At 44.1% G+C, this 576,716-nt stretch overlaps 10 protein-coding genes across 21 annotated transcripts; 4 read left to right on the top strand and 6 right to left on the bottom strand.

Moving 5' to 3' along the window:
* Window positions 1-6,113: 6,113 nt before the first annotated feature.
* Window positions 6,114-40,457, bottom strand: LOC144723237 (T-box brain protein 1-like). The gene is made up of 12 exons (XM_078601809.1): window positions 40,406-40,457; window positions 39,155-39,240; window positions 36,951-37,088; window positions 34,181-34,242; window positions 33,882-34,022; window positions 33,402-33,839; window positions 27,478-27,632; window positions 17,375-17,496; window positions 14,949-15,110; window positions 9,215-9,276; window positions 6,562-6,999; window positions 6,114-6,480 (listed from the first exon to the last, which is right to left on the bottom strand). The coding sequence occupies exons 1-12, from the start codon at window positions 40,455-40,457 to the stop codon at window positions 6,114-6,116; spliced, it is 2,223 nt and encodes a 740-aa protein (XP_078457935.1).
* Window positions 40,458-97,480: 57,023 nt separating this feature from the next.
* On the bottom strand, window positions 97,481-342,446 carry LOC144742273 (RNA-binding motif, single-stranded-interacting protein 1-like). 9 transcript variants are annotated; one of them, XM_078592477.1, is made up of 15 exons: window positions 342,161-342,435; window positions 192,183-192,370; window positions 164,855-164,913; window positions 146,208-146,299; window positions 121,413-121,570; window positions 120,943-121,022; window positions 114,813-114,919; window positions 114,290-114,333; window positions 113,672-113,765; window positions 113,432-113,482; window positions 110,106-110,150; window positions 104,263-104,310; window positions 101,943-102,023; window positions 101,042-101,134; window positions 97,481-100,035 (listed from the first exon to the last, which is right to left on the bottom strand). In XM_078592477.1, exons 1-14 carry the CDS (start codon window positions 342,362-342,364, stop codon window positions 101,045-101,047), a joined length of 1,341 nt encoding a protein of 446 aa, XP_078448603.1. In that variant the 5' UTR covers window positions 342,365-342,435; the 3' UTR covers window positions 97,481-100,035; window positions 101,042-101,044. The 9 variants fall into 9 exon arrangements, with proteins under 9 accessions (XP_078448603.1, XP_078448611.1, XP_078480906.1 ...); XM_078592485.1 differs by having other exon boundaries at window positions 101,042-101,142; window positions 342,161-342,400; XM_078624780.1 differs by having other exon boundaries at window positions 104,200-104,310; window positions 342,161-342,381.
* Window positions 342,447-432,810: 90,364 nt separating this feature from the next.
* LOC144717184 (glucagon-2-like) lies at window positions 432,811-442,207 on the top strand. 2 transcript variants are annotated; one of them, XM_078592535.1, is made up of 4 exons: window positions 432,811-432,879; window positions 434,979-435,100; window positions 435,372-435,494; window positions 441,785-442,207. In XM_078592535.1, the coding sequence occupies exons 2-4, from the start codon at window positions 435,000-435,002 to the stop codon at window positions 441,918-441,920; spliced, it is 360 nt and encodes a 119-aa protein (XP_078448661.1). In that variant the 5' UTR covers window positions 432,811-432,879; window positions 434,979-434,999; the 3' UTR covers window positions 441,921-442,207. The 2 variants fall into 2 exon arrangements, with proteins under 2 accessions (XP_078448661.1, XP_078448669.1); XM_078592543.1 differs by lacking the exon at window positions 432,811-432,879 and having other exon boundaries at window positions 434,855-435,100.
* An 82-nt stretch (window positions 442,208-442,289) lies between these two features.
* Window positions 442,290-445,942, bottom strand: MALSU1 (mitochondrial assembly of ribosomal large subunit 1). Its single transcript, XM_078592524.1, has 4 exons — window positions 445,491-445,942; window positions 443,716-443,987; window positions 442,770-442,851; window positions 442,290-442,612 (listed from the first exon to the last, which is right to left on the bottom strand). Exons 1-4 carry the CDS (start codon window positions 445,888-445,890, stop codon window positions 442,410-442,412), a joined length of 957 nt encoding a protein of 318 aa, XP_078448650.1. The 5' UTR covers window positions 445,891-445,942; the 3' UTR covers window positions 442,290-442,409.
* Window positions 445,943-446,963: 1,021 nt separating this feature from the next.
* SNF8 (SNF8 subunit of ESCRT-II) lies at window positions 446,964-456,552 on the top strand. The gene is made up of 9 exons (XM_078592570.1): window positions 446,964-447,210; window positions 449,995-450,064; window positions 450,705-450,755; window positions 451,125-451,263; window positions 452,269-452,373; window positions 454,929-455,001; window positions 455,350-455,491; window positions 455,580-455,654; window positions 455,881-456,552. The coding sequence occupies exons 2-9, from the start codon at window positions 450,011-450,013 to the stop codon at window positions 456,007-456,009; spliced, it is 768 nt and encodes a 255-aa protein (XP_078448696.1). The 5' UTR covers window positions 446,964-447,210; window positions 449,995-450,010; the 3' UTR covers window positions 456,010-456,552.
* A 511-nt stretch (window positions 456,553-457,063) lies between these two features.
* UBE2Z (ubiquitin conjugating enzyme E2 Z) lies at window positions 457,064-470,312 on the bottom strand. Its single transcript, XM_078592558.1, has 8 exons — window positions 470,178-470,312; window positions 465,597-465,970; window positions 461,616-461,688; window positions 460,811-460,998; window positions 460,164-460,275; window positions 459,607-459,719; window positions 459,107-459,197; window positions 457,064-458,433 (listed from the first exon to the last, which is right to left on the bottom strand). Exons 2-8 carry the CDS (start codon window positions 465,776-465,778, stop codon window positions 458,263-458,265), a joined length of 930 nt encoding a protein of 309 aa, XP_078448684.1. The 5' UTR covers window positions 465,779-465,970; window positions 470,178-470,312; the 3' UTR covers window positions 457,064-458,262.
* A 5,291-nt stretch (window positions 470,313-475,603) lies between these two features.
* LOC144717212 (hyccin 2-like) lies at window positions 475,604-493,124 on the top strand. 2 transcript variants are annotated; one of them, XM_078592593.1, is made up of 11 exons: window positions 475,604-475,679; window positions 487,036-487,112; window positions 487,967-488,068; window positions 488,575-488,760; window positions 489,138-489,218; window positions 489,521-489,636; window positions 489,777-489,872; window positions 490,009-490,122; window positions 490,260-490,347; window positions 490,435-490,594; window positions 490,893-493,124. In XM_078592593.1, the coding sequence occupies exons 2-11, from the start codon at window positions 487,071-487,073 to the stop codon at window positions 491,663-491,665; spliced, it is 1,758 nt and encodes a 585-aa protein (XP_078448719.1). In that variant the 5' UTR covers window positions 475,604-475,679; window positions 487,036-487,070; the 3' UTR covers window positions 491,666-493,124. The 2 variants fall into 2 exon arrangements, with proteins under 2 accessions (XP_078448719.1, XP_078448709.1); XM_078592583.1 differs by lacking the exon at window positions 475,604-475,679 and adding an exon at window positions 478,377-478,466.
* Window positions 493,125-493,273: 149 nt separating this feature from the next.
* On the bottom strand, window positions 493,274-496,756 carry NDUFB3 (NADH:ubiquinone oxidoreductase subunit B3). The gene is made up of 2 exons (XM_078592606.1): window positions 496,380-496,756; window positions 493,274-493,537 (listed from the first exon to the last, which is right to left on the bottom strand). The coding sequence occupies exons 1-2, from the start codon at window positions 496,538-496,540 to the stop codon at window positions 493,384-493,386; spliced, it is 315 nt and encodes a 104-aa protein (XP_078448732.1). The 5' UTR covers window positions 496,541-496,756; the 3' UTR covers window positions 493,274-493,383.
* A 6,313-nt stretch (window positions 496,757-503,069) lies between these two features.
* LOC144717229 (caspase-8-like) lies at window positions 503,070-510,313 on the top strand. Of its 2 annotated transcripts, none has more exons than XM_078592619.1 (11): window positions 503,070-503,188; window positions 503,373-504,078; window positions 505,426-505,531; window positions 505,726-505,870; window positions 506,205-506,359; window positions 506,744-506,846; window positions 507,053-507,120; window positions 507,914-508,016; window positions 508,291-508,484; window positions 508,669-508,970; window positions 509,253-510,313. In XM_078592619.1, exons 2-11 carry the CDS (start codon window positions 503,768-503,770, stop codon window positions 509,404-509,406), a joined length of 1,641 nt encoding a protein of 546 aa, XP_078448745.1. In that variant the 5' UTR covers window positions 503,070-503,188; window positions 503,373-503,767; the 3' UTR covers window positions 509,407-510,313. The 2 variants fall into 2 exon arrangements, with proteins under 2 accessions (XP_078448745.1, XP_078448753.1); XM_078592627.1 differs by having other exon boundaries at window positions 506,211-506,359.
* A 7,860-nt stretch (window positions 510,314-518,173) lies between these two features.
* LOC144717251 (retinoic acid receptor beta-like) lies at window positions 518,174-564,552 on the bottom strand. The gene is made up of 8 exons (XM_078592661.1): window positions 563,081-564,552; window positions 548,830-548,984; window positions 537,512-537,653; window positions 533,814-533,983; window positions 527,638-527,814; window positions 524,666-524,870; window positions 521,485-521,643; window positions 518,174-520,387 (listed from the first exon to the last, which is right to left on the bottom strand). The coding sequence occupies exons 1-8, from the start codon at window positions 563,301-563,303 to the stop codon at window positions 520,044-520,046; spliced, it is 1,575 nt and encodes a 524-aa protein (XP_078448787.1). The 5' UTR covers window positions 563,304-564,552; the 3' UTR covers window positions 518,174-520,043.
* Between the last annotated feature and the right edge of the window lie 12,164 nt (window positions 564,553-576,716).

Consider the following 576,716-nt stretch of genomic DNA (forward strand, 5'->3'; position numbering starts at 1 on the left):
ATCAGGCAGAGTGTGTTTTCTCAGACGTATCATTAACACACGCACACGTGTACATACGCACACACGTGTATATATTAAACACACACCACGGAATATATTTATAAGGCGCACCTACAAAATATGAAAGTAGCGTGTACAACTTCGACACACACTCATCTTGCGTCGTTATGGAGCATTCTGGATAAAAGTAAATCATCCGTAAGCAGAACTTGGATCTGTCTCCACATATAAGTGTAATCGTTTTGGAATATACATATATAGTCCATGTGCCTATTGGCTTTCCAAACCAAATATTATCTTATTCAGTCGAATTTGAATAAGCAAGCAAACTCTCGTCCGGTTTCGACACGCTGGTATTCATGGGCATGTTAGTCCTGTTGAACAAATGATGATGGGTTACCAGACGTTATTGGAAAGATCGCTTCATCTAAACTACGGGGCACTGTTGAACCCAGAGCAGTATTGTCTAGAGAACGTATACACCGTCGTAAAAGTTAATTTATCCCGTTCAACGTTGACATGACTGGCTCTCATGTGTGCGCTGAGAGGTTTTCCCGATGAAGTCTATCCGAATTAAATGTGTGCTATATTAATTAGTACGAATATAGGCTGCTGGCTCGTATATATATATTTATTTTTGACGGATCTATTACCAATTAACAGATGTGTGATCCTGCGGCGCACTGTGTGTGTGTGTCATTCACATGAAGATTTTTAAAACCATGCACAGTGGCACACATGTACAGTATTATCAAATACTCGATGCATATTATGTTCTTGTGTGTGTATATATAAATAAAGGGGTGGAGCGGTGGAGTGGTGGAGCGGTGGTTAGCGCACGGCGTCAAGAGTGAAATTCCCGACCACAGCGAACATCAGTGGCGAGTGATATTTGAATCAGTCCAGGATCCCACCTGCCTTTAACAACCCACTCTGACCTGACCAACTTGAAGTATTGCCAAATAGCCGCCGTTTACAGCCCTTTGTCAATATAAATTCGGATTTGACAAAAGGCTTTAAATGTATTATAATCATTATCAGCCATGCTCTGTTCACTGCTGGGGCGAAGGCTTTCCCAAGCCGTCGCCACATCCTACGACGCTCCGACGACGCAGTAAATAACAATAATTGTTTACATAAATATACAGCGACGAGACGACAGTCACAGACAAACCAGATGTCTCTTCAAATTAGCAAGTTCCTTTATTTATATCAATAAACGACTCAGGTTGGAGCGTAAAACAGCGCTGAAGCGCTTTTGCACCACGCGCTGAACAAGACGTGGCCGCGTGTGCCCGTCACACACACACAGTGTGGGGAGTGGTAGTGCAGCGGTTAGCGCTACGCTGCGCTACGAACCCGGCTACTCGAGTTCAATTCCCGCTCACGGCCAACACCGGTGACGATTATTGGAACCGGTCCTGGGCCTCCTCTAGGTCGACTCAGCCTCAAACGAGTAACTGGTGCGGTGTGTGAAGTTCACCACTTGGGAGACAAAGGCGGCCGGGCGTGGTGCTGGCCACCCACCCCCTCGCGTGCCGTGCCAGCCTTCATAGGTGGCCGCTACCAGCACTTGCACCAAAAGTCTGCCAAGGCTATACGCGGGATCTTTGTCTTTTTCAACGGTTTCTTTTTATTTAAGTTGATTCCTCTGTCTGTTGTGGTGAAATCTTGTAATCAAAATTTCGTCCACTTCCCGTTGTCCAATCGATCCCAAATTGTGCACACAGATCCGGAGACAATGTATGCCTGTATCAAAATCGTCATCAATTAATCAATTAATTGGCTCGTTTAAATCAATTCATATTTTGTATGGAAGCCTTATTTGACGAGTGGTTTGCGAACAGGTTTTGTGAGAGAAAAAAAATGTCATACCAACGTAGGAGTCGAGAGTTCGAAACTATCCCAGAACATATTTTTTTTACTATATATTTTTGTAGTAACATTGTCATGCGCTCTCCATCACGGGGCTGATTTACAGTCGGACAGCTGGACGAGGGCGGTGTGGCGTTTCGTAAAGCGGTGGAGGATTTCTGCGAAGCGGAAAGACGGGTTTCCTCTTCCTTGGGTTCATTCACAAGCGATTTCCAGCCGTGCAGCCGATACGTCCCCTTGGCACGGAATCGCTGAGAGCAGAGCAGCGCTTGTGCGTGTGTGGCCCCTCTAGGCGCGGTCCATGTGCACACAGACACAGGCTGGCGTGATTCATGGATGGTAGGAAAGCGGTACGGATACTCTAGCAGCGAGCTCTCTGTCTGTCATAGCCTAAGCCCGATGAGCAGATGCTTGCATACATGAGATGGCGGGGATGACGGGGGTGGACGGGGTCGATTCTCTTTATCACCTGTGTCGCGGTGTGGGAGCAGGTGTGTTTGGGTGTCCGTTTGTGTATCTCCGTGTTATTTTGCGTGTGTGTGCATCTGTTTGTTTTGTGTGTGTGAGGAATCTGTGCGTGGTTGTATTATGTGCTTCTCATGTGTGTGTGCCCTACATCTGTGGGGAGCGGTGGGGCAGTGGTTAGTGCGCTGCGCTACGAACCCGGTCACCCGAGTTGGATTCTTCTCATGGCCAATACCGGTGACAATTATCTGAACAGTTCCTGGGTCTCTCCTAGGTCGACTCAGCCCCAAATTAGTACCTGGTGCGGTGTGTCAAACATTTCCACTTGGGAGATAAAGGCGGCCGGGCGTGGTGCTGGCCACACACCCCCTCGTGTGCCCTGCCAGCCTTCATAGGTGCTCGCTAGCAGCACTTTCCCCAACAGTCTGTTCAGGTTATACAGGGGGTCTTTGTATATCTGTCTGAGCACGTGTGTGTGTATCCCCGTTTCGTCCGTTTGCATGTACGTATCCGCGCGTCCATGTGTATGCTTCCGTGCGAGTGTCTGTATACGTGTGCGCGTGTGTCCGTATGTTTGTGTGTATGTGTGTGTGTGTCTATCCCGTGTCTGGCCTTACGCGGGTGGGGGGGGGGCTGCATGCAGATTGAGCTGAGCGCAGCGCGGCGCACACGCGCGGAGTCGTCGCCTCGTATTGATGTCGCGCGCGAGAGAGAGAGAGAGCGAGGAAATGCGAGCGCGCGACAGCCACCCACGCGACTCCCTCGCTCGGTTACTTTAAACCGGGACGCGAATTCCTGAGCCGAGCCCTCGCTCCAGCTCCTCGTATACCGCGAGACGGGGCCCACGGGGGCAACCTTCACAACCTTCCCCGGGTTGTCCCGGCTCTCCCTATGCGGCACCGCGGGGGTCTGACAACCAGGCCGTGTGACCGCGCTCAACGGAACAGAGGCGACCGCGGGGCCGGCGCGTCGCGTAATTACGCAGCGCCAACAGATACACGGCGACGTGTTCTAAAGACGTCTTCAGGTTTTGTGAGAACGCGGTAACTCGGTTGCGTTGTCCATGGTTCACACAAACACACACGCGCGTGCATCATAAGGAAGGAATGGTAGGGGAAATCATTAAATTCGTACGCACAATCACGCGACCGGTTATACGCGTAAACCATTTTTTGGTTTTCTTATTCGGCAGAATGTATTTCCGCTAAATTTATCGCTGATATTAAACGACATTTGTCATTCCGGAAAATAAGCTCGCCTTTCAGACGCCCCGCCGGCGTTTTCGTATATCGGTGCCATTACAGATGCCTCGAGTTTAAAAATAACCTGCCCCCCACCCCCCCTGATTTATGAACAATGTACAGACCTCGGCGATTGTAGACGGCACGGACCTCTCCTCGAGTTGCTCGCGTCTCACCCGCGAATCGCGGCTTTCCGTTACTGACATATTATACAAGTCTTAATTTAGACATTTTATTTGCAATATATAATCCAAGGTGCAAATAAAGTGCAAACACGTGTAGAGGTGTTTAAATATATTGAAATAAATACGGGCATAACTTCGACTGTCGCTCACGCTTGGTTGGCGCTTTTTGGGAAATATTCTGACGATTAAAACCGTGACATTTTAAATGCAGTCTAATAAATTGGGGTACAGCATACGTTTTTTTTTGTTTACACATGAACAATTTTCAACACTTACCAACATTTATTCGATGCAATAAATTGAAGAGCTATGAACGATATTTTTAGCCACGTGAAATATCTGGAAAGCCTGCATGGCGTGAAATGTGAGTGAGCGGTGGTGAGACGAATGGACACGTGCAGGAGTGGTTACACGGGAAGTCGTTGAGCATAAGGCAGGAGACAGATCGTTGCAACAGCCAGACCCGCGCATTGGGTCCCTTGGAACGGGTGTGCAGTGACGGGTACATCTCCCATGTCCAATACCACTGTGTGTGTATGTATGTATGCGTGTGGAATGTACACATATACACATTTGAAGGCAAACGCCCTATAATAGCCTTGCAGACTCCAGTGGAGGTAAACACTGTTAGCGGAGCATCTGTTGAGAACATCAAAGGGCCGTGAGAGGTGATGATGGCTTGGGGAGGCCTTCATCCGTGGATTGGATCATGGCTGATGATGGTCGACCATAATGGTGATGCGGATGACTGAGGCCAGTACGATTAACGAGGTGGGGTGATATGGCCAGAATCACACACATGCCCGGCCGCGTTTGTCTTCCCAATGCTGGTTTTAATGAAACGCACCCGTTACTAACTTTAGATTGAGTCGACCTACGGGAGCCCGTGGTTAGGTTGGGATAACAAATTCTACTCGTTCGTAACCGCGCACACACACAAGAGACGCACGCACAGAGGTGCATGTGTGTCCTCTCTCCGTGCCAAAGAAGATCGAGTATGCTGGGAATTATATACTGTACGTACTTAAAAAGTGACCACCACCCAAATGCTGTAGGCCTTTTGCGAAGCCTCGCTTCAGTTGAATACTCGCGTTTGAAGAGGTGACGACCACTAAGGAGTTGCGGTGATAGCCTCGGTTCGTGCGAGGTGGTGACGGCTTCGGGATGATTTTCCCTTGCACTGGGTTTACCATGGCCGAGGATGATGGTGATACTGAATAAATAATGTAATACGTGTGAGTATGCGCAGACGTTAAACATATGTACGACAATAATGTCAGACGTGTGAGTATGCGCATACTTTAAATATACGTACATCTCGTTACTATTTGATCATCCTACATACACGCGCAGTGCATATGCTATTACACTGACATAAACCTATACATATTACAAAGTAGCTACACGTTATATACAAAACTAGTGCTCGCTCGGAACTCGAGAAAACCAACGATTAACTTGTGTCTGCCTACCGGCCATTCCTGTGTGACTGGAATGGCGAATACTGCGCTTTTTTACATTCGGCATTCCTAGCGTGCGCATCTCGTCAACACGATGATGACTGTGAGAGGAGTTTTCAACTCAGGCGAACATTTCAAGCTCTATTCGTGACATTGTTGTTGGCGTATGTTCATTTTGTGTCCGATTTCATTTTGCGAAAACGCACGAATGTTTCCGCTACCACCGTCTGTCAATGTAACAAATCGCCCCGGACATTTATAAACGCGCAACTCCCGTGACGAGAGAAGTGTTTCGGCCGTTTCGTTAAAATGTGAATCTGTGGTGAGTTGCAGAAATACCTTCAACGATATTTTCCCTTAGTTTTGAAAATAAATACATTTAAGATGAGGGAACATGTCAAAGAACCAAGAAGATTCATGAATATTATGGAACTCGTAACTGGCCCTTACACGTGTTAATTGACGTCAATACGAATAAACAATACAGAAGGATTCCCTTTTACGCATTTACAAACGACGCGTGCGTCTCTCTTTCATTCGGTTGTAAAAGTAACGTTACAATTTATCAATAAGAGCACGCGTGACGGCGGTGCTAATATTGGCCACGTGTGAGTGTTCACAAAGCAAGCACAATTATTGCACACGCCATCACGTGCCAAAATAAGAAAAAAAGAGTGCATTTCGTTGATGTTGATTGACTTGGGGGCAACACTGCTCTGGCACGTTGCTCGCACACAACCGAAGAGAACGGGTATCTTTTTCTCCAAAACAATAATTATATCTTACAAAAATGTAACAAACCAACAACAGCAACAACACCACCATCGTCAGTTCATCGTCGTGAGACCAGAGGGCCTCACCGTAATCAGAGGCGACTGTCTCCGCCACTACTCCGGCTCGTAGTATTCGCCAAAGCAGGGGGCTGGATTTTCCTTGAGGCAGCTTTTGGCGAATTCTCTACCGCCACCCGACAATGTAGCAGCGGAGGGAGGAGCAAGGACAGGGGAGTCGGTGTCCCGCTTGTGCTGCCCGGAGATGCCCTCTTCGACCTCGGTCGAGAGACGTCGCTTCTTGGCGGACACGTCCTCCACCGCCGCTGCGCCGGCACCGCCGCTCTCGAACACCCCGGAGTCGCCGGACTCGGCGGATTTGCTGGAGGGGGGGCTCTCCAGGAGCTTGTCTGGCCGCACCTCCTCGGGCACTCCCACCACCCCACCGATCTGCTGCAGCTCCTGGAACATGGATGTGCTGTTACTGCATGCGTCCGCGGAAAATCCAGCAGTCGAAGGCTGCTGCTGCTGCTGATGATGATGTGGATGATGAGGTTGATGATACTGTTGCTGGAGGTGGTGCGGCATTCGCCCCCAGGACTTGCTCCAGTCGCTGGCCGTGCCCAAGGCGCCGTGCTCCGCGGCCGCGTAATAGCTCAGCGAGCACGAGGGGCTGGGCGGCAGCGCCATCGGTTTGAAGCCATAGGATAGGAGGGAGCCGGCTCCCGCGCCGCCTCCCGCGCCGCTGCCTCCGCCGCCCACGGCGCCGCCGATGGCCCCCATGTCGGGCTCAAAAGGAGACTGCGGCAGTGGTCCCATGAGCCAGCGCTCGGCGCGTTCACTGTCGTTGAAGGCTGCGGCCAACTTTGAGCCGTAGGACGGGGAGCCAAATCGCTCGGAGATGAGGGAGCCGCTGTCGTAACGCGGCCCGAACAGCGAGTGCGGGCGCAAGGAGTCGTGTGGTGACGGGGTGAGGCGGTCCAGGTCCACGCCCGGGTAGATGCTGCACGCAGCCAAGGGTCGGAGTTAGAGTTAGTAGGGTCAGGGCTATTATGATGGCAACAGCTGGGCATTATTAGAGGATGATCAAATCACACGGAATCCACCAGATCTTGGAAGTAAAATGGATAGTATTTGGATGGGCTACTACTCTGCATAACATGTGTTAATAGGCTGCGGGGATACGTTGACAGCAGAGGGCACAGTTTGGTTTCAGAAAGGTTGCATGGGGTTCAGACTGGGTAAATGATATGCAGACATAACACCCAGGTATCTAAATTGAATTATTACAAAAAAACACATAAATAACGAGATTCTGGTTAGGAAATTGGTTAAAGGTAGAGCAAGGTTGAACACGATAAGAACTTCATACCGCCGTATATAAATTGGTTTAAACGTGTACGAACTTGAGATGATGTACATGCAGACTTTACACCTTCGAACGTAAATTGAAACATATACTGTGCTAATCAGAGGTGCGGGTTAGGTATACAGTTTTCACACGCCCATAACTATACTAATTAGTAACTTATATCATGATTTCAGATTAGAACTGCACAAATGTCACCACAAGGTAACTAAACTACTGTGTCAAACAACACGGACTTGGAGTTGGTGTTGCGGCTCAAACTCAACAAAATTCACTTTAGACCATGAGCCCAGTCCAGATATCTCACTTGTTAGTAGCCCAGAGGTTGCATAAACGTAGCGGTTCCAATTTCTCTCAATTTTTTGCAGCCGTCTGGAACGCTCTTCTTTCCCATATTCGGAAGCCATTGGAGCTATGCACTTTTAAATCTCGATTGAAGACTCATTTCTTCAGAACTGCTTTAAGTGTTCAGTTTGGTGTCCTTCCCCGGCGCCTCCGATTAGCACGGTTGGCTATGTATTGTACGAAAGAAGTTCAACATATTCTTAGGTTTTTTCGGTAAAGTCACGTAGGTAAAACATTAAAATTAATGAAAGTAAAATAAAATAAAAATCACGACGTTTCGGAGGCAACACAAGTCTCCGTCATCAGGTGGGACCGTCACAGCCAGATTTGCTGCATCAAGTGAGGCAATGATTCAAGATGTAATCCCTTAAAAGCAAGTTGGGATTACATCTTGAATCATTGCCTCACTTGATGCAGCAAATCTGGCTGTGACGGTCCCACCTGATGACGGAGACTTGTGTTGCCTCCGAAACGTCGTGATTTTTATTTTATTTTACTTTCATTAATTTTAATGTTTTACCTACGTGACTTTACCGAAAAAAACCTAAGAATATGAATCCTTGCAGTCACGAAAGCTTCAAATTTAGAAGTTCAACATACCACGGTGAATTATGTGATAAAACAATGGAATGAGTGGGGTTATGAAATACATACAAAATTACGACTTGAGTTTTGCTACGTTAGCTGCTATATGAAGAAAGTTAACATCTTATAAAATAGACTAATACATGATAGAGAGATGACTTAAAAAAAAAAATTCTAAAAATACTCACCGCTGAAATATGAGTCAAGATTTCTAAATTTAAAATGAATACATGTTGGTGCAGGCTATTTCAGAAAAAAATGCGATTATAAATATGGGAAGCTTATTTAATATAGGAATATCTTAGAATGCTGTGTATTATATTTAAAAACTATACATTCATGTACTTACGCTATGCTGATTTTATTACACATGTTTACATGAGCGGTAGTTTTCAAACTTATATTTGGATTGTTTTGTCATTGCAAAATTCTATCATATACATGATGCTAATTCTACTTATAAAATGATGGATGATACACGCTAATAAACGTGTTCATAGATTATAATGATTTAGACTTTTATTTATGTATGTTGAACTTCTTTCTCACTGTACGTAGCACAACCATGCTAATCGGTTGGTGCGAAAACGTGCTGCACGATATTCGCTAACGAGAAGAGGAACAATGACTCGGAGGCACGAAGAACCACAGGCAAGCGAGAAGCCAGCAACCAGGCCGTCAGCCAGGGCCACCACTCTTCCAAGCTCTGCCGTCCTATATGTATTAAGATATGCTCAACCAATTAAGAGTGTTCATACATACGAAGGGAGCGCCGGGCAAATAACCCACACATTGGACAATAAGGGGCTTAATTAGTATGCGCATATCTTGATTTAGCTCCCGTGGAAGTGACGACCTTCACGAATGCAGTCATAAGGAAAACAGCAGTGATGCCAGGTGCTGCACGTTCATCACTTACGAATCATAATTGTCCCGGAAGCCTTTGGCAAAGGGGTTATGATCTATCTTCAGCTGTGTGATCTAGAAACACACATACACACACGCGTTTGCGCGCGCACACACACACGCGCGTTGGTAACATTATGACTTATACACTAAATTAATTATATGTGCATGTAAATACGAGAGCATGGGGCGTGTTCATTTCCTTCCCAGTGTATGTTTATATTGCCTATATCCCACGTTTCAGTGCAAGTCATGTACAATGTAATGCTGCTTGCCGTATGAATGCAGCGTGTGTGTATGCACTAATGCATGCACATGTACAGCGGCGTCAATCCACTGCTGGATGATAGGTCTCTCCACGCAGTTGTGGGTTGGGTCGTGGGATTTATTTCACTTTACTTCGGTTCTCTTTTCTGCCCTGCAAAGTGACCACAGACCCTAAAGTAACTTGTTAGGCATGGTGGTCGCACATTCAAGCATTACCCAGGTTCAATTTGCTTAGCTTCTGAATTCTGTCGACCGTGCCTTCGTTTGGGCGCAAATCGGGTCCAACCAGAAGTGTGCATATAATCATCAACCGTGATCAATCCACTGCTGAATAATAATTTACATTTATTTGTAAGGCGCCTTCCAATAATGTCTCAAGGCGCCTTGTAAGAATAATGAAAGGCCAATAGAGACAGAGAAGCTAAATAGAATAAACTGACTTAATAACACATTCCTGCGGAGGGAGCTGGTAGGAACGTTGGGTTGCTGGGTCAATGGTCAGGGTCAACGGCGGCGTGGTGTATTCCGGAAATATGGCCGACTGTGAGGGCAGACACAAGCCGGTGTGAGTAGGTTAAACGTTGAGTTTTATAAGGGCACCACGGGGTGACCAGCCCCTCCCCACCCAGCCCCACCCCTCCCACCCCCCACCCAGCCCCACCCTCCCCACCCAGCCCCTCCCCACCTAGCCCCTCCCCACCCTCCCCACCCAGCCCCTCCCCACTCTCCCCTCTCCACCCAGCCCCACCCCTCCCATTTTTGGATTCACGACGGCCGGACACAATAATCCCAATGTGGGCTGGTGGAACCAGGTGGTTCCTACCAGTACGAGTTATAAGACGATACTTAAAAGTATTCACATTATCGGAAAAACGATTTTCCACCGGTAGAGATTTCCACAACCGTGGTGCGGACACAGCAAATCCCAGGAATGCAGCTGGGATCGAGGTACGCACAGAAGGGCGGAGTCTGCGGGGGTGCACGGATAAATGAACTTATGAATATATGGTGGTAGTGCCAGCCCATGCGAGGCTTTAAAAACAAGTAGAAGGCAGTTAAACTCTACTCGTTTCAACGACAGTAGCCAGTGCAATGATAAGAGAACTGGGGAAATGTGGTCACGTAATGGGGTTCGAGTGAGCACCCTAACTGCCGTATTCTGAACAATTTGTAGTCTACCAAGAACCTTATTTGAAACACCAACCAGCAATGCATTGCCGTCATCGATTCGCGAGAGAACAAGTGCATGTGTAGTGACATCGGGGATGTCACTGTATAGTGCCGGCCCGGAAGGGTCGTGCCGTTCAAGTGCATGTGTAGTGACATCGGGGATGTCACTGTATAGTGCCGGCCCGGAAGGGTCGTGCCGTTCGATGTTCCTACATCGTGGAAGCGCCGTGTGGGTGGCTGTGTGTGACACCAGCCCTAGCGGGGCTTGGCAAGTACTTGGACAGTGTGGGCACCACGCACAGCGTGTGGTGGGGGGTTCCACCGAGGGGGAGGGGTGAGTGTCAGCCCAGGGGCAGGGTTTCCCCGGGCCATGGCACTCTGGTTGACCCCGTAGACACGTGGTCCAGAGTGTCCACATAAGGGGCCCCAGGTGGGGGGGGCTAGTGGGTGATCACGTGTCCGGGGAGAGCTCTTCAGAAGGATCTAGAGGGAACGAGAATGTTCGGGAAGGTGGGCGGGTCCGAGGGCGGAGCGGCCCCGACCGGAGGGGGATATAAGGCGGGTCCCTGAGAGGGACCGGGGTTGCTGCATTCTACAAGCTGGAAGCTCAACATTTACAAGCTGGAAGCTCAACATCTACAAGCGGGAAGCTCAACATCTACAAGCTGGAAGCTCAACATCTACAAGCTGGAAGCTCAACATCTCAAGCGGGAAGCTCAACATCTACAAGCTGGAAGCTCAACATCTACAAGCTGGAAGCTCAACATCTACAAGCGGGAAGTTCAACATCTACAAGCTGGAAGCTCAACATCTACAAGCTGGAAGCTCAACATCTACAAGCTGGAAGCTCAACATCTACAAGCTGGAAGCTCAACATCTACAAGCTGGAAGCTCTACGTCTCAAGCTGAAGCTTGAGGCAACCACGTGATCAGAGACCCGAGTGAGGGATCGACCCTTCGTAGCAGTAACTCGCTGTAGTCTGGCAAAGGGGCAGTTACCCCTTTGTGTTACGGTGTTACGGTGTTACAAATAAAAATGTTGCCTCTAAAAGGAACAACATCTGCGACTCAGTTGGACTCACTACAAATGGACTGGCCTCTGATAATCAGCTGGTATAAGGATATTGTGCAGTCGAACAATGTTTCTGAGGTTTTCACAACCTAATTAACATGAGCTTCGAAGAAAAGGGACGGATCGAATATTACCCAAAGATTACTAATCTCATGCTTCATGTAGACGTTATGGTCATCAATAATTAGGCTGAAAAGTCCCAGTTTTTTAAATTGTTGGTAAGAGCCGACTAGGAGAAGTTCGGTCTAATTTTCATTTAGCTGGAGAAATGTGTCTGCATCCATAATTTGACTTATTAATGACGAGGATGAAGTCCTCTCCCATAGAAGTTGCCATCACTCGCTATTCTGCGATGTAATAATCCACGGAGCATCTGATCACGTGGTGATTTAACCACTCAACCTCCTCTGTGGGAGTGATCTCGGACGCGTTCGTTGCAAGAGGACGTTATATAGCCTGCTGTAAGGCGACGGGTGCTCAATAGTGACAATACCATTCGTATCTGCCGAAGGCGTGACCTTAAAGCCGGGTGTAGGAATCACACACACCGAACCGATGGGAGTCTCAGAGATGAGGGGGTTACCCCAAACCTCTTCCACTCATCAAGGAATAACGGGGACCCCCTCCCACCCGTCGCCCACACTTCAGATGGGGAAGACTGCGCATCTCTGTATACACTCTTTAAACATCCCACCCACCCAGACCCCTCCAACATTGTCTCATTAGGAGTAAAACCATCACGCCTACTCCTCGCCTGTCACTTTTGGGGCAACCCTAATATATTGAAGAAACGGCCGCTACCAATCACGCCGCTCGGGTGATTTGTCCATTACGTGATGGTGATGGAGAGATTAGCAGGTGTTTGCCAAAATATCTGCCCAATTTTATTGCAGCTGCAAAAGTGCTATTTAATGCTGGCAGCTGGACGTTTTGGATATTTATTAGGCATGTGCTGAACAACCGTTGTAAAATTATGAATTCTGGATTACAATCTGGCTTTGGAACTCTTAAACATGATCATCCGCGCGTGTATTCGAGAATGCACTGACCAATATGCTGGCCTTGCTGATGCTTTCATCGCCGTGACTGTTAAGTCTGTTTTAGACGCTGGTCCACGACTGAAGGCGCGATGAATGTAATATACAACCCCTTGTCGACTCCCTGATGGATGAAGGACTCCCCATGACGTGCCATTCATGCTGGTTTTAATACCCATACTTCACCATGTTTTTTAAAAATAGAACATTCATTTCTATAGAAATTCGTTTTTGTGTTTAGTTTGTTGTCCTTTCTCCGCACCTCTGATTAGTGCGGTTGGCTAACGGTACAAAAGAGGTTCAATATACATACGTACAATGCGGGGTTGGTGAAGGGAGCGGCCTGGAATCTATGCAGGTATTGTTTTCCACTGATGTTCACTGTAGTCAGTAATCGAACTCGGGGCGCCGGATTTAGAGCGCAATGTGCTAACCACTGCGCCACCGCTCCACTAACCACGGCGTCACAGTCTGCAGTTATCTTATGCACTGGCCCCCCTACGACGACTGAATTAATCTTCATAATTGATTTCGCGAATTTCCAATGATTCTGTGTTTTGGCTGCGAAGGATGGACCCCGTGTTAATTTACGCGCAATTCACTGGGCTCTGCACTTTATGAAGTGGGGTTTTAATGATTACATTTGTCAGAGTACGACTGTGCTGGCAGCCGCGGCGATTGACTCGGACGCTCTTTATCAGAGGTGCTTGGGATTGCGAGGATATGTGCCGCAAGCCAGCGCAGGTTCAGTGTTTTTCTGTGACGTGTACCTCGTGGAGGTGTTTTCTGTACAGGTGACAGCAGAGTGAACACGAAGCACATATTGTATTTTTATTTCAGATCATTGTCAATCCGCTTCAGGATGAAGGCCTCTCCCTCCCCACGTCGTGTGGGTAATGTGGGTTGTTTGACCGTACTTCTGTCCGCTGCTTAGTGCGGGCTGATCAAGTGGGGAGTGGTACTCAGGAGTGGTTCAGACATCAATCGCCACTGATGTTAGAAGTGGCCTGGAACCGAACATAGGCTGGCCGGTTTAGTAGGCTAACCACTGCGCCACCGCTCCTCCTCACGCATTCATTGCCGTTCCTCAAATTCCCATTGGCACGTAAAAGTTACGGCGTCGCGTGTGCGTATAGACTGAGTCGTGGTCGACTCAGTCTATAGTCATGAAATTAGTTACCCGTTTCGTGTGTCCAAATATTTTCTATAAAGGAGACAAAGACGGGACGGGCGTGGTTACGACCACACCCGTCAGTCTGTATTTCCACCGAAGGGGATATTTGTGGGGTTTCTTTGTGTTAACACAGTTCCAGAGCCCTGCTCCAAAAGCCCCGACAACGTCCAGTGGGCCAGCAACAAACAGCTGCGTGTCAAACAAAATATTTGTACGGCTTAAGGGCTGCAGGAAAGTGTTAAGGTGTGTGCAGACCGTTTGATAAATGCTGCATGCTGATAAACCGGGCGAATGGCCATGTTAATGGAGTAAACGATGTCCGTGTAGACGGTAGCACAGCAAGTAGGCCGCTTATTTATCCCTAGAACTGAGAGTCTTTATGTTCCGGGCGATCAGAGGCGAAATGCTCATAAAGGAATCGGACAATGTACTACGCTACTTGAGTTAAGAAGATTTAGGAGCGCGACATTAGCATACTAAAACACGGACACTGTTTCATGGTCTTCCCAATATGTAATGTGTAATTTACGGAAATGGAGGGGTGGGGTAATCTGTCTGGGCTCAAGTGAATATTTCGACTCGGTCTGTTACGTGTGTATGTGTGGAGCGGTGGCGCAGCGGTTAGCGCGTGTTAGTATGGGTCAGGCGACTGGTGATGTGCCGGTTAACGCGCTGCGCTCGGAACCCGGTGAGCCGAGCTCGATTATCTGAACCGGTCTTGACGATTATCTGAACCGGTCTTGGGCCTCCTCGCGTTCGATTTAGCCTCAAATGAGTGCCTGGTGCGATGTGTAACCATCGCCACCGGGGAGACAAAGGCGTCCGGGTGTTGGTGTTGAACACCCACCCTGTCGTGCGCTGTGCCGGCCATCGTAGGCGCTCGCTAACAGAGATTGCAGCCTGTGAAAAACGCTGTTTTGACCTCTGTACCGGGCTCTTGATTAATTAAAAAATTGTCTGCTTTGCAATACGGTGTGGGGGGGGGGGGGGCTGCGGTGTCGTCGTGTCAGGCGATGCGGGTCCTCACGTCCGTGTTCTGGTAGGCGGTGACAGCGATGAACTGTGTCTCGGGGAAGGTGAAGGTCTGGGCTCGCGCCGCTTGTGCCACGGCCTCCTCCACGCCCTCCTCGCTCACCTCCACGACGTGCAGCCGCGGCTGGTACTTGTGCAGCGACTGCAGCACGATCATCTGCGGACCACGGGCCCGATGAAATCGTGAACCAGAGTATACAACCGATTGCTCGATTTCAGTGCGCTGTATACAATGTCATTCACAAAGGAACAGTGGTGCAGAGTTTAGTCCACTGCGCTGTGAACGGGGCCACCTGAGTTTGATTCAGGGCCACGGCTAACACCAGTGGAGCGTGAACTGGTTCACGCCACATTATAATTCCGGACGGACCAGCGTGGTGAAGTATGCTTAATCAACCTCCATGACTGTCATCGCCCAGGCTTTCATCAAGCCGTGGGCTTTCTTGAAAGTGGAGTTTTGTCAAAATGTATTTCGTATAGTTTGTTTTATCTTAACTGACTCAGAATGAAAGGTCATCATCGAGTATCGTTCATTCACAGTGTCTATAAACGAATGATAAATATATACACACACACGTGCACAGGGGTGTGCACAAGAAAAATCGAAGTCAAATGTAGTCCTTAATATAACTAACTAGACGAGGGCCCATTGAAGCTAAACGTTCATATTTATTTTAAGGGAGATCTGAGTTAGAAATAAGTCCATTCTCAAATAAAAACACAGTGTACATTCTAGATTTGAAGCTTTCGTGACTGCAAGGAATCATATTCTTAGGTTTTTTCCGGTAAAGTCACGTAGGTAAAACATCAAAATTAATGAAAATAAAATAAAATAAAACATTTTATTTTCAATAATTTTTGATGTTTTACCTACGTGACTTTACCGAAAAAACCTAAGAACACAGTGTACACACAGCAGTCCTTCCGGATTACGACGGCGAGGACGTGTTTGTGAGCGTGCGCTCTGTTGGAACGCGATTTCCGACACAGATATTTTTTTAATATTATTCATGGCCCAGTAGTTAGCGACCTGCGCTACGAACACCAGAGACCTTTGTTCAATTTCCGACCACGGCTAATATCAGTGGCGAGTGTTATCTGGAAAGCTCATGGGCTCCTCTTCACAAATTCGCGCTGACCACCGTTGTGAAGTCAATAAAAAAAACTCCTATGCCAAACACGACATAAAGGGAGGCCTTCATCCAGCAGTGGATTGACAAAGGGGTGAAAAATGTATCATAATTTGTATTATTATTTTGTATATAGGGAACCATTATTCACCTTAATTTATGTCCATTAAAAAGTGCTCGTGTTATATATTCTATTTAAGTAGTCGCCATTGCCGTGGCTTGGACGAGGAGGTGACGAATGCGTCCGTTCAACACAGATAACTAAACTATTTAAACGTTAAACTTTATTTTAACAGGTAAGGCCTACTGAGCTGTATAGCTCTTTGTCTGTAGCGACCTGGCCACAAATGATAGCTCAACAAAGTGGCTTATCCCAAGGACATTTCTAGCAGCCAAATACTCTAAAGGTACGTGTCTAAATGTGGAGGGGAAAACCAGAGGACCCGGTGAAAAATCCACGCGACCACGGAGAGAACATGCAAACTCCAAATATACACGCATCAGGGTTGGCGATCGAACCCACGATCTCCTGTATACCAGGCGAAGGTATTTAACGTCTCGCCACCTTGACGCCCTAAATAATGTAAACGAGGGATGATCAATGAGCTGCAAAGCAATGGCATGAACGCTGTAAAGATTGTCCAGTTAGACAGCAGTTAAATTGAATGGCCGGTCGACTATGATCGTCACGTGTGGAAGTGAGCGATAACAGATTCGCAACATCATGTGCGATGGTGGTGCTTAATTTCACTGAACAGCGTGGAATCTCAATTGGAAGAGGAGGGAGCGCACACGACTGGGATTGTCTCAGCATGGCCTGTGGATATCAACGAGTGGATACAGTTCAAGCCGGAGTGGGTCCTAGTGGAGACCAGCGTGGGGGAGGTGCTCATCTCCGCGGGTGCTCCTGAGCCAATTTAAGGACATTACGCATTCCCACGGGCGCGGGTAAGACTATCCGTAGAACAGTCATTGTCTACTCAAAATTGATGATAGACTGGATACGATCCATGGCTAAGCCCGAAATAGAGAATTGCCTAAATGCACAGCCTTAAATCCAGCAATTAGTCCACTGCTGGATAGAGGCCTTCCTCCCGCGACATTGGAGCCGTTTTTGCACATATACGTCATGACGCTCATCGATGCGGGTTGATTAGCAGTGACCTAGACATCGAACGCAGAGTATCGGGGTTCATAGCGCAGTGGGAGAGACCCACCGCGCCCACTGCGCTCTGCAACCGGTTTTGTTTGGAGAGGTGCGCGTGGTACGCATGCTATCCGGGGGCGGCACCTGCGCCGTGTTGTTGGTACCGCCTTTGTTGTTGGTGAGCTTCAGCTTGCCGAAGGAGATCTCCTGGCGCATCCAGTGAGCGCCCGAGTTGGGCGAGTCCGCGTGCACGTAGGCGCGGTTACCTGCACCCACGAGACGCGCCGAGAGTTAAGAGGCGAGGGACTGTGCGCAGACGACACCTGCCGACCAGGTAGACAACTCTACTGTATGCCGTAAAAGATCCCCCGTATAGCCTTAACAGACTTTTGAGGTAAGTGCTGTTAGCGAGTAGCACCTATGAAGGCCAGAACGGCGCACGAGGGGGTTGGTGGCTAACACCACGTCCGGCCGTATTTGTCTCCCTAGCGGCGATGTTCACACGTCGCAAAAGGTACTCATTTGAGTCTGAGTCAGTTTAGCGGAGGCCCAGGACCAGTTCAGATAATCATCACTGGTGTTGACCGTGAGTGGGAATCGAATTCGGGTCGACGGGTTCATAGCACAATGCACTAAACGCTACACTACCGCTTCCTCTCATATTCATACCCCACACATAAAATTAGTCGTTATACTTCTGGGAATGCAAACTGTCACCAGCGTTGGTTAAATTGCAAGCAAATTCTTGAACGATTTTCCACAGTCAGTGTTGCATCCGTAGAGTCAGGCTTGCTTGAACCATCTCCGTTAGATGTGTGTCTTCGACGTAAAAACTATAATTGATTTCATCAATTAAATATGTCACACATATCTCGCGATAAAAACGAGCCACTCGTCAATAGCACTGTCTTAAAATAAAACATTTAATAAGCGAGCTTTCAAGCAATGGCCCTTTTGAATAGAACGTGTGCTTTGAAGAGCATGTCCTATGAGCGTGCTATGATGAAGGGCCGTTGCTTGAAACCGTCGTTTGTAATATTTTTCTTGTTTTAAAGCAGTGTCATTTCAAATGGTTTGAGGAATTGTGTTATCTGTGCTGGGGCACCACTGCAACGAAGTAGCACCAATTGATTCGCTTCATTTTGCATTCTGCATTAATGTTTGTGCACGTCACAAAAACTGCACACCTACAAATGTAGCTTTAATTGTAACACGTGTATGGCGGCTGTTCTACCTCACGGCAGGAGTTTTGCCTCACGGCAGATGGGGGGGGGGGGGGGGGCGTATGTACACAGGAATTTCCTGTTTTTGATGCTGGTTTTGGTCACGTGACCAGGAAGTTGCGAATTAAGATTCCCGCTTAACCACGCGGGCGTCGGCCATTACGCACATAATTCAAGATGGCGGCACACATCGCGCCCCACTGAAGCCAGCCGCAGTTGTCCATCGTGGGACTTTGAGAAGCATTGTCTGTAAGTTTGTTTATGTTCTTATAATATTGGCAATGCTGTTGTAATGTTGGAATGACCGTTATAGTGATGTAGATGCCTTTATGGTGCTGTTAAGTTGTTGTGGTAAATATGAGGCCTAGTTAGCAACGAAGCCTGCAACTTTCCTTATTGTGGATGTTACTTGTGATTTAGTAGGTCGAGTCTATGTTGCGATCCTGAGAGTAAAGATGACGAAGTATCTCATCCACAGTTTAGTGTTATGTGTAATGCTGTACATTTGGGGTGCAGTGTGATGAATACACGATGTGCCTTTATGCAACGCAGTGGCTTGTGCTCTTGTGTAGTTTTTCAGTGGTAGTGTGGGGGCCTGGTCCATCCAGGGTCTATTGCTGGGAAACATGTTATCTGGGAAAATGTTCTGGTGCTGTGGTGTTCATTGTGTTGGTGTTTCCGGGTTATAACAGATGCTGTATCTGTGTTTTCTCACCAGTTTTACCTCGTTAAACTCAATAAATGACGTTTGGAGTCGGACGTTCATCCTGGCTCCGAGGGTTTATTGAACGCGAGGTTAACTACTCAGCTAGCGGTGCAACGCAGCGCACAGCGAGGCCGAGACAGTAAAAGACATTCTTCTTGAAGCTCCCAACCAGTGCTGCAGCCAGCTCTGCAGCAAGTAAAAAGACATTCTTCTTGAAGCTCCCAACCAGCTCAAGTAAAGGAGCTCTCAAGCAGTCAGCTTGCAGCAAGCAAAGGAGCTCTCAAGCAGTCAGCCTGCAGCATGCAACCAGCTCTGCAATGAGTCTACATAAAATCGTGTTGCAAGCATCGCAGCATGGAAAGCCACAGTTCAGCAGGGAGAGATGCTGAAGAAGATGATTTAAGCAATCCAGGACCTCCCATCATGCCTCGAGAGGACCAAGGGAGTTCAAGGCCCCAAAGAGAGGTCAGGCTGACACAACGGGCCTTGGAAAGCTATGATGCTGAGAAGCAGAACCTTGATGCCAGGATACAAAGGGCATGGGACCGGGTTGAAGCAGATATATCTGAAGCTTCAAAGGCCTCAGACACAGTGGCCTCAATTCAGCGGGCCATCCAGCGAGTGAAGGTGAGCAGCTCAAGCTACGAGCTGCTGGCAAATAAATATATCTCCCTCCTGATGAAGGTGAAAACAGATGAGGGCATTGAGGGAGTGCGCATGCAAGAGCACTTCCTTGAACTGCTCGATGATAATGTGCAGGCAGTGATACAAGATGCAATGGACCGTGTGGAGGGCTTAAGAGAGACACGATCTCAGCACTCTGTCTCATCCAGGTCCACCACAAGAACTGAAGCCTCAGCACACTCAAAGACATAATCTACTAGTATGGCAGCAGCTCAGGCACGCGCAGCAGCAGAAGCAGCAAACGCCCGTATTGCCTACATGGCTGAAGAGGAAGCCATGCTAATTGAAAAGGCTCGCATACAAGAAGAAGCAAGTACGTTAGCGGCTACTGCCACACGGAAGAAAATTGAGCTGGATGCTAAGTTAAGCACCCTACAACTCAAAATATAAGCAGCTGCTGCAAGAGCCCAGGCAGAGGTGCTCGAAGCAGCAGCCAACCTGGATAAGGAAGAGAATTGGAGTGGGTTTGGCACTCAGATACCTGTCAAGGACCGTGATCAACTCACCAAAAAAAATATTTTGGACTGGTCTGAACAATGCATCAATGCTCCTCCACTGAAAAAAGGGTGGACGTTCAGGCATCGCCATCTCCACACCGAATGAACATGAATGCTGTCTATGGGAATGGTGGAAATGCATATCCTGCCCTGAGAGTTAGTCGCCGACTCAGCGTCGCGCACGTGGGGTCAGACGTGGATGCACCAAGTCAGACCCACATTCCAGACAGTCACATAAGGGGATCCAACCAACGTGATCGAAACCCTTTGGGCCCACAGTCCAACGCCATCGCGAATGACGGCATGCAAGGCAATATAGCCAATAATGCCACCTCACAAGTGCCAGTATGGACACACCCTGGATCAGCAGGACTAGGGGACTTTGCTAGGTACCTGGCTCACCGCGAACTAATCAACACAGGACTCGTTAAGTTTGATGACCACTCTAAGAACTATCGAGCCTGGAGATCTACCTTCAGGAATGCAATCCGAAATGCAGACATCTCTGCAAGTGAAGAACTCGACCTGTTGGTAAAATGGTTAGGAAATGAGTCTGCAGAGTACGCAAAGAGGATCCGGTCAGCAAACATTGACGACCCCACCTCAAGCCTGCATGCGGTGTGGGAGAGGCTCGAGGAGTGCTATGGTAGCCCAGAAACCATTGAGAAGGCTCTATTCAAGAAGTTGCAGAACTTTCCAAAAATCTCTGGTCGAGACAATAAAAGGTTACGGGAGCTTGGAGATCTTTTTATGGAGCTTGAATCAGCCCAGGCTGATCCCTACTTACCAGGTCTCATTTTCTTGAATACCTACCATGGCGTGAACCCCACCGTAGAGAAATTGCCATTTGACGTGCAGGAAAAATGGAGAACAGCGGGTTCAAGATACAAGTCAGAGCATCAGGTTGCATTCCCCCCATTCTCTTTTTTCTCAAAGTTTATCCGCAACCTGGCTAAGACTAGAAATGACCCGAGTTTCATGTTTGGCACCACGGGGATTTCCAGTCCAGATCTCCCAAAAATGGAAAGAGCAATGGCAAAACGAGAAACAGCAAGAGTGCCAATTTCCGTACACAAGACTGAGGTCTCTCCTACGACATTCGCAAACTCCATCCAGGCAACCACCACAAAGACAAAGCTAGAAGATCCAGAGAAGCAATGCTCATTGCATGATAAACCTCACTCCCTCCAGAAATGCCGTGAGTTCAGGAGGAAGCCATTGGAAGAGCTGAAGAACATGCTGAAAGAATTTGGAGTGTGCTTCAAATGCTGTGCTTCTACAAACCACCTTGCAAGGAATTGAAAGGCAGATACCAAGTGTGAGGAATGTGGCAGCGACAAACACGCAACTGCTCTGCACACATTTTACTCCAAACCCGAAGCAGAGCACGGCGGGGAGCAATGCGAGACTGCCGCACTCACTTCGTCAATCACAACCAAATGCACAGAAGTCTGTGGAGAAGGCTTTAAAGGAAGATCTTGCTCAAAGATATGCCTCGTCCAAGTGTATCCCAAAGGACATCCTGAAAGGGCAGTAAGGATGTATGCCATAATGGACGACCAGAGCAACAGGTCTTTGGCAAGGTCAGAGTTCTTTGATCAGCTAAGCGTAGGTGGGAACTTCTTTCCATACACGCTCAGAACATGCTCAGGACCGATGGAGACAGCGGGAAGAAGAGCGAGTGGCCTCATGGTGGAAACCATGGATAGCACCATGAAGCTAGCCCTTCCTACTGTGACAGAGTGCAATGAGATACCGGACAACAAGAGTGAGATACCCATGCCCGAAATCGCACGTCACCACCCACACCTGAAAACCATAGCAGAGTTCATCCCGCCATTGGATCATGCGGCACAGATTTTACTTCTTCTCGGCAGGGACCTGCTGAGAGTCCACAAGGTTCGCGATCAATGCAATGGACCTCACGACGCTCCCTACGCTCAGAGACTCGACCTAGGATGGGTCATCATAGGTGGTGTTTGTCTCGATGGAACACACAAACCAGACCACATTAGCACATTCAGAACGAGTCTGCTCATGAATGGACGCATGTCGCTCTTCAAACCGTGCCCCAACCACTTCACGCTGAAAGAAAAACTCGGCGAGAGAAGTCAAGGCTGTACCGTGCAGACTTACAAAGAAACCACCACAACTTCGCTTGTACATCCTCCATCTTCGCTGGAGTTTGTTCCTCCACGTTTCTCCAAGCCAGTCCTGACTGACGGGAAGAAGACTAAGACGAAGTCGCTGCTCGTCGCTCTGCTGGTGGTCGTGGTGGTGGTCGCTGTGACCGTGGCCTCTCCGTTCCTCGACTCGGAGCTGTCGGCCGAGTGGGAATCTTGTAAGGAGTTTCACGGCAAGGCCCCACAATCAGAACATACCATACCAAGGCTCGAGCTGTGTGGAGCCGTTCTTGCTACAGAGGTGGCGGAACTGATCTTAGACGCATTGGACGTCAAACTGGACGCGGTCAAGTTCTACACGGACAGTAAGGTCGTACTAGGCTACATAAACAACCAAACCAGAAGGTTCTACACCTCCATCAGCAACCGGCTGGAACGCATCAGGAGATCGACGCAGCCAGAGCAATGGAATTACGTTCCAACTGACCAGAATCCAGCAGATCTCGCAACTAGGTCCGTCCCTGCATCTCTGCTGAAGCGAAAACAATCTGGCTGACAGGTCCAGCGTTCCTCTTACGACGAGACGGTGGCCCATGTACTACCAAAGAGACCTTTGGACTCGTAGAGCCCGAGTCAGACAAGGAGATTCGTCCTCAAGTGACAACTTTCGTAACAAATGTGCGACCAAGAAGTCCACTGAGTCCACACCATTTTGAACATTTCTCGAAATGGACGATGCTCGTGCGAGCGATAGCACATCTAACGCATATCGCAGACTGCTTCCACCGCCCGATGAGAGGCACCACTGGTAGCTGCAATGGATGGCATCACTGCACAGTGCCACGCACTGAAGACGAGCTTTCCAGAGCAAGTAAATCAATCTTCCGCTGTGTGCAACAGGCAGCTTATGCAAGTGAGATCAAGGCCATCAACAAGGGAGAAGACCTTCCTAGGGTCAGCACCCTCAGGAAGCTAAACCCCAAAATGGACAAAGACGACTTGCTCAGGATCGGTGGTCGGTTAGGGAATGCAAAATTAGATGAGAATGAACGAAACCCCCTCATAATCCCAAGCCAGAGCTACATCGCAATCTTACTTGTGCGCCACTACCACGAGAAGGTCAAGCACCAAGGTCGGCACTTCACAGAAGGAGCAATCCGATCTGCAGGGATGTGGATCGTTGGACCAAAGAGGTGCACTGCCAGCACAATCCACAAGTGTATCAGGTGTCGCAAGTTACGTGGAAAACAGGAAGAACAGATAATGGCTGACCTCCCAGCCGATCGACTCAGTGTGGAACCTCCCTTCACCTCTGTAGGGATCGACGTTTTCGGACCATGGACAGTCATCTCCCGCCACACCAGAGGAGGGCTCGCGAAAAGCAAACGTTGGGCAGTGCTGTTCACCTGTATGATGTCACGAGCAGTGCACATCGAAGTCATCGAGTCCATGGACTCTTCGAGCTTTATAAATGCACTCCGGAGATTCTTCGCCATCAGAGGGCCAGCCAAGCAACTCCGTTCTGAATTTGGAACCAATTTCACTGGAGCATGTAAAGAACTTAAGATCAATACGGAGAATGTCGAAGATGATTCTGTCAGGAAATATCTTTGTGACCAAGGCTGCACAGGGATCTTCAATCCTCTTCACTCTTCGCATATGGGTGGAGCCTGGGAACGCATGATCGGGATTGCTCGACGCATTCTCGACTCCATGCTATGTGATGTTGGGCCCACACGGCTCTCTCACGAGGTCTTAACCACTCTCATGGCCGAGGTCTCGGCCATAATTAATTCATGACCCCTGATCCCCGTCTCAACCGACCCGGAGTCACCATTCATCTTGACTCCTGCTACACTTCTTACCCAGAAGACAGACGTGCTCACAGCACCTACCGAGGAGGCCAGCACTGCAGACCTCTACAGACGTCAATGGAGACAAGTGCAGAGCTTCACGAACACATTCTGGCGTCGCTGGAAAAACGAGTACCATACGACACTCCAAGTGCGCAACAAGTGGCAGTCTAACAGACCAGACATCCAAGAAGGTGATCTCGTCCTACTGAAGGACAACCAAGCCAAACCGAATGAGTGGCCAATGGGCCGCATTCTCAAGACGATTCCAAGTGCCGATGGAAAAGTTCGAAAAGTCGAGGTTCAAGGTGTCGCAAGAACTTTCGTCAGGCCCATAGTCGAGACAGTACTACTTCTCTCTCGCAAAGATATGGACAAATAAGTTGACCCGTTGAAGTTGTTATACATTTGTTTAGATAGGAAATAAATGGTGGTATCTCTTAGATACCAGACGGGGAGTGTTCTGCCTCACGGCTGGAGTTTTGCCTCACGGCAGATGGGGGGGGGGTATGTACACAGGAATTTCCTGTTTTTTATGCTGGTTTTGGTCACGTGACCAGGAAGTTGCGAATTAAGATTCCCGCTTAACCACGCGGGCGTCGGCCATTACGCACATAATTCAAGATGGCGGCACACATCGCGTCCCAGTGAAGCCAGCAGCAGTTGTCCATCGTGGGACTTTGAGAAGCATTGTCTGTAAGTTTGTTTATGTTCTTATAATATTGGCAATGCTGTTGTAATGTTGGAATGACCGTTATAGTGATGTAAATGCCTTTATCGTGCTGTTAAGTTGTTGTGGTAAATACGAGGCCTAGCTAGCAACGCAGCCTGCAACTTTCCTTATTGTGGATGTTACTTGTGATTTATTAGGTCGAGTCAGACTTGTGCCCAGGTGGCTATGTTGCGATCCTGAGAGCAAAGATGACGAAGTATCTCATCCACAATTTAGTGTTATGTGTAATGCTGTACATTTGGGGTGCAGTGTGATGAATACATGATGTGCCTTTATGCAACGCAGCGGCTTGTCCTCTTGTGTAGTTGTTCAGTGGTAGTGTGGGGGCCTGGTCCATCCAGGGTCTATTGCTGGGAAACATGTTATCTGGGACAATGTTCTGGTGCTGTGGTGTTCATTGTGTTGGTGTTTCCGGGTTATAACAGATGCTGTATCTGTGTTTTCTCACCAGTTTTACCTCGTTAAACTCAATAAATGACGTTTGGAGTCGGACGTTCATCCTGGCTCCGAGGGTTTATTGAATGCGAGGTTAACTACTCAGCTAGCGGTGCAACGCAGCGCATAGCGAGGCCGAGACAGTGGCCACGCTAATAGTCCTCAGTTCGAGTTCATTCGCAACGCATTTAGGTGTTTGCGAACATTTCCACTGACTCACACCTCTCGTCTCCCGTCCAGCGTGGACTAAGAAGAACATCGTGGCACTTAACCTTCACCGTGTTCTACAGCCGCAGCACGACCATGCCATGACTTTCAGCATGACAACCCCAGCTCGCAAATGGACGAATGCATGTGCCTGGTAAAATGTTATTCGTGTACCGCGCTTGCGACGTTAAACTAAGCTAAACTTTTTAAAAAGTTACCAGGTAAGGCCCACTTTTTCAGCAGTGTCACAAATGAAAGCTAAACGAAGTGGCTTCATCATGGGGACATTTATAGGAGCAACATATTCTAAACGCACGTTTCTAAATGTGGGGGGGGGGGGGAACCGGAGGATCCAGAGGCAAATCCACGCGAACGCCAAGAAAATATGCAAATTCCAAATATACAGTAGAGGCGTCAGGGTCGGGAACGAACCCATGCACCCTGCGCTTGATTATCACACACTTGCCGAAGCCACATATGCATAACTTAAGGCGGATCCTGCTACATTGGAATGTTGTCCAATTGCATGAAGTGCTAATTATTCGTATTATTGATTAGTGGTTGGTTTCATTTGAGCGGGAACCGAAGTATCCGGAGAAAACCCACCACCCATTGAAGGTGGGGATGATTCTCAACACTGCCACCTCCTGTGAGACATGTGCAGGCCAAAGCCCAACTCCTACATCGTCCTGATGAGCCCTGCTTGGTTAACCCATCCACGTGCTAATTAGGCTCAACACTGATTAGCTTCCGAGACATATATGAAGCATTGGCGCATTCAGGGTGATTTGGTCTCAGGTGAATCCCGAGCAAAGCGCAAGAACACGCGGAAAACTCATTTACACGCAGTTACCAAAAACACATTTGTATCCTTCTGTTCCGAAGGGTTATTTCTCGAAACGTATTTTCTGTTATCAATTACGAGTTTGCTGTGTGTTTATTTGTATACTTGGTGCACAGACATGTATACATATTAAGATTCATTCTCCACTTATAGAATCACATGTGAGAGATATTCAGGTATGTAGGGCGCCACGGTGGCGAGATGTTAACTACGTCACCTGGTCTACAGGTGGTCGTGGGTTCGATCGCAACCCTGACCCTGTGGTCGCGTGGATTTTTCTTCAGGTTTAGAGTATTTGGCTGCTCTGAAAATTCCACGTGATAAGCCACTTCGTTGAGCTATCATTTGTAGTCAGGTTGCTTCTGCAAAAGAGCTGCATCGCTTAGTGGGCCTTACATGGTAAATGTACCCTACATTAAAACGGAAGATAACATAGGAAAACGCTATTTGCGCTATTACATCCGTTCCAATGCACGCAGAAGTGCAATTGCTTCTCATCCCGTAGTGAACATACGGGACCACATGGCACATATGCTTAGCCATTTAAACACGCATGTATATGTCTTTACTCGCTGAAGATTTTCCGGGTGGCTGGTAGATTGGAGTGGCAAATAGATTGGTAGCCACAGTCCTTGCTCGAGGTATACTGAATGCGATATGTGCCGGGCGAGGGAGGATTTTCCGGCTCCCAGACCCGGAAAGACCCGGCTGAAATCACGTAATACTTCAGTGGTTGTGCCGAGTAAAACAGGTCCCGACTCAGACCACCCCCCCCCCGTGCCTATTCAGGGTGTTAATTGCCCATCCAAGTGGAGCAGCGGCACCCCCAGCGCAATCGAACGCAACGCACCCGGGGCTTATTAAGCTGCTGCTGGTGTTACTGCTGCTGGTGGTGATGGCGTGAGTGTCATCTGGCGTGGGGTAGGGGGGGGGGTGGCTTACCCTGCACGTTGGTGTCAGCCTTGCCGCAGGGCACCCACTTGCCGCCCTGGAAGCGCCAGTGATTGGGGTCGGAGAGGACCACGTCCACGAACACGTTGTAATGTGCCGTGGGGTCGAGTCCCGACACCGTGAAGCTCAGGAAGGGGAACATGCGCCTGCGTCAGGGTAAGAGGCAACCCCGGACGGGAATGAATAACACGGCGACACAAACACGTGGATTAGTGTTATCGAATATATACAGAAGACAGAAATGGTTAGTAGATGGATCTCCGATGTGTTGTCGGGTAGTAAAACGTGTTGTCCGGCTTCATGTCTGACGTTTCGCCCCACGTTGCTGTGGGAGAATAATTGAGCAATTTAAGTCAGGTCAGAGAGCTACGCAACGAACGCACAGTAATGAGTAGAACTATAGATGGCTCTTTAACATCGCAGTAATCGTGAGAGGTGTCAGCGGCTTTGAGGCGGCCTTCATCCATAAAAGGATGCCCAATCTAAGAGAGATGGAGGTGGCTGACGCCACAGGGCTGGTAAAGAATTGACAAAGACGAAGGGAGTTTGTTTTTATTCGGCTCTATCGTCGGCCTTGAGCTGTCGGGAGGGAACATGAGAAGAACCGGCACGCATAGAGCGAGACCATCGAAAAGGACCGATTACTTGTCGTCAATTATAATGATGGTCTGAAAGGGCTTTAAAAAAAAACTTTGATTTGGCACAGTCCCCTCCCGCCCCCACCAAAGAAAAAAAAATGGGGAACGAACATACAGTATTTTAAACTTTTTTTTCAAAACCCGACTTCCCAAACACGCGTACACCTGAATAATCTGAAGGCGCTGATTTCAGATTTATGTCCCTTCAATGTTGTGGTTCGGTGCTTTTGTAAAAAAAAATATTGCGGTGCTCAATCCGATTAAAGAGGCTGGGGAAATACCCATACTCGATGACTGATTAATGCGATACGATCAGTTGCCTCTTATCGATAGGCACCTTGGCTGTGCGTCGCGGGATAATCCCACGCGAGTTCGTCGCTTTGTTACTCGGAAAACACCACTTTCAGTTGACTTTCAAACGCGGTTCGATAACGCTCTCGTGACGTCACTCGAGCGTGCTAACATTTATCAGTATTGTATGATAGGCTGTATACTTAGATTTTCGCAAAACAATGCTCCATGTTTTGCAGGCTTAACATCTCGTTCAAAAATAAAATGTTGCGACAGCCACTCGCATATACGTACAGTACACACCGAGAGAAAATATAAATAACCCCGTCATAGAAATGTAGAATGCGACCACGCTTTAAGTTAATTTATTGCGCTCGTATATTAATAAACGAATGGGTGAAGACGCAGTTGAGTTAGGAGTCTTCGGATGAACGGGATATCTATATGTGCGTGCGCACGTGCGTCTGCAGACGCCGAGTGCTGGAGCAGATCTTTTGCGAATGCAAATTGCTGCCACTTTAAAGGATGGTGGGGGAAAAGAGCAGCCATTTAACGTAGAGTATTATTTGACGTATTATACAGACAATTTTTTAAATCGCATGCTGAAGTGGAGAACGCGCCTAAGAGGACGATCCTCGCGGAGATTGAGCAATGAGATCCGCCTACGTGCACGAGGTGAGATCCGATGGTAGCAACGCTGGACCACAAGAGCGTGTTGATGGCCTTCATCCAGCAGTGGATAAATAATGGCCAGTGATGATGTTGAATATATAATTCGTAGGAACACGTTGAATTGCAGGCCTTTGAAGCATAAAGCAATCGCATCTGTAAATGTAAAGCTACGGGTAAATCATTGAACAGCGAGCGCCCTTGGTGGCGAGATGTTAACTGCCTCGCCTGGTATACAGGAGGTTGTGGGTTCGATCCCGATCCTGAAGATACCTGCTGTATATTTGGAGCGTGCACGATCTCCTCGGAGGTCGCGTGGATTTTTCTCCGGGGTTTCCCTTCCACATTTCGAAACACGCATTTCGAGTATCTGGCTGCTATACATTTCCACACGATAATTCGTTGAGCTATCATTTATTACCAGGTCGCTATTGAAAAATAGCGATATATAGCTTGGTGACCTTTACCTGGTAAAATAGAAAACAAGTGTTTAATTTAGAATTGTAACACCTCGAAGTATGAAGCAATCGCCATTTATAAACGAAAGCCACGGGCAAATCACTGGACAGCGAAACGCGTGTTAATGCACCTCCTGGGCGTATAGGTGTCAAGCATATCGACGTTACTCTTTGGTTCTTTCGGTAAAGTCACGTAGGTGAAAATGAAGAATAAGAATACAAATTAAGAATAAAATCGAAATAACTAAATTAAATCACAACGTTTCGGAAGCAACACAAGCTTCCGTCACTACAGTAATTTAGTTTTTTTGCCGTGGTTGTCGCACCCGATGATGGAAGCTTGTGTTGCTTCCGAAACGTCGTGATTCAATCTTTTTTTTTTCATCTACGTAACTTTACCGAAAGAACCAAAGAGTATGGATCCCTGCAGTGACGAAAACTTCAAATCTAGAACATATCGACGTTGGGTCCCAGCTGCTGCGTGAGCCATGTTTCGTCCCATCCCCTGTATTCACCCACGTTCGGTCACGAATCGGTCACGAATCGTTCACAAGACGCGGCTGACACCTTCAAACGTTTCGAGCACAGGGCCTGATCGAGGATCGCACTGCGGAGTTCGGGTGCAGCGTCTCACACGTGCACTCCACTCTGCAGTCACGTGGCGTATTTATTAAACCCATTACCTTGATGCTTTCTTGCGTTGTGTCTGAATTCATTTCGAGTAAAAGTTTTAATCGGTTGTGCCTCGTGCTCAAACGAACGAGGGGTGCGGTGCTCATTCATCTTCCATTGTTGGTGGTGGCCCTGAAATCGTCGTTGAGAATTCCACATTCCTATGGCGGGGATGGGGGGATTCGGGGCGGCGGCTAATATCCATAGGACAGCCACTGTTGACTCATCGCGCACGTAGTAATATTCATTTACAGAGCACATGCCGCGATAATAATTATAATATTAAAAAAGGCTGTTCCTGAAAGAAAAAAATCCAATATGCGAGAGCAAAAAAAACCCGTTAATACCCCCCGCCCAAACCCCCCTTCCTCTCCCTCATTTGTTGGGGATGTGTGAATATCCATAGACAGTGCATTTTGTGTACACACACACACGCGCGCGCCCATCACCTGCGCGATATTTTAAAACCACAATTGTGACATAATTGGCGAAATGTAATGGAGACGACTGTGAGTGAGTGAGGGCGGTGTTGGTGGCGGCGGCGGTGTTGGTGGCGGCGGTGGTGGTGGCGGTGGTGGCGGTGGTGGTGGCGGTGGTGATGATGACGGTGGTGGTGGTGGCAGTGGTGGTGGTGGTGGCGCGGGTGGTGGTGGCGGTGGTGGTGGCGGTGGTGGCGGTGGTGGTGGTGGCGGTGGTGATGGTGGCGGTGGTGGTGGTGGTGGTGGCGGTGGTGGTGGTGGCGGTGGTGGTGGCGGTGGCGGTGGTGGCGGTGGTGGTGGTGATGACTCGCGCGCCGTTGGCGTGGCCCCGCAGCTGTCGGATCGCGGTCGCCCCACGGAGTAGCGGCAGCGGCAGCAGCAAGCGGGACAGACAGCTGACGCAAAAGCGACGGCAGTGTTTGTGTCCCTGTTAATCTGACAGTTAAAAATAAACATATCGGGTACTCGCCTCCTCCTCCTCTCAGTGTCCCGTATGAAACAAATAACGCGACAACAGTTGCGCTTCTAATTGCGAAGGTGGGGGGCATATAAAGCCGTGTCTGGGAATAACGGGCGCTTGGGTGTCTTTTTAAATTCAAAGGCATTGACGGAACACAGCAGCGGTCTCTCTCGCGCCCAGAGAGAGAGATGCGTGTTTCTTCCCTGGTTGTTATTACCATTACCGCTACAACAGGTACATTCATTATTTAGATTGAGTTAAATGTAAGTTGATTGAAATCTTTCCACAGATTGTTTTTTGTGTGTGTGTTTTTTCACTTCGTCAAATTAACAATAAGGATTAAAACAGCCTTTTGATATGTAATGTGGGATAATAATTCGGATCGGAATTAAATAGCATTATTTAATGAAAATATTTACAGGAATTTGTAACCTGGCGCTGTCGCGATCAAAGTCGCACGATGATACCACCTCCAGCAACACGTGTCTACAACAATTTGGCGAGATTAAACAACCACATTATTGTTTCATATTTTAATTCAACATCGCGTTCCTTGCGCGCTTGTATTGAAATATCACGTCCGCCCTAGACACCCTAAAGAAATATATTCAAGTAACGAAATAAAGACGTGGAAATTGTAAATAAAAAAGTGCTGCCAGATACCAATGGCTTTCACAGCGGACACTAAGCCCGATAACCCGCTTGTTTTAAGACCACGTACGTCCAAATCGTTATTTTATATGGACGTGCATAGTTCATTTAAATATATATTAAATATCACTTGTAGTCGTTTAATTCCCTAAAAGATAACACCAGATGTCGATACTTGTCGTGGTGTTCATCATTATCGTCGCTGCGCGACCAGCCCTTAGTTCAGCACGCCAGCATCCCCTGGACACGACGGGGGGTACGATTGCACGTGAAGTATCAAAATGACAACCAAAAATATGTAAGCAATAAATACAACACGGCGGGGTGGGATAAAACGAATGACGATTAAAACAACACGAACGTAAACGATGGCAAGAAGATCAATTAAAAAAATATATAGAGATTCTGAGTGAACTGTACGGACTCGTAGCTGGTTGTAGATATAGCTTTGATCAACCGATATTGTTGTCAATGATGTATTGCACATACAATGGGCACTTCGTTGTATTGTAGTTAGAACGATTGACAGTGTATTGAAGGTCTCATTCGACACATATATAAACGTTATACACATATATACAAACACGAGCCCACGGAGTGAGCGTGTCGCATTGATTATGTATATATATTCACTATATTCAAGCGAGATATTTCGCTGCAAACCCTGAGCAAGGTGAAGTTCCACATTACAACGGCGACGTCAAAAATGAACGTCTCATGCAGGACCCTACCGTCGAACCTCACGGTTTTAACTTTCCACGCGGCCAATGGTCGACCTTAAACTGAATCAGGAGCGGGCATGGCTGATGCGGCCACCTGATGCACAATGGCGCATCGAAGATTCGGCGGCCTGCGAGCACGGCCACTAATCCCAAACCGTCGACCACTAAATTGTGAACACTCCGCCGCCGCTGTCTTCACTGCTTTAAAGGAGTGACGGACGAGATGCAGTCTGCATCTAAACAGTCAATTGAGTGGATAACACATCTAAAATTGCATGTTTAATCTGCTGCTATTATTCCATACGAAAGAATAATAATTCCATGTTGAATTTTCAACGAATGTTTACTTTCCAAAGAAGACGTCCTTATTGTTTTGGTGATCACGGAGGCTCAGTTTATATATATACATCGATAAGCATACAGAATGAGCGCCACGCCAGAATGATTGACGGTTAATGGTGCAATTACACAGACATATCGTAGGTACACGTACAAAAAATTGTTCTCAATCGTAAATTGTTGTAATGATTGGTAGTGTTATTTCAGAAACGTCAGGTTTACACGCGTGCACGGAGTGAGCACTCTGCCGTGCATACAACAATCGGCGGCGTTAATACAGGACGTATATATATGTACACACACACACACACCGAGCACCCTGCCCGATTAAATAAACGCGTCTACACATGGGCACAGAATGAGCATACCTTGCCGTACATACACATCTACTGATCCAGAGTGTAACAACAAAAGCACGTCGACGCGGACACGCAGAATAAGAGTGCGTTTCCGTACATAGTCTAACTGGTCCACGGTGTCATTACGCGGACGCGTATGCAGCGCACATGTGCGCGCAGGATAAACCGCGCGCTCACCTGCCCTGCTTCGTGATAATCATCTCCGTCTGAAAGCGGTGAAACTTGAGCCAGAGCGCGCGGTTGCACAGGTACACGTGCGCCTTGCCCGGCGCCAGACCGGGCTGCGGCGGCCCCAGCGGGTAGAAGGATCCGCCCTGGTGGTACCCGTGCGTGTACTGCTGCGGATACGAGTAGCCGGAGAAGGGTTGCGCGCTGCCCGAGGGTGTCAGGAAGGTCCCGTAAGGGCCGCCAGACAGCATGGACTGCGCCGACACGTAGCGGCCAGGGCTGCCCATGGGGAATGCCGGGTGGCTGCCCGCCACTTGCTGCCCCACGTACGGGAACATGACGCTTCCGCCACTGGCGGCTGCGGCTGCCTGGGTGGCGAAGCGATCGGCGCTCTCCTCGAATGCGTGGCGCGCCTCGCAGCTCAGCTCTCCGAAGTAGAGCGGAATCCTGCCCTGGTGATGCTGCTGCTGCTGGTGGTGCTGGTGGTGCTGCTGGTGCTGCTGCTCCTCGGGGTGATTGCCCTTGGAGGGCGTCAAGGAGAAGCGCCCCGGCTGCGCGCTCATGCCGAGGCTGAGTTTGTGAAGAGCGCTCGCCCGCTCCGCGTCGTCTGGGGACGTGCGCGGATCATCCCTCAAACACAATTCCACATCAAACGCTGGTTGCTGCTGCTGCTGGTGGTTGTTGTTGTGCTGCTGGTGTTGGTTTTGGTGGTGGTGGTGATGATGTAACCGATTTGCGAAAGTGGGAAAGCCCGGCGTCAGTTTGATGGAGGCGGGAGCAAAGCAGACCTGTGCCAGCTGCATTCTTCCCGGCGGGCGCCGCGCAACGTGGCCGCGTTTACGCTGCGACTCTGCCAAGAGTCGGGAGGCGAGAGGCAGGAGTGTGCGAAAGTGTGTGTGTGTGAGAGTATGTGAGTGTGTGTGTGTGGAGGCGGAGGGGAGGGAGAGACCGCGCCTCCCAGAGCCGTGATCCCCTGGTCACTCTGGCACCTCGCCTCCGTCACCCTCTTGACTCGACTTTCGGGAACGCGAGCGGACGTTGCAATGCACCGCCGATTGGCTCAAATAGCCGCACCGAGCTGGTGGGGCACGACCTATCAGGACGGGCTTTCTATGTCTCTCTCTCTGCACTCAGGCAAGGAGTTCTACTCTGCAAAGGACATTGATTGCCAGTGTAGGCGCGTGCCCCGTGTTGTGATGAAGGCGACACGATGCTGAGGACAGAGCGCGCACGCAGCACAACCGCCGTCACCAACAGCGTCTCACGTGTTCCGACGGATACAGGATTTAGACAATGTTTTGCCTGATTAAGGTGCTTTATTATTTGGCATTGTGTACGACGACTGCGGTGTGATGTTTCGTGTTTGCACTTTTTTTTGAAACTGTTATCGCGAAAACAAATCCGCAAAGTTTTTGTTTCTTGCGTATCAAGATTCGTCGACAAAGCGTTCCTTGTCGTTAAGTTGACTTTCCAGTGAAGGCAACAGAGTCTGTGTGTACAAAGCCGCGGCGTGTACATGTCGGCACGCGGCGGTATGTGAATACTGCACACGCCGCAAAAGCCGAAGCGCAGCGCACAGAGTTCAGCTTTTGGTTGGGCACCGTGCCAAGCCTCACTCGATACCCGTGTACGAATTACAAAATATCCGGAACCCAAAATACAACGAGGGCAAAGAATCCTGCATGCTCTAACCCCCTTCCCATCGCCAACCCGTACCACAGCCTCGTGCCAGAGCCACAAACAACCACCCGCTCTCGCACTGTGTCAAGTGTCAATTTAGACAAGGCGAAATGAATACGGTGGCGTGGAATTGTGTAGTAATTAGTATGTGGACAATCACACACGAACACACGGAGGTTCCCCGTGTAGCCTGTAACAGACTTTTGTGGCAAGTGCTGTTCGCGAGCACCTATGCAGGCCGGAACGGTACACGAGGGGGTGGGTGGCCAGCTCCACGCCCGACCGCCTTTGTCTCCCCAGTGGCGATGTTTACACACCGCACCAGGTACTAATTTGAGGCTGAGTCGACCTAGGGGAGGCCCGGGACCGGTTCAGACAATCGTCACTGGGTGTTGGCCGTGAGCGGGGATCGAACTCGGGTCGCCAGGATCGTAGCGCAGCGTAGCGCTAACCGCCACACTACCGCCCCCCACGATCACCCACTAAAACATACACACACTAACACACACTAACACACATACACACGCGGTACCCACAGGCATGATGTGCACGAGGTTAATTCACATTGCTCCGATGTGTTTTCGGGCTGGTCCTACGCGTTGTTCGACATTATGTCCGACGTTTGACTCCTCCTTGTTGGCAGCTTCTTCAGTTCCTGAACAACACGAAAGCATACGCAGTAGAGCTGCGTAGGTATGTGTGTGTGGATTTCGCGGCGTGTGTAAGCCGTTACGTTTGCGTGTGTACCGCGCGTGTTTGTGTGTAAGTGGTCGTGGAGCGTTTCGCGTGATGCGCTACGAACCTGGCCAACACCGGTGACGATTATTTGAACCGGTCCTGGGACTCCCCTAGGTCGACTCAAGCTAAAACGAGTACCTGGTGCGATGTGTAAACATTGCCACTAGGGAGACGAGGGCGCCGGGTGGGGTGTTAGCCACCCAACCCTCTGTGTGTCGTGCCGGCCTTCATAGGTGCTTGCTAACAGCACTTGCCCCAACAGTCTGTTCAGGCTATAGGGAGGATCTTTGTCTTTGTGGAAGCCACATCTCAGTCAGTCGACCCATGGCACCTGGGTCTGTCCCGTGACCTCCTGCCAACGGGCGTTCGACACTTCGCGTGGCCTTAACGTGCACGTAGCCTGGCACGAGCGCCGTGGTGACGTCACCGCCACTTAGTGGCGAATGGCGATTGTTGTTGTTGTGGAAGCAGTGGGAGCCCACACGTAGCACAGCCCTCAAACTTACTGGGTTTCCCATTCTATACGTTTAATGTTTGCATCGGGAAGCTGATCAGCGCTTAATTTCATAGGCAATTAAAAGTTTTTCTGGATGCACACTTGCTAATTAATGGCATTTAATGCCAGGTTACAAGTCATCATTTTAGGAACATTCATGTTTATTTGAACTTTTGTTCCCTAAATTAATAACCCGATAGGCATAATTAATACAATTTCTTTTTTTGCTTCTTCTAAAAAGGCATTAGTGTAAATGAAAGCCTAATTAACGGAATACAAATCATCCGTGTATCTAACCATTTTTCAAATGTTGCTGTAAACACGTGGAACAGTTGCTGCGTTTGGGAGGAGCAGGCAACACGCGTTATTACCTCCCAACAATCGCCTGTCTCTGAAAACAAAATAAATCTGATGAACTCTGTCTTAAACTCACATCTCCTCCTCTCTACACAGGCGAAGATCTCCCGTACGAGACTAGCGAGACTGCTGGGGCAATGCGTTACTAGCGATCACCCCTAGCAGGTACTAATTTGAAGCTGAGTTGGCCGTGAGCGAGACTCAAACTTGGGTCGCCGGGTTCGCAGCGCGGCGCGCTAACCGCTGCACCACCGCTCCCCCCCCCCACACACACAGACAACAGACACCATCACGGCCTCCACGTGCTGCAGTTGCTCTCCTCCGTTACGGATCGCCCCATGACGCGTTATGCGAGCCGACGTGGATTTTATAAAAGCCAGCGTGGCGCTGCGGCGTGGCAGATGCCACCCTGGCCGCTCCATCATCTGCGCACAAGCGGGTGTCCCGGCAGCCTGCGTCAAGCGCGGCCGCGATAGCCACGCTCATTGTCTCTCTCTCGCGCGCTATTGCGATGTCGCTCCGCAATTAAAGCGCGGGCCACTTCGTGGTTGTGCTAGAGGCAGGGTCAAAACCACAGTCGGTGTCGGAGATGGACATCCCAGGATACCAACCTTTCACCCCCCACACCACCAACGTATTTTTTGATATTGCTATAAGACGACATCATCTTTTAAATACACAGTAGCGCATTGGCAGTATGGTCGGTACCGAGTCCGTAGCAAGTAATAGCTGAGATGTCATATGATTCTATAGCAAAGTAGACCTCCAAATATTCGTGACGATGTGGATGATGAACTTCACGAATCCCATCTGTACCTGAAAGGAAAAGCCGCCTTTCCTGGCGAGGGGGGATGTTTTCGGCCAAAAGTTGTCCCAAACGATGGCCCAAATTGATGGCACCGGACAAACGAGTGGCCAATTTTTGAGGTCGTTTTGAGCACACACTGGTGGAGGTTTTTGGTTGTTGCTGGATATATATTGCGTTGCACACTCTCCGGCCACATTTCATGTAATAATGCAGCAGGAACACTCGCAAAAAACACAAGCCAGTTCCATGAGGAAGCCTTCATACTGTTCAGGGCAATCGCGACCTACCCCACGTGTCCTAACTGAGCTGCTATGCAGCGTAAACGTACATTATTAAAGTATTTCATTGTCAATTTTGCCTCAAGATATAAATAGCTTGGAAACTATTCGTAGCCTGTGCAGTAATAAATGTGACTAGTTTTTAAGGGATTGTATCGTATACCTGAGAACATGAAGTGTTCTTGGGCAGATTGATGAACACATTTGAAAAAAAACCTATCCAATATTCGTATAAAACAAACTGTCCTTTCGGCACGTACCTACAAAGCTGTGTGTCTCTTCGGAAACTGACATGTGTTTGAAGCTTCATTCGCGAGAATTGTTTTTTAATCACCTCGTTCCACTAATATCACTGCCGCGTCATCCGTGTACTTTTCAACATCCCTGTAGGGAGGAACATCGGTCGAACGTTCCTGTGATTTTAAGTTTAATTTATGATTAACAAACCTTTTAAACTTGTGATAAAGAGGGCCCAAAATACACACCTTGGGTAGATATCTAGGGGGGTATTTATTTGTTGTTTTGTGTAAACAGCCTGTGATGTACATTCACCCACAACTTGTTTGACTGTAAACACGCTGTACGCTCTTAACACCAGTAGTTCTATACCTTGATATGCTTATCATCGTTAGGATTTGAATTCGGGATAGTGTTAAAAAAGTGTTTTAATTGCAGTGTCTTCAAAGTGATATTATTGCGTCCATGGGAACAGGACCTCACACTGCGACACGTTTAAGGTTTAGATTGAACAGATTCGTGATGAAACGCATTTATTCTGAGAAGAGACTGACGTTCTGAAATTGTAAACATATTTCTGTAGAGCATATAACAGGTAGCGTGTATGAAGAGACTTAGTGAAGTGACTTTGGCCATCTTCTGAAGTTGGCCACGAACACAAAATGCACTGGTCACAGTGAGAGATCTAAATGGGCATCACATAACAAGATACCAAGAGTGAACTTGGATTATAATTGTGAGTAAAAGCAAACTAAATGCGAGCCGCCCCTGGTGCAGTTCCACCACCTGCGCACTCAATATCTAAAAAACAAACATTCAGGAGCAGATCTTGCACGGCAACATCTTCGCCTCCATGTATGCACGTGGTGCACCTTGACAGCTCTCGGCCGAAAATAAGTTTGTAATAAAAGTCATCGGTGGGCACAGGGCACCCGCACCGTTTGCATTCGAATGCTGGCGGGAGGCAATTCCCAAGGGAGCCTCCGATGCAGGGCAGAAGGAGAGTGGGGGGGGGGCAATTATCTTCCTGTCTTGAGAGCGCCGGTGATGCAGCGGGGTCTGACAGATCACCCCGCATCGGAATCATCATTAGGCGTGACTAATAATCCGAGCGAGTAATAGCTTTCACAGTGCGTAACATCAAGCGCCGTGTGGGCACGCGGGTTACCTGCGACGCGCCGCGGGCTCGCGGCGAGATCCACGATTGGGGGGGGAGGTTGATCAGCTCATTACGGGGCATTGAGCGCATCACCGCTAGGGGTCAACGTCAGGAGACGCGTGCGCCAATTCAAAGCCAATCTTCCGAGGGATGCGCCCGGCGTGAATTGGCACACAGACACCCGCGCCTCGTACGTACACACATACAAGGTACTGCAGTTTCAAAGCCATAGCTCACTTAAAAGAGAAGCGATCATGTAAAGCCCTGTGTTAATCCACTGCCGGATGAAGACCTCCCATTGGCATGTCGGTCATGGGCAGTGTTTCACCGTACTGCACCGGACTGATCAGTAATCATTGGTGAAGGGTGGTGTTGGGAACCAGGAGCGTTTCAGAGATCACTTTACGACTGATATTATCCGTGCCCGGCAAAGTCTAACTTTCCAGGTTCAAAGCACAGGTGTGCTAATCCAATAGACCACTGTTCCATTCACATTTTATTGGAGAACACTTGAATCAAGCAATACGTTAGACACCATGCACCTAAATATCGGATGGATAACGTATTGAGCGCATGGGACTCTCGGGGTGATTTGTTGTTGTTCCAAAATGCACCAAATGCATGGTGGCATATGCACTGATTTACATGAAATAGTAAAAAAGTGTCAGTGATGGCTATGAATCAATTACAGCACCGTGAATGATTTATATATTTCGATTTAAAGCTTTCGTGACTGCAGGGATTCATCTTCTTGGTTCTTTCGGTAAAGTCACGTAGAAGGGAAGTAATAAAATAATACAAATAATTTGTTTTATTATGTTTCATTTTTTTATTTTATTACTTCCATTCTACGTGACTTTACCGAAAGGACCAAAAAGATTTATATATTGTATATGAAAATTCACCATGAAAGAATAACTTTGCAACGTCTCAAATCATGTTGTTAAACGTGCAACCTGTTGTAAATTCCCTTTATAATTGCAGTACTACGTGTTTAAAGCTTACCTAGCTTATTGACGATAGTAACTATAAAACTGTAGAGCCATGCTATACATTTACAGCTGGTCGAAGGCCTCTCCACGACACTGAGGCTGTTTGACAAAACTTCACCACGTGAATAGTGGGCCACGATTATTTCTCCTCCACTGATGTTACCCGTGGCTGGGAATCAAACTCAGGTTGTCTGGTTCATAGTGCACTGTGCTAACCCACTGTTCCAACCCTCTTACGTAGTTAAAGCGATATAAGTCAAAAGCTCACATCTAACTTCATCTCCTGCATCTGCCATGATCTTCTCGTCAATGTGCGTCATCATATCCTGACTCGACTGCTGCAACTCTCTCCTCGACGGACTTCCTAAATTCCTAATTTCAAAACAACAAATGATTCAAAATACCGCGGCCAGAAAATCTCAAGAGTTCCCATAAATAAGACCACATCGCCCCAATAGTCGAAGCCCTCCACTGACTCAAAATCCTGTTCAATCTCAGGAATGCACTCTTTCTGACCTCGCTCTACTCTCCTCCATTCAATCTGCACTCCAGCTAGAAAGGTTTTCCTTGGAAGCCCTCAGTGAATCTTTGCTTAGTGGGATATCACCTCTTTGCTCCCGTATCGAGGTTGACTACATCTCTCTCTAAATGTGTTTATTTGTATTATTTTATTTAGCTTGTTTACCCAGAAAAACCTCATGACTATTTCAGGAGCGTCCCAAGTTACAATTAGAGTAACTTCAATTCCACTTTGTGTAACTTCAATTGAGTAATTCGCGGGCATTTTTGGGGTCAAATTTAGGGAATTTGGATGCCGATCCTAAACACCTGCAGCAATAACCAGGGCTGCTGCTTCTGCTGGATTCGAATCATGAACCTCTACAACGAGCGGCCATCGCGCTAACTGCTCGGCCGTATCACAACCCCCTTTACCATATATAACATAAATAAACCTCCCTTTACCAGGACTCCCCGTGTCCCACAGTCCTGCAGAGCATCTTGCATTTATGTATGTATGTATGTTGAACGTCTTTCGCACCGTACGTAGGCAACCGTGTTAATCGGAGGTGCAGGGGAAGGACAACAAACGAAACACAAAAGCAGTTCTACATAAATGACTTTTCAATCCAAATTTAAAAGTGCATAGCTCTAGTGGCTTTCTAATATCGAAAGAAGCACTTTTAAAACGGCCGCAGAAGCGCATCTGAAAGCGCGAAATGCAGTGACCGTCTTTGTCCGATAGCTCGACAAAAGCCGCTGCGAGGAAGACCGCTCTAAAAATCTAAATTTCTCTGTTATTTTTCCTTCTGAAACACGTGCTATATAATATGTGGGGTGGGAGGTGTGGGGGGCAGATGGGATGTAAATTGGTAGTAAACTGCACCTGAGACACCCACCGAGCACATGTTCACCATTCACGCCAAGTTGTCAATGCCTGGTGGGCGGCGTCACTTCCACCGCGCAGTGCCGCAGCGTGGCCCATGTGCACAGCAGCGCTGTGTCGAAGGAGTACGCTTTGGGCAGCAGAGGGCAGTTCAGCAAAAATCCATTGTTGTAATGGAGAGGGTGGGCCATAAGTAACTGCCTGATTTGAAATAGCGGTATTTTGTGTTCAATTATTTTGTTGATTTTTGTTGTTGCGTAAATAAAGTAGAAGCCTGGGAGTTTACGATGAACCGGCATACATCTCAGCAGCGTGCAAGAATAGTTGCACATTTATTTCAGAAACAATTGTTCAATTACTTCAACACAGAGAGACTATCGCAGATATTTTAAGACCTACTCTGTATTCGAGCGTTGATTTCCCGATTTCGGGGAATCAGGAACAAGGGTGGATGCAAAGCGTCGTGTTGGCAGACCTCGAACCTGTCGATCTCTGACTTCTATTGATCAGGTTAAGGGAGAGTGTTAACGAGAACCCCGAAACTTCGACGAGGAGACCCTCCACTCAATTGGGGATCGCATGACGGTCGCTGCGGCGAATCTTGGTACAGGACTTGCATCTTTTTTACCGGATAAGATTCAGCTAGTGCAATAATTGCAGCCCAGGGACCATCAAAGCTGCCTAGATTACTCACGGGCTTTCATTGAACTTGCAGACCAAGACGATGTTTTAATTACAAATGTAATCGCGTCAGATCAATCTCATTTCACCGAAGCAGCTTAATCAGCAAATAGAATTGCAGGTTCTCGGGTTCATAAATAATTATATCGAATTTCCATGAATTGAAGATGTTTATATCAATTGGAGTGTGGGTTTTTATTTCATTTTTCAATAGTTTTAGGCATAACAAATCAGGCATTTCCTTCTGGCCCACCCTGTACTATGTCCCCCCCCGCCACCCCCGTCTATACCCCACGCCTTCACCAACCCGAACTGTTCAGCGTGAAGTATGGTCAAATATTACCCCTATGGCCACCACGGCGACGGGAAGCCCTTCTCCGGCAGTACACAGCTCTTTTGTCAATCTGCTATTGGCATTCAGCCAGCAGTGGATTAACAAAAGGGCTGTAAGTGTACATGTGTCGAAGGATAGGGACGTCAGCGTGTTTCTGAATGCGACATGTGGGGCTTGGCAGAAGACGGAGATTCTCAGCTGACTTAAATTGTAAGCTTTAACAAGACACCCACTTAGAATAAGCACTACGCAGAAAGTCTCATTTTTCGATTCAGCTATTTTTATACATAACACGCGTTATATATACTGTATAAATATCTCACACAAATAATTATAACCGCATTTTTTCTCGAAATTCACTATGAATAAAGGGAGTAATGGACTACATAGAGTAACAGCGGTTATGTCAAATGATACTTTCCAAAATCTAGTTCCATGTCCTCTAATCATAAATGTTTGCCAAAATTCTTCATGGGCAGCTGCTCTTGCGCCCCTCGTCTTCCTTCCTTCCTTCCTCCTCCTCTGGCTGTCAGGAGGGAGACGGAAGATACAATGCCATTCCTTCTAAATGCTTCCACCAACAGGGCTGGCCGTGTGGCACAGAGGCAGAGTGCCTACCCGGCATTCAGTTCGCCGTTGGAGAGCCACTGCACCAAAAATCTCTCCCGGAATAACTCAATTGTGTACCACTTTGTGGCGAGTCAATGCAAGTGTTGTTGTTTTTTTTACACGACAAATTCTCATAGAGGAATGTGAAATTGACACCGGTGTCACGAGGCCGACAACACAAATGAGTGATGTACATTTCAGCTGCTTTGTGAACGGTTGATGTCTGAGAGCGATACATATAAATAATGTACGGAATTTGTCGATCCACTGCTGGATGAAGGCCTCCCCCATGGCGTGACGGTCAAGGGGGTTTGTTGACATTACTTCAGCACATTGGTCAGTGCGAGCTCGTTAGTTTATGCTTGCCCTGGAATTGAACCCATTTCGTGTGGGTTCAAAGCGTGGCGTTTGATCCGCTGTGTCAATGCTCCACCGTAATAGTATGAATACCCGCTTGAAAAACGCTGCCAAGGTGTGTACAATGAAGGCATGGACTTTTAAGAGGCCTACTGCACTGTGGCCCTGAGTAAATTGGAGACACTCCTTTCGGAACCCGCTGAACTTCTATGCGGCGCTATCATTTGGGCAACTTTTACAAACATAGTGTTGAAAAGCATCTCAATAATAACTGCCAAATTGTGCACGCGCGTGGAGAAGCATCAATACCAAAACACACATCAAAGTCCACAGTGATTCAGCACGAATGCTAAATGGCCAATTAGGCCGACAAGGAGGACTTAACGTTCTCATTAAGAGAGCGTGGGTACGAGTGTTGCAAACGGTTACTTCGATCCTGAGCACTTGCACATTCGAAGCTGCAATTAGCGACTTTAAGACAAATGACACGAACCAATTTATACTAATTTAATTAACTAAACCATGAAACATGCCACCATGTAACCTATACAAAGATCAAGTGTATAGCCCACGCGGTGTATGTAAGTATATATACACCATATATTAATATCACCAAATACAAGTCAAGTAAAAGTTTCTCAATTGTCATGCATGCACTGAAGACTTCTCACAAAGTAGTAGGTATTTTATCAACCCAGGAGAGATGATAGGCCGAGTTGACCCCAAACTAGGAATTAATCCAGTAACCTTCCAATGTCAGACACAGTGCCTACTTATTTTCCAGGAGCTCAATGAATTTAAGCAAGGTCTATCAACACTTATTTGCTGGAATAAAAAAACCAGAACCCTATATGATACAAATATCATTAGCATGAGGGCAAACAAAACACGCATAATATTGGTGGCAAGGTGCTAAAGTGGTTAACAACATGCCACAAAGCAACAAGCACCTGCGTTCGTTTCCTGACTCGGGTGCCTTTCCACGTAGCTTTTGTATGTTCTCTCCTCGTTCTGCATGGGTTTCCTCTGGGTTCTCTCTTTTCTTCCGATGTAATTGATATTGGCCAAGCATTGCAATGCAGGATTCTCTTGAAAAAAAGTATTCGCTTTATTGTGGCTTTCCTGCGTTAATTCATATGCAGACAATTTATATTTTGGTTTAACCCGCAGGCTTTCGCGACCGATATGATACATAATAGAGGTTACATCGCGTAAATATATAAATGTGCCGTGAAACCCGCCACCACCCGACACAGCCAACTCGTGAAGGTTGTCACGTAAACAGAATATGCCAATTCGTCACTAGTACAGCACACCAGTGTGTTGGAGAGCCAAGCCACAGTATTTACATAATACGCATGCAAAATGTATGTTTGACTCAAGAGCGCATAAGCGTGGTCACCACATCTACGCCTTTATATAAGGAACGAAACAGGTGGACTTCTCCACAAATCTGGCTGTCGCCTGATGAAGCTAGTTGTAATTACTGGCGAAACGTCGTACTCAGCTTGTAACTGTTGTGACATGGCTCTCCAACACACCGGTGTGCCGTACTAGTGACGAATTGGCCACGTTCTGTTTACGTGACAACCCTTACTAGTTGGCTGTGTTGGTGGTGGCGGATTTAACGACGCATTTATATATTTACGCGATCTAACCCACAAAACCTCTATTATGAATTTATATTTTGCATTCAACGGTTTATTTTTGGTGACACATTTTATGAAATTTACTGACAATCACAAAGCCGACACCAATTAGTGCAGCCGGGAAAAGGGTGTACCTTTATCTAGCGATGCATAAAACTAAGTCTCCCCTATATCTTCCTGATCTCGTAGGGTTTCAGAAGCTAAGCAACTGAAGCTATGCACTATTATTTCTAGATTGAAACCTAATTTCTTTAGAACTGCTTTTGTTGTCCTTCGCCCGCCACCTCCGATGAGCATGATTGCCTACGTACGGTGCCAAAGAAGGTCAACATACATACATAAGTAGGTTGGCCAACAGGGCTTTCCAGGTGTTGTAAGTGTGGGAGTATGACGTGGCCAGTGAATGGCAGTGCTGCGTGTTACTTCCTCGCATACACGTGTGGGTTTTCTCGTGGGTACTCTGACATTCTCCCAGATGTCAAGCACGCGTTAATAAAAGCAGTCAAAAATCCGAATGCAGTATCCTCCTGAAAACGCCTCGAGACTCAGTGAGATTGCCGTAGTTTCCTCGCCGTGAATTTGACTCATCGCTAATCATCAGGCCTGTGGCAGTAAGCTGCAATGAGGTTCTTTAACCCCAGAGTGGGAATGAAAACTGTCTGTGAATGCGGTGGTGCCTAGATGGTGGTTGCGTTAATGTGGCATAGGTTGGAGGTGGACTCGTGTAGCCCATGGTCCAGTACCTTCGTGTTGGTGTTTATGAGTCAGATATTTTTGGTAACAACCTGTCACGATATGACAAAACAAAAGTGACACCTTGAAGTGTAATCCTACGTTAGGCGTTATACTGCGAGCAACGCAAATTACAGTATGTTTGTGTTCAGCGTGATAGCCACACGCGGAGACACGTTTTTAGATATTTGGAAAACAATTTAATTTCGCGATGTCAAAAGAATGGCACTATCAGGAGTAGTGTGATAACTATTATCACGTCACATCCAAATCTAATACTTCTCCTGTATTCTACTGAAGTCTGGAGTTTAGCTTAAAGTTTGAAGACAGTCAATGTAAGTGGAAATATTTCTATCGCTATTTAATAAGAAGTCAATAATGGACACAGGAAAGGTGCGATTATTTTCATTTTTCAGTGAAGCATTGTGACTTGTACGTGATGTTGTGACTTCTTGCTGAGCCGTAAGTAAGACCACTTAGAAGATACTCATATATATGTAAAAAAAAATCCACAACACCGAGCAATATATTTTCCAAAAGGCTATAACGTTTAATTCCCACCGATAAAAGTAAATAATTATATTATTTGGGTATTTTGGTAAAGTCACGTAGATAGGTTAAAAGAAACGAACAAAAACAACAAAAACTACTACGACGTTTCGATCACAACACAAGCGTTCGTCTTCCTGATGACGAACGCTTGTGTTGCGATTGAAACGTCGGAGTTTTTTGTTATTTTTTGTTAATTTCTTTGTACCTATCTACGTGACTTTGCCGAAAGACCCAAAGAATAATAATTCATGCAGTCACGAAAGCTTTAAGTCAAGATTTAAATAATAATAATAATATTACGTTTAATGTATGAAGGCTCTGGTGTTGAGTATGTCGCGAGCATACAAAAAGTTTTAAAAGTCTTGTGATCACAAAATAATGTGCTCGCATTTTGTTGACTAGATTAAGTGGAAAAACAGTGGCAGAATAGACTGATAATATAATTACTGCACACAATCAGACGAAAATTATCAGTCAATCGACATCTCCACACATGGGCCTTTTACACAATATTACCTCCATCAGATTCCCCACGTGATTCTGGATCTAAACAATTAATGCACGACTAGCAATGCAACGAAGACAGTAGTCAATACTTACATCTTGAAATACATCGAAATATTCCTTGGGTCTTTCTGATGACGATTGCTTGTGTTGTGATCGAAACGTCGTGATATTTTTATTATAATTTTTTCTATGTGGCTTTACCGAAAGACCCAAAGAATATGAATTCCTGCCGTCATGAAAGCTTTAAGTCAAGATACATCTAAATGTTTACACAAATAATAAACAAAACCAACGTCTCACCCACGAATCCACCAAAAAAGCGAAATGTTCTTCAATACTTTCTTACATACATATCGCCTTTGTTTTTACAAATAAGGTTTTATCTTATTTCCCCGCCAGTGACTGTTGACAATAGTATCCCCCCCTCCCAACTTCGAGATATTTATTATATTTATTACATATTGGTTTCAGGAATTAATAAAGTAATCAAACAGTTCAGTTAGTCATTAACCTCTGACAGCCAAGGGTACAATATTCTTACTAACAGGAGGCGCATTTTCCCCGGTGCACTAATGAGCTGGGCTGTGTGCGACGGGAAAGCGGAGGTGTTAATTAAACCGTCATTATCGCGCATGCTGCAAGGACTGTGAGCTCAGCCCCACTGATGTGAATGGCAGCCAGCTTGTCCCCCCCCCGCCAGCCCCCCTCTGGGCGATTCTCTGCCACTGCCAGGGGAGCCCCAGGTGCTCCTCACTGCATTAAAGGTACCCTGGCATGGGGCAGGGCGGAGGGGGCTGGCTACAAGGAAGGGGCCCTTTCCAAGTCGAGGCTGCGTGTCACCAGCAACCAAACCTCATCGCTAGGACCGGTCGAGATAACGCGGTAGGGCAAGGAGGGGGAACGCGAAATGAAGTTTGGGTACCGATTCGCCCCTGTGGCTCTCTTTGGCTTGTTTTTGCGCTCATATTCGAAAGCAATTGAATGGGGTGGAACTTTTATTATTTGTGTTGTTTTATATAGAAATAAAAACAAATCACTGCTTGCGATTTTTCATTCCAATATAAAGTGCTAATGAAAGCAGCGTTAAAGGTAGAACGACATAACAGGTTTTTTTTGTAAAATATTTATATCTTCTTTATTATGCAACTGTTGGCGCTTGCTAAAAGCATTGTATAGTTGCGGAAAGCGCTTAAAAGCATATTCAGTTATGTTTAGCAACGGGTATATTTACTGCCAGAGTCAGTGCATTACATCATGTGATACGTACATACAGACACACTCTTAATGTTCAAGCACGTGTGTACGCTTTTATACCGTATATATAGAATGTTAGTGGCTTCAGAATGTTAATAGATTTCATGCTATGACTGGCATTAGAGGGTCGTACAACGCTATTTCTGCTACAAAAAGTGAGCCCAAATCGGATATAGAGCTTACAGGTCATAAAGCATTACACGCTTTTGATAAATCCTCGACATTTTTTCCGACAGAAGTGTTTACACCACACAAAAGCTAACTCTCTGAACATGTTTGTTGTGTTTTCTTCCTCCCAAGAAACGAATAGTTGTCTTATACACTGCCTAACCATGGCCTCGATTCACGTGCTAATAATGACATGACATTAGAGCAATGGCGAATGTTCAGCAATAGTCTGACAACCTTGCATAAGTTACAATATATATAAATTACAATTGCAATGATGCTAAAACTGCTTTGTTTACCAAAGTAAAGATTGAATGGCTCTTCAGACTATTTCAGTGGCTCTTACACTTGGAAACGATGCCAATTCTTAAACGAGTATTCTGCATTCCGCAAACATATGCTCACTAATTTATACAGCATATGGTTTGGATAAAGGATTATAGGTCAGCTGGTAAAACATATATATAGCTCTATAACATCAAAGAAGAGTATATGGACCAAGGACTCTCACTCCGAGGGCAGTGGTTCCCAACCTCCAGCCTATCTCCCATAGCCTTGCGGATCATCAGTGGTCTACATAACCATTGCAGATAACTCTTTGGTTCTTTCGGTAGAGTCACGTCGAAAGAAAATAAATGTAATCATAGAATACGACGTTTCGATTGCAACACAAGCAACTGTCATCAGGTAGAACTAAATTTGAGAGAGAGACAAAACACAGACACGGAGACACACAGACAGACACACAAGTAGAGAGAGACAACACAGAGACACAGAGAGAGAGAGAGAGACACACCCAGAGAAACACACACAACATAGACACACCTGATGACGATTGCTTGTGTTGCAATCGAAACGTCGTTTTATATTATTGAATTTATTTTCTTTCTATACGTGACTTTACCGAAAGAACCAAAGAGTAATCCCTGCAGTCACGAAAGCTTCAAATCATCATTGCAGATAAATATGATTTAGAGTAGTATCTGTGGGTAGGCACGAGGATCATGTGGAACAGAAACAGTTACACGAGACAGATGAGGTTAGAAATTGGCCATGAGTGGACTGCCAGTGTGCGTCATTATGTCAACGTCCTAGATTTGAAGTTTTCGTGACTGCAAGGATTCATAGTCTATGGTTTTTTCGGTAAAGTCACGTAGGTAAAAATAAATAAATGAAAAAACAACTAAATTAAATCACGACGTTTCGGAGGCAACACAAGCTTCCGTCTTCAGGTGGAACCGTCACAGCCAAATTCACTGCAATAAGTGAAGAGAGCTAATAGAGATATTAGCTAATAGAGATATTTCATTTATTTATTTCTACCTACGTGACTTTACCGAAAAAACCAAAGAGTATGTCACCGTCATTATTAAGTCAGGGTAGTAAGTCATGTCATCCCTCTGGGGTCAATAACATTAATACCGCTTTGTAAAGTAAACAGAGGTTGTCATTTTGATCAATTGGGCCAATTATAGGGGTGTGGAATGTCCACTTGTGAGGTAGGATGTCCACTGGATTGAGCATTTCTCAATACTCGTCTGAGCAAGAAGACTATGTGAAAATTATTATGCGTGCCAATTACAGCAAGGCTTTATGAACAGGAAAAATCTAGCCAATTAAAAGAGCCTCTATGCTTTGGCAAGCAAGTGGGGGAACAGATGGTTATTTACAAAACAATGAAGAGCTCTTGAAAGCTCAGAATAAATCCAATGTGAAGTATTCCCCATATGTTTCAAGATACTGTCTTATCCAGCAGTATCAAGGTCGCCCTGATCAATCATATATCAACACAGATGTCAGTTAATGCTACGAACACACGTAGAGAGCTGTTAAAGTAGAGACAAGAAAGTCAGTTTATCTTCCCCTCAAAAATGTGAACAATTATATCCATGCTCCATGCAGTTTATAAGAAGTGAGTGGTCTTGCCTTTGCAGAGTATGTTGCATAGAAGTAAAGATGACCTTTATTTCAAATGGATGCTCAAATAATAATTCAATAAAGCTACATGACCTACCAGGCTCAAAAACAATGAGATACATTGAACATTAACAGTTTTAAACCAAGTAATTTTAAACGTGCAGACCACCTTCCAATTAACCCACATGTACAGTTAATATAAATTCCAGTTCACTCCATCCAAAGAATTATCAAACGTAACTAACGGATGGATATTCATTCATGAACATGTCAATTTGCCCTGTGTCAATTATCAACATTATCATCATCATTATATTTTTTTACCGGAAAAATGTTAATAAAAGCTGTTGAATTAAAATATTTATATGTGGCAGCTTATTGTAATGTTGAAAGATCTTGCAGTGTTTATTAATTCCTAACAATAATTTACATATATTGTACTGCATTCCCTTGAAACAAATAACGTATCCTCATTTAGAATATCGTTATACATCGTTTTGAAGTGAACAAAGACTTCTGAAGCATGGGGGACCAAACAGTCGTCTGAGCCCAGAAAAAAAGAAATTCACCACCCACTTTTGTAATTCTGAACAAATCCCCATGGAATACCAATTATGCACTTACATTTACAGCAGACGGTACAACAAGCCCATGTAGTTATTTTACGAATCAATCCAACACATACTCTTTCATCTGAATCCCAAACTGCATAGAATACGATTATCGTACAGAACAGGGTCTCGGAGGCTTGTGGGAGTGCTTGGCTCGCCCACTTACCGCTGCACCTACGCCAAAACGTGTCGCGTGGCATGGCCGAGTGCTGCCATTTAGTACTTCAAGTGGCTGCATTTTTACACCATCAACGAATCGACCGTTTCAGGGCGTAGCGGCTCTCCCTGTGTGTGTCACTGGTGGGGGGTCATGTGGGATAGGCAAGACTATTTAGCACTTGTGTGGAGAAGATGTTCTTAAGAAATTCATCCATCAAGATGGTGTTGGTACACATTTACATCACGCGAACTCTGGTCATCTTCTCAGCGGCTTTTGGCTGGCTATCAAACAAAGACGATCACTGCATCGTGCACTTTTAAATGCGCTTCTGCAGCCATCTGGAGCACTCTTCCTTCCGATATTAGGAAACCACTGGAACTATGCACTTTTAAATATAGATTGAAAACTCATTTCTTGAGAAGTGCGTTTTGTGTTTAGTTTGGTGTCCTTCTCCTGCACCTCCAATTAGCATGGTTAGCTACGTACGGTGCGAAAGGAGTTCAAAATACGTACATGCATTGTCCTCCACGCCGACAATAAATACTATTTAAAAAATAACAATGCAAGTCAGTGTACACATCATCTTAACTTTTTAGCTAAAATGTATAATAGACTTGGTGACTTGGAATTGTAAAGGTAGTAAGTTCACATCCTGGCAGGGGTCAACTCAGTCTATCATCCCTCTGTGGTCAGGGAGATCCAACATAGGAAGACTGACTCTTCCATGTGAATGTGGAATTTATAAGACTGGCTCAGGAACACCCATATATGTGAGTATTCTCTCATTATCTGAGGAGTAAGATACTGACTTTTTCAGTGTGAATATCTCAAGAGGAGTCACGAGCTACTTAAAGAAGTGGCTCGGAGTTCCACGATGCCTTACCACCATAGGCCTCTATGGAGATGGTGTCCTCAAGCTGCCCCTCACCAGTCTAACAGAGGAATTCAAGTGTGCAAACACCAGGCTCCAGATGACACTGAATGAATCTCGAGACCCAGTGGTGAGCAACAACGCGCCGACCTTGGCAACTGGGCGCAAATGGAGGCCAGGAAAAGCAGTCCAGGAGGCAACAGCAGCCCTCAGACATGCTGACATTGTGGGTCATGTTCAGCAAGGGAGAGGAGGCCTTGGGCTAACTAGCCGTGCTGCTTGGAGTAAGGCCACTGCACCAGAGCGGCGGAAGATGGTAGTGCAGGAAGTACGCCATCAGGAGGAGGCTGCAAGGTGGGCCAAGGCAGTCTCTCTTGCCAAACAGGGACAGTGGACTCGATGGGACAGTGTGGAGAAGAGGAAGATCAGCTGGAAGGATCTGTGGGCCATGGAAGCGAGGCGGTTGAGCTTTTCCATCAGAGCAACATATGACGTCCTTCCAACACCAGTTAATCTTCACCAATGGTATGGTGAAGATCCGAACTGTGCCCTTTGTTCCATGCCAGCCAACCTCAGGCACATTCTCACAGGGTGTAAAACAAGCCTCACCCAAGGACGCTACACTTGGCGTCACAACCAAGTCCTTAAAAACCTTGCGTCCGCCCTGGAGGACAAGCGAGCTGCCACCAACTCCCTACCACCCCCAGCAGCATCACACCCCTTACGGACGACCTTTGTCCGCGAAGGGGCTAAACCACCGAAGAGCGGCTCTACACCATTAGAGCGAGACCAGCTGCGCTTGACCCGCGACTGGAAAATGCTAGCTGACATTGGCCGGCAACTTGTGTTTCCTCCGGAGATCGCAACCACCACCCTAAGACCTGATATGGTGCTCTGGTCCCGTTCGCTCAAGAAGGTCTTCATCATTGAGCTCACAGTACCCTGGGAGGACTCAGTAGATGAGGCTTATGAGCGAAAAACATCTGCGCTATGCCGATCTAGCTGCTGAAGCACGGCATCATGGCTGGAACACAGAAGTCCGACCAGTGGAGGTGGGCTGCAGAGGTTTTGTGGCAACATCTACAACCAGACTGCTTAGAGACCTGGGAATTAAGGGCCAGAGCCAGCGTTCGGCAATCAGAGCTGTATCGGAGGCGGCAGAAGGTAGCAGTCAGTGGCTCTGGATGAAGAGGAAAGACCCCAGCTGGGCCCCAAAGTGAGAGGGCCAGGAGGTATGCAGTTAACAATGCTTGACTCAGGGAGGAGGACGCCCCTGCCATGCATAGTCCCATGGGATGTTGGCTATCAACAACAAGGCAACTCCTATGACTAATTGGGAATGGGACGCAAGCGTAGGATTGATCACCCTGTCGCTGGCCGCCTTTGGGGAGGGTGTATAGTATGAAAGGCCGAAACACCCTAGGAACCAAAGGTTCACTACTGACGATGTGCTCCCCAAATTTCACCAGGCTCACTGTTCATGAACTCTTGGAAGTGCTTGCACAAAGGATAGTAACATCTCATCCTGTGTTCTTGGAATCTATATGAGTTTGTATTGCAAGTGTTGTAGTGAATGTCTTCGTAAGTCAAAACCCACATAAAATGAAGTGTCTCCTAACCGAAACCTTACCTATAGCTATGAATAAGATGATCTTCTCTTGAATAAAGTAAGCAATGGCGAATACATTCAAACATTTGTGAAAGTATATACGTATTTTGTACCTGTGATAATGAACCACGTTTTTCTCAAATATGAACACTCTAAATGTGATTCAAAAGTGACGCAAATCCTCTTTCAATGTCTATGCTCCATGTCAGATCAACAACAGTACATATTCACCCTTACCACACACATAGCACAAAGCTACTGTATAGGTAATGTTATCAGAAAATTATATTACCAACAAATGGCCTATGCAGCACTTTTATATAACAACTTTAACATTTTTTTTACCAGGAATTATGGGAAATTAGGGGTGGAGTGATGCAATGCTGTTCGCGCATTGCACTATGAATCATGCATTTAGTGTTTGATTTCTAAACCTTTTTATTTAACCAGGTAAGGCTCACTGAGCTATATTACTATTTTTCAGTCGCGACCTGGCCACAAATGATAGCTCAACAAATTGGCTTATCACGTGGAAATTTATAGCAGCCAAATACTCTAAACGCACGTTGATTCTAAATGTGGAGGGAAAAGCTGGAGGATCCGGAGAAAAATCCGCGCGACCACGGGGAGAACATGCAAACTCCAAATATACAGGCGTCAGGGTCGGGATAAAACCACATAACCTCCTGTATAGCAGGTGAGGTAGTTAACATCTCTGACTTCGTCACTCCATCTCCTGGTGCACGTGTTTGGCTGCCACTGCCATCAATATTGAGCATCGACCATCATCCCTTTTTGAAAGTTTGGCAGAACTAATTCATATAAAAACACCAGCAATGTTAATGTAGTTTCCAGCCCACACCGTGGACATTCCTGTTGGCATACGATTCCCAAACATTCCAGGGAGTGAACTATTAAAGCTAACTCACTCGGCCCTGTGAATTCAGCATTTATCGCTCATTTATTTTTTCAAACAAAGGTGAGGCCATTTTAAATTCAATTATTCGCTCGGTGGTTTCGTTTAACGACGCCTGCCCGAGTGTTCACAGTAACGCAGAATGGGCCTCGTAACGGATAGCGATCCACTTGGGGTGGGGAACGGCGGAGGAGGGGGGTAGTTTCGGGAACTGCGGAGCGAGGCGAGCATACAGACGGTGGCTCCAGCACGCCCGACAAATCGACGAGGGTGCATGAAGGGGCTGGCGAAGACGTCCCTTTATTTTGCAGAAAGGAGGGTGGTGGAACGGGATGGTTGGTGCACTGAGAGGACATGAACGATGCGATGAGAGTGCTTAGAGTGTAGCTTATCATGCACGGGGTTCTCATCGTTCAAATGCCATCTTTGTAGTTTTCTTCAACAAAAAGTTGTAATCTTGTAGTCTGCTTCAGTGTGTCAAACACCTTGGCCTAAAATACAGTATCCACAGTGTCTGATATCACCCCCTTTGAAAGCATGTAGACGATATAAATAAACTCATAATCAACGTTTTTGGGTTTAGATCGCGTTATTTATAAATGTGTCATAACCCTCCACCACCCGACACGGCCAATCAGTAAAAAAGTGTCACGTTGACAAAAGACAAATAGTTCACTGCTTTAGCCCACCGGTGTGTTGAAGCGTGAAACCACAACATTTACAATTTGAGTACGACGTTTCGCTGGTAATTGCATCCAGCATCATCGGGCAATCCAGCATCTCACCATTCTGGCGAATTGCCCGATGATGCTGGATGCAATTACCAGCGAAACGTCGTACTCAGATTGTAAATGCTGTGGTTTCACGCTTCAACAAACCGGTGGGCTAAAGCAGTGAACCATTTGTCTTTTAGATTTGAAGCTTTCGTGACTGCAAGGATTCATATTCTTAGGTTTTTTCGGTAAAGTCACGTAGGTAAAACATTAAAATTAATAAAAGTAAAATAAAATAAAAATCACGACGTTTCGGAGGCAACACAAGCTTCCGTCTTCAGGTGGAACCGTCACAGCCACGACAGCTGTATCAAGTAAATGAGAGATTACAAGAGCTACCACTCCGTATATATAATGGTTGGAGAGGGGGGAAGGGCCAAGTACGGCACACTTTTTATTAATATGGTAAGGTGAGGCTTAAGAGGCTGAGCCTTTGTTATGGAGAGGTACGGTTTGTGACTAAGCCTGGCCTACATAACAATAGTGTGAAAAAAGAAAACAACTACACATGGTAAAACAAGCCTGGCTGTCTATCAATAACCTGTAATAGTTGTCTGTCAAATAAGATGGTCCAAATAAGTGTAGTTAAATCTTTTTTGCATGGTTAATCACATCTTTCCAATGATTACTCAGTTTGTAACCATCATCACGGTTGAAATTATGTCTGTGTTTTTATATTTGTATGGCTTCGTGTACAGACCTTTGATGGTAGCCAGGAGGTTTGCAGAGCACCTTGGTCTCGGAAAAGACAATTTAATGAGAGCCCACCGAGTTGTAGCAATGTTCGGCAACGGCCGAAGAATCAGTTCTGCCGTGTTTCAGATCTGACTTGTGCTCGCGGACACGATCAGAAACATGACGTTTCGTTTCTCCAATGTAGCAATCACCACAACTGCAACTCAATTTGTAGACTCCAGGATACTGTAAGTCAGAAACGACATCCTTCACAGATGGAATCAGATCACGGATTTTATGCACTGTACTGAATCAGACTTGGATCTTATGTTTGTTTAGAATTTTGGAGATCTTTTTGGTCACGCCTGCTATGTATGGTAACGTGATAGTTTTGGTCGGAGTTTCATGTGGCTGTTTCTGTGTGGTGGGAGAAACAGCTTGGCGGATAGTGCGGTCAGAGTATCCGTTCATCCTGAGGGCCCGATGTACATGTCTTAATTCACCGGCCAGGTGGTGTTGGTCAGAAATGCCATGGGCTCTGTGGTATAGCGTTTTGATGAGATAATTCTTTTGAGATGGGTGGTGGTGGGAATCCGGTTCCAAGTAGGAATCTGTGTGGGTGGCTTTCCTGTAGACAGAATGTCCCAAGGATCCGTCAGGCCTCCTCTCAAACAGAATATCCAAGAATGGTAGTTTACCATCTTTCTCCACTTCCATGGTGAATCTGATGGATGGGTGTCTAGAATTGATGTGGTCCAAGAAGTGGTTCAATGCTGGGAGGCCATGTGGCCAGATGACGAAAGTGTCATCCACATACCTCTTCCACAGGGAAGGACGCAGGGTGGATGTCTGGATGGCGTCTGATTCAAACTTTTCCATGAACATGTTGGCTATAACTGGTGACAAGAGGGAGCCCATAGGGGTACCCTCATTCTGTTTGTAGAAGGTGCCATTCCAGGTAAAATAGGTGTTGGTTTTGATGTAGTATCTTTGTTTACCAAAGTCCCAGTACCAGACACCCTAACAATAATTGAGGACTTAGTCCAACATGGATTGAATTCTGATGTACCTTCGCTGGTTAGGCATTGCCTCACCAACACCTATTTTACCTGGAATGGCACCTTCTACAAACAGAATGAGGGTACCCCTATGGGCTCCCCCTTGTCACCAGTTATAGCCAACATGTTCATGGAAAAGTTTGAATCAGACGCCATCCAGACATCCACCCTGCGTTCTTCCCTGTGGAAGAGGTATGTGGATGACACTTTCGTCATCTGGCCACATGGCCTCCCAGCATTGAACCACTTCTTGGACCACATCAATTCTAGACACCCATCCATCAGATTCACCATGGAAGTGGAGAAAGATGGTAAACTACCATTCTTGCATATTCTGTTTGAGAGGAGGCCTGACGGATCCTTGGGACATTCTGTCTACAGGAAAGCCACCCACACAGATTCCTACTTGAAACCGGATTCCCACCACCACCCATCTCAAACAAATTCTCTCATCAAAACGCTATACCACAGAGCCCATGGTATTTCTGACCAACACCACCTGGCCGGTGAATTAAGACATGTACTCTGACCGCACTATCCGCCAAGCTGTTTCTCCCACCACACAGAAACAGCCACATGAAACTCCGACCAAAACTATCACGTTACCATACATAGCAGGCGTGACCAAAAAGATCTCCAAAATTCTAAACAAACATAAGATCCAAGTCCGATTCAGTACAGTGCATAAAATCCGTGATCTGATTCCATCTGTGAAGGATTTCGTTCCTGACTTACAGTATCCTGGAGTCTACAAATTGAGTTGCAGTTGTGGTGATTGCTACATTGGAGAAACGAAACGTCATGTTTCTGATCGTGTCCGCGAGCACAAGTCAGATCTGAAACACGGCAGAACTGATTCTTCGGCCGTTGCCGATCATTGCTACAACTCGGTGGGCTCTCATGAAATTGTCTTTTCCGAGACCAAGGTTCTCTGCAAACCTCCTGGCTACCATCAAAGGTTTGTACACGAAGCCATACAAATATACAAACACAGACATAATTTCAACCGTGATGATGGTTACAAACTGAGTAATCATTGGAAAGATGTGATTAACCATGCAAAAAAGATTTAACTACACTTATTTGGACCATCTTATTTGACAGACAACTATTACAGGTTATTGATAGACAGCCAGGCTTGTTTTACCATGTGTAGTTGTTTTTTTTTTCACACTATTGTTATGTAGGCCAGGCTTAGTCACAAATCGTACTTCTCCATAACAAAGGCTCAGCCTCTTAAGCCTCACCTTACCATATTAATAAAATGTGTGCCGTACTTGGCCCTTCCCCCCTCTCCAACCATTATATATACGGAGTGGTAGCTCTTGTAATCTCTCATTTACTTGATACAGCTGTCGTGGCTGTGACGGTTCCACCTGAAGACGGAAGCTTGTGTTGCCTCCGAAACGTCGTGATTTTTATTTTTTATTTTATTTTACTTTTATTAATTTTAATGTTTTACCTACGTGACTTTACCGGAAAAAACCTAAGAATATGAATATTTGTCTTTTGTCAACGTGACACTTTTTTACTGATTGGCCGTGTCGGGTGGTGGAGGGTTACGACACATTTATAAATAACGCGATCTAAACCCAAAAACGTTGATTATGAATAATATTGGTCGCGAAAGCCTACGTGTTAAACTGATATAAATAAAGCTACGTTGCTATAACACAAAGCATAATCATCACCAGTCATGGTCTATCCACGGATGGAGGAAGGTCTCCCCAAGTCGTCACGTCTGCTGTCGGCTTGCGATGCAACAATACATCAGTCTCAAAACATACTTAATACTAAAACAAGTGGGAAAATTCTAAAACATTATTCAAAGAAAGTAAAAGTCAACTCATAAATGTATTAATTATATGAGTATAAATAGCTTAGAAATTCTACCACTTTCTACAGTGTGAGAGGTAAATAATTAAACCATTTGTAATGTTAATTTGTTAATGCACTATGTAGTTTGACCATACTTTAGGCTGATCAGTTGGGGTTTGGTGAAGAGAAGGATTAAGACCCAGTTCCGTTAACATTTGCCATGTTAGTAGCCATGGCCAGAAATCCAACTCAAGTGGGCCGAATTCAAAGGACAGGGCACTCACCATGGTGCTCACTGCTCCACCCCTAGACATTGTGATGTAGAGAGTGAACATTTAAATTTCTCCAGTAAACAAAATTAGTTTTTTAGTAATAAAAAAAGAGAAAAAAAAACGTGATACACACGCACCACAGAGATGCGACAATTTCCGTCACGGAGTCTTCACACAGCCTTACCAGTTGACATACAGTTATGGATGGCCAAGCCGTGAGCCCCAGCTGTCCTCTCACTTACATGAGGTGTTCACAATAAGCCAAGTTCATGATTGGTGATACACAAATACAGACATTCACAGGGTTACGCTTCGGTAAACCAAATGTGTGAAATTATTAATATAGTTCAAACAGTTTACAGCGCACACACTTGGAAACACCTTTAACGAATGCATATAACATAATTTTGGACAAGTTTATTTTTTCTAATTACCGACCAAGAGTGCAAAAGAAATTTACATTTCCAGTGTACGTTCCTACATGTCTAATGCGTCTTATTCTCGCTGCAATTGGAAAGCAAAAAGTGCATCCAATGATGTTAAGCTTATTTATCTAGGCTTGGTATGTGGCAAGGCTAATATGACACAATGAACACGTTGATGATGATTCAGACTGTGTAGTTGATGATGATTCAGACTGTGTAGTCGACCACAAACTCGCACGCGCTCTCATTAGCTACGTGAATTTCACAACAACAACCGCCATTCGCCACAAAGTGGTGGTGACGTCACCACGGCGCTTGCGCCAGGTTATGTGCACGTTGAGGTCAGGTGAAATGTCGAACGTCCGCTGGCAGGAGGTCACGGGGCAGACCCAGGTGCCACGGGTGGAATGACAGAGATGACTGGCCGATGCACCACCTGTGCCCCCTACTGTGCCAACTTGCTGTGCTTTAGGCACTTGGCGCTCCGCTCGTTGTTGTGAGCATCGCTCCTCTGTTCTCCGTTGTTGTTGGAGGGCGACTGCCTCCAACTGCCCATTACCGTCCTTCACGAGCCTCCTCCACAGAGGCCGATCTTGACACCGCTGGTACCAGTCATCGGCAAGTCCACTCAGCTCCACATCCTCCTGTAACACATCACTCCATCTCTTCTCTAGCCCGTACCGTGCCCGTTAAGCCCCCTCAATCCGGCCGAACAAAAGCTGTTTAGGCATGCAGTGACTGGGCATGCGGGCTACATGGCCCAGCCAACGCAGCCTTGCCTGCTGGAGGAGCTCACCGATGGGACTTTATCCAGATCTTTCAAGGATTTGTGAGCTCCTCACACAATCCAGCCTGGTTAAACCCAGGATGGATCGTAGGCAGGCCAGTCTAATATTTCTAACTGGCGAAGATGTTCCATTAGGGGGGTCCACGTTTCGCAAGCGTAGAGAAGGGAGGGAAAGACTGTGGCCGAGAAGACCTGAAGCTTCGTGTGGAGCGAGAGACCAGGTAGCTTCCACACAGCATTACGCAACTGATGAAAAGATAATGCCCGCTTGACTGATTCGGAGTGAGATCTCTGCTGTTAAACCGGAGCCGGTCATGAGCACACTGCCAAGGTATGGGAAACTCTCCACTCTCTCCTCAACTGCCCTATCACCAATTGGAAGTTGTGGGGGTGGAGTGTCCGATGGTACAAAATACCCAGGCAGGTGCTTAGTTTTTGGTGGGGCTGATGGTAAGGCCCCACCTCTTAGTGGCAAGCTCCAGGTTCAGCAGCAGCGCCTCCAACTCCTCCTCTGAGTGAGCAGAAATTACCAGATCATCGGCATACACAATGTGGTTGAGCAATAGGGAGCCTTCTCCTTGACCGCACCCGGGCATCGATCAGCCTCCCATTGTATCTGTACCAGATGGAAATTCCTCCGGTACAGCTATTGAAAGCTTTACAAACTATGTGGTCAAAATAGATGTTAAATAACACTGGTCAACAAAAAAAATAATTCTGGCCTGGACTTTAGCAGCTGTTTTAGACTAATTTCAGGGTGCTGATTCCAAATCTGATCTCAAATTTGCTCTATCACATCTCATTTTTATGCTATCGGCACACCCCATTTTCATTGATTTTACCTGAAATTAACTCTGTCACTTGTGATTGCAAGTTGTTGCGAGTCAGTGACTGCTTTAGTGTTAAAATAGGGTGCTGTATTTTTAGGATAGTGTGTTTATAATATCATTTTATGTAGATATCCACATTTATTTAATATTTTTCTTCTGCAGGGCGTGATCTAACAATGGCTACAACATCCGAAAGAAGGAAATGCAGTAATGACCCAGCTATCTTCTGCTACATCTATGGCAGCTTCACTTTGCAGGATCAAAGGCAAGAAGGTGTCAAGAAGGTTTATCTTGCCTTCTTTAAAGTACAAAAAATTGGGCTCCTCACAAAGTGTGTAAAACCTGTGTTGAAACTTTGCGATCATGGTCTAAAGGAAAGAATGCTAAGCTGAAGTTTGGTGTGCCAATGGTTAGGAGAGAACCTACAAACCATTTTGATAACTGCTACTTCTGCCTTGTCAATGTAAAATGTTTCAATAAGAAAAACAATCAACACTTACAATATCCAGATATCCCATCTGCCAGACGACCAGTTGAGCACTGTGAGGAAATACCTGTGCCTGTATTTACTGAGCTACCAGAGATTGATGTTGAATCCCTCAGTTTACCTGCTTCTACAGATAATGATGATGATGCTCAGATCGAATATACGCCATCTGATGCAGATTGTGATAAAATTTCTGTTTAGTCAGCCTGAATTGAATGATCTTGTAAGAGATTTGTATTTGCCAAAGCAGTCTGCTGAATTGATGGCTTCCAGGCTGCAAGAGAAAGGACTACTCAGACCTGGCACTAGTGTCTCATTTTATCGTAACAGAGAAGCAGCACTGCGAAAGTACTTCCATTCAGATGGTCAACTTGTTTATTGTAATGATGTTGAAGGGCTTCTTCTCAATATGGGACTGCCCGCATATGATTCAAGTGAATGGAGACTTTTTATTGACAGTAGTAAAGGGAGTTTTAAATGTGTGTTACTTCACAACAGAAATATATATGGTTCAATCCCAATAGGACACTGCAAAAATGAATGAAGAGTATGCCAACATCAAGATTGTTCTGGATAGATTGGAATACCATGTTCATGGATGGCTAATTTGTGTTGATTTGAAAATGGTTAATTTTCTGCTGGGTCAGCAAGGAGGTCACATCAAATACCCTTGTTTCCTGTGCTACTGGGACAGTAGGGCTACATTAGAACACTGGGTTAAAAATAACTGGCCACCAAGAATCAGTTTGACACCTGGTTACAAGAACATCAAGAATGAGCCTCTGGTTGATAGGAATAACATTATATTTCCCCCACTGCACATACAACTTGGGTTAATGAGGCAAATCGTCAAAGCTCTTGATCACACTGGAGACTGCTTCAGCTATATATGTTCAACCTTTTCAAGTCTTAGTGCCGAGAAGAAAAAGGCAGGAATATTTGATGGCCCTCAAATAAGAACACTCATCAGGGATACACACTTTGTTACAACAATGACTGAGGCAGAGGCTAGAGCTTGGAATGCATTCTTTGATGTGGTGCGGAATTTCCTTGGGAACAGGAAAGCGGACAACTATCGAGAGATTGTGGAGGAGCTGCTCTTGAGTTTCCAAGCATTTGGATGCAGAATGAGCATCAAGGTTCACTACTTAAGTAGTCACTTGGCCCAGTTTCCAGAGAACATGGGTCACGTGAGCGAAGAGCAAGGTGAACGCTTTCATCAAGACATTAAAGTTATGGAAGAACGTTACCAAGGCCGATGGGACTCAAACATGATGGCAGATTACTGCTGGTCCTTGATGAGAGACATTCCACAAGCTGTACATCGGAGATCGTTAAAGAAGAGGTTGTTTATGCAGATGTAACATCATTATTGTGAATTAACTTTTTGTACATATTTTTCTTATCTTCACAATTCAATTCTTACATGGTAATATGCATTCACTCACATTGATATGCAGTCACTCTCACAACTTTGTGCTATGGCTCATTAAATGTTTGTTTCATTATTATTGTATATTGTGTATTATCTTATTCTTGTATGGATGTCTGTTTAGCTATTCGTATATGAGCATAAATTTGCTGTTTTTATTAAAAATGCAATATTTGATATCTCAAAAACCTGATGCGATAGACAAAAACTGATGCCAGATTTGGAATCAGCACCCAAAAAATACCTTAAAACCGTTGGAATACCTTATGCCAGAAAAGTATGTTGACCAGTGTAATGTGGGAGCCAAAGAACATCCCTGTCGCACCCTAAGGTCCTTAATGATTGTGAACAGAGGGGCAGGGACTCCGAAAGCACGAAGAACAACACAGAGCTCAGGCCTACTGATGGTATCATAGGCCTTGACCAGGTCAATAAAGCAGAGATGTAGGTCTTGCTGGAATTCCCTACACCTCTGCTGTAGCAGACGGACAGAAAATTTGGCATCTGTGCAGGACCACCCTTTCCTGAAACCACATTGGGGCTCCACAAGCCTCTCCTAAACGTGCGTAGCAAGGCGATGTTGAATAATCCTTGCAAGAAACCTTTCCCGGCACACTGAGGAGTGAGATGCTCTTATAGTTGTTACAGTCTGTGCGGTCCCCCTACTTAAAGAGGGGACCACCAGGGCATCCTTCCAATCCTGCAGAACCCGTCTAGTGGTCCAAACTGTAGTTATGAAGTCATTTAGGGCAGTCTGTCCACAAACGACACCCTCCCTCAACATTTCACTTGGGAGATCATCTCTGCCCGGTGCCTTTCCTGGTCTCAGACTCTGGATCACCCTCAGTACTTCCTCCACAGATGGCACCACAGCCAGCCACTCACAGGGGGTGACTTCTTCCAATATATGAGGCACCGCAGCATCGGCAGGGTCATCCCCACTTTGTCCCACGTTGTTTTCCTGGGTGAGGGATTTCCCCTCCCCCAGGACCTCACAGATATGCTCAGCAAATCTGCAAACCTGTTCCTGGGGTTCGGAGATTGGATCACCATTCTTTCCCGTAAAGATGGTAATAGGTGTGTATACAAAGCAGCCATTGCAGCTGCATGAGCCACAGTCCTAAACCTCGCCGATTTCCCCATGATCAGGAGGAGTGGAGGACGATGCCAACCCCAGTTGCAAGCGATGATGAAATTCTCGCTTGCAACTTTCATCAGCTAGCTGACACCATGCCACTAAGGGTTTGAATGGGGTTCTGGGTGTATACCCACCACCGGAGTGGAAGAATGGCAGGCGCATCTTACAGATGACAAGTCATCTGTCAGTGGGCAGATCAGCTCCACGGTCGGTCCGGGTGTCAGGGACATGGGCCCGCATCCGCTGTTCCGTCACTACATAGTCCAGCAGATGTTCTTGCTTGGACCCGGCATGCATTCACGATGTGGTGTGGATGCTATCTCGGCCTCGCTGTGTGCTGCATTGCACCGCTAGTCGAGTAGATAACTTGCGTTCAATAAACCCTCGGAGCCAGGATGAACGTCCAACTCCAATCGTCATTTATTGATTGTAACAAGGTAAAACTGGTGAGAAAACACAGATACAGCATCTGTTATAATCCGGAAACACCAACACAATGAACACCACAGCATCAGAACATTGTCTTAGATAACAATAGACCCTGGACGGACCAGGCTCCTACATTACCACTGAACAGCTAGACAAGAGCACAAGCCGGTGCGTTGCATACAGGCACATCGTGTATTCATCCCACTGCCCCCCAAATGTACAGCATTACACATAACACTAAACTGTGGATGAGATACTTCGTCATCTTTACTCTCAGGATCGCAACATAGGCACAAGTCTGACTCGACCTACTAAATCACAAGTAACATCCACAAAAAGGAAAGTCACAGGCTTCGTTACTAGCTAGGCCTCGTATTTACTACAACAACTTAACGGCACCATAAAGGCATTTACATCACTATAATGGTCCTTCCAACATTACAACAGCATTGCCAATATTATAGGAATATAAACAAACTTACAGACAATGCTTCTTAAGCTCCCACAATGGACAAGTGCGGCTGTGGTCTCACTAAGATGCGATGCGTGCCGCCATCTTGAATTATCAGTAAGATGGCAGATGCCCGCATGGTTCACTGAAAATCTAACATCGTCACTTCCTGGTCACGTGACCAAAATTAGCAACATAAACAGGAGCTTCCTGTATACATTCGCTCCACATCTGCCGTGAGGCAAGACACTCCCCGTCTGGTATCTAGAAGATACCACCATTTATTTCCTATCTCATAAACAAGTGTATAACAACTTCAACGGGTCAACTTATTTGTCCATATCTTTGCGAAAGAGAAGTAGTACTATCTCGACTATGGGCCTGATGAAAATTCTTGTGACACCTTGCTTCGCAATCATAACCTAGACCTTTCGAACTTTTCCATCGGCATTTGGAATCGACTTGAGGATGCGGCCCATTGGCCACTCATTTAGTTTGGCTTGGTTGTCCTTCAGTAGGACGAGATCACCTTCTTGGATGTCTGGTCTGTTAGACTGCCAATTGTTGCGCACTTGGAGTGTCGCAAGGTACTCGTTTTTCCAGCGATGTCAGAACGTGTTTGCAAAGCTCTGCACTTGTCTCCATTGACGTCTGTAGAGGTCTGCAGTGCTGGCCTCCTCGGTAGGTGCTGTGAGCACGTCTGTCTTCTGGGTAAGAAGTGTAGCAGGAGTCAAGATGAATGGTGACTCCGGGTCCGTTGAGACGGGGATCAGGGGTCTAGAATTAATTATGGCTGAGACCTCGGCCATGAGAGTGGTTAAGACCTCGTGAGAGAGCCGTGTGGACCCGACATAACATAGCATAGAGTCGAGAATGCGTCGAGCAATCCCGATCATGCGTTCCCAAGCTCCACCCATATGCGAAGAGTGGGGAGGATTGAAGATCCATGTGCAGCCTTGGTCACTAAGGTATATCCTGACAGAATCATCTTCGAAATTCTCCGTATTGATCTTAAGCTCTTTACATGCTCCAGTGAAATTGGTTCCACAATCTGAACGGAGTTGCTTGGCTGGCCCTCTGATGGCGAAGAATCTCCGGAGTGCATTTATAAAGCTCGAAGAGTCCATGGACTCGATGACTTCGATGTGCACTGATCGTGTACTCATACAGGTGAACAGCACTGCCCAACGTTTGCTTTTCGCGAGACCTCCTCTGGTGCGGCGGGAGATGACTGTCCATGGTCCGGACACGTCGATCCCTACAGAGGTGAAGGGAGGTTCCACACTGAGTCGATCGGCTGGGAGGTCTGCCATTTTCTGTTCTTCCTGTTTTCCACGTAGCTTACGACTCCGGATACACTTGTGGATTGTGCTGGCGATGCACCTCTTTGCTCCAACGATCCACAGCCCTGCAGATCGGATTGCTCCTTCTGTGAAATGCCGACTTTGGTGCTTGACCTTCTCGTGGTAGTGGCGCACAAGTAAGATTGCGATGTGGCTCTGGCTTGGGATTATGAGGGGGTTTCGTTCATTCTCATCTAATTTGGCATTCCCTAGCCGACCACCGATCCTGAGCAAGTCGTCTTTTTCCATCCTGGGGTTTAGCTTCCTGAGGGTGCTGACCCTAGGAAGGTCTTCTCCCTTGTTGATGGCATTGATCTCACTTGCATAAGCTGCCTGTTGCACACAGCGGAAGATTGATTTCCTTGCACTGGAAAGCTCGTCTTCAGTGCGTGGCACTGTGCAGTGATGCAATCCATTGCAGCTATCAGTGGTGCCTCTCATCGGGTGGTGGAAGCAGTCTGCGATATGCGTTAAATGTGCTATCGCTCGCACCAGCGTCGTCCATTTCGAAAAATGTTCAAAATTGTGTGGACTCAATGGACTTCTTGGTCGCACATTTGTTACGAAAGTTGTCACTTGAGGACGAATCTCCTTGTCTGACTCGGGCTCTATGAGTCCAAAGGTCTCTTTGGTAGTACATGGGCCACCGTCACGTCGTAAAAGGAACGCTGGACCCGTCAGCCAGATGGTTTGCTTCAGCAGAGATGCAGGGACGGACCTAGTTGCGAAATCTGCTGGATTCTGGTCAGTTGGAACGTAATTCCATTGCTCCGGCTGCTTCGATCTCCTGATGCGTTCCACCCGGTTGCTGATGTAGGTGTAGAACCTTCTGGTTTGGTTGTTTATGTAGCCTAGTACGACCTTACTGTCCGTGTAGAACTTGACCGCATCCAGTTTGATGTCCAATTCGTCTAAGATCAGTTCCGCCACCTCTGTAGCAAGAACGGCTCCACACAACTCAAGCCTTGGGATGGTATGTTCCGGTTGTGGTGCCAGTTTGGCTTTGCCCAATATGAACCCAACATGCTGGATCCCTTCTGCGCTTGTGGTTTTTAGGTAAGCTACGGCTGCTACGGCCATCAAAGAAGCATCTGCAAACACATGTAACTCCTTCCGTTGGGTTACGGAAAGGGATGTGGGCGTGTAGGAACGTGGAATCTGCAGCTGCTCAAGTGCCTGTAAGAAATTTCTCCAAGTTTCCCATTCTTGTCGCCGTTCCTCCGGCAACGGGCTATCCCAGTCTTGTGTATCAGCACAAAGGTCTCTGAGTATCCAACGGCCTTGAATGGTAACCGGCGCTACAAATCCCAGTGGATTATACAGGCTGTTTACCATCGACAAGATGCCTCGTCGCGTGTAAGGTTTCTCTCAAATTGATACTCGGAACGTGAACGTATCCGCTTTCAGGTCCCAACTCAGTCCAAGGCTGCGTTGGATTGGTGGTGTGTCGAAGTCTTTCAAGTCTTTTGAGCGATCGTCTGAAGGAAACGCTTTAATCACTTCTACGCTGTTGGACGCTATCTTGTGAAGTCTCAGGTTAGCAGTTGCTAACATTCCTTGCGTCCTTTGGAGCAGATCGTTGGCTTCCGAGGGCGTGGGCATTGATTTAAGTGCATCGTCAACGTAGAAATCTCGCACTACAAATCGCTTGACGTCTTTCCCAAATTCCTCTTCTCCTGCCTGTGCGGTCCTCCTCAGTCCATAGGTGGCTACCGCTGGGGATGGGCTGTTGCCGAATACATGTACCTTCATTCTGTATTCAACAATTCGATCATCGACGTTGTTATTGCGGTACCACAGAAACCTGAGGTAATTTCTGTCGTCTTCTCGGACAATGAAACAGTGGAACATTTGTTGAATGTCGGCGGTTACAGCGATTGACTCCTTTCTGAAACGGATGAGTAACCCTAGGAGACTGTTGTTCAAGTCAGGTCCAGTGAGCATTACGTTGTTCAAGGAAATGCCGTTAAATTGAGCACTGGAATCGAACACCACTCTGATCTGATCCGGCTTCTTTGGATGATACACGCCAAAGATTGGTAAGTACCAGCATTCCTGTCCTTCTTCTAGAGGAGGGGCTGCTTCAGCGTGACCACTGTCAAATATGTTTTTCATGAAGGACACAAAATTATTCTTCATCTCTGGTTTCTTGTCCAAGGTGCGGCGCAATGAGTTGAGCCGTGAGAGGGCTTGCTCTCTATTGTTGGGTAGCCGGCATCTGGGATTACAAAATGGCAGAGGGGCAACCCAACTGTTTGACTCATCTTGGAAGAACTCTCTGTCCATTATTTTCAAGAATTCTTTATCCTCTAGCGATGGAGCAGGTTTGTCGTCGTCCTTCGTTGTCACGAACACCGTATGTCCAACATCCTCTTTCAGCATAGAGATTTCTTCGTCGGCCTGCATGGTACAGCCTTGACTTCTATCGTCGAATTTCTCTTTCAGCGTGAAGTGGTTGGGGCACGGTTTGAAGAGCGACGTGCATCCATTCGTGAGCACACTTGTTCTGAATGTGCTAATGCGGTCTGGTTTGTGTGTTCCATCGAGACAAACGTCACCTACGATGACCCATCCTAGGTCGAGTCTCTGGGCGTAGGGAGCGTCGTGAGGTCCATTGCGTTGGTCGCGAAACTTGTGGACTCTCAGCATGTCCCTGCCAAGCAGAAGTAAAATCTGTGCCGCGTGATCCAATGGCGGGATGAACTCTGCTATGGGTTTCAGGTGTGGGTGGTGACGTGCAACTTCGGGCGTGGGAATCTCACTCCTGTTGTCTGGTATCTCGTTGCACTCTGTCACCGTAGGAACGGCTAGCTTCATGGTGCTATCTATGGCTTCCACCATGAGACCGCTCGCTCTTCTTCCCGCTGTCTCCATCAGTCCTGAGCATGTTCTGAGCGTGTATGGAAAGGAATTCCCACCTACACTTAGCTGATCAAAGAACTCTGACCTTGCCAAAGACCTGTTGCTCTCGTCATCCATCATGGCGTACATCCTTACTGCCCTTTCAGGATGTCCTTTGGGATAGACTCGGACGAGGCATATCTTTGAGCAAGATCTTCCTTTGAAGCCTTCTCCACAGACTTCTGTGCATTTGGTTGTGATTGACGAAGTGAGTGCGGCGGTCTCGCCTTGCTCCCCGCCGTGCTCTGCTTCGGGATCGGAAGCCTTAGTGCCACTGGGTTTCGAGTAAAATGTGTGCAGAGCAGTTGCGTGTATGTCGCTGCCACATTCCTCGCACTTGATATCTGCCTTGCAATTCCTTGCAAGGTGGTTTGTAGAAGCACAGCATTTGAAGCACACTCCAAATTCTTTCAGCATGTTTTTCCGCTCTTCCAATGGCTTCCTCCTGAACTCACGGCATTTCTGGAGGTAGTGAGGTTTATCATGCAATGGGCATTGCTTCTCTGGATCCTCTATCTTTTTCTTTGTGGTGGTTGCCTGGACGGAGTTTGCGAATGTCGTAGGAGAGACCTTAGTCTTGTGTACGAAAATTGGCACTCTCGCTGTTCCTCGTTTCGCCATCGTTCTTTCCATTTTTAGGAGATCTGGACTGGAAATCCCCGTGGTGCCAAACATGAAACTCGGGTCATTTCTAGTCTTAGCCAGGTTGCGGATAAACATTGAGAAAAAAGAGAATGGGGGGAATGCAACCTGATGCTCTGACTTGTATCTTGAACCCGCTGTTCTCCATTTTTCCTGCACGTCAAATGGCAATTTCTCTACGATGGGGTTCACGCCATGGTAGGTATTCAAGAAAATGAGACCTGGTAAGTAGGGGTCAGCCTGGGCTGATACAAGCTCCATCAAAAGATCTCCAAGCTCTCGTAACCTTTAATTGTCCTTACCAGAGATTTTTGGAAAGTTCTGCAACTTCTTGAAGAGAGCCTTCTCAATGGTTTCTGGGCTACCATAGCACTCCTCGAGCCTCTCCCACACCGCATGCAGGCTTGAGGTGGGGTCGTCAATGTTTGCTGACCGGATCCTCTTTGCGTACTCTGCAGACTCATTTCCTAACCATTTTACCAACAGGTCGAGTTCTTCACTTGCAGAGATGTCTGCATTTCGGATTGCATTCCTGAAGGTAGATCTCCAGGCTCGAGAGTTCTTAGAGTGGTCATCAAACTTAACGAGTCCTGTGTTGATTAGTTCGCGGTGAGCCAGGTACCTAGCAAAGTCCCCTAGTCCTGCTAATCCAGGCTGTGTCCATACTGGCGCTTGTGAGGTGGCATTATTGGCTGTATTGCCTTGCATGCTGTCATTCGCGATGGCGTTGGACTGTGGGCCCAAAGGGTTTCGATCACGTTGGTTGGATCCCCTTATGTGACTGTCTGGAATGTGGGTCTGACTTGGTGCATCCACGTCTGACCCCACGTGCGCGACGCTGAGTCAGCGACTAACTCTCAGGGCAGGATATACATTTCCACCATTCCCGTAGTCAGCATTCATGTTCATTCGGTGTGGAGATGTCAAAGCCTGAACGTCCACCCTTTGTTCAGTATGGTTTGGTGGAGGAACATTGATGCATTGTTCAGACCAGTCCAAAATATTTTTTCTGGTGAGTTAATCACGGTCCTTGACAGGTATCTGAGTGCCAAACTCACTCCAATTATCTTCCTTATCCAGGTTGGCTGCTGCTTCGAGCACCTCTGCCTGGGCCCTTGCATCAGCTGCTTCCCTCTTGAGTTGTAGTGTGCTTAACTTAGCATCCAGCTCAATTTTCTTCCGTGTGGCAGTAGCCTCTAATATACTCTCTTGCTCTCGTGCAACAGCAGTTGCTATGCTTGCTTCTTCTTGTATGCGAGCCTTTTCAATTAGCATGGCTTCCTCTTCAGCCATGTAGGCAATACGGGCGTTTGCTGCTTCTGCTGCTGCGCGTGCCTGAGCTGCTGCCATACTACTAGATTATGTCTTTGAGTGCGCTGAGCCTTTAGATCTTGTGGTGTACCTGGATGAGACAGAGTGCTGAGATCATGTCTCTCTTAAGCCCTCCACACGGTCCATTGCCTCTTGTATCACTGCCTGCACATTTTCATCGAGCAGTTCAAGGAAGTGCTCTTGCATACGCACTCCCTCAATGCCCTCATCTGTGTTCACCTTCATCAGGAGGGAGATGTATTTATTTGCCAGGAGCTTGTAGCTTGAGCTGCTCACCTTCACTCGCTGGATGGCCCGCTGAATTGAGGCCACTGTGTCTGAGGCGTTTGAAGCTTCAGATAAATCTGCTTCAACCCGGTCCCATGCCCGTTGTATCCTGGCATCAAGGTCCTGTTTCTCAGCATCATAGCTTTCCAAGGCCCTTTGTGTCAACCTGACCTCCCTCTGGGGCCTTGAACTCCCTTGGTCCTCTTGAGGCAGGATGGGAGGTCCTGGATTGCTTGGTTCACCTTCTTCAGCATCTCTCCCTGCTGAACTGTGGCTTTCCATGCTGCGATGCTTGCAGCACAATTTTAATGTAGACTCGTTGCAAAGCTCCTTGCTTGCTGCAGGCTGACTGCAGGGCTGGCTGCAGAGTTGATTGCAGAGCTGGCTGCAGGGCTTTTTGCAGAGCTGGCTGCAGGGCTTGTTGCAGAGCTGGCTGCAGGGCTGGCTGCAGGGCTGGTTGGAAGCTTCAAGAAGACTGTCTTTTTACTATCTCGGCCTCGCTGTGCGCTACGTTGCACCGCTAGTCGAGTAGATAACCTTGCGTTCAATAAACCCTCGGAGCCAGGATGAACGTCCAACTCCAATCGTCATTTATTGATTGTAACAAGGTAAAACTGGTGAGAAAACACAGATACAGCATCTGTTATAATCCGGAAACACCAACACAATGAACACCACAGCATCAGAACATTGTCTTAGATAACAATAGATCCTGGACGGACCAGGCCCCTACATTACCACTGAACAGCTAGACAAGAGCACAAGCCGGTGCGTTGCATACAGGCACATCGTGTATTCATCCCACTGCACCCCAAATGTACAGCATTACACATAACACTAAACTGTGGATGAGATACTTCGTCATCTTTACTCTCAGGATCGCAACATAGGCACAAGTCTGACTCCACCTACTAAATCACAAGTAACATCCACAATAAGGAAAGTCGCAGGCTTCGTTACTAACCAGGCCTCGTATTTACTACAACAACTTAACGGCACCATAAAGGCATTTACATCACTATAACGGTCATTCCAACATTACAACAGCATTGCCAATATTATAGGAATATAAACAAACTTACAGACAATGCTTCTTAAGCTCCCACAATGGACAAGTGCGGCTGTGGTCTCACTAAGATGCAATGCGTGCCACCATCTTGAATTATCAGTAAGATGGCAGATGCCCGCGTGGTTCACTGAAAATCTAACATCGTCACTTCCTGGTCACGTGACCAAAATTAGCAACAAAAACAGGAACTTCCTGTATACATACGCTCCACATCTGCCATGAGGCAAGACAGATGCGCCGATGCCGGAACAGCGTGTTAGTAATTACAAGCCCATGGGCTGGACAAAAATCTAGCAGCCTCCTGCCGTTGTTATTGAGCTGATCTGGCCCATGTCTTCCAATTACTCCAGACCAGGTGCTAGCATCATGACCAACTCGAGCATTTAAGTCACCCAACAAGATGACTCTATCCCGAGGGGCCACTTTAGCTAGCACCTGTGACAGGAGGTCATAGAAGGCATCTGACTCATCAGCCTTGCCTGCATCCCTCCATGGATGTTCGTGTTCGGTGGGGGCATACGTAACCACGACCACCACTCCTCGCCTCTGGTTGATGGGAAGGCGAGCCCAAAGTAGCCTAGGGCTTACAGCTTCCCACATGTCATCGCCACGCTCCCATGCCCCCTTCATTCTTTTATTCAAAAGAAGAGCAACACCCTGTTGTTTGGCAGTTTCCTGCCCGGAGTAGAGGACTGTCCACCCCTCATCGTGGATGGAACCAGAGCCAGTCCACTGGCATCCTGAATACGACAGAGATCCAGGCGATATCGGTCCAGCTCCCGACAAAGGAGTGGCAACCTCTCCTCCGCAGTGAGCATTCGAACAATCCACGTGGCCATACGCAGTGGTTTTTTGTTGTTTCTGGAGGAGCCCCGAGGGTAAGAATTCCGTTTCCTGGCTCCACCAAATGGGGTTTGGCCTGGAGACGTCATAGACGCCTGTCTCCCCAGGGCCTCCGGCACAAGCTTAATAAATGTTTTACCTCGTAGTTTAGTGGTAGTTACTTGAAGATGGAGGGGTTACCAGCTCCTCGCACCCATCCAGAGCCCCCATTTGGCTGCTTTGGTGGCTACAAACGCCATGAGAGGAAAGGCCAAACTGAATTGGCCCTCGCCCCACGGCACTGCCCACGAAAGCGTTGCCCGTCTGGCACCACGAGGAGGTAGGGGGTTGTCAGACACCCAGTGGAGACACGATCCCCACCCCTTCCCCACCTCCGCAAAGTCCACGGTCGGGCCATCGCTGGTTGGACCTTGAAACAAGAAAACATCAGGGCATCAATACGGTGTACAGCCTAACAGTTATTCAAAGATAGACCAAAGGAGGCAGGCTTTTGAAGTGATTGTAGGAAAGGTTTGAATGGGAATAAGCGGGAAACAGTGTGGAACCCAGAGGCGACGGTTGTAATCCGTCAGAGGGCAAGGACAGGTGTTGGCTAAGGGTAAAAAAAAACGAGGGAACATTCAAGAAAGGGGACTGGAAAAATATAAAAGGGCAGAGCACAGGGGAGGTGACGTTCGAGGGAAAGTACTGCTTCAAGATCAAGCACGAAGCCCAGAGTTAGATTGTTCTGTATTAATAAAAAGTGGCTCCAAGTAGTTCATCGTTCGAGTCTTTACAGATGTTTTTTTACAGAGCCAATCTCTCAGTGACCACTCTCATTTTACTGCAAAGGGAAGTGATCGGTTTGTGGACCAGGGTTTAAATCCTGTTCTGGGGTGAACCTACCCATAATCCTTATGGAGTCAATGCATTGTAAGCTGTCAATTTTTCATGGAGAAACTGGTTCCCATATTCTATGGGTCTTTCGGTAAAGGCTTTACCGAAAGACCCACAGAATATGTATTCCTGCAGTCACGAAAGCTTTAAGTCTAAACTGGTTCCCGTAATATTAATGTGAAATTTCCACCACTGTCTTGAGGCTGCCAATAAGAGATGACCATTGCTCATGGTTTATGTGAGCTTCGAGAGACTTTTCAATGAGAACTTTGAGGAAGAATTGTACTCAATGTTCTAAGTTCACGTTTTCATAGAGTAAGGTGGGTTGGTTGAAAGTGTTGAAACCATGTAGGAAGCTATATACATTACGTGTTTGCTTTAAAGGACTCACAGCTCACAAAAGGTGAAAACTAAATGGAAAAATAATCCAATTGTTGGATTATTGCTTTCAACAATATATTCAGTGTAGAATAACTAGTTATAAATGCAGAACGTATCCACGTATCAAGCGTCTTGAAATAGAATGTCATTAAATGACATGTTTCTCATTTTAGCTTTGACTCAGATTTTAATAATTATTAAATTTATTCTGCGGTACTGCTACCTATGGGATTTACAGGGTTTTCACAGACATAACAAATATAATTAAGATGTGTGTTTTACACGTTCCAAAACTTAACATATATATGTGTTCCAATGCAAAATGATGAATCCCAAATTATTCTGTCAACTCTATAACTCATATCACAATTTCTGCACCGACATAAAAGACAGCTCGTCGATGCATCTAGACCAGAGGGAATATGAAATCTTGGCCCTCACTCCTGAAGCCCATTAAGAATAACCCAGCATCTCCCGTAAGATGCTGACATTTTTCAGATGTGACAGCGTCAAGAGCGAAAGTGTTTATTGACTGTCTGGCATACCACAGGTATAAGGTTGTTCACCCCGAATTCAAGCTGTCACAAAACCACCGCTGCGACGATTCGCAAATCTAAAATAGAAAGGAAAAGAACATGACTGTACCTTTTCTATTTTAAAGAACACCAAGGTTATTAAAAAATAATGCAGACGTTAATATTGAAATTTCGGTGGTCATCAATGTGTATTTATGCCTAAGAATATAAGTATAATGTTCTAGAAAATGCAATGCCACCTCCTATAAAATGCTATGTGATTTTATTCTCAAGCGATATGATGTTATAGTATTCACAATAAAATCAGTTTGATTCAAGGTTAATATTTAAATGTGTATTATAAGAGCCGTTTATGATCTTGTTAGGAAGTACACGTGAATGGATTTGCGTTTATATTGCACTCTATCACGTAGCGAAACATCTTAGAGCACAGATCGTCCTATCAGCAGCTGTCCCTGTGCAGCACACGGACACTCAACACCTGGCACGGCATGGGCGCTGGCCTGCCAGCAGGGGGTGCTTATTGCTATGTGAGTAATTTGTGAGTTAAATTTCTAGTTTGTGTAAATGTAACGGAGACTAACACTGTATGTGAGTTTCAATTTAAAACTTTCGTGACTGCAGGGATTAATCTTCTTGGTTCTTTCGGTAAATTCGCGTAGAAGAAAAATAATAAAATAATAAAAATAAAACATAATAAAATACAATTCTCACGACGTTTCGGCCACAACGCTAGCAGCCGTCCTCAGGTGAAGAACAGGTCTATCGGAAAGACAGCGTCTGAATGGATTCAGAAGCATCATCATGAATGAATTCAAACGCTGTCTCCCCGACAGACCTGTTCTTCACCTGAGGACGGCTGCTTGCGTTGTGGCCGAAACGTCGTGAGAATTGTATTTTATTATGTTTTATTTTTATTATTTTATTATTTCCCTTCTACGTGACTTTACCGAAAGAACAAAGAAGACTGTATGTGAGCTTTGTTTAGTTGAACTATGAGGGGATACCGGGAGAACCCAGAGGGAAACCGTCGAGAACGGGAGCAGAGCAAACAAACTCCACACGGGATGACACCCGAGTTGAAGATCGAACCCAGGTCCTCCTTGCTTCTTCACACTGCTACATGGAAGAGCAATTAACAGTGACGTGAGAATGGCTAATAAAGGTAACGGATACCGATATTATGTTAAGCCCTGTACCATAAAGGGGTATCAATGCATTTCTGCTTGAAGGTAAGTGCCACGATTAGGTTAGTTATAAAAAATAAGCCATTTTTTCTGTTGTTGAGAGAAAAATGTTGTTTAGGCAAATGATAGCCACTGAGATAAGACGTTGAAAAGGTTTCCTTAGAAAATGCCAATAAGTTATGTTAATTTCTTTAATGTAAACAATGATTGCTTTGAAGCATCATCAGTCGTAATCTATATACTAGAGGATGAAGGTATCCTCAACCCATCACCATGTTTCATGGTCTTGCAATGCAAGTCCATTTGGCTGCTGCACATAAGCTAATGCGCGGTGTACATCCTCGTGGAATGTGTTCTCAACCTTTGGGCATCATCTCTTCAAATTGACATATTCTGCCCAAGTCCCACTTCACATTTTATGCCAATATAATGTCTTCAACTTGCACATGTTCCGATCTATGTACTCCTGTTTCTGTCTCTCCATGTGCAATTCTCGGCATACTACTCTCCATGCTGCTTTGTGCACTTTCATAATTTGTTCGGTTTCCTTGGTCAATATCCAAATTACATATCCATGGTCATAGCAAATAATAAATACTGATTAAAAACACAATTTTTTTTCGGCACGTTAATGTGTTGCTTTATCGTCATAGTGTTCCGTTTTCCAAAAGAACTTGATGCCAGTCCTACACCCAGTCTGTATAAAATTGGCAAAAACAGTGTACACACAAGACTCAATCCTGGATAAACAACCTGCCTATTGTGAAGCGTATATAAAAACCAATTTCCCAGGTCATATAAAGCTCCACAGACGCGCAACACCTTTATCACACTACCTCCTCCCGTCCCCGAGGTTTGATAAGCTGATGAACAGCTTATCAGCAGAGGAAAAGGCAAAAAAAAAAGATGCAACTAAAACTGATGACAGACCATGTTTTCTGGGCTCCCTGCTGTGCTGCAGACAAATTTCAAATTAGCTTCCGAGTAGCCAATTATCAGCTTTTGGTTTCTGGACAGCTTCATTCCAATAATATAAAAGTACTGTTTTTATCCTTTCCATAACATGCTGTTGTTACAAGTGTATAAACACCTCCATAATTGAATTGCATGCTACCTTTATGTTGGATAAATAACTATCCTTGTGTATTTAAAAATTGGTTTTATAAGATGTTTGAGATTGCAAATGAGTTCCGGTAAAAAAAAATATATATCTACCGTATATATTAAAACAATCTTTTAAATATGAAAATATTAATTCAAGTTACCGAAAAGGTCTGGGCATTGCGATGACGCTCTTTTCAACGTGGACTATATTATGTGAAGTAAAAACAAAAAATCTAACTTCAAATATCTTGAAACGATCAAGTTGCTTTGTGTGGTCTGTAGGCATCAGCGAAGGTGCAGTGATTAGTGTGCACAGCGTGCCGTCAGCGGATTAGCAGGCGCGGCAAGCTAACAAGGCCTATTGCCTCCTGCCCAAGACTCCCTGCTGCTTCAATATCACACCCTACAAATGAGCTCTTCGATTCCATGCAAGGGGCGGGTGCTACGCGACAAGCTGTGCAAACCAGTGAGATGCGATGAGTCAGTCAGCAGCCAGCTGAGGGTTGCTGGTAATTAACCACAAACAGGTTTCTAACAAGGCACCTTTAGTAACTATAATTGCTTCTTTTCATTTTTAGTTTTTTTATGTTAATTTAACATTTGCATTTTTTTACGCTGCCAACTACAGTCAGATTGGTTTTCTTTTAAAAGGGAGGGTGGCATGGATAGAGGCCCGTACTGATTCCCACTGCGAGTACGGTACATTCTGCACGCGTACATTGTACACAGTTCGTAATAAACAAACAGAAGACAACAATGTTGGAAGAGGAAGCGAGAAATCACCTTGCCCCAAGGCGAGGGAACTGCTCAAAGTCCATGAAGGACGCGGTGTAAATGTCCCAATCACACTTTCCATAAATTACTTTTAAAAAAATGAAAATCTACAAATGTGTCTTCGTGACTTGAGTTATTTCTTAAAATAATACAATGCCCCCTTGAACCAAGATGTCTCACAAATTATAGTATACAACAAAGCAACACTTGTAGAATGTCATACGAATACCATGAACAATTCTAGGCAAATGTGCTCTTTCTGTCTAAATCTAAGATTTAAAATTTTATTGGCAAAGTAAAACGCTCCAAATTGCATTTAAGTTGACTGCAATAACCATCACACTGTGCGATATCAGGTACCAGCTCCGGACTATGTCGATATTGGAAATAAATTGGTTACCAAAGACAAAACATGATAACATAATCAGCTGTAATGTCTGCATTTTATTCCGTGCATAACTTCTGGATAACATTGCAAATTCATTAGCTGTAATTACAAAAGAGGCTTGTATGTCCTGGGCTTTTACCGTTTCCCATAATCCCTGAATATGTTTGTTCATTGCATTAGAGTGCCTGTACAGCAGGGTTAATATCCCTTACAATCGGATGCACACATACCACATTAAATGTTAACATAACGTGACATGTGATCAAACGTAAAGCTTCTAACTTAACTGCCACATCAACTGAGCAGAAACGGACACATCAGAATTGGGCCTGTCTAAACACCAAGCAAATTTACAGTATTGTGTCCCTTGAGTTGGCATTATGCACCGAATCCAACACGATGTTGTGATATTTACACCTTTCGTGCATTTTTCCAAAATGGTCAACTTGAAAAAATACTTTCAACTATTTTATACGACAAACTGGCTTACAGGAAAAACAAAACAACGGGGAATAGAGTATTTTAAAGCAACAGGGAATTTAACTTTTCATCAGTGAACAACATTTCCCGAGCAACGATGCACTCAGGTAATAAACAGCATCCACAATTGTCCGATGTACTCCCCCAATGCACTTATTTTGAAAGGCACGTGCACAAAACAACCATTCCAATATGATATACTTTACATTCTATTACTTTATCCATTCCATATTGCAGGTGAGCATGTGTATGCCTAAACAGCTTCTGTTTGGCCGGATAGAGGGGGCTAAAAGGGCGCGGCATGGGCTAGAGAAGAGATGGAGTGATGTGGTACAAAGAGGATGTGGAGCTGAGTGGACTTGCCGATGACTGGTACCAGCGGTTTTAAGATCGGCCTCTGTGGAGGAGGCTCGTGAAGGACGCTACTGGGCAGTTGGAGGCATTCGCCCTCCAACAACAACGGAGGGCGGAGGAGCGACACTCACAACAACGAGTGGAGCGCCAGGTGGCTAAAGCACAGCAAGTTGGCACAGTAGGGGACACAGGTGGTGCATCAGACAGTCATCTCAGTCAGTCGACCCATGGCATCTGGGTCTGCCCCGTGATCTCCTGCCAGCGGGCGTTCGACACTTCACGTGGCCTCAACGTGCACATAGCCTGGCACAAGCATTGTGGTGACGTCACCGCCACTTGACTGGCGGTTGTTGTTGTTAACCATACTTCACCCTACTGGTCAGTGTGGATTCGTGAAGTGGAGGCCCCGGACCGGTTGAAATAACGCTCACAATTGACGTTAGTTGTGGCCAGGAATTGAACACCAGTCGATAGGTTTACACGAGCTGCGGTCATCCTCGCAGCAGCTTTTGGCTGGCCATCGAACAAAGACGGTCACTGAATTTCGCGCTTTTAGATGCACTTCTGCGGCCGTCTGGAACGCTCTTCCTTCTGATATTCGGAAGCCACTTGGAGCTATACACTTTTAAATCTATATTGAAATCGTATTCTTTTAGAACTGATATTTGTGTTTAGTTTGTTGTCCTTCTCCCATACCTCCGATTAGCATGGTTGGCTACGCAGTGTGAAATAAGTTCAACATACGTCATGCGAGAACCACTGCTCCCAAGACCCATGGCCTTGTACTGGTATAAAAATTTTAATCACGTTAAACTGCCATAAGGTGGCCTTATTCAAGCGTCTAAGCGTAGCAGCAATAACAATGCATAGTACTCAATAGTTCATGCTGTAATCATATTTCAACACTACAAACATGAAAATGCAGCCTACAATTTCCAATCTTGTTTGTGGTCAATAAAGTAGTTAACTTCGAAACTTGACGGAATATTGCGGCAAATTTCGTTTCAAATGTTTTATATTAAACTTCCTCTGCACATGCTGCACAAACACAATTTGTAATGGATCATTACAATTGTACGACGATGAATGGCCTACCTGCATTACAAATTACAGTACTAGGATGCATTGCTTGGTGTCAGTGTGACGTGACCCAATATGCAGTGTGCAGACAGATTAAATGTCTAAAAGTACTTTTTTTAAAATGTAAACACATACACGACCAAAATTTAAAGGCATGCAACCAGTGTTCCTGCTGCAACTGTTGTGGGTTATCCGCGTATAACTTCATTGTCATCGGATTGTCACGCCTCAAATTACGGTGTCCTCTGGACCCATGTCACACATGACATGAAAACATAAAAAGCACAAGCACACGAAGCAGAAATGGTTACATTTACATTGGTGAGAGGACCTTGATGCTTTTAAATGAAAAGACGGAGGTTATAGCTGTATTCTTTAAACCAAAGTTTTGATCAAAGCATAACGCCCCCTAATTTGTCTGGATGATAATGGTCTGGGACGCAAATATACTGATAGACCAAACAAATATTTTGATATTAACAGCATATAGAAATATTATTTGGGTCTTTCGGTAAAGTCACGAAGATAGGTACAAATTAATAATAAAAAGATTATCATTATTAAATATTGACTTAAAGCTTTCATGACTGCAGAAATTCATATTCTTGGGTCATTCGGTAAAGCCACGTAGATAGGTTCAAAGAAAATAACAAAAAATAACAAAAAACTACGACGTTTCGATCGCAACACAAGCAATCGTAATCAGGAGAAAAAATAGCGGGAAAGCTGCTGAGGCAGGATGTTGTAAAGGTTTGAAATGGGTGTAGCCCAAGGGTCATAAGCGAAGTGGGCGGGGCTAGGTAGCTCTCCGATCTTACATTGACATGCAAATTTCTCACTTTAACATCACGAGCCCCGCCCACTTCGCTTATGACCGTTGGGCTACACCCATTTCAAACCTTTAAAACAGCCTGCCTCAGCAGCTTTCCCGGTATTGTTTCTCCAGATGATGATCGCTTGTGTTGCGATCAAAACGTCGTCGTAGTGTTTTGTTATTATTGTTATTTTCTTTGAACCTATCTATTTTATTATGTTTTATTTTTATTATTGTATTATTTCCATTCTACGTGACTTTACCGAAAGAACCAAGAAGACTATCTACGTGACTTTACCGAAAGACCCAGGAATATATAATACTATTATTTTTATGAATTCCTACAGTCACGAAAGCTTTAAGTCAAGATTTAACATATAGATAATGAAGAGATTTGGTTAAATCCATAAATTACATAATAATAGAAAAGGCTGGTAAACCAAAATCTTAAAACAAGACCCAAAATGTGTTAAAGGTACGCAGCTTATGTGCATATTTCAGTAAAATGCACATATACAAACGGGTTGTGTGCTTTTTACACATTTTGTTTTTCGTTTGAAGAGTTCTCAGGTCATGCTTTAACGAAATTATCCTCTACAAGAACGCATCGTTACTTTGTACACAAGTTTTAGAAGGCTTTTCACCTTGAACGCTGTTAGGGTTATGGCCGGTGTCTGGGTTGGTGTAGAGTAAGCACGGACCAGCATTGTGTTGGAGGTTACAGGTTAAACCGTTAAAGCTACGTGTGGGATTAAGGCTAACACAGGGCGTGCATAACAGTAATAGAGTTATTGCCTCAGAGCTTGAGTTATGAGTGTGTGGGTAGTGGGGGTCGAGTTCGGGTGGTTGTGTTAATACGTCGATGAGCGGGTCATTGAATTTGTTTAGTATCAAATCTAGCAGCCCGCACGTCGTTTGGACGTGACCGTCCCGTCCCCTCCCTTCCTCGGCTCACCGTATGATTGGTGTTGTTTTTAAATTGCATCTATCTTTGCGCGGACACACTTAGCAACACTTGATAAGGAATACCCGGATGGAGGAGGGATGCACAGTATATGTAGGCACTCTTTTTGATTTGGTTTGCCATTGTCGTCTGTGAAATACGAGAGAACATTTTACAGCACTTTTCTGTAATGGCATCTCTTTGTACATTGCCCTTCAAATGTGTCACTGCATATATACAATTTATGCATACATTTGACTAATGAGAGAATGTTCAATGCATAGACCGACAGAAAAACGCTGCATATTATTTTGTCCCCCCTATCAGCCTTGATATCTCAAAGCTTTCAATTGCAACCTCTTGCTTTCAAAAATATATTACAGCATATTGGGTGTCAATCTAGATTTGAAGTTTTCGTGACTGCAGGGATCCATACTCGTTGGTTCTTTCGGTAAAGTCACGTAGGTAGAAAATAAAATAAATTAAATCACGACGTTTCGATCGCAATACAAGAAATCATCATCAGGTGGAAAAACCACAGTAAGAACATTTTTGCTGAAGTGGGAGAGAGATACCGTGGTAAAAGGGTTATATAGCGAAGTCACTCGACAGGGTTGTACATTCAAAAGTGAAGGTCCACAGGCCTCAAGCTCAATGCTTGGTAATGCCATCACCCTCTCTTTCCATTACTTTTGCTCGCTCCCATAGCTGCTTGAAACTCAATAAACGATCCCCAATGTCTTACCAGCACTATCTAGCCATGTGATAGATCATGGCTACGGATGCTAATGAAGAATCTACAGAATCTTTAGAATGAATGCAATAATCATCTAAATAGAATGAGGTTCAGAAATGCACACCGGACGCTCCTCAACCATTGCCATGAACGCCTCCAAATAGCACGGTTGGCTACGTACGGTGCAAAAGAAGTTCAACATACAGGGTGGTCCAAATGTCGTGACCCCAATTTGATTCTCTAAAATGTAATGTTAGTGTATACCAATCGATGTGAAAACAAATGAATAAGCTAAGGAAAAAAATAGGGGCCAATCAATCGGGGGGTCACAAGACATCTGTACCACCCAGTAGGTACATACGTATAGTACTCTCTTTGGAATATCACACGATATCGTATTTGAATAATGCCCTGCGTGTCTCATGCGATATGTTTATAATGTAGTTCTTGGATTAATCTTGTTTCAATCAGAGTTGGAATACAAGCTATCAACTTACAAACCCTTCTCCCCAGCAGTATAAGTGGGTACGCCGCGGTTAGTCGATCGGCAGCTGGCTTGCGGCGAGGTAAAAAGTGTGGCTTCGCTCACTTCTTCCAAACATTCGGCCAGCGTGAAAGAGCATGCCAATACAGTATAACCTCGAGAAAGGCGCTCTCTGGAGAGCTCCCTGTAGTGCAGGTCATTCTGCCAGCAGCGGTGAGTAATTGCAGAGCTGAACTTTAGACTTTTGCATAATTTGCATCCAGATTTTTTTTGCATCTGAATTGTTTCATACGATAGCATGGTAATGATGCTGATAGAAGAAAAGCAGTTCTACTCAAAATGTTACCAATCATGTTCACGATCGTAGATACGTCGGAAATCACTCATCGTCTGCCACCGATGATCTCCATTGTAGTTTTTTTTCATATATATACAACGCAAATCCTACGGAACATGCCATACGATCGTGCGCTTTATAAACGGATTCTTATTTCAGGGAAATATTACAACCTGAACCCTGACTATATATAAGTGACCCCTCCGCGAGTGCACAATGAGATCATTCACACCAAGATAAACAAAGAACAGAAGATGTCAGACCTGCTGCCAGTGGATGGGAGGTGGACAGGGAGGGGGAAAAGGTAGGGGGGGGGCTTTATGCTGGAATAAGCTCACCGGGAGGGAGGGCGGGAGATGATCACAAGTGGATAACTCCTTCCGCGATTTGATCTGTCCCGGTGGGCAATTTATTTCACGATGGAAGACAGGGACGGATACGCCAGTAGCATGCCGCTCTCAACTGCTGCAGCTTTTAATGCGCGAGCTAAACGGCCACACAGACGCAATTACTCGGCACCGAACGAATCCATTGATTGCAATTGACTGCTACGTTGGGGAATATCGATTGCATTGCACGTTAAATTATTATTTTTTATGAGTGCAAATAAGATGATATTTATCAGGCTAAAAAGACAAAACAATGAACAAAAGAGATGGACACTAAAGACAAGACAATACAAGTTAAGAAAGAATGGTCAGTTCTTAAATAAAATTGTGACAGTGAAGTCTTGATTTGAAGCTTTCGTCACTGCAGGAATCCATACTCTCTGGCTCTTGATGCAATTCCGGACATGCAATGTCCTGGTGTCTATAAGCTGAGTTGTGTCTGCGGCAGCAGTTACATTCGCGAACACAAAGCAGATTAGAAACACGGCAGAACCAACACCTCGGCTGTGGCGGATCATTGTTTCAAAGCTGTGGGCACACGTGACATTGTTTTCGCCGAGACTAAGGTGCTCTGCAAACCCTCGGGCTACCATCAGAGATTTGTTCATGAAGCCGTACAGATATACAAACACAGACAAAACTTTAATCGAGCAGATGGATTCAGATTGAGCAATCATTGGAAGGGCGTGATAAACCACGTCAAGTTTTAACTGCTATGATTTTGTCTCACCCACCCGTGTCGTCTTGGTTTCCGGTTACTAATTTAAGCTCATTGACATGCTAATTTCTCCAGCCCCACTCGTCACTGCACGCTACAAACCCTCCCCCATCATTCGCGGGCCATACAAAATTATCAACTTAAAAATTAGCCTGTTATATTTGATCAAACATTTAATTAACTCACCCCTAATGTGATGGCTGGAACTGCTTCTCTTTGGTGAGGCGTGTGATGTTAGCTGGTATTGATGATGTTGCTACTCGCAACTGCTTTTCCAGGTTTGCTCCTAGATTTATTGAATTTCGAGTCCAGCCTGCGGTTGCCTTGGCAGGGCCACACCAAATGATTTCGCGAGCCTTATACGGCCCGCGGGCCGGACGTTCCCCACCCCTGCTTTACAGAAAGAACCAGAGAGTATGTGACAGTGAATTATGAGAAGATGCTCGCTGTCCAGAGGGCAAAGTATTCCTAAATACTGAAATTACGTTACAGTACAGGGCGATCCAGATGTCTTGTGACCCCCAAATAATTTACTTCCAATAAGTTTATTCCCTTTGCATATTCATTTTTATTTTAAATAAACCTTACTTTAAAAAAAAGATACGTTTTAGAGAATTCAATAGGCGTTACAAGCCATCTGGACCACCCTGTACAACAAACGTGGGGGCTGAGTAGTGGCTCGGTGGTTAGCGTAGGGGCCATCCATTTAGTACGTACGCATGGAGGGGGGAGGGGGTTAACCCAAATGTGCACGCTTGCGTATGGGGGGTCTACTGACAATGTACGTACGCATAGGAAATGGGGGGGGGGGGGGGTGAAGCCTCGATAATAATTTGTCTACATTGGCCTTCATATGAGTTAGATTTTCCGGCGGTGGACTATCTGTTTGCTTAAACACGTTAATATTATTAATCATTGATCATTTCTGCGTGGATTAAATATCGGGCGTTCTATAGGATTCGGGGGGGGGGGGGTTAAGCGAACGCACGCAGGTGGGGGGGGGGGGTAAAAAGTACGCGTGCGTACAGGGAAGGGGGGAGGGGTCAACTTTTGACAGATTTTTGCGTACGTACTAAATGGATGGCCCCTTACTGCACTTGCAGTCTGATTCCTGGACACGACGAACATCAGTGGCAAGTGATATTCGAACAGGTCCTGGACTCTCTCTCTCAATACCCCGCACAAACCAGTGTGGCAAAGTATGGTTAAACAACACTAGTGGGTTGATAAAGGGCTATAAATCATAAATCACGACAATAGTGTAACGTTTCACAATGGACAGAATGGTTTGTAATGCACTACTGTATGTGTGCATAGTAATGTTAGATATGAGGCTTTTTTGTCATCGCCATACAGTATACTTTAAAATTACCTTCACCAATGTTGTGATTAAAATGTTGATTATCTCGACCAACCAATGCTCGTGTAAATTCGGCAAAACGGTCGGTAAGGTCGGCTGTCATTATCACCATTATGATCAACTATGATCGATACACTGCTAGGTGAAAGCGATGCAATAATTCACCTAGCACCTGCATATGAGCTGATTCATCGCTCCATCTCCCCGGAGCACGTCCGCTCGGACATGCTCCATCCCTTGGGAGGGCCATACGCTGCACTAAGTCGGCCCATGGGCCTGTGGAAATGTAGGTACACTTAGATCCTCAAAGCAATCCAGCAGAGGACACAGTATGGAAAACTACCGACCCTGCAAACAGAGGAAGGACCAGTGGTTTGGGCATGATAAGATTGTCACATTGTTCCTAAATCAGCTGCATTATTTCTAAATCGGCTGTATTATTTCAAAAGAATAAACCAAAGATGCACATTGCTAAGACATTTAAAAATGAAAAGTGGCATAACATTGGATCAGCCAGTATTCATATCAGCAGGTAGAGATGATGATTGGGTTTATTATGAGATGTGTTAACCCATCACCAAATCCTACCACATAATTCAAACCCCAACAATAGGCTAGGCAGTGGAATCAGTGGCCACCATACCACCTTTTCATTGTGCAAAATGATAACTGGCTCAACCTTATTAACAGAACGTCGGATGTGCCACTGAACTTTAGAGCCAGGTCCTTGACTACCAAATCTGCACCACTTACCCTTTAAGTTTCGTGCAAATCAATTCAATTCGCAAGCGATAAATATATTCTTGAGACTTTTTATGCTGCACGCCTCCAGTATAACACACATTTGATCTAACTGTGATATATATATTTTTATTCTTTGGGTCTTTCAGTAAAGCCACGTAGATAGAATAATAATTTAAAAAAATTAAAAAATATCATGACGTTTCGATGGCAACACAAGCAATCGTCATCAGGTGAAAAATATAGTGGGAGAGCTGCTGAAGCAGGATGTTATATAGATTTGAGATGGGTGTAGCCCAAGGGTAAGTGGGCGGGGCTAGAGATGTAATTTACATGTAAATGTAAGATTGGAGAGCTGATGTACTTCCACGACTACGAAGCTGTGGAGGTGGCCATTGTATTGTGAGAGATTAGCATGTCAATGTAAGAGAACCACCACAACGGTGGCTGTGTTAGTGAGACATTTAGTCTGTTAATGTAAAGACATTTAACCTGGTAATGTAACTCAGAGAGTCGGAAATAACTGCTAACATCGGCAGGTAGGATGGAAACATCACAGCCAGTTATGACTTAAACTGGTAGATAACGTCTTTCCAATGATTGCTCAGTTTTTACCCATCTTGTTGGTTGAAATTGTGTCCGTGTTTATATATCTGGATGGCTTCATGAACGAATCTCTGTTGATAGCCAGTGGGTTTGCAGAGTACCTTCGTCATGGAAAAATCTATTTTGTGTGTGCCCACAGCATTAAAACAATGATCAGCCACGGCCGAGGTATTGGTCCTACCGTGTTTCAGATCTGCCTTATGTTCACGAACACGGTCCGAGACATGTCGCTTAGTTTCCCCAATGTAACTATTGCAACAGACACAGCTTAGTTTGTAGACACCGGGGTATTGCATGTCAGGGATCACATCCTTCACAGATGGGATCAGATCACGAATTTTATGTACTGTGTTGAATCGAACCTGGATCTTGTGTTTGCTCATGATTTTGGAAAAAAATTTGGTAACCCCTGCTATGTATGATAAGATGATGGTTTTGATTGGGTCATCAGATGGTTCTTTCTCAAAGGGTTGGGGTGATAGCTTTACGGAGTGTGTAGTCCGAATATCCATTCATCTTGAGGGCTTGGTGTATGTGCTCCAGTTCACTGGCTAGGTGGTGATGGTCGGAAATACAATGAGCTCTATGGTGTAGAGTTTTTATGAGGGCATTTTTCTGGGCTGGATGGTGGTGGGAGGCAGGTTTTAGGTAGGCATCCGTATGGGTGTCTTTCCTGTAGACAGTATCCCGTTGAGCCATCTGGTTTCTTTTAGATTAAAACATCCAAGAATGGTAACTTGCCATCCTTTTCCACCTCCATCGTGAATTTGATGGCTGGGTGTATGGAATTTATGTGGTTGAAGAATTAGCCCAGCACTGGTAGGCCATGTGGCCAGATGACGAACATGTCATCTACGTATCTCTTCCACAAGGAAGGACGTAGGGTGGATGCCTGGATGGCATCTGTCTCAATTTTTTTTCCATGAAAACATTGGCTACAACTGGAGATAAGGGAGAACATATTGCGGTACCTTCAACTTGTTTGTAGAATGTTCCATTCCAGGTGAAGTAAGTATTGGTGAGGCAGTGTCTAACCAGGGCCGGTACATCAGCATTCAGTCCTTGTTGGACCAAATCTTCAATGATTGCAATGGTATCGGGCACAGGAACTTTGGTAAACAAAGATACTACATCGAAACTGACAAGCAAATCACCTGGAGATAGTGAGATGTCCTTAATTAGAGATACCAAGTGAGCTGAGTTAAGTACAGCTGAGGTGGTCTTACCAGTGAATGGATGTAAGGTCTCAGACATAAATCGGGCAATGTTTGTAGGTCGGTGAGTCAATGGTGGAGACGATAGGACGGAGTGGTGTATCTTCTTTATGGATTGTTGGTAAGCCATACAATCTGGGTGGTCTAGCGGTAGAGGGTTTTAGAGAGAGCCGCTTGTTTGGTTCGATTAAAGATGTCGAATCAGTGATGATATTGTTGGTTTTCGTAACCAGGCGGTTGGTAGGATATATATTGATTTTGGTATAGCTGCCATCATTAAGTAGTTCCTGAATTTGGTTATTGAACGTGGTTTTGCCCATGATGACAGTGGCATTGCCCTTGTCGGCTGAGAAGATAACTATGTCATCTCTCTTTTTTAGTTGAGAAAGCTCAAAGCACTCATCCTTGCTGATGTTGCTAATAGGTGTCTTATTGTTTTTGAGGAATGCAGCGATTTCCGATCTTGCCACGTCTGCAGGAATGTGTCCCAAACCCTTATGGGCTACGTCGATTTTTATCCCTTTTCAGTCTTAAGCGATGCAATCTCAAGCATGCAAATGCGTTTACCGGGCTGACGGCCTGATCCACGAGTTACGATGTTTACAGAGAGACAACAAGAAGATTCTTACCAAGTGCAACACTCCCGCTGCTTGGCTACAAGTCTCCTGGTGTTTCTGCAGACTCGCCAGATACCTACGGCGACGGTTGGGGCGCGTTGCCGGGTCTCGTTATACCGGCGACACTTTGTGTAAGGGGCCGTCCATAAATGACGTCACGCGATATTGGACGATTTTTGACGCCATTCCCCCTCTAGTCACACGGAGTCACAAAAAGTCAGACCCCCCCTCAAATATGACGTCACACAGCTCTGCCCCACCCCCCCCCAAAAATACATGCTTCAAATCTCTGTAAACTATTGTCATTGTAGTGCGTATTTAATGTGGCACTGCACACTGATGTTGTAGGAGAAAATATTTATAAAAAAAAGTATATTTCATTAAGTGGAACGTGCTGTCTATATTTATTTAAAGATGTGCATTTTGATGTGACGTCAGATTTCTCAAACCCCCCCCGTCGTCGTCACACATCGTCACAAATGTCTGACCACCCCCCCCCCCCCAGAGGTGCGTGACGTCATTTATGGACGGCCCCTAAGACATTCTTCTCCTTTCGTTCTGGGAGAGTGCTACGGGGGGGGGGGGGGGGGGGTGGAGGGACCAAACCGGGGTTTTGCATAGTTCTGATCTACGAGATGATGGTGCAGATGTATTGTGGCCCCCATTTAATTCTCTAATAATAATAATACTCTCATTTAATACGGCGTCATTCATGCCAACGATGTTTCACAACGCTGAAACTTAATATATGTAAGTAAGATTGATTTTAAATAAATATGAATGTGCAAAGAAAAAAATGCAAGGGGTCAATTAATTGAGGGGTCAGAAGAAATCTCGACCACCCTGTACATTTCGATTTAAAACTTTCGTGACTGCAGGGATTCATCTTCTTGGTTCTTTCGGTAAAGTCACGTAGAATGGAAATAATAAAATAATAAAAATAAAACATAATAAAATAATTATCACGACGTTTCGGCCACAACGCAAGCAGCCGTCGACTATTTAAGCTGGGATGGAGGGGGGAAGCGCTCCTTGACAAAATAAATTGCATATCAAGAGGAATTTAGCATATTTATGGGAAATGTAGATATGCGATTAGTACTACTTGTGAAATGCGTAGGAGGTTTGGCGGGGGGTTTAAAGTCATTATGCCCGTGCATTATGCAGGATTAGCAGCATCAAAGGGAGGGGATAGGGGTAACATTAATAAAGGGAAGGAATGTTAATAGTATGTAGCTGCAGTAACTAAACCACCACGTAAACAACTAAAGTATAAACTACATATGTCACAGCAACCCAACTACATGTAGTTGGGTTGCTGTGACTAAGCCGACAATATCTGCACGCATCTCCCTCTCCGCCCCGCCCCGTAGAGCACCCGACCGCCACCCTGTCGCTCCACAGGGGGTGGCGAGCAGGCCCGGGGCAGCGGCTTATTGACACGTCGTAACGAGGTTCCTTTACTGATCCCCCAGACCGAACAATCAGACCAATTACAGCCCCGCCCTGTGCGGTGGGCCGGGGGAGATGCAGGCGGCGTGGCAGGGCGCGCTGCGCTCAGGCGCGCTCCCCTCCTGCTACGCTTGCAACCCCCGCACACGGAGGGCACACGGGGACCACAGGAGCATGCCAGCCAGGTGCATCATAGGGCCTCACAGACAGGTGTGGTTGGAATTTTAAAATGTCTGTACATTAGTCTATAGAATAATGAACGCACAATGCTGTGAAACGTAATTGTGGAATAATCGCCGCTGCTGTTATAAAGCTCGTGTTTAACGTCCAGTGGCATTCATTTGTCCAGGTGATAGCCTGTTGGGAACATGTTTCTTTATATTTTACTGAAGGGAGATCTGGGAGAATTCAAAATATGACGCCAGAGCAAAGGAGGATGCATTCATTACTGTACTTGTATTACAGAGTGAATATTTCCTTTTAAATGCCAGGTGGCAATAACATCGAGCTCTTACTTTTCTCTGTGACAACAATTTTTTTTTATCTTATTTATTTTGATTAACCTGCTATTTTAGAGTGGATATTCGTAATTGTGAACTGGGATGTGTCCATGTTTGGTTGGCCATTGGTGTGGTAAGAGAATTGCAACTGATGTGTGATGTTTTGCTGCGATTCAACACCGACCATTGAATGCAGGGTAGATTGATACTGGAAGGTCCCTGTGTGATAGACGATGATGTACAGTGCTTGTTAATGATGTTGGTATTGTCCCAGGTGGCTTTCTACTGTGCACCTCATTTAGGATTAAATTAGGGAAAACATTTTGTTGCATAAGTTAGATCGCAAACTGGGTTGCGAGACTTTGATTTAGACTTCTGGAGGTTCTGAACGTCCACTTCAATCAACAAGGTTCGGATTGTCCATGGCAATGGTGTAGATGAGAGATGTTTGTGCATCTCTTCGAATTTTGGGTGGAAGTATGTGGGACCGAATTGCCAGCCAGTCGAATGGTGTCGATTTGAGTGTTTCAACTGCAGACCTGACAGCAAATTATGGTTATTATCATTGGCCAGAGTAATATCATCAGTACACATTATTATTGGAGCAATGCTATTCATTTTAGCTTGACAATTCATCAATTGATATTGAATCAAGCTCACAATACATACATAAACCAACATGTGAAAGAATCTGTTGCTTGATTCTTATACATTATATTGAGTTCACGTGTCCCCTGTAGTCGCTATATTCTCTGCAATGTAAAAAAAAAATCGAATATTAGATACATTTTCCACCCAGAACCCCAATTAATTGCATCGCACCCATGGCAATACGAGGCCAAACAAGCACGTGCCATCTGCAAGGATCTTGCCAGGTGGCGCTGTGGTCTAAAGCACGGACACGTGTGCTCGATCCATTTGTGGAGAGAATGATATTAAGGAAACAAAATCTGATAAACTATTTTGTTACGGTATTCATGTTTTCCACAACGACGCCGTACAATACGTAACGACACAATGCCCGATCCACAAACACAAAGGAGACATCACGGTACTCCGATACGCTTGACGTGGTTATCTGTCTTGTTGCTGTGGATCTATATCAGCCATATACGAATGAAGAAGACGATGATTGTATTGCGTCTTGTACATGCACGGCCCTTTTTTAAACGACTACTGGATGAGGACTTCCCCACTCGGGTTACCACCTCGATAGATTTGACCAGGATAGTCGTGGAATTGGCATCTGTATTCGGGTGGCAGGAATTTATTAAAAAAACACTTCATTTTTATTTTACCAGGTAAGGCCCACTTTAGCTGTATACTGTACATCTTTTTCAGAAGCGACCTGGCCACAAATGATAGCTCAACGAAGTGGCTTATCATGTGGAAATGTATAGCAGCCAAATACTCAAGGCGCATGTTTCTATGTGGTACCGGCAATTGTGTTAAACTTTGATAGTTTAATTGCGGTTCTCATCATTATGAATAGACCTATTCTGACTGAGGCGTTGGTCTGGGTTCGGTCTGTGAAAACGTTGGCGACCCCACGCTACCCACGGCTTGCGTGCTATGAACCGATGTTACTCAACAAATAAATTTAGAGGCAGGCTGAAAAGTATTGCTCGAAACATTGCACATTACGTGAATACTCGAGGTGTTTTTTAAACTCTTCTTGTAAATCACAACTGTTGTATGAAACCTACGTACATTCTCATGAGCAGTCCATCACAAAAAAAACCATATTAGTTGTGTGCCGTGCCTCTCTGCTCCTTTCCTACACAAACCTGGACACACCTGTGTGGGGAATTCTAGATTTGAAGCTTCCGTGACTGCAAGGATTCATATTCTTAGGTTTTTTCGGTAAAGTCACGTAGGTAAAAAATTAAAATTAATAAAAGTAATGTCGTGATTTTTATTTTATTTTACTTTTATTAATTTTAAATTTTTACCTACGTGACTTTACCGAAAAAAACCTACGAATATAAACTGTGTGGGGAAGTATGGTCAAATACTCTCGACTACCCGTGTGAGGAGGTCCTCTGCCAGCAGTGGATTAAGGGCTGTATATCGCACGTGGACAACATATACATACGTGAACACCTTGACACGAGATGCCCTAAGTCACCACCGTGCCACACAGCAAATCATCACTGAGCCATGCCAATCCACTGCTGGATGAAGGACTCCTCATTGCAGCCAACGCCACCGCTCGTGATACTGCGTTCACGGCTGCAAAGACCTCGGCTTTGGTCAGCGGACACTTACTGTGGACGATACTGCAATAGCGCCCTCTTGTGAGAAGAAAAAGACATTAAATCTTGACTTAAAGTTTTCGTTACTGCAGGAATTCATATTCTTTGGCTCTTTCGGTAAAGTCACGTAGATAGGTACAAATGAATAAAGCATAATTAATATAAAATAAACAACAAAAACTACGACGTTTCGATCGTAACACAAGCGATCGTCATCAGGAGGAAAGATGGGAAAACTAAAGTTATTCTTAGTGTCTGCATTCAGCAGCTTTTTCCCTCTTTCCGCCTGATAACGATCGCTTGTTTTATGATCGAAACGTCGTAGTTTTTTGTTTATTTTATATTAATTAATTTTTACCTATCTACGTGACTTTACCGAAAGACCCAAAGAATAAGAAGTGATATTATTGCGTATGATAGCAGCAGTGTTCATGACCTAAATGCTGTTAGCCACGAGAGGGCTTCAGTTCTTTGTCGTTTTAAATGTCTCCTTCGCTGAAAGGACGCAGACTACAGCGGTTTACTAAATGGCCCGGAGTTTGTCTTGCATGGCCACAGTCCCACTATGGTGGCTTGTGCCGTTAATTTGCCACTCATGAAATACGCAGCAGTAATGGTGGTGGGTGGGGCGGGTAAATATAAGTGTTTTAATCGATGTGAAATACAGCAGCTGTTATGCCACAGTGTGGATCAGGAACAAGGCCATGAACGAATAAAACGGAACACAATCGGCAAAGAATCATGGAGAGAAAGCATGCATGGAAATAGACTTGAGACAAAACGAGGATAACATGGATGATACAATAACCGCAGGATAATGACGCGATGCCAAAAGGAGTTAGTTACCGATGGTCAAGAATTATTATTATCAAGTGGTAGCAAAGGGATGGAACGAGTCTGAGAGGATGTCCAGGGAGGAATGGAGCGATGAAACCAGTTCGTGTGCAGATGCTATGGCGGATTGTTGCATTGCAGGATAGTGAAGTATGACAATTTAGACCAAGAGAAGCCTTCATCCAGCAGTGGATTGATCATGGCTGGTGAAATACAAGTAAACAACAAATGAATTATAATGCAGTTATTTAAACGATTTTTATCCTCTTGAGGCCATCCAGAAACTTCAACTAAGCAACTTCAGCAGTTGAGAGGAATGTTAAAAGTTTGACAGTGTTTCGTTGATATAGAAGTCATTGCGTGTGACAGGGTGCATCACCAAATTTTAATGAATCTATTCATAGATTGTCGCAAGGCCGTAGCCATGGAGTCAACATTGGGGGGACCAAATTTTCCAGAGGGTCTGGGCCCCCCCCCCCCCCCCAGAAAAAAAAATCGAAATTTGAAAACTCATTTCCTGCCTAAAATATTAAAAAATTCACTAACACATGGGATGGACTTTTTATTTATGTATGTCTACTAGTGCATTGTATTACATTGTTCTGTTTTTTTATTCATTGTATGTAATGGCAGAGATTAGGGATTAATTAAGTACAACCATAACCACAATAATATGAACAAAAATCTATACATTGTTATATGAAGACAAGCCCAGATATTGTGGCCAAGGTTTAGCGAATTGGTTATTTATTTATTTACATAGCATAGCAATTATTTTTAAATATTTTTATAGCACTATATTGGCGGGGGGGACATTTTGAGCATATTATAATTACGGCCTTGGATTGTCGTGAGATTAAATCAGCATGATAATCACCAATCTCCTTAGGCCCATTCAGCTGCCTCAGGATAACTCTTCCCCTCCAAAATGATGCCGTGTTCTCCCATTGGCCACTTTGATACATGCAATGTTGTGAACACCCCTCCGAGCTCTTAACAAAAGTTTTCCATATAAAGGGAGGTCTGGAAAATGTTATGCTCCCTGTAGGTCTGGTGAAAGTGAATTATTAATAGACAGGGAATCAAGGCGATTGATTGTATAGTCATTGCACAATTTTAAATAATGCATTGAGCAAATATGGATTGTCTCCGTTTTCTCTTCCGCTTTAACCTATATTGTCTGAAGTGCGGTGCTTTTCATCGATTGACACGCAATAATTATTAGCTTCACTCACATATTGTGGAAACATGGCTTAAACAAATTTATCTTAAGTTATTCAAGAACTTAGTAATGCCCTTGTAATGCAATGACGAATTTAGTGTAATATGTTCAGGACAAAGTCGACTTTGGATCATGACATTTTAACCTGAGGTATGAGAGCACATTGAAAGAATACGGCTGCTTCATTTTTACTGTTGAGATGTGCTCTATTGGGCTGTTATGTCACATATAAACCCCAACTGTTACACTTTACAGCGTGTATTTAGGCTTCATTTCGGTTCATATGTTCACGACATTTAAGGCAATGTTGGAGGATTTTTTTTTTATTATGAAGGGGGCAAGGACAGGACAGAAATAATGGCCAACAATTCTCACAGTAAAACACTTTACAAGCTGCGGTTCATAAAAAGTTAACTGTTGAAGACAGGTTTTCACGTCGTTTTACGATACTCATAAACAAATGTACGTGGCTTTTAAACCACATGTATGAGAATTACTTCAATCAACCGAAATAATAAGTGAATGCAATTGGCAATAGTTTATGAAACCAAAAAGAAGACAAGACAAAACCAGAAAATATGGTAATATGGTTTGGGCAATACAAAAGGGTCCAAGTAACAGCTTGTACACGTCACATCTAACGTGAATTTGTGCTCGTTTGAAGTCCCGTCTAAGGCCCCATCACCACGTGATGAGCAGCAACCAGGGCACGAGGTCCTTTTTATGGAGGGCAGGGGTGTGTCAACCAGCTTGTCTTGTTCACTTGCGGGCATGCAAGTTAGCACAGAGTAAACTGTCGTGAACTGGCGTCTCTGCTAAATTAACCAACCACCGTACAAAAAAAATCACTCCGTTAGCCAAAGTCGCGTGTGTCTGTTTATGATGGTGCATCAGGTCTATCCAGTGGCTGAAGGTTAAGAGTGGCAATGCGTAGGTTTTTGCGCTTGTGTTGTAGATTTCTCCAAATGAGTGTTCGAGTGGTACCGCATGTCGTTAGGCACGACGTTCATGGAGCGAAGCATCAACACGTTGTGGCAGACTACATGCGTACTAACGTGAAAACACATCGGAGAGCTAAGGGTTAGGGCAGCTCATCAGACAGGCGGTGCTGTAATGGTCAATGTCATGTTGTTAATGGCAGAAATGTTGTAGTGCTGGTACAAAAACATACCCTCAAAGAGGATCTCTGACAGGTTTCGTGAGACAGCCTCAAAGTGCAGCTGCTGGAATCCAGAATGTCGACGGCTGTGAACAGCAGACGCTTTTGTGTCACAAACTGTTGTTTTTAGACCATGGCAGAATTAAATACTTTGCTTCTTCGGAGTTGCACAAGTTAGAATTCCTCCTGTAATCTCTTATATCTACCCTGCAAACGAGATTAGGTGGTTTTTTACCTGGTTATGGAAGATCCATTCAGCTTGTAGATAATGGCTCACCGGCCACATTCAAAGGCAATCATGGCCTCTGTTGGTTTCAATCGTTGCCAATTTTACTTGATATCCACACATTCACACGGAGCTCCCTCAAAAACCAAAAGTGCAGAACTATTTTGTAAATTCTATGTAACACACAATAAATATGAAGAGCAAAAGCTGAGTGAATTCCTGAATGTTGGACTTTAGTTCTGGCTAAGTGGTATTCGAATGTACCCATCACGTATAGACACTCGTACAAAGTCGGTATTTAATCAGCTTTATTTAAGAAACCTCTATTTAACAGACATCCATGTTTGACAAAATACTCACCAAGTCATGATTTTCCTCAGGAGGCTCCTGTATTTAATGTCCCACAACGAACAACAAACATTTCAACAGATTGTTACTGCAACCATTTTTTTAATTCAAAAAATGTCAAAGGTTGACGACTGAGTCAAAGTGAGCTTGCAGACTTTTACATAAACGTGCACTACTACTACTTATAGCAAATCCCAGCAAAGGAAAACGAATAACAAATAGACACAGGAGAAAGAGACAAAAACATGGACAAAGATCACCTTTCTGGAAAGTTTGTGGCACGGAAAAAAACTATTTAAAAAAATCTCTCTTGACCATATAGACATCTCTATGAGTATTTGTACAAAAAAGTCTCTTCATAAATTATCTTTTTTAACTTATTTCATGGCTGTAAAATGAGATGGAACAGGAGATTTTTTTTTCTCAAAAAAATAAATGCACGACAAGTTAGAAATGTATTAATTTAGACGAGTCACCATTACACTGCTGTCTGAAACTTATGGTTTGGGCTTTGCAGAGGCTTCTATTGATAGCTTTAACTGTGTTCTTTGTATTTTCCATTCACAAAAAAATTACTTTCAGCAACAACCATCTTTAGAGATGAACACCACCATCAATAATTAATATTTTAATGGATATACCAAAGAACCTGCATACATCTCAACAAGCCTTCAGTTGTCCCAGACAGCAGTGTCGCCCAGCCGCATCAAACCATTCAATATTCGTTCCATGATTTACAGGAAAATTAAATTGCATGTTAACAATTCAAGATCTGAAAATTAAATCATTCCATGAAGACGATTTGAAGCTATGAAACAACCTGTATTTCATAACTAAAGATAAAAACACACAACCCCGTTGCTTTTGGTTGATTGTCACAAGTCAGACAGCCAGCAAACATGATAACCAATAACACAACCTGAGGTAGATATACCATGATAGCTGTAATATAAATTAAAAAATTAAAAACCACTAAGTCGTTACAAGAAAGGTAAATTCTTCAGGTTGTTACAAATTAAGAGGACTGTGCAGCGTTCAAAGCCGTTCATTTTTGGAGCAAAAAAAAAACATTTCATAGCTTCAAATGTATTTTGTGTGACCACGTGTAGTAAATATACCTTCATAACTAAACCAAACAAAATAAAAAATAAAAACAGAGACAAAAAAATGGTCTGGCCAAACTAAAAGAACAAAAGAAAATATTTCTTTTTTTTTAAATAACAAAGAAACATTTCATGAACATGAAATTGGTTTGTTCATCTTTGGTACTCCGTATAACCAAGTCTCTCTAATAGATATCCCATTCATAATTTTTAATCCCACTCAACCGGTGAAAAATATCCTTTTCAAATCATTACTGGACACGCCATGCCATCGGATACTGTATTCAAGGCATTTCGAATCACCCACACAATATGCCTTCTTAAATAACACCCAGCGGCTAACTCAGAGTGCCCACGTTTTTACATTACGATTAAAAAGCATTCAAATTCCATATTTTTTTAAAAACCGTTTTTTCTCATCCAATACTGCTGCCACTCCTTTCAAATGCAAAAAACACCGTTTCTCATGAAACCTACTTTTCAAACATTACCATTGTTTTTCTCCTTTGAGTGTACAAAAAATTGTGTTGACTCAAAGCATTTTTCCCAAAAAAGATATTAAAATCATTTCTAAACATTGATTCTAAAATTCTACAATTTGCAATTGAAATTAATTTAGCAAAAAGGTGAATCTTCCAAAAATGAAGATCCTTTTCTCGCGCAAGTCTCAAAAAAGCTGAATCGCCCCCCTCTAAACCTCGAATGCCAAACCCTCCCCACATCACAACCCAATGACGCAGTAACATCGACAACCGCCAATGCTGATTGCGAGTGATTTTTTTCCCTTTCTAATACATCGTTGAAAAATGTCAGAAATATTAAGGCCAGCGAAAAAATATTTTAAAACCAATTAAACCCTACAATATAAAAAAAATGCACACGAACGTCTCTCCTAAACAAAAAGGGTTACATTAACATCTACACAATTCCGCTCATTTCTATGCCAGACAATATAACTCATTTTTTAAAAATAAAATGTATTACAAAAACCTTACAAGAAGACATAACTGTAACAAAAAAAAATCTATGTGAAGAACTAATGCATTTAATTTTGTCCTCGTTTCAATTCTTCCAACAAACACTACCATTCGATCCAATCACATGTATTTGTTTTTCACTTGTCATGCGCAAACCAAACATTTAACAATTTTTGACAGATTCTCATTTAAAAATAATTCTTCCATAGCAAAATAAAGGAATCTGAAGGTCAGCCATTGGATTTATGTTCTTTAAAAGAACTCATCCCAAAATAGCAGTCACGAGAACATTTTTAGTCAAAGGAAAAGTCCCGCTTGCAGCTTGTGCACACCAGATGCATGTCCTCTTCTACGTAGACATTTGCTGCACTAAAGGCCTTCCTCAGGACACACGTCATCATTTCCGTTTGAAAAGTTAATCTGAAAAAAGAGAAAGGAAATAAAAAATATATGATTAAAAAAAAATATATATAACATAGCCACGCTTGCATCCGTACATTTGAATGACAACATCTCACAACGTATTGGGATTATGAGAATTGCCGACCTGTGGGTCGGTGGTCATGAGATAAATTCTGGTAAAACCGTGTGTGGACAGAAGACGAGCACGAAATGAAGCGAAGGGAAGTCTAAACAGCTGAGCTCAAGTCAGCCATGATGTCTGCCCTCTAGTTTTTGCAAATGGCTCTGCTGCTGTTGTTTCTTTACACATCGCATGAACTGGAAATTATGCAACAATGTAATTTACAAATACTGTAAAAAAAAAACACTATCTGTGTTATCCGGCTTATGGCTAACATCACCAAAAAACCTGTTTTTTTTTAATGAATTTCCAACTCAAACATTTAGCATTGCAGATACATATATAACCTGGCAAAGCTCAATAAGGTATTTAACGGTAACTTTTTTAAACATTATAAAACTATATTAACTTAAGTGCCACCTTGGCCTCAAACAGAAAGGCATTTCCCGAAGACATTTGGTGCAAAGTTGTTATTTCTAAATAATGGCTGGTTTCCTACTGACAATAAGCACACGTATTTTCCAACATAATATTAATTTTAAGTTCTTCTTCTTTCATACGACTGATGTAGATGCAGAGCATCATCAACTACAATCTCACATTCAGGTGGTCAAGCCAGACAACCACGTCAGGAGCAGACGCGTGTATCACTGCGATGTCTCCTTCGCATTTGTGGATCGGGTATTGCATCGTTGTGTGTTGTATGGTCTGTTCTGGATGACCAGTCACACACTAGAGAGTTTTACATTTTCCGTTTGTGCATCATGTATCCACATCTGACAGGTTTTGTGCAGGTGCGATTTATATATTGCTTAATTTTATATTGTTTAACCATGTAAGAAACTCAAGACACCAGGATAGTCTCATTTACAAAAGTGACCTGGATAGCAATGTGTTACTCACCTCTTAGCTCCTCCCTGTCACTTTCCCTGCTGGTAGGAGTAGGCAGCATGGTCCTGTGCTGTCTCCACAGAGATGGGCTGCTGGTGCTGCCCACTGTGGTCCTGCCGGAGGACACGTGTATGAATCCAGAATAATATGACTGTTGTGGCCAATAGCGGAGCCAGGATTTTTCGGTAGGGGCGGAAATCCCTCCAACAATGAAAAATTATAGGTGTCGTTAGTAAATAAGGACTTGTCCCTTGCTTTTTATTCGACGCGTAACCGTGTGTGATCGGCATCACGCTCGCTGAAGGTGAATGCCTTCAGGGAAGTCGTGTACTGTATACGCAACTGCGCACAATTCTGTGAGTCACTTATAACTGCTTTGCCGTTACGTATTGCCAATTATGGACTCAGACTATTGTCCTATCATCTCACAGAGTCCCTGGCACATAATAATATGCTACACAGTGGCAGTAGGGGTCGCAAAATGCCGATTTATTACTAATAAACCCTAATGATCCGATCGAAATTAGGGATTTAGATCAGATCATTGGGGGGGGGGGGGGGGGGCACGTGCCACCCCATCCCCACCCCCACTGGCTCCGCCAGTGGATGTGGCTGCATTTCTAAAGCATTGAACTATAATTGAAGTCAGGCACTGCTGTGGCTGGTTTGAATCGTCGAGTTCCACCTTAGATGACAACAAATAAATTAACCATTGCATAAAAAAACACATTATTGTACCAGACCTCTATGCTCCCACGTCTATGCTTCCCGCCTTTACGAATCTGTACTGGCCAGTTTAGTGAGCCACAATCAAATATACCCCCACTACCCGCATGGCACTAATTAAGCAACAGATTGACAGAAGCGCTGTACATGGGCAGTGAAAGGGGTACCTTGTGGGGAGAGAGCTCACCTCCATGTTGGCTGGCGTGGGAGTCACGTGGGTATACTGTGGGATGTATGTTCCTTGCACTGGTCCGCCCGCTGGCATATACTTGAAATAAAAACAATACAAACTTGTTAATGAGAAGACCAGTGTACATCCGGTACCACAGGATCAAGCATTGTTTATATGTATAAAGATCTGAATTACTGTCAAAGGTATACACAACATATATATGAATGTAGAATGTAATATTTGGTATTTTTTCTGTCCCCATTAAATATATCACAATAGTGCCATAGAAGAGTCATGGAATGAGAAAATAAAAATGTATTCTCTGGAATTCCCATGACCTGCCAGAGCATCACATTGTGTCAGACAGCGTCATCAGAAGATGACACCAAATAATTACTTCTGTGATCTCTCCAAATCAGCACTAGATGGCAGTCATTGTAAATCAAACGATAATATATTTCTCAAAATAAATGTTCATCCTCAGAGGTGGTATGCGCCCCAAATTAAGCAATAATTTTTAAGAAACTAAAGCGAGTATAATTGTGTGGTTTTTTTTTAGCAGTGATTGGTGACCAAGCTGATGTCATTACACTTGAGAATCTGGTTCAATTGCAGGTGATTGAATCCTAGATTTGAACCAAAGATTTATCTCCACAGTGCTGGCTCCATGGCTCTGACATAGGTATTACGAGGTCACCAAGTTACCCAGCCAATTCAGTGTTTAATATTCCACCTAAACACATATTTACTGCAAACATCGAGATGATAGACTTGCACTGGGTTTCCTTTGGTTCTAAATGTGTGCCCGTAACTAAGGAATTGGAAGCATCAAATCCCATTGCACCTTCAAGGGGCCCATGAATATAGACCAAAGCTGTCAAATGAGCTCTAAAACACAAACGCCTGGCAGAAAAGTCAGCAGTAAACCATTTATCAAAAGAGACGAACAAATCAATGACAGTAATGTCGGGAAAGTTGAGAAGAATTTTATTGAAAGGCAAAAAAAAACTCAAGCAAGTGAGCACAAAAGCATCAATCATCAATGACAATACCAACATCGGTGATATGATGGAAGGCAATGAATAGTGGAAACACGTCAAATAAATAAAGCAAAAAAACTTGTTTGCGCATAAAACATGCAGTGTAAACATCAGCAAGAAAAGTAAATGCCTACACAGGGCATTTTCTATTTTATGCACTCATAAGCCAAAACTTTTACAGATACGTCCTCTCTTAGGAAAAAGGTTTTGCTGCCTTCGGCAGCCTAGGGTTTTCTCCAGCATGTGTAATTTTGCTGTGTTCTATTAATCATGGTATTATGTCTGGCAAGGTATAAATCACGCTGATTAATGACCTCTCTTAGTGTCCGTGTTGGAAGAAAATGTACAAATTACGCCTTGGTTATCTGCCTCTTGTGCACTGATAAAAGAAATCTACAGTAATTTGGCATCCAATACACATTTATATTTCATGCACTTGTGCTTAAAATAAATAAATACAAATTTAAACATTGCAAGAATATAAATGTTGAATCGTCAGCCTTAATGGTGGGTGTTTTATGATCAACACATAGAATCAGAGATCCATTTTATAAAGGATAATAAAACATTAATACAAATTGTAGCTCATTTAATTTGTTTTCAAGGTCAAACGGGAAGCATTTCATTTACCCATGTCGACTGTCAAGAGTGACAGCATCACATGTGACAGCGCTCACTGATTCACGACAACCACTCAATCGTCGTCGATCTGTAACCTCTTCATCTCTCTGCATGCAACTACGGACATCACGGTTGTTTGCTCTCTGAAGCTGTATGCCCTGATTTTGCTCCCAAATTCTGGGATGTGGTTTCGACATTTGACCAATCTCTCTTATCCACACTGTGCGCAGCTGCCTCACTGCAGGACAGAACATTTCTTCTCTCACTCTCTTCCCGCAGAGCTTGACATTGGAACATTCTTCTCTCCCTTCCGCCTTTCCAACATTACATAACCAAACTCAATTTAAGGAACGTGTTACCTTCCACCTGCTATCCTTACTCGAGATATCTCTGCTGTTGTCTACTTTACATCAAAGACCAAGAGCCTCTGTTTGGCAAATATTTTTTTTAAAGCAGAGCTAAATAAGTTAAGCTGTGTCGCAGTAAGTCTCAAGAGAAGTGATCGTTCGCTCCAGCGTTTACGAGGGAGGGCCCACCACCACGGATGGCTGCTACGAGGTGTATATACAACTCCAAGGCACGGCCCATGGCTGCTGCTGCTGCTGACTTACGGTGGCCGCATTGCCGAGGGACATGTGGGACATCTGCTGCGCGAGTGGCCCCATCATGCCCACCTGCTGCATGGACATGGTTGAGTCCATGGGGGGCGTCAGCACCGTGCCCTGTGGTGGACATGAGAGAGGAGGGTCGCAACACTCGTATCAAGTAGGCTCGCGCAGACATATCGAGACGCACAACTGCGTAGGTTTTGCGCGATTGAAATATGGTAAAAGAACCCCCATGGCTGACAGTGTTTGGGGAGGTATTCGTCCAGCAGTGGAATGGCAATGGGCTGTTTATAATAATAATAATCAAACAGTATTTATAGTTTATCGCGATGGTTTCACAATAAACGTTTGATGAATTGTGGAGTCGAGCAACCCGAGGGTAGGGTTGGTGGATGACTTGGAGATGGAGTAATTAAGTGCATGGAGGACGACACCCATTTTCAGTACGAAGTAGTACAGCAAGAAGGTTGATAAACCACATATGCGTGTGCGATTGCTCTCCTTTCCAACGTCTGGTTATCTTGGTTTAGCAATAAATTGGATTTAACCACACAATGAGAAGGCTAACACTTAAAAAAGGAAATCCGGGGCAGGCATGGAATGTGCTATCTCACGAGTGGGAACTGTGCTTCCAGGGTTTACTCAGCCGAGCTGCACGTTGGTAAGTGAAATTGGTTGTAATCATGCTTTGCCACACGATGGTGCTGCGAGTACATTAACATTGATAATTTTCTTTGGGAAAATGTACATTACTGTACGTCACAGTGCCTTGGGATGAATTTAGTTGTCATAAAAAATTGCATTATACACCAAAATGTGTTCACAAATCAATGTGATGCATCGTTGTGTAAAAACTACACTTTTAACAGCTTAGCAATTTAACAATTTAAGTCCCGTTACAAAAACTGCAGGCGACAATAATAAAACCAAGCAAAGAGGTTGTTATTCTTCTGATTTCATACTCAAACTTTCCATAACACCCAAGAGCAAGGAGTTCATCTTGAACGCTAGCACAGTAAGCGATCGCGACGCTCCTTTAACATGATACTGACGTTGACAATGCAGTAACATCTATTATGCATTACTCCATTGGTCTGTCATTCATTTGTGTATTTATTCCATTCCATTAAAGCCAGCCCCTGGGATCTGTACGGTGCAGATGTGAATCACACGGACTACTGCTGGGATATGAAATCCGTGCCTTGCTCCTTCAAGCTCTGCACATCACGACGCTGACTGTCGACGATAAACTGTCGGAGAACCTCTCTGGCAATCGCAAAGCGCAATGCCCTTTCTCATTTATTTTAATTGCATTGCAAATGTTGTGTGAAAAAAACATACAATAAATAAATGAGGTGTGCAATATACAAGTGGCTTAGACGAATTGTTTTTTTTATATCGCTTATATTGTGATAAAAAATGCATTTAGAGTAATATCATTTTAAAAACTAATTTCAAAAAGATTTTAACTGAAACTGTAATGTCTGCAACCTGTTCCTGCCCCTAAAACAAACAAGATTTTTCATTGTATAGTTCAGTCAGATGTGTACATATTCAGATTAGAGGGATGAGGAGGCTAGAAGGTTTTGAAGTGCAGTTGAAGACAGACTTTTTCAAGGCAGCAAAGTTTTCAACGCTTTTTCTAGGAATACCAGACCAAACATTCGGGCTGCGTTCTGCCTGCTGTGAGGGGACTCCGCCTGAAACATTAGCCTACTTAAAAAAAAAATTGTTATAAAGCAGTGTTAATAATGGTGGCGAGGCTTGTTTTTTTTACCTGCACTAATAAAAAATAGACTTTTTTAAACATGCAATGTCACCAAACACAAGACATTAATTTTATGCACATTAAGAGAAAGCTAAGTCAAGAACTGTCTAGCATCTGATCAGTATTACAGGGCTGGCCTCTCAACTGAGGATTATTGCTTCATTAAGAAATTACTATAATAGTGGCTAAAGGAAAAAATGTAATTACATTATCCTGAATAATTCATTAGCACCGTGATTGGGGTAGATAAAATATAAATTTAGCTGATTTGATAGTTTTTAAAATGTATTTATTATGTTCTGAATCAAAAGTCAGATAATTACAATTGATTTTAATTTTATTATTGCCTATTAAGGCAGTACAAAAACACTCCTAATCCAAAATTTTAAACGGCTTAAAATCCTCACCGTTCCCTTCTTTCTTAATAATGTAATTGCAATGCAAATCATTGGGCTTAGAATTGCCAATTTTTCTTGGTTTGGAGAAAAATAACAGTATTTATGCAAGTCCAGTTGTAAAAAAAATATTTATAGCGCCATGTACCTCATCCTTTAATGCTTTTATGCTCTTTCTAATGCTCAGCTGAAAAGAAATGCTTTCCGCCTGCCGGTATTAAATCCCGTTCAAGGTTAACCTGAGAAGGTTGAATAACCTCTAGAGATGCGCTCTTGCTCACGTTGCCTGAGTCAGCACACGTTGCCGGCTGGCTTCAGTCCGTCTGTTGTAGCCCGCATCTCTGCTGACATCAGCTGCCTATTGCCTAAACAACTCCAGGAAAGCCCTTCACCCACGCTCACTCTTGCACTATCAATCGGCGTGCTATCGACTCGCACTCTTGGCCACCAATGGGCTGTGCCAATATGTCTCTATCAACATGGCGTGACAGATTAGGCAACTCCATTATCTTTATATATTCCCTGAGTCTTGGCGCTATAGACCGTGCGCATCAAGGACAACCGCATCGCGATGTTGTCCTTTTTGCTATGATTCTCCTTCTTTCTGTTAATTTAATGAAAACAATATTGTTATTGGAAGCTGCTCAATGTGGTTACAACAGCTTGCTCCTCCTAATTACAGTTCTGTGCCATTTGAACAAGCAAAACGTAGTAAAATAACCTGTGTTTATCCATTAAAAGCCTCACTGAGTCTCATGACTCCAGCATAATGATGTTTAACCAGTTCATTAATGAGTCTTTTGCATGTGGGAGGAAACCAGAGTGCATGGCACCAGGGAATAACTCTGAAAAAGGCATGCATCCTATTTGCTGTGCTATCATATATTGGTCTACCGGCAGTTTTGCAGCCCTGCCGGTTAACGGTAACAACACACGATTATATTGTTACTTTGCCCAACAACCCCATATCTAAAGTGCCAGGTTACAGGCATGCACCACTGAGTGTGGCACAGCAGCATATTCAAGTGCTAATGGATAATTTTGCCATGAAACCTCACACAGAGACCCTACACAGAGTTAGAAAACTTCACATTGCTCCACAAAACAGGAGGCCAGGATGAACGTAAAACCATGGAACCTTTGATTCAGAATACCCTGAGCGGTACCACTGTCTCATTCAACCTCCCCAATGCTGCCTGCGGTGGCAAATACACCCCAAAATCCCCTCAGCTGTAACAGAAGAAAGTCTCTGATCATGCTTTTCATCTGGCGCGATACAATTAATAAGAGGCCACATTAGACACAATAGAAACAAAACTCCACCTAATTAGAGCATACCTCAACAGAGGCATTGTTAGATGTCGTCACGAGTGTTCTGCCCTCGCAAGGCATTCTGAGAGAACGCAGTATGAGCAGCTCCTAACAATCGCAACCATTCGGCTCTCAAATGATTGAGAGTTAGAATACAAGCATTTAACAGCTGCCTGGACCCTAAAAAGCAACTAGGAGAAACAGCCAGGTGGGTCTTGATTTGATAATGGTCCATCACCACGCATATGGTCTCAATTATAGGCGATGGGAGATGGGAGTCGTGCATATAGAGTGCTGATCCATTTGTACGGTCGCCATGCAGCTTTGCGAAACAAAGCTCATGGTGTGGCATTCAACCGGCATGAAAACGTTCTCCTGTTAACGCTGCGGCAACGTTTAATTTAGAAATAAATGGAAGGGCAATAATAATACCGCATGCAAAAGAGAAGTTGTATTTCATTATTAATACAGGTTAACAGGTTTGTAGCGCAGTGCGCTAATCACCGTGCCACCACTCCTGAATCTGAATCGATCAGTCTTGCACAAAACCAATATACTAAGCATGGCGTGTTAACATTGTTATCATGTTTTGTTTTACACAAAATTGCACTCGTGTCACTGTTTGCTTTTGGCCTCAGGATGCTTGGTTTATTCAGAAAGATCTTTCTACGTCAGGACTGTTTTACATTAATACAGGTTAACAGGTTTATAGCGCAGTGCGCTAATCACCGTGCCACCACTCCACCCATTCCACGTAACAATTCCAAATTGAAATTCCAAAATAAAAGGTTATTTGGGCATAAAGGTGACTTGATAACAGCCACGCATCATGGGTCCGTGCTGGTTTGTTTTGAGCAAAACAAACCCCATTTAATCTTTCGTGACTGCAAGAAGCCATACTCTGGTTATTTCGGTAAAATCAAAGAGTATGGAAACCACATTCATGCAAGTGGCATACAGCGAGTGAGAGGGATCTTGCGCAAGTTTAAAGTCTCAGACAAAACACGCCCTATTTGGGTCATAGCCTTGAGGATTGAGAGAAGCAACTGAGTGTTGGGTCGGAAGTTAGGACAGCCCAAATGACGTTCTAAGGGTTTGTGGTTGAGAGCAATAGTGATGGAGGATGACAGCCTTTTGAAGCGGCTGCCTGGGGTGAAGAGTGCATTTGTGCTTCGGCATATCATAACACTTTATAGAACACCCGGGAGTCAACGCACATTACCAGGGTAAATTAGTTTCCATTATTTGCACTGCGTTTGGGTCCCAACAGATATCCGTTTGTCATTGAAGTTATATAATTCACAAATTGCTGAGCTATCATCATCTACCGTGGCTGCCGCATTGCTCTGAGCAGATGGGACAGCTGGACAACAAGTGAGCAATTGGAAAATGTTGGTGATATTTCTTCGTAATGATGCCTCTTAGCTGCTTTGTGACTTCTGTCAGTGTCAGAATGAGGGATTTTATTATTATTAAATTATTAAGACCAAGACTGATTGTGCTGGGTATATTTACTGTGCAGTTAACTTTACTGCTCTCACGTCCAAAATTCAGATTTTCCAGAAAACGGTGGACAATGTAATAGCCGTATACTTAGGAATAATAAAATATGAATTTCACTGTTGAGCACATAGCCTGATTTATTGAAAATTACACATTGCAGGGATAAGCGAGCCAGTAGAAATATTGAGCTATCACTGAAACTGCCAAAAGTAAAACTTTAATGTAGGTTATACCCTGGCAGTCCCAGTGCAAAGGAACAATTGCTATACTTCCTGTGGCAAGGGATGTGTCTTAAAATTCGTAGCAGGTGGGCAGTAAGCTTTATTGAATGCACAGAGAACTGCAACAATGTAATATAGATTTTAAAACATGAATACAAACATTGCTCTCATGTCGAGTTTGAGTACTGTGTTTACTCAAAACAATCCATGTGCAGGAGCAACCTTCGAGGTATTTGGTGATTTTTATTAAGAGAAAATGAAAGCCACTTAAGTACAAAAGGTACAAGGCAGCATCATGACTATGCAAAGCCCAATATGATACAACTGCAATTAAATTTAGATGTATAAGAAGTATGAATGTCACCGCATGTCATGATTCAAATACACGAGGCAGCAAAACAAATGTGTAAAGGCACTAATATTAAGATGGAACTAGTGATCAAGTGAGCAGGGAGTGTGTAGGAAAAAAATACATTTTAAAGCACAGCTTAACGTGTATTTAATGGGCACACATTTCAATTGAATGTTCCTAATACTGTAATTAAAATGCAGGATTGTGTGGGTAAATGTACAAGTGAATTATTGTTCACATATTGCGCTAAAGCCTAACTGGGATGAAGGCCATTATGAATGCACAAGTGTGATCACATGGGTTATCACACAGCGAGTGAGGAGAACAGCGCATGTGTGTGTAAGTTACGGAATATTTACGTTGCTCTGAAGGCTTCTCCTGCCGGATTGCTCCATGTAAACCAGCTGTGTGTGTGTGTGTAATGAAAGCAATTAAGAATATATTTACGTATAAATTTCCCATGTGCACTAACAATTATTATTAATCCTTATATCAGGTAATTCTACAAATCAACACACTCAATGTAGCACTTGGTAAAATGAAAAAGGTGACGACCGTGGTGGCGCTTCTCTTTGAACGCATCACCACACAATTGTGTGGTACAAACACTTTACCAACTGAACACAATGACAATATCAACAATCAGAAAAATAACGGGCAAAATATTGCAACCAAAAATAAACCTCTTGAAAATAATAATTAGGATTCAGTGAGGCTGTTGTAGATTTAGAAATTAGCATTATTATTATATCATTGGCAAAGCATTTAGAAATATCTAGGGTAGATATGCTGTGTGGATATCCACTGGCAGTTCAAGAGAGATTGTTTTTCTTTTTTTTATGGCATAACTCTGATATTTAGGCACCGAGGTATAAAAGTAATACACTTGAAAGATGCTTGCTTATCTTAGAAACTGTCCAACAAGGACAAGAATACCACAAAGGAAGTACAAATCTACACATTGTGTATGTGTGTGTGCCTGTGCATGTGTGCTTGTGTACATGTTGGGTTAACGATTATATAATTAACCGATTAATCTGCCGATTACCAATTCGAATACTTGACTAATTGGACAAATAAAAAACAGTTGTAAAAAAATATATATATCTTCCCACCTTGGTTCCCACGTTTGTCACTGGACAGGAGGTGATAGGTGGGGTGTAGTGGCGTCATTGGTATAATCAGCTGGGTCACGCTGGACATGCCTTGTACGGTGTTTCCTGCCTTCAGGAGGATGAATTATGGGCCGGCTGCCATTTTTAAAGTGCCAGAGTAATCGATTACAAAAAGTTAGCCGATTATGTAATGTTTAGTCAATTAAACAATATAATATAATTGACTCATCACCCTGGGTCTAGTCTAAATAAAAACAAGAGAGATTGCGAACCTTCACCAGTGTGTGACTGGTTAATCAAGTGACTGGGCATTTTATTGGAAACTGATGCTTCGCATACAGGGAAATGGGAGCATATAAGTAGAGTTCACCAATGGATTGTGTTTCACTGCCGCCTGATGCCCACCACATTGCACTGCAGCCTATTACACCTTTTAGTCCCGGTGGTCATTCATCGAAGCACAATCAACGCTGCTTAGCTTCCAAAATCTGAGGAGATCGAACTAATTGTCGGTGATTTGTCAATATGCCTATGAAACATCCAATGCTTTAATGTTCTTTAAATACTGGATGAGTGGTGCACTAACCACGATTAAAACTAGCCTAAAAATAAATGATTCCAGTTGAAATTAGTCAAGAAGGTCAAAATCTCCCCACACTCAAACAGGCGTGAGGCAGAGCTCAACCTCTGTGGGTGGTACTGAGTCAATTGTGAAAATTCCAAATTTCTACGGAGCAGTCTCTCCGTAGGACAACTACCAATGCTGACTTGTGGTATTCGTTAAAGCAACCCTAGACGGATGGATGACTTATGGTGGGTTCTCTGAGAAAATGTGTCTACACGAGCAGGACATGCACACTGACAATGTGCAGTGTTAACACGTCCTTGTACGGGGTCAATCAGGGCCGGGTCATGCCTCTCGAGCAATGAGTCGCATGACAGCAGCGGCACTGCAGCTCACAATATTTTCACTCGTCCAAATGATACGACGATATCCAGATAGCATTGATGTGTGCCGCATTACTAACAGCTGCGTTCGCACGAAATAAAGGGCTTTTAATGGCCTACGGCGGAAATTATTCCAATTGCCTTCTTACATTAAAGAATACAAGGGCCCCCAATGAAGCACAAGTTTCGCCATGCGATCGTGCATCACATTGTTAATGGTGAGTGCCCACTGAAATTGAGCACAGCTGCAAACATGCGGGTGCCTCTTAACATATTTACATTCAGCGAGTGAATGTTTCACAGCCATGGTTATAACCACATTAAGAGTGTTATAGAGCACAGAGCGCAGCTACAATTGAGTGCAGCAACACATTTAACACCAAGAAGCAAAGGAGAATATCACAGCTTAAGTTTAGAATAACTTTTAATCCGTTAGGGTGGAACTGTGGCTTGGGCTAGTGCCTGACCTGCGATTATAAAGTTTGTGCGTTCAAAACCTGGCCAGGGCTCATCTCAGCCCATCATCCCTCCAGAGTCAACAAAGTGAGTACCACTTTGTGAGAAGTTAAATCGTCTCTGTCGTTTCGACAGGTTTACCCGCCATGAAAATGTGGAATTTTAATCACTGGCTCAGGGTCACCAATGGAGGTGAGTGCTGCCCCAGTGATTGTGCGTTTGCTTTGAACCATTAATAGTTGCTCCCCACATTGGCTTTGCCCAAATAAATGATAGAGCTGCTAGCATTGTGGGAGATTGTAACTACAAGCAAAACAAACAAACAAACTACTTACAATGACCTGCTATTAAGAAGGGCATTTACCCAATACTCCCTCACCAATTATTTCGTCTTCGTTTTTGGTCAGTGCTAGTGACAAATATTTAGTTTTTGTTATTTGTGCCTGTGCTTCCCTGCCAATACAGTCTCACAATTTTTTGTTTGTTGAAATGACCTACTTAGGTGCATGTGCAATCAAAAATGCAGTCTAACCACGCAAAAAAAATCACTGTAGTTCAAATCGTATTCTTGTAAAAGCACTAAACAGAAAGCTCTGTATTATGCATGTGCTTCTGTACTGGAAGGCACCATACATCTGCTTGCCCCCAGATTTTGCTAAATAACCAACATCGGCTATTATGAAAATAATGCTGCATTGGGCTGGACATCTCGGCAAATTAATACAATTAAATACCTAATAGCATCAGTCCCACCAGAACTATGTAACATTTTATTTTTACATTTACTTATGCTCTCACTGAGCAGCATTTTAAAGAAGACACCCTCCAAGTAAGGCACAAAAACTGCTAATGGTTAATAAAACATGACAGCTAGGATGCTTGTTCGTATATCTCTCCACATTATGCTGTCTATTCATAGCACCACATAGCAAAATTATTTCAAAAGACAAGTCTGTCAGAACACTCTGCTTGCATTTCCTCTCTCTCATGCTGTTCTGCAGCAGTGCCACTGTCAGAAACATTATCCCATTAATATACGCAATTCCATTGTAAGGGAGTGTTCATGATGGCAGTCGCAAGGTGGTATTTTGAGTTGTGTGTAAAAAATAGGTATGGAGCTTCGAGCAATACGAATGGCACTGTGCGCGCCTCTGAGATGCTCTTACCGTAGGCTGCATGACGTATGGCTGATGGGGCATCCAGGATGTACTCTGGACCTGCGAAAGGGAGATAGAACAGCGTGAGAGTGTGAGTTGTCACACCTGGTGCCCTGCGACACCGTAAAATAAAATAAAAACACTTTGCATTACGACAATTTGAGAAGGGGTCTCTGGAGGCAAACAAACGAGACAAAACAGAGCCCCGCGTTCGGGCGTGTTAATGAAGCTCATTACGAGGCTCCCTACCTGGTAGGTGGAAACAGGCGATGCGATGTAGGGCGTCATTGATGTCTGTGCGATCATCCTGTTTGCCGCAATGCTATACGGCGATGGATAAAAACTGCAGAGTGGAGAGAGATATTTAATTTATTTATTTATGTCCAGAATGTAGGTTAACACATGCCTTTGGAAAAAAAACACATTCCATTTTTGCAAATGTACATTTTAAAAAAAGTAACTGCTTTTCATTGCCGACATCATGGAGCACTGGGTGCAATGCTGAAATCCGGATGGCTGGCAATATAGTCAGAGCCCTTGGACTGACGATCTGACGGTTGCAAGTTCAAATTCCAGTTGGGGAGCAACTCAGCCTCAGATTCCTTTTAGCAGTGATAAAATTGGTACCACTTTGTGATCACGAAAGTGGTATTGTTATTGAAACAACCAGTCCACTGCCATGTGAATGTGGAATGTATATACCACTGGCTTGGAAAAACCAGCGATGGTGAACTCATGTTACCAGGAAGTCACTTTAAGAATATTTGACATTGCAGAATTACACAAAGTGCATAGAAAAAATGCAGCGGATTTGGCAACACGTCTGTTATGCAATAGGCTTATGTTGTACTTATTTTGAGCTCTTACCCATTCTGTAGCGCTGTGGGGTCGTATGTCACCGCAATTCCAGTCTGCAGAGTGAGTAAACCAGAACAAGCCGTATATGGAAAGCATTTCAAGAGATACACAAAGGCCGCAGACAGAAACCGCCAGCAATACTGGAACAATGCACTGTGGTTTGTATTGTGGCCATGTATGTATGTAGAACTTATTTCTCACCGTACGTAGCCAACAAGGACAACAAACTAAACACAAAAAGGAGTGCTAAAGAAATTAGTTTCATTCTAGATTTAAAAGTGCATAGCTCCAGTGGATTCCTAATATCAGAAGGAAGAGCATTCCAGACAGCCACAGAAGCTAATCTGAGTGTGTGATGCAGTGACCGTCTTTGCCTAATGGCTAGTCAAAAGCCACTGTGAGGATGACCGGAGTTCACGTGATGGTTAATGTTCCTTGACGAGATCAGCAAGGTTTTATTGTGGTTCATTTGTGGCAAGCACTTTGTGTGTAACGAGTGCGGCCTTGTGGACAGCAGTGAGGGAGCACTCACCTCGCCCTCTCTGGGCCAGGCCCTGCCGTTCTGTGTGTACTTGTTTTGGTTCTGACGCTTTTTCTGTCCCCCATCAGCAAACTTGCACAGCAGCGGTTCTGGAGGGACTGTGGAGTGAGTAGGTAACAGCACGTGAGAACGGTTATTACAGCGCAGGCGCCAGCATGCTTACTTGTAACGGAAGCAGCTCGTCACCCACTGGAATGTAAAGGGGCAAACTTTTTTTTATTATTATTTGTCATTTTTCAGTGTTGGTCAAATAAGAAGTTAAGGCGATCAAATTCCTTTCTTAATATAAGAATACCCAGTACTATTTGACAAGCGGAGACAGGTTCGTGCAGAAAGCCAAAGTGGTCGAATGGATTATAGGTAAGTAGGCAGGCTTACAGGTAAATATACTACATCACACTGAAGTATTTCAAGAGCATTCCATACCAATTCAAAGCCGTTGGCTTCATATAGGAGTGAGTAGGCCAAGAATCTCACAGAACTGGCAAAATCTCACATGGAGCTTTCATTCAAGATACTGCAGTATTATTCTGGCCCTACTGTGTTTCATTGTTCTTCCCTACTCGTCTGAACTTTCTGTCTGAACTAACTCGTAACTGGAATGTGGTAAAGCACGCTTGTAATCAAGTGACTTACGAATCAAACAAAGATGGATATTTAAGTTAGAAACACCCTATTTGGCTATTGAGGCAACTGTAGGATTCATAATAGGTGTGTTTCTCATAGAGGGTTTACTACATACATTTTTACATGGCTTAACCATAAATCAACAAATTATTGTGAAAGTCTCCATATTAAATTAAGTACTTTTCGCACGGATGGATTTTTTTCTGCAAACTCATTTCCACATGAAACAAAAACACTGCCTTGCCCTTTTCCTAACATTTCGAAATGTCTCCCTTGCAAAAGTCTTTGTTCGAAACAAAACATTGTTGCACAAATCGTTAATTCAAAAGTCTATCATAATGGAGCCAAAAGCCTCCACATGTATTGACGTGAACTTTATAACACGGTTTGAAACCACGGTCACCTGTAAGTACACCCAATATAAAATGGTCATATGTTGACAGTTAATCCAGAGAATAAGACGCAGACACATGCAAGGCATTCCACGATATACACAGAGATCTTGGCAGTGCTGACAAAGAACAGAAAATCACCGAGTGCAAGTTCAGCGGCTGTAGATGCCAATTGAGGCACACTGCAAGTTCCAACACGCGCACACAAAGTCAACTTTAATCCCGCGTAGCGGATGGCCTCCTAAATGGCAAAAATTGTATCTTTCCTGTGGCAAATCAATCACTCAAAGGGCTCCTACCGCCGCAGGCATTTTAAACCATAAGTATTTCGCCTTAATCCCACTAATATTGCAAAAAATGTGTAAATTACGGTGGTATATTCGCTTGCATTTGTAGAGTTTGACTCACGTTGGAAGGTTTCGAGCTCAAATTGAAGTTGAGGGGTTCATTCAGCCTATCATTCCTTTGTGCTAGCAAAATAAGTACCATCTTGTGGAAAATGAATACAGTAATCCCTCGGTTAACGTTATTAATCCATTCCACGAAATCTAGTGTTAACCGAAATAACTGTTAATCGAATACAGGAATTACATGAGTCTGCAAGAGAGCTGTTTCCCACTGCCAAAACAGAAAACATAATGTAAACAAAGCCAGTTGAGGTCTAAACGCTCATAAATGGGTGTCACTTACGAGCGCTCAGATTGGTCGAAATTGGCGCTAGCGTGCATAACGTAAAGACACTGTTAATCAAAAATGTAACGTTAGTCGAAACCATGGGGTCCTATGGGAGGCAAAACATTAAACGAAAAGCGGTTAACGGATGCAACCGTTATTCGAGGGATTTCCGTATTTTCCCGCATATAACCCGCGGGGTATACCACTTTTTACAAACAAAACAAGACCCTGCGGGGTATATGGAGGTGTGGGCTATCCCAAAAATATTTTACACGTGTGACATGCCAGAACTCGTTTAATTTTTTCATGGTAGGACTATCCACTATGCAACACTTACCTTTGACTAAAGCACTGCTGAATAAACCACTCACACTAAAATTGCACATGTTATCACGTTTTAAATTATTCGAATTGTTTGTACAATGTTAACATTTGCCCGTAAACTAAACATATCGCGGCCAAACCCTAGATATGATTATGAATAGAGCAGTAACCAAACGTAATGGCCTATAAACAGCATAGAAAGTCTAATAATGACAAGACGGTACATTCAAACAAACTTTCTTTTATTATAAATGAATATGATGCCGAGGCAGCCTGTTTGCTAAAAAACTGTCCAAAGTTACATATACAAATTTTGAAAATAGCTAACATTAAAATTCAATGTCAATATCAGCATCATTTCTGCTCAGTAGTAGACTCACTATCATTATCATTGTTGGCGACTGTTGAAACGGCCCGGTTATTATCTCGTGGTGCCCTCACCCACTTGGCCAAGATGTCTTCCAACTGTGGCCACTTTGCCTTCGGTCCTCTCCTCGCATGTTTTCGTTGATTCATTGCTTTCAGTTCAGCAATATTTTTCTCCATTCACGAACAGACTTTTCGTCGACCGACAACACTTTTCCCGCAGCTCTGTTGCCTTTATCTTCTGCTAATTTACAAACTTGAAGCTTGAAGTCAGCGGTGTACGACTTACGTTTTGGTGGCATTATCATAACGGCTATTTAAGTAATTATAATTAACTACGGTATAGCGACTTTTAATTACTTGAACTATGCACGAAACATCAGTATGTACAGTCATACCTCGGTATACGACCGCTTTGGAATACATCGAATTTGGTATACAGTGATCCCTCGTTTATCGCGGTTAATGGGGACCGGAACCCCTCGCGATAGGTGAAAATCCACAAAGTAGGATTGGCCCCCCTAGGAATTTCCGTATATGTGTGTGTGGGTACCAGAATGTTTAAAATATGTATATTTATACTTTATATATATATTTTACTTAAATCTATTTAATTATAAAACCTTAATGTTATACATTCACTCTCTCTCTCTCTCATACGATACGTATTATGGTGTTCTACACTCACCAATGACAGTAGTATCTTGAGACTTGACTCCAGTAATGACGACGACGACGATGACAATGACGATGACAATGACGACGATGACAGACCTGTGCAGTTCGATGAATATGATGATGAATGATGATGATGATGGTATACTGCACAGGTATAATGAGGCCTTTAAATCAGTTCGAAAAATCCGCGATGCACTGAGGCCGTGAAACTTGAACCGCGAAGTGGCGAGGGATTACTGTACGTCGTGTTTTGACGAGAAAAACATGTCTTGGGATACGACGTCTTGCTTGGGATACGATGCGCTTGTTAGAACTTGTATGGGTCGGGATGAGTCACCGCGTACCCGCGTGTACCCCGTTCCCGACTCCTCCCCTTCCTCACCACCATCCTCGTAGGCTATCAAGTCCTCTCAGCAAGGTAAAGTGATGTTAAATTTTATTTTTGTCAGTTTATTTTAATTATTTATGCATTTATTTTAATTCATGTATGCATTTTAGTAATAAGTAGTGTCTAAATTATTTTATACAACCCCATTAATGTACAATATACCATAAAAAATATCATTTCTTATACTCCGGAACGGATTATTTCCTTTCCCTTTATTTCTTATGGGAAAAATTTGTTTGGTATACGTCATTTTCAGTATAAGTCCTACCTTCTGGAACGAATAAATGATGTATACCGAGGTACCACTGCATACTGCAAAAATCACACTCAAGAACACTCTGAAACGACAATATGTGAAGTGGGCGCACTTTGTTTAATACTTTCAGTGGCTGTAGGGGGGTGCGGAAGTTTAAACTGAGGATATGGATTGCACAATGGGAAGGGCCTTAACCAGACGGAATCATAATTGCTAAGTCCCTTAGGCCGCTGCTATTGGCTGAGCACTATACAGTCGTGACCATGAGCTTTGTTTCAAAACTTCCAATGGCTTTGTTGCCAGGAGGCAATGGCGTTACCGTAGTGCCGCTATTATCTGCGCAATCTACCAGTGTTAAAACTGTACAGGGGTAACTATCGGTCCAGTAGCTGTAATATGATGAGGTCGAATGCTGGTAAGCCTAACAGTACGCTTACTTACTTATCTACCAGTTATGTGTTACTTATTTATTGGATATTTACTTTTGTTACTTATTTACTGTTTTAAGTTCACTCGTTTCCGGTTAGTTTGCTTTCTATGTGCACGTTATGATTTTAATGTTAACAATTGATAGTGGAATGCATTACAAATGTAAACTTCGTATTAATATGATGGAATTAAGCTGCGGTAACGACGTTAAAGATATGAATGCGTGCGGGGTATATGACGATTTGGACTATCTGAAATCTGTTTTACACAAAACACTATTTTTGCGGGGTACATGCATCTGCGGGTTATATGCGTTTGCGGGCTCTATGTGGGAAATACGGTACTGTAAATGGTCATCTTGGTCCCTGTGACGGGAATGTGGAACTTCCTCCATTGGCTCAGGGCTGCCAATCGAGATGAATATCGGCTTGTTTGAAGAGAAAGACATTGACCTTTTTCGTTCACCCAGATCTGCCTTGCTAAACAGATTTACATGAGTGCATCGATGAGCTGTTACCAAAGCCAATTAAAAAAAGTGAATGGAAAAGGACTGAGCGAGCAGACAATGTGTGGATGGGGTTGGCATTCCATTTAATCATGCAAGCATATTTATCTGTGTGCGTGAACACTTATACAGTTAAAGTGTAACACAATTAGCTCAATCTTTGAATCTGCCCACTCACAAAAAAAACTCATTATGCTGCACACTATTTTGACAGGCAGACACAAAGCCCGATAGCAGAGGACATATTAAGTAACGAGTCAGATTTTAAGATAACTTCTAAAAATTTCAAGCAAATTACTGTAGCTTTTTTGCAATTCAAAACGTGTTTGCTTTATTTAACTGGTGATTATACTGCATGTAATATCTTCCCGGTATGTTTTATTGCACTTTTATAGGGCAACATTGGTCTATTTCACAGTGACATTTGTTTTTACTGCAACAGAACAGTCCTGCAATATGCGCACATTTTTTGGAGGAGGCTTGAAACTGTGCTTCATGGGAGAAACTGAAAATATTTAAAAAGCCGATAAGCAGATGTTCCCACAGATTTTGTTTTGGAGGGGGGGACGGGCGGACAGCCTTTGTGGACAAAAAAAAATCTGTTGTAGCTGAACAGGGCACGACAGTCAGCATTGGGTCTCTCTTAACACCTGGACCTGGCTCAAAAGTGCCCAGCTCCCCTGAGGTAGCATCTGCTTCTCAACCAGTTAACGGGCCAATCCTTCCAAGCTCATATAGTTGATCAATCAGCAGAAGGACAATGCCAATTAACTGATCACAGTAAGTCAAACTGCCCTCCTACTCAAACAAACGTGGGTTTATGCCCATCTCTCCACCGCTGACTTGGAGAGGAAATTTAACATTCCTATGCAGGGGGCTGGTCTGTCCATAGAATGATCGGTGATAACTTCTCACAAAATGGTACCTGTTTTATTGATCAAATAGAATGGTTAGTTGAGTCAACTTCCAACTGCAATATCAGCTCGGAATTAGTTTTTATCGTAAGTCAAGTGCTCTGCTCAATACCCCCATCTAAATCATTTAATAAATAATCCCTGCTAATTAACCTTGAGAGCAAGACAAATTCACGTGGGTTGATTTCCACTAAGAATAAGCCCTGAATAAATGCCCTCCTGTGATGTACCACCGCATCATTTGTGAAAGGATTTAAACGGTATTAATTATTCAAGATATACAAAAACACAGGCTGGTGACGTAGTGTGAGATTAAGTAAATGGTTTTCTGTTTGGGCACCTGTACATAATTTGTCACAGATATTACAATAACCATTTTAATGAACACTCAGCTCACTTTTGCCATTCTGCTTTTACCAGCTCCAATGGAAAGGAAACTATTTTTGAATTCTTGCACTGCTGAAGCACGGGTGTGTGGTTACATTTGAAGGAATGAAAATAAGCAGATTGGATGGGCTGAGATGACGGAATCTGGACAGCTGGCCATGTGGGTAAAGGTAATTTTACCTGGAACTCCGGGAGGAATTTGGATAAACTTCCCGTTGAAATTCTGTATGACCGCCTCACATTTCTCCGTGGACTCCATTCTGCATTAAAAACAAAAGACATTGGTTAGTTTGCTTGACACATTTGTCACAGATGCAGGTGGTCAGGAGGCACAGAAAAAAAACACATTTTTGACCTGTGTGTACAGCAGAGCAGGAACCGTGAAAACCAAATTAGATTTTATTCATGAAAGTCATTGTTAACTGAGCCGAAACCAGCAAATCACTGCACTTGAGAACTTGAATACATCACGCGCGTGGCCATCCACAGTCGAACCTACGATCTCGCCAGCGCCGGCTCAGTGCTGCTCCGACACAACATTAGCCCTGTGAGCCACCGGGTCACCTCAGCTGCGGTTCCGTGCATCACACGCGGTTGAACGGGCGGTCGTCGAGGAATACGTGGGGCTCGGGGGAAGGAAGGGGGCTCACCGAGCGAATCCGACCCCGCGGCTCGTGCCGTTGGCGTCGCGGAGGATGCGCGTGGAGATGACCTGGCCGTACGGCTTGAGCATGCCTTCCAGCTCCTGCTCATCCATGGACATGGGCAGGTTGGAGATGTAGAGGTTCGTTGGGTCCTGTTCCTGTTGCTGCAAGAGGACAAAAGCCTTTAGAAATGTGCGCATTGAAATAGTCAAACGATACATGTAAGAATATAAACTTTTCACGAAATAAAATCAGCCAATTCATGAATGCAATCATAGGATTGATCACTCAGTAAATCAACAATTCAATGACGCTCGCGAAGAACCTGGTCTGGGCCCATCAAGAAAATAAGGAGTCTCATTCGTGTTTATAAAAGGGCAGGGAGCTAGCACCAATTTTATGGAAAATTTAAAAACGGTAATTGAAAAATTACAATTGTTGCCAGCAAAACAGCCTCGGTGGAGACTCCAGAGTTAGGCCTTATCAGAGCTTATAAGAGAGAAAAACGATTCTAAGGAAAAGAAAACCTAAAGTATCTCTGGAAAGTTCCAAGACAAAATTCAGTGAGTAATAGTCATGGCCAGATATACATATTAAGAGCAAAATAAAAATGTCCAGCAAAGGATCAAGCACGTGATTTAACACACACAAAAAATATCCGTTGTCAATAAACTTATAAAATAAAAATTTTCAGTCATGCAATTTCTGGCCACTATAGCTGAATGAAATGGATGCTTATTTAATAAAGACATATTCACAGTATGTTCCACTCTACTGCCAACCTTCCCCATTCCAGACGCTGCAAGCAGTAGCTCTGGACCAACATCTGTGCGTGATATAGCAGATGTGTCATTGTGTGTCAAAATGCCCCGCAGTTACCTGAAATTTCCTGGCATGAACCGAAATGTCCTGTATCTGTCAGTAGCATGTATTGTATTGTGCTCAAATCACTTGGTTTGCTTTGTTGAATATGTTTTTAATGTAATTACTGCAATCTGTCACAGCAAGCCATTAGAGATCATATAACACTGTAAAAATACATGTCCCATCCTAACTGCATCTTTGGCTTACGGTTATATATATGGAGTATAAAACAAATGCAGTGCTCCCCATATAATATTTTAATACAGTACACAGGGCAAAAAACATATCACATCAATGCCCGCTGCCTGTGACTAATAATAAAAATTGTTCATTTTCGTAAGAGCTGTGAACAAAATGTGCGGCACTGCATATTATATTTGAAACAAACAAAGATGTGCTTCATTGTTTGCGTACAACATTTAAGTAAATTAATACATTTCTCCAATTAAAATAATTGTATCAGTCCTGACCATGAGAATTTAATTTAGCATGGACCATATTAATTACTGCGCTTCTTATTTTCTTATCCATTTATTTTCATGCGATTGTTTTTATTAAACACTTATCTGCCACTACGAATAAACAAACCAATAATTTCCTTTGAATATTTTAGTTCAAATGCTTTACAACTAAACTCCAATTATGCTTAAACGAAACTGCAATGTTACATGTGGTGGAACCCATGGCCACTGAATGACAACACTTTCCGACTCGCGAAATGTGCCTGAGCTATTCGTGAGAAAATTAACCAGAGTTTGTGACGCACAAACCTGGAGCTTCAAGTCGTCTGGAACAGAGGCCCTATCAGACAAACAACATCTTCCCAAAAGATTGTGAAAGTGCACTCCCCTGTCAACACGTTCTCTCGCTTACTTTCATGACGCTGGCACTTTACGCACTCGTAAAGTAAAAAAAACTCACCCACTGTGACTTTCATGGCAGCAGCATACTCACCAGTGACAAGCACATTTGGCGGTTATGCTTTAGTAAATGCTTCTTGCATGTTTAGGGCGGATGATCAGCATTACCAGTCTTTTTCAATCTGCCTGTTGCAACTTACTTGCCTATCCCACCGAAGCCGTGGGCACAACATGAACACACAGAGACAAAGGCTGCTCTAAGCAGCGTCTACCAGACGCCCCGTTTGCAAATGCAGAAGTATGAGAGTGCTCCACCAGAGCAGTGTGAATGTGCCTTTGCCGCAAACTGATTGGTAACAAAAGACCTGGGCATTCAGAACCGTGTTAACATAAATTTTACGTGCCAGCTGCGTGCTCTGAAGCGGCCAATGCATATTTCCATCCTAGACCGATCTCATTGTGTGCTGTTAGATCGCATTAGGTTGCAATGATGTACTGCTCAGTCTTAAGACCCTGTCAATATCACTGGAAAGTAAATGAGCTTCAGATTATAGTGAAAAAACTCCTATCTGGTTGCGATAAAGGCTCTCTGTGCATTTGTTAGGTATCAGGTGCACGATGCTCCCACCGAGGATTTGAAACAAGCATGGATGTGTCGCGCTGCCATTAAGTTTTGGACACACACACAGAACAATGTTCTTATGGAAACTCAGCTCCGAATATGGAATGGAATGCACAACAACCCTCAAGATACGCTGTCCCGAAGTTGTTCTCCTCGATGAATATAGCTACTACATCGATGTGCATATCCTGAAAGTGCAGCCACAGAGCCAAGGTCGTGCAACTTGAAAACCTGTCAAGGCTGGCGAGTGCTCAAATCCCTGGCAGATTTTCAGACGGCAGTTCTCATCCTTCATGCAACAAAACCTGCGAATTTCATTTCGTTATATTTTTTCTAAAAGTGCAAAAGCACAATGCCTGGCTACTCACAAAATCACAACTGCTATGGTTTGGATGACAGTTTAACTGAAATGAATGCACGTGTCCATGACAATAGCCAAAATGGAAAAGCCATACATTGCAAAACGAAAGAACTGTAGACGTATTACAACTATAAAAAGCCTAAAATGAATATGCCATGTAACAAATACTTTCTTCCAAATAGAGCACTGTTTAACTTTAAAATTGATGTTTTTATATAAAAGTTGTCAACCTTAAACAAATATTGCGGAAGATGGAATCTTGCATTATAAAATCAAACTGGTGATCTACAACGGCTTTAAAATCACTTCTGAGTGTGCAGCAACTCAATTAGAGAGCCGATAAGAAATTTCAATATAACGCATTGTACATCTCCATAGAGCTCTTCAGAAGACACAAGACATGACACAAACCCCTGTATAGCCTTAACAGACTGTTAGTGCAAGTGCTGTGAGCGAGCACCTATGAAGGCCGGCGCGGCACACGAGAGGGTGGGTAACCAACACCCACACCTGGCCGGTCGCCTTTGTCTCCCTAGTGGCAATGTTGACACACCATACTAGCTACTCATTTGAGGCTGAGCCAAACAGAACCGGTGTTGGTCATGGGCGGCAATCGGAAACAACTGCATCGCGCGGCATCGTGCGTGATGAAGTCAACTCGTATGCATGTGCTAGGTGGATTGTCACATGACAGGACTGAGAGACAGTGACAGCCTGGGGAGTCCTTCATCCAGCAGTGGATTTTAAAATATATAATTTACACTTGTTTACTAAGGAAAGCCTCACTGGTCTCAATATTATGTCATGAGGGTCCTGCCAAGTTTTTTTTTCCAGAAGGGAATGATGTTTCTGTGTGTTATCCCAACTGAGTGATATTCAGGTGAGTTTTCAGATATTTTGACCTATGACCGGAAGACGAAGCAGAACAGGGAGCGAACGTACACACTCTGCACTACGAGGTTCCCAAGTCAGGAACCATACCCAGGCCGTTGTTGCTGTGAGGCACAAGTGCACTACCCTGATGATCATGTAAACAGCAGCACGTTACAAGAACGGGAACTGTAGTTCTGAGAACGAGTGATGCACTGTATAGCTTGGTTTCTGCCTCTTGAACGGAGCTGCTGGTGGCAGAGGTAGTGCTGGAGCAGGGACTGATTAATAGTAGAAGCCAAACACGATGAGGAGGCTTGAAGATCCCTACACATGTGTGTTTGGCTCACGTCCAGTGACCACCTGCTGTTCATAACCACTAAGTCGTTGAAAGATCCTGGGAAATGCTTTCCCCCTGCCACTCATGGGGAAATAGAAGTGAATGGGTACGAAATGCAAGCCGGACTGAGAGGAAGGCAAATTAGCGTCTGCCACGCATAAGCTCCACAGTTGCCAAACTTACACGCCTAAAGCAAGCCACTGGTATTCACAACAATGAAGCTGATGAAAAGGCCAAAATAGCACAATTTGGTAAATGTGTCCTCCTAAACAGAATCGTATCGAAGGGCTTGTGCCTTATTGGCAGAAGGGTAAACTATAAATGTAACAGTACCGGACTGGGAATCGCCAACACAACCAGAATTACTATAGTGACTGGTATTTCATGTGCAGAAGTGCCAGTTCATCCAAGGTGATCGTACTGTTTAATAACAGTATTGTTGGGTTGAAAACAACGCTATTGCCAGTATTTGGGAAATTACACCGCTATGCTACAAATCTGTACAGGTTTTCTCTTTCATAGCAGACATCTACAGCTTGTGGCTAAAGTAGTGTTAGGTAATATATTGACTTTTGCATTTTATTTTTTCACAAAAATGTGTTTTATATTTAACTGCACCTTCTTCCGTGAAGTAGGCTTTGGTTTATTCGGTGGCCTATTGTGTACGCTTGTGCCATCAATTCGAATCCCAGATTTAACAATTTACTCGCAGGTATGTTTTTCTAAAAACCCAGCTCTCCCTTTCAAATAATAACATTGTGTCCCAATAGCTTCTGGATTTAGCATAAGGAAATTAGATTGAATTGACTGCAGCTTTAAGTGTCTCCATTCTACATATGATACTTTCCTTTGGTATTTTACAAATGTGACTTTTGTGAACTCAATTTGTGATAATTTCAAAGCTGGTGGCATCCTTTGATTCATTTGCGCTTACCACAATTTACAAGAGTTAGGTTAACTTTGAAGTAGCCATCGCTCAGGTGCGCTGAAAGGAGATAAACAATTCGAAGACCAATTAGGCCAGCCATCAAATACACATCTCATCACATTCCCATCCCGCCAGGACATAAACAATAGACGCTCGACGGTTTTTACTATCTATTTTCTCATATACAGTAATTTGAGGGTATGAAGAATTAATCTGTCAGATGAAAGTCTTTGTACCGAAAAAGGCTATAGAAATTGCACGCTGTCACAGGATTACAGATTATGCACATTGCTCGCAACATAGATTATGCACCGCAGGTGTCAATCACACAAAAGTTCCAAACTCTGACAGCTGTGCGACTTCATGACCACATTTCCGCCTGTAATTTAATAACAGTAGAAAGGAAAGTAGCGCACATTATGTTGAACGTGAAAAGCCAGAAAACTTTGTAGCACTGCGCCAATTCGGGGTTGCGCTGTAATTACACGGTGGTGTTTGTAGAGCGGTGCATTGGAAAGGCTCAATCATCTCAAGGGTTTTCCATTATTGCCCAGCAGGGCTCCCCCTCCACTGGCACACAATATTCCAAACCCGGCACAATTATCATCCATAGAGATGCCATTACCCATTGCTGCTGAGCAGTCGAAAGCCAGGCGGACACATTCGCTTGATTCAGTCGTCATGAAGCTGCAAATATCTATCCAGTGCAGATTTAATTTCATCTTGGTGTTTATTTACTTTTACACATACATCGACAGTAAAAGGGTGATAATATTACAGGTAGGAACAACAGTTCCACACTGTCCACCAGGGATTATTTGTCTATCGTGCATATCCCCTCCCAAACATGTACGCTCCCGGATTGGTTGAAGTGCGTCACGTGATCGTGAGCTTTCTGTCGTGCACGAATGCGCTGTCCAACCAAGTTCCTACCTGCCCACTCCAAAGGAACGTGTTTACGTTTACACATATGTAGTGAGTCCAACTGAGTCGCAGACGTTATTCTTTAGAGGCAACACATTTATTATATCAACACGTAATACACAAAGGGGTAACTGCCCCTTTACCAGATACAGCCTAGGGTGGTGACCACCCAGCTAACTACCCTATATGGAGGAGTTACTGCTACGAAGGGTCGGACCCTCACTCGGGTCTCGGCCACGTGTTGATGCCTCGTAGGACGTGGAGCTTCCAGCTTGTAGGACGTGGAGCTTCCAGCTTGTAGACGTAGAGCTTCCAGCTTGTAGACGTAGAGCTTCCAGCTTGTAGACGTGGAGCTTCCAGCTTGTAGACGTGGAGCTTCCAGCGTGTAGACGTAGAGCTTCCAGCTTGTAGAACGAAGCAACCCCGATCCCTCTCTGGGACCCACCTTATATCCTCCCGGGTCGGGGCTGCTCCGCCCAGGCCCCGCCCACTTTCTCGAGCGTTCTAGCTCCCTCTCGATCCCTCTCGAGAGCTCTCCCTAGACACGTGGTCACCCCCTAGCCCCCCCACCTGGGGCACTCTCTGTGGACACTCCGGATCACGTGTCTACGGGGTCAACCAGAGTGCTATGGCCCAGGGAAACCCTGTCCCTGATCTGACACTCTCCCGCTCCCCCTTGTGGGAGCCCGCACCGCACGCTATGCACGGTGCCCGCACTAACCCAGTGCTCGCCAAGCCCCGCTAGGGCTGGTACTACACCCATCTACGGGGTTTACGCGATGACGGTGCATCGCACGCCGTGCTATAGTAAAGCCGGCATCACACAGCAACCCACCCAGTGCTGTCCACGACGAAGGAACATCGCACGCCACGACCCTCCCGGGCCGGCACCATACAGTGACATCCCTGATATCACTACACATACATCGACAGTAAAAGGGTGATACACACACTTATGTGAATAGCTCTTATTAAAGTAATATCCTAATATATGAGGTTGGTGTAATACTTGAATCATACTTTATCAAGTTGCTGTTTCAGTCAACTTGTAAAATTAATAATAATTGTTTATACTGTCACTGAGATGCAAGGAAGATCTTGATATTTTGGCTGACCAACTATCTTCAAGATAAATTGAGAATTAAGTGTTTTTGAATAACCTTGGTGGTTGAAGTTTGGCGGTGGGTGGTGTCAGATCCTCTGGGGTGCAATGAGCAATCAGTGTTTGCATTTTTTGACTTAAAGCTCTCGTGACTGCAGGAATTTATATTTTTTTGTTTTTTTTGGTAAAGCCACGTACCCTTGCGCTACACCCATCTCAAACCTATATAAATCCTGCTTCAGCAGCTCTCCCACTATATTTTTTCCTGCCTCAGCAGCTCTCCCGCTATATTTTTTCACCTGATGACGATTGCTTGTTGTTGCGATCGAAACGTCGTGATATTTTTTAATTTTCTAAAATTATTTTTCTATCTACGTGGCTTTACCGAAAGACCCAAAGAATATAGTGTTTCCATTGTTTTGAATGCATTCTATAAATTAATATGCAGATTGTCTGACCGAAGTGTGCCAACTCCACATGTCTGACCCATTGCTCTTCATAATCGAATTCAGTTTTCTAAATGCTCCATAAAGAGGAAACACACATGGTGATCTATTTATAGACAGCTCACTCAAATCTAATAGAACCTCTAACTCTCCACTGAACAGGTGATTGAATATTGTGAAGGCGATGGCTCCATACATTACAAAGGGGAGATTTAAAATACTTAACAAGTGTATTGGGATTTGTGGGAGACTAGATGCTTTGAAATATGAATATAAATGCTTTCAGTGTAATATCTCCATGTTATTGTAATGGGTTGTCTATAAATGGATCGCCCTCTTATGATTTGCTGTGAATCGGAATGTTGCCCACGAGCACTCTGGTCGAGGTGGCACACGGACCTCCTTTTGTTAGGGTTCCCTCAGATTAATTTGGTGGTTCAACCAGGAGCATTTTTTTCTAAATCTGCCTTTATCCGGGGAAATGCATTTCGCGTTGATGTTGGCGTTGCGCAGCGCTCGTCGTACATCACTCCGCCCAGAAGGTCACCGGTAAAAAAAATGTAAAGTACATTGAGGAAGCACATATAAAACAAAAGCAATATCAATTTTGAGTAAAAGCTTTCGTGATTGCAGGGATTCATATTCTTAGTTCTTTCGGTAAAGTCACGTAGAAGGGAAATAATAAAATAATATTAATATAAAACAATAAAAATTCTCACGACGTTGCGACTGTAACACAAGCAAACCGGACAAACCGCCACTTTTTTCAAATTTTCTTTCTGTGGATTTCACACCTGATGATGATTGCTTGTGTCGCAGTCGAAACGTTGTGAGGATTTTTATTGTTTTATATTTATATTATTTTATTATTTCCCTTCTACGTGACTTTAACGAAAGAACCAAGAATATAAAAGTAATATATATAAAATAAACACATAGCACACAATATCCCTGCAATGTATATAGCATTGGAAGTATAACCAAGCACAGGAGTGAAATGATATTTTAAGTGTCAGTCCACTATTTTAATGCACGCCACGACAGCCTTTGGAGGTGTAATTGTTTTTTTGCAATTGGGTGACGTCTGTTATATTGGGGGGGGGGGGGGAAGGCATCCAATGCACGTGTTCTTAAAAATAAATACGTCTTATTCTATATAATAAAAGATAGCGGTTTGGACATTAACTTGGAAACAGCTGCATACATCTGTGGGAGTTCTTCAATGCCATGGTGTGGCAAGAAGAGGGGGGAAACACCACTTTATATAGTCAATGAACTCTGGGAAGTTGCACAACACTGTTATATAATAACCAGAACCTGGCACAGATTACAGTGGAACATCTGAAAATAACAAGCCCTGGACAGGATGAGGGGCCCACCACAGGAGGAAATGTGTTTGGGGGGGAAAAAAGGGGGCAAAGGCTTGACAAAGTCTGCATGAATATCGAATGCACTGAATGCCATGCATATTAAGGGCGTTACCGGGATTTCCTCACCAAGGCTAGTCGGCTGGAGCAATATCAATATCGAATGTGCATGTCTTATAAGTAAGAGAAACAAGTAAAAGAGGGAGAAGTAAAAGTTCAGCCCTGGATTCAATGCTCAGGCCACTGCTTGGCAGAAGGGCCTCTACTAAAGGGAGTTGTAGAGAGCCCATAAGGAGGGTATTTTTGGCCTACTTTTGCACACGTTCTCTAAAGTACAGTACTCTGACGATTAATAGTCATACTAACTCCATTTATTTTCTGATTGTACAATGAATAACAAAACGTTCTCCTTTTCAGACTAAGATATAAACAAGGGTGCTTACACAACCCCTTTGCATATAAAACAAAACTGGGACAACTGGAGCTTGGAGTTCTTGGCATTATGAAATAATTATCAGCGTGTGGGGGTTGCAACCGTCGAAAATATGACTCATTGGCCAGACTCCTTCCTTCCTGGCCCCACAGACGTTTAGTCTAGGCATAAGAGCCTCCTCTCTCTGCAACATACAACCTTTTTTTTCTCTTTAGAAAACCGACATACCTAACTTTATATTCAGCTTCATCATATATTCATAAAAGGTCAAAGTGCATCGATGCTCAAATGAGCTTTGAGCATTTGCTCATCCCTGTTAGTGACACTTAGTACGACAGGAAAAAAAAATCCACATTCACATACGGGGGCCATACTGTCCATAGGATGAACCACCATTGACTTCTCATAAAGTAATAGTTATAACAATGTTATTTCTTCATCGAGACTCACTGAGTGTCAGGCCTCTTTTATAATTAGAGCCCTGCATTAAGATCTTTGGCGAATCCCTTTTGAACTATTGTTTTGAACGTAGGAGAGAACACAGCATGAATACAAGGGGATATAACGCTCAAAGGTCCACACAGTTTGGTTTATGAACCCACTTGCTGCACTGCCTTCTGGCCAACTGACAACTGAGGAATTGTCGGAGTTTTCCAAATCTCTGTGATCCACGAATGATATCACTAGATCCCAGGCATCTTTCTCGACGCCTGGCTATCATTTGTCGTCCTTCCCCCACACCTCCAATTAGCATACATACATTAAGTGGGACCATTACATTTATTGAAACATTCCTCTTACAGTAGACATCATAAGTCCACATTTAAGTACATTAATATATCCCTATATGAAATGTAAAAAGCACTATTAAAAATAAGTTCAGATAAACAACAAACAATATGTAGCTTCTGTGGGATTTTTTTTATTTTATATCTCAATTTGAAGCAAACAAAAGCAGAGTCTTTGCTAGTTTAAATAATCCTGTCTGGAGAATCGGCATCTGTCCAACTCAATTGCCTCTCCTGTAAGTTGTGCAAATATTCAAAATACTTCACATTCTAAATGAAAAAGGGGAGGCTTTTCCATTGCAGCAAACTGCACCAAAACCATTAATTATTCAAACCAGTCTAGGTTTCTGATAGATTATTACATCGCCGAACAATGCAAATGGCCCAGTTAAATTATAAAGGAGATTCCATTATTAGTGCTCTTCCAAGAGCACAATTAATTCTCTTTGTATGTTATATTCCAACTGTCAGCCGCTAATTACACCACGGCACTTACAAGCCGGCGCTGTCCCAAGACCAAACATGTTGCGCGTGCGGTGACATCAAAAGGTCAGGTCATAAAAAAATTAGGTGCATTGCTATAATGTGAACCCTTCGCATGAATGGGTTCCCAGCAAGGGCACGTCACTTGCATTCCCATTTCCAAGTGATATATGCTTGCTGACTACTCGCACGGATACCAAGGACCCTTATTACATGACTTATCGTGATGTGCTCTCCATGTGCAGCACGGGTCCTGCATCCAGGACTGCTGGGTGCTCAGCTCCCTACTGCTTAGCACTGCTTTCTCCAGACCTGCAGCGTCCAGTGATCGCACACAGTTGTGCAAGTCGCACCAACGTTTCAATTACGGAAATGTCCCTTCCTGCTTTGCTATTGTTCAAGCCCTATTGCCGTCTGTTGTGGTGGCGGAGGCCTGTAATAACAAAGCTACTTGGAGTTTGGGTTGGGGGATCATGCAATGATGGAGTCATCGTGTAATGTTGTTATTGCTAGTGAGGTGCTTGTATTAGGCAGTGCAGCAAGCAGGTTTGTCGATCTGTCTATGCTAATTTTGAGCGTTTTCTACCAGTATGTGTGCGTTTATTCATGCTCTGCAGTTATCCTTTTTTTAATATACTCAAAAAGAAAGTTGCCTAACACCTTAGTTAGAACCCTTCACAAATATATATATTATTGTAGGCACATATTTCTTACAATGATGAGGATCATGACTGTTCACTTGGCAGACTGGATCAGCTTGCCACCCACTGCTCTGCTTGTCAATGTGCTTGAGGCAGGCATCCTTTTGGGCTGTCAGTGTTGCCACTTACACTGACAGACAGCTGATAGCACACAAAAGCCGACTGCATGTCAGCTCTGTGCATTCCGTGGGACGGCTCTCTGTAGGCTGCACTATGCATGCTGACGACTTTGGGATCGCCGCTCGTTCCGATGAAGGCTCACAGGCTTCTGTACGTCAACTCATACCGGAGCTGACCAGATAACAGAGGTAATGTGTATACGATGCAATACAATGTGTATTTATCACACCATCTCAAGAAACAGTAGCCAAATATATTTTTTTGAGAGAGAAAGAGATGCATTCACTCATAGGCATAAGAGAAAAGGAAGGTCTTGAGTCTGGACTGCACAGGCAAAGGGAATCGACAGCATGGATGGTTAAGAGAAGGGAATTCCAGACAATGGGGGCAGCTTCGTGGAATGAGTGACCTGCTGAGAGAAGGTTAATTGGAGGCTTCGACAGAAAGCCTTGGTTGCTCGAGTTGAGAGTGTATGGAGACGAGTAGAGTGAGATGAGTGGAGAGAAGTATGCAGGGGCGTGTCTGCGGAGGACCGTAAATACAGTGCAATCTTAAAATTGATCCAGGATTTGAATGGAAGTCAGTAGAAGGATTTCAGTATTGGAGAAAACCTGAGCAATGCAGGAAGGGCATTATGCCCGAGTGCTAAGCATGTAACTATGCATCAATTCGTTGATTAGATTCCTAAGGTTATGATTAAGAACATGTATTGAATCACGAGTATTGGAATCTATTTTTCATTATAGATGTAATTTACGTGAAAATTATATACTCGTGTTACATTTGTGCTAATGGAGTGAACAAACCCTTAGAAAGAACAAATTGGAAGCAATACACATGAGATACAAAAACAAGGCATTAATAAATTATTGGATAGAGTTGCTACCACGAATAAAAACAATTTATCAAATTGCTATCGAGGTGGGTGTAAATAATTATTTCCATTAGGTCTCTAAATGTAACTTTGTTGTGACTTTCTGACCCACCCCTACTGGACATCTGTAAAAAAAGAGCTTCATAGCTCATCAGATTTATCTGGGATGACGATTCTGATTCTGAACACCACACGGAAGCAGTGTGGTCTGCCGTTCAACACAAAGGTTTTTGCTCTGTTATGCACAGCCGTGCCAAGTCGATGGATACTCAACAGACATAGGCGAGTATATACAAGTGGATTCTGCAAGTGATATTGCAACCCTAGCCCTAGCCAGCACATCGCAAAGGAAATGTACAGACGGAGTGAGGAGACCCGACTGGAGATGCCAGTAAATGACGATCTTGGCCACAACATAATATCGGGTCGCACTTATTACACACAAAGTGCTTGCCACAAATGAACAACAATACCTTGCTGATCTCGCCAAGGAGCACACATTATCATGTGAACTCCAGTCATCTTCGCAGCAATGGCTTTTGGCTAACCATCAAACAAAGACGGTCACTGCATCGGGCGCTTTCAGATGTGCTTCTGCGGCCGTCTGGAACGCTCTTCCTTCCAATCTTGAGAAGCCACTGAAGCTATGCACTTTAAAATTTCGACTGAAAAATAATTTCTTTCGAACTGATTTCTGAGTTTAGTGTGTTGTTCTTCTCACCCACCTCTATTTAGCACGCTTTGCTATGTACGGTGCGAAAGAAGTTCAACATACATATCAGTGGTTTCAGAAATGCTATCTTTGGAAGAAACCTGTGAATGATGCAATCGTAGTAAGAGACGGAGAAGACATACAAGACGCATAACACCAGAATGCTCAAGTGCCATATATGGACAAAGACAATGGGTCTGGTGCCAGAGATATAAGGTCTGGATCTCTCCATAGACTATGAGTGGACTCTATGAAAAACTAAAATTTAACAGGATTTAACCCGGTGGCACTGTGGTTAGACTGCTTGACCCACAATTTTAAGTTGAGAGATAAATCCTAGTTGGAGGTTTACTCAACTTATAATTTATCTGATGGATACAAAAGTGTACCACTGCTTGGGCAGTAGAGTCATCCTATGGAGAGACTGCCATTGGAATGTTTGAATTCCACGTCTACCATTGGAAACTAGCCTTTTGCCCGTCCAAGGACGGGTGTATTGCAGTAAATCTGAAACTTGCAAGCGAAAAGCAGACCGCGACGTGATATTCACTGCAACCATTCGTGTGCAATTTGTAAGGGCGCGGTGACACAGACTTATTTCATTTTAAGGTTATAATCCCTTGTTCATCATGACGTCCTTTTTACTTTGATGTCTCAACAGCGTTATGGAGATCGCGTGACGTGAGGGTTCTGCCTTTGTAGTGAGGGCTGTGAGTTCACGCCGAGGAGGGGGGAGGAGGCGCCTCGCCCCCCCCATGTGGAGTGACGTCACCCGCTAATAATTATGAATGGAGGGGGGTGTCCATTTGGAGGACGTCACCTGTTAATGATTATTAATGAGGGGGACTGTTCATGTGGAGTTAAATCACCTGCTCATGATTAATAATGAGTGGGAGGGTGCGCCATGTGGAGTGATGTCACCCGCTCATGATTATTAATGAGGGGGGGGGGTCCATCTGGAGGACGTAACCTCTTCATGATTATTAATGAGGGGGGCTGGTCGATGTTGAGTAACGTCACGAGCGTTAAGAACAGACATTCCTGGGTGATTCTTGACTTAAAGCTTTCGTGACTGCAGGAATTCATATTCTTTAGGTCTTTCGGTAAAGTCATGTCGATAGGTTAAAATTAATAAAATAAAAATAAAATAAATACATTTTATTTGTATTAATTTGAACCTATCTATGTGGGTTTAATACGGAGGCTTTCACGACCAATATCATCCATAATAGAGGTTTTTGGGTTAGATCGCGTAAATATATAAATGTGTCGTTAAAAACCCGTCACCACCCGACACAGCCAACTAGTAAGGGTTGTCACGTAAACAATGATGCACAAATCAACAGGGAATTGAATACCAAAACCAAATCAAATAACAAGAGCATTGAAACTGCCCAAGTAATTAAAACGATCAAAATACCCTACATTGCGGGAGTAACTGATAAACTAGCCAGATGTTTGGAAAAACAAAACATCCGAGTCAGATTTGGCATGGCACATATGTAGTGTTGTACAGACGGACTCTTCAACGTCTTTTGTAGCACACACTTTTATTCGTCTTATTAACACAGTCCCTATGCACTGAGGGGTATACGGTCCCCTCACCCGTTACACTCAGAACGTACAAGCCCCCGTACCCTACAGGCTACTTAATATCCCGCTCTTTCAGTGTCCTCTGACTGGACCTAGGGAGATGTCTCCCGACCACTGGTTACTCTCAACCCTAGCCCTGATAAGGGCTGGAGGGCTTGGTCCAGGGTCCTAGGCTTCTTCCGCCGTCTTGGGTCTTCGTGTAGTCCAACTCCCCGAGAGCTCTCAGCGCTCTGGCTTTATACTTGTTCGTGGCCGGGTTGTCCAATCCCCGGCCACCTTGTGGAACCCTGTGATTGGTCGTTCCCAATATGCTTTTCGATCCCAATTCACCCTATCTGACCCTGACCGTTTGGTCACGCGGGAAAACCTTGTTTACGGTCAGCTCTCACAGCTTGTGAGACCCTGACCGTTAGTTTGAGCGGGAAAACCTTGTTAACGATTTGCTCTCCGAGTTTGTGAATATCGAGTGGGTAACTCTACTACATCAGAAAATCCCCATCAATGAATCAAAGTGTGTGTGTGCCACAACCAACAAGAACAGGAACATCCAACAAGAACAGGAACACCCACTATAAATACCCCCCCCCATCAACAACGCAACATATGTACATGGTCAGAACCAATCACAAATAACGACATTCGCGACGCACAACGCATGCAGCATTCAGCTGCCGCAAAAAAAATGATGGGCAATCAAGAAAAGCGACGCGATCTAGCCCGTGTGTATTTCGCGGGCCCGTCGTAGGGGATGGGTGCCCCTTTCCGGGCTGCAGGCTGACCAGGCATCCTGGCAAAAATGTCAGCAGGGGCAGGAGGCCTCTCTGCGTGGACCCTTGGAGCAGACGGGTCGGGCAGCCTGGCAAACATGTTGGGCGGGTCAGGCATCCTGGTAAACATGTTGGGCGGGTCAGGCATTTTGGCAAACATGTTGGGCGGGTCAGGCATCCTGGCAAACATGTTGGGTGGGTCAGAAGGTCTCTTTGCAGAGACTCTTGTTGTAGACGGGTCAGGCATCCTGGCAAACATGTTGGGCGGCTCACGGGGCCTTCGTGCAGAGACTCGTGGCTCGCACGGCTCCCTCAGTCCCGCATCATCTGCGGAAGGAATGAGACGTCTGCGCTGTGGATTAGGTACCAACGGGGCGACATCCAGCTCGTCGGGCATATCACACGCTCGGCCCTCGTGTTTTGAGTGTGACGCAGAGCCGCGCGGAGCAACAAATGGCTTCAGACGAGAGGGGTGCACGAACCAGCGCCGTCGTCCCCAACGTATCTTAACACACTGTGGGCGCATTACCTGGACCACCTCAACCGGACCCCGCCATGGTTTTAGGAGTTTAGCCAATGTGGACACCGGCACCTGGGGGCAATGAAGCCACGACATATCACCTGGAGCCCACTGATGCACGGACGTGCGCGGGGCCTGCAACCTCGAATTTGCCCGCTGGCGGGAAGCGGAATTTTCGATCGCCGCATCACGAGCCTCAGACAGCTTTTGCAGGTTGAACCGCAAATGGTCAGTGAGCTTCGATGACTGTGGAAGCTGCTCTATCCCAAGCCGCACATCAGCGGAGGGAATGGCCTCCCTGCCATACATTAGGAAAAATGGGGAGAACCCTGTCGCTGCATGTGGCGCCATGCGGTAAGCAGCGAGGACCCCTGGGATCTGCAGGTCCCAGTCTACGTGGGATTCGTCAACCTGATGGCATAGCATAGAGGTGAGGGTTCTATGCAACCGCTCCACCATGCCATCTGTTTGGGGGTGATAGGGCGAAGTGCGCACCTTCTTAGTGCCCAACAGGCGGCATACCTCACTCAGCAGGGTACTTGAAAAATTTCTTCCCTGATCGGTCAGCAACCGTTCTGGAGCGCCCTTGTCCAGCACATAGCCTTGAACAAAGGCGTCCACCACGGCTGCTGTCGACTGGTTGGGGAGGGCCCAGGCCATAGGCCACCGTGTAAAATACTCCACCCCAACCAGAAGGTACTTGTTACCACGAGGCGTTGTAGGAAAAGGCCCCAAAATGTCGAGAGCAACCAGCTCGTTCACACGGGATACCGTGATGGGCTGCAGCGGTGGGCATGCCGGCTTCGCTGGAGGTTTACGTTGCGCACATTGGGTGCAGCCCATTAAAATATCAGTTACGTCGCGAAGCATGCCCGGCCAGTAAAATTGTAATCTTAGCAACCCAATGGTTTTATGCACACCCAGGTGCGACAATCGCTCGTGTGCCGCGCACACAGCCGAACACTACAATTTTGTACTGGCAAGAATCAGCATCCCAATGCATGAGCAGACCGCGGCGCATGGCAAAAGAGTTCGATTTACTTGAACGTGAGGACGAATCACATGCGCGACGACGCAGAGGCACCAATGACGCATCGTTCATTTGGTGCCGACCCCATTCGTCCAACGTTATCCCCAGCAAGTCGTCATTTGCTGGCGGATTTTCGTGGTCCGCACCCGGCGCAGGATCGGAAGGAAGGGCAGCAGAAACCGTTTCAGGAGGTGCAACCGGGCGTACTATTTGCGGTTTGCACCGGCCAGAACCCGTGAAACAGGCGCATTGTTCTGACGGGAGGCGAGATAGCGCATCCGCATTACTGTGCTGTGTGCCCTTACGGTAAATCACCATAAAATTGTAGTCCTGGAGGACTTCAATCCATCGGGAGGGCTGGCCAGACGGTTGGTCAATGCGCAAAGCGTATTGTAACGCAGAGTGATCGGAGCGCACGGTAAACCGTTGACCGTACAGGTATGGCCTGTATTGTTGTATAAAGTAAACAATGGCCAGCAGCTCGCGTCGGGTTACGCAATAACGTTGCTCTGCAGGGGACAAAACCCTGCTTCCATAGGCAACCACCCTCTCAACGCCATCAACGATTTGGGACAGCACCCCGCCGATCCCGGTGTTACTGGCATCGGTGTCCAGAATAAACGGCTTTGCGAAATCGGGGTAAGCCAGGGGCGGTGCTGCTACAAGAGCATTCCGTAAGGAGTCAAATGCGGCCTGTTCCGCGTCTCCCCAATGAAATTTCAGCCCTTTTGCTGTAAGAGCGTGTAGTGGCTTGGCGATTGTAGCGAAACCAGCCACAAAACGTCGGTAGTACGACGCGAACCCGATAAAACTGCGAACATCCCCAGCAGAGGTGGGGGTAGGCCATTGGCTGACACATTTAGTCTTTTCAGGGTCTGTGGAAATACCCGAGCGGCTGACTATGTGGCCCAGATAGCGCACAGATTCCCGCAGAAGGTGGCACTTTTGCGGCTTAAATTTGAGGTTCGCAGCTCGCATTTTTTCGAAGACAGCGCGCAACCGTTCAATGTGTTCGTTGAACGTGCGGCCAAAGACAATAACGTCATCAAGATAAATCAGGCATGAGTCCCACTGGAGCCCAGCGAGGACCAGCTCCATGAGCCTCTGAAACGTCGCTGGGGCCGAGTGGAGCCCCATGGGCAATCTATTAAACTCGAAGAGGCCCTGTGGTGTCCGAAAAGCAGTCTTTGGCTTTGACGCTTCGTCGAGGGGGAGTTGCCAAAACCCTGACAGAAGGTCCAAAGTGGAAAAATAGCGCGCCCCTGCCAGGGCATCCAATGACTCATCCATACGTGGCAGAGGATATGCGTCAGCTACGGAAATTTTATTCAGGCGCCGAAAGTCTACACAGAATTGAAGACTGCCATCGTGCTTTTTCACCAGCACTATCGGAGCACTCCAGGGGCTGTTTGAAGGAGAAATTATATCAGCCGCCAGCATGTCGTCAACTGCCCATTTAACATGCTGTTTCTCCGCAGGGCTGAGCCGAAACGGGTTTTGGCGGATAGGGGCAGAGTCACCGGTATCAATATGGTGACGCAGCAGCTTGGTGCAGCCAATATCAAATTGTGATTTGCTGAACACATCCGAGAATTCCCGCAAAAGAGTCCGCAAATCACTCTGCTGTGAGCCGGATAAATCGCCGGCATCAGCGCAGAGAGCGTCAATCCACCCCTCGTCACCGTTCTGAGGGCGAGGTTGCTGAGCGTTCGTTACGTGTCCGACAATCCCGGTCCCCAGGGGCGCGACTGTCGCATGAGCGAGCACTGTCCCCTGTGGAATGACGGTGTCTGACAGACCGACATTCAAAACTTGTATAAATGGCTCCCTGTCGCCCGCTACAAGAGTCTGTGCGGCCACCAACGAAAGGCTGTTAACTGCTGTGTTGGAAGGTCCCAATAAAATGCCATTTACCGAGGCGGTGGGAGCGAGCGGTTTCTTTAACCGTAAGGGGACGAGCATTTGTGCCCCTGGCGGAATGCGTACAGCGCAAGCCGCAAAAGCCTGTACGGAAGCATTTTCCGTCCGTGAACGCGTGGCCGCGGGTAAAAATGCCATCCGGCGGCCCGAGGGAAGTTCAATACATCCCTGATCGATAAGGATTTTAATGGGCATTTTGGCAAGAAAATCAGTTCCCAGAAGGCACGGCACCGCAAGGGAAGAAGACACAAAAACAGGTCCGGCCAATTTAATATCTCCAATGGCAATTTGCGCCCGAATTTGGCCGAGAATCCCCAGGGAACTTCCATTTGCAGCGAAAAATGGAACGAAAACCTTTTCCAAAGATCGACATCGCACGGGCAGTATATTGTAAATTAACTCGGAGATGATAGTGGCCGATGCACCGGTATCAACAAGCACGCGCACTTCCACCCCCTCGATCGAACCAACAACCACCGAGGAACCCGCCGTCGCTGCAACCACTCTATGGGCCAGCTCTGACCACTGCCCGGGTCGCCAAACGCCGCGTGTCATACGCCGTGTTCCGAGCGGAGTCAATGGTGTGTTGTGGTGTGTATGAGGGCCGAGCGTGTGGGGTGCCGCGACTTGCCTGGTTATGCTGCGCTGCTCTGGAAGCTCTGTAGTCCCGGTCTCGGGATCCGGCGGAGCGGCGGCGAGGTGCACGGCAGTCGGGAGAGAAGTGGCCTCGGCGGCCACAGTTGAAACACATCGCGTCGCCGCGGGGGAAGGGCCGTCCCCGCTCCCAGTCGTTGCGGCGACTGGTGCGATCCGGTGATCGCTGGGGCATCGCGCTGAACGTCGAGAAGACTCGATCAGGAGAGCGAGCGTTGTCCCTGCTGGTAGGCACCGATGTCGTAGCCGATGCGGTGATGGTCTCGTCCTGGTCCAGCATTAAGTGAGCATGAATGCTCCGGGCAGCTCGCAGTGAGCACATGTCCTCGTCATCCACGGCCTGGATGACAAGGCGCAGCCTCCTCGCCATCTCCAGCAGCTTCTGAAGGACGAGTGCGTCGATAGCCTCATCGTCCATGCGGGGGTAAGCTGCTCTTGCCATGGCGAGTAGCGCGGTGCGGAACGCCAATGGCGACTCCCTTGGCTTGCACCGTCTCTCGTAGAACTGGTGGCGTGTGGCGGAAGGAGGTCCGTAGACATCAGACAGCCGCTGAAGTGCTGCTTGTAGTGTCGCCCTTTGTCGCTTGGGAATGGAGATGAGTGCAGCGAGAGAGTCATCGTCCAAGGTGGCTGGCAGTGCACGAAGTGCTTGTGCATCCGACCAGCCCACCATCTCCTGGTGGCTGAGGAAGCGACGTTGAAATGCCGCCCAGTCGCCCCCTGTGGACGAAAATTCGCGAAAGACAGGCAGCCGCTGCTGTAGAGCAGCTGTGTCGTCGTCTTCGTCAAGCTCAGACTCGGTCCCGAACGCAGCGATGGCTTGGTCGACAACATGTACAGTACGGCGTCGCAGCCGTGATGACGCGGTGTTGCTGGAGGGTCCTGCAAAGGCAGCGTCGCTCTGCGATGACGCGGTGTCTCGTGATTGGCCCCCGGGGGTCCCAGCATGCACTTGGCTTTCGCCTCCACGTGACCCGTCGGCGGGAAAGACGACCTCTTCCGGGTTTGCGATGGCGGGGACATTCGCTGTCGGCCGTTCCTCCCCGCCCGCAGCCACCAGGGTAAGTTGCTCCAGGATGGCTGCTGCAGCATGCAGCAGCTGGGCGAGGCGGGCGTGAGCAGCCTGGGTGCCGTCGCTCGCGGCGATCGGCTGCACAGCTGGTGGTGGGGCGGCTGGCAACACGCCAACATCTTCAGCGCCGCCCGCAGCACCCACAGGTGAGTCGGAGCTTGCATCATCGGCACTTCGCGTGCGGTTCGTTCGTCTTGTTTCCATCTTCTGACGCCAATGTAGTGTTGTACAGACGGACTCTTCAACCTCTTTTGTAGCACACACTTTTATTCGTCTTATTAACACAGTCCCTATGCACTGAGGGGTATATGGTCCCCTCACCCGTTACACTCAGAACGTACAAGCCCCCGTACCCTACAGGCTACTTAATATCCCGCTCTTTCAGTGTCCTCTGACTGGACCTAGGGAGATGTCTCCCGACCACTGGTTACTCTGAACCCTAGCCCTGATAAGGGCTGGAGGGCTTGGTCCAGGGTCCTAGGCTTCTTCCGCCGTCTTGGGTCTTCGTGTAGTCCAACTCCCCGAGAGCTCTCAGCACTCTGGCTTTATACTTGTTCGTGGCCGGGTTGTCCAATCCCCGGCCACCTTGTGGAACCCTGTGATTGGTCGTTCCCAATATGCTTTTCGATCCCAATTCACCCTATCTGACCCTGACCGCTTGGTCACGCGGGAAAACCTTGTTTACGGTCAGCTCTCACAGCTTGTGAGACCCTGACCGTTAGTTTGAGCGGGAAAACCTTGTTAACGATTTGCTCTCCGAGTTTGTGAATATCGAGTGGGTAACTCTACTACACATAAAACACAGATATTAATATATGGTATTACCGAAGCTATCAACAGAAGGTGTGTACAGGATTAACTGCACGTGTGGTAAATGTTATGTTGGGCAAACAGGACGAATGATCAGCACGAGACTAAAAGAACATCAGAGAAATATTCAATTCTCCCAAATGCAACTGTCAGCAGTAGCAGAACACACGTGCTAACAAGGACACTCAATTGATTTTGATAATGTTGAAGTTTTGTGTAAAACTAGCTACTACTGGCCAAGACTAATTAGAGAATCTATCGAAATTGAAACAAATAAAAATAGCTTGAATCGTTCGGATAGCTACCGCCTTAGTGCTGCGTGGAAGCGAATAATCAAATAATACATTATTTAAATGCATGCCTACAAAGGGCAGCGTACGGCAATAGGGATTACCGTTGGTAGGGCTATTTTAATAAACAGAATAGACAGGAAGGACAAGTTCAAAGGGCTCGCATAATGCACATGCATAATGTACGTTGCCTCAGTAACCCCCCCCCCCCCCCCCCACATTGTGCAAGAGCGCAGAAGTGTGGTCAACAGATCTACGCCTCTATATAAGGAACTAAACAGGTGGACTTCTCCACAAATCTGGCTGTCGCCTGATGAAGCTAGTTGTAATTACTGGCGAAACGTCATACTCAGTTTGTAAATGTTGTGGCTTGGCTCTCCAACACACCGGTGTGCCGTACTGGTGATGAATTGGTATGTTCTGTTTACGTGACAACCCTTACTAGTTGGCTGTGTCGGGTGGTGGCGGGTTTTTAACGACACATTTATATATTTACGCGATCTAACCCCAAAAACCTCTATTATTGACTCTCTATGTGACTTTACCGAAAGACCCAAAGAATATTCCTGGGTGATTATAGTAGGTATGAGGGTCACCCCCAAGCCCATGTTGTGTGGAGACAATAACTTGTGAACATAAACTAAACAATAGTTTTTCTTGTTCATCATCACAACATCAGCATCCATTTTAAAGTGTACTCTATAACAATTCAAATAAGGACTTAAGTCAACACGAAAGCCTTTGAAAGTGTCCTTTTGTTTATGCAGTCATCTTATAGTGACACCTTCAACAAGAGGATAGGAAGCCAGACTTTAACTATAAATACAGCAGGGAAGCCAAGCCACGTCAATGTGTTTGCGACAAAAAAAGCAATATTCAAAACGGCTGTGTTTATTATAAACTCCAATGTTTCAGAACACCGTGTATTTGAGACTTAAAAAAACCTAAAATTAATCAACCAAAGAGCCATAGATTCACTCTAAATTAAAATCTGACGCTGTTGCAAACCAAACTGCAATTTGACAAAAAGGTCTTTACGTTTAAGTTGAATGTACCCCTTCATATTGCTTTACCAACGTGCTTATAACTTGCGCCACACAATATATTCCCAGGATCTCAATGGCTAACATACTTAGCTCAATGTATAGCCTGAAATTTGACATGGATTCCAGCTCAAGCATAGACTTTACAACAACATTAGAAGCCGTGGTGATTTCCGAGGGCTCTCAAGTCTCCTACCTCTGCGCTGTACGCCGCCGTTCGTTTTCAAAGCTTAAATGGACCTCTTTTGTTGATGAGCTAGGAATCTTGTTCATCTACAAGCTTCCAGTTGATGGCACCGTGGGTGGCGCTTGATGCAAGCCTTTGAGCCGCGTGTTGGAATTAGGTGGAGCCGGAGGGGGGAAACCAGCAAAGGAAGAAAAAAAAGCTGGCACGTGCTACCTAATCTAAAAAAAACTCACGAATATTTTAAGTAGTTGTATTTCTCTGGGGTAAAATAATGCAGGTGATTACTTACAATCTATTATTTTCACAGGCCATCTGTCCTTCCGCAACATTACGAAAAGCAATGTCCTCTGGAGCCGAGCCCTTTTGGCGAGTGTCCCTGCTCAGCAAAGGGCCTCCTCGGACAATGCCGCGACTAAACGTCAGAGCACCCTCGGAATAAATTGCTTATTACAGAAAGCTTCTGTGCAATCAATTGTTTTTGTATGACATTCTTTAATGAGTTTTCCAATTGCCAAAAATAACTATTTCATTTACTGTCACACAAAAACTGGACCGGAGAGACAGAAACCCTTCACCTGCCCGCACGAAACAGGCAGTTGGCCTTTATTTGCATTGTTCTGACACGTTGGATTTGGGCCTCTCTGCATCACGGGTTGTGTCATTTATAAACTTCACACATTGCTTCATCATGGGACCTCCTTTGCCAGTACCAGAATATGAGAATAAGTTTTTCCCCTTTTATCTGGCAATAAAACATGGGTTAAGTTGTTAAAACATGGGTTAAGTTGTTAAAACACCAAACTGAAACCTTTTACAAGGAATCATGTCTGCATTAACCACAATACTTGTGGTCAAAATGCAAAAAAAAACATACTCTGATAATAATAAATGCATTGTCTATGAAACTGATTGGTCCACACCAGAGACGGCTTTCTTTTGAGCCTCGTCTCAAGCGGTGTTAGACCAGAGAACGCCAAAAGGCGTACACAGCACAAAGACAATGAGAGCTCGGGTGAGCATCTACATCATGGGACCTCCTTTGTCAGTACCAAAACATAAGAATAGGTTTTGCCCCTTTTTTCTGGGAACACAACTGAAACCTTTTTTACAAGGAATCATGTCTGCTATACCACAATACTTGTGGACTATTCGTTTAGATATAACGCACTCTCTACCTGTAACATGCAGTGCTGAGGAAGTATTATTCAAACAATCCCTTTCACTGTGTGGAATCTTTCCCACCAATCTATTGAAGAAATGTCAGGTTTCAAGTTTATTTTCTTTAACCAGGTGAGAACCCAAGAGACGAGGGTCGTCTCAGTTTCTAGAGTGACCTGGGTCATTCATATCACAAAAAGCAATAAAATATGGCAATGAAGCACACAAAAAATAACAACCCCATTCATTTTAAAAAGTAACTGTAAAAACACTGCTACCTCCATAGAAAAAAACAAATTCAAATTAGTCGAGTGGCTTGAGTCCACTAAACAGTGCCCTGCCAAGTATAACAAGAACATAGCTCAGGGTAGTCATCACAAAAATGCACTTCGGAGTGAAACCCACATTTTTGCTACAGATCCACTGACAGCATTGGCAGCCAAGCAGGGATTGTGAACGAACAGTTATTTTCAGATGGAGACTGAATCATTTTGCATCTTAATTATAAAAATGTGTTTTACAAGTTTATGCTCTAATATATTGATAATTTGGGTAATGTACTTTGCTTAGAAAAAACTGATTACATTTTAATATTGCGTTTTCCTCCGAACCTGGAATAATTGTTTTTGTAATGGTATTTCTCAACCTGTTTTTTGTACCCTTCGTATATTCATGCCAGGTCGTCCTTGAAAAATAAAATTGAGGCCTCATCTACAACACATAGCTTCAAACAGCTCTCACATGGTGAAATAAAGGCAACTACCATACTTCTTTGCTTCAGGCACGTGTGGTAGAGTAGACCAATCTCATGGAGGCCCGTCTGCCGGCATTGGCTTGAGTAAGTAAATCCACGGCTGCACCATCGTTACGTTTTTACGTTCACGACCAATGATGAGGGTAAAATGGCATCAACACGTGCTTGAGTACACCACAGCCATAGCAGACTGGAAGTGGCAGCTTACCTTGGCCATCTGTGCTTGCACACCATTGGCCTTGAGGGCCGACACTGCCTTCTGGGCTGCGGCTGGGCTGTCGAAATCCACAAAGCCGTACCCTGTGGTGACATGGTGACAACATTGGGAACAAAGTCGTATACGCACATTATTAAAAAATCACAACCTGCTTTGTGCAAACAGCACCGAGTGTGTATATACATATGTTTGTGCATTGCTCAGACTTGGAAAAAGAGGAAGTCACCAAGTAGTCCAACACAGACAGGTCACGAACACCAAGCTCAGCAGGGTAGGTCACAGTCACCCAATTATGGCATGCGCTTTCATGCGTATCGCATCAAAGCCATATACAGACGCGACCATATTTACTAACACATCTGCAGTGTGTCATATCAAAAGACTCGATCACTCCATTCATTCATTAACTTTGTTCAAACGTTGTTGGAGTTATATTTCATCATCCCCCCCCCCCCCAATGTTCAACAAACTGTCATCGAGTTGGTGCCCCGCGCATGTACAAGCAAGAGTTACGCCAGAAAAAAACCTTCAGATTTTTCAAAAGGTCTTGCGGAATGTTTTCAAGGGACAGTGACACACACACATTATACATTTTACTCCTAGCAAGAAAGACGAGTTCCAAACAAATGTGTATCTACCCATAAAGTAACAGCCACTTTCTATGAAACAAAAAAGTTGCTCCTAAAGCTGATATTCATAGAACATGAAAACACCACTGGAAAATATATCGCATGACTCGTCAGGCAGGTGGTTTTAATTGGTTAACGAGTTCCAACAAAATACCCTTTTTTATTCCTGTGTAAACATGAGTATTAGCTGAACTGCACAGTTAAAAGCGTGGTAACTGTCTTTGCTTTAATCTTCCTTCATGAGCATCTCCCCACATTAGAGTCAAATAGCCTGGATAGCCTTGCCACACTGACAATCAAGTCTGATCAAATTGAAATGGTACTGTTCTGCGCATTTACACAATTACCAGCAATTTCCAAACGCATCATTAGCTCCGTAATGGGCTTCAACACCAATGGCCTCTTGATCCAAGACACTCATTTGCCGCAGGAGAGAAGGCCAATCATGCTGGGCCAGACATCCACCTGATAGCGCGGCTGGCCTGCCTCGGGGCACTTAAAGGCATGGGGTTGGCAATATTCGTAAGATGTGGCCTGGACAATGATGAATATGTGAAATATTTCTGAATAAAAGACTTGATGAGGTTTAGTCTTGAGGGATTCAGCCTTAGATTTCTTCATCTATGGGTATGACAATGGAATAAGTATTGTCATTATTGTATTACATTACACACACACAAGCAGGGAAACAAATATGTAAATCAATACAGTATATATATATTTGAGTTTTATGTTTGAATCGCTTAATTGGATAACTGAACCAAGACTGTGAACTTTATTAGCCCTTCTTAAAACACCAAACCAGCTGACGTTTAATTGCATTGCGTGCGTATGCAAGATAATGTATCTTGTACTTCTATTCGGAAGGAATTGGTTATAAGACGGTGCACTTTAAAAACAACGATCATAATCACAGCGTACAAATACAGGGTGACTTATTATTTAACGTGACCTAAATTAACACTTAAACGATTTTAAAGCATGACGTTGGAAAGGTCAGCAGACGGAGAATCTGTCCAAGATGTGAGTAGCTGGCCGTGTGCACACAACTCAGGGGTTATGGTTACAATCACCATAATTTCCCACTATGCCCTTTCAGTTTATCACTTGTGTCTTTGAACAACGTAACATACACTCATGTTTCTATATATTGGGGTTTAGAGTGTGTGTGTGGGGGGGGGATTTCCATAGCCCCAATGACCACTGTTATTAGCATATATGCGCTTTCCTTTCACAAGAGCGATCACATCAGCAGATTCGCAGAATGTTTGGTTACAGTCAGAACCAATTCAGCGAAACTTTACATTTCTCTGAAAGCACTTAACTTTTCAGGGGTAGTGATAAAAGATTGAATAAATCTCTGTTTGAGGGATTCTTTTTGCATTGCAATGTTTTCCATTTCACATATCACAAGTGTGCCTTTGAAATACAATTATTTATAATTTCATAAATTTTTTAGGTGTGGCAATTAAGGCTACATTTTTGGAATACTACATTTTATAAAACATCGTGTTTATGAATCATCTTCCACCATCAGGCATGATCAAACCACTGTTAGATGAATGCTTCCACAAGCCGTTGCCATCTCTCATGGTCCTGCAATGAAACATTTTACTGGTAGGAACCTCCTGGTTACACCAGCCCACATGGGATTATTGTGTCCGTCCGTCGTGCAGGGAGGGGCTGGGTGGGGAGGTAGGGGCTGGGTGGGGAGGGGAGGGTGGGGAGGGGCTGGGTGGGGAGGGTGGGGCTGGGTGGGGAGGGGAGGGTGGGGAGGGGCTGGCTGGGGAGGGTGGGGAGGGGCTGGGTGGGGGGTGAGAGGGGTGGGGCTGGGTGGGGAGGGAGGGGCTGGTCACCCCGTGGTGCCCTTATAAAACTCAACGTTTAACCTACTCACGCCGGCTTGTGCCCGCCCTCACAGTCGGGCATATTTGCGGAATACACCATGCCGCCGTTGACCCTGGATCATTGACCGAGCAACCTAAAGTTCCTACCAGCTCCCTCCGCAGGAGGAATGTGTTATCAAGCACCTGCACATTAGCCCATTTCATTGCTCGTATTCCCTCCTTGGGCTGCCTCTCCGTCTATAGTCCACCGGCCATCATCCTCTACAGCGCCATGGCCTGCCCAATGACACTTAATTGCATCAGCACTCAACAAGATGTCTCTTAACATCCGTATCTTCTCCAATTTATGCATCCCTCTTTGTGTCTTTCAGCAAAATTCCCAGTGTGCACTTCTCCATGCTTTCCCATGTGCATGTTACACAGTGGGAAATGCACATTTTGGGTATAAATTCCACTGTTTCAGAGTTGCAAACCAACAACTGCTGCTCATCCCTTGGCTCAGGGCGGGCTTAAAAACAACGAGGTTTCGTGACATGAAGATAATGCAGTTGTCTTCTTGGTTCTTTCGGTAAAGTCACGTAGAAGGGAAGTAATAAAATAATAAAAATAAAACATAATAAAATTATTCTCACGACGTTTCGGCCACAACGCAAGCAGCCGTCCTCAGGTGAAAACCAGGTCCGTCGAGGCGACAGTCTGAATGAAACAGCACACGAGCTTGGAGCATATATATGAGCTGGGTGCCTTGACAAAGGAATTTGCATATCAAGAGGAATTTAGCATATTTATGGGAAATGCAGGAATGTGATTAGTACTACATATGCATGTGCATTATGCAGGATTAACAGCATCAAAGGGAGGTGCAGTTGCTGCTGCTGCAGTTGCTGCTGCTGCTGCAGTTGCTGCTGCTGCTGCAGTTGCTGCTGCTGCTGCAGTTGCTGCTGCTGCTGCAGTTGCTGCTGCTGCTGCTGCTGCAGTTGCTGCTGCTGCAGTTGCTGCTGCTGCTGTAGTTTCTGCTGCTGCTGCTGCAGTTTCTGCTGCTGCTGCTGCAGTTGCTGCTGCTGCTGCAGTTGCTGCCTTATCCATTTTAATATAACACTATGTATTATTCTACCCACCCTAATGTGTATCACACTGCTATATATTTACTATACAATTACGACACCATACATTACTCTGCACACTGCACCATGCCAGTGAGTGGAACGCGGTCTGAAAGTCACCGTAAACGTGAACACAATCAGTTAAGATCCGAAATGATTTATTACGTCCTTCCAATGATTGCTAAGCCAGAATCCATCTTCTCGGTTGAAATTGTCTCTGTGTTTGTATATGTGGATCGCCTCATGAACGAATCTCTCATGATAGCCAGATGGCTTGCAGAGAACCTCTGTCTTGGAGAAGTCAATGTCATGTGAGCCCACTGAATTGTAACAGTGATCTGCCACGGTTGAGGTGTTTGTCCTACCGTGTTTCAGGTCTGCTTTATGTTCACGGATGCGGTCCGAGACATGTCGTTTGGTTTCTCCAATGTAACTGCTACCACAGAGGCAACTTAGTTTGTAGACGCCAGGGTACTGTATGTCTGGAACCACACCTTTTACAGACGGGACCAGATCACGGATTTTATGTACTGTGTTGAATCGGACCTGGATCTTGTGTTTAATCAGGATTTTCGAGATCTTTTTTGTGACCCCAGCAATGTAGGGTAAGGTGATGGTCTTGAAAGGCTCCTCAACAGGATCCTTCTTGATGGTTGGAGTGATGGCCTTGCGGATTGTGTAGTCAGAGTAACCATTAACCTTAAGAGCTTGGCGTACGTGTTTGAGTTCACTGCCAATGTGTTCCTGGTTCGAAATGCATTGGGCTCTATGGTATAGAGTCTTGATGAGGGAATTCTTCTGGGATGGATGGTGGTGGGAATCCGGTTTTAGGTAAGCATCCGTATGGGTGGCTTTCCTGTAGACAGAGTGGCTCATTGAACCATCAGGTCTCCTTTTAATTAGGACATCCAAAAAGGGTAGCTTGCCATCTTTTTCGACTTCCATGGTGAATCTGATGGCTGGGTGTATGGAATTTATGTGGTCGAGAAATTGGTCTAGAGCAGGCTGGCCATGTGGCCAGATGACAAAAGTGTCATCTACGTACCTCTTCCATAAGGTCGGGCGTAGAGTGGCAGTCTTGATGGCGTCAGTCTCAAATTTCTCCATGAAGATGTTGGCTACAACCGGAGATAGGGGGGAGCCCATTGGGGTGCCCTGAGTTTGCTTGTAGAAAGTTCCATTCCAGGTGAAGTATGTATTGGTTAAGCAGGGGGGGTACCCCAGCATTCAGTCCTTGATGAACCAAGTCTTCAATGATTGCGATGGAATGTTGGGGTACCCCCCCTGGTGAGACACTGCTTAACCCATACATACTTCACCTGGAATGGAACTTTCTACAAGCAAACTGAGGGCACCCCAATGGGCTCCCCCCTATCTCCGGTTGTAGCCAACATTTTCATGAAGAAATTTGAGACTGACGCCATCAAGACTGCCACTCTACGCCCGACCTTATGGAAGAGGTACGTAGATGACACTTTTGTCATCTGGCCACATGGCCGGCCTGCTCTAGACCAATTTCTCGACCACATCAATTCCATACACCCAGCCATCAGATTCACCATGGAAGTCGAAAAAGATGGCAAGCTACCCTTTTTGGATGTCCTAATTAAAAGGAGACCTGATGGTTCAATGAGCCACTCTGTCTACAGGAAAGCCACCCATACGGATGCTTACCTAAAACCGGATTCCCACCACCATCCATCCCAGAAGAATTCCCTCATCAAGACTCTATACCATAGAGCCCAATGCATTTCCGACCAGGAACACATTGGCAGTGAACTCAAACACGTACGCCAAGCTCTTAAGGCTAATGGTTACTCCGACTACACAATCCGCAAGGCCATCACTCCAACCATCAAGAAGGATCCTGTTGAGGAGCCTTTCAAGACCATCACCTTACCCTACATTGCTGGGGTCACAAAAAAGATCTCGAAAATCCTGATTAAACACAAGATCCAGGTCCAATTCAACACAGTACATAAAATCCGTGATCTGGTCCCGTCTGTAAAAGATGTGGTTCCAGACATACAGTACCCTGGCGTCTACAAACTAAGTTGCCTCTGTGGTAGCAGTTACATTGGAGAAACCAAACGACATGTCTCGGACCGCATCCGTGAACATAAAGCAGACCTGAAACACGGTAGGACAAACACCTCAGCCATGGCAGATCACTGTTACAATTCAGTGGGCTCACATGACATTGACTTCTCCAAGACAGAGGTTCTCTGCAAGCCATCTGGCTATCATGAGAGATTCGTTCATGAGGCGATCCACATATACAAACACAGAGACAATTTCAACCGAGAAGATGGATTCTGGCTTAGCAATCATTGGAAGGACATAATAAACCATTTCGGATCTTAACTGATTGTGTTCACGTTTACGGTGACTTTCAGACCGCGTTCCACTCACTGGCATGGTGCAGTGTGCAGAGTAATGTATGGTGTCGTAATTGTATAGTAAATATATAGCAGTGTGATACACATTAGGGTGGGTAGAATAATACATAGTGTTATATTAAAATGGATAAGGCAGCAACTGCAGCAGCAGCAACTGCAGCAGTAGCAGCAGCAACTGCAGCAGTAGCAGCAGCAACTGCAGCAGCAGCAGCAACTGCAGCAGCAGCAGCAACTGCATCAGCAGCAGCAACTGCAGCAGCAGCAGCAGCAGCAACTGCAGCAGCAGCAGCAACTGCAGCAGCAGCAGCAACTGCAGCAGCAGCAACTGCAGCAGCAGCAGCAACTGCAGCAGCAGCAGCAACTGCAGCAGCAGCAGCAACTGCAGCAGCAGCAGCAGCAACTGCAGCAGCAACTGCAGCAGCAGCAGCAACTGCAGCAGCAGCAGCAACTGCAGCAGCAGCAACAACTGCAGCAGCAGCAACTGCAGCAGCAGCAGCAACTGCAGCAGCAGCAGCAACTGCAGCAGCAACTGCAGCAGCAGCAACTGCAGCAGCAGCAACTGCAGCAGCAACTGCAGCAGCAGCAGCAGCAACTGCAGCAGCAGCAGCAGCAACTGCAGCAGCAGCAGCAACTGCAGCAGCAGCAGCAACTGCAGCAGCAGCAGCAACTGCAGCAGCAGCAGCAACTGCAGCAGCAGCAGCAACTGCAGCAGCAGCAGCAACTGCAGCAGCAGCAGCAGCAACTGCAGCAGCAGCAGCAACTGCAGCAGCAGCAGCAACTGCAGCAGCAGCAGCAACTGCAGCAGCAGCAGCAACTGCAGCAGCAGCAGCAACTGCAGCAGCAGCAGCAACTGCAGCAGCAGCAGCAACTGCAGCAGCAGCAGCAACTGCAGCAGCAGCAGCAACTGCAGCAGCAGCAGCAACTGCAGCAGCAGCAACTGCAGCAGCAGCAGCAGCAACTGCAGCAGCAGCAACTGCAGCTCCCTTTTATGCTGTTAATCCTGCATAATGCACATGCATATGTAGTACTAATCACATTCCTGCATTTCCCATAAAAATGCTAAATTCCTCTTGATATGCAAATTCCTTTGTCAAGGCGCCCAGCTTATATATATGCTCCAAGCTCGTGTGCTGTTTCATTCAGACTCTGTCGCCTCGACGGACCTGGTTTTCACCTGAGGACGGCTGCTTGCGTTGTGGCCGAAACGTCGTGAGAAAAATTTTATTATGTTTTATTTTTATTACTTCCCTTCTACGTGACTTTACCGAATGAACCAAGAAGATGAATCCCTGCAGTCACGAAAGCTTTAAATCGAAATATAATGCAGTTGTGTAAAGAAAATGATTGACTCTGGATTAATAAGTACCAAAAGAGAACATTTTCAGGAAGCATGTAATACCCTCTCCCCCACAAGTACCTCATCGGAAACAATGTTGTGGAAAAAAACCCAGTTGTGATGTGGTTTTGATGCTAACTGAAACTGTGGGTTTCCAAATATTTAAGTAATGCATGTTGTGCACAAAAGCAGTGCAGCTTCGTGACATATTGGAAAGGTGCCTGACAGCCTCTGTCAACTTTTAAAGCTGATACATTTTTTTAAAAGCCTGTCTTCCTGTTTGCAAATGTAGTGGGAGTTACAGCGCATCTTAAATTAGCCCAGAGCCGATGTTAGCATCTCTTGTAAAGTGAAAATACTGCTCAGCTTCACAACCAGTTGCATAGAAAGAGTGAATTTTCCTGTTTTTATATTTTTGTCGATGTTTTATTTAATTTACCTGCATATTGCAGGAGCAATATGAATGCTGAGCAGTTGAGATATCTCGCAATCCGAGTGCTCGCCACTGCGTCAACTTTTATGGGGTTGACATTTTTATTTCAGTAGCCGCCCGGTAACTTTGATAATAACGGTTTATTTAACATTGACTTAGGCGGCGTATAAAATACTGCACTGAACTGCATCAATGGGAAGCGGGGGGGGGAGTAGCAAATCACGATTTAAAGAGAGAACGCTGCAGGTGATTAAATAAATACTGAACAAAAACAGCACAGCCAGGTATAATTAACCTGACGTCGACTTTTTAAATCAATTACTTTAAAACCAAATAGTATCGTTGATAAAAAAAAATGGAATGTAACTGATTATAGTGAAATTGAAAACATGTATTTATTCACTAGGTGATGCAGAATTATTAGTTTAAAGTAGATGATAAAAGACCCTGTCACATCGTCAATTGTACGTTGGAGTCATTGGCATGCTGGTTTCCTCATGATTTGTCTCAATTATAAACGTTGCAGTGGTTGTTTGTGTATAGAATGACTCGTCCCCATGACTGATCCAACCATACAGATATGGAATTGTCATCACCACCTCAGGTCTAACCATGTAGATGAGCACTGCCCATTCTCAACTGATCAGGCAAACAATTATTTTTGTTTTAAATGTAAAACATGAATAACCACAAACTTGATTTGAAGCTTTCGTGACTGTAGAAATTACTCTTTGGTTCTTTCGGTAAAGTCACGTAGAAAATAAATAAATTAAATTATAGAATACCACGTTTCAACTGCAACACCAGCAACCGCCATCAGGTAGAACTAAATTTGAGAGAGACAAAACACAGATACGGAGACACACAGACAGACACACAAGCAGAGAGAGACAACACAGAGACACAGAGAGAGACACACAACATAGACACACAGAGACCCAATGCCTCTGTGTCGAGGCCTTAAATAGAGAGAGAGAGGGGGGCAGAGAGAGAGGTGGGTCTGCTGGAGCAGAGAAATGAGCATGTCAATGAAAGACCCAACAAGATTGGTACATTTTAGAGAGAGTTGTGTGGAAATCCACCCTGAAGTGACCAAGGGAGAGAAAGATCGAAGAGAGCCTGGTAAATTTTAGAGAGAGAAATAGGCAGCTTGAGATTTCCACACAACTCTCTCTAAAATGTACCAATCTTGTTGGGTCTTTCATTGACATGCTTATTTCTCTGCTCCAGCAGACCCACCTCTCTCTCTCCGCCCCTCCCTTCTCTCTCTATTTAAGGCCTCGACACAGAGGCATTGGGTCTCTGTGTCTATGTTGTGTGTCTCTCTCTGTGTCTCTGTGTTGTCTCTCTCTGCTTGTGTGTCTGTCTGTGTGTCTCTGTGTCTGTGTTTTGTCTCTCTCTCAAATTTAGTTCAACCTGATGACGGTTGCTTGTGTTGTAATCGAAATGTCGTACTCTATTTTATTTATTTTATTTTTACGTGACTTTACCGAAAGAACCAAAGAGTGATGAATAACCACCCCTAAGAAAATAATATTACCAGGCATTCCTTGCAAAATTATCTCAATAGGTACCATACCAAAATGGTAAAGGTCGATCGTAAAGAATGACCTGCATTTAGACTATTTAACAATGTTTTTACATTACATGTATATGAGGCGGAAATGGTAAGGTGGTTGGCGTGCTATGCTACAAACCTGGTGACCTGTGTTCAATTCCTGGCCAAGGCGAACATCAGTGAAAAGTGACATTATAACCTGTGACATCAGAACCCACACTGAACATTATGGTGAAGTACTGTAAAAAAACGTCCCCATTCGTGGATTGAGAATGTCAGGAATGGATTTAATATGTACACAATAATGTGTGGGAATATCCTGTGTACACTTTGTGTGTCCATTGACATATATAAAGTTACAACCAACAATGAAATTAACTTTAATGGGAACACTGTCTCCCTGGACGATGGACAAAAGAAAGCAATGGCTTCAATGCGGTGAGCCAACGTATCAGGGGCAGGAGAGGCACGCTCAGTACCGTGGCTACTTTAATTACGTTCTTTTAAAACACGACATGTCTGGAATTACGACGAATCCATCGTACGCATCATTTGCGTATATCCGTGTGTATTAAAATAATGTGTTTCTAATTTCAAACGCCCTCTTGAAGTCACCAACTACGTCCTCTCGCGAATTCAGGGCGTGTGGCAGGGTGCCAGCGTCACCACCGACCCAACCCGCACACAGCCCCACCCTCCACCCCCTCAATTCCATAGCCGCTGGGTTGAGAGATATATAGCGTAGGCTTTCTCAGCGGCTGACGCGGTTTCATGACAAGTCAAATGATGCGCTGGAAGCCAGGGGTACCTGCATTTGCATTGGTGGTGTCATTAGGTTAGTAATCTGCGAAGAAAGATGATGTTTACGATTGTTATTTTTGTTTGCTTGTTCTGTTTGATGGGTTAGCAGCAGAAACTATACTGAATACGGTGAACTGAATGTTCCTGTGATGGGAATTAGGCCGAATAGCCCCGCCATGCTGAACCACTTCGTTAAAAATCAAGTGTTTGTCTCATGCAGAGATACGCCATAGTTATATAAATGTGGAATTCCCACCAGTGCCTCAGTTGTCCATGAAAATTAGCACCACCCCATGCTTATTTTATGATGGAAACTGATTTTGGACTTTCATGAAACAACCAGCTTTAACACACCTGCCCATGTGATCATTTATCAGCGTCTTTAAATCCAATAATCACCAATTATTGATAACAATTACTAAAGCTGTAAGTAGGCCTCAATATAAATTGAAGCTTTTAAAATTTAATTAGGGCATTCCGACAAACACGATCATGTCATTATGCATGTGCCTGTTTACACACAATGCTAATTAAACAACATTTGAGACAACCACTGATACACTTGTAATTCACTTGTTCTAAGCTTGTTTTGACTTGGGGCAAAATCCATTAACAACAGAAGTACTTAATTACCCTTCATTATCCCCATGTTACCTGGATCCAAAAATGAAACACAATCCATCAGCTGAGGCATGCTGCTGTTATTAATTTTGTATTTCCCGTATTAAATGGAACCTAAACTGCCGCCATGGGTCTCGGGAGGCAACTCATTCCCCTAAAGCAGCTGTGCGTCTTCCATTACCGGCTGAGCACTGCTGTGATTTCATTAAAGCCAGTCGTCTTGCTAGTTTTTAATGCTTTCAGTCACCAGTTAAATACTGTAGCCTCCATCCTCCATTTATTCCGCCTTGAAGGCATCGTCCCGGGTTTTCTCGCCGAGGAATTGGGAGCAACGCAAGTTTTGCTGGGGCTGACTGATGCCCTGGTCATGAGTAGCCACACCGTGTAGCTTAATTACACAAGGTCTCCCTGATAAATATTGTGCAGGAGGTTTTCCATCACACTTTTTTTTATTAAATAAAAACTACTTTTATTTGTGTCGGTATGCAAGATAGTTAAAAAATTCACGAAGGTGCTGTAAAGCGAACAAAACACTCCCATAAATCGAATTGGGAGCGTGTCCACCGAGCAGCTTTTTAAAAAGTGATTGACCATCGGGCCAATGAACGAAATGTCCCCAATATCTTTTGGCTCCATGCATTGTTTTTGAAATAAGCAGCTATATTTGGGCGTCGCATAGAATGCGGGTCCACCCATGCGAGTCAGCGGGACAGGAAAACGGTCTCCGCCCAGTCTGTTGAAAACCAACATTTATACTCCTCAGCCCTAAGAACAGCCCTGTGGCTCTTTCCCGGCTAAATATGAGAATGGCTGCAATGTAAGCTGCTGCTGCCTATAGAAGGGTATTTGAGGATATAGGTGCACACTGGATTACTGGGACAGAAAAGAACATGTCTGCATATTACCTCATTACAGCTGATCCGAAGCTGTGCGGTTTCAAATCTGGCTGTCGCTTGATGAAGCTAGTTGTAATTACTGGTGAAACGTCGTACTCAGATTGTAAATGTTGTGGCTTGGCTCTCCAACACACCGGTGTGCTGTACTAGTGACGAATTGGCCACGTTCTGTTTACTTGACAACCCTTACTAGTTGGATGTGTCAGGTGGTGGCGGGTTTAAACGACACATTTATATATTTACGCGATCTAACCCAAAAACCTCTAATGCGGTTTCTCCTATTTAAATCCCACACGCATAGGCCTTTTCTGTCGGTTGGTGATGATGGGGAGGAAAGAGCATAACATCAGTGGACTTTTCGGTACTGCCACCTGCCGAAAACATAGCACCGCGTTGGCCTACAACACCTGTTTTATGTATGGGGTGATTTAATCCTATCTCCCAGCCTTCCCTCAAAGCTTGTATATGTGAAATAGTAGAGAGAGTGTGAAACCCAGCTCAATAATCACACACCGAATGTAACTTTAAATATCTTGGGGCATGATACTGCATGTTGAATTACTAGGTGGCAATTACAAATGTAAATGTTTTATGCAAATCCTGGCAAACACGGGTTACTTTAAGTATATTTTAAATATACTTAAACTACTACAATTCTCATAATTTTTGACTGCATCATTTAAAATATGTTTTCATTTTAAGGTTTGAGTGTGACAGATTGTACGCTATATGCATGGACAATTGTTTATTTGCAAGATACTAATTATTTTTTGACAAACAGTTTTTGTACTCAACTTCTCGGTCCCATTTATCTTCGTCACTTATTTAAGTGTCCCCTTCAAAACAGACTAAATGGATATGATTTATGTGGCTGTAGAAATCACGTTTTTTATCTTTATTCTTTGAGTTGAAAATGCAAACTCAGCAGAAAAAAAGTTTTCTTTTCCACTAGAAACTAGAAGAAACTGAATTTTCACCAACACAATATGTGGCCCGCTGTCTCAGTGGGCTCTCACCAACAACTGACTGGTCAAAGGTATAACAACAGTCTTGCTGGAAATTCTCAAAAAAGTTAAACATTCTAAAGATCTGCCTGATCAAGTAAGCATGGTCCATTGCTCATTTTGACTGAGCATTGATGGAGCGTTGGAAATCCACATTCATGTGGCATGATCATTCTCTTCCACAGGGCAACCAATGTTGATTTCCCCTATAGCGGTGCTGTTTTTGATCAGCCACTGAGGAGCGATGGGCTAAGTTGACCCCCGACTGGGAGTTGAACTCAAAACCTTCAGACTTTAAATTGAGCACTCTTACCACAGTGCTACCCGCTGACGGGTTTTACAAAATGAGAGTAGATTGTTTCTTTTTATATTTGTATATATGTATGATGAACTTCCTTTGCACCATACGTCGCCAACCATGGTAATCGTAAAATTTAAATTTGATCGATAAGCAGCTTCCCTGCTGGGGTAACATGAATAATTTTCATGCAACCCAAATGAAAACGGCATCAATTCCTACGCATGCGTACACAATTCTATACACATATCGTGAGTTTAACAATCAATTTTAACATTTGAATCGATTAATCATTCCACCCCTTTTGTAATCCAAACTTCAAACAGCATGGGGGAGAGCTGTTGATGGTTACGCTGGCAGTTCAGCATGTGGGGCACTGTAGTGCCAGTGATGGATGTGAAGCCATTGTGTAGAACAGCAATATGGCCGCCTGCACACTCATCCAAAAACACCCGTCTCCCAGAGAAACCGCGGCTCTCAGCCCCGAAAGAGTTAAAGATGTATACTTGAGTGTCCACAATGAGCGAACGCTATATACCTAACAAATGCTTGTTCCTAAATATCCCATACCTTTCAATGTATTGTCCGGAAAATTAGCTAGCTGAGGATCTCTCTGGAGCCTTGCCAAACAGCTCTGAGATTCTTGCCAAGTTTTTTGTCTTGTTTACAGCACAGTAAGCACATACTCATTATTTTCCTCCAAGTGCTGACTTGGAATTTATGGCCTTATTAAAGTGGAAGTTATCGCAGAAAATTGGAAACTTTGGGACCCCATTTTTTGTGTGGAAAAAATTGTATCTTAAGGTCTCTATGTTTCTTTAAAAATTCAAAACACACTCCACTTTTTTCCCAATACGCCTCATTACACTCCGAATAAATGGCGAACATTTTGTAAAAGCCATTAATCTCTATAAATGTAGGTATTGTTCATGTATTTAAAAATATATATTTTATTCAACCCCGCAACTTTACACTAAAATTTCCTTGCGAGACCATTAGGCGATACGGTTGGGTGTCACTTCATCTATTTACTCCAAAATGCAGCCTGTTCCGTCCCAAAACAGACAGTTTCTTCCACACCGAGAGCACCACCGCCTGTACATCCCTATACGGAGTCACGATTCACCTTGATTGCACTGCTACTTGTTTCATCAGCTGCCATTGGCTAGTTTCAGAATGCGTGATTTAAATTTGCACCTCGACTTAACGGGGAAGTGCTTTATTATGCACGCGCGTGCGTGCAATTCCGCTTCAGTACCGTGCAGCAGAGGCTGCACAGCGGCTGTGAGGTTAGGCTGGGTGAAGCTGCTCTAAGTCCTGAAACCCAACTCCTGATATTATGTTTTTCAATATTATTCCTACCGACAGGCCGGACTTTGACGATGCATGGCTAAATGAGTGTTTGACAGAAATTAGCCACTTCAATCGCAACCCAGCTGCCAAATCTTCTCTCGAGGCATCCTCCCATACCACACTGGTCTTTATTTACAATCGCAGACATATCCCAGACCAAGAACTCGTGGCAAAGATTAATCGAATTTGGAAAAATCCTTATGACAGCAATCAGAAGCCTTGTTGACTAAGTTTATTTTATCATCCCAGTGGCCATGTTCCAAGTCAAGGCAAATTCATCTTCAATGGAATAACAGCAAGCTAGCAACTTTTCAATTTACAGAGCACTAATCCAGTACCATCTGTAAGGTGTATGATGGAGCAAACTACTTTACTTTTGAGTTGCACAATTTAAATACAAATTATTATTCTCAATATCCCGTTCATGATTTGGCTAGGTGCTGCTGCTGATAGGGCTTTTGACTTTCATCAGAAGGCTACAATTGTGGCAGCCAAAACATTAGTGAATTATAATTGTATTGTGGTTTTAACGAATTAATCAGGAATACCCCTGATCTTGTCAGAGTTTCGAAGCCAAGCAGGCTCGAGCTTGGATATTGCTTTGATGGGTTAACCACCATGCTCAAACGGCTTGTTTCCAGACTTATGGGGTTACATTGTGGGCAGCACGTGCAGTGCAGAAAAAAACATTGTTGTACTGTACTTCTATGCTCCCCGTCGCCACAAACCCGTACCGACCAACACAGTGAATGGTCAAATAACTTGTAAGAACCGCACAGGGCTGGATTGGCTGTGCATGTTATGCATTTTACAATTGCATTGTAATTTTATTGTGAGTCGTCCATGGGTCCACAGCAGATAATATCACTTGTTGGTGTCACCCAAGTCAACCAAAACTTTCGTGGTACCAATGCTTTCAATGAACAATCTAAGGTAATTATGCATCAACATTCATCTAATGAGCCGGTTATTATGTGATTCACTTCAGGTGATCATACAAAGCAAACGGAATATCTAAGGTTTGTCAACTCAGGCAGAAACGATGTATGTGCTGGTCCAAGGATTGAAATTGAAGCGGGTAAGTTTGTGCGAGCGAGCGAGTGAGGTGGCTGGCAGCCAGCCGGGCAGAGACAATTCCGATGGTTGCGTATGGCCAAACTTCAGCCTCTTGCCACCCAGACAAACCTCACTGCGCCACAAACATTCCATTCTGGGAAATACCACACAGCAACTTTTTTGATATTTTCTTATAACCACATGCTCCGGTTTACAAGACATATTTTCCGTCCTGTGTTTTAAAGAAAAAGATAGGTGTGTGTGCGTGTGTGCGTGCCAATATTTATATAATGTTAGTGACAGCAAGGACAAGTTTTGGATGCATGTTGCTGTCTAGCGGGTTTTTTTTTACAGTCACTTGAGCACAGATTCAAAGGCCCAAACTGTCAAGCACCAGCAACAAACAGCACTATCATAGTGCTTATAAGAGGTAACAACTTTCTTGCATTAAAAAAAAGGTTACAGGGCTTGGGAAAAAATAGATGAAGGAAGTCCAAAGTGGAACAGCACAAGGAAAGAAGCAGAAAGAGAAGTGTTATGACTTGGGGTATGGTGGCTGAGTAGAATACTTATGATCCAGAGAATACGGGATTCATATTACAAATTGTGCCGCTATCCGGCATCATGTCATGAGACGAAGAAAAGTCCTTCCTGGATTCTGAAACGTTGCACTGTATCGGAGAAAAGGGCCAGTACATGATGTCACAGAGCGATTTCAGTTGTCGTTGCAATGAGCCTTTCTCACTCGGCACAACACAGCTCTCTTTTACACCCCGTCAAGTGAATGTCACATTACAATTGGCATTTGTTTTAAAAGCACTGCCAAAGATAGGCTTTGGAATTGGCATTAGAAGTGTGTTCACTTTAGTACATCCACATAAAAAGTAAATAATTATTTTTAGCCCTTTGTCAATTCACTAACGTATGAAGATCTACGTCGGTCATGGAGGTTGTTTATCCATACTTTACTGCACTGTTCAATGCAAGTTGGTGAGGTTCAGGGTAGGGGTTCAAGACCGGTTCAGATATCACTTGCCACTGACGTTAGTCATGACCGGGAAGCGAACTCAGATGGCAGGCTTAATAGTGCAGGGCATGAATCACTGAATCAAAGCTTGACCCCAAATATATGTATATAAAGTACATATTAATAATGCTCATAAAGATATTTTGTGGCTTGTACTAAATGGATACACTATGCACACAGTGGACATGTGTAGTGTAATAGCGCTGGCTGGTGGACAGCAGTGGCAAATTGTGGTGGACAGACAGTACACACGCTGGTGAGGGTGTGCACGGTGTGTGGGCAGAGGGGAGGAACTAGGGTAAGGGTCACGGAGGACCCTGTCTGGAGGCCCCTGGAACCTGCTAGCGGGTTCCAGGAGGGCGGCGCGGTCAGGGCGGAGCCAGGCCGCGCTGGTAGCATAAAAGGAGCTGAGAGCGGGGGCTCGAGGCTGCCGGTTCTGGGAATGAACTCGTCTCGCCGTTGCTTTCGTCTCGTCACCGTCGTCGCTTAACGTCTCCGCTAGATATTCCGCTACGAAGGAGAGTAGTTGGCTAGCTCAGTCAGCGCCGTCAGTGTTAGACGGCTAGTGCTGCGTACAGGCTAGGCTGAGCTACTGTGGAGATGATGAGACTGTGAAAGTTGTTCATAAACAAAGTGCCTTCTAGAAACTCTGTCTCTGAATCGTTGATACTACACATGTACAGTGTGTAAATCAAGTTATCAGCCATTATTAAAGAATTATAAGAAAACAACAGTTTGAGCTGCATGGTTGAAATGTAAGCAGCATTTTCATTATAAGCTTACGTTGTGTAAACCTAAAGCTTTAGTATTCAGCACATAACAGAAGTGTTTACAAAATCACACCAGGGATGTTGGCACTGGCGGAGCCAGTGGGGGGGGTGGCACGGGCCCCCCCCCCCCCCAATGATCCGATATAAATCCCTAATTTCGATCAGATCATTTGGGTTTATTAGTAATAAGTCGGCATTTTGCGACCCCCACTGCCACTGTGTAGCATATTATTACGTGCCAGGGACTCTATGAGATGATAGGATAATAGTCTGAGTCCATAATTGGCAATAAGTAACGGAAAAGCAGTTATAAGTGACTCACAGAGTTGTGCGCAGTTGCATATACAGTACACGACTTCCCTGAAGGCATTCATTCACCTTCAGCGAGCGCGATGCCGATCACACACGGTTCGAATTCGACCCTCGATCGATGGCTGTGCCATCGCTGCACCGCGTCGAATGATAAGCAAGGGACAAGTTCTTACTTACTAACAACTCCTATTATTTTCATTGTTGGAGGGGTTGCCCCCCCTACCTGAAAATCCTGGCTCTGCCATTGGATGTTGGAAAACAGTTGGGTCTCCCTTAGATCTCAATACGATATGGGTCACCAAATCCCTGGCGGTCATTTGAGGGTTTAGAGGAATTGAAAGCATAAGGAAAAATATTCACACCACAAAATGCATGTCTGTATGTATATGCTTGTGAAACGTGGACTCCTCTCATAGTTATAAACATTCAGGCTGGCATGCCTACGATCCATCCTGGGTTTAACCAGGTTGGATTGTGTGAGGAGCTCACAAATCCTTGAAAGATCTGGACACATTCCCATCAGTGAGCTCCTCCGGCAGGCAAGGCTGCATTGGTTGGGTCAGCTTCTGTTTGGCTGCATAAAGGGGGCTAAACAAGCACGCCATGGGTAGGAGAAGAGATGGACTGATGCGGTATGGGAGGATGTGGAGTGGAGTGGACTTGCCGACGACTGGTACGAGCGGTGTCAAGATCGACCTCTATGGAGGAGGCTCGTGAAGGACGCTACTGGGCAGTTGGAGGCAGTCACCCTCCAGCAACAACGGAGGGCAGATTAGTGATGCTGACAACAATGAGCGGAGCGCCGGGTGACGAATATGCAGCAAGTTGGCACAGTAAGGAATACAGCTGGTGCATCTACCGGTCATCTCAGTCAGCCAACCCATGGCACCTGGGTCTGTCCCGAGATCTGCCAGCGAGCCTTCGACACCTCACATGGTCTCAAAGTGCACCTCACCTGGCACAGGCACCATGGTGATGTCACCGTCACTTATTGGCAAATGGCAGGTATTGGTACTCATATTGCTTTATCGACCTAGATTCAACTGCTGTGAATTCTTACAAATTTTTAACAATGGTTTATACTTTTATGGACACCTTGTATAAATTTGTTGATTAGAGGTCTCACCATACTAATTACAGGAATAAGCCCTAAGTGTTCAACTGCTGTTGCTTGTAGAAATGCAAAAGGTCATACCTTTACACTGGTTGGTGTTTTTGTCCAGTATTGCCTTCGTGGAAACGATCTTCCCATACCTGAAACAGACAAAAAAAACAAAGGACCCCTTTTTATTGCACCGTATACTTTTTTTCTCATGGGTAATGTTATTCAACCAATTTATACACATTATATAATTTGCACCTCCCAATGAATATAATGTCACAACAATGATATGCAACTCTGGAACGCTTTTTTCTTTGCTGCGCAGGAAAACATCACCAACGTGCCTGCAAAGAATTTCATGAATATCAACGGAAAAAAACATGCACACTCCGTGCAGCTAGCTCAATAACAAATGTGCTGTCCTGCTCCTTACAGACACCACCTTGCACATGATTGCGGTGTGATTCACCACTCGCTCTTCCCTGTCCAGTGTTGTACTTGATATTGAGTTATCCATATGACATTTCATTTCCTCATCAGCCATTGTATCTATGTAGTGCTGGATAAAGGCCTCCCCATTCTGTTACCAGACCTCAAAATCCTTGCAACGCCACAATCCAGTTACCCAACCTCTAGCCGTGGTAGTTGGCCTCCCGCATGCATTCTCTCCTCTGGCTGCCATTCCCCTTAGCTTTCTCGTCGATCATTCGTCGTCCATTATGCCAGTGCATTCTGCCCAAGCCCACTTCTTAACTGTCAATAAGGCATCTCTAATTGATGTCTGTTACTTGATCAATGCGTTCCTATTTCCGTACCTGAGTGTAATCCCAAGCGTGCAACTCCCGACGCTTTTTTTATTTAATGTTCACAATGTTCAGCTGAGCGTTGGTGGCTATGCACGCCTGCAATCCAGCACTGCAGAGTCGAGGATCACACACAGAGGTTGTGAAACTCCCTTCCCATGGGCGTTGAGGTGCCATACCCTGGCTCGCCAGAGGCGGTACAGAAGTGGACGAATTGCCATCTGTTTTGATCTGCACGGGGTTAGCACTTTGCCCACTTGCGCGTGTGGGTTTTATCAAGGTGCTCCATGTATGAAGATTCATTAATTGAATGAAAACATCTTAAAATGTAAAAACCCAATGCAGGCCTCTCCTGAAAACAAGTCCTACGACTCAGTGTGGCTCTCCTGGAGAAATCAATAATCATTATTATTTATTCAATTTTCTTTGTCAATGCCCTTGTTTCTCATCCCTATACCCTTGCAGGTAACGTGCAAAGATTGTGAACGTTCTTTCTTAGTTGCATTGGAATGTTACTTTTCATGAAAACATTCCGTTTTTCAAAGGCATCACCAACTGCCCTAGGTATGTAGACTGCATTTACCAGCTAAAAATATATCGTGGTCACAACACAAGAAACATAAACCTAAAGTGTTTAATGGAATAAATGCATATACTGTAAAAGTAATAAAAAGGTGAAGCTTCGCAGCCCAGTGAATTCAAGGAGGTGTTGCCTTCTGTTTTACTGCTTGAATAAACTAATTTGGTCATTTAGTAAAGTCTGTAAATTGTTCAGAGAAGATTTAACATCTCGACCTTGGCGCGTCCATATAGCCGTGATTCGTGCACACACAACTATTTCAGGACGTAAGAGAAATTTTGAGTGTCCAAGTGTAAGCAATTGGCAGCTGCTACAATTTTTCCTCTGTAATGACAACACACATTCCGCCATTGTTTCCATAACATTGACTGTTACTGGCTACGGCGTCAGGTCCATGTGTTGAGTATTGCCCTCGGCAATGGGTGATCTGCCTACTAAACTCTCCAGCACGTAATATATGACATTAATAGGTCAACTATTAACGTACAAACTGTGATTAGGTGTGGATGGTGCACATTGTGTAATCCACCACTTTGTAGGCACCGTTAGTGGTTCGTATATAGATCATGCCAGAGACCTCCATGTGCAGGGTTCGTGAGATGCCAACGAAATGCAGTAAATCAAGTAGGTTGCCGACCCACCTGCTGATTTACCTGCAGCGTGGACATTTTTTAAATATAAAAATACTGTTTACACAAACCGCTAAGCGCAATGCTCTCGCTGCATAAATAATTAGAAAAGATACAACTATAACATGTGAAATGATAATTGTGGTAGTTAATGTGGCAAAACTCCTACAATTTCTTTTTTAAAGCTGGTGACATTTTGCGAAAAGATTGTGCTAATATGTGGAGAGCCAGTTTACAAATAAGAACTATGTAGCTCCTAATTAAAGCAGCCGGCACATTTTCAAGTCCGAACTTCATTAAGCAAAGCCATCAGACAGAAACATTTTTGGCAAGGCGGGGAAAAGCAGACATTCCATTAAAACCTTGCCTCAATTGATTACCACTAAAACGTCGTCACTGTGATTGCATGGCTGCGCTTTGACATAATTAGCACTGATTACACGGCAAAGCAGTTTCATTTTGCAGCTCAGCTTCATACAAGCATACATTTTCTCGGTAAGTCCACCAGAGCAAAACCCACAATTGGATTTGGAAAAAACAAGGGGGGGTCCACAATTTACGAAATCTGTTGAGATAAAATTACTCGTATTTTCTCGACCAGGATACATTTACGAATTTGCAAGCTAATGTCAAACATTGCAAATCTCCAAATATTATTAGTAAAGAAAAACAACTTTTCTTTTTATAATGCTGGGGACTATTTTGCATACAATTCCAGTAGAAAATTACCCTCGGCGTTTCTATGCGGTAGAGTATTCAGATGGAAGGAGAAGGCTTTTTTTGAACATGTGCTTATCAGGGATTTCAGCATTGCCTTGTAGATCTTCTCGAAGGCTTTATACACATACATGGTGGCAGCGCTGCTGGCGCACTGTATCTGTACATTCCACGAACAGATGGAACCAAGCGTGTGGAGCCACTCGGAGAACGAGGATAAATGAACTCCGTGTACTTTTTTGCTCCTTGGCGCACGTTGACAAAACCCAGTCTTTTTCTCGCGTGTCTTGGCCAAATTAAACCACTCTGTCCATGACAAACACGTAATGGATTCCCCTTCACGGAGGCCCTTTTTTCGTGAGTTCAATTCGGGTGCGCGGTGATGTCCGTCCACTACATACTTTCTTCATTACCAGCGGCAGGGTGATCTAATAGAGAACAGTTGAATGCTCACTGCGTAGCGCTGTATTTCAATTAACTTTACTGTCCACAATGGCACAGAGACATTTTAAAAAGACACCGCAAACTGTGCCGCTTGCCTGAAGTGAACCTACAGCCAGCTGCTTTCCATTACATAAAAGAGTAATCTTAAAATTGGAGCTTTAGCATGTGCACCCGTTCCACAACAATTGCATTAAATACACTGCGGCATTTCAAAAGTCTCTCCCACGGTGTTGCATGGTCGCGGGTCGCAGTAGTGTGAGCTGTGAATAGGTTTGCCAACTCTGAAGTACCAAAAAGACTATGATATATAATGGGAAGAAAATCTATGAAAATACCGGTAGAGGGGATAACTCGGATTAAATGCATTGTCTGCAGTGGAATAATATTCAAACTTGATTTGAAGTTTTCGTGACTCCAGGAATTACTCTTTGGTTCTTTCGGTAAAGTCACGTAGAAAGAAAATAAATTAAATAGAATACGACGTTTCGATTACAACACAAGCAATCGTTATAAAGGTCGACCTAAATTTGAGAGACAAAACACATACATGGAGACACAGAGACACACACACACGCAGAGAGAGACACACACAACATAGACACACAGAGAGAGACACACACAACTCTCTCTGTGTGTCTATGTGTTGTCTCTCTCTCTCTCTCTGCTTGTGTGTCTGTCTGTGTGTCTCCATGTCTGTGTTTTGACTCTCTCAAATTTAGTTCTACCTGATGACGATTGCTTGTGTTGCAATCGAAATGTCGTATTCTATTATGGAATAATATTACAAACTGACAAAAAACTGCGAATGTTACTATCTCGGAAGGACTTATAGTTTTCACAGGACAGATGCCTCAACAAAAATAAAATCCTGGGAAAAACGAGGACAGGTGGCAACCCTAGCTGTGAGTATGTTTGATTGTGCAGAAAGAGCTATGAAGCAATTCAATGGTGTCTATTTGATCAATGCCCCTCACACTGGTGGAAGCCTCTATCTGAAGATACTATTACTGTTGTCATACAGTGAGGGCATCTGTATTTAATACAATTATCCTTCACTATTTTATTGTGGGTTTACTGAAGGTCAAGAGTAAAGTAAACATTGTCTCCAAATTTAAATTAAAGTGGAGGGGTTTTTCTCTCCATAGGTAGTCCTCAACCAGAGATGGAAATTCTACATTCCTTTAGCTGGAACCAGACTTGACATGGGACTTTGTAGAAACTGGTACTAATTTAGTTGACCCTCAAGTGATGATGTGCTGACCAGACTCTATGATTTTAATTCGCAGTATTTCAATAGAGTTGAGCGCCGACTGTTGCTGTCACGTATATATTTCTCTCCGCATTTAAGCATTACAGTAATTTCTTAAATCCCTCTCTACAATTGCCACGGAAAGGTCTTGTTTTACTTGTAAAACTACAAAGTTAGTCACGAAGACTCTTGAAAAACATGCTTCCAAACAAATATTTGTACAACACAAAATATTAACAAATTTTGCACTTTTTTCCCCCAAATTAAAAGTTTATTTTGCACATTATCTTTCTCCATTTGCCACATATATAATCAATCTTCTGACAAAAAAACATGCCAGAATTCAGACTAAATGGTTTTAATGTGGATACGTTTCATCTGTAAAAGAAACCAGTTGTTTTTTAGCAAACCAAACCCTTGCCTCCCACACACCCACCGTGCATAACATACCATCCCTGTTCCCAGCCCCACAGTAACCCTAGATTCGCCCAGAAACAAACAGTGACCGGAAGTTCCCAGCCATTTACAACTCGCAGTTAAAGTGACTGTTTACTGGAAATCACGCAATCTTGGAGCCAAGCAGACGCCAAAGCCATGGCGCCTACGTCACCACCGCATGAAGGAAATGTCCGCCCCTGGGAATTTTTTTTTGCAAACCACATATTAAAAACTAGCTTTACTACCCGGCTTCTCTAGGGACTTGGATTCACCACGCCCGGCCACCTTCGTCACCCCAGTGGCGATGTTCACACACCACACCAGTTAATTGTTTGAGGCTGAGTCGATCTACAGGAGGCCCAGGACCGGTTCAAATAATCGTCACCGGTGGTGGCCGTGAGCAAGAATCGAACTCGGGTCGCCGGGTTCGTAGCGCAGCGCGCTAACTACCACACTACCGCTCCCCACACACAAACGCGTACGGCAGTAAACGACTGAAATAATAAAGCAATTTGTATTTCACTTTACCCGCGATCAGCAGGCACACTCCGTTACGCTTCCGCACACGGGTCACATGATAGATGTGACGTCACAGCTCACTTGTCGTGCAAAATATACACATTATTGCCCCCCCCCCCCCAAAAAAAATACAAAAGTCTATTTTTATCATTTGTTGCATGGTGTACAGTCTGGAAAGTACCCACATGTCAAGAAGTACGCTAAACATTTTGAACAGACACACATAATCACAAATTTCCCTTGTATATATATGGATAACATAAAGTAATAACAGTAAAATCTTGATTTGCAGCTTTCATGACTGCAGGAATCCATACTCTTTGGCTCTTTCGGTAAAGTCACGTAGGTATAAAATAAAATAAATCACGACGTTTCGGGCGCAAAACAAGCATCCATCATCAGGTGGGAAAGCATGATCTGCTGCTGAGGCAGACTGTTTTAAAAGGTCTGAAATGGGTGTAGCCCAAGGGTCATAAAGAAGTGGCCGGGGTTAGTGATCTTAACGTGAGAAATTCGCGTGTAACTGTAAGATAGGAGCAGAGCGGCCTCCTGGACGAGGGCACAGAAGTGGTTATGTTAATGTGAGAGATTAGCATGTTCATGTAAGATCGAAGTGTGGTGCAATCCAAAGGCATGAGAGTTCAATCTGAAGGACATGTGAGCATGAGAGATCTAAGAGAGAGGCATAGAGAGAGAGAGACACACAGAGAGACGGAAATAACAGCTGACGTAGGCAGGTAGGATGGAAACTGAGCAATCATTGGAAGGACGTTATTAACCAGGTAAAGTCTTAACTGACTGTAATGTTTCCATCCTACCTGCCTATGTCAGCTGTTATTTCTGACTCTCTGTGTGTCTCTCTCTCTCTAGTAATGTTGTTCTGTGTTTTCTTTGCCTTTTCCTGCAGTGGCCATGCACTGCTGTGGCTGAGCACTCATCTTATATCTATATATATAAAAAAGTACAAATTTGTCTGTGGGTGTGTGTGTTCGCGCGTTTGCAAAGGATTTAGCTCTCCAACGGTGGGGTGTACGTTAAATAAAATAGACAGGTACCACGCCGTAAGCCCTGCCGTGAGCAAGCGCTATTCCTTTTTCACATCCGTCAACTTAAAATGAGTTGAATTAGCGATGTAGTGCGATATCTGTGCGCTTTCTTTTTATTTATTTATTTATGACGCGTGCACGACCATACCAACTCACGCACCTTTGGTGGTGAGGACGGCCCATGCCAAGTCGCACGCCTTCGGTGGGAGTGAGGGGGACATTTTATTGTGTAAAAAATGCTATAAAATTACAATAAATGCTCAGGTAAATTATTCACTGTGTGATGTCCCCCCCCCCCACCCCGATGCGTGCAGTTACTACAATACAGTGGGTAGATGCTACCACTATAGGCCATAGATATTACTGCAGAGCGGCCGGGGAGATAGTGGCTGGGGGGGGGTCAGGAGTAGCAACCCAGCCCCAGCCTGCCAAGGTGCCACCTCGGCCAGCTGGACAATCTAGATGAGGCCGGAAGCTCTGCACGGGACTAGACCTCACCACACCACTCTGTCAGGTGAGTACTTTGTGCTATAGAGTCCATAAATACTGCTAAAGAGTCAGCATGTACTACTGTAGTGATAGCAGGTACCACCAGTCGGTATGCACTGCTGTAAAAATCATAGCAGGTACCACCACAGTCAGTATGCAGTGCTGTAATCACAGCAGGTACCACCACAGTATGCACTGCTGTAATCATAGCAGGTACCACCACTGTCAGTACGCACTGCTGTTACATTTTTAAGAGTAGTTTTGAAATATTTCTTTGGCCCGGGCAACACCGGGTACTTCCCGCTAGTTATTATTAAACTCTGAAGGTAAGGTAGTGATTATAAAGTGATTGCAAATCCCGGTAGGCAATTAATTTGGCCAATCACCACCATCCATCCCTATAGCACTGATACAATTATTGCCGTAATGTGGAAAGGCAACAGTCGTCGTCATATGTAGAGATTGGCTCTTGCCAAGGAAATGTGGATTTTTTTCCACTGGCTTATGGCCGTCACATGGGATGGGGGGGGGGGAGCTTCATAGTCGTTCAACTTGCAGACTTTGACTTTTTGCTTAGCTTTAAGTAAATTGCATCTTATCTTATTTTATGTGCTGAATGTACACTGGTTGTCTCATAACTTAAGCATTCAATGAAATTTGGGCACGGTAAATGAGCACTTGCATGATAAGTCATGGACAACAGTGGTGTAGCTATCGAGTGTGCAGGCGGTACAAATGCACCGGGGCCTATGGGCCAGAGATCAGGCTATGAAGAGGGGGGATATTTGACAGCAGAGGGGGCCCATTTCATTCCTTGCACCAGGGCCCATGCCAACGACGCTATATACTACTAATGGGAAAGACTATTTTATAAAATACCATAAAATATTAAAACCTGTAATGTTAATGATTTAAATTGAAATGCATGGTTGTGAGAAATATTTCCTCTTTTTAACTTGTAATTGACAAAATTGCAAGGCTAAAAATAGCCACTGCCTTGTTAAATGTTCCAAAAATGTATGCAATTATTATTTGTCTTAAACCACATTTGTAAAATTTTGCTGAACGAAATCACAGTTGACACATATGCGCAGACATATGGTCGCACTCATTACACACAAAGTGCTTGCCACAAATTAACCACAATACCTTGTTGACCTCATCAATGAGCATAAACCAGCATGCAAACTCCGGTCATCCTCGCAGTGGCTTTTGGCTCGCCATCGAATAAAGACGGTTACTGTATCGCGCGCTTTCAGATGCGCTTCTGCTGCCATCTGGAACGCTCTTTCTTCTGATATGAGGAAGCCACTGGAGCTATGCACTTTTAAATCTAGACTGCAAAATAATTTATTTAGACCTGCTTTGTGTTTAGTTTGTTGTCCTTCCCCCGCACCTCCGATTAGCACGGTTGGCTTCGTACGGTGCAAAAAGTTCAACATACATACATCATAACTGGGTGGCTTTGGCTGTACCCCATGCCACAACGACAGATAAATAAAACCTTAAGCGTCACCTCATAAATCTGTCAGGTGCACACACGCTCACAAGCGCAAATATTTACATGCCCCAGCTCTACCCTGTACTCTTCCGCTCCTCCTCTCTCCAGGACACGTGCAAGAAGGGAAGGAGAGGGCCTCTCATATCCACCGCATGCGCTTTAACGCTCTAACGAACACCTTCGAGCGCACGCTAATTCTCCCATCCCGCCTCCGCTCCTCGTGTAAATTGCATCACCTTCGCCTTGCCGCCTTCCCCACTCAGAGTCAATGAAACTTGACGCAACGCGAGATCCGGAGGACCACAGCGTGTCTTCAATATCTTTGTGAGAAATGAGTTGAAATGAGTGAGGTGGAAAAAGTATGTTGAACAATATTTTGACCAACAGTGCCATATTCAAATTGATGAATAATTTATGGAAGAATTGTATAGTAACTGCATTTAACAAAAACATATTTATTCTCTAAACTGTATATGAAAGTTTTCATAATCACTAGCAGGAACCCGCAAAACTACTGCAGTAAAAGGATAAAGAATATGTACGTTTTATCATCAATCCCTCTCCGACACCTCACCAATGGCATGCGACATCAAACTCTGTCCCCTCTCCTCACCACTCCCGCGTCTCTTGGCATCATCGCTCCCCGTCGTCCACCTCGCCCGTGTCGCGTGATGTCACCAACCCCTCTTCTCACCAACCGCGCGTCTGATAACGTCACCCACTCTCCTCACAACATCACCTCAATCTTGTATGACGTCGGTACTGCTCTCCCCAACAGCCCAGTGTCTGAGGTCCTCAGCCCCTCCCCTCCACCTCACCAGTGTGGAGTCATAACCCACCCTCCCCACCATGCCATTGTTAATGACATACAAACAAGCGTATTCTTATATTGATATTTGTTAAACATACATTATTGTTATTATCCCTTCGTATAAAAAGAATTGGACTGCCAGAAGTTCGCAGTTAATGTTACCAGTTAAAATGTGATTCATGAACAGAGGCGATTTCAGAACAAATATTTCCATAGCAATCCATGCCACTTATTTATTGAGCGACCGACCAATCCTGATATAAAAAATTTGATCATTTAAAATATCGCTAATAAAAAACACGTTTTGTAAAAAAGAAAACCTGTATACCTAACACATAGCCTGAAAGAGAAAGCAATCATTTGTATAGAGCATAAAACGTTGTATTAACTTGATGACATTAGGTAACCGTAACACTAATGCTGATGCAACTGAAAAGTCTGAAAACCCAAGTAACCATTACCTCTGTAATTGCACCTTTTTCCCCCTTCTCGACCTCTCGATTTATATCCGTAGAGTTCGCGCTTCGATGCCTCCTATTTCTGTATAATGTTATCGCCGTCAGGAAACCACTTTTGCAGAAGACAGCCAATCCCTCATTATCAGTGAAACGAGGCCATGCGCTTCTCGCAGAAAACGGAGAAGGTGAATAAATCTCCTAATGTCTGCACCGACGCAGGCTGCTCCACCAAGGCAGGCTGCATACGCAACGGCAGCCCCTCCAGCTCGCCGACATACAGTATGACTAACACGCAAAACCTTGAGACGAGATGCCATTATTTGGACGTATTGCACTTCAGAAGTTGTGGAGGGCACACCTTGGCATGAGCCGATCTGGCGACGGACACATCCCGGGATAAAGTGTGCAGCGCAACTGGGAGAAAGGCACTCATTTCACACTTTATATAATTCTCAATGAGATGTAATGTGTGCATAAATAATGCTTTTCTCTCAGTAACTCATTGCAGTCACATTTCCGCATCTTATCTGGGCCTGTCACAGTGCAAAACACATCATCAGTTTGTATAACGCCGGGATACTTGGGAGGGGAGAAAAAAAAAGAGCACACAAAACTCGAAACTGATATGTCAATAAATAAAACATGAATGTTTTATAAATGCATTTTCGTTGAGATTAGGCCATTATTTATTTATTGATTTTGAGAAAATGGATGCAAGTGGATAAGAGGCTCCATGGCATAAACCGCAGGCCCTCTTATCGGAGTGGTGTGCTGAAATCTCTGGGGTCTCATGTTCGATTTGGCCAAGGGCGGAAACCATCACCACTAATTCAGCTCTGGTGCCTTTGGAAGCATCGCACACGCATCAAACTTGACAATCTCGGCACAGTTACCCTTGGACCGAGTCCACAGAACAAATCTGTCCGTAAATTCAGGCAATCAGACTATGTGGCACCTTAGGCTCTGAGAGTCTCACCTGTGCAGCGGCGAAAAAACAGCAATTTCCAGCTGACACCATTGGAACCTCCTTTGCCAGTAGCATAATATGATAATTGTTTTTTTACCCTTTTATCTGGCAACAAAACTGACACATTTTTTTTACAAGGAGTCATGTTTGCATTGACCATAATACCTGCGGTCGGAATGCAAACAAAAAACACAACTCTGATAATGTATGCACTGTCCTTGAAATTGATTTCCAGCTGGTTCGGCAGAGATGTCTCTGTAGGATACTATGAGATAATTTATCAACCAGTGGGAGAAGTCCCATAGCAGAACCAGTTTAAAAGCACGCATGCCATCTATGCTAGGAATTCAAAGGCAGGAAAGGTTGCATTTCTCCTCACCTGTTGGTCAATGTTCAGTACCGACGCAGAAGAAAAAAGTTTTCAATGAGACAAAAATCCCTTTATGGATTATTTTAAAGAATATTACAACATCACTCAAATGGTGAGACCTTCAGATTGTGTACCTGGGATACAGAACCCCAGATAGAAATCTAAAGCTGTCTGACTGTCCGTGAAGCCAAGCCCAGTGCTGCGCAAAATGTAAAATATTAAGATATGGTATTATTTTACTTGCTCCAGAATCACGCAAAGGATGATCCATCTCTGGCAGCCTGTCATCTCTCTGAATCTGCACCACAAAACCTTCTCACTCAATGCCTCATGTCACCGCTTGCATTTGATCTCGGGGGGGCGGGGGGGCGGAGGGGAAGAGTACCGTGGAGGTGCCTAGACAGCGTTTATAGATGTCATGTCAATGCAAAACTACGTAAGCCCTCCCAGGTGCTTTTGAGGCACAGTGACAAAATATGTGCACAAAGGACAGCTCAAGGCCATTCAAATGCGCTGCCAGAGATTCTTCTTAAAGTTAAATTCTTAATCTCTCATCTCTTGTTGCGTCCGTACAGCACAATGTGCGTGGTTCAATTTGTTAACGGCACAAACAGGAATGCATCGCCAACCCCTGCGACACAAGCGTGGTTACGATCTAAGCATCTTAAAACATGTTTCTCTGCCTCGAACAGTCTTAATAAATACGGCGGTGAAATAATCACATGCGTCGCATTAGTACCTGCATAATAATGCACGTGCAGCAAATTATAAAATGTATCGTTCTTGGATTATTATAATAATACAGTTGTTGAAATCCAGTAATCTTCTTTCTTGCAATGTTAGAATGTGTATCTTAATTGTGCTCTATATTATTAATATCTTCATCACAATTAGGAGGCATGTAACATGTTTTCTGCTTCAGATTGCTTTCACACACAGACAGCAGGGGGTAAGTCGTGGCAAAAAAAATCTTTGTAATTACAGAGCATTAATTTTAAGGCAAAATATTCCTTCGTGTCAGAAAATAGCAAGATGAAGCTGCCACTGAATCTGTTACATGATGCGGTCATTCGCATCTTCCCCCAGCTCTCAAGACCTCCTACGGCAAGCACATTGGCACCATCATGGCAGCCAAGGTCATTTTCTTGCTGACATAGGGGAGGGGTTTAATCTGATCTACCATTTATCTGAGGCTTGCTAGCCTTTTATTAGCATGTAATTCACTTTAGTTAAGCTCAACTGTGGCCTCGGTAGCAATAAAATGGTAACAAAAATTCATCACAAGTTTTAGGCGATGGCTGAGCAGCCTCTGCTTAAGAAGCTGTCACAGGAATCACTATTGAACCCTGTCAACGGCTTTCATTTTCATGGCAATAACGATTACATTACAGCACATTACATAATGAAACACGTTTGAAATTAAAATGGCTTTTTACGCACATTTTTCTGTTTTTGTATCCTTTTGCAAATGCTATATTCAATTATCCATGACAAAGAAGAAAATACGTAACACCCCACCGAAACAAAATGTCACCTGGAGTTACCATTAGCTATGTAAAATTAAAAACCAAGCTGGGTACATTACATTTTTTCTCGCACTTTAAAGGTGCATGTACCGACAATAAATAGAAATTATTAACAGCCCAGTTTCCTCCACGAGAATATATTTGTATAAAACCTTTACACATTGTATTTATAAGTGAAAACATTTTACAGAGTGAGGAAATGTCTGTTTAACAAAATGAGTTTCTCGCAGTACTTCAGATCAATGGGCTGAACGCAGTAACGCTAAGCAGGTGATCGTCTTGAAACCGTGGCGCGTTTTGGCTTATGCAATGTTTACTCGTTTTCAAAATGATGATTTTGGGCCGTGGTAGTTTTGACATTCAATGGTGTATCCAGGCAGAGTAGGGCTACATTTAAACTAGAAATGTTAGCTATGTTTTATAAATGTGAACAGCAAAAGTTTCACTTTTGTAATTTCGTATGCAATGTATTCTAGGCAGCAGCATATTTTGTCATCAAATTTTCAGTAATACCACAGCCGCTCCACACTGACCAACGATAGACAATCAATCACAGGCTTCCCCTGCAAAATTTTCAGTTGGGCATTGAGGGTACAGAATAAATACAGAAGGGAGATGCTGTGCAGCATGGGAGTTAACTGTAAATATTTCACTCATTTGTTTATTTTGTTTTGTGCTTTATTTACACGTGTTTTTTTATCATAGGATAATAAATGTATACCTCATGCATATAAGAATAATGCCAAACTTGATTTGGAGCTTTCGTGACTGCAGGAATTATTACCCTTTGGTTGTATGCTATTATTTAATTTATTTTTCTCTCTATCTGACTTTACCGAAATAACCAAAGAGGAGAATTATGTCATTTATTATATCCAAGACAGCAACGTTGAGTCTCAAGATACATTTCCAGGAGGGTCCTACATTGGGATGTTTGGCCAATTCCTTCTTACGCAGTGTTTCGTTTGCAGCAGGAAACTGGAGTACATAGAGAAAATCCATACACATTTGGGGGAAAACACTCCAAGATCTGCACAGATGGGTTTCATGGACCAAATTACTGTACTCTTCACATCCTGGTCAACCCGTGCCTCCAAAACACTGGATCAGAGGTGTGCGCCAACCATACCAAGCTACAGGTGTCATTTAAAGTGTTTAATGTTGGTGAAAGCCCTAGGTCAGATCTCATGACAGATTTTCATGTAATTTTAAATGTAGACACATGGTCGAGGAATCTTCCCTAGTTTTCTCTTCAATACACGTTTAAAATATCTGAGATCAAATGAATGGCATTATCCTTGAGTGGATGCATGCTTCATCGATCAATTCATTCTTCTTTGCATAACCAGGTAACAGCCCAGGGAGTGTCATTGTTTTTGCAATACTGCCCTGAGTAATTGTAGTTGCTCAGGAGATTGATGTTTTATAATGTAGTGGGCATGTAATTTAAGAATTTGAAATTTGCTCCATTATGCCCGCACACAATGTCTAATCTCGCAAATAACATCACAGGGAATAACAGTAGTCACAGTGTCTCCTTCATCTTCTTGGTTCGTTCGGTAAAGTCACGTAGAAGGGAAGTAATAAAATAATAAAAATAAAACATAATAAAATAAAATAATTCTTACGACGTTTCGGCTACAACGCAAGCAGCCGTCTTCTTCATTCTTCACCTGAAGACGGCTGCTTGCGTTGTAGCCGAAACGTCGTGAGAATTATTTTATTTTATTATGTTTTATTTTATTATTTTATTACTTCCCTTCTACGTGACTTTACCGAACGAACCAAGAAGATGAATCCCTGCAGTCACGAAAGCTTTAAATAGAAGTGTCTCCTTCCTCAAACAATCGTGAGGTGGCACTCATTTCCTTTGGCAGATTTGAGCCAATCGTGGAAATTCCACATTCCACATTTTGTGGAGCGCAGTGTTCCCATGAAAAAAAAACATTGCTCACTTTCCATAAACCGGTATTAAGCGATGATTGGATGAGTCATACTCCGAAAGGCAGACCCGTCCTGCTTTGCTCTCTGAGACTTTTGTTAGATTATGGGCGAATTATAAATGTAAGTTATTATTGAAGTTAAATTTCGATTTAAAGCTTTCGTGACTGCAGGGATTCATCTTCTTGGTTCTTTCGGTAAAGTCACGTAGAAGGGAAGTAATAAAATAATAAAAATAAAACATAATAAAATAATTCTCACGACGTTTCGGCCACAACGCAAGCAGCCCTCCTCAGGTGAAGAATGAAACACCACCAAGCTTGGAGCGTATATTTAAGCTGGGTTGGAGGGGGGGAGAAGAGCGCCTTGACAAAAGAATTTGCAAATCAAGAGGAATTTAGCATATTTATGGCTGAGCTACTAACAGTAAGTAATACATTACAATTCTATGTCGCAAAAAATATAATATGCTTCCAGCTTATTGGAAAGTATATTTAGTATACTGATGATACTTTGTAGTTTATACTTTAGTTTTTTACGTGGTTGTTTAGTAACTGCAGCTACATACTATTAACATTCCTTCCCTTTGTTAATGCTACCCCATCCCCTCCCTTTGATGCTGCTAATCCTGCATAATGCACGGGCATAATATGACTTTGAAACCCCCCGCCCACCTCCTACGCATTTCCCATAAATATGCTAAATTCCTCATGATTTGCAAATTATTTTGTCAAGGCGCTCTTCTTCCCCCCTCCAACCCAGCTTAAATACACGCTCCAAGCTTGGTGGTGTTTAATTCTTCACCTGAGGAGGGCTGCTTGCGTTGTGGCCGAAACGTCGTGAGAATTATTTTATTATGTTTTATTTTTATTATTTTATTACTTCCCTTCTACGTGACTTTACCGAAATAACCAAGAAGATATTAATGAAGTTGTTGATATGAACTTGCAACATTCAGATCTGAGTTAAGTGCTCTGCCAAGGTCGGCCAGCGAAAAGGATAATTACAAGAAAGCTACTGGAAAATCGTTGGCTCCACTAGAGACAAAGGCTAATCTCCATATATATAAAAGGCAAAGTTGTGAATATGTGTGTCTGTTGAAAATGTTTAGCGTACTTCCCGACATGCAACAAACTTGAAATTTTCCCTGTGAGTACTTTCCAGACTGTACACCATGCAAAAATTATAAAATACACTTTTGTTTTTTTTTGGAGGGGGAGCTCAATAATGCATATATATTTTGAGCTGTGACGTCAAATCTGTCACGTGACCCGCACATGTGGAAGCGTAACGCATTGTAGTGCAGTGGTTAGCGCGCTGCGCTACGAACCCGGCGACCCGAGTTCGATTCCCGCTCACGGCCACCACCGGTGAAGATTATTTCAACAGTTCCTGGGCCTCCCCTAGGTCGACTCAGCCTCAAACGAGTAACTGCTGTGGTGTGTGAACATCACCACTGGGGAGACAAAGACGGCCGCGCGTGGTGGATCCAAGTCCAGGGCGAAGCCGGGTAGTAAAGCAAGTCATAAATAAATACAAGCTCTGCATTCCAACTATGGTGAAAGAAGCAGAGATTTCATACAAGTAAAAACATATGTTGCTAACTTGAGTCACTGGGAATAAAACAATCTCAATATTCCAAAGTAAATTCAATCATTACATATATGTTAAACTGGATTTCAATCGTACGCATGCCAAATATTTAACATCAAAATGCAGATGCATTCTATGGAGCTAATTGTTGCTGTACCTGTGTTGCTTTGAGCTATTTGTAATGCTCGTGCGTATCTACATCAGCGTCAAGGGGCGTTTTACTGAGGGTGGTAATTAAATATGCAGTTTAAGGAAATAACAAGAAACGAAAAAAAGAGTATTTAACTCTACTGGATTTGGCACCAACTCAACTGTTCACATCTTTGGCGTGGAAAACAAAACAGCGTCCCAAACCACGGCCATGTGTTTCTCATTCACTCATTCCTTCATTCATCGATCATCTCTCACTTGTTAACTGCAGCTGCTAAACAATACGGCAAAGTCCATTTTTTTCATTGTAAGAAACTGATGTAACCCCAAAGTGTGAAATTTCACGCTTTCAAAATAAACATTTGATAAGAATGTTGTTCTTCTGTCACCTAAATACCACACACGTAATTGAAAGTAACTGCTTCTCAACATTAAAAAGTTGCGAAATTCCTCTTCGTAGAAATATGATAATGAACCTGGCGACATAAGTGTGTATTCACTAACGCTCCACTGATACGAGATGTGCTGGCTCCACGCTGGAATTGCATTGCTGCATTCAAGCAATGCTGCTGCACTTGGTTTAAGATAACTACCTACGTGACTTTACCGAAAGAACCAAAGAGTATAACTGCACAGAATACGTTGCTGCTACTCACTCCAAGCGACATCACTCATTATGAAGATGGCCCTTTCAAATTATTGGGCACCTGATTCTCAAGAAAATATTTCTCTCAGTTCCCCACACCCTCACCCCCTTTAAAAGCCCTTCGAGTGCCAGCTTCAAAATCACGAAGGTTGTGCCAAATATCTTGGTAATCCGAAGTGCTCAAAACATAACTGTGAATACATTTTTTTACTTATCACTAATATAACCATAGGTAGGGGAGAGGGGAAAACACATATTGAACTTAAAACACCCAAGCCGACCTACAGAATAATTTTCAACGAAAGAAATATAGTTGGACAAGGGCAGGAGAGACCGTCTTGGCAAATGGATACATTAAACACTCCAGATAGGTGCTCAGAAACCAACATTTTAAGCCTCATAATTTTCAATCCTATTCAATTTCCTTTACTCGAACCAGATGCGAGCCCACAATGTTTCATTTGCAAGGTGGCCCAGAGTAGCTATAAAGAGGTGACAGTTTGCTCACGTATACTGCAGGTGTGAGCACGTGGGACTATGACACTAGGTTTCAGGAATTAAATGATCTCGAAGCTGGTTTAGTGGTGAGCTCAGAAATCATTCGCCTATTCAGCCACCACATTTCCTCGACCTAAAAAGCACAATATTGCTTGCATGTCTGCTAACTATATAACCTAAAGGACTATTGACGTAAACATTTTAATTCATGACGTGCAAAGGCACTGCGTATCCTGCTTTTTCCAAGTGATGGCCACTGTGAAATGTGCCTTTCACTATTATTTTCATTAATGTTAGTCGAGTGGCTCAAATAAAAAAAGACAAAATGCCATAAGACCCCCGAAGATACAAGAAAATTATGAAAGGCAATATCACAAGCTGCCAAGCAGTGCAATATACAGGACTCAAAAGATCACATTATAACCCCATATGGAGGAAAAACACTTTTATACAAACCCACGAGTAAAGACAGACCACTCCTCTATCCACAACAAAGCAGCTCCGAGTCTTATGTAGCATTGAACCTCTGAATGTGGGGCAGGCATGCCAGTGTAATGAAGGCCCTTTCTGTATTTTGTGTCATAGCAAGAAAACACAAGCTGAACAGTTGTGGAATCCCCAGACGAAAAAATCCATATGACCAGGACCTCAGACTATGGGTCTTTATAAACAAACAGGAGCAGGCAGTATCATAAAAAATATATTGTATTACAAAAAAGTAGGTATTCAGTGTAGATGTCATCATCAATATCACATATATGTTCATAAAATGTGTGTTTATCTCTATTGCTGCACAAGTGTTTTCCTCTATAGAAATAACATAATTACAGCCGTGACAAATGTGGTCTAATAAGAACTCAAATGACCTTATAATGTGGATGGGTACACTTATTCATTTGAAAATGTATGGACTTATCCAACTTACAATATTATGGCATGTCCCTTTCGTGATCCCTAGCACAGGTGGATTAATGTGTTTTTTTTCTGCAAGAACTACTTGGTATCCATTGTAAGTAACTTTGTGTTCCTGAGATTGGCTCCTTACTCTCTCATTTGCATGGATATGAATCAACCACCAAATATACATCACTGTTTTGATCATTTTGTGCATTATAACCAGGTGAGAGCTGAAATGAAACAACACGTCTGACGGGAGACCAAAGGCAGGCATTAGTTTGTTCACTATGTATATATTTAAAAGCTCAAAACCTCGATTTTAATATTTTACTGTATCCATAAGGTGTTCTGTGGTCATTCAAAATCTACGTTGTTACGCATTTTATTACTCGAATCTAATTCTGACTGAAAACTACAAATAGTGAGTCGACATCCATCGACAGACTTCCACCTACCATAGGAGTTTGGTATTAACACAACTGAATCAGAACCACAAACGGAGCTGAGCACCATCAAACAGTGCTCACTGTAGCACAGAGACTTTCGTTTTGACTAACAAATTGGACATGTCAATCCAAATATCTGCAATGTATACCACCACGTGGCAAGAAGAATTGCATCGTGTTGTGCAGCGGCATTTGGCGGCTCCGTTAGATGAAGCCTGGATATGACCCTCTTGTACTATGAAACTAAAGCATCAACAAGCCCCCATTATCCGGTCTAATTGCTTCGTAGAGACTTGCAAGTCTACCGTGTCAACAATCGAGATGTATCGAGGCTCCCTAGCCCGCAACACTTGATCACAGGGGTAACAAGTAAAAAAAGCCAAGGCATGTCACAACAGTTCAAATAGACTGACACTGAAACAGGTCTCTGAAAACCCATCGCCTCAGAACATTCTGTCATTTTCGAGTGCCTTCCAGGTGTACAGGCTTTGACACTAAAATCTCTCCGACTGATGGCAAGCTTCCCGACATAAAACCCCACTACAAAGAAACTTAGCTCCTCAGATTGGACGGCTCAAAGATGATGATGGCTTAAACTTATGGGTACAACTAATACAAGACATTCTAGTGAATGCCCTGGGCTTGCGTGTGAATTGCTTTTACAATGACACCACCAAGTTTTTACAAGACACTAAACAGAACATCCTTTAGAAATCAGTTTCAAGCTTGGGTGTGGATTAAAAAAAAAAATCACTGCTAATAGAGAGCACTTGTGATGCAATGATAATGTCTGTTTGGCAACATTATGGCAACCTTTACGAAGCATCCCTGTCGTGGTTGAGCTGGGTAGCCGATTTGAGCTATGAACCCTGAGTTCAGCTCCCGGCCACTGCTGTCACTGGCGTGTGATACCTGAATCTGTCAAGAACCACACAGCTTCACCAACGGGCACTGACCAGTGTGGCGATGTATGGTCAACACAACCCTCATGATCAACATGGCATGAGGAGGCCTTCATGCAGCAGTGAATTGATGAAGGGCTATAAAACTAGTGTCATTATTAATATGAAGCAAAAATGACAATTCCTGGAATAGTGATCATTGATGATGGTGAATATAAGGCTGCACCTCATTCAGGCTGAGCCCTCCAGCGAAAGAGACATCCCCATTGTTTGCCAGAGCGTGTTTATATCAGAGCAGCTGTGTTAATAACAGGGAGATGTGCTTGTCCCAGCACTACCACATACATATTTAAAGTTGATTACCTAGGAAATGCCTAAAGCAGCTTCGTAATGTATGGCTTTTCTATGTGTTTTTGGGTTGTACCATGTATTGTTCGGTAGAATGCCCCACATTTCACTCCTTGTGCTGGGAGCTTCTTCAGGAACTGTTATGGGAGTGAAACGTTGGACATCATGCCGAACAATCTGGCGTGCAACCTGAAATAACATCGGACAGCTGTGCTCATGTCTATTGGCAACTCATAAGCTCATGGAGGAAATGCCAAATTATATTGGCAGGAGCCAGTGTCTCTGTCAGACTATTACCAATAACTTCCTACAAAGTCAAAATGACCCCTGAAATGATGGTGGGTTGAATAGACTTCGAACTAGGATTTCAACTCGCTGTCTTCCAACCCTTAATCAAGAGCTTTTACCACAACAGCCTATTTGATTTGTGTCCTTTAGTGGCATCAATTTAATAGCGTATTTTCACCGAGCTAGGAAACATTACGAACAATAAACTGGTGCCAATTGTAGATTTATTTGTGTCCCTCAAAGCAGAAAAAATAAATATCACAACACTTGAAGTACATTGTCGCTGGGCAATAAGAGTAGAATCACCGACCCATGGCCCTGCTCAGCAAAAATATTTAATTGATGAGGCAAGCAAGAAAATTTAGCTGTGCCTCCAGAAAATAAACTTTCAAGAAGTATTGCATAAAACAGCTCCCATGCCTGATGTTGCCATGCATCCATTCAAACAGTATCTCGCACATGGTCCTGTTGAGAATCCATAATTCTCAGCAGGGTATTCTCTACAGGCAATCAACGGATACACTCATCACGCTGCGGTGGTGTTCTCGGTGCTGCTATGAGCTGCAAATTGCTGTGTTTTTATTTTATTTATTTCAGTCACTTTTGCCAATGAGCCCATCCATCTTAAAAGACATATAGTCCGATTTGCACGCAGGCAGAAGCTTTCAGACCAGTGACAAGTGATCAGAGGATGCTAACATTGCGTCAGGACGAAAGTGTCCTGCCAAGATGAGAATCGGCCTCATAGTCTCAGACAAAACAACACTTGGCGGAATGTTATTGCAAGATAAGTGATGGGCTCACTGCTGTTTTGCTCTTTCCAGAGCCAACCTCGGGAGACTTTCTTAGCTATTGGACACAACCGCTACAACAACAACATGCAAAACCTGTATGTCTGCTACTTGAAATCTATCAAATGGTAAGACTGGGGTTGCGACATTCCCCTGAGCATCATGCAGTTTTACAATGACTACATTTGTGGCTTAGCATCTGATTCATTCATTTTCTAGAAACTGAACTGCACGTAGAAAACATTCTGGAAGCATTTCCACATCAAAACTCATGCCATATCTCAGCACAATCTCAGGTGCACATACGATAGCTGTGATAGCAATAAGCTGTGCATGCAAGTGCAGTCCTGCATAAACTAATTTCATGCCTGCGTGGATACAATTGCAGATAGTACCCTCGAAACGACGGATGTAAACAGAGAGCCACCGCAGGTGCTATGCATTTGGTGGACAACCCAAGGAATGCTTGCTTGGTTGGTGAGGTCGGCTTACCAAGCATGCATGCAGGACATCCAGTTTGCCAGACCTTAAAGGTATTACACAGCACCTTTAGTGCGCTATCAGAAATCATGAATTAATACAATTATTACCAGAGCTATTGCACTCAAGCAATCACGAGGGCCAAATGCATGAATGGCTCCACATAGTGCACATCATGTGCTGGCATAGCAGCATTTAAATGCAATGCCAGAAAGTGTTTGTACGCCTTCACCCAATATCCTTCAGGAGACTGTCTGAGTCTGACACAAGCACAAACCTGAGCACACTTCAGGAGGGCAGGGGAGTAAGCATTTTTCTCAGCACTTGTCAACCGAGTTAGTAGACTGGATTGAATCAAGGAGTCGAGTAAATCCTTTCTTATTTTTGCATGAGCATTTTTATTTGATAGTTTGCTCACTGCTCAGTATTTTGACAAGATAAATTAGCCTTAAACGTGACAGCCTTGAGCTCTCTGACCACTTCTATAATCCATAGTTCTAGAGAAATACAACAGTGGTTTTGCTGTGGCCCCTGCCAAGGAGATGTGGAATTTCCAGCAGTGGCTCAGAAAATGTGAAGGCAATGAAGAGAAAATACTGGAGTAAAACAAAATACTAAAATGTGTGAACATTCAAAACAAACATTACAAATAAAAAAAAATGCAAACTATGCAATTGTATAGCACAAGTTCAATTTACAAGAAAGAAATGTGTTTTTCAAATCATAAGTTATATAAAATATTTCAAATAAATAGCAATTTAAGAGTAGAATTTAAAATGACAAATGTCATCACATTCTTAAGCGGGGAAGCGTCCTGTGAGACCTGCTCGCCAGTTTCTTTAAAGAAACTAAAAGTGGATCTGAAGTGGCTCGTCACACAACAGAGATTTCACGACACCATTGTGTTGCCTTGGTATAACAGGCACTTTGCATTTCTAATTATCTGTGATCACATTGAAGGTTCATTGCACAAGGCTCATTTGCGGTACAATGGCACTCAGTGTAGAAAGGCTGGCCACATCTACACTCGTCACTTAGTTACCGGCTCTTAAAATAACAACAGCAGCCGGCAGTGCGCTGTCGTATCACGAGGCGAGAGCCGCAGTCAGATGAACATCGCTCTCCAAATGTATATGAAGCAAACAAGTGCAGAATGAGAAGCCACAAAGAGAGTTATACACTGTCTGGAGCTCTCGCGATGTCCTCTCTTTTGCCGTCAGGATGATATTGCTGGGGGTGTTCTGGTAATAGACTGACATAGCCATCTCAACTCGGCAGCCTTGTCTTACTAAGTAAATACAAACAAACACGTGTACACATACATAAATAACTCTTGCAAGGCTGCTAGTTCAAATATCGATAGGGACCAACTTGGCCTATTGACCCGAAATGGTCAACAAGAAGAGTAACAATTTGTGGGAAATCAAACGTGATTAGGCTGCAGCCATGGTGTAATGGCTAGCACACTGGACCTGCATCCCAGAGGTCAATGGTTGGATTCTACTTCCGGCATGGCAGTTGAAACAATGTTGCATGATAATTGTTTTTTTACCCTTTTATCTGGCAACAAAACTGACACCATGACTCCTTTACATTGACCACAATGCCTGGGGTCGGAATGCAAACAAAAAACACAACTCTGATAATGTATGCACTGTCCTTGAAATTGATTGGTATACACCCAAGACAGCTTTTCTTAGAGCCTAGTCTCACATGGTGTTGGACCAGATGACGCCAAAAGGTGCACAACTCAAAGACAATGCACCATCAGAGTATGAGAGCTCGGGGTAAGCATTTACACCATTGGAACCTCCTTTGCCAGTAGCAAAACATAACTGGTTATCATGTTTTGCTACTGGCAAAGGAGGTTACAATTTTGCATGTTTCTTAAACCCCCCTCATCATCTGTCCTTCCAGCAGTATAAAGTTGAATCACCACAGTCCCTCGATCAGCAGATTGCGTGTGGTAGGATGAAGTGTGGGTATGCTCACCACTTCCAAGCCATATGGCCAGTGTGGAAGAGTAGGCCAGCAGTGCTGTAAGCAAGCGATCTCAGCGCTGCCCCATGACCTTTACAAGCAGTGTTTACTCTTGTCGAGAGTAGGGCCCCTGCTCAAGGGAATGTAGAATTTACACCACTTGCTCTGGGCTGCCAGCATGAGTACCACCCCAGTGTGTGTTTGAGCAGAAAAAAATAACTTCGACTTTGACGAAGGAATATGGTAAGCCACCATCCAGCATAACCCCCTCCAGCAATACACATGTTTGGGGGTAAAATTTTACAGCCAAAGAATTGGCAGACTCAGACACCCACCTAGGAATGTACACACTTTGCCACATGAGCAGCCATGCATGGTGCGTTCTCTCACTCGAGAGAGAATCGCCCAGGGACTGCTGGAAGTTGCTGTGTTCCCTTCAAGAAAGAGTGCATAGCTTGGTTTTGACAGCAGCCTTTTCATCAGCCACTCTTCAACAGCCAGCCCTGCCACGTTCCACACCAAGCCACAGGCTTACGGCGGTGTGGACTGAATGACGATGGTGGCTTCATCCCCCCCAACCCCCCGATGCTCGGTGCCGAACGTCACCGCTTGTGATCAACGGGCACATTTTCCCCCATGTCCCATGCATGCAACACATCCCTCACTGCAGTCAATCCATGCATCTTGTGCTAGGTTCAGTGCACACACGGCCTCGCATTCAGAACACGGGTGCGACAAAACACTTGGGCGAGGCTGCGCCACATGATGTACATCGACGCCGAGATGCAGACAACATCAATAAAGGCTGTGTGCGCGCTTTTGTACAACAACGCTCAACCTCTGTTGATAGGGCTGAGTGATGCACAGTGCACAAATACTTTATATATTATTTATATTTCCGTGTTCCACTTTCATTACGCACGCACATCCGTGCATTGACGGACATCAGATGTCCTGCAGAACGAGTGCTGCAGAAGCGATCTGGCAGTTAAAGATAACTTAATGCCTTGTTCATTCTAAATACCACATTTGCCATGGAATTACAAAGCACATTTGGCAATGCCTTAGAAAATGACATGAAATAAAACCTTAAGCACTCCTGACATTGCTGTACACGACGTTCCCTATTCTTTGAGGAGGAAAAAAGGACAACTTTCCTTGACATTCAAAGACCCGATTCTTAAGAATGCTTAGGAAATACCTACAGCAGGCAAAACCAACCGCAGAGCACTCCAGCTAGAATGTGTGGTAATGCTGTTAAAGAGACGGACTTGACCAAAGCTATGAATAAAAATTTCGGTTCAGCACAATACGGTGGTGCAGGTTGTTTCCAAGGGCAGGCTCGAAATAAATAACTTTCTCTCCTCAACAGCCGTGCACTTGAGCCACAAATGATCACATTGCATTGATATGCTTTTGACAATTCTGTGAGGAAGATATGCTCTACATTATCTCCTGTCAAGTGTAGCAGAGCAAGGCCACGTTAAAGCATTGCGTAGCCTGTTCAATATTGTTCAGTGGCTTTTGATATGAATAAAATATGAGAAGTATCCAAGTGCCATTGCAAAAGTAAAAACACATAATAGAAAAATCCACTTACGTTTTGGAAATCACTTTTTATCTTTAATGATTTTTTTCTTTGAACATTGCTGGATAGCATACACAAACAGAACAAAATGCTCTATGAATGCATTCCATTAACGGGTTGGTTCCTCTGCTCTCAGAGCAGACATGAAAAGAAAACAAATGAATGGCTGCAACAGCTGGGAGCTCGGCTTGGCAACTCGCAAGCTGCATGTGCGCTCAGCCAGGAGTCAGGCCATTCCCACGGCACTTCACAGGCTACAGCCCAGAGCAGCTGCCTCACAGAGGCACCCGGGACAGTCGTGTGAAACTATCCAGACCCCCTGGCCCCTCGTGATTACGCCGTCTCTAATGGGATGAAAGTCAGTGTCCCTGCTCGAAACGAGCACGTGCCTGCGCTCTTCTCCATCGTGGATCCCGAGCCAGCGAAATTCCACATTCCCATGGCGGAAGCCAGTTTAATCATGGAACAAACCACTGTTGACATCCCACAAAGGGGTGTCAACAGTGACTGAGATACGAACTCATAACCCTCTCGATTGTGAGTCAAGTATAGCAATAGGCCAAGTCGGCCCATGACCACGAATTGACCGAACGGCGAATCGTGTATTTAAACAGCAGCGCCAGCTGCAGCATCACCCAGACGGACCCGCAAGATTCTCGCTCCCGTGTGTAATCGTGCATCAACAAAAAAAAAAGGTAAATTGTTTATATGTATTGGCGGCCATGCAAAATTCAAACATATGGCGTGTGCTCGATTCTGATCTGCAATATAAATGTGCGCACCCTCATTCAGACTCTGTCTCCTCGACAGACCTGTTCTCAACCTGAGGACGGCGCACTTGCGTTGTGGCCGAAACGTCGTGAGAATTATTTTATTATGTTTTATTTTTATTATTTTATTATTTCCATTCTACGTGACTTTACCGAAAGAACCAAGAAGATGTGCGCACCCTGTTTATTTAAAATGAAGAAAGGGTCGCCGAGTCACTGCATAATAACTTCTTTCCTTATACTTTTAATCTTTGAATATATGTTTTTATTAAGCTTTAAACATTGCAATGATGGATACAGGTAAAACCATGTAAATGCCACCTATAAAGGCTATACAAATGTGTTCTTGATCAGGGATTGTCAAATGCATGCAACAAAATCAAATTTCTTTAAATTGCGCAATTAAACAATGCAGTTTGCAAAATTTACACTACAAAGGTTTGCCTGTGGCAGAACATCGTACATAAATGGTTTTGCGTTTGTGCTGTCAGCTTTAATCAGTCATACAGTGCCTTGTAGTGAAATATCTAGGACCTAATAAATATAATCGGCGAGCAAAGCCCAGAGATTTTGGAAGAAATCCAGAAAAGAGGGGGCTTGTTTCTGCGACTATAAGGTCAGTGAAGTTGAGAATAACAGAGTTCAGAACACGAATTAGCAGACACCATGCCCTTAAGGGTTTTGGATCAAAATAACAAAGGTTTTGAATACTGTAAAAAAACATAGTGTTGGAGGTTTGAGCCACGAGCAAGGCCATGAGTAACTCAAATGTAGGGAAATTACCTTTGATGAGGATCAGATGAAGCTCAGTGTATTTAAAGCAGAAGTGTTTACATTAGCGGCGTGAAAGTTTTGCCCTCAGTTATTGGCCAGTTAACCTGATTAACTTAATTCAAAGTGACAAGAGCCTTTCCAAGAATAAATCATTCTCATGACTCGGAAATGTTTAAAATGCCCCCGATTGAACACTGTTAATGTTATCACTCTCAGTTGCTCGGAAAAAATAACCACCACTCTTCTATGAAACAAAACATTAAGAGTACTAAAACACATAGAACTTTTCCTAGTCACCAAAAAATAAAAATAAACCACCGAATGCAGGATCTACGTGAAAATTAGTCTTTAGGCTTAGTGAAGTTTTGTGAGATGATGATTATTATTACCATTGTGGACAAGAAACAAATGAAATTAATATTTGAAAAAACTATTTACTTCCCTTAAAAAATCATGCCCATAATTTGTGAGCTCTGGAAAAATGTTACAATTTATAACGTATTTCCCAGAGCACTCTATGGTTAGTTTAGCTAGTCATAGCTATTTCCACTTAATTCATATACAAAATTACGTCTTTGATTGTTTTAGGAAGTTAATTAGCCCTTTTTCTTGTCGGATCAGAACACGTGACACAGTGCACATTAATGTCAGCAGTGCTTAATGTTCAACCTAAATTTGTAACACGCTCACAGGCAAGTGAAAAAAATAGTTATGTCATTTCCGTAAAAACTTATGGACATGTGTGACAAAGGGTTTGCCAAGGAGGGAGAGGAGAGACTCACGGCTGGCAGAGCTTGATGAGGTCCTGGTCAGTGGTGTTGGGGAGGAGGCCACGGATGTACAGGTTGGTCTTGCTCAGGTGGTCGCCAAAGCTCCCACCACCGCTGCCACCCCCATTGTTGCTGCCGCTGGTGCTGCTTGTAGCGCTGGGGCTTGGGGGCGCCAGAGGGTGGCCGCTCGCCGCGTATGGCTGCCGGCGCGCAGGACGAGAGGGGCAGGAGGAACGGGCGCAAGCAAAGGGAAGCATCGTTAGCTGTGGCCATCGATCCAAGCTTAAAGTCGAAGTCGAGCGTCAACATGGCTTCCTGCTCAAACAAGCTCTCGACGCTGATCGGTTTTGTTGGCAGACTTGATCCAGAAATGGAATGTCCATATTACTGTGCCAGGCAGCAGCATGTAACATACGAAAACTGCTGATGACTTGCAACAAAGATTATTTTCATGTCAAGCCACATGGGTTGATGATGATGATGATGAGCGAAGTTGACCTCTGACCAGGACATTAACTCATGACCTTCTGATTGTGAGTTGAATGCTCTGCCACAGCACCACCGAGCCCGATTGACCGGTGAATATATCCGAGAATATACCCGAGTGTCCTCGACTGTGGTTGTATCAATATTTCCATGCTTTCTCTATTAGAACCATAATTATCATGATTATCATTATCTATTCTCCTTCCACTGCTGGAAGAATGACTCTCCATGCTGGCACCATCTGTCACTGTCACGTGATTATTAATTCCAGCTCCTGCTTGTGTCCTGTTATTAATTATGCAGTAGTAATATTATTATTATCCCATCGCAATATACCGCATGCAGCACTGAGGAACTTGACAATGGGGAAAACAAATGTAAGCCAGCCAATAATCTAATACTGAGCATCTATGAGTTTCAACTATCATTTTGCACCATGATTGTCAATGGCATTCACATATGCACACATATATACATACACACACATACAGTATAACCTGGAATATTACAATGCAGCTTGCTGCTACAGCAGATCAGTGTCAACCGCAAGCGTTACCCTCACAGGATGTTCTGGGCTACCGGACTGATAGCAAGGCAGGATGTAGCTTAATAATTTAGATAAGGTACAAAGTGATGCCAGGGAAGTGGAAGCAGAATGTAATCAACCTCTAATGAACCGCAGCTGAGAGGAGTTTGATTCGTAGAATAGATTCATAGGATGTGTCTCTGAGACAGATTCATGAAATCCATAGAACTCGTCTCAGATGCATTTGGCACGATGCCAACAATAACTATTTATATCTTCAGGTCTTGCCCATTTATATTCACTGTTAAGTCCACCCCAACTACTCTGACCTCACCCCGACATCAACCCCAGCCGAATCAACGTGCCATCATTATCTAAATGTTACTATAATTGTAGCATTGTCTTTATCCCACCATACATTCCCCTAAGACTATTTTCCCACTGCAACAAACCCCACGTCTGGCCCAAGATAAATACAATCACAAGGGAAACATGTCTCACATTGATAAAGATGACAAAGATTTCTAATAAATTCCCCACTAAGTGTTTTTAAAGAGCCTCTAGCAATGGTTATCAGCGATTGAGAATTGCCGAATGGCAATGGGTGAACAATGCATGAGGACACATAACCCAATTTCTACCAATCACAGACCTGAGAAAAAAAAGGATGGATGGACTGATGGAAGGCTAACTGATAATTATTATTCATACGGCATATTAGTATTACACTGTAATGTTGGTTACATCTGTTGAGCATCATATTATTTTTGAGCATCATTTTGTTTAGTTTTTAAAATTATTTTTGAACCTATCTACGTGATGGTAGGTTTTTACCCTTTTAACTGGTACAAAACTGACACCTTTATTCAAGGCATCATGTTTGCAATGACCACAACACAAGTAGTCAATAAAGCAAACAAAAAGAAGCAACTCTGATAAAGATAATAATATGCACTGTCCTTGAAGTTGATTGGCCCACACCCGAGACGGCTTTCTTTAGAGCCTAGTCCCCATTGGTGTAGGGCCAGATGACACCAGAAGGCGTACAACTCAAAAACAGTGCAATATCAGTGCATATTATTATCTTTATCAGAGTTGCTTCTTTTTGTTTGCTTTATTGACTACTTGTGTTGTGGTCATTGCAAACATGATGCCTTGAATAAAGGTGTCAGTTTTGTACCAGTTAAAAGGGTAAAAACCTACCATTATATTTTGCCACTGGTAAAAGAGATCTCATAGTGTAAATGTTTACCCCGAACTCTCAATACTCTGATATTGCACTGTTTTTGAGTTGTACGCCTTCTGGTGTCATCTGGCCCTACACCAATGGGGACTAGGCTCTAAAGAAAGCCGTCTCGGGTGTGGGCCAATCAACTTCAAGGACAGTGCATATTATTATCTTTATCAGAGTTGCTTCTTTTTGTTTGCTTTATTGACTACTTGTGTTGTGGTCATTGCAAACATGATGCCTTGAATAAAGGTGTCAGTCTTGTACCAGTTAAAAGGGTAAAAACCTACCATTATATTTTGCCACTGGTAAAAGAGATCTCCTATCTACGTGACTTTACCGAAAGAGTCAAAGAATATAAATTCCTGCAGTCACAAAAGCTTCAAGTCAAGATTTCATCATATGTTTAATGAACAGCGATGCACATGTATTTATTTATACCACCTCACACATGACCACCTATCCATCGACTCACTGTGCTGCACACATGTCAACTCCTAGGAGGACAGAGGTGCCAGACTGGATATATTTGTAACTTACTCATAGGCATGTTGCTGTAGTCTTCTTGGTTCTTTCGGTAAAGTCACGTATGTTGCTGTAGGTTAGGATGCTGGGACGAATTCCATCTGTCTTATTGAAGGAGATGTTTTATGTTTACGTCGTCGACATGACCTCGGTTTGAGGTTTCATCGTAAACCAGGCGCCGCCTACACCACAGTTACGACCGAGAAGTGAACTCGGACACCGGTGAACCTCGGTCAAGGGTGTAGCGTTTAACCACAGGCTAGGCCCACACACTGACTTCAGAGGTACTTTGCCGATTGTTGTATAAACAAAACAGATTTATTGACTCTTGATTCTAAAAATCCGAATAATAATGATGTGCCACGACAAAAATAATTCAAGAAGCACACGCGCTTTTGGGAATAATATTAAACATTTTACTAAACATTTAAAAATTGCATTCAGTTTTGTGGTTTACAATCAATTAACTTCTCTATTATTCACATCCAAGCATGTACGTAACAATGTAAAAGGTTAAAAAGTAACAGTTGAGCCCTGCAATTGCTTGCTGATGCCACCGCTGGCAGAAGAGGTCTCCACAATAGCGAGCTCTCCTCTTACACACTGGTCAGATGTCTTGGAAGAGGTGGGGGTACCCACACTTCACCCCACGACACGCGACTTGACGATCGACTGGTGCACCCATGTATACTGCTGGGTGGGCGGAGGCGCCATAACAATGGATTAGCTTAACAAGATATCAAATATGCGTAAATACAGCACCGTGAATATTCATTAAAAGTAATAAACATTTATCTATATTCTTTGGGTCTTTTGGTAAAATCTTTACCATAAAGTCTTTACCGAAAGACCCAAAGAATATTAAGTACTGCAGTCACGAAAGCTTTAAGTCAAGATTTAAATATTTTTCGGACATCGAAAGAAGGGCTTTGCCTACAATCGTATGCATCATCTGATATCACTGTAATATGGATAAGTACATAAAATACATTGTCACACATCTCTATAAACCAAATCTGCCGTAATTTTAAGCCAGAGGGAAGCCCTGGGAGCAAGGGCATGGTTGGACATTTGTGGTTTTTACAAGCTATCACTCAGCCCGATGGACTCCACCAGTGTCCCTCCCAAAAGCCATTAACAGGAACCTCCCACTGGAAACGCACGAGCCTGCCTAGGGCTGTTGCACGCACGCACAGCTTTATATCTGTTACGGCCACTGCACTCGCCGTTCTAGATAATGGTGTGATTTAAGCATATTCTGTTTTCCCAAGAGGCATCTGAGTCATATTACAAGGCTTATCAGGCTGATGCAGCTTCTGGTTTGAAATTATTTTGAGCATTTCACCCGCAGAACATTTAGATCTTTTTTCCCTGTGCTGAAATTGTCAGATTTTTTTCTTCTTTCGAATGCAAATCGCAGGTTTCATGAACCAGATGCTGAATGTAGTCAATTGAGGCTGGGTGTACCGGCCGGGACGTGGACTTTTCTTTAAGTCGCCGAGCATTCTGTTTTGCAATTTTTGCAGCTTTCGGATTATTTCAGAACTTGCGGTTAGTGCTCGTCATTTAACAAGAACAGGTTTTCATTTGTGATGGAGAATGCATCAAAAACGCGCCAAATGTCACTCCTCGCCTGCTCACTAAAATAACTCGAGGTGTGTCGCAAGAGGGGAAGTCTATCGCAGAATGCGGAGAAAATATGAAATGCAGTTTGGGAGCATGTGGCCATGGCATGCAAGGTGCTTCTGAGGTCACAAATACAAAGATCCCCCGTATAGCCTGAACAGACTGTTGGGGCAAGTGCTGTTCTCGAGCACCTATGAAGGCTGGCACGGCGCACGAGGGGGTGACTAGCCAACACCACGTCCGGTCGCATTTGTCTCCCAAGTGGCGATGTTTTTACACATCGTACTATGGACTCAATTCAGGCTTAGTCGACCTAGAAGAAACCCAGAACCAGCTCCAATAATTGTCACTGGTGTTGTTAGCCGCGAGTGGGAATCACTCGGGTCACTGGGTTGGTAGTGCATCGCGTTAACCGTTGCAGTACCGCTCCCCTACCTTCTGAGGTCACGAGCACTAATCCAGGGACAGCAGGCCTGGCGTCTGGGTCGCCGAGCGACATTTGTGTGAGCGAGCGGAAGGTCAGGATGTGCCGAGATTCTGTTAATAAATGCATTGTTAACTTCATGGTGAAATGAAAATAAGGTAAATGTATTTTCAAAAGGGTCGTTTAAAGGAATAATAATGGGATTACCTGGCTAAATTTGAAATGAAAAATAAACGTAATTTGAGGGCAGCTACAAACAAACCTAGCTGAAGCCTGAGGTCCACTGGATGGAAACTCATTCTGATAAAGGCCTGCAGGCCAAAATATTGACCGACTTCCTCAATGTAATTGTAATTGCCTCACATTTTTTTTGTATAAAAGCCCATTGTTGCATGATTTATCTCTAAGTGCTTGCTGCAGCTGCAGGACAATATGTTACCATAAAAAAAACCCTAAGAGATTGAATTAGAAAAAATAAGCCATCTTTGAACCATTTGGAATAACAATGTACCAGAGGTGTGTCATGTGACTTGGACTCGAGTCAGACTCGAGTCATGAATTTGATGACTTGCGACTCGACTTGGACTTGCATAACAATGACTTTGTCCCACCTATGAGATGTGGACTCGAGTCATGTGACTTGGACTCGAGTCAGACTCGAGTCATGAATTTGATGACTTGCGACTCGACTTGGACTTGCATAACAATGACTTTGTCCCACCTCTGCAATGTACTGTAAAATAAGGCCAAATTAAGAGACTGAATACCACCATGGGAATGTTGAATTTCCACCACTAGCTTAGGTTCGTCAACACACATGAGCAATACACAATTCTCATTTGAGCATGGTGACACAATATCATTATTGTAAAATAACAATCCTACAATACAGCAGTAATGTTCTCTGCACACACCAACTGCACCATTGTGAGCCATATGGCAGAGTTACTTAAATGTGCCCAAATTCCCATTTGGTGTTCTCTTCCATGGAAAACAGGTCTGCTGCTCAGCCTCCCCGTCTTGGACCAAAGGCCCTCTCATAAGTGCAGAAACACACCGTCCAAAGGGAAAGATAAAGAGAGAATCAAGACTCATGTGTCACTCTCCGATTGCCTCTGGGCCAGAGTCGATCTCCGTCCATGCATTAAATTCCACTCTCATTCAACATCAGCACAATGGGGTGGGGGGATGTGGTTGGATACATTCGATATGGATGGAAACCTGAGCAAACCCATCAGACTTCCCAGCTCGTCCCGGGCTCCCCCCCCCCGCCGTCAGACCAGACTAACGTCCGCTGCCACATGGCCATTTAATCAAAGAGCCACGCCAAGCACTGTGTGGGTGGAGCAAAACGAGGCGAGGGAAGGGCACATTGCCGGGCTCACAGCTTCTAACCATACTGCAGTCGACGGCCTGTCTGGCACGTGAAAATGCCAGCATTCTCGTTGCAGTCATGGTGATTTGTTCGTTACGAAGGTCTCTAAAAAAAAATCCCTTAAGTGTTTGGCATACAAGTCAAGTGGCAAGGCTGAGTATCGGCCTCCTCATGAGTGTGCTGTGAAGGAAGCTAAGCACGAATTAACAGGGGGATCACACACGCCGTTTTCAGCTGTTTAAATGTGGCAACAAACTGTGGTAATTTAATAAGAGATGTAGGAATTAAAGAAAAATGAAGAACAATATGGTCTTCAATGCATAAATATATATGTAAATCCTTTGAAGGTGTGCCCTGGGAACAGCTGCATGCTGCCACCAATTTGCATGTTAACTATAGAACATAAAACAACAACAGTACACATCCTATTGTGAGACCAGATGGACAGAATTTTTTCATAAATGTATGCATAAAATAAAAAGCAGACAATCAAATAAAACATTGCAAAGCTAAATTTTACATGAAGGCTGGTGCACAAGAAAAAGTTTTAAGTGCCGTGTTTGGAAGTACAAACACTGAGTTTTGGTGAAACTATTTTTTTCTTTCATGAATAATGCATTTCCAAACAAGTAGATAGCAGTAAGGACGCTGTTATATCTTTTTTTGTGGTGTGCAGCCCCAACGATCCTGTCAAAGGTGCACGGTGCATGATAGATTGTTCAGCCATATTGGGACCTTTGGAGATTTACAGCTACAAGTTTCACCTCGTGATGCTAAAGAACAGTTCTCCCTTAACATTTCCACTTTTATGATCTGTAACAGCATCATGGCTATGCCTGTACCTGGAATCAGGCTGTCTTGGTGCAAATTTTCTGTGGTGGGCAGACAAAACCGCCTGTTCAGATGCGAACAAAGCAGGCACTTGTTCAAGTACCCTACAATGTAAGAAGTTCTCAAAATTAGCTCCAATGACAGCATAAATAATTCCATTTCAATAAATGCGGCTTGTCGCTTATATTGAAATATTCCAGCTCTGAGAACTAAAGTTGTTGTTTTCACAGGCATGCAATGAGCAATCTTTACATCGTACGGATACTCATTCCGTTTTGCCATGGGGCATTATCTGGACGCTGTGGTGAGATGTTAACTCCCTCGGCTGGTATACAGGTCGTGGATTTGATCCAGACCCTGATTCCTGTATATTTGGAGTTTGCATATTCTCCCCGTGGGTGCGTGGATTATTCTCTGGGCCCTTCAGTCTTTCCCTCTACATGCATTTAGAAACATGCATTTAGAGTATTTGGCTGCTATAAATTTCCACATAAACCACTTTGTTGAGCTATTATTTGTGGCAGGTGGCTTCTATAAAAAGCTATATAGCTCAGTGGGCCTGACCTAGCAAAATGTAAAGTTTAATAGTTAAAAAAGTGTCTACACATATGCGGAAAAAAATGTTTTAGGCCATCTGCATATTAACAGCATTTGCTCCCGCAAACTCTGTACTTTTATATATATACGGATACACAGAACAGAGGTTTGTATATTTGCTTTTGCATAGTATGAGTGAGCTCTAGGGTTGTGTTCCTAATTTTCTGATTAATAAAAAAAATTAAGTCTCGATGCAAATATTTTTTGTTTCAGAAGTGGTGTCACTAATATGCTGTCACTTCCACGCTTTCCCCACCAAATTGTGTCAGGTGGTATCGGGTGATGTATATCACTTGTTAGTGTAGACACAAACATGTGTGTACATGTGAAAATCCACAAAATATTCCAAAATTGTCCTTAAAAAAATAAATCTGAAAATACTAAATCAGGTTATATAATAATTATTTTTCTTAAATTCATCACCAGTGCGTTATATCCAGTATTGGATAGGAGGCCAGGATTGAAGTAACTCCAGAAGTAACTCTTCTTCTGGGGCTCATTGCCTGACACAATGCGATGCTCTGGTCAACTCCATTCTGGACGAATGCATCTTCATCTCATGGCCTGATGCCGAGATCACCAAAAAGATATGAGTAGAAAGAAAACATAATTGCTGAAAGTAACACCCCATGCACAAAAGCATAAACAAATTGTGCTGCAGTTTGTAAATAATGCTTTCTGTCTAACATAGTAATGTTAACGGTGCTCAACGGAAACATCTGCTACTTGACGGTACAGCCAAGTGTAGTTTTCACGAAACATTCTGATGTCTTGATGAATTGCAAACGTGGATCTTTTTCTGGGGAAGGTTTGTAAGGGTACAGAGTCAATTTCAAGAAATATATGTTTATTCAAAACATTACAATTACTGAGCTTCTTTTGGTTAACAATAAAATATATCCGACATGTCATAACACGTGCATTAATTTAAAAGAAAATTCCAGAACAGAGAATACAATGCTGATGCAAAAGTGTAAAGTAAGTATCAATATGACTATCCGAGATTAATCGTGTATGCTGCCTCAAATATTGTAAGAAAACACTGCATATATATAGACATTAATTAAACATTCTAATTCTATTCATACAACCACTGCCCGTCTATCGAACATTTCATTTGATCATGAATCTGTTCAGTTGTGTTTATTTTCATTCAACAGCTTAAAAATTTAAATGAACGTCGTGGCAATTATTTAGCAGTCGTGGTTTATATTTACCAAGTGAGACACCAACACATATTGAGGATGGTAATTATCTGCTTTCAACATTACACAACCATGCGCGCATTGGCCCAACCTTGTGCACAAACAAACCTACACATCCACCAAACATATTCTATTTGAATTTAGTCAAAGAGTAACCATTCGAGATTTATTAAACATAGAGGAGGCAGATATCCATGAGCTCTAATAAGTTTTGCTTTATATCCACAGGCAAATGGCAACATAGCAACACATGCCGGCATGTCAACTCCCCTTTCATATTGGGAGGTTGGCAGGGTTGGGAAAAACAGCATCGCCAGAAGAATAACTGGAATTTCATGCAATGAAGGAAAAATGAGTGGTCCAGCAATCAAAGCAGAGGCCATCTTCCTTCTAATGCCCTTCCCAAGCCACACAACACAGGTCACGACGCTGCTCCGCACAGGTCCGTCACGGTGACACAATCTTTGCTCGCCGTATAAACATGGAGTGCTGCTGCAAATAAAAATTCACGAAAAGCAATTCTATCAATTAAACTTTGGTAATAAGTATCGTAATTCCTACAAAAAAAACTATCCGTTTGACTTTTACGTTATTTTATGATGCAAAAAAATAACAATGCAGATGAAAAGATGTATTGACCCCAAAAAAAGACCAAAGCATACAATCCATAAATAAGCTTCAAAAACAACGTTTCCATGTCTTCTTGAAAAATCGGTAAATTGCATTTTGGTTTAGTTGCATTGTTACCAATCAACCTCTCACCTGGGCCACGAACCTACCCAGCCTGGGCTATAGAATCCATACAGGCTGTTAAAACACCGAGCAGGAGGTGGTGGGGACTCTGTGGAGGGCATGTGGAGGTTGATTAAATGTGCAGTAGGTGAGGATGTGTGTGATGAATAAAGGGCACGTAATTAAAGAGAAGAGCTGAAAGAAACCAAAGCTGACTAATTAAGCTATTGGCTGGCCAGTGCCTTGCTCTCTCTATCTTTCTCTCCCTCCTCATGAGCACCGCATGGTGCTGATTCACCCGCTGAGCTGTGAGCGTCCTTCAAAAGAGCCTCATTCCTGAGCCCCCGTCACTGCACGCCCCGCGCTCAATTGAATTTAGCGTTAATTTGCTCTGTGAAGGGTCCTCTGATCTCTCTCATTTTTTTCTCTGTATAGAAAGCGTGCCGACGGGAATGGGGGCACACTTCACTGCCAGTTCCCATTGCTTACTGGAGATTGCATAATTCAGATTGTACAAAATGTCAAGAGCCTAACATGAATATGGAAACCACAACTGGCATGCTGCCAAGAATAATTTTAACATAGATCCTGTGACTATTAGTTCAAATATGTTTTACATACATACACGAAAACAACACAACTGTATATTCTTCATTTATTTGTGCAACACGTTTTAATCCCGTACTGGAACCAATAAATGTTTTTTTGTGGAAATGATAACGCTAATGTGGTGTGATGCTTTTCAATTTCCCGGGTAGGGGTGGATGACACAATCGTGGCAACCCTAGAAAAACATCGTAGCATGTCAAACAAGTCCAGTTCACTGAACGCACTCAAGGACTCGTGTAGTATGTGGCCTGGTTGCAAGATGGTGGACGTATTCCAATTGCATTAAGGGTTTTTGGAATCCAATTGAAGCACCACTTTTACCCCCCTCTGTGAAACATACGTAACATCCATTTAAATCCATCCATCTCATGTTGGCCTCCACCCTTCTACACGCACTACTGGTGTGAGTCTGCCTCCTCGAGTGACAGGGTTAGGGTTACAACCAGGGGCGGTTTCTTCATTAGGGCGATTGGGCGACGCACCACCAATGTCATTCAACTACAGAGTCATGCTAGCCCAGGCCTCCTAAAACTGTAGATTCGCTATAAATAGCGCCACATATCTACAAACTAAGCCTGGCTGCGTCTACAAACTAGTGAGTGCGCGGAGTGCGCAGTTGCGTAATCCGCGGCAAGACGTACCGCATCGTTATACCGAGCATTGCAGCTGCAGCAACATGGGAGGGAAAAAAGTGGCGACGCCGTTCCAATCCTCACACACCCTTCAGTATGGGATGGAGCTCATCACGACGGAGGCCAATGGCGCGCAGTCCTGTCGTTGCTTGTTCTGTGTTCACCAAGGCCGTGATGTGGTCGAGGTGACGGGCGACTCGGGCCGCAAGCGCAAGAACCGCACCGACATCAAGTACTTCACGAAGCCATTCCTGCCGCATCAGTACCGCCACCATCTTGAAGGGCAGCACAAGGAATCGTGGATGCTCTACCAGACGCTGTCGCCCGATGAGAAGAGCTACTTCAACGGCATGGCCAAGCGCACCAACACGCTCCACAACTACATGGACCTGTCGACCGCGTCGATCGACTACGTGATCCAGAACAGCATCATTGAGACAATTATCGGGGACTTGTTCTTTCGCGATGACGACGAGGACAGCGGCGACGACAACGACGATGAGGACGCGGCCGCAGCCATCGCCAAGAAGGCCGCCAAGAAGGCCAAGGAGAAGGTCAACGCGATGAAGCTGTTCGTCAAGAAAGTGAACATCGAGACGGGGACGTATACGTACACGGCAACAATCAAGAACGAGATGCGCTTCGAGCTCGCCATGGACCACGTCGGTGTCGGCATGTCGTTCCGTCAAACGGCTGCTGCCATCGATCATGCCAGGATCCGCACCAACACGCCGAAGCTGCAGGGCATGAACGACCTCATCGTCGCACAGTCAGTCCGTGTTCTGGTGGCCGTCGGGCTGCAGATGATCGCCAGGATAATCGACGATCCATCGGTGTGGGCCTTCTCTCTGGCTGGCGACGGCAGTACTCACCGCGGCCAGTCGTTCTTCGACCTGCGCACCCGCGTTTGTTACCGCGGCTTCCTTGTCAATCTGCACCTGGTCGCGATCCCTATGTTCGAGCGTCACACTGCTCAGAACATCTTCCGCATGCTCGTCAAGTTCCTCGACGCGCTGTACCCCAACTGGCACGCCAAGCTGATCGGCTTTTCATCGGACGGCGAGAATACGATGACTGGGCGTCATGGGGGGCTGGTGACGCTCATTGTGAAGGAGGCCGAGAACGACGTCATTCGAATCTGGTGTCCGCCTCATCAGATCGATATTGTGGTCAAGAAATCCGCCGAGTGCGTCTTCGATGGCAGCTGGGTGAAGATCGTGTACGACTTTTCGGTGTACCTCCGCACCCAAAACAACCTGATCATCAAGATAAAGGTCAAGTGCCCCAGGAAGGCTAACCGATGGGCCAATCTCGGGAACGTGCTCAAGTTCTACAAGCAGTACCGCCGAGCATTGATCGAGTACACTACTGAGAACAACCCCGCGAAGCTGCCCACCGCCGATTGGTGGGTTCTTACCTACGCGCTCGCGCCCGCCATCGACGCCATCAACGTCACTATCGTCCAGCTCCAGAGCCAGTCGCTGCTCATCGCGCAGCAGGAGGAGCATATTCAGTCGCTTATCGGGTCGCTCACCGTTTTGTTCAGTGTTGAGATTGTTGATGGCGTCAACAATCATGATGAGGCGTACGTGTCGTATCATGATCAGTCGATGCGCATCGCGTCTGCCGCGATCATTGCCCACATTGAGGACCAGGGATCGTTTGCGCAGGAGAGCTACGAGGGTCTCAATGAGGTCGACAAGACAAGGATCGTCAAGGAGATCTCGATATATGTGATGACGCTGATCGCGGGTCTCAACGACGTCAAAGCAGAGCGTAACGACGCCAATCGAGCTCTCGACCAGGATGCGGCGCCCGTGATGCCCACTCAGCTCGTGAAGATGCATCCTGGTGTGTTCGTGAAGGACGTGCTGGCAGTGCGTCGCGTGCATGTTACGAAATTCTGGTCAGCTGTGAAGGTCGACATGGTCGAGGAGGAGCATCGCCAACTGGTCAAGCTCTACAAGGAGGACACGATCATTCACGACGCCATCAACAAGCACACCAACACGACGACATTCAACGACGCGTGGGATGTGCTGCCGAGTGGTTTCGACAACCTCCGCGCTTTCAGCGGCGGGTTGGCATCGGTGCTCACCAACACGACGGCGGTCGAGTCGGACTTCTCGATACTCAAGTGGGAACTCGACGAGTTCCGCAGTTCTATGATGCATCTGTCCCTTGAGGGCATTTTCCAGACAAAGCAGCGTCGCCTCCTGGTGTCGTTGCTTCGTTAGCGAGCGTAAATCAATGAAACAATGGGGCTCTATAGATGATCTACATTTATTCTACAAACTAATCCTGGCGGTGTCTACAAACTAAGCTAGTCTGTATAGTTTGTAGATATGCACAGTTTTAGGAGGCCTGCGCTAGCCGTCACTGTGCCGCTGGATATAGTCCAATCAGCGTCAAGCTACGTTCTGTGGAGTACCGCCTCTTTTTGGGCGATTTCCCTCCAGCTGAGAATCGCCCCGAGTGGTCCCATAGACTTACATTCAAAGATGTTTTTTTTCGAACGGGGGCGCTGCAATGCATTCTCTATGGGTTCCGGGAGGGCTCGCCCTAACGTGCTTACGTCATCATACGTGCTTACGTCATCATACGTAAGCACGTTTCATCCAACAATATAATTTGTCGCCACCTAGTGGAATCTTTAATAAAATAAACTTGAGTGGTTTGTTTTAATAGTGAGTATAGAAACAAACAAAATGTATTGTAAGAGTCACTTTATTTTTCATTAATATTAAAGAAGTGAAGTTGCCTTTACATGCTTAAGCTGTTAATTTATCCATTGCATGGGTGGACCTTATCCTTATCAATCATCCAGACATTTGCCCCCCCTGAGAGATTTTGCAGGAGCCGCCACTGGTTACAACTGTGTGCATGTATGCATAACACGTGCAAGTAACACACACTTAATCGTTTACATCCACGAAAGTGCAACACAATTGTGTTTCATAATCTGTTAACACGTGTAAATCCTTGCTTGACTTGCGAGAACACTCGGCTAAGATGTGTTACTTAAGAAACGTATTTATCACAATGTAAAATTTTGATTTAAAGCTTTCGTGACTGCAGGGATTCATATTCTTGGTTCTTTCGGTAAAGTCACGTAGAAGGGAAATAATAAAATAATAAAAATATAAACAATAAAAATTAAAATTCTCACGAAGTTGACTGCAACACAAGCAATCATCATCAGGTGTGAAATCCACAGCAAGAAAATTTTATTGCTGTGGATTTCGCAGTCGAAAGGTCGTGAGAATTTTCATTGTTTTATATTTGTATTATTTTATTACTTCCCTTCTACGTGACTTTACCGAAAGAACCAATAATATATATCACAATGTTGTTGAAAGTTCTGGCAAAACAAATGGCTTCAAGTTTAAAAAAAGGTTCCGATATTATTGATGATATTTTTAAGGCTACATTACCATTCATAATCAACGTTTTTGGGTTAGATCGCGTTATTTATAAATTTGTCGTAACCCTCCACCACCCGACACGGCCAATCAGCAAAAAAGTGTCACGTTGACAAAAGACAAATAGTTCACTACTTTAGCCCACCGGTGTGTTGAAGCATGAAACCACATCATTTACAATTTTGAGTACGACGTTTCGCTGGTAATTGCATCCAGCATCATCGGGCAATTCGCCAGAATGTGTAAACGTGACACTTTTTTGCTGATTGGCCGTGTCGGGTGGTGGAGGGTTACGACACATTTATAAATAACGCCATCTAACCCAAAAACATTGATTATGAATAATATTGGTCGCGAAAGCCTACGTGTTAAACCACATTACCATATCAGTGCTTCTGAAGTCTGAATGATATTCCTGAAATTAGCAGATAACAGAAAGGAAGTGCAAAGGTGCACATTAACCATTGTTTATTGCCATATACACTGCATTGTGCGTCCTATTAAATCATGTGGACTGTTGTGTACACACACAGCTGGGCTTATCATAAAAGGAAAATGTGTTATTTCTCAACATCAAATCTATTTGTCAGCTCTAAAATATCTGCCTCGAGGCCCCAGGGTCATGATGAAACTGTGAGTGGGGTGGAGGGAGCAGGGAGTATGAGGGAGGCCCTACCTTGGTGGGATCTTTGTGGCAAGGACATTTCCGTGGCCTTGATGCATGATGTGAAAGCGGTGGGTTCCATTCATTTACATTCAATTTAATTTTCGATTTAAAGCTTTCGTGACTGCAGGGATTCATCTTCTTGGTTCTTTCGGTAAAGTCACGTAGAAGGGAAATAATAAAATAATAAAAAATAAAACATAATAAAATAATTCTCACGACGTTTCGGCCACAACGCAAGCATGGACGACCATGCATATTTTAAATCCTGATCTCTAAGCCACACCATACGTTTTGGGCAATTATAACTGCACAATACAACAATCATGAAAATAATATCAGTGTCGCTGTTCCATTCTTATTTGTTTACATTTTAGTACTTTAAGGACATGGCGTATGGCCTTGGCTTGTGAGCACTTGAATGAAGACATCAGTTCCACAGAGTCAAATGCCTTTTCATAGCATACAGAAGGCTGGAAAAATGGTATTTGTTATTCATTTGTATTTCATGAAATGTGGTCGATGGTATTACATGCTCATGTGGTCAGTAAGGCGATACATTCTCCATTATATTCAGTTCCCAATGTTCTTTGCGAACAATTTATATATATATTAGGAGACTAATAACTCTGACACTCTTCAGATCCATTGTGTCTTCCTTTGTAATACAGGAATGATTGAGGCATCATTGCACAATTTGACTACTTTACTTCCTATTTATATTCTTGGTTCTTTCGGTAAAGTCACGTAGAAGGGAATAATAAAATAATAAAAATATAAAACAATAAAACATTTCTCACGACGTTTCGACTGCAACACAAGCAATCATCATCAGGTGTGAAATCCACAGAAAGAAAATTTACTTCCGTTTAAACATTTAATAAACAGGTATGTACATGTTTTACATATGTTCCAACAACCGATTCTATTTTATTAAGGATATCATTAAATGAGTTACGCTCTCACCTCATTTAATGAGAGCGACCTTTACAATATAATTTTCCAAAAATGTGATTATCAAAAATTAATGTTCAAACATAAATGGAGGAAACATTACCCATCTTAGTTTGTCAGATGACTTAGTCATTATATCAACCAATTGAAATAAACGACACTAAATGAGCAAGGCAAAAGTAGTGTACAACATGTTTTTTTTTTACAAAATCATATATTTGTTGGACGGACACAGCTGGACAACACAGCAGTCCATGCATATCTAGGGGCATTCTAAAAGGCATATGTGGATAGATAGATGACGTAATTATGAAGGACAGCAGGAGTGTATTTGTACACAACTGCATCTGAATAATTAGCACGGTTGGCTACGTACGGTGCGAAAGAAGTTCAACATACATACATTATCGATTACGGCATAAGGATCAGAAATATTGACAATTAAAAACAACGAGTATGGATAGGTACATGCTTTGAATTACACTCAGCGACTGAGAGTGGAATAACACATGGATTAAAGAGGATTACTTTTATCAAAGAACCAACACAAATTAGAGACATAATTTCGTCAGTTAAGGAAAGTAAGCAGACTTGGGCAGCACACATCGACTCCAGAAGAAGTGATGGGCTAATGGAAGAGGCTGGGAACGGAATGGTAGACAAAGGAGGGGGTCAAACCCGAGAGGGCAATTTACAAAGGAGATGGAGCAATGACATCGGCTCGTGTGCAGGAACGAAATGGACCGTGACATTGCGGGACTATGACAGCAAGTGACAGCTTATGGGGACCTTCATCCAGCAGTGGGTAGACCTTGGCTGCTGATGATGATAATGACATTGAATATCAAGATCAAGAGATCATCAAAGCCAATGCCATTAATGCCGCTGCACATAACCGGCAATTCTTTCCTTCTGCAAGATCCTACAAGAATTACACATTGGACACATGATCATGATATGCCTGCCCTAAATCAATATTTATTTATTCGGTATTACTTCATTTGAGTGCCAATTCTCTTTCAGCCTAGTCATGTTTGGAACGTTTGGGAATTCCTTATTGGATAATTTTGTGTTCACGGCTAAAACAATTGTGGCAAATAGAAGAAAAAAACTCCACGCAGATTTACAGCCATCAAACCACAATTATTCTCGTGGGAGAAAAGCACACGTACATTGGCATCTCCTCACTTTCTATGCTTTTCTTGCGAGAAATTATTTTTTCACAGGTAACGATTTAGAGAGAAAAGAGAGGGATAAGAGAGGGATAAGAGAGGGAGAAACAATGTTGGAGCGGGGACATGTGTAACCACAGCACAATGTGTGATGTGTGCGGTGAATGCAGCTGAGGTTAAGGAAACATGCGACGTTAAGGACTGATCGGCGCGAGTTCAGGCCTTCCAGATAGATTGCCAGCAATTTGGAGCCTTTTCAGCCTTAAGTGGTGCCTGCCGGCTGAGCGGCCACGAGCCAGCTTATTTCGTGCTGCGATAATTGAGCGAGAATCCACTCGAAAACAGGAAATTGACACCTCCGGGTGTGCAATGGGTAAAAACGTAATGACGGGACTGTGAACGGGCACATGACACGTACACACACACGTACACAGACATTGTGGGCCCTCAGGCTACGCACAGCGCAGCCAGCTTCCTTGCGAATCTCATTAGCCAAAAAACGTAGAGCCAAGTTATAATTTACGCTGTTTAAAAAGGGTATTGAGCTTTCCTTAATGGATACAAAAGGGCACGTACCATTAGAAGCCAAGCAGCATTAAAACATTTTGACCCCCGCCACTGTTACTTCCGGCAAATATTTCCTTTGATTTTTGAGAGTTGTGGATTAAAAAGCGCGACGCCTTCCAAATTGCTCCTTTCGCGTGATTAAAAGTGACTGTGTAACTGCTCCAAACGCTGCCTGTCGTGCGATATCACAGACGTCTTTGGAGTCCCGTGTGCTCGTCCACGTCACGTTAACAGAGGTGCTCCTGCCACACTTCATCACCGACAACATTGACCACTGGAGGACATAGTGGCAGGACCACATCAATGTTCACCTTCCCCCCCGCAATGGTCGTGGGTGGGAGACGATTCATTTGAGTTCACTCACAAACATAACCAGAAATGACTGTTTCAGAACATTCTAAAGCAGGGACATTAATATATCAAACGATTGCATGTGGGTAAGACAAACGATATCAGGTGCAAAATATAACGAGTCAAATTCTTACGAGCCATTCACTGGTCTCTGAGTCAGGAAGCGTTCAGCTTCAGAACAGCTCATCCAAGCAATGGACAATGCAGTGTTCGGTTTGAGAAGAGCTGCCAGTGAGTCCATTACAAAAAAAAACTGACCATCAAAAAATGCGTGCAGCATCCACGTTCACATCACTGAGACCCACAGACTCACACAGAGCTCTGTAGACTTAGAGATACATAGACTCAAGGAGACCCATAGATCCACATAGAGACCCATACTCTCACAGAAAACCCCATAGAATCCCATACAGTACACAAAACCAGCATGGAGAGAGAAGGCATCCAGTATATAATGCGGCATCCGCTTCCACATCACTCTAGTTGCACAGGGCAGCAGTGACCAACCCAAAACTATAACTCTGTGCCCACTCAAATATTCATTGCGTGGTTCTCATATGCATTGGTGGTCTTGAGAATTCTACATTTATATCAAGGGGAATAGTCTCTCCATAGGACAACCTTAGCTGACTTTCAAAATATCTTGTTTAGTTTATGAAGCCTGGAGAGATGAACTGAATCGACCGCCGACCAGAATTTGAACTCACAAATGTCCAAGTTTAAGTCAAGTGTTCCACCACAATATAATCGAAAACATGTGAAAGTAACGTAAATATATTTTGAGAAACCTTTTTAAAGAACCAATTAACAACATGAATTATTGTGTCGGATTTTTAGCCAGGGCTATCACCAGTACTCATATATTTTTTTATGGGTGTCAAGTGATTGAATAAAAAACTCTCATTAGACGTGGTTTTCAGTGTTGATTTAAATGCTTTACTTTCAAAGTTTAAGCAGCAAGCAAGGTGACAAAATTGGCAACAGGCACCAACCTCACAGCGTGGCAACAATGGAATTGAATGCCAACGCAGATAACAAAATACCATACACACGTTATTGCACAATATGAACATCTAACATGATTTATGGACCTTGTTAAGACTATTAGAAAACAAAATTCCGCTCGCATATTAATTATGCACTTTTATTGTTTAATGCGTTATTAGTTTCTTAACAGATTTATGGTACCCCGTGCATCCGTAATAGCGTGTGTTTATTACATGCTGAGCCTGCGTTCTGCATGTCTCCAAAGAGCAATTTTGAGTTAAAATTATTTCTGTGGACCATCTATTCCATGGCATCGCTGTCATTGGGGGGGGGGGGGGGTGAATTGCCGGTGAATTGCAATTGCGAGCAATTGCCACCGAGGAATGCAACTATTTACGACATCAAATTTTGCCTCCCCAACACAATGTAGGGATGACAACTCTCGGTTGAAATTATTTTCAGGATGACATTGCTGGCTTGCATGGGGCTGACCGTATCGGTGTATATACAACCATATTGGCAATCCAATATATGTAAGCAAGCCATGGTGGTACAGCTGCCTCATTTAGTGACAGCCTGGTAATGTTGAAATCGTGTTTGACTGCAAACAATTCGAACAGCAATGTTGATAACTGCTATCAGCCCATATTAAATCCACGTCTTGCGTCACGTGCTCTCAATTAATTCATTCTGTAATTGCCTTTGTTTTATTTTTCTCCCATCGGTAATTTTGGGTCACGCATTTTATGTCAAATATAATTTAAAATGTTAATGTTTATAAAGTTTATATTCTTCCATTCTCATTATTTGTTATCTTGTTGAGTTTGAATGGATACTTATGGTTTTATATATTGCTGATGGATTGTATCCCTCGTTTCGAATCACAAATCACAAATGGAATAAAAAGTTAATTGGAAAAATTACCCACATGTTAGAGTGCAAGACAGCAAAATAAAGGTCCTCCTGTAGGTACTATACTCATCTGTGACACACAGCGCCTTTGTGACGTCATTTGTGCTGTCAGAATGGCACAAATGCCAGATGTATACCGTATTTATTCATTACGGGATCCTACATATATTTACAAACTGCTTATTTTTTTTTATTTCAATCATCGATAATGATGACGAAGTGATCCCTGTCAAGTCAACGCCAATGGGCATAACCCCAGTCTTTCAGCGGCCACCTTAATGCCCTACAAAGTACAAAAAAGAAATCCCCAGGGACCCTCAGCTTCCACAAGTCCTTGACTATGCCTATCCATCCACTGCTTCTCTACCATAGGATTGGCCAGGGGCGGTTTCTTCATTAGGGCGATTGGGCGACGCACCACCAATGTCATTCAACCACAGAGTCACGCTAGCCGTCACTGTGCCTCTGGATATAGTCCAATCAGCGTCATGCTACGTTCTGTGGAGTACCGCCTCTTTTTGGGCAATTTCCCTCCAGCTGAGAATCGCCCCGAGTGGTCCCATAGACTTACATTCAAAGATGTTTTTTTTCGAACAGGGGCGCTGCAATGCATTCTCTATGGCTTCCGGGAGGGCTCGCCCTAACGTGCTTACGTCATCATACGTGCTTACGTCATCATACGTAAGCACGTTTCATCCAACAATATAATTTTTCGCCACCTAGTGGAATCTTTAATAAAAGAAACTTGAGTGGTTTGTTTTAATAGTGAGTATAGAAACAAACAAGATGTATTGTAAGAGTCACTTTATTTTTCATTAATATTAAAGAAGTGAAGTTGCCTTTACATGCTTAAGCTGTTAATTTATCCATTGCATGGGTGGACCTTATCCTTATCAATCATCCAGACATTTGCCCCCCCTGAGAGATTTTGCAGGAGCCGCCACTGGGATTGGCCAAACTCAGGTTTGGAATTCCATGCAATCCCATGCTGCCCTTAGAAGATGAAGTTACAGCTTTGAAATTAATGCGTAGAAGAGGAAGGCTTGTGAATGTAGCCTTGCACTGTGTGAAAACACGTAAAATTAGACGGCTGAAGTTATAGCTGAGGCTGCTATTAAGCTGTGCACTGACCGTCTTTTGAAAGTCTAAACGACGTAGGCTTTACTCAGCAACCTTGTCCGTCACTGACAAACTGCTCTTCACATTTGTTTTCATGAAGGAAAACTGCAACGCACTTTTGTTACCGGAAATTTTATCTTGACTTAAACCACAGCTTGCAACGGAAATGGTCAATTGTTGAACAACGAAGGCAGCCATTGCTTATATGTAATGGTTATGCACTGTACCTCGGATATTTGTAACATGCTCAATCGAAACGGCGGTGCAAAATTAAATAGCAAAATGGTCTACCGAAACACCCCGCACTACAAAGCGAGAAGGGAATTTTGTGCTTTTTGTGAATGTATCTCCTTCCACCTCCCATTGACCCTGCCCTCCCCCACATGTTCACCCGTCCAGTTTTCCGAAATCAGGTCACCCCATCGCAATTGAGCCCATAACTCACGGCTAGAATGTAAGACCTCTCATTAAGCTAAAGGTGATCCAAAACAAACAAAAAACCCATGAAACTTTCCCCCATTATAAGCTAACACACTCTGCGATGCCAACGTGCACATGCGTATACATTAAAATATATGCACGAGCACGCATGGTTAACTCTGCGGAGGTGTATTTATTCCCTGCATCGCATGACAGGTTGCGAACGTACATAGACATAATCTGTGCGGTACAAATCAAACATTGATGAAACTGAAAAATATTTTCTTTGAATGCTCCCATGGTATGCGCTACATTGGAGCCTTAAACACCAAACAAGCGTTTCAAGTTGACTGTAGAACACATGCACATGAATGCCGATAAGTACAATCTGTGTTTTGAGTGTTTGCTGCCTCGTAAAACATAACAGCTGGCTTTATTAACACGACATCTGAGTCTCCTTCCAACATCCTGTAAACATTTTTTTTAACATTCACCAAAATAGTTATTCCACACTACCCTCCCTGTAACAGGCATTCTTTAAAGCAGTGGTGAGCAAATATGACACTTTGGTAACACATTCCCCCTATGCCTCCAGTAATCCCTAACCAGTTGGGCGAGCCATGCATGATGAATGAAGCTTCCCGCCTCCAACGTCTTACTGTGCTTCAGCGAACCCTGCGTGCTTAACTAACTAAATACACGTGTGCTTTGCCTGGTGTCGCGCCATGTCATGATGTATTCATTTGAAAAAAAGACAACCGCACATTGGCAGCCTTGTAATCGTTGGCACTCACCGGTTATATTACTCGTCCTGCAAAAATGTAACGCGATATCTCGATCAGTACATAAAGTAGGTTGCTGATATATGTGCAAAGGTGTTTATCCTATCATCTGTTGTGAGTTTTTTTGGATGCTCTGGTTTTTGCGATAGAACAAACATTACAATTTAGGACCCTCGTGAAAAGTGTATCTTGAGATTCAATTAGGCTTTCATGGAAACAAAAATACCTATTTAGTAGCAGAGCACTACTGTATCCTTAAACAAACAAAAAACTCCACGCGTTGTATTCTAAATCATCGCAAACTATATAATTGTCATCATCAGCAAAATGAGGGTTATCATGCATGTTTAGCTGAACGATATTTGATTAATGTCATGTCTGGCTTACCAATTTGAGCGTTTTCAAAAAGCCACGTGTGTAATGCACACCGGTGTAGAACACGCTCTTTTTAAGCCAACACCGCCACCCACGATCCCCTTTGTTGTAAAATAAACAGACACCAACCACTGTGTGCGATACATTCATTGGACACTGTTGGCACAGTGTTTGGTTTCTCCCCAAATGAATTTAGCTCAGCTGTCAGTGCTCCCGTGTCATTGTACCCAGGATTTACAAGCTGACCGTGCAAATCCAATGCTGAACACTTGGGTAGCCAGCCACTGATAAATTATCCGTCCCAATAAACTGAATTGTCCGCTCACATACACCGAATCTGGCTCCTGACACAGAAATATTGAGTTTTCTTTAACTATCACGGGGGCACTCAGTGGAGGTGAGCGTCGCCCCATGCTTTTGCGAGTGTCGAGATTTCGAATATTATCACCGTATTTATACGACAGGATCGTTGAAAAGAAATGAGCATGGTCTCTTCATGAACTCGTTGAGTACGACTACCCTGGCTGAAGACATTTTAAATGAGAGAAAACGCTTTTCTGCTGTAGAGGCAAATATGATTAATTGGCCCTATATCATGCTTCAGCAAATGCTACGTGGTTCTTTCAGTCCGTGCTTTATGCTGAAATGCTGCGCTGGACAAATGCACGTTATTTGGATGGAGCAATTACGTCTTCGACAACAATATTCCTTTCATGGGATAACGTTCAACATGAACGAACAGAGATGCACACATCAATATGGAGAACAGAATGATAGGAATGGATAATGGATGGAAATTACACGAAAAATATAAATTAAAATGGGATGTTTTCGTAATTGCCAAGAATGAAAGTCGGTGGTAGTTTACACGTATAATTCGTCTGTTGAGACTGTACAACACTTCCTTTGTATTTACCCCAGGTCTCCCTCGCCAAATTGACCTGTGTCGCAGTAGGCTCTTACATATCAAAATAATGGAATTCTAACTTAACTGAATGGACTAAGAATTCCTGAATTTATAGGCAAGTGCTGCACTTAATGACAGCTATAGCATGCACTCTGTGTACGGGTCAGAGGCCTGAACCCAATGCTCCATCCACTCAGAGCTCCTCCAGTTTCCTCTCGAGTTGGCGTCCAAGCCGCCACGCAGGTGACGGGGAAGAACCGTCTGACGATAGCACATTGTAGAGGTCACAACATTCACACCCACAGGGGTGAAAAGCTGATCCACATGCACTTCCACACTGGTTGGAATACACACAGCTTTTGTTGTCGTACGTGTTGATGTGATTGTGGTGTAAATGGGATGCATTTATGCATTGGGTAAAGCAGGGCAAACTGGTCGAAAGGCATATATGCCCGTGACGAACGGGTGGGCAGGATGCACCATGTGATATACACACCATGTGAACTGTTTTTACTGCGATTTTTAAAGAAAATTACGGGAAATCACAACAGAAATCCATCCAGTTCTTATCATTATACAAACCGCCACAGGTACATGATACATTACAACACGGAAGGCGCATACATACATTTGATAAGCCTCCCTTTCATTCACAGAAACACTCATTAGCGTTGAAACCATCCGCCCTTCCATACCCTTCAAAGATGCATTACGTTAGTGGAATGATTACCGTAATCAGGGGGGGGACCCTGAGAGCTCTCTTCAACATAATCCCCCAGCCCTACACAGGACGGCTTGTGTCACGTTCCATAAACCGCAGCAGTTACACCACTTAAGCAGAAGCTATACTGAAGCAGAAGACGTGAAGTAAAACAATCCACGAACAAAATGTGAGCCCTCGTTTTACATTACATTCACCCCGTGGGAGATTGTTTAGAGAGCAATGGGCAGTGACGCAAATGCGGGCTTGCGTTATAGAACACAGAACATTTTATAAAACGTACGAAATAAACTCCGCGCCCGAGTTTGACACTCATTAGTGAACCCTTCGGAATTAAAACAACAAAATCCCTTAAATGCAACAAACCACCCGAGCGATCGCCTCCTTACCTTGCGTGCGACATACATTCCGTTTGGATAATGGATGTATCCGCTTCTTGCCATTGTCAAAACCATCGTTCTCGCCCTGACCGGGGTCCACGCAAAGCCTTGTTCGCTACGATTATTCCACAGTCCAAACTTTACGTACGACTAACCAACCGGGACCGCCTGCCTGGTGGCAGCAAACACACGCGGATCCGCACGCTCAGAACAGACGGAGCAGCCCCACAGCAAGACGAAATACGGAACGCTTCGCGTTGGTGGTGGTGTGGGGGGTGTGCGCTGCGGAATGCCCTCCACGTAGCAGCGTGCAGCGCTGACTCGCTCGCTAGCTCGCCCGGACGGACGCCCGCCGCCGCCGCTGCTGATGCCGAGGGCTGCCACGCCTCTCAAGAGTCACAAGGAGGCTGGAGACTGGGTGGGAGGTGGGGGTGGAGGCTCCATCCCACTCAGGAAACGAGGGTGAGATCATTGGCGTGGGGGCGGGTGGCAGTGAGTGGCGTGCGGTCGCGGGCGTGCGGGAGGGGGACTCGTGGTGGGTGGAGCCGACTGAAAAGCCGTCACACCGCTCGCCCGTGCGTGGAACACCGCAATATCAAAGCGCATCAAGGCTGGATGCACCCAAAGGGGGTTGTTACATCATCTTTCCGATGGATGTCCAGCCGCCCCCCCCCTACCCATCGGGGGAGGCAGAGGCGGGGTCATTGTTGTTTGAGCGTTTACCGTCGCAGGTACTGTAATTATCAGGATTTAAATATCGGCAGCGTGGCACATTCTCCGTTTCGCTCTGTGTGCTGCTGTCGTGGTGCATAACAGCGGCAGCTGCACGCAGCAAGATGACAACTGTAATCTCTCGATGCAATGCCTATTCAGCGTGAAATTTTACTTTGTCGTATGAAATAAATGGACACTGACAAAAGTATGCAATGAGACATGCTTAAAATCACACTGAGAAAAAAAAACTGCATGCATCAGAGAAAAAAAAACAAATGAGAAACATTGACTATTGAGAAAAGTGGACTTGAGTAGAACACATCAATAAACGGGATGATGGCTGGTGGTCGAGACGATGACAACAAGTGGCAGCCAAATGACAGAACACACGCCGAAGAGGAAGAGCACTGGGTAGGTGGAGCAATATGTGCATGCGCTAGGTTAACTGATGGCGACAACATTAGCAGGCTTTCATCCAGCAGTGGATAGATCACGGCCAATGATGATGAAAATAAAATAATAGTTTTCAGTGAATACTCGGGAACTATGGTCATATGCACGCTGTTATCAATGTACCTTACGGCACAGTCGCAAATTGTCTTCATTGCATCAGAACAGCCAGACTCAAGACCCCCCCATTAATCATTTACATTCTTGATTAATTCCTGCCTCATGACCTACGCAGAAAAACACAGAAATCACCTCAATTGAAACAAACCTACGATATAAAACTTTTTTTAAAGTAAATATTTCACACTCTTCATTTAGTTTCACCTTGTGCGCAAATGAGCTCATAACATTTGCCTTTTAAGAAAAGGCGAAAGAGACTCCTTATTTGCATGGGAGAGTGGATTTGGCCAGGTGGTTTTTGACCCTCCAGGGAGTAGCGGGCTGCCTTTGTCCCTTTAAACGGAAGATCACAGAAGGTCGCCTCTGCAGGACGAGCGTAATTATATCCGCTGCGCCTGGGGGCAGCACCCTGCGTGGCGGAGGCTTGGCAAGTGACGACGCTGCGAGGCAGGGCTTGCGAGAGATTTTAATTGAATTCGAAGCCCGAGTGCATTAAACCTGACAAGCTTAGGTAAGAGGGGCAGATGAAGCCTTTAGAATGCAGCTGGGTGCTAACATTCCTAGACATTTATCAACACAGCAGGAAAGTAAAGGTTAGCCATTATGCATTCCTGTAAATCCAAATTGGGACCCATACTTTAATTATGAACTGTTTGCATCAACAGCGTATTTTAGATACATTAAAGTCCATTTACAGGCTTTATTTAAAAAAAAACAAATAGCACCCAGTTTATATATAAGCTCCTAGCTTGGTAGTGTCTCATTCTTCACCTGAAGACGGCTGCTTGCGTTGTAGCCGAAACGTCGTGAGAATTATTTCATTTTATTATGTTTTATTTTTATTATTATTTTATTACTTCCCTTCTAGGTGACTTTACCGAAAGAACCAAGAAGATGAATCCCTGCAGTCACGAAAGCTTTAAATCGAAATTTAACCGCCTCTACGGGGAGGGTTTCCACATAACTTTGAGATCCTTCAACAAGCTCCGTGATAAGAAGGCTCAGCTAATCGAGTCTCTCACCTTTCTGAAGAGATGCCGCGACTCTAAGGTAATACCAAACGCATTTACACTAACATCTGCTGCTGTAACTTCTTCTAATGCGAAACGAATTCTGTCTAGAACTAGCTTAGCTCTTATCTCAGAGAAAATCAGACTTACGCGCACCGAACTAGATCAGTTAGACAATACACTCTACAAATCACACTTATCTTTGAGTGCAACAATGTCCACATCGGATTGGGAACATGTAGAAAAAATGACTGCCTCTTCAGCTGCCGCTATGTCGACTAAATGTAAGGACAACTTGATTTCCAAATTCAACCGCCTCTCAAACAAGAAACCGGACCCACACATTGAAAAGCTAGATGTTAACAAAGTCGTAATTAATCGCAGTAACAGTTCTATTTCTGAAGGTTTGAAATCCGTTTTAGCTAAAGGACTACACTTTGCAGTCACACCTAGACACATACCAGTTAATGATATAATTGCTCGAGTAGATGTAGCTCTCAAGGGCTTGAGTCACATCGCTGCAGACGTAGCAAGATCCGAAATCTCTGCAACCCTCAAAAACGCTAAGATGCCAGCTAGCAACATCAGCAAAGATGAGCGTTTTGAATTAGCTCAATTAAAAAAGAGGGATGACATTGTCATCTTCTCAGCCGACAAAGGCAATGCCACTGTCATCATGGACAAAATAGAATACAACAACAAAATTCAAGAACTACTCAACGATGGCAGCTATACAAAAATAAAAAGAGACCCCACCAACAGCCTCGTCACTAAAACCAACAAAATCATTTCTGATTCAACCGCATTATTTGATCAGACCAAACAGTTCTCGTTGAAACCTTCTGCAGCCAGGCCACCAAGATTATATGGCTTGCCAAAGATACATAAAGAAGATACACCTCTTCGTCCCATTGTCTCTACTATCAACTCTCCCACCTATAAATTGGCTCGTTTTTTGTCTGAAATCCTACGGCCTTTCACTGGAAAAACCACCTCTGCAGTACTAAACTCTACTGACCTGGTATCGACAATCAAGGGGATTGCCCTGTCCCCAGACGACCTGCTTGTCAGTTTTGATGTGGTTTCCTTATTCACCAAGGTTCCTGTACCTGACACCATCGCAATCATTGAAGACTTGGTTCATCAAGGACTGAATGCTGGGGTACCCCCCCTGGTGAGACACTGCTTAACCAATACATACTTCACCTGGAATGAAACTTTCTACAAGCAAATTGAGGGCACCCCAATGGGCTCCCCCCTATCTCCGGTTGTAGCCAACATCTTCATGGAGAAATTTTAGACGGACGCCATCCAGACTGCCACTCTACGCCCGACCTTATGGAAGAGGTACGTAGACGACACTTTTGTCTTCTGGCCACATGGCCGGCCTGCTCTAGACCAATTTCTCGACCACATCAATTCCATACACCCAGCCATCAGATTCACCATGGAAGTCGAAAATGATGGCAAGCTACCCTTTTTGGATGTCCTAATCAAAAGGAGACCTGATGGTTCAATGAGCCACTCTGTCTACAAGAAAGCCACCCACACGGATGCTTATCTAAAACCGGATTCCCACCACCATCCATCCCAGAAGAATTCCCTCATTAAGACTCTATATCATAGAGCCCAATGCATCTCCGACCATGAACACATTTCCAGTGAACTCAAACACGTACGCCAAGCTCTTAAGGCTAATGGTTACTCTGACTACACAATCCGCAAAGCCATCACTCCAACCATCAAGAAGGATCCTGTTGAGGAGCCTTTCAAGACCATCACCTTACCCTACATTGCTGGGGTCACAAAAAATATCTCCAAAATCCTGATTAAACACAAGATCCAGGTCCGATTCAACACAGTGCATAAAATCCGTGATCTGGTACCGTCTGTAAAAGATGTGGTTCCAGACATACAGTACCCTGGTGTCTACAAACTAAGTTGCCTCTGTGGTAGCAGTTACATTGGGGAAACCAAACGACATGTCTCGGACCGCATCCGTGAACATAAAGCTGACCTGAAACACGGTAGGACAAACACCTCAGCCGTGGCAGATCACTGTTACAACTCAGTGGGCTCACATGACATTGACTTCTCCAAGACAGAGGTTCTCTGCAAGCCATCTGGCTATCATGAGAGATTCGTTCATGAGGCGATCCACATATACAAACACAGAGACAATTTTAACCGAAAAGATGGATTCTGGCTTAGCAATCATTGGAAGGACGTAATAAACCATTTCGATACACATTAGGGTGGGTAGAATAATACATAGTGTTATGTTGAAATGTATAAGGTATAGGGTGGTTTATAGTAATACAGTATATAATTTAATGTTGGGTTTATCTATGGCAGTATATAGTACGGTATATGCTCGTGTGATGTAAGCAAATAAAGTTTAGATGGAAGTATATTATATAATTTTTACGACGTAGAATTGTAATGTATTACTTGCTGTTAGTAACTCAGCTTATTGTAGAGTATAGTAAGTATACTGATGGTGCTATGCAGTTTATACTTTCGTTTTTTTATGTAGTTTATACTTTAGTTTTCTACGTGGTTGTTTAGTAACTGCAGCTACATATCATTAACATCCCTTTCCTTTGTTAATGCTACTCCCTGCACCCCCCCCCTTAGTGCTGCTGATCCTGCATAATGCATGGGCATAATATGACTTTGAAACCCCCCCCCCCCCGCCCACCTCCTACGCATTTTCCATGAATATGCTAAATTCCTCTTCATATGCACATTCTTTTTGTTAAGGCGCTCTTCCACCTCCAACCCAGTTTATATATAAGCTCCTAGCTTGGTAGTGTCTCATTCTTCACCTGAAGACGGCTGCTTGCGTTGTAGCCGAAACGTCGTGAGAATTATTTCATTTTATTATGTTTTATTTTTATTATTTTATTACTTCCCTTCTACGTGACTTTACCGAAAGAACCAAGAAGACAAATAGCACCTTGTGATCAGCTTTCAGAATGCTCGGTATTTGGCTTTTCATTTTCATTAGGCTGTTCGATAACAAGTGTTAATTTTTATTTCAACAACATGCATGTGTACGTGATGAACAACGTGCATATGTTGTTCATCACGTACACACGCACAAAGTGCGTGGGCATGCTCGCACACGTGCACCTTGTTCACATGAACACCACTGTGAAAGATTGGAGACATTTTTAATTGCAACTCCAATTTATTCATGTTCCAAGTCTAATCGCCTGCCAGGGGACTTTGGCCTCTGGTTTCACGAGGTTGCCGCTCATTTGTGCTGCTCCTGTGAGCAGGGCGTGATGTCTCAGCCAACATCACGCCCTGCTAGCATTCCCCTGAGAGGCCTCCAACATCCTCCTGCACACACGTTCATTCACGGCGGCCCGTCCTTCCACCTGGGTGGGAGGAAATAATAAATCAGGCGGTCACCCCTGTGGCCCTCTTGTATATATAAAAAAACTACAACGGCCCAGGATTGTTTATCTCAATGAAAGTTAATTTTCGTCAGGTTTTTTCGGAAAACATGTCCCTATTACTGATAAAGGCACAAATCATCTAAATGATGTGTTTCAGCTGTTTCGTCAACGTGAATATCTGGCCCAAAGTGTCTCCCTGTGCTCAATGAGAATTCTATGGTGCTCATTCTCCATTTGTGGCCCCGAGTGAGTGGGCAAATTTCCACATTTATTTGGTGGAGGCCAGTCTCTGCAAAGAACCGACCTGTAAAATTATGCTAATTACTTTATCCACCTTGCAAAGATGGTGGCCTGCACCGACCCCTGGCTGAGATTTGACATCATAACCTTTCAATTACGTGTCAATCGTTCTGCCATAATTCACTCCAGAGAGTTTTTAAATTAAAGTTGTTTTTACTAAATGAAGCAAAAGAAAGATCCCTGTGGTGTTACTCCTAGTGGGGCCCATTGCATGCCTTGAGCAGGTCAAACAATTGAAATTTCAATGGCCATTGGGTATAAATCATGGGCACCGATATTTGAAGCAGAGTAGTATGGAAAGATTCAAAGCGCATGCTGTAACACCCTTCATACATTCCAATCTGCTATATTAAGGCATTCAATTACAAGAAAATAGCAGTTTTTCTAACCACTACCATGAATGCACTTTAATTTAGGTCTTACCCTATATCTCTGGATGACGTTCAACAATGAACCTTCTTGTGTACTCTACATTACATCTTAACTATTGAACATCATAGCACGCACGTCACAAACAATGGTCAGCCAACACCCCATCCGCGACACAGCGAGGCGAGGCCTGCACCCAATAGTTGTTTAACAAAGGGCTGGATTATTTTACATATATGCATGCTAGATTAATTGCTCATGGATTACTATAACACCTCATGTCAAATGTGTATTTAAAATACTTAAGCTTAGTATTTTCCATAACTGTACATTTTATCTTTAAAGGAGGTTTCACAAAATAAGACAAAAACAAACATTCACGATTCTTGCTGCATTGCAACTGTTTTTTTAAACACATTTATCGGATCTCTTTAAGTACCAACACAGGGGATTTAATCTACGTGAATCACTTTGGTCAATAGTCCTAGATTGGCCAGATGTGGGCTGTGTCGTGAATTCCGAGGCAGGCTTACCACTACACGCTAGGGTTTTCTTAAAATTTGAAATCCAACGCAAATTGCATTTCTTTGTTTTCATGCCAACTGCTAAAAATGTCAGCATGTTTGTGGCAGAACTTAACAGAAATGAATTGCTGACATTTAATTTCAATGTACTGCCAAATTGTGAAACTGCAAGGATGGTACTCAGCACTAGCCTAGAGTTAATGATTTGGTGTTTCAATGCAACATTTAATTGTAAATGCTAAAACAGCAGAAACAAAACTTTATGCATTTTGCTACAGAAGCCATTTCACACAAATACCATAATACACAGGTTCATGGCAATGGCTACGCACCCAGGACGGCCAAGCATAACATAAACGGAATGCAATAGGACATTTATTTGTTTAGTTTCTGTATGATGACCACACCTTTACATTAGGAAGTGAGTGACATGCAAGAGGATGACTTATCACAAAACTCAATGCATGCATTTTGGTGCACGGAAAGTGCTAAACCCATATGTAATCATGTAGAAATGTAGACACATGTTTTCCTATACAAATTACTTGTAAACTAGATTTTTGTATTATTGTCATGCAAAGCTCCAAGGTGTCTGTGCTTGTTAATGTATTTATTTTTGTTCACCTGGGGTAGGGTCCATTGAGCTAAAAATAAAATGTTCAGTGATGACCCTGAGCCACTCCTACATGGCCAGGTGTTATACCTGGTCATAGAGGAGTGACCGGTACATCCTGAATACCTGCCACTCTGACGTCAGCAAGTTTTCTCACAGCAAAAATTGGAATGCATGGCAGCTGTTGCAAGCACAGGAACTATAAATTATGTTGACATTTCTCTTTGTGGGCAGTGCTTGTTCAAATAGACACAATAACTTCACCTATTATCTCCATTGCAAAAAATATATTCTGTTCTCATATCATTACCTAGGTTTGAGTATGCTCTCATAGCTAGAGTGCAGAGTGAATATGGCTGATATACTTTTTGCATTCTTTGTAAATAATTAATTATTACAGAGACTATTAATACATTTATCATGAGCATAAATTCTACATTATCATTTATGCGTTGTTATACGGCAATTTGTGGGAAGTCAACTGTGGTTGATCAATCAAAAAATGGGTCCTGCCATAGTAATGTGGAATTTTGACCACTGGCTCAGAGATCATCATGGAGATGAGAACCACCCCATGCTGGTTTGAGTTGACACACCTTGACCTGACATATATAATAATCTAAATGTATGAATCCTTCAAAAGAGGCTCCTATGAAAATTATTAAAAGTCTCTACATGAAAGCAGTTCAGAACTGATAGGAGATGAACGGCATGAAGCTTGCATAAACTCTGACGATTGGAGGATGGAGAAATGGAAACAGAGAGAATGAAGGGGTCCTCTAGATACAAGGGACATCTCGTTGCATGCTCGGATGCACAACCCCCACATCTCTCTGTGGAGGACGCACACACAACCAGTTATTTATTGATAGCACTCATTGACTTTTTCCCTTTAAAAAAAAGAATCCACATAAGAAGGGCTGAGGAAACATGATATTGTAATTTGGTTAACAATTAGCCACTATTGCATTTAATGGCTTAACACTGTGCCTTTTTGAAGCCATGCCATTGCATAGTAGAATGTTGATGTTTTAGCCCATAAATAACCAGCCATGGTTACGAGTGGCCCGCGCAATGTTTCATCTTTCAGCGGATAAAAACGTGCGCGATGCAACCCTCATTTGAGTCTTCTTAAAATATATATGAAACCAATTCAATAATTGTGAAGTATGTAATTGTATTCTTTGGGTCTTTCGGTAAAGCCACGTAGATAGAAAAATAATAAAAATAAGAATAATTTATTTAAAAATGTTTTTATCTACGTGGCTTTACCGAAAGACCCAAAGAATACAATTACATACTTCGCAATTATTGCATTGGTTTCATATATATTTTAAGAAGACTCAAATGAGGGTTGCATCGCGCACATTTTTATCCGCTGAAAGATTAAACATTGTGCGGGCCACTTGTAACCATGGCTGGTTATTTACGGGCTAAAATATCAACATTCTATTACGCAAAATAATAAAAGAATATATATATTTCTATCTACGTGGCTTTACCGAAATACCCAAAGAATATTAATTCCTCCAGGCACGAAAGCTTTAAGTCAAGATTTATGTAATTATATTTGAAATAATTTTATTTAAAGAGCTGTCCCATGAAATCAAGTGGTGCGTAAATAGCAGATGAGCGAGTTTTAAAGACACTTCTATTATTTTATCAGGAGCTGTTACCCAGAAAGAAATAAAACAATTAACGACTATTTGATTACAGCAGGCTGCCTGACATATCATGTGCTGCTGCCGTTATCAAAGTGATTCTACATTTTAGAAATGGTTTAGGGGTGCTAACCTTGGGAAAGGTCAGTTATAGAAACGGAAATATTTTTGAAAGTAAAATGTTAATTTTCGTGGCTTGAGGACAAAAAGGATTAAGAGAATAGCTCGATTTAATGTGCACGGCTACGGCGAGACATTATTTAAACCCACAACTGTATTTTGTAAGAGTTTTGAAAAAGTCTATAATCCTCAAGCGATATGTGCTCTTGCAAAAATGACATCAAAGCTGACATTCAGAATGAATAAATAGGGGCAGTTACATGCCGCAGAAGGATTACCAGCACCAGCACCCTGCGCTGCACCCCTAATGCTTTGGGAAATTAAGATTTTTTAAAAGGCAAGCGCTCCCACCGCATGGCTCTGGCAATCAGCGCCAAAAAAACAAAACACGTTGTGCTAGAAGAGGAACCCTCGATCAATAGCACGGTGGTGTAAATCACAAGCCCATGGCTAGCACGGACACCAACGCCTCAAAACCGGTACCACCCAGTTCCACACACACCAATGACAGTGCCGCTCTTAAACTCTGATGCCCACGGTAGAAATTGGTACAATTTCATAAAACTGCAATGCTTTATGTATTGGTTTGTATTCGCAATTTTTCGTGAAAAAATAATTCTGATAAAATTTCACGAAGTTCTACCTGACCTTTCTCGGAGACGCATATTGCTGTTGATTTAGATTGTTGTAAAGCGTAAACAACGTAATTCATTTTTCTAACCTTTAGCCAATGTAAATGTGAACCACAAAAATAACGTGGCACATTTTTCAATGGAAGGAAATATTTTATGGACGTAAATAAATTAATAAAAAATGATTGAAATCCTCCTACCTCTTTCTGTGTATAAGCATTGCTGAAAACAATACTTTAAAACCGCTATTTTCCCTAACTTTTTTTCTGTAAAGCTAATATGGAGTGCCGATGCAGAGCTCTGCTAAAGACGAGTCACCACATCTCAGATGATCAAGCTCTGGGAAGTAAATTATTCAATCCAAGTGGTGGCCTAGGTTTACAGTTCCGAAACAGTGTTTCTTGTAAAGCCCATCGGCTAATTGCACCGAGGAAGGCCCGCATATGAGTAATGACCGTAATCTGCCCATGTGACCGTGCATGCCCTGAGTGTTGGGGACTGGCAGTTTGGGGAACAAATATAGCCGACTCTCCCAAGCTTCACACGAGGCCATTAATCTCTGCACCGTACAAAACCGCTGGGACTCGAGGCAAAAATTATCCACAGATGGTCAGTATTTGGCAGTGCTGGCGAGGTTATGAGAAACAGACAAAAACAATCCGTGGGTGAGAAGCGGTGAGGCTCGCGTCCCCACAGCTCGTGCTGAAACCTGAAAGGTGTCAGGATCACGCACGGCTCCAAGGACAAAACTCCCCACATTTGGCATTCACATCAGAGCAAGATGCTCTTTTTCCTAATCTACGAAATAGGCACATACGAGAGCTTCAGTCAGTCAGTGAATCAGTCACGTTCAACCGTATTGGACAAAAGGCGTTGCACACGAATGTCGCCATCAAAGCTTAGCGGCGTCCAGAGAGAATAACAAAAAATATTAAGAGATTATTTTTTTATATCTATCTAAACTGGATAAACATCATGACAAATCAGTAGTATCGAAAGAATGTAATTCGATTTAACTGATGTAACACTGCACATGGAAAGTGAAGAAATGTTACAGTGTGGTTTGCATTAACGTTCTTAGCAGTAAAGTAGACATTTATCTTACTTACAAGAACAGCCTTTTAAATGAATCAAAGCATAATTAAGTAATTGAAAATAGGCTACTCATTGCATTTGTGTAATAACAATAATTTACATAGAATGGAAGGCATTCGTTTTGAGTTGAGAGCTCTGGCCAAATGCAAATTTGTCACAGGTACATTACGCAGCATAACCATCTGAGCAATATGAAACATTTTGTAAATGTACCCAAAGGTCTTTTACATCAATCCATTAATAATATCCACTCATAAGGACTATGCCAATTGATTATTCTTATATCACAGTAGAACACCCCACATCACTTACTACATCGACTTATTGGTTCGATATTATGTTACAAATAAATAGGCAAAATACATCCGTTTTTTTAAAATTGAATATGCAGATAAAGTGAAATATTAACTCTTTGAACTAAAATTAAGAAGCGGCATAGAAGTCATGTAAATAATGTGTTATACAGACACTGGATGACACGTTGCTGTATTCACAATGTTCTTAGCATTACCACGTGCAAATTAAACATGCCAATTACAATCATATTCAAATTGACATTGAAGAAAATAAAATGTTAATTTCAAAGTATGGTGGGATGGGTGGTAGTGTGCGCAATGTGCGATTAACTCAGATACCTGAATTTGATTCCGGGCCAAGAATGACGACAGTGGCGAGTGATATCTGAACTATTCTTAGGCAACCGAGCTTCACCAGCCCGCAATGACCGGCATGGTGAAGTATGGCCAAACAATTACCACGGCCGACGATAACAAGGGGGAGGAGGCCATGACCCAGCAGTGGCTTGACAAAGAGTTGTAAATTATTTATTATTTATTATTATTAACATATCATGCATTGTGTTGAACACAGTTAACGACGGGCCATAATTCAGTCCAGTGAACTAGGCAATGTGATGGTAAAAATGTAACACAAGACCACTTCGTAGGATTGTCGTCGTTGTCCTGTGCTGTGCAGCTCCCTGACGTGTTTTTGGGCTGTACCGCATGTTGTGCAGTAAGAGGTCTGACATTTCACTCCACATGATGGGAACTTTTTCAGGAAGTACATTCTTCAGGAAATGAATGAAGCTCCCAGCATGTGGAGGGAAACCTTGGATGTCACATTGAACAACACTTGGTACAGCCTGCAAACACGTCAATGCAGCGGAACATGATGGATATGTTTACACACAACAATAAGTGCAGTGATGTCATCGCTGAACTTGATCCAAGCCAGGGACACTGTGAAGCTCCACACTATTGTACATGAACACACAGATGCCCCTACTCACCCTCAGAGATACTGTTCAAGCACATGTGTAAAAATGCACATGTTAGTTGCAATGTGCTTGCATAAAGCAATAGAGCAAGTAGGTTGTCGACTTCTTTGCGTGAAGCTTGCATGCTACTTCCTCATATATGTAGGTTTCATCCGGAAGTTCCAGTTTCATTGGATACGAAAGAATATTCAATGATAAATTGGTAAAATTATTCTGGATACTAGGCTAGATTTTACTGTGGACTAAAAAGCCAAAAACAATGGAAAAATACCTTTTAATATGAATATTAAAATGCAAATAGCGTTTAACACACCAATTCCTGCGTCGCAAGGCCTGAGGGATAGCGGCAGCAGTGGATAGATCCTGGCTGAATACGATGTCACCATTTCTGTGATTGTTATTTTTTTTTACAACTGATATGTTTCACACATGTTCATAATGTAGACATTGGTACCTTGTATAACATAAGCAACTTTTCATGGAACTGCATAAACACATGTCTCTAGCTACATCCACAGAAAGAAGGACTGATTGAAAAGCAATCCCAAGCAGCAATTGGCCACTGCCTTTGAGCATCGCTAGTTCTTTCTGTTTTTTTAAAGCTGTCTCCAATCACGCTGATGGGAACAAATACACTATACAACCCCCCTGTTCTCAAAGCAAGCAGCTGTGGCCTCTTGTCCGAATATCTCCAGGGAAGAATTCAGCCCTGATGGAACCCATCCATTTATTGAGTTCAGTCTTATGGCTGGAAATCAACATTCTCCTTGTCTTTAGCCTTCCCTTGCCCCCAATATCATCTCCCGCTAAAAGCCTAAAACCCATAATGATCTTGGGGCCACCTTTAGGGTATGCCAAGCTTTATATTCTCAGCTTAATGAATTCTTTTGGAGGGTTACGTACTGTATTTTCAATATTTGAGATGGGTTAGGGGTAAAAGGGCTGTTAGAATTTTGGATAGAGGCATGTCACCACATGTAATTGTCTGTCCAGACTGATAGCTGGTTTCCCCATGAAGGATTGTGCAAGCAGAATTAACAAAGGCCATACACGTTATACTATATGGAAATGCAATGTACTTGTTTTACACTAGTCGTCGGGCAATCTAACGAGACCTGCTGCTCCCTTCAACTATTCAGCCACTTGCTCAACCATCTGCTGAGTGCCCACAGGCAACACTACCCATCATACCTCTCTGATCACCTCTAAACAGGCCGTGCAGCACTTAAAACGTACAGTAATACATTATTCAATCACTTGAGCTTTGTTCCGAACCTACACACATTAAAACCCTTATTTCAAAGTCCGTTAAAAACAGGTCAATACTCCACACAGATAAATAAATAAGCACTTGAATGTTGCTTCCATGCACTCACGGGCCCGAATATTTATAGTTGGGTGGCTGCGAGGGTTGATGAGGTAGGTTGTCATCGTGGAGTATTTTATTATAAAATGTATTTTTAAAACTGTTCATGGATTTGCAAAGCATTTTCAACCATTAGCAAGTTGTTTTAGAGAAAAGTTACGAAATTAATCGTTATTAAATAAATACACAGTTGGTGGAAAGGCCTACGCTATAACTTTAAATAAGCCCTGACTGGCCTTACAGACAATGTTTTCAAATGCTAACCAGATGTCACTGAAGATATGTTACACTTTTGAAATTAATAATGGTAAAGTGAAAGCATTTTTCTTTAATGTAGCCATTTTATTAAATGTATGTATTCCGGTGTGCTAAATTGGCATAGAAGAGTAAAAATGGGGAAAATAAAACCGCTTTCATTTGTTTCCAGCCAGTAGCCAGCTTTCAGAACTTCATTATACTGCTGGACATCACAATATTTGCTTTAAATGTAAGTTGTGGCATTCTTCATTGAATCTTTATCAGCAGAGTAACAGAAAGTGGGCGATCGATCATCACCCTGGTATCAGGTATGTCTCGTGGGTTTTATTTTTATTTTTATTTAAATACGGCTGGTAAATGAAGAAGGGTGACCAAGAAGCAATTGCCTGTTACCTAGCCATCGAACAAAGATGGTCACTGCATTGCGCACTTTCAGATGCGCTTCTGCATCCATCTGGAATGCTCTTCCTTCCGATATTTGGAAGCCACTTGAGCTGTGCATTTTAAAATCTAAATTGAAAGCTCATTTCTTTATAACTGCTTTTTGTGTTTAGTTTGTTGTCCTTCCATCGCATCTTCTATTAGTATGGTTGGCTATGTACTGTGCAAAATAAGTTCAACATACGTAAATGTAATCATACAAGCCCTGTGCTGAAACAAACCCTCAATGCCTTGAGCATATTTCAAGGGGAGAGTGCAATTACGTAGCTCGGTCTGTATCACGAGTTGTACTGTTGTTGTTTGTTGGCCCTGCTGGGAACTAGATGTTCCAGTTCACATGGCATTACTCTTGTGTAAATATATAAATAACTACAAAATATCTCAAGTGTTACACACCAGCAAAGATCAATTTGACTTTTTTGGGAATGTTTGTCAAATTTGCCTTGGTATGAAATAAAGCAATGCATTATAACACGAGCATTTGTCTTACTGCGTTTCGGTTATGAGCATTCATATTTGTGAAAGGCCGCGTCGCATATGATAAATGTTCTTCCACCGAAGGGAGCGGCCTTGACCTACTGGTAGCCCGGCTCCCTTCCTTCAAGAAAAGAACTGTTCATTGTGAAAAATACAAGTTCCAAATGTAAGTGCAACTTCAACTCGTTATACCAATTAGGATGGCTCCTGATTATGAACACTGCTGGCTTTGGATGAATAAGAACATAAAAAATACGTCCTTAGCCACACTTGTGCCATTTGCAAAGTCACACTCTGGCATCACCGTTACTTTGCATAGAACTCACTTGATTCATTTTGCCGTATGATGTCTTTCATAATATGAGATGCTTGGATGCACATATCACCATCACCAGCAATGCTCTATCACCATCCTACATGATCCCATGATGCCACTTTCTATTTAGCTCCTCCGCAAGGGATTCATCTCATTGTTCCGTATCTGTCATCATCCCAGGTGTGTACCCTCCCTTGGCTGCAACTCCGTCGTCAGCCTTGCCTGTCAGCCATCATCCCTTTTAGCGACATACTCTTACCAAGCCCACTTACTTTATGAAAAGTCAATATGAAGTCTCTAACATGTGTGTGTACTCTGATCCATGTGTTAGTCTCTCTGTCTTTCAGTGTAATTCCCATTATGCACCTCTCCATGCTTATCTGCACAATTTTCAGATGGTTTCTTATTCGTTTTCGGTGTCTAAGTTTCTGATGCATGTAATATGCACTGAATTGAAACATTCCCCTTCGGAAACAATGAGTCGCTTTGGCTACATACACACAGTGAGGGAAAAAAGTTCTGCTGCTATCCCACAATGACACTGTCACAAAACGTCTGTGCCAAATGTCTCAAGCAGAAGTGTACGAGATTAATGCACAGTGAGTGAAAAGAACGAGTCTTATTAAAGTAACTGCCATAATGCTGTTAGGACTACAAGGCCACGACTTAAAATTGCATTTTTTTACAAACTGTACTTAGAATAAAACGTTTCACAGAATTGTGGAATCATTTCAGTAGCTTTAATGTAATTCAAATATTTTAAACATAAGTAGCTGCCCAATTGCGATTTTTAGAAAGAAAAACGAAAAATAACATTATGAATATTTTTCAGCAAAAGCACGAGTTGGAAATGAAGTCGAATATAATTTTGATGCACATCTTAGACCAAACCAATTTGTGCGCAACTCCTAATGCTAAATTAATTTAAACTGCACAAAAGATCAAATGGAAAAAGAATCAACGCAATTCAAATCAAGAGAGTGGGTACTGCATAATTGTAATAAAATGAAGGGGGCTGCAGACGTATCCCCCCGTGAGTGTCAGACGACACCGTGTAGCAAAGGTAGCAAGTGGCATCCCAGTGACTGATCGATGCGTCAACAATAAAAAAAAATGTTGGGAAAGATAAGCATGACAACTCCAATGTCCCTGATCTCCACCCTGTTTATTGAGTGCTGAGCGGATATCCATGGCAGATTATATCTCTCGTCTAAATTTAAGGAATGCAATGTGTAACCTGATACTGTCTTTTAAAATGCGCCACAATTTAAAATTGTGCAATACATTACGTTGCAAACCGATATATTTTAATATTACATTTGGGTGCCAGTTAATGAGTCAATCCTTGGCTTTACAACCACCAGCTCCTATACTCTCTGTGATATCCTTCAATATGGATTCACTACACAGGTAGTGCACATATATATACTGTATATGTCCCATTGCTTACCTGATTTGCAGGTGCATTCATATCTAATCATTAAAAAAAAATCCCTGTGTAGCGCCGTAGCCAGGGCGCTCTGTTATTTAACTTGCCACCACACTCATAGGCCAATAGGGGGCAGCCGGGAGGTTTAACGGGGTGTGTGGCGGTTAGCCTAAGGTAACCCCCCCTGGGTATCTCGTGACCGGAAGTGGAGACCCCAGACCCCCAAGGGGTAGGGGCTGGGGGCTAACGGTTCATTCCGGACCCTTCCAGAACCCTCTGGAAGGTTCGAGAGGGGAGGAGTGGCTAGGGGCAGGGTAAGCCCCAACTTGTGTATAAAAGCCGGTCCGCTCAACAGGACCAGCAGTGTTCGTCCACTCAAGACCCGTAGACATCTGAAAACTAGAAACCTGGGACCCTCAACCGAGGCTCTTGTCAGAGCCGGGTTGTAGCGGACCAGTGGTGAGACCCATACACCCTGGCGAGGTCGGGTCAGCCTAGCCTCCCCTAGGTTCCTTAGCGGAGGACCCGTTAGAGCATAGTCCCGAGTCTATAGGGCACGCTAAAAGGGAGGCTGTAACTCCCTTAGGATATCGGGTCAAGGGGCCGTACCCCTTCATGTTATAGCTACTGTTATTGGTTTTAGATTTGAAGCTTTCGTGACTGCAATGATTCATATTCTCAGGTTTTTTCGGTAAAGTCACGTAGGTAAAAACATTAAAATTAATGAAAGTAAAATAAAACAAAACAAAAATAAAATTCACGACGTTTCGGAGGCAACACAAGTCTCCGTCATCAGGTGGGACCGTCACAGCCGAATTAGCTGCATCAAGTGAAGCAATGATTCAAGATGTAATCCCTTATAAGCAAGTTGAAGGGAGGTGGAGAGGGGGGGAGAGCTTATCAGGCTGTGGTAGCCAATGAATGGAAACGTATCGGGAGGGAGGAGGAGCGTGCAGTCTTTGATCACCGCTCCTCCTCCCTCCCGATACGTTTCCATTCATTGGCTACCACAGCCTGATAAGCTCCCCCCCCTCTCCACCTCCCTTCAACTTGCTTATAAGGGATTACATCTTGAATCATTGCTTCACTTGATGCAGCTAATTCGGCTGTGACGGTCCCACCTGATGACGGAGACTTGTGTTGCCTCCGAAACGTCGTGAATTTTATTTTTGTTTTGTTTTATTTTACTTTCATTAATTTTAATGTTTTTACCTACGTGACTTTACCGAAAAAACCTGAGAATATGTTATTGGTTTATTTGTAATAAATGCGTTGCCTCCAGAAGATGTCTCCGCGAAGTTTTATACCCGCAACATATGGTGCCAGAAGTGGCCAAGATAGCTAACCAAGCTCGACATGGAGACAAGAAGTAAAGCTGTACGTACCAGGCATTCAGAAGATGCTGCCGACTACGCATCAACCCCGGGTCTGCGTGCCCCGGAGGAAGGAGGGGGAGAGACGCCACTGGCCATGCAGCACGCTGCCTGGCCGCTCAGCGGGCAGCCGCCGCCGGGAAGAACACTCTGGGCGGCGCATTCCCGCCTCGCCAAGCTGTTTCACGCCGTGGCATCCCTGCTGGACTAGATACACCAGGGGGAGGCAGAGCTGCGGCATCCACCATCGTTTCCGGGGCTCCCGCAGACGATTAAAAAACTCCCGCCGAAAGCTCCGGCCAATCAGAGAGTGTCGCGTCATCAGCGCCACGACCGGACAGTGGAGCTGCCATTGCCACTGTATGCAGCGACGCAGCTGACACAACACTGCACCTGCCGGGAAAGAAATCCACCCTGCAACAACGCCTGCCCGTCCTGAAGGAGTTCTCCGTGGCAGGGGGCGATTGGGCCACTTTTCAGTTTGTCACCAACGCAACTATGGCGGGCTGGTCGGACGAGGAAGCACTCCGGACGCTTCCCGCGGCTCTCGACGACGACGCGCTGGCAGCGCTCATCTCTATCCCGCCAGCGGACCGCGCTACGCTCCAACAGGTGCTGCATCAGATGGCCGCAATATACGACCCGCTGTCACACACTCGCCAACTCTTCGATTACAGGAGGCGCGGGGACTCAGAAACTCCCCTTGCCTTCTGCAGCTCACTGTTAGCATTGGCGAGGGCTGCGTACCCCAAGATGGATGAAGAGGGCATCGATGTTCTGGTCATACACAAGCTTCTGGCGCTGGCATGGGAACTCCGTGTCGTCGTGCAAGCCATCAACGACTCCGATCTCTGCTCCCTGCAAGTCGTCAGGAGCATTCAGGCACACGTGCTCCTCCGGCATGACACGGGCGCACCGATAAGCGCTGCTACTACCGGTGAGGCACAGGGCGCTCCGGAGGATTCAAGCCCGCCACAAATCATCACCTCCGTTCCTGACAAGGGGTGGAGGTCGAGCGATCGGCCACGTCAGGAGACGGACCACAGTCGGAAGAGGACATCACCGCGGCGGGAGCAAGGCAGGACGAACTGCTTCAACTGCGGGCTGCAGGGCCACGTCGCTTCGGGCTGCCGGGCTCCACAGCGGCGCTACTCCGGGCCCCCATCGTCATCCAACAGACCACCCTCCTCTTCGCATCAACCGGAGGCAAGTCGCGGCACCTCACACACAAGGCACGTAGTTTCACCTCATGCATCCGGCCGCGACCCTTCGGATCGTACATCGAGTTGCGCGGCGACGGATCGCATTCGGGAGAGCTGGCCGCTCCGACCGGGTCAGTGGTCGCGACCGTCGGTTCGTCCGTAGTTATGAGCTCGATAAAGGGGATCGAGTTCAGAATGCTTATCGACACGGGTCCGTCCGCCACTATTATTTCTGAGCTCATCTTTAATATTCTTCCGGATAGGTGTTGCTCTCTGCGCCCTTTCGAGGTACTGTGTGTTGTGGCAAACGGGGGATCGCTCGATATCATAGGCCAAATTCACACGCAAATTGCCATTGGATATTAAATTGTCAGGAGCGATCCTGGTCTCTTCGTCCCTGGCCGTTCCGTGTTTGATGGGTACTAATTTCTTGGCCAAAATGCCCATTAAAATACTCATTGACCGGGGTTGCATTGAGTTACCGTCGGGTCGCCGATTGGCATTCCTTCCCCCTGCCACCCGTCTATGCTCAGCTAACGCTACGGTGCAAGCGCTTGCAGCCGTAACCGTCCGGATCCTGCCGGGCGCACAAATGTTAGTGCCACTCCGTTTCCATAAGCCTCTTGACCCGGCTACGACTTCTGAAGGGATACTATTGGGCCCTTCTAATACAGCGGTACGGGGGTTAGAACTCGTGGGGGCGCAGACCCTGGTGTCCGCAGACAGAGAGCCATTTCTACAGGTTCTTAACGCCGGCTTAACGACTTCCGTAGTGCCCCAGGGCACGGTTTTAGCCCATGCATCACCCGCGCTTCGCGACGCATGTGTTGTCGGTAGTGTTGAGGCTAGGCCAGGTCTGACGCCGCGTTCCGGACTGGATATCCAATGGGTCGACTCCCTGTGCTCGGAATCGGCTGAACTTTCCGAGTCACAACGCCAAAAATTGCGGTCACTTATCCTGGAATTTTCGGATATTTTTGGCAACGGCAAATTCAACGCTGGCCGCACGAACCTGCTCAGTTACCACATTGACACGGGGAACGCTGTCCCCATACGCCAGAACCACTACAGGCTCAGTCCTGCGGAGAAGGAACACGTTCGGCTGGCCGTTGATGACATGCTGGCAGCCGATATGATTTCACCATCCACTGGCCCATGGGGTGCGCCCATAGTGCTCGCTTAAAAACATGACGGAAGCTTGTGCTTCTGCGTGGATTTTCGTAAGCTCAATAAGGTTACTGTCGCCGACGCATACCCATTGCCATGGATGGACGACTCCCTAGACGCCTTGGCCGGCGCCCGTACTTCTCCACACTTGACCTCCTGTCGGGATTCTGGCAATTGCCATTAGACGAGGCGTCTCATCCCAAACCGGCTTTTCGCATGCCGCAGGGTCTGTTTGAGTTCAATCGGCTCCCGATGGGCCTCTATTCTGCGCCAGTAATATTCCAAAGGCTAATAGAAATCCTTCTGGCCGGATTGCAGTGGGACTCCTGTTTAATCTGCTTGGATGACATCATCGTCTTCAGCCGCACCTTCGACGAACACCTCGAGCTGCTGCGTGCTGTTTTTGAGAAAATGCGGGCTGCGAAACAAAAATTTAAGCCACAAAAATGCCATCTTCTGCAAAAATCTGTACGTTATCTAGGGCATATCGTTAGCGAATCTCGCATTGCAACGGATCCCGACACGACTAAGTGCGTCAGGACATGGCCTACCCCCACGTCGGTGGGAGAGGTTCAAAGCTTTATTGGCTTCGCTTCATACTATCGTAGCTTCGTCGCAAAATTTGCCACCATCGCGAAACCGCTCCACGCCTTGACGGCGAAAGGACAAAAATGTAATTGGGGTGATGCTGAGGAGGCCTCATTCCAGGCACTTCGGGAGGCTCTGGTCGACGCGCCTCCATAACCACTATCCTGATTTTTCTGTTCCTTTAATTCTTGATACGGATGCGAGTGACACCGGCATTGGCGCAGTCCTGTCACAGGTCTCACCGACCGAACAACGCTACTGCGTGACGCGCCATGAACTGATAGCAATTGTGTTCTTCTTACGCATGTACCGGCCGTATCTGTACGGAACGAGGTTCAAGGTGCGTTCTGACCATGCGACATTGCAATACGCCCTGCACATTGATCAGCCATCCTGCCAGTTATCGAGGTGGCTGGAAATCCTCCAGGACTTCTAATTCCAGGTCACATACAGGAACGGCACCCAGCATTCCAATGCTGATGCCCTGTCACGCTTGCCAACATGCACCGACTGCGCTTGCCTTTTGGGCTCTGGCCGGTGCAAGCAGCCCTTGGGTGATTCGACCCCGCCTCTGGCAGCCTCGGCACGCGACGCAGTATTGAATCTCGGAACGCGACGCAGTATTGAATCTCGAACTGGCCGACTGGGGTCGTCTTCAGATGGAAGACACTTCATTGATCAAAATATTGGCCCATGGCCTGGCCTCTCCCCAACCAATCCGCAGCGACCATCACGGAGGCATTCCTCAATGGGTACGTGATGGACAAAAGGGCGCCGGAAAGGCTACTTACGGACCAAGGGAAAAATGTATGTTAAAAAATGCTGCGTGAGGTGTGCTACTTCCTTGGCACTCAAAAAGTGCTGACGTCTCCATACCATACCCAAACAGATGGCATGGTCGAGCGGTTGAATCGGACGCTCATGGCGATGCTAAGCCACCAGGTGAACGAGTCCCAGCAAGATTGGGACTTGCGCATTCCGGGAGTGTTAGCCGTGTACCGCATGGCCCCCCACGCTTCGACCGGCTACTCGCCCTTTTATCTCATGTACGGCAGGGAGCACGACCCCCCCAGTTGAAGTTCAATTCGGCATGACTCCACCTAAAAACACTTCCAAAATTTCTGATTTGCTTCGTTTTAACATCGAGAGGCTAACCGAAGCACGGAAGGCTGCAAGGATTAATTCGGAGTCGCGACAAATGGCTAATGAACGTCTGCAGGCCTCGCGTCTCTCTGATTACAGGTGGCATTTGGGCGATAAAGCATGGCTCCACTGCCCGCAGGTCCCTGTGGGGACATTACCCAATTTGGCTAAACCATGGAGGGGGCCCGTTGTCGTGGTGCGCATGGTTCGGCCACAATGCGTGCAAATTCAGTGGGGTCACCGCTGCTGGTATGTACATCCGTCACGTCTCAAGCCATTCTTTGTTTTGCGCGGTCCCGATTAATCTCCACTTAGTCCGGGCCATTTGTGTGAGGTGTCCGATAAGCCGGGATGTGTACCTACTGATGTGGAACAACAGCGGGAGTCCTTGTCCCCTTCTCCAGATGCCGCACAACTCGCGCCTGCACCGGCGCCGCCGACATCTGCTCCTCCGAGCCCTGCCGAGAGGAGTTCCCCCATCCCTCCCTCCGGACACTCAGCGCAAAAAGCCCTGTGCTACGTCACTGTCACCAACACCCCTGAGTCCCACTGACTTGGGGGAGGCCGCCTCCATCGGCGGCCCAGCCACGAGGACTCGGTCCAGGACCCAAAAATGTTCTTGACCCCCCCGACTCACATACACTCCCCGCACACCTCAAAATGAGTACAGCTCGCCGCGTTCCTTCTTGTTGACTTTTATTGCACTCTTTTGGGGTACATTGTACGGAGAAAACGGGGAAGGGGGGGGGGGTCGCGGATTCCCGCATAGCTGACATGCCTTGTTGTTTTTTTTTTTGTATATAGTGTAAATTTGTACAGGTGGACTAGTTTATTTATGTCGGGTCACTTACCTTTCGTTGCGGTTGTTGTTGTTCTTGTTAGAGGCACGCATACCTTGTTCGTTTTTCTCTTACCCTTGGGGATTGTTGACAGCCGGGACGGCTGTCTGCTACGAGGGGGGGGGGGGGTGGGTGATGTCGCGCCGTTGCCAGGGCGCTCTATGTTATTTAACTTGCCACCACACTCATAGGCCGATAGGGGGCAGCCGGGAGGTTTAACGGGGTGTGTGGCGATTAGCCTAAGGTAACTCCCCCTGGGTATCTCGTGACCGGAAGTGGAGACCCCAGACCCCCAAGGGGTGAGGGCTGGGGGCTAACGGCTAACGGTTTATTTCGGACCCTTTCAGAACCCTCTGGAAGGTTCGAGAGCGGAGGAGTGGCGAGGGGCTTGGTAAGCCCCAACTTGTGTATAAAAGCCGGTCCTCTCACCAGGACCGGCAGTGTTCGTCCACTCAAGACCCGAAGACGTCTGAAGACTAGCACCCTGGGACCCTCAACCGAGGCTCTTGTCAGAGCCGGGTTGTAGCGGACCAGTGGTGACACCCGTATACCCTGGCTAGGTCGGGTCAGCCTAGCCTCCCCTAGGTTCCTTAGCGGAGGACCCATGAGAGCATAGTCCCGAGTCTATAGGGCATGCTAGAAGGGAGGCTGTACCTCCCTTAGGATATTGCGTGAAGGGGCCGTACCCCTTCATGTTACAGCTACTGTTATTGGTTTATTTGTAATAAACGCGTTGCCTCCAGAAGACGTCTCCGCAAAGTTTAATACCCCCAACACCTGCACAGAAACAATGAAACGTATGCTAATTATGATACACAGCACTTGCAGGTACACATAAATCCAGGACCGGTGCGGCCCCTTTGTGCGGTAGAGGCGTGCATGTATGTGCCCCTCGTGTCTGGAACAAGGTGACATTGAAAGCTTATCCTTACTCCTTCAGCCCCAGAGAAACCCAAGAGTGCCAAATCCACATTGTAATTGGCCATCACATCGGTTGCAGCATCACCACACTGTTTAATTTTCCTCGTGGGTTTTCAGATGATTATAAGCTCGACAATCCCTCTGTGTGGAAATTCTGGTAATATGACCGAGCCTAATGGAAGTACTGTAGCTCCTTCTCAGCTATGCACAAAGTGGACGCTTTATTGGTTTTCTATGAAACGGCTTGAAAATATCGACGATATGAACCACTCTTAGCACTACACATCATTGCAATATCACTAGCACCCACATTGTTTTTGAAAAAAAAAACGATAACAGCGTATTTTGTTTAAGAAAATGACAGGCCTGTTAGAAACAGTGTGAGGTTAAACATATATAAATACAGGAACTCATGCAAAATCAATGTCTCACACAAATAAAAAATCACATCAATAAATGGAAGTCACCAAAAGCTGAGAGAAACTGGCCATAATTTTACAGCGTAAATTTTCGCGGTTGTGTTGTATAGCTATCTCATGTTTATTCCAGGTTGTACCGCGTATTGTCAGCATTGATTTCATATTCAGGAACTCAATAGGCTTCCGGCATGTGAAGCGTCGGACATCATCCTCCTGCATGTGGAGCAAAATGTCAGACGCCATGCCGAGCAACACGTGGTACAACCCGTAAACGCATCAGAGAGCTGTCCATAACTTTCTTATCAGAATATGCCAATAAAACTGCTTAGAAAACATTCTGGAGCAGGATTCATCCCAATAAAGGAGTGCCTACTCTGATGTATGAAGGAGCACGCCACATGATACATGGGCCTGCCTTTTGACGTTAACAATTCTATCAATACTGACCCTCTGAATGATGTCTAATGTTTGTTGTGAGGCAGTCAAAATATTATTCAAGTCATAGTGCCAGGGACACTCGAAGGTCTGTCTCCTCCACATTGGCATTAAAATAATTTGTCAGAGGAAAACACAGTTAGTGTACATGACGCATGCCACAAATCGATCCCAACTCGGTTTAAGAATGGTCGCGTGAGGTCAAATCAGTGTGCACGTGCTATTCATACCTGATAGCCCACTGTGCGCTATCGACAGGGCCTGTTATGGGTGTGCCGGCACCTGTGATTACCGCATCAAGAGCCCACAAAACAACTCGCATGGCGAGCACCGCCGAGCAAAATTCACACGCGGCCACAAGACTTTCAGCCGCACACAGCGGTGTTCATTTCTTTAAGAAGGTAGCAGCCCATGGAACAAGGCTCGAAAAAAAAACACAGATCACTGCGCAACAAAACAGTCATAATGAACAGGATGAGCACAGCATTAGAAAATTGCTCAATAAAGTGGTAATGCTCGATGTGCAGTTTAAATCGATTTTGAAATGTGATGAGACAGGAATCAGTGGGGAAATCTTTTTCAAGCCGATGGAGGAATTTTAAATGGATCCTGCCAATGTGATTTCTGAGATCCTGTATTTATTCCGAAGCACTCAAACATTCCTTTAACATGTTACTGAAGCTGCAGTCATACGTTTACATTATGTATATATTTTGTACTTCTTTCATACCGTACGTTGCCAAGCATGCGAATTATAGCCAACCGTCCGAATAAAGTGTAACCATGCTAACATGTGACATCCGTTTGTGTATACGTTATGTCATTTCAAGTCTGTGGTATCGAGAATATTTAGAGAATTCTCTGGGCAAGGTAACTAAGCAACATATGGTAATTAGGTGGAAACTAAAATCTATTTTTGGTTGTAGACATGCAATGTCCTAAAACTGGATAAAGCAACAGCTGTAAACAGCCATAATTCGGAGATGTGACACTGTGGTTAGAGCACACAACTCACAATCAGAAGGCTGTGAGTTCGAATCCTGGTTCAGGGTTGATTACTTCCATTAGCTCTCTTGTGTCAATAAAATGAGTACCACTTTCTGTGAAATGAAGAATAATTATCCTTGAAACTGATTTGCCTACAGCCTCCTTTATGGCTGTCTTCACCAGTGTTAGGCCGGACAACGACAAAAGGTGTACAGCACAAGGACGATGCAAACGCCAAAGCATACATTATCAAAACATATTTGTAAAAAAGGTGTCAGTTTTGTTGCCAGATAAAAGGGTAAAAAACCAATTATCATATTATTTACTGGCAAATGAGGTACCAATGGTGTAAATGCTTATCCCGAGCTCTCATACTCTGATGGTGCATTGTCTTTGAGTTGTGCGCCTTTTGGCGTCATCTGGTCCAACCCATGTGAGACTAGGCTCTAAGGAAAGCTGTCTCGGGTGTGGACCAATCAACTTCAAGGACAGTGCATACATTATCAGAGTTATGTCTTTGTTTGCATTATGACTGCAGGTATTGTGGTCTATGCAAACATGACTCCTCGTAAAAAAGGTGTCAGTTTTGTTGCCAGATAAAAGGGTAAAAAAACCAATTATAATTTTTACTGGCAAATGAGGTACCAATGGTGTAAATGCTTATCCCGAGCTCTTATACTCTGATGGCGCATTGACTTTGAGTTGTGCGCCTTTTGGCGTCATCTGGTCCAACCCATGTGAGACTAGGCTCTAAGGAAAGCTGTCTCGGGTGTGGACCAATCAACTTCAAGGACAGTGCATACATTATCAGAGTTATGTTTTTGTTTGCATTATGACTGCAGGTATTGTGGTCTATGCAAACATGACTCCTCGTAAAAAAAGGTGTCAGTTTTGTTGCCAGATAAAAGGGTAAAAAAAACAATAATAATTTTTACTGGCAAATGAGGTACCATTGGTGTAAATGCTTATCCCGAGCTCTCATACTCTGATGGTGCATTGTTTTTGAGTTGTGCGCCTTTTGGCGTCATCTGGTCAAACCCATGTGAGACTAGGCTCTAAGGAAAGCTGTCTCGGGTGTGGACCAATCAACTTCAAGGACAGTGCATACATTATCAGAGTTATGTTTTTGTTTGCATTATGACTGCAGGTATTGTGGTCTATGCAAACATGACTCCTCGTAAAAAAGGTGTCAGTTTTGTAGCCAGATAAAAGGGTAAAAAACCAATCATCATATTTGCATGCATTATAAAAGCATAGTTGTGTGCATGTTTTACCACAAGCATGTGTGGTTGATGCAGACTTGATGCTCTGTAATAGGTGTCTATTTGTTGTTTGAACATCTTAACACCTGGATTACTGTCAGAAAGGGAAAGCCTTTTTCTTCTTTTTAAACTGTTAATCATGGTAAAAAATGGTCCCATAGATATTCTACCCATACTTTATAAACTGTAATATTTTATCAAACCAAAACGCAATGGTTTAATGAATGGTCTGAGGCTTGTGCAGTCTTTGCTATCACTCCAAATGGCAATAGGAAATCCTTCCCAAAAATGGCCCAATACATGAAAGGAAACAATGCCTTTTGCTTCGAAGAATTAATATCTTCTAGAAATATTAGCAGATGGGCGTGGGTAGAAACTCTGCTAGGAGATGCTCTCACACATCGAGACATTGTACAGAAAATAGTATTTTAAATAATCACAAGCAGATAACAACCTCGTTTTTTGATAACCACACAGTTTTGACACTTTTTTCATAAGGCCAAGACTATTGCAATGTAATGGGAGTCCCAAAATCACAGTGACATGACATTTGCCTGAGAAGGTTCATTGAATACATTTTCCCTTACACGTTCATAAAATGTTAACTGCGGTTATTCTAAATGGTGGACATCAGAAATGTCCAGAGATCATCACAACGAGTGCTATCGATGTCATCACACCTCACCATCACTTCCTTCCTTTTGCTAGAACCTGCAAAACTATTTTTCAGTTCACACCTGACTTTTCCACTTGGGTCTTCCTCTTGGTTGCTGACCTCTGTCTGCACACTCCAAAATGTATGGATGTAGAACCTATTTCATACGTTACGTAGCCAACCATGGTAATCGGAGGTGTGGGGGAAGGGAAACGATATTAAACACAAAACGCAGTTCTAAAGAAATTCACCTGATTGCTACCATAATGTTCCTAGCATTGTCTGTATGTGTCTATATTGAAAGCAGAGAGCAGCTTCTGCTCCAAATGCTTCGGTAAAGTTATCTGGTTAGTGGAATACGACAGACATTGCAATAACACGCACATTACTGAACAAGTCATCATTGTGTGGTGGCGGTGAAATGGAACCCCCCGTGTAAATCCATTTATTACTTTTATGTTGAGGTAATTTTAAACAGTATTTCAATACGCAAAAATGCTGTAAGAAAATAGGATCACGTTGGTCTTCATTTATGTAACGTGAAAGCATAACTGAGGGAGAACCTTTGAATACCCTATTTTTTGAACTTGTATAACTGGACTCCACTACACACACTGTACTTTATCTCTCCATGCGATTGAGTCGCTGCATTCTTTGCTACAATAGCTCAAATTAGAGGCATGGGTTTCACGTGGTGGCCTCATAGCTTCAATTATTTCCTATATAAGTCATTGACCGTTACCTAATTCCACCATAAATAACTTATTCGGTTGAAATTTTATAAAACTGTTTAATCATTTTGAAAAACCGTACTACTGTGGATTGTAAGTATTACGGAGCCGGTAAAAGCCACAATTTTTATAAAAAAATTCTTCATGGGCTATGAATTGGCTGGGAGCCACCTCTGAAAAGGAGCAGCCCCCAATGAAACTCGTGCCACCTCCTCCCTCCCCTTCTTTCCTTATCCACCAGCCCACTCCACTTTGTCTGCCTCTCAGCCTTGTTAACCATAAATTACTTCGACCCCTGGCAGCAGGCCGTGCGAGAGACTGGCTGGCGTATTCATCGCGCAGAGGACAGGCGTTGTTAATAAATCATGAGAATCGTGGCGGGAAGAAAAAGCAGACATGGGCCATTAGGTGTTTGCCTCAGCAGCCTCCGTGCTTGACGTACATTATTGGATGATATACCGGCAGTAGATCTGTTGACCCCTGAAATATCGATTTGAAAGGTGTACTGTTACACAGCACTACAAGGATAAAAAAGGACACTGCAAATATATCAAACCCGACTGGCAGTTAAATTACCGCCCACTTCATCGCCACAAGATAACACACTTTGGTTTGTTTCGGAGCCACTTGTTATTCATAATGGTCGCATCATTCCATCGATGAGTTCTAACGTTCACTCGGCTGCAACTTTTAGGTCAAACACCGGCCACAAGTTGGAGTGATGTTACTCGCGAATAATGAATTCTACCCTACAGCAATGCTCAAATAACAACGTTCACAGCATGCGCTGCAATATTGTGAACTATTACAATGTCTACATGTAATAATGAACGGTCTAATGTTTCGATAATTCTAAAAACAGTCATAAAGGGTAGCAAATAAAAACAGAAATAAATATAAAGGTATGCCATCCTCACAGACACTTCAATATTGGGCACTTTTTCTTACACAAAAGGCAGTTTTTTATTCACGGCATGCAGTATATACACTAAGTAAAAAAATTGCTCCCATTTAGGCTTCAAAGTAAGAGGGAAAATGGCAATTGGCAAGCACTTATTGACGTTGGCAAACCACAAAAGAGTGTGGTGTGTAGTCACAGCACTGTATCCAGCCACCCTCGTCTTCCCAGGGTCAATGTTGACCAACCACATGAGGTTGCTCATTTAAGGCTGAGTGAAGCTAGACGTGGCACAGACCTGGTCTAAATACTAAATGCCACCAACATAACGTATCGTAAATAACACATAGGCCTCAAATCACTAGAATAATACAGTACTCCAGTGTTTAAAAAAGTCCCATACACACACACAACACATATGCATACTGTACATAACACATAAAAGCTACCATTTGACGAAATTACGGTGCCTATGCCAAGTTAGGTGAGGCCACATGAAATGTTGAAGCCTTACGGGCATCTGGTCACGGGACACGCTTGAAAGTAACGGATTTCAAACATAACATGCACGAACATACATCCAAACTACACACACGTACACATTATATGTCCTGTATGATCATTAATATGGGCTGATCTTTGGCCTCGAAGAGGGTCACATGTCGAGTCATGTAAACTAACAATGGGAGTGCGATTCACCCAGCCATCTGCGCTGTCGATTCAAGGCTCCAGACCTTCCTCTTTTCTCTCTATAAAACAAATGAACGTGCCTCGCTTACCCGGGCATGCCCATATCCCACTGTTTTGTGCGGCATCTTGAAATGCGGTTCTATTTAGACACTATATAAATACAAATTGCATTGCATCGATCCCATCAGGACCATTGCTCGTACCTGCGCGCAAAATATGAGTCGTTATGAAGAAGTTGCCACCAGCTGTATGTTGTGTTAATTGCCCTTCCATCCTGTGCTGGCAATGGCTACGAAAAATGATAACACTTTCGAGTGTTGGCAGATGGTGCAAAACGATAACGTGGGTTGGCGTCGCACAGGAATCACAGGTTTTAGGACCATTTTGACCTTTTCCCTCTTGAGCATTGAGCTAAAGGAGCAGCATCAACCAAAGCTGGCGTGGTTCAAAGATCCAATGAAACACTGTCCAAATTCATTCACCCACAAACGAGCACTGTGCACATGCCACACTGTGCACACGCATTTAATCGCATGCATAAATATAACGCACACATACGCGCGTACACTGTTTGTGTTAAGCGGACATACGCGTACGCTCTACACGTATATGCTTAAAACAACAAATGGCAGAAAAGAAATCACACAGGCATGAGCTAGTGCAGTCCTTGGGCTAATGGATTCCTGTGTTGGTCCAATAACAGTCAGTGGTTTGTAATGGTACAAGGCAGATAGCCATCAATCACTTACTGCAGGGCTCAGTGATGTGCATCAGGCACACAAGATGGAAATTGATCAGCTTAGAACAGCATGTGCCCAGAATGATCCTAATCTTACACCGTGTATTTTGTGACCAGTGCGGCACACACAACAGGGAATTAAAGCCAATATCAGTTCATAGAGAATTGTGAGCATTCAACCTTAAAGCCTGTGTGGCGCTAACACACTTGCTGATGTGGATGCATCTATCAGGGTCTTTGTTCTTGAGTCAAAACAAGCCAACATGTCTCTGTGCCCAAACGGGAATTAAGTGGTGATTATGTCCACTGCTGGTCCTGAGTCAAGTGGTGTAATTTCAACATTCCCACGGCAGGGATCAGCCTCCCCATAGGACAATGACTTTGACTTCCAGCAAAGTGGTGCTCATCCCATCAACCATGAACATTTGACGGACTGAGTTGCCCCTCAGGCAGGATTGGAACTCAACATCCTTCTGAATGTGAGTTGGACGCTCTAACCACAGTGCCACCTGGCCTGTCTCACAATAAATGAGCCGTGGTGTGCCAAGCTGAGCGATGAACACGGAATGGAAGAGTGGTCTCGGGGTGGCTGGAAAGTGCCCCCTTTCCCTCGCACTGCACTACCCTGGAATCTCCTGCGCCGCCTCATCCATCCACCGGTGAAGCAGGACTGTGCCAGCACCTCACGTGCAGCCAAAGGCACTCAGTGTTCTGCTCCTCCAGGTCCAAACACCTCACTCGGCAAACACCAGATGTGGTGGCACACACCTGGCATGCAGAGTTTTGGGAAGCAGGGCTGCTGTGTGTGACTCCCAACCTGTGGAGCTACAAGGTGATGCCAGTAGCTTAAAGCAAATTATATAGATTTCTGGCATATATATGGTTTTTTTTAGTGTTCTCTGTCTTGTATGCATGGGTTCTCTCCCACACACTAAAATTATTCTAAACAATTATTTCCCAACCATTCTAAACAAAAAATACAGGGACGTAATACAATACTGTATGGGAACTAAGGTTGATATTGGAGAGAAAATGAGGTGAATTCATTGGTCGATTACACTGCAGGCGCCACCCGGCTCGTGCAGGAACAGGATTTCGGTCTGAACTCGAGTTTTCACGGATGACAGGATGGCAAATAAGCAATCTGTCCCCATATCTAACAAGGCCAGCAAATGTCTGGTGATAAAAGCAGGTGACTGAGAGTGTTTAGCAATGCTAAACAACTCAAAAACCCAACACAAGTCACAGTGACCTATAACCATAAAAGACGGCGATGAAAATGCAGTGTTTTTTCTAATATAGCATGATTGGCGCTCTGGAGCACAACTGGAAATTGTGAAAACGATGCTTGTACATGCAAACATTTGGGCATGTGTAGTGGCACACAATTGGGCATGTGGTCGCACACACGTGCGTTGAGAGTACGGGGTGCACGAACGATGCCCATGTGGTACACGCCAGAATAGGTTACATAACGCTCTAAATTTTATCCTCGCACCAAATAAAAATATACAATTTGTTACCTGCATGTAATTTACAATTGCATGCCGCGTGGCAGGAGTCGCGTTCGTGAGCACGATCGACAAGGGAAACAGAAAGGTGGAGGATACGGGTGAGTGGGGGGGTTTATACATTTTGACTTATTTTTTTTACAAGGCACCCCCACGGGAGAGGTGCGTGCAGAGCGGTGGGCCATGCGAAATGCGAGTGCGGCAATAAATACTCATTGCACAGGGAATTTCTTAAATAACAGAAACCAATGTGTTGTCATAAATGCAGAGTTTGTGTAGTTGGGGTCACGGGAGCATAGCCATGGGGATTCATACAAATGCCATTACCAGAGGTGGGACAAAGTCATTGTTATGCAAGTCCAAGTCGAGTCGCAAGTCATCAAATTCATGACTCGAGTCTGACTCGAGTCCAAGTCACATGACTCGAGTCCACATCTCATAGGTGGGACAAAGTCATTGTTATGCAAGTCCAAGTCGAGTCGCAAGTCATCAAATTCATGACTCGAGTCTGACTCGAGTCCAAGTCACATGACTCGAGTCCACACCTCTGGCCATTACCGTTGAATGCCTTATGTCAGCTCTTTGTGCTGGGTTCATTACAAGCCATTATCTAAAAATGCATGCTGCACAGGAGTGTGTTTTTTTTAAATCAACATACCAACGATAGAAATTCATACAATTCGCAATAATTCAAGTGACCTCGTTATTTGCTTTTGTAGCTTGAAAGTCACATTTATTCACACTGGTGTTACGCAAAAAGAATTACAAATTTGCGGGGAAAGGCAATGTACAATAGCACTGGATGACAGGAAAACTGCTCATGAGGGTTAATGGCTTTTTAAATAGGTGTAGCAGCCATCACATACAATTACTTATTTAAAGTGTACAATTATATTTTATGTAAATGTCTAGGTAATACAACTTTGCCGTTCTTGAATTAGCCGTGCACCTACGTGCATATATACAAAATTACTACAGTTTGCCGGAAATTATATAGCCTCATAAATATCCAATAACAGTACCAAATCAAGGTAAGTCACTCATAAGAGCTTTTCGAGACTGACGTAAATGGAATGATTATCCAACAACAGGGAGTCAACGATTTTGGAGCAGGAATGGAAAAGACGATGTAGTGATTACATGATTATGAAATAATAAATACCAATACAGGAACAAAACATAGATGTAGACAGGGCAGAAGGTGTCAGTGTGAAATGATATATGTAGGACCAATGGAATTAATTCTAGATTTGAAGCTTTCGTGACTGCAAGGAATCATATTCTTAGGTTTTTTCGGTAAAGTCACGTAGGTAAAACATCAAAATTAATGAAAATAAAATAAAAACAAAAATCACGACGTTTCGGAGGCAACACAAGTCTCCGTCATCAGGTGGGACCGTCACAGCCAGATTAGCTGCATCAAGTGAGGCAATGATTCAAGATGTAATCCCTTAAAAGCGAGTTGAGGGGGGAGGAGAGGGAGGGGGGAGCTCATCAGAATATGGTAGCCAATGAATGGAACGTATCAGGAGGGAGGGGGGGCGGGGCCAAAAGGGTGGGCGACGGCGTGGAAGCGATTGTGCGCAAGCGACAAACTACTGCACACGCCAACACAATGGACAGAGAGGGGGAGGGGAGGTCTGATACACATGATAGACAAAAGAACGAAAATGCCCATGTTTATACCAATGCTGGCTGAACAATGAAGAGAGTACTGTTAAAAAATAACTGGGGATGTTAACACTCGGTAAAGTAAAGTAAAATAGTGCCTGTCAGATAAGATGGTCCAAAAAATTGTAATTAAGTCTTTTTTGCGTGGTTGATAACATCTTTCCAATGATTACTAAGTTTGTACCCATCATCACGGTTGAAATTATGACTGTGTTTGTATATTTGTATGGCTTCGTGTACAAAGCTTTGATGGTAGCCGGGAGGTTTGCAGAGAACCTTGGTCTCGGAAAAGACAATTTCCACCACACAGAAACAGCCACATGAAACTCCGACCAAAACCATCACGTTACCATACATAGCTGGCGTGACCAAAAAGATCTCCAAAATTCTAAACAAACATAAGATCCAAGTCCGATTCAGTACAGTGCATAAAATCCGTGATCTGATTCCATCTGTGAAGGATGTCGTTCCTGACTTACAGTATCCTGGAGTCTACAAATTGAGTTGCATTTGTGGTGATTGCTACATTGGAGAAACGAAACGTCATGTTTCTGATCGTGTCCGCGAGCACAAGTCAGATCTGAAACACGGCAGAACTGATTCTTCTGCGGTTGCCGATCATTGCTACAACTCGGTGGGCTCTCATGAAATTGTCTTTTCCGAGACCAAGGTTCTCTGCAAACCTCCCGGCTACCATCAAAGGTTTGTACACAAAGCTATACAAATATACAAACACAGACATAATTTCAACCGTGATGATGGGTACAAACTTAGTAATCATTGGAAAGATGTTATCAACCACGCAAAAAAGACTTAATTACAATTTTTTGGACCATCTTATCTGACAGGCACTATTTTACTTTACTTTACCGAGTGTTAACATCCCCAGTTATTTTTTAACAGTACTCTCTTCATTGTTCAGCCAGCATTGGTATAAACATGGGCATTTTCGTTCTTTTGTCTATCATGTGTATCAGACCTCCCCTCCCCCTCTCTGTCCATTGTGTTGGCGTGTGCAGTAGTTTGTCGCTTGCGCACAATCGCTTCCACGCCGTCGCCCACCCTTTTGGCCCCGCCTCCCCTCCCCCCCTCCCTCCCCCCCCTCCCTCCCCCCCCTCCCCCCCCTCCCTCCCGATACGTTCCATTCATTGGCTACCATATTCTGATGAGCTCCCCCCTCCCTCTCCTCCCCCCTCAACTCGCTTTTAAGGGATTACATCTTGAATCATTGCCTCACTTGATGCAGCTAATCTGGCTGTGACAGTCCCACCTGATGACGGAGACTTGTGTTGCCTCCAAAACGTCGTGATTTTTGTTCTTATTTTATTTTATTTTCATTAATTTTGATGTTTTACCTACGTGACTTTACCGAAAAAAACCTAAGAATACCAATGGAATTGTCGTTGCCACCCTGTAGTTTGCCAAAACATATACAGAAGAAGCAAGCCGAGACCAAACGAGCACAAAAGGGTGAAGCTCTGCACCAAAGGTCAACCAATAAGGTCCACATGGGTGACTACCCAGTACCCAGGAGAGCCAATCCACTTCTGCTCTAGATGTTGAGTTGGTATAGGGAGGGTGATCATGGGATTTTCACCACTCTGTGTGGGGGTGGAAAATGCCACGATCTACTGGTTAACTCACTGGACTTGCAATCCAGAGGTCACTGGTTTGATTCAACCTCCTGTGGCGGTTGAAATGGGCAAGTATCTTAAATCACACCCCCCCCCCCACCTCTGTCCACCCAGCAGTATAAATGGGTATACCAGTAAGTGGATCGGCAGGTGACGTGTGGTGGAGTCAAGCGTGATAACTCCCTCTTCTTCTAAGATGTTTGGCCAGGGTGGAAGAATGTATGTATGTTGAACTTATTTTGCACCGTACGTAGCCAACCACACTAATTTGAGGTGCAGGGGAAGAACAAAAAACGAAATACAAAAAGCAGTTCGAAAGAAATGAGTTTTCAAATTAGATTTAAAAGTGCATAGCTCCAGTGGCTTCCTACTATCGGAAGAAAGAGCATTCCGAACGGCTGCAGAAGCGCATCTGAAAGTAAGCGATGCATTGACCATCTTTGTTCGATGTCTAGCTAAAAACCGATGTGAAGAATAGTTCAAAACACCCTCCAGAGAAGCTCTCTAGATCTTCCACTTGAGGAGGCCCTTCTACCAGCAATGGCATGAACAATGCATTGCAAGGCTGCACCTGTGCCTCGGGGGAGTGGCATATCCACAGCTGTCAACTCTCCCATTGCTGAGTTTGTCAATTGCCTGCCCCACTGCCACACAAGCAGCTGATGGGACCACGCCGTGCCGAGTAAAATCAGCTTGGCCATGCCGTTTCCAACACACCAGCGAGCACGTCAAGCGCGGTGCCAGCTTACCGGACGTTTTGTGACATCAGCGTACTTGTGGAGACATCCGTACAGAGCTTAGAGACAGCATGGGTGATAGCATTACATATGATCTATAGTTTTAGATTTAAGAGTTCTAAACATAGATGGCGAGAACTGTTCATTTTGACATAGCGAACATAGAGAGATAATAAAATGAAATTTGAAAAACAAATAAATGGCCTATCTGTGAGCAATAGCAGAGGTAGGTAGGTGTTTCGGTAGGCTCTCAAAACATCGAGCCATTATCACTCTTCTTTGGTTCTTTTCGGTTAAGTTTATCACTCAGCAGCTGGGTTCACATCCAGACAAAGGCTACACTCCCCTAACCCATGCCCCCCTTCCTCCACCACCACTACTAAGAGGATGAAATCATCTCCTCGAGTGCAGTGAATTTGATGGTTCCATCTCAGCCACCGATGACGACTGCATCCAAATAAACACAAATTGTCACGTATATATTTTGGTTTTTCATTTAATTTAATTTAGCCTCTCCTGAGTCAGAGGGCTGAAAGATTTTCTAAATATATTGGATGAACGACACGCAGCAAACCGCATTTTACATTGCATGAATGAGTGCTGTCTGAAGTGACTCCACACGTGCTTACTTCTCTGGTGTTATCTTCTGGGGCAATGCCATGACATGACATGAGGCTCGGAGGACTGATGAGGGAGATCTGCAAAGGCCGCGTATTCCTCCCATAATAATTATTTCAGACTACCTTGGCACAAATTAAATATAATCGTTGATTGAATGTAACATGTACAATTTAAATCTATTATATTGCTATGGTGCCTTGGCCAAATGGTTTTTAGTGCATGCGGGCATAATGCATACATTTCCATGCATCTCTTAGTCATATGAGGGATAAGCACTTTGCATACAAACAAAATCATCTGCAAAACACAAGCACGTTAGTTTGTAATTACTGATAATGCGTGTAAGATGTTCATGCGGCGACGGAAAGGTAAATACTAGCAGGGCTTAAGCAATTACTTCAGAAAGACTTACACTTGTCAAAAAACATGTCTTCATTTGTAATTTAACATTTAAGGCTCGTATATATTTTTTTTTATGGCAGATAAAGTAACGCATTATTTGCACGGGATGAGAGTAACAATCTGCCTGAAGAATTACGTGAACATTGACCTTTCTTTCGGTGATAAAACAAAACCCTCAGGTCCCCTGCAGAGCTGGGCCAGTGGCAAGATTCGCATGAAGAGATCGGTCATTTTGCAGGATGAAACGTGGAATGCATCAGGTGCAGGTGATTTACTAACGACAAGCATTATAATCACTCAGTACTTTCCACTTTACTATGGGAACCTCATTTGCCAGTAAAAATATGATAATTGGTTCTTTACCCTTCTATCTGGCAACAAAACTGACACCTTTTTACAAGGAGTCATGTTTGCATAGACCGCAATACCTGCAGTCATAATACAAACAAAAGAACATAACTCTGATAATGTGCACTGTCCTTAAAGTTGATTGATCCACACCCGAGACAGCTTTCCTTAGAGCCTAGTCTCATATGGGTTGGACCAGATGACGCCAAAAGGCGCACAACTCAAAGACAATGCACCATCAGAGTATGAGAGCTCGGGGCAAGCATCTACACTATGGGAACCTCATTTGCCAGTAAAAATATGATAATTGGTTCTTTACCCTTCTATCTGGCAACAAACTGACACCTTTTTACAAGGAGTCATGTTTGCATAGACCGCAATACCTGCAGTCATAATACAAACAAAAGAACATAACTCTGATAATGTGCACTGTCCTTAAAGTTGATTGATCCACACCCGAGACAGCTTTCCTTAGAGCCTAGTCTCATATGGGTTGGACCAGATGACGCCAAAAGGCGCACAACTCAAAGACAATGCACCATCAGAGTATGAGAGCTCGGGGCAAGCATCTACACTATGGGAACCTCATTTGCCAGTATTAGTTTTACTGGCAAATGAGGTTCCCATAGTGTAGATGCTTGCCCCGAGCTCTCATACTCTGATGGTGCATTGTCTTTGAGTTGTGCGCCTTTTGGCGTCATCTGGTCCAACCCATATGAGACTAGGCTCTAAGGAAAGCTGTCTCGGGTGTGGATCAATCAACTTTAAGGACAGTGCACATTATCAGAGTTATGTTCTTTTGTTTGTATTATGACTGCAGGTATTGCGGTCTATGCAAACATGACTCCTTGTAAAAAGGTGTCAGTTTTGTTGCCAGATAGAAGGGTAAAGAACCAATTATCATACTTTCCACTTGATCAAAAGAAGGCACTCATGGCATTTCGAATTTTTTTCATAGGCATCTCATTTTTTCACGTAATTTATTGCTGTGGATTAAATCTATTGCATTAAAATTACACCTGCCTCTGGTACTCAGTGAAGCTTTACAATGTATCCACATCGCCAAGGCTGATAATTATCAGACATCAATTGCATCGGCCTTAAGCGAGTTCAGGGAAGTGATATGCATAAGAATCCTTTTGCAAGTATTTATTTATGATTAAAATATTTCCAAGTGCACATCTCTCCTTTTAACTTTGGTGAAATTAAAAGCATAATTCAGGGTGTTTTTGAAATCACTATATCTCTGCAACCACGAACCACCCATGAATGAAACTCTTACCACTTGAAAGGGTGGGGCATAGAGTTTCAAATGATTACCGCTAGATGCCTCCTACCAGCGCACAAACAGCCCCTAGCCTCAGTCATTCGCAAGACACGCTGCCTCAACGTTGGATAGATCGCACGGGTCCCCAAGACTTAGCGCTACATTCTTGGCCCCAAGATCCCCAGACATCACACCCTGCGACTTTTTCTTGTGAGGATACGTCAAAGACCGTGTTTTTGTGCCACCATTAGCGACTAATCTGGATGACCTCAAAATCAGAATCACGGCAGCAGTGACTTCAGTGGAAGAAGACACTTTGAGAGGCATTTGGGACGAATTCAACTATCGTCTCGATGTTGTCCGAACAGCAGGTGGAGGGCACATAGAGCATCTATAAAATGGTTAGCAAAACTTGATAAATCATTAAACCGTTTGTAACTTTTTTTGTAATTGTAACATGTTGCCATCGTGAAATATACTGCTTTGAAATTGGGTCGATCTTTTTGAAACACCCTGTATATACTATCATCATCGGAGTGAATGTGTCATTGTGCACTTAATTTTGGAAATGTTTTTTATATCATACTCTTAGCTTACATTTTAAAGGGAAAAATGTGCCTTTGCATATTGTATTTGAACAAAAATTGTCATCCAGTGTTTTATAAATAGCTTTCATAACGCTGCAAACACACAGACAAGCAAACTCAGATGCATTATTAATCTATTTTTCTTTGCTTCACAGCACGTGATTAAGAGGAAAAACTCACAAAAGCAAAGCATCCACAGAAATAGCTTCATAAGTACGAGAGGGTGTGGGAAACCATGGCAATGTCATGGGAAAGTCACCATCACACTACATACTTTCCCCAGATGTTTGTAAAGCCGATTTTTCCAAATTTCCATTTTCAGATTTGACAGATACGACATGGCCTTTAAAACTCCATAATGAGGTTAATTAACTCACCGCATCTTCAACCACCCAGAGCCCTCAGGCTATAAATGTCTCTCATTCCACGAAGGCCAGATCAAAGACCTCTTGTGCAAGGGACTGCAGTTCACGTGAAAGTTGTACTTTGTTTATTCAGCCTTAACTGTTGGAGCCATGGCTTTGGCTGTTTCTTTTTTACCCCTGAAACATATCCATGACATCCTGCTACAGAGTGATTCACCCCTGCACTCAGCTTTAGCACTCCCTTCGCCACGCTAAGGAGCACTTACAACGTACATAATTAGCAGTACAGTGCCTTAGGATTTGGCAGACCCATTACAAAAAGGAAAAGCTAAATTATAATGGCAGTAAGGAAGTTGAGCGCTTTATAATGGTAGATCCACTGCACTCAATGTGAAACTTTTAAGTTAATGGAGAATTTAGTAGAAATACTGTAAATGCTGTGTTTATATCCAAATGCTATCAGTTGAGAATTCCTTGTTTTACCAGTAAAGAGCCCAATGAGACAATAAGCCACTTTACAAACTGAATTGAAATGCAAAAACAACAATCTTAAAAATAAGAATTAAAAGCACTTAAAAATAAGTAAAAAATAAGGATGATGGCTCAACGAACAAAAACATTATTTAAGAAATGTGGCATTGTGATTTTACATTTGAAAATACAACAATTAAAGTTTAGATGGATAACGTGGCCCAACTTATATTGCTGTAAACGTGCGTTTATAACAATGCCTTTTAATTCGTTGTCCCTGCACGATCGCTTGACGGGCAGCCAGCTTGCTGATCCGGCAAACAGCCACCCTTGCCGCGGCTCAAGTGCCAAACTGTTTTTTTGTACATATATAAACGTAAGATCGCATTACAGGACAATTGCAGCTTCCCACAACAGAACGATTGCTCAAAAATAAGGGAAAATGCATTCATTCACGCCGCCTGAACTTTATCTCACACACAAAATCTGTGCCTCGGAGCCATTCCTCCACCGCTCTAAAAGAAGGACCCTTGCTCAAATTGTTGCCGAACTATAAACAAAAAAGTCAGCATTAACTGAGGATTTATTAATGATAATCATGGTAGAAACGTGGTTTGAGCCTGTCCTCCTAAACCACTCACACTATAGTCGATGAAAATGCGTTTTTCCAGAAGTCATTTGTAATTGCTACTGGGTGGCACTGTGGCAGCAGAGTGCCCATACGGCAGCCCTGAGTATATATCCTGGGTGGGATAGGCACAATCCACCATCCCTCTGAGGTTAATAAAAAAACATTCTGACAGCGATTTCCCAATAAAGAGAGTGGTTCTCACCAGAAGGGTTACTAATTTCCACTCGTACCTCAAAGCCACCAACAGAGACCAGCACTACCCAATGCTATTTTACTTTTGCAATACTATAACTTTGATATAAGCATATTTGGTTTTTAAATTGAGGGTGGAGCAGTAGAACAGTGGTTAACGCACTACAATTTGAATTGGGTAACCCCTTAGCCTGATTACCGGTCACAGCTACCCCCATTGACCAACCCACATTGATCACTGTGATGAATATTCTTGGTTCTTTCGGTAAAGTCACGTAGAAGGGAAATAATAAAAAGCGCCACTTTTTTCAAATTTTCTTGCTGTGGATTTCACACCTGATGATGATTGCTTGTGTTGCAGTCAAAACGTCGTGATAATTTTAATTGTTTGATATTTTTATTATTTTATTATTTCCCTCTACGTGACTTTACCGAAAGAACCAAGAATATGAATTCCTGCAGTCACGAAAGCTTTAAATAAAAATTCAGTGTGATGAAGTATGGTAAAGAAAAACCACCATGACCAACATGGTGTGCAGAGGCCTACATCCATCGGTGGACTGAGAATGGCAGAAATGTATTTATCCATTATTCAACATTATATTTATTGGCTAGAAAAGTAAGCTTAAGATGTTCTTTGCTCTTGTCCACTCCATCACACATCATGGTTACATAACCCTACACCTGCCGGATGTGTTCTGAGGCAGGCTACAGTATCTCAGATGCTTGGCCAGGCCTAAACGTATTTGTAAAATGGAGGTTTAGCCTTCATCTCCAGCCCAGCAGACCCTGTGCTTCGCCTCAAATTAGCATCTTTTCAATCTGCCACTGGACACGAGTGATCACTTCACCCTGTAATGGCATTGTGTCCATTAGGCTGCTTTTAAGCAAATAAAATTATACATTGTTATGACTTTTTTATTGTTTTATATTTATATTATTTTATTATTTCCCTTCTACGTGACTTTACCGAAAGATCCAAGAATATATTGCTATGACTCTTAAAATCACATGAAGCAAAAATAACTATTTTGTCTTGCTTTTAAGTTTTATTTATGAATGAGAGGGTTTAACATCTCGTCATGCTTTTGGGTTTGATCGTTTTAATTGACGTAATATTCACGTACGATGGGCAGTCATGGCACAAATTGGTTCCTGGCCAGCAGTGATATCTGACAAAGTCCGTGCCCTTCACCAACCCACACCAGGTAGTGCGGCGAAGTATGGTCAAGCAACCCTTGTGACCACCATGGAATGAGAAGACCTTCATCCAGCAGTGGAATGATAAGGTAGACATGCAAATGTTGGGTTCAAGCCTCAAGACTAACACATCTCTATCATGTGCAGCATGGGACAGTGGATCGATTTCAATGAAATGAACGTCTAAGTACTCAGCTGAGGTTTATCAAATAAGATTTTACGTCATCAAAAATCTATAGTTGTATTCATCGCAAAAAAAGTCACGATTTAAATTTATTAGATTACGATTTTTTGTTTTTACAATGTTAAACCATGAAAAACAATCTATGCACATCACTGGAGGCAATGTAAACTTTCTGACTTTCAACCAGTCACTTTAGCTTTTGTCAACAAATTTTCAGCTGCTACAGAAACTAATTAGGCGTGCAGTTCTCTCAATTGGCCTCGTGCTGCCGTGAGAGCTAATGTCAACTCCTTGCATTTCACAGCAATCTTGTGTGGACGCGGTTACATTTTTAGATGTAACCGAGCTTCGTGCTTTAATTGACCACACATTGTCGATAACAGAAGGCTATAAATTAGGTGAGGGGATAAATAAATAAATAACCGCGAGAGTATGGCAGCATGGTCTTACACAATGACATAACCTGCGTAGGCTCGTAATAAGGCTGCAGTGCGTTCGGTCTCTGATCACTTATTGGGAGATTAAAAAAAACTCCGCAGCGGATCTCCGAGACCACTATGTCGATATAGTTTTCTTTATTTCTTTAGTATGACTGAAATGGATGCAGAGCAACAACTGCAATTTCACATTCAGGTGGTCAAGCCAGATAACCACGTCAGGAGCAGCAGAGTGTATAGCTATAATGTCTCCTTCGTATTTCTGGATCGGGCATTGCGTCATTGTTTTGTATGGCCTGTTCTGGATGACCACGGTCGCATACTGGAGAGTTTTTACATTGACATTTGTGCATCAGGTATCCGTATCTGCCATGGTTTGTCCGGATGTGGTTTGGGTGGACCATGAGCTTCGTGGAAGGTCAAACCCAGGGATCTTCTGCGTTGGGTCTTTCACAAGATTTTTGTTTGCGAGTTCTTTTGAACTCCATTCAATAATAAAAATGCAAAATAATTTCCTTTATTTTGACCCACTGAATCAAGCAAGGCTAATGTGTTGGCAGATAGGTAGTTTCTACTCATCTCCAGTGGAAGAAATCTAATATCACAAGAATAGTCTTGCCACCACATGAATTGGGCCCCATATCCTAAATCCTTTTTCGCAAGCAAGATCGTGTCACCTCCTCGCTTAACATTATGAGCGTCTGAATTTTATTTTATTAAAGAGGGTTGTGTTATTGGCTTTTCTTGACAGCTTTCATTCAAGTCAGATCGACAGGAGTTGGGGCTATAATTCTAGGTTTAGGCATAGCTACACACCTGTGGTGTAAAACAGCTCATGCGTAAGGAATGCAATGAATGTCTACACACTGCCCACACACAAACATAAGATCGCGATGATAATATTCACCACCAAACAAAAAACCTGGCCATGGATTCCTCCAATCAAAATAAAGATTCTGATTCCGACTTAGTGCAAAACAGTCCATATCCAATGTACCTTTATGCAAAACCATCATGGGGACATGCTCATCTTGATTGGTGGCCCTGAGTCCGATGTGGAAACTACTCCACAGTCCTATGATGGGAACCAGTGTAGCCATTGGAAAACCAATGTTGAATTACCGCAATGAGCTAGAGTAGTCATCATCAAAAAAGGGAAGAACGAGGGAATCAGATGGGAAGACATCTGTCGACAGATCTGGAACAATGAGGTCTAACAATAACAACAGCAGAGAACACTGCAAAATAATCTTAAGAGGTGGAGGGAAGCCGACAGCTCATGTGAAAACGCATAATGCTACATGATGGTGACTCGTCGTATTCATTCTGGAGGGATAACGGGCCGGGTCGCCCGCCGGACAGGAATTTGAACCTGCAATCTGCCCATTGTGAGTTAAGCGCTCTGTCACGGCGTCATACGGCCAGATTGGTGCAAAGCATTGTGCCAAAATCGATACCGTTATAAAATATATATATCGAAATTCTAGGTTTAGAGTGAGAAAAATCCATGCATCCTGACTCAGCTGTGATTGTTAAATGACGTGGGACCTAAGCTAGATCCACTGGTGATCTCACTCATGCTCGTCACAACACAGCATGCAGCGGTCCTGGGCCTCCACGGCGGAAAGGAAAACCACGGACATTGCTTCCCATGAAGCTTTATAATTAAGCCGTGTAAAGCGTGCACTTGAAAGTGTAAACAAAGTGAAACTACTATACTTACCACGCAAAAAAATGTATACAAAAAATAACAATTCTTTCCAAGTATGTACAACAAATAATTTAAGAGTTGTTTGCCGTCTTGGTAACATTCATTCCCTACTCTTTGGTTCTTTCGGTAAAGTCACGTAGGTATAAAATAAAATAAATTAAAGCACGACGTTTCGGGCGCAACACAAACGTCCGTCATCAGGTGGGACAACCACAGCAAGAAACAATTGCTGCCCACTTCATTTAATTGTTTTCAGAAATTGATTCTTGCTGTGGTTGTCCCACCTGATGACAGACGCTTGTGTTGCGCCCGAAACGTCGTGCTTTAATTGGTTTTATTTGATACCTACGTGACTTTACTGAAAGAACCAAAGAGTATGGATCCCTGCAGTCACGAAAACTTCAAATCTAGACTGAACATGTATTCCCGTGTGAATAAACAAAGCTTTATTGCCGCAAAACGTGTTAACAAGAGCTGCCACGTTTTACAACAAACAAATAAAACGACTACGGTAGTAAACAAAGAATACATCTCGTCGCGTGAACATCAGAGGGCCGTGCAGTCATCATCACAGAGCGTGCCCATCCTTGTGAAGGGAAGGGGGAACCCGGGCGTATCGGGTCCCCCGGCACTCTTGGCAGGAACGAAATAATTCGTGTCCGCGCGATTGCCACACTGACCGTCACGCTACAAGTCACAGTCCTTGCAAAAACAACAAGCGGCGAGCGCCCGTGACAAGAGAGATGAGACCACAGCTGGTGCAAGTGGACAAGCACTGCAAAGCCGAGGTCCGCGCGCTGTTTGGTGAGGCGTTACAAGGGAGGCGGGTACAGCAAGTAGGTCGCTGGCAGAGCTATCTGTGCAGTGTTTTCATGTTCCTCTGTATGCGTGGGTTTTTTCTCTCAATGCGCTCTGCTTTCCTCATACAACACCAAAAATATTTCATTGAAGAACTGTCCGAGACAAGATCCTTCTGACTAAAGTCTTGGGACTCAGTGCAGCTCGTTTAGCTATAAAGACAATTATCGCTCTAATATGAATAAAATTGAAAAAAAACACGTGATTATTCAGGCTTTCCTGAATAAACACAATATCTATAATCCTTGTTACTTTTTATAGTGTGTTTTGTGTTTGGGAGGAAATACAGTCTACCTATATAAAGCCTGCACATGCGAGGGGGGATGTGAGGGAATAACAGAGATCCACATTGCCAGGACCATGAACCCATTTTGCCATTATGCCTTCCCCTGGCTACCTCACAGACCAGTAGTGTTATAGGTTTCACACATCTGTGTAATCCACCAACCCTTGCATTCAAAGTGGTAGATGCCAGGTTTGCAAAACCATATCCTGTAACCACGTGACGATTTGGCATCTCTGAGTTGTTGCAGTTTCATTCAAGAAATTATCTTTTAATATCAATACATCGATTATAATATCATTATTGGGGTTCTGATGAACCAACTTGATATAACGTGTGCTAGTTTACAATCCTTAGTCAATACACTGCTGGATGAAGGCCTCTCTATGCTGTGTTGATCATGAGAGTTGTTTGACCACGATATGATGGGTTTTCCAAATTTCAATTCTTAAATCTTGACTTAAAGCTTTCGTGACTGCAGGAATTCCTATTCATATATAAGATTTAATTTTTTTTTCACTATAGATGACAATTGAACCGCTGTGCCAACACTCCCCTGACATACAACATATACGCATCTTAACGGATTCTCGCACGCCGCCCGATTCTACGCACGTATTGTGGGCGAAATAATTACATTTAATCGATGAATCAATGCGTTGTCACATGCCTAAGGCCCAGTTTTGAGGAAGAAGGTTTCAGGCTAATGCATTCAGAGGACTACGTCTTTTCAAGAATGTTTATTCGACACTGACAAAACAGACAAAAAAATCGGGGGAATCCATGTGGCACGAAGAACCCTGATATGAACATTATGAATGGCATTGTTATTAATATTAATACAGTCAAACTGTCCCCATGTTCAATCCATATTGTATAAATTCTACATTCCTATAGTAAGGCCGAGTATATCCATCAGATGACCACTATTGACTGCAAACTGAATTCACAGGCTGAATTGATCCCAGACCAAGATATGAACTTATTACATTCGGATTGAGAGTCGGGCATTGTGCCACGTGAACACCTAGCTGGCTATATTTGATGCATAAGAAATAATCATTTTGGTACTATCAGTGATAGAGCAGATATGATCATGTTAATAGCTGTTATTAAAACGAACAATACTGCATGAAAATTAAACAGTCGAATCTGAGCCATGTCCTCAGAGCAAGTCCGGTTGTGGCAGGCTGTTGAATTTCACTCGGGAAAACAAGCACATGGTTCACACTTCTTTGTGGTGAAAGAGGAACAATTTGACATTATTGCTTAACGGCCAAGGGAATATGAACCAATTCTTCAATTCTTGACGATAACAAGGTGTTTCCCTGCTGAGCGGACAGGAAAAAATAAAACATCGAAGGGTAAAGCTTAGCTTAAATCCACGTCTAATAGTAAAACCATGGAGCCCGCTACTCCAGAGCCGAGAAGATAAGAATGAACAAAGAGGGCTCCACAACCCTCTGGGAAAGAATACAAAAAATTGATGTTTTATCTGACAGCTTGGCATTTAGCCAGTGAAAATAGAGAAAATCAGGGAAAGGAATGCCAACAAAGGATATGGGTAGGCTTTTACCTAACCTCACCATAGAAGATTACCAATTCTGGAATGCTTTTCAGTGATCGTTTTTGAGCTGCGTTCTCACAAATACCACCCAGCAAATGATGGATCACAGATGGGGAATTGCACAGAAAACGTGCGACTCACGCCACGGTTGTGGCGAAGGTAACGCACAGGAATGTATCGAAATACGGTGAAATGTTCTCCTATAAAGGAACTGGTTTCTTCAACGGCAATAGAATTGCGCCCTTCCACGAAAGCTATTTCTTTCAGCTACTATTCATATATAAATGATACAAGTTTCATTAAACAAAAGAACTGTAATAAATTCTGCAGTAAAAATGGGAGAAAAAACTACTTAGTGATTTCATTACGAGATGGGGCACTCGCCTTAAGCATTTGCATAGGTGCGATATTACATTAAACACAGCACTTCCACGCATTAGTGCGTTAAACACGGTGCATTTGTGGCATTAATTGCTTTTCAAAACTGGCACGGTAGGCTAGCAATTCCCAGCAAATGTGAGCCGTCAACATGCTGTAAAATCACGCGCATGGCAGACATTCGCTGATGCTTCCGAGGGGACCGAGTGAGACCCCGATATTTAGAGTGGACCTAATACTGCTGGAAGCATTTGGATCCATTTTAGCTCAGGTTTTCCTCCCCCCTGCATAATGTATGCGTGAGAATGCAATATCATCATAGAGATGGATGGCGCGTGCTAACGGCACGTAACCCTAAGCCGCAAGGCGCTGGTCAGGGCCCCGCAAGGCTTTCAGGGCGGACCCAGCGCTTTGGGGCCCGAGCAGTGCCGGGTGTTAATGGAGTACGGGGCGGCTGCACGGCTGCGATCGATTCGCAGCTCAAGTCATGAGCCCTTATTTTAAACAAAAATTTATCACCTGCTGCAAAATTCACCTTCCACGTACAATCCGTAAGCACCTGGTTCCCACACCCCGGGCATCAGGTACCGATCAATTCACGCCATGTTTTTGACTCCAGCGCAATCTCTCTCTCGCCGCTGCCACTTTAAACGCTTAATTCTTTACCATAATTCAAAGACCCTTCAGCTCGTAATCCTGAAAAATTTAATGACTATTTTTTAACCACCTCTCCACGCTTTTAAAGGTTATGTAATTAACTCTGAGGAGAATTTCTTTAAAGGATTGAACCTTGCTTCACCTCAGAAGACATGTTCTACGTGGAATATATGCATTCCGCAATTAACTAACACTGTAATAAATTTGTATTTTGTTCATCCAATTCTGAATGAAGGCCTACACACTGCGTATCAGTCATAGTGGTTGTCTAATCATACTTCACAACAATGTCAATGCGGGTCAGTAAAGAGTGGTGCCCAGGACCAGTTCGGATATCACTTGCCACTGATGTGAGCCCTGGCTGGGAATTGAACTCAGGTAATATTTGTGGAACCACTGCGCCAAGCAAACTAATACCATATGTTCTTTCAATAATAATATATTATTCATCAAAAATAAATATTTGAAAAGTACACAAAGATGGGGACTAAAAATAAGCAAATGGTAGTTCCTTGTTTATTTTCTATTATTGTGCTAACACATCACAAAACAATTATGACCATAGTTTTTACGTATTTTCTTTTTATATATCTCATACTGTATTTGAAGCCCATATGGCATTAATTTGGTAGCATGGTAGCGCAGTGGTAACCGCACCACATTAGGTTCAGGAGGCTGTTTTGTCATGCCAGGTTCTCAAGACGATTTGTGTAATTATGTAGACAATAACACATGTAGCTAAGTCAAAGTAAACATATCCCCAATACCCACGTGAGCATAATTCAACAATTAACTACACTGGTGGTCCTTAGTCAGCAGTGATCATTCCACATTCCTATGGGAGGGTGCAGTCTGTTCCACTGACTAGAATTGTTGGCTTCCTCCAGAGTAGGAATCTATTTATTGACCCGAGGAGGGATAGCGGGCTGAGTTGATCACCTGCCGTAATTTTAACTCACACCTTTCCCAATGCGAGTTGAATACTTTATATCACAGTGCCACTGGCCTGCGCACATCCTTTGTAGCAGACGAACTTAAAGGAATGGCTACTGAGAGCGACACGTTTGTAAGGTGACACGCAAACGCGCAGCGTACATTGCTCGTGCCACTTTCATGCACTGGTGGTGCAGATACAACCTCTCACACAGCCACTCCATCCGAGCGTCCGGCATGACAAGGGGTCATCTCACATCCATCATCGTGACAGTTTCATTTCTTGTATGACACAAGACACATCCACAAAAACTAACCGTAAAAAAACGCTGGTAAGTGCCTAGCTGTCACAGCAGTACTGCACAAACCTAGCAAGCTGTCAATTTCTGAAATTCTTGCTATTTATTCAGCGTAATTGGAATGGAGGTGGCTATGGGCCCCCTTTTCACGTTTTACAAAATCGGATGGCATTAATGACAACACAATTCTGGACACTTCACTTCCATTGCATTAATTCATGATGGGAACAACGGACACACTGACACGTGTTTTTGTGTTTGCCAGTACCAGATGACAAAATGTGTGAAAGAGACCAATCATAATGCATGATTCCTCCAGTGGTAAATTGTCATTTTGATAGAGATAAAAAAAAGCTGATTTCCATTACCACAATAAAATCCTGGTTTTAGCCAATGAGTTACTAACATAAATGAGTTATGCATTTCCACATGCTTTTTTACGTTAAACAATGCCACAAACGTTATCAGACATTTTACGTGCAATATCATGTTCGGATTTGCACGCAGCAAGACATGTATCACATTGCGGTAGCGGACACACAAACATGTATAGGAATCGGCATCAACTGACAGAGTGCCGTGTGGGTGTCCCCTGCGTGTGTAGGGCCTCAATAAGGCAATGCAAGTGTAGTCTCCAATTCCCACCTGCGCTGTCACATTGAAAATAAGTGTAGGCCACAACATTCTTCTGGCCAACCGTGATGAGCCGCAGCACAGGCACCCAATGTTGCATTTCACGCAGCATATACCTCGCATTTTTACACACAAATCTTGCACACATTTACTGTGGTGTTATTCGCAAATTATTTCCTTAAAACACTCTAAAAGTGGCAAAGGTTAGGTATTGATAACTGGCTGACTCCAGCAGCAGGCAGATGTGCTACGACTACAACTGGGGCAGCTTTTTGTCCTTGTGGATGTTGTGCCTTTGTCCTCCTGTGCATATCAGGAAATCTGGCGCTATTGATTATCCGCTGCTTCACCAGAGGCGCCCGCACGCAGACCCTGGCAGAGATCGTAAGCAGGACCCGCTTTGACGTTCAAAAAATGTTTGCCAATTAGCCAGCCTTGCATGGACATCATCTTATTCAATAGGCCACGATTGTGCGTGTGGGCGACGTGCTAGTAGGGGGGATGACGACTTTGTATTTCGTGGGGTCAGAAAGCTGTCACATAGAGGCTGCTCTGCTAAAACAATATCACCACATCAATAATGGCAGTGGAAACCCAATATGAAAATTTCTTTGCTGCACGTGGTATCAAATTTTCACAATTTTTGATGGGATAATGAACGCATAATTTAACGGAATATCACACTTAAATAAAAAGCTTAAAATATAATCCTTCATTATTCACGACAGTAGCTTTTCAATACGATTTATTAAACGCTACACAGGCGGCCTTGGATCGTGCAGAAATACGGACTTCCATCGTCCGACACGCACAGAACGTGGGCGCAAGCTCTGATAACATTTTCATATGCAAACCGTAATAAATTATGTACATTGTGGAGATGGCATTTTTTAAAGCTGTTTCCTTGTGGGAAAACAGCTGCAGCTATTTTCCGGATCAATAGGCCGCGATTGTGCGTGTGGGCGACGTGGTCTCAGAGGACGTGTACCGGTTCCCGCCTGTAAGTGAGATGACTCCCCCGTGCTCTGCTCAGCCATCGTCTCGACCCCGCCCGCCCACCCTGCCCTCAGTGCCCTGCACTCTGCCATCCCGCCTGTCCCTAACGATCATTATGCCATTTACTTTAATGGATGGGTCAATAGCACTCGCATGCATTTTTCGTAAATTGTCACACAGGCTTGCGATAATCTTCACGATCATCGTCACAATAATAATTTCTGCTCTTTCCATGTTCGTTTTTTGGACTATACTTATTTTACGATATTACAGTAGCTGTATCAAAACACTCATTTATTATTAAATATGGTGACGACACATTTTTCATATTTTTAGATGTTTATCAACCACAAAGATGCAAAGAATATGCAGGGTAGGTATGGTATGAATCCCTGGATTATACGTAAACCAGCACACAATTGTCCAAGCATTTTTCTATATTTATTTGACATTTAAAACATCACTGGCACATATTTGACTGGCACTTGTAAGATGGTGCTTTTAACATGACTTCTTAAAATATGATATATCGTCAACTCACTGTCATAAGCCACTAAGTAAACTGCTCCTATAAAATATTCCCATCGCCACTTCCTAATTGCTTGCGCCAGCTGACAGTGATTCTTGTGTTCAAATTTATTAAACAAGAAGGATATTGGGCCAATTACAGAGTAGTGATTTGCAGAACTGTGCCACCCTTGGTGTTCGCACAATGTACCAGTTAACTATTTAACATGACAATAACCATGATGACAGCATGAAATGTACCATACAGTTGTGAACAAATTGCGCATTTTCATCCTTCACGTCTCTGAAGTATAAGCTAAATTGTAGTGCTCTTAAAAACAGTTATACATATTTACATTGTTTTTTACCTTAATCCCATTTATACCTTCTTTTTTACATTCTTCCTTAATTTTGATGATTAAGTAAGAAACTAAAATGCAACAGTATATTGCAGAAAACAAACGTAACAATGTACTTAAAATGCCAACTATAATACAATATTCTAAATGTACATTGTGCAATTATCATGAACGCATTAAAACAATGGGTCTAATTAGTGTCTGATTCCATACAATTACTGTATCCTTCTTACAAAACTAACATTTAAAGTGCAAACGTGCAAAATGCAAATAGTGACAAGAACAACGACGACAACGACCATGACACGATGGCCATGGTTATTATCAGCACTAAACAAATCCACCCACAGACGAAAACACACACACACGCGCACAGGCAAACACATACACGCAGTCAGGCTTGCTCACGAAATATCCCTCCTCCTGCCAAGTAGTCAGGAGAGAATAAATAATACATGACCAGGAAGTCACTTAACCTTCAACTACAGCCCACCCTCAGCCTTTACAGCACTATTAAGGGCCCCTTGTTCGTGCCAGAGCATTGCGCGAGCGTTACGGCCACATGGTAGCAGCAACGCCGTGGAAAAAAACACACTGGCACGGCCATGCACGCCTGAGAACAAGAGCGCGGGGCCTCACCAGAAAGCTTCGTCTAATTGAACTCCCTCAGCCGGAAGCTGGCTCAGCAGTGGCAAAACCATAAATATCACATCGCGCCAAAGCTCTCTATATTAGCAAGCACGGCTTGAAGAGGCCAAATACGGGGGCTTTGGAAACTCATTACTGAACCGCGCAGACAACACATTCTAGACCCGGGGTGAAGCACCACTGGGGCAGAGTGTAATTGTATGCATAACTCGTCACTGGCGTATTTTGTACAATGATTTGAAATCAATTACTTCTCTCAATAAGTGGAAAAGCTGCATCATCTGTGTAACATAGTTGGCGTCCTTGTGGTGTATAACCTGTGGTCTGCCGCAATGACCTAATGCGTATATCCTGACGAGAGGAAGTGTGGCCCCGTGCCTAATGTTCGCTATCATGCCACATTAAATGCAAATCCAGTTGCTAAAATGAAATTGGAAATGTTAAAGTAGTATTGTAAGGCCCCCCAAAAATATTTTTGTTGCGGACTCCAATTGAAAATAATAAAATTATGATTTACACTTCTAAAGACTGCATTAATTGTAAATTTTAATACTATTATGTCGCAATGTAAATGATAATCTAACCAGCCTGTGGTTGACAAGTGCTGCACTAAGAATGCCATACTTTTGACAGCGGGGCAAGGTTTCCATGTGAAGCAGATTACACGCTTTTTATTAACTCACTCTGTTGTTATTGTCGTATCCTCAAATCTTGTAACTCAATTTTAACCCACTTCCCAATGTGGTATCGACTGCAAACTTGGTATACGTATGTCATGCTGGTGACAATGCTATATTCTATCATAATAATAATAATAAATAATAATATGTTTTTAAACATGATTTTTAACACGTTATGTTTCGGCTTGGGTCTAATTGTCCACGCTCAACTGACGTTGGCTGTAAATCACCACTGCCCCTTACGTTATGGCAAGCCTCGGGGCCACTTCTTGGAGTCGTGGAGTTCTGCCATTACGAGTACATTTCATTAAAGCGTGTTTAAAAAAATGTTTTTAAATATTACTTATTATTCACGTCTACTGTTAGGGCAATGGACATTGCTGCAGAGAGAGAGACATTGCATAATATCCATCTGAAAATATATACGGTGCAAAATAATGCTCACACCGCGTGTCCTAGTGCAAGGACAATTCAGAATTCTGCTGTTCGCTTGCTTATGTAAATAGGTCACCCAGACGGGGGACATTGTGGGCATGGAACTGAAAAAGGGCACAGACCCGAAAAAATGTGAACGTTTCCGCTGCATCCTGTGCCCCCATTGCCCCAAGCAGTCACCCGCTTTCCATGAATGCAGCGGCCACTTTGCTATGAAGTGTCGTCACATCTCAAGATTTCTTTCCATGAGATGCCGCAGAACCCAGATCGAGCTCTGTGCCTGGCGCCGCTGTACACCGATGAGACAAAACTCGGGGATGGAACTTATCAACATGAGCTGGCTTACGTACCGCAGAGACTGCGACACGCACTTGCCAGACATGAAGATTGCATCGTTACTGGCCTGCCAACTCGACGAACAGCACGCTCTGAACAAACATACAAAATGACTCGTTAAGCAAATCAGCAAATTTACTGGAGCAGATGAATTTTACGAGCAACAATATTTTCATCACTCGTGACAATGCCTGCGTACGGTGATCACGGCAGAGAGCAACGCAACGAGAGAAACAAACATTGTCACATACTGAGCATTTCGCATTTTGATGTCACGCGCGGCGCCGCCTCCGCCCCAACACACACGTCAAACCACAAACTCACAGGCTGAGACAGTGGCCGGCTCATCATCACCTTGGCGGTGAGGTACGGAGGGTAGTAGTAGGCGGTGTACTGGGGGTACATTGGCTGTTGCTCCCAGCGTTTTCCCATGAAGTCGGCAGGACACGTTGGCGGTCTCCCGCGGCACGGAGGAGGCACGACGCGCTTTGCTGTGCGTGCAGGAGCAGGACCGCCGAGCTTGAGCTGCAGGTGCGATGGTGTGTGGTTTGAGGTGGGTTTTCCTCCCTTCTTTCTTTTCCAGCACCCCCTCCCTCCTCCCTCCCTCTCTCCCTCTCCCACTTGCTCACTGGCTGGCTGGCTGCCTCGCTCTTGCGCTCGCACTCACACTCGCTCGCCTCGCCTAATTCAGCTCGACGCTGCCACGCCTGTTACGGCTCGCAGTGGCCACGATAGGTTCGCGATGCACACGGGACTCACGAGAGGGGCTGGGTGAGCGGGAGGGAGTTTGATGGTGACGGTGGTGGTGGAGGGCGAGGAGGAAGGACAGAGGGGGGGGAGTTCCTCCAACTTGCCTGCTTTGCCTTGCCTAGCCCGCCGCCCGTGCGACTCGCTGAGCACATCAATTAAAGCAATGCTTGCCAGCGGTCATCGCAGAGGACGCGAAGCCGAGCATGAAGATGCGTGTGAGGCTGGATGAATAAACCTCCACTTTCCCGCCTTCACCGCTTGCCCATGTTTGGCTGGTATTAGTAACATCTGTAGGGAACAGGCTGAGAGATGTCAGAAATTAGACTGATTAAATGAACACCTCTAGGGGAGGATGGGGTGAAGGGGGGGGGTACTGATGGATTTTAAAAATGTCTGATTGAAGCATGACTCGAACTGACTAATTTTCCATTCATCCCTCGCCAAAACTAAGTGCTGAAGTTTACTTTGGATGTATGCTATAATTATAGATGAATATAACATTGATTTAACTGTTGCAAACATATTGATTTATTTTTACTTAAGATTGTCTGAGACCCCACTTCCTTTCACGGACAAGGCCACCTCAGCTGTACTTAACTCAGCTCACTTGGTTTCTCTTATCAAGGATATCTCACTGTCTCCAGATGATTTGCTTGTCAGTTTCGATGTAGTCTCCCTGGTCACCAAGGTACCTGTACCTGACACCATTGCAATCATTGAAGACTTGGTCCAACAGGGACTCAATCCAGATGTACCAACTTTGGTAATGCACTGCCTTACCAACACTTACTTCACCTGGAATGGTACATTCTACAAACAAAATGAAGGTACCCCAATGGGTTATCCCTTATCGCCAGTGGTAGCGAATGTTTTCATTGAGAAATTTGAGACAGATTCCATCCAGACATCCACTACGCTCGTCATCTGGCCACATGGCCTACCAGCACTGAACCAAATTCTCAACCACATGAATTCTATACACCCATCTATCAAATTCACCATGGAAGTGGAAAATGATGGGAAGCTACCATTCCTGGATGTTGTGATCGAGAAGAGACCTGATGGCTCGTTGGAACACTGTCTACAGGAAGGCCACCCACACGGATGCCTATCTAAAGCTTGACTCCCACCACCATCCAGCCCAGAAGAATTCCCTCATCAAAACACTACACCATAGTGCCCGTTGCATCTCCGACCAGCACCACCTAGCCAGTGAGCTGGAGCACGTACACCAAGCCCTCAGGATGAATGGATATTCTGACTGTACAATCTGCAAAGCTGTATCCCCAGCCATGGGGAGACAACCATCTGAGGATCCAATCAAAACCATCACTTTGCCATACATAGCAGGGGTTACCAAATATTTCCAAAATCTTAAATAAACACAAGATCCAGGTTCGTTTCAACACAGTACACAAAATCCGTGATTTGATCCCATCTGTAAAGGATGTGATTTCTGACATGCAAAACCCTGGTGCCTACAAACTAAGTTGTGGCTGCGGCAGCAGTTACATTGGGGAAACGAAATGACATGTCTCGGACCTGTTTGCGAACACAAGGCAGATCTGAAACAAAGTAGGACCAATACATCTACCGTTGCTGATCATTGTTTTAACACTGTGGGCTCACACGAGATTGATTTTTCCAAGACGAAGGTACTCTGCAAACCCACCGGCTATCATCAGAGATTTGTTCATGAAGCCATCCAGATATATAAACACAGACGCAACTTCAACCGAGAAGATGTGTACAAACTGAGCAATCACTGGAAGGACGTTATTAACCAAGTAAAGTCTTAACTGACTGTGATGTTTCCATCCTACCTGCCTATGTCAGCTGTTATTTCCGACTCTCTGTGTGTTTCTCTCTCTGTGTCTCCCTCTTATCATGTATACCTCTTGCTCTTAGGGTTTCTTGTTCATGTTGCCCGGCTCTCTGACATTGACATGCTAATCTTCTCATTGGCACGCCTCTGGTGGGTGGCTGGGCCGTCTCACATTGACATGCTAATCTCTCACATCTACGTACAAATTTCTTCTCTAGCTCCACCCACTTACCCTTGGGTTGGGCCTAGCAAAATCCTATATAAACTCTTGTTGCAGCAGCTCTTTCTCCTACGTCAGCAGTCCTCCTGCTGTGTTTGTTTCACACCTGATGACGGTTGCTTGTGTTGCGATCGAAACGTCATAATCTATTATATTTTTTCTACCTACGTGACTTTACCGAAAGAACCAAAGAGTAAAATTGGGAGGCAAAACATTTAAGGAAAACTGAGGATAATATTCTTTTGGTCTTTCGGATAATACATTACAACTATGTATAATTATATTTTACACTGCTTCTGGCAATTCACAAATTGCAGTTGATAATCAAATCAGCTCATCATCCCTCCATGGGTTGTGCCATGGGGGTATGATGCCTTTTGCCATTGGAAATGAGCACTCTTCCACACTGCAGGAGAGGGTCACTTTATCTCCTGACGTTATTCAACGACAACCTCTTCAGCCATGCACAAACCACTGCTGGAAGAAGGCCTCCTCAAGTATTATTCATCTCCCATGGTTCTGAGATGAAACAACAAACAACTATTTCACGTGGCGTTAAAATTAATTCCTGTGAGTAGCAGACTCCCACTTCGCAGGTGTTCATTGAATGTGACCACTCTGGAGAGTATGGAAAATGAAGCACCCAATGCGAAAGCAGCTTTGAGTTGCTCCCGTGTGGAAAATTACCATTACTGTGCCATCAGTTATGAGCTGTGAAGTCCAATGTTCTAAATTAAGAATAGTTATATATTTCCATGTGCTGCGGTCGTTACGTCATCATCTCAATGCCTCCAGTGAACCCCAGTGTTGCACGGAAGAATGAAGAGGCTTTGGAATGTTTACTAAGGATTTCATCTGACAGGGACTTAATGGATTTTATAAAAGTGCTGTGGCAAAAATGTTAACCGTTAGTATTGTGATGTGAGATGTAATTTCCAATTAACAATAAAACATAATATATCATTAAATGTACACATTCCAAGTGTGCACCCATGTCTAGTTTGGAGACTCTTCCATTATTTAATATCGTATTGTACTGTATTTATGTATACATGCGTAAATGCATACATACATATATACATGTTAACATACACATGTAAATATACGGCCATTTGACAATCCACTGCAAGATAAAGGCACACGATGTCGTCATGGAGGTTGTTTGACCACACCTCACTGTGCTGGCCAGTTGTGATTTGGTAAAGAGGACCCCAGCATCAGTTCGGATATCACTCTCCACTTATATTAGCCCTGGCTTGAAATGATCTCATTTGTAATGCACCAACCACTGCACCAACACTTCAGCCCTAAACAATGTACATCGGAAAAAAAAGATAACATCTTCCACGCATAATTTAGATTAATGTAATAGCCGAATCATTATTTAGTTGCTATATTGCTTTGGATATGATTATTTTACAAAAAAATGTTTAAACATATCCGATATACCTCTGGTTTGGTGTTGCTGTGGCAGAGTACCCATTTCACAATTGAAAGGTTATGATCTCAAATCCAGACTGGTAGTCAAATTGACCCATCATCTCTCTCGGGTCAATAAGTGGAGTTACAATAATGTGGAAAATCTATGGCGTGACTGGCCCCCAACATAGGGAAGTGCACTGCATCATATTGAGAGCAACCACAACATTATCGCCGCTCCAGTGGTCACGGCAATTCTGGAGCACAGCAGCCTTCCCAAAAGAACCACCCTCGGTGGTTATGCAAGGGTGTGTTTTACGCATTGAGACACCCTACGATTGAAACACCACTCCACTATTTACCACACTTCCATGTAAGCTCGCACTGTCCTATTGTGAACTCATGTCAAAAGCACAATCAGCAATGTGACAAGACCGGGGGGGGGGGTGTGGTGATGGAGAAAGATGAGCGAATAGGGTTGGGGGAAGCTGAACAAAAAAAATAATAAAAAGTAAAGTGTACAAAAAGGATGGCCATACATAAACGCCCCTGTATGTGCATGTGAAAAAAATATAATTTTACAATCCTCCATTTCTGTTTGCTAGCCTACCTTTTCAATAACCAGGAGTCTTGCCCTCAATCTTGCTTCCATTCTCTGCCTTGTCTAATTTGGCTCAATGCAACCATGCCTTAAAATCTCTGGGTTTATTTCAATATGTAATTGATGTTGATGTCAGACAGTCTGCAAGAGCAAACAGACTATGTCATATTTTGAGCAGGGTGAATTTAATTTCCCCTTATGTTTGCTGTATGCATGTATAATCCGCGAAGTCAAAGTGATGCTCAGAGAAGTTACTGGTGATTCTGACGCAGCAGTGGAAATGATACATTCTTATGGCAGGAACCATTCCAACCATAGAAAAATTAACATTCCAACTTGCTGACCTGGCCCTACTGGGCATCTGTGCCAAAGACCTTCATAGCTCATCGGATTCCTCCAGTCTAAATTAAGATTCTGATTCTGAACATATTGAAATACACAAATACATATGTATATGAATGTAGCAATGTTCTTTGAAAAGTTTTTATTTGCATTATACACAAAAGCCGAGCATAACAATATTTGAAATTAATTCGAATTTTCCAGCATATGGTCAATGGTAAAAAAAACTTTTTTTTCAAATTCCGTGTGCTCACGGAGTCGATTAGCTTCTAAGATGTCCATCGTTTGATTTTTCACGACAATTTATGTACACGTGATATGAGGATAACTATCTATAATTATTCAAATCATAGTTGCCTCCATTTTTGAATAGCAGAACAATTAAAGTATCATACCACAACTGAGGTGTTTAATTCAACATCTCGCAAATCAAGAGCTAAGTAAAATATATTTTGAATGAATAAGTACAATTTACAAACGTGAAATAGCTACACTGTGATATCTGAATCAGTCCTGGGAACACCCTCTACAAATTTACATGAACCAGTGTGGTGAAGTATGGTTAAACAACCCCTTATAACGACACAACATGGAAAGTCTTCATTCAGAAGTGGTTTGACAAAGGTCTGTAAATTGTTAATATATTTTAAATAATTATTACTCATATATTGCAAGCATAAGCACTGCCTAACTGTGTCATGCTTACTGAGGGTCAAGGTTCAAGTTGAGGAATACCATGCCACAGAATTATGTGGGCAGCATTAGGATCTTGATATTTTTGTGAGAAAAAAATATGCCTTTAAGGGAACATATTCACAAAACACCAAAAACAGAATAAATATTTACAACAAAAATCTCTAAAACCAGCTGCATGGGTCAAGCTAAAATTAATCACAGGCAATATTTTGAGGATCAAATAACAAAATGTCATTGCTACTTTTAAAAATCAAAATCGTCAGTGCCATCGTGACAAAAGAGGTCTGGCGGCAACCATAAGGGATGGCAATAATAACATCCACACAAGGGGTTGTTGGTGCTCACCGCCTGATCACCTTGGTCTCCCCGTTGCTGTGCAAGAGACAATCCGAACAATGTACATACACAGAGAAAATTTGTGATTTTGTGACCCAGCCGTGGCTCTCTGGGCAGCTCAGACAAGAAACACGATTTAGCAGACCTGAGCACACTGTTTTGGGGAAAAAATGGCCTCGAAGGAAAGACCTACGCTCCGAGCTCATGGGTAATCAATCAAGCCGTAATCAAGGCTGAGAGCAAATCTGACTGGAATCAATGCGACAGGTCAACTTCCCCCAGCTCAAGCCCGCAGCACGAACTCCATTCCATACTCCGGCACAGCTGGTGCATCGTGTTCTCGAATTTAAGACCAAAAAAATATACTACTCGCCATATGCATGACGGAGATACCACACCTTCATACTGGGTTTAATTATGAACCTTGGGAAGGAACACACTTTTAATTAACTGAAAAAATATGTTATAATGAGTTTAATACAAAGGGTGTATGTGCTTATACTGTACAAATACAGTGTAGTATTAAGTCGTTTTCGCTTCAGTGAACTTACGCAATTAATAACATGTGGTGTAAACATTTTATTTTTTTTACTGCCAGGATATTTCCGGAAGAAGGCATGCCAGTCAAAGTGGTGTTATCTTCCTTTTTGGTACAGTAAAACATCATACTATATTTACTAGCCGTGAGAGAACAGTATGACCAATATAAGACTGTATTTACGTACTATAATCACTCAGGAATGTCTGTCCTTAACGCTCATGACGTCACTCCACATCGACCATCCCCCCTCATTAATATTCATGAGCAGGTGACGTCCTCCAAATGGCCCCCACCCCCATTATTATTACCTACTATAATGAGCCAAGAATGTCTGCGTGCATCGCTCGTGACGTCACTCCACGTCGACCAGCCCCCTCAATAATCATGAGCAGGTTATGTCCTCCACATCGAACAGCCCCCCCATTAATAATCATGAACAGGCGACGTCCTCCAAATGGACACCGCCATTCATAATAATTAGCGGCTGACGTCACTCCACATGGGGGGCCGAGGCGCCTCCTCCCCCCTCCTCGGCGTGAACTCACAACCCTCACTACAAAGGCAGAACCCTCACGTCACGTGATCTCCGTAACGCTGTTGAGACATCAAAGTAAAAAGGACGTCTAGATGGACAAGGGATTAAAACCTTAAAATTATATAGGTCTGTGTCACCGTGCACTTATAAATTGCACGCGCATTCATGCAATGAATATCACGTCGCGGTCTGCTTTTCGCTTGCAAGTTTCAGATTTACTGCAATACAACCGTACTTGGACGGGCAAAATGCTAGTTTCTTATATTTATTCAACCTCTTTTTTATTTAAATTATATGTTAAGTAGCTACAAGCAATGTCAACGCACAATCCCACATTCAGACAGGCCATATGGGCTACCACCATCCCTGTCTTACCCCTAAGACATTTTCACACTGTCATATTGAGGGCTCTCATTATTTGTGACATGGCGACACACAGTTAAAAGAGAGGACGTGGTATTAATAAAAATGTGGAGGAAGGCAGGATGCCTTCAAAACACAACACAGCCTCTAAAGCAACCTGACCTTCACACAATTTCTTCCACGCATATATGCACCCTAAAAAAAGACAAAAATCCTCTGACATAATATATAGAATCAGCTCATGAGGATCATTCAAGGAAATGCGATCAATACACTCTACAAACCAAAGAGTTTAGGTTATGCGCTTTAGGGGATTCACATGAGGGCAGAACAACCATCACAGCTACGAGCTAAAGGCTCACCACATACTGTAAACGTGACAGCTGATCAAAGGGCGTCTTTCCGTTGACACGTGGCTACGTCGGTACAATGTGGGATGCCACAAGCAGATGTAAGAAGCGCAACCACGCTCTCACAAAGTGACGTGGGGCTTACGCGCCTTGTAATTTGTTAAACGTCGAGAGACAGCAGGGTCACTTGACGGAGCTCATTAGCGATGCTGTGATCAAGCTGAACCCAGCCTGTTCAGCGTTCCGAGAGAAGGGCGTGCGGCCTGGCTCACGTGTCGGCAAATTGGTATAAATTTACTCAAATTGATATAAAGTACCTGTTTATGCACTAAATATAAACCGAAATTGCATTTTCTCCTATGCACGTATTACACATTTAGTTTTCATGTCACTAATAAACCGTGTTTGTTGTTATTTTGATTATCTAAGAAAGCCTCAGCGAGCCTCAAAACTACTTTACAGGGAAGGTCTTGCATTGGGATGTTTCTCATGTTGCAGGAAAGGATCTCCAGTAACCTCACGCATACAAGGAGATAAAGTGCGCAGATGGGTTGACTAACCCACACGCTGCATTGCCATCGTCTGGCAAACATTAAGCTCAGTGGGTTTTGGAGTTTCACAAATCTACGTGATCCACCAAGTCTTGCCACCAAAGTGCTGGATTATAGTAGAGGCCTGCACCACTATGACTATTTCTAGACGGTCTAGAGCAGAATTATAACATGGTAAATGATTGTGCCCTGTTATCAAAAGACAAACAATGTATGAACATATTTTACTTGAACACAAAATCCTTCAAAAGGTGGAGTCACGGTATTTTATAATGAGTTTCTGAACTCAAGGTATGGACATACATATGTTATATTTTCCAATGTCAACAATTCCGGCAAGGTGGCTCAGCGGCAGAGCAAGCAACTCACATTTGGAAGGTTTTGAGAATTTAAATCCCAGTTCGGAATTGACTTGGCCCATCAACACCCTGGGGTCTTTAGAATAAGCACCACTGCAGGGGTGTCAACAGTGGTTGTCCTATTTTCTGACTTGCCCCCACCATAGGAATATGGAGTTTCCACCACAGGCTCAGGTTTGTGAACAGGACATGAGCATCGCCTTCGTGTTCATTCGAGCAAGAACTCACTTTGGCACTTTGAATGACAATACAGTACTGTGCACATTTTACATCAAAATGAAATTCCATCATTTAAATGATGGGTTTCCTTCATGATCACAGTCCAATGAGACAAAAGAGTTTCATCAAGTGGAGACCATGCATAAATGTACTGGGAGGCGAATTTTGCGATGTAAAATTTCAATAACAAATCACAGGTGAACAAAACACAACGTGGTAACCCTGAAACAGACCAAAGCAGAAAAACTGAAGGAAAATTTTAGACTGAAATATGTAAAATCACGAAACATATACATCCATCAGTATGAACAAATAAAAGGTTGTGGTGCAATTACACCTGGAAAATCATACAAGCCAATACCTTTTAATTTGTTGGAGAATCAATATGCAGGATTGCCTTTAACAACAGATAAATATAGATGTGCATTTATATGAAATGAAAAAATAAACGGCTAAATAGTGTATCTGCCTTATGAAACACGCTCCATGGACTTCGTGCACTCTGCAGACTGAAAGGTTACTGACAACAACCGATGAGTGTGTGTGTGACGGTTGGGTAGCCCAAGTGATTAGCACCAGTGAAACTGAGCTCGCTCAAGTTGAGGCAATGTTTTGTATGTTTGTTGAACTTCTTTTGCAGCGCATGTAGCCAACCGTGCTCATCGGAGGTGCGGGGGAAGGACAACAAACGAAACACAAAAAGGAGCTGTGATGCATGTGTTTGTCCGGCAATGCTGAAGAATATTAATGAAGTGTGTGTCGTCTGCTATTAAGTGGATGCTGAAGAAACCTATTACATGATTTGTGAAAACAGGGTACTGAGCATCGACTTATTATCCCAAATCAAATGTAAAAGAAAATACACGCCTAAGAGTCCAGCCACCGTGGAAATGGAGCGATGAGGACAGAACACGCTCATGAGTGAGGTGGATTGTTGCATCGCGGGATTGTGAGGGATGGTCATTGGCATGGAGTCTTTCATCCAGCAGCAGATAGACCACGACTTTTGGGGACGACAACAATGATTCATAATTACACTCCTTGTACAGTTACATGTTGTCTCCCTTAAAACATACAGAACGTATCCTGAATTGGCTCTGACACGTTATATAAAGGAAACAATTTAATATATCACACTCCCTTATCAAAGTGATTGGAAACAGGCAATGGAACAACCTGCACTCATGCGGAGAATTACAACTCTTTCTTTGCACGTCGCACAAACACTCCAGCTGACCCATGACCAAATACGCAATGGAGATTCACGAAAAATCATAATGGCATTCGTTCATTGCGCCAGCAAAGCACGGCCGATGTACGACAAAAAAATCCGCACAATCTAATCAGCATTACACAGCTGCAGAGCCACGCTCTGGAAAGACAAGCTACCACATTCATTCAAACACAGAAAACGTCTGCAACGTACAAAACATTTGAGAATGGGTCCTTCAGCCAAGAGTTGCGTCAATTCCTTATCGCTCGGATGAGTGCTCGTTGCTCCTTTGTTTCACCCATTTCACTGCCCTTACAAGTACACAGGTTTGAGCAGCGCCGCTCGATGCCCCACGTCACACAGGACTGCCTGAATTTACCAAATATGTACCACTAGCAAGTTCCGCACAGCCACATCCTGGTGCATGCTCCTCCAGCAATTATTTGATTTTCTTTTCTTATGGAAACGAAGATGCTATTTAAGTTGGTAAATAATAGTGCTGTTAACTGTGAAATCAGTTGCCAAATATATATCAGAAATTAAGGAAATGGCCGAGCCTTTAAGAGGAGAAATACAAAGTCCTAAATTTACAACGTTAATCCCTCAAAACCCTTTAATAACGTTATCCTAACCACCGAATGTTTCTGTTGAATATTAAGGAATGTATGTTCTGTCACCATTTGAGAACTATTGCATGGCAATGGGTATGAGGAGTCAAAGCATGCATTAGAAAATAAGTTAACGTGTTAAATTATTAGAAAATATCCATAAACGTGTACATTCACTTGGGTGACCTCTTTAGAAAAGCACTCAACTCACAGTGATAACATTGCAAGTTCAAATCACAGTTGGGGTGAACACGGTCAACTCAACTCTGCCCATCATCTGTATGAGATAAGTACTACTTTGTAAAAATAAAAAATTTTACCTGGAGATAATGACCCCACAATTCCCATGGATGGCTCTTAACCACCGACGGATATTCACTGCCCGTGGCTCGTTTGAGCAGGAAGACCCTTAACTGACAATAATTCAAATTTGTAAATGATGAGAAATCCCATCACTGCAGAAAAAATAATGCAGGCTGGAAGCCAATAGATTTATCAATGCCTACCTTTGTGTGTTGCTAAATCTACCTGGCTGAAAATTGGGTACCGAAAACAAAGATTAATTGAAACCATGGATACCTGACCAGACTGCATGCATAGGAAACCGTTCAGATGCTGCTATGGAAATGAGCATTTGAAATCTGTTTCACAGCTTGCTAGGGCAACACAAACTGTTTAGCGGAGGAGTGTGTGAGTGGGGGGTGCAGAGGAGCCCATCTGCTGGTGTTATGCTGGACCCAAGTTCGCTGGTGCCTCTTTGTAAGGGGTGTTCTGGCCTCCCTAATGCGGACAGCATTGCTACTCACACAGAAACAGAAGAAGCCCAAAGCAAGAACCGTCTCCCAGAGCTCCGCTGCTAAGCTTTGAAGGCAAGCTGCAGAAAATGCTTAATAAGTGCAGACTGTGCAATTCCACTCCACACTGTGAATGGTTACCACAGACCTGCCTTTCAATCACTCAACCAACTCGACATTGTAGCTTCACTCACTGCAATGTGGATTGCATTTATTTTTCATGCCAAAATATTATATGTCGATAGGCTGTCAGGCACTAACAATTAAATAATGAGTGCCTCTGTGCTACATTAATATTATGCTAATATGTAACTGACAATGTCATGTATTTTTAATTTAACAGTAAAAAAAAATGTTCAAGAATACATGTTTAAAGGTCTGACTAAATGAACATTAATGTTTTATTTAAACTGTGATGCATAGCTTCTAAAAACCGCAATATATCATTGGTGTGCTGGCTCTGTGCGCTGACTTTAGACGAGGGGCTGTGCTCCAACGAACGCCCTGGGGTAGACGTCCTGAACTCACGCATTCCATGGGGTACAATAACTATTTGATGGAGGCTGACATGATGTCACAAGGTCACCAAGCCATGATGCAGTCCACAAGACGTTACAAAGAAAAGTACCCTCATACTCTTTGGTTCTTTCGGTAAAGTCACGTAGGTATAAAATAAAATAAATCACGACGTTTCGGGCGCAACAAAAGCGTCCGTCATCAGGTGGGAAGTACCCTCCCCAATAATATTTTATCACATCTTAATACAGCTTCCCGATTTATAAAAATTGGATTAAACAACATTTCTTCAGTGAAGTTCATTATCATCACCATCATCAGCCATTGCTAGATTAATACCTCTCCAAGCCATCATCTCCCATGGTCCTGGAACGTAACAGTTCAGTTACCTTTATTTAACCACGTAAGAACCCAATAAGACTTGAAAATAATTTAACCTGCATCAACTAATGACAACAAAACTAATTTTACATGTCGTGGGGCGACAGCCTACCGTCCCAGAGTTAAAATTAAAAAAATTATCACCTTACCTTTCTTATGTTTGACTACTACTCCCCAGAGCCTTATCTAGATTCCTTTTCGGTGAAAGTGCACTCTCTCTGGGTGGGTCACTAGGTGGCATGGCACTAGAGAGACCGAGGGGGTGAGAGTACAGAGAGAGAGCGCACATGCAGCCATGCACCGATATAAATGCTTCCCGTGTTCCAAAGCCAGCACAGCAAGGATACAGCTCAGCTGTGCCACGGCGTCAATCAAGCAGAGATACTCGTGCCCCCCTTTGACTGCAGACGACGGAACGGGGCATCGAAATCCGAGATGCAATTTGCCGTGGGGTAGAGTTGGTTTGCTCAATGTGGTCTCGCTGACCATAGGTCAGGTCACTGTGAGGGGAGGTGACTGGAGATGACTTTCGAGTGACAGCTTGGACGTGGCCCAGGGCCGTGATGGAGCTTGTGAGCATGGCCAGAGTAAACACGAAAGATACGGCGAGCAGTAAATGCAAAAAAAAACTATTCCACATTTTTATGAGACAATTATATTGGACAGAATACAAAACACTTTAAGCAGCATTGCTTACTCACTCAAGCAAACAGCAAAATTAGGATCTTGCCGTGCAGAAAATTGATACCATTACAAGATAGTTTTTTTTAGATAGCGCTCTTTCATGGGCAATTAGACACTTCCATAATAGAAGGGGAAATGCTGGAGTTATTTTTTTTATCATCATCTACGGGTTGAGTGTATACAATATTTACCCATATGCATACCACTAATCATCCTTTTAAAGCATTTCAAACAATTATATGGCTGCCATGAGATTAAAAGCTCTCTTAACTTCCATCAATCATTGTATATTTTTGCAACACCTAGAACAAGAATATTTCTCATGAAACACTAGCAACAGCAGGAGAAGCTGTGACCCAGAAGAGGAGTAATTTTGCCAACAGGAAAGTTTTCAGTTTCTTTTCAAAGGCAGGACAGCTCCCGAGCTGTCTCCGATTCATTCTGTAAAGTTGAGATTGCTCCAATTTTGTACAAAATGGCCGACGACTGCCAAGTGCAGTGTAGGTCAGAGAATGTGACCACCATAAACTCTGTGTGTCAGTTAAGCAATAACTTACACCACCCCCAACCTAACCCACCACGTCAGGGTCTATGCCAAAGCACACCTCAGTGTGCATGGCTCTGCTGAGAACAAACGGAATAAGTTTTTTTTTTTACCACGGGACGACACAGACATCAATACATGCAGCATGCCCACTGATCCCACTGGCGTGTCAAAGCTCAGATCAAGGCTTTTCGTTTCCAATTGCTGACACGAGCAACAGATCAAATGACAAATAACTCAGCACTGGGCGCGATTTAAATATCGCAACTATTTATGTCGTGTATATAAAAATAAATAAGGCAGGGAGCTAATTAAATGGGCTAGGAGAAGAAAGCATTTCAATTGGGACATATTTTATGACAGTCATTCTGCTGTGCTCTATAAATAGTGACCCTTTAGTTGACTCTCATGCATCATCTGATCCTGAAATAAACGCAAAATTGCGCAATTAATTTATCACACATTTGACTTGTCGCTGTGACAACTGCATATTTTTGTACGTAACATTTTTCAAAATGACTAAATATATTTTCGTGTAATTTCCACACAATGGATTGACCTTTGAAAGTGACAAAGGGATTTTGGGGAATTATTTTTTTAAATGTAAACTGCTTCTTTTGAGTGCCAAGGGAAGAGCTTAAAAATTACAATATCCTATTGAAAGTGTGATCTTGCCCAATATATATTTTTTCCAATGACAATACATTTCAAAGCTTAGAACTCACACTGTAAAATGGATTTCCAAAAAAAGGTCAAACCAAATTTAGTATGGACTCTAAACCATTTTAACTCAAGTGCTCAAACTCTCTTGGGCAAAACTTTGTTTTAATTATTTATTTTAAAGTATTTCTTCCATTTTTAAATATTTTAAACAATGTTTCCGTGAGAAAATATTTAAAAAGTTCAGTATGTCAATACCTGTCAAAAGTACATTCAAATAACCTGACTTGACTATCTTACACTCAAGTAAATAAGGCTCTTCTGTCAAGTCAAACGTCAACGTTATTCTCTGCTCAAACCAGCATTGGGGTGTATCTGATGACATTGAGCCAGTAGTTGGAATTCCATATTCCCATGGCAGGCACCAGTGCATTTCTAGGATGATCACTGTTAACTTCCTATGGAGTTTTACACATTTTATTGACCCCATAGGAATGATAGGCTGAGTCAACTCAGGGTGACACGTGTGCCTCAGTGCAAAACTTAAGTGGGTTCGATTCCCGACTCAGGTGTGGAGGATGTATATTTTCCACTGTTTTACATTTTTTCCTCTGGGTTCTCCAGGTTTCTCCCACAGTTCAAAATGTGTTTAACTGGTATTGGCCAAATATTCCAATGCTGAAAAATTACCTGCACATTACTGAAGTCGTATTACACAGAGCAGCATTGCCTCCTACTGAGACAACTTGGCAGGGACCTCCTGAAACAGAGTCATGCGACTCAGGTATGCTTTCATGGGTAAACAGGAATAAGTGAAACTAAATAATTAAACCTTTCCACAGATATTTGAACACGCAGCCTCTTAACAGTGATTCAAGCCCTCTGCTCCTTCCAGTCAGGTCATCCTCTCGACAATGACAAAGTCGAGAGTTATCAGTGATTTTTCAAAAAACTACTTGGGGGTCAAAAATATCATCAAGGGTGCCCATGCAGGGCTAAGGAGGATAAAGGAATCCATGACATACTCATCATCAACATCACAGCCATCTCAATCAACTTCTGGACGAAGGTTGCCCCAAGCAACCATCTCTCATGATCCTGCAATGCAGTAATCCACCTAGCAAAGCTCACCATCCAGATCAGGTAATAATCCACCGAGCACAGCACGCCATCCAGGCAAGGTGTAGTCTCCGAGTATCCCCTTTGTGGCATCACCCTGTCGGCTGGCCCAGGGCCACGTGGGTGCGAGAAAATCGCCGAGGACACCACCGCCATGGAACTCGACGTGGCCTACAACGTCGTCGCCGTCCGAGGCCGCTCGTCTGGTAATATGCAACGGTCCCAGTCTGTATGCATAGACTGTATGTTGAACTTCTTTCGCACTGTACGTAGCCAACCGTGCTAATCGGAGGTGTGAGGGAAGGACAACAAACTGAACACAAAAAGCAATTCTAAAGAAATTAGTTTTCAATCTAGATTTAGAAAAAAATATGTAATCGATTCCACGATTCTGACCGAGCACCTGCGCACAACTTGATTTAATCGCTTCATCTTCTCAGTGGACGTCCCCTGGGACACGCTCCGCCCCTTGGCTGCCACCATGTCATTAATCTTGACGTAACTATGGGGTCCTGAAGGGCAAAGTAAGACCCAATACAGACCAATGTTCCCACTGCCATGACTTTAAACTCGTGGGGCTGTGGTGAAGGTGCTCCGCTATTTTTCACTAAATATTCCACACCGCTCAGTCAGCATTCATTAACTTATTATAATATATTCATACGCTGATGATAATCAGTCACTACACATGCGTTCATTTGTGCGTGGAAAATGCACTATATATTTTAATCCATATACGAATACGTATGTTGCAATGCAACTCGTTCGCAAAATCTCTAAAGTCACGAGGCATGCTACATTTAACAAAATATGAACAACAACATCACATTGTGACTCCGAATCTGACTACGAGGGAGCGTATCGTAACGTAACTAAAGGGGAGTCACAAAATCCTAAAGGGTCTTGCGGAGGCAAGGGGTCCTCTGAAAGATAAATAAGAACCACGGATATGCATCACTATATAAAAATGCGTCAGACAGGTCATCAATGAAATAAGTTCATGTGCTGGCACGAGGTGATTACATCGCAGGGTCGTGATAGGTGATGGAGGCGTTGGTGAGGCCTTCAGCCAGCAGTGGACTGACCATGGCTCATGACGATATGCAATATTATTACATGACATTTCCCCATTTCATCTAACCCTTCACTGAAAATTATATTGCAACTACGGCCTATGGGAAAAAATAGATTGCTTTGTGAAATCGCTAACTATTGAGAGACAATGATTTCTTTCAGAATTTTTGAAGCACGGCCACACACATGCACACATTTGTGCCACTCCACTGCACTTTAAATGTTAGAAATGTCAGCCAGACTCTCAGATGACACCACATGCAGAAAATGATCAACTTCACTCCCAAACCCTCCCCACTTCACTCGGTGAATGAGGTTATTGGTTACACTTAAAATGAATTCCAGGCAATGCACTTCAAGGATATTGGGCAGGAGGGTTTTTTTTTACAAAAGGCACAGCGGTGAGATGTAATTTCAAGGATTCCTTAAAAAGCATGCTCATTGATTGATATGTTATTGAGAAGTGGTAATTTGGGGGGGGGATGAATCCCTAACAAATAAATAGAAGTCAATCGCTGGTTGCTCTTGGAAGCCAACAGCCGTAAGAATGTCAATCACATTATCCTGCAACAGCAAAAAAAAATCCCACTCAGAACGCTGGGCGAATACGTAATGAGTGATACTGCACCAAGAGGCAAGCGTGTGTAACGCAAATGCTTTTAAGTCTTTATTTAATGCATAACATTAATTAATTATTCGACCAGACGGCACTGTGGTCAGAACGCTTGACTCATCATGGGAAAGTTGCAAGATCAAGTCCCGGTCAGAGGTGAACTTAAGAATACCATCCATCCAGGGTTGATGAAATGAACTCCACTGTGTGGGAACTGTAAAGTCAATACTTTATTTGCCCTTGTCACATAAATGTGGAATTTCTCACGCTAACTCAAGGCTGCCATTGTAAATGAGCACTAAGACACCTTGTACTGTTAGAATTAAGTCATTGATTAATTACAATTTATTATATTGGTGATTGTTATGTTTATAATGGGGCAAATGGGTTGTAGAAAACGTTACGTAGAGAGACAGATATTTGATTGAGACATCTTGTCAGCTTGTCTATTATGTTTATAGGTCGATGGGCATTTGGGTCACATTTTTAAGTACTCAACACGTGCTTTCGGTTTGTCAAAAATATTAAGTAATGGTGATGGGGATTATGATCATTTATATATTTAATTATGTAATACAGATATTTTATTTAACCATCTTTTATGAACCACTGCAGTAGATGCAGTAAAACAGAGGTGAAACATTTTTGTCTCTAAAATGTGTAATGTTAGGGTGCTAATTGTGAAAAACATATAATTGCGAGAGAAAAATATGTAGTGGAAGTGGCATGCAACAATAACCAAGACAAATGTATGGTCTAGAAGTCACGCAAAGGGATCTCGGGGGTAGCTCTATGGTATCTGCTTCTGTAAGCTGTTTTCTAACACGAAGGGACGCACTACTCTGTGAGAGATGCAAATGGGTTATTAATCTCATAAAATTATGCCAGTAGCACAATAAGGGGTAATATTGTAACATTATTTAAAAAGAGGTTATTAAGTCAAGAAGAGATTCATTCGTACTCTCCACTTGCAATACCATATGTAAAAGTGAGGCAGCAATATAATAGGCGTTGCTTATTTATTTATTTTACAGCGAATTATACAATTCAGCAAAATGTATTTACCCAACATTTTGGCACAAGGTATTAACTGCTCCGTACTGTATACTGGTTGCATGCAATCACTTTTAAGTGGCTTCTCCGAGACATAGGAAAGACATCGCTCCTCGTCGTCAGCACTGTTTTGTCAAGGTGTCTTCCATGGGGGATGTTTGGATAAATGTGTTGGCACAGTGAGGTTTATGTCTGTGTTGTGAGCCCCTTTGCCATAACACAGACAGATCTCCCCGTCAAACCCAGTACGTCACGGGTGAAAAAGGGGAGACACGCGGAATGGTCCATACGTCTTACTGCGGCAAAAGACACCGTATATCACCAGCATCAACGCCATATACAAGAGCTATCGGTGAAATGTTGAATTACTTAATCAATAAATTCAATGACAGATGATTAAACTTTTAAGCTAAAATCAATAGCGCCAGAAAGATGTTAATCATAACACGTCTGGTGGGAAAAGTGGAGGTTTTAAAGCATTGCGGAATAAAAATGTTTCTTCAAAATATGACTTAATTCCAAATCAATACAAATGTGAGGCACATAAGCCACAATGTTTTTTTTATTATAATATAATTTCATATGCAGGGTGATAATTCCAGTAGAGACATCTCAATTGTATTCGTATTATACTGGCAAAGGCCTGCTGCTTATGAAATTGTACTGGCTTGCATGTCAGTACATTATTACTATAATAGCCCAGAAATGTGTGTAACGTGCGTGACGTCACTCCACATGCCGCACCCCCCCCCCCTCATTAATAATAAAATAATGAGCGGGTGAATTTTTACACTCACACGGAAGAAGGTCGAGCGGAAAGAAATATTTTTTTCACAAAGTCGCTTCAAATATCACGTTTATATACAGAAAGTGATGGTGTAAATTTCATACCCAGCACAGTGCTACATCCGTAAGTGACGTCAATGCAATAAGAGCCCCCCCGTAATTACTATCATAAGCAAGAACATTTTGTATGCACATTCGCTTTAAATTGGAATTTTCTTTATTAAAAGTTAATCAAATAAATAATTATACGCAGTAACAAAGTGTATTTCATATCTTTATTTAAACAAAAGTTAAGTAAATTTTTGCTTCTAAATTATAATAAAATAAATGAATTTCTCCGTGATTTTCCAGACATTGTATCGAATTCAAATTGATTACAACCCCAGCGAGGAAAAGCAGAAGAAAATAAAGTATCAGAGCAGTGATTTTGAACTAATTGAAGGTGAGTTAAATGCAGTGCTACAGTGGCATGAAGTGAGGTGTTTTATAACAGTTTTGTGCAAGAATCACTGCCATTAATTAATTTAAAACATTTTCAAATTAATATATATAAAAGGAAATTTGTGAATATGTGTGTCTGTTCGAAATGTTTAGCATACTTCCCGACGTGCAACAAACTTGAAATTTGGCATGTGGGTAGCTTCCAGACTGTACACAATGCAAAAAGTATAAACATAGACTTTTGTATTTTGGGGGTGGGGGGGCGCAATAATGGATATATTTTGCACGCAAGTGAGCGGTGACGTCACATCTGTCATGTCACCCGCATGCGGCAGCGTTACACAGTGTGCCTGCTGACGTCACGCACCCGTCCCCCCCAAACCCTCCGCGTAGGCCGTGTATCCCGCACAAATGCGTGGCTGGGTGGGGGAAATAATGGATATAATATACTAGGCTACAAACTTTACATTTGCCATGTGGGTAGCTTCCATACTGTACACAATGTAAAAAGTATAAAACTATGCTTTTTAATTTGGGGGGGAAATAATGGATATAATATATTGCACAATTGAGCACTGACGTCACATCTGTGATGTCACCCGTATACGCCAGCGTCACGCAGTGTGCCTGCTGACGTCACGCACCCCCCCCCAACTCTCCGCGTAGGCCGTGTATTAATCCAAGACAAGAATCCAAGTCCTGGGCGAAGCCGGGTAGTAAAGCTAGTACAGTACAAGAGATTCACACAAAATATCGTATACCGAGGTTTCATTTTTTAAGTTAAGAAATTTTGATTTACGTGCAACAATTCCTTAAAAAAGAAAAAAATCACACAAGAAAACGTAAATCTACATCTTTAATCTTGATTTGAAGCTTTCGTGACTGCAGGAATCCATACTGTTTGTTTCTTTCGGTAAAGTCACGTAGGTAGAAAATAAAATAAATCACGACGTTTCGGGCGCAACACAAGCGTCCGTCATCAGGTGGGAAAGCACAAGCGACCGTCATCAGTCTGTTAGTCTGCCTCAGCAGCAAACCATGCTGGAACACGTACACCAGGCCCTCAAGATGAATGGGTACTCGGACCGCATTATTCGCAAAGCTGTTTCTCCAACCATGGAGAAACAACCCCCTGAGAAGCCGATCAATCCATCACATAGCAGGTGTGACCAAAAAGATTTCCAAAATCTTAAACAAACACAAGATCCAGGTCCGATTCAATACAGTACACAAAATCCGTGATCTAATCCCATCTGTGAAGGATGTCATTCCTGACATGCAATATCCTGCAGTTTACAAACTAAGTTGTACCTGCGGTAGCAGTTACATTGGGGAAACGAAACGACATGTCTCGGACCGTGTTCGCGAGCACAAGGCAGATCTGAAACAATGCAGATCCAATACCTCTGCCGTGGCTGACCATTGTTATAACGCTGTGGGCTCGCATGACATTGTTTTTTTCTTCCGAGACAAAGGTACTCTGCAAACCTTCGGGCGACTATCAAAGGTTTGTTCATGAAGCCATCCAGATATGTAAAACATAGACATAACTTCAACCGAGAAGATAGATACAAATTGAGCAATCATTGGAAGGATGTTATTAACCAGGTAAAACCTTAACTGTGAATGGTTCCATCATATTTGCCGGGCACTAGTCTATTTTGCCGAGTTAATTGCATCCTCAGCGTTAGGCATTGCTGCTGCATCGGCTTTGTTGCTTCATTGGCATTGTTGTTGCATCCTCCCCCCGCGCATCCCCAGCTCTCTCAGCCCCCCACTTCCAGCCCCGCCCACTTCCCCCCCCCCCCCGTCCAGCTTCACGTCTCCCTCTCCTCGCGTCCACGCAACGCTCCCCTACCCCCCTCCCTTGCCCCTCCCTCCTCTTTACCTACATAACCTCTTATCACGGCATCTCTCTCCCACTTCAGCAAAAACATTTCTTGCTGTGGTTTTCTCACCTGATGATGATTGCTTGTGTTGCAATCGAAACGTCGTGATTTATTCTTATTTTATTTTCTACCTACGTGACTTTACCGAAAGAACCAGAGAGTATGGATTCCTGTAGTCATCAAAGCTTCAAATCAAGATGGTACCATTGATATTGTAAATAAAGACAATTTATATTGAAAATATCATTTTATACTGTACAGTATTAAAATAAAAAACGGACAAATAAAAGAAACAGTGAAGCAACATAATTGTATTCATATTTATATAGTGCTGTAGATGGATTTATTTATTATTTATTCATTTCAGAGTATTTATTTGTTATTTTAATTATTTTTTTTGCTTTCTGTTCACTGTATCGTAACTTTGTTTATCGAATATACGCATATATAGATATTACTGTACTGTATATTGCATTCACCTGGAAAATGATGGAGGACCAAATTATGCTGTGTACGCATACACGTAAATAAATACGTACTGTCAACAAACACTCTTCTGTTGACACGTTAGTCCATTGCTTTAAGATGAATCTTGCATAAAGAACTCCACGTAAACCCTGGTTCAACAGTATACACTCTTCACAGTCTACATTGGAGAACATTTTCTCGACCTGGAATCCAGCACATTGGACATTGAGTTGATTCATCACACAGAACATTTTTTTGTAAGTGACATTCACCTGCAGAAGCAACAGTAACATGCGACGAGAGAACATGACAGGAAGTAGGCTTTTAACCTATCCGTGCAAATGTATTTTCCCCTTGTACGTGTAGCTACTCATACAAGATACTTTCCAAGCATCCCATAAGTATTCACCTGAAGAAAGTCTTCAGACCCAGTTGAGGCTTTTCTGGGTAATAATGGATTAATATGAATGGTTTAGTAATTATGTGTGTAACACGGACTAAATTGACATTTATTTAAAAACATTCCTCCAGAGATACAAATTAAATCAGTAAAATGTTTGGCTATATATATTTGTATTGTTTTCTTTTAAACATTGGAGCATTTTGCACTTCTGATTAGCACGGTTGGCTACATACGGTGTGAAAGAAGTTCAACATACATACATATAATCTCTATAGCCGTGCGGTGACAACGGTGGGAGCGTTTTGTGGGCAGCACAGGGCAGTGGCAATTAATCGCATCACAGCGAGGTTTCGCACGTGATGGCCACTGTCTACAGAGTAATCTGGCAGCTAATCATAATAAATAGGCACGGTTTATACTGCTGAGAGCCTCCTGTAGCCCTGGGGTCATGCTGTGGATGAGACAGGGGAGATGCACTCATTCCCACTTCAAATGCGTTCGGTTAGTCAATTTCCCTGGCAACCAAAGCCAGCTCCACTCATAGCGATTTTTCGAGAGCGTCAATAAAGCTCTGCCAACAACGGCAAGGCGCATGCGTGGATTGTTACGGCTTTTCTGATGGGCCGATCGGCAACAACTACGGTATTGTTGTATCTGGCTCAAACCCCCACCTGCCAGCAATGTGCTCATTTTGCAAGGAAGTGACATCACAAAGACATGACGTCCTATTGCTCTATCATCACCCGGCACTTCTCTAGACTCATCCAATTAGGGTGAATAATTCATCCGAAAGGAGGGGAACTTCGCAAAATAAATAAATAATCGCCATGTGCGAACCAAGCTTGACTTTTTGCACTTCTACATGAGATGTTGTATGGCATGCACACACTAATTGTAAATGTGGCCTGTGTGCAGAACCCTTTACAGAACATCACTGGGACAAAATATATAATCTTGAGCAACCGTGTAATTCACAGTTTCCATTAAGTGTCGGAATGCAACTGGATATCAAGAAGCTGCACAAATGGGGGATATGCACACAACTACAATTTGAGGAAGTGTGTTTTGGGGAATTTTGAGGATTTTTTAATGCGATATATGGCATTATTGTAAGGATAATGTCTTGAGCCTATATTTGAACAGCGGGAAGGAATCAAGGTTGCGGACAGACAGAGGAAAAGGGTTCCAGCCAATAGAAAACAGCAGTATCAAAGGAGTGACCTACTATTGAGTGGAGATTAACTGTGAGTTTTGACACAAGGCAGAGAGCGCATGAAGGGGAGTGAGATAAGAGGAAAGAAGTTTGGTGGGGGCAAGGCCATAGAGGATCTTACAGACAGTGAAGGCAATGTTGTAGTTGATGCCAGATTGGATCTGAAGGATGAAGTCTATGTGATCTCGTTCACGGGTACCAGATGAGACGTCTGGCCTAGATATTTTTGGTTCATTTTGGAGTTTGGAGGTAAGGGATCTGGATGAGGTATAGAGGAGAAGGTTACAGAAGTTGTGGATATGTGATGAAAGTGGAAGCAGGATGTGAGCAGTGGCTTGAGAAAACAAGTGCTGGATTTGGGAGATATTGCACAAGTAAGAGGTCCTGCAGAGTTGAGAGTTATCGGAGAGAATAGCTCAGTATCGATGGTGACTCAGTTTTGGGAACTGGAGAACATTTGAACTGAACCAAGATGAGCTGTGTCAAGATACTATGCAGCAGACAACAGTGAGAGTGATTCTGTGGAATCAACGGAAATGCATAACAGGGTAGTTTGAATTATATTCTAAAATCAATTTGAAAAAATCTTGTATACATTTCAATTTTCGTCATTACAAATGTAAAAAATTGGCTTTAAATAAAATATATGTAAACTTTACATTTTGACATTCAATGCATGCAGTAGCGTACTTTTGCATACATACAATGTGAGGTAAATGTGACACTAAAGCTAAGACAATTATTTAATTGCCAAAGGAAAAGGACTATGTTCGTCAGGCGGTCGACGAGATGTTGGCCGCCGATATAATCTCCCCGTCAAACAGTCCGTGGGGTGCTCCCATTATTCTGGTTAAAAAGAAAGATGGGAGTTTGCGGTTCTGTGTGGACTTTCGGAAATTGAATAAGGTCTCTGTGGCAGACGCGTATCTGCTCCCACAGATGACAATTCGTTGGATGTCCTGTCAGGGGCGCGTTTTTTCTCCACCCTGGATCTATTGTCAGGGTTTTGGCAGTTGCCCCTGGATGAAAGTTTAAAACTCAAAACCGCGTTCCAGACACCGAAAGGGCTGTTTTAATTTAACGTGCTTTCGATGGGGTTTCACTCAGCTCCGGCCACGTTCCAGCGACTTATGGAGTTGATACTCCAATGGGAGTCATGTCTGATCTATTTGGATAACGTAATTGTCTTTGGCCGCATGTTCCAGGAACATCTGCATCGGTTGTGTGCGGTGTTTGTTAAAATGCGGGCAGCTAATTTGAAATTCAAGTCGCAAAAATGTTACCATTGTTAGCGAGTCCGAGATCGCCACGGACCCTGACAAGACTGCGTGTGTGCGTAAGTGGCCAACCCCCATGTCGGTGGGTGAGGTCCGCAGTTTTGTGGGGTTCGTGTCGTATTACTGCCGCTTCGTACCTGGGTTTGCGACAATTACGAAGCCGCTCCACGCTCTCACGGCAAAGGGCCAGAGGTTCCGGTGGGGGACAGAGGAGGAAACCGCATTTGTTACGCTGCGTGATGGCCTTCGTTAACGCACCCCCCTTTGATACCCCGATTTCTCCCTGCCATTTACGTTGGATACGGACGCCAGTGATACTGGGATCGGCGCCGTGTTGTCGCAGATGGAGAACGGGGTGGAGAGCGTGTTCACTTACGGTAGCCGGGTGCTGTCGCCAGCAGAGCAGCGCTATTGTGTTATGCGCCACGAGTTGTTGGCTATTGTGCAAGTTGTACAACAGTACCGCCCGTACCTCTACAGTAGGCAGTTTATGGTGCGCACAGACCACGCAGCTTTGCAAAATATGCTACGCATTGACCAGCCGTCCGCAACTCTCGCGATGGTTGGAAATCTTGCACTATCACGGTTTTCGCAGAAGAGCCAGTGCGCATGTTTGATGGGCACCGGCCGTTGTAAGCAGGTGGATGCGGGGGAGCCGGGTGCCATAGTAGCATCGGTGGATGCTCCGCCACCCGCACAGGGGGTGGTCTTGCGCATGAGGAATGGGGGCGCCGTGTTGATACACCAAGCGAGAAGAAGGGTCCGGCGGTATATCCCCCGTGGTCCTCCGAGATGGGCTACTTATGCGCTGGGATACGGAGGTACAGCGGTACTGTATCGTGGTGCCAATTGCTCTGCGGGGTAGAGTGGTGAGAGCTGGCCATGTGCGATTGATGAACCTAGGGGGGCAGAAAACGTTTGCTACGTTGTAGCAAACGTTCACAACGTGCTCAAGGGTTGTGTAGAATGTACCCACCGGAAGTCCCCACCGAGACTGACCCGACCACCGCTGCAGTCCATTGGGGTGTCCCGTGTAAACAAGCTCGTTGCCCTCGACATCCTCGGGCCATTTCCTACCACTCCGAGAAGAAATAAATTATTGCTGGTAGGGGTAGAGTACCTGTCACGGTGGCTGGTGGCATGGTTATGTATTAGATAAGGGGGCCCCGGAACATCTCCTTACGGACTAGGGCCGAAATTTTTCTTCAAAACTATTGCAAAGGTACGTGATTTGTTGGGTACAAAGAAAATTCGAACCTCACCCTACCATCCCCAGACTAACGGGATGGTAGAGCATTTACATAGGACACTTACGTCCATGTTGTGCCAACAAGTCAACAAGGCACAGTCCGATTGGGACCTACACGTTCTGGGAGTTCTTGCGGCCTATAAGATGGCCCCTCATGCCTCTACTGTATTTTCTCCCCGTTTTTTAATGTACAGGAGAGAATGTGAGCCCCCCATGGAAGCCCAGTTAAATATTGAGCCAAGTAAAAAGAGAGTCGCTGTGCCGGGACTGATGAGCCTCACCCTAAAGCGGTTGATGGAAGCATGGGAGGCGTCCCGGGGAAATTCTGCCAAATGACAGGCTGCAAATGAGAAATTGGCTGAACTTAAGGAATCAGGGAAATAGTAGAAACCTGGGGAGAGGGCATGGATGCATTGCCCCCAGGTGCCCGTGGGCACATCTCCTAAATTAAATAGGCCATGGCAGGGCCCGGTGGAGGTAATTGAGATTAGGAGGCCGCAATGTGTACGGATCCAGGTTGGTCGCAGGCGTTGGGATGTGCACCCGTCACAACTGAAACCATATTTCCACCTTATGAGGGAAATTCAGCTCCACCATGTGATGGCCTGGTGTGTGATGTGTCCGACGGGGACAGACATACGCTTACGGAGATTGCGCCTTTGCAAGACTGTTCCTCCATCCGCAGGATCCCAGGGAGTGACGCACATGGAACTGCCGGCAGTGCCTCCCACTCACTTCTTCCTCTCCTCCATCTTCGTCCGGGGGGGGGGGGAGGGGACCGCGCCCGTTGGGCCAGCTGCGAGTCACCCCCAGGGTCCCTGGGGCACCCGTATCGGGTCCATATGAGGGACCGGCGACAAGGACCCGTTCCAAGACGGTTTGGTTCACATGACCGCCCCTTCTCGTCGTTGGGTTGCTGTTATTTTGGGGGCTGGATTGTTGCCATGCATTGCGAAGTGTTGCATGGATATGCGTTGTTCGTCCTCCCGCTGCGCAATGTATGAAGGTCAGCCGGGACGGCTGACGTGGAATGAGTCACTGGAGCACGTGCCGTTGGGAGGTTGGTAGACAATAGAATTAGGGGTAACAGCCCGTTCTACCAGTTGCACCTGTGGGCAAGGCACGGAGCCATCTGGGGGATCCAGAGGAGTGCGGGGCCGAGGGCGGAGCCTGGCCACGCTGTTCAGGATAAAAGGCGAGCTCCGACTCACAGTTGGGGCTGCTGCGATCTGGAGTGGAACTCGTCGTGCAGTCGTCATTGTGATCTTTGCCCTCTTCAAGCTGTGGATCCGGCTCTCCCGACCCAGTATATGGTTATCCCCTCAGGCTGTACAGGCCAGAATAAAAGAGAGAGAGTACCTCCTACTAGTGGCTGTGAATTAGCACACTACACAAGGATGAGAACTTAAAATATATGAATTGCTTCCAACATGTATTTATTTTAAAAATGTAATTGAAATGGGAAAATCAAACATAGAACCATTGTGAAGTTAAATAAAGTCATGATAATAAAACTATTCCAATAAAAAAGTAATAGGACTTTTTCAAATCGCAAAAAATCGCAGCCTTTGCGATTTGCTAGTCGCATTGTTTCAAATTGCGATTTCGATTTGAAATCGATTACTCGTTCAGCCCTACAAGTTGGAGCCCATCCGCAAGCATGAGAAAAACGCGTCCGCACTTGTCGAGCTCTGCGACAGCCCAACGTGGCACTGTCAATGGCGTGTGTTGGCAGCAGATCATTCTCGAGTAGAATCAAGGACCGGTCCAGCCAAGGCAGCGCTGATGGCTGGCAGAAGAATGAAGAAAAGCTCAATAATGCACATTCGACACTGTGTAAATAGCCCTGACAGATTCCCATCTCCTGCAAATGTAAAATCCGCATTCTTGTCATTGTAGGCCATACGTACCTCATGCATCCCAAGGTATGTACATTGTCAAAAAGACGAGGTGATCTCGTTCTCAAGTGAACATTGAGGGTGCTCATCACCTATTTGCAGCCCTGAGCCAGTGGTGGAAATTTCACATTCCTATGGCAGGACAAGATTATTCATAGGGTAACTACTGTTGACCTCCCCACAAAGTGGAATTCAAAGTGGTACTCAATATATGCATCTAAGGCATTAGAATGTCTTGCACATCCGTGTGCACAGTTGTTTATACTAAGACTCAAAACAATACAAAATTAAACATTCTAGAATTTGCTCCAACAACAAGCCACAATGATGATGAAGTAAACCAAATGTATGAGGAAATTACCAAACTACTCAATGAGAATAAAGCTCATAATGAATAAGTAGGTAAAATGTGCAAAGATGAAAAGTAATTGCTCTATTTGGCACGAGTGAGAGAAGAGCAAGGTGTGTATCTGCTACAGTTCACAGCCAGCAAAGATTTTATTTTTAAGAATTAAGGAAATGGACATTGAGAGGCACCGAATTGTGAATTTAGGAACCAGGTTGACTTGAGTGAAACAGTCAAATATCCTCAACAAGTTCAACACAGGAAGCGAAACGAGCAGACTGGCGTGATGCAAGTTGCACTTCAATATTTCCATAGAGAGAGCAAAACTAATTTGCAGGCAGAACTGAGTAAATTAACATAAACATCTGGGGCAGCAGTTTTCTGATATTAGGCCAACTCTAATTCAAATGCTTCGAGGATCCTATTGGTGGTGCACGCTATAATCTGGCAGTGCGGATGCAAGAGTTGGTGGATTGCACCAATGTTGTGAACCTCCCTTCCCATGTACATTGAGGTGCCATACTCTGGCTTTCCAGGAGAAGGCTGTTCCACAGCGATTGTGAGAGGCAATTTATATGGACGCTATGTAAAATTAAATTGTATATGGTATCTGACAATCTGCTGTGTCCCACCACACATTGCAATGGCAGTCACGTTTGATCACGGTATGTCAAGATGAAGACATTTCATTCAACACATAACTTACGTTTGCTACGTGTTGTCGGCAATTCAAATCACAATCTACTACAATTACCAGGATGAAAAATAATTTAAGATAATGTGGCCAAGTATATCCTGAATTATAACTAAACAATTATTATTATTTTAAATGAAATGGGTTGATCACATTGATCTTCCTCCCTGAGTTAGAAAAATGAAGCAGAATATTCCTGAGAGAATCAGTATCTTGTGCTGATATAATTCATAATAATAACCCACGTGAGAAACTCAATAAATATATGTATTCCGTTCACAGCTAATTCCGCATTAGCTAAATGTCAATTCATAAACCACAATGTCATGTGTTTTCACGCACGTTATAATTAATATGCGACTGATATTGCATCAGCAATGTGCCTTTCCTTATTAGACCCGTAGCATCTTCTAAAGGGTCAATGTGTGTAGTTATGCTTTGGCAGCTCAACAGCTGGCATGCTCATTAATTGCCTCTGTCTTGTATGTACACGCCTGGAAATTGTATAGAGAAAAGAAAGTTGTCAATAACGTGCGTGTCAAGGGCCAGAATGCTTTATGAGCTTGTTCCACGAAGGGAAATTTTCTAAAATACTTGTTTGTCTCAGGGGATCTTATCGTGGTCAACTTTCGACCTCTGAGGGTCAGGGGGTCAAATTCGACTCTTACTCTCTCCATCTAGAAAACGTGGGGGTTGGACAGTAAAACCTTCGGGGCCCACATGTGGCAGTGAAGGGGAGAAAAAACTATTTAAAATCACTCACTGCGTCTAGATCGCACCTTCGATTAGCACGGTTGGCTACGTACGGTGTGAAAGAAATTCAACATACTATACAAAGCGCAGTTTCAGACAGCACTCACTGCCTTATTTGATATATTTAAAAAAAATGTAATCACCATTTTAAAAATATATAACACCAGGACCTGTGTAATTACATTGCAACGTGTCATGCCTTAAGTGTTATTTGTATGAAATGAATCCAATGTTTCAAGAAGCACCATTCCCTGCATGCACCAGCTGTAGGACGTTCTATTAAGCTAACGAGCTGTCAGGAGTGCCGAGTGGGACATCTAAAGGTCTAATTAGCCTCAGGGACATCATCTGTGAGTCGGGCTCTCACAAGCCAATAGCGGCCGTGTGTGGCAGTTGACCGGGCATCTGTCACAGGATGAGCCAGAGCCTTGCTTGTAGCCACTGTACATGTCTTTGGGCATCAGACGCTGACCGGGACGATCATTGCGGTTTTCCACTTGCCAAGAATAGATCGGCCATTCCACAAAAGTAAAGTAAAGTCGTCGTGCTCCATTACATCATACCAACCATCGACTAGCCAACACTTGACTCATTATTTGCAGCATTAAATGTCACTACGATCATACGTCACTGAGTAGTTTGTAAACATGTCACCATCTTCATCATTTTCTGCCATGATCAATCCACTGCTGGATGAAGGCCCCCTCCTGCCAACAGTCGCCACCCCTTAGGATCTCAGGATGCAACAGTGATCATTTTACTAAGTTTACAAAAGAGTGCCATGTTAACTTGGCATGGTTTGGTGCTGCCTATTCCAGTGGCTGAACCTTTGCGTTTCTAACATGGCTTATTTTGACAGTTTAAATATGATGTGCGTGTAAGTATACACTGTAAAATACACAGCCGGAGAGGATCATAATTTGGAAGCAGTGATTTTGTGACATTGTGCACAGTGGCGGTCGCACCGCATCACGGTTCCGAAAGGAAAGGACGGCCAACCAAACATTGCGTTATTCTCCACCGCGACAACCGAGGAACTGCAGCCGAAAGGGAGGGCTTCACGACGGAATTATGTGGCTAATTGGGAAAAACAATCAATATCTGCATTAATAACAGCGAGGATTAATCAATGCACGTGGTAGAATTTTATGAATGTGTAATTTAAAAAGACAAATAACGTAATGGACTGCTTTGTGACTATTGTTTTATAGAGATGAATTTTCAATACAATAATTTTAATATAACGAAACTTACAATATTGATGTCGTGTAAAGGTTATAAACACACCAAATGTGTATTAAATACAGCAATGATACCAGCAGCATCAAATTCATTTCGAGATTATTCTTTCAAAATGTTAATACAAACTAAAAATGCAGAAGATGAAGAATAACAATGGATTATTCAAGCCTAATCTACATGTAATAATCGTAACAACAACATAACTGTGCATAGTTCTTAAAAGGAAGTTGTGTTCGGGACATTTTTGTTACAATCAAGACATCGGGTAAAACAATCGCTCACAGTGCTTTGGTGGGAAAAAAGTCACGAGGAGGGCACACGGGAAGCAGGATTTGACCTGGCACGACTCTGGGATCCTAGACTAAAGGTCAATCTGAATTTATCATGAGGGCCTTAGCAATTGGTAGGAGAGCCTTACTCACTTTGGCCTGGTAGCCACCCGCCCAGCCCCACTGACTGCAATGGACGAGACCGTCAGTGCTGTGTTTGCTCAGCCCCCCCCCCCCGAGGAAGGAGACAGCCGCAACATTTCCATTGCTGCCAACAAAGCCCGCCTTGATCACACACTGCTTTTGTAAGAACCGTCCATTCATGCATTAATTCATTGATCCACGTATACATCCCATCCTAACCTTCGAGGCTAGGAAGAGGGACTTCTGCCCCCAATGTTACAGCTCCATTATTTAATCTACAATAATACGAGTAGGCAATGTATTTTCTCGAGTTATTTTTTGGCACGCAAAAATCTAAACGACTGTAATTTTTGTGCTTTGTCAAATGTGTCCCCAATGCTATACTGACAATGAATTAAAGATAATACACAGTTCGGGGAAACAAAGCCTGAATGCATTTAATGCATCCACACAACATTAAATCTAAGCTGATTTACACAAGCCAGGGCTGCTTAAAACATGCATGTGTAGAGTATACATCTAACTCACGTTAACCATGTTACCAGAGAGCATTACTGAGCTAATGTGACATGCCTACACATAAAACTGGAGACATAACGGTGCCTGTAATTCTTGCTGAAAGGAACCACTTCAGCATGACAACAGCATTAAAACTTAAACCCGAATCAACGTAAATCTCCACTTCCAAAGTAAAGTGATGAATCTTTGATCAGCCATAAAGAACTATGGGCTTTAGTCCAACGGAGCTTGAATTAATCAGGAAACCGTTATGCAATGGCAAGCACCAATAAACACAAATATCCAAATTAACTGACAGTAGTACGACATTTTTTTTTACTCACAATAGCAGCATTGGTAGCGATGCAATGAACGATAAAATACAAAATGTTACAAGATGAGTTTTATGTTGACAATAAAAAAACACGTCTTTATTGCTGATTGGTTAACGGGTCGAACATTTTGTGAACAATCTGACACAATCGAGATTGCCCAGTTCCTTAACAAAGAGGTAATTGGTTGAATATTTTAACCAGAAGTAAGTTATCCCAAAGGCCTGTTTAAGATTTGTTGCGTGTTTGCTGTTTCAATTCGAAATAGTGATTACAGGATGTTCGAAATCTTGGTGGAACGCGACATCTTGTTTGTACATACGCAGTTTGGACTCTTTACAGTCGCCTGCAGCTTAGAAATCAAGGCAGCTAATTTAGTGACAGTTCTGGGTGATATGACTTGGATTTATTTTTAAAAAACAATTAAACACGTGAACACATTTAAATTGATGTAATTTATATATATATAAAATAGTCCATTCAGTTGCTTAAGCAATTCATCACAAGCGACTCCGTGACACCTTTTACAGTGTTAGCCTTTAAATAAAACAGCGTGGCCCATTTCATGAAAGGAATATGACACATCATCGCTCACGCTTTGATTTTGACCAAAATAACTCTTCGTGATGGGAGCACATTGTGTTTATTTGGATCTACCATTCACTGATTATTCCACAAGCCACTGAACTCTCATTCCACGTGTTGTTTCCCGCCGCCTTCCCAAACAAAAAAACTAAACACGCTTCATTTTTTTAATCAATCAGAACATGTATTATGGCACGCAATAGTTTAGAAAAACAGGATTTTTTTTGCCAAAGCTACATACGTTCCTGCCAAGTATGTGTTTTGTATTGCTTTGTCTGCAACATCCACAGCTGGGACACAGATGTTCCTGGTAGGCACTCGTTGCCACCTTAGACTGAAAACGAGCTCACCGACTCGTCCTCGCAACCCGCCCATTAAACCAATCTGCCACTTTTTTCCCCTTTTGTTTTTTTTGCTGCCCTCCAGGACAAACGACTGCATCCTGAGCAGTGCTCCTGGCTCCCCCCGGGGATGTGGTTTCATCTCATCTCGGATGTCGCCATTTCCCGGCAGGACCGAGCCCGTGCGGACGCGGGTGGAAGTGGCGGCAACACGAGCCACGCACGGCGTCCCATGATCCTCCCAGCCACTCTCAGCTGCAACAACACTGACCCGTGGCACATGGGCGACGCCCAGTCGATCCTTAACTTATTTCATTGTTTTTGTAAGCGTATTTGTTTGTACATGCACGTTGGACATCCGGATATTCCGCTGAGCGATTTAAAAGATGTGTAACTTTCAAATGAATAAAAAAAAGTTTCATTTTTCTACTGCGTCGTGTCATACCACTCCGATGTATTTCCGGGTTGTACTGCTTATTGCTCGTTGTTTGGAATGATGTCCGACGTTTCGCTAAACGTGCTGGGAGCTTCTTCAGGAACATAATTCCATTGGGAAATAATAACGAACAAAATGCGATACAACCTGAAAACAGCGGAGATTTTTTCCCCCATTATGTTTGTGGTTATCGTTTAAGATGCGGGTGATATCACGACCGTTTAAAAAATGTGTGGACTTGATTCATGTGTTGGTACAAAATGCTGTTTCCCCACTGAGTTGTAGCAGAATAAAGAGAGAGAAAATTGCCACTATTTTGAACCGCATTCACCATTTCCCATGGAATTTCTGCAGAAACTTTTACCACCAACACATGAATCAAACCCATTATCTGAGCAGTGAAAGGGAAAGTTCAGGCTGATGTAATCCACAAAAAGACAAAGATTTAAGCTTCTCTTGCCAAATAAATCCCTCTCTGCTGTGAAAAGAAATCTGCAGAGATGTCACCGAGATATGGCGTGTTTGTTGGAGAATTCGGCTCCACACAGCTTTACTTCAGAATTAGTTGGTGCACTGTTTTGTGCAGATGGGGTCAGCCAGAGTCAACGCAGAATAAGTTGAGTCACTGTCATAGTTCCTTAAGATATAAGTATATATTTTTAATGATTGACTACCAAAGTAATATGCATGTACGTTGCCAACCACACTCATCGGAGGTGCGGGGAAGGACAACAAAATAAACACAAAAAATATGAGCAAGACTATGTCACAATTTTGCCCATTTAACATTTTATAACCCCCTTTCAATGACATTTCTGAATGGACTGTAAAGTGAGGTAAATTAAATACGAACACAAATCACAATGGATTGGTGTATATTGCATTTTTGTATTAGTGATGTATTTCTATTTAAAATTGTAACAAAAAATGTCATGCTCCGTTAAAAGTAGAAACATAGTCTATTCAGAATCCTATAACCAATCACGCGAGCATACTTAAAAGGGAGTGTATGTAAATGAATACGAATTAAAATGTTAAGTATATGTTCTCATCTTTGTAAAGACATAATTACAATGCAGAGTAAAACATCTCATTAGCCACAAATTGTTCGTTAAAGTTGAACTATAACAGCCCAAATATTCTCAATTCCTTCCCCCTTAACCTTTAATAAGAGTATCTAATTAGCAAAATTGAATGGAATAATTATAAGACCCAATTTTAAGTCTGGTTATTAGCAAATTCATTTGGTACACGCTAGAGCTGATACATAGCATTGTTATTGACCGAAACATGACTTTTCAACATAATGAGTTCTGTGGCTTTTATACTCGCATAATAAATCCACCTGTTAATTTAGCATTATGCTACTGCTAAATCACGATGAGCAACACAACCGAACATATTTGCTCTTAATTTAACTCCGTGTGCGCACACATACGCGCGCGCACCTTGGTTTAACCCACCCTCTGGACTTTTGGAATAATTGGGTAAATTAAAATTGACACGGTCCTGCCTAAGTAAGTCGGCCTGTTATTAATCTATTCATTGTTGCATTTAATTAGTCATTCATCATCGTGTCATAACAACGCACACGAGAAATGGTAAATGATGCTTATCGGTAGCGGCAACGAAATAGCCCAGGAAGCATCAGCTTTGATTACCAGCCTCCCATTTCCCTCCTACCAGAAATGTCACCTTGGATTATTTTCTCAAATCGAAACACTAAAGATTTGGTACATCATCCTTAATTGGAGCAACTATTTTCAAAATTGCATTAAGTGTTTTAAATGGTACACGCTATCACGGGCTGACATGTGGCAGGAATTATTAAACTGGAATTTGTGGGGCTAACATGAGGGATGTGTTTGGCCCAGGCTTGGGCAGCGTCGTGGGCGAGGGTGACTTGGAATGTACAATGTGAGCGTTGACAAAATACAAAACACGTCGTTGTTACGCGAATGTACCCTAGATTCCCAGAGCACCGTATTCACCTCTTAACATTGTTCTTCGCAGACTGTAAACCATGTGGTGCATAATTAATGTAAAAGTTCACATTAGCATACACTTGTAATATTATGTTGAGCAATCACATCTGCTGCTCGAGTGTTTACTTTTAAGGCGCTTCACATATTTTATACACTCGGGAGAAAGCGGTTTACAACCCCTGCAATTTCAATTACTACAGAAATGTTTATATATGCTGAATGCTCACGAGGAGCAAAAATGCATTTAACGTGAACAAATCATAGAACGAAACACTATTGTCTGATGCGTAAACGTAGCACGATACTGTTGACGTGTTTGTTTAAACCATGCACCTGAATTAAAATGGCATCAGCAATGAGTACACTTACGGTAACCTTTCGGCTTCCATCAGTGGAAATGCTGACTCGCTTGCGTTTTGTTTTACTGCTGTTATTCTAATTCCACAGTTATCTTCGAACCACTTGCAATCACCAACACCATGTATTTAATTTCTTTAACCGGGAGATAAAATACACAAGTTGCGGCACGTGATCATTGCCTTCTTTGAAAGGGCGACCTGGGTTACATCTTCTATCTATATATATAAAAAAGGGAAATTTGTGAATGTGTGTCTGTTCAAAATGTTTATCGTACTTCCCAACATGCAACAAACTTGAAATTTGCCATGTGGGAACTTTCCAGACTGTACACCATGCAAAAATTATAAAAATAGACTTTTGTATTTTGGGGGAGGGCGGGCGCAATAATGCATATATTTTGCACGGCAAGTGAGCTGTGACGTCACATCTGTCATGTGACCCGTATGCGGAAGCGTAACGGAGTGTGCCTGCTGACGTCACCCCCCACCCAAACCTCCACGGGTAAAGTGAAATACAAATGTGTTGCAGGTCTAAGGCGTTCGTCGCGCAGCATTGCTTTATTATTTGAGTCGTTTACTGCCTTACGCACCCTGAAAGTTGTTTGTGTCTGCAGCAAGCGCGTGTATGTGTACCTATGGACGCGCGCACGTGTGTGTGGGGGGAGCGGTAGTGCAGTGGTTAGCGCGCTGCGCTACGAACCCGGCGACCCGAGTTTCATTCCTGCTCACGGCCACCACCGGTGACGATTATTTGAACCGGTCCTGGGCCTCCCCTAGGTCGACTCAGCCTCAAACGAGTAACTTGTGTGGTGTGTGAACATCACCACTGGGGGGACAAAGGCGGCCGGGCGTAGTGAATCCAAGTCACGGGCGAAACCGTGTAGTAAAGCTAGTCTATATATATAAAAGGGAAATTTGTGATTATGTGTGTCTGTTCTAAATGTTTAGCATACTTCCCGACATGCAACAAACTTGGCATTTGGGGTAGCTTCCAGACTGTGCACAATTCAAAAAGTATAAAAATAGACGTTTGTATTGGGGGGGGGGGCGCAATAATGGATATATTTTGCACGCAAGTGAGCTGTGACGTCACATCTGTGATGTCACCCGCATGCGGCAGCGTCACGCAGTGTGCTTGCTGACGTCACGCACCCCCCCCCCCCAAACCCTCCACGTAGGCCGTGTATTAATCCAAGACAAGAATCCAAGTCCCGGGCGAAGCCGGGTAGTAAAGCTAATTAAGAATAATTAAAAAACACAATATAGTACAACGAAACATTGCATACCATTATATTCCCTCACTGATCGAGCGAAAAATTGAATAATGCCCTAGGTTTGTTTTCATTTGTATTTTTACACGCTACGAAAATTAATTTAGATTTAAATAAAGGACGGTTCTTCACTCATCGCAAAAACATCCATAGCACATTTTTTAGGATAGATATATAGCGCAACATGTGCCTCCAAGTAGGAGTTTCAGGAGTTCAAATCCCTGCTGATGATCGACTTTGCTTTTCATCCCTCTGGGGTCAATAAAAATGAGTACCGCTTTATGGGAGGTCAGGGAAACCGGCGATTCAATCTCCTACAGTTAAGACAATAGCCAAATGTCTCAAACCCCTCCCCCCCATTCCTCTGTCTACCCAGCATTATAAATGAATACACTATATCGAGTACTCCTGCCTATCCCAAGATGTATAGCCAGCGTCGAATAGTCGGCCAATATATCATTTAGAGACGCTCTCAACATTCCCTGTCGTGGGGGCCCTTCCACCAGCAGTGATATGAGCAAGAAATTGCAGGGCTGCGCCTTTATATTACGGGAAGTCAACGGTTATGGTCGTTTGTAGAGAATGGCGCCTGTGATATGAATTTTGAATTCAACCTGCCAATTGGGATGAGCATAGCCCCACACTCTCTTGAGCTAGGAAAGAATTTGACTGTTTTTTTTAGTTTGCCCTTTACATCATTTAAGATGTAACTGCCATAATTTAAATACAAACAATGAACAAACAAACAATAAATATTGACAAGGGTCCCAAACTTGTGTAGTTTCAAAAATCTGTGCAATAATTGATGACAATTTTCAGGCCTTTGTCAATCCATCGCTGAAGGTCACCCCATGATGTGTCATCATCACCATGGATGTCGTTTGACCATCCTTTACCACAGTCATCATATAACTACTGTGCCACTGCAGTGGATTTTACACTGCAGTATGAAACCGGCGATTCAAGTTTGTATTTTGGCCACAGCAACATCAGTGTCGAGGGAAATATTAACTGGTCATGAGCTGCGTCTTTACCAACCCATAACGGTTATATGTCGATCACTACAAATAACCACCGTAACTGACACGGCTTGGGGAGGCCTCCATCCAGCAGTGGATTGACAAAGGGCTGGAAAAAGCGCGTATCATTTCAAAATCACAAGCGCGTGAAATATTCCAGTGCATTACCCAAGGGGCATGTGCACCAGCTGGTGGCTTCAGCGCACCCTGAGAGGCCCCGTTTTGGCCCCATCTGGATAATTATAAAGCCTGGCACTGCCATAGCGCACCAGTGCCAGTAACCAAATCTGAATGTTCGGGCAACCCAAGCACATGGCGTCAGCAAAACCACCGGTACCTTGAAAAGGGAACAAAGTTTGGTGCCTTAATGCCAAAAAAGTGTCCCTAGCAGATTTGTTTCGTGTTTGCTCCATCTCTTTCCCACAGTGCATGTTAAGGAGTTGTGTTGTATAGCTCTCCAATACTTTTTAGGGTTGTATACCACATGTTGTTCAGCACGATCCCCAATATTTTTCTCTTCCTGAAAACATTCTCAACAAATGGAGCAATATATCTGACATCACGCCAAATAACATACGGTACCACCCAAAAAACTCTCTTTCCTTTTTGCTCTGACTCCACTCAAGGACCACTCATGATGTTCAACATCACGAAAGGCATGAGATGAACGATAGCTGGTGAAATTAATTATAAAGACTTTTTCAATCTATCATATGAACTTCCGAAGATTCGGCCGTGTCTAATGCTCCAAAGCTAAGCCTCTGCTGCACAATTAAGGACTGTCTCAGCTCGACGATTATTCTGCTTAGCAAATCGTTTCGCACTGTCAGCCCTTTGAAAATTACACAATATGTGCTGTCTTACTCATCACACCCAGTAATGTTAACATATATTTATAAATACATATTTTATATATGCGTGCTCAAATGAGTGGTGCTCATCTTTATTAATGGCCCGATGTTAGACATCACACACTGCTATGGCAGGGACCAAGTTCTCTACAAGGTGACAGCTATTAACATCCTACTTGGTGGTAGTTTAACACGTAGGCTTTTGCGAACAATATTATTCATAATATAGGTTTTTTGGGTGAGATCGCGTTATTTATAAATGTGTCGTAACCCTCCACCACCCGACACGGCCAAACAGTAAAAAATGTGTCACGTTTTTCAAAGGACAAAATAATTCACTTCTTTAGCCCACCGGTGTGTTGAAGAGAGAATCAACAGCATTCTAAAATTTGAGTACGACATTTCGCTGGTAATTACAATCAGCTTCATCGGGCAAGAATGGTGAAGCTCTCCTGTTGCTCCCGGTCTTAAATAGAGCAGCAGCAGGGTGACGTCATCATTTGGCGTTTATTTTATTTTAACCCACAAGGATGAAGGGCTGATTTGAACTCTTAATCTTCTGACCGATAGTCACGAGTTCTACAGTGCCATTCAGTTGGATATAAATAACCTGGCTTGAATGAAATGACAGGGTTCATTAAGTTTACAACTGAAATAACATTTACTAAAAATAAAATTAGTCCTTTGATAAATGTATCCGATTGGTGTTTGTATAAAGCAAGTCTTGGACCAGTTTTGATTTTTCTGAACCTCATCAGCAGGGTGCGGTCTCTTAAACCAATGCCACTGGATAACTTAACCGCGGTGCCAGACATGCCACCGCACCGTACATCAAAGTCACCGCCTCGCGTCTGCTCGAAGGGACACAGAAATTCTGCCCCAGCACACTCAATCACCAGCTCACACGCACTAAAGACAGGCGATATAAATATAGGCAAGGAATTACATTAATTAAAAAAAATTGTATTTTATCGGAATAATTAAATGAGTGGCTGATTTATTGATTTTGAGTACAGCCATTGCATATGAGTCATGCTGCATGTGCACACATACTGTACGATCCCGTCTTGTGATATCCGATACGATATTTCTGAACGCTGTTGTCAGCAGTCCTTCGCACAGCAGCATCCTGTAATAGGAAACTTGATAGCGGAATTGGCTGTCGGTGGTTTACGCTGTATTTTACAGACCCCCAATTATACACACCGAGTATTTCAGTCATAAATAAACGACGAAAAAGCCGCCACACTGTGTTACAGTCATGTTTACCATAGGTAATGGCTTATTCTGTGCTAGGAAATTCGTTTTACGTAGAAGAGATTGCTTGTGCCAGTAGAATTGACGATGACCCCTCATCATCAACCGTGGTCTATCCACTGCTGGATGAATGCATCCCCAAGGCATCGCGATCTCTCATGTCCTCGCAATGCAACAATCAATCTAGATGCTTGCACACACGCTGGTGTTGTCGCTTCTTCTTTGCGGTAGACGTTTCTTCGGGCGTCTGTCATCCTTAGGCTGCCACTTCAACGTCGGTCTCAACCACCGACTATCGTCCCTTCCATTGAAACACATCCTGCCCAAGCCGAGGCGTGATGTTCTCAAATATGTAGACTTAACAAACAACATTTTACGGTAGAAGTACAAACATATGAAAGGTACGAATTTTAAGTGCTTCTAGAAAACAGCCTGAGCGTTGATTTGACAGCGAAATTTTGGAGACAAGACTTGTGGTTACAGAAGATACAGGGAGAGGTTTCCAGAGAAACATATATACAAAGCTCATACTCTTAGTTTTTTGGTAATGTCACGTAGGTAAAAAAAGAAATGAAATTAAAATTAATAAAAATCTAAGTGATTTGTATTATTTTATTTTGTATTAATTTTAATTTCATTTTTACCGAAAAAACTAAGAGCATGAATCCTTGCAGTCACGAAAGCTTCAAATCTACAAAGCACATGTATATATTGCTAAGCCTGAAATGAGAAAACGACGAGAAAAACACAATTTTAAATATCACATTTGAATATATTAATCATAAAATGTATAGGTCAGAAAGAAAAAATGGGCCTCCCAATGGAAAAAAGAATCAATCTATTGGGTACAAAACCGTGCCAGTGATTGCAGACGTCTCTAAACAAAGTTTTGCGGAAACTTTTTGAAACAAACTACATTACATCGTCGCATATATGTGGCTGTCAAAAAAGGTAAATGGGATACATTTTTTAATCTTTTAAAACAACACTATCCATTACCTAAATTACATTTTTGTCATCATTTATTACACAGAGCAATACCAGCACAACCTTGAAATTATTACACTCTAAATAGTGACAGGAATGCACCGTTTATGACTCTGGAATTTCAGCAGGGAAACATAAGCTGAACGACGTAGCCAAGAGAGGTCTCATAACACGGCCCCTTCTGGTGTCAAGCCCGAGAGGTCTAACACCAAGCGTGGCTTTTCACAGCGCCAATCAGTGCCAAATTGAGCAATTCATCCACTAAAGAGTCACTCTCGCCCACACCTGGGTCCCTATCACCTGTGTGCTAAGAATAACAAAAAATAAACAGATTAGGAGCTTTGTTGAATCACTCAAAGATAATAATGTAATAACACTGACCGATGGACACTCCAGATGAAAGCGTTAAGGCAGCATTCATCAAAAGAAGGCAAGTTTGGACCTGTTCTGACTTCGTTGAGTTCCATCATGAAGGTAGAGCCTCATGAACCAAATGCTAATAATAAGAGGTCTCATGTTAAAGGGAAACAAGTTGGGGCCAAATTCTAGTATGTGTCTCGATTTAAAGCTTTCGTGACTGCAGGGATTCATCTTGTTGGTTCTTTCGGTAAAGTCACGTAGAAGGGAAGTAATAAAATAATAATAATAAATTTAAAAATAAAAATAATGTTTATGTTTTATTTTATTATTTTATTATTTCCCTTCTACGTGACTTTACCGAAAGAACCAACAAGATCTAGTATGTGTGTTAGGTTAAAGGACAAAATGTCCTAGTTTGGCCAGGACAGTCCAGGTTTCGGAAAGGCTGTCACTGTCTCCCGAAGCAATTGCGAAAAAAATGCTATTTTGTCTAAATTTAACATTCTCTGGACTCACACTCAACTTGTGATGTGGGCAAAGGGTGGGGCTACCTGAGTAGTGGGTGGCCTTGGAGGTGGAGTAGGCGGGGCTCATGAGCAGTGGGTGGGGCCAATGTCAGAAAAGGTAAATCCACTGTGTGTGGGTGAAGCTTGAGATTGAGTGGGCGTGACCGTTCAAAAGTGGCCGACCATGTGTCCTGATTAAGCGGTCCCAAACGTTTGGTAGCTATAGTGTTCGGAGAGGTGTGCACCCGTACAGCAGCGCGCATAGTACATCCCGATGACCACCAAACCACGGTCCCCTCCTCCTCTCTGCTGCTAACTCAAATTGCATGATTTCCCGCAGCACCCAAGGGAGACGGTATTCACCATTAATCCTCTTACGATGCATCAATATGCAATTTCCTCTCGTATGCAATTGCTTAGTTTAGACTATAAATAATATTTTTCAAGCAATTGATCACCACTATGTGGGAAAAAATGTTTTATCCTCTTGGTCAAATGCTGCACTTCGTGAAATTCACATTAAAACATGCCGTCGCTCGTTAAAAACCCACACAACCCAAGTCAAAATGCCGGCTCAGCAAATGTTGCTATGCGCTTGGAGGCAGAGAGAGAGAGGCCAGACGGGGGGCCCGAGCTGTGTACGTCTGCTTACCTTGGTCTCGCCCTCAAAGTAATGGCAGGCTTAGCGTGCGCCAGGGGGAAACGTGAGAGTGCCATCTCCATTGACAACCTCCACAAAACGGACATTTGGTACCTCTGCGCAACCTTCAAAGTGACTTAGGAATGACCTCTATGGTGTGTGTATTGGGCACCACCGAGCCGCACAAAAATATATACAAAAGCACTGCCTCTCTTTAATCACCGTCTCCACGAGGAGATTGGGAGAAATTGTTCGAATTGATGTCAGTCTCTATGGTCATAGGATTCACGAGAACTTCCCGACAACGTCAATCAAAATTGAGGCATCTCACGATAGTGTGCATTCGTCGCCACAACCATCGCGATATTAACATAAATTTATAACGAGAAAAACACCACCAAGGCTACATTGATTATTTAATACATTACATTTTATTCATACGTAAGAAACAACGTGGCACCAGAGCAGAGAACAAATATAGATTAAATATATATATAAATATAGGGTTCAGAAACTCTGAAAACAAAATCCCTCCACAGAGATACATTTAGTTTGGAATCACCCATTCTTGAGATGATGACGATGTTCAGATAGACGTGTGACCTTCAGCTTCGACACAGTAGATACATCACGGCAACGAGCAGAAAAAGCAACCATTCGTGGCCTATTAAGTGTAGAATTAGCGCGAATGTATGAATTGCGCGCTCGTTTTGTTGAATGAGGACTGGGCTGCGAAAAAAGAGACATCTTTGGCTCAGTAGGCTCGCGGCGGTGGCTGCTGGGATGTATTTAATTCACGCGGGAATGTTTGCATTGCGCTTTGTGTTGGGCAGGCGGTATTTATGTGCCGCGCCGAGTCAACTGGCAGGTTTGGATTGGGGCACAAGGTCAGGGCCCCGAGTTTGCCACGATCGTGTTGCATAGGCAAGAGGGAATGCAGAGCCTCTAAGAAAACTCCCAAGTTCGACCTTATCATTCAGTGACGTATGCGGCACGGGCCTTCCTCGCAGGTTGCTACTGCCCACTGAAAGCTTTTCCACCGAAATAAGTCTTTGAACTGAGATTATAAACGGCATCCTGCTCAGGGGCTGAAATGTTCTTGCCAGTGATTTGTGATTTTGACCAGAAGCACATTCCCCCAGCATTTACTGATGCCCCACCGCCAATGTTTCAAACCGATGGGATAAAGGATACTGGTATGACACACTGAAGGTCATCCCCACCACAGCAAAGGGCCAACAGAGGCACGGATGCTTGCAGCACACGGCAGTTTATCTCTGCAAGCTGACGCCGAGTCTTGAACAGACTATACAGTAGTAACTTTTTGGGTGTTTTTGCAAAGTAGCACGAATGTAGATGACTTCACGAAGCACCATTGGTATTGACCTGTGCCTTTGAATTTCGTAAATTTAAGCTTTACTAATAAACACACTGAGATATTGATCACGATCCTTGATTATTTACAAATATCACCATCACAAAACAAAATCACTTCAATATTTGTTTTCTCACTTGGTTGTACATAATTCGATTGAATAGCAGGTACACTGATTTTTATTTACATTGTGAATCCAAGCACACAGATGAGATCTCTTCCTGGAATGCTCATTGAAGATGTGATTACGTTGCACAGGCCGGAAACGGCAGTGCACGCACATCTACGACACAGCGCATTGGTGGAGGCAAGAATTGGTGGATCGCATGGATTTGCGAAACTCCCAAACCTGCTAGGCTTCGAGGTGTCCAGGAGATGGTAATACAGTAAGTGGGAACATGAACCTATCATGCGGTCTTTTGAGTGATATCTCCTTGCATGTGCAGGTTTTCTCAAGGTACCCTCAATTTCCTCCCACATGCAAAACGCTAATTTACGTGAAAATTGCTAAATGATGTAGAAGTCTACTGAACAGTCTTTAGAATCTGGAGGGGCTTTACTGGATACATAAATGACAATGACAATTGCCTTGAGCAAAGTTGTAGTAAAGCTCAAATATGCTTGATGTGCAGAGGCTAATTCTTTTTTAAATATTCAGCAAAGAGAGGTTGAACGCTACATAACTTTCATAGTTGTGCCACGTACTCAAAAAGTTATTATTCTTTTTTTATTGCAACACTTCACGTCAAGACTAAGACTCATTTGCAGCAAGCAATGTGCACCGAGCATGCAAATTAAATGACAAAATGTAAATTAATAAAAAAAACGATATTCCCACGTGACAATTAGTCAGCAGAATAATGTACACTGGCAAAAATCCCAGTCTTTTCTTACATACCTTTCATTTATCAGCAGGCATGAGGTATAGTTGTACTGCTGGACTCATTTATTCAATGGAGTCCTCATCAATGCTACGCAACTTGCGATTGCTCCTCGCATTTGCTCGCCATGCTGTGACACGGATTAAGCATTATGATGGACGTGCCTAATCCTATCAAATGTCAGAAGCTCAACAGTGTTGAGCCTGGTTTGTACTTGGATGGAAATGTCAGTGCTGAGTGTCACCCTCTCATTCGTGTGAGTTTTCTACAGGTTCTCTGGTTTCCACCCACAAACCAAACACTCATTTATGGAAATGGTCACACATCCCAATGCAGGATCTTCCTGAAAAAGAGTTCTGAGACTCAGTGACGTTTTCCTGGGTAAAGGGCAATATAATTATCATGATAGAATGCCCAGTCCCCCCCAACATGGCTTCAGCATTGTAGACCCACATCGCATGCACATTCTTCCTCTGTAGGGACCACAAGACCAAGGTCTGGTTTAAGACAGGGCTAAAAAAGGAAAGATGGCAATATTCCACTCACAAAAGCAACGGAACGATTGTCCCTACCACACTCCGATCAACTGGCCCGCATGGGTAGTTTAATGTCCATCACTTATGGGCTCTTTTCAGGGCTTTGCTCCGCTGCACTACCATGGCTTCCCGTGGCACCGGTACAAGTCCAACATAGAAATGGACTGCACAGTTCACGACAGTCCACACCATCTCACCTGGCCTGGCGCATCACTGAGGAGGTGACAATTGCACATCCGGGTGGCCCTATGGCCAGAGTGCTGGGCACACAAATAGAATGTTGAATGTTCAAACCCCATTTGTGTTTGTCCTTTGAAGAGACTGGTCCTCACTATAGAAAATTACATTTCCACCACTGGTTTGGGGCGACCAATGGATATACCACTGCCCAGCGCTCGTTTTGAGGACAAAGACACTTTGACGCAAATTAAATAATCTCACAGCACAGCAAGAAATGTTTTCGTTAAATTTGTGAATTTAAGCAAAGATACGTAAGCATAAGGATAAAGTTTGAGATAAAAATCTGAGAAACGAGCAAGTGCCGTCAGCTTGCGCTGCCGAAGGCTGGGTGGTAATTGGCTGGTGGTCCTTGATGGACAGGCAGAGCCTCGTGTGCTGTGCTAGGCAGCTGTTGACATGCTCGCCTCCCATCCTCGGCTAAGTGAGCAGACTGTTGATGAGCCATCACTGGCGGCTGACGACAACTACATCAATCAAATCACCAGCAAAAATGTAGCAATTTTTACTCAAGCTTAGATGACATCAAACATTCATATTCATCGGATTATGAGTCCATTCTTGAAAAGTTCCATTTATATTTCTCTCAGAGTTAAATATTACTTTGCGATAAGAATCAAAATAATACATATGTAATCATGTTAAATTCAATAGTTTCTCTTGCGAAAATACCCAGTAATTTACACAACCTTTAGCTATGTAAATTAAACAGACAACAGAGCCTTAAAAATATAGATATAAAATAGGCTGAAATTTTTTGTCTCAGAAACGCAGTCACCAATGCTTGTTCACATTTCAAAATGTCAAAGCATTCACACTATATGGAAAGATAGATGAAATCTTAACGCCATAAATCTGAGTTGACATATTTTAGGAAATGTGTTTTTTTTCGATGGAATATATTCTTAGCAGCTGAGCTCACAGGAAAAATATAAATTTGGATGTAAACTAAATATGAATATAAACTTGAATATTATAATAAAAAAATAGGTGCACAATTTAAAATAATAATAGCTCATCAAAACCGTGTTTATTATTCGGCAAACTATTTTGCAAAAAAAATTTACATCAGCAGCTGTAAAGGCAAATTGAATTCCACTTTTACCTGATGATGTTGTTGTCAGTGCTGCATCTCCCCACACGGGCTCCATCTATTTCAGCATAAATAATACAGGTAAATTATTTAGTGCTGCATATTTAGAATTTTTGCCAATGTAAGTAGGGCAAGCCATGAACATTTTAACTCCCGAGAAGTATTGTTTTCAAAAATAGTGAATGTGGCAAAATTTATAAACTGGAAAAAATAAACTGAGAATGAATTAAACAACTGTTATATGTAGTGAGTTCAACTGAGTCGCAGACGTTCTCCTTGGAGGCAACACATTTATTAACACCAACACACGGGTTAACTGCCCCATAACAGGATAACAACCTATGGTGGTGGACCACCAGGCTTACTGCACTAATTACACAGTAACTCGCTACAACGGACCGGACCACAGCTTGGGTCCAGGTCCACGTGTTGGAAACTCTGTAGGACATAGATTTCTTCACGATGAACAACAGCAGCCGGTCCCTCTTTGGGACCCGGCTTATATCCTCTGTGGTGTGGCTGGCTCCGCCCTTGGCCACGACCACCTTCGAGAATCCTCGAGCAGGATCTCGACCCTGACACGTGACCACCCCTAGCCCCCACCTGGGGGCCCTGTGTAGACTTTACCGGTCACGTGTCCTTCGGGGTCAACCAGAGTGCCATGGCCCTTAGTAACCCCTTCCCATGGCTGACACTCTCACACCCTATCCTGGAGGGATCGGCACTGCACGCAGAACGTGGTGCCATCCAGCGCTGTCAGTCAGCGCTCACCGAGCCCCTTCACGGCCGGTACTGCACCCACATCCAAGTGGTGCCCTCGATGTCTGTACACCGCACGCCGTGCCTCTCCTGGGGCCCGCATTACACAGTGACATCCGCGATGTCACTACAAATAAATATATAAAAAAATACAGCACTCAGTATGCTGAAAATGTAAGCATAAATATAACACTGCAAGATTAGTCATGCATTTACAAAAACTGGCTTAATCGTATGCGCATGGGCTGCGAGATATTTGACTTCCATCAAGAGTAATGCTACCAAGCCAATTAAAACACATCCGTGCATTTATCGGATTATATTCATAGCACATACAGTTAAGAATAATTTGCAATTCTTATTGTAGGTATGACCAATCTGGACATCTAGTTCACATAACACGCCTCTAGTAACACAAAATTCGTGTTGAGAAACCAGGTGCTATCATTCCTTACATAACATAGCTTATATTCTATTTTTCCAATATTCTTTTCATGAATAAACACAAGCATCCAACTGATGCCTCTTGATTATTTATATTCTAATTCATGAAAACCATTTTCATTCGCACAGTAACTCCTTCCATTCCTGCAGTACTAGTTTTACACAGAGTCGCTTTCCAGCAAACGCCTTGCTTAGCACATTAACTGTCATGCGACCCACAGTGGCTCGTATTGCAACCCAGCCCTCTCCCTATTCTTCCACCAATGACTAAGAACATGTCTAGGGCAACAATGCAACTATGATCACCGGCTGGCTGCATAGCCCCATGGAAAACGCAACACGCAACCAACGTTGGGTGTGTATGACACTTAACGTGTTAAGGACTGCTCACACATTTCCGTAGCGTTTTATTGAAATACAGTTGCATGAAGACACTATGTTATTCTGATGTCCACGTATTGTTTTAATGCACAATTGTGGAATTCATTTAACGAGTGTACAATGATGAATGGTAATTAAATGACTGGCTATTCTGACAGCAAAACACTGATTTCCTAAAGACTGCATGTGAATATAAAAAATGAATGGCAGGTACAGTCCAATGCTGACAAAGAGATTGGTAATGCATTGAATGTTCAACACAAGATTTCTTTACACAAGAATACTTACAAAATTCACTTCAGGAGATAGGACAAATTTAGTTTAGGGCAATAAAACATTTGCCTGTTAGCTGAGCAAAACAACCACAGGAAAGTCATGCCAACAAAATAAGAAATTAATTCTAGGTATAGTGGCAGAATGCCAGACTTACAATCAGAAGGTCATACGTTCAAATCCCGGTAGAAGGTCAACTCAGCCCACCAACCCTCCAACTTCAATAAGCAAGTACAGTACCATTTGTGAGACGTCAACAGTGGTTATTTTAAAAACTCAAAAGTCAAAGTTATTTCTTATGAGCATTGTGGTGTTGCTCATCTCTCGTTTAAAGCCCTGAGCCCAATGCTGGAAATTCTACATTCTTTGGCATGGGAAAGTATATCCGTAGGACAACCACTGTTGACTTTGCCATAAGGTGATACTTATTTTGAGTCAAAAGGTTAGGGGTTGAGTCAACAGGTTGAGTCAACCCCCAACCTACCTACAGTTTTCTTGCCACTGGCTCAGGACTGGAAATGGAATGAGAACCTAGAAGATTTGTTTACTTTTTGCTTCAAATAGACACAGGGGCAGGGACATGGACGTTTACGGCGATAGTAAACCATTCTCCACCAGCCTAATGCTAGGCTTATAGATGGCTTCATTTTCAAACAATCAAAGTAAAATATTTCCTTGCTTAAAAAGCAAAGGGCAGCACTAATATCCACGGATGGGCCCGAAGCCAGTTGTGAAATTTATATTTTCCAATGCCAGAAGCCAGTGTGATATGACAGCAACAGTGTATGAGACACTGTGTTAGCTAAACGTCATCAAATGTAAACAATAAATCACAGTAATAATATGGTGTTCTTCACACACGCCTCTCAGTATATTCTCACCAAAAGTATACTAAATGGAGTGTTTTTTTTCTCAATCTATTAAAATATTTTCTGACCGAAGAATGTATTTGAATGTTTGCCAATTGACAAATACCAAAACCCCCACTGCTTTTATTTTCAGGCATGCCGAGTGCTGCCCTCTGTGGCCAGACCTATTGTGATGGATGGTCTACAGACTGAACTGTACAAAATCCAATAGGTTCAAGTTACTGCTCTGCAACGCCAACGTCAATATAATTTAAAATTCCCCCCTCCTCCCATCCTGAAAAAACACGACTGCCTTAACATTCCAGAGATATTGCATTTTCAGGGCATCATTTTCTCGAATGCCTCATGGCCCTTGGCTGGGACTCGGCAGAGGGAGCTGACCGGTGGTCGCAAACGCACAAGGTGCAAGCCCTCCGAGCAGCGCAGCGTAAACTCGCTTTGATCTACGTCGACGAGCGCCTTTAAATCAAACGGCTCACAAACTCGCGGCCGCCGCTCGGGCTCTGCTTTAACAGGGAACCGTGGCCAGACTTTCAGAGCATAAGTCAAACTTTTCGGGGCGTGCTTTAACAGAAACATTTGGGTAGGAAATGCTTTATGGCTTTGGCAGGTGGGTTTGCTCAACCTTTCGGTCGCATTTTAATCAGAAAGGGGCCATTTCTTCCAGTGGTTTACTTCCGTTAAATAAGACAAAGTTGTAAATCGTGTCAACGGATAATTTGTTGGCAAATGAATAGATCAAGAGAATAAATGGCACTTAACACATGTTTTTTAGTTATCAACTCAAATATTATTTGAAGTACCTTAAAGGTGTCATGTTTAAAAAATACTTTAGGTTAAATGAAGTAGAATAATAAATACAGTTGAATTATGGGACATTTAACTATCATGCAGTTTTTTGGGTTAGATCACGTAAATATATGTGTTGTTAAACCCGCCACCACCCGACACAGCCAACTGGTAAGGTTTGTCACGTAAACAGAACATTACAATTCGTTACTAGTACAGCACACCGGTGTGTTGGAGAGCCAAGCCACAACATTTCCAACCAGCCTTTTGCCCGTCCATTGCAGTAAATCTGAAACTTGCAAGCGAAAAGCAGACTGCGATGTGATATTAATTGCATCCAGTCGTGTGCAATTTGTAAGGGCGCGGTGACACAGACCTCTTTCATTTTAAGGTCATAATCCCTTGTTCATCATGACGTCCTTTTTACTTTGATGTCTCAGTAGCGTTACGGAGATCACGTGACGGTTCTGCCTTTGTAGTGAGGGTTGTGAGTTCACGCCGAGAAGGGAGGGAGGAGGCGCCTCGGCCCCCCATGTGGAGTGACGTCACCCGCTAATTATGAATGAGGGGGGCGGTGTCCATTTGGAGGACGTCGCCTGTTCATGATTATTAATGAGGGGGGCTGTTCGATGTGGAGTGACGTCACCTGCTCATGATTATTAATGAGGGAGGGTGCTCAATGTGGAATGACGTCATCTGCTCATGATTATTAATGAGGGGGGGGGGGTCCATGTGGAGGACGTAACCTGCTCATGATTATTAATGAGGAGGGGTGGGGGGGTGTCTATTTGGAGGACGTCATCTGCTCATGAATATTAATGAGGGGAGCTGGTCGATGTGGAGTGACGTCACGAGCGTTAAGGACATTTCTGGGTGATTATAGTAGGTATCTGAGTACGACGTTTAGCCAGTAATTACAACTAGCTTCATCAGGCGACAGCCAGATTTGTGGAGAAATCCTCCTGTTTCGTTCCTTAAATTGAGGGGTAGCTGTAATGACGTCACGTGTGTGCTCTTCTTGCGCGAAATGCGGCGGGGGGGGATTAATGAATGCATATAAATGACATTGGGTATCCATTGTCGTGTGGGTTATTTATATGGTAATCAACGAACATTATGCATGCGCATTAATCAAGCCTATTGTTCTTGTACTTCCTGTCGATTGTGTGTACTAAAATAGCCGTAACAACGGTAATCCCTATTGAAGTATGGTGGCCTGTATAGGCATGCATTTAAACAATGTATTATTTGATGATTCGCTTACAAGCAGCACTAAGTCTGTAGCTATCCAAACGGTTAAAATTAAAATTTTCTCTCAATTTCTATAGATTATATAATTAGTCTTGGCCAGTTGTAACTAGTTTTTCACAGAACTTCAACATTATCACAATCAATTGAGTGTCCTTGAGAAGCACGCGTATTCTGCCATTGGCGACAGTTGTATTTGGAAGTATTTAATATTTATTTAGTGTTCTTTTAGTCTCGTGCTGATCAACCGTCCTGTTTGCTCAACATAGCATTTGCCACAAGTGCAATTAATCCGGTACACACTGCTAAATCCCACAAAATGGAACTTATATTACTGACCCAGAAAGCATGATGGATTAGGTCAAACTTCAACCGCGATTTTAACTCATGGCCTTTTGATTGCAGAATGAGCACTCTTAACCACAACCCCACTTACCCAGCTCATCAAACACGATGCACCTACCTTGTACATGCATACACGCATTGCTACTTTCTACACAATACATATTACAGTACTCAATTTAATACAACTAGCAGGTGTACGTTTATACATATCTTTATTAATTAACGTATGATGTGAAACACGCATACTGTAGCGCACTTCATAAATGACCTCGCGTTGACAGTGGCCACCCATAGAACAGGAACACTGCGCTTGTCGAGACCTTATAAATGCCGCAATGACGTTTTATTGCAGTGTGGCAATTGACATTGGAGGCCGCACAGCAACAACGGTGTGACCAGAGTCACTCTCCGGGCAGCGCTCTCATACAGCATGTGGGCTCTGAGAAGACTTCACTAATTAAATTCACAATCCATCTCCCGCAACAATGGCACGGTTAATGCATTCCAGTTGCAGCCTTCCTGCATTTTGTTGCAGTGATTGTTAATCCCATTCCCTCAATAATGTTTGACCGGCTGGCCAGGGCATGTGGTTTCTGCCAGCCCCGCTGCACTAACTCCCAATTCATTAGCGGGACGAAGATATTTTTTTCCCATTGGTGAGTTTGTAGCACACACTACATTTTTATTCGATTAATTCTTAACACGTGTGGGCCACTTTGTAACAATTTACTCTGAATCCTTATTCATCAGAAAACCTGGGGATGTACGCCAGGAAACTTTTAAGTGAATATATTGCACTGAGCATGATCAATTACATCTTCAATCAGGCCACTCTGTTACCGATCTAAAGGAACACCATTGCACGTGTGGCACCTACGAGCATTAATGCAACGTGTACATGTAACAGTCCCTGAGCCAATCCACTTCAGGATGAGGGCATCGCATCCCCTCACTTGTCTGAGTATTGGGGGATGTTTGACCGTACTTTACCTCGGGGCTGGTAGACGGCAGATAACGTATACATTATAGCATCGAAGTATAGTACAGCAATGTAATTTGCTGTACTGCCCTCTGCCCCCAACCATGTTTTCCCACAGACTATAACAACCTGTCATACCGGGTGGTGTGATCCTCTCCAGGCTTAAACCTGCTTAGCTGCTGAGATTTCACAAGATCGGGCGCATCCCGGGTGATTTGGGCACGGCAATAATGCAACGTACGCCGACTACAATCACAAGCAGGTATGGCAAATGAATGTTGACATAACCTCGCAGGAGAGTCGACGTGTATCAGCTTACAATGCACGTAACCAGGAACATGGCTTGTGACTTACAGTCAGAGGCAAGTCACAGTCATCTGTCTTCCTTGTCAATCTCAGCTGTGAAAATGCGTCACAGACTAAAGCAATCACTTGTAACTATAAATATCTTTCAGCTTCGATGCAGTGGTTGTTAACGATGACAGTGACAAGGCTTGAGCACGAGCGCTACCACCAACACAGGTCCCCCACGCTGATGAAGGCAGCAAGCTCTTAAAACAAGTGAACTAAACTAAAAACTCAACTATTTTTTAGTTTACCAGGTAAGACCCACTGAGTTATATATAGCTATTTTACAGAAGCGACCTGGCCACAAATGATAGCCCAATGAAGTGGCTTACGATGTGGATATTTATAGCAGCCAAATATTCTAAACGCATGTTTCTAAATGTGGAGGGAAAAACGGGAGGATCTGGATAAAAATCCACGCGATTGCGGGGAGAGAGACGTGCAAACTCCAAACAGACAGGTTTCAGAATTGAACTCACGACCTCCTGTATACCAGGCCAGGTAGTTACCATCTTGCTACCCCAGCACAAGTGAGCAGGAAGATCAAATATGTAGTTGGCATATGCTTCTTATCTAGTAATTATTTAAGAAAAGAACAGCCAATTGTCTATTTAAAGCAGTTTTTTTAAACATACCAATTGAAACTTGTTAATTAGTCGGAGGAAGCCCATGCAAAGCAGCTTTATAAGACAATGGCGGAAGACTCAATGGTGCCACTCTCTTCCCTTGTGCTTCCTCAATTTTCTCCTCCACGCCTAATCCCTCCCCCCCAACTCTCTCAAAGGCTCGGCTTGACGGGAAAAAGATGGCATGCTCGGAATACAACAACTTTTCGGTAATTCTTTGGCCAGAGGCAACAAAGCCTTTGGTGTCTATCACAATTACATATACATTACTTTCTTTGGTTATCCACCTTCCTCCCGCATGCAAAATAATAAGTCATAAATCAAAGATCCAAATGTGGGGCCCTAATAAAAATTAGTCTTGAGGCTAATCGAGACTTCTCTGAATTCATGCAAGGGTGCTGAGGCCGAACCGGTGAATCCGTTACCTGAAGGTACTGAGTTCAAATCCAAATCAAAGGTGAATAGAATGCTAACATAAGTAATTGGTTCCTGCCATAGCACTGTGGAATTTCCACCAGAGTCAGAAGCACCAAGGGATATTAGTTATGTCCCTGGCTTGTTTGGGCAAAGACACACTTTGATTTTATTACGCTCGCCAACACATTGCACACTAAATCTCACCCATGCCTTTTCACCGCCAACAGCTTGCATTTGTATCCCTGATGAATCCACGGTGAGCCGGGCTTTAGCGTTGACAAACTTAGACATTGGAAAACTTCCCTGCGGCGAAGAGCCGATGGAGTTGGTGTGCGATGTTTAGGTGTCTTAGGGAAGGGACGATCAAAATTCCTTTGCACGTGCTTTGGCGGAGCGGCTTAAGCAACGTTTGAGCTATGCAACTGACGTGAGATGCCCGCGTGTTGCCTAACCGTACGACGAGTTTTCACGGAAGCGGTGCAGTGAAGGGATTTTGTTGCAAATTGCCGGTGTGGAAAAAAGAGAATATAAAAGTAGCCCTATGGTCCATGGACAAGTCTCTGCGGATTACAAACAGAAATCGCTACACTTCATATTTGATCAAAGAGTTATCACGAGCACGGTCACAAGGAATAAAACACAAAAAACAAATCAATGGATTTGGAAAGCCGCTGAAAGTTGGTCCTGAAGGATGGCATAAAGCAGAGCACAGCAGTAATCCGTCAAGTACAGAAAAATCAGATTACCTGCAGTAACTAATGAATCAAAAGAGGCGAGCGTAAACCTTGGCCCTCAAGCTAAGCACTACTTCCTGCCACTTTGTAACCCAAGAAGTGCGCACGTGTAGGAACTTGACTGCAAATGTAAATGGCTGACTGGAACTGTCAGGCCTGTCACTGTGGCCGTCTTTATCTGCTAATGCTCAAAAGGGGTTGGACAAAGACGCCTATTCACCCTTATCTCGCTCGATGTGCACCTTCGGCGCAAAATGAAAAGGTGCACACGTCAGATTGCGTTTTGAAGAGGAGTAATGATTGTACTTATAAATGGATGAGTGCTTCTCGCGCTGGCTCCCCACTGGTACAGCTTCAATCACATACATTTCTCTCCAACTTCATGCCTAAATTATGCACATTTGTAGCGAAGGATTTTTCACACCTCTTAGTGCATGAGGGAAAGGCATGTGCGTAGCCAATTAAGTAGGTAATTTAAAACTACATAAGTACAGAATATTGTTGAAATTACTCTAATCAGCACTAAGTGGTGATGAACCACAAATGCTTGGTGATTAGATTAGTTGGCAAATGGATTCTTACACTTTGTGAGATAAAAGGTCATTGTTATGCATCTGCACTGCAAGGTTAATGCAATGGCATCCTTTATGATTTGTGAAATGTGGTAAATTTACTGAAAAAAGTAGCGTGGCTGAGGCTAAGTGTGATAATGAAAGCGCGTTCCTCGCCGCTTCTCCACTCACACGGTAATTAAACTCTTGTAGCTTCAGCGATCTTGAGAAATAATGAGCCAGGTTATGTAGAACAAAAATAACAATTGCTGCGTTTTTCCTTCGCTGGAGAGAAAAAACAACGAGGTAAATTTGACCAAAAATTTAGAAGACCAAAAAAATATACCTTGCTTTTATTGTTGCTTCACATGCTACATTCAACCCATAAGCTGAATATCATACACAGTTGCTTAGATTATGTTCATTGCAGCTAAACATGGGCACATGTTTATTTCGTAAGTTTAGTAATATATTATTTGGGTCTTTCGGTAAAGTCACGTAGATAGGTTCAAAAAATAAGAAAATAATATAGAAACTACGACGTTTCGGTCGCAACACAAGCGACCGCCATCAGATGGAAAAAAGGGGGGAAGCCACTAAAGGCCAGCTGTTTTAAAGGTTTAAAATGGGCGTAGCCCAAGCGTCCTGTAAACAAGCGGGGATGGTTATGTTATTAGGGTAGACAAAAGGGGAGAACCCACTAAAGGAAAAACAAGCGGAGATGGCTATGTTAATAGGGTAGACGCATGTAATTAACAACTTGTGGTATGCCCAATGCAGGGGCGACACCGCAGGAACTGGAATTGCTTGTCCCATCTTTAGTCAAAGGTGACAAGATGGAAACATCACAGCTATATATGATTTAAACTGGTTGATAACGTCCTTCCAATGATTGCTGAGTTTGTACCCATCCTCTCGGTTGAAATTGTGGCTGTATATATGGATGGCTTCATGAACGAATCTTTTTTTGATAGCCAGTGGGCTTGCAAAGTACCTTTGTCATAGAATAAATCTATTTCGTGTGAGCCAACCGCATTAAAACAATGATCAGCCACAGCTGAAGTGTTGGTCCTCCCGTGTTTCAAATCTGCATTATGCTCACGAACACGGTCCGAGACATGTCGCTTAGTTTCCCCAATGTAACCACTGCCACAGACACAGCTTAGTTTGTAGATGCCGGGGTATTGCATGTCAGGGATCTTATCCTTCACAGATGGGATCAGATCACGAATTTTATGCATTGTGTTAAATCGAACCTGGATCTTGTGTTTGATCATCATTTTGGAAATATTTTTGGTGACCCCTGCTATGTATGGCAAGGTGATGGTTTTGATTGGATCCTCAGATGGTTCTTTCCCAACGGTTGGGGTGATAGCTTTATGGATTGTGTAGTCTGAATATCCATTCGTCTTGAGAGCTTGGTGCACGTGTTTCAGTTCACTGGCTAGGTGACGATGGTCGGAGATACATCGAGCTCTATGGTATAGAGTTTTGATGAGGGAATGGGATGGATGGTGGTGGGAGTCAGGTTATAGGTAGGCATCAGTATGGGTTGCTTTCCTGCAGACAGAGTGGCCCATTGAGCCATCTGGTCTCTTTTCGATTGGAACATCCAAGAATGGTAGCTTGCCATGCTTTTCCACCTCCATGATGAATTTATGGCTGGGTGTATGGTCGGCCATGTGGCCAGATGATGAACGTGCCATCTCCGTACCTCTTCCACAAGGAAGGACGTAGAGTGGATGCCTGGATGGCGTCTATCTCAAATGTTTCCATGAAAACATTGGCTACAACTGGAGATAAGGGAGTACCCATTGGGGTACCTTTAACTTGTTTGTAGAATGTTCCATTCCAGGTGAAGTATGTATTGGCGAGGCAGTGTCTCACCAGGGCCAGTACATCAGGATTCAATCCTTCAATGATTGCAATGGTGTCGGGTACAGGAACTTTGGTGAACAAAGAAACTACATCGAAACTAACGAGCAAATCACCTGCAGACAGTTAGATGTCCTTAATTAACGATACCAAGTGAGCTAAGCTAAGTACACATGAGGTGGTCTTACCAGTGAATGGCTGCAAGGTCTCAGACAGAAATCGGGCCAGTTTGTAGTTGGGTGAGTCAATGGTGGAGACGATGGGACGAAGAGGTATACCTTCATGGATTTTTGGTAACCCATACAATCTGGGTGGTCTAGCAGCAGAGGGTTTTAAGGAAAACCGCTTGGTTTGTTCAATGAATGAAGCCGAATCAGTGATCATACTGTTGTTTTTGTAACGAGGCTGTTGGTGGGATCTCTTTTAATTTTGCTATAGCTGCCATCATTAAGTAGGTCCTGAATTTTGTTATTGTATGTGGTTTTGTCCATGATGGCAGTAGCATTGCCCTTGTCGGCTGAGAGGATGACTATGTCATCTCTCTTTTTTAGTTGAGAAAGCTCAAAACGCTCATCCTTAATGATCGGTGTCTTCGCATTTTTGAGGATTGCAGCGATTTCCGATCTTGCCACATCTGCACCGATGTGTACCAAACCCTTAAGGACTACATCGACCTGGACAATGATATTATTCACTGGGATGTGTTTAGGGGTGACTGCGAAGTTCAACCCTTTAGCCAGAACCGATTTTAGGCCATTGGAAATTGGACTATTACTCAGATTAATAGCAACCTTGTAAATGTCAAACTTTTTAAGGTGTGGATCTGGCTTCTTCTTGGAAAGGAGGTTGAACTTGGAAATCAGGTTATCTTTACATTTAGCTGACATTGTAGCAGCTGACGAGACTGTCATGTTATCTACATGTTCCCAATCAGATGTAGACATTATTTCTGTCAATGTTAAGTGTGATTTCAAGAGTGTCTTAGCCACATGATCCAGTTCAATTCGGAGCAATCTAATTCTCTCTGAGATCAGGGCCAAGCCGGCCCTGAACAAGATTCGTTTAGCATGAGGAGATGTGATAGCAGCAGATGTCAGTGTAAAGGAGATCGGTATTACCTTAGTGTCGCGGCATCTCTTCAGAAATGTGAGTGACTCTATCAGATGAAACTTCCTGTCTCCAAGTTTGTTAAAAGATCTTCCTGTCTCGAAGTTTGTTAAAGGATCACTTCATCGCAGGATAATGAGATGGTGATGTCTTGAGGAGGCCTTCATCCATAAGTGGCTGATGATGAATGATTATGGATGCTACACCTGTCAAATAATCATGCAATTTAGCTACTGTGTAGCATTGAACAGTCAAATGTTAGATTCTGCAGGCCCCCTAAAAAACTGAAAACCAAACTGAAATGTTCTGGCGATGAAGGACATTGTTTTCCTCAACTTCCTCTTCAAACTCGTGTCGAGGCAAATGAGCAACGTGAAAACGTGAAATGGCCTCGATAGCAGACCTACTCCTGCATGTATCTGCTCGTACGATGGTGGTGACAATCTCCGCTCATACGCATGGAACATTCTGATTGTCTTAAAAAAATAATCTGTTATGCTCTCAAATTATCATGATAGCGTACCAAATACATAATGCTCTCAGCATATGGCAGAGAGTGAGAAAGCTCACTGGCCAGCCTTAAGTGAGGCTCTTTAACTTTGTGCGCATGTCTATCGTGCAAAGGAGAGCAGCCAAGGGAGGATGCAGAAGGCGGCGTTTTTGGCACTGCCTGCACGCCTGTGCACATTCGGCCCTGAGCGACGGCGGTGGTGGCACTGTGGTTGTCCACTCTCCAACCCTGAGGGGGCAATTAAAATGGCACTACGTATAGCTCAATTAGCACTGACTGAGCGCGGCAAAAGGGGAAAAGGAAATGCATGCAAGTTGTACAAATTAAAACAAGAGCTATGTGGTAATCTACACGGAACTGCCACATTGCTTACGCAAGCAGCAATTAAAAGTTCCTGGCAAAAGAGCAAAGAGGCCAAGCCCAAAGGATACAGCAAACTAACAATTCGCCAGGGATCATTTTTTCATTGCTGGGAGTTGCTACTTTTGATACAAGTCCCGTTTGGAGAAAAAGATACAACAGGGAGGCTCAGAGAAAGGTGAGGACATATCAAGGGTTTTCCACCAAGAGAACAAAGGTGAGCTCTGTCCTTCCAGATGTCAACGTAGCAGGCATACGGGATATCGGCAGCAACACCTATTAGCAGTTTTCAGAGGGATGTTACAATGCAAAGTGTCTACCAACCGAACCCATGCTCTTCCCAAATTACACTGCTGGCCTCTTGTGTACCCCAAACACAATGTTGTGGTCTAAAGCATCTCTATCCATCAAGTTCCTGGTTTCCCAAAGAACATTTCAAATACAGGAGCAGTCACAGTATAATGCAAACACCACACACCAGAAACGATTCAGATTTTCTATTGAGAAGTGTCCATTATTTTGTCGTTATCTAAACAATGTAATCTATTTTTAGTGACATCACGGATGTCACTGTGTGGTGCCGGCCCTAGAGGGGCACGGCGTGCGATGTACTCACATCGCAAACATCACGTATGTAGCAACATCGTGAATTTCACTGTGTAATGCCGGCTCTAGCGAGGCACAGCGTGCGATGCATTGTCATCGCAGACACCCTGTAGGTGGGTGTAGTACCAGCCCTAGAGGGGGCTCGGTGAGCGCTGGGATAGCGCTCAGTGGCACCACGCGTGGCGTGCAGTGCTGACTCCTACAGGAGGGAGTGTGAGAGTGTCAGCCATAGAATGAGGTTACCCTGGGCCATGGCACTCTGGTTGACCCTGGAAGGTGACAAGTAAGATCTACACAGGGGCCCCAGGTGACCCTCCCCCCCCCCCCCAGGCTACGGGTGGTCACGTGTCAGGGTGAGATCCTACGGGAAGAGTCAAGAAACGGCAAGAGGCTTCTCGAAGGTGGTCGTGGCCAGGGGCGGGGCCAGCCACGACCCAGGAGCATATAAACCGGGGTCCCCACAGAGACCGGGCTTCAGCGTTGCTGTCGTCATCTGAAGATCTATGTTCTACGTCCAAGAAGTCACCAACACGTGGACGAGGACCCAAGCCAGGGTCCTGTCCGTTGTAGCTACTCCCAGTAACTAGCGTAGTTAGCCTGGTGGTCCACCACCACAGGTTGTCTGATAAAGGGGCAGTAACCCGTTTGTGTTAATGTGTTGGTGTTAATAACTATGTCTTGCCTCCGAGAAGTACGTCTACGACTCAGTTTAATCCACTACATATTTATATTTCACAGTTCCATGTAAAACAAATAAACAGGGCAAATAAGAGTTGTTAAATAATAATAATCACCAGCGACCGTGTACACTCTGTTTAACAGTAGTTATAATATCATGCATAATAGACAAAGCACAAAGTTCCCCAAAATAGTTATCTTATAGAAGGCAAAGGGGCACGTGCCATTAGCAATTATTATTAGGACTGGCACGATAAGGGAGGTGGTGGGGGGATATTTCCAACACCATACCCGACCATCCTTACCTCCCCCAGCACGAATGCTTTGGTACGCACCAAGTACTCATTTAAACCCAAGTTAACCCACGGTAGGCCCAGAACCAATTTAGATACCACTCGCTACTCAAGTTAGCCGTGGCCGGAAATCAAACTCAGTTCGGCCGGTTCATAGCGTGGTGCGCTGACTTCTGCGGCATCACTCGCCAGGCACAGATAAACAACACACACATGCAAACTCGCAAACGTTCACTTAAATTACACGTGAATTTATACATGTTGAACTTCTTTCGCACCGTATGTAGCCAACCGTGCTAATCGGAGGTGCTGTGCATTCATTGGTGCTGTGTTTTCCCTCAACTCGAAACTTGTCAGCAAGAAAGTACCAGAGTTCTGAGGACTTAAACGGCACTGCTCTCGATCATCAAGAGTAGCTCGATTAGCAAGTGTGTAGGTGAGAGTCCATTCCACCCCTCGCTTGCACACGCCACATCCCATCAGCCGTCAGATACTCTAATACCCTCTTGGCTTTCATTCCAATTTTTCTGTGGTCTGCTGCACACGACTCTCGCATCATCACCACAACGCCCACCCCCCGGCGGCACACCACCACCACCCTCGAGAAAAGTGAACTCTGCTTTCTCTCCCATTTACTCCTCACCTCGCTGGGCGGAGAAATACCTTGCATGCGAAAGCTTATGTCAGCGGAGAGAAGAGATGGGGGCGCAGTGTGCGGTGGTGGAGGGGGGGCTGGTGGGGAAGTTATGCTGATGCAGCCCGGGGTGAACATGTCATTATCTCTTTTCACCAAGCGTAAAAGGCAAGAATTACGGTTTAAGCTCTCACTTCCATTCATTCATTCCGGTTACCTTCCGTGCCAAGGAACGCCCTAGGCCAGGGGTCCTCAAACTTTTTAAACAGGGGGCCAGTTCACTGTCCCTCAGACCGTTGGAGGGCCGGACTATAGTTAAAAAAAGCTATGAACAAATTCCTATGCACACTGCATATATCTTATTTTGAAGTGAAGAAACAAAACGGGAACAAATACAATATTTAAAATGAAGAACAAGTAAAGTTAAATCAACAAACTTGCCAGTATTTCAATGGGAACTATGGGCCTGCTTTTGGCTAATGAGATGGTCAATGTCCGGTTCCATATTTGTCACTGCTAGTCGTAACAAGTGATGCAAGTATGCATCCGTTAGTTTAGATCTGGTTGGAGATTTCAAATGTTTCATTCTGGAAAAAAGTCTGTTCACAGACATAAGTGCTGCCAAAGATGGTTGCCATTTTGAGTGCATGGTTCCTGAGATGAGAATATGTCTCAGAGGGGAGAGATGAATAGAAATTATGAAGGCTGCTTGACTTGAATGCGTCTTTCAGAGAGTCACAATTCTGCAGTTCAGCCAGTTCCATTTGGTAAATTGTATCCACATTTTCAATGTCAATAGAAAATGGGTTACGGAAAAGCTGTATGTCCTGTTCATGGAGATGAAGCTCTTTAAATCTAAATTGGAACTCCTTTTGCAATGTTTCCAGTGAATCCACACATGTTTTGTTTGGGAATTGCAACCAATGGTTTTTCCGCTAACAGATTTTGAGTTGTGGGGAGATGGCAGAAGTTTTCCTCCTTAACTTGTTTGATGAGGAGGCCTAATTTTACTTCAAATGCTTTGACATGTGATTGCATATCACAGAGGAGCTTCCCCTTTCCTTGAAGTTGCACATTGAAACTGTCGAGTAGCTCTGTTACATCTGTCAGAAAGGCAAGGTGCCATTTCCATTCTGCATCATTGAGCTCTGGTACTACTTTGTTTTTTGAAAGCAGAAAAGCTGTAATCTGTGGAAGTCATAGAAACGTTTCAAAACTCTCCCTCGACTCAGCCAACGGACTTCTGTGTGGTACAGAACATCTTCATAGTCAACATTTAGTTCAGACAGAAATTCCTGAAATTGTCTGTGGTTTAGTGCATGAGCTCTAATGAAGTTAACACAAGATACCACAATTTTCATAACGGAGTTCCACTTCAGTGATTTACTACACAGCGCTTGTTGGTGGATGAGGCAGTGTATGGCTATTGGATGAGAATGGTTATGTTTGTCCATCTCTTGGTTAATGCGAGCAATTACTCCTTTCTTAGACCCCACCATGCTAGGAGCACCATCAGTTGTCACACTGGCTAGTTTAGCCCAATTCAGCTCCAAACCATTCACAGTTTGGCAAACCTTTTCATAGATATCCTCTCCTGTAGTTGTTCCTTTGATGCTTTGCAGTGCAGCAAGCACTTCTGTGACTTCGAAATAGTCATTCATCCCACGAATAAAAATTAGAAGTTGTGCAGAATCACGAACATCATTGCTTTCGTCGAGTGCCAAGGAAAAATAGAAAAGTTTTTTGTGGAGTTTTGCAAATGCTGATGCAAATTGTCTCCCATTTCCTCAATCCTCCGTGTAATTGTAGGTCCTGAAAGACTCACTGTACTAAATAAATCGGCCTTCTCTGGACACATCTCTTTGGCAACAGAAAGAAGGCATTCTTTAACAAATTCTCCCTCCACGAATGGTCTGCCAGTGCACGCTATTAGCTTGGCAACTTGAAAACTTGCTCGCAGTGATGAAATATTTAGCTGCTTCTGCTTCACAGAAGTATTTTGCTGAGTTGTTAATGTATTTTTCAGTTTTAATATTTTATCTTTTCTCACTTCTCCGACCAAACAATCATATTTATCTTCATGTTGAGTTTCATAGTGTCGACGTAAATTGTATTCTTTGAACACAGACACTATATTCTGGAATATCAGACACACAGCTCTTTCCTTGTACTGCATGAAAAAGTAATCATAAGTCCACTGTTCTTTGAATATCCTACACTCCGAGTCAATTTTTCTCTTTCTTGACATCAGTTTCCTAGGGAGTCAAAATTGCTATTAGTAAAATACCAATATATATACAGCGCTACAAAAACAATATACCAGCAATAACGTTGCCCACACAGAGACATACAGACTGCACTGCCCATCAATGCAGTCTGATTGGGGGAACTCCGCTTTTACCCCAGGCTCACACTGGTGCGGGTGCCATTAAAAGTTAATTAAACCTGCAGTTTTGTTCACAGATCGCAGTACATCCCCAGCACACAGGAATATCACTGGGAGTGGAGCCGAGGGGCAAGTGAGGGAGCTCAGGGAGGGAGAGCCAGTCAAGCGCAGCCAGGGGAGGGCTGGCAGCCTTAGGCCTGGGGGGCAAGTCCAGTCAATTGGCCCATTGAACCATTCACCAGCGCAGCCCAATGAGTGCCCACCGCCGCAGCTCAATCAGTGCTCACTAGCGCAGCCAAATCAGTGCTCGCCACCACAGCCCAATCAGTGCCCACCACCGCAGCCCAATGAGTGCTCACCAGCGCAGCCCAATTAGTGCTCACCAGCGCAGCCCAATTAGTGCTCACAAGCGCAGCCCAATTAGTGACCATGGGCCGGATAAATGTCCTCGGCGGGCCGCATGTGGCCCGCGGGCCGTAGTTTGAGGACCCCTGCCCTAGGCCTTCAATCCTTCATGGTGTAGTACCGTTGAGGACGCGTGGACACCGGAGTAGAGGCACACGTATTTATTTCACAACAGTCACTGGGGACATACAGTACTGGAGGGGGTATCGGCCCCCTCACCCGGATAGCTGGGAACACACGGCTAGCTACCCCTAGCCTGCCTCCTAATCCTCCAAATACTGGGCTAGGGGAGGCTGTCTGGCCCGACACTGGTCAGTCGGGCTACGGTACCCGGAGTCCCAGAGTCCTGGCTCTGGTTCACGGGACCACGCCGCTGGCTCGGTCCTGCGCGGCCCTGACAAGGGCGGCGTCCCAGGGGAGTCCAGGGCTCTAGCTAGGCAGTCTTCGGTCTTCAAGAGTTTACTTAAACATTCTGCCCCGAGCCCTCTGACACATCCCCCTTTATACTCCACCCCCGCTGAGGGGTGGGGCCCCGGGCTGCCTGGTGCGGACGTCGTTGAGAGCACCCCCCCCCGTGCACTCACGTAGCCCCGCCCACTGTGTTTGTTTCCCATAAGCTGCCATGCATAACGGCTCTCTCTCTAACACCCCTACACTAGTTTCCCGTGTGATCCCATACATACAGCTCCTCCGTAACACCCTTACAATGGTATTCGCATCACACGCTAAGGCAAGTGTAATCCAAACTTTTATTTTAATCATTGACATTTCTCGGGTCATATTTCGATTTAAAGCTTTCGTGACTGCAGGGATTCATCTTCTTGGTTCTTTCGGTAAAGTCACGTAGAAGGGAGATAATAAAATAATAAAAATAAAACATAATAAAATACAATTCTCAAGACGTTTGGGCCACAATGCAAGCAGCCGTCCTCAGGTGAAGAACAGGTCTGTCGGAAAGACAGCGTCTGAATGAACACCGCCAAGCTTGGCAGCGTATATTTAAGCTGGGTTAGGGGTCATGTTTATACCCACATCCTTTTTATTTCTCACCAAAACACAACAAAGCACCTTTTTCACAATGGACGTGTAAACACTGCAGTAACACGGGTCTTCTTTAGAAAAAAAAAATCAAAAAGTGTGATTATTATAAGAATAGGGTTTACAGAGCCAACCGCGCTAATCGGAGGTGCTGTGCATTCATTGGTGTTATGTTTTCCCTCAACTCGAAACTTGTCAGCAAGAAAGTACCAGAGTGCCGAGGACTTAAAAGGCACTGCGCTCGATCATCAAGAGTGGCTCGATTACCAAGTGTGTCGGTTGAAGGTCCATTCCACCACCTCCTTGTGAACAAACCACAACAGGTGTTAAGATGTTCAAACGCCTGTTTTATTGCCAGAAAGGGTGAAAACCTATTAATCTAGATTTGAAGTTTTCGTGACTGCAGGGATCCATACTCTTTGGTTCTTTCGGTAAAGTCACGTAGGTATAAAATTTTAAAACATGTATTTAATTGCTTTCACGTAGGTATAAAATAGATTATTTTATTGATTTAATTTCTTTTATTTTATACCTACGTGACTTTACCGAAAGAACCAAAGCGTATGAAAACCTATTCTTACACTTTGATACTGCCAAGAAAGGTCCCATGTTGTAGCTGCTCAAGTATGATGATTGTTAAAAACAATAGTCTGCCTGTACAGGTACTCACTTTGTAGTTGGCTAAATGAAATGGTTTCGACAGTGCTGTCTTATGAATTAAGCATCGCAAAATCCTTATCTCTGATTATGAACCTGTAATAGCAGTGAAATGAATATCCACATTTCTATGCTAAGGACCAATCTACCCCTAGGACATTAACTCCCGTTTATAATTTATTGACCGTAACTGAAGGATGGGCTGAGTCGACTGCAAGCCACAATTTGAACTCACAAGTCGCTGATTGTAGATAGAGTATTCTGCCACAGCATCAACTACATGGATATATATGTATGTAATAAACAAATATATATGCAAATATGTACATAATTAGAATTGACAGCCGTTTGTAAATAAAATTAAGTGCACGGCTATTTGACCATACTTCCCCACGCTTGTTAGTGCCGGTTGGTAAAGATATCACTGACCACTGATGTTAGCCGTGACTGAGCATTGAATCAGGTTCATGTAACAGCAGAACCACTATTCCCCCATGTACAAATACATAGTGTACAAATATATATTTTTTTATACAATGGAGCTTTTTTTTATTGTCAACTACAATCAGTCCATTTCCGTATGTATCCTACATCAGGGAATACATTTTCGAAATGAGGCATAACTCAGTGTGACCACAACAAACACTACAATACTTGGGTCAATGTAAACTGATATTGGTGACAAAAACGTTGTGAATCAACAATAATGTGAATTTAAACATTTCATGGACCGAGCAATTAATTTGATTTGGATAATATCATCCAAAATAATAGTTTTAAATGGACCATTTATGTACACTGTGGATCCTGTGAATTCAACGGCACAATATAATATACTCTTCTTGCATGATGTTATGTGCGAGATTAAAAAAAGAACTGAATTGCTGGGCTTTACCGCAACAGTGTAAGAGGGAGCAGCTCAGTGTGTGTGTATGTACACCATCGCACCTAAGAAGGGATTGATTTTTTTTATTATATATTTCGCAACATCATGACAAAAATCACAAATTGTGACTCTTTCTTGTGGATGTTTTTTTTTGTATGCAGCATTATTTAATTCTAGAATTTTGCCCGTCCTAGGACGGAAGCTGTAATATTTACGAAAAAATTGAGCAGAGTATAATTGTATCTTGTGTAAATTTAATGGCAGTGAATCTTGCACGAAAGAATGTTATCAAACACCACACTGAATTTCACTGTAGCACTGTATTAATGGCAGTGAATCTTGCACAAAACGATGTCATTAAACACTTCACTGAATTTTACTGTAGTACTGTATTAATGGCAGTGAATCTTGTCATAAAACACCTCACTTAATGTTACTGTAGCACTTTATTTAATTGATCTTCAATTAGCCCTTTGCCCATCCTAGGACAGAAGCTGTAATATTAAAGATGTACATTTACTTTTTATTGTGTGATTGTAAAAAAACATTAAGAGTTGTTTCACGTAAATACATTTTTCATAACTTAAAAAATGAAACCTTGATATACGATATTTTGTGTGAATCTCTTGTACTTTATTAATGGCAGTGATTCTTGCACAAAACTACGTCATAAAACACCTCACCTCATGTCACTGTAGCACTGCATTTAACTCGCCTTCAAATAGTCCAAAATCACTGCTCTGATACTCTTAGGTTGTTTCGGTTAAGTCACGTAGGTGAAAAATAAAATTAAAATTAATAAAGTAAAATAAAAATCACGACGTTTCGGAGGCAACACAAGCTTCCGTCTTCAGGTGGAACCGTCAGCACGATTGCTGTATCAAGCAATTTTAATTTTATTTTTCACCTACGTGACTTTACCGAAAAAACCTAAGAATATGAATCCTTGCAGTCAAGAAAGCTTCAAATCTAGAACTGCTCTGATACTTTATTTTCTTCTGTTTTCGCTCGCTGGGGTTGTAATCAATTTGAATTCGATGCAATGTCTGGAAAATCACGGAGAAATGTATTTATTTTAGAATATTTTTGAAGCAAAAATTTGACTTACTTTTTATTTCAAGTGCTGAAGAAATAGATAAAGACACCAAATACACTTTGTTGCTGTGTATAATTATTTATTTGATGACCTTTAAATAAAGAAACGTCAAATGGAAAGCGAATTTTCATAAATCTTAGGCATGTGGAGTGACGTCACGCGCGTTACACACATTTCTGGGCTATTCTAATGTAGTAATGTATGACTGACAGAAGAACGGGGGGATGGAAAAAATCTAGTTAACCGTCAAAGACACGGGGTCAGCACATCGTGAACCCTGGCAAGCCTGACCTTATATGCAGAGAAGCCACGGGAGCCAGCAGCGCGAAAGCAAATCTCCTGACACGATGTCAAATATTACACTCTGTGGTGCAGGCCACACGCACACTGACCCCATTTACGCTTTTGGTGGCGGTGACATTTTGATGGTCTTCACGGGGCGTTTGTTTCCACATGTGGCCGCGCGTGGCATCCACGCCATCCTCGGTCATGGCAAGGTCACGGCCCGGGCTGTTTTATTGCAAGCCGCAGCAATCTCTTTTGGAAGCCTGCAGCCGTGTTTTCATTTTTCAGCCGCACTCAAATATTGACACTGTGCGGATGCAGCGCTGACAGTGCCTTTTTGACACGCGCCAGGTCCTTCAGTCATGTGTCGTTTTTAAACGTTTGTTTTGATTGAGTGTGAAACACAGTCAACGGGTGAGTGATCTGCGATTGACAGTAAAATAGCGAAGGGGTAAATACACGGCCGAGCCGCTACTTCTAACAGTGAAGGGTCGCGCGCCTCCTCTGAGCCGACGTGGTTCAAGGCAGCATCCGTCACTCGTCACAGCGTACGCTTGGACGCGGCCGGTCTAATAACCACACAAGGGTTGATTTAATTGCAGGGGGAAAAAAACTACAACTTAGTTATTGTGTGGTCACCGGCAGCTTCCCGCGGATAAAGTTATGAGCATTGACTTGTATTCATCATCGGCTACGAACTCACACACGTTCAAATGCTGCCTTATGATAAAGCAAACAGAGGAGGAGATGCGCTCTCATTGTATATTGTGTTATTCGAGATGAATCTGCATTAAAATTGAGAGCGCACATGATTTGTAGCCAATGCAAATGCGGAGGTTTTTATCTGTTTTGCGGCACAGCCTGTAGTAACTGTGCAGTTTGTGCGCAGTGGGTTTTAGTTACTGCTGCCCTTGTTAAGGGGTAGGAAGGGCAAGCTGTGAACATCCTATAGGGCACTACTCCGTGACACACATTGCCCCGTTTCTGCTCTCTAATTATCCAATTCAATGTGAGCGATTATGCAAAATGGCACCAGCGTCTTCACAAGCGCTGTCTGAATACACTCACATTCGGTCGTGGTAGGCTGCCAAAATAAAATAAGAATAATAAAAAAAGACATGTTACAAAAAAGTGAATGAAAATTCCTTATTAGGGAAATCACTGTAACCACTCTCCTTCTCCATTAACTGCTGGAGGCCTTCACCCTCTGGGTGCCGATTATTTCCTGGAGTTGAAGCAATTTATTGTCCCAAAGAACTAATTTTGTTTCGAAATAACTATTGTAGTTAATGGAGTTTTCAGCGTGAAGCACTAAAAAGTACACTGGCGGAACATTAGCTTGTTTGCCGCTGATGACAGTGATTGTGCTCATTGATGTATGAGTAATAGCCTCAAATTCCTACTGGATTGTTTACTCAATTAGCGGCAAATGTTTTTTTTTATATATCCAGTAACATGCAATTACAAGAGACCCACCGTGCAATAAATGTCAAACAGAAAATGGCTGTAATTTATCGAAATTATTCAATTGTCATCATAACTGTGTGACAGGACGCCGTGTTGGATTTGCCGCTCACCACGGCAAGTGTCCGAAAAAAGTAGAGGTGATGGTGACCAGGGTAAATCGGCATACAAAGTGGAACTATATTCTTAGGTTTTTTCGGTAAAGTCACGTAGGTAAAACATAAAAAAGTAAAATAAAATAAAATAAAAATCACAACGTTTCGGAGGCAACATAAGCTTCCGTCTTCAGGTGGAACCGTCACAGCCGCGACAGCTGTATCAAGTAAATGAGACCATTATATAAACGGAGTGGTAGCTCCTGCAATCTCTCATTTACTTGATACAGCTGTCATGGCTGTGACGGTTCCACCTGAAGACGGAAGCTTGTGTTGCCTCCGAAACGTCGTGATTTTTATTTTATTTTACTTTTTTAATGTTTTACCTACGTGACTTTACCGAAAAAACCTAAGAATATGAATCCTTGCAGTCACGAAAGCTTCAAATCTAAAGTGGAACTAGTCTAGAACTAATCGCTTGTTGGTCCAGACTTGTACCTTGTGACCGCCATCGGTTTCAAACCCTGGCCCAGTGTCTGTTTCTATCTCCATACCACCTGGATTATATTTATCTCCATTTTATCCATCTTGGGATGTAATGGTTTGTGTATGGTGTGCTCCCTTGCCTGATTTCCGAGTGATTTCCGCAATACTATCACTTTATGCGAGGCTGTCAAATACAATATTTTCATTCATTAACTAAATACTCACCAACTGCTATATTTGAAATGGTATAACAGGTCGCACGCCCATGCTCCAGACGTAAGCTTCTCTCATTATCGTTCAGTTGATCCTTTATCCATGGAGATCTTGTTGGGTCTCAATGGTCTTCTTCAGGAAGCTCCTGAAATGGGATTTTTTCCCCCAATTCCTCATCCTCTTAACTGGAATGCCTGAATAATGTGCATGTACACAAGCAGCCAATACTCAATCACACACACAGTCAGGCGAGCAACCCACTCACTGTACTGCCATCTACAGGCCAGCTCATAATCCGGCAGGGTTATGTATCTCACACACGATGACCTCTCAGTGTTCCACGAACCCCACCTCCAAAGCAGCGGGTTAGAGGTGTTCATCATCGCCACTTAAGCTGTGCATTTCCGCGTTGTTTCAGAGTGGAGAACGTGACCCATGCTGCTGCCCAAGCCTCGTCGCGTCACGTACCGGCATGGCATGCTGCACCGCAGCATAGCTGTATCCGGCGTGCGGAGCCGGGTGGTAGTAGGGTGCCGGGTAGATCCGGGGGCTTCGAGCCAGGGCAAAGCGGCTCCAGCCGGGGGGCTCGGCCCCCCAGTGCGTGGCGAACGCAGGGCTCGTGGCTGCCGTCTGAGGTTTGCTGCCCCCGTACACTCGCATGTGGCCGCCCATCTGTAGGTGACAGCGAGTGGGGTGTCACATGCGCACAGCTCAGCTAGAGGCAACATACAGCAGCCAGGGAATGTTGTGAGAAAGTCTGAAAATGAGATACTTCACTACATGTTGGTACAATTTACAATCACTCAGCCCACTGTTCACCCTCTTATGAATGGAGGCCTCCCCAGGCCTTTCCAAGATGGAGGTTTTGTGACCATAATTCACCACACTGGTCAGTGCGAGTTCGTGAAATGGATGGCCAGGGTTGGCTCAGATACCATTCGCTACCGATGTTGGCCATGCCCCGGATTCAAACTCAGGCTAATGGGTTGTTTGTAGCAGCACAGCGTGTTAACCACTGCACCATTGCTCCATCCATCCAAATTAGTATGAATAGACCTGTTAATATAATAACACTGTGTAACACAATTTTTGTTCCTGGATAGTAAGTGTTATTTCCTAATTATGCCTAAAAAGTATAGAAAATGACCATTATTCCCGACAAACTTTGCTTTTGTGACCAGGACAGTGATACATGTATTTTGAAATGTACCTTTTCTCAATGAGAAAACGGGCGAATTTGAGACTTTTCGTTCACATAAAGTCAGAAAAAAAACATGAATCAAAATTAACATGTAATTATACTAAAGTAATACAAAAATGACTACAAAAGATTCAGAAGTGAGTAGTTTTTCGAGATTTACGATTATACTGTAAATCACTTTCATAAATCAGCCCCCAAATGTAGTCTCCCATCATGTTCTTGTTGTACAGTCCTTGGTAGCAGCGTTCAAAGTCCAGCATATCCTGGTGGAATCGCTCGCCTTGCTCCTCCGAGTACGCTCCCATGTTCTCCTTGAATTTATCAAGATGAGCATCAAGGATATGGACTTTGAGGGACATCCTATAACCTATTATGCCGTAATTCTTCACCAGAGTCTCAACTAGCTCCACATAGTTTTCGACCTTGTGATTGCCCAAGAAGCCACGAACCATTGCGAAAAAAGTTACAAATCGCTTTCTCCTTAGTAGTGAGCTACTTGGGTAATTCTTTGCACTCCAGGTTCTTCTTTATCTGTGGTCCAACGAAGACACCGGCTTTGACCTTTGCCTCAGACAGCTTAGGGAAGAAGTCTTGAAGGTGCTTGAAGGCTGCCGACTCCTTATCTACAGGTCTGACAAATGGTTTCATAAGGCTCAATTTGATGTGTAGTGGTGGCATCACCACCAGTGGCTCCCACTTGACGTTGTTTCTCCCCACAGAGAACTCGGTCCACTGTGGCCAGTCCCGCCTGTGTGTGTGCGCCTTGGTGTCCCTGCTTTCACAAAGGCAAAGATATCAGGGAAACTTGAAAAACCCGCCTTGGAGATCCATCAGGAATGCCACCATTTTGAAGTCTCTGATGACCTCCCAGCCATACTCATCATACTTCAAGGCATCCAGCAAGGTCTTGATGCTGTTATATTCCTCTTTGAGGTGCACCGAGTGAGCCAGGGGAAGAGACGGGTACTTGTTACCATTATGGAGCAGCACGGCTTTGAGGCTCCTGGATGAGCTGTCAATGAAGAGGCGCCACTCATTCTGGTTACAGGCGATTCCAATTGCCTCGAAGTGGTTGAGGTCTTTTTGGTTGGGGTAGGATGGGTTTCTCTCCTCAGCTCTCCACCTCTGGAATTGTCATCTGGATCTAAAACATCTTCATCGCTTTTGTACAGAGTACTTTTTTGCTCTTGTCTTGATAAATTGGCCGCAGACATAGCAAAATGCATCTGCCAGATTATTGCAGCCTCTTGATGCCATCTCAGAAAAATGCAGATATGTATCCACTTAGGCAGCTGGAACTAAACTGAATTGGTGGGCTTAAGGCCACTGTATTTATACTACTATTGATATTACTGGAAAGTTCTTGAATGTTCTAGAAGTTACTCCAAGTTTACTCAGCACTGAATCTATCTGGAATATTCTGGAAATTATGTACATTTCAAAATGTGATTGTCCTGGTCCCAAAAGCAAAGTTTGTGGGGAATAATAGACATTTTCTGTACTTTTGAGGCATAAGCAATTAGGAAATAACACTTACTACCCAGGAAGAAAAAAGGAAAAAAAATGTTACAGAGTGTAATCTAATGCTAGTGGCTGTTATATTTTACAACTAAGTTACATGGATGTGGTTTCAAATGCGCTTAACCTCCCATTCTCTGAACTCTTTGTTTAATGGCAATCGTTGCCAAGTCATCAATTCCCAAGGAGGAGCGTTACCTGATCAAACAAAGGACGTCAAAACCACCAAGACTTTATAGGCTACCAAAGATTATCAAACCTGATGTCCCATTAAGACCCATACTTAGTACAATCGGCACTGCCACATACAAATTAGCACAATACGTAATGAAACAAATACAGCCCTTCATCGGTAGGACCTCTTCATTCATTAAAAACACTGAACATCTCTTAAATATAATTAAAGATATTAAGCTTAACTCTAATGATATTTTCGTAAGTTTTGATGTGATCTCTCTACTCAGGAGGGTTCTGGTAATGAACACAGGTTTAGCCAAATATATCTCAAGACTAGCTGACCACTGTCTAAAGAACACCTATTTCTTGTGGAAAGGGATTCTATAAACAAAAGGAAGTAGCAGCAATGGGCTCTCATTTGTCTCCTGTGATTGCGAATTTGTACATGGAAGATTTTGAAGCAATAGCTACAAGCACACTAAGCCCCTCTGCTTGGTTTAAATACGTGGATGACACATTGGTGGTCTGGCCACACGTAAAAGATACACTTAACGAATTTATAAATCAATCTCAACTCGCAAACCCCGTCCATCCAGTTCACCATGGAAATGGAAGCTAACAGAACTCTTCCATTTCTGGATATTCTGCTTGGGCGCAGTTGAAATAGTAAAATAACACACAGCATTTTCCGAAATAAAATTCACACTGACGCTTATCAGAATGCAGTCACATCACCCCACACAGAAATCCTCTCTCATCAAGATGCTCATACATCGAGCTAAGAAAGTGTCAGATGGTCATAGTCTGATAAGTGAAATTAAACATTTCGATTTAAAGCTTTCGTGACTGCAGGGATTCATCTTCTTGGTTCTTTCGGTAAAGTCACGTAGAAGGGAAGTAATAAAATAATAAAAATAAAACATAATAAAATAAAATAATTCTCACGACGTTTCGGCTACAACGCAAGCAGCCGTCTTCAGGTGAAGAATGAGACAATGCCAAACGACATGTCTCGGACCGCATCCGTGAACATAAAGCAGACCTGAAACACGGTAGGACAAACACCTCAGCCGTGGCAGATCTCCTGTTACAACTCAGTGGGCTCACATGACATTGACTTCTCCAAGACAGATGTTCTCTGCAAGCCATCTGGCTATCATGAGAGATTCGTTCATGAGGCGATCCACATGTACAAACACAGAGACAATTTCAACCGAGAAGATGGATTCTGGCTTAGCAATCATTGGAAGGACGTAATAAACCATTTCGGATCTTAACTGATTGTGTTCACGTTTACGGTGACTTTCAGACCGCGTTCCACTCACTGGCATTGTATTCTCCGCAGGGAATGGATTCTTTGCTCCGCTGCAAGTTTTCCCACCACGACTCACCCATTGACACGACGGTCAATGGTACAGTGTATAATAACAAATAGTATAATATTTATATGCTTAATACAATGTACAAAGTAATATATAGTATCGTAATTGTATAGTAAACATATAGCAGTGTGATACACATTAGGGTGGGTAGAATAATACATAGTGTTATATTAAAATGTATAAGGTGGTTTATAGCAATATAGTATATAGTTTAATGTTGGGTTTGTCTATGGCAGTATATAGTACGGTGTATGCTCGTGTGATGTAAGAGAATAAAGTTTAGATGGAAGCATATTATATAATTTTTACGACGTAGAATTGTAATGTATTACTTGCTGTTAGTAACTCAGCTTATTGTAGAGTATAGTAAGTATACTGATGATGCTATGCAGTTTATACTTTAGTTTTTTATGTAGTTTATACTTTAGTTTTCTACGTGGTTGTTTAGTAACTGCAGCTGCATACTATTAAAATTCCTTTCCTTTGTTAATGCTACTCCCTGCACCCTCCCTTGGTGTTGTTGATCCTGCATAATGCATGGGCATAATATGACTTTGAAACCCCCCCGCCCACCTCCTACGCATTTCCCATGAATATGCTAAATTCCTCTTGATATGCACATTCTTTTTGTTAAGGCACTCTTCTCCCACCTCCAACTCAGCTTATATATAAGCTCCTAGCTTGGCATTGTCTCATTCTTCACCTGAAGACGGCTGCTTGCGTTGTAGCCGAAACGTCGTGAGAATTATTTTATTTTATTATGTTTTATTTTATTATTTTATTACTTCCCTTCTACGTGACTTTACCGAAAGAACCAAGAAGATGAAATTAAACATGTTAAAGGAGCGCTACAATTGAACTGTTACAATGATGCACAAATCAACAGGGTACTGAATGCCAAAACCAAATCAAATAATACGAGTGTTGAAACTGGCCAAGTAATTAAAACTATTAAAATACCGTACATTGCGGGAGTAACTGATAAACTAGCCAGATTTTTGGAAAAACAAACATCCAAGTCAGATTTGGCACGGTACATAAAATACATAAATTAATATCTGGTACAAAAGATGTATTATCGAAGCTATCAACAGAATGTGTGTACAGGATTAATTGCTCTTGTGGCAAATGCTATGTTGGGCAGACAGGAGGAATGATCAGCACGAGACTAAAAGAACACCAAAGGAACATTAAATACTCCCAAATACAACTGTCGGCAGTGGTAGAACATGCGTGCCAACAAGGACACTCAATTGATTTTGATAATGTTAAAGTTCCGTGCAAAACTAGTTACTACTGGTCAAGACGAATTAGAGAATAAAACCGAAATTGAGAGAAATCAAATTAATTTTAAGTGTTCGGATAGCTACAGGCTGCTGCTTGGAAGCGAATCATCAAATAATACATTGTTGAAATGCATGCCAATACAGGTGACCATACTTCAATAGGGATTACCGTTGGTACGGCTATTTTAGTACACACAATCAACAGGAAGTACAAGAACAATTGACTTGCATAATGCGCATGCATAATGTTCGTTGATTAACATATAAATAACCCAAACGACAATGGATACCCAATGTCATTTATATGCATTCATTAATTCCCCCCCCCCGCCGCATTTCGCGCAAGAAGAGCACACAAGTGACGTCATCACATCTACCCCTCGATTTAAGGAACGAAACAGGAAGACTTCTCCACAAATCTGGCTATCGCCCGATGAAGCTAATTGTAATTACTGGCGAAACGTCGTACTCAGATTGTTAATGTGCTGTACTACTAACGATTTGGCATGTTCTATTTACGTGACAAACCTTACTAATTGGCTGTCGGGTGGTGGCGGGTTTAGCGACACATTTATATTCACGCGATCTAACCTATTGTTTAACCCATATATCATAACAACATCACAACAGCAAACAAAATACATCGCGCGTTCCAATGCACATGCGCCATGGTGTGCTGGCACACACAGGATGGCAGCACTTGTTAGGCAGCTGATATGCACAGCAAGGGGATAAACAATACCAAGTTAACTTTGCAGCGTGGCAACACAAAGGAGCGTTGAGACTTTTTCCAATTTAGTTTCTTTTTAGTAATAGACAGAAACATCTTACTGCAATCATCATCATTAACACTGCCTCAAAAGTTCCACAGTACCGAGGCCTATAAAAAAAAATCTGTTATGAGGCCATGTTAATGACTACAATAGGAATGTGCTTTTGGTTTAAGAAAATGAACAGTTTGTTGACATAAAAAGCACAATTAATTAAACCTCCACAATTGAATATAAGCTGTGCTACCGTGAACAACTGAACAAAGCGTCTATTTGAAAGAAAGTATAGTAAAAGCAATCCCAGCTGCACATGTATGCAGCAAAGCTTAACATTTTGGTTCAAGTTCAAGTTTGAGAGCTCCCTTCATGGTTACTGCTGTATAATTAAACACTTTATCACCACAGCAGGAGCTAATTCAGTTTTTTTTCTCCATCATTTGAGTAATGGCTTTGTACAGGAGCTGATTTTGTCGGTGACGGTTCATCATTGTTGCGTCTTTAATTAACCTTGTGCGATAACTGATAAGCCAGTCACGGCTTTCACGCCAGAGTAACAAGCCAGTCAGTAATGCAGATGCAAACAATCGCTATGTGCCAGCGTGACAGCAGGATGGATTAGTGCTGGGGAAAAAATCCGAGAGAAATACATTATACGCGATGCTACGTTTCAGCAAACGGGCCTCTTCCAGGTGCCGCTTGCATGGCGCAGGAAATCCCAGAGGGAACGGCGGGGCAGCTTGTATCGCAGGGTGACACACTGACAGCTGTTGGTCCAAACCAAAGAAGCGGTAGTTTCGTTCTCCACGGACCAAAGGGCCGCCCTGCCCATATGTAGATTCGTACATTACCATGCCTGCAGCAAGCCTTGTTATTGGCATGGAGACACATTTATTGCTTTTCCAGACATATTTCAGAATTATGCATTACTGCCCCACATCCAAAAAAGGCTATAATTCCTGAAGCATTACTGTTTTTTTTTTTTAAAACAGAGCAGAACAGTGGAATATTGCAAAAGCAAATAATCTTACACTGAAAAGCATTTTTTGCCTCATATCAAAGTGCTAGTGTGTGTGTATCCAGTTTATTAATTTTCTCATGGAAAAAACTATGTATCGCTGCCAACCTGCCTCTGCTGTGACTGCGGGCAGGTGAGGAGTCAGAGTTCTTTGATGCATTAACTCTCTCACACATTAACTCTCTCACACATGGATTTTGAATGCTTTAGCAGCACTGTACTTCCAGTTATCAAACTTGTATTATTATTAAAGCATTCAGCTGTACAAAATAATAATCTGCACCTTTGATTGACTATTTTGTCATAAAGTTTTGTTTTTCTGTGTTTATAATATGTAATGTCTTTGTGAATCCTTCATGCGTCAAGGGAGTCCATGATCAGATCACCCAGAAAGTGCCCGATTCTCGTGAGGTCTCAGAAGCTAAGCAAAGCTGAGCCTGGACAGCGCTTTGATGGACCACCGCCACAGATGGCAGGTTGTCATAGACGGCTATGGTACTATGTGGTGGGCAGAAAGAGGGCACCGCAAGAAAGTCCACTGGTGTACTTTATGTGCTCCTCCGTGTATGCGCCCCCACCTTCGCCAACCCACACTGACCAGCATGACAACGTATGGGCAAAAAACCTCGATGGCCTGCACGGCGTGGGAAGGCCAGTCGTGGATTAACAAAAAGGCTGAAAATGGACATAGTGTAGAATGGACATGTATCAAGGAAACCGTCAACTGGGTCTCGAGACTCTGTGTCAGAAGGACCCTACTGAGGCTATTTGACCAAGTCCATTATTCAGTATTTTTTTGTTATCACATCCAAACTCACACCAATTGCTTCAACGCCTCCCTTCTCTTCAAGGCCAAGGCAACCTGCCAGTGACAAAGAGCAGTGTATGTGTCTGCTGTAAAAGGCAAGTTAGGAGGCCAAGGCAAACAGTGTCCCCTCTCCCTGCACTTTACAAAGTAAGCAGACCGATTCACACGCCACACACACACACACGTCGCCCTGCTAAACCATATGCACTGATTGTTCACACGCAGAAGAAAAAAACCCACCAGATTTAATTTGGAACAATTCAACATTCCTGGCACGTTTTAGAAATCTCAACTTACTTTGGCTATAATATTGGAGCCGATTATAGAGTCCATTCCCTTTATGCATGAAAAATTGTACAGCAGAGAGGCGCGTGTCTGTAAGTACATACCAAATAGACTTCCGCATATTCTAGAGATAAAGTTTTGAGAGTAGGAAAACGTAATGCAATCAAAAGTTGTACCAACCCAATAGTAGGCCTGTGGTGAAGCCCTGTATTTATATGCCAATCATACAAAATACTGGGGGTAACTAAATTCAAATACAGTGTCAAGCACAATTTTAAAATCTTTTCCAAACGTTTTATGATTTCCCCTCTTACACGGTCCGCATGCGGGAATTTATAACACATGTACCAGATGGCATCAACTAAATAAGAATGATAACGGAAGTCATCAGAAGGGGAAAGTAGAACTGGATTGAATACACTCGACGAGGGAATGGTGTGATGAAGGATATTATAAAATGAAGAAGTGAAGGGAAAAGAAGGAGAGGAAGGCCAATGTTTGGGATGTTGGACGCGTTGAGGAAAGGGTCGTCTGTGAAAATGAAGAAGACGGCAGAGAAACGAGGAGGGAGAGGGTGGCAGCCAAGGAGCAGAAGAACAAGAAGAACGTAATGTACATGTATTATTGTGATTATGATTGGGAAAACGTGTCTGAAACATAGTCAAATGAAATACTTGTGGCTCTCCGCTAATTTGACCACAAAAAAGTGAGCTTTTATTTTTACGTTCCTCTGGGTGCGGGGTGAGTACAACAAACTAAGCAACAAAAGCAGTCTCTAAGGAAATGAGTTTTCAAACTAGATTTAAAAGTGCATAGCTCCAGTGGCTTCCTAATATCGGAAGGAAGAGCGTTCCAGATGGCCACAGCAGCGCATCTGAAAGCGTGCAATGCAGTGACCGTCTTTGTTCGATGGCTAGCCAAACGCAGCAAAGGACCAACGGCCACTTCCCAGACGTTATGTCTGTCGCCCTTAGGCAACCTGATCCCTTCATGTCAGTAAGCAGGGTTGAGCCTTGAGAGTGCTGTAGATAGTGAAGTATGGTAAAAGATAACCCCCATAATCCACATGACATGGGTCGGAACTCATCCAGCAGTTGATTGAGAACAAAAGGGATATTAATGTGCATGGTCAGCCACTATACGTCTGTGTATGTGTGCTGTCAACAAGCATGGGTAAGCAACTACTATATGGTACCACGATTGCTACTGACTGCATCAAGCCAATGAATTATTAATTACCACATCCCCCGCACTACCGATTTCACAAGACAGTGGATCAGAAGGTCACGTGTGGTGAAGTAAAGTACGGCTACTCCCACCTCTCCCAAGTTTTCTGGCCAGAGTGGAAGAATCGGCCACAATACACTCTCGAGAGCTCCCTCGGGTCGAGGTTTTTCGAGCAGTGGCATAAGCAAAGCATTTGCAGGAGTGCACCTTTACCATTACTGATTTCCCAATCCTATTTGGTGAACGTGGTGCTTCCTCCATATTTCGCGTCGCGTCTCGCAGACGAATTAAATTATTCCTTGAGGACAATGCCACCTTGCAGGGGGGGGGGGGGGGGCAAGGGCCTTGACATGCACGCAGGAGGACTGCCTCACCACTCACTGCCAGCCCGAGGTCTCCCTTCCCGTTCAGGTGGAACAGCTGACATTAATAACCACGTGTCAGCTTTTCAGGAGCTCTGCTTTGTGCAACATTTAAGGGGATTTATTTTTTTACATAATAGCCTCATGCTATGAAAGTGTGCAAGAGATACAATTCAGGGACATTTGTAAATACAGTTTAAGTGGCGGTTTGACATCCATGTAAGGAGCCCCATTAAATCCTGCACCAAACATCATAATGCAGATCATTTTGCCCTATAGACTGAGGGAACACGATGTTTTTGAACACCTATTGAGACGAGAATGGCAAACAAGACAATGGTTTGGCCAGCATCATTGCCTTACCACCGCCGAATTTGTCCAAGCAACACGAAGCAGGTCGTCATTTCAGGCAGGGTTAGCTTAGAGGAGGCTCAGGCAAGGTTCGGATTATAGTCACCACCTATGTTATTCAAGGCCAAGAGTCAAAGCTAGTTTGATATGTCCTACTGCCATTATAGCACAAATCTGGTAGCGCTCAACACACACGCTCACACGAATATACTATTGGCCCTTTCACAGCCAGAAAATAACACTGTTACAAACACAATTATTGGCAACAATGTGGCCATTCAACTACGATATGCTTAGGGTCCAAGAATGAAAGATATTATGAAAAACCTGTCCATCAGAAGCAACCTGCTTACATATAAACTGAAATAAAAGAAGTGCCATTTCAATGCATTTATCAAACCCACTGAATTGCAATTTACGTGATTGGAATAAAATGAGCGAATGCAATCAGCGCACGGCAGATACGTATGTGCTAGACGCCAAAATCCAAGCTATTGTATTTAAAATCCAGACTTGTTTGAGACGTGTCTCATCGGCATTCCGAGACATGCCACGTTCTCCTTACAGGAAGTCTTAACAAAGGAAGGCAAAATTTGATCAGCTTCTAGCTGTCTGCAATACTATTTGTATTATCGTGATTACATTTGCTGAAATAATGATGTCTTTGTTTGGTAACGTTTAAACATTCCTTGCTGTGAAACTGATATACATATTCCACCACTTGTCACGACTCCCCCCCACCAGCCCCCCATCCACCTCCTTCCACCTCTTTCCAACCAATTAAACTGTATTTTCTTTACAAATCAAAATAAGTGTTAAGATTTTACGAAAAGAAACTGCAACCAACTGCCAGAAAATTCCACGAGAAAATTCCCACCGGGGGAAACGTTGACCTTGCAGCCAGCATTACCCCGCGGTCAGTCTGAAAGACTATGAATGTGAGTTAGGGAGCTGTCCTGTGGATTTGCTCCATTGGCTTTACTATGGAGGTGCAAAAATACCTGACCATTGTGAACTGGGCACTTTGTACAAAGGGGAGGCACCTGCAAATCCCCCTCTGTGTGGCCAGTTGCCCCGGCCACCTTCCATGGCTGAGCAGCGCTGAGTTAGGGAGCGCATCGGACCAATGGTGCGATTATTTCCTCCTCACGAGGATGGGGAAACACCCTCTAAATACTCCTCGGGGAGCCATGTGGGTCACATGAGGCCATCGAGGAAGCCAGTTTCCCGAGCACCGTCCTCATGTCGTACGTGGGCCATCATAATAATAACAACGGAGGGAATGTGTCAAGCCATATGACATGGAGTTTGGCCCCGGATCTACAAGGCGTGTCATATACGGTTGTAAATTACCACGTTGCGGACTGATGCAACATCACACAGCTCTCTGTGTGAGAGATGGGAATGAGTCAATATAAATGAAAAAAAAACACCCTTCATGGTATAAAGAAAACACACACTTTACACAAGCGCTGTTGGGTGAGCGGTTTCATATGAATGTGACTTTGAGTTTATATTATTATGTGTTTCAAATAAATTATAGCAACCTCGAGTGCGGCTCCTTCCCGGTGGAGCAACACACAGGCCTCTGCGAATTCTGGAAACACAAACAGAGTGGCATGGGGCACGAGTGAAATTGGCTGCATGTTACAAAACACGAAAGTAGCCAACACCCACTGGACCAGAGCCCAATTGCCGGGCGTCCTGCCAGATGCCGCTCACTTTTCGTTGTTAGCCGCTGCTGCACTCTGGTGCAGGCCCAATACACGCGGGGATGCTCCGTGCACACAAATTTAACTTTGAAATGCCTACGTTCTCACGAGCTATTTAGTCAACAATACATGTGCACCGATTCCCATGATTCAATCTTCAGGTGAAGCAGACAGATTGATACCACCTGCCAGAAACAAAAAGTAACTTTGATCATTGTAATGAAATTGCAATTATCGCTAATTAAAATGTAATGCATTGTGTGTGAGCATCTCATGTGTTTGTAGTCTTTCAAGGACACAACACGTTATTTGCAACATGTTTTTCTAACTGCGTACCAGAACTGAATACAAAAACAACACGATGTTTCTGAAAAATATAAGGGGAAAAGTATGTTTATTGGTTAAGTATGGTGTAGAGTTTACATATGATTTTAAAGACTTTTTAAAAATGTATTTCCATTACACGTTTGCATGTGACAACCGGAACTGACCTAATTTTCTCAGTTGAAAAACTAACAAAAATGTGATGCATAAGCGAAAAAGGGGATTCTCAATCAAATGTTCTACCCTAACTCAAGAGGCCTACCAGTAAAGCAAACATCATAAGATGCCATTGCATCTTCATAAGAGCTCTATATTTTCACGTTATATCTGTTGTTTGTTGAAATGTGGCAAAACAAATCTGGGAATTCACATATTCGTATATTAATCAATCAGATGTGTCAAAGCAAATTCGGTGCGTACTTACAGTTGTATTTGTGATGCCGCCGCCGTGAAGCCGCTCGGCGGGCGCCCCATCTACGACCTCGCCACCACCAAGCGACGGGGCCGACCCCGCTTCCCCCTCACCGCCCTCCACATAAACACACCCTCACACATTTTCCCACCTAGAGCTCCGAGAGGAGGTCTCCTGGCCGGCAGGTTTTTACCCGAAAGCCCTCATAGGGATAATCTTCACGGTTTCCTGCGGCCAGGGAATTGGGCGACCTCCCCCGATGCTGGTTTACACCGCGGCGCTGTGACCCGGGTTAAGATTGTATGGTCACGGCGAGGGCTGTCCAGCCACCACGGTTGAAACTCACTCCCCCCCCCCACACACGTATCGACTAGGCAGGCAGGGGTCCGCAATCCATAAATGAACGGCGGGAAAACGGGACCCCGCCCACTGTTCGACTAGACGACGCAATACACAAGCGAACGGCGGGAAAACGGGGCCCCGCCCACTGATTGATGAGACGACGTAATCCGTCGCGCTAACCAGATTCGAACCGCCCGAAGCCAGCCAGGGGACAGGTGAAGCACTTTGATTGGCCAGCGGAGCGGGACCCCCTGTGAGGTGAGGAGGATAAAGAGCGGGTGAGGGAAGGATAGAGGACTTCTTCTCCAGTCAGCTCCCGTGCCGTCAACTCCGGAATCCAGCGACTCGAACGTCCGTGAGACATTTCGACGCGCTGCGAGGACAAAGCCGACAAGAGCGTCTAACTGTGATTGAAAAAGAGAGTGGTGAGACTTAGTATAAAAACCAATCCGCTTAGGGCCTATTGAATTAGATAAATCGGGTACAGACCCTTGGGAAATAGTGTAGGCCTGCCTTGTCGATCCTTACTGACTCAATAGTGGCTCACAGTACGCCGGTAATAAATCATTAATAACTAATCGTAGCCTCGTGTGGTTTCGATGAGATTGTGAACGTGTGTGGTGCTGGGTGTACGTACACTCACAGAGTGTGAGCGCTATGCGGGGCTGCGTGAGGGGAAGAGTGTGAACGCGCGCGGTGCTGTGTGTACGTACGCTCACAGCGTGTGAGTGCTGCGCGGGGCTGTGTGAGGGGAGGTGTCGCGTTTGTAACGTGGGTGGTCCGTGTTGAGACGCGTGCTGCGTCAGGGCTTACACCCACCGAAAACACCTTTCTACGGCCCCTTTAAACGAGCGTTATCACCCGCTCACGGCGGCCGCGTGTGTGCGAGCAACGCCACGGCCCTCCGACCTCCGACCCCCAGCTGCCAGGCGATTTCTAGAGCGAGCACGGAGTTGAACAGTAACGTGCGGGTAATTATTACCAATGTTTGAGGGAAGGCACGAGGAGGGTGTTTGAATGAACAAGGTGGCTAAGGGACCAGCCGAGAGTCATGTCTCATAGAGAGGAATCGGGGTGCAGTAGCCCCTACATATTCTCGTTACTTTATTCCAAAGCGCGTTTCTAAAACGCGAGGGGGTATTTTAACATTAAATGTCTTTCATGACATTGTAACACATGACATGGCCATTCCCTTAACACAGCTGCAGTTAAGCATGATGATAGAGCAGCAAGAAGCCACACAAAAGCAAGGCATCCTCACGCACGGTTGCTAATGAGACTCTACAAACCATGAAGCGGAGGCATTAGTACGATGCCCACAAGGTACACTTTAACAGGAACATGCTGTGCCAAAATCCGCATTGAAGCCAACGTGGCCCCACTGTGGAGCAGTGCTAACTGCTAGCCTGTAACATTTGAGACCCCAAGGTTAAAACCAAGATGAGCTCAGGCAGCCCGCGCAACATCCCCCCTGCCTCCGTAAAATTTCCTTGCGCTAGATTTTAAGCAAAGGCACGTCATTAAAGTACCACAGCTGGGGATTTGCCGGAAAGCTGTAATTGTGGCAATTAAGTCGAGGCACGCTGAGGCAATCGGCGAAGAGTACAGTCTCCGATGTCCACTCAGCCGGTCCTGTAATGCTGATCGTGCTCGTCAGAGGCGGATGCGGCACATGACTCGCAGAGACACCTGAGGCTCCGTCTCTTTGTTCATTCGCTAAGTCCCTTGGCTTTGCCACGACAATCGAGGCTACTGTTTGTGGCTATCCCCACACAGAGTGCCTCAGTGACATAACTTCTCTGGGGAAGTCAAACTAAGGGTGGGATGAGCCGGCCTGGTGGTGTAGGAGTGAGGGCAGAGGGATGCGCATGTGGGTGTGCATGTGTAGGGGTGATACGCGCTGGCAGTAGGGATCGTGGGGCAGCGCGTGGTGATTGGCTGTGTAGTGGTGACGTGCGCTGACAGTGATGGATCGTGTGGCAGCGCGTGGTGATTGGTTGTGTGCGCTGACACAAGCTGGAAAAAGGGATCGTGTGGCAGCGCGTGGTGATTGGTCGACTAGGGTGGGTGCTCACATCGCGGTCCGCATAGGCTCCGTCTCCTCGGGAGCGGAGGGCTATATAAGGCGGTGCGCGCGGGCGCTCGAGGAGTTGGTGACCAGTGAAGACGGAAGACGGAGGAGGAAGAGATAGGGCCCTGAGACACCTAGTCCCGCTGTCCTTGTAAGGACCGGGACCCTGTGTGGCTCAGAGGCGGGACCTTGGGACCCGGGGGCCGGACGTCCGTGTGAGGGCCGGGCCGCGGGACCCAGTGGTCGTGACCCATACCCCAGCTGGGGTGGGTCTGTAGGTTCCCCCGGATGCTACGGGGCTGGAATGCCTGTGTGTGTGTAGCCGGGTGGAACGTGTAGCGTGAGCTGTAGTGACCACACGTGTTATTGTGGCAAGACAAGTGTTAATAAAGTGTGCTACCCGTCAAGTGGTCTCCCGCCGTAATTTACAATACTACAACTGGCGTCAGGAGTGAAACAGTCTTCCAGCCATGGATACCAGGAAGACTCATCGGACTCACGAGTGTGACCGGGAGGAAAACCACGACGACTCGGGCCAGCAGGCATCAGGGGGAGAAGAGGAGGAGATGCCGGCGCCACAGGACCCCTCATGGGCGCCCAACGAGCGGCTGGGGGCTGATGCCGGACTCCGCGACGCGCACTCCCGCCTGGCAGAGCTACTACTCTCCGCGGCGTCCATCCTAGCGGAGATCACCACGTCTGGAAGAGCGAGAACGTCGACGGACATTGAAAGGGCTCGCGTTGCTGATTCCCGCCAAAATGACTTTGAAATTCCCGCCATTTCTGCTGAGCGGCCATCTATTGGCGGGAACTGCGAGCAACACGTGGTGGGAGTCCTCCAATCCCTGCCGCTTACATAATCAGCGCGCGCTACGGGCCGCCATCAGCCACCCGCCATAGGGGCCGCCATTTTGCAGGTCGACGGTGCGGCGCGGGAGAGTCACGAGGCAGAGGACGACATCATTTTCCAGCAGCGTCTTCCCGCGTTGACAGCCTTCAAGGCGGAAGGCGAGGACTGGGGCGCATTCCAGCGAAGATTTCTCGCCCATCAAGAGATGTCGGCCTGGTCCGACGCTACGGCGCTGCGGGCACTGCCTGCCATGTTGGACGACAACGCGCTCGCGGACTTCAGGTCCGCACCGAGATCGGCCCGCTCCACGCTCAAGGCTGCGCTGGGCCTCATGGCCAAAGTGTACAGACCACCTTCGGCCTGCCGCCACCAATTTTACGAGCGACGGAAGGCGGACACGGAGACCGCGCTCGCCTACCGCACGGCGTTGTTGGCTCTCACCGACGCCGCGTTCCCTCGTATGGACGAGGAGGGGCAGGACGCTATGGTTTTGGAACAACTGCTGAAGTTGGCGCAGGACCTGGGGGTCCCCATCAACACAGCCGACGAAGTGGACATATGTTCGTTGCGTGTTGCAACGAGTATCCAGGCGCACGAGGTCCTGAAGCGGAAACAGGTGGTCGTCTGCACTGCTGCCGCGGTCTCAGCTCCGGCCCCGGTGGTCACCGAGCCCCAAGTCGTTCGCCCACGGAAGGAGGCGTTCACTGCAGCACGACCGGGGGATTGGACGTCGGGGGGTCGGTCGCCTCTGCGATCGACCCGCAAGCTGGAGCAACCGAGACCTCCGACGTCCCTCATCACGTGCTACAACTGCGGCCTTCGGCGCCACGTGGCGTCCGGGTGCCGCGCTCCACGTCAGCGCGCCACGGGACCTCGGCTGGACGACGATCAAGGCCCCAAGTCGTCCCAACTACCCCCGGCAAGTCGCGGCACTTCACATGCTCGGCCTACATACACGACACACATGGGCCGTCGATTTGCGGCGGAGGATGTGCGATTGGGGGTCGGGGATTCGGTTCGGAGAGGGGGGTTCGTACGGGGCCGGGGGGACATTAAATGGTCCGAGTTGGGCCACAGAATAGTGGCTGCGTCGGCCGGTTCGTCGGTCGTTACGGGATTCATAGACGGGGTCGAGGTCAGGGTGTTGGTGGACACGGGAGCGTCGGCGACTATAATTTTTGACCTCATTCATAACATTCTCCCCGTCCAATGTCGACCTCTGCTTCCGGTGGACGTGCCATTTTACGCGGCAAATGGGGGCTCTTTGGGTATTATCGGTCAGATTCGGGCGACCATTTGCATAGGGGATATTAAATTGGCGGGACCTGTTTTCATCTCCTCTTCCCTAGCGGTTCCTTGTCTGTTGGGCACAGATTTTTTGGCTAAGATGCCCATTAAAATTCTCGTGGATCAACGTTGTATTGAGCTGCCATCGGGTCGCCGTATTTCATTTTTATCTAACCCTACTGAAATACGGACGGCGTGCGCGACGATCCAAGCGCTAGTGACACAGACGGTGCACGTGCCCCCGGGTTCGCAGATGTTGATACCCCTCCGGTTGCGGAAGCCATTGGGTGGGGAGACTGCGGGACAAGGCGTGCTTTTGGGTCCATCGAATAGAGCTGTCGGGGGTCTGGATTTGGCGGTGGCTCAAACGTTGGTTCGGGCTGACGGGGACCCGTTCGTTATGGTTTTAAACGCTGGTTCGCGGCCGGCCGTTATTCCGCAGGGCACCGTGCTTGCTCACGCGGCACGGGTCCCTGCGGAAGAGCGCCTTATTGCACATGTTGATCCCGTCCCGGCGCAGAAAATTCTATCGGGTGATGACCTTGAATGGGTCGATTCGCTGTGTGCGGACTCCAGTGATTTGTCAAGGGTGCAATTGGGTGCGCTGCGCGCTCTGCTGATCGAATTCTCCGATGTGTTCAGCAAGCACAAATATGATATTGGGTGCACGGACCTGTTACGCCACCACATTGAAACAGGCGATGCGGCACCAGTCCGGCAGAATCCCTTCCGGCTGAGTCCTGCCGAGAAGGAACACGTTCAATCGGCCGTCAATGACATGCTGACGGCCGACATCATTTCGCCCTCATCCAGTCCGTGGGGAGCACCTATCGTTCTGGTTAAAAAGCAAGACGGGTCCTTGCGTTTTTGTGTAGATTTCCATCACCTGAATAAAATCTCTGTGGCTGACGCATATCCGCTCCCCAGAATGGATGAGTCCCTGGACGCATTGTCCGGGGCGCGGTATTTTTCTACACTTGACTTACTGTCGGGATTCTGGCAGCTGCCACTCGACGATGAGTCTAAACCTAAGACAGCATTCCGGACCCCAGGGGGCCTGTTCCAGTTTAATCGGTTGCCCATGGGACTCCACTCCGCTCCCGCGACGTTTCAGCGCCTTATGGAATTGGTTTTGTCGGGTCTGCAATGGGATACTTGCTTAATTTACCTTGACGATGTCATTGTTTTCAGTAAAACTTTTGAGGAACACCTCCAGCGATTAAGAGGGGTGTTCTTGCGGATGCGATCGGCTAAGTTGAAGTTTAAACCGGTGAAATGCCACCTTCTTCGGAAATCCGTGAGGTACTTGGGCCACATTGTCGATTCTTCAGGGATCTCCACCGATCCCGCGAAGACGAACTGTGTCAGTTCATGGCCAACGCCCACGTCGGTTTCTGAGGTCCGCAGCTTCATTGGTTTTGCTTCCTACTACCGCCGATTCATTGAGCATTTCGCCACCATTGCCAAACCCTTGCACGCTCTAACAGCCAAAGGAGTCAGGTTTCAATGGGGGCCAGAGGAGGAGGCCGCGTTCTGCTCCCTCCAGGACGCCTTGGTGGGTGCCCCGCCCTTACGTTACCCTGACTTTACGAGTCCCTTCTTGCTGGATACTGATGCTAGTAACACGGGCATTGGGGGGGTGCTCTCACAGGTCGTTGGGGGAGTTGAACGGGTGGTCGCCTATGGTAGCAGGGTTTTGTCGCCTGCGGAACAGCGCTACTGCGTCACCCGTCGCGAGTTGCTGGCTATTGTTTTTTTTGTACAGCAATTTAGACCTTATCTCTATGGCCGTCATTTTACGGTCCGGACGGACCACGCGGCGCTTCAGTATTCATTGAGGGTCGCCCAACCCTCGGGCCAATTGTCACGGTGGTTGGAAGTCCTCCACGACTATCAATTTACGACCACTTACCGTAAGGGGTTGCGCCACACCAACGCGGATGCCCTGTCGCGGTTGTCGCCTCGTCCCGAATGTGCGTGCTTGATGGGGTCGGCGCGCTGTAAACCGCCAGGTGCTGTACCCGAGAGTGAGTTGGTCGCGGCCGCGAATGCGCCGATGGTTGCCGTTCCCGCTACCCCTGCGGGCGGGGACTTGCTACTCTCACTGTCTCTCGTTGAGTGGGGCCGACTCCAGATGGCTGACAGCTCCCTGCTAGCGTTGCGTCGCAGGGCGGGGGGTCCCGAGGAGAGTCGAAAGCGAGCTGGCTCCTGGCTGCTCAAGCAGGGCCTGCTAATGAGATGGGACAATATGTCCCGGCGGCACGCACCCGTCGTGCCTTCCGCTATGCGGGGCAAAGTTGTTCTGGCCGCACACGAACGCCTCTTGCATCTGGGGGTAAACAAAACGCTTGCTCTGCTCCAGCGTGACTATTATTGGCCGGGGATGGGGAGCGATGTGGTCAATATACTGAAGGGGTGTGTGGATTGCGCCAAACGGAAACCACCGCCCGTTGCGCCAAATCCACCGCTGCAGTCTAGTCAGGTCTCGCGCACTAACGAGCTCATTGCGCTGGATATTTTGGGGCCTTTTCCTGTCACGCCTAGGGGTAACAAGTACCTGTTGGTTGGTGTGGAATACTTTACCCAATGGCCTATGGCGTGGCCACTCGCCAACCAGTCGGCGGCGGCCGTGGCGGATGCCTTTGTCCAGGGCTACGTCTTGAACAAGGGGGCTCCCGAACGCTTGCTGACCGACCAGGGAAAGAATTTTTCGAGTAAATTGCTGCAGGAGGTGTGCGACCTTTTGGGTACTAAAAAGGTGCGTACCTCCCCGTACCACCCACAGACTGACGGGATGGTGGAGCGACTTCACAGGACTTTAACTTCCATGTTGTGCCAGCAGGTGTGCGAGGCACAGGTTGACTGGGACTTGCAGGTCCCGGGGGTCCTCGCCGCGTATAGAATGGCCCCCCATGCAGCTACGGGGTTTTCCCCATTTTATCTGATGTACGGTCGGGAGGCCGATCCGCCCATGGAGACTCAGCTGGGACTTTCCGTGCCACGGCCTAATTCCAAATTGGCCGACCATATTAAATTTAACATTGCAAAACTCGCCGAGGCACGGGAGGCCGCACGGCTTAATTCGAGATCTCGGCAAATCGCCAACGAGCGCTTGCGTGCACGGAAGGTGTCCGTGCACGATTGGAAACCGGGCGATAGGGCCTGGCTGCACTGCCCTCATGCACCTTTGGCTACGTCGCCTAAATTGTTGAGGCCATGGCGGGGACCCGTGGAGGTCGTGCGGGTTGCACGCCCCCAGTGTGTTCAGATAAAATGGGGAAAGCGCCGTTGGTATGTTCACCCCTCCCGGCTGAAACCGTTCTCGCCTCCATATGGCCTTCCTTTGTGTCGTGAGGACCGAGCATGTGATGTGACCGACGACCCGGGAGGGAAATGTCTCCGCCTGATCCTCACATGTTTTCGCCTCATCCGCTCCCAGGTGTCTTGGAACTGACGGCTGCCGACCACCGGCGACCGGATCCCCGCGGCACGGCCGGTTCTTCCAGGCCCGAACCGTGCCTTCCTGGGCTGCCGGAGCCACCGGACGGTCGACAGCGTCCCGTCCCGTACGACGGACCGGCCAGGCGGACTCGCGCTAGGTCGCGCAACTTTTCCTGACCAAATAAATGGGGTGGGGATGCGGGCCGACGCGGCCGGAGCGTCTCGTCACTACGTTCCCCGTCCGTTCGACCACTCTATCACCCCGTTCAAGGAGCGAGCGGAAGGGGGATCGGTAGACAAGGAGACACTGGACACGTCTGTTTTTTTTCAGAATAACTTTTATTGTGTTGCTCGTCGGCTTGTACATAGGTTGTTGTTGTGTTGTGTCGTTGTGTTGCGTTGTTGTTGTGTTACGGGGCGCACTTGGGGAGTGGGGGTTTTTTTGTTGTTGTTGTTTAGCAGCCGGGCCGGCTGCGAGCTATGTGGGAGGGGGTGATGTAGGGGTGATACGCGCTGGCAGTAAGGATCGTGGGGCAGCGCGTGGTGATTGGCTGTGTAGTGGTGACGCGCGCTGACAGTGATGGATCGTGTGGCAGCGCATGGTGATTGATTGTGGGCGCTGACACAAGCTGGAAAAAGGGATCGTGTGGCAGCGCGTGGTGATTGGTCGACTAGGGTGGGTGCTCACATCGCGGTCCGCATAGGCTCCGTCTCCTCGGGAGCGGAGGGCTATATAAGGCGGTGCGCGCGGGCGCTCGAGGAGTTGGTGACCAGTGAAGACGGAAGACGGAGGAGGAAGAGATAGGGCCCTGAGACACCTAGTCCCGCTGTCCTTGTAAGGACCGGGACCCTGTGTGGCTCAGAGGCGGGACCTTGGGACCCGGGGGCCGGACGTCCGTATGAGGGCCGGGCCGCGGGACCCAGTGGTCGTGACCCATACCCAAGCTGGGGTGGGTCTGTAGGTTCCCCCGGTTGCTATGGGGCTGGAATGCCTGTGTGTGTGTAGCCGGGTGGAACGTGTAGCGTGAGCTGTAGTGACCACACGTGTTATTGTGGCAAGACAAGTGTTAATAAAGTGTGCTACCCGTCAAGTGGTTTCCCGTCGTAATTTACAATACTACACATGCAAAGGGAGAGCGGTCGTGTCACGGTTAGCACGCTGCGCTACGAACCCGGCAACCGATTCCCGGCTCACGGCCAACAACAGTAACAATTATCTGAACCGATCTTGGGCCTCCCCTAGGTCGACTCAGCCTCAAATGAGTACCTGGTGCGGTATGTACACATCGCCACCAGAAAGACAGAGACGGCCGGGCGTGGTGCTGGCCACCAACCCGTTCGTGTGCCACAACGCAGGTCTCCATGTGTGCTAATCGCTAAAAGCACTCGCCCCGACAGTCCGTTAAGGTTATGACAGGGGGTGGGAATCTTTTTAGCATTTGTGCGAGTGGATAGGCACGCCCCCTCCTGGGTGACACGACTGGCGGTCACACAAGGGCACGCACCGTGCACTCCCGCCAGCAGCGCATCCCACGACTGGAAGCTTCCACAAAACATGCCAAGTCTGCAACGCGACAGAATTGTTTTTCGCAGTAGCGGTCACCGGGCGCCTCGGGGTCGCTCATAATAGCCACGTGTGACCCCTGAGCCAGCACTGAGCCAGCACCTCTGAGATCGTGGGATACAATCCGTGGGATACAATCCGTGGGATACAATCCGTGGGATACAATCAGTGGGATACAATCCGGGGGCATCCCACATGAGATTCGAGCAGGTCGTTTGTGCGTAGCGAGTCTGGTTGTCTCGAGCAGGTCACAGATTAATTATTGCACGCGCACAAAAATCTATTTCCAAAGTTTTGTTTTGCAAGCCCAGGTCCAATTGACTGTTCAGCACAAACAATAATCGGGGACTTTAATCGACCGCGTGGACGCACTGCATAAGAAAGCATTGACACGATGTAAGACGGACACTTAAAGTAGGATGACCAAAAGGCCTATAATGTTCAACAACAAAATTGTGTGGTCTCATTGGTACTGCATGTTGAACTTCTTTTTCACAGTACGTAGCCAACCGTGCTCATCAGAGGTGCGGTTACAGAAGGTCCCTGGTGCTATTTGGGCCCTCGTGGATTTTTTGTATTATTACTTCACAACAACCGAAATATAAGGACAGAGAATATTTGTGCGAGTCCTGACAAGGTACAGATGTCTGTGCTGTTTTGTAGCAGACCATGTCCAGCGCAGCCAGTCCGTCCTGAATATTCGCACGTGCGGGAGTCGTACCGTGGTGGCTGAGGTAAGCGTGCACGGCAGCAGCCACTCGGAGAGCCAGCCGCGGCACATACTTTAATCCAATTGAACAAGCAAAAGAATAATAATCACCAGGCAACAGGAGTTGACGAGTGTTGCGCTCATGTCAGCGATGACAGGCTGAAGGCTACACTGAGTGGCCGTTGTCACCCTGCATAACACGCATCCATCTACTCATGGCTGGAGGCTTCAAAAAGCAATTTACCAATTTCCATTGTGCCACTTCATCTGCCAGTATGGACGACAGGCAGCAATAAAAGGCATTTCAAGGTAAATTAAAGGCTGGGCCTGGGTGTGGACCGAGCGCCGAATCACTCTATGGGGCGAATGCGAACTCAATCGCATCGAACTGGCCAATAACAAGGGGTTTCTTCTCCGTGCCACGCGAATTATCCTGCTTGCGCGCTGAGTGATGGCTTATTAAAAGGGGATTAGAGTGCCCGTGAATGGCTGTTTAGTACTAAATTATGGCAGATTAACTCTAATGAGACATTGTCAGTGGCTGAAGAACTGCAGTGCTGCTGCTAGCTGCATCCGTTTGAAAGATTCACGTTTTTATAATCGGTGGTTTGAGTATTTTACCCGTCACATTTTAACACGTAGTTCGCATTTTCTTTTTGGCAAAATAGAACATTATTAACTTCTATAAATGGATATTGCGAGTATTTCAAGTTGATGAGAGAGACTGCGTAAAAAAAAGTATGCTTAAGTTATCCAATTAACACACATTAGGTGAAGTATGTAAAAACAAAATGGCTGACAAACGACGTGTCCTCAATATAGGCGGGCCATCTTTACCAGCCAGGAGTCAAAATCCGTGCCCGTCTCGTCATTGCTGTGGGGTTTTGTAAATGGGAACGTGCGATTAGCTTCCACATCTCGCAGTACCAGGTGTGGTCGTTACCCCGATGTCCGCTGAGAGAGATTGCAGGTAATTCCCAGAGTTAAAACGCACAAAGCGAGATGTTGACAGACGCTAACCTAATGCTGGGCGAATAAATGCGCACAACAAAAAAGCAGACGCCGCACCTATCATGTGATATACACAAGCTGAGCCATTTATTTTTAACGCCACCAGATGTCTCCAATACACCCACATTAACCCCGTCACAGCCCATTTGTGTCAGGGATGTGTTGCGCAGCGGTTTACGTCTCTCACCTGGCAGAAAGTGTTAAGATCACGTCATACACCAACACTTACCGCTGCGTCGTACGATTACTGCCGCCTGTGTACTTCGCGAGCAGTGGACGTCTCAACAGCGATGATGGCTGTGGGAAGAGCGATGCTCAATAAGACAGCCAAGGTGGACGTGAATGATGAAGTTTCTCAGGCCAACACGGCTGATCAAAATTCCCTTTCGATTACTGCTGATGCAATACTGCGGAGGTTTCCGATGACATTAAGACAGAGCAATGGATGCCCGTTCCCGTAAAACACCTATGGACCACGGTCGCTCGTGAGGGTTGATTGACTCTGAATGTCACGTCCCTCCCATGCATAATACATCACAGTACTTTTACCCCATTTACAAGCACAACCAACACACGAGTAGACATGCTGGCAAAAACCTCAGAAACCATCCTCCAGAGCCTGCTTGCTCCTTCATCGTGATCATGTAGCTATGACAGCGAGTCTATTAAACGTGCATATTTCCTCTTCGCTTAAAGACTTGCATATGGTGTTAACCGAAGAGGAGATTGATGGTTAGTAAAGGTCACTTGCCACTCGGCAGGTGATTAACTTCACGGTACCCGTGGTTAAATGATCAATTTGGTAAACAGCAGGCACCCGACAGTATATGTTATAATTGCAATTTAGATTGTAAGATGTAATTTTATGCACCCGCTGAAATGTCACCTCAGGAACGGAGCATATCTGAGAGTACATGCACGGAGGAGATGGAGCCATGAAATCAGCGAGGGTGCGGGTGCTCAGTGGATCGCTACATCACAGGATCGGTGAAATATGGCAATGACTTGGGAAGGTCTTCATCCAGAAGTGAATTGATAATGGCTGATTATGAGAATGAATATTATGCATTGATCTGTCAAGAACTTGAAGCAATACTATACGCATCTTGCAATTATACACACGCACAAATATGCATGAGTGCGGTGGTAAATGTGAACAAAGTATAAATGTAGTACCTTCTTCAAGTGCTCAAATGATAAGAGGAAGGTTGCAAATTCAAATCCTTGTTCAGGGTCAAGTCAGACCACGATCATACAACCATTTTGTGAGAAGTTAATATTAGTCATCAATTGTATCGACTGGTCTCCACCATATGAATGTATAATTTCCACTGCTGGCTTACATAAGCCAAAGTCGATGATCACTGCCTTGCTACCCAATCTTTATTCATTAACCGCACAGCTGGATTACATTTCTATTGGTGATAGCTGCAGTAAAAAACATATCGTTGTTTGTATGCACTTGTGCATACTTATAATATTCTATTCACGTCATTGCAATGTAAATTGGATTTTCTTTTTTTACATTTCATTACACATTTTAAAAGCGTTACAGAAAATATGGTAACACATCATAGATCGTGCTTATTGCAGTGTCACAAACTGTTAAGTGGTTGGAATTTGACAATTCACGGCGAGGGTGCATTCCTGATTCCATTTACATAAGCTACGATGCTTGAAGCTCACGGCAGTCATTTAAATGCAGCCACTCGCCGGCAGTTTGCTTTGAGGACACTGTCCAATGCGCGGATAATTTTGCGTGATCCCCCCCCCCAAACAAGAAAGGATGGGCAACTGAGGCAATCCCCATCTCCGTTGGGAATTCTTCGCATCTGACACTGCCACTGTGCGCTCCTCGCGAGCAATGAGTGAGTAGGTGTGGACAACGCCCACCTGTGCACTGGACTTGGCACCGAGGGATCCGTGCCAGGATAGTTATGTTGGTCGGGCATAACTACAGTCCCATCAATCTACCCCCCCCCCACACCGTCCCACACTCGGGCGCAATGCCCATTAGCCGAAGCTTGTGCTCCATCTTGCAGCGCTGAAATACGCCGACACTCGATGATTGGCCACACTCAGCGCGCTTGAATCAATTCCCAGCGGAGCACACGCACGCACGCAACGGCACAGACTGCGTAATGAACGAGCACATCAAGGCGCGTCCCATTTAGTTCCATAACGCTCCGCTCTGACCCAATAACATCTCCGCGCCATAACGAGTGGTTGCAATGTGGCCGTACATCCGTACTCTTATCGCGCAACTGATATTGATGCATTTGATTCCGAGAGACGCTTATTGTGCAACAACGCCGTTGCCATGCAAGGAATTGTAGCCCGACGCGAATCGCGAGAGTCTAATCCCACGAATATTACCGCGAGCCCTCTGGGTGCACAAAATGTTTTCCAGATCAATGTGAATTTACTGCACAAATTAAAAATGCGAGAGCCAAGCCGTGCACACGCTACCGTAGCTCGGCATACAGCCGGCGATAATGCCTCAATCGGCAATTTTGTGCAGGCTTTGATTTTCTCAAAAAGTGGGGAAGGGAAAAAAAGCCAGCCAGCACCTCGTGCGTTACATTAACAGCGCGACAGCCAGTTTGCTGAATGGTTTTAGTGTGCACACTAACAACCAGAGCCGTAACTGTGATATCCGCCTCCGTGAGCGGATTGCGCAGCTCGATAAAATATCTGAATGGCTACTCCGTCTGCATTGGCTTCAACATCACACGTGAGGTACAAATTGGGGAAATTGACAACATCAAAAGATGAGAATGTTGCTGCTCGGTGGAGTGTGCACCTACCTGCCAGTGTGTCTGGAACTCCAGTCTGCCGTATGAGGGCTCACTGGAATGCCTCATTCCCGCCGAGTACTGTCAGGTGGTGAAGTGGAGATACACAGAGACAAAGAATCAAATACTTTGCTACGAAACTAGAGTTTACACTGGCAGAACTTGTCGGGGCGGTTTTAAAACCACCATATTATAAACTACCAAAGGAACCCTAAGTACACGTGAGTCCTACTTTGTAGGAAGTCAACAGTGGTCATTTCTGTGGATATTCTGGTTCCCTACCATGGGAATTTGGAATTTCCACCACAAGCAACGGGGCACTAAATGGAGCTTCGTGCCCCCTGTAATGCCAAGTTCGAGCAAAGACTTCTGACGTGCTCGACATGAAGGTAGGCGCATATAAATAGGTCAAAACAACTTTGTCGCTTACCACTATTAATTATAAGTTCACATTTGGAGACAATGGCCATTCTACAGCACCGTTCAACTTTTTGACTTATTGTCTGAGAAAGCGTTTTACAAATTGGAGAGAATTCATCCAATATGCACCAATTATTTCCAACTTTCCCAGATAAATGAACCGTTCATAAATCAACTCTCTTTCCGAACTTACGCCTGTGCTCGCACACCGCATGCAATCGGTCAATTATACTTTTTTCTAAATATGGATCTCTGCTTTATTAATATTTAACATGTGAAGAAAACCTTACTGTTGATTAATCCCCGTGAGTACATCATCAGGCACTAATCACCACAACCGCAAGGACTGGTTATTGATAATCCTCCAATCTGGCAAGAACTGCACACCGAGCAACGTCACAAGAAACTGATGACGACACCGCCGTATGTAGAATGAGCTTCCTGCGGATATACGCAACGAGCGAGCGGTCCACCGCACTCTTCAAGAAGCAGGAGAGCCCACCCCCCCTCACTTAAGTTCTTCCTCCTCCCTTAACTTCCCCTCCCCATATCAACGTACACGCTCCCGCATGGGTGCCCCACCTGGGTGAGGACAGCGAGCCCAATTTCTCCCCTCCTCTACACTAAGGAGCATCGAGTTTTGGACTTGTATCCGTGGAGTTTCTGTGCCCCCCTGCCCACATCGTGGTTTTCTGGGTCTGTACCCGGCTCATTTAAAATACAATTTTTTAAAAATATATATGTAGGAGAGCGCTCGAGTGACACTTGGGTTTTGCCCCACACCTCTGACTTGTGTTTGCGACTCGCTGCAAGAATTCTGTGTGCATTATAAGTCAGACGTATTGTTACATCATTCGTGTGACTCCTTTCATGGTCGTGCACACAGAAATGTCCACATCTCCTTGGAGTCAGCCGAGCATCTTCGGCAAGCTCACCGAACGCAGACATCTAAGTGTCACCGGAATGCCGTCATTAGCAACTGGCAGAGGTGTGGACTCGAGTCATGTGACTTGGACTCGAGTCAGACTCGAGTCATGAATTTGATGACTTGCGACTCGACTTGGACTTGCATAACAATGACTTTGTCCCACCTATGAGATGTGGACTCGAGTCATGTGACTTGGACTCGAGTCAGACTCGAGTCATGAATTTGATGACTTGCGACTCGACTTGGACTTGCATAACAATGACTTTGTCCCACCTCTGGCAACTGGACAGTAGTCCCAAGTATGTGCGACCCCGTGGGACTCAGCTGTTCAATCGGCTGTTTGATCAGCAAGCAGCCGTCGTTGCAGACCGACTCTGTACGATCTCAGCACCCGCGTCTGCCAGGAAACGATACCGTGTCCACCAATGAACGCCCGCGGTAATGCGCACTTCAAATCAATGGAAGAGTGGTGCGCTCGTTTGGGTCTCTTTTGAAAGCAGCGTGGGCGAGAACAGCGGCGGTGCCACGTTAATGAGAGGCCACCTGTAACAGCTCCGCAGCAAATGCACTACTATTGGCTTCTGCAGAAATGAGACACTTCAGTGCATCGATTACCGGCAAAGGAGGGGTTGGCAATGTGCCTAGCACACCGCTTCGCCAGGGACTGCGCGTAGCCGGTGTTTAGTACGTGCTCCACATGAACCCACTTGGCAGCACAAGGTCTGTCTGAACTTCAGTACTTTTTGCGCACACAAAATCAAGAACAAAGGTCAACTCGGCCCATGGCTACCTACAACTATGTTCTGCATAGTATTTTAACGTTTCTTTTTCATGTTCACACGTTATATTATTTGTTTGCGCAATGTGATGCTTAATCAAGATCAGAAACGACACCGACCCTGAATGATGAATGTGCAGGTACTGTGATTATGGTGCCTGACTCAGACCACAAATTAACACTTCGACTGGGGGTCAACGTAGTCCACCATCGCTCCAGGGTCAGCATTCGTCCAAACAATCACTAACTTGAAATTTTGATCTAAAGCTTTCGTGACTGTAGGGATTCATATTCTTGGTTCTTTCGGCAAAGTCACGTAGAAGGGAAACAATACAATAATATTGCAAAGTCACGTAGAAGGGAAACAATACAATAATATTGTTTCCCTTCTACGTGACTTTACCGAAAGAACCAAGAATATAATCACTAACTTTATTTATAACCATACAAAAGCCTATTTGGACAACTACTCTTTTGCAAAGCAGACCTAGGGCTTACCATCCAATAGGACATCAACAGTGGTCATCCTATGGAGAATCTGACGACCACCCATTGGCCACCAATGGAGATGAGTGCCACCCCATTGCTTTTGTTAGCAGGTGAGCAATTGACTTTAAAGTTTATTATGCAATACAGAGTTGATAACCATCATTAACCATTAAAATATGCAAAGCACTACGGAGGCAATTCCTGCGATTCCCGTTAAGGAGTCTCACGTTGGCGTACGAGGTCAGTCACAAAGAGTCAAAGGGTCAGTCGTGAGTGAGGGCACAGGCGATACACACAGTGCTAACGCTAACAATGCTGCGTGAATCACAAGTTATTTGAAACAAATCCGAGTGGTGTAAATCCTGCAAACGTGTGTTCATGGGTTAAGGCTCTCAAGGTTGAAAACACCTTCTCTCATAGGGTTTTTTTGCTGGGGAATATGCCGACTGTTCTTGACTCAAGGCATTCACCCTCCTGCCGCTCTTCTCCAGTGACACGTGGCAGTACATCAACGCTCCCTGCGGCGTCGCGGCCACATTTAAACTGGGCTCTTTCGGTCCGACATCCCATTTGGCAGGGGGTGACACTTTGGTGCTAACACACGCCCCCGCGCACACGTGCACCCACAGGCTGCCAAGGGTCGGGATGAAGTCAGCTCGTGCGAGCGGAAAATCCGCCCTGGGGTTTTGCAAGTGAAACTGCCAAAGTACTTTAACTTCCGGTAACAAAGACAAAGGTGTCCGGTATAGCCTTAGGAGGATGTTGGGGGCAAGTTCTGTCAAAGAAGCAACCTATGATGTTCGGCGCTGCACAGAAGGGGGTGGTGGTGTTGTCAGTTCCACGCCCGCACCGCCTTTATCTCCCCAGTGATGATGGTTTACACACCACACCAGGTTCTAATTTACGGCTGAGTCGGCCTTGGGGGTGGCCCAGAACCGGTTCAGATATTCATTGGAACCGATTCAGATATGTATTACTGAAGTTAGCCGTGAACAGGACTCGAACTCGAGTTGACAGGTTCAAAGTGCAGTGCGTTCACCAATACACTCCCGGTGACGATTACAAAGGGAAATATCTGTGGTGTAGCCATGGACACACTATTCGGGAAAGTGCTGTTGACGAGCACCTACCAATGACATAAAAGACACGTGCATTTAGCACTCAGAAAAAAACGTGAGCCATTTCATTTTTCTTCGTAGACATGTCACATGCATATGGCTGCATGCAGGATCGCTGGTAAACTACGCGAAAGCCTCTGTGGCTACAGAAGCACCGATTAAGTTACCCACATGAGAATAAGCGTGACGAGTAAACGACCGTGTCATACAACAACACACACACGTGTTAATATTGCTGTGCTATGAAATGAAAACGCGCCACCAAATCTAACACCTACTGGGATGCACACACAAAGAACCACTGGCGGAGCCAGTGGGGGGCAGGGGGAGTGGCACGTGCCCCCCCAATGATCCGATCGAAATCCCTAATTTCGATCGGATCATTGGGGTTTATTAGGAATAAATCGGCATTTTGCGACCCCCGCTGCCACTGTGTAGCATATTATTATGTTCCAGGGACTCTATGAGATGATAGGACAATAGTCTGAGTCCATTATTGGCAATAAGTAACGGCAAAGCAGTTATAAGTGACTCAGAATTGTGCGCAGTTGCGTATACAGTGCACGACTTCCCTGAAGGCATTCACCTTCAGCGAGCGCGATGCCGATCACACAACGCGGTTCGAATTCGACACTCGATCGATGGCTGCGCCATCGCCGCACACACGTCGAATAAAAAGCAAGGGACAAGTCCTTACTTACTAACAACTCCTTTATAATTTTTCATCGCTGGAGGGGTTGCCCCCTACCTGAAAATGTTGGCTCCGCCATTGCAAAGAACAGGAACAAATTTACAAGTTTTACCTAAATAATGCGGCGGTTAGCATAGTTGCACGTAGCGTACACGCGGATGTTTTTCCTTTGTGAAACGATGCTTGTTGTACACCATAATTACATTTGGCTGCAAGTCAAGATAATTCATGCAAATGGAGCAGCTGTTGTGGATCCATAGGGAAGCCACATCGCACAGGAGTCCCAATTTGATGTGGTTCTCTGCCAACCTACCCTCCTCCCCCTACACGCACGCTCATCCCAAAATTGCGTACGCATTTAAATAGCAATGCATCATCCAGGCCGATCCCAACCCTGAGAAAAAAGCTTGCGTACTCATTCAGGGAACTGAGCGCGTGTGAGCGAATGTCACTGTAAGCATGTAAACGATGGTCAGTAGAATTCCCCTGGTCTATGCTGGTGAGACTTAAAACCTTGCTTTAAAACAAATCCAGGAAATTCTATTTTTGTTACTGCTCAACAGCAACAATAATTTAACGCAAAAAACAGCAGGGATTAAATCGCTCCCCCTAAAATAAAAATCCGCACACTTTGCGCCACATGCGTCATAATAAACGCCGGTATTTGCATTTTATTTTTAATGAAATAAAATAAAATGTTCCATTTCAATGGGCATTTGCATCATGTCCCGTGTAGTAGTATATAATCATATTGCGTTGGCTTAGGAAGGGCTTAGTGGAGTTGCGCCGCAGTTCATATCACCCCTGCCGCGAGCCATTGCAGCCGCTCCTCAGCAGCCCCACAGATAAACGGCGACTTCTGTAGCCCAAAAATCCACGGGTTAATCCCTTAAGACCGCGGCGCAGCAGGGTTTACAGAACCTATTTGTTCTCGCCTTTGCATTCCTGTATTTGTGCAATCCGTGTTGCGATACCTTTACATGTGTTTATTGCTTAATTGCACACTTTGCATAGCATACCGCGTGCAATTGCTCCCCCCCATGCTACAACGCTAATTTACAACTTGTGGCTGTAAACAGTACCACACAATTGTTCATATCTAATTAATTAATGTGAATTTGTAAAGAGCCAACGGAGCTTTGCATTATATAGCTACAGCAAAAACAAGATTGCTCGTTTCTCTGCAGCGTCCCTCTTGGTTAAACAAGTGCACAGTGGAGATCCTAACAACCTCCGACATCATCGTAATAAAGTGGATCCTTTGTGAATGCTTGAAGGTCATGTTAAATGACATTCTTGCGGCTTTGCCATCATGTCGGGCAACGTAAAACACCAACTCCCACCCAAACACTCATACCACCAGGGGGGCAAATAAATGCAATTGTACTCTGGTTTTTTCGGTAAAGTCACGTAGGTACAAATATTTAATTTAATAAATGAAAACAACTACATTAAATCACGACGTTTCGGGCACTACACAAGCGTCCGTCATCAGGTGGGAAAGCATGGCCTACTGCTGATACAGACTGTTTTACAGGTAGGAACAATGTTCCACACTGCCCACCAGGGATTTATTGTCTGTCTGTCTGTCGTGCATAAATAAATATATAATACACACAGCTCTTTGATTGGTGGAGACCTTACAAACAGCTCTTTGATTGGTGGAGACCTACTGCCGGGTACGGAGAGCGGAGGTGCCTAAGGGAGGAGGGACAGGGGAGGGGACTAAGGGAAGGGGGGTCAGGGGAGGGGCCTGAGGATATGGGGGGGTGGTCAGGGGAGGGGCCTAAGGGGGGAGGGGCCTAAGTGAGGGGGGGTAAGGGGAGGTGCCTAAGCAAGGGGGAGGGGCCGATAGTTAAGGGGGCTGGCTACCTGGCTGTCTGCCTGGCTACCTCAAGTCAAGTTATATTTTATACAGGTAGGAACAACAGGTTCCACACTCCCCACCAGGGATTATTTGTCTGTCTGTCGTGCACGAATACGCTGTCCAACCAAGTTCCTACCTGCCCACTCCGAAGGAACGTGTTAAAGGTATGCATGAGCAGTAGGCCATGCTGTCCTTGCAGCCACGAAAGCTTCAAATCTAGAATAAATGCAATTGTGTTGCATCAATAATCCCAGTTGGAGGTAGACTCAGACCATAACCCCTCTAAGGTGGATAAAGTGAGTAGTAGCTCTTTGTGAGAAGTCAGCAATGGTCCTCACTTTCGGAATGCAGAGACTGTTGAACTTGTATATGCCTACCCACTTGGCTCAATGAAGCGGTCCGGGTCGGAAAGAAACTGATATCTCTGCACCCGGCACCACTATGGCAGTGGCTATGAGGTCTGAGTCACTCTCCGGTCGAGCAGTGACCCGCAAAATATTCAGGCAGACTCTTAGTTTTTTTTCGGTAAAGTCACGTAGGTAAAAATAATAATAAACATAAATGATAAAAATTATAGGAAAAATTATAGAAATAAAATAATATAATTTATAATGTTTATTATTTATTTTTTTTATTAATTTTTATGATTGATTTTTACCTACGTGACTTGTGTTGCCTCCGAAACGTCGTGATTTATTATTTTATTTCTATTATTATCTCTATACTTTTTATTATTATTTATTTATATGTTTTACCTACGTGACTTTACCGAAAAAACCTAAGAGTATGAATCATTGCAGTCACGAAAGCTTCAAATCTAGAAATATTCAGGCAGAAAAAGAAATGTTGTGGGCAGAGCTCAAAAAGTCATGCCTACGAAACGTACATTAACAATGCAAGAAGGGATCATGGGATACACCGAGCTTATCACGACTATTAATATGCAGGGGAAATAAATGTGCTAAACAATTCAATGAATACATAAATAGTAGCTTGCGCGTCCCTGTCGCAGTAACCTACCGTGACCACGTGTCGAGCATAAATATGGTTTCTGGACGTAATTAGCATCGAAGCTGAAGTGCTGGCAGCACACTGGTTGAAACAGGTGCTCAGCGAGCACAGGGGAACAGTGGCGAGAACAGTTCGCATCGTGCTGCTGGGCATTTTGTAATTAACGGTCAAGCACTGCAACGAAAGTCCAAAGCCACCGCGAGCTCAAAGAGCGCTTTTACGGCAGGCAGAGCGATCTATCGTGGGTCGTTAGGATTCCCCGCACCAGGTGCGGCCAGCGATGGTGATTAAACATTCCTTTATGCAACCACACTCTTCAATTACCTATATTGGCCACAGCTGGAGAAGGGAATTTGAAATTCCCGTGATAGATCACTCTGCTTGCGGTAAATGGAGTCAGAGGCTCCCTGGTCATGCACGCGATTTGCCGATGGGCTGATGGGTCATTTCAAATAACACTCCGGCGATGCAGGCCGGACAGCCGAGCACATTTGCGCTCGCTTTTCCATTCCGTTTGTCCCCGTCTCGACGCAAACGGAAATAAGACACGATTGGCTCGTTGTTTTGAGCAGCTATTGAGTTACCGGCGACTTAACTGGCTTTTCATCCCCAACTAGATTCCGCGGAGTGCCGGGCGTGTAATTAACCTTTACGATGGATCTTTACGATGAATCTACTCGAGTTTGAGCGGCCAATTATTGCAGAGTGCGTAACTAAATAAGTGCTCATAAAAAATATTTAAATCGGAGCAGTCTCTTAATAATCAACATTTCCCCAAGTTAGATCAATCTTCCACGGCACGCACTGTCCTTCCATCCGAAAATACAACAGTAAAAGCCAGACCTCACTCTGCTAGGTTTCAGACAAACGGATGCTAGTTGCCCACAAATTGAATAGCTTATATCATGGAATAAACCACGATTAATGAAATATATTCAAAGCATTTCCAACCTCAAATGAGAGTCACGATGCAATCATCTCTGTTTCTCTGCCCATAACAAGTGGTGAAATGTTTTCACATTCTAAGTGCGGTGACCATAAATAGGCCAGAGCAGACTATGGTACTGTACGGGTGGTGACAAATATATTGTGATATCAGTTTCGGTAGATGTGTAGTGACATCGCGGGATGTCACTGTGTAATGCTGGCCCTAGAGAGGCACGGCGTGCGATGTATTGACATCGCGGACACCACTTGGATGTGGGTGCAGTACCGGCCCTAGAGGGGCTCGGTGAGCGCTGTCTGACAGTGTTGAGTGGCACCACGCTCTGCGTGCAGTGCCGACCACTAAAGGATAGGGGGTGTGAGAGTGCCGGCCATGGCAATGGGGTTACTAAGGGCCATGGCACTCTGGTTGACTCCGAAGGACACGTGACCGGTAAAGTCTACACAGGGGCCCCAGGTGGGGGCTAGGGGTGGCCACGTGTCAGGGTCGAGAACCTGATCAGATAGAGGATTCTAGAAGGTGGCCGTGGCTAAGGGCGGAGCCAGCCACGCCACAGAGGATAAAAGCCGGGCCCCCAAGAGGGACCGGTGCTGTTGTTCATCCTGAAGAATCTACGTTCTACGTTTTACGTCCTACAAGAGTCACCGACACGTGGACCGGGACCCAGCCCAGGGTCAGGTCCATCGTAACTAACTCCAGTGTAATTAGAGGAGTTAGCCTGGTGGTCCACCACCATAGGTTGTTAATGTGTTAAGGGGTAATACCTAGTGTGTTGGTTTTAATAAATGTGTTGCCTCCAAGAAGTGCGTCTGCGACTCTGTTGAACTCAATACATATGGATAAATAAGTGGATTGTGTAATCACATGCTTATTCAACAAGGTTACTGCATGATTCAATATTATTGGTGATTTAATAAACTGTGAACACAACAACTCTGCATTCAGCCTCAGCGATCCATGTGTGAAGAGAATGTTGGGCAAAATCAACAAAATGGTCTGCACAACCTCCAAAGCACCTCACATGACATTCAAAGCCTAATGTAGCAAATAGAGCAGTTATAAAGAGAGGCCACATCTTTATTTCGATACAGGCTCATTGCAAAAATAAATTGCTCAGATTTTTGTTGTTAGTCGTCCATTAAAATGTTTTTATAACGATTATACTTGCGTCAATCTGGCGATCCGTTACAATGTCAGACGGTGCCCCAATGATTTGAAACTCCAAAGGTCTGCGTCGCATCATTATGCAAGGCAATGACTTTAAGTATAGCTCCATCCACGGAGAGTAATTCACAATGCTGGGAAGCCAAGTATCACCCTGTCCGGTGTAATGCTCGCGTGTGAGATGATGCGGTCCTCATGTAGAATGCTCTCTGGCACCGCAAGGTCATCATTAGGCAATTTCATTTAGTTAAAACTGAGGGTGACATATGGAGAGGCTGGTCCCCACCATAGGAATGTAGGATTTCCACCACTTTATGAGGCTCACCAAAGGATGTGAGAGCCACCTGATGGTTAGTAAAGAGTGACAACTGACATATGTACAAAAGTCAAGCAGTGACCATGAAATATGCTCACTCTGGGTACAAGGATGCATACATTACACGTTTCATCAATTTTTGTCATCTTACATAATTTTGCGTGTGGAATAATGTTTTTTTACGCTTGCGTGTGTTATATGTAATAGATTCAAGTGAACTATGCAGCCAACAGTGGCTGCTACATTTGCTGCGTTGTAGAAAAAAAATTATTCTTGAATCGAACCGCAAGCCTACAATCATCACATGAAAGCATCATATTGCCGGTTTGGGTACACAATTACACCTCTGAAGCCCATTACTAACAAATCGGAAAATTCAAGAATCTTCAGTGTGCGGCTGCGGTTCCCAAAATAGGACCACGAACCGTATAACGACTCATTGCCCGATTCAAAAATACCAAGAAGGCATCGTCACGGCGATACGCTCTGCTACTCCTGACACAATCATTTGGCTTAACCAGTTCAATTAAAAGTTATAGCTGTTGCTCTACATCAACATCAACTGTGCAAAAAAAGAAGCACAACAAATTCAACGTCAAAAACTGGCACAAATAAAAAGCGATCCGTGGGACAAGACAATTCCACAAAAGAACGCTCATCCCCACAAAGAGCGTAATCATTTGACCCGAACGAACCGATATCTCGTGCGCTGCAGTAATTAGCGCGCGTGCTGGGCGAGCATTGCCCCCGCTTCCTATATCTTTTCATTTGCAGCGGGAACATTTAATTCGCGTTGAAACGCTCGCACTGTACTTGTTGTGGCACCCTTCCAGCCTGGCTTCCACGGCTGCCACACAATTCCCACCGCCACTGTAAATTCAGCCGTCAGATAAATTTCAGGCTGGATTTCACGCACCTGGACCGCTCGGGGCTGCAATGCGCCATCAATCGGGGCGGAAAGGCACCGAGGGCAAACAACGACGCCCTGGTGGCATCACACATACAGGGTATCGAGAAGGCCTTTTGGGAGTTCATCCAAAAAAAAAACCTTTGCCTTCATGCCGAAAAATTCACAACACGAATCGGTGACACCGTTTAATATGGGGGGTTTTTGACGTTGAGAATTCATGGCAGGGGTTGGGAAATTCCAGCCTTCCCGCATCGGCAATTGCAATTTACAAAAGCACTGTGTATGCAGTGAGGAGTTTAGCCTCTGCTGCATCATCGGCACGATCATGAATTCAGAATTCACGACTGGCTTGCACAAACCAAGGTGTATGTTATGGCTTTGCAATCATAGTGTTACGCAAAGCAGAACACTGCACCTATGCGGATGTGTGATAAAGTGTTTGTGGTTTTAGTCACCGCTGATGTTTTACTAAATGCTTGCGCTGCAGCATGCCAAACATACACCCTAACACGATCAAAATTTACGAAAACAAGAGGACATAATCTGCATGATAATTTTGCTATGTATTTCTATTTACAAAGCTGTCCCTATTAGTGGTGGCTTGTAGTACAAATTGTCAAACGACTTTATATTTGAACCAATCTATCGTAACAACCTATATATTTTAATTTGAAATGTATCTGCACAATCAAAGTCTTCTGTCTGCTTGTTTGTCTCGCGTATATGTTTGGAGAGTGATTTAAAACCACAAATGATGACGCTCCGATGTGTCGTCGCTAGTTAATTTGGGTGAAAATAAGTGGGGGAAGAGACCACAGTTGAGGAAGGAGCAATGGGAATACTGCCATGGTTAGCTGAGCTATAGAAGACAGCCACGACATCCCTCCTGGTGGTCCCAGAAGACCATGCTGTTTCTCCTTGTTATACTTCACATGAGCTGTAAATAACGCAGCAGTGCAACAGATAAAGGATTCATAACGCACTAATAGCACTGATTTGATCTACTGCCATTTATTTCCGTAACGTCCACATGGCGCACGACATGTGCCGTATATAGCACACGTTATATTCGTACAGCATAAAATAATATGGCACTTTGCTGTATCTTTATACTCTTTACTAAATTTGGCTTACGCGTAAATAAACAGAGGATGCGTTAGCACCACGTGTGTCCTTGAGAAGACGACTCCCTCTTTCTTCCTTCCACCCTCCCCTCTACCCCCTCGGCACGATCTGGGGCTTGGGGTGGGAGGGGGCACAGGGGAGACCTGACAGCCGGCGAAGAAGCGTTTCGATTCTTGTGAAATAAATGAGCCATCTCAAGCACGGGATGGGTCAACAAAGCAGCCTCCTGATGAGAAGCATATGCTTGCGTTTGTGTGCACATGCGCAAAAAACACGCAGCTTATATTATCCAAACATTACAAGCGATGCAATTAAATAACTACATTTTTCACACATTTCAACAAGGACATGCCATGGATTAACCCGAACACTAACCCTCTCTGTCTTGACAACGGTTGTGTCGTATTTTTATGTTCAGTAGGGTCTGTCACAGCAACAATGCATTAATAAATTAAGCAAAGACAGTCCTACTATGTGGATGTATAGCCCTTAGTCACTTCACTGCTATATGAGGGCCCGTGCAGTGTAGGTCGTGGGGTTATGTGACTATACTTCACCATACTGGTCAGTGCAGGACAGTAAATTCTGAGTACAGTAAACACATTCAGCAGGATGGCGTAGTGGAAGGGCACGATCCTGAATTCAATCCCCATTTAATGGGTCAACTCGGCCCTGCATGCTTCCAAATGTACACTTTGTGGGAAGGAAATAATGGTTAGTTTATGAAAGACTAGCCCCTGATACAGGACCGTAGAATGTCTCCCACTAACTCAGGATTTTCAATTGAGATGAGCGGTGTCCAATGTTGATTTCAGTATGGGGATGCACTTTTACAATTCTGAATTTTGATATCAATAAGCGAAATTTGTAATTAATGTATTTTTGTAATTTCTTTGAACGTGTACGCGTGATGTGCATGTACATTGGACGAACAATATAAATCATAGGCGACCGATAAAGCACACACTAAATATTTGATGTGTGTATTACAGTACTGTAATAACAAAAAACATTCATTTGTAATGTAGAAAATGAAGCATAGGCGAGAAAAAGCATCCACATATCTTTAAGTGTTAAATAAAACTCAAGAGACTGCAATGCGAGTTAAATGCAAGTACTAGACCGAAAAGCCACACCACTATCATCATGAACACTTCCTTATAACAGAAACCATGCCTAATAGGATACAATTTTCAGCCAATTAAAGGAACGTTAGACTATGATACATCTTTGGTACTGATGGAAATGTAGAGGTTTTTAAGCATGTGTTTAACAATGTTATGTTGATGGTGTTGGTTTCAACACATTTTCCAGACAATTAATTATCATCATGCCAATGTTATCAGCACTGACTTAAAAAGTCTGACACATCGTCCGAAAATGTGATATGAAGAATAGCTGTTGTCAAAAAGAAAACGGCCAAGGCATTGCATTAAATTACAGCAGAGGTTGTGAAATAAACTCAATAATGAACTCAAGTTATAACTTGTTACGTTTAATGGTACATACAATGGGTAGTGTCAATTATTCACATTGTTTTGGCTGAAAATTACCACGACATGGTTTTAATAGTCCGGCATTTCTATTATGAGCAGCCCCTTTCTCTATAGATACATCACTTTCCCGTCTGTTTTTAGCGTCTCCCTCGAGACGTCACCTTTGCATGACCGAGCGAGCGCCAAGGTCAGGAGGCAGAAAAGGCCCGTTTGTCTCACACGCGGGCTTAATCCAAGCGTGGCTTGAACTGGGAGGCTTCCCTGCATTCTACGAGCCACGGCGTTCTTCTCGTAACACCCACACACTTTTCTACTTAAAATACGCGTGATTGTTCATTTCCTCTCTGGCCCAGAAACCAATGCATATCTCTGCATGCTTTCATTCAACTTAAGGAATTGCGTTAGCGGCGGTGGTAGTGTTTGACCACAGATAAACAATATTTATATCCCTCCCACCGTAAACATAATTAACACGACCCGAAAGCAGGAACAGACAATGAGATAATATTTCCACCAATTGGCTTTCCATTCTGCTCTAAAGAAGGGTGATTATCACAAATGTTTGCCTAACATTCTTTTTGTACCATGGTAAATCGGCGTAAATGACAAGGATAGTGAGGTGATTTCAGTTGGTGCATGTGTAGTAGGTTCAAAGAGACTTGGACGACGTAGTCGGAGGCACACTTATTTATTGAACGTTCCACTATATACAGGCCAAGATATACAACACTCGAAGGGGTATCGGCCCCTTCACCCGTCTAACAGGGAGATCCCACAATCTCTATCCTGGCTAGCCTACTCCCAGGTCCTCCACTTCAGAGCTAGGGGAGGCTAGCTGACCCAGCTCTGGCCAAGCTGGGATTACGGCACCCTGAGTCCCCAGACCGGCTCTTACAAGAGCATCGGTTCTGGGCTCTCGGGGCCACGCCACTGGCTTGCCCTGGTCGGTCCTTAGAAGGACGGCGATCCAGTGGAGTCCGAAGGCCTATCTAGCCGGTCTTCCTTCTTCGCTGGTTTAAGCTAAACACTGAACCCCGAGCCCACCGGCTCACCGCCTTATATAGCAACTCCCCCCACCGAGGGGTGGGGCCGTGGGGGATCATAGCGCCGTTTTAGCCCCCCAGGCTAAACGGTGCGGACGTGGATGTAAGCATCCTTCCGCGTGCGGGAAAAACCACCCCTGGTGTGTTTGTTCGCCCTATCGTAACACCTCTACACATGTCTGCAAAACAACTGCCGATTTTAAGGGGTGGGCAGATATTTAGAGGCAGAGCGATGAGTGATGCTCAAATGCCGGTTTTTAGATCCGGACTCCACTGCCTATTAAATGTAACTGATTGTACAGTACATATTCTTTGGCTCTTTCGGTAAAGTCACGTAGAAAGGTTCATAATAGTTTTTTAACCTTTCTACGTGACTTTACCGAAAGACCCAAAGAATATTAATTCCTGCAGTCACGCAAGCTATAAGTCAAGATTTTATTGATTGCACATCTACTATTGTAATTTACCTGTCGCAATAGTACAATCAGTAAAATCAAATTGACCCAAGTTATGCAGGACAGAAATTTGACACCCAATCCAGCACACACTGTGCAAGTCCTTGATTATAATATGACCTAAAAGGGGGAAATGGTGCTACGACTCGATTTTGTGTGGTATCCGCGGATATAACTTACCCAGGGGGACCTAGGCTTGCAAAATGTTTCTAGACTGCATTGATTTTGAAGGTCCATTGGTTGATGGCATAAACAATATTTAATGTATGTCCTTAAACAACTGTATGTACCCCCACCTCTCCCAAGACGTCTGGTCAGCGTGAAAATGTAGGTCCAATACTTATCGAGATGGGGCTGTCTAGAGCGCCCTCTTGCGGAGGTCCTTTCTACCAGCAGTTACGTGAGAAACAAATTGCAGGGCTGCACCATATTACCTTGCATTTTACTTAAACAAACCGATTTTAATCTTGATTTTAATCTTGATTTGAAGCTTTCGTGACTGCAGGAATCCATACTCTTTGCTTCTTTAGTTAAAGTCACGTAGGTATAAAATAAACCGATTTTCCTGTTCAATATACGAATGTTTCTATTGTCTACGGGTGTGCACAGCACGCCACTGAACTCCCACACAGACACCAAGGCAAGGGCTGATGTGTCACGCTCGGAGACATTCTTTCCAGCAGCCACACAAACGGGAACCTTTCCCCACCCCCTCCCAAACGCACGCTCGCCACCCACCATGACGCCTCTCTCACCAAAGAAGGGAGCTGCCCCATCCCCGGCCATAAAAACGGAACCCCCCTTACGCGCCCCCGCATTTCATTATCCCCGGACATGCCACGACAGATTTGCAACGCTATCACACGCGCGCTCGGCGTGCACAGAGCCAGCGCTGTGTGCCGTATCCCTTCTCTCTCGCGCGCGCGCGTGCGGTGCATTCCACATCCGTGACTGCGAACTCGGCTGTTCTGGTTGAGCAAATGAAAATGGTATGCCAGCACCGGGTACAGAAGTGGTATTGTACAATGCAGCACGCTAAGCGTGCACATCAATTGCAATCTCAAAACATAGGGACAAAGCACATTCATGAAATATGCTGCTCTCAGAAATACAATTTCAGCGTATCACGAGACGGTCACGAAAGCATCCGAGCACTCCTCATATTACACAGTATATGAAATCTTAATTATGGTAGTGTCCGTTACAGTGGAAGTCTAGAGTTCAAATATATATATACATACATTGTAGCACTGAATTATTGGTATTATATTCCCGTGGACATGGAATATATAAGAGCCAAAGACAACCTTCATAATGAAGGTTCCATGAAGACGCAAAGACGTCATATCCGCGCCGATGTCCATTCTCATCCATGCATCGCTATTCACGGTTCGTCCAACTCCCATAAGCAATTTCATGAATTGTTGCATGTGGTTTTGTAATTACATTTTGTGTTTTCTTGTGTCAACACTTCGACCATCCTGATTGTGTTTCCCAGAACTGAATGTCATGTTCTCTCGCAACTAATCCCACCTTCCTAGTCCCTGTGTAGTGTTCTTAACGGAGGCACACACTTTTGACTTGGAGGCAACACGTTTATTACACAGCCCCAACAGGGCTAACTACATAAACGTACACACACTAACTAGACCCAACAGGGTAACAACACCTAGGCTTAACGGGGTAACGACATAACCGGCTCAGTCAGTATCATGCTGTCTGACCCACGTTGCCAAGCGAAGACCGAAGATCGAAGAGACGTAGCGCCGAGGGTTGATTCCAGAGAACAGCCAAGAACGCTCTCGGGACTGCCCCTTTATGCTCCTGAGCGTGGCCTCGCTCCGCCCTCGGCCACGCCCCCTTATGGATCTTTCCAGAGGGATCTGGAGCCAGTATCACGTGTCCCTCAAGCCCCTTTTGGGCCCTCTTTCAACCCCGTGCCGGTCACGTGCCCTCTCAGGTTCACCCAGACGGTCACGTACTTACGTGCCCTGTCTCTGCCCGTCAACTGGACCATGCCCTCGAGGGCTGCTTCCCCTGCCGTCCCTACGCCGGTGCCAGAGAGAGGCGCAAGGCGCACAGTCACCGGCTTGTGACCATAGATGACGCACACGCCAGAGAGACTCTATCAATGTCTCTACACGTGTATTGTTTTTGCCCACTTTCAAAAATAGCCATTTAAAAATCTCTGCTTGAGACAAACTACAATCACGACACACCGCCTATAGTGGTTAACAAAGTTCACCGCTGTTGGCACCTTCTTCGTGATGCACAACGAGCGGCTGCCGCAGTGAGACACTCTCCAAGTCTGTGTCTGTGTGGGGTTTTGTGGATAATTCCGAGCGTGCAGGAGAGTTGCTTTTTGAGCGCGCTGATGCCCATACAAATTCGCCAGCACAAGCCTCGGCAAGCACATTGCACCTGACGGCTGTCTGCCCGTTGGTTTGAGAAAGTATGACTCAAATCAAAGTGAATTTCCCATGTACGTCAATTTGCAGTTGCATGCCAGCAAGCGAACCTGGGCATCTTCACCTGCACATTGTTCCCTCCATGCACATTTTGGAGCCAGATGGTAACGGTTCCACGCAGTCTGGCTGCCAGTATGTCCGCTACCAAGACACTAACGACTGGCTTTCAACTTGAAATAAAATACTAGCAGTTAGTTCCCATTTTCCCCATACGGTGTTTGAACTTCGAGTGCTCTCCGTCACAAATTGTAGAGGTAAAAAACCCCCACTGTGAGTGTGACTTGCTCTGGACTGATGAGCGCACTCTAAACGCATCACCTTGCCCTGATTTATGCGGAAATAAAAAAAACGCTTTATCTCACCTGATTCATTGAGATAAATACTAATGCTAACGGGCCAATATTATGTAGATACAGGTATTTAGAAAAGTACTAAAATATTGACATTTGTCGATTGTTTTGTTTTCTTGTTGTACGTATGAATAGATTAACAATACAACATTGATATACAGCAGCTTCATAGCGCAATGGGAATAAAAGCATCCGCTTCAAACTCAGCGGTTAATTAAGCATGTGTAGTAGGTTCAAATTAGGTGCACACACACGCAACTTGGAGGCAACACTATTTATTAAACGATAAATAATATAACACTCTACATGAGGTGGTGACCACCTTCCTCAACTCACTAACACTCTGGAACACGACACAGACTGGACCAGGCAGGCAACGGCCTGCCTGGCCCAGGACGACGACTCGGGACTTGACGACCGAAGATGTCTTCACCTTGGAGTACAGTACAACAGCAGCCTCGCTCTGCGTTCACACCACGCTTATATTTGGTTTCGCGTGGCTGGCTCCGCCCCGGCGTGGCTGGCTCTCTTCAGGCCACGCCTCCCTTCCCAGGACACGCCTCACTTCCCCTACCTCTGGGAGGATCCGGATCCCTCCACCACGCGACCCCCCAGGCACCCCCTTGGGGCCCCCAGCCTTTGTACGGGCCGACACAGTAGTGACCTTTCTCTGTCACTACATCACCCCCTCCTGTATAAACACACAGCCGTCCCCGGCTGTAACACAACTGTGAAACATCGAAAAGGTGTGCCTCCGAACCAACAACATCAATAAATGACCGGCGACCGATAAGAAATACAATCACGTAATATATACAGAATCGACGAGGGTAAAAGGGAACCGCATAGAAAACGGGGAATTAACAACAATTATACATGAAAACTGGCTAACCCACTTACGCTCCAGCACAGCCCCCCCACCCGTTAGAATCACGCATGCAATGACAGTCACCCGTTAGCACCCCCCCGCCTTTCCGACGTGGCGTCACAACTAGTAGCACGCGTCGGCCATATCGGGGGGGGAATTTCCATGTAACCACCCCACCGCCTTTCCGACGCGGCGTCACAACCAGTAGCACGCGTCGGCCATATCGGGGGGGGGGAATTTCCATGTTACCACCCCACCGCCTTTCTGACGTGGCGTCACAACCAGTAGCACGCGTCGGCCATATCGGGGGGGGGAATTTCCATGTTACCACCCCACCGCCTTTCCGACGTGGCGTCACAACCAGTAGCACGCATCGGCCATATCGGGGGGGGGAATTTCCATGTTACCACCCCACCGCCTTTCCAACGCGGCGTCACAACCAGTAGCACGCGTCGGCCATATCGGGGGGGGAATTTCCATGTTACCACCCCACCGCCTTTCCGACGCGGCGTCACAACCAGCAGCACGCGTCGGCCATATCGGTGGGATTTTAACCCAGTCTCTCTCCAAGACTCGCATCGCAGCATATAGCTGTACCGACCAAGCCGAGACGACCCATCGTTCACTCACTGCACAACATGCACCCTAACAACTGAGGGATACAGTCCCAACGTAACAGGACAACTCCACCTGAACCTTACGAATCTCCAGCCCACTGTTTCAACACACCTCCGAGTGTCTCACTCTCCGGGCCGTCAGGTCAAGCCATCAGACACAGCATGATGGGACCACACTCTCTGAGCCATGTGAGCGCACAGCCCACTTGGCTAGACAAGCCACGGAGTGTCTCGATCTCCGGGCTGTCAGGTCAAGCTGTCAAGACAGCATGACGGGACCACACTCTCTGAGCCATGTGAGCGCACAGCCCACTAGGCTAGACAAGCCACGGAGTGTCTCGATCTCCGGGCTGTCAGGTCAAGCCGTCAGCCATTGCATGACGGGACCACACTCTCCGAGCCATGTGAGCGCACAGCCCACTAGGCTAGACATACCACGGAGTGTTTCAATCTCCGGGCTGTCAGGTCAAGCCGTCAGCCATTGCATGACGGGACCACACTCTCCGAGCCCTGTGAGCGCACAGCCCACTAGGCTAGACATGCCACGGAGTGTTTCAATCTCCGGGCTGTCAGGTCAAGCCGTCAGCCATTGCATGACGGGACCACAACGTTCATGTTAGACACGCAACACTCACTGGGCCATCCTGGTCAGGACCTGCGCCCCAAGATAGGTGACAGCCAGCAGCACAATTCCAAATCCCTGGCCGCATGTCACCATCACAATTTAACACCATCACAACACATACAATTTGAATTATGATCCCCCACAGAACTGATCCAATGCCGAACAGGTACGCACAATTTGTGACGATCCCGAATATTCAATGGGTCACAACAATACACCTCACATCCCGTATCCGTACACATCATCTCCGAGACTCGCATTGCAGCATGCAGCTGTACCAACCGAGTGGAGAGCAACGCAATTTGACGGCAATTAACGGAAACGGACCCCCGATCCATGTAGAACACAAGGAGCATTCTCGCACAAAAGACATCATCTGTGCAACAACGGACAGGAACCAACCAGTGAGTTTGAAACGAATCGAACCTGTCATTTCAAAATCTCCTTCAACATTAACCATGGGACTCAGGGCATTCGAATTTTGAGAGCAAAAAAACTATACACAAACCCCAAGAATCGCCAAATTGATTAATACAGTATATGCAGTATATGAAATTCGTACAGTGAATCATTTGGCGCAATGCTCCATCCAGTCCCCACATGGCAACACACACAATCAATACTCCAGACAATCCGTACATAGTAAATAATCACAAGCAAGTACCCAACATTCCATACACTGTTAACAATTCCAAGCAAAGCTCCATACGGTCTGTACCTTGGCAACAATGACGATCAAAGTTTCTTACAGTTACACGTGGCAATCACGAGCGAAACTCCATACAGTATACACAATAACAACGGCGATTTCGCAACAAAACGATGTAACAACACGAGTCATTAACACTGCAACATACAGGATATCAACGGAGCTCGGGACACCAACACGAATTAATCATTAACTACACCCAGAAGATACCGATCTCGACGCCGTATTTAACAACAACACTTGTTACAAGCAGAAACCCGCATGGTCGCCGCGTCACTTTATCACGCACACAACCGGACGAACACGCTCCGCAAACCAGCGAGTTAAAAAAAAAACACACGCGATCGCAACCCGGCGCACGTAAGATGGGTGAAGATTATTATTATTTTTCTTGGGGCCGGGTGCTTGTCATGTCACGACTCGCCTGGCAAACTGTGAATAGCGGAGGGCGGCAAGGTGGAGCACTGGAACGGCCCGAAGAATCTTTCATGGTGAACACGGCCTGCTCTTGCGAACCCATCCACCTCTCGCGCTCGAGCAGAAGGCTGGAACTCCCCCTCTGCAGGCGTTGATGTCGGCGGGAGCGGCATTTCGGCAGCAGGAGCGGCGTTTTGGCGGGAACCGCGCCCCGACCAGCCCTCGAGTTGGCGGGAACCGCGCCCCGACCAGCCCTCGAGTTGGCGGGAACCGCGCCCCGACCAGCCCTCGAGTTGGCGGGAGCGGCGTTTTGGCGGGAACCGCGCCCCGACCAGCCCTCGAGTTGGCGGGAGCGGCGTTTTGGCGGGAACCGCGCCACGATCAGCCACCGAGTTGGCGGCCCCACCGCGTGGCCCGCATGCCTGGGCCTCCCCCCGCCAGCCCCCGCAGAGACGACGGTGTCCTCTCCCCGCGGCTCCATCGCTCCGTTCCCGATGGCGGCGAAGCAGCGGTGCGATGACAGTCCCGCCGCTCCGCGTGCAGCGCCATCTCTCTCCCTCTGTCACCGGGGCTGCCATCCCCGGGGCTGTCCGAAGGATGGTCGTCACACCATCCCCGTCGTACGAAGGCGTCCAGATGAGTTTTGTCTTTGTTTTTCGTGTGCCCATTTTACTTCCCTAGGATAACACCTAGCAATATTTATATTTCCACAACTTCTGACGCCAAATGTAGTAGGTTCAAATTAGGTGCACACACACGCAACTTGGAGGCAACACTATTTATTAAACGATAAATAATATAACACTCTACATGAGGTGGTGACCACCTTCCTCAACTCACTAACACTCTGGAACACGACACAGACTGGACCAGGCAGGCAACGGCCTGCCTGGCCCAGGACGACGACTCGGGACTTGACGACCGAAGATGTCTTCACCTTGGAGTACAGTACAACAGCAGCCTCGCTCTGCGTTCACACCACGCTTATATTTGGTTTCGCGTGGCTGGCTCCGCCCCGGCGTGGCTGGCTCTCTTCAGGCCACGCCTCCCTTCCCAGGACACGCCTCACTTCCCCTACCTCTGGGAGGATCCGGATCCCTCCACCACGCGACCCCCCAGGCACCCCCTTGGGGCCCCCAGCCTTTGTACGGGCCGACACAGTAGTGACCTTTCTCTGTCACTACACATGTGTGCAAGAGCACATAATACTCAGCACTCCCGAGAACACTTCCGTTGTAATAACAACAACCGCCATTCGCTACGATGTGGCGGTGACATCAACGCTTGTGCCAGGCTATGTGCACTTTAATGCCACGTGCGGTGTCGGACGCCCGCTGGCAGGAAGTCAGACCCAGGTGCCATGGGTTGAATAATTGAGATGACTGGTTGATGCACCACATGTGCCCCCTACTGTGCCAACTTGCTCTGTTTTGGCCGCCCGACGCTCCACTCGTTGTTGTTGAGCGTCGCTCCTCCGCCCTCCGTTGTTATTGAAGGGCGACTGCCTCCAACTGCCCAGTAGCGTCCTTCACGAGCCTCCTCCACAAAGACCGATCTTGACACCGCTGATACCAGTCATTGGCAAGTCCACTCAGTTCCATATCCTCAGACCACATAATTCCACCTTTTCTCTAGCTTGTGCCGCGCCCCTTTAGCCCCCTCTATCCAGTCGAACAAAAGCTGTTTGGGCGTGCGGTAATACAATAGGGTACACACGCAGTCCAGAATTAAATATGAATAAAAAATATTTCCTGTTTAGGCTATACAACTCAGAATCCCATTGAGGTCAATTAGATTGACCTTGGATTAGCACGGTTGGCTACGTATGGTGCAAAAGAAGTTCAACATAATTACTGTACATACATATGAAATGAATTGTATGGAGGGAGAAGGGTCCCCATCATGGGAATGTGGAATTGCCACTGCTAGCACAGGACCAACTAGAATAATGAGAATTGCTCCAATGGTCTGTTGAGCATGAAGACACTGGTTTTCTGGCTTTGACAAAGATTACAGGAATAGAAAATAAGGTTTTCGCTGAAAATTGCACCACTGGGCAACATTGGCAAAGGGCTTACAAACAAAAGTCAAATTAATAATATAGTTTCAAAAGACAATGTACTGTTGTAACACTAATATATTGTATACATATTCCAAATGCAGTATAAATGCAAGTACTGCACAGTGCGTTTATCACGTGCTCCTTTTAAGTCTCAACTTTCTTCACTCAAGTTCCAAGTGGCATCAGTGAAATGACACTGGTCATAAAGCCTTCAGATCCCACCATTTTGTATGGCTGTTAAACTCGTTCTCCTTATTGTAACCCCGTTCTCTGACGACACGAAATCTCTTCGAGCACACAACCAGTGGCGTGGCTATCCAAGGTGCAGGCAATGCACATGTACTGGGGCCCAGGTATCAGACAATGAAGAAGGGGGAAATGTGAACAGGGAAGCCCCCTTTTATGCCTTGCATCATGGCCCATACCAACCATACTATGCCACTGCACGCAGCTTCTATAAATGATAGGATGCCTGCCTTCACAGTGATGCGACTCATTGGTACAAATGAAAGGAGAACAATGGATATAACATTCAGGGAAATGAGCTTTCGTGACTGCAGGGATTCATCTTCTTGGTTCTTTCGGTAAAGTCACGTAGAAGGGAAGTAATAAAATAATAAAAATAAAACATAATAAAATAAAATAATACATTATTTTATTTTATTATGTTTTTTATGTAACTGACCATGTGGCACTGTGGAAGAGTAATTTTTTCACACTTTGAGTCCTGGTCGAGGGCGACTTATCCTATCATCTCTCTGAGGCTAATTAGACGAGTACCACTTTATGGGAAGGCATTCGTTTTTCTTCCTAGGGATAAACTTGCGATTGCCATTAGCATTTGGAATTTTCACCAATTGATGATAGCCACTGATATATTATCATCACCCCCATGCTAATTTGAGCAAGGATCCACTTTGACTTGACTTAACAATAATGAATAATAATGAATAAAACATTTCCCTGAATCTTCTTGGTTCTTTCGGTAAAGTCACGTAGAAGGGAAGTAATAAAATAATAAAAAATAAAACATAATAAAATAAAATATATTATGGCGGTGGTTACATGCCCATGCAAACTATGAAGTTATTAAAATGAAATGTTTATTGAGTGGAAGCTGTTACTGGGTAGCTGACAGTGGGGTACACAGAACATACTCTGTGCTTAAACACAGCGCAATAGTTGATTGCACAATGAGGCTTGCACACTCAAACAGACATGGCAATTACATTTCTATAATGCACTTTAGTTTACGAATATCTTAATTGGAAATTAATAATACTGTCTGCACAATGCAGAAGTATTATTTTTTTGCAGGTTCAGCAATAGACATCATTAAATTATTATAGCATTCTAAAATTACTTGTGTAACCTCTGAACAATCGTTATTTGGTAAAGCACACTGATTAACCTCCAGGAGCAAATAATTAGTAGGAAGTATTTAACCACAGCCTTACCATCAATTTGTTAATCAATAATGATAATTTTTAATTAATATACATTCCAAAACACATGATCACACTATGAAAATATATCTTGACTTAAAGCTTTCGTGACTGCAATAATTCATATTCTTTGGGTCTTTCCGTAAAGTCACGTAGATAGGTTTAAAGAAAATAACAAAAAACTACGACGTTTCGATCACAACACAAGCGATCGTCATCAGGAGGAGAAAAGAGGAAAGCTGCTGAGGCAGGCCGTTTAAAAGGATTAAAATGGGTGTAGCCCAATGGTCATAAACGAAGTGGGTGGGACTCGTAATGTTAATGTGAGAAATTAGCATGTTAATGTGAGATCAGAAGGCGACCTCCACGACGAGGGCGCAGAAGTGGCTATGTTAATTTGAGAGATTAGCATGTTAATGTAAGATCGGAGAGCGGCATCCCAGATGACGGCGCGGAAACATCACAGCCAGTTATGATTTAAACTGGTTAATAACGTCCATCCATATTCTCGGTTCTTTCGGTAAAGTCACAGAGATAGAACAACACAAGCGGTCTTCTTCAGGTGGAAAAAAAAAGGGCAAACCTCCAGATGTAGCTGCTTATAAGGGCTCCAGAGTGAGTGGGCGGGGGAAAGGACTGCGCGAGAGACAGTTTAAGTCATAACTGGCTGTGATGTTTCCATCCTACCTGCCGATGTTAGCAGTTATTTCCGACTCTCTGAGTTACATTACCAGGTTAAATATATTTACATTACCAGGCTAAATGTCTCACTAACACAGCCACCGCTGCTCCTTTCCCTCGATGTGGCAGTGGTTCTCGTTTTTTAACAGGCTAAATGTCTCACTAACACAGCCACCATTGTGGTGGTTCTCTTACATTGACATGCTAATCTCTCTCAATAAAATGGCCACCTCCACAGCTTCGGTGGCATCCGGTTTTCTTACATTGACATGCTAATCTTACATTAACAGATTGACATGCTAATCTCTCACAATACAATGGCCACCTCCACAGATTTGTAGTCGTGGAGGCAAATCAGCTCTCCGATCTTACATTTACACGCAAATTCCATCTGTCTAGCCCCGCACACTTATCCTTGGGCTACACCCATCTCAAACCAATATAACATCCCGCTTTAGCAGCTCTCCCGCTATATTTTTTCACCTCATTACGATTGCTTGTGTTGCAATCGAAACGTCGTGATAATTTTATTTGTATTATTATTTTTATATATATGTGGCTTTACCGAAAGACCCAAAGAATATGAATTCCTGCAGTCACGAAAGCTTTAAGTCAAGAGTTAATAGTTAGTTAGAAATGCGGTATTATAATGCGATGACTGTTTATCAAGTGATTGTGAATGTATATGTATTTTAGGATGTAGATAGAACAGCAAAAATGGATGTCTTGCCAAGGGCATGTTGTGCAAAAACATTCAAAGCAGACAATAGCAATTCATGGAACAGGTCTTGGTGGCAACCTGGCACTCCTCTTTGATTTATTATGAGTGTTCCTTTCAAGGACTCGTACACTCACAAACGTTGTTACAATTCTACACGCTTCCTGTTTCTCTTTCAAACAAAAGCGACTTGGACCAGTCGTAGATCTCAAGGCTGGACACTTAATTATAAGAAGGTATGCTTGGGTGAAGCTAACTTGTAAGAAAATAAATGGTACGAGATAAACAAATTATGTTTGTCAAAGTAATTGAATTTGGACAAATTACGTGAACATTTGGATGAAGCTAAATATAAATTACTTACCTAAGATATCATGAAGTTATCATTGGATTGTTTAACAAATAACATTTCAACCAAATCATGCATGAGTATAATACGTCAATTACAATCAATGGCTATAAGAGTAGAGTTTTGAGACATACTCTACGATACTAGTCTGCTCAGAGATTCGTGTCAGTGCACATCTAGCTACTCTTTAGCTTGCTCAAAGAATTTGTCTGGTCAGCTGGTTAATCTGTTTGTCCATTAGTTTGTGATGCTGGATAACTTCATTAATGCCACCTCCTGTTTTTAATATCGATGCGGATTATTTTCTAACAGTGCATCTCGTACATACCACTGCAAAATGTCCGATTACCACATCATGCCTCCTGCAAGGGCAGCTGTGTATGGCCATTGTTGCTCGTTAGTAAACACACGACTGACTTGCACTCAATAATTCCGGTCTACAATGTCATGGAAATTTTCGACCTCAAAATACCATGATTGCAGCCAAGAAACCAAGAGTGACATCGGGGGACGCCTGATGGCAAGGATGACACAAGAATCTGCCGTCCATCAGATCAGGTTGGGAACAAGGTCCTTTGTGGATTGGCCCTCCCAGTTTTACCGTTCCAGATTCCAGGCGCCGCTTGTACCCTGGCAAGGAATATGACAGATGGTGACAGCCTCTCACCATGTAACTTGAATTTACAGCGGTTCCTTGGAAGAGGAATTAATCATTGGTGTGTGGGCCATTACACCATTTTCATCGCACAGCACAATGTGTAAAGCTAGCGAACACAGTGCGAATGTGGTGAAGAAACGATGTGAGGCTTTTACACCTTTAAAAACAAATTAAACTGTAGATTGGGGTAGCATGTATACTAGAATGCTAGACTGCACTGGTGGCACACGACATCGGCAAGTGTCACCTCCGGCACCTACGTTAACGAAGGGAGAAAGCTCCGATCAATTGGAGGCCCCTACATGTGCGTTCCTTCCAGACCACTGACCCTGGCCAGCGAGCACGCGGCTCCGAGTGTGACTGAACAACGCTCGCCCACGGCGTGAAGCACCCTTGAAGCTGGAGTGCCTCGTCTCTTTGATTGAGCTCAAGTGGTTGGAGCAGTTGAAGGCTTTTGGTAAAATCAATAGCCATGATGTTGGCACTTGGGCCAGGGGGGGGGCGCATGAAGACTTAAATCACCACCATGTCCAGTGAAACCTCAAACAAGCAGAAGATACATGTACTGCGTATGTTTTAGCGGTTGTGCCATATAGTTCTTCGGCGCGTTCTCATGTTGTGGGGCGTGCTGTTCAATATAATGTCCGAAAATTTCGTTTCACGTGTTGGGAAAGCTCCCAGTGCTTGGAAGAAGACAACATCGGTATAATTCTAGATCTAGAATATATGTACCAACGTCAAAAAGGGGGAAGGGGGGGAGAAGAGCGCTTTGGAGAAAGCAGCCGCAGTAATGTATCACTCGTGAGTGCATTTCCTTTTAGGCAATGTTTAAGCCTGCACCGTGTCGCCGACTGCAGACCGCTGACCGTGGATGAGAGTGGCGACGCACGAAACCGCAACCAAGGCCAGCACTGCCAAGGCCACGAGTCCATCCGTGCGGCGCAGTTGGCGCTACACTTGCAGCGCTCCGCCCCGAGAAGAGATTCGGGGCACGCATTGTACCCCAATGTGCCAAATTAAACTTCGATTCCCACCCGCTCCTTCCTCGGCACCGCACAGCGTGAGCAAGGTAGAGGCTAGGAAATCCCTGACAGCAGGTTAACGAGATTGACAGTGGGGTTTTTTTTGTCGTTGCTTTCCGCGAAGCCTCTGGCAAAGTCTAACTTCATCGCCTGAAACAAATGAACGATAAAAGTAGGCCACGTAACTTGAAGCGCATGGAAAAACTAACACTTTTTAGGTGTGCTCTGGTCATGAACATCCAGCAGTGGATTTACAAGGGGCTGTATGTTATTAATATTAACATCTGGAAGGGAATCCTTCAAAATGATAAATGCACTGGCATTCCTCTGTGCATTTATTTCTACAAAACGCTGAATAGTGGCACGGAGAGAGATGGCAAGATAGTGACATAAGACCAATTTGTATTTGGAAAAAAATGATGTACGTGCCAAAAGAGTAGCATTAACATTATGATGCGTTTGCCAATGAAAGTAATTAAAACCTGGCGCAATAACATCACCAACGGGACCTCCGTCAATGTAATGATGTTTTGTTTTATCTATGGAGAAAAATTACAAGACAATTACATTTTGCTATAAATAAACCTAATTATATTAGCCCGTAAATGATGTCCAACGACTGCTTACAGACACGGGGAGACCAACATAAAAATGCGTTTACAAAGTCACGGGCGTAACCTCTTGTCCCTCTATCCGTGGTCGGTAATTAACTTGGACGGCCAAATCAGCTGCTGACTTCCCATCCACGTCCACAGGCAATGGGCCAAAGAGGACGAGGCCCCGCCCGCCTGCCCCCCCCCGCTGAGCATGGAGCGAGAGTCGGATAAGAGACCGCCAAGGACGAGCGAACGCAATTCACGCTCCAAAACGGTGCCTCTCCTTTCACCGCACGGAAGAGTGCGCGGTGTGGGAGTGTCCACCAGACATCATGAAGGCTTCACAGAGCGATGCCGGGGCGGCCGCTCAAAGAGAGAGAAAGAGAAAGCCATGATTCTTGAGAGCTGCACCATTGATTCGCCTTCACGTGGAGGAGAGCTTTTGAAAGTGGTCGCCACGCCTCGGGCCATACATCTACCCGCGCGCAGGGCAAGCCAAGGATAATGTGCAAACTAACATTCATTCATTCGCATCGAGAAGCAACATTGATTTCAGTTGAGCCGTTTCGTGAGCAAACTCCAGGTTTGTCCACGTCGAGCGCAGAAGGGGGGTCATTTTTCCAGAAATAATTGACGCCGCATTTATATTCCAGATGCATTTAGTGCCTATAAAATTACCATCCGACATTCCTTCAAATACAAATCGGTCACGGTGCATCGATTTCATATGAAATCGAACCCCTGCGTATTAGAGTTGAATACGCAAGCTTCCGCGCTTGAAAACGGAGGGCTAGCCGTGGTACGCAACGTTTAACTAAAGTCGCATTACATCAATAAACGTTATTATGTGCATCTTACACAATTTATCTTGCGCTTTCACACGTTTAATAACTTTACTTACGCACACACGTATTTGAGCGGACCTGTATAAGCGTAAAAAAAAAAATCACAAAATATTTCCAGATAATGAATGAATCATTGATATGGAACCGCAGAAAAATAGGAGCATGTGCGTCATGATACTCAGTCTTTCCAGGCCAAATAAAGGAGCATTACAGAACTGCTTCGCGCAACAGTGGGGCAGCATTCCAGGTTTGTGCACAGTCAGTCATAAGAAGGCCTGCAGAATTGATCGCTGGTAACCAAATAGTCAAAATGAAGTTGTGCTCACCGAGGTTAGGGATGTTCTCTGTAGTGTTTTACCCCTAAAATGCTCGTTATTTTCTCCTAACCCCCACTCCCCCGCTCAGGGTAGGCATCGATTATCCCTTCCCTGCACCGTGACTTGTACGAGTGCCGAAAAGTTCAACTAGACTATTCAATACTCTTTGGTTTTTTCGGTAAAGTCACGTAGGTATAAAATAAAGTAAATCACGACGTTTCGGGCACAACACAAGCGTCCATCATCAGGTGGGAAAGCATGGTCTGCTGCTGAGGCAGACTGCTTCATTTTTTATTTTATTTTATACCTACGCGACTTTACCGAAAACACCAAAGAGTATGGATTCCTGCAGTCACGAAAGCTTCAAATCAGGATTAGACTATTAAATCTTGACTTAAAGCTTTTGTGACTGCAGGGATTCATATTCTTTGGGTCTTTCGGTAAAGTCACGTAGATATTTTCTTTGAACCTATCTACGTGACCTTACTGAAGGACCCAAAGAATAGACTATTCAACTATATATATTTATTTTGTTACCAAGTAAGGTTTACTATGCTATGTAGCTCTTTTTTCAGAAGCGACCTTGACCACAAATGATAGCTCAACGAAGTGGCACATCATGTGGACATTTCTAGAAGCCAAATACTCGAAACGCATACTTCTAAATGTGGAAGGGGGAGAAACCGGAGGATCTGGAGAATAATCCACGACACCGTGGGGAGAGAGACACCGTAAACTCCAAATATACGGGCATCACTGTTGGGATCGAACCCATAACCTGCTGCATACGAGGCAAGGGAGTTAACATCTCGCCACCGTTCCCCTCCCCCTCGCGGTTTTTTCTTTCCTCCTCCACAGAAACGAACGGCGCATTGTACGGGCTTGTGCGCTTACCTCAATAACAAACATAAAAAAAGAGATCTCACACTTACAAGGGGACAGCAATTAAAAGTTGCCAGTGTCTCTCTTCTAAAATCAACATCTGACACCGAGAGCCAATAGCGGAAATTCCATATTACAATGGCAGCCTCTCTATATGATTACTCCGGTGAACTTCCTACAAAGTGTTACTCTTAACACCAACTACGAAGTTATGAAATGCTAAGTCGACCAGGCTTCAAATAACAGAAAGTTAACAAATCTAACTATGGCGCCGCCTGGATGGATACAATGCTTAAGACACTTAAACTGTAAATCCGTACATGTATACTGGCTAACCAGTTGTTGTACTACAAAGAGTTGGCACCTAATAACATGGCAGACTGAAAGTCCTATAACGCATATGTAATCTGCACAATCCACCCAACCCACCTTGAAAGTGCTGCCCTGCCGGAGTGCATCAGCACCACCAACCACGCCCATCACAACATCGGAAGTGAATCGCTGTAGTTTATACTGTCTCGATACATGCCAAAAAATGTGACTGCGCAAGCGATTATTGCAATTGTCCCTGGCAGTGCGGACAGCACCATGTGACAGCGTTGGATTGCACAGCATTGTACGATCGTCTGTATCTGCCACATTGACAAAAACAACGTAGAGAATAAAAACGACCCAGCTAATTCAGCACATAGACAAGCACTTAAGATAGATTTTTTAAAAATATATAATTGATTCACGTTTGATGCATCCTGGAGGGAACCATGACCATACTTTAATGCACACAGGGGCCCTTCATTAGGAAACCCTGCACAAAAAGTAGGCTCTGGTGGCCACTGTGCAGCACTCTGTGAGCCAGATGTCTTACAAAGTACATTGTCCTGTGATTAGAAACAGAAACACTCTCCCAAACCAACAAAAACTTAATTACAGTGAAAATAATTCATCTTCAGAGGCAACTAAGTCAACGTGTCTGTGTGCTCAAATGAGCACACTGAGGTTCCTCGTGGCCCTCAAACACTCGTCGAACTTCCACACTCCCATGGTGGGGATACTCATTTAACTGACTGTACTCTATATTGATACTGGGCAGTGATTGTGATTGGAGTAGCCTTCATCACATCACTACCCGGGCCAGATAAGGCATCACAGCTTAAAACTTTGGATCGGACGGACCATGAAGTTCACTAATTCGGCTTATATCCACATTTCCCAATGCTGACTCCTGTGTTAGATTAAAACAAAAATAGTACAGGGCAGACGTGAACCCCCGTCACGCATGCCTCACCAGCATGGGCCCAGGGAAGAACAGGAGTCATTGCGGTGCTTAATATTACATGTGCACATCTGGCATTTTTGTTGATTTATTTATGGAGAGCACTTGAGTTGTGGCATAATCAACCTCATGAGCGCATCGGGGCGTGTTGTCCAACATATTTATTGCCGCATTTTGTATTTTCTAAATTCACTTTGAAGTAATGTGCTACGTATTTCATTCAAACTATTATGAATTTCTTTGAACTTCATTTTGTATTTTCTCTCTTTGGCCGATGTGCCATCAGAAAGCGAGGTGGGGCTTTTTCGTAATTGTAGTCAATGGAATACTTCACCTCTTGATTGAGAAGAGGCCTCGACTCAAGCGTCAATATAACTTCTTCCAGTAACTAATTTTCATAAATATGTTTTTTTATAAGGGCCAAATGTTGAACATAACTGTAAAGCAACATGCTAGATTTGAAGTTTTCGTGACTGCAAGGATCCATACTCTTTGGTTCTTTCGGTAAAGTCACGTAGATGAAAAAAAATGAAAATAACTAAATTCAATCACGACGTTTCGGAGGCAACACAAGCTTCTGTCAACAGTAATTTTGCTGTGGCTTTTCCACCTGATGACGGAAGCTTGTGTTGCCTCCGAAACGTAGTGATTTAATTTAGTTATTTTCATTTTATTATTTTTATTTTTATTTTTCATCTACGTGACTTTACTGTAAAGCAACATTTTCACATTTTATTCAACATCCACAAGCATGTGTTCATCACAGCCTGTAGGTTTTCTACAACAACATATGCGGGAGGGCACAGTTTTGAACAGAAACATGTCGACTGAAATTTCATGTCTCATGACCATTTCATCGGCCACAACTCCCACACAGAATCAGGCACACAATGATTCCTCCTTTCTATTCCACCGATACTGATTTTGCAATCTCGGAGCAAAAATAGTTTCCTGCAGCTGGGTAACCTACAAATACAAACTAGAGGAAAGAGGATATTGTTTGTGCTGTCAACTGTGACCAGGTTCAGACCACAAAACTAGCCGCATGTGAGTTGTCCGCCAATCTTTGAAAGTCCTGGATTCCGAGAAAAATGATCTCGCACGTGATGACCCAGTGCCCTGTTGTGGGCAGCAGCTCATTGCACCCACCACTGAGGATGTCATTTTGATAATAAACACCGACAGCTATAACCAAATTGATTATGAATGATAATGACTTACAGTCTTTTGTTAAGTGACTGCTGGATGAAGGCCTCCTCATGCTCTGTCCGTCATGGGGGTTGCTTAACCGTACTTCATCACGATGGTCTGTGCAGACTGCAGACGGGGAACTGGAGCTCAGGACCGCTTTAGATATCACTCAACACTGATGTTAGCCATTGCCAGAAGTCAAACTCAGGTCTCTGTGTTCGTTGTGCAATGCTAGTCACCACTGCTCTACCAATTATTAATATTAATAATGTATCGCCCTTTGTCAAGTGGATGAAGGCCTCCCTACCTCATGTTAGTCACAATGGGCTGTTTGGCAATACTTCAGCACGCTGGTCAGTACGGGTTGGGGAAGGTGGGGGAGCTCAGGACCACGCTTGCCACTGATGTTAGCCATGGGTAATGCATAGGCAAATACGCTGAATGAATGTTTCGTATTTTATGAAGCGTGCACACATACGGCGATAAGAGGGCAGCACGTGCAATGCACTCTCCTCTGCACATTTTGTAATACGAGTGCGTTGCTGCATGTGTGCCTAATGGAATTAGTCACAGACCTCCAGTTCAATGGGGCTCTATAGAGAGCAACAGAAGCAGTGCCGGTGAAGGGTATTGTAGTGTCCTTTGTACAGATCGACACGCTTGTTATTTCTCTCGACACTAACATTAATCAGCCAATACAATCGGCCAATCGTGACAAATTAGGGTACAACCAAATCAAATTTGCGTGATTCTGGTCACGTCTGCGCTTGGACGAGATACAATTTTAGTTTCCACACCAAAGGATTTTGGAAGTCAGCAATCAGTGGACAGAAGCGAATGCCGAACACATCGTGACGTGTACCATTGTCACATTGACAATAAACGTCTGCGTAAAAAAAAACATGGATTCTTACAGAATGTACGTAAATACACTGTACATCATCATCAGCATCCGCTGCTGAAGGAAGGCTTCCCCTAGCCGTCGCTCACAATCTATGCAATAACCGACCTGGCACCTGCTCGCGAGCTGATATCAATGCTTTACATCCTCGGTGGACATCCTCTTGGACATTCAATGGCTGCCATTCCATCATTGTTCTTGGCACTTGGCTTCAAGTTTACATATGCATATACTTTGTTACATTTTAAAGTTGTACAGCATTCTATTTGTTACCTTTGTGATAAATTAAAAAGCAGTACATATAATTAAAATATGTCATTCTAAAGTCACTGGAATGTGTAGGTGCAACATCAGTTTCTTTTTTTAAACATTTGAAATGGAACACTACAAAAGAAACAATCCACAGAAGAGAGTAATATGTTATGCTGAAATACTGCTTCCGCCAGAGTGAAATGTGCGACTGCATCCGTGCTTCGAGTGGCAAAACGTCAAACACTTTGGACGCTTAAAAATATATTGGTGTAAATATACAGGCGGCATGTGTTTAGAGTGCATGCGAACATTTTATACATATATATATTTATATACATTGTGTCTCAAGTTTACACCTTTATAATCCTGCATATACATAAGCCTGCAGAGAGCCAAAACTAGGTATGGGGGGAAACATTTTCCTGGGCTCTTGTCCAACATTCAGGACACGATTTACAACTAAAACACTACAACCCGAGGAGCTCAAGCAGAACGTTTGGAACAATCAGCCTCCATGACAGCTTCACTGCAACGCCCTTCCAATGACCATTATCACCATCATTTATTACTTATATAGTGCCTTACACCTGAGTGCCAAAATCTCCAGGCGCTACCATATATGCACCGGGGGTTTAATTTCTTCTGGAATATTTTAAAGGGCCCCCAAAACCACCAACCTCGCTGGACCCGGCTCCCCTTCCAGCGGTCGGGAGAAGGAGAAATGTCTTCCAGAGCTCAGCTCAAACAGCTCCGGCTGAAATCAAGGCCTGTTTCTATTCAGATGTATTGCTCAACGTTGCGATGCTGTGCATATAACTGGTTTTAAAATTAAGTAAATTAAATAAAGCACTATCAAACAGTGTAGGCTAAGATTAAATTACGTAAAATTGTCAAATGTCTATGAATAACTATGAAGAACTGACACTTAAAAGTTGTCTATGTCCTGTTTAGCATTAATAATGAATAATGCACTGAACATGGATTGGTTTCTGAAACCTTGTGATTGTTTAAAAAAAATCTTCTCATTGGTCCAACCAAACTCTCGATGAACGCTCTCTTAAACCAAAATACCACTGGAAAAGGGGTATGGTATGGCTGGTTTTCAACTATTTGCCATCCTGAGCCGAAACCAAACTTTGCCACGCTGACCTCAAGAAATATCTGAATCTGGTTTGGGGCCAAACAGGGCCAGGGGCAGAGCGGGTGACGCATTCATTGATTCTATGGCCTGAAGTGCAGCGAATCAGATGGAGTGAATCGAGCATTACTTATTCAATATTTTTAACTTTGAACAGCAACTTACATTTCCATAATCATCCAGCACCGAAGTGCTTGAAGAAACCTTTAAAATATATACTCTTTGGTTCTTTCGGTAAAGTCACGTAGGTAGAAAAATAAAATCAATATATCACGTTTCGATCGCAACACAAGCGGTCGTCCTCAGGCGGAAAAACAATCCAGCAGTGGAACTGCTGAACCAGAAATAAATACAGCGAGAGAGTAGTTACAACAAGACGTTATATATGTGGCGAAGGGCAAGCAGGCGGGGTATGAGCTGGAAAGGAATTCCATCCCCGCACGCAAGCACGTCAGTTGTGTTAATGGCAGAGATTCGAGAGAGAGAGAGATTAGGGTTAGAGATTAGCATGAAATGAGCTTCCGTCGACGCATAAGAGTATCGTCCCCGCATATGCGCACAACAGCAGTGTTAATGGGAGATTAGCACTATGTTGATGGGAGAGATTAGGCAGAGAGATTATGGGGTTTAGTAAGTTAATGTCATGTCTATGTTTAACACAAGCTGCGGCGCTGCCAACTGCGCTGTGAGAGGCAAGCGCGTCCACGCAAGAAACCACCGCAACGGTGGTCGTGCCAGTGAGACACACAGCCCATCACACAGCCAGAAAGATCGATACATCGAGGCTAAGGGAGCAGAGGTGGCCATGTTAGTGAGACCCCAGCCCGTTAATGCAGAGGCACCTAACAGGGCAATGCAACTCAGAGAGTCGAAGATAACAGCCAAACGGCAGGGAAGAATGGAAGCACCACAGCAAGTTGCAACTTTGCTTGGTTAAAAACGTCCTTCCAATGATTGCTGCGTTATAACAATGATCAGCCACGGCAGAGGTATTGGTTCTGCCGTGTTTCAAATCTGCCTCGTGTTCGCGAACACGATCCGAGACATGTCGTTTCGTTTCCCCAATGTAACTGCTGCCGCAGACACATATTAGTTTGTAGACACCATGGTAATGCATGTCAGGAATGACATCCTTCACAGATGGGATCAAATCAAGGATGTTGTGTTATGTATTGAATCGGACCTGGATCATGTGTTTGTTTAAGATTTTAGAAATCTTTTTGGTAACACCTGCTACCGCAGACACTTAGGTGGAACTCAACCAGAGTCGTAACCCTCCACCACCCGACACGGCCAATCAGCAAAAAAGTGTCACGCTGACAAAAGACAAATAGTTCACTACTTTAGCCCACCGGTGTGTTGAAGAGTGAAACCACAACATTTACAAAAAAAAAATGAGTACGACGTTTCGCTGGTAATTGCATCCAGCATCATCGGGCAATTCGCCAGAATGGTGAGGCTCTGCTCTTGCTCCCGGTCTTCACGCTTCAACATACCGGTGGGCTAAAGTAATTAACTATTTGTCTTTTGTCAGCGTGACACTTTTTTGCTGATTGGCCGTGTAGGGTGGTAGAGGGTTACGACACATTTATAAATAACGCGATCTAACCCAAAAACGTTGATTATGAATGATTTTTTAATTAGATAAACTGTTAGCTGGCAGTACTTTTTTTCTCGCATTTCCACTGCTGTTACAAATTTGTCACATTTTTTACCGCCGTGTTGTGTCTTGTTAGCTCACCGCAATGATGCAGTAACGTTGCTCCCTTTCCGTTTGCCTCTCTAGCCCTGCTGTGTTGCGTGTGTTTGCTGCGATGAGCGGCTGTGCTTAATGTTTCTCCCAGGTCTAATTCCTGCCACACGCACCGTCTGCACGCACGGCGAGAATCGCTGCGCTAGCGCTCAGCTAATCATCCCTGAATGCATTCCATGCGTCTGATAACATCAAGTAACATAGGCTACCGTGAAAAGCCAAGGATAAGCCACATTTGTGATTTACATTTTCTTCATTTGGTTACTTTCAAATGCGTAAAAGTATAATTCAAGAGTTTAATATGTGCACGTAAGTTGTTTATGGTAATGAATGTCTTTAAAAGCCTAATGAAACAGATGTATTCTGTATTTAACACTTAATTTAGAATATGAAAGCAGTTTAATATTTTTTCAATGTAACTTACACATTATTGATGTTGTTTTTAAGAACTTTGTTAAAATGTACTATTTGGTTGGGATTTAAGTGTAACTTTTCACGAACCCTGAATAGAAGTGAAACTTCATTTGTCAAACGATTCAGGGTTTAAAAAAAAAAATTTGCTATTAGAGATAAATAGTTTATTTTGTGTGTAAACTCTGGTTGTAAATAACATAAATTACACAGAATTGTGTTGTCAGGCAGAGTTCTTTTGTGTAAAAATTATTTGCACATTCTAAGATGACTGGGTCGGGGTGAGCATCTACATATAAATGCTCACGTCCTCTGGTCTAACACCGTTTGAGACGAGGCTCAAAAGCAAGCTGTCTCAGGTGTGGACCAATCAGTTTCAAAGACAATGCATATATTGTCAGAGTATGTTATTTGTTTGCATTTTGGCCACAAGTATTGTTGATGTTAGATTTGAAGCTTTCGTGACTGCAAGGATTCATACTCTTAGGTTTTTTCGGTAAAGTCACGTAGGTAAAACATATAAATAAATAATAATACAAAGTATAGAGATAATAATAGAAATAAAATAATAAATCACGACGTTTCGGAGGCAACACAAGTCTCCGTCATCAGGTGGGACCGTCACAGCTAAATTTACTCCATCAAGTGAGGAAGAATCCAAGAGACAAGATCTTAAATACAAGTTAAGGGGGAGGGGGGGAGGGGCTTATCTGAATGTGGTAGCTAGGGAATGGCACGGGGGGGGGGCTAAAAGAGAACAATGGTGCACATCGACTCAGGGTTGCAGTCGGTGTTAGCTGATAATAAGCATAAAAGGAAGCAGTACTGTTAAACGCTGGGGATGTCAACACTCGGTAAAGTAGAATAGTACCTGTCAAATAAGATGGTACAAATATGCGTATTTAAATCTTTTTTACATGGTTAATAACATCTTTCCAACGATTACTCAGTTTGTACCCATCATCACGGTTGAAATTATGTCTGTGTTTGTATATCTGGATGGCTTCGTGTACAAACCTTTGATGGTAGCCAGAAGGTTTACAGAGCACCTTGGTCTCGGAAAAGACAATATCATGAGAGCCCACAGCGTTGTAGCAATGATCGGCAACGGCGGAAGACTCAATTTTGCCGTGTTTCAGATCTGACTTGTGCTCGCGGACACGATCGGAGACATGACGTTTCGTTTCCCCAATGTAACAATCACCACAGATGCAACTCAATTTATAGACTCCAGGGTATTGCAAGTCAGGAATGCCATCTTTTACAGATGGGATTAGATCACGGATTTTATGTACTGTACTGAATCGGACTTGGATCTTATGTTTGTTTAGAATTTTGGAGATCTTTTCTAAAACAAACATAAGACCTACCACATTTATATAAGCCCCCCCCCCTCCCTCTTAACTTGTATTTAAGAGCTTGTCTCTTGGATTTTTCCTCACTTGATACAGTAAATTTAGCTGTGACGGTCCCACCTGATGACGGAGACTTGTGTTGCCTCCGAAACGTCGTGATTTATTATTTTATTTCTATTATTATTTCTATTATTATTATTTTTACCTACGTGACTTTACCAAAAAAACCTAAGAGTATTGTTGATGTGTTTTAACAACTTAACACCTGTTTTATTGCCGGATAAATGGAGAAAACCCTATTCTCATATGTTTGGTACTTGCAAAGGAGGTCCCATGATCACTGGTTAACTCTGACGTTGCCTGCTTATATCAAACCAATAATGCAATCCTTTCTGTCAACTGATTCACATACTTTGATCCACTTTTCATATTAATTAACCTGATTTTACACTAAATTGTTCCACTTAAACCATTAAGTACTGACCTGAGTTTGCTTGCTCACACCACAGGCTGATAAAAGGGCGTCCACTAGTAGGAGCTCTAGACAGTCCCTCTGGAGGGTAATGGTCTATACTCTTTCACACTGGCCAGACGTCTTGGAAAAGGTGGGAGGACCCACGCTTTACTTCACCACACGTGACCTGCTGATAGACCATTTATAGTGGTGTACGGACAGAGGCGGGGTGGATTTAAAAAAAAACTTGATGAGTCATTAATTAACGATAACAATTCTATCATTCTCCTTACCTATATCTTCACTGTGGGAACACTACGGTAAACTAGTCATGTGTCTCAGCTTTATTGTGAGCTGATATAAACATTATTTATGATTGCCAATTTTTTAGAAGTTCCAGCAAAATTTTGGAGCTTTCTATTCTTACTCTGTTTCCAGTAGCAAGCAATTTAGACCGAGATGTGTTTATAAATGTAAGAGAGCCCTCTACAGCACAGTTATAAGATGTTCTTTGAACAAGACACCGATGGCTTGATGGTATATGGGCTGGAAATTATTTATTAGAAACTGTGTGGATTGTAAACATTTATCTTCAGTAAAATGCCTACTTAATGTTTTCATACTTTTAACCATAAATCATCCAACATTTGTTCGAAACGTCTGAACATACTCTATAATATCCTGCACCAGCATTCTTGTGGGCAGAGCGAAACCAAGGTACACACCCAAATAAAAAATATATTTGACACCTCCTTTGCCCTGTGCGGGGTAGCCAATCATCAAAAAAAGAAATAGTTACCTGCTTTATGGCTCTTCAATCTATCTGGCACACAGCCCCTGGGGCCCCTCTTCCAGCATATGGGTCTCTTAGGTAATAAATGCTTGCCCCAGGAGAGCTGCCATTCTATGTCACACTGCATACATATACACACGTGAATAAGTCATGCCAAAGTGTCCCCCATCACTTAAGCAGATTGGTGCTCATCGGCAGTGAATGGTCGCAGCCAGTGTTAATGCACGCCACGTTACTATGACGGGATCAGTGTGTAGTTCACAAAATTAAATCATAACTCAGGTAAGTGCTAAATTCTCCAACCCCCTGATATGATGATTATTACTGACCATTATGTTCTTGGTTCTTTCGGTAAAGTCACGTAGAAGGGAAATAATAAAATAATAAAAATAAAACATAATAAAATAAAACTCTCACGACGTTTCGGCCACAACGCAAGCAGCCGTCCTCAAGTGAAGAACAGGGCTGCGTGACTTTACCGAAAGAACCAAGAATATGAATCCATGCAGTCACGAAAGCTTTAAATCGAAATGTATTATCATTATGATTAGGTCAAGGTTACCCTGGTCAGCTGATGAACTCAGATTATAGTGCTTCGGATGCGTGTTGTTTTAAGAACTTACTTATGGGAGACTCGCACAGGATTGGTGTGGGTACATACTGAATACAGTGCGAGTCTATCCCTTTTAATCCTTTAACTAGAAGGTCGTGCGGGTGCTATATACACACACACAATACGCGTGCACTCGTCCCGTGTGTGTTCATAACCTGTGCTGTATAACATGTGTGTGCAATCTATGAATGTGCTCCCAGCCTCCCATACACCGACATGTGCATTAGCACTGCGTGTATGTATTTCATGCAGTAATCACATTTGTGAATTACGAGAAACCCCATCATAACAGAACGCAGTTCTTCAGGAAGGGTCCATGTCCTGTTTGCATAATGCATGAGGCCGAGTGCTTCGTATACACATATTGGTGTTGTTTTAAAAATGGCATGCAGTGTTGTATGCCATACAATGCAATCACGTCGGTGAATTCCTGCGCAAACGAGCATTTGATGCAATTGCGATTATCCTCTCGTTTACAGCACTGAGCCAGCCAGCAGTGTAAACTCCACATTCATATGGCTGGGCGAGTCCATTCACAGGAAGAAAATAAAACAGTATTGGCTTACCCACAAAGTGGGAATCATTTTATTTACCGCGGAATAATGATGGGCAGCGATGTTAAGAATACTCCACGTGAAATGTATGTGGATAAGCAAATGTGATACGTTTACGTACGCACGCACACGTGTGCGGATGCATAGTATACAATGTATGTGTGTATTTGATGACTGTATCCATGTGCGCACATGTACTATTGTGTGTATATACCGCGTCTGCATGTATCTATGTGCACATGCATGTGTATAACTAACTGTAATAGGGATGGTGCGTGCGCTATGTATGTACATTCGGTATGTGTAGCCTGTGTGCGTACTGCAAGCTGTGTGCAGATGCCAAAGCGTGCGATATACGCGAGGATATGTATTAAATCGTGTACACACATATCACGAAGTGTATGCAGAGTACATATACATGTAATGTGTGTGTGTGTGCAGATGTTGTGTTCTTACTGCATACATGGGGGAGCGGTGACGCAATGGTGAGCGCACTGCCATACAAACCATGCGCTCAATCCCCAACCACGGCTTGCGACAGTGACATGCCGCGTGATATTCCGAATTGTTCCTGGGTATGCCCACCCAACCAAACCCCCGTTCACCAACCAGCGCCGCACAGCAATGGTGAAGTATGGTCAAGCAACCGTTGTGGCACGGCGTGAGAGAGCTTTAATCCAACAGTGGAGTGCAAAGGGATGTACACGTACTGCATGTTTGTTGTGCGTGTATACCGTGCAGGCGTGTGCGCATGTGTACTAATGCTAGTGTGGCCGCTTCACCCTTCGCTCGTCCTTGTCCCCCGCTCTCCGCCGGCACTCGCCCTCCCTCTGCCTGCCGGGGTCCACCGGCTCCACCCCCCCAGCGGAGGGACCCCCCAAAGGACTGGCCCGGATCAGCCCGGGGTCGACCCCGTTCCTCTCTGCCACCGCACCCCGCTCCTTGCTGACCGCGGTCCCCTGCTGCTGCTGCTGCTCCGTTCCGTCTCTCATCCCGCTGCCCCGGCCAGCCGGCTTCCTCGTCCCTTCGCCGAACGACGAGGAAAGGACAAGGAGGTGACGAGAAGGAGGCACGAGATAGGGGATTGAAGAGGCTCTCTCTCTCTCCTCTCTCTCTCTCCCTCTGTGTGTCCCCGGAGCCTCCACTTTCCGCTTTACAGCCGGGTTATCCCCCGACCCGGAGCCGAGCCCCCCTTCGGCGATGAGGTCCCCCGCTAGGTGGCTCTGCGAAGGCACGCGCTGCAGAGGAGAAGGGGCTTCTTCGTCTTGGGTGCTTCTGTGAAACTTTCTTGGGATTCCGTAAAGAAGAGACGCGAAGCCCTTCCCCGGTGCCGCATGGCTCCCTTCACGCCCGTCTCTGCGTTTCCTTTGTGACGTTTGAGCCGCGTGGAACGCGTGCGATTCGCACAGAGGTCATGCGTGTTTGTCGGAAGCGCTCTCCTGTATCTATTGTCGCCTTGTGTTGTTGAATCTTGGCTTGGTCTGTACTGTGCACTGATTCTGATCTATTTATGATTTTTTTTTTAACTCAACACATCAAGTTCAAGTTAATTTATTAGGTATAGCCCAGTGAGCCACTCGGCTCTTGAAACGGGTGCAACCGCAACAAACAAAAAACAAAAACATGAACAAGAAAACATCTTAAAGGGAATATGTGACGAAGTGCAAACAGAATAATAATACTGCCATAAAATAAATAACATTAGGCGACATTTTTGGCAATGGTCCTTCTTCATAGCACATACGTGGGCTATAAAGTAGGGCCATTGCCCGAAACGTCGCCTATTATATATTTTGGTACCTTTTGAGGCGGTGTTATTGAATGTGTTGAGTTGTTTTCATTCTGCTTTGAGCACCGCTGCAAATGCAGCATCACTAAATACTTTGGAGTTTTTTTAGTGATGCAATCTATGGTATGAATGTTGGGATTCCTGAAAATATATATTAGTGTTGATATGAAAACATTTTCCGATCTGAAATGTTTTTTGTTGTTAAGGGGAATGGAGGGATGGAGGGGTGGGAAGGCGATGATTTAGGTACACGGTTTAGGCAGTTGGGGGGGCCGGAAAATATTCCGTACAAAATTAAGCTCCATGAGCATCCATTCTGGACTGCGTATCCAACAAAAATAAGACACGGGACTTTTGTAATGATAATATGTACCTCCAATCCAAAATATATTCGCACGTCAGCCTAATGCACGTATTTGTGGAAGAAACTAATTTTTACACAAATGTGATGTTCTACAAAATGCATGAAAAAAAGCACTACACACCGAAACCTAGCCATCGTGAGTTAAAAACACATTTATTTCATATCCGAAAAAAATATACATTTAATGGAATTATTTGATTTGGGATTAGTTTGTATGCCCAGAGAAAGGTCTGTATGGAAACATGAATAACAAGAAGTGAGAGGTGATTTTTTATTAAAAGCACCACTGCACAAGAGGAACGCATAATCACGTCCGTGCATATATGCCACGTTTATAAATGTATATCTGTATTAATAGTTGTATAGCTGCTGCTGCTGCTTGTGACGCAAATTAGTGTGGGTTTCACTTAAGCCCACATAACTGTCCAATATACACACTGAAACCACTTTGTAGTCAAATGCAATTAACTAAAGTTTCCTCAAAGGGAATATGCTTTGAAAGATATTTGCACTTGAAGTTGGGTGTCCACAAACACGAAGCAGGGCTGCGGCGTTTCAAGGAGCTGTGTGCTTAAAACTATTTCTAGCTCCCACAGCAGTAACAAGTAAATTGAGTCCATGTTTAGTTGCCATGGTTACACAGTGCAAGTGCCTATGCAATCCGATCCCCCAATGCCCCGGACTGATGCTCCTACTGTTGTGGAGTGACTCATGCAGCCAGCTATGGCTGCAGAGTTTGTGAAAATTCGTCACAGTTCCTATGACCACTGTTTCATTGCTTTTATGGCTTTGATTTTGGTGATTTTCGAAAAGTTTTTTGGGTTGGCCATGTTTGTTTGTTGCAGTACAGAGTTAGACTGATGGCCTTAATCTAAGTTGTCTTGTGGTTGTTGTTGTTTGACTTGCATCCCACTGGGATTTTTGCACACAGTGTTGGTGTATGGTGCTTTTTCTGCAATATTTTGCTGTCTTTTCTTGGATTTTCTGTTTGCACATAGTCACTATAAGATGTATTCTTGTTCATGTTTTTGTTTTTTGTTTGTTGCGGTTGCACCCGATTCAAGAGCCGAATGGCTCACAGGGCTATACCTAATAAATGAACTTGAACTTGAACTCCCTTAGATCGTCTGCGGTCCCGAGTGAAGCAAGCGACCAAAAAAACGTCATTACTCCACCATCCTTCATAAAAGTTGATTATGCCCTATTAGCGTGAATTATTTAAATATTCATTTACATGCTGTCCCCATCCCACCGTCATCTGGCCTACTTTGTTCTATTAAATATTATTATTGTTGTGCAATTTTTCAGTGAACACATTTTGCCGTAAAACCTTTCTTTTTTGTCATTTATGATATCACTAATTTCATGAACCTCATAAAACATTTCTCAGTGTGCACATCCAAAAAATTCCCACGCGCAATCATAGACCATGAACAACAGAGCAGCTCTTCGATGTTATTTTACGCGTGTGACACGGGTTGTTTAGAACAATGTAGGACATTCCACTCCATAAGCTTCCGAAGAGGCTCCCAGCACGTCCTCGAAGAAGTTCTCAGCACATGGAGAGAATAATTGGATATCATGTTCGAATAACATGATAACAAATTCTAGTTTTGGGCATGACTTGGCTCATCACTCCAGGGGCGCCGCGACAGTGAAATGTTAACTCTCTCGCCTGGTATGCAGGAGGTCGTGAATTCGATCCTGACGCCTGTATATTTGGAGTTTGCATGTTCTCCTTGTGATCGCATGGATTTTTCTCCGGTTTTCCCTTCCACATTTAGAACATGCGTAAATAATATTTGGCTGCTATAAATGTCCACGTGATAAGCCACTTCGTTGAGCTGTCATTTGTGACCAGGCCACTTGTGAAAAAGAGCTATATAGCTCAGTGGGCCTTACCTGGTAAAATAAAAAAAATAGCTTAGTTTAGTACAACTCGAAAATACATCAGAGAGATACAGAGCACCACTGCTGAAACCTATGCAGTAAGAAAAAAACACAACCAAAGATAAATATAAAGAGAGGCAGTTTTTTGTTGTTGTAAACCATCAACATCCGTTTTACACCACCCACCCCCCTACCATATACGTCTTGAAAATGCCAAAGTAATATGGAAGGCCAGAGGTGTCAAGCCACAAACCTCAAGGTAAACAGTCTCGCTTTTCATTTCAACAAGACTAAATAGGAAGTATCTGCTTGATCCTGGAGGTCTGAATGTATAATATACTATCTGTGTGTGTCAGGTAGGCAATATGTGGGTTTTCTTTGTTTAAGGGATAAGACTAATTACTACTAGATTTCCATGAAATTCCACAAACTCACGCGCTAACATTGATTATTTAATCTTAATTTGGAGCTTTCGTGACTGCAGGAATAATTCGTTGGTTCTTTCGGTTAAGTCACGTCTAAAAATAAAATAATAAATTAAAATAATAGCGACGTTTCGATTGCAACACAAGCAATCATCATCAGGCATAAAAGAAATAGCAATAAAAATCGAACTAGAAAACTATAGACAGACATAAGCAGACAGACATCACAAGGACACACAGAGAGAGGACACATATCGGCACAGAGAGAGGGGTCGTTTCTGTGACGGTCCCTTAAATATAGAGAGGGGGGGTGGGGACGGAGAGAGGGAGGGGGCAGAGAAAATTAGCATATCAATGAGTGTACGGCAACGTGTTGCTGCTGCGCAAGTAAGATGACGACGTGGCACGGCACACAAGCTTGAAATTAGGAGAAAGGCACACTAAAATTAAATAACCTCGCAAAATATCGAAATGTGATGTAATACAACACAGAGAGTCGGTCAACACACAATTAACGCATAGCCTGGTTGATTACGTATTTCAAAGATTGCTAAGTTAGAATTTAAGTGTGAACATTCCAAAAGAGAGGACACAGGCAGAGAGAACAAATAGCCAGAGAGAGAAAAAAGATAAGCTTAAACGGCAACGTGTTGCTGCTGCGCAAGTAAGATGACGACGTGGCACGGCACACAAGCTTGAAAATTAGGAGAAAGGCACACTAAAATTAAATAACCTCGCAAAATATCGAAATGTGATGTAATACAACACAGAGAGTCGGTCAACACACAATTAACGCATAGCCTGGTTGATTACGTATTTCAAAGAATGCTAAGTTAGAATTTAAGTGTGAACATTCCAAAAGAGAGGACACAGGCAGAGAGAACAAATAGCCAGAGAGAGAAAAAAGATAAGCTTAAAACTTCCCCGTAGAAGTGGTTCAAACTAAATTTGGAAACGTCGCTATTATTTTAATTTATTATTTTATTTTTAGACGTGACTTAACCGAAAGAACCAAAGAATAATTCCTGCAGTCACGAAAGCTCCAAATTAAGATTGAACCACTTCTACGGGGAAGTTTTAAGCTTATCTTTTTTCTCTCTCTGGCTATTTGTTCTCTCTGCCTGTGTCCTCTCTTTTGGAATGATCACACTTAAATTCTAACTTAGCATTCTTTGAAATACGTAATCAACCAGGCTATGCGTTAATTGTGTGTTGACCGACTCTCTGTGTTGTATTACATCACATTTCGATATTTTGCGAGGTTATTTAATTTTAGTGTGCCTTTCTCCTAATTTTCAAGCTTGTGTGCCGTGCCACGTCGTCATCTTACTTGCGCAGCAGCAACACGTTGCCGTTTAAGCTTATCTTTTTTCTCTCTCTGGCTATTTGTTCTCTCTGCCTGTGTCCTTTCTTTTGGAATGTTCACACTTAAATTCTAACTTAGCATTCTTTGAAATACGTAATCAACCAGGCTATGCGTTAATTGTGTGTTGACCGACTCTCTGTGTTGTATTACATCACATTTCGATATTTTGCGAGGTTATTTAATTTTAGTGTGCCTTTCTCCTAATTTTCAAGCTTGTGTGCCGTGCCACGTCGTCATCTTACTTGCGCAGCAGCAACACGTTGCCGTTTAAGCTTATCTTTTTTCTCTCTCTGGCTATTTGTTCTCTCTGCCTGTGTCCTCTCTTTTGGAATGTTCACACTTAAATTCTAACTTAGCAATCTTTGAAATACGTAATCAACCAGGCTATGCGTTAATTGTGTGTTGACCGACTCTCTGTGTTGTATTACATCACATTTCGATATTTTGCGAGGTTATTTAATTTTAGTGTGCCTTTCTCCTAATTTCAAGCTTGTGTGCCGTGCCACGTCGTCATCTTACTTGCGCAGCAGCAACACGTTGCCGTACACTCATTGATATGCTAATTTTCTCTGCCCCCTCCCTCTCTCCGTCCCCGCCCCCCCTCTCTATATTTAAGGGACCGTCACAGAAACGACCCCTCTCTCTGTGCCGATATGTGTCCTCTCTCTGTGTGTCCTTGTGATGTCTGTCTGCTTATGTCTGTCTATAGTTTTCTAGTTCGATTTTTATTGCTATTTCTTTTATGCCTGATGATGATTGCTTGTGTTGCAATCGAAACGTCGCTATTATTTTAATTTATTATTTTATTTTTAGACGTGACTTAACCGAAAGAACCAAAGAATAATTGATTATTTAATTATTAGCAGAATATTTATTGTATGGTATGTAAAATAATGTAACATTCATAATTTTAATGTATAATGAGCATTTCATCCTAGGATCCCAGTGTGCAATGCATGGAAAGCAGGAAACAAAAATAGAAGCAGGGTAACAGACCAAACAAGAGCGGGAAGGCCATTTTAAAGAGATTGATTTTTCAAAGCAGACTTAAACATATCTACCGTCTCTGATTGCCTTATTTAAAGTGGCAAAGGCGCTCCATAGCTTGAGTGCCACGCTAACAAAAGGCCAATTACCAAAAGAGCACAACCTAGACCTGGGAGTGCTGAGCAGTTGCAGATCATAAGATCTTAAGGACCTTTATGGAATATATAAATGTATTAGTTTCTGCAAGTAATGTGGGGTGGGTTACGATTTTAAATTATGAAATAACTTCCTTTACAATGGATAATAATGTAGAGAGTCCAACTGAGTCGCAGACGTTGTCTTGGGAGCAACACTATTTATTACATCAACTCAACACAACATAATGTAACCTACACTCGGGTGTTGAACGCCAATCTAACCACGCTACGGCAGAACTAGACACGGTCCCGCTATCCCGGTCTGGACCACGAGCTGGGTCCCGGACCACGTGGCTAGAGGCTTCTTCAACCCGACGTGGATCTTCACTCACCAACAACCCGAAGAACCCCGAGTCCCTCACGGGGCCCCGTTATATCGGCCTGGGCTGGGGCTGGCTCTGCCCCTCGCCCCGCCCACCTTCTAGATCTCTCTCGCTCTTTCCCGAAGGCTCACGAGAGCTCCTCTATACCACGTGACCACCCAGCAGCCCCCATCCACCGGTGGCCCCCCTCCAATATCATCCGGTCACGTGTCGGCAGGTCAGCCAGCGTATCATGCCCCAACGTAACCCTGGCTGGCTGACGCTCCCTCTCGCTTCCTCACCGGGCGCCCGCAACGCACAATGCTCGCGGTGCCTCCGCGCGAACCAGCGCTCACCCAAGCCCCGCTAGGGCTGGTACTACGCCCAGTAAGCAGGCTACACGTAATGCCAACACATCTGCCGTGGCCTCGCAAGGCCGGCACCACACTGCAGAGGTGGGACAAAGTCATTGTTATGCAAGTCCAAGTCGAGTCGCAAGTCATCAAATTCATGACTCGAGTCTGACTCGAGTCCAAGTCACATGACTCGAGTCCACATCTCATAGGTGGGACAAAGTCATTGTTATGCAAGTCCAAGTCGAGTCGCAAGTCATCAAATTCATGACTCGAGTCTGACTCGAGTCCAAGTCACATGACTCGAGTCCACACCTCTGCCACACAGTGACATTCACAGTCACTACAATACAATGAAAGTAGGGGAAAAGTTAAAAGGCAAACATATAGAATACACATAACTCTGTAATATGGTTAGAACAAAAATAAGAACATCAGAAAACGCAACTTCGAAATTAATTCAAACACTGCCCTTACAGTATGAAACACGACATAAAAGTAAGGCATATGCATGGATTCTGTGACTCAATCACCAAAACGGATGATTGCTGATGTTCAAGAATAATGCAAAGTGGCATGCATCCAGGAGTGATGAAATCTGAATAAGTGTTAGGTTCATGATAGAGGTATTTTTTTTTTGGTTAGATCAGGTAAATATATAAATGTGTCACTCTTTGGTTCTTTCGGTAAAGTCACGTATAAAAATAAAATAATACATTAAATACTACCATACGACGTTTCGATTGCAACACAAGCAATCATCATCAGGTATAAATGAAATAGAAACACAACTCTAGTATACTTAGAAATGTAATACAACAGAGAGTCGGATAACATAACAGTCAACACCCTACCTGGTTGATTACGTTCTTCCTGAGAATGCAAAATTTGAGAAAGAGATAAAACACAGAACCAGAGACAAATAGACAGACATATAAGCAGACAGATATCACAGCGATACATAGAGAGAGACAAACATAGGCACACAGAGATAAATGTGTCGTTAAAAGCCGCCACCACCCGACACAGCCAACTAGTACAGCACACCTGTGTGTTGTGTGCTGTACTAGTGACGAACTGGCACGTTCTGTTTACGTGACAACCCTTACTAGTTGGCTGTGTCGGGTGGTGGTGGGTTTTAACGACACATTTATATATTTACGCGATCTAATCCCCCAAAAAACCCTTTATGGATGATATTGGTCGCGAAAGCCTAGGTTGACCATTACATCACCAGATCGTGAGATATGGACAGTGGCTTGAGAAAGCATTTATCTAATGATAATGGATTGATCCTGGCTGCTGATTATGATGCTCCATAATCCAGCAGGGTCGTGTTTTAGTTAAAGTGCTTGACTCCAAATTAGATGGGAAAAACTTCAAACTCAAGTGTTGGGCATGGCTTAGCCCATCATCACTCCAGGTTCAATAAAATAACACTTTGTGGGACATCAACAGTGGTTTCCTGTGGGAATGTGGAATATCAATCAATAACTCAGCATCTTATACAGAGATGATTTCCATCCAATTGTTCAATTTAGCAGAGAGGCACCTAGATGCAATATATGTAGTGGCTTCTGTAGGCTATAAAGCTATACATAATGCGCCACACTTTTTAAATCATGCAGTTGATATTTAGCCATTTTTATTTTAATGATAATGAGAAAAAAACCCCTCCCATTTAAGCTTGGTATAATGTTATATACATTTAATATGATACAGTTGGGAAATTAAAGTATAACATTGTCAATTGGCACTAATTAGCATAAACAAATGTGTTGCCCATAATTTTATGAATTTGTAATGAAAACAAAACCAGTATATAAATTTTGACGTAGATCAAAATTAGAATATAGATATTACAGAACTGATAATTGATCTTAATTTGATCTACTTTACATATGTAGATTAGCACAACTATGGTTTATGCATGCTGTTGTGCCTATGCCCAATTATTGCAATAGAATGTATTTTCCGTGTTTCGTGTAATTTACTTTACACAGCCCTTAATTAGCATGCATTAGCAACACTTAATAAACATTAAGTTGGCAGCTTTTACCTAGATCAGCTTTAACACTGAAAAATGGCACCTACACAATTTGCCCGAATAACATCCTACGCTGGAACTCTTTTGGGCATTTTTGTCACATCCAATTTTAAACATGCTTAAGAATTACTCCTCTAGCTTGCACCTATCCATATATACACACAGCACTGCAGGAAGAGGTGAAGTCAGTATCACTACAAGTAAGAGTTGTTAAGGAAATTAAACTGTGCCTTGACTTTTTTGTTTATATATTAAACTAAATGCTTCGATTTGCCAGGTAAGGCCCACTGAGCTATATAGCAAATTTTCAGAAGCGACCTGGCCACAAATGATAGCTGAACGATGTGGCTTATCACGTGGAAATTTATAGCAGCCAAATACTTTGAAAGCACGTTGATTCTAAATGTGGAGGGGTAAAACCAAAGGACCCGGAGAAACATTCACGCGACCACGTAGAAAACATGCAAACTCCAAATACACAGGCGTCAGGGTCTGGATGAAATCTACGACCTCCTGGCGAGTGAACACAACCATTCTGAATATTTAATGCTCAGATACATTTATTTAAAAAGATATAAAAATACGGAGGGCGCTTGGAAAACGTTGCACCTAAATACACTGGTAAAGAAGGGCATATAAAGGATTACTGATTCAATATTTTGGAAGGAATAAAAGCATATATTCATTACGTAGATGAACACGATTTTCACAAGTCCACGTACTCTATTTAAAGTTTTTTATATGTATGACTGAAAAAAAAGACGGCTTTTGTGCAGGAGGAATTATTTTGAATTATAACTTCACTTCATAAGCTCCTCGCTACCCACATTCTAACTCACTCCCTGCTGCTCTATCATAAAACTTTTAAATGCTTTGTGCTTCTAAATTCAATAAAATGCTTAATACAGGTCGAATCTCCATAGTATGCGGGTGTAATTACCCAGGCGTGGGTAGTAGATTATAAACTGTACACATACATGGGTGGTTTTATATATTTGCATAATGCTGAAATGGACAATATAACTAACGTCTGAATGATAAATGTCATGTTTCTAATGGACATTGAGGCATGTCTGAAAAGAAGATAACCTTTTATCAATGTAGGTTAAAATAATACACTTAGAAATCTAGTTTCAAAAGAATGTTGTTAATATGAATGAGATTACCAACCCACCTACGCAAATACATTATTTATGAGTGTAATCATCAACCAATCTCATACATTAATTTGATAGACAGTCTTAGTCATCTCAAAATGTGCATGCTTATGATGAAGCCGACACGTTAATAATTGCTACTCTTTGGGAAATGTTGTATGTCTGCAGCACACATCACATCCAGTATGCCTCTCACTCTGGCGATGGCTACTAGTCCCAGTCTCGCAGTGACGTGGAAAATATTCAGTAAGAAATAAAATAATGAAGCCCTGTTTATCACAGATTTTATTTATTTATGAAATTGATGAAACCAGGTGATATGAAATCAGCGTACTTTTCAGAACTATACCATTTTTGAGCCTCACGTTGGCACCAAATACTTAAACTAAACGAATAAAAACTATAGCAGCATCATTACCACGCATGCGTTGTAACTGGTGTTGCCTCCTGTCCTGGTTTTCGTCCTCTTTTTGAGACTTTTCTCGGAAATCTGCAAGTCTTCTTGTGATATTGTGATATGATGAGTTATTATATTGCAAAATCGTGAGAGGCGGATTTGCTTACCAGCTTGCATTCATATAACATAACTTGGTGTGTAATATTGGTCTTCAATAGAGCATGCAATATTGGTCTCCAATGGGCTATTATCAGACAGATGGATCACATCCCCACTTTGTTATCATCAAGGCCACGGAGACCAGCAGCATTCACGTATGACTGGCACCACGCGAGTCCAGCAGTCACACAGCGGAGCCTCAGCCGAACAGATGCAGCTATAGCCAGCACCCCGAGTCCCTGTGTTAGCACACCACATGCAACAAGATGGCGTGGAGGAGGCCGTGATGGCGTGGAGGAGGCCGTGATGGCGGAGAGGAGGCCGTGATGGCGTGGAGGAGGCCGTGATGGCGTGGAGGAGGCCGTGATGGCGGGAGGATGCCGTGATACACTCACTCATCTTACACTGACTCACTCACACATCATCACTCACTCACACAACCACTGACCCATTCACTCATCATACACTGATTCACTCATCATACACTCACTTATCATACGCTGACTCACTCACACATCATACACTCACTCACATTACCACTGGCTCACTCACACATCATACACTGACTCACTCATCATATGCTGACTCACACATCATACACTGGGAGTGTCATGCTGCCAGTTATGGCTGCAAGTTTGGTCGTACATGTTATGTAGATCGTTTATTGTTAAATTTGAATCACAGTTCCTATTATTACTGTTGTTACATTGTTTTTATAGCTTTATTTTTATGATTTCTAAAACATATGGATAAGCCATGTTTCTTGCGGAAGTGCGGAGTTTGCCTGATAACTGTAATCGAAATTGTCTTATGGTTGTTATTGTTTGATTTGCATCACACTGGGATTTTTTCACACAGCGTTATAATACGGTGTTTTTTTCTGGAGGATTTGCTGGTTTATCCGGGATGTTTCTGTTGCGCGTCGTCGCTTTAAGATGTTCTCCTTTCATATTTTGTTTGTTGCGGTTGCACCCGACTCAAGAGCCGCATGGCTCACAGGGCTATACCTAATAAATGAAACTTTGAAAACTTGACAGTCAGGACAGGACAAAGCACAGAGCCAGCACAACATTGAGTTATCTGGCCCGGGTGGCGCCATGATTAAAGCGCTTATAAGAGGTTTTTCTCAGGCGGACAGGTCACGAGTTCAAATCCCACCCATCATATCTCCGTGTTCGAATAAAAAAGGTCCTGCTCTGTGAGTGTTAGGAACTGTGAGCGTTGGTCTCAATGGCATATTCCATTATTGTACAGCTAATCAATCAAAATTACACTGTATTGGCAGTGGTGCACAAGAACAGAAAACTCAATGCATTTGTCAATAACGCTGCCTTAAAGAAGATAAATATATAACTGGTGACGTTTATCGGACAAGGACCTTTCTTCATAAGCACAGTGGTTTTTAACGGAGGACCTGTCCCATGCCCTGAAATGTGTCATTGTCATGATGAGTCAACCAGCACGGTGAGTCAACCAACGTGGTGATTCAACCAACACGGTGAGTCATACATATATATCATGCTGTGTGATATTGCCAGGACCCTTCTGAAGAGAGCCATAAGACTCAGATGGCCTCCCCACATCATGTCGGTCATTGAAGTTGTTTGGCTGCTTGTTATAAATGTCCACATGATAAGCCACTTCGTTGACCTATCATTTGTGGCCAGGTCGTTTCTGAAAAGCTAATAGCTCAGTGGGCTTTCACCTGGTATAAAAAAAAAACTTTGTTTTAGTGTTTTTTGTTTACTTACCTTTCCCATACTTTACGCTCGTCTCGTGTTTTTTGGATTGTTTGTTGTTGTAACTTTCTGACCCGCCCCTATTGGAAATCTGTGAAACATAGCTTAATAGCCTTTCGGATTCCTCCAGTATGAATGAAGATTCTGATTCACTCGCCACTGATGTTTTAGCCGTGGGCCGGTGATTGAACTCAAGTCACCAGGTTCATCTCGGAAGGCGCTAATTTCCGCACCACCGCGCCACTCACTTAAACGTGTAAAAATTTTACTTAAAATTTTCGTGACTGCAGAAATTCATATTCTTTGGTTTGATTTAACACAGTACATTAAATTCGTGATCTGATCCCATCTGTGAAGGACAAGATTCCTGACATGCAATATCCCGGCATCTACAAACTAAGCTGTATCTGCGGCAGCAGTTACATTGGGGAAACAAATCGACATGTCTCGGACCGTGTTCATGAGCATAAGGCAGATTTGAAACACGGTAGGACCAATATTTCTGCCGTGGCTGATCATTATTTTAATGCGGCTGGCTCACACGAAATGTATTTATCTAAGACGATGGTACTTTGCAAGCCCAATGGCTATCAACAAAAATTCGTTCATGAAGCCAAACATATATAGACACAATTTCAACCGATAGGATGGTTATAAACTCAGAAATCATTGGAAAGATGTCATCAACCACTTTGGGTCGTGACTTGATTTGTGTTTTCTTGTCGGGGGAGCACAGGTCAAGTCATGACTTGATTTGTGTCGTTTTCTTGTTGTCTTGCCCCAGGGCACATGTGCCCCACCCACCTCGTTCTGACATCGAGACGTTTTGTGGCACTGCGTGTTCCGTGCTTCACATTGGTGCTCTCTGACCCCAGGGCACATATGCCCCACCCACTTCGTTGCGCCGCAGGAGCTCTTGCTCTTGTGCCACGCCCATTATCCAAACCTTTGTAATAAAAGACTAAGAGAATGGAAATAATAAAATAATAAAAATAAAACATAATAAAATAATTCTCACGACGTTTCGGCTACAACGCAAGCAGCCGTCCTCAGGTGGAGAACATGGCTGTCGGGAAGACAGCGTCTGAATGTTCAGACTCTGTCTTCTGAATGTTCAGACTCTGTCTTCTCGACAGACCTGTTCTCCACCTGAGGACGGCTGCTTGCGTTGTGGCCGAAACGTCGTGAGAATTATTTTATTATGTTTTATTTTTATTATTTTATTATTTCCCTTCTACGTGACTTTACCGAAAGAACCAAGAAGATGAATCCCTGCAGTCACGAAAGCTTCAAATCGAAAAATAAAAGACTAAGACTTCCACGACGATGCTTGTCAGAGTGCTTCTTTAATTAACGGCACAGCTCCGCTCCCTCCCCCTCCGGGTGATTTCCCTCTTCTCAACATCGTAGACGAGGCGTCCCTCTCTGAGTATCCCTGTTGGCTCACTCCACTTTCCCGACCTCGCCCCTGATTGATGGCGTGCCGGAAGGAGGGTGAGCTCCGTTGGAGGATCCGCCACGTGGCCCGTGGCGAGGAGGGGATGAGCGGCGATGCGGTCCGGAACCCAGGTTTCCCACACCGACCACGAGTCCTCCCCTCCCTCCTCTCCCTCTCCCAGTTCCTATGATTGCTTTTTCATTGCTTTCATGGCTTTATTTTGGTGATTTCGAAAAGTGTATTGGTTTAGCCATGTTTGTATGTTGTAGTACAGAGTTAGACTGATGGCCTTAATATAAGTTGTCTTGTGGTTGTTGTTGTCGTTTGACTTGCATCCCACTGGGATTGTTGCACACAGCGTTGGTGTACGGTGTTTTTTCTGCAATATTTTTGCTGTATTTTCTTGGATTTTCTGTTTGCACTTAGTCACATATTCACTTTAAGATGTTTTTTGTTCATGTTTTTGTTTTTTGGTTGTTGCGGTTGCACCCGATTCAAGAGCCGAATGGCTCACAGGGCTATACCTAATAAATGAACTTGAACTCCTTATATTCACCCTGGCGGAGCTAGGCTCCGCCTCTAACCACGCCCCCTCGTGGAACCTTCCCGATGGTTTCAGAACGTCTATGTGCGACTCTGACCGTCCTCCCTGGCCCAGATATTATCCCCCCTTCGGATTGGATACTGATTACGTAATGGTGCCTGTCCCCGTTACCCTCTGACACCCCCCGGATGGCGCTCTCTCATTACACCTTTATAAACGGTTGCCGTAGGTGACCATCTCCCTCTTTCCTCCTGAAGACGATCGCTTGTGTTGTGATCGAAACGTCGTGGTTTTTGTTCATTTTTGTTAATCTTTATTTTGTATTATTTTTATTTTATTTATTACTGAAAGAACCAATAATAAGTCTACATTATAGACTGCCAGTACGCTCATTCAGGTTAAGAACCAGGCTACAGTCTACATTATAGACTGCCAGTACACTCGCCCAGCTTAATAACCATTACTACAGTCTACACCAGGGGTCCTCAAACTTTTTAAACAGGGGGCCAGTTCACTGTCCCTCAGACCGTTGGAGGGCCGGACTATAGTTAAAAAAAACTATGAACAAATTCCTATGCACACTGCATATATCTTATTTTGAAGTGAAGAAACAAAACGGGAAAAATACAATATTTAAAATGAAGAACAAGTAAAGTTAAATCAACAAACTTGCCAGTATTTCAATGGGAACTATGGGCCTGCTTTTGGCTAATGAGATGGTCAATGTCCGGTTCCATATTTGTCACTTCTAGTCGTAACAAGTGATGCAAGTGTGCATCCGTTAGTCTAGATCTGGTTGGAGATTTCAAATGTTTCATTCTGGAAAAAGTCTGTTCACAGACTTGTGCTGCCAAAGATGGTTGCCATTTTGAGTGCATGGTTCCTAAGATGAGGATATGTCTCAGAGGGGAGAGATGCATAGAAATTATGAAGGCTGCTTGACTTGAATGCGTCTTTCAGAGAGTCACAATTCTGCAGTTCAGCCAGTTCCATTTGGTAAATTGTATCCACATTTTCAATGTCAATAGAAAATGGGTTACGGAAAAGCTGTATGTCCTGTTCATGGAGATGAAGCTCTTTAAATCTAAATTGGAACTCCTTTTGCAAATTTTCCAGTGAATCCACACATGTTTTGTTTGGGAATGCAACCAATGGTTTTTCCGCTAACAGATTTTGAGTTGTGGGGAGATGGCAGAAGTTTTCCTCCTTCACTTGTTTGATGAGGAGGCCTAATTTTACTTCAAATGCTTTGACATGTGATTGCATATCACAGATGAGCTTTCCCTTTCCTTGAAGTTGCACATTGAAATTGTTGAGTAGCTCTGTTACATCTGTCAGAAAGGCAAGGCGCCATTTCCATTCTGCATCATTGAGCTCTGGTACTTCTTTGTTTTTTGAAAGCAGAAAAGCTGTAATCTGTGGAAGTAAGTCATAGAAACGTTTCAAAACTCTCCCTCGACTCAGCCAACGGACTTCTGTGTGGTACAGAACATCTTCATAGTCAACATTTAGCTCAGACAGAAATTCCTGAAATTGTCTGTGGTTTAGTGCATGAGCTCTAATGAAGTTAACACAAGATACCACAATTTTCATAACAGAGTCCCACTTCAGTGATTTACTACACAGCGCTTGATGGTGGATGAGGCAGTGTATGGCTATTGGATGAGAATGGTTATGTTTGTCCATCTCTTGGTTAATGCGAGCAATTACTCCTTTCTTAGACCCCACCATGCTAGGAGCACCATCAGTTGTCACACTGGCTAGTTTAGCCCAGTTCAGCTCCAAACCATTCACAGTTTGGCAAACCTTTTCATAGATATCCTCTCCTGTAGTTGTTCCTTTGATGCTTTGCAGTGCAGCAAGCTCTTCTGTGACTTCGAAATAGTCATTCGTCCCACAAATAAAAATAAAAAGTTGTGCAGAATCACGAACATCATTGCTTTCGTCGAGTGCCAAGGAAAAATAGGAAAGTTTTTTTGTGGAGTTTTGCAAATGCTGATGCAAATTGTCTCCCATTTCTTCAATCCTCCGTGTAATTGTAGGTCCTGAAAGACTCACTGTACTAAATAAATCGGCCTTCTCTGGACACATCTCTTTGGCAACAGAAAGAAGGCATTCTTTAACAAATTCTCCCTCCACGAATGGTCTGCCAGTGCACGCTATTAGCTTGGCAACTTGAAAACTTGCTCGCAGTGATGAAATATTTAGCTGCTTCTGCTTCACAAAAGTATTTTGCTGAGTTGTTAATGTATTTTTCAGTTTTAATATTTTATCTTTTCTCACTTCTCCGACCAAACAATCATATTTATATTTATGTTGAGTTTCATAGTGTCGACGTAAATTGTATTCTTTGAACACAGACACTATATTCTGGCTTATCAGACACACAGCTCTTTCCTTGTACTGCATGAAAAAGTAATCATAAGTCCACTGTTCTTTGAATATCCTACACTCCGAGTCAATTTTTCTCTTTCTTGACATCATTGTTTCCTAGGGAGTCAAAATTGCTATTAGTAAAATACCAATATATATACAGCGGTACAAAAACAATATACCAGCAATAACTTTGCCCACACAGAGACATACAGACTGCACTGCCCATCAATGCAGTCTGATTGGGGGAACTCCGCTTTTACCCCAGGCTCACACTGGTGCGGGTGCCATTAAAAAGTGAATTACACCTGCAGTTTTGTTCACAGATCGCAGTGCGGTGGGCACAATGAGTGCCCACCGCCGCAGCTCAATCAGTGCTCACCAGCGCAGCCCAATTAGTGCTCACCAGCGCAGCCCAATGAGTGCTCACCAGCGCAGCCCAATTAGTGCTCACAAGCGCAGCCCAATTAGTGACCATGGGCCGGATAAATGTCCTCAGCGGGCCGCATGTGGCCCGCGGGCCGTAGTTTGAGGACCCCTGGTCTACACTATAGACTGGCAGTACACTCACCAAACTTAATAACCAGGCTACAGTCTACATTGTAGACTGCCAGTACACTCACTCCGATTAAGAACCAGGCTACAGTCTACATTAATGTTTTTTTTCATCATTTTTATTTTTATTCACTTTATTTTTATTTTTCTATCTACGTTACTTGATCCGACAAAACCAAATAATTTAAATGTTTATTTCAAGGTTACAGCGCCCTCAGATGGTGACGCATAGAAAGCACAACCACTAAAATCTGTGCCAAGTTCTTTTAGCAATATCGCCCAAAATAATGAAGGGTTTTTTTTCTCCTGGTAATCCGGGTTCTTCTACATGCAAAACTATCCAAGGAATGTACCGAACATCCCATGGAGGACTTTTCTGAAAAAAATATTATATGCTGTTTTGTATAACATTGGCTGGTATGTTTAATTTAACCTGAATGACTACGTATTGAAACCATAATACGTCTATTTTTCAATATAGTTGCAGGGGAGTCAGAATACAGCAAATAGCGACTATAAACATTATCTTGTAGAACTACAATATCAACATGTGCCAGACATAAACAACAAGCCGTTTAATATATTCCATCGATGCATTTTAGAAGTATGAGTTATTTAAGTGATAAACGACTCAAAACCGTGTGCCCATAATTTCCATATGCTGCAATTACATAAAAACACATTTAAGTGATAACCCCACCCCTCAAAATACAATCCTTCCACTATTTTTGTCATTGTTAGCAGCTTGAAAACAACATCATTTGAACATGAGTATTTATAAAGCATATTCATGTGACTGCGCTTCTAAACGTTGTACACATACGGTTGCATGCACATCACAGGGACTCTGAAGAGAGGAGGACGAGGGTGGTAGGGGCCTGTAGTGCAGAGACTGAAAAGAGATGATGGTATGGTAAGGTGCACATGTATTAATTTCATAGAGAAGAGACAGCCAGTCATAGTAAAGGACCAGATGGGTGATGGACTTGGACTTGAACAGATGAAGGAAATCTCTAGTGTAGAGAGCCAGCAAAAGTAATCTTCCATTGATCAGAGGTTGACAGGTTTCAACAGGATTATTTGGTTACTGAAGAGATGTCGATTGAGATGAAATTGGAGAGGTAGGTGGGGGCGAGTCCATGGAGGATCTTGACGGTATTGTAGTTGATCTGGATTGAAAGCAGTTTCAAACAACACACAAAACGTGTAAAAAGCACTCAAATTTTGGCCAATCTGAAAAGCCATCAGCAGTTCCGGGGAAATGTACATTGTGGCCCTCTTGCCTTAGGTCACCCTCAAATTTAGTTTTAGAAAAAATGTCATCGAATAACAGGCAGCAGCGAAAACTGTAGATCAGTTGTGTTCTTTTAGGACTCATCAATACAAATATAGTCACTCATGCTCAATAATGTTCAAAATGACAACAATGTCAAACCATCAACGTTGCATCAGGCACAAAGGCAGAGCACTTTTTACCCATTTTCGTGTCTTGTTTGAAAATTCTTGTTTCCAGCCTGCATTGTTTTTGACATAAGTGCTTCTCATAATTTACAAATTCGATTTTTTGGAGTTGCGTTGGGAACTGAGTTTTGGAGTTATAGTCTCATCTGTGCATTCATTTGTGATGTTTTATTTAGCTCTGTGGACAGAAAAGAACCCCAGGAGGCATTTGTACTTGAGAGAATTGTCTTTCTCAGTTCATGGGGACCTCAAAGATACCAGATGTTCCTCCCAGCCAGTGTGGACGGGCAGGATGCGTCACCGCTGGGACATTAGAGTCCACGTTTTGGTGCAATCTTCATAAACTGGTGCCAATGCTTCTAATGGGAAATGTGCATCAGACAGTATAAACTGTGACTCCACAGGCTGTCTCATTGTGCACGATTGTTCATTTGTTACGTCGGGTGTTTGATTATGTGTTGATGGGTAGATGTGCAGCCAAGCAAACGGAGCACAAACTGCTGTGGCAGTTAGTTTCTCGAAGGATACAATAATTACCAAAGCACGATGTATGCTGTAAAGCAGACTTTAAATATCCGGTGACATCATTGAAAAGAGTCAGCCACTGTATGGAGATCACAGGCCAAACCCCAAATGTGAACGCTCCCACAACTGTTTAACACGTAGGCTTTCGCGACCAATACCATCCATAATAGAGGTTTTGGGTTAGATCGCGTAAATATATAAATGTGTCGTTAAAACCCGCCACCACCCGACACAGCCAACTAGCAAGGGTTGTCACGTAAACAGAAAATGCCAATTCGTCACTAGTACAGCACACCGGTGTGTTGGAGAACCAAGCCACAACATTTACAATCTGAGTACGACGTTTCGCCAGTAATTAAGACTAGCTTCATCAGGCGACAGCTACTTAGACATTTTTAAAGAGTTTAGATTACAACTTTCAATGCCTGCCTTTTGCGCTCACCATTATTTATTTTTTTCTATCTACGTGAATTTACCGAAAAAAAACAAAGAATACATATAAAATATACTTGACATCAAATTTCAAATATGGGGGGGGGGGGGGGGTTGGGCAGAGCTGGAATTTAGAGCGAGAAATTCCCTCCAGAGTAATAAACCCTGAACCGGAATCTCTGATAGGTAGCAGTAAGGGTGACCAGAAAAGCAAAAAGATTTGTTTAGATTACGGCAGACAAACGACATATGTGTGTATGAGTAATATGAAACATATAACACGTTTCAGACAAGGCAATGGTAAGTTAATCTTCCCTTGCCATATGTTGTTGATTCTTTTAAAAGCCCCATTACTAATGCTTCGCTGCTGCACTTTGCAAGGAAGTTATGGGACCTAATGGGTCGTACCAAATGGATAGTCGCTTCACAAAATAACCTGTCGATTGGCACGGACTATGATGCACACAACATCCTCTGCAGTTATACGCAGTTGTAGGCTATTTTCAAGCCAGTGCAGATGGTAATCCCGCACTCCCTCGCCAACCAGGGTTCTGTTCAGAACCACTCTCACTCAATATGTGAGATGTTCTGTTGGGTCCCCATGAAAACAAGCATGGCTGATATCAGAGAACTTCGATCAGTTTGATTGCGACATGAAGAAAGATGCGTGCATCATCACGATCCATAGGCAGATAGCCCGTAGGTGTACACTGCACGTTTCGTTATTTCTTTCCACTTTACTCTGTTTTGTACCAATATGCTCAATTAGTGCACATCTTTCAGGAACCAATCTGTGAGGTATTTCTTTCCGGTTCCTTCAATTTTTCCGAACACACTTTAAAATTTTCCTGTTGTTGTCTATCCTACATATGTGTCCAAGTAGTGGCAATTTCCTTCTCGTCACTGCCTGCATCAGGTCTTCTTCTATATGCAACCTTCTTCTTACTACTACATTGGTCATTCTTTGGGTCCAGTTTAGATGCAGTATCCTTCTCTAGCAATACATTTCAAATGCCAATATCTTATCTCTGTTAGTATTTTAACGTCCAAGTCTCGCAGCCATACAAAGCTGTACTGAACACGCATGTTCTTAAGATGTTCAGTTTGGTCTTGTAGCTGATTTGCTTGCTTCTCCAGATGTTCAATCCTGCCATGACTAATTTTGCCTTTGCGATCCTCGCTCGTATGCCTTTGTGCAGTCGTTGTCCCATGTCAGTAGACTTCCTAAGTATATACATTCCTTTACTTTCAAAATCTTGCTGCTTTCTAGTATTACTTCTTTCTCAATGTCCTCCCCTCCGAACACCATTGTCTTTGTCTTTACACGTTAATCTTCAGTCCTACATCCTCTTACTTATTCAGCATGTGAACACTTTCCTGCAATACTACGCAACTTTCTTCCATCAGATCTATGTCGTCCGCGAATCTCCGGTTCTTTATCATTTCTCCTTGTACAGATATGCCTGTACCATGGTCCTGAATGGCATCTATCACTCTTTCCAAGTAGGTGATGAAGTTGTTTGGTGATAGTGGATCTCCCTGTATCATACCCATTGTTGTTGGGAACTAGTCTTCTATTCCTGTCCAAACTTTACCGCTGACTTTGACCTTTCACCTATATCCTGCAGAATGTGTCAGTCTTTTCCATACTCCGTATGATCTTAATTTTGTCCACGTTATATGCTTTGTTGTATTGAATGCTTTCTGGAAATCTATGAAACATGTGTAAACCAGCCTATTCTTTCTCTTTGCTGTCTCTGCTATAAGCCTTCACATTAAGATGTTCTGTAATGTGTTCCTATCTTTCCTAAACCCTGCCTGGTCATCCGCCAAATAATCCTCAGTCTGTGCTTGCGTAGACCCAAATAGTTAAAACATGAGATTCATAATTTAAATAATCCATTAAATGTATTGATACCTGTTGCACTTGGTTCCTTTTCAGAAAAAAAAGCTTAATTCAGAGTTGTCCTGGAAAAAAACTCGATAAGCAACACATATTACTAAGATAACCCACACTATTTTCATTTAAACACTTTAGAATCTACTTTTTTATTGTTTCTCTCCACAGATAGTTGAAAAATAAACTTAACAATTTAAATGTTTTCACAAATGTACAGGAATTAACATATTCTTATTAAAATCCTACTTTCTGGTCAATGACATGTTGTAATTTGTCGAGTTTTTACACAGCGCTCCTTAGGTATACATACTGACTGTAGTAACATAATCAATTCGTTATATTTAATTAATTCTGTTTCATTTAAGACAAGATGGTAGCCCAAAATATATATTTTGAGTCAGCGTTATATGTTGACACAATATTAACAAAAACCCACGTATTTTGCAGTCATTACCCATTATAAAGACTTTTTGTTTACATTTTGTAAATGTAACCTACATTTTATACTTCCTATAAAACTTTATCTGTGTTTGTGACCATATGCGACTGAAAATAAATTATACAAACCTGGATCAGTTGAAGCAGAAACTATTTATTTGCATTGCTATATAAATGTATTTACCCCCCCCCCCCCCCAAAACAAATCTGCAAGAAGTGGTTAATGCATACAATGTGTCGTGTTAAATTGATTGTAAATAATCAGAAAGCAAATCGGATATAAACAGGGTCTGTCCTGTGCTTTCTATGAGCTCCTTGACTCAGCCTGTCAGTCACCACAGAAGACGACTCCACTGAGATCTGCACCTCTGAAATGTAAGTGCCGTGCACAGGAAACGATACACAAGCTTCTTCGTTAGAATGCGTCAAACCAGAGAGGCATGTCTTCCATAGTAAGCCTACAGGAATATGGCAATACGGTGTATGAATTATACAGCATTTACTATGAAAGGTTATATTGAGTAAATGGGGGGGGGGGGAGTGGTGGCCTAGTGGTTAGCAGAGTGCACTCACAAGTGTACCTGACAAAATGAATAACTGAACAATTCTGAGTTTACCTATCACCAACTTACAGTGACCAGCATGGTGAAGTACAGTGAAATAAACCCCCATGGCCAATATGAAGTGGGGGAGGTCTTCATCCAGCAATGGATTGACAAAAGGCTGTAATGTTTTACATGAAATAATACCGTTCATGTCGTCCACTATTAGGATATGTAGCAAACTACACCGGGCAGTAAACCACTGGTATGCAAAACCATTGATACCATTGCATGGTATACGAACCATTTCAATATTTGCATCCGTTTCAGAATGTTTTGTCATCGCATAATCTTAAGGTAACTTAAACCAATGTTATATGATTTAAACTGGTGTTGTACAATTATAAATGTCAGTTGTTAATTACTGTAAAATATAACGTTTCATTTGGATTTTGCTCAAGAATCTATAATTAATCTTGATTTGAATCTTTCATGACTGCAGGAATCCATACTCTTTGGTTCTTTCGGTAAAGTCACGTAGATAGAAAAATAATAGAAATCGATAATAATTAGGAATACATTTTTTTATTGAAATTCTGGAATATATGCATAACTACAGTAAATATAAATTGAATGTTTCCAAATATTCAATGGTTATATTCTAATCTAAATGTTGTACAAAGCATACACTGACTGCATTGCCAGCATACGTATATAAACAAACAAAATGAAAAATGTATCCAGCCTCGTAAGTAACTACTCAATTAACTCTTACAATTGATTCTAAAAATTAAACGTTCAGCAACTGTGATTTAGGAACTTGTCAAAAGCCAGCTTTTTGCATTGCTGAAAATTATATTGCTTGTCATTGCCAATAATGTGTTCGACACAACAAAAGGGTCTATGAATGAGCCTTTAATGAAATATCAAACATCTATTGACACAAGCCGATTATAATACACGTGTAGTATTTTGTAAAATCTCTCAGACTGACATGTTGTAACAGGTCACCTGCTTACACTTTATTCACCTATTCTTGCACCAGTTGTAGGCGCACCTATAACTATCTGCACGGTCACGTATACTCAACTTCTCCCCGTTCATATCTATTCTGTACCTCACATAGCCTGCACTCAGCAGCTCTGCGACTCCGCACACAGCGTCCTCACACACAGCATCTTCTCCAAATCCACCGCTGCCCTTGCCTAGTCTCCCTCAGACCCATTCACTCGTCTGTCCCGGGCGGGGGGATCAACCATCACCCGCCCGGCGACTCGTGAGGGTTGAGGTCCGTTGACGGCTTGAGCGGCAACGGCGAGATGTCTTCCCCCAGCAACAACTCTCTAGCTCCGCTCACACAAACACACACGTCATTTTATTCTCCGGCCAATTAACCGAGAGCTCTCGTGTGTCTCTTTAAGGCTAGCCAGGCTGGCGCCTGTCAGCCCATTAATCATTCCTTATCTCCCGTCTCCCTGGCAACACCTCCAGTACTCTATACTATTTGTTTTTTTCAGTAAAGTCACGTAGGTAAAAAAATGAAAACTACTAAATGAAATCACAAAATAAAAAATGAAAACTAAATTAAATCACAAAATAAAAAATAAAAACAACTAAATAGTTTTTATTTTTTATTTTGTGATTTAATTGAGTTGTTTTAATTTTTTATTTTGTGATTTGATTTAGTTGTTTTCATATTTATTTTTTCACCTACGTGACTTAAAATCTAGAATTAACACCTCCGGTGTCAGCGTGCACAACCGGTCGACCCGGTTTGCACCCGCGTCTCCCCTTAATTAGGTGGCGGCCTGTCCGTGCAAACCCCGTGTTGCACACGCGCACCTGCTTGCCCTCAGTTGCCCTCGATCATCTGTGCCCACCGCATATTTCACTCCTCTACACACGTGTTGCTTCTGTTGCGTCCTCTCCTAGAACCATCCTCCAAGAAGAATCATGAACACTTCAGGCACCCTGCTGTCGTACATGGTCATGATGCTGCTTGGCCTCACCTTGGCGTCACTGGTGCCACACGAGCCAGATGACGGTGACCTCAGGTGCGATGGTAAATCGTGTGCCGTGTGAGAACGCACTCAGAGCACCGGATGGGTGTGAGGATGCGAAGCTCGCCTGCTGTGTAATGGGCAACCATAGCTTTAATATTCTGCAATGTTTGGTCAATGGTAAAATGCATGTGATTTCAATCATATTATCCTAATGTATATGAATGTAAGTGGTGGTATGTTTAGGTGATCAGACAGGGTAACAAAATGCTCATCTTATTTCTATTGGGAAGACATTTATGGTGTTTTTGTTTTCACAATGCAGTGCAGAGATTGCACTCGCCAAGCGCCACTCACAGGGCTCCTTCACGAGTGACTACAGCAAATACCTGGATTCGAAGCAGGCCAAGGACTTTGTGACCTGGCTCATGAACACAAAGCGCAGCGGGTAAGTGTGTGGTGACTTCTCCGCGATGGTACAACCCGCCTGCCTGCCTTCTTCTTCTCTTGGGTGGGAAAGGTCGCACATTCCCGCCCGGAATGCGGACAATGAACACATGTGTTGCGTTAAGGGCGGTCAAAACACTTAGAATGGGAAATGAATAACATAGGCTTATATGTGCCAGGCATGATTCTCAAAATGTATTGTTGTGTTTCTCAGATCTCTGTTGAAATAGAAATGTAATCTCAATGGAGTCTCACCTGGATTTACATATACAACGAGCATCTTTGCCCATCCTAGGACGGAAGCTGTAATATTTACGAAAAAATTTAGCAGAGTATAATTGTAGCATGTGTAAATTTAATGGCAGTGAATATTGCACGAAAGTATGTCATCAAACACGTAACTGCATTTAACTGTAGCACTGTATTAATAGCAGTGAATCTGGCACAAAAAAGAAGTCATCATAAAACACCTCACTTCATGTCACTGTAGCACTCTACATAACTGACCTTCAATTTGTTCAAATTCACTGCTCTGATACTTTATTCTCTTCTGCTTTTGGTCGCTGTTTTAAATAATTTGGAAATCGATACAATATCTGGAAATCACCGAGAAATGTCTCCATAAAGAAGGGGCAATTTGCGTTATAAAATGTCCTTTGCGCCCAAACAAATTCAATAACTTTAGGTGCAGTGCTCTGACACTTACTTATGGTGTGCTGTAGCTCGCCGGAGTAGCAAACAATTTGAATAAGAGGCAATGGTGGCAAACAGCAGATACATGTTTGCAAGCGTCAAGTTGACCTTGCTTTTGTTTGACGTGGCGAATAAATAAATGAAGGCAGAAAATCCAGTGGGATGTGGCTTGGAATTAATTGTCTGGTGAGCTCTAGATAAAGAGGGAACAATGGACGTAAAAAAAATGTAATTTGTGTCGAAACAAATTTTCATTTCCGCTCCACGTTTCTCCTTGCGGAGTGACGATTATTAATTAGCTGAATGTAATGGCGGGGAATATTGGCAAAAAATGCATAAAACATCGTACTGCATGTAACTGTAGCACTGTATTAATGTGAGTTAATGTAGCACAAAGGGAAGGCATAAAACACCTCAGCGTCAGACTGCAGCACTGCAGTGATGGCAGTGATTGTTGCACGCAACAATGTGATAAAAAAGCTGACAATGCCGCTGTGCCACTGTATTAGGGGCCGTCCATAAATAACGTCACGCACCTCGTGGGGGGGGGGGGGGGTCAGACATTTGTGACGATGTGTGACGAAGGGGGGGGGGGGGTGAGAAATGTGACGTCACATCAAAATGCGCAACTTTAAATAAATATAGACAACACGTTCTACTTAATTAAATAGACGTTTTAATAAATGTTTTCTCCTACAACATCAGAGTGCAGCGCCACATTAAATACGCACTACAATTACAATAGTTAAAGCGATTCGAAGCATGTTTGATATTTTTTCTGGGTGGGGCAGAGCTTTGTGACATCATATTTGAGGGGGGGAGGTCTGACTTTTTGTGACGTCGTGTGACGAAGGGGGGGGGGGTCAAAAATCGTCCAAAATCGCGTGACGTCATTTATGGACGGCCCCTTAAACGGACACTCAAAATACTTTAGGTGCAGTGCTCTGAGACGTAGTCTCGGAGTTGCAAACAATTGTAATTGGAGTCAATGGCCGCAAAGCAGCTGAAAAATGTCGATTTTAGAATACATTTTTATTTCAGCATAATTTGGAAGCGTCAAGTTGACCTCCCTTTTGTTAGACGTGGCGAAAAATGAAATGAAGCCAGGAGATGCAGTGCGATGTGACGTTGCATTAATGTTATGGTTAACTCTCTATAAAGATGGGTGAATTGGCGTTACAAAAGCAGCAACAGTAGCTCCAACTTCCTTGGAGTCAATGTTAATATTTATGAGTGGAGGGCCGCACGTGGAGTGACGTGACACGCACACAGACGTGTTTGACACGTTACATAAGGTTACTTTGTAATAGTGGCAAAGTGCAAGCAATTGTGCCTCAACAAATTTGTTTACTCTTAATTTTGGAGCTTTCGTGACTGCAGGAATTATTCTTTGGTTCTTTCAGTTAAGTCACGTCTAAAGATAAAATAATAAATTAAAATACTAGCATATTACTAGCATAGTAATATGCTATTATTTTACTAGCATAGTAATATGCTATTATTTTAATTTATTATTTTATCTTTAGACGTGACTTAACCGAAAGAACCAAAGAATAAATTTGTTTACGCTCCACCTTTCTGCTTGTGGAGTGACGTAATGACACGGGGGGGTGGGGGGTTCCCAATAAGTGACGTCAGCCGTACATGATTATTAATGAGGGGTTGGGGGGGTGTCCATTTTCAGGACGGCACCTGCTCATGAATATTAATGAGGGGGCTGGTCGACGTGGAGTGACGTCACGAGCATTAAGGACGTTCCTGGGTGATTATAGGATGTACGGTATTAATAATGATGTCTAACTTGTGCTCATTGTCAATGAATGTGTACAAATCTGATCACATCTATTGGATTACAATGTGCACCACCAACTCTTGCTTTAAAATAGAGGGGGAAAGTATATCTTATAATCCAGAGAATACATTTATAATTCACTCCCTTGTGTACCAACCAATTATATTATTGGTTCTTTTGGAAAAGTCCCGTAGATAGAAAAAAAGTATTTAAAAAATATATACAAATAAAATAAATAATTTGAAAATAATAAAAGCAAAAAACCCACGACGTTTCGATTGTAATACAAGCGGTCTTCATCAGGCGGAGAGAAAAGAGGGGGCAAGCCTCCAAATGCAACTGCTGATAAGGGTTCCAAAGTGAGTGGTGTTGTATGTGTTGGGTTAAGAAATTTTGATAAAAATAATTAAAATTAATAATTTTCCAAAAAATGCGCAAATCGCATTAATTATGTTAATGTGTGTATTAACATGCATAAATTATGATGTGTAATTATATGCATAAATTATGATAATCGCGGAGATAATCGTAGTAATTTATGCGGATGCTTGCGATTATGTTACTGTGAGCAGTTATGATAATTAGGCTTAGCTTCGTTTATCCATTGTTATATCAATCAGGATATCACGATTATCATCGATTAAACGTTTACCGATTATCTTAGTGTGTTTATGTTATTTTAGGTCTCCAGTTTCAGATCTCATCACAGGATACAGTTATCAAGAATAAGATAGTTTTGCATGGACTTGGAAAGAAGCACTCGAACAGTTGGTGTTAAGCAATTTTATTCTAAACAAGCACATGACACTCTCTTATCCGAAAGCAAGTATACGTCAATAAATTCATGGGCAAGATTATGCGATTAACGAAAATGAATGACTAAAAATACTTCTTCATTGGCGTGATTATGCAGTTAACGAAAATGAATGACTAAAACATTTCTTATTCATGTAACTCGACGGCAGCAACTGCTTTGCACGATAAGTTGATATTGAATGCACCACCTCGAAATGGCAACCCTTTTTGAAACGCAAAGACAATTTTTTTTTTAAGTTTTATTCGTGTGCGTGCTGTGTGTGCGTTGTCCCCGTGTAATATTAATTAATTCTTGGAGCCGGGAGTCGTTAGCTTGTGTGGTGTGGGAGGATACAAACAGCGGCCAGAAGTTTTCTCTGGGTTGGGCGTGGCCGCCGCGAGCCCCTGCTGCTCCCTCGCTCGGCGTGTCTCTGCTTGTGCGCTCTCTCTCTCTCCACTGCTGGACGACGAGTTGGCACGACGCTCGGTGACGCCCGGTGACGTCCGAGTCGTGCTGCTCTTGCGCTCTCTCTCCCTCTACTGCTAGATGACGAGTTGGCACGACGCTCGGTGACGCCCGGTGACGTCCGAGTCGTGCTGCTCTTGCGCTCTCTCTCCCTCTACTGCTAGATGACGAGTTGGCACGACGCTCGGTGACGCCCGGTGACGTCCGAGTCGTGCTGCTCTTGCGCTTGGCGGTCCTCAGTAGCTGACGGCGCGATGGCGCCTCTCTGCAGCTCTGACGGCGGCGCTCGTTCGGAAGACTTTGACTCTCTTTCTCCACTGCGGGATGACGAGTCGGTTTTGGTTGATGCTGGTTGATCTGGGTGTGTATTAGACACACGGCGCATTCGATGGCGCTGTCCTCTTCCTCACAGCCGTTTGACCAGGCTTTCTCCACTGCTTCGCGCTCTCTGCTTTGCTCGCTTGGTCGACGCTTGGCGATCTCCGCCCTTTTACAGGTTGATTGCTTGTCGTCACTCGTCACTCTCTCTGCTCCGTGCTTCCCTTGTTCGTGCAGCTGCCAGCTTCACTCGCACTTAACTTCGTTCTGCGAGAAGCGACACCTGCTATCGGCATCGGTGTTTCGTTTCCTCACGACGCTCCGCCAGCCGGAGCACGGCTGAAACCCAGCCCCGACCCAGGTTGAACTCAGACTTCTGCGACTCGAACGACCCCTCCTCGTTCCATCACTTCTCGAGGCACGATCTGTCCCAGCTCTCTTGCGAGCCCCGTCGCAACGCCGAGCGCGACTCGGACAGACTGCACTCAGACTGTCACCTTAACGACGTCTCGTCGTCCCATCTCTCCTCGAGGCATGATCTGCCCCAGCTCTCTTGCGAGCCCTGTCGCAACGCTGCGTCGCAAGCCGAGTTGCGAGACCGAGCACGACTCGACCCAGACTGCTCGTTCGCTATGTGCGCCCGTGCCTAACTCAAAACGTGACTCCCCTTTCTGCGCATTCTTTGCGAGAGAAAACAAACAGAAAAAAACAGATGTCTTTGGAATGTCAGGCACCGATTCCCCCGTGACCTTTTTGCTCCCTCCTTGCTTGCCAGACCCCGCTGGAAGACAAAGGTGGCTGAGGAGATGTTTGCAATACATTTATGTGGTCCTGTGTGTTACATTTATTCTTGAATTATATTTTATGAGTTCCTTCGGCCTTAGTATCGTGGTTATCATTCGTCTATGTTTAATGAATATTCGTACTGATCCTCGTCACATTATTATTTTGGGGCTTTGCCAAGTTTAGTTCTCCAGAGATTGGTGTTTTATTCTGAGTTATATTTTAATGTCCTGAGGTTAAGTGTAACTATGTTTCCACTTAAGCTTTCTGGAATTCGTACTCTTTAGTTTTTAGGACGGTCATGTAGATAGGAAACATATAATTCTAAATAATATGTATGCGGTGAATACGAGTAATATAAGATAATTACTAATAAAAAAAACCTATGGTTTGTTGGTTAATTCTCTTTGTTAAGTTTCTACTTTTCGGTTAGGAAAACGTTAAGAAAACGCGAGTGGCAACCGTTATTATCCTTTACTCTGCTCTGCACCCCCTCCGTGCATCTCAAGATGTCTTGGGAGGTCAGGCCATCGATCTTTGTCCATCTGGATGTCTCTGACCTCTCTGTGACCGAATTCTTATCATTTTAACCACCCTCCATGTTTCATGGATTCCTGGTGTGCTTGTGAGTTGTTTTCATTATTTAATTTAAAAAAATAGATATAAAAAAAAATTCTTAATTAATCTTAATATTAATAACGGAAAACAGGGCATAGATACAACAGTGGGCAGTGGAAAGAGCTGCACAAGCCGTCCCTTGGTGTGGACCAATCAGTTTCAAGGACAATGCATATGTTATCATAGTGTGTTTTTTGTTTGCATTTTGACTGCAACACGCTGTTACAATTTGGGCTCACAATCCAACAATTATTTTAACATTGCGGTGTATTTTAGCACCGAAATGCGCACCTCCGATTAGCACATTTGGCTATGTATGGTGCGACATAAGTTCAACATACATACACCTCTCAGGGCTGTTAGGTCACATGAATTGCGTTCATGAAAAAACCCACATGCAATTTGATGCACTTATTGCGGGGGCAAGAATCAGCGTCACCCCTAAATCTTCACTCCCTCAATAATAAATATATACGCACACATGTTACACGCATTCCGGACCACCCTTCCCATCCAGGTTGTCTGTCATGATGACCTGGTGCAGTTGTAAACATCAGCACGGGGGAGACGTCGGTAATTGGGCAGTGCATGTCACAACCACCCTCTGGCATGCCACGTTGGCCTTCATAAGTGCTAACGAGGAGCATTTACCAGAAGCCTGTTAAATATGTAAAGGTGATTGTCACTCACCATTCTGCAGGCCGGTAGTTCCCCTTATTGTCAATAGGGGGCAGAAGCGTTAACACGCCGAGGCGAATGTCCATGGGCCAGAAAGGGGCCAACGACAGATCCTATAGGATAATCTCTGTTGGTGTTTGTTCCATAGGGTGGATGTGCAGGACGGCGCGGGTTTGGAGAAGCGACACGCAGACGGCAGCTTCACCAATGACATGAACGTGATGCTGGACAGAATGTCAGCCAAGAAGTTCCTGGAGTGGCTCAAACAGCAGGAGCACAGTTAGCTCCTCGGTAATCGAATAAGCCACCCAACCCTGTGTAGGTTCCAAGAAAAAAAAAGTTTAACTATGCTGTTGAAACGGTATTCATTGCTTGCTTCCCTATGTTTGGAATTTCATCACAGAATAACTTTGTTTTCAATACTTTTTTTTAATTACGGGTAATGCAAGCCAATGGATTTCTTGAATAAGGCACACGATTTGTTTTGGTGATAAAAAAAATATTCAGTTTGATACAATCTACGTGTATTGCAAAAACTATTTTACGTTTGAATAAAACACTGGTGACAGCATTTGTGCATGGTGTTGTACTGTAGTGATTGAGATGCTGATATGCTATGCATTCAAAATACAAGCATACAAAGTGCAAGAAACTAAACGGGAAACGTTTATTTCGCAAAAAATATATAACACAACTTACAAAGGTGCCACAGGCTGGCATGACCAAATGTTTACATATTCTTGACAACATTCACAAATTCAACTTTTGTTCATTCACCCGAAGGGAGCATGTGGGGTGGTCTTCTTTGTGAGCACCTCTTGCTTAAAGAACTCGGTAGGATCTCCGACAAACTCCAGCGGGAAGGTTTCACATGGGATGCTCGACAACTGATCATCGTCCTCGCGTAAAGTCCAAAGCTTCTCCAACTCCAAGCGCTCGCGCACATCCTCCAACATGAAGTGAACAACAATGTTACCTGTTTTAAACACACAGATCACTATGAGCCACAGCTGAATTCAAGTGCACACATACATTTTTGTACACAACAATATTAGAAAGGCATTTGATAACATTGATAAGATTTATGGAATAAAACTTATGTAGTTGGTGACTGCAATATATTTACAACGTACCAAAGTCTATACACATCCAGTCGTCAGTGTCGTGGCCTTCTATGCGTACATGTTCATACTTTGTCATTTTCAGATATTTGTACTGTTGGAAGGACAAAAAACATTCCAAATAGATTAAACATGCTAAATGTATATTTGGCTCTTTATTTACCTAAGCTATTAGGAATTGTAAAACATGCTGTAATGGTATTAACCGGCACATGCAAAAAAATAATTTTACTATTTACCACAGGGTTTAGCAAATGCCAGTTTTGAAATCCAACGCAGTTCGCCCTTCCACATTTGCCAATTCTCTCCGATTAAACTAAATGTAAATCACACTACATGCCTAATAATGTATAAATGTGTACGCCACGTGAATTTATTTTAAGTTTAACCAGTTATTTGTGAAAGTAGGATACGTGCACAAGATCTCTCTTACTTTCGATCAATGCTGTCTGCATCACATGGAATGAGTTTAAGAATCATGAGACGTGAGCAGCATGCCGATGATCTCAGTAAATGTGGATAGACAGTAGTGGGTCTCCAGGATTGGAGTTTTGGAAAGCCCTGCTTTTCCAAGCTATTGCAAACATATTCAGTAAAGGCCTTAAACAGTTTTGTAAATTAACACTTGGCAATGCTGTCAAACCTTGGCAACCCCCACTGTTAAACTGAAGTCATTAAACATCAGCCTCACAAAAGCTGGTCCACCCCTCGGTGGCAGTGTGGTCGTCATAGCATTGGTTCAAGGGATGAAATGGGACCCCCTTTTCCAATTCCTTCCCTCTGTAACACAGGGCTCAGGCCATTTCTGCTCATTGGCCTCGATTCAGTTTCACTGCCTGCACGCTCGATTACTACGCCACTCCCACTGCTCCTACTGGGCATCTGTGAAAAGAGCTTCATAGCTCATCGAATTTCTCCAGTCTAAAGATTCTGATTCTGCTCGCTCACGCCACCGCACCAAGCTGTGCGTGTATTCGGCCATGGCGCGCAGGTGTCGCGTTGAGCTCCCGGTGACAACCACAAAGTAGTCCACGTAGTTGAGCTCTGGCGGAACATTAATGACACAGAGGTCACGTCCGTTCTCTTGATGCAGAGCAGCGACCAGAACGTCCAGAGACATCCCTACGATGTCCCCCGCCACATGCGCTCTGGGATCCAGCATGGCCTCCATCTCAGACAAGTGCTGCTGTTGTTGCTGCTGCTCATCCATGTCCTCGCCAGACTCTGTCGCTGCAAATTATGGCACACACACATGCAACTATCAAACAAGCCAAGTGTTTGCGAATCATGACAACCATTGCGCCAAAACTGCACATTGCTGGATGGATCGTGGGGGTTATTTTAACCATAGGTCACCATGCTGATTAGTGCGGGTTGGTGAAATTGGGGAGAGTACACGTGGGAGCATAGAATAAAAAAACACAATTTGTTTATTTAACTACCCTTTGCTGACCACCACATATCACAACCTTGCATCAGTCTACAACAACCTCTTCGTGCAAGGTTATAAATCGTTCTTAGGCTTTCACCATGCTCCTGCTGTTATTAAATTTGTTTACCCGAGAAAGCCTCAGTCTCATGACGTTTTTCAGGAGGGTCCTGCCACGTTTTCGTCGCAGTAGGGGGGCGATGCTATTTAGAATCAAATTGAGTAAGTTGTGCAAGTACCGATTTTTGTTGAAATGTTCAACCGCTTTATTTGCACGTGTCCCCATCCCAGGTGTATCGTCAATGGGCACCTGAAGCGCAGTCTTGCTCGTTCAGCAGGATGAAGAATGATTGCGCTCCGCTACAATGAACGCTCACTCAAGCACCGCTCCAGCCGAATGACATCATCGACCAATCGCAGGTCCCACGCACAACACGCTTTCTGGGAATCGCTCAGTCCAGTAGTGTAAGGCCCCCTAATGCAAAAAAATATGACAGCAGACGACCGCTTACTGTATAGAGCGAATCAGAACTACCACCGGAAGGTGAAGAGTGATAGTGCATTGATTCTTGCCCTCCGATGTGACCTTGGCCTCCGATGTGACCTTGGCCAACGGAGTTCGATTCCTGGCCATAGCGAATGTCAGTAGCGATTGCTGATCAGCAAGTGTCCCTGGACGAACTCTCCTTCACCAACCCGGCAATGACCGACGCGAAGTGTGATCAAACAACCCCACGACCAGCAAGGCGCCGATGCGACCCTTATCCACAGCAGTGGATTGACAAATGGCTGATAACTTCATCATGGGACCTCCTTTGCCAGTACCAAAATATGAGAATCGGTTTTCCACTTTTTTCTGGCAACAAAACAGGTGGTTAAGATGTTAAAACACTCAAACTGAAACCTTTTAAAAGGAATCATGTCTGCATTAACCACAATACTTGTGGTCAGAATGCAAACAAAAACATACTCTGATAATATATGCATTGTCTTTGAAACTGATTGGTCCACACCAGAGCGAGCTTTCAAAGACAATGCATATATTATCAGAGTATGTTTTTTGTTTGCATTCTGACCACAAGCAGTGGTTAATGCAGACATGACTCCTTGTAAAAGGTTTCAGTTTGGCGTTTTAACATCTTAACAAAGCTGTTTTGTTGCCAGAAAAAAGGGGAAAACCTCTTCTCACGGCTGAGAACTTGTTCGGTTTAAAATGCAATTCTCATTATCATCAGCCACGAATGCCGCCCCAACGCAGTGGCCCATTCATTACTTCAGACCGGTCACCGCTTGGCCACTCTCACCGGTCGGATCCCAAATCTTCTTCCTCCTCCTCCTGCCGCTCGTCGCCTCATCATCATCCTCCTCGTCGTCACCACGGGCTCCGCTTGAAAACGCACGCGAAGGGCCGCTCGGTGTGCTCGTAGAAGCCCCCCGAGGGGGTACAACTGAGGAAGGACTGCGTAAAAACGGATTTGGGCTGACCCCGGAGACGAACACAGCGACCGCAGAACACCGAGAGGGGACTGCGGAGCGATGCATCGTGGGGATTGTGGAGATCTTCGGGGGGGTCAAAGTTGCCAGCGAGGCCAGGCGGGGAAGAGCGCGGGGAGGACGAGAGACTCCTGTAAAGACCGTGGATGCGGCGAGGCGGGGAAGAGCGGCGGCCAGGGAGACCCCGCGCCTAGAGACCGCAGCCGCCATTGAGACGCACGTGGTGGTGGGGGGGGTCGTGGTGGTGGGGGGGGTCGTGGTGGTGGGGGGGGTCGTGGTGGTGGGGGGGGTCGTGGTGGTGGGGGGGGTCGTGGTGGTGGGGGGGGGTCGTGGTGGTGGGGGGGGTCGTGGTGGTGGGGGGGGTCGTGGTGGTGGGGGGGGTCGTGGTGGTGGGGGGGGTCGTGGTGGGGGGGCGCACGTGGTGGGGGGGGGGAGGACGCGATTGGTTCACCAAATCTAACCCCGTCCCCACCGCCGCCGCGTTACGCGCACCGATTGGCTCCCTCGCACTCAACGAGGACGGCCGCTCGTGATTGGCCGGCAGCTCGGCGTGAGCGCGGAAGTGGCAAATTACAGCGCCCCGCCCCCCGCTTCGGCGGCGGCGTTTGGGGGCTTCGATTCGGGAGGGCATCGCACGACGATTCGGGATGAATTCGATGAATTGGTATAGCCCCGTGAGTTATTCGGCTTTTGAATCGGGTGCAACCGCAACAAACAAAAAACGTGAGAAAGAAAGCATATTAAAGTGACTGCGTAAACAGAAAAATTCCAGGAAAAAACTGCTAAGTCTTCCAGAAAAAAAGCATTAAAAGATGTATTTTTAAGATAAAAACGAATGTATCTCTACCAAGAGCGATAGAAAAGGTGACAAAGTGCACTCGTCCAGAATTGTGCAAACTGCTGTCGTGCGGAATGGGATAATGGGACAGCTTTCAAACCAAAATCCAGACCCTTTTGGGTCACCCCGTGCCCCTTATAATTCACAACGTTCACCCGACAAAGTCACCGTCACAAGGGAAAAACACAAACAAATAGACATTTAATAAAACATTGACGATGCATCCCCGTCGTGGGATGGTATTGTCACCAACTCCTTGGTTATAAACGCGATTCAAAAATATAAACATTGAGTCTCATGGCTCGTTCCGATCGGTTGTTCGAACGTAATATGTATTTGCTTAACGTTTGAAGAAACAAAAACTCGGAAAGTAAAATAATAATCCCACATTCATTATTATCGAAGTACCTGTACTGCATTGTCATTGACACCGACTCTGGAAACGATTTCTTTGTATCGATTCTACGACTGCTTCTCGAGTTGCTGCCCTTCGTGGTTGTGGCCGGGCCCGGTCAAAATCCAAAGTGAGCAGGATCCCAAATATAAACAACAACAACAACAACCACCACCATCACCACAACCACCGTCTACCGTCGCGTCCCTCGCCAGCTTCGTTCATGTCCACGAGTGGACGCAGGGAGAACACCACGGAGACAGGAGGAGTGAGGAAGCACGCACTCAGGGGTTGTGGGGTGAGTGGTGGCGATGGTGGTGTGGCGATGGTGGTGTGGCGATGGTGGTGTGGCGATGGTGGTGTGGCGATGGTGGTGTGGCGATGGTGGTGTGGCGATGGTGGTGTGGCGATGGTGGTGTGGCGATGGTGGTGTGGCGATGGTGGTGTGGCGATGGTGGTGTGGCGATGGTGGTGTGGCGATGGTGGTGTGGCGATGGTGGTGTGGCGATGGTGGTGTGGCGATGGTGGTGTGGCGATGGTGGTGTGGCGATGGTGGTGTGGCGATGGTGGTGTGGCGATGGTGGTGTTGGTGGTGTGGCGATGGTGGTGTTGGTGGTGTGGCGATGGTGGTGTTGGTGGTGTGGCGATGGTGGTGTTGGTGGTGTGGCGATGGTGGTGTTGGTGGTGTGGCGATGGTGGTGTTGGTGGTGTGGCGATGGTGGTGTTGGTGGTGTGGCGATGGTGGTGTTGGTGGTGTTGGTGGTGTGGCGATGGTGGTGTTGGTGGTGTGGCGATGGTGGTGTTGGTGGTGTGGCGATGGTGGTGTTGGTGGTGTGGCGATGGTGGTGTTGGTGGTGTGGCGATGGTGGTGTTGGTGGTGTGGGTAGTGTGGTGATGGGGGTGTGGTGATGGTGGTGATGGTAATGTGGTGATGGTGGTGTGGTGATGGTGGTGATGGTAGTGTGGTGATGGTGGTGATGGTGGTGTGGCGATGGGGGTGTGGTGAAGGTGGTGTTGGTGGTGTGGCGATGGGGGTGTGGTGATGGGGTTGTGGCGATGGGGTGTGGTGAAGGTGGTGTTGGTAGCGTGGTGATGGCCACCCTAACCCCTCGTGTGCCGTGCCGGCCTTCATAGGTGCTCTCTAACAGCACTTGCTCCTACAGTCTGCCAAGGCTATACGGGGGATCTTTGTATTTGGTAATGGTGGCCAGGCGTTGGTTTTGGTGGTGGAGCTGAGTGGTCATAGTGGTGGTGATTGGTATTGCTAGTGATGGAGCGAGTGGTGATGTTATTGGTGACGTAAAGTGGTGGTAATGTTAGCATTGTATGTGAGTGCTGATGGTAGTGGTGGAGCGAGTGGGAATGTAAGTGGTGATGTACTCGTATTAGTGATGATGATGGTGGTGATGATGTGAGTACTGGAGGTGAGTGTGATGGTGGTGTTCGTGGGTTTTCATAGGCGCTGCTACTCACTAACAGCACTTTCCCCAATAGTCAGGACTACACGGGGGATCCTTGTAAGTGGTGGTGGTGGTATTCGTGACGTTAAGACTGGCAATGTTGAAGTGTAACTTGCATATACTGTACTGTAGCCAGCCTGTGATGACTTCCTGTATTTAATATGTTGAGGACAGACATCCTTGGCAATCTGAGGATGTTAAGAAAGATCGAGATAATGGCATTTGTCTCCGTTTGAGCTTTTCTATGTCCATGTTCTTGCATCCTTTTAAAAAAATGTGCGTTACGTATCTTCATGTCCCTCCTTGCAGGCTGAAATTAGACCTAAGACCAACGGGGAGAGAGTGATGACGTCTCTGGCTCATGCCCAGCAAGGCATTGGATTGTGGCTTTGCAGGACCATGATGGATCGGCACAGGGGGAGGAGGGCCTTCATCCAGCAGTTTATAGATCACGGATGATGATTATTCCAGTTTGGTTTTGATTTAACATACATGTGGCATTCAGATTTTATGTGACGTCCGCACTCTGCCTCATATGCCTTTATGGCATTGGTGATGCATGGAAATCAGTGACGGGACGTGTATTTTACACCGAGGCCTTCAGTGCTATCCTCCCGCAATTAAACCGCCTTCGAATAACCTCACCATGACACTAGGGCTATAGGCTATTGCCATTCGACGTATCCACCCCATATTCACCGTGACAGTAACCTTTATCGAGTGGAATAAAGTGATTTAACACGAGGCTCAACACCTATGAGAGTTACAATACACTAATTGCAGAGACATGAATACATGGTTACTGAAACCATCAAGGATGTACCACTATTATGCAGGATGACAGGATGCTGCATCACAAATTGACATCACATTGCCCAAATAAATGTCATTACCAAAGAAACAAGAACAAACTCAAAACTAGTCACATTTAGTTGTACGACCACCAAGCAAGCAAAAATGCCGTAAAACACAAATAACACAATCAGGATTCAACAGGCTTCCCCACAAAAAAAATCTAAAGCACTACATTAAAAAATCTAAACGTCACGAAAGAAAGTTTAAATAAATGTTAGATGATGCTACGTTACGTGCTAGCTAGTTTTACTTCAGTTAGCTAATTGGCCCTCCAATCAAGCCACACGATAATGCTAACGTCGGCGCAAGGCCAGCTAGAAGGCTCCGGCGTGTCAAAGAATACGCCCAACATGGCAAACTCGAAATGTGATTGGTTAAAGAATATGACAACAACATCGTCCCCATTTGCTTCAACAGCAGAGAGGGGATTAACTCGACATTCTGAAGGCCTCGGTGTAGATTTTTCACCTGGAGAGGCGGAGACAGCATAGGTGGAAAATCTGATTGAATAAAAGCTCTAATGTATTAGCTGCACTGAAAGCAGCACAACTGAGGGAGAGAGTAGCAATGAAATCACCTTAATAAAATAATGGGAACGAACTTTGTAAAATGCATATAGCATTAATGAAAATATATATGAAATAATAAACATTATTTTCTGATTCTGACAATCTCTAGGCCAGCAGAGAAGGCCTTACTGGCCCTGACGGCCCGCCTCTGATGGAAATCATTTGAAATTGCATGCTGATGGTGTGTGCTTTGTGCAGACATTGACCAGTGACAATGCATCGGAGAGGAGTTGGAGCTGGAGCCATTGCCAAGAAAAAGCTGGCTGAGGTGATGTGTTTAGGCTGCCCACTGCTCACAGCAAATGCATATTAAACATTAAAAGTTTCCTTTTAAGTGTAGAGTTTATCACATTAAAGTGGTAACGTGAGGTTAAATAAGTAATATTTAAAAAACTTTTTTTTTAAACACGCTTTTATGAAATGTACTAGTAATAGCAGAACTCCACGACTCCAGGAAGTGGCCCCGAAGCTTGCCATAACGTAAGGGACCGTGGTGATTTACAGCCAACGTCAGTTGAGCGTGGACAATTAGACCCAAGCCGAAACATAACATGTAAAAAATAATGTTTAAAAATATATTTTTTTTATGATAGAATATAGTATTGTCATCAGTATGACATAAGTATACCACGTTTGCAGTCGATACCACATTGGGAAGTGGGTTAAAATTGAGTTACAATATTTGAGGATACAATGACAACAACAACAGTGAGTTAAAATAATGCGTGTAATATAGGTGACATATCACTGCATTGTGCTTAGTGCATGTTATTTGGTATATGTCACAACATGTTTTGTGTAATATATTTATCATGGTAAGTGCAATTAAGACAAGTCACTCATTTCTTGTGATATGTAAGGTGAATGTATAAAAATGCAATAAAAGCATCAATTTATGTTCTCTACAGGCAAGATATAAGGAAAGGGGGAATGTCATGGCCGAAGATCAGCTCTCACAGGTTTCATCTTTCATTTCATATTCCAATATTAACTATTACTTTATTATAAATGTCTACACATATAACAAATATTATGTTTCATTGTAATAAAGTAAAATATACTGTCACTTATCCCCACTGACCAATTAACTTTCCACTTAACTTTGCACACCCAATGTAGTAATTGTATATGGTTTAACTTATTTCCCCTAATTGTTCACACATCCAACTTTTCAAACATATGGCTACACCTCAGTCCCTAACAAGTTGGGTATGTGATGTTGTACTGTCCACCAAAAAATAATGTGCAACTGTGTAAATAAGGTTGTTGTCATGTAAATGTGTAAAAAAATTCATCTTACCATTGCAAATGTGTGGCTTTCCCATCAGATGTCCAAGCAGCTGGAGACTTTTAGGACCAACCTGGAGGAGTTTGCCAGCAAACATAAGCAGGAGATCCGCCGCAACCCACAATTCAGAGTGCAGTTCCAGGACATGTGTGCCACCATTGGCGTTGATCCTCTTGCATGTTCGTACCCACAGTCATACCATCACATGCGCTTGGATTTTGTATGGCCAATGAAGAACATCTATTTATTTTTATAAGGAGAAATCCATTGTTTCCTCCACATGAATAATATTACCCAGCCACATTTATTTAAGCAAGTAAACATTAAACCGGTTTGATCTTCTAGGTTTCATAATCATCGTAGTGCTTATTAAACACACTAGCCTTTTGCCCGTCCAAGGACGGGTGTATTTCTGTAAATCTGAAACTTGCAAGCGAAAAGCAGACCACGACGTGATATTCATTGCATTAATGCGTGTGCAATTTGTAAGGGCACGGTGACACAGACTTATTTAATTTGAAGGTTATAATCCCTTGTTCATCATGACGTCCTTTTTACTTCTATGTCTCAATAACGTTACGGAGATCGCGTGACGTGAGGGTTCTGCCTTTGTAGTGAGGGTTGTAAGTTGACACTGAGGAGGGGGGAGGAGGCGCCTCGCCCCCCCATGTGGAGTGACGTCACCCGCTAATTAATATTAATGGGGGGGTGTCCATTTGGAGTAACGTCACCTGCTTATGATTATATAATTATTGAGGGGGGGGGGGTGCTACATGTGGAGTGACGTCACCCGCTCATGATTATTAATGGGGGGGGTCCATGTGGAGGACGTCACCTGCTCATGAGTATTAATGACGGGGGCTGGCCGACGTGGAGTGACGTCGCTCGCGGGACACAGACATTCTTGGCTCATTATAGTAGTAAATACTGTTGGGTTACCAGATAGTATTGACTTGAGCACTTTAAATTGTGGCCTTGTTCAACGTAAAAATCAATATTGTGTACAAAATAATGCTTTCTTGTGGAACATTATGGGTAAAAACATAAAGAGATTACTTGCCTGTGCCACATGTTAACTTTGTAATTCACTGTGGACTTAATGTGCTCATGTGTTTCCATGCATCATAACATGAGTGGCCACATTTCTGCATGCACGAATAACAAATGTGCCTTATCATCTGCAGCTGGGAAGGGGTTCTGGTCGGAGATGCTCGGAGTGGGAGATTTTTACTATGAGCTGGGTGTGCAGATCGTGGAGGTCTGCCTTGCCCTTCGTCACCGAAATGGAGGTGAGTCTTCCCAGTTAAATATTGGGAAGCATTTACGACTAGCACTTTAACACATAGCCTTAAGCATTTGTACAACAGGGGTCCACCGAATATTAGCTTCATATTCAGCTCTGCACAAAATCCTGCCATTTTTCTTCCCGAAGAGTTAACACTGCAACTTTAGAAAACATAAAAAAAATAATTTAGCCCTTATGTTAATTGTCACACATTTCTATAAACCAATTTAAATTTACCGTATTTTCCTGCATATAGCCCGTATATGAATATAACCCGCAGACGCATATACCCCACAAAATAGCGTTTTGTGTAAAACAAACTTCAGATAGCCCGCACCTCCATATACCCCGCATGCATTCATATCTTTAACATCGTTACCGCAGCTTAATTCCATCATATTAATACAAAGTTTACATTTGTAATACATTTCACTATCAATTGTTCATATTAAAATCATAACGTGCACAAAGAAAACAAACTAACCGGAAACGAGTGAACTTAAAACAGTAAATAAGTAAAAAAAGTAAATATCCAATAAATAAGTAACACATAACTGGTAGATAAGTAAGTAAGCGTACTGTTAGGCTTACCAGCATTCGACCTCATCATATTACAGCTACTGGACCGGTAGTTACCCCTGTACAGTTTTAGCACTGGTAGATTGCGCACTGCGCAGACAATAGCGGCACTACGGTAACGCCATTTCCTCCTGGCAACAAAGCCATTGGAAGTTTGAAACAAAGCTCATGGTCGCGACTGTATAGTGCTCAGCTAATAGCAGCGGCCTAAGGGACTCAGCAATTATGATTCCGTGTCTGGTAGAGGCTTGTTAAGGCCCTCAGCTGAAACTTTCGCACTCTCCTACAACCACTGAAAGTATTACGGTAAACAAAGTGCACCCACTTCAAACATTGTCGTTTCATTGTACAAACAAATCGAATAATTTAAAACATAATAACACGTGCAATTTTAGTGTGAGTGGTTTATTCAGCAGTGATTTAGTCAAAGGTAAGTGTTGCATAGTGTAGATAGTATTACCATTAAAACATTAAACGAGTTATGACATGTCACACGTGTAAAATACTTTTGGGATTGCCCGCACCTCCATGTACCCCACACCTCCATATACCCCGCAGGGTCTTGTTTTGTTTGTAAAAAGTGGGAAACCCCGCGGGTTATATGCAGGAAAATACGGTACTGTGCAGTGCATTGGGTGTTGGGGTTGGTGCACGAACAATATCGGATGATTCTCCATGTTTATTTTCAAAAACTTTACAAATATCTCCTATCACTGCATTATCTGGATACTGTAATCTCTAGTCAACCTTACTCTGCCTCTGTTCAATTTTACCGGAACACTGCGTTATACTTTTAGGCGGTGATATAGCCCACTGGTAGTGCATTCACCGCATGTTGCAGAGGTTCTCAGTTCTATTTCAACATTCGCCCTGATTAATACTGCAGGTACGTTAACCATACATTATGCATCATCTGCTTCACAATAAACGTTAAAGATCCCATGAAGTGATTCACAAGAGTAAGCCATTGTGTGCTGGCATCATGGTCCATATTTGTTCCATTTGAAAGATTTGCTGAAAATTACTCCTTTTGAGTCTACATCGCAATCATGGGCACCCTTCTGAAAAAACTTGTCAGGACCCTCCTGTTAAGTGTAATGAGAGGCAGTGAGGCTCTGGGTAAACAAGCGTAAACAACATAACATCCACCTTGGACAGCAGTGCTCTTACATAGCACTGCTGTTCAAGGTTCCATTACATGGAACACAATAATTCAACACCATTTTTAGAAAGCATAAATTCCATTAAAAAAAATCAATTTAAAAGCACATTCATAATTCTTAAATTAATTTCCCCACCACCGTTTTCTAATCGCCGCCACCACCTTCCTTTCCAGAACCGCCACCACATAAGGGATGTGATAGTTGGTGTGAAAACCTGATTGGTTCGGATTTAGGTTATTAGCATTGTTTTGATGGAAAAGCTGTTTAGAGAAAAGTTTTTCCAGTATTTGTTCAATATGATGGGTAAATGAGTTATGGATCTGGAGCTGTTCGAGTCATTGATGGCTAGTGATGGTTTAATTAGAAGTGGTTAGTTTGATTCTATAGATGTGCTTGGAATCTTTCCAGTGGAAAATGAAAGATTAATCAAGTGTGTGATTGCCGAGGTGATTATCGGAAGAGCCTGTAGTCTAAGAAAGGTTGGCCAGGGGTTAGTATTTGATGTACTGGGTTTATCATGTTTAACTGTCTACTGTTTAGTGTTATTGGAGTAAAATGTTGTATTGCCAGTTTTGAGTTTGGTAGCGGATTGGTAATTTTTCTTCAGTTATATTCTGTACTGCAACTTTCTTTGCTCTCCCATCGAATGTCCCATTCTGATCCTTCTTCGTTCATACATAAGCTTTAATTTGACCAATGGCTCATTAAATATATATTACTGTTCTGTTTTGGCTCCAGCTCTGGCCAGTGTATCATTTAACTTATGAATAAAACATGAACAAAACTTAACTTAAAATGTAAATGGTTGTTTTCCTAGGGCTGATGATGCTGGAGGAGCTACACAATCATGTGCTGAAGAGCAGGGGCAAGTACGGCCAGGAGCTTAGTCAGTGAGTGCTCAAACCCCTCTCAATGACCTATGGCCCGACACCCATCTAAAGACATGCATTTGCTGCTGTTAAAGAGTACTTGCTGTAACCCTCACATTTTACTGTTGCATTTTAAATACAAATTAGGCATCGCAAGCAAAAAATTTGCAAAAGTCAAGCATATGTGTCTTTGCATAGAATAAAATTATATATTTTAATATAAAGCTTTCAGTTTTGTATATCTCACCAACTTATTTCATTCCTGGTTAAGTAAATGAAACGAATTAAATATTGTATGAAAATCTGAATTTTACCCTTTGAGACTTTCTTGTTGTAGCTTTATTCTACTTCCCATGCCAATGTTTACAGAGATGACCTAATCCGAGCCATAAAAAAGCTCAAGGTGCTGGGCAATGGCTTCTGCATGATCCCCATGGGTGGAACCTACCTGGTGCAGTCTGTGCCTGCTGAGCTCAACATGGACCACACCACAGTGCTCCAAATCGCTGAGGTCAGCACACATGTAGCACAACGAGTGCCCTGATTGTTATTTTTTTTGCTCAAGTTAATGTCTGTTTTTGCTTTTACCCGAATAACAGAAAAAGGGCTATGTGAGCGTTGAGGAAATAAAATCTTCTCTGAAGTGGGAAACGGAGCGTACAAACCACGTGTTGGTAAGTGCCTGCCTTTTGTTCATACGAGTTTAATTTAAAAGGTAGCAGTGCTAATGCTGTTTCATTGTAATTTATAAACAAAAAATATATATTGGCAAGGGTCACTTGCTTCAAGGACTGTTGGCTGAACGTTCACCATTGTCAGCATCTACACTGTAATTTTTTGGGTTTTTCCACAGCTCATAAACATTGTGTTCTTGTGCTAACCGAACATCAAATGTTGCAGGCTCACTTGCTGAGGGAAGGACTGGCCTGGATAGACCAGCAGGCACTCGGGGGAGCGCAGTACTGGTTCCCTGCTCTCTTTACCGACCTGTACAGCCAGGACATCAGTCCCGATGAAGCCAGCTCGTAGCGCAGTGCATTCTTGCAAATGTGTCCTTTATGGAACTGTGAGTGAATAAAGGCAGCTGTTATCTCCAAATGTATATCATGTTGACATGGGCTTTGTATTTCACGGAGAACACTTTTTAATTTTACACTCCCAAGTTCATGGAGGATTGTTTTTTTAGTCAGCTGTCTCCTTAACTGCTGGATAAAGGCTGGGTCATAATGACCAATGTATGATTACACATCTTGCTGTTAAGTTCCCTGCTATGGTCTGTTTTAAAGCTCTGTTTATGTAATCCTGAAGATACAACACTCATTTGTTAACATTAAACTTGATCGTTCCTGTAGAATTATTTCACAGCAGTCAGGCTTTGTGTTGACAAGTGTCCAAATGTGGTTACCAAATAAGAGCTACCTGACATGTTTATTGCTTAGTGTAGGGGGATTGTCTGTACCAGTTCGTAAAGGGTTTTGTACATTTTTGCATTGGACAGCTTTATTGACATTTCCACTAAACCTTAAATGTGAATTCCAAAATTCAACTGCACAGTAAACTTTTTAAAGCCAATGTTTTTACCTCTGGTCCTGCCCATGCAGCTCCCACCCAACACGCATGCACCATAATATATTTCCATTATTGTGGATCCAGGAATAAGTGAAAATTAAGGTTTAGGAAACACGTGGCCCGATGCTTCCATTGATAATACATTTTACTATCATTTAGAATCTGGGAAAGCTGCCACTTAAAGAGCATTTAAGCTTCTCTTTATTTTTATCCATAAGAGGTTCTTGGGTGTGATCGTGTAAATTCGCAAGAGTACTTAAAATGATCACCCTAAATGTATCCACGTGTATTTGAGGGGGGAAACAATTACATTCCTTCAAAACGCTGATCATTTTCCATTACGAACAATACTGTAAAAAACTATTCTTACAAACTGCAAATCTTTTATAGTAACAGCCCATTACATTGATTTGTGAAAATTGCATGTTAACTGAGTGGAATTTGCACATGAAGCAGTTCTAAATGTTTTGCCATTAGAAAATTACACACAAGAAAAATAATCAGGAAGCCAGTCTCCATTTCTTAAACTTGCATTTAAGGGAGCTGCAAAGGTTTGAAACATGCATACATTTGGTTCATAATTTGTGGTTTTCAAGACTAAACAAGAAATACAATATTTACAATATTTGCATTGACCTTCCTCTCAGCTGTACAAGCTTGCTCTGCAAAACTTTACAGCATTGCACAAGCCAATGAATACAGGAATTTTAATCATTACCATCAGTGCAACTGAAAACACCTGGAGAAATTACCAGATCACTGCAGATGTCAGCAATTTCCAAAATTCTCAGTCACCAATTGATGAACAACTTATAAGCAGTGTTCACACGTGCGACAATTACCAGCGGTTTACTTTGACTTGCATACGAATAAAATTGATGTGGTCTATGGTCTAAAAGAAATATGACATATACAGACCATTTAAATTATAATTTTAACCAACGTCCACAATAGTTGCAAGTGCACCTTGTAGTTTGTACAACACCCAAGCTGTGGTTTTGTCTTAAGAAAAAAGTATGCAGTGCCAGTAATTATAGGCGTCTTCATGGGGCTGCTCCCTTGTGTAAATGTAGAGTGGTTTCAAGAGTGAGCAAGCTGCTTCAGTGATTGACATCATTGACTTTTCCCCTTTAAAGCTCCTTTCCAAGCTGTACAGGATTACTTGCAAACTTGGTATGTGCATTAACACAGGGTAAGTCTAGTGCATGTCTTGCTGTTGGTACCGCTAAAACATTACATCTAATTGTCATTAAATAATGTAGGTTACATTCATAGCAGGACACTCCATGTAGGACGTAATTTTCTATTACATTTAAAATTGGTGGACCCGACCTCAACATTTCTGCACTTATTGCGAGATTGGTAAAGAGATGCATATTTAATATGCCAACACCAAAATAGAATGTGCGGCGAGTTGAATGGTAGGAGCTTCAGTGCTGCTTGAGTTGGGAATGCAGTTGGTTCAGTGCGCGACTTGTCCCAAAGCAACTGCTCTGGGCACACACTAACACATGTCCAGAGTTTCGATTTTCAAAGCCAACAATGCAGGTTAACAATAATGAAACTATATTAAATCATGCTTTTCCTTTTTTAATCACAGATGTCTTTGCCCAGCGTCGGTAGTTTTCCAGTCCTTGCTTTTCAAGCTAAAAACCCTCGAGGTGCGGGGAAGTGCCTGTGAAGCAGGTGGCGAGTGCGGCCCAAAGCCCCAGGCTAGGACGCACTGCGAGCTTCGCTCTCTGTGCCCGCGCTGCTCGTGCTGGAATCCGAGTCGGGATCGGAAAGCTTTTCTTCCAGCCGGATGTGCAGCCGCTGCCGCACTGCCTGGAGGCGGACCAGCAAGCCCTGGTAGTCAAAGTGGCCACGCTTCTCCCCAAAAGGATCCTGTGCAAATTCAGGGCAGCAACCGTGATAACAGATTGAGAGCAAAATATCAGTTCCAGGCTTCAACTTCAATTCCTTATAACAGAAATGCAACACGACAGCAACTTCAGGCACACACGTCTTTTCATATGTATTGGTTACAGCAAGCAGACTGTAGTGATTATATTATTTTAAATTTCACCACTAGTAAGCTTAAATATAGGGAACGAAAGGGAGGGAATTAAATAGGAGTGGGCAGTTATTTATACAGCTCAATTTCCATTGTGCCCAAAGACCCACTACTTTACAGACACCGGTTTTCAGATACACATGCATATTGAGCATTTACAAAGCATATTGGAAATTGAGCTGTATATATTGTGTAATACACCACTAACTTTGTCGTGAACATTTATATTTTTCAGTTTGTGTATTCAAAGTAAACTACTTTTTTAACCTTAGTCCTGCACTCCACTCGCCATACTATTAAAATCATGCAAGATGTTAACATGTCTTTAACATCTTAGAAGAATTCTGACATTTAACACTGGGCAAACATGTGTCAGTATTAATACCATGAAAACTGGTAACATTGATCGGATATCAATATTCACACATCATTAGATCCCCACTTGTAAATACAAAGCTGCATTACTACATTTATCAATGTAAAAAATAATGACAATTGCTTTACCTGCATTGCCTGGCCTTGCGTATGCACCTTTTCTTTGCACACGGTTTCATAAAATTCATAGTACTCAAGAAAAGACTTTTCCATGACACTTCTGAAGAAAAAAAAAAATTAAATATGTATACAAATGGTGTATATATATAATCATTTAACCGTACCAAGTCTAATCATTACACGTAAATACATGTTCTGCATGGAAAATGTATGGATATGTACTCTTAAATTACATTTATGGTTCATTCTCAGCATTGTATACTGGAAAGGCTTAGTGCGCAAGCTAGTATTTCTCCAGTGATCCATTGACAGCACAAAAAGATTAGTGATTGTATGCAAGCCTGAGTTTGTAACTTTTCAAATAATTTTCTCTTGCAGTAGCTTTTAAAAATGTTTCCATCGAGATGGGCTATCATAGTGAGATATTTCAGACACTGTAAAATATTGTACAAGCATCTAAAGCTTTATAGGAATTTTTTTTTATTGACAATCGACAGCTTACACCTTACCGTAAGGCATCGGGACAAAGACATCTTCCCTCCAACATGTCACACACAGCCACACGAATAGTCTCGTGCTGGATGCACTCATTGTAGCGCTTGCTATCTCCCGAGTGCCGTTCCTACACAAACAGCATCACATCATCTTTAAATACATTTTGCCCTTTGAATTTAAATCCCTTTGTTGTTGATTGCTTGATAAAGGCCTCAAGTGTTTTGGTCATGAAGGTTGTTTCACCATATTTCAATATGGTGGTCTGTGAGTTTAAGGGGGTCGAGGGCTAGTTACTAGTGGTGAAATTTAAAATAATATAATCACTACAGTCTGCTTGCTGTAACCAATACGTATTAAGATACCACTTGCCACTGATGTTAGCTGTGGCCGGGAATCTAACTCGGTTTGCTGGGTTCATAGCGCAGAGCACTAACGACGATGCGCTAACACTCGACCTGACATCCCGTGTAACACTAAAATCAATTTTACAAAATGTCTTCACCCACGTACCACGTTAAACCCCCATGAAATGCTTTGTATATCCCTTCGTCTCATGCATGTTTCCACGCACCTGTTCAAAGCCTGGCTCGTTGTGGTATGGGTTTTCTGTCATAAGCGACTGTATTGAGATCAGAACAGATGAGATGCTCTGGGCTGGGCTCCATGCAGGACCCGACCACGTCCTAAGCATTAGATCGCACACCAATAGTAATTAACATATGTACCTTGTGATTGCTACATCACATGTAAAATGCACAGCAACAGAATAATTATTACACGCAGTGAGTATACAAAAGTGCCCAGTGTAGAGTTTCACACAGCCAACATGAATGAGGAAACCAGGTAATCGGTCTCAGTTTATTCCTCCAAAAGTACTTTGTAAAATTGGCGGTGTGTTAGCTGTGGACAATGTCTTAACCCAGACAAAAATCCGAGCTGTGTTATGTTAATCCAAATTATGTCAGAATCAGAATATTTTGCATGAACTAGGCCTCAAACCAAATTGTCCTATTTTTGTTTATAAGTCAATGCAATATTAACATAAATACAAGACAACCAGCCCAAATGGCAGACACCACCAATTCATCAAACACATGTTATGAGATTACCAAGTCAAGTTATTTTACTATAAGAAAAAATAGTGAATAAATGTAACATGATGCAAGGCTTAACATTCTGAAGTCTGGAGGACAGTAACGTTACTTGTGCAGAACATACCCGAGGATGCTCAGGCAGACCTTGCCATTGCGGTAGAAGTTGGGGTTAAAGCGCACTGTGTTGCTGCCCGTGGTGAGTAGCTTGACACGGGGGGGTTTGATTGGGTAGTCGGGTGGACAGCGGAACAGGAAAAGGAAAAAGCCACCCTCGTAAGGGGTGTCAAATGGCCCAGTAATCAACGCGTGGATCTGCAACACACAAACACACAGTTGTATGTGTAATAAACCATAGGGCCATTGCAGCAATAATAATATTCTCTGCTGTTGATATTGAGACGGTTCATTGTCTAAATTGTTTGAGATCTCCAGGGCCTGGTAAGACCACACCCAGTTTGGATACAAAAATACAACTGAATGACTGGATTACGTTTCCACACTGTAAACCAACATAAAACAAAACATATCTTACCCATCAAGGACATCAGTGCCAAGGAACGCCATGGGACAAAAAAGTGTAATTTAACATACTACACGGTTAATATAAATGGAATGTCAATATCACTTTCGAAGCAGATGACAGCCCACTGGAAGAGACCCCCCCCCCCTGCCCACTTTTCCAAGGATACCTTAAAATGTTTTTTCTGTTGATAAGATTGACTGAAAAGCATCAATGAGACTAAACATGCTGGGTAGTACTGTAAATTGTACTAAATATATCATACTGCAGGTCATTGTTATCATTTTGTACAATACATGCTTATTCTAAAATTCAAGTTGTTTAAAAAGACCACCTTATTGGTAGAAAAAGTAAAGAAGGACATACGTTTTAATCAGCAGCACCACTTATAACCAGGGCCATATTTTACCTTAGTCATGTCTTCTGGGTCGGGCACCACAAACATTCCGGGAGGAGGCTCCTTGTATATGCTCATTATGTCCCTAAAAGTCATACACATCGCACACACCGAACGCTAGTTTAGTACATTCACTCGCTCAAAAACACCAACCACCTGGTGGCGCAGCTACACCCACTGCCCACTCATCGAGCAGTACACGGAAAACTGCAGCAGCTTGCATTACATAACTGGCTGCACAATCCAGCGACCGCAGACGATTTTTTTACATCAGCTTAACTATTTCAAGTCAACGTGACTTCTTTCTCAAATAAGCATTGAGGCAATGCTCATCTATCTCCTGACAGAGATGAGTCTACCAATAGGACACGTGCAGTTGACATCCCCAAAACAATGAGCTTAGTCAACTCCCAACCGGAATTTGAAGTCACGACTTTATGATTGCAAGCATCTCACTCTACAACTGAATCACCAAATGACGTACAGTACATGGCTTCTTGGCAATAGGATACGACCGACGCACCAACAAATTATAACATTCCTTATGTTAACAATCCTTTTCATTTAACTTTTTCACCACTTCAAGGTGATGGTCTATGTGTAATGTGAATACAAAATAACTTACCAAACATTGATGCATGGATCTCAAAAATTAATTGACAAGTGAGCCTTCCATGATTAAAGAACAATATTCAATTCGTTTAACAAATATTAACACATCTTTAGTTTTAAAAGATGAAAAACCTCTTTAAAGAGTTTAGGTAATGTACACTAAATCTCTAATGACGACAGTATTCATGTACTACGTGATCACACGTCTATTCTCACACTTCCAAAAGGCAGTCAACCACATTGTACCAAACTAAAAGGCTCTTGGATACTAGTCTAGTCATGGGTGAAAAACACACCACATCAATGGGTGGGGTAGTTGACATATTTTGTGACATTCAAAAACAGTACTGTCAAGCATTAACATAGCACTTTAAAAGCCTCATTGTTGAAAACTAGCCTTTTGTCCGTCCAAGGCCGGGTGTATTACAGTAAATCTGAAACTTGCAAACGAAAAGCAGACCGCGACGTGATATTCATTGCATTAATGCGTGTGCAATTTATAAGGGTGCGGGTGACACAGACCGATTTCATTTTAAGGTTATAATCCCTTGTTCATCATGACGTCCTTTTTACTTTGGTCTTTGTAGTGAGGGTCGTAAGTTGACGCCGAGGAGGGGGGAGGAGGCACCTCGGCCCCCCATGTGGAGTGACGTCAGCCGCTAATTATTATGAATGGGGGGGGGTGTCCATTTGGAGGGCGTCACCTTATAATTATTAATAATAGAGTTTTGGTTAGATCGCATAAATATATAAATATGTTGTTAAAACCCGCCACCACCTGACAGCCAACTAGTAAGGGTTGTCACGTAAACAGAACGTGGCCAATTCGTTACTAGTACAGCACACCGGTGTGTTGGAGAGCCAAGCCACAACATTTACAATCTGAGTACGACGTTTCGCCAGTAATTATAATTTCGATAGATTCTCTAATTAGTCTTGGCCAGTAGTAGCTAGTTTTGCACAAAACTTCAACATCAAAATCAATTGAGTGCCCTTGTTGGCACGCGTGTTCTGCTACTGCTGACAGTTGTATTTGGGAGAATTGAATATTTCTGTTATTTTAGTCTCGTGCTGATCATTCGTCCTGTTTTCCCAACTTAACATTTACCACTCGTGCAGTTAATCCTGTACACACCTTCTGTTGATAGCTTCGGTAATACATCTTTTGGTAGGGCTATTTTAATAAACATAAAATACAGGAAGGACAAGTTCAAAGGGCTCGCATAATACACATGCATAATGTACGTTGCCTCAGTAATCCCCCCCCCTCACATTGTGCAAGAGCGCAGAAGCGTGGTCAACACATCAATGCCTCTATATAAGGAACGAAATAGTAAGACTTCTCCACAAATCTGATTAAGCTAGTTGTACTTACTGGCGAAACGTCATACTCAGATTGTAAATGTCGTGGCTTGGCTCTCCAACACACCAGTGTGCTGTATTGGTAACGAATTGGCATGTTCTGTTTACGTGACAACCCTTACTAGTTAGCTGTGGTGGGTGGTGGCGGGTTTAACGAAACATTTATATCTTTACGTGATCTAACCCAAAACCTCTATTATGGATGATATTGGACGCGAAAGCCTACGTATTAAACTGCTCATGATTATTCATGAGAGGTGGGGGGGGTGTCCATTTGGAGGACGTCACCTGCTCATGAATATAAACAAGGGGGGCTGGTCGATGTGAAGTGACATCACGAGCGTTAATGACAGACATTCCTGGGTGATTATAATAGGTATGTAGCGGGAACTCAAAATGACTAATGGATTCTACCACTCAACCCGGTTTGTTTAATCATGAGAGATCAGTTGGCCAGGCACAGTTGTGCTTCGAAGCTGGTTATTTTTCAGCAGTCTCACACTGCATCTCAATATGCATTTTCAGGAGGGTACTGGAGGTATGGTTCAATGGGCTGAGCCCTCTGCCATGGTGCTATGAGGGGGAAGTTAGCTCTTATTCAAAAGGTGTTGGGGGGAGCTCTTTATAACATGGCAAATAAAATTGCACAGGCAAAGGGTTCTAAATTAATATTTCTTTTAAGTTATTTACATGTACTAGGTAAAATATAAATTAACCCCAAACAATGCAATATATTGTTTAGATGTGATTCACGTATAAAGTGTACGGTATATTTTTATTTTTTTACAAAGCTATGACTCTAGCAGCCTCTAGCAGATTGGAGGGATCACATTAACATATTAAGTATGTAAATAGAAAAATTCAAACGGAAATTGTAATTAATGACACCCCTCCCCTCTGCAAAACAATCTGATACGACCACATGAATCTCAGCGAGGTGGCTGCTCAGACCGTTAGCTCCTGTTTACGATGTGCCCTGGGCTAGCGAGCGGCTCGTTTAACAGACGCATTCTAGAGTGCTGTCTATTTAACGCACCCCTGAACTTTGGGATTAATTATATCGGTCGGTTCCCTCATTGGGTGGTTTTTCGGGTGGAAGGAAACTGGAGAGCCCGTATATAAAACGCACGCAAAGCGATAACTATCAAACAACAATTATCTACTTGCCGTCGTGTCTTCTATATCGATGTTTGTTAATCACAAAGTCACGCCTACAATGCACTGCATGCACTACATTGGTGCACAATGCACGGCACGACGTGCATGCAGGACCACCCTGGCCTGGAGCACATGCTCACCGCATCTAAAGTGATCCGGTGTGTTCACGAGCTCGCGTATTCAATCATGTACTTGATCAATCCGTGAACCCACCGAGTCGGTGAACACAGCCCTTGTACTCGATGTACTCACTGGATGTGTATCAATTAAGTCTGTGAACCCAGTGAGCCCATGTCAACGGGCCCGTGTAGTGCTTATTAAGTCTGTGTCCCTTGTAGATCTGTTTACCCAGTAAGTCGGTGTACTCTGTTGGATCTATGTGTCCAGTGAGCCTGAGTAGCAAGTGAGCCTAAATACAGCCTCTTAGGGGCCATCCATTTAGTGCGTACGCATGGAGGGGAGGGGTTAACCCAAATACATACGCTTGAGTATGGGGGGTCTACTGACAATGTACGGAGAAGGAAACGGGGGGCGGGGGTGAAGCCTCGATAATAAAATCTACATTGGCCTTCACGTTAGTTAGATAATCTGGCGGTGGTCTGTTTGCTTAAACACGTTAATATTATTAATCCTTGATCGTTTCTGAGTGGATTAAATATCGGCCGTTCTATAGGATTCTGGGGGGTGCGTCAGGGGTACGTACGCAGGTGGGTGGGGGGGGGGTGTAAAAAGGTACGCGTGCGTACAGAGAGGGGTCAAGTTTTCACAGATTTTTGCGTACGTACTAAATGGATGGCCCCTTATCACGTGAATCCGTACACCCAGTTGGTGTGCCCCCGAGTCCCGTGTGCGCCCCCGCACCTCTTGATCCGCAGCAGGCAGGCCGAAGAAGCGGGCTCAGTGTCCCAGTCCTTGCTCTGGCTCGGGTCCCACGTGGCGCCACCTCCGCCCTGGAGGCTCTGCGCCAGCCCGTCCACCCCCTCGGGCAGCGGCACCGCGGCCGCCGAACTCAGGCCCTCACCCACCGGGGGAGCCTCTGCCATGGCTCTCTCTCTCCTCCTTGTCCTTTCTCCCAGTCACTTTTTTTTTATCCGAATCCAAGCGAGTCCTCCTCCCAAGTCCTTCACCACTCCCTCACCACCGCGGGCTGAAGGAATGAACACCCCGGTGGTACACGGCCTCGGAACCCAGGCAAGGGGGAGTGTCGAGGGGGTCTGCACACTCGAGTGGGGAACCTGGGAAGGCAGACCAGACGGGGTCAAGGAGACTCGATGCGACCCAGGCAGGGAGGTCAGAGAGGAGGAGGTCAGGATGACGTCGCCAGGAGACCCCAGGGGTAGGCAGGCGAGGTGGTGGTCGAGTCACAGCAGATACGCGGCGATGCGCTTTACACAAGTCGTCGCCGGGCCTGCAGGCGCGGGGAGGCCGGAAAGATTAGCACGGGGGCCGCGAGGAGAGGTCGAGCCTAGGGGGGGGGGGGGTGGGGGATGTAAGAGGCGAGGGGTGCGTAAGGTGGTGGAGCTGTTGCCGAGAGCCGAGGACGCGCAACTCCGCAGCGTTGCCCGCAACTCCCCAGCGGTGCCGCGACCTCCTCGCAGCGCTGGGGGGGGTGAGAGGGGGGAGAGGCCGCATCGCGCGCTCCCATTGGCTGAGAGGGCGAGGCGGGCAGCCAATCACAGCGCGCGGCACGCTCATTCTCGCTCAGCTGTTTAATACAGTCGCCACTGTAGTCGCGACGCGGTGACGGCATAGAAGTCGCTCCCACACGCAGCACCGCCGATTGCCTCGCACGGTGCGAAGGAAGTTCAGCAGACATTGAGCACTCATCTTACACAGGGCTGGCCCACACACAACTGTCCGATTGCCTCGCACGGTGCGAACGAAGTTCAGCAGACATTGAGCTGTGCTGGCCCGCACACAATTGCGCTACCGGAGCACGCACGCTCGCGTTACGCACTCATCAGATATAACTCTGTACTACAACTATGGCACTCGTGGGCAATACTTACATCCACTGCTCCCCACACAGTACTACAAGCATTGTACTACTGTTCTTAATGTTACTGGGACTAATACATCACTGTGCGCCATACAACACTGGCGTATTGGGTTTTAGAGTTAATCTTAAACTGGGCCCCATCATCGGATTATGGATGTTAAAACAATGGCTCGTGGAAAGCCACCGGAGTTAAGCCCCACTTAACGTTGTACGCCGAGGCGCAGTCACAACTATTATTGTTTACTTAAGGCATTAGCTATGATGATTTCTAGATCCTAATAATTTTTGCAAGGGATTTCACGGAGCTAGATATGTTCATGTAACCGGTGTATTACAAGGCCAATTATATTATTCATGAGCTGGTGTTGTAACGGTCTAGTCCTGGATTGTCGCCGAACAGGAAACAGAAACACTGCAGTGTCTCATTGCGGTAGTGTTGACGTCGCTGTGATACTGCACGATGACTTAGTGTGGCTAAAACAATCACGCACCGTGCACTCGGGCACAACCAGTGACGGCTTGCTGATGAATGCTAACAGCACACAACTTCTTAAAGTGTACTGTACTTCAAACTTTCGTGACTGCATGGATTCATATTCTTTGGTTCTTTCGGTAAAGCCACATAGATAGAAAGCAATCAAATAAAATTGTATTTTTAAAAAAGTTACAATACTTTTTAAAATATAAACCAAAAACTGACGTTTTAGTTTTTTTATTACTATCATTTGATTATTTTCTATCTACAGGACTTCGAAAGAACCAAATAATTCTTAAAGTACGTAGGGTATCATTAAACATTCATGAGCAATGGCTTGTCTGATGTTCATTTCTTATTTAAAGTTCAGTTGTGATATTTGAGACCTATTTTTTCCGTTTGTTGAATTGTTACTATTTGCACAACTTGTATGACGCGAGTGGAAATGTATGTAATTAATGTGTCCACCTACACAGGTGACTAAGATGCCACCGCCCGAATTCATCCAAATGCGTCGTACATTGCAGTGAGAAAAACTCGTTTGATCAAATGCTATTTATTCAATGCATCTCCACAAAGAAGGACATGACTTTTAAATCTAGTTTTTTAGAAATATTAACCAGACGTGGGTATACACTATATCACAATAAAAGTTAAATTCAAGCATCTGTTCGCCTGCGACCATGAGGACAAGACCTTCCTTGCACTCCACATATGCGTATACGGCAATGGGCTCTACTTGGTTAATATCAGGGCATACAGCTCGGCAATAATTCGTCCCACTCGACTGGTTGTAAGTGAATACGCCACTGTACTTTGAATCCACTTCGCTCGAACGACTTGTAAACACTGGGTGTGTGAATTATGAATTGATGGCCTGACTTGCTGCCCAAATACTGTACAATACTTCACAGAGTTGCCTTTTGCGAGACTTTTATATTCCATTTGCATGAACTCATCATGATTGGAAGTTGTTGATGGAAACATCAATGCACAAATAAACATCCCCGGTGTTTTTTTAAATACAATTTCACCATGAATCTTCACAATTGTTTAGCAGATATTTAATGCACTCAAATGAGGTATAATCCACGAGGGTAAACAATAAAACATACCAATCTTGCAAACAAGCGTAATTTCATTTCTCTAGATCAGTGGTGGGCACGAAAGGCCCACGAAATAATTTGGTGTGGCCCTGCCAAGGCAACCGCAGGCGGGACTCGAAATTCAATCAATCTAGGAGCAAACCTGGAAAAGCAGTTGCGAGTAGCAACATCATCAATACCGGCTAACATCACACGCCTCACCAAAGAGAAGCAGTTCCAGCCATTACATTAGTGGCAAGTTAATTAAATGTTTGACCAAATAAAACAGGCAAATTTTTAAGTTGATAATTTTGTATGGCCCGCGAATGATGTTATAAATATCCAAATGGCCCTTGGCAGAAAAAAGGTTCCCCACCACCGCTCTAGATGGTTGTAACGGTGCAATAAAACACCGTAGTTCCGTTTAAAAACGCACATTATTAACCATTGCGCCCACCGAGGGAATACTTTTCATATAAACTAATTAAATAAAATGGTAAAACACAACCTTGTCAACAGGTCTCATTTCAGTAGCATAGTTTTATTCTTTATCGACCCAACAAACCCTCAGTTCGTAGTTTTCCTGAAGGATCCTGCATGGAAAAAGTTTCAATCTTTAGTGTCCTAGATGGTGTTAGAAGAAGAAAATGCTGAATAATTCACACGATGGGCTGCAAACCTTCTTGATGTATGGCCACATGACCATCACCACTCTATCTATACATGACCATTTCATTAAATGTTGGCCATTCCATTGAGACTATTCGAGCCAACATCAGATGCCTTTATCTTCTAATAGTGAATTCAAAAAGTAGAATTGTAGTACATTAAGGTGCATAAAGCGTGCGGAAAACGAACTTGCATTTAGTGGAGCTGCCTGCAACCGATTTGTTGTAACAACCGTCGGAAATGCACTCCAGGTAGTGATTAAATAACTTTATGAAGAACGCAAAATGAGAAAAAGCCAACTGGAAACATCAGAACACCAGGAGGGATGGCGACATCAATGGATCATGATTGAGTGTTGTCAATGCATATCAATATTGCTGTATTCGTACCGTGTTCGTAATTTATAGTATTTGTATTGTTGCATTAGATGTAGTGCTGTAGTATAATCGAAAATCATATAACCAGATCACCCGAAATACGCACCATCTCAATTCTTGGAAGATAAGTCGTACATTACAATATTTATCCTGGATAGTGCTGGAATAAGCAACCAGTCAGAATGTTTATTTAGACTGGAGGAATCCAATGAGCTATGAAGATCTTCTTTACACAGCTGTCACTATGCACAAGTGCTGTTATAGTCTACGGAGATACGTCGTGGGCAGCAAATAGTACAGTAACATTGTCGTATTGTACACGAATGCTTCCATATCACATTCCTCCGCCTTCAAACGGCGGTCAAACAACCACGACGACCCCGCACGACGAGAAGGCCGTCATCTAGCAGTGTATCGATCAGCAATAATGTCTGTACGTGTATAGTATCAGCGCTGTAGCACTGTACTGCGTCGTGTCGCACTCGCGTTCGTAATGAAATCACAATATTAATGTATCCGATGAGCTATAAAAGTCAGAACGTTAAAACCAAACAAAAACACAATCGGGGTGCAAAGTATGAACAGTGTAAATAAATCACTTAAATATAAACACACACACATACAAACTAAATACAAATTTCGATTTAAAGCTTTCGTGACTGCAGCGATTAATATTCTTGGTTATTTCGGTAAAGTCACGTAGAAGGGAAATAATAAAATAATAATACAAATCTAACAATAACATTTTATTGCTTTTTTATTTGATTATTTCCCTTCTACGTGACTTCACCGAAAGAACCAAGAATATAAACTAATACACGTTTTTGTTAATCTTACCAGGTAAAGCCCACGGAGCTTATCAACATGCTTCAAGAAGCGACCTGACCGCCAAGGCCCACACGGCGCAGCCTTTGGCAGGGCCCCAGCACGCGCGAGCTGCGACTCGCCACGGCCATCTTACCTAGGGAGAGGGGGGGGGCGTGCCGAGCGCGCGCACCGCCAAGGCCGCACTACGTCATCAACACCGCGCAGCCTTTGGCAAGGCCCCAGCACGCGCGAGCTGCGACTCGTCACGGCCATCTTACCTGGGGAGAAGGGGGGGGCGTGCCGGGCGCGCGCACCACCAAGGCCGTACTACGTCATCAACACGGTGGGGTGGGTGGGGGCGTGACAACAGTGAGCGGAGGGCGCACAGCGCAGCAGCCCCCCCCCCATCACGGCCGCCTTTTGATTGACGAGGTACGCTTTGTGACGTCATGGTTGTAGGCCAATCAGTTTCAAAGACAATGCCATATCGATGTTTCGATTTAAAGCTTTCGTGACTGCAGGGATTCATCTTCTTGGTTATTTCGGTAAAGTCACGTAGAAGGGAAATAATACAATAATACAAATTAAACATAATAAAATACAATTCTCACGACGTTTCGGCCACAACGCAAGCAGCCGTCCTCAGGTGAAGAACAGAGAAAGACAGCGTCCGGACGCTTTCAGACAGCCCTGTTCTTCACCTGAGGACGGCTGCTTGCGTTGTGGCCGAAACGTTGTGAGAATTGTATTTTATTATGTTTTATTTTTATTATTTTATTATTTCTCTTCTACGTGACTTTAGCGAAAGAACCAAGAAGACATATCGATGTTATTAGAGCATGCTTTTTTTGTTTGCGTGTTCGCCACAAGTACCGTGTGCGGTTAATGCAGACTTGATTCCTTGCAAAAAGGGTTTCTATTTGGTGTTTGAACTTTTATTACCAGAAAGGGTAACGCCTATTATTATGTTTTCATGACGTCATAGCATTTGGACCCCCCCCCCCCTTGCCATTGGTCGTATTACGCACATGCCCCCCCCCGCTCCGCGATTAAATGTTCATTGGGAAATTAATCAAGCCGTCGTGATCGTTCCACTCACTGCTGCTTGAAGGCTTATCTCTCACGGTCTTACGATATGATAATCCATCTAGCGCACGAGGTGATTTCATCGCTCCGTCTACTTCGTATACATCCTGTCGGACGCGTTCCATCCCGTTTGCTGTCACTCCGTCGTTCGTCTCGACCTCCGACCAGTTTGCATTGTGCCAAATTTAAATTTGATGCCAGATTAACTGCAATTCACCAAATGAACCTTATGGCGGGACCCCAGAGTCCCGAATAAATGGAAGTCAAAATCGTAATTAATGTATTTATTTTTACTTAAAGCTTTCGTGGCTGCAGGAATCAATATTCTTTGGGTATTTCTGTAAAGTCACGTAGATAGGTTCAAAAACTAGTAAATGGCTTTATTTTATTACATTTTGAACCTGTCTACTTGACACAACTCATTGGTTCTTTCGGTAAAGTCACGTATGTAGAAATAAAATAAAATTAAAATAAATCACAAATTAAATTAAAACAAATCACGACGTTTCGAACGCAACACAAGCGCTCATCATCAGGTGAAAATGGGGCAAAACACATAGCGAGGGAACACACAGAGGGACATCACACAGAGCACACAGAGAATGGCAAACTGCATGGAGGCAAATACAGCCAGAAAATGGGAGACCTGAACTCAACAAAACCTTAAAAACGTAATGTGATGCAAACCAGTCGGCCAACAACACAGGTAGACACTAACCTGGTTCATCTTCTTGGTTCTTTCAGTAAAGTCACGTAGAATGGAAGTAATAAAATAATAAAAATAAAACATAATAAAATAATTATCTGTCGCCTCGACAGACCTGGTTTTCACCTGAAGACGATTGCTTGCGTTGTGGCCGAAACGTCGTGAGAATTATTTTATTATGTTTTATTTTTTATTATTTTATTACTTCCCTTCTACGTGACTTTACCGAAAAAACCGAGAAGATGAATCCTTGCAGTCACGAAAGCTTTAAATCGTAACTAACCTGGTTGACCACGTATTTCAAAAGACTGCTAAATTTTGTGTTCATCTTCTGGGCTGAACATACCAACGTAAACAAAGGACAAGGACTTTACCGAAAGAACCAAGAAGATTAATCCCTGCAGTCACGAAAGCTTTGAATCGAAATAAATTTCCTGAAACTCATTGGCATTGGTTACAATTCCTGTGATCAGCAAATTTCTAATGGTTAATGTATTCTTCACTTATGTTTCAGTCTTAATTTATCCATTATTTTCGGAAATCTTGCAATTTGTCAGAAATTACTCTTGGCTAGAGCATATCTCCTAAAAAATAAATTGTAATTGATGGATAGATTGATCGTTACATACAAATGCATGCCTCTGATCTGGAGGGAGAGAGGAGGGAGTAGGTGTGTGTGTGGGGAGATCGTGGGGGAACAGAATAGGCGATAGGCTAAGAGGGAAGTAGAGATGCGATATTGAAAGAAAGTTACGTTTATTTAGTTTAACTTGGTGAGACCTCAAGAAACAAGCATAGTCTAATTCGCAAAAGTGTCGTATCAGTAGAAGATCGTGATTGCTGTGTATAATCCTAATGGAGTAATTTTCAGGTAATTTTCGAATTGTGAAATTTAGATTCAGAAGCCAGAACACAGTGGCCTAAATTTCGATTTAAAGCTTTCGTGACTGCAGGGATTCATCTTCTTGGTTCTTTCGGTAAAGTCACGTAGAAGGGAAGTAATAAAATAATAAAGATAAAACATAATAAAATGAAATAATTCTCACGACGTTTCGGCTACAACGCAAGCAGCCGTCTTCAGGTGAAGAATGAGACACTACCAAGCTAGGAGCTTATATATAAACTGGGTTGGAGGTGGAAGAGCGCCTTAACAAAAAAGAATGTGCATATGAAGAGGAATTTAGCATATTCATGGGAAATGCGTAGGAGGTGGGCGGGGGGGGGGTTTCAAAGGCATATTATGCCCATGCATTATGCAGGATCAACAGCACCAAGGGGGGGTGCAGGGAGTAGCATTAACAAAGGAAAGGAATGTTGTTGATATGTAGCTGCAGTTACTAAACAACCACGTAGAAAACTAAAGTATAAACTACATAAAAAACTAAAGTATAAACTGCACAGTGGCCTACTTTTGCGAATTACCTCAGGGGACATTTAACGATCACTCTGAAGGAGACGGTCTCTGGATTCGAGTACCTCGGCCTTAAGATTTGCATTGAACTGCCCATATACATTGGGTCAAACTTAACATATCTTAATGATCGACGGCTTCTGCATCAGATATGATTTATTCGCGATCTACTTACAAAAAACATCAGCAGACTATCTACTGGATCTCCTCACTGTTTCGAAGAACAAATGTGACCTAAGGTCCTTGCTCATTTACCAGCTTCACATTCCTTATTGCCGCACAAATACTGGAGGAAGGGCCTTTGCTGTTGATGCCCCCCGGGTCTGGAATGCTATCGCCAATAAACTGTAACTTGGATCACTACCTGTGAGATCTTCACTCAAAACTGCTCTTGAGGAGCTGTACACCCCTAGCTGCCACTGCTATGCAGAGTGGCCTGAAATCAAATGCATTGCTCCGGATGACTGTTGCAAAGTATGATCATGAGTTTTGATTATAGTGTGCTGAACTTGAAAGGTGCATTGAAAATTATTGATGCTCCTGCTGATACTCTTGCTGTTATGGAGTGACTCATGCTGCCAGTTATGGCTGCAAAGTTTAGTTGTATATGTTATATATATCGTTTATTGTTAAATTTGAATCACGGTTCCTATGATCACTGTTACATTGTTCCTCATGCTTTTTGTTATTGTATTTTTTCTTACTGAAAAATATGAACGAATTCTAATGAACTCAACTCAGTTACATTAATTAAGCGATTAAAAGTTATATCAGAAGACGCAAAAGAATGTGACATTTGTTACACAATTCTTTATTTGATGCAACGTAAACAAATAAAGTCCTACAAAAATTGTTTCTGATGTATCAATGTGTTTGCCCATCCCTAGAGGGAAGGGAGTAAGGGAGCAGAAGAAGATTAAGACGGGCTGCTGCCCGCTCATTATACATGTTTCGTTTCGTGCAGTTTGAGATGGGTTTTTTTGTCATTTGAGCAGGAGACATCAATGTTGACTTAATGGCAAATGCTTAACGGGAAAGGCTAACAGGGGTGGTGTGGGGGATAAGATAGGGGGAGGGGCTTGATGGTAAATGGGAGGGGCTTAATTCTTGATCTGAAGCTTTCGGGACTGCAAAGATTCATACTCTTAAGTTTTTTTCGGTAAAGTCACGTAGGTAAAAAATAAATAATACAAAAGAATAGAAATAATAATAGAAATAAATAATAAATCACGACGTTTCGAAGGCAACACAAGTCTCCGTCATCAGCTAGATTTACTGTCTAGCTGTGACGGTCCCAAAAACGTCGTGATTTATTATTTTATTTCTATTATTATTTATATATATATAAACAACTACGCTGGTTTGGTCGTCTGCGTGCGTATCTGAACGTTAATTTATTTACGGCCCCGCCCTGACAGCTCGCTCTGATTCGATAAATAAAAATAAAACAGCTGGCAAAAAGCCAAAGCTCACTTTGATTCTAAATAAATAAATACAACGCCCGGCAGAGAGCGAAAGCATAGGTCTGGCAAGGTCTGCGCCGCAGTGGTGCAGTGCACTGTGGGCGCTGACCCTGCGCTGTGTGAGTGTGGTGTGTATGCAAGTGTGCGAATGGTAGTTACGCTAATATTACGTATATTTATGTAAAAAATGGGTGCTGCGTGCCGCGATTAGTGGAGTCCCCAAACAACTTTACCTTACGAGTAGGCAGGGGTCGCTATACAGTGAGTCTTAGCGGACTGAGCTGGCAGCTTCACCTGCCGGGACCACGGCCAGTTGCGTAGCGCCCCCTACAGTTTCGCCCGTGGGTCAATACCCCCATGGGGCAACCCAGCTGACTGTTTGATGGGTACAATGGGTACTTTTTGGTTTATCCGGCTTATTACCATTATTATATATTGACGTTGATCACGTCTCCATGGACGGCTTGCTGTCTACTTCGGTTGTGTAATTGAGATGTTGTGCATGCTGCTGCTGGTAAGGGCATGTGTTGCATAATATGCAGCATGTGTCCGCGTATCATGTTTGGCACGGATGCAGTTGGCGTTACTGTACATTTATCATGTTTTGGAGTACCAATCCCATGCACTTTGAAATGTAATAAACTGTCAAAAAAGGTTGCAGCCCGACCCCCGCCGCTGTCACTCTCTGGCCGTTGCACAAGCCATATCGGAATTTGCGACATGCTAAAACAATGAGTACAGTGTGACACCACCCGGGTAACTCCCGGGATCAAAATGGGCATTGGAAAGTGATTGCTTTATTGAGATGATAATGGTACTACCACAGGGTATTGTGAACGGTTCAAGAGGAGGAGAGGTCTGGATTTGTAAGTCTCACAGTACCGGTAAGAAGCGCCGGGTGGGGGATGCCCTCCACTCGGGTAAAAATTCTGTCATTATTAGTATACGATCATGCAATGTTTCTATCTGTAAGCTGTCATAACTGAAACGATCCCCGTTATTGTTCGATTGAGAGTGACCCACACCTCTGATACCATATGTGAGGAACCCAAAAATCTGATGCATGCGTAAAACACCCACAATGGGAATACGTAAACATAAAACGTAAAAACACCAACAAAATAAAATTGTATAAGAAAAAAATAGGTGGCCCCATAGCGGATCTGTCTGTGTGTGTACATACAGACGGAGGATGCAGGGGCCAACCTTTGTGCGATCGGAACGGTGCAATTGCTGACCAATGTCACTGTGGATGGCGCACACGCAGACGCACACCAGAGCTGTGTCTTTGCGATGCAAGGGCATGGTGGATGGTGGAGCGCATATGGATGGTGCGTCACGAATAAAATAAAACAAAACAAACCGCTGGAAGCAGCCATGCGAGCAGGCTACCTTGAGAGCGATCGCGAATGGGTTGCGTGTCTGGAAGAAGCCTCGCTCTTTCAGATGCCGTACCAGCTTCGTCAACTCTTCGCTACGATTCTGCTGTATTCCATGCCAGCAGATACGAAGGCTCTCTGGGATACATTCTACGACGAATTGGCTCGCGATTACGAGTACCAGTACTGCCAGCTGACCAACAAAGAAGAAATGGTAAATCTTCTTGGTTCTTTCGGTAAAGTCACGTAGAAGGGAAGTAATAAAATAATAAAAATAAAACATAATAAAATCATTCTCACGACGTTTTAGCCACAACGCAAGCAGCCGTCCTCAGGTGAAAACCAGGTCTGTGGAGGCGACAGCGTCTGAATGAAACAGCACATGTGCTTGGAGCATATATATAAGCTGGGTTGGAAGGGTGGGAAAGGGCGCCTTGACAAAAAAAATGCATATCAAGAGGAATTTAGCATATTTATGGGAAATGCAGGTATGTGATTAGTACTACTTATGCCCGTGCATTATGCATGATTAGCAGCATCAAAGGGAGGGGATATGGGAAATGCAGGTATGTGATTAGTACTACTTATGCCCGTGCATTATGCAGGATTAGCAGCATCAAAGGGAGGGGATATGGGAAATGCAGGTATGTGATTAGTACTACTTATACCCGTGCCTTATGCAGGATTAGCAGCATCAAAGAAAATAAAAGAAATGGTAAAGTTCAAGACCCTTCACAGCCTCCACGAGTTCCTCACGGCAGGTGGGATGGCTCTGTCCGACTTTGACGACCTCCCGCAGCTTTCCGAGTACCCACACTTGGTCTTGGACTCGCTGCTTGAGAACAACCATATCCGCCGCGAATTGGACACGAAGGACTTCCCATTTCGACTTCGGCGCAAACAGTTCCCCATTGTCCCAGCCTTCGCGATGACCATCAACAAGGCGCAAGGGCAAACTGTTCACAACCTGGGATTATATCTACCAACGCCATGCTTCTCGCACGGCCAACTGTACGTGGCACTATCGCGAGTCACGGCAAGATCCAACATCAAGGCGCTTATTGAGGGACCTGACGACGAGGAGGAAGACGGAGTGTACACGAAGAATATCGTGTATCGCCAGATATTTGAATAAGTTGCATTCTATCTTAATTTTAGAACTTTCGTGACTGCAGGAATTATTATTTGGTTCTTTCGGTTAAGTCACGTCTAAAGATAAAATAATAAATTAAATTAAATAATAGAATACGACGTTTCGATTGCAACACAAGCAATCATCATCAGGTATAATGAAATAGCGACATAAAATCTAACCAGAAAACTATAGACAGACATATTAGCAGACAGAAATCACCAAGATACATAGCGGGAGCAACACAGGTAACAGAGAGGGGTGATCGTCTCTGTGGGGTGGCCTTAAATAGACAGAGGGGGGGCGGAGGCAGAGAGAGGGAGGGGGTTAGAGAAAAAATTAGCATATCAATGAGTGGTCAACAGACGTGGTGCTGCACGGCAAGTAAGCCTGAAAATCAGGAGGACACACTAAAATCAAATAACCTAGTAAAATATCGAAATGTAATGTAATACAACACGGAGGGTCGGTCAACACACAATTAACGCATAGCCTGGTTGATTATGTATTTCAAAGATTGCTAAGTTAGAATTTAAGTGTGAACATTCTAAAGAGGACACAGGCAGAGAAAACAAGTCGCCAGAGAGAGAGAGAAAAAAGATAAGCTTAAAACTTCCCCGTAGAAGTGGTTCAATCTTAATTTTAGAACTTTCGTGACTGCAGGAATTATTATTTGGTTCTTTCGGTTAAGTCACGTCTAAAGATAAAATAATAAATTAAATTAAATAATAGAATACGACGTTTCATTCTATATTTCAATCACTTGCATTCTTTAATATTGTCGATTGAGCGTCTCATAAAAAAATCATATAACCTCACAAAAATAAACATAACACAATCACCAAAACATGTCTATTGTGTCCAGCCACTTTCAACTCCCCACCAACCAAGTACATACACACCGCCCGCAAAGCGGGCGGCGACTGATAGTTTTTTATCTACGTGACTTTACCGAAAAAGCCTAAGAGTGGGAGGGGCTTAGTTGGGAAAGGGGAAGGACGAGTAGGGGGGAGGAGCTAGGAGGGGGAGGAGCTAGGAGGGGGAGGAGCTAGGAGGGGGGAGGGGCTACGAGGGGAGCTGAGTTCGGCCTCATCCCCGGTTCACGCTGCCTCCGTTGCCCTGCCGAGCGACCTCTGCCCCGGGTGAGGAGGCAGGAGAGAGCCGCAGGAGAAGCGGCCCCCTCCATTAATCAGGCGATGTTAATCCGTGTTGTTGTGCGCTATCATTTGTAGCGATCTGTGCGGTTTTTGTTTGCTTTCGTGTGGCGGAAACAGGAGAGCCTGAGAGCTGCCCGGCCCTGCGGCGGCTGGGCCCTGTTGGACAGCGGGGTCACTCGCAATTGTGACATAATCGCCCCATTATTGTTGCTGCTCTCATCATTGTTATTATTACTACTATTGCACTCGTTTGTTATCGTCGCCTATGGCAGGAATAAATGTACGGTGAAGAGAGCAAGCGGTGCGATGTGAAATGGGCAAATCTGCGGCCGAGTGATTAATATGCACGCGTGGTGTGTAGGAGGAGGAGGGTGTCGGAATGACTAATAGGTGCTCGCTAACTCCGTTGAACCACAAACAACGTGTTAATTGTTGTATTTTCTCCTATTGTATGTTGGTGGGGGGGGGGGGGTGCGAGAGAGCGGTGGCGCAATGGTCAGCGCACTGCGCTACGAACCTGGCGGCCAGAGTTCCATTCGCGGAAATGAATCTGTGGCGAGTGATATTACAATCGGTCGTTAACCTCACTTTAGTCGCCGATCAGCTTTTAAATGAGGACTTGGTGTTGTGGGTATACGTCAGCACTGGGAAGACAAATGCGGTCGAGTGTGGTGCTTGCTGGCCATGCCATTCCCTCTGCACGTGAAATGTTTGCCAATGTATAACTCTTGCCTGTATAATGTGCGTGTCTTTAACCGCCAGTGGCTGGATTACAGCAATTAATGAAATTTCTCCGATGACATCATTGTGATTTCAGTGTGTCCGTGGGTCTTATGTGAAATTTAGTAGTAAGACAAGTGGCACACGTGGCATTGAACCTGGCATGCTTTACTTTTAGGCAAACCCAGTCGAAACATTCGTATGAATCGCGATTGCCATAAACATGAATTACATAACCACCTCGGTAGGCAAACAAGCATGTAGCTGCTTGTCCCACTACAGTCTCGTTTGACGTGGTGGTCGCCTGTAATAGGCACTTGCTTGTCAACGCTTTTACCAACAAGTCTGTGTATAGAGTTGTCACTAACGCCACTTTTACTACGAATACTGGGTAACCAAAACTGGCGGTTTAAACCCCGTGGCTTTTGAAAAATAAAGTTGTATTTCAGAAATAATTCGGATGAGACTGAAGGTTAACGTCTCCTTTACCAATATTCGTATGAATGAACGAGGCCATGCTGGCCTGTCCATTGACTGAAGCAGAAATACGTGATTGGCGTTAGGGTCAGTGCTCGGAAAATCCATAATATAACTATAACCAGGTCAGTATCTTACGGGAGTAATGCGTTAGTTTACTCTCATTGTCACAAAAGGACTTGTGGTACATGATAAAGCGTAAGTTCTGAAGAGCCTTACATTTTTATAACGCCACTCTTTCTTTACCCTCGTAGTTTAAATATGGTTAGTTTAATGCATAATATTTGAAGGGACCGCATTAGTTTTTGCATTAAGCTTTCTTAGGCCACACAAAATGAAGTATTACGCACATTTAAGTGTACATACCTTAATTGTTATCATACCTTCTTGCAGTATAAATTTGTATGCATTAACTAAATTGTAGTATTTCAGATATTCCTCTGTGGATATCGTGTGTTTTATTGAAGGAGCTTCAACTTGCTGGTGGAAAGTGCAGCACCTGTAATGTTGCAGATGGTTATTCCGAATTATGTATGATGTAGATCCATTGTCTTTTACCTGAATTACAATGCCAAATCCATAACATATCTACAGTATTGGTCTTAGTGGTAGGCATACATATCTTTATATTGACTTGGAGACTGTCTTCAATATGAAGCACAGTATATGCAGTAAACAACCGCTTGCGTACGTGACAGCACATCAGAAAAATAATGGAAAAGCACATTTGATGAAATGCCAAGGTGGTGGTATTGCTGAGCTGTTGTCGTTTAAGGAAATTAGAATGGAGCCGTATCTCTACCTCCTTAACTAATGGCTTCAGTGTAAAGGGTGCCGTGCACAGTCTCATTTATGTTGATGATCACACTGTTGATAATAAATCACATTCAACAACTACTTTCGCAAATATATTAATTTACATTCCTGGCTCAAAATTTTTAACGTCCATGGTAAGTAGCTGGAAGGTGCTATTTGACAGTTTTAACACCAACAGCATAGCAAAATTAAGTTTTGGCATTTATCCTATACACTACTAGCCTTTTGCCCGTCCTAGGACGGAAGCTGTAATATTTACGAAAAAATCTAGCAGAGTATAATTGTATCTTGTGTAAATTTAATGGCAGTGAATCTTGCACAAAAAAATGTCATCAAACACTACACTTCATTTCACTGTAGCACTGTATTAATGGCAGTGAATCTTGCACAAAACTACGTCATCAAACATATCACTGAATTTCACCGTAGTACTGTATTAATGGCAGTGATGCTTGCACAAACTGTCATAAAACACCTCACTTCATGTCACAGTAGCACTTTATTTAACTGATCTTCAATTAGACTTTTGCCCGCCTTAGGACCGAGGATGTAATATTAAAGATGTACATTTACGTTTTCTTGCGTGATTGTACATTCTTTTAGGAATTGATGCACGTAAATACATTTTTCTTAACTTAAAAAATGAAACCTTGGTATGTGATATTTTGTGTGAATTTCTTGTACTGTCTTAATGGCAGTGATTCTTGCACAAAACTACGTCATAAAACACCTCACTTCATGTCACTGTAGCACTGCATTTAACTCGCCTTCAATTAGTTAAAAATCACTGCTCTGATACTTTATTTTCTTCAGCTTTCGCTCGATGAGGTTATAATCAATTTGAATTCGATACAATGTCTGGGAAATCACAGAGAAATGTATATATTTTATCATAATTTAGAAGCAAAAATTAGACTTGCCTTTTGTTTCAAGTGCTGAAGAAATAAAGACACCAAATAGACTTTTTGCTGCGTAGAATAATTTATTTGATTAACTTTAAATAAAGAAACGTCAAATTGAAAGCGAATTTGCGTAAAAAAATATCTTGCTTATGATAGTAATGACAGGGGGGGGGCTTCTTTTGCAGTGACGTCACATACAGATGTAGCACTGTGCTGCGTATATTACATTTTTTACCAACACTTTCTGTAAAGAAACATCATATTTGAAGCGACTTTGCGAAGAATAATATCTTTACGCTCGACCTTCCGCGTGATTGTAAAAGTACTCCTGCTCATGATTATTTATTTATTAATGACGGGGGGGGGGGGGGGTGCGGCATGTGGAGTGACGTCACGCGCGTTACACACATTTTTGGGCTATTATAGTAGTAATTTGAACAGTAGGTGGAGAACGTGGTTGTTAGGTGCCAAGAGGAAATTGGATATGCTAAGTATTCAAGTTCTGAGGATGACATTTGTTTTAAATACCACAAGCTACATGCAAATATAGTTTTTCAGCAGTAAAATTAGAATGGTTTCACCTCCCATTGTGTTTATGCTTGTTCAATTTTTTTTATCTCAGAAAAGTACATTATTTCCCTCGCCAAACCACCACCCAGACTACTCCTCTCCTTTGTTGGCCCTAAGCCAGTAGTGGGAAAATCCACATTCTGATGGCAGGGTACAGTATCCACGGAGGATAATCATTATTTTATCGATACTGTATTTATAGAAGATTCGTTTGGCGTTGTTTTGTGAAATTAATGTTTTACTAGCATTATTAATCCAGACACAAGAACATTATACGTTTTTTACAGTTTAGTTTGGATGGAACACAAATTATGTGATAATTGGTTCTTTACCCTTCTATCTGGCAACAAAACTGACACCTTTTTACAAGGAGTCATGTTTGCATAGACCGCAATACCTGCAGTCATAATACAAACAAAAGAACATAACTCTGATAATGTGTACTGTCCTTGAAGTTGATTGGTCCACACCCGAGACAGCTTTCCTTAGAGCCTAGTCTCACATGGGTTGGACCAGATGACGCCAAAAGGCGCACAAGACAATGCACCATCAGAGTATGAGAGCTCGGGGCAAGCATCTACACTATGGGAACCTCATTTGCCAGTAAAAATATGATAATTGGTTCTTTACCCTTCTATCTGGCAACAAAACTGACACCTTTTTACAAGGAGTCATGTTTGCATAGACCGCAATACCTGCAGTCATAATACAAACAAAAGAACATAACTCTGATAATGTGCACTGTCCTTGAAGTTGATTGGTCCACACCCGAGACAGCTTTCCTTAGAGCCTAGTCTTGCCCCGAGCTCTCATACTCTGATGGTGCATTGTCTTTGAGTTGTGCGCCTTTTGGCGTCATCTGGTCCAACCCATGTGAGACTAGGCTCTAAGGAAAGCTGTCTCGGGTGTGGACCAATCAACTTCAAGGACAGTGCACATTATCAGAGTTATGTTCTTTTGTTTGTATTATGACTGCAGGTATTGCGGTCTATGCAAACATGACTCCTTGTAAAAAGGTGTCAGTTTTGTTGCCAGATAGAAGGGTAAAGAACCAATTATCATATTTTTACTGGCAAATGAGGTTCCCATAGTGTAGATGCTTGCCCCGAGCTCTCATACTCTGATGGTGCATTGTCTTTGAGTTGTGCGCCTTTTGGCGTCATCTGGTCCAACCCATGTGAGACTAGGCTCTAAGGAAAGCTGTCTCGGGTGTGGACCAATCAACTTCAAGGACAGTGCACATTATCAGAATTATGTTCTTTTGTTTGTATTATGACTGCAGGTATTGCGGTCTATGCAAACATGACTCCTTGTAAAAAGGTGTCAGTTTTGTTGCCAGATAGAAGGGTAAATAACCAATTATCACAAATTATGTGTTACTACTGATGTATGATATGTACCATAGATGTGTGATAGGTGTATTAAATATTGGAGTTGAATAACTTAAATAGACCCAACACCCCAGACTTTCCAAAACCGCAGAATTATTCACTGGTGCCAGACTATGCACAGTTTTAAAAGTCCATAATACAGGTTTTTTGGGTTGGGTCGTGTAAATTTATACGTCATTAAACCCGCCACCACTCGACGCAGACAATTAGTAGGTTTTGTCACGTAAACAGAACACTTTTAAAACTGCCAATTCGTTACTAGTACAGCACACCGGTGTGTTGGAGATTAACGAATTGGCATTTTTAATAGTGTAACCTTTGTTCTTACATTTTTGTTACAGGGTGCTATATTTTTCATGAACTAAAGTCTTAATTTGGTTAATTTAATTGTGCATATTAAGCTGCCTGTTGGGAAAGCTTTCACATTTTCTGTGTGTAGGGGCAGACAGTACTGTATTTGGATTAGGGGCTTAACGCTTGCAGCATTTAGTTGGTTCATCCATTCTGAAATAAATGACATTGGAGTAATGGGAACTGTACATCTGCACAGGTGATTGTTGTGTTCCTTCAGTTGGAAGAAAACAATTATATATGTACAGTGTGGATTAGTAAGAGTTACAGCACAATCATTACTTCTCCATTTTACAAGCAAAATCATTTTCAGTCGAGCTGATCTTCTCAAGTGCCGTAAATGTGTGTGGCTGTTGGTTTATTGGTAATTTTAAGTGCAATACTGCATATTTCCATGTTCAACAATATAATCATTTTTGTATCCACTGTTGGATGAAGGTGACTCCATGACATGTCGGTCGTGGGAGTCTGACCATAACTCCACCATGTTGGGTGGTGCAGTTTGCTGAAAGGACCATACAGGACAGTTTAGATATAATTTGCCACTGATGTTAGCTGTCGCTGAGAGCTGAACTCCACCTGCTGGATTCATAGCTTAGTGTGTTCATTACCATGCCACCATTGCCCCACTTGTTAGAAATATGACTAATGTTTTTATATTCCAAACCATTGTTGAATACCTTCCCACCCCTTGCATAAATTTCCTACATCTCAGACATTAAATAAATTAGCTGCTTCATAGCCTTTTGGTTTCTGAAATTTGCTTGATGCCACATTTCTATGTTTTTTGGTTCTTTCGGTAAAGTCATGTAGATAGAATAAAATAAATACCAAAAACTCATGACATTTCGATCGCAACACAAGCAATCGTCTTCAGGTGAAAAAATACAGCAGGTGGACTGCTGAGGCAGGAAGAAATATAGCGAGAGAGTTACTGCAGCCAAAGGTTATATAGGTTTGAGATAGGTACAACCCAAGGGTAAGTGGGCAGGGTACTTTCTTATTGGAATTGTTTTATTTTTTATTATTATACCTTTATTTATTTAACTTAACAATAGTTCTATGTTTGATTGTTCTATTTCAATTAAAACATTTTAATAAATACATGTTGGAAATAATTCATATCTTTTAAGTTCTCATCCTTGCATTAGAATATATATAGAGCAGTTCATATTTTGATGGTATCATGTGGTAATGCCCAATCACATGTTTTAAATCTATTACACAGTGAATATTGAACGGAAGCTTGACTTAAATAAATGTAATCGCCAATCAAATCGCAATATCTGTCAGAAAAATCGCAATTAGATATTTTCTCCAAATCGTTCAGCCCTAGTTGACATGCTACACACTTGGATTACACCGCTCGCCGGTCAGCTCGAACGTTCATGCGGCGCCGCAGCACTTGTGCCCCGCCCACTCACAACTTTAGCTCGTCCATTCATGCTGCTCCACGGCTCTTGTCCCCCACTCCTTCTGACACTTGGGCTATGCCCATTTTAAACCTTTATAAATAGTTGCATTTAGAGGCTTACCTCCCTTTTCTCTCCGCCTGATGACGACCGCTTGTGTTGCGATCGAAACGTCTTGAGTTTTAGGTTTAAAATGTTTTTTATATTTTTTTCTATGTGACTTTACCGAAAGAACAAAAGAATATGAATTCCTGCAGTCACGAAAGTTCACATTTATATGAATGAGAAATATTGTTGTGCTTCATGCAGTATTATATCCAGAAATGCTTCTCTTCTTTGGATGTGGTGTCTCATGTTTGAAGTGCAGCTGAAAATAAATGCATAGCATGTTAAGTAATTTCATGGTGTGATTTTTATACTTGCCATTCATATTTAATGTTGCTTTTTTAGTTGCATCATTGTGGCAAGCTTCACTACCTTTTATTACGTCTTTAATTCAGTTATTGCATAATAAATAAGTTATATCAATGACATGGATCAGAAACATGGTTATTCATGAAGAAATTTAGTAAACTTGGAAGTGTTCAGAGAAGCGTTAAAAATTGCATGCTTGGAATTACAAACGCCGGGCTACAGCCCATCCAGTCAGCCCGCCTGTCACACAAACGCCAGGCTACAGCCCAGCCAGTCAGCCTTCCCGCCCGCCCCGCAAACCACCCGCGCCTGCCCCATCGCAGCAAGTTTAATGACAATAATATTAGTTTACACTTGTAAATTATTATTATTGCATCTGTAATATCCCACCAATGTGCCACCACCACCGCCGTGTATGTAAAGCAGAAGAAAAAAACAGAACCTGCAGGGTAAACGACCAACACGAGGTGTGGTGTAAAGGCCAATTAAGAAAGATGAGTTTTCAAGATTATTTAAATTATTTAGATTATAAAAAAAGTTGCATGCTTTGAATTACCTTAAGAAACAGAGGATAGCGACTTGTGGAGGCCTTCATCCAGCCATGGACTTGAGCATGGCCAATAATAATATAGTGTGTGAAAGCACCTGTTTTCACTCGTGTTTGCGTCGTATTTTTGTAAGTGCCCACAATAAACATCTCATTGTACTGAAATATAGATTGGAAAATTGTTGTGTTGTTGTTTGGAGGTTATACGTTTACATCATGAGGTAAATGTTGCTGCTTTCATGAAATTACATACAAAAATAACATCTGAATAAATAAACACTTGATTTCCTGTCACTGCGAGGAAAGAAAGATCTTGACGTTTTGGCTCGCTGGCCTTAACAATATTTCCTTTTTCAAGATAACACAGCATGCACACACAGCATTGTGGCTGCCTTTGCATTCATGATAATTTGTCCAACAATATTTTACCATCGGTTATGTCCTTTTGTTTTTTTTATCAAAATTGTCTGGCTTTTAAAACATAAATTGACATCTTAATGTTTGCTAATCATGGAATATATATATAAAAAACCGAACTATTTCATTAAACTTCAGTATGTCTTTTCATGTCTTGGAAAGGACATTTAAAGCTATCTGGAATATTGTGTATTGAGTGAGCAAACTAGCTTACAGTTTCAAATTACTGCCCTTGGCGAAAACATATTTTTCTGCATTGTAAATGTTTTGGTTTCCAGACTTTAAAGCAAAATATTTCTTTCACAAGCACTTATATTTACTGAACAATGTTAAACATACAAGTCGAGAGATTACCAAATTAGACACGTCAGCAGTGACACATGCTATGTCATCCTGTAATCAGTGCTGTGCACCATGTATTCATGATTGCACATACACGAATGTCACACACAGCTGGACAGGTTTCACATCAGTCATATGATAAGGAATTACAAACATGTATTCTTTGTTAATCTTCTCTGCCCTTTGTTGTTGCAGGATAGGCCTGGGGCTTTTGGAAAAACGTACCAACCATGGACAAGGGTTTTGTGGAAGATTGGCTTTCAGAGTTCAAGGTACAAAGCTGTATGTGCTACATACATGTGGGCCTACATGTGTTTTTGCAAAATATTACCAACAATGAGTGACGTAATTTCAATTAATAAGTCACTTTATTTTATTATCGATTACTGATCTGGTCATTTGTTAATGAAGTGAAATTAAAAAAAATAGAAGCAGGCTGTTCTCATCCTAGGTGTGCCAGGCGGTGGTGGCTATGTATGCCTGTAATCCAGCACAGGACACGAGGGTTGGTGGGTCTCACACATGTTGTGAAACTCCCTTCCTGTGGGTGTTGAAGTGCCATACATTGGCTCGCGAGGAGAAGGCAGTACAGCAATTGGGCTAATTTCCATCTGTTTATACCCTCTGGTGTGTGAGGTTTCTCCAGGTGTTCCGGTTTCCTCCCACTTGTATAAACAGTTTTTGATTAGCTTAAAACATATTATAAAAAAACACTCAATGCAGGAACTCTTGGAAAAGAGTCCTATGACTCGGTGTGGCTTTCATGGATAAGTAAAAAAAAATCTTCAATATTATGGAGCCAATTTTTTTCTGCTGCAATCCCTTGTGGTTGATAATGAAAAATAACATACAGATCACATTTTTTTATACGAAATTTACAAACAGGTTTCTTAGATCCTGTCACTATTCTAAGTGCTATAGCTTTTTTGCATTTATCAACAGCCTTAGTTTGTAAAATCATAATGGGAAAACATTGAGAAAGTAAGTTTCGGCTTTGTCATTGCTTGACCTTGTTATCCAAGTGTTTTTTTTATAGTGGAAGTATTGGTTAAAAATTTTACTCGGTGGTGTTTTTTCCAAGAATTGTAATGGAAGTGAAATCTGCCTCTCTAATGTGTCTCTACAGGCTCTACCAGAATCCTCAATCTCCAGCTATGCAGTGACAGTCCATCAGAAAACAGCTCTCGTTTCTGCACTTTACAAAGTGATAGGAGCGCTAAACAGCGAAGTATGAAGGAGCAGAAAGTGCACCACGCAGACATAATACTTTTTACATTACCCTTTCTGTCATCAAACGATACTTTATTAATGTTTTCTACTTGGTCATCTGTGTACAGCAATGAAAACTTGAACATTTCAAGCTTGCATTATCAATCTCACTATGTTTAGAATAAAAAAATATATTTTTACCCTGAATAAATTCTCAATAACTTAAAAATAACATCATGGCATAAATAGCAATTGTACTTAGAAATGTTTAATTGTTGTACAATTTCCTCAGTGGCTCTTGGCCACTGACAGAGATGAGCATAGACCTCTAATCCATTTGGGAAAACAGGTGCTTAGTTTTAAAATGTATTTCTTTTAAACTAAAGATGTTGCTAAACATTTGTAAATTGAGGAAATCCAATAATTTACGGTGGTATTTTAAACACAAAATGGAATGACAAACTGTCAACGCTACATTTAAACCAAAAGTGATGCTTTTGCCATCTCATTTTTCTCGTTTTACAGCTGCTGGAGCCCGTGTGCCACCAGTTGTTCGAGTTTGTGCGCAGTGGCGAGGCTCGCCTGCGCCACTTTGCCCTGCAGTTCTTGCCAGCGCTCATCAGCCGGTACCTGGCGGGCAGCGCGCCTTATGGCCTCCGTGTGCAAAGCCACGGCTGTGTGGATGCCCTGCTGCTGGGCCTCTATAACCTGGTGAGGAGTCATGCTGTGTGCATGTAGGCTTTATGAACTGCATGTGCATTCATGACAACATGCATTCATAAAGCCAACGTGCACACAGCATGTTATCATGAATGCACATGCAGTTCAAAATATGGCAACAGCTGGCCATTCCCATTTGATGTTTAGTATCACACACACGTGGTATATTGTGTAATATTTGTGTATCATGCATGTTTAAATATTTTATTATCTGCAACAATTTTTCCAATATGTTAACACATTCATAACATTATTTCCTTGTAGTGTAGCGACATTGATCCATGAAAAAAGTATTAAGTCAATGACAGGATACGATGGTTGCATTTATAAGAGATGAAATGTAATTGTTTTCATTCTTTCTTATTCAGGAGATTGTGGAAGCTGATGGAAACAGCAAGGTGCTGGCCTTCACCATTCCCACACTTGCCAAACCTTCTCTTTACCATGAGGTGAGCCTGGTGCAATAAAAAATATGTAGATATGTATAAAATAGTATTAAACACTGACCAGAGAGGTTTGATTCTAGATTTGAAGCTTCACTCGCTAGTTATTTTGCTGTGCCTTTATTACACCTGATGAAGGAAGCTTGTGTTGCCTTCGAAACGTCGTGATTTAATTTAGTTATTTTCATTTATTATTATTTTATCATTATATTGTTTTACCTACGTGACTTTACCGAAAAAACCTAAGAGTACAGAGTGGTTTGGTCATGCTTTTTATCATGCTGCTTGTGCTGATTGTCTGCCTTTAGCCTGGGAGTTTGGGCTCCATGGCAATGATGGAAGCTGTATTGTCCGGAAGAGAGGCAGTGAGGGTTGCTTATGCTGGTCCCCTGCCACAGAGGGAAGCTTTCACTGCTCAGAACAGGTGAAACACCAGCAGTCACAGTGAAGTTCACTGCATGCATAAATGTGAGCACATACAAAGTCATAAAGCACGTTGCATTGCAGGTGCTGCATAGGGGTTATGTAATTTCCATTAATGTTGTGCCCCGTTTGTTTCGTTAGGTTTGAGGTTTTGAGTTTCCTGATGCTCTGCTACAATGCAGCCATTGCTCACATGCCTCCGTCTTCCCACCAAGCCCTGTGTCACATGTGTTCTCGGTAATGTATTTCCATATTCTGGTAGTTTGTACCATTACCATTAGAATTCTAAACTGCTTAATGAACATAATGTATATATGTAGCCACATTGAATCGACTGGGGGATTGCTTATTTGTTTTACATTTTTCTGTCCAGGGTGTGCGTGAGTGGCTTCCCACGGCAAAAGAAAAGGTGGCGGGAGCACCGTACCAAGATATCACTGTCTCCAGAGTTCATTGTTGATCTCTTAACAGGCGTCTATTATTCTATGTATGTCACACTGCAGTCACATATCACTTTTCGACTGTAATTTTAAAATATGCATAAGCTTAATTGAAGGTCACCTGCTCATCGTTTGTATGCAATGCTGAATAATATTGTGGGTACACTGACTTTTGGTTTTGCAGATATAATGGACAATGGGAATTGGGACAGGAGGCCTTGGAGGATGTGCTGTATCGAGCTCAGCTGGAGCTATATACTGAGCCATTGCTGGTGAGCCCTCACTACAAAATTAGTCACTCACCATTGCAAAGTATTTTCACAATTTGACGATTGTTTTCATCTTTCACTCGTCTTAAGGTGGGAAATGCAATGCGCAACTCACTGAAGAACAGCACGCCTGAAACCATTCATCAGGGACAGCAGTGTATACAGGTGGACGTCACGCCTACCTTCCGCAGGCTGTCTCGTGGCGCCGTAACCAGCGCGTCCATACGCCGTCACCGCTGGCGGAAGGATGGTCAGGAACATTTCATATCACCATTGTTTACACTCGTGTCCATATATTTATCAGCTGACCTAGCACTTGCATGGTTTAGTTCATGTCATGGAAAGGCAGTTTTAATAGATTTTTGGTGAAAGAAAAACTGGTCACCTATAGCAAATGCCTTTAATTAGTAATTTTTTGTGATACATGGCATGAAACTGCCCCATAACATTGGTATTAGGGGACCTGAATGTATTTTTGTTTAAGTTGCATGCAAGGAACTGTCCACCTAATTTTGCATTTAAATTGTCATTGGGTCCTGTGTGTGCAGTGCTGGAAGAGCAATCCACAGAAGACAGTCTGCAGGTTGTAGAGGCTGATGAAGGATTTTCTTCACTAGCGTCAACTTCCAGCCATTCTGCTTCAGCCAGCACAAGCAAATCATTTGCTCAAAAATCCAGCACACGGAAAGTAGAAATAGTGAGTAACTGGGTAGGCCGAGGCGAAAAGGGTAGCAAGGGTAAAATAAAAAATTCACCTCTGGCCTCTCGGCATGATACTAAGCCAGCAATTACAGATTTAGTAGCAGATTCCATTTCACACTTTAAAGGTTTAGGTGAAAAAGATGAACATTTACCCTTGCTAGGACTTACAGCAGCAGCAGGCCAAACCAGGAAGTGTTTTCCTCCATTGGCAGGCCACGGGTCCTCTCCCCACTCAAAGTCAGATGCCAGTGAGGTAGCTACTGAGACGAGTTACTTACAGCAAGACAGCATATCAGGGACAGCAGATACAGAAACGCAGAGAGTGAACCTGAGTCTCAGCATGTCCACACTAAAGCCAAGGGAGTTTAGTTTGAGTTCTGAATCTGCTGCCATCCATTCATGTGAGCATAATTTAAGTGGCGCCAATGCTTCTGACCCACTGCTGAGAGCCACCGACGACATGCAGGAAGGAAGCAGCGAGATGAACACTGAGAATGTGGGGCTTCTGTCTGCCAGCAGCCTGCAGGATGTGAGTTTGGAACTTGTCGAGTTCTCTCCCAGCCACCAGCTCAACCAACAAGCTCGCTCACCAAGCTTGAATGCTCATCTCATCACTTAAGTTTAATAGTTTAGCTGATGTAATATTAGATTGTTTTTATTATATGGAAACGGAGGCAATCCTCTAGCCCATCCATTATTGCTTTGCCACCAACAACATTGTACTCACCTGGTTTGATATACCAGATGGGACATAGAATATATATTGTATGTCAGTGTCAGAGTAAATCCATGGTGCATTTGTGTCCAGCCTACTGGATCCTTGACCTCTAAATCTTGTGGTTTAGCCGTGATTAGCAGTGGTGGCTTTGCTTTTCAACTTTAGTTATATTAAGGTGCATAATTATTCATTTTTTGTTAAGTTATATGTATTTCCAATCAGCCTCAACCTCTACCTCTTTGTAATATCATTATAGTTGCTTGTATATTGCCAGATCTTGCCACGTTGAAAGACAGCTGAGATACGTTCACATTGGCTTGGTAAGGTGCCATAGTTAAATGACCTTTATTCCAATTACACTGTCTATTTCGAGTTTTAGTGTGGTAATCGTCATCTGAAGCGGTTATTTGTGGAGATCAGGTACACAAAGTGTAATTTTACCTGTTCTCGTTATTGGTCTTCCACGTGTAAGCCTTAAGTCAGTTGTGTATATTGATAATGTATTTGGGTATTGTTTCCAATATTTTATTGTTCTGTAACATAAAACGTAGAAAAGTAACTCCTTAAACATTCCCAAGCCGAAATTATTTTCATAAACATTCTCACCTTTGTACTGTAATTTTCTTTTTTGTGAGTGTTTGAAAGTAGAATTTAAATATAACCCAAAGTGAAAGTATTCATTTAACGCAATTACAAGTCCTATTAGCGATTGTGATCATTTTGAATGTGTAAGGAAATTGTCAAGGAGTAATGCAATCCCAATACTATGTTACAAATGCACTGAATGTAAATGTTTGATGCACTGTATAGCTATTATCCATTCCTTTATTGTATTGTTTACGGGCAGTGGTTGTCACACTATAAGCAATGCATAATATACATGCTTTACTGGATTGTATAGGCAAACAGTTGTGTTTGTGGACAAAGTGTCATCAACCTTTATTTATTTATTGTGCATTTATTTATCAGTAGAACTTTTGGGTTTTTGATTAGTCAATGTTTATGCTTAACCTAAAAAAATGAATTAACATATTTTGCCATTCAATGTATACTATAATTTGTCAACGTTGATATATACAAGATAATTATTTAGACTGCACAGTCTAGAGGTTGGTATTTTGATCAGTTATTAAAATTATTTGTGCAAGAAAACTATATTGTCATGTTAAATTAGTGAAACCCCTTCATTTGATTTCACCAATCTCTTTTGCAATAAGAGTATAAATGTAACGAATTTAAAATTAAATTTTAAAGAACTACACTACTGTGTTTGGGAAAGCTGATATTTAGGCTTGTATGTATATTCTGTAACTATCTCTGATTCATCTGTTGAAAATTAAAGCTTTTTGTGAAAGTAGAATATATAAACTTGCATAATTGATTACTTGTGGAAAAAAATGCCTTCCTGGCTTCATGTCAAAATATATACGGAAGTGCAATTTGAATCTAGACTTCGAGACGGTGGTAATGCAAGGCAAGCGTGAAAATAATGCACAATACACGATGAAATGAAGCTATAATTTTATTTCACAATTATGGAGAACTGCTGACAGTTTTGTTATATTTCAGTACAGTACAATGCTCAATGTTATCTGTGTACACGTGTCGCCGGTGATGAATTAGTGATGTCCTCCCTTGTTGGGTGGAAAAACGGTGTACTCGACGGCCAGGGCCACCGCAAATGCTGCAAAGCCATACTTGAAGCCCTTGAAGACAACTTTCCAAAATGTAGGTGGGTTGGCAAACGACCCACTGTATCGCCATGCTTCATTGCTGCAAAGAGAATACAGAGCACGTCATTGGCATGTCAGAGTGTGAGCTGTGTGTACACTATTTTGCAAAGATATATTGCTTTACAAATTTGACTGATGTAGTACAGTTACATTTCAAATGGTTTCAAATCTAATTTTGGGAGAATCCAGAACATCAATGTTCTTACTAAGATGAGAAAGTGGAAGCCTTCAGCCAGCAGTAAATAGACGGCTGTTTTTGAACAGTTTACGCCAAAAGTGCAGTAAAATTACGTCAAAGGCTAAGATTGGAAGATCCCAAAGACTTAATTGCGATTGAGCATCACTTAACCCAACAAGGCCTTTCGAGACTCATTCTCAGCTCCCTTTCTGAAATTTGTCAAAAGTTCCTCTTGCCATTTTTGTTAAAGAAGAAACCCAACTGGGAATTACACTCGTGGGTTTGCTTAACTGAGCTTGAAGTGCATTATGTAATGCATGTAATGCACTCATAATGGCAACACATTACAAAGTAGACTTGGGTATTAATCATGTCTTGGTAAAAATGTTTTTTCCATTTTCATTTTACCCGAGGGAAAATTCACTTAACTGTACTTAAAGGTTTTTAAACCGGATAAATTGGCTGTAATCCGATACAACGCTAGAAATAAAGTCAAACGTCAAATTAATATTTTAAAACACTAGTACACTGAATAACTTGCACCTGGCGCCAAATATGCCGTCGGCTCATTCGACGTCGCAACACATGGAAGATATCACGCTTTTGTTTGGTGTATTACTGTACATAGAATCTATATAAAGACCTTAATCTGAATGTCCCAAAAACCTCTAGGGTACTTCCCGACAAGGTATAAAGCTGAAATTTGGCCCCCAATTCTCGATTTAAGTTGCCTCATAAAAGTGCCCCGTTAAAATGTTTGTCATTTTAACGGGGATTGCGTTTTTTTTCCCCTTTGATCGAGCGTTGAACAGCAAATAAAATTAATACTCTTTAATACGACGTATCGATCGCCACACAAGCAATCGTCTTCAGGTGAGAGAGAAGACGATTGCTTGTGTGGCGATCGAAACGTCGTGATCTATTATATTTTCTACCTACGAGAACCATTGCTCTATATTTTATTGTCTTTAAGATATTTCGGATTAACAAAACTACACATCTGATGTTCAAATCTGAATAATTTTAAAAACGGTCTAAGATAGAAGCTTCCCCTCTTTGGGTTAAGTTAATTCATTTGTGTTCTTTCTAATAAAAAAAAGAACTGAATCTAAATTGAGGGGTTTCCGATGGGTAGTCTAAGTTAAATCAAGTCAACAATTTGTTTTTTTGTGGAAAAATAAAAATGTGTGGAGTGCAAGTGTCTAACCGTAGATAAAACAGTAAAACAATCATATCAGGTTCATTATATTTCTTTAAAACCTTTGCCTGGCGAAGACAGGCTTTATGAACTAGTATAATATAATCTTGATATAGAAATGAAAGTCTGTTCCGAATAGAAATCCACAACGTTAAAGCTATCGCCACCAAGCTTTGGTAGGGATACCTTTTAAAGCCCCGCGGAAAACCTTAGGTACATGGCGAGCCGACAGTTAATATAGAGGGGGCTCAGAGCCCCCCAAACGGCACCCCACACGCTCCCAGGGACGTCACCATCCCTAACCCAGCACATATTGACCTGCCCCCCCCCCCAATCATTTTAAACTAACAATTGCCCCAAAACTCGTTGGTGATTTAAATTAATGGTCAACCTCCGTGAGCACGCCCGTCGTCTTTCCGTTCGAGACAAATGGCATAATTCACGCTTCAAAAAAAGCTTCGGTATATATCGTAGCCCCATTGTGGCACGTTATATTATACATTTATTACAGGCCCCATGGCACAGCAACATCTTAACAGTTGCTGTAACGCGCCAGTGACTCCCCATCCTTCCGAATGCAGTGACTGAGCCAGATTTGAAGCTTTCGTGACTGCAAGGATTCATACTCTTTCATACTTACCGAAAAAACCAAAGAGTATGTGACTGAGCCAACTCTACATTCACAAACGCTATCCGCAAGCAACCGGGCAACGCCCAGTATTTCCTGCTAGTGGCATATCAGTACAATGATGTACATTATGTACAATTCAAAGATGAGTATTCTTTTACCCAATACCTGAAGGTAGGTGGTAAGAGGGGGAATCCGGTAATTCCCCCCCAATATCTTGCAATTCACACGCTTGAACCCACGCTTTTCATAAACGCTTTCTGTCTGCATCGTGAATAAATATCGCTTTAGTCAGAGGGAATTTCCACTTTCTTGTATAGGGGCACAGTTATATCGCAGGACTACTGTGCTGCATAATTCATATTTTGTGATGAGATAATTGTACTCTTCAAACAATGTTGATATGAATGAGCTGTCCCGAGACTGCACGACTCATCATGATTCACCACAACCAAACACCATCTCCCCGTTACTACCGCGACACAAACAAACCCAGGGGGGGACATCCCATCGACGACCGTCATCACCATTCTTAGCAACTGGACATTGGGCCCTCATAGGTGCTTACCCCCTACCATACGCTTGAAAGTCGTTACGATGTGATCACATCGGCTACGAGCCTGGTTACACATCCACCACTGTCTGCAGCCGACACCGCAACCAACACAACGGGGGCCCCCTATGAGGGCCGTATCAACAACCATCATGTGAGCTCCCCTCAGCTACCTGACATGGATCCCCAACGCTACGAACCCCTCTACGATCCCCCTAAATGACCGCTTCAAATCTTCCCACGTCTTTGGCCGTGGGGTCCCCGTGATCCCCGTTGGGCAGTGGAGGAGGAGAAGGGGGGTGGTGGTGTGGATATGGTCTCTAACCGGAGCCAAGGGTCCCGCAGGCCACGCTTCGCCAGCCGCTGCTGCACGACCTCCAGCGGCGTCCCCTCCACCTTCCACGTCTTCCAGTCCGGCATATCCACGCCGGGCACGTTCCCGCGGACCCCGTGGGCCCCGTGGGCCGCCTCGTGTCCGTGAGCCATGGGCGTCTCAGACAAGAAAAGAAGACGGTGTGGAGGAGTCAGAAGCCGGTGCGGAGGACGAGGAGGTCACGCCGAGGCCTTCCCCCTTGGTGGCGGTGTTGGTGGTGGTGACGTCGCTATGCGGACGCAGAGCAGTGATTCGTCGTCCGACACATTCGCCACTCAATGCGGCGCTGTGATTCGTCGCCAGCCTCATTCGCCACTCATTGCAGCAATGCGGACGCAGCGCAGTGATTCGTCGCCCGCCACATTCGCCACTAATTACACCGCTGTCCCGAAGCAGCAAGGGGAGTGCGGGAGGCTTCACACTCCACGCGGTTCGTCTGAAATAACTTTGTGTGGTGTGTTTTGTGTGTGGGAGGCGTGAAGGACGCTGCTTCTGCTGCTGCTTCTGTGCGGTTGGAGGCAGTCACCCGCAAGCAACAACGGAGGAGCGGTGGCGGCAGCGCTCACAACAACGAGCGGAGGCGCCGGACGGATAAAATGCGGCAGAGTTGGCACCGGTAGTTGTGCCACCTACCGCTTGTCTCGCTCTGGGTCTGTCCCGAGACCTCCTGCCAGTGAGACTTGGACACTTCACGTGATAGCCTCAAAAGTGCACCTAGCCTGGCACAGGCACCGTGGGGACGTCACCGTCACTTGGTAATATACATAACACATGTTATGTATATATCGTTTATTGTAAAATTTCAATCACAGTTCCTCTGATCACTGTTACATTGTTTTTATAGCTTTATTTTGGTGATTTTGAAAACGTTTTGGTTTAGCCATGTTTGTTTGTTGTAGTACAGAGTTCGACTGATAACTTTAATCTACATTGTCTTATGGTTGTTATTGTTTGACTTGCATCCCACTGGGATTTTTGCACACAGCGTTGATATTCGGTGCTTTTTCTGGAAGACTTTGCTGTTTTTTCCTGGATTTTTCTGTTGCGCGTAGTCACTTTAAGCTGTTTTCTTGTTCATGTTTTTGTTTGTTGCGGTTGCACCCGATTTAAGAGCCGAATGACTCACAGGGCTATACCTAACAAATGAAACTGGTGGCGAATGGCGCGGGGTATTGGTATTGGTGAGCACCATCTCGAGGTGGGGGACTTCCCTTCCACTCCTTGCGGCGGTAGTAGCGGTGTAGCTCTGCGCTACTGCGAACCTGGCGACCCGAGTTCGATTCCCGCTCACGGCCAACATCGGTGACGTTTATCTGAACCGGTCCTGGGCCTCGACTCAGCCGCAAATGAGTGTGCGGTGCGTAAAAAATATCACCACTGGGAAGACAAAGGCGGCCGGGTGTGTTGCTGTGCCACCCACCTCGTGTACCGTTCTGGTCGTCATAGGTGCTCGCGAACAACACTTGACCAAACCTGCGGCTCTTGAAATGGTGTTGTTTTTACCGAATTCGAAAAAATGGCCCCTGTTATTTTGGTTGCTGATCCCTGAACTGGGGAAATCCAGTTCACCATGGAATACAGTTTGCCATGGAGTCCAGTTTGCCATGAGGTTCAGTTTGCCGTGGAGTCCAGTTTACCATGGAGTCCAGTTTGCCATGAGGTTCAGTTTGCCATGAGGTTCAGTTGCCATGGAGTCCAGTTTGCCATGGGAGTCCAGTTCACCATGGGAGTCCAGTTCACATTGGGAGTCCAGTTCACCATGGAGTCCAGTTTACCATGGGCAGAGGTCGGCGACCTGCGGCTCATTAAGGATTATTTCGTGACGTTATTAAAGAGCGTCTTGTATCCACATTGTATTGCAACTCTTTAAAAATATTGATTTTTTTTACCGAATTAGGAAAAATGTATTTGTTATTGTGGTTGCCGACCCCTGGGGTGTAGGCAGTGACATCACACGCGCCAGATGCATGAGTACAAAGCTATGTCTTTTAAACATTCTGCAGCGTGTGGAGTCAGATAGGCCCAGAGGGTTGTTCATGTGGAAGAACGACCCTTTTGTTTATATTTTAAGAGAAGTGAGATCGAGAGACCATGTATTTATGAGCAAATGTTTCTTAAATACACTTTCGATTCTGGGAATTATGGTCAGAGTACTAGTTGTGTAGTTGTGTTTCGTTGCGGGGATTTCCCATCCCCCCCCCCCCCGCTTTCATATTCAGTGGTACCTGAATTGTCCTTTCATGCCCCCATGTATGGGAGAGCTTCATCCAGCAGTGGATTTGCAAAGGACTGTACATTGATGTAGAAAGGGTGGTTGCAGCAATCACGAGTTTGGTTCAATCACGAGTCTTGTTCATTCTCTTTGCTATGCAAACAGCGGTTTGAGCAACGTAACGTTTAATTTAAGTATACAGTATGCCCTATATGTGATGCAGCGATTGTCCCTTACTTTATGGTCAAGTAATAACATAGAAACGGAATCACGGGTGGATTTGGAACTTAAACAAATGCATTAAAGCGGGTGTGCAAGAGTAAATAATCTGTATCACCTTCAAATATTCCAAAGTTGAATGTTGGGGACTTTTTAATGTGAATAAACTTTGTCTACATAGGTGCAGAACCACCCTTACCATTATTGGAGCAACAATAATCACATGAGTCAAGTGTTTCATTTCTCATAACTTTGAAAATATTTGATTACTGATAATGTTGAACTGTTGAGAATTTGTTTAACACGCAACAAAACGAGGCAGTTAATAAATTAGTAAGGCACATTCATATACTTTCCAATGCTAATGTCTTCATTGATTAAAACGTTATTGTCCTCGTATATCACTCAATAGGTCTGCCGGATCAATTTGTAGAGTCCGACGGTTTAATAAAGAGGTGGTTCCTAAACGAAACCCTGTTATCATCTTCACTGCGATCATCACCCACTATCTTACTTATTGCAGCATCATGACCAATCTTATAGCAATGCGTACCACTCGCCCTCCTTGCACAACAGCGCATTTTCGTTAGCTGTTCAAATAGTTCAGAATTGTTTAACTACAGCTTCCGTTTAAAATAAACCTTAAACTTTGACTTGAAACTTTCGTGACTGCAGGAATTAATATTCTTTGGTTATTTCGGTGAAGCCACGTAGATAGAAAAATAATTATAAGAAATAAAGTGAATAAACCACTTTGGGTCATGACTTGCTTTGTGTTTTCTTGTCAACCTCCACCGTCAGCAGTGTGTGTGTGGAGCGAGGTACAATAAATTTCGATTTAAAGCTTTCGTGACTGCAGGGATTCATCTTCTTGGTTCTTTCGGTAAAGTCACGTAGAAGGGAAGTAATAAAATAATAAAAATAAAACATAATAAAATATGTTTTATTTTGTTTATTTTTATTATTTTATTACTTCCCTTCTTTACTTTACCGAAAGAACCAAGAAGACGAGGTACAATACTTTGGTGTAGACCAGGGGTCTGCAACCTTTAAGACATAAAGAGCCACTTGGACCCGTTTCCGAAGGAAAAAATAAACTGGGAGCCGCAAAACCATTGCAACATTTAAAACAAATATAACACTGCATATATTGTTTCTTACCTTATTGCTATATACAGGATCGTGCAGTCAGCTGTCAATCTGAATAAAAAAAGGACTTTTTCACTTAACAATGTAAAATATATTTTTGCAAATTAATAGCTAAATTACCTGGTTAATGGGATTTTTGCTCCTGAACCTCAGTGCACAGTGTCTGCACATCAGGGCTGTAAGACGTCACCTTCATTTTCACACAGGCTTGCAAGCTGTCATCTGTGAGGCGTGATCGATGTTTGTTTTTAATATAGTTCATGTTGGAGAAGACCTGCTCACATACATATGTGGAGCCGAAGATCGACAGGACTCCAAATGCATACTTTTTCATGTTTATATAAGTGTTGGGGATGGCATTCCATGTTTCGAATACAAGTTTGTCCTGTTTGGGAAGGTTTTCAATATCACTCCATTTATGATTCTGAGCCAGAATGGCCTTCTGACGGGCAACATCCTCAAGAGTAGCGGTCAAGCATTTGAACTTGGACACCCATATATCTTTGTCGGCTATATCGGCCAGTTCCATCTCAAGATCAGGTTGACTTACACCTGCAAATGCAGTCATATTCAATAGGGATGGATCGATCGCCAGGGGAGTGACAGGGAAGGATAATGTCGTTTTTTCCTCTCTGAACTCACAGAATCGTTTCCCAAACGAACTTTGCATTGTGGTGATTGCAGACTTGAAATATTCCAAATTTATCGTATCATGACTTTGTTTGAACTCTCTCAAAGAGGGAAAGTGAGACAGTGTACCTCTCTGTAAATCTTTGACAAACACTGTCAACTTGCGCTCGAATGCCAAAACCTCCTCCAGCATGTGCAGGGCTGTGCCTCCTTTCCCCTGAAGGGTTGTATTTAGCGTGTTTAGATGTGCTGTCATGTCTACCATAAAATGTAATTTTTCCAGCCACTCTGGCTGTTCCAGCTCAGCAAAGGTGAGCTCTTTGCTGCCCAGGAAGGTTTTTACTTCTTCCAAACATGTGACAAAGCAACGGCAACGTTATTGCCTGTCACCGGGCGGGCAGTGTGGAGCGGAGCGGCGACCTGTCAGCAGCGGCAACGCCAGAGCAGGTGTCACAGTGCGCCTCCTCCCCTCGCTAGCATCCGCCCCGGAGCCGCGGTCAAGGTTCAAAAGAGCCGCATGCGGCTCCGGAGCCGCAGGTTGCCGACCCCTGGTGTAGACCTACTGGCAGTGTTGGAGCCCTCTCTCATATTAGCATTGGCTGCCCTGCCCATCTCTAAACCTTTATAAACGGCTTGCCTTCAGAGGCTAGCCAACCTGTTCCTGATGACGACCGCTTGTGTTGCGATCGAAACATCGTGGTTTATTTTTATTACTGAAAACCAGAATAAGTCTACATTATAGACTGCCAGTGCGCTCACTCAGGTTAAGAACCAGGCTTCAAGTCTGCATTATAGGCTGTCAGTATGCTCACTCAGTTTAATAACCATTGCTACAGTCTACATTATAGACTGCCAGTACACTCACCAAACTTAATAACCAGGCTTCAGACTACATTATAGACTGCCAATACACTCCCCCAATATTCAAATGTGTTCAAAATGTCCCCCAATATATTGCTATATACAATTTATATATAAAAAAACATGCTATGTAAATAAAAACAAATTTGCTAAACCTTGGCCACAATATCTGGACTTGTCATATAACAATGCATAGATTTCTGTTTATATGATTGTGGTTATGGTTGTACTTTATAAATCCTTAATCTCTGTCATTACATACAATGAAACAAGAAAAGGTAAATAAAAAGCAATGAAATACAATACACTATTTGACATTATTGTAAAAAAAAAGTCCTCCCCATGTGTTAGTGCATTTTTTAATATTTTAGGCAGGAAATTTGTTTCCAAATTTAAATTTTTTTCTGGGTGGGGGGGGGGGCTTAGACCCCCTGGAAGATTTGGTGCCCCCCAATGTTGACTCCATGGCTACGACCTTGGAGTGTTTACGAACTGCAGTGGTTCTCAAAAGTGTGGTCTCGTCACTGCCAGCGGTCCGTGACGGACTTCGAGGTGGTCTGCGCGGCAGCGATGCAAAATGCAGGTTGATCCGCACACAATGGAAAGGTTTATGCCTTTTTATTCGGACATTATTTAATGTTTTACTTACGATATTTAATGTAAAAAAAGTTTAAGTTTGGTAAATACCCTGACTAAACTCCCCTAAGATATAAATGCCCCCGCCCCCAGGAAAAAAAAACCCTTCTAGCTGGGTTAAAAACAAAATTCCGGTAATATGAATAATAATATATTCGTGGTATTAAGAAAGATTCGTGAATGCGAATTGTGTCACCAGGGTGGGTGGGTGGTGTGGGGTGGGTTGGTGAGCTTCTTTGGCCCGCGTAAATGTTTGCGTCGTCTTGATTGATCCGCACGGGCTCCACAAGAGTTTTGAGAAACCCATGGGATCTTTCCAGAGCCTCCCGACACATGAAACATTTTTAAAAGCTACTGCAAGAGAAAATTATTTGAAAAGTTACAAACTCAGGCTTGCATACAATCTTTTTGTGCTGTCGATGGATCACCGGAGAAATACTAGCCCGCGCACTAAGCCTTTCCAGTATACAATGCTGAGAATGAACCATAAAAGTAATTCAAGAGTACATATCCATACATTTTCCATGCAGAACATGTATTTACGTGTAATGATTAGACTTGGTACGGTTAAATGATTAAAACATGTAGCTATATAGACCATTTGTATACATATTATTTAATGCTAATTTTTTTTCTTCAGGAGTGTCGTGGAAAAGTCTTTGCTTGAGTACTATGAATTTTATGAAACGGTGTGCAAAGAAAAGGTGCATACGCAAGGCCAGGCAATGCAGGTAAAGCAATTGTAGTCGTTAATTTTTACATTGATAAATGTAGTATTGCAGCTTTGTATTTACAAGTGGGGATCTAATGATGTGTGAATATTGATACCCGATCAGTGTTACCAGTTTTCATGGTATTAATACTGACACGTGTTTGCCCAGTGTTATATAGACAACATCGCGTCTTTCACTGCCTGGCCCTGGCCCCGTGACACGCAAATTTACTGAGACCGCCTCCTGTGACGCAATCAGAAGGGGATCTCCCTTCAATTCCCATCAATCTGGAATACACCGTGGAGTTTTTTACGGTGGCAAATCTCGCCATCCCACCGAAGGTTCGTATCGCTTAATCGTCATCATAATTCGGTGAAATTCATCCGTCGTTTTTCACGAAATTGTTGTCGCAATTGTTTTAAAATGGAATCCCATTTCGTTGCGCGCGTCTCGTCGAGTGAGGGCCGCGATCGCGGGCAGAGTTTTCGCGACGTTCGATTGACGTTGAACTTTTTCCTCGAACAGATCCTACTCAAGACAGCCGGATCAAACCTCCTGACTTTGGGGAAGATCTTAAGGTTTCCAATATGTGTATCGTGTGTGAAATATAGCTTTGTTCGCGCTCACTTTGTCGCGTTTGCCTCCTTCCGTAGTCGGCCTAGCGCAGGCTTTGTTAGTTGATAGGCGACGTACGCGATGTGTAAAGTCAATTCTTTGGTTCACGTTGAGAGCGATTTACAGTCAAGATCCAGCTTCAGGCAACATAGGACATCTTCGACGTATTGACAACTTCGAACGCCTCACGTTCGTAATTCGCCTCAAATTTAACAACATCGCCAAGCTTCAGGATATTAGGAGAAGACTTCGGAGTTCGGTGACGTGAATCTGCATTGGGATCTCTTCGTCTTAAGTGCACGAATATGGCTTCTTTAGCGATGTCTCATCGGATGGAACTGCAAAGATTATCTGAACAGTTGAGCGAAGAAGAGGTGAGCAGCCTGCGATTCCTGTGTCGTGATGAGCTGCCCACCTGGGCCTCCCTGCCCACAGCCGAGCTGCTGATGGCCCTCTACCAGATGGGGGGCATCGGCCAGCTGACTGCCAAGCTAAGCGCCTTGCACCGCCACGATCTGCTGCGTCGACTGGGCACCCACAACGCCCAGATGGCAGGAGGAGCTGATAATGTTCGTTATGGGACGGTGGCGACAAGTCGTGCCGGCTCCAGCTACAGGTGAGAGGAGGAGACCCTCTTTGGTGGTCGCCGTGGCCCCTCGTCACCCTTGCTCACTCGTGTATTCGTGGACATCACCGTTCACATCTCGTTGATGTTACCACCAGAGCTGGATGTACGTCTTGGGTCTTGGCCACGTTGGGGGATGATTTTACTTTTAAAGTGTCTCATATCTCAAGCAGTGGTTGGTGGTAATCTCATATTGTGGACCTGGACAAGAATGTTCTCATGTTTAAATAATCTTTTCGATGGACACTTCAATCTCAGAGTGGTACTTTGCGATTTAAATATCTTGAGATGACGGCATCGTCAATGTATATTTGGAATGTGTGCAGTGTTGAGCTATTTTTTGCAATTAAATATTTACATCAAGAAACTGAGCAATATATAAGTCCCTCCCCATAACCCCTTCTCACTCTCTTAACCGCTCTGATTGGTTGTGTCTAAAGTTCTCTTGGGTCCTCGGTGTACTCAGCCCTAAAATTATGTTTCCGGCATTAAGTTAATATGCTCTATTAAATCTGGTCCTCGCTTTTTGGGTACCATGACTCTATAAATTGTTTTCCTAAACGTTGTTGGTGTGCCATTTATGACTTTTATTCAGGATCTTTCAAAATCGCATCCCACCTCAAATTAGGAATATTTCTCGTAAAGTAGGCTTTCCATCCAATGTTGACCATTCTTGGTATTTCACCAGTGGATACTGCTTTATTTAAAATTTCCATATTAATTACAACATGTGAAATGAGATCTTTATGGTTTATAAACGTCTCCTTATAAGCATGCTTGGAATTGCACTGAGTGATACAAATAAATAAGTACACGGATCAGGAAACAAACACGCAAACACAAATATGGACAAGAAAGGTACATGTCTTTGGGTTGAACACCAACGCGAGATGGAACTATAGCAGGTGAACGAGACTGATGCTGGAATGGTAGCCAAAGGAGTATGACCACCCTGAGGCTGGGGCAATGAGATCAGTACATGTGTAGGAGTGATATGGATGGTAGCATTGGATTGTCCGGATTGGTGACAGGATGCCGATACTTAAATTTCATCAATTAATAAACAGTGGCTGGTCATGATTCACAGTTTGTTGCCTATTTCCTGTTGGTACTTAAAGAGCAACTCATGGATGGCTGGAATCAACAAGAGTAGCCATGCTCATAGTTTTGATTATTCAAATATAGATTTTTTTTTCTCGTGTGGGTGTTAATTTAAATGAGTGATGTAAGTGATGATTCATCATGCAATTGTTTTATAATCTCAAGAGTTAAATTCCTTGCAATGCTTCCACCAACAGTTTCCACTAAGTTTGACGGTAGTGTTTTTTAATTCTGCAGGGAGTTTTTGGTGGAACTGAATGAAGGAATCTCAAATGATGAACTGTCAAGCATCAAGTACTGCCTACAAGATGACCTTCCTCAAAATAGGCTAAAGAATGTAAATGTAAGTATCACAATTACACAATAGTATTGTTCCCAATTGAAAAAAAGATATACTCTGGAGATAGTCCATATTGGTCAACACATCTGTAACAAACTGTATTTGTTTACGAGTTAAAATGCACTTGCAGTAGATTGACAAGAGTGATAAGTGTCTGCAATTATTTCATTAATCCACATGTCTGTGTTGCATTACAGAGTCTATTGGAACTGTGCCATTTACTGGAGGAACAAGGCCAGCTTTCATCAGACAACCTATCGATGCTTGAGCAATGCTTTGAGATTGCTGAAAGACATGATTTGAAAAAAAAATTAAACCGATTCAAACTGATAAGCCCAGCAGGTACAGTTTTAAGACTATAGTATAACATTTTAACCTCTGATACTGGCCAATTATCTTAATGATATACCAACTTGAATGTCTTGTATTTTAGTGAGGCTTTTATGGATAAATAAGTAAACATTTGAATTTTATTCTAAATACTATAAAATGTCACATGTATCGAAAATCCAAAGGCCCAACATTCAATGTTAAATTGCTTCGTCAAGAATGTTTTGTCCATTCGAAAATATGAGCCAAGTATCACATGCTCTTGCTCATGTCATTCATTAGCCTCTCCACTAGGAACAACTCCCCATGCTCACTGCATATTTTTTACTTTGATGTATCGTTTAAGGATCAGAAAGAGCAGCGGATCCTGCTACATATATGAGAATGCCATCTGCAGAGAGGGTGTATGTGAATGCACATCCTGCTTCACTGCCTGACCGATTGATGCATAGTGGTGCCCACAACAGACAGATTAATGGAAGTGGAAGAGGAGTCCAAATGGTAAACAACATTTACAGTTTTTCAATGTAGTGTTCCCAGCTTTAGTAATATAGGCATATGATGTTTGCATGAGCTGAGTCCGTCTTGTTAAATATTAACATCCAATTGAAAAATATGCTTCTAACATTGATCATATTGATTGGATAGAATTGCATTCTATTATTCATTGCTTTTGCTTTATATTGTACACGGTTCTTCATGTGTACATTTTGTGTATTGGACTATAATTATGCAATGAGTATATACAAATCTGTATGATTGCAACAATTGAATAGTTGGGAAATTTTCAAATACCAGCATAATATATGTATTTTCTTATATAGTGGTTGATAAATGAATGTTGAAAATATTTGAGGCATAATTCAATTGTGGCCTTTTTTCTAGGTTGAGAAACCGTACAATTCAGGATGTTCATTTGTACGTGGAATTGCTGGCCCACTAATGTCACAATATCCCAATGCATACCCTCATACTCCAATGCGCCAACGTAAGTTGCATATTATGGTCGGCAGGAATTTACACATGACAACAGCTGATTGGAGACAATGTGACATCACAATTGTTATTGTGTTTTTTTATTGCTATTATTTCTGCAATTGTACTCTTTAAACACGATTTAGCATTTTGTTGCCACTGATTTCAGTACTAAAGTCGTGTTGCTTGTGTTTTGATCGTCTTTTGTGTCTCCAAAAGCAATACCTGTACGTTCATCAGTGGTACAAGCTTCAAGAGACAGGCCAAACGCGACAAGCTCATCCATTGTAAATATGAATTTTTCATCATCACCAACAGTCGATTCACACATTCACCATATCTCACAATCCTGCAGGGAAAATATTCAATCTCGCGGCAGTAGCGAGATGTGAATTACCTCGCCTGGTATACATGAGGCCATGGGTTTGATCCCGACCCTGACGCCTGTATCTTTGGAGTTTGCATGTTCTCCCCCAGGTCATATGGATGTTTTTCTTCGGGTCCTCGGGTTTTACCCTCCACATTTAGAAACACGCGTTTAGAGTATTTTGCTATAAATTTCCACTGATAAGCCACTTTGTTGAGCTATCATTTGTGGCCAGGTCGCTTCTGGAAAAGAGCTATATAGCTCAGTGAGCCTTCCCTGATAAAACAAAAAAAAGTTTAGTTTCAAAAGTGTAGTTTTTATCTATCACAGGCTGCTTTCATCGCCCCGTCTCCTCAGCTGACGTCCTCTAAGACATGTTCCCTCCCTTGGCTGCCACTACGTCATTATTCTTGATCATCAGCCATCCCTGGTGTCATGTTGCAATGGTAAGCACACTGGACCTGCAATTCAGATGGCTCTGTGTTTGATGTCATAGCTGATCGGCAGGTTGCATGTAGGGGGTGAGGTGTGGATACTCTCACCTCTTCCAAGATGTCTGGCCAGCATGGAAGAGTAGGCTAAATACCCTCTAGAGGGGCTTTCTAGAACTTAATTTATTGGAGGCCCTTCTGCTAGCAGTGGCATGAGCAAGCAATTGGAGGTTGTAAAATGTCATCTTTATTATTGTACTCACCTTGTTTATTTTTCTATAGCTGGAGACAGATAGCTACCCGATGGCTCAACCTCTTGGGCTGTGTCTGCTCGTGGTAAACAAACAAGGACTTCGGAATACAGATGCCTTGTATAAAGATGCAGGTGAGGTTGTGTGGGACATTTGTGGTTTATTATTAATTACTACAGAATTATCTTGCTTATTTAGGCAAGCTTTACTGAATTTCAGGGCTTTATTTCAGGAGTGTTCTTTGTTGGTTATTATGGTTGATTAAAATTATTTTATATAAGTCATTGTGATCATCTTAACCATTGTTTTTTATCGCATTAGATTATGGATATTGCACTGCCATGCTCAGGTTCGTCATAAAACCTTAACAATTTGATGTTTATTCTGAGTGCATGTGTTGTTTTGCAGAAAATATAAGGAAGGCGTTCTCTAACCTTGGCTTTGAAGTGACGATTGTACGTGACCTGTCAGGCATGGATATGCGAAATCTCCAGAGCCTCTGTCCCTTTAAAAAGATGCACAGCTGCTTCGTTTGCTTTGTGCTTGGGAAGGGCACAGATTCTGACATAATTGGTACTGATGGAATTCCTGTTTCAATTGAAGTATGTATTACAATGGGCACCAACAATTAAAAAAAATTTGCTGCCATGTTGTGAGACACAAAATATAATCATTGCACTTTATGCATGGGTCTATTGGCTATACGAACCAACCACATATTTGGCTTTTTTGCTTATTGGCATGATATGTAACCACAAATGCACACCTGTTTAATTTTTTTTCTAGATGCTGTCAATGAATTTCAATGGGCAGCATTGCCCAGCCCTTGTGGGTAAACCCAAGTTGTTTTTCATACTGACGGTGATGGTGGGTGGAACATTGTATGGCCAAAGTTTGCAAGTTGATTCATCAGGGGGTCTTCATTATGATGATTACTTGGAAGCAGATGGGCCAGGCATCCCGATTAATGCTGATGTTTTGGAGTGCAAATACGTCGTTGAAGAAGAAGCTGGTAGCAGAAGAGACAAGTCTGATGGAACACCTTTTATAATACACCTCACTATTTGCCTGAGTGAATTGTGGCCAATGTAAGTACTCTATGTGCGCGGTTCTTTCTCATGTACATTTTGAAATAGAAGAGTTTCATTCGTACAATGTAGTAACACCAATGTGCAATTTAGTGATGTGCACGGTCGTATAAGGCAAGTGTGATTGTTTAAATGAGATGGGCTAATTTACATGATTATCAGCTGGACACAATGCGAATGATGTTACAAACATTGTGTACTGTACTGATGGAATATTTTGTCACAGTGCATGATATATTCTTAGCATTTTGCTGTCTAATGTGCATCGTGTGCCTCTTGTAGGGGTCATGATCTGTTGGAGGTGCTGACAGAGGTGAACAGGAGAGTGAGCATTTGCAACCAAGGGCTGCAACAACGACCCCCAAAGCTATCAAACACGCTGAGGAAGAGGCTCATTCTACCACAGACACAAGGGTCTTTAAAACAGATCTCATGAGCTGGAGTCTTTGATCCTAGACATCGTGCTTGTAACAATCACACACAACCTAAGTGGATGGCCATGCTGGTAATTTTGAAGCTGTGCAATGTTATGTGTTATTGCAAATTGTGACTATTTTGATAGACCGTATGTTCTATTTTCCAACTATCACTTTCTCACTTCACAGTAATGAACATTTGTACGCCATTCTATTTGGCATGAAGATGCAGTATATCCTTGAACTTTTATTTATTACTGAGATGTATTGGAATTTTTTCTTATATTTAAAACGGGAAAAGAGAGCCGAGTATATTAAAACCATGTACAAAAACGAAAAATGTCTACATGTTGCAAGCAGTTAAATACCAAAGTTTTATCAGCAGGTGTGCATGCTAAATTTTAAAATCCATAGGCTGAATAAAAAAAATGGTGTGTGCTGTGGACCACATGACTTTATACTTGCTGTGTACAGACGTTATGGCATCACATGAGCTGATGTCCATATACTGTACATGTGACCATAAATCTGTAACTCTTGTCTGAAATCCTCTATTTCATCTGATGAATCTGTATGTCTGTGTTTTGGCGAGGCATTATCTTAGTGGAACAAGTGCTTTTATTGGCCACTGATTGAAGTAACTACATTATTACAGTCTAACCTGATATGGCTGGTGTTTGTGGGTGAACATTGTCTTTCATTGTAGACTTGTTAAAGGTTTCCTGCAGTACTTTGCGTTGATGTATATTGATAATTTTTAACTTTTTCATAACTTTTCATAAGTAAAATGTTGCCTGACGTGTTGGTGTATTATTTCATAAACACATGCTGTTCTTGATTTGTGTAATATTTGCTATACTATACGTGAATTTAGTATTCAAAACTATTACCTAAACGTCTTTGTAATTTATTAAAATGTTACCCTGATTTTGTTTCCCAACATTACTGGTCAATTTAGTAAATGTGTTATTAGAATGTATTTCAGTAAAACAGTTATGAAATATCTTCACTTGCACATTATTAGCTGTGACATGAACATCATTTATTGCTCGACAATCTTAAGATTTTCAGATTAAATACGCGGTGGATGTGTTCCTGAAAAGTGCCGCATTAAGCGAAAACTTTCCCCATAAATAACGTAACGATAAAGTTTGGCGATATTCGATGCACGTGTTCAGATGGTGGGATAACAAGGTACTGTATCGTTCCATGGTACTGTATCGTTCCATGGTACTGTATCATACCGATCAGCTGCGCAGTTCAAGAAAGTTCGTCGTAGACCACTCAGAAACCACCTTGTAACGTGCGCGTTCTGCGTTATAAAGGGAGCATTATGCGAAAAATGTACCCAACTGGAATAATCGCGTTGTGAAAACTCGTTACGTTTTAATCACATTTTTAAGAAAAATCTATGTGTGTATACAAGGTGCTTCAAAACATGTCAACACACATGGTACTATCGTTTTTAATGGGAAAAAAAACGGATAGTACACTGTAACATGATCACATGTAATGTTTATAGCTTCAAAAAGTCAGTCTCCACTTGTTCGCCATCATTGTCAACACATGCCTGGAATCTTCTGCAGGTGGTCTCCAGAGCCCGGAGGCACATTTATTGTGGTATTGTTGCAAATTCTCAAAAGTGTTAACATTTTTTTTGAAGCACCCTGTATTATGACATGAAAACGTTGAAAATGTACGATGGAACAAACATTTGAGCCTAAGATTCACGAAGTACATGACACCAATACAATTTGTGCTGGAGCATTGTCATCCAAAAGCAAGGTTGTGGCTTTCATTTTTCTGAAAATGTTTTATTTGATTTCATGACTGCAAAGACACTGGCCTGAATTCCACACACATTTTTCATTCCCACGGAAGGAAGGCGTTCTCTAAACTTGTTTCAACTGATTCCACACTCGTGTCGAAGGTGTCTGCTAACTTTGAAAAAGCAGTCTTCGAAACCATCTTGCTTTATCTTGAAGTTTGCTTCATTCACTAGTCGCAGGCCATCCTGATCTGGGATCATCTTCAAGAGTCTGACGAGATGAACTTCTGATGCCCACTTTTAGTTGCAAATCATACATTGTCACAATGCACTTTCAACATACATTCATAAATGTATTCCGTTTATTGTTCTCTACCAACAGTTGATGATTGGATGATGCCTGATTTTCTGATATTCACCAAATATCGTATACCTGAATGAGTAAAAATGTTAATAAGGAACAAAGCAATATATAATATCGTGACCTGGTTGTTTCAATACTTTACATTGACTATAAGCTGCAACGTGAACGGTTTTTGGTAAGATTCCGATCTTTTTATAGCACCATGCTATATTTCCGTCAGTATGTAAATTAGCCTCCAAGTGTTGCGGTAATGCACGCGTCTGCTGAAAAGTGCAATGGGTCCGTGTGAAAAGATGATTTTCATTCGTCTTATTTGCAGTGACCATTTGCATCGTAAGGCAACCATTGTTGACCTCCCACAGTGGTAATCATTTAGAATTTGTAAATGGGCAAAACAATGCTAAAATAAACGTTTCAATCGGTGCATATTCGCAGCGATACCGATCAAAAACATGGACACTGACGAAAAAAAAACGTAAAAGTTGGAACGTGCATAAAAGCATGGGGAGAGGTGTACGCTTGCAAATATTCGCAAGAGAAAGGTGCACATGGATCAGAGGACATGCAATTGACATATGGCATGTTTGGACAAGGCACATCGCTTCAAAGGATGATGGCTGATTGCCGAGATTTGACCATGGCGTGGCAGCCAAAGGATGACCATTCCACAGATGGAGCAATGAGATTTACGTTTGTGTGGGAGATGGATGGAATTTTGTGTTACGAGACATTTAGGGCGGCCTTCATTCAGCAGTGGATAGATCAAGGATGATGACCAAAATATTACGTTATGTAAGAATTATAATTGAAATAATATGTGCATGAACGTTTGAATTCAGTCTACAAGATTCAGTTTGGAGTATTTGTACACATTGGAGGAAACACGTTTATGGAGAGAACATGCATACAAGTTTATATTGGTCAAAGCTCCGCATGTATAGACATGCGAACTCCTTGCTTTGTCTCACGCACGACTCGACTTAAAGCTGCGCATCGAAGACTTCGTATTCCTCCATGAGCGATCAATCCCACTACCGAAGTTGCGATGTGAAAGTGCATTGGCACCACACAAATGGAGCACGATCATTGAAGGTGATAATGGTGAGTTTTAAATACACTGATATCGTCCAGCGCAACAGCACTTGAAAATACAATAATTGCCATTTTACTGATACTGATGTCTTTATTTATCCGGTCCAGTTTTGATAAATAAATTTAAATGTTGCTGTGAATAGCCTTGATATTTTATTTCCTTTCCGGACTGATGTGTATTTTGTCGCTGCAGTATTCTTGGTATCTTAAGTGGCCGCTTTGAAAGTTTTTCTGTATACCGTACTTAATTTAGTTTCTTATTAACCATATGCCTCGTCATAGGTTCTACAAGCCAGAAAATGACATTTTTTACAATTTTGAAACATTGTATTTGTGTTCAATTGTAGAGAACATTTCCTAAATCCAAATTGTTTATATAGACGGTTGCCCCCTGAAGTTTCCATCCTTCATTTTCCTCTGGTCTTTATTTTATGGGACGCTAATGAGGAATAAAGTACAGTACTTCAGATCAGTATTTCTTCTAACAAAACAATGGGGCATCATTCCATGAAGTATTTAATAGCTGTGCAAACATAGTTTAAAAAATTTCGTTAATACTGAGCCATCTCACATTTAATGATAATAAAAAACAGTAATACTTTTGCAGGAAATTCGCGTCCAATTTCCCAAACAAGGCCAAATTAGAATCAAGATACATGTGAACAAGTGAAGTACACGCTTACTAAATAAAGAACATACTAAACTAGATTCGAAGCTTTCATGACTGCAGGAATCATTCTTTGGTTCTTTCGGTAAAGTCACGTAGAAATAAATAAAATGAAAGAATAAAATTATTAAATAAATTATTGATTTTCTTTCTAAGTGACTTTACCGAAAGAACCAAATAATAAAGAACATAATCTGCTTGCTGGAGGAACGGGGAACTGCAGAATATTCCTGAAAGTAGATCGGGATAGAAATGTCGAAGTAGAGGTGAGCGACCAGCATGGAGTGATTTTGGAAAACGTGATTTAATCAAAACCAAGGAACCTCTGCAGTACGATATGGGAATGTCCTACTGTTGAGATGCATTGTTTAGTATGCTTCGCATTTGCATTGAATTGTAGGAATCCTAAACACGGTCTCGTCTGACTTTGTTAATTTTCTACAATCCACAGTTCTTCAATACGCTGGATTTGAATCTCTCGAAATTAAGATCGTGTGTGTGTCTTCGTGCATGCAAAGCAATGGCTTTTGGGTGAATGTTTTCCGTTCTAATAACTTCCGACCGGCCACCAATGTGTGGCGCTGTTGTATAGCATCCTGTTAGTCCGCTGTCGTGTAAAATGATCAATTAGAAATCAATGTAAGTTTATAGAAAGGTATGTACAGTATGTTGAACTTCTTTCGCACCGTAAGTAGAGATTTTAATTCCCTCGTGTTACAACCTGACATAGCGCGTCCACTATATACGTTAAATTAGTAGATAATGCGTGGATGTTGGAGATGCTGGTAAACTACAAAGGGGCCGTCCATAAATGACGTCGCGCACCTGGGGGCGGGGGGGGTCAGACATTTGTGATGATGTGTGACAAGGGGGGGGGGGGGGGGTGTGAGAAATGTGACGTCACATAAACATGCGCAACTTTAAATAAATATAGACAACACGTTCTACTTAATTAAATAGACTTTAATAAATGTTTTCTACAAAATCAAAGTGCAGAGCCACGTTAAACACGCACTACAATGACAATAGTTGAAAGCGATTTGAAGCATGTTTTATATTGGGGGGGGGGGGGGGCAGAGCTTTGTGACGTTATATTTGAGGGGGGGGGGGGTGTAAAAAATCGTCCAAAATCGCGTGACGTCATTTATGGACGGCCCCAAAGGAGGACCAAGCGTGTTCCTTGTGGCCAAAACCTGCCCGACAAAGACGTCCTTAAAAGACACCTGAAGACAGCCACAATGTCAATGTGGAGACACGCGAGGCAACGCCAGCCCACCGTGACCGCCGGGTGATGGTGCTGGAGCCCAGGGGTCCCCAGCCCCCGGGTGCACGGACCTGTCAGGACCGTGGCCTGTTAGGAACCGGGCCGCACAGCAGCAGAAGGTGAGAGCGGTGAGGCCACGCACGTGGTCCGCCCCCATTTTATTATTCACCACTTCCGTCCGCGTCTCTTTGCCGCACTGCGCACTTGTCAGTTTTGGTGAGCCCACAAGCTGCTAACCCTAGTAGCCAACATGACAGGGGCGGTTTCTTCATTAGGGCGATTGGGCGACACACCACCAAAGTGTGAAAGGGACTTTTTCAATCACATTCACAATCTCATTCTACCACAGGGTTACGCTAGCCGTCACTGTGCCTCTAGACATAGTCCAATCAGCGTCATGTCACGTTCTGTGGAGTACCGCCTCTTTTTGGGCGATTTCACTCTGGCTGAGAATCGCCCAGAGTGTTCCCATAGACTTACATTCAAAGATGTTTTTTTTCGAACTGCAGGCACTGCAATGCATTCTCTATGGGTTCCGGGAGGGCTCGCACTAACGTGCTTACGTCATCATACGTATCCTTAACTTGTGCAGCGATTGGTGGGAACAAACATCGCTGTCGGACGAAAGCCTTGTATGTCCAAAACTATTACTTTTCAGGAAACGAAAGAAAACCTGTTTTTTCCCCAAAATAATTTCCAAGCTCCTTTAATGCTTTTCATTGGTTAAATATTTGTAAAACACATTGACAGATGTAAAGGGTGACCAATAGCATTAATATTTGAAAAAATATGGGAATATAAAATATGGGTTCTGCCTGATACATTGTTGCTGTCGGGATGGAAACCTTGTATCTCCATATTTATATTATAATAAATAATTTATTTTATAACTAAAATAAATGTATTTATTTTGTCAGGTCTGCGACACAATCTTGGTCCACACCAAAGAAAGGTTCTCCTTTACCGACCACCTTGTAAGTGCCTTGCTGCTACAAGGAGAGATGTTTCAACAGCATGGCCATACATTCCCTGTTGAGGCTCTGAACATCACTGTCAGGGCATACCCTATGTCAAATAAGGCGAAGCTGAAGACTGAACTGTCTCTCATTTATGAGTCCAGAATTCAAGGGCTGCTGTGGTGCACTGGCGCTGTACCAGGTTTTGCTGAAGTACAACCTCCAGGATACTTTTTCAGAGACTGTTGCTCTGTTGAACATCCTCATAACCACTCCCATGACAACTGCTCAAGCTGAGAGGTGTTTCTCAACCTTAAAGAGAATCAAGACATTCCTGAGAAATGTAATGGGACAGGAACGTCTGAATGCACTGCCTATGCTTTCCATGGAGAGGGAACTAGTCAGGAACATGCCTGCTTTCAATGAGAGAGTAATTGATCACTTTGCTAATTTGAAAGAGAGAAGAGCAAGATTTCAGTATAAGTAAGCAGTGTATTAAGCGAGTAATGTGATGTAAGCAGTGTAATAATAGTGAGTATAGAAACAAACAAGGAGATGTATTGTAAGAGTCACTTTATTTTTCATTATTATTAAAGTAGTGAAGTTGCCTTTACATGCTTAAGCTGTTAATTTATCCATTGCATGGGTGGACCTTATCCTTATCAATCATCCAAACATTTGCCCCCCCTGAGAGATTTTGCAGGAGCCGCCACTGCAACATGAGTCAAAAAACAAACGTCGCTGGAAAGCTTCTTTGAAAAGGTGGAAAGACCCAATGATGAACCCCCTCCCCCCCGGTCCGTGAAAAAATTGTCTTCCGCGAAACCGGTCCCTGGTGCCAAAAAGTTTGGGGACCCCCCACCCCATCGCCATCAACACCAGCAGCGGCAGAACTTAAATCCAGGCGCGGTTCGTCCACTAGGGGGCGTTGGGGCGCCGCTCCACCAAGCAGCTGGAGATGAGAAATGGTACTGGTAGGAGCATCCTGGTTACACCAGCCCACAGGGGATTATTGTGTCCGTCCGTCCGTCGTGCATCGAAAAATGGGAGGGGTGGGAATGGGTGGGGAGGGTGGGGAGGGGCTGGGTGGGGAGGGGAGGGTGGGGCTGGGGGGAGGGTGGGGCTGGGTGGGGGGTGGGAGGGGTGGGGCTGGGTGGGGGGTGGGAGGGGTGGGGCTGGGTGGGGAGGGAGGGGCTGGTCACCCCGTGGTGCCCTTATAAAACTCAACGTTTAACCTACTCACGCCGGCTTGTGCCCACCCTCACAGTCGGGCATATTTGCGGAATACACCACGCCGACGTTGAACCTGGCCATTGACCGAGCAACCCAACGTTCCTACCAGCTCCCTCCGCAGGAATGTGTTTTCTCTATGAATTGTTTTGGTTGTGTTTAAAAAAAATAAAAGTGCTTCTTTCAACGTGAATTCCCTAAGGAAGATACAATTTTAAGTTGCTCGTGTTAGAAACCGCTGCATCACTCCACAGTTTGATTTGTGCCTTGGGGAGGGTCTCGGGGCGGCTGTGAATGGCATCCGAGTGAGAGATGTCCCCCTTCATTCGTTGCGATCAGCTTCGCATTTTAGCCACGCCGTTTGAGACCCATTCAGGGCGGTGAAAAAGGCGCCCGTGGCTGTAATGAGACGATGTCACGAGGCGATGGTGATGGCAGAAGGTACAGCAAACGGAGATTTAGCTACGAACACGGTGGAGTCACTCCTGGATATTACATTTGAAAGTATTTGTTGAGTCTTTTCAGCTGATATTTAATTGTTCTTTAGGCTTTTGGCAGTGTCAAAGGGGTTGTGTAGTGTGGACTTGAGGGTCATGGGGACATCATTTGAGTGCTTTGTTTTGTTTCGTATTGTTTATAAATGCCCTTACCTTCCGTTGGTAGATGAGACAGTTTTAGCACTTTCACGAGAAGGGCCTTAACATGGCGAGGTTTTCATGAGAACACCATATTTTCAGAGGTCACTCACAACAGCCCCGCTGAGTGTAAATGTAAAGAGCCGCCACTGCTTAAATCCCATCCAGCGGACGAACAAACTCTTGCCAACAGTGCGGCCGAAGCTTCCGCTGAAGGGCCGAACTCTCAATCCCATCGGGGCCCAGGGGATGAAAAATGATTATCGCTGTTCTCCGAAGTCATCATCGTTAGCGGTGGACAGTCGAAGAAGAAGGGAAGATCGGGTACGGTGTTTCCAAGTTCCCTGACCGAAAAGTATTGCATCTCTTTGTGAGAAAACTAAAACGCACAATACTAAGAAGAACGTTTTCAATCGGCATTTTTTTTGTTACATGTTTTCCCAGGAAGCCTGAACCAGGCCTTGGAATTTTCACAATTCAGTGGGCAGTCAAATAAAAAACTATCCATGCCACTGTCATATCATCTGGCTGGGTGGTACTATGCCATTATACTTCTGGAGGCAATAGATTGAGTACCGCTAAGCAGAATTCAACGGTGGTTGTCTTGTGAAGAGACTGGTTCCTAGCCATATGAATGTGGAATTTCTTGTCCTGGCTCAGAAGCTCCAATGGCGATGTGAGCCACTCCACACATGCTTTTGATGTTATATATTATGTTGGAAAGTAAACTAAGTGAGCGCAGATTGGTAAGGTAATGTTATTCTTTTGGGTTGATTGTAAAGGAAATCAAAAAATATATAGCACACAATAATTTTATTTACTATTCCAAGTTTAATTTTACAGATGCACAAAAAGAGTGGTAAAAACTTGGTTTATTTAGACATGGGTTGCAGTCTGGGCATTGACAAATAATTTAGCAGTGCTCTTGAACATGGGTTACAGCAAAGTGTACGTAACCAAGATTAAAAAACACAGACAAAACACTTTGGGTTTTCATTGTGCGTGCGAATTCGATGCCATTGACTTGTCAGACTCCTTGCACAACCATATTTTGAAGAAAAAACAATTGTAGCTAACAAGTTATGAACAATTTATCTTCAGTTTAACTTTCTTTGCCACACGTTTCCTTTTGATGTCACAGGAGAAAATATATAATAGAACCACTGGCTTTCCTTTCTCTACTCTGTTAAATGCACGGTGACGTGTTAATGGAATGAGTCACACGTTTTGCGTGAAAAGCGTATGAATGCTTCGTCTACTGAACTTGCACCGAATCCCTTGAGGGTTCTAACTTGTGTGCTTCAGGCCATGCCTTCGTGTTTTACAAACAGTACAGGCAATATACAAGCTCCGTTAACACAAACACACTCATTAACTGTATTCTCACAGTATGAAAAATAGACGTTGATTTGATACAAAACAACTGCATTTGTATGTCACCACGAAAAGTAGCGGAGTACATTTAAAGGCATCTGCAAATGCTAATGATTTATATTTAGATGACATTAATGATAAATATGCTAATGAAAAAATAAAATATGCTTCTATGAGATATTGCAGTAAGTAAACGTTAATTCATAGGCATTTGTATTTCAGTAACATTAAGTGAAAGAAGGCTATCGTGAGCTCATGCCGACTTGTATAATGAACACAGTAAGCACTTTCAGTATCGTACTGCTGAATTTTGCCATTTTCAACTTGAGTGATGATTGCACGGAAGATGTATCCAACCAATGCGTGTGTACATCTTTCATTTTATTTAAAGAGAATTCAGGGGTGGGGTGAAGAACTCTATTCTGCCATGAATATAATACAGCTTTTGAAATATGTAAAAAAATAAAAAGAAACAGACGTAATACACATTATAGCAGGGCATAAATGAATACTGAAATTTGTGTTTATATTTCTTTAAAAGAAGCTCTACAGTGCTTTTAGTGGCATTTTACAAATCTCTCAAACAAGCTAAAATCCACTTGTAGTATTGATTTCATATATTTTATTCCTAAAGGCTTAGAAATTAGATTTTGTTATTTCATAGCGTTTGAAAGTTCAACCTTCTGTAAACGCCTTTCCACAAATGACCCTACCCTGTGCTTACATACATTAGTTCAATCAAATTAAGTGTAAGTGTAATCCAAAGACGTCCACTTAGCAGAAACATGGACGCGTCGCTTTCTTGTTCATCAAGAAAAGCTAATTACTTAAGTTTGATTTGCATGTAGTGTCTTTCTGAAGTAGACCAGTAGGCCAAAATGTCGAGATCTTATTTTCTTTTCAGGGACACGTGAAAAGATAGTCCCATTTTTTATTTTACAACTTGTCATCCACTGCGCAGGATTGGTGAGGCAGTAAAATGGTATCGATGCAATGTAGCAGCAGTCGTTGTATACATTTTTTATGCATATATATTAGTGCGAGCTGTAAAAATTTGGTACGTATTTTTTTTCTTCGACATGTTCAGTAAGGTTTTGTAGTGTTTGTCTTGATTGCACTGGTGTTCCTTCTTCATCGTCATGTATACCTCCCTGTATGTACAATACTGTCGTGTAAAGTAAAATATTCAACACTATATACATATTCATTTTTCTTTTTTAACTCAGTTCAGCCATAAAATTTTCTTGTCCTGACTTCTCAGAAGTGGAACAATCCTGCAGCCCAGCGGCATGCGGCACACAGCGGCCTCAGAACGGATCGGCGAGTTGCATCTGACCGATGGGCACGGCCATGCAGGCCGCAGCTTCCAGCGTCCCCGAGGATCCCTGGCCGTTCACCACCGGTGCGTCTCCGCCACAGGGCTTGGCTCCTCCGCCAACCGTCGCTGCGGCTGGTGCTACAGCCGCTACCGCTGCGTTGTCGCCCGCATCGCCACCTGCGCTGCTGCCTGGGCCGCCGTTGGCCTTCGTGGGTTCCTCTGTCTCGGCAGGGGGATCCTCCTGTCCCTCAAGTGAGTTCTCCAGCATCTCCTGGATGAGCGGCGGCATGGAGCCAGGTATCTCCATCTTGAGAGTGATGACCCGCTCAGATCCTGGGAAAGCACAAGCATGAGCCGAGTCAGATGGGTGCTCGGTTAGCACATGGCCACGAATGGGAATCGTATAAATAATACAGTTGATCTATCTATAAAAAAAACCTAATGAATCGCAAGATGGCTTTATTTATCAGGGTCCTGCTTCAGATGTTGGGCCAATCCCTAAAATATATTTGCATTTTGTGGAAAACCAGAGTATACTGCATGGTTGAGGGCAATATTTGTTCAATCAAAATCGTTTTTATCTTATATGCTATATATGAGCCTATTTCAAACAGTTTAATGATGTGAGAATAGGTTTTCCCCTTTTTTCTGGCAACAAAACAGGTGTTAAGATATTAAAACACCAAACTGAAACCTTTTACAAGGAATCATGTCTGGATTAACCACTCTGATAATCAGTGTTTTTTGTTTGCATTCTGACCACAAGTATTGTGGTTAATGCAAACATGATTCTTTGTAAAATGTTTCAGTTTGGTGTTTTAACATCTTAACACCTGTTTCGTTTCCAGAAAAAGGGGAAAACTTATTCTCATATTTTGGTACTGGCAAAGGAGGTCCCATGAAGTTTCATGATGGTAAACATTCGAAATAAAATTTGAACCCATAGCCACTAAAATAGATTACTGGACAATTTTGTTGTCAGCTGGCGAATCCATTCCTTGAAATTTGATAACATTTGATTAAAGTAGAAACACTTTGTGGGAATGATAGGCCACCACATTGGAAATGTGGAATTTATTCATTGGCTAGAAGCCACTGCCAGAATTGAAGTCCACCCCAAAGCTTGCCTGACTTGACAATCGCACCCAAAAGTGCATTTTCAGTAATAATAATTGAATAATGATGATGAAACAATAGAAATGCTTTGCATTGCTGCAGGAAGGACACACGAAGGCACGGGATTGGAAAAAGCACAATAGACGGTGGGCGTGTACGAGAACAAACATCAGAGCATGCCATCACCCCCCCTGGACCTGTCCACTCATGTCCCCCATGCCAGCCTCGGAATGTGCCCGTGCGCAAGTGTCCACGTGCATCGATGTTTGCATTTCTGCCAAGGGCCGAATGACGCCAAGGCCGTTCGTCGTCACCTTTGGCGCTGATTCCGCGGAGGTCGGTGATCTTCATTAGGATCTTGGGGAACATGTGGGGCTTGCTGGGCCGGCGCCGCCGCACATACAACTTGAGGGCCTCGAGCAGCGGCTCCTGCAGCCGCTCTACCTTCTGTGGCTCTTCGAGGTCCTGTCGGTCTGCACGGTGGAGCCACGCGGAGTTGGCACGAGCAGGTCCCGGCCGCACAGCGTGCAACGAACAGTGAACACGCAATCAGCGTTGTGCTAACGTGAGCTAGTTTCAGCAGAACCAAGGTGAAAACACCCAGAGATCACAGACGTCTTAACTAAAACAGGATCCGTAAAAAAAAAAACAGTGCCACGGCGCAATATCCGAGCAGCGTCTATCATCACTGCCATTGTTTTTTTTCCCAAATAAAAAACTGTCTTGCATCTTTTTTAGGGAACTGTCTGACCGGGTTTTAACTGAAATGCAATGAAAGTATTGTGCACAAGTTTGATTTTGCAAACATATAGTTGGATACGCTTGTAAACATAAAATGCACAATATAAAGTAGTTGCAGTACTCTGGTAACAAATTGCTGCAGTAACTGTCGTCTAGCTTGGTGGCGCTGTGGTCACATTGCTCAACTTACACGGGACGTTGACATTCTGGTTGTGGAGATTACAGTGCAATAGAATTTGGATTTATAAACCTACTCTTAGGTTTTTTTGGTAAAGTCACGTAGGTAAAAACTAAAATTTAAATTAATAAAAGTAAAAAATCACGACGTTTCAGAGGCAACACAAGCTTCCGTCTTCAGGTGGAACCGTCACAGCACGCTTGCTGTATCAAGTAAAGAGAAATTCAAAGAGACCCGACCTTGTATATATACTGGTTGAGGGGGGAGGAGCCAAGGTAGGCCCCTGGATCGGAGTTTTGTATTATTATTGTAAGGTTGGTGCGGCTGATGCTGCTTCTAGGAATGAGCCTTTGTTGTGTAGACTGGTTGAGCTGGGAGGTGCCAGAGTTGTTAAGGTGCCAGAGTTGTTAAGGTGCCAGAGTTGTTAAGGTGCGGCTGCTGCACCTTAACAACTCTGGCACCTTAACAACTCTGGCACCTCCCAGCTCAACCAGTCTACACAACAAAGGCTCATTCCTAGCAGCAGCCTCAGCCGCACCAACCTTACAATAATAATACAAAACTCTGATCCAGGAGCCTACCTTGGCTCCTCCCCCCTCAACCAGTATATATACAAGGTCGGGTCTCTTGGAATGTCTCTTTACTTGATACAGCAATCGTGCTGTGACGGTTCCACCTGAAGACGGAAGATTGTGTTGCCTCCGAAACGTCGTGATTTTTTACTTTTATTAATTTTAATTTAATTTTTTTACCTACGTGACTTTACCGAAAAAACCTTAGAGTATGAATCCTTGCAGTCACGAAAGCTTCAAATCTAGAATTTATAAACCTATTAAACACAACTACATCTCAGGCTTCATTCAACCAATCATTTGTCCCGAGTACCACTGAGTGGGCATTCGACGTTGGTTGTCCTATGAACAAACTGGCTTCTATCATAGGAATGTGGAATTTCCACAGCTGACTCAGGGTGGTAGAGGTGATTAGTACTGCCCTAGTGCTCATTGAGCGCAGAGAACCATCGACTCGTAACTTCACTTTGGTAAACATTGAACAGCACGTGTACAAAACATTTACACAAAGCTGTGGCGAGACCCACTACCCACGTGCACGTCAACGCATTCAGAGCACCCGCAGACAGTCGAGATTCATCACATGACCACTCCACTTGGTCAACAATACGGAGCCTGCATGACCCCTGTGTGTCCGATGCACAGGGTCATGCAGACTCCCTTAATCTCTTTTCATCAAAAGCGAATGTTAAAACATAAAAATATTACAGACACCTTAACTTAACGAGCCTCTTTAGAATAACGCCGCCACAGCGCATCGTTACGCAAACCATGTCCGTCTGTCACCACTACCGTTGTGCGTTTTTTTTCCCAAACAAAGAAAACACTGTTTTAAGACTGAAGGTGTGGTTGTGATAGCCTTGTCACAATAAAGAGCCGTGAGGGTAATAACGATGCATTATTCCATTATTGCACGACACAGTATCGGCGTAAATGTTTTCAAATCCATGTTAAGTTCCTGCAGGCAGTTTGGTGGTCATGGTTCTTGGCAGGCAAGGTTTTTATTGCCAATCTATAGCTCTGTGATGTGCGTCAGACTACTTTAATTTGTCAACGCACACGACATGAGAATTAAGCGCTACTCTTCCGAGGACAGAGCGTGCACTCTGACAAAATGAAGGCTGATGTGCATTATGTGGAAAATGTGCTTGAGACATTTGAGCTTTTCCCTTCCCTCAGGGTGCAGTAACTCACAGGGGAAATAGTGGAGCGCAGTGCGGATCTAAAACGGGAGTGGTGTGGCAGCTACTTTGCCTTGGCTTGAAAAACTTTCAAAATATCTTGTTTTTACTTTTGTTATTCACACTCAAATCTAAATCGTGTCAATGTCATGCAGTCGATCGAAGAAATTCCAATTAGGGAGCTCTTTTCGGGATCAATGCGATATTTAATCATATTCGAATTATCACGATCCTCAAACATGACATCGCAAGGTTGCTTCTGGGACATCTTCAACGGCTGTTTTCACGTCCAACACTAGAGGGCGCACGTCACGTCCGGTAAAACAAACTGAAAGAAAAATGCCGGATTGAGACCATCGATCCATATATTTGATAACCCACGTTAATCGATGGTGGTTGAAGCCCGAATTAAAACCGAAGTACTCAGTGGAGTCGACTTTGTGTCAGACACTGGCATTGTCCCACTGAGCCAGCTCTCCCGTGACATGCAACGCTTAAAACGAACGCCACTAACATTCAGGATGAGCGCACATTTGGCGCAGCACGACAGCACATGCACTTGCAAACGGCGATTGCCTGCCAGATCATTGCCTGCCAGATCATTGCGTGCTTCACGGTGCTGCGCAATAGGGGCATGCAGAGGCATTCACTTTGGTCGGTGGTGGTTGGTCTAATTATAGGTGGAGACAATCTCCATGGAATGGAAAACGTTGCCCCTACAATTTCCAATTGTGCTCAGTTCAAAAGGGCATGATGTTTATCTCTCACACACTGGTGCGTTCGGTCAGCTGAACCAAGTCGGCTCTTGACCGTTGACACTGACCTCCACAGATGAGGCAGATGGCACTGAGCAGCCCGGCCTCCGTGTCGTCCATCTCCAGGGGCAGCAGCTGGCTCGCAAATGCGAACACCAGGTCGGTGAGCGGCCCGAAACCCGCGTTGTGCATCTGCGTGCGGTTGAGCGTCAGCCCATCCGAGAATGTCATCGTGTCCTGTTCGGGCGTGTAGCGCGAACAGATGCGCAGGATCTGGGAGGGAAATGGTTACGCCGGTCGGTGTACGTTTGTTAACTGGCAGCGGCGAGAATAAAATGTACGGCTGAAAGTTGTTACGTGCAACATAATGCTGCAACGGTATACTTATTGAATCTTTGGAACGCACAGGCTGTGTAGGAAAAAACTCCTAAGTGTGTCGGAAAACACGGCAAACCTGTGATACGGTAATAGATTGCAGTAATAAAAAAGCAATTGGAGCGACGGGCTATCATAAAACTCATCTAGCATTACACGAAGCCATCCCTGGAGTGTCAGCTCATTGCTCTTTACCCGTCGGGGGTTCTGGAATTCTGAAACCAAACGTTGCCAGAAATCGATGGTGGGTCCCAATCTCCTCGTGGTTTTGGTGGCCGCGGGGATCAAAGCCATTAGAGCGAGAGAAGCAGTGGCAGCGGAACATCATTCCTGCCGACAGGCCTGAAGGTCAGGCAGACAGAGGCGGGTTATCGTGCAGACATGCACTCAACGCACCAGTGAGCAAACGAATGGGAAGGGACTGAAGCCACGAGATGTTGGTGGAGGGAAATCGGGAGAGGGCAAGGAATCGAGTGGAGCAGTCACAAATGCACACAAACGATGCCGGTAAATCCAAGGAACCAAATCGATATGTCGAGAACTTTTCATCTACCACCTGAACCAGGCCAATAAGTAAGAAATGTGTCACGTTAACAAAACGCCAATTAGTTACTTCTTCAGCCCACCGGTGTGTTTGAAGAGTGAATCCACGACATTTACAATTTGAGTAGTACGACGTTTCGCTGGAAATTACATCCAGCATCTTCAGGCGAATTGCCAGAATAGTGAAGCCATCCACCTGCTTCCGGTCTTAAATAGTGCAGGACGACGTCGTCACTGAACCTCATCAGGTTTCGAGATCAGAAGCGGAGGTGGGGTATTGTATTTATATAATAGATTAGTAATCAGTTAATTAGTATGTGATTCCTCTATAAGGAATTGTAATATGCATTGTGTATTAACAATACGCTGCCAGGATGCACTAAACCTGTAGCTATCCAAGCGGTTAAAATTAATTGTACTTCTCTAAATTTCGATGGATGATTGAATATAGAGATACAATGAATACAAATTTTGATAAAATGCATTAATAATTGGCATTACTGCAATCATAAGTAGTGCCTGTATTTTAAACAAAATATATGGACATCATCGAATCCTTCACTTTTATATTGTGTGTACAATATTTAGAGGTGATATTATTACCTTTAAAGCCCTGGTTTACAGATTGGTACTGGCGAATGTCACAAGTGTGGCGTCAATAAGGAACCGCAAAAGTGTACGTGTGTTTGGTCATTCTCTCTGGCTTTACTCGTTCAGGTATTCAAACCGAAGACCACATGGTTCTCGCACCGAGTGGAGTGAAGGGGAAGGGATAATAAAAAGGAGAGTCAGAGACGCAGAGAAGGTTAAATCATCCCTAAAGGGTTTGAAAAATAATTTCCAATAACCGCCCCGTTCGGTCAGTAAATCTGTCTTACTGGCAGGGCCTGACATTTTAACGGACGACCTTTAACGCCAGAATGAGAAGAAATGCACGAGAGAAATAAATGGGGGAAATAGCAGGCTTGGGTAAACAGTTTGTCAAAAAAGAAAAATTGTTTGAAAATGATAGGCGGTGATTGGGAAGCATAATCGAATAAAAACATTTACCATCTTGAAACCAATAATTTACATTAAATGAAGTGACCAATGAGACACTGTGACGAAAAAAGAACCACGATATTGCCAGGACTGCACTGCCACATGCTCACGAAGACTTAAGGATGAATGGAGGTTTAATTAAAAAAATGCGTTGAACATAGAAGCTCCCACGAGTTGGTCCTCTCAACTGAGGGCATGGAAGGGGCATGTGGTTGTTGGGGTAATCATGAGACACACAATTTGAAACATCAACTGTTTTTTGGAAGCACAAATTGTCCTGAAGCACACGCTGAGATGTTTATTATATCTTATACAAACATTGCATGGGTTTAGCATATTACACATTGTTTTTCTGATGTCAGCGTCTCATGCTGTTGTGTACCTTACCCTCTTTGGGTATCTGATTTAGGATGTTGGTAGGTGCTCGAGTTTTTTTTCCATCTGTTTGTATGTATGTACTGTATGAGCATATCCTTCATTAGAAGTATTTCCCCCATTCTCCTGAGGTTTCTGGAAAAGGGTGCTACTCTGTGTTGCTGGCAACTTTTCAATCAAGCCTTAGTTCATCTGCTTAACAATTGGGAAGACAGTTGTTGGAGGTGGCGAGGGAGTTCAGAGGTCAGAGCACTGATCTGGCACCATTGAGAAACTGGCTTTGAGTATTGGCAACCACTAGCGATTAAACTGATTTCCCAAGTGGAGTAAGTTGATAATCTTAGCCCAAATCGCCCTTGACTGCAGTGAGAATTAGAAATAAATATATATCAGTTTGACTGACATGCAACAACAATTTTCCATAGCATTGCATGTGCGAAAGTTCACCCCCTCGTGTGTGGCCAAAACGTTAACTTTAAGACATATTAGAAGTAGTTCTGTGATGTCTGCTTTCTTGGACTATTCTCTAACTGCATAGCTTATGGATTGTGCTGTTGGAGTCCCGAATGGCTAACTTCATCCCAAGACATGATGCAAGCTGGCACAATGGAAGTAAAACTAGGAAATAACCAAGAGCATTATAAAAGCTGAAAATATGTAGCTTTAAAGAGGAGGTGTGGATATGCGGATTGGGGTGGATGCCCACCAGAATGTCGAGGCAGGCGGCCTTGAGTAGCGTGATCTGGTCGGCGATGGTGAGGCTGGGGAAGCCCGGCATACGCTTGGCGAACTCCACGATCTTGACGATGCACTTGGTGGAGAGCTCGCTGAACTTGTCCCACAGGCCCAGATCCAGCTGCACACGGTGGTCGGCGCACGAGTTCTGCACGAGACGAAACATGCGCAGTTGGCATCAGCGCTTCGGGACGTACGCAGGCAGTTGCGAGCGCTTCGGCTCGTGCCCTGTTAATGAAGAGCTTTGACAGTCTGGCCTTGCTTGAGCTTGCATGTTCGCTGTTGATTTATCTGTTTTGAATTATTAATTCACAAAATATGTATTCATCCTGGTGGATTTCGATGAGCTATGAAGCTCCTTTTCACAGATGTGCAATGGGGGCAGGTAAGAAAGTTACAACAACAATTCTACCGTTCAAATACTTTAGTATTAATGTATTATAGGTTTAAAAACACATTTACCACTATAATGACACCACAAAACTCACTGACCAGGGACAGGGCCGAACATCAGGTGGTGGGAGATTGTAATAGCAGAGATTGGCGATCTGGGGTTGACTGCAACAGTTTTGATGGTGAGGTGTGGTGATATAAACTGCAGTGGCTCTTCCAACCTCCTGACCTATACATTGTATACCCTGGGTAACATTATTATTAAACATCAAATTGACCCAGATTTATGGCACTATGAGCTTGAATTGGATGTTGGAGGACTCATATTTGCTAGTAAAATGGCCAAATTGCTTTAATTTCCCATTGATTTGGCAGAAAAGTCATTTCCACCAATATATTAATCAGGTGCGAGATATTTTATCTGAAAACGTTTGCGAAGTTCCTCAAGCCTAGCTCAGACATTGGTAACAAATGTTCTCCCATGAGCACCAAGCATTTTGGTAATGCTCTCCTTGCACACTGTCTATTAGCATTACCGACGCGCACTTTTTGGATCGAGTTGCAGGATGGCAAAAACATACTCGCTTAAAACACACCAACGCGAACAGTTCTCCGTTATTAAACAATGGTTTCACTAAACGCTTTTTTTATGCAGCTTACACAGCACGGTGCAAAATGGACAGAAATGCTGGCAGGATATCCCCAAAAACCTTGGGATCTGGCTAAACGTGGTTTCATCGCAGAGTCTATTGCTTTGGGAAACAAGTTTCGCGAAACGTGTAAATGTTATGGAGGAAACAAATATATATTTTTTAATAACTCCGTGAAGTTACGAGCGGCATTGGCGCGGCGTCGCACCATGGAATGCGTGGAGAGATGCGGACCCTGGGGGGGCACCTGCCGCGTGCGGCCGCTCTGCTCCCCACGTCCCCCGATGACACTCATTTCAATGCCGCATTCATTTCCTATTTATGTCCATTGTCTGATTGCCCGTGGAAGAAAAAAATATAATTTCACCGGTCATGCTCCATTGTTATTATTATTATGCTTGTGATTATAATTTATATGTAGGCATTAGTAGCGCATCGGCGTTAATAAAAACAGCGGTGATAATCGGTGCTAAGATGATGACTTTTAAATCTAGATTTAAAACTCATTTATTTAGAATTGCTTTTTTTGTTTCGTTTGTTGTCCTTTCCCCGTACCTCCAATTCGCACAATTGGCTACTTACGGTGCAGTGAGAAAGAAGTTAAACATTCATACAAAATTCTTATGAAATTTGGGGGGTGGGAATTATGAGAAGACAATGTGTTTATACATTTTTTATTATTAAATTATTTTACCTGGATAATTCCTCATTTGCAAGGGTCTTGACAGTGTCAAGTGATCACATACATAGCAGACGTGTAATGATGCATATACAAACATTTAAAATAGAGATCTAAATAGTTAAATGGTTTACATCACCAATTCATGTAGAATGTCCTCTAGCTTTAACAATTACAAATGTTGTGCAAGAGTGATGTTTAATTATACATTCAAATAAGTTGAGACTGGCGGTTTGTTGTTATAATGAATACTAAATTGTAACTTGATAACTAGAGCGGTACTAACATCCGTGAGCTGCACAGCTTTCCATAATTCACACACAACGCAAGACTGAACGTCTTTGCAAATCCACACCAATCGATAGGAAATTTTCACGGTGTCATATTTTAGAAAAATGGTTAAACCTAGTGAATGTAATAATGCTATCCAGATGATTTTACGCTATGAGCTAGCAGAATGTTTAGGTGAATCGTGGGAAATTGTCACATTTTCTGTTGTTAAATTCTGGATTGTTTATCACTGCGGATTATGAAAGTTTACTTGACATTTGATCCATTGTTCCATTGTGAAATGGAGGGACGAAATGCATTTATTTGTTCTGAATTAAAATGTGAGATTGTGGTGTAGAGAAATTCGATGTTGCTGCTGTTCCAATGTAATTGTCTGCGTGTATTTTTACAAGATGGAGATATTTTCCCAAGACATGTTTCCATTTTGTTGTGTTAGTTTTCACTGGGAACCAGATATACAAATAGTTGAATTTTCTATAATAAGACTTAAAACTCTGCCATGAAAGGTCTCTTTGAGGGAAACCTATTCTCAAAACAGAGACCAAAGCATCGTGGGCTGTCAGAGGGTATCGTGTGTGAGGTATTATGCATTGGTGCATAACAACCTTCCAGGGCATTTTGGCAGCCAGTGTGCAGCGGGAGGGACATATTGAGACAATGCTTATGAAGATGCCAGGTGGATTCTTACATGGCAGAACCGCAAGAGATGGCAGTGGCCTTCATCTAACAGTGGATTGATTATGCATAATGATAATGATACTTGTACATAGGGAAGTGACATTGCAACTTAACCTCAACACGAGCGATGAAGGTGTAGAATACTGAAATCCTGACAAGTGAAAACAAAACGGAAGTTAAAGCATAATTCGAATTCTCATGAATCCTAATGTCCATGCTGTGTAAAAATGTATTCTTAATATCTAAATAAATAATCAGACAATATGCCTTCTAACCCACCACATACAATATTAAGTATTTTGTACACATCCCATTGGCTACACAGCCTTGTGGGAATTATTTTTTTTTCACAGTATTAGTTTAATTCAAGCTAGCTCTGTGCCCATCTTAGATTGCCACATTTTTTAATTTTGATTATACTATGTAAATAAAATTATTACCCAGAGTGGCTGTACATTTTTAAATATTTCATCAGCACAATTTACCTTAATATTCATGTTCCCTATATAGAGCAATAAATACTGTAGCAACTAACTTTATTATAGAGTTGGAAAATTATACAATTCCATGTGTGCTAATGAGCCTCATGTGGCACGGCATTGCTTGTATAATTGGCAGAAGTTTAATGTACACATTATTTATGCATAAGCCCTCTGGCTCGAGCGCTGTTTTGAATGAAAGAGCATATTATTTTTATCATATTTTTTAGTAAGTATCCTAATTTGGCCCCTCTTTCCATTGGCCAGTGGCTTCGCCAGGAGGGCTCGGGCACACGAGTGTAATGGATTGCATTTTTCACTGATGGATGGGGAGGTTGGAGTGCCCTCTGGCAGCATAACCTTTGAACCGGCAATGGTGAGCTCATTTTCCCCTTCGCCCTCAGTCACACGTCGTTCCTGCCATGTTTCCGGTCACAGAAGTGATGCTGGAATGCCACAGTGGATTTTAAAACGGCCACTTGCGCTTCTGCAAAATGTCACATCGGCCATGCCATGAATGAGCACATTCATGATCTATTCATGAGTCTCCTTAGTGTTTTGTTAACACTTTCCTGCTTTTGAGTACAACAGCAGAATAAACAATGCCGTGTATGTGCGTTTATTGCATGTGTGCAGTATATAGTGCCTTTAAGCATCTGTAGTGGTGACTGTAGTTGTAATAGCTCACGACGTATGCCATATTCTAGTTTAATGCATGATGACATGTCTATGATGAATTGATCACAACGTCGTGTGCCAAGATTGCATTTTTTCTCGATTTTTCGAAATCTGCTGACTCCACTTACATTGGTTTGCATTTTCAAAGCATCCAACCCCGGGCATTTTCCGCAGATGAAGGTCTCTTATAAAGAATCTGCCGCAGGGTATTTATACAATCTCCTAATCCATTAATCCACCGAAAACCCTTCACACGTACCCAAAGATAGCCAACGGCACACATAACAATGTACATGCGTTTTTAGCTTGCAAATTTCAGCGGAAATTGATGTGTCTTGTGGCTTTGTCATGTCGCAAAGAATTGTATTTAAAGTTTCAATTAAATAGGGTCCAACTGCCACATGAAATTTCCATGTGATTGCGAAATCAGATTGCCTTTTCGAACATTTTTGCAAATATGCAGTTTTAAATTATACAGACAGTTAAACAAGGAAATATGGTATTCAATTTCGCAAAACATTCTTTTGAATTGTAAGCAAAAACATCCTTCGCTGTTTGTGACTTCTAAAATTATCTTCCATCAACTATCGACTCTTTGTCAGAGGCTTCCTGCTAAATGTGTCACGAATGGGGAGGGCTGACTAGCACGTGTAGTGTGTTGAAAAACTAGAAGAGAGGTTCTCTGAGGCAACACAGTTTTTATTTAACGATTAACACTTAACACAGAGGGGTAACGGCCCCTCACACCCGATACACTATGGAGGTCACTCTCCAGACGACTACTGCCTCTCACTGGCTAATCTACAAGTCGGTCCTGAGTGAAGCTTGCATCTTCACTGGTATACAAGCTGGAGCCGACCCTTGCCAGGGGTACAGCTCTGCCCTCGGACTCTTCAGTCTTCACTGGTATAGCTTAGAGCCGACCCTTGCCAGGGGTACAGCTCTGCCCTTAGCGCTCTTCAGTCTTCACTGGTATAGCTTAGAGCCGACCCTTGCCAGGGGTACAGCTCTGCCCTTAGGGCTCTTCAGTCTTCACTGGTATAGCTTAGAGCCGACCCTTGCCAGGGGTACAGCTCTGCCCTTAGGGCTCTTCCGTCTTCAGGAGACTTCTTGTCTGGGGTCCGGGGATGATGTCATCCCCAGCCCCCCTCCTGGGGTCTGGGGTCTGCCCCTTTTACATACTATTCCATAGGGTAACCATTGGGCCCTATGGCCCAATCGTCTTTCAGCACCGGGGCTCAGCCCCTCTGTTGCCCCCTATTGGCATATGGCCGGTATTGCCGGCAACTGCATGGGAACGGCGCATCTTGGCCCAATAACACCGTTACACACATATAATCTGGATCGCGCTGCTGCCTCGGTTTTGAGGCTATGCTGTGTAACTCGCCCGTGTGTTTTAGAATTGTACACGATACAACAGTATTCCCGAGGCGGAATACTGTTGTCATATCCTGCGGTGGAGTGCCTAGTTCCTACCCAGATTTAAAGTTTTCGTGACTGCAGGGATCCGTACTCTTGGGTTCTTTCGGTAAAGTCACGTAGGCATAAAATGAATTAAATCACGACGTTTCGATTGCAACACAAGCAATCATCATCAGGTGGGAAAACCACGGCAAGAATTTTTTTTTCAGCAAAACATTTTCTTGCTGTGGTTTTCCCACCTGATGATGATTGCTTGTGTTGCAATCGAAACGTTGTGATTTAATTAATTTTATTTTAAACCTACGTGACTTTACCAAAATAACCAAAGAGTATGGATCCTACCTCTTTGTACTTGATAGAATTCAACATAAAGCAGTTAGGGAGGTTCATCATTCAGCACTCATTCATTTACTCCAGTCACTCACTCACCAGCGGCTGCTCCTTACCAGTCTTCTATCCCGACTGCAATGGTCACTGTTGCCGTCGATATTCGCCAATTGACTCCTTCACCAATCCTGAGGACTTGGTACCAGACTGACTATTTTGTTGCATCCAAACTGTGCTCGACCCCCACCACGCTGTAGGCCACAACACTTTTATTTATGCTTTTTCCCCTCAGACTGCTTGACCTTGGAATTCCCTCCCATCGTCTTTTTCCCCCCTCGACAGTGTTGTATGTCGCTCGCTGCTTGACAGTTTAAAAAAAAAATATCTTTGGGCCTGCCCTTGAAATAATTCCCAAAACACACACAAAGTCTGGATCGGTGTTGCAACTCCCCCGGTCAGCGCGCCCCCCCCCCCCCCCAATTCTCTCCACACGCTGCTTTAACCGCCCATGGTCCCCGACGGCCGGCATCGTCGCGAGCGGCGCGCTTACCGTCGTGTACTTGCCGAGCTGACACAGTGACGGGAAGGTCTCCTGGTGGGCACAGCGGATCTTGTCGACCATCTGCTCCTGCTCGGGGCTCAGCTCGTAGCTGCGGGGGACGCTCTCCGGGCTACGTGCCACCACCTCCTTGCGTTTTTTGTTTCGGTCGTTCCTCACTGCTGCTCGTTGACCAGATAGAAACAAAAACAAGTGCACGCTTTTCTGTCAGCGCAACAGTCCGCGTGTCCAAAGGGCAAAGTTGGCAGAAACGAGTTAAAACTGCTCAAGGAGATAATTTCGTGAAGGTTGTAATTTACTTGTTTAGTCCGGTCAGAATCTGTGCGCCCATACATTTATTGGAGAGTAAAGCTCTCCTGTGGGATTTAAAAGATATTATATATTGTCCCCAAAGTAGAATTTTAGAACCGTTGACATAGAAACCATGCATGTGATATAAATTATCATAAAAATGTGAGTGTCAAGTTATTTTACACCCATATCCTTGAAAATTATTCAATCTGTTTTCAATAAAAAATGTTATTGGAATGCATTAAGAAGGAATATACAATTGCATCTTGATTAAATATGGGATATATGCACATTGTAATTATCATCATATTTCTTCTTGAGCATTTCCCTCTACACAACCATCACATTTGTATAGATTCCCTAGGCTTAAAGAAGCTCAAATTTAAAGCAGGTATTGAGCAGAAAAAACACGGACGTTCCTTTATAAATCCATACAAGCTTTGCTCCAAGCACAAATAAAACGTTGAAGAAAGGAATGCTTGATTGCACTTGCTTCATACAGGCCTGTTTAGTGCTACAATTACTCTGAACCTATTCTCCAGTCCACGTAGATAGTGGTTATTTAAAAAAGTGTACAACCTAAACACTTTCCTCCCATTCTGCTGATGGGCACAACGGATATTGTTGACCATCTGCTCCTTCACTGTGACAGAGCGATGTCGGCACTTGGCGTTTATGTTTGTCAGTGGAGATGCCAGTCGCTGAGGGTATCATCAGGCTGGCTGTTACACAGATAATTTGTGAGGATCCTGCCTGGTTTCTGTGATTAAGGTGTTGCGTTACATACATGGTCATATTTATGCACGGTATGCATTCTTTGTTAATGCGCTGATGGGTGGAGATGGACGTAAACGCATGTAAAATCAGTCATTAGCCTAGTGACCACTTTGCATGAGCGCCGCCGGCTTTGCTGACAAATTCCATGGAGTCCCCCGAACCACGGCCAAGTCAGTGTAAACACATCCTAAGATCACATTCTGCTGTCGAGCACGGACGGATCGGCTGCTTTTCGAGCAAAGGCCGCATTTAGAAAAACTACGGGGCAGAGCGCTTTGCATAAGCCGATTTAAAGTATTATCTGCTTAATACCCAGTGCATGTGGACGGCAAGTAGATTGAGCAAGGAATGAACTGGGCACTGCTCCAACCTTATCATATAAATACTGCATGGCATTTAAACAGTGCCAATTTATTTTCGTAACAATACCCTTGCAAATATGACATAGAGGGAAAATTATGTCTCTTCACCAAAACCAAAAAACTAGCGAAGTGGAAACCTTTGTTGAGGAGAATGGACACTTTATACTCTTGGTAGCACTGTCTTCAAAAGAGCGACATGCTTTGCGAACCCCCAGCAAATGGAGCAAGTGATGTTGCATAGAGGCAAACCTCATCCTTCCGCAGATCAACGGTTCTATTCGCCAATTTGATTGTTAAATTTTTTTTATGTGCAGTCGTGTGTGTGTTGTTTATGTCATTTAGCAACATATTTGAAACATGGATTAGAAAAAAGTAACCAGTGAGTTGTGTGTCCCATTAATTGATAGTATTTGCAATTTACGACGTGCTAATGACGTGAATACGCTGAGTAAATGACTTGTGTTAGTTGTCTACCCACTATTCTCAATATTGGTGCAAGGAGATTAGTTTTGTCTGCATTTGAACATTGAGCGTTTTAAGTCTTAGTTCGATATGTAATTCATTGGATTGTGTTTTGTCGTTCTATGTGCGGTCCAAACCAGTTGGGATAATTGTTCGTAATTTAACCTGGTAAAAAGTCACTGAGATGCATTACCTCTTTAAAAAAGGAGACCTGAGTTTTAGTGAAAATAATATGAAAATAAACTGGGGCTTTAAAGAGTACTATACTCTGAGGCTTACATTGTTTACGTTGCTATTAGAATAATTATAACAAAGCGGTGGAAGAATGCGCTCACACGTAATTTCCAAGCAATTTTTTAAAACTGCTCCGCAATGATTACATGCGGTCGCTGATTGCGCATAGAACGTTGTGTAAAGTATAATCAGTTAGAACAACATCGACATATTTTTCACTGCCTGGCCTGTGCATCCAACCGCCAGCCTCTTCTTAGTCAGGCGCAAAGATGTGGGAAAGGTTTTGAAAGACGTGAAATGCACGACCCGCCAGCATTGCCACCACCACCGCCACCACCTGCACGTACACCGGCACCTGCGTGGTGGGTACGCACGTGTGCCGGCGAGACACGAAAGAACCGAGTGGCCTCTCGTGGCGGCTGAATCATTTATGAGGGCCGCAGTCAGAGGTCAAATGATGCATGAACTGGGCAGCGGCAGCCGGGGGTCGGTAATTGGACTGCCAGACACAACCTCCGGTGGCGGGGAAGCCACGGGCGACATGAGAGGGGGAACGCGTGTGAAGCGTGCGCCGCTCGTTTATTGGACTAGATGAGGGGGGGCCGGGGGTGACTTGGAAGATGAAATAACAGAGAGGGCACCCCCCCCCCCATCCCTTGCCCCCTCTCCTTCCACCAAATGGTTTCTGTGGTTTCACCCCCCCCCCTTCGTGGTATTGGGTTGTTGAATTGACACCTTAATCGCTCATTGAATATCAATGTTCCATTGTTTACTTTACAGCCGTGCTTAACTAAAAGTTGTTTAGTTGAACATCATTCCTGCAGAGACATGCTATGCACGATGATGTTATTGCACATCTCATGCATTTTTCAAGGCACCTGTTTTGAATCTGCAAATAGAACTCAACTGGCTGAAAAACACCTCGCCAGCATCATCATCATCATTGACGTACACAAAATATAGAGTATGCCAACTTTGATTTATGGTGGAAGTCAGCATAAAAACAAGCTATTGATCAACAAAGAAGACGGCAATAATCCAATATGCACCTGATCATTTCTCATGACTGGCAGCACATGTTTATAGCATGGTAGAAAGCAGCCTCCAAATCTACATTACTGCCTTTTCTCTCAGCTCTAAAGAATGGCCATTGATTGAAACATCGTACATATAAAGCACTCTTGTCAATTCACTGCTGCACGGGGGCCTCCCCACGCCTTGTGTGTTGCAAGGATCATTTAACCATACTTCACCATCCTGGTCAGTGGGGGATGGTGGAAGCAGGGCTCATAGACTTTGGGAGCATAGTACAATACAACAATGCATTTTTCTGCCATTGGCCCCCGACCAAATCACTTGGAATTTACCCAGTCTCGTCGGATCATGGAACCCAAAGTTGGGTTGGGCCTGGCGAGTGCTTGGGATGGGCAACCACCACGCATGAAATCTGTACACGCGCGTATAATAAAAAAGTGTTCAGTGATGATGTGGCAAGGCTGTATAAAAAAAAATCTGTTTTTAACTCAGCAAGCACACTCCTCCCTGCCTCGGTGTTGCACTCACCCTCCTTTGACATGCCGACTTCGAAACACTTCTGCAGGCGGCAGTACTGGCAACGGTTGCGCGTGCTTTTGTTTATTATGCAGCTCTTGTCCCGGTGGCAAGTGTACACCATGTTTTTTTGGATGCTTCTGCGAAAAAAACCCTGCACGCAGGCCCGCACAAGCACGCACGCACGCACGCAGGGGTGAACATTTACACGCACACAAACTTAGAGACGCGTACGCGCGTAACACGTTCGCACGCGGGTGCACATGTACAAGCGTACACACATCCACACGCGTACACATTGCGTGCACGCGCACATGCATACACGCGCGTACGCATCCACGCACAGATCCACGCACATGACACGCACATATCTGCGCAGATGCACACATATACATACATTCACACATGCACACATACACACAACAGGTAAGCAAGACACAAAGACACGGGCATGCACACACCATTGTGTTTGTGTGTATGTGTGAAAGGACACAATAAATATAATTGGTTATACTGTAGACATTTCATACTGTTAACATGCCGGCTAATATCACTTGAATTCAATGTTAATTTTACGCAAGAAAATTCTGCTTGAGATTTTGAGTCCTAAAGTTAAGAGGACATATTACAAAGCATGGTGGATCTATTTGCTAGCTGAAATTGACAAAGAATTGATAATGATTATGATGATGGTAATACGTCTCGTGATGATACAAATTGTACATTGTGAATATTGTCATGCAAATGCATGTTATTGTTAGCATGCCCATCCAGAGCCTGTTATTTCTTGGGGGGGAGAAAAAATAAACCTGGACATTTATTTTAATGAAATAATTACTTTCCCTTATCGATTCGATGTGTGACCTGCTGCTGACCAGATCACACGGGTTCAGACAAGGTCATTGCTAAATGTTCACATGTGAACTAAACAAGCAAGCAACGGCGTCTGACAAAACAATGTGTTGGGGCGGAGGTTGTTAAGGGGCTGGCATCTGGAAGCACTGGAGGGCGATTACTACAGCCGGCTTGAAATTGCATAGCGCGGTTAGAAAATCAATAATGATGCTGGATTTCCTCGCGGTGTTACAAAGCTGTTACATTAGTACTTTGTGAGTTCAAATCTTTGCCTGAGGATTCATCTAAAATGAAATTGAACAGACTTCTCATTTCTTGGGGAAAGGGCCCTAAATACGTCAAGGCAGTTTCGACAAATAAATAAATAAATAAAGTGCTGACTGACAGGCAAAATTCTTGCTTTGGCTTAATGCATTCAACCCAAGGGAAAAACAGATCCAGAAAGCTTTTATTTCTTGACATTGCAAATGTCACGGGATGTTGCAGCTTCGCGCGAGCCCCAGCAAATGTATTTTTCTGATTAGCTCAGTTTTGTCCGCTTAAGCGTGTTGTTATACATTTGGCATTGTTGCCAGCAGGACACTGTGAGTGTCTTTGACAGGGGTAGACGTTGGAATGAAAGTGCTGCCACGCGGTTAACATATACCAGTCATGATGGACGCAGTCATCAGATGTACGTACGATTACTTTTGTGTGAGTCGTTTTTTATCAGCCTCTTATCAGATGCGGGCAGTTGACCACAACCAACTTCATAGAGCCAGTGCTGGCGGTGAGAAGGTGGCCTCGTCAATAATAAACAGGTGTGCACGTGAATTGGCCGTAATATATTTTCCCACCACTTGTTTGACTTTGGGACGCAACAGAGCGGTGTTTGTACAGGTCGGGTTGTATTTCTGCATGATCCTGTAACCGAGTGTGTATTTATGTTGAACTTCGTTCGCACCGTACGTAGCCAACCATGCTAATCGGAGGTGCAGGAGAAGGACAACAAACTAAACACAAAAAAGCAGTTCTAAGGAAATAAGTTGTCAATTTAGATGTTAAAGTGCATAGTTGCCGTGGCTTTCTAATATCGGAAGGAAGACTGTTCCAGACGGCTGCAGAAGCGCATCTGAAAGCACGCGATGCGGTGACCGTCTCTGTTCGATGGTTAGCTAAAAGCTGCTGCGAGGATGACTGGAGTGTGTGATTGGTTATGCTCCTTTGATGAGATCAGCAAGGTATTGTGGTTTATTTGTGGCCAAGCACTTTGTGTGCAATGAGTGCGAGCGTAGCTAGTTGTAAAACGGGTACCCCTACAAGCTTGGGCAGGACGCGTCGTTAGAAGGGACGATGGCCAGTGGTTGAGACTAGTAATAAAGTGGCAGAGAAAGGAGGGGACGCTCTATCTTATCGGTGCACCGAGGGGATAGAGCGTTGAGATCAGCTCACGTGCAAGTGCTGCACGGATGGTTGCATCACAGAACTGTAAGAGATGGCAATAGCTTGGGGACACCTTCATCTAGCAGTGGACTGATCATGGCCAATTATGATGCCTGCAAGGCGTACCGTCACATCCTCATCACAATGATCGTTTTCTTAAACTACCGTACAGAAAGTAAACAAAAAAGATCCCCCATTGAGCCTTACAAAATATCCTGGCGATTTTCGTGAGCACCTTTTAAAGCGGGTATGACACACAAGGGGTGGTACAGCTTACATTTACACCGAGCCACCTTTATATCTCTCGAAAGCCGACGTCCACACGCACACACACACAGCACTGGGTATTCTAGCCACTTACTGCTGAGTCGACCCAGCCACTCCCACCCACAAGTTTTCAGCGCCTACACGAGGACAGCTGGAATCTACCTGCCACCCTTAACTGCAAAAACACCTCCACGCATGTGAGAGCGGGGAGGGCGACGCGTGGCTCCCGTCGTCAGTTGCCACCGCGGTCTGTCACCCACCAACGCACCCCAGTAGCCCAACGAGAACCTGGCCCTCTCACTCACCGGCCCATCTCTCCGCGTTCTCTCGCAGTCCTGCCTACAAATATTGCTGTAATTCGTTTTAATAACCGTCTCCTTGGCTGAGGGACGCAGGGTAACTGCATGAAATATTAAGACATTAACCCTTTTAAGCATAATCGGTGCTAACCGGCATTCATTTACAACTCCAGCTGATGCTGGAAAAAGCTTTAATCACAATCTGAGAAACCATTAGCAAGGCCTGGCCATTATCCCGTAAAAAACTGAAGGCCATAATCATTAACGTAATGCCGTTATGTGCTAAATGGGTACGCGGCGCTCATTTCATTTCTGTTTAATATGATAATCGCCAAGCGCAACATCTGCTGGCAAATGGTCTTTGCTTCCAAACCGTGTCTAAATGTTATGGAGGAAGAGGGAAAAATTGTCTTGTTTAGACATATTCCATTAAATCGGCATAGCAGCAGCCTTTGAAGGCGTGTTGACGGTCTGCCTAATGCGCGGCAGTATTTTTACAAACTCCCGCAAACGTTTCTAATTCTGATTGTTAAATCCTGCGCTGAATGATATGAGAGGCTATACGATACTTGGGGGTGCTTTTGCATTCAAAGGGCATGCCCAGGCAAGGACTCAGAATGCTAAGATAATGCGCACTGCTGGAGTGCGTAGGCTTTAATAATTATAAGCGCATAACACGATAATAAAATGTAGAAAAATGATACCTAGCGAGTAATTTAGCAGATCACTGGACAACGTTTTAACATTCGTGGTTAGTCAAAGAGTCCTTCATTACGTGCTGTAGTTCACGGGCCATCATGAGCAGCAGTACTGTAGTTGTATTTAAAACCAATCTGCACCTCAAACATAACTTTGCATCTATATTGAAGTCAAGGACCATTTTAGTCGTATTTGCATCCTGGAAAAACTGTGTAATATGTTAGACCACAGTTTAGGACATATTCACTAACTTTTTTAATTTGAAGCACATTGTATAGTTCACATAATGCACTCGTTGTTGGGTTTTAACTTTTTTTTATTAGACATGACGGCCTTTCAAACTCATTAATTCTGCGTGCTTTTCACTGGCCCGCGTGATTTACTGCAGTGATCTGGGTATTTAAACGAACTGCTGAGCCTTGGTTGCTGCAGGGAAACCATCAGGAGCGATTATTTTCGTCCTCAATGCCGATAAACATCGGACCACCACAGAGTAATCTCTGTCATCAACTGCTTTCGCTTCGTAGGGAGAAGGGGGGGGTAGAAAGTCGGTATATGTCCAGATTCTTTGCATGTTGAATCAAGGATGATTGCACGTGTAGAAATCCCGACATAAGATACGTTGCCTGGCTTTATTTCCACAGCAAACAGAAACGTGGGTTAGGGACTGCATTGTTTTAAACACTGGCCGGTTTTAGCGCTGCATGTTAACAAAGCACCGACAAAAATGTTCCCCGAGCCTTTGAATGCAGGTGAATGTGGAGGACGATGGGAATGTCTTTCCAGACGCAGGGAAACAACTTGAACAAAATCATGAAAAGGATGGTGTGATGAGTGGCGCAGGTTACGGAGACAAGAATCAAAGTGGCATCCAGATGTCAGTGACGATGGGGAAGACGTGCAGCCAGATGGTGGGATACTGTAAGGGCAGACTTGCGAGGTCACACATTGCATATGCAACCGATGCCGAATCTAGCAGAAGGAAGCAACGTGGGATGCAGTGACGTCAATGGGATTCGTCGTGATGACCTCTTCACCTTCACCTTATTGTAGCATCATTTTGGGAGTCAGGGACCTTGTCAGAAGAACCTGTGTGTGTCAGTCTGTGCTGCAGAGCTGACCCATTCCCTCTTAAAGGTAAAGCTCTGTATGCAGGATGCGTCGTTATTAATTCACACCTCGCTCTGTCCGTACACTGCCAAACAAGATCCCGCTGCTTTTTGCCGACTTCTGTTAATCTCGACGTGTTTTTAAAATAGTATTTATTGCTGAACATTTTCAGTTGGATATCCTCTTCCAGACATCGCGAACCATTTACGCAAGGCAGGGGAATTGAAGTGTACATAAAGCATTTCACTTAACAGTAGGCAGTTTCAGTTGTCAGTTGCAATATCCTTCAAAAAATATAGTTTCAATCGCTTCTTTCAAACGCCTACCTCACCGCACGGGGAAGGCTCGTGCAAGTGTTTAACATCAGCCGTTAACTCGGCCATTCAAGCCTTTAACCAGGCCATTGAAAAGGCAGTGCCTTTCCCTCAATGGACAGATCAGATGGCAGGTTTGGCTCCCCTCGCTGAGGTGGCATTGTTTCGCTGTAGGGCCCTGCGTGCCTATGCAATGAGTGTGGAAAGGAATGTTGCCTCAGATAGGCATCTCTCGACGGCGGGGCACGTGCGGTTGAAATTCTATACCGCGGAATGGGTTCCATTTTCTAGGCATGGGAGTATTGTAGCTGAAACTCCGAAATACTGTTGGGAGAAAGCGAAGGGATTGTGAAATCTATAGCCGTGTGCCGGCTTTGTTGAGCACATTTCCCGCGTTAATCGGCTGTGACAGGTTTGGTGAAGTACACTCATGAGTCACCTGTAGCTCACGTGACCGCACAACACAACCTGGTTCTTCATGCACCAAACATTTCAGCAGACGCACTCGGGCGGCTTATAAATTAATCTAATTACCGTCCCCGGTAAACGTACAAACAGATCGTCCCAATTATTAATTTCAATGAGAAGCGTGCGCCATCTGTACCCTGGTCGTCTGTTGCTCGCCATGAGAGAAAGCAAAATTGGGGCGAGTTTGACGGTGGCCGGATACGGAGAGCATGGAGCTGGGTGGCCAAGGCCGGGTGTGGGGGGGGGTCCCACATGCGCATTAACCTTCGAGTGGGGGGATGCGCAGCGAGACGCATACCACCGTGAGCGGGAATCGAACTCGGTTCGCCGGGTTCGTAGCGCCGCCACCACGCGCACGACGCTCATTAAAGAAGTCACCCGCGCCCGAGCCTCCACGCTGACGTGACCTCATCAGTCAAAGGGCGCGTCCCCCAAGAGGGTGCCTCTCAGAGCCCCGTCCGGCGTGATGGAGCGATGGATCTGACGGGGCTGAGGGGAGGGGGCCGCCGACGGCAATAGAGGTGAAGGAGGCTGTGGCGACGGCCGTCCGGGAAATCAGCCACAGGCCTCCTCCTCCTGCCTTGCCCACCACTTACAATCAGCACTGTTTGTTCTGGCCCACTCTTGTTATCTCAGCACTGGCAGATGGAGTACCGTTGTACCTAATGATATTGCATTACATTTCTGGTAAACCTCGCACCGTGACTCCCGAAGCTGCTAATGCTGCAGGCTATTAGAATTATTACGATCACATCTTACTTGAATCTCGAATTTGTTCTTTGAAACATTGGGCAATTGAGCGTGGGTACCCCCATCTCTTTTCAAGATGTCTAGCCATCGTGGAAGAGTAGGCCAAATACCCTCGAGAGTGGCTCACATCAGCTGTATCTAGTGGAGGCCCCTCGACCATTAATAACATGAGCAAGCAATTTGCAGGGCTGCACCTTCTTACCTTGTAATGAATCAAGACTAAATTACATTTTGTTTTGTTTTAACTGGATACTCATGTCAATAGCAATAAAAAACCCACAGTGTCACGTTTCGGCGCTGGCTGGAAGCTTTGGCAGCGATCAGAGCAGAGCGGTGCAAATCCGCCACCAACGATCATTGCAGTCAACGCCGTGCCACTGCGACACACGTTCCTGCACTGACAAGCGTGCGCCGACGCTGAAACCAAGATCCCTGCTCTGCTGGTACAGCAGCCCCCATCACTCACTACCACACCCTCATCTGGTCTGCTAGGCCATCTAACTGGAAACATCTCGTGGGTTTGGGTTGGCGGGCGGTCTTTACCATGGGCGTTTTTTCGCCCGCTCGATCACTCATCTCGGCGCTGAGCCGCACAGAGATGCAGGTGGTTTGACGGCAACGCCCGTTAGCAGCAGGGCAGTTGGCTCATTCTCCTGGCTTCATGCGTACGTATTCGCATACGTCAACAACGGCGTGGCTTCAGCCACAAAGAAGAAGCTTTCTAAAACAGTGCCGGCACATGGCGTACATTAGTCGATTCAAATGTTGAGTATATTTCTCAATCTTGATTTCAAGCTTTCGTGACTGCAGGAATCCATACTCTATGGTTCTTTCGGTAAAGTCATGTAGGTAGAAAAATGAAATAAAAATATTTTTTTGTTTTATTTTATATTTCTCAATATTTAAATAAATGATATTTAACCCTCACAAGCACCATGTCCTCTGCAGTGGTCTGCTATGATTTATATGACTGCTGTGAAATTGTAGTATTTGAAGCTGTATCAACACATTTTTGCGGTTCATTCAAGTTCTACAATCACATTTAATTAAAATAAATCATTTTGGTTTTCTTAACTTACGACCAAGATAAACTAATATCATTATTAATAATGCTGTGCACATTCCAAATGGCACACTTCTGCATTGTGCTGTTTGTAAATTGGTATTAATATTTTTGGTTTTGCCTAAAAAAAATTTAAACCGATGTCTCCCTCGGAAACAAAGAGACCACTCTGGTCTTGTTGTGCTCATACCTGGTTAGAAATAAACAATCATCTATCTTTCTCTATCTCATCTATCTCTCTCTCTCCCTGTTGTGAAGGGGGAATATAAAAGCCCGTTGAGCAACGTAGCCAAAGGTAGACGGACCTAGAATGAGGAGAGTGGGTGAGATCTGACAAACGTCTCGAAATGAATCAGGCGATACGATGCTCAAAAGACAGACGGGAAAGGCAGGAGGGGAACTGTTCGTGTCCTGCAGTGAGGCACGTGTTTGTGGAAAAATAAATGTGTTCAAAAGTGGTGACACTGGTGCAGACAATTATCGTGTGTGACAACACGGCTGCACTGCATCAGAACGGGAACATCTGAGTGCTGACCCAGGTTACCAAGTGCGTGCTGGAGTAATTCTATATTTTGCACAGGCTGGCTTATGCCCTTGGCAGCATTAGTTGTGGTTGAGTCCAAATGAAGAGGATGCTAAGTGTATTTTTCACGTTTACTTTGGGATTACGTATCAGTACTGCTTCAAAGCGTTGTTTTTGTTTAGCCCTTACCAGGTAAGAGGAAATTACGATTGTGACTTGTCTTTTGTGAGGAAGTCACAGGAAGTCTATTTTATTTTTTAAGAAAGCATGTATACACCGCTGTTTATATTGCGTCACTGAAAGAAAATGTAAAGTGATTTTATTGATCGCTCACATGTGAAATTACAGGAATGCACTGTCGAATTTAGCTGTATTTATATTTTTCTGCAGTGTTTGCGTTATTTAGACAGACATAGACTTTGCACACGTGTAAACTGCATCTTCTCAAGCAGAAAGCCACAGTCATAGTGTCATTTAAAATTCTAGCTGGTCTATTCAATTAATGCTTGTTAGTTAAGCTAAATCTCTGTATTGAAATGCTTAAGACAGATTTTCCTGCACCACAAATCAGGTGTCTTTACATGTGCCATGATCAGATCAGAAAGATCACCGCGATCGTTGAGCAGCTTATGAGAGATTCAACGTAAATTAACATTGAGGTTAATGAATGACTCAATCAGCTAATGAAATTCCTACGCTATTTCTGATGGACACAATATCGCCATTAAAGAGTATGTCGTTGACCACACATCAGCGAATATAATTATTTGGTGATACTGCGTTGGCAGTGGTGCACGAGCATAATGTAGTAATACAAAAACAACTCAACACATTACGCCTTATATATGTACGGTACAATAGGTGACGTTCTGGGCATTGGCCCTTCTTCATCGCATTATTTGTTTGTTTGTTAAGTGAGCGGCTTTCCGGAGGCGGGGTTACCGGGCTGACGATGACGGCACGAGGTGGAGGCTTTTTGACTCGTGAATCATTGACCGGGTTAACAGCACAAACCAGCTGCCCTCTAACGATCCACTTCCTTGGCTGTATAACCTGTGCTCTCCTTGTTTGTGTGGTCAGTGTCCGCATTCTCATTCAAATGAGCACGCAGTCGTCATATCTGCTGATGACCATTGGAGAAAAGTCTACATGGCTGTGACAGAGGGCCCAAGCACTGATGTAGTGCAATAATAATGTTATTGTGTTGGTTTTGTCTATTTGACCAAGGTAGTGCTTTTGCATAACGCTCTCACCATTGAACTGTAATAAAAATTATTCAACGACAAAATGAATAAGTGACGAATATATTACTTAAATTCTCCACAGCAACGCTTCGTGATTATTACGCGTTTTGTCGTCTTCAGCTAAGAAGGATTTCGCACATGTGCTGTATTAGCTACCTCATGGCACAATATCCGACGTTTTGCTCTACGTGCCAGGGCTTTCTTTAGCATACTGAAGTTTACACCATTGGAACCTCATTTGCCAGTAAAAAATATGATAATTGTTTTTTTACCCTTCTATCTGGCAACAAAACTGACACCTTTTTTACAAGGAGTCATGTTTGCATAGACCACAATACCTGCAGTCATAATGCAAACAAAAAACACAACTCTGAGTTAACTCTGATAATGTATGTTAACTCTGAGTTAACTCTGATAATGTATGCACTGGACAGTGCATACATAATCAGAGTTATGTTTTTTGTATTGTGGTATCGTGGTCTATGCAAACATGACTCCTTGTAAAAAAAGGTGTCAGTTTTGTTGCCAGATAAAAGGGTAAAAAACCAATTATTATACTGAAGTTCTTATTGAGTTTCATCCTAAACGTACAACCCATTCAATACTTCGTTTTGGTCACTGTAATTCAATCGTACCCTTCATACTTACAGGGTGAAAAAAATGGTTACAAAGTTGGAAAGAATTTAGATTCGTAAAGATACTTTTCCGAGTAGTTTCTGCAAAAGGAGGAAGGGCTTTAACACAGCACCAGCAGTGTGTGTGGATCAGTGCAGGGGAGGTCGATTGCCATCGTGTGACAGTGGCCATTTGTGCTATAAGACAATATTCACACGTCTGGCTGCAGGTGAATTCCTCGTCAGATGACCTCAGCCAAAGGAAACTCGTCCGTAGGTCTCATCAGTTTCTGAGCTGCAACCCGATCTCCCAATTCCCACTGAAACCATTCATCAGCGTTCAGGCTCTCCTTATCAGACTGGCTACAGCAGCTCATCCCCTCCGATAGGGCACACATTAAGTCGAATGACACCCGCGAAGCGCAAATACACAGCGTCGGCGCCTGTCACACATGACTGATGACTTAAAAGTGAACCGTTGTGGTCATAAACATATCTGCATATCGAGCATGCAGAAATGACACGCGCGGATCCCATAATCGCGAAAAAAGTTATACATTTTAAAGATAATAAAATTCAGCCGAGTCCGCGGTAGTAGGTGCTGTGTTATTTGCATAGATAAGAGTAATCCCCTCCTTATCTGTGGCCATTCATTCTCGGAGTAATTAGTGAAGGCAGAATGTAATTGTATCCCACACTTATCAGAGGCCAATGAGACATCCCAGGCTTGGGACGACACAGCAGTGGTTGGCTGCTGAGCCCTGCCAATAGTGGGGCCAGTGGAATAGCTGCCTGAGTCTTCTTGGTTCTTTCGGTAAAGTCACGTAGAATGGAAATAATTCTTTCCAGATGAATCCCTGCAGTCACGAAAGCTTTAAATCGAAGCTGCCTGAGTGTTAAAGCTTCCACTCAACATTTTTCCGGGAAACATGTCAAAATGTGATGCGGTATATACCATGCAAGTGTAAAGTGCATTTATGCTGAAACGATCACGAGATGGTGCTCATCTCCCGTGGTTGACATTCCACATTCCTATGGCGAGGAGTAGTCACTCCACAGGACACCCACTGTTGGTTGATTGCCCACACATTGATACTCAATTTATTGGGAGGATCGGCTGATGCACAGCGGTGAAATATGTGCCTTGTACGAATTTGTTTACCACCACAGTGGCATAGCCATCAAGGGTGCAGGCGGTGCAACTGCACCAGCGCCCGTTTGGTGAAAGGATCCACAGGACAGATGGACCCAGACATCAGGCATTGGCTTCCGGTTGCCGAACGAATACTTTATAAGGTTGCATTCATTACACACAAAGTGCTTACCAAAAAAAAAAGTTTTTTCATCTCGTCAGAGCATAAACCATCAAGCGAACGGCGATCCTCACAGTGGCTTTTGGCTAGCCATCGAACAAAGACGGTCACCGCATTGTTCGTTTTCAGATGCGCTTCCGCGGCCGTCTGGAACGCTCTTCTGATATGAGGAAGCCACCGGAGCTATGCACTTTAAAATTTACATTGAAAACTAATTTCTGCTTTTTGTGTTTAGTTTGTTTTCCTTCCCCCGCAGCTCCGATTAGCGCGGTTGGCTACATACGGTGCGAAAGAACTTCAACATACACACAATCACGCTCCGTCACTGGCACACCGTGCCCATTCGAATGGCGCAGCGCGGTGTGGCTGGTACGAGGCGTGCTCCGTACCTTGCATCCCTCGCAAGAGCTCACTCCGTAGTGGTAGCCGGAGGACTTGTCCTGGCACACGAAGCATGGCTTGTAGGTGCGTGGGGGCGGAGGCGGCGAGGGGGGGCTGGGCAGTAGCTCCTCCGAGCCGCTGCTGCTGCTCTGCGTATCGATGGCTGAGGGATGAAACCACAGCGGGAGGAGGTGGTCAGTCGCTCACCCAGGCCGTCGTCTTTCGGGGAAAAATTTTCCGTGAGGCTTTACGTTCATGTCAGCATTTTTTTGTTGTCAAATAAAAGCAAGTTTTTTCATTTGTAGCAGAATATCTCACAATCTGGTACATTGTGAGTACCAGATTGTGAGATAGTTGTGTGTATCTCGAGAAGCGGCATTCTTTTTAAATTCTGAAAAACAAAACAATCTCTAAATAACACTAATGCGCAGACTATATAACAAACACATTTTATGTAATTATGACAATGACGCCAGTGTTAATGCCTTACAAACCGTTGGTGGGATATCCACCAAAATGAGTGTAATTATACACCGCTTAGAGACCACATGCAGGATAAAAGCCCCACTAAAAGAAAGGCCATATCTTTGCTGGCCGATGCATCACAAGACAAACACCGCCCATTCTTTACTTGGTATTTGTACTTTTGAATCCTCGCAGCTGACGCTACGTTGTGCCAGACTGTCACGACGGCACTTTACATGCAACCACGTGTAAACTAAGATAATTTTTACATTCCTTTTGTGATCCCTCTAATTGCATGGGTTCTCCGAAGTCGAGCTCAATGTGGACGAGGCACGTAATTGAATCAAGAGGCTGCATGTGGCCAGCAAGGGAGGAACAGGACCCGCCGGGCGACTCCCATGAGCACCCATATGCCGCCACTGGCGCCGTCTCTACGAACTGTCTTGTTTGTGTTGGGCCTGGGCCACTGGCCTTCCTGGCCGCAGCCCCATCGTTGTCTCTGCTCACGCAGTCCCTCCGCCACGTCTACTCGCCTCCTCCATCTAACGCGTACCCCCCCCCCTCCTCCACACGGATCGGGAAGCGAACAAACCTCACCAAATTTGTTAAATTTCGATTTTAAGCTTTCGTGACTGCAGGGATTCATCTTCTTGGTTCTTTCGGTAAAGTCACGTAGAAGGGAAGTCATAAAATAATAAAAATAAAACATAATTAAATAATTCTCACGACGTTTCGGCCACAACGCAAGCAGCGTCCTCAGGTTATTTTATTATGTTTTATTTTTATTATTCTATTACTTCCCTTCTATGTGACTTTACCGAAAGAACCAAGAAGATGAACCTCACCAAGGCTCGCAGCCACCCAAACACCCATGGCAGTGAGGGTATCTCGGCCTCGCCGTGCGTTGCGTTGCACCGCTAGTCGAGTAGATAACCATGTGTTCAATAAACCCTCGGAGCCAGGATGACCGTCCAACTCCGATCGTCATTTATTGATTGTAACAGGTAAAACTGGTGAGAAAACACAGATACAGCATCTGTTATAATTCGGAAACACCCACACAATGAACACCACAGCATCAGAGCATTGTCTCAGATAACAATAGATCCTGGAAGGACCAGGCCCCCACATTACCCCTGAACAACTAGACAAAGGCACAAGCTGGTGCGTTGCATACAGGCACATAGTGTAGTCATCCCACTGCACCCCAAATGTACAGCATTACACTTAACACTAAACTGTGGATGAGATACTTCGTCATCACTCTCAGGATCGCAACATAGGCACAAGTCTGACTCGACCTACTAAATCACAAGTAACATCCACAATAAGGAACGTCACAGGCTTCGTTACTAACTAGGCCTCGTATTTACTACAACAACTTAACGGCACCATAAAGGCATTTACATTGCTATAACGGTCATTCCAACATTACAACAGCATTTCCAATATTATAGGAATATAAACAACTTACAGATAATGCTTCTTAAGCTCCCACAATGGACAAGTGCAGCTGTGATCTCACTGAGATGCGATGCGTGCCGCCATCTTGACTTATCTGTGTAATGGCTGACGCCCGCGTGGTACAGTGGAAATCTAACATCGTCACTTCCTGGTCACGTGACCAACATTAGCATCAAAAAACAGGAACTTCCTGTGAACACACGCTCCACATCTGCCGTGAGGCAAGACACTCCCCGTCTGGTATCTAGGAGATACCACCATTTATTTCCTATCTCATAAACAAGTGTATAACAACTTCAACGGGTCGACTTATTTGTCCATATCTTTGCGAGAAAGAAGTAGTACTATCTCGACTATGGGCCTGATGAAAGTTCTTGCGACACCTTGCTTCGCAATCATAACCTCGACCTTTCGAACTTTTCCATCGGCACTTGGAATCGACTTGAGGATGCGGCCCATTGGCCACTCATTCCGTTTGGCTTGGTTGTCCTTCAGTAGGACGAGGTCGCCTTCTTGGATGTCTGGTCTATTAGACTGCCACTTGTTGCGCACTTGGAGTGTCGTAAGGTACTCGTTTTTCCAGCGACGCCAGAACGTGTTCGTGAAGCTCTGCACTTGTCTCCATTGACGTCTGTAGAGGTCTGCAGTGCTGGCCTCCTCGGTAGGTGCTGTGAGCACATCTGTCTTCTGGGTAAGAAGTGTAGCAGGAGTCAAGATGAATGGTGACTCCGGGTCGGTTGAGATGGGGATCAGGGGTCTTGAGTTAATTATGGCTGAGACCTCGGCCATGAGAGTGGTCAAGACCTCGTGAGAGAGCCGTGTGGACCCGACATCACATAGCATGGAGTCGAGAATGCGTCGAGCAATCCCGATCATGCGTTCCCAGGCTCCACCCATGTGCGAAGAGTGGGGAGGATTGAAGATCCATGTGCAGCCTTGGTCACTAAGGTATTTCCTGACAGAATAATCTTCAACATTCTCCGTATTGATCTTAAGCTCTTTACATGCTCCTATGAAATTGGTTCCACAATCAGAACGGAGTTGCTTGGCTGGCCCTCTGATGGCGAAGAACCTCCGGAGTGCATTTATAAAGCTCGAAGAGTCCATGGACTCGATGACTTCGATGTGCACTGCTCGTGTACTCATACAGGTGAACAGCACTGCCCAACGTTTGCTGTTCGCGAGCCCTCCTCTGGTGCGGCGGGAGATGACTGTCCACGGTCCGAACACGTCAATCCCTACAGAGGTGAAGGGAGGTTCCACACTGAGTCGATCGGCTGGGAGGTCTGCCATTTTCTGTTCTTCCTGTTTTCCACGTAGCTTGCGACACCGGATACACTTGTGGATTGTGCTGGCGATGCACCTCTTTGCTCCAACGATCCACAGCCCTGAAGATCGGATTGCTCCTTCTGTGAAGTGCCGACCTTGGTGCTTGACCTTCTCGTGGTAGTGGCGCACGAGTAAGATTGCGATGTGGCTCTGGCTTGGGATTATGAGGGGGTTTCGTTCATTCTCATCTAATTTTGCATTCCCTAGCCGACCACCGATCCTGAGCAAGTCGTCTTTGTCCATCCCGGGGTTTAGCTTCCTGAGGGTGCTGACCCGAGGAAGGTCTTCTCCCTTGTTGATGGCCTTGATCTCACTTGCATAAGCTGCCTGTTGCACACAGCGGAAGATTGATTTCCTTGCTCTGGAAAGCTCGTCTTCAGTGCGTGGCACTGTGCAGTAATGCCATCCATTGCAGCTACCAGTGGTGCCTCTCATCGGGCAATGGAAGCAGTCTGCGATATGCGTTAAATGTGCTATCGCTCGCACGAGCGTCGTCCATTTCGAGAAATGTTCAAAATGGTGTGGACTCAGTGGACTTCTCGGTCGCACATTTGTTACGAAAGTTGTCACTAGAGGACGAATCTCCTTGTCGGACTCGGGCTCTAAGAGTCCAAAGGTCTCCTTGGTAGTACATGGGCCAACGTCACGTCGTAACAGGAACGCTGGACCCGTCAGCCAGATTGTTTGATTCAGCAGAGATGCAGGGACGGACCTAGTCGCGAGATCTGCTGGATTCTGGTCAGTTGGAACGTAATTCCATTGCTCCGGCTGCGTCGATCTCCTGATGCGCTCCACCCGGTTGCTGATGTAGGTGTAGAACCTTCTGGTTTGGTTGTTTATGTAGCCTAGTACGACCTTACTGTCCGTGTAGAACTTGACCGCGTCCAGTTTGACGTCAAATTCGTCTAAGATCAGTTCCACCACCTCTGTAGCAAGAATGGCTCCACACAGCTCGAGCCTTGAGATGGTATGTTCCGGTTGTGGGGCCTTGCCGTGGAACTCCTTCCAGAATTCCCACTCGGACGATAGCTCCGAGTCGAGGAACGGAGAGGCCAAGGTCACAGCAACCACCGCCACGACCACCAGCAGAGCGACGAGCAGCGGCTTCACCTTAGTCTTCTTCCCGTCAGTCAGGACTGGCTTGGAGAAACGTGGAGGAACAAACTCCAACGAAGACGGTGGATGCACAAGCGAAGTCATGGTGGTTTCTTCGTAAGTCTGCACGGTACAGCCTTGACTTCTCTCGCCGAGTTCCTCTTTCAACGTGAAGTGGTTGGGGCACGGTTTGAAGAGCGACGTGCGTCCATTCGTGAGCACACTCGTTCTGAATGTGCTAATGTGGTCTGGTTTGTGTATTCCCTTCAGACAAACGTCACCTACGATGACCCATCCTAGGTCGAGTCTCTGGGCATAGGGAGCGTCGTGAGGTCCATTGCGTTGGTCGCGAACCTTGTGGACTCTCAGCATGTCCCTGCCGAGCAGAAGTAAAATCTGTGCCGCGTGATCCAATGGCGGGATGAACTCTGCTATGGGTTTCAGGTGTGGGTGGTGACGTGCAACTTCGGGCGTGGGAATCTCACTCCTGTCGTCCGGTATCTCGTTGCACTCTGTCACCGTAGGAAGGGCTAGCTTCATGGTGCTATCTATGGTTTCCACCATGAGGCCGCTCGCTCTTCTTCCCGCTGTCTCCATCAGTCCTGAGCATATTCTGAGCGTGTATGGAAAGGAATTCCCACCTACACTTAGCTGATCAAAGAACTCTGACCTTGCCAAAGACCTGTTGCTCTGGTCGTCCATTATGGCGTACATCCTTACTGCCCCTTCAGGATGTCCTTTGGGATAGACTCGGACAAGGCATATCTTTGAGCAAGATCTTCCTTTGAAGCCTTCTCCACAGACTTCTGTGCATTTGGTTGTGATTGACGAAGTGAGTGCGGCGGTCTCGCCTTGCTCCCCGCCGTGCTCTGCTTTGGGATCGGAAGCCTTAGTGCTACTGGGTTTCGAGTAAAATGTGTGCAGAGCAGTTGCGTGTTTGTCGCTGCCACATTCCTCGCACTTGATATTTGCCTTGCAATTCCTTGCAAGGTGGTTTGTAGAAGCACAGCATTTGAAGCACACTCCAAATTCTTTCAGCATGTGCTTCCGCTCTTCCAATGGCTTCCTCCTGAACTCATGGCATTTCTGGAGGGAGTGAGGTTTATCATGCAATGGGCATTGCTTCTCTGGATCCTCTATCTTTTTCTTTGTGGTGGTTGCCTGGACGGAGTTTGCGAATGTCGCAGGAGAGACCTCAGTCTTGTGTACGGAAATTGGCACTCTCGCTGTTCCTCGTTTCGCCGTTGTCCTTTCCATTTTTGGGAGATCTGGACTGGAAATCCCCGTGGTGCCAAACATGAAACTCGGGTCATTTCTAGTCTTAGCCAGGTTGCGGATAAACTTTGAGAAAAAAGAGAATGGGGGGAATGCAACCTGATGCTCTGACTTGTATCTTGAACCCGCTGTTCTCCATTTTTCCTGCACGTCAAATGGCAATTTCTCTACGATGGGGTTCACGCCATGGTAGGTATTCAAGAAAATGAGACCTGGTAAGTAGGGATCAGCCTGGGCTGATTCAAGCTCCATCAAAAGATCTCCAAGCTCCCGTAACCTTTTATTGTCTCGACCAGAGATTTTTGGAAAGTTCTGCAACTTCTTGAAGAGAGCCTTCTCAATGGTTTCTGGGCTACCATAGCACTCCTCGAGCCTCTCCCACACCGCATGCAAGCTTGAGGCGGGGTCGTCAATGTTTGCTGACCGGATCCTCTTTGCGTACTCTGCAGATTCATTTCCTAACCATTTCACCAACAGGTCGAGTTCTTCACTTGCAGAAATGTCTGCATTTCGGATTGCATTCCTGAAGGTAGATCTCCAGGCTCGATAGTTCTCAGAGTGGTCATCAAACTTAACGAGTCCTGTGTTGATTAGTTCGCGGTGAGCCAGGTACCTAGCAAAGTCTCCTAGTCCTGCTGATCCAGGGTGTGTCCATACTGGCGCTTGTGAGGCGGCATTATTGGCTGTATTGTCTAGCATGCCGTCATTTGCCATGGCGTTGGACTGTGGGCCCAAAGGGTTTCGATCACGTTGGCTGGATCCCCTTATATGACTGTCTGGAATGTGGGTCTGACTTGGTGCATCCACGTCTGACCCCACGTGTGCGACGCTGAGTTGGCGACTAACTGCCAGGGCAGGATATGCATTTCCACCATTCCTGTAGACAGCATTCATGTTCATTCGGTGTGGAGATGGCGATGCCTGAACGTCCACCCTTTGTTCAGTATCGTTTGGTGGAGGAGCATTGATGCATTGTTCAGACCAGTCCAAAATATTTTTTCTGGTGAGTTGATCACGGTCCTTGACAGGTATCTGAGTGCCAAACTCACTCCAATTCTCTTCCTTATCCAGGTTGGCTGCTGCCTCGAGCACCTCTGCCTGGGCCATTGCAGCAGCTGCTTCCCTTTTGAGTTGTAGGGTGCTTAACTTAGCATCCAGCTCAATGTTCTTCCGCGTTGCGGTAGCCACTAATATACTCTCTTGCTCTTCAAGCTCTGCTTTCTTCCGTGCAGCAGTAGCCACTAATATACTCTCTTGCTCTCGTGCGGTAGCAGTTGCTAATATACTTTCTTGCTCTGCGAGCTCTGCTTTCCTCCGTGCGGCAGCAGTTGCTATGGTTGCTTCTTCTTGTATACGAGCCCTTTCAATTAGCATGGCTTCCTCTTCGGCCATGTAGGCAATACGGGCGTTTGCTGCTTCTGCTGCGGCGCGTGCCTGAGCTGCTGCCATACCAGTAGATGATATATGTGAGTGTGCTGAGGCTTTAGATCTTGTGGTGGACCTAGATGAGACAGAGTGCTGAGATCGTGTCTCTCTTAAGCCCTCCACACGGTCCATTGCATCTTGTATCACTGCCTGCACATTATCATCGAGCAGTTCAAGGAAGTGCTCTTGTCTGCGCACTCCCTCAATGCCCTCATCTGTTTTCACCTTCATCAGGAGGGAGATGTATCTATTTGCCAGGAGCTTGTAGCTTGAGCTGCTCACATTCACTCGCTGGATGGCCCGCTGAATTGAGGCCACTGTGTCTGAGGCATTTGAAGCTTCAGATAAATCTGCTTCAACCCGGTTCCATGCCCGTTGTATCCTGGCATCCAGGTCCTGTTTCTCAGCCTCATAGCTTTCCAAGGCCCGTTGCGTCAACCTGACCTCCCTCTGGGGCCTTGAACTCCCTTGGTCCTCTTGAGGCAGGATGGGAGATCCTGGATTGCTTGGTTCACCTTCTTCAGCATCTCTCCCTGCTGAACTGTGGCTTTCCATGCTGCGATGCTTGCAGCACGATTTTAATGTAGACTCGTTGCAGAGCTCCTTGCTTGTTGCAGGCTGACTGCAGGGCTGGCTGCAGAGCTGGCTGCAGAGTTGACTGCAGGGCTGGCTGCAGAGCTGGCTGCAGGGCTGGCTGCAGGGCTGGCTGCAGAGCTGGCTGCAGGGCTGGCTGCAGGGCTGGCTGCAGAGCTGGCTGCAGAGCTGGCTGCAGAGCTTCTTGGGAGCTTTAAGAAGAGTATCTTTTTACTATCTCGGCCTCGCCGTGCGTTGCGTTGCACCGCTAGTCGAGTAGATAACCATGTGTTCAATAAACCCTCGGAGCCAGGATGACCGTCCAACTCCGATCGTCATTTATTGATTGTAACAGGTAAAACTGGTGAGAAAACACAGATACAGCATCTGTTATAATTCGGAAACACCCACACAATGAACACCACAGCATCAGAGCATTGTCTCAGATAACAATAGATCCTGGAAGGACCAGGCCCCCACATTACCCCTGAACAACTAGACAAAGGCACAAGCTGGTGCGTTGCATACAGGCACATAGTGTAGTCATCCCACTGCACCCCAAATGTACAGCATTACACTTAACACTAAACTGTGGATGAGATACTTCGTCATCACTCTCAGGATCGCAACATAGGCACAAGTCTGACTCGACCTACTAAATCACAAGTAACATCCACAATAAGGAACGTCACAGGCTTCGTTACTAACTAGGCCTCGTATTTACTACAACAACTTAACGGCACCATAAAGGCATTTACATTGCTATAACGGTCATTCCAACATTACAACAGCATTTCCAATATTATAGGAATATAAACAACTTACAGATAATGCTTCTTAAGCTCCCACAATGGACAAGTGCAGCTGTGATCTCACTGAGATGCGATGCGTGCCGCCATCTTGACTTATCTGTGTAATGGCTGACGCCCGCGTGGTACAGTGGAAATCTAAAATCGTCACTTCCTGGTCACGTGACCAACATTAGCATCAAAAAACAGGAACTTCCTGTGAACACACGCTCCACATCTGCCGTGAGGCAAGACAGAGGGGCAGCTGGCCAATTTGTTGTCCACAGCGAGCGACTGTCAGCCTTTTTATACGTTCAATACTAACCTTTTTTTTTAAATACAGAAGTCGTTAATAAGTCACTCGTCTTGCAACAAAGTGTTAAAAATGTCTCGTTGGCCTACTCATCAGTTGTTGAATAGCGGAATAGCTCTGTGAATGTCACCGCAGCTCGCTGTTCAATGCCAGACACGAAGGAACAGCTCTTTTCAACGGTGCAGCGGGTGCAAGTGAGTCGCATCCTTGCTCTTGCGGGGGCTCAGAATCTGAATATTTATTTATAGCTATGAATCCGATGAGCTAGAAAGCTCTTTTATAACATGACCTGTTAGGGGCGTAGCGTTCTGCACACATCTCGCACGCGTTGCTTCGTCTTGCACTCACGAGGTGCAAAACGAGCTGATTCTGTGCCTTGTTAATGTGCGGCAGTCAAAAGCCTCAGACTGGGCACGACAACCACCACAACTTCCAGATCTAATCTCTCCCCCCCACCTTCTCCTGCTCTTACGGCAACAACCACATGCTGTCGTAATGGGGCTGTTAAAATATCAGAATATTATCGCAGCATGATGTGGAAGTTGGAATGGAAGGGGGGGGACCGTCCCTGAAAGCACAGCCTCCTGGCTCAAACTGTGCGATGTTTCACCCGTCACCATATGCCTCGTATCCTGGAGTGGGGGCTCGGTTCCTTTTTTTCCTTTGTGAGGAAGATCAGAGAGGGCTGGGTAGTAAAAAAGAGGGTTATTTACAGCCCTCTCTGAAGCTCTCTCTGGCACGGGGATGTAAGAGGGACCCACACTCTCTCCCTCCTCTTGGCACTCAGCGACGTGAAATGAATGAGCAGCCGAGGAAGGCAGCCGTAAGGAAAGCTGACGCATTGCAACTGAAGGGGCCGTTGTGTTCCACATGCAAGGACGTGTCCCTGTCACGCGATTTTAAGGCGTTCTAAACATTTCCTTCGCTAATACCACCGCCACAACCACCGCCACCATCGACAGATAGCCTCCGCTTAAATCAATACAGGCAAAGCTAATTCGTCACTGCCTGCTCATTGGTTTTTCAATTCTCTGCATCCAGGGCACAAGTAAATGCTTACTTTATAAATGTTTAATTAAAGAGTTACACATTTCATTCCGGAGACCAGCAAAACGTCGTGAGGGCCGCAGGCTTTTGAGATCATGTGGGGCTGGCGGCCACATTACAACAGGCAATTACTTCTTCTTGGTTCTTTCGGTAAAGTCACGTAGAATTGAAATCATAAAATAATAAAAATAAAACATAATAAAATCATTCTCACGACGTTTCGGCCACAACGCAAGTAGCCGTCCTCAGGTGGAGAACAGGTCTGTCGAGGCAATTACTTTTGCTGCGTGCGGTGAGAAACCCGAGAAGGCGAAAGGACGCGACAGGAAAAGGAGAGACTTCACGCGGCGTGCATCACGCAGCTGGAAAACGCCTCGCCTGGCCACCAAACTCGCTGCCTGCCCGCGCGACGGTGACTTAAGCGAGGTGACATTCAGGGGATGAGGAATTGTGTCGGGAAATGGGCTTCAGTGCTCATAATTGATATATTAAACCGTAGGTGGTCTGCTGACAATTTTTTGACGGTTTCAACTCGCGTGCATTTGCTTTTGTCTGCAGTTTAAACGAGAACAATGGCGTGCGCAATTCACGTGAGTATGTTTTGACAAACGCTGATTGCGTTTGTCCACGACAAATTACCTGGAACGGGCAACATCAGGATATGGACCGTAATATCGCAGAGGCTTTTGACCACAATCATATTCTGTGCGTAATTCATTCAAAGTCACTCTTAGAGCTCCCCTGCGGTCTAGATATGCAGTGCATCATGAGTGATATAGTTGAAAGGGCAATTTTAAAAATGCTCTGCCATTGCTCTTGTTTTGCACGCAGCTCGTTTGATTAAATGCCGCATTTGACGGTCAAACGAAATCGGAATTAGTTGCGTGCACCGGCCGTTTCCTTATCCAACCCTTCTCTCAGCACGAAGTAGAAAACCCTCCCATCCCTGCCCAATCCAAGCTCTCTGTTTGCTCTTAGGCTATGAAAGAACAGTAGATCCTTTGCCCTCCACTTGAATTAAAATCCTTGAAAATCTTAGAGATGTGCGATTCAAGACGCCCACTGTAACTGGAAACCGTAAATCTAAAAAAATGAAACTCTCTCTCAATCAGAGGTAAAAAAAGAAGGAAGACCAAATGAGTTTCAATGATAGGATCAGATTGATGGCCACCAATTTAATTACATTCTTAAATCCCCATCTACTTTGCATGACAAACAGATCATGATTTATTGAACGGATCATGAATTTTACATCACCGCATGTGTTAGACGGTTGTACTTATCCCTACTCTGGGCCCAGGACATGCAGTGTGCGTGCATAAGCGAGACATTATTTTTAGCAGGGACACAATACCCGGCACACGATCGCGTCCAGCATGACATAAAACATGCAGTACATTACACATTGCCAGAGCTCAAACAAGCATGCACAGGCACAACCGCCGCCGTGTCCAAAACATAGCCAGCACGGAACCTGTTTCGTCAAGAAGAAACATTCCTTCCTAATACAGAGACAAACTCTATTTACTGAACACAGTACACCAGTAATATGTGCACACATTACATGTGGGCATGTGTGTTTGGGCATGTATCTATATATTTAAGTGCACATGAACTTGAGACTTGGAAAAAAAAATTCGTCTATTGTCTGTAAGACCAAGGCTCATTGTAGGCGGGCCTGTAAGCGTGACCTTGGTTAAAGGTGGGGGTACACACAATATCAGGGGAGGGCACGGCGCAGTCAATGTTAAACACACTTCATGAATGTTGACTATAAGAATTGAGATGGAGGGGGGGGGTCTAAGATCTCAACGGACCTGGGGGGCTCAGCCACCTACAGTTCCCCCCTTTCCCCATTCAATACATAACAGCTAAACAGTGTGTCACGTGAGAAAACTAAAGATGTCAACTATTGCCACGAACACACGATTCATCCCTTGTGAGCTATAACAATTTGCAACAATGCTGTCTATGGCGTGGCCTACTCAAGGAAAATAAAAATAAACATTTCAACAACAACAAAAATAATAATGATGACACAGTTTGATATGCTTCTCCGAAGGTCTCTTTGCCTACCGAGCAGTTCATACAACAAGCCCGCACGCAGTGAAGTGCGCATGGGGAGGGTGGCCAGTGTTCGTTTTAGAGTGCCATCACCAGTACCAGAAGCAGCAGCAGTGACCAAACCCTTTCCTGTGGGGAGGCTGGAATCAAACGGACGTCAACAGCCATGTGTGTTGAGATCAGACGAACGCGTGTAAGCGTTCGCACTCCGGCATTGTATACCCCCCCCCCTACGTCCGTGGAAAATTCAAAACAGCACCTGGCCAGCTGCGGTGAGGAGAAGAATGAGACACACACACACGACACAGCCCCCAATGTGCGTGTTGATGTCTTACGCACCCCAAGAGTGCTGCGCTCACTGTTTCGGTATTCATCTTGAGACAGACAAAAACGCATTTAAAGCGACATGGCCATGAAGTTTCAAAAGGAGGCAGCCAAGGTGAGGGAGATGTACCATACGCACCCGTCACAAAAGCACGCCCTTTCTCCCAGCGTTGGCATGTCGAGCCACATAACCTCTTTTTGCACGAGCCAGGGGATGTTCTAAAATGAGATTCTTTTTTCATGCTGAAGTGGGAAATGCAGTGCAGCGCGATAGTGTTGTGTGGTTGAATTGCATATTCTATTTTGATGAACTTGTGAGGGCGAAACGATGGTGCGGTGGTCAGCGGACTGCACTGTGAGCCCAGCAGCCTCAGCTGGTCATTCGGCTATGGCTAATATCAGTGACGATGGATATGATGATTGATACGTCATTACAGTATCTGCACGTGGGATTTCTGCAGTGCACGTGGACACAGTGAGAAAGCGGCTACACAGCGCACACTGAAGTTGACTTCGCACCACAATTTTGCAACCGCACGTAAAAAGGCAAGGCACTCACAAGGGACTGAGGTTACACAAAAGCCAGTCACGCAAAGCATCAGTATATTCTGGGCCTCATTGTAAGATGAAACATTGCCACACTGCTTAAGTTGATGTGTGGCGATGGACCTCTATTAGAACAAATCAGTTGCGTTTCTGCATATCACCAGCTGAGGCAATGGAAGATGCCGTTTGCTCTCAATAGAAGTAAATAGTGGTTGGCACATGAAAAGCCTGGCCCCTGTCATGGAAGTATGTAATTCCCACCACTGGCTCTGAGCCACCAACAGAGATAAGCACTGCACCGACAATCATCAGCACAGAGACACCCTAACTCTGTGGTTTGGGGACTGTACTATGAACCCAGCAATCTTAGTTGGTTTTCCGACTACGTCGAACATCAGTGGCGATTGATATCTGAACCAGTGCTGGTCCTCCCTTTACCAACCTGCAACAATCATCGTGGTGAGGTATGTTTAAATAACCCCCATAACCCCACACAGCACGGGGAGGCATTCATCCAGCAGTGGACTGACAACGACGGGCTGTACATAATTATACGGTTGAACTTGCCCTGACAATAAGTGTACAAGATGGTTAGTTCACATTTACGTAGGGCCTGTGCAATGGCCTGTTGCAGACATTCATGGTTAGCATCCAGTGGCTGCCCTGGTTATTACTGCAGGTCTAATAAACGAAAATATGTCCCGTCTGCTTCACTGTGAACATGAAAGATCTCGTGACGTCGTTCGCAAGAGGTAGGCCATCGTCTGCCGGCGTCATGGTTCAACTTGCCAAATTTGGAAATTATCTGCAAATTACTAAATTGGTACATAGCAATCATTGTTCCCTCCTGCAAAAACTTTGCAGGACCCTCCTGAAAAAGTCACGACACTCAGTGAAGCGTTCCTGGGTTAAAAAGCGTAGTGATATTCATAATATTGGATTGGGAAAAATCTATTCATATGCTTTGGCACTCTGTCATTGATCTCGATATCACTGTATTACCAATATCTCTGTGAAAGGCAGTCCGGCGACGTAGCATATGTATAAACCAACAACAATAGGAGTGACAGAAAAGCAAGCTGCAGCAGTAGCAGCAATAAACATAAAGCATCTAGAAGTAATTTTAGAGACAGCAGGGGACAGAAGTAGTGACACAAACGGCAAAACAGCGATAGCAGGAAACAGCAAGAACCAGAATTATTAGAAAGGAATAAAAGCAAGGTCAAGAAGATAACAAGCGAAAATTATACCAAAAAAAGCAAACTGCAGCAGAAGTAACAGCAATTTGCAGCAATCACGTACGAGCAAAATAAAGCAACAGCCGCAGTAAGAGCAACAGCAAGTGACAAGACCCTGGAAGCAACAGCAAGCTGCACTCGTGGTGACAGCAACATCAACCAGCAGTAACCACAACGGCATCAGAAACGGGTTTGTTGTCCTTCCCCCGCACCTCCGATGAGCACGGTTGGCTACGTACGGTGCGAAAGAGAGTTCAACATACAGCACATGCACAAAGCGAGTGATAACACGAGCAGCAGCAGCAGCACTTACACTGGGCTCCTTCTCGCTGTACCCACTCGGCGTAGGGCGCCGGGCTGTAGAAGCCGCTGTGCGCCATGCAGGAGGGCGGGCTGCGTGTCCTAACCACACCACCACCACCACCTTCTCCACCTACTCCACCACCACTGCCACCAATGAACGTGTCCTTCAGCCGGTGCTGCTGCTGCTGCCGCCGCCCTTGAAGGCCCGGCAAGGCCTCCATACAATCGTACATGGCTCTGGTGGTCCGATTGCTGGCTCCTTGTTGGTGAGATGTTGGAGTTGAAATATTGAGTTTTCTCTGCGTCTCTTGCCCACTGTGAGCGGCGATGAAGAAGCCCGCTCTCTCAAAAAGTCCAATGGAGTCAATTACCTTCTGCTATGTGTATTCTCCTTTGATAAGCGATGGCTCTATCGCCGAGAGCTCGTAGATGTGCGGAAAGGTTCGTGAGGACTTGTGGTTGTTGATGATCCTGGTCCTTGCTGGCCGCTGGCAGGATTACATAAGCGATGGATGCAGCGAAGAAGTTTCAGATAAATCCCGAGCCAAGCTTATTTGGCATTTGATCTCAACGTGCTGACATCATACTGTAAATAGCGTTCCTCAGCACGCTTGCATGCCAGCTCTCTCTCTAAGTTTCGAGGACCTCTTTAGTTTACAAACGAAAATCTCAACAACGTAAAAAGGCCTCCTAAACTGCCGTTTAATGTTACGTAGAACTTATCACTGGCTGCCAAGTTATCGCAGGCAAATGTTACGTTCTGGAACAGAAGACGCTGGGATATTATAAAACGGCTTTGCTAAACAGTTGTAATATTTACGTTTAAGATCAATGTTACTCTAACGAGCGCAGTTTTCTAAGCATCTTCAACCACGTAACGGGGACAATGATGCATCACAATGAAGGCGCGAACACTTGAAACGTCGTGATGACCAAAGCCCCCTTGTTCTCTCGCGCCTCGGGAGATGGATTCATCAGCTCGCCTTGCTCACCTCGTCCCAGGAGCCAGAGTAGCAAGTTAGGTCTCACCTCAACCCCGAAGACCGCGCCAACTGATCTCAAATGTTCCCGGTTCCAAAACCTCGCCTCCACGACCTCGCAGTCCGTACAAAAGGATGCTCAACCCCACTGGCTAATTTGCATAATTACAATATTAATTATCACGTTCTTACAAAGGAAATAAATATAAGGACCAAACCGTCCAATGCCCGGACTGTAAACCCCGAAGCTTTCAGCGGCGTGGTTACGCTTGTGAGTAAACCACGACACCGTGAATCATCTCACGAAACCGTCGACCGTTGCCGGCTGTCTGTGAGTCGAGATGGGAGCGAGGAACGGAGAGGGCCGTCGTCGCCCAATAGCAGCAGCAGCGGCTGCGGCGGCAGTAGCAGTGGCGCTAATCCAATGCGGCTGAACTCTCAGTGAACCGACCTCACTCGGCGCGCAGCACTCGCTGCTGTCGACAACCTGCGTCTGACCTCCCCGCAGCTCCGCCTCCAATCCTCCTCCTCCGACACCGCCACCGCCACCACTCCTCCACGCACAGCTCGCTCGCAGCCTGACGTCAGCGCGCATCTCTCTTCTCTTCTCTTTTCTCTATCTCTCATCATCCTCCTCTTCCTTCCAACATCTCTCGCGCTCTCGCTCAGAGCAGCCGGATGAGTTGTGTCTTCTATCTCATGTTATATTTTACAAGGATTGTGGCTTGATTTGGGGAGGGGGGGGGGGATCGGTTCACCGATTTCATTTTGGTTATCTGTAACAGGTTTTGTTTACGGTGTTGGTTGGTGCCACTCGTCTACGCAAAGTTACACCCACGATGGCCACCCAGCTTAATAACGAGGCTACAGTCTACATTATAGACTGCCAGTACACTCAGCAAACTTAATAACCAGGCTACAGTCTACATTATAGACTGCCAGTACACTCACCAAACTTAATAACCAGGCTACAGTCTACATTATAGACTGCCAGTACACTCACCAAACTTAATAACCAGGCTACAGTCTACATTATAGACTGCCAGTACACTCACCAAACTGAATAACCAGGCTACAGTCTACATTATAGACTGCCAGTACACCCACCAAACTGAATAACCAGGCTACAGTCTACATTATAGATTGCCAGTACACTCACCAAACGTAATAACCAGGCTACAGTCTACATTATAGACTGCCAGTACACTCACCCAGCTTAATAACCAGGCTACAGTCTACATTACAGACTGCCAGTACACTCACCAAACTTAATAACCAGGCTACAGTCTACATTATAGACTACCAGTACACTAACCAAACTTAATAACCAGGCTACAGTCTACATTATAGACTGCCAGTACACTAACCAAACTTAATAACCAGGCTACAGTCTACATTATAGACTGCCAGTACACTAACCAAACTTAATAACCACACTACAGTCTACATTATAGACTGCCAGTACACTCACCAAACTTAATAACCAGGCTACAGTCTACATTATAGACTGCCAGAACACTCACCAAACGTAATAACCAGGCTACAGTCTACATTATAGACTGCCAGTACACTCACCAAACTTAGTAACCAGGCCACAGTCTACATTATAGACTGCCAGTACACTCACCAAATTTAATAACCAGGCCACAGTCTACATTATAGACTGCCAGTACACTCACCAAACTTAATAACCAGGCTACAGTCTACATTATAGACTGCCAGTACACTCCGATTAAGAACCAGGCAACAGTCTACATTCGTGTTTTTTTGTGTTTTATTATTTAAATGTTTTAATTCACTTTATTTTTATTCTCGTTTTTTTTTATCGACGTGACTTTGCCGAAAGAACCAAATAATATAATGGCCACGCATCCATCTCATTCGGCTGCGTCATTGTTGCGCGCGTGGTGCGGGTTGTTTGCAACGCCACTGCTTCATGCGACCCAATTCAATGTCGCTGCTCTGACTCTTTGTCTGAATACACGCACGGGACGTATGTCTGGCGTGGGTGCGTGCGACTGGTTAGCGCGCCCACTGCATTATGAATCTGGCGAACTGGGTTTCATAATTCCCTGCCACGGCTAACATCAGTGGCGAGAGATGCTGGCACCACTGTCCCTCCATCTCCCCCCACCCCTTTCTAACACCAACCCGCATTTACCAGCGTGCTGAAGTATGGTCAAGCAACCCTCATGACCAACAACGGCGTGGGGAAGTCTTCGTCTAGCAGTGGATTTATAAAGGATTGTACAATACTCTATTCTAATAATAGACTAAAGTTGTTGTTCATGTGTTGCCCCATTACGAGGCAATGCACTATGCTGCTCCATTGAGATATGTAACAGCAGAATGAAACTGAATTACACAGTTTGATAATTATATCAATGCCGTGTAGTACAGTATATGTCAGAGCTGCAACCTAAGCTGCATTTGATGACTGCCCTTTTATTTTCACCTGGCTTGCATTGGTAAGTGTCATGAGCTCTGAACAGTCAGAGCAGGGAGAAGCCATGGGTCAGGTGCTCATTTGGGATTGTCAAGAGAAGAACACAATCATGACAAATCAAATGGAGCACAACCTTTGCACGTGAAGGAAAGGGATACGCACAGGGCATTTTCCGTTTGCAGGGCAATAACGTGAACACATACACAGCACTGCTGGCTATACGTACGGTGCGAAATAAGTTCAATACCATACATAGCACAACACAATGAGGCAATGTAATTCCTAACCGTGTCATCTCAAATACTCCTTAAATACATGACATATTACCTCTCGGCAAATGTGCATGAGTAAACCAATTCATAAGCAAGTGAAGTAAATTTGCGAATTTGCATATAAAAACTGTCAATGTGATGATTAAATCATCCCTCTAAAACAAAAGACGCCCGCCCGGCCGGCCTGCATTGCAGATTCATTAGGATTATACCCGCTCCAAAAATTCCTGCAGGAATTTCACGTAATCCCAGCCGACATGTGAATGGGCGTGCGTGCGAGAGCCAAAATGCCCTTTCGCCGCCGCCAAGAGCCCGCACGCAGCAGCAGCAGCATCGTTCACAGGCGTTCAATTTCCACGTGAGACCAGGCGCGCTTAAAATAATACAACAACACGAAAAAAATAACAGCAATATCACAGCTGTCTAACCTCATTACTAGAGCGGCGGTGGAGCCATGGGGGTGGGAGTGGATGTTGGGAGGTGGGAGGGACTGGGTGCAGAGAAGCGTGGTGGTGGTGGGATGAGGGGTGTAGGGCTGGCCGCTGCATCAATTTCTGAGCCGTAACGCAATTACAGAGCGAGCCAAGCCCAGCCAGATGAGACTTGTGCAACGTACATCATCATTAGCGGAGAGCCCCGCACGCGCAACATCAGGACACGACCAAAGGTCGTACAGTTTCCGCAGCAGCCGAGGCACGGAGATCAGGCCCTCACAAAGGGACCCCTGATTGCCACAACCCACGTTAGCCTTTGCAGAATGTCACCTAATGGCATCCTTGTAATGCACGACCACAATATAAAAAAATTACCTTTGGCTGCGCAGAATGTATCGTTGTTAGAATTATTGTCTCAAGACAATTCATAATTTAGTACTAAAACAAAGACATGGTAGTATATTAAACAATCGTGTTGCAAATAACATTGTTCTACCTTGTTGAACCTTATACAAAAATAATTAACCTGGTATATAGGCCTCAATGATAATTGTAAAAACCGATGGACTCATATATACTGTATATATAAAAGAAATATCGACTTTCATTTAAAAAAATATGGATAAAATAAAGGAAACAGGGGGTGTTTCAATTTTTTCTTAATCTTATCATGCATTTTTCACAAAAAAATCTAAAATTAGTTCTCAGCGAAGAAGTTGACTATGGATAAATGTTTTTTTTTCTCTCTCTCTCTCACATTGACGCTCATATTTTAACGCTGACAGAGCAGTATGCAAAAATGCAGTCATCCGTCTCCTTGAGTGAACGCCACATTAGTAGTACCACTCGTACAGACAATGCTACGGGCTATGCTCCCCAGATCGAATCCACGCACTCACCACACTCGCTCAAAAACACACTTGCACTGTCGCACCCTCGAATGCACGAACGCACACACATCGCACACACAGGCAAAGATCCCCCTCCACATAGCCTATAACAGAATATTGGGGAAAGTGCTGTTAGCAAACACCTATGAACCGGTTCTGGGCCTTCCCTAGCTCTACTCAGCCTAAAAATGAGTACCTGGTGCGGTGTGTAGTATTAGACATCGCCACTAAGGAGACAAAGGCGGCCGGGCGTGGTGCTGACCACCCACCCCTTCGTGTGCCGTACCGGTCTTCATAGGTACTCACACCACACACACACACGAGCATAAATACAAAGGTCCCCCTATCGCCTTAACAGACTGTTGGGGCAAGTGTTGTTAGCTGGTGTTGGCTGGTGTTGGCTGTGAGCGCGAATTGAACCCGGGACGCCGCGTTCGTAGCGCAGTGCGCTCACCACTGCACTACCACTCCCCACGAGCACACACACACATACATGCACCCATGCCATTGGTTTCTGAAAGGATTTAATGTGGAACTTGAAAAGGATGAACATACTTATATTTTATCATCATCACCATCAAAATGCATGATACATCCACTGCTGGATGAAAGCCTCCCCACGTCATCACCATCCCTTATGGTTCTGCGATGCCATAATCCATCTCGCTGCTCCACATGAGATAATTTTGTTGCTCCATCTCCATGATGCGCGTTCTCCCGTGCATGCTATCCCCTTTGGATGCCATTCTGTCATCAGTCTCGTCAATTGGAATTCATCCCTAATAGCCAATAATGTGTCGTGCCCAAGCCCACTTTCCTTTCTTAACAATCAATTTGATGTTTCTAATTTGTATTCGTCCTTTGATGCAAGGGTTCCTCGTTATCTCGGTATAATTCCCAACGGGCATCTCTATGTACTTTGCATTATTCAGTTTTTCTATTCCTATGATTAAATACATAGGCGAGGAGATGAGGTTTGGAGTGCTCTTTGGATCTGGAATATGATTACGAAAAGCGACAATTTGATCATGAAGAGAGCTCAAAGAGAAAACATCGGTGTGTTTTTCCTTCTGTGACATGGGTTGAAGACAGTGGACACTGGCAAAGAGAACGGATTCACATGTATTTGACTGATTCTCACATTATACCTTACAGGCACGCCTGATATCAATGCACTTATTGCAAAGTACTGTAGCATGCCTAAAATTGTATTTTTGCACGGCTCCCTTGAGATGGAGTGGTGGCACAGTGCTTAGCTCACTTTCCTGTGGACCCAGTGACTGTGGACTCGAGTTCAGGTCCACATCAGTGGTGAGTGTAAACAAGTCCTGGCAACCCCCTCTCCTTCAGCAACCTACAATTACCAACGTGGTGAAGTATGTTAAAGCAACCCGCATGACCAACGCTGTGTGGAGAGAGGCTTTCATTCCACAGTAGATTGACAAAAGGCTTCAAATGATAACAATACATTGACTTTTTAAGTAAGGCCCGCTGATAATCAAAAATATAACTGACATCCACCTAAGAATGTTGTGAACAGACGTAAAAAAAATTCGGTTGACAGAACATGCAAAGTCATGTATATGCACTGTCAATGATATGCACGCATCAGTCTTGTAAAACATAGGCTGCCACGAAAATATAAATATCCTCCCTTTAGCCTCGTAATGTCGTGGCAATTTCTGTCAGTAAGTATACATGAAATGTTGCCAGGTTGCCTATGTCTTCCCAGTGCTGATATTCACGCAAGTTGAACACAACTCAGAGGTATTCATTTTATGTTGAGGCAACCTGTGCCAAGAGAACCAACCAGGTCATGTCCAGATTCAAATATGCTATTGGCGTATTTGAACCCACGTCACCACGAAAGTCTGGCACATCTTCCACCCATACATTCTGACTGAGATGCATGGAAATACACACACATAGACGTGCGCACTGTTTATATCTTGAAAGTGTATGCTTTGTCGGCAGTTTGCGTGCTGGCTGTCGAAAGGCACCCAGGAGTTTCAATGTGTGGATGAAGCGTCATTTACACCTATATGTGCACTCATAACTAACTCTGCACGCGCGCTGTTTGGACACGGTGCCATACAACGCGTGCCAATGTACAGGGTGTTTCAAAAAAATGGACCCGATTTGAAATCGCTATATTTCTGAAATTGGGTCCATGTTTTTTGAAACACCCTGTATATATGTTGTTGACCTCCTGTTGCACCGTGCATAGCGAACCGTGATAATCGGAGTGCAACCTTTGCGATTGTATGACGACTATTGTGCAAACGCTTTTTTTTTAATAGATTTGCATCTTCATAATGCCCTTGTGTTTTTGGAGTATTTAACTCGCGTCCTCCGTGATGTGCTTGATTCACAAAGTTAAAATCAGCTTTGTAAATAAACAAAAAAAAGTGAAATGTTGCATCATTGGTACACACGAGTGCGTTTGCACGAAGACGAATCGGACTGTGCTGAGAGTAAACGTTTTCATTATTTTCAAATTCCAACGCGCAATGAGGGCGCGGAAAAATATACACACACTTTGTTCTTTTTATAGCCATAAATCTGTTTATCCGTCCATCCATCTGTTTCACATTTATATATTTATTTGCCGATTGTACTCTCCCTCAAGTCAAAGGATCGCCCGCGCAGTTTGGCACTGCGTAACCTTTGTGCTCTGTGAGACCACCATGGCAAGATTACCGGCGGTCACAACGCCGTTCTGCTTACACTTCAAGACAGTGTCCGACATTGGTGCCACTGTAGAGGCAAAGCTCTGCTTTTGTGGATTTCGCACCCTTTTTTTGGTTGTTTCTCACACAGTGAGAGTTTTCCGAGTGCCGTCTGGGCTTCGTAGAACGCCTCCGGACGACACAGAAGCCGCGCTCTGCGCCGTCGACTTCTCTGCCCGTTGATTCATGGGGAGCCACGCGGCATTGTCTCCGCTCGGCTCGCAAACACGCCCGAGACATTGGATTCTGGTTCAATGTTTTTCCTTAAGTCATCCGCCTCATGCAGCAGAGGTGGAGCCATATTCTTTGTTTTTTCGGTAAAGTCACGTAGGTAAAAATGTAATGAATTAAAAATGAAAACAACTAAATTAAATCACGACGTTTCGGGCGCAACACAAGCGTCTGTCTTCAGGTGGGGACAACGCAGGGAAAGCACAACCACTTAAGTGTGTCTAAGAGATGGCTGTGACGAGGAATTATATAGTTGCGGGGGAAGGAGGGGGGGCATGGTGAGTGTGGGGGCGGGGTGTGGGCTGGGAGGTAACGCCTGGAGTTCAAACTGAAGCTTTGTGATGCAGGGGGCGGAAGTAGATAAGAAAGCTAAGTTAAGCCGAGTGTGGGGGCGGGGTGTGGGCTGGGAGGTAACGCCTGGAAAGATAAAGCGTTTGCCTTATCGAGCCGTTGCTCCACAGCCGTGCACATTTAACCTCATCAGCATTGCGGTCGTGTCGTCAATGACATCGCGCAGTCTTCAAATGCTGTATACCTAAATTCCTATGGGAGAATAAAAATAAAATTATCTCTCTTTAGAGAGTGCCAATTAATCGCGAGAATGTTTAACTACCGCAGATACATTCTTACGGGGGGGAGGAGGTGGGGGGGAGAAATTACACGCGTTGCAAAAATTTGTGGCAGGAGGAATTTGTTGTAGATTTAATATTCCAAGTGGGGGCATTATAGAAAAAAAACGTAGTTTTGTATTTTTATAATACAGAACCATTACTTTTAAATCATTAATTCGGTTTCGTAGCGCAACAAAATTGCATCGTTCCCGCTCGGTGGAAGTCGCTCCGTTGCTGGAGGCGCCGAAAAGAGACAAAGTGATCGCTCTGTTCGTACCCCCCTCCCGACCCCGCCGCTCTGCCGGTTGCACCGACAGAGCGCCCCGCCGAACCCAGCCCCCGAGTCGAAGCCCCCTCGTTGGAATTCACCCCTTAAATGCGGTGTAATTGCGCCGAGGCTACTGTGGCCCCAGGCCCAGCGCTGCGTGCGCACGCTTCCGTTCCCGCCGCCAAGTGCCCCCTCCTCCTCCTCCCCTTCTCTCATCGGGCAGCAGCGAGCTCTGACCCGCCGTGCGAATGGTCGCGCTTGGTGAGACCTCGGTACAACGCCACAACCCACCGCACCTTTTTGTTTTGTTTTTCTCCGGCGTGGAGATCTCTGAGTTGAGGCGCCCGAGGAAGAGTGCGAAAGTGAAGTTGGCTGCGTTGCAGGTGACGATTCGTTTTGGGAATGCGAGCGAGCTTCATGCCAGCGGTTCTCTACCCACCCACACACACGCACGCGTCTGCCATCTCGATGAGATCACGATCCGTTGCGCTAATTAGAGTCAATTAGGGCATGCTGAGCGGCGCGGCGCATTTACATGCGCAAATGAGGAAATGTGGCATAAACTATTGCTCCTTGGTGACTCTGGCATATGTGGATGAAAAAAATAAAATAAAAATCAATCTACCTTATGGCTATTAAAGTGTTTCATGCAGATGGCTGTATAGTCCATTAACCCAACTGTAAGTAACCGCTGCAAAGATAGAGTTGTCCATTCTTACGAACGTGGTAAACATAATTGCTGAAGGTACACGAGAGGTGCAATTGCGGCGTTAATCATGCGTAAAGGATAGAACACGCAACTTTTAGTTTTCGCCAAACGGCAACACTTGCAACACGCGCGCTGGTCGGGATGAGCGCTATGAGCAACACCTTCGTAGCCTCGCACACACTTGCATTTGAGAGACGTTGGAGACAAAGAGGGGATCGCCCGGGCGACGGTCTCTGTTATTATTACACGGAAAACAATGTCTGCAAGTCAGCAGGGTTTCCATTCGCGACTTTGACACTATTTTGACCGTCAGTATCATACTTGACGTTCACAAACTGCACTCGAAATATGCACGGGGCGCTTCGGGACGTCTCCGTGCGTGTGTGGGTGCGTATGAATGTGTTTGTGCATTCGCATGTTTTTTCGTATCCCGTAAGGAAATGTTTTTTTTCTCTTTGTTGCCATGCACACGATTACTCCCGGCGTCTTATCGCTCCTGGAGAGCTTATCGGCGAGTAATTCGTACACAAGGTACTCCATAATTGATCTCCCTTGCCTAATGTGGTAAAGGCTAAAGCTTATATCCAATTTGTGGAGGGATGATGTATAGTTTAAAATGAGTGGCTTGTAATAAAGTGAGACATGTATTTTTAATGGACAGTACAGATTTCCTTACAGAGTCTCCGGAGCCTTGCGAGCGGCACTATCTGCGCGTAACTACACAAGAGCAGCTGTCTTATCAGCCTGTAATTCAAGAGTATGGTGGAGCATCGGTTTAAGGCTTCACTCATGACGTTATCCATATGGCACTGTCAAAATTGACGTCATTGCCGTCAAAACTTTGCTTGATATCGACAGCACACGCTGCAATTGAGTTACAGCGATAATAATAATAATGCTTTCCTATATCCTGGAAAGCTTCACTTAGTCTCAATACGCTTTGTAAAGGGGAGTTCTGCTTTACCTGTTTGGCGAATTCCTTATTGAATATCATTGTAGATCGTCAAAAACCAGATTAACCAGAGCAAACACGTGCCCGTGTAGGAACAGCGCTGCCTTCGATTGACCACTGTCTTGCCTTGCATGTCGGACGTCTCATGCCCACGATGATCTCTTATCTACCCAACGGTGGACTAAAGTGCTGGGCCACAAAGCAAGCACCTCCACAGTCAGCTAAGGACCCACTCGGGGTTTGTGCCGCTCTTCTTCTGCTGCTCATTGACTTAGTTGAGTTCATTCTGCAGTGAATACAAATAAAGCTTTAATTTGGCACCAGTCCGATGTGAGCAACTCCCTTAAGCGTATTCGCTAAACTGACAACTTTACTCAGAATTGATTATGGATATATATGAGTGTATGTGTACGTGGTGTGAATGTGCCACTGTGCGTATATGGGTACATGACCTTCATAGGCGCTACTCGCTAACAGCACTTGCCCCAGCAGTCTGTTAAGACTATTTACGTGGATATTTGTCTTTGGGCTACATTTATAGTGTTTTAGCGCACCGTCTTTCACAACTGACCAACTAAATTTGGTTCCTGACCATGGTTAACATCATTGGCGAGTGATATATGAACCTGTCCAGGGCTGTTAGGGACGTATTTGCATTTGTGCGCGACTATGGCGTTCTTGGAATTTCCAACCCTGTTTTCTTATTAAACCGTTGTTTGTGGGATGCTTGAAAGTCAACCCTCCCCCCATTTGAGCATCGCCCCCCTACTCTCGGTGCCTCCCTGATGACACAAGAGCCACACGACAACACCCCCCGTGCTAGTGCTTTCGGACGTCGGCAGCAAATGAAGGATTTGTGGCCAGGTGTGGAGCCGCGATAGGGTGGGTGTCTGCAAGCCCGATGTGTGACTCGTCAGAGAAGAACAAAAGCCACTGGCACGGGTGTCTCCCTGCAAGGCAGGAGGCAGCTTCTAAACATATCTGGTGCAGCAAGGCCAAAGGAAGACTAATGGTAGTCAAGGTTGAACGGAGTCTAATGCCTGTCATCCAGCACCGTGGTGGATCAAACAAAATGTTGTAAAAAAAAACCTTTGCGTGGGTATCGATGGTACCATACCCTGGCTCGCCAGGGGAAGGCAGAAACATCAAGAAGTGTACTAATCTCCACCCTAGAGGCCGACCAAAATTCTGTTTCGGCGCCGAAAGTTGGCAAATGGCCTCTTTCGGCATAGTTTCGGTTTTGGCTGAAAGTCAATTTTTTACTTTCGGCTTCGGTTTCGGCCAAAAGTGTAGTTACATTTTCGGTTTCGGCCGAAACCAGAAATTCAGTTTCGGTCGGCCTCTACTCCACCCTTTCCATTCGTATGGGAGGGAGTGTGTCTCCTTCAAGCGGGTGGGTTTTCTCCAGGCGCTCCGGTTTCTTCCCACGTGTATGAACACTCGTCCAAAATTGGCTAAAAAACATTTAATCATGGGCTCCTCCGTGTTTGTGCATTACGCATCGCTGTGTGATGTAGTTGCATCAGACGGCCACTGCATCGCGCGCTTTCAGTTGCGCTTCTGTGGCCGTCTGGAACGCTCTTCTGATATTAGGAAGTCACTGGCGCTATGCACTTTTAAATCTAGATTGAAAACTAGTTTCTTTAGAATAGCTTTTTAGTGTTTAGTTTGTTGTCCATCCCCCGCACCTCCGATTAGCACAGTTGCCTATGTACGCCGCAAAAAGGAGTTCAACAAACATATATTTTGTAAAAACCCAGTTGTATTATTATAGACACCATTTTCAAGAGAACCGCTGGAAAATTGCCATAACGTGCCCCCGAACGGGATCTGTTTGGTGGCTCATGAGGGGTTGTGGTTGCACTCCAGTTCTGTGCAACGGCCGGTTTTCTACGCCAAAAGATTGAGTGTGTCAAAGATCACCGGCTTGTAAGTGGTTAATCACCATTATTGTCTCTGCCGTAATAAATCCTGCCCCAACAAACGCAGCTCTGCCACGCGGCGGACAGATCATTGACAAATACCGCCACCGCCGCTCCCAATACACCCTGTAAAGCACGGGAAGCATAGCGCCACCCCTCTGCTGCTCACTCTGTCTCCAAGAGGGGACAAACAGACCCGAAATTTACAGCCCAGGCATAAATAACGGTGCAAGGAAGGGAGCAAAAGCGCTTGAAAGCAAACTGCTGCAGCTGGCAAGTTTATGGCTGCTCCCTCTATTGTCCAGGTTCAATTGCTGTTTTATTCGCTCTAAACGAGGCTATTAGGAGCTCCCTAGGACCAAGCGTGGATATCGCGGTGCCATTTCTTTTTTTAAAGCGAAGTGCAACGCTTAATGTTGGTTAATTGAAGCGTTAAAAAAAAAACGGGGCTGCTTTCCGCTTGTGGAACAGCTGCAATTAGCAACGGAAACCGATTAAAAAAAACAAAACTTAAATGCACTTCGCTCGTTTTGCTCACCTTACAAATGTCCTCTAAACACTTAAATTTGTGTTGCTTTACACATTACAGAAATGGGAAGTTGTCTGCATTGCGACTGCAGAATATTACTGCTCTGGCCATATAAAGGGTCTGCTTAGTTTGGTGATGCAGCATGCTTAAGGGAAATAAAGTAATCAAAAATATATTTGTTGTCAAAACTTTCTACGCCGTTTCGCCAGTGTCATTAAAAAAAACCTGAAATCATGCAAATCATTGGCAGAGCAGCCACCAGCTTTTCCACTGCTCACCAGAAAGGAACGCGCTTCGTTCAATGTAATATACACACTGTGATTATGCTTAATTGTATTAGCTTGCCACGCTCCGCGCGTTTCTTTTATAGGTTGATATTGAATATTCTCAAAGTGCAAACTAATGCATTAGGCCCCTTTTTAAAGCGTTTAGCCCGATTTAAACACAATGCCCAAACAGAGCCATCATTCATCTGTCTCCCAGCACATATCTTGTGGTGTGTGATCACCGGCTTGAAATTGAAAGCCTCGCTGGGACTTGTTATCCGCGCCTCCTGCTGCACTCCGTGGCAATTGGGGGGGCTTAATTCCTTCACGCGCTGCGCCTGTGCCCTCTTGTACATTTACAGCCCCTTTTATGAAACATGTTTCACTTCCTCTTATTATAGTAGACA

The sequence above is a fragment of the Lampetra planeri genome, chromosome 1 (genome assembly GCF_965212315.1).
Source record: "Lampetra planeri chromosome 1, kcLamPlan1.2.h2, whole genome shotgun sequence".
NCBI classification, from domain to species: domain Eukaryota; kingdom Metazoa; phylum Chordata; class Hyperoartia; order Petromyzontiformes; family Petromyzontidae; genus Lampetra; species Lampetra planeri.

Bases quoted from the DNA above. Each gene is read 5' to 3' on its own strand.
- LOC144723237 (XM_078601809.1), bottom strand. From the start codon at position 40,457: ATGACGCACATTGACGAGAAGATCATGGCAGATGCAGGAGATGAAGTT. The intron at 37,089-39,154 runs GTAACCCGCGTG...GCTTGTGCGCAG, and splicing joins GAGCCCGCGGCGCGTCGCAG to ATGATGGAGCGGCCAGGGTG. The intron at 17,497-27,477 runs GTAAGCCACCCC...TCGTGGGTGCAG, and splicing joins GGCTGACACCAACGTGCAGG to GTAACCGCGCCTACGTGCAC.
- LOC144742273 (XM_078624780.1), bottom strand. From the start codon at position 342,364: ATGGGCGGCCACATGCGAGTGTACGGGGGCAGCAAACCTCAGACGGCA. The intron at 146,300-164,854 runs GTATGACCTTTT...ATGTCACCACAG, and splicing joins AAACACCAACCAGTGTAAAG to GGTACGGCTTTGTGGATTTC. The intron at 113,766-114,289 runs GTAAGAGCTCAA...TCCACTCTGCAG, and splicing joins CCCACAGCGCTACAGAATGG to TTTTTATCCATCGCCGTATA.
- LOC144717184 (XM_078592535.1), top strand. From the start codon at position 435,000: ATGAACACTTCAGGCACCCTGCTGTCGTACATGGTCATGATGCTGCTT. The intron at 435,101-435,371 runs GTGCGATGGTAA...TTCACAATGCAG, and splicing joins CCAGATGACGGTGACCTCAG to TGCAGAGATTGCACTCGCCA. The intron at 435,495-441,784 runs GTAAGTGTGTGG...TTTGTTCCATAG, and splicing joins ATGAACACAAAGCGCAGCGG to GGTGGATGTGCAGGACGGCG.
- MALSU1 (XM_078592524.1), bottom strand. From the start codon at position 445,890: ATGGCGGCTGCGGTCTCTAGGCGCGGGGTCTCCCTGGCCGCCGCTCTT. The intron at 443,988-445,490 runs GTGAGAGTGGCC...CATAATTTGCAG, and splicing joins GAAGATTTGGGATCCGACCG to CGACAGAGTCTGGCGAGGAC. The intron at 442,852-443,715 runs GTGCGGTGGCGT...TCCTTCCAACAG, and splicing joins CCGAATACACGCACAGCTTG to TACAAATATCTGAAAATGAC.
- SNF8 (XM_078592570.1), top strand. From the start codon at position 450,011: ATGCATCGGAGAGGAGTTGGAGCTGGAGCCATTGCCAAGAAAAAGCTG. The intron at 450,065-450,704 runs GTGATGTGTTTA...TGTTCTCTACAG, and splicing joins CCAAGAAAAAGCTGGCTGAG to GCAAGATATAAGGAAAGGGG. The intron at 455,002-455,349 runs GTGAGTGCTCAA...CAATGTTTACAG, and splicing joins TACGGCCAGGAGCTTAGTCA to AGATGACCTAATCCGAGCCA.
- UBE2Z (XM_078592558.1), bottom strand. From the start codon at position 465,778: ATGGCAGAGGCTCCCCCGGTGGGTGAGGGCCTGAGTTCGGCGGCCGCG. The intron at 460,999-461,615 runs GTAAAATATGGC...TGTGTGTTGCAG, and splicing joins ACCCAGAAGACATGACTAAG to ATCCACGCGTTGATTACTGG. The intron at 459,198-459,606 runs GTAAGGTGTAAG...TTTTTTCTTCAG, and splicing joins CTTTGTCCCGATGCCTTACG to AAGTGTCATGGAAAAGTCTT.
- LOC144717212 (XM_078592593.1), top strand. From the start codon at position 487,071: ATGGACAAGGGTTTTGTGGAAGATTGGCTTTCAGAGTTCAAG. The intron at 489,219-489,520 runs GTGAGCCTGGTG...GTCTGCCTTTAG, and splicing joins AACCTTCTCTTTACCATGAG to CCTGGGAGTTTGGGCTCCAT. The intron at 490,595-490,892 runs GTCAGGAACATT...CTGTGTGTGCAG, and splicing joins TCACCGCTGGCGGAAGGATG to TGCTGGAAGAGCAATCCACA.
- NDUFB3 (XM_078592606.1), bottom strand. From the start codon at position 496,540: ATGGCTCACGGACACGAGGCGGCCCACGGGGCCCACGGGGTCCGCGGG. The intron at 493,538-496,379 runs GTTAGAGACCAT...TTCTCTTTGCAG, and splicing joins CTGCGGGACCCTTGGCTCCG to CAATGAAGCATGGCGATACA.
- LOC144717229 (XM_078592619.1), top strand. From the start codon at position 503,768: ATGGCTTCTTTAGCGATGTCTCATCGGATGGAACTGCAAAGATTATCT. The intron at 504,079-505,425 runs GTGAGAGGAGGA...TTAATTCTGCAG, and splicing joins CGTGCCGGCTCCAGCTACAG to GGAGTTTTTGGTGGAACTGA. The intron at 507,121-507,913 runs GTAAATATGAAT...ATTTTTCTATAG, and splicing joins ACGCGACAAGCTCATCCATT to CTGGAGACAGATAGCTACCC.
- LOC144717251 (XM_078592661.1), bottom strand. From the start codon at position 563,303: ATGTACGATTGTATGGAGGCCTTGCCGGGCCTTCAAGGGCGGCGGCAG. The intron at 548,985-563,080 runs GTAAGTGCTGCT...TTCATCCCTCAG, and splicing joins ACAGCGAGAAGGAGCCCAGT to CCATCGATACGCAGAGCAGC. The intron at 521,644-524,665 runs GTCAGTGTCAAC...TCCACCGTGCAG, and splicing joins CATCTGCCTCATCTGTGGAG to ACCGACAGGACCTCGAAGAG.